The sequence below is a fragment of the Strix uralensis genome, chromosome 5, assembly GCF_047716275.1.
Source record: "Strix uralensis isolate ZFMK-TIS-50842 chromosome 5, bStrUra1, whole genome shotgun sequence".
Classification (NCBI taxonomy): Eukaryota; Metazoa; Chordata; class Aves; order Strigiformes; family Strigidae; genus Strix; species Strix uralensis.
The window spans coordinates 7,171,848-7,653,151 of record NC_133976.1 but is presented as its reverse complement, the minus strand read 5'-3'; the positions used below and the strand labels follow the sequence as shown (position 1 = coordinate 7,653,151).

At 43.0% G+C, this 481,304-nt stretch overlaps 7 protein-coding genes and 1 long non-coding RNA gene across 31 annotated transcripts; 3 read left to right on the top strand and 5 right to left on the bottom strand.

The window, feature by feature from the left end:
- Positions 1-10,680: 10,680 nt before the first annotated feature.
- Positions 10,681-28,839, bottom strand: MCM10 (minichromosome maintenance 10 replication initiation factor). Its single transcript, XM_074869316.1, has 20 exons — positions 28,788-28,839; positions 28,158-28,210; positions 27,025-27,345; positions 26,130-26,234; positions 25,397-25,531; positions 24,701-24,875; positions 23,722-23,887; positions 22,777-22,944; positions 21,255-21,371; positions 19,613-19,812; positions 18,538-18,638; positions 17,389-17,490; positions 17,161-17,278; positions 15,984-16,212; positions 14,288-14,444; positions 13,528-13,646; positions 12,538-12,651; positions 11,620-11,765; positions 11,361-11,403; positions 10,681-10,983 (listed from the first exon to the last, which is right to left on the bottom strand). The coding sequence occupies exons 2-20, from the start codon at positions 28,162-28,164 to the stop codon at positions 10,900-10,902; spliced, it is 2,607 nt and encodes an 868-aa protein (XP_074725417.1). The 5' UTR covers positions 28,165-28,210; positions 28,788-28,839; the 3' UTR covers positions 10,681-10,899.
- A 6,216-nt stretch (positions 28,840-35,055) lies between these two features.
- Positions 35,056-55,228, bottom strand: OPTN (optineurin). 10 transcript variants are annotated; one of them, XM_074869790.1, is made up of 14 exons: positions 55,123-55,228; positions 54,104-54,286; positions 52,089-52,291; positions 49,317-49,472; positions 47,821-47,897; positions 45,542-45,676; positions 44,343-44,427; positions 40,842-40,957; positions 40,013-40,162; positions 38,896-38,989; positions 38,062-38,220; positions 37,252-37,382; positions 36,246-36,325; positions 35,056-36,005 (listed from the first exon to the last, which is right to left on the bottom strand). In XM_074869790.1, the coding sequence occupies exons 2-14, from the start codon at positions 54,267-54,269 to the stop codon at positions 35,884-35,886; spliced, it is 1,674 nt and encodes a 557-aa protein (XP_074725891.1). In that variant the 5' UTR covers positions 54,270-54,286; positions 55,123-55,228; the 3' UTR covers positions 35,056-35,883. The 10 variants fall into 10 exon arrangements, with proteins under 10 accessions (XP_074725891.1, XP_074725889.1, XP_074725890.1 ...); XM_074869788.1 differs by having other exon boundaries at positions 55,129-55,221; XM_074869789.1 differs by having other exon boundaries at positions 54,104-54,283; positions 55,129-55,221.
- Positions 55,229-55,288: 60 nt separating this feature from the next.
- On the top strand, positions 55,289-62,299 carry LOC141943966 (uncharacterized). The gene is made up of 4 exons (XR_012629117.1): positions 55,289-55,415; positions 56,016-56,213; positions 57,887-57,957; positions 60,293-62,299. It is a non-coding gene; the product is annotated as an uncharacterized LOC141943966 (long non-coding RNA).
- A 21,285-nt stretch (positions 62,300-83,584) lies between these two features.
- On the top strand, positions 83,585-129,491 carry CCDC3 (coiled-coil domain containing 3). The gene is made up of 3 exons (XM_074869315.1): positions 83,585-83,997; positions 84,960-85,134; positions 127,069-129,491. The coding sequence occupies exons 1-3, from the start codon at positions 83,585-83,587 to the stop codon at positions 127,342-127,344; spliced, it is 864 nt and encodes a 287-aa protein (XP_074725416.1). The 3' UTR covers positions 127,345-129,491.
- Positions 129,492-149,406: 19,915 nt separating this feature from the next.
- Positions 149,407-379,521, bottom strand: CAMK1D (calcium/calmodulin dependent protein kinase ID). Of its 3 annotated transcripts, none has more exons than XM_074869782.1 (11): positions 379,138-379,521; positions 281,754-281,885; positions 241,348-241,422; positions 196,729-196,867; positions 193,020-193,146; positions 184,211-184,286; positions 174,134-174,246; positions 172,306-172,384; positions 161,732-161,819; positions 161,011-161,149; positions 149,407-157,198 (listed from the first exon to the last, which is right to left on the bottom strand). In XM_074869782.1, exons 1-11 carry the CDS (start codon positions 379,227-379,229, stop codon positions 157,077-157,079), a joined length of 1,182 nt encoding a protein of 393 aa, XP_074725883.1. In that variant the 5' UTR covers positions 379,230-379,521; the 3' UTR covers positions 149,407-157,076. The 3 variants fall into 3 exon arrangements, with proteins under 3 accessions (XP_074725883.1, XP_074725884.1, XP_074725885.1); XM_074869783.1 differs by having other exon boundaries at positions 149,407-153,407; XM_074869784.1 differs by having other exon boundaries at positions 149,407-153,381.
- Positions 379,522-408,359: 28,838 nt separating this feature from the next.
- Positions 408,360-447,384, bottom strand: CDC123 (cell division cycle 123). 3 transcript variants are annotated; one of them, XM_074869780.1, is made up of 13 exons: positions 447,230-447,384; positions 446,090-446,161; positions 443,004-443,058; positions 442,145-442,177; positions 438,491-438,586; positions 437,664-437,770; positions 430,437-430,485; positions 427,991-428,066; positions 424,907-425,029; positions 421,171-421,199; positions 415,698-415,826; positions 413,641-413,778; positions 408,360-412,840 (listed from the first exon to the last, which is right to left on the bottom strand). In XM_074869780.1, exons 1-13 carry the CDS (start codon positions 447,301-447,303, stop codon positions 412,814-412,816), a joined length of 1,008 nt encoding a protein of 335 aa, XP_074725881.1. In that variant the 5' UTR covers positions 447,304-447,384; the 3' UTR covers positions 408,360-412,813. The 3 variants fall into 3 exon arrangements, 2 of the variants coding, with proteins under 2 accessions (XP_074725881.1, XP_074725882.1); XR_012629115.1 differs by lacking the exon at positions 408,360-412,840 and adding an exon at positions 414,399-414,531 and having other exon boundaries at positions 413,671-413,778; XM_074869781.1 differs by lacking the exon at positions 424,907-425,029.
- Positions 447,385-447,470: 86 nt separating this feature from the next.
- On the top strand, positions 447,471-461,377 carry NUDT5 (nudix hydrolase 5). 7 transcript variants are annotated; one of them, XM_074869776.1, is made up of 12 exons: positions 447,532-447,719; positions 449,458-449,562; positions 451,620-451,673; positions 451,756-451,864; positions 455,473-455,540; positions 456,629-456,681; positions 457,355-457,462; positions 458,002-458,097; positions 459,446-459,547; positions 459,954-459,992; positions 460,688-460,741; positions 461,033-461,377. In XM_074869776.1, the coding sequence occupies exons 4-12, from the start codon at positions 451,802-451,804 to the stop codon at positions 461,140-461,142; spliced, it is 693 nt and encodes a 230-aa protein (XP_074725877.1). In that variant the 5' UTR covers positions 447,532-447,719; positions 449,458-449,562; positions 451,620-451,673; positions 451,756-451,801; the 3' UTR covers positions 461,143-461,377. The 7 variants fall into 7 exon arrangements, with proteins under 7 accessions (XP_074725876.1, XP_074725878.1, XP_074725877.1 ...); XM_074869775.1 differs by lacking the exon at positions 451,620-451,673 and having other exon boundaries at positions 447,471-447,593; XM_074869777.1 differs by lacking the exon at positions 451,620-451,673 and having other exon boundaries at positions 447,485-447,599.
- Positions 461,378-462,460: 1,083 nt separating this feature from the next.
- SEC61A2 (SEC61 translocon subunit alpha 2) lies at positions 462,461-479,862 on the bottom strand. Of its 5 annotated transcripts, none has more exons than XM_074869769.1 (14): positions 479,125-479,492; positions 478,263-478,330; positions 477,319-477,386; positions 475,240-475,382; positions 474,279-474,344; positions 472,376-472,454; positions 468,219-468,350; positions 467,965-468,074; positions 467,204-467,357; positions 466,107-466,267; positions 464,871-465,068; positions 464,458-464,649; positions 464,237-464,313; positions 462,461-463,563 (listed from the first exon to the last, which is right to left on the bottom strand). In XM_074869769.1, exons 4-14 carry the CDS (start codon positions 475,261-475,263, stop codon positions 463,377-463,379), a joined length of 1,380 nt encoding a protein of 459 aa, XP_074725870.1. In that variant the 5' UTR covers positions 475,264-475,382; positions 477,319-477,386; positions 478,263-478,330; positions 479,125-479,492; the 3' UTR covers positions 462,461-463,376. The 5 variants fall into 5 exon arrangements, with proteins under 5 accessions (XP_074725870.1, XP_074725871.1, XP_074725869.1 ...); XM_074869770.1 differs by having other exon boundaries at positions 475,188-475,382; positions 479,125-479,490; XM_074869768.1 differs by lacking the exons at positions 475,240-475,382; positions 477,319-477,386; positions 479,125-479,492 and adding an exon at positions 479,514-479,862.
- Positions 479,863-481,304: the final 1,442 nt, after the last annotated feature.

Here is a 481,304-nt window from a genome sequence, read left to right as displayed (position 1 = left end):
GGAGGTGGAGGTGTGCTGAGGAGAGCACACAGCTGGGGTTCAACCAGTGTCTCCATCAAATCTGTGATGCCTGAAGAGAAGGGGAAAGACCCTTCTGGAGGTTTTGTGGGTAGGAGCACGCCCTGGACATCTGGAGAACCTGGGCAGTTGTGAGTCCCATTTCCACCAAAATTGGGACCCGAAGTATAGGGTGAAGCCTTTGGCTCCTGTTAAACTTGCTGCAGCCATGCCCTCCCTATGGGTGTCCTTTGCTCCAAGACCTGCTGTGGTGCTTCCCACCCAGCTCTCACTGACTGCTTGCACCCTGCACGTGCCTCTTCCTCCTCACTCTCCCCCGAGCTTTTCCCTTCTTACACCTCCCTCCTCAGCTGCTCCTCTCACCCCCTTTGCTTTCCTCTGACTCGCCTCTATCAGTTGCATTTGTGTGCACGGCCTGTGTCCACACTCACACCTCATGTGACTTCACCAGGTAAGGTTTACGCTTTCTTTGGGTGAAGCTTCAATACCACGTGCAAAGCTGTTGGGAGGCTTCATTAGCAAGGCGGGGGTAACTGTCCTCTGGGTGAGACTGCTCCCTCTGCCTAGCAGAACGAAGGCATGTTTGTTTAAACTCATTGGAATGAATTGGAGATTTCCTTTCTGCGTGCTTTCCCTGTGAGGTGTTGGAAGGGGTGTAATTTCTCTGCAGCAATGTTTTCATGCCCTATTGTGCCTGAGTGTGCATTCCTTAACTGACATCCCAGATCACTGCTCCTGCCCCAGCAGCAGCTTATGCTGCTGTTCAGCCAGGGATGTTTCAGTAAGTTGTATCTTCGTTCATACGAAAGTAAGAAAATCAAACACTGAATTTCAATTCCTACTTCATTTTAACTATTTTTTTCCAAGTGCCCTTGGTGTCTGCTGTGGGGAGACTTTCTTGCTGATTCTTTTCCCCGGACGCCGACTGGAGCCGCCTGCCTCTCCGCAGCAGCCCCCAAACCCCCGCATGGCACCATCCTCCTGACGGGTCTTGCCATCGATGCTCCCATTGCTGTGCCCAGCCCTACTGTGTTTCTCCTCTGTGTCTCAGCTATACCCTGGACAACAACATCCTCACCGCAGAGCAAAGGCAGTTCTATGAAGACAACAGGTATGTGCTCATTAAGAAGCTCGTTTCTGATGAAGACATTGAGCGCTTCAGGTACGGGGCACTTGCCAAAGGTGCTGGGGCGTCCTGTGTGCAGCAGCAACCTGAAGGAGCTCTGCAAAGCTGGACTCTCCCAACATGGACATGTGTGGTGTTGCTGGATACCTTCCTCTGTAGCAACAGTGTCTTTGAGGAGAGTAACGTGGCTGAATGTGGCTAAAATGTGCTCTGGTTTCTTCAGTTCCCTCTGCTTTCCAGAAAGGAGTTTGTGAGGATCTGTAACAAGGAGGTGAATCCACCGGGAGTTGTGATAATGAGACATGAGATCCATAGACCCAACTTCATTCGGTCTGAAAAAACACTTAATAAAGTGCATGATTTCCAGGAAGATGAAGAGTTGTTCAGATACTGTACTCTGCCAGAGGTAAAAAGCCAGTAGGGGGATGGTGGTGGAAGAACCTAGTAGAGATTTGTGAACATGTATATGTTTTAATGCCAAGGTGAAAGCAAGGTCCAAGCTGGGCAGGCCAGAGTAACCCTTCTGGAAGGTTATGTGGTGCTCTGTTCTGTACAGGCCTACTTTAATACATGCTCCATCCCATATCAGATGGATTTGTACTTTGTGTTCATGCTGAGGTAGTTATCAGCAGCAGATTTCCATCACTTTTCATAAGATATATTAATGTCTGTAATGTGTAGATATAGTTCCTCATGTATTGGCTTGTCCTGGATCCTGGAGTACTATGAAAGTCAGGGTGTGTTGGGGAATCAGAGATGGACAGACAAGATTTTGTAGAGCTCTGGAGCTGTTGCCCTGGCTGTCATCCATTTCAGCAACACCTTGGCGTATACTGCAGCAGAGAAAGCGCTGGTCAGCATTGCACCTACGGCAGCATCTATAGGTGGTTTGTTTGTTCTTGCTTTTTATTTTGGGTAAAACTGCTGCTAATAGGTCCACCCTCACGAACAACCCAATCAACAATTGATTTATAGTATAGATCTGCCTAGCTTTTCTTTTACTTGCTATATATTACTGCAGCATAAAACACAAGTATTTCTTCTATGCATTTTCCTTTGTAAGTCCTAAAATATTTTGAATGCTTCACAGGGCCAAACTTAATGGCCATGCAGATAAATAAACTCCCAGATCTTGGTAAGCAGAGCTCCAGGGAGTGGGAAATGCAGAAGTTGTTAGTATGCCTGGGTTGCTGTGTATTTAACTGAAGCAGCACTTACCCTTTTAGAAAAGTTGCTTGAATTGAATTAAAAGCAATTCTGAAAATATATGAAGTTGTTTTGGTAATAGTGTGTATTAGTTTAGCCCTGGTTTGGTGGGAGATGTTTTTTATCGTTCAGTTTGCTGTAGATGTTCAGGGTCACACATTGGGAGGTACGTATGTGCCTCCTAAATTGAGGTGCTGTTATATCTAACCACATGTTACACCTAAAACATTCTTTCTAACTAATTCAATACGTTTCTGCAGTTCAGGTCTTTGCACCATGTTAACTGTCCCTCAACTATTTTTTTTTTTAAATCAACATTCGAATTTCAAAAAGGAACATGCTGAAATTAGACACCCAGCTGCTTATCCAGCTGTCAGCACTTGCATGAAGCCCCACTGTTTAAGACACTCTTTTTTTTAGGCTTGGCATTTCACATGTGTTGAAAACACATGCTTCCTGGAGCTTGGTAAAAGACAATAAATACAGAGAAGATCCTTTGCTTAGAGTTTATGTGCTATTTTCCAGACTAACAGTTCAGAAATATCAAATTTAGTCTGACTCCTGACCTTGCTGTCAGTGGTTGCATGCTCAGCGCTTTGATATGAAGACACTTGAACAGGTGCCAAAGGAAGGATTTTGGATCCTGGCTTTACCTTCTAGTGCTGCAGATCAAAGTCTTCATACAAGAGAAATGGGGGGAGGGGGGGGGGGAAGGAAGTTTAATTAACTACATTACAATTTTTTCAAAGTTGATTTGACTCTTCATAAGCTTTTGCAGTTCAGCAGAGTGGAGACCTGAGCTGTTTCCTATGCTGAGGTGTCCAGCTTCTGCATGGGCAGGGTACGATGAGTTATTAAAACACTCAGTTTGTTGATACCATTCCCAAAATCTCTGCAGAGCAGCTCTGGACCCAAGAACCATGTCTGGGCTCTTACTGTGGCCATAGAGTGAGATTTAAACCTTTTACCCTCAAAATTGAGTGCCAGCAAGGAGCATGCTTAGAGACAGTGCTTCACCTGAAGCTTTGGAGCAGTTTCTTGGGACACATTACCACCACAAGTGATGTGGTGTTCCCCAGGACAATTCTGTGTCACATCTGAAGTGCATGAAGAGCCTTTTCAGTGCAGCCAGGCGCGTTCTCTGTCTTTCAGGTAACCTGAGTTCTCACCAGCCCATGCATCAGGACTTGCACTATTTCCCCTTCTGGCCTGCAGACCGCATCGTGTGCTCCTGGAGAGGGCTGACCAGGACAACGGCTGCCTGCTTGTGCAGCCAGGCATGCACAAGCAGCCCCTGAAGCCTCATGGCTACCCAAAGTGGGAGGTAGAGTGGCACAGGGGAGTGGGGGAGGGCACCCATGAGGGGACCACATTTTGGCTGGGGGTGCACTCTGGCACAGTCTGTGCCTGGGAACCTGTCTGTTACAAACTGGTCTTTGTTCACACCGATCAACCATTTTTCACTATTCTTGCCAAGTCTGAAGATGCTTTCTCCTTCTCTCAATTAATTTCTGCCAGGCAAGCATGTTTATTTTCCTGTGGAAGAAAACCAGATGATAAACAACTGACCAGAATTTAATTTCAAGCAATATTTTTCTCCTAAGCAAGGATGCTTCCTGACCTGGCCCAGTGTTGGTGATGGCTGTGCTTGGAGCAGGAGGCTGGACTTGACACCCCAGAGGTGGCATCAGGCAACACTTGTGGAGCTCCTGGATGCTCTTCTCCATTCTCTCCAGTGAAGTTCTTAATTGTTTTAATTCAACTTCAGAAAGCAGATGAAGAACATTTTAGTTGTGAGATGGGAATTTCTCATAGGGGTTTGCAGGTCAAAAGAGAATGAGCAGAGAAGTCCTATCATATGTGTGTGTGACATGCAACCGGGGAAGCTGAGCTATCTGTGAGATGTGCAAAGATGATCCAGAAAGCAGAGTGGTCCATTCTGGTTCTTTACAAGTGAGTCCTTTATAACTGATTAACGAGGCTTGTAAGTGGACATGCAGACTCTTCATCAGTTATATTAAATGTACTACCTTCAAGAAAAAATGAGTAACCACCTTTGAATCTCTTCTCCTACACTGAGAAACTGGTGTTGTTCTAATTTTACTGAATTATTTCAACTCTTCCTTGGTTTCTAGAGTCTGCCGATCAAATTTTTCCATGGGCTGCTGGATTATGATGAGAAGAGTCCCAGGGTTCACGTTATCGTGAAGAAGAGAGACACGGTGTTCTTCCATCCCATGTTCATTCATGGCTCCAGAGCAAACATCACATCAGGTTTCTGAAAGTTAGGAAACCACCTGTAGATACAGCTGTCAATATTTGTTTAGCTGCTAAACACCATCAAAGAACTGATTACAAAATAGTGCTTAGGGATCTGGTGTAGTTGAGAATGGTCAATGTTAGGTTAATGGTTGGACCAGATGGTCTTCAAGGTCTTTTCCAACCTTGATGATTCTGTGAAAATATGTGGGTTGGTGCGACTGTCTGAGTGCAGAGTAAGAGTCCTGATGAACGCAGAGATCTGCTCTGACCTGACTTCTCTGATTGGCACTCTGGTTGCTGGTAATCTGAGATCAAGGAGGTGAAGTATTGCTTTAGGTCGCGTGTGTCCACGATGCGGGGTGCGTGAGCTTTCTTCCACCGGTCATTCATAATTCATGTGGCAGTGAGTGATGCCCAGTTTCCTCACGCAGAATATAAGCTGTCGCTTCGCCAGCTCAGAGTGCTGCTACATTGATGTTAAGAACACGATCCAAGAGCACCTGGAGAAGTGATTGAATTTGGACATGCAAAATATAAAGTGACATCTACTTCAGACCATCCATCTTCAGTCATGACATTATCTTGTACCTACCAAACATTTTTAGCCTTTTTGCTGATAAAACTTCTTGCTGCCTGTGCTGGAGAAGAGCCCTTGCTCTCCAGGCAGCCCCTTCATGTCTTTGGAAAGCAACGGAGGCGCTCTGCAAGTTCCTCCTCCAGCTCTGCTCATCGCCATTCCCACCTCTGACCTGCCAAAATTTATTTCATCCACACACCTTGGTATCTTTTCAGGGCAAATCAGCCCAGCTAGGGCAAACGTATGCCAGCAGCTGTTTAGGTGACCATAACTGAATTTGCAGGAATAGGAGGGCACAGTTTATACAATACCTGTCTGTGGTGTCTTCTCTGCACACAACAATCCAATGAGCCTTTTGGCTTATTTCAAGTGTGGTTTTGAGTGTTGGGATTTGTAGTGTTTTACCTCATTTAGTGTTGTCTGTACTTTTCTATTTGAGACTTTGAAGAGACAATGAATAAGTTAATGGTTATTTTTGTGAATACATGGCCAAACAGATAAGCTCATGCCAGGAATAAGCAGGAGACACCAAATCCAAATGTGGTGGCTTCTAAGTTTTGTGGATTTTGGTTTTGCTTTTTTTAATGCAGGGTGTTTGGAAGAAGCGAGCAAAAGTCATGCAAGGAAAAAGAATTAATCTTTAAAGTGGCCTCTGAGGGCCAGGATGGAAAACGTGTGCCTGAGCATCAGCTTGTGAGTAGTCAGATTTATGAGCTTTTTGCCCTCTCTGTAAGAAACTTACCCAAATACTGTGTTACAAAATCATTTTATGCCAATACTAAATAGTTGCATTGAAGCTGAACAGCTGACGTACTTCAAAGAAAATCTGACCTACAAAAACAGATTTGCTGCAGTTATTTTAGGTAATCAAAGAAAAATGATGATGGGAGATGTGCTTTACTTCTTGATTATTTTTTTCTAGTCTCTCTTGATATACTTTTGGGCTGATGCTCTATTAATGTAAGCTTGTTAATAATCTTAATAGAATTATAATAGATTAAATTAATATTATTAATACAAGATTCTATGCATGATTATGTTTTTAAGGTTTCTAACATCCTTTTTTCATATAAAATAAACACAGTGAATCAGAGTTTCATGCAAGTTCCAGTATGAGCTTACATGGGAAGCCATTGGTATAGCTGATAAAGATGTGGATTTTATTTTTATTTTTGAACTAAAGATTAAACTAGAGCAAAACCACGTTTGGTGGCTGCGTTGTATTATTTCTATGGTTCAGAAATTCTGCTAATGGGTGTGTGGCTGAATAAGCAAAGAAGTGAACCCTGGAAAGGTAGGTGTTTGGTCTGAGAAAAACGTCAGGGTGCTGCAGCTGAGAGTCGCCCAAAAAACAAGTAAAAGCTGCCTGTGTCCTGCCTTCTCACAGGATGTTTGGGGGACCAGGCACAGGGCAGCTGAGAGCAATCCAGGTGCTCCTGGTGCTGAGCCCTCCCGGTGCAGTTTGCAGGGCTGGGGAGCAGTTCAGGGATGGCTCCTCTTCATTCCAGGAAATCCTGCTGCAGTTTGGCTCGATCTCTGGGATGCTGGGGTGTAGTTTTGATGTGCAGGGCTGGACATCCTCTCCTGAAGGCTTCCAGCCCAGGCGGAGTTTGGCTTTACCACCATTATTTTCTCCAAAATCCATCAGGACATGTTAATGAGTCCCAGGAGCTGGTAGGTGCTTCCTTGATACTATATTTCAGTGCAGCTACAAGTCTTTTTTGCTGAGGTTAAAATCAAACTTGTGAGCTAAAGCCAGTTTTTCTACATTTAAATCCTAGCAGACATTTCATGACTCTATTACAGCCATTGCTCATAGATATGGCAATGCCAAAGCCATTTTGGAGACAGCTTTGGGCAAACCGACTGCCAGTATCTCTTCATCTCCCTGCTCCTTGTCTGTGTGAGTGGTGTGGGTACCCCAAAATGAGAGCTGCTCCTTTCTTGCTCTAAGTCTATGACGACCAAACAGAAAAATACAATATAAGCAGCTGTGCTGGAGCGGAAGCCGCATGATGTGTTGATACAGCAGCAAGTGTGGCTGCCTGTGCTGCGAGGTGTCAGGCAGCCAGCAAAAGGCATAAGTGAACACCAGGGCAGGTATGGAAGTCTGGAAGAAATCTAACAGCAAGGTGCAAACTTAATAGCAAGAATAACTGTCCTGGAGAAGCCAGGTCCCCAGAGACACTAGGGATTTCCCTTCCCTCTGCATTTGCCTGTCATTCTGAAAGTCAGGTTTTGAGTTTTTGTCTAATGGACCATGGACAAAAGTTATTTTGCCATTTTTGAGTCACTGTTAGTCATATAAATAGAAAAGAGCACAGGATATTTCTATTTATATGACTGTTAGTCATATAAATAAGAAAGAGCACTGAACGCCCAGGCTGGTTTTTTGGCCAGCCGTGAAGGACCCCAGTTGCATCTCGAGGCTCTGCCGTGTGGACATCACAGGGCTGTTTTCAGGGCAAAATGAAATGGGATCTGCAACACAGCTCTGCATGGGAAATGAGAATAAAAGAACAGGAGAAAAGTTTTGCCTGCACTCTTATCCCACATATCCTTAATTTTGGGAGGGCAAAGACAGGCAGCAACTGAGTTGGGAAAAATAAAATTATGTGAAACGGCTGGGTGAGCCCAGCTTGCCAGGGGCCCAAGAGACCACTGCAGGGGCTCTGCCATGGAAAACTGATGGGCAAAAGGGAAGGTCCTTTAGTAGTTATTTATTGTGAAAGGGTATTAGATTTTCATTACACTGATTTTGAGAGTTAATAAAGCTAAACTGGTTAGTGCAGAGGGAGAAAATGCTAAAGGTTTAATTTTTCCTCAAAGTGTTTGTAAAATCCAAGGAAAGATAATTTGTGGCAGCAGGGCAAGGTGCTCTAAATTAACATTTCAGCAGTAGCTGAGGGCTGAGGAGAGGCAGAATGCTTAATGTATCTAAAAACCAAGCCTGATTTCCCAGGTCATTATGAGAGAAGCTGGAGATCTTCCTGTTCATTTTCATATATATTCAGGGAACTCTAGCTGGAGAAACAACGTTGCAGGCAGCAGAACATTTCCTGTCTGGGGAAGGGGCTGATTTATCAGTTTACTACTCTTCAAATCTTAATAATGGCTCTGAGAATACACTTTTGGTATTATATTTCCAGTGCAGTTTTGCTTAATGATTTAGGGGACATGGCAGCTTCAGCAACACTGTCTTGATTCACTGGCGATGCCAACAGCGGCAACAGAGGTTTCTGTAATGCTGGTGCAGTTTAATGCTTTACAGCTACTGGCAGTGTTAGGACGGACTCACATCCATCGACCTGCTGACTGCTCTCTTGCTAAAACAGGGCCTGGCATGCAGTTGGACTTCTTCATTGCAAGGTCTTTGTATCATGTTCCCAAAATGGGGACAGCTCCAGTGACGGTGTAGATCCAGCTGGGTTTGTCAGGTCTTGCCTGAGCTGCCTCCTGTGGGTCTCTGCCTCTGTTCTTGCTCCCAAGTTTTGGTGGAAATGCATCGGCTCGGTGCAGATGAGAGACCCCACAGGCTGTTCTGGCACAGAGCTAGGGCTGCACACTCCCGTGGCAGCTTGCCCCAGGGGGTAGCTCCCCTTCTGCCTGCTTCTGCTGGGCTGGAACTGGCTCTGGCACAAGAAAAGTATCTCCAAAAATAGATTGAGACACATAAAATCCAACATATCAATCTCCCCACTCCTTGTTTACTGCTAGGGTTTAAGCAAAGCAACACACCTTAGTTTCTCCATCCAATTGTTGCATACAAGGATGAATTGAGTACTGTTTTCATTCCTGGGCTCCCACACCTTTCCTATGTGTCACAGTCCTAGGGGCATTTATAAAGATAAAGTATTATCCCACCTTCAACACCTGTAATTTCTGCAAAAATCTCCTTTCCATTGACCAAAGAGACACAAACTGGAAAAAGCCCGAAGCTTTCAACATACCAGCTGAAGGCTGATACCAATGTGGCATGTCATGCTGGTTTTGTGGACTCCAGGTGAGAAACTCCTGTTGGTCTGACTGAGAAAACTGCAGGGCAGCCTGAGTTCTGGATCACAAACCAGTTTCTTTTGGTGCTTCAGCATTGAGCTCTCAGGCAAATCACAGGATGGTTTGGGCTGGAAGGGACCTTAAAGATCATCCAGTTCCAACCCCTGCCATGGGCAAGGACACCTTCCACTAGACCAGGTTGCTCAAAGCCTCATCCAACCTGGCCTTAAAATGAAGATGTTGAAGAAGCAACTCATCCTCTTCCTCAGAGAAGGGACACCATACAAACCCAGGGAGTGTTGTATTGTGCACTGTATTTATTCTGAATGAGGAACCAACAGGAGACAGGGCCAAGCAATATCACAGTTACCTATTTAGTCACCTACCAGTGACCCCTCACCCATCAAAGGGTACCAACACGAGGCTGAAATGAATGTAACATGCCAAGCATGGCTACTCAGCAAAAGCACCTGTAGGAAATGAGGGGTGCAAAATATTGAGGTAAATCTGTCCAGTTGATTCAGATGAGGTAACTTATTTCTCTTCCAGCCTCTGTGCAAGCAAACAAGAGGTATCGACAAGGCCCCTGGGACATGCAAGGGGGTTGGTGGCAGTTTCACCAAATCACTGAGGTATGAGTGGTTTTAGGCACTTTAAAATACCCTGTGATCCTATTGGGCATGAGCTAGGGGCAGCAGAAGGATCAGGTCCCAGAAAAGCTGGCCAAAGGCCACAAGTATCCCTACAGAGATGTGCTTTCAGAGAAGTGCCTGTATGAAGACAGCCCTTCTCAGGAGCCAGCCCTCGGAGACCTTGTCCTGCTTGGTCTGGGACAGCTGCTGTCCCCCAGGCAGCTGTGCCAGCAGCCAAAGATGACACAGTGATGGCTGGGAAAGATTTCAGGAAAATTTAAAATGCCAGAAAAAAGGGTAAAAACCATTAAATGTAATTGCTCAGCTCCTTAAAACCACTCATAAGACTGTCCTGGATTCATTAAAATCCTTTTCAAAGTGGGAGCTGTTGTTGTGTAGATGGGAAGGCGGTACAGGCTGTGTGGTAGGGAAAGGGCATTCAAGAGAGCTGGATTGCTGTGCCAAGGCCACTGGAGGGGTTTTGAACACGTAAGCCAACGAGACAACTCAAACTGTTTGACATCTGTTCTTAAGGGTTCAAAGGAAGTAATTTTGGAGTCAGTGAAGACCACTCTGTGGCTACAACCCTCTCGCACTCCTTTTCGGCCAACAGCTGAAAAACCTTGTCAGGCTGGGATTTACGCACCGCAGTATTAACTTCACAAGTACCTAGGGAATCTACAGTGCTCACAGTTCATGATGATTTGTCACCTAAAATTCTGGTGAGGTCACTCTACACCAGCCATTCAACATAAATTGTGGGATCCCTACAGATTTCTTGGTACAAATTCCTCTCTAGATGTCTCTTTTCTAGGTTCAATCTTGTAAACAAGTTCTCAGTAAGAAAGAACAGGCATGAATGTGTAATTCACATGCAGTCTTATTCAGTCAATTTTAAAAAGATCAAAGCTGAATATCCATGCAGTGGCCTGGTGGAGACTGTGTGGATGTCTTTTTCATGAGGAATTGACTCCCCTGCTTATTCATCCCTAAAACCAGAATCCTTCTGGCATTCCAGTAAAGAAATGTGTGTGTTAGACACAGAAATCCATCCTTATTTTGTGAAAAAAGTCAACTCCAGGTCACTTAAGAGTATTGAGAAATTTTGGTTGTTCCTCCCCTCTTGGTAAAAGTGTTTCTCCACCAATCTTCGGACCTTTTTTCTCCTAGAAACATGAACCATGGAGAAAAGTAGTTAAGCACGTGGTAAAACGCCTCCCAGACATTTCTTTGACAGAAGTTGTGGTAGGCCTAAATTATCTGATTAAATATTGAAAGACACCCTAGGAACCTCGACATTCTGAATTCTTACAACTTTGGTCAAAAGCAAATTCCCCACGGTTAACTAAAACAAAGCTTCAAGAACAGAAAGCAAGGAGAGAATGTCCACTAAAACAAATCCTGCAGGTACCTGCATGTACCTGACGAAATGCAGAGCTGCCTGGTTTTGCTGGGAACTTGTAAGGGCACTGAAGAAAACCATGGGACAAAAGTACCAAGAGAAGCAGCCAGAAGTGCTCAGAAACTGCTGGTTGACACTTACCTTTAGCATCCCATCTCGCTCCCACTTGAAGAGGCCACAGGCGCTGAAAGATGAAGGTGGCAGGTGAGGACCACTGTGGTGTGTGTTTGCTGCACAGTATGAGGGGGTCCAAAACTAGCCCCACACCTTTCTCACACTGGGCTAATGCTCAAGGGCTAATGTTCCCATTTTATGACATGATTATGCGACTCCTAACACGTTACTTGTGAATGGACAGTAGAAAAGCCTCAGTCACTATTTCATGAATCTCATTTCTTACCTGCAGGGCTTTTTCGGGAGCCTGTGAAGGGAAATAGCTCGGTTTCCACAAGGGCATTTGAAAAATCGCTTGATGGCATCATGCCAGTGGTAGTCGTGGTTATCCTGCACACATGTCTCCAGAGGCTTGAAATAGGTGTAATTACACTGTCAGGGAAGAGAAGAGAGCTGTGAGTGCTTCCGCAGCGCATGAGACCTGTTCTGTGGGCTGGCAACACCTGAACATTCAGAGGAAAGCATCTCTGTCCTCCCCCATCCTGAGGAGCCCACCAGCCTGAGATCATCACCCTTTGTCGTTGCTCCTTCTAATGCCATCCTCCCCTCTTTGCCACCTGTTCCCAGCACCTCGTGGGGCACACAGGGACCCTCTGTGCAGCCCCCAAACAGATAGGAAAGGCAGTGAGAGGGAGGGTCCAGCAAGGGCTGAAACTCTGGGAACTCTCTAGCTTCCCACTTCCTCTCAGCACATTTGGGATTGTAGCAAAGCTCCACACCTTTTCCTGATGGCAAAATCCCTGAAACCAGGTAGAGGAATCCCCCCCAGTGTTATGTTTTCAAGGCACTTGGCTTATGTTGTCACAGAATATGGGGAACGAAGGGTCCTGGTACAAAGCACTTCAGGGAAGAGACTGGTAAATATTTTCAGGACATCAATACCCAAGGAACCCACTGGCACAAACATCAAGTTGAGATGTTCAGCACAGCCCTAAAGGCTGCCTGGCCAGTGTCTGCACGTCTCAGTCTCTAAGTGCATGGGCTGCTCTCAGCAAGGCATAAGGAACAAAGCTTTCTCCATTTGATCCTTGCACTGGACTATGGCCAAGAGAGTGACAGATGGGACTCTGCAGGATGGTCCAGCATCATTTTGTACAATCCATGTTCCACTCCACTGCTGTTACCCTGGCTCCCCTTCACTCACCGTTTTACATGTCACAACTCGACATTTCACTTCTTTAATGCTCCTCATCTTCTCTTCTATTTCTTCCTTTTTCACCAGTGGCTGAAAGTATTGCTCCTGCAGTTCAGCCTCAGCCTGTGGGGGCACACAAAAAGGGTTGTGGGGAGACAAAGGTGGGAGAAGCCACTCCATAAATGGCCTTAGAGCAAATTACTACCAGGCCTGCTTGAAGCAGACCGCAGTCTGGGAGCCAGAAAAACACCAAATCTCTCTTGCTTCAAAAAATTCATACAGTGCACGTGCTGTGTGTCGTCAACACTGAAACAAGCCACCTCCAAGGTGTATGAGTGGGTGGGTTTCACAACAGCATGTACTACTGAAATAAGTACATACCTACAAGGACAGTGCAGGGAGAGGTCAGGTAGCCAGATGTAATGAATAGAATTGGTTCTTAGCCAAAATATTATTCCTCAGAAGACCTTTAAACAACTAGGACTTCATACCAAAGTGTCCAAAACAAGAGCCCTGTGCCACTGGAGGTGCTGTATCTCTGGCAACATGCTCAGCAAAGATGCCGATGGGAGAAACCCAACCCCTTTGCTCTTCAGGGCAACTGCTGGCATTTCACAGGCTCCACTACTTACATGAATCTCAGATGAAGGTGGCAGCCATCTTTATGTCGCCAAGATGCCTAATTTGTCCCTCATTTCTTGACAGGTGGATAATTTGGTTTTAAGACAGGAGGATTTCTTTGGTCATCCACTAACCAGGAAACTTCATCGATTCTTATAAACACAGCAAAAAACCTGATGGCAACTTGACCTTACCACAGCTATGGCAACAATGCTGACTTGCAGGCACTGCTTCCTGTGTGCTCAGAGACCCCTGACCCTACTCATCAGGACAATCTGGTGACATGTTTGGGTGCCTGATTCTTGCTGAAATCATTGTGAAGAGTCCAGACAGCTCCCTAGTTTTGAGCCCTCAGTCATGGCTGGATTGAGACCATACCTCTTTCAGGACATCTGTGTGCTTGGACTTGGCATTCAGGATTTTCTGGAACTCTTCTGACTCCAGATAGGCCAGCTGCTCACGCCGTTTCTTTTGGGCAGGCTCCAGTTCATCCATAGCTAGGGAGACAAAAAGGCGACCAAGTTCAGAACAAGGTTGCCATCTCTAAGCATGATCACTGCAGGAGATTCTGGAAGCCTGAGGTCTCTCAGGCAGATGTTCAGGTCAAACAGCAGCCTTTCATAGTTCAGGAGAACACGAAGCCAAGTTCAAATATGGCTTCAGAAAATAAAAACCCGAAGTTCTTTTTTTAAGTAACATTGCATCTTCTCTCAAAGCACTGTACTAGGAATTTTCACATTACTCCCAGGGGAGCAAGCAGTGTTGTCTCCCTGACTGATGGAGAAGCTTTAAAGGAATTAAGCAATTTATCCAAGAACACACAGTAAACCACTAGCAGGCAAACTCAAGTTCCCCCAGAAAATTCAGGTACTTTCCCAGGTGGGGTTATTTCTTGGTTTCCCTGGGTTAAGTCAGCCATGCATTGCAGATGCTCAAGTGCCAGAAGAAAGGGAACAGATGAGGATAGGGAGCTATCAGAGATTACATCTTGCACTCTCTCTACAGAGTTAGAGATTGTTTAGCCTTTGCACCAAACCCCTTAAGTTCTAAATAAACATAACTTGGCTTCTCTTTGTCATAGCACTGTTCAGCAGGACATAAGAATATTTTTTTTAATCTAGAAGCTAACATTACATACCATTCTCTGCTTCTGTACCGTGTGGCTGAGCAACATTTTTCTCAACTCTTTCAACAATTTCTAGGATGTCATCATCAGCTCTTTTCCTCTTGACACTGTTCGGGTCAGTTTTAGCAAGAATCTGGCCTTTTGCTCGTAGTCGGTGTATTGCAGCCAGCTAGAAAACAGGGAAGAGGAGTGAATGTGTTGGTGACCAGTCTGGCTCCCATATTCCTACTTCCAGAATTAGCAGAGGAAGTCTGTCAAACAGAGGAGACAAGATCCACTGGCATGAGCATGCACCTGGCCAAAGAGAGGCCCAACAAAATTCCCAGCTCTGCTGTACATTTAATTCACCCCATCACCCAAGCTCTTGTGACATCCCAAACCATAAAATCACTCCTCCAGGGGTGTTACCAGACTTGATATGTCTGCAGCTGTGCTTTAATTGCTTCACAAATCAGTAAGTTTTCCAGAGGAATCAAATCACTTGAGATTTCCACATAAATTGGTAATAATTGGGAATTAATAGAAAACGGCATACAACTATTCCTTTCCATACTCCCAGAATGCTTCCTTGCTGGAAGAAAAAAAGTTTCTTTGACAAACATGTGAATAGATTTGTGCCAAGGAAAGATGCAGTCTGTTCTGGCTAGAAACCAAAGTTATCCAAACTCATGGCACAACATAGCTAAACTACTTTAGTTTACTGTTGCTTTCCTGGCAAACAGAACCCACAATACACAGCACTAGCAATGCCAAAGAACAAATATGCAGTTTAGTACTCCAGAGATTTTCAGCAGAAATCCCCTCACCCTTCCCAGCACTTAAGGGTTTTCATGCTTGTAAAACAATCAATAGCAACAGGCCTTACTCTCCTTTCTTCTGTAAAAATCACTTCAGCACCTCCCATCCTGGTCCAGTACCTATCCACAGCCTGATGCTTTAAGATGTCCCAAAGCCCAAAAACACAAAAGCAGAAAGAGCAGCCACTGGTGGACAGAGAAGCTCTGTCCCACCTGCATGAAGAAGAGTACAGGGACAGCCACACACCTACTCCAAACTGCTCTCCAAAGATAATTTGCCCAAGGGGTAACAGACTAAGTCGGGTCATGAAGAACAGAGTCAGCTCTACTCAAGAGAGGCTGCCAAGTGTTCATAAAGAAGTGTTTCTTCAGCAAAAAGCTTAGTTAGCATCAGGCTCATAATTTAAATGAGATGCCCTACCTCCCCGTTGCTTTTCCCAGTCCCAACCCAAGAGGCTGCTCTGTTCCTTGTCCATTCCCAATTGGCATTTGCTGAAATTGCCAGTTGTGTCAGTGGCTTGAGTGAGGTTTACCTCCAGAGAAGATCAAGAGTGAGCTCATGAACAACACACACAAGACAGACCCTAACAACCCACTTCTGACCGATTCAGGTGGATTTTGAACCAGCAAGAGACACCAGCTCTGCAGAGGCCCCTCTTTAGCAGCTGTTCCACAGCTCTGGAGGTTGACTGTAGGCAGGATGGTAGCACGGATCTTGGTACTAACAGCTGTCAGGAACCACAGGTTTCTTGTGTAGTGTAATATAGGCCAGTCTGATTTCACAAATCAGAAACTTCACTAACATCAGAACTGAGCTGGCCTATACCTGATAGAAGACTCTTCTGCAACTCCAAACCAAAGTTCCCTTAACCTCCCCCTCTTAATACTTACAAGATTCAAAGAGCTGTTACCTTTTTGGCTTCTGCCAAGCTGTCTAGCTTGGGTGCTGGAGGTGGAGACCCGTCAAAGAAGAGTATATCTTCTCCTTCTGAGAAGCCTGCGCCTAGCCTGGGCCTTTGAGGAGCTGACATTTTTTCAGCTTTGGGAAACTCTGCCCCAGGTTTTGGGGAGTGGAGTGAGGACTGTCTGGAGGAGGATGGCAAAGCAGGGCTGCTGGCTTTACTTGTGTTCTGGAGAAACCTTGTAAGACAAGAATAATTCATTGAAATAGGGATCCAAGTCAAAGAGACAGAAAGGTTTAAGAAGTAGATAGGAGTGGAAGGGATGCAGACTGATTTTTCACTAATTGGCCTTTTATTGCTAGAAAATCATGCAGCAGTTCAGGCATTCAGGAGAGGAAAACAAGACAGGTAAGGAACCCACTGGGTCACTGAAATCAGGAGTGACTTGAAGTCACCAGGAGTGAATGACTAATTGCTTTCCAAAACAAAAAAAGAGAGAGAAGTATCAAATGAAGCTGGGAGGTGGGAGCTGAAAGCACAAAAATAGGCTTCTTTGCAGAACAGGTAATTAATCAGCGGGACTCCTTGTCACAGGAGTCACATAAACGCTTCGCTTTACACAGTTCATGGTGAAGAGTCTGGACAGGTTCACGGGAAAAAAACCCCATCCAACGTTCAGAGATGCTGTGACAGATACCACCTCTAGCTTGGAAAGTCCCTGAAATACCTAGTGTTGTAGGCTGGAAGAGCGTTTGGGGGAAATATCATAACGATTGTGCCTAGTCTTATTATTCTCCTTCAGGTTCTGTTTTGGCTCCTGTTGAGCCTTTTGAGGCTACTTGGCTACATCAATCTCAGTCTCACCCAGGGTGGTTCTTCTGAGGTTCTTTTTAGGTTTGTTAACAAGATTTGTACTAAACACTTGGCAGTTCTTCAGGTTCAGAAGACCCTTGCAAGCCAGCAGTGAACAGAACCAGGACTCCTGATCCCAGTTTCCTACTCTAATTAGCCTCTTCCTGTCATGATTCTCAGTTGCTGGGCACTGTGCTGCAGCACTTGGTTCTCCACTGAATACTGGGATATTTTTATTTAAATTAAGTTTTAATAAAAACAGTAAAACACCTCCCACAGTTATACTTAAGGCCACAATAACAGAACCCTTCCTATGAAGGTCAGTATGTATTACCGCCTCTGAATCTCTTCAGATCGCTTTTTTCGGGCCTCCAGCAATTTCTGTTTCTGTTGCTTGAGCAGTGCTGAAGCAGAGATGGACTGGAAATTACCTCCTTGCTTTTTTTCAGCATCTGGAAAAAAAAACAACAATCCAAAACAAAATAAAAAGCCACTAATGTTTCCTCAGAAGGAAGTTGAGTGTTTTCAGGAGTGGGTTTTCCTTCAGGCAAAAGGACAATACCTGCTTTGGTCCAGTGTTTGCAGAGGTTTCGTGCTCCAAAAGTTGGCTGTGCCATCAGTTCCTTGAATTCTTCAGAACATTGCATGGGTCTCTTTGCTGCACCTGGAGCGGAAGAGGCAGAAATACAACAGATTTGGAGCCAGAAGGGAAGCAGGCCTGGCTTTAGAGATGTCCAATAGTCTAGGTTGGAAGAAGCCCCTGTGGGTCACCTGAGTGAGCAACCCCCCAAAGCAAGGCCAACTTCTACATTATATTTCATTGCTCAAGGCCGTGTCCTTACAGAGCACATCACAAAGACATTTCTACTCCTTCAGGAATTTCATCAGTCAGTCAGCTCCCCCTCAGCCCTGGCTGTCTGTGGTGCTCCTATGGTTCCCCTTTTTAGAATGTTTGAAAGCCCTGAAGCCACTACATCTTATCCCTGGAGAATTAAGAGCAGCTAAAACCTAGACACAGGACACAGACTATGTTGTCTGAAATGGAGGCAACTGAGGTAACTGAGAGATGTGAATAAATCATCTAAGTGGCACCTAGAGCACATAATTTGAATAATCTGTCATCTGCTCTCCAACAAGCATAAAGAGGGCATGATAGTAAGTGCTTTACAGAAGTGAAATGGAGGCGGAGAAGATCAGTGACATCCCAAAGGCTAGGAAAGGAACATGCTTTGAAGATCACAAAAGAAAAGCACTAGAAATAGGCTGGGTACTCAGGAGGTCCCCTGCACTGCAGGCCTGACTCTGATTTATACTTAGTATTCCTTGGAAGATTTCAAGATTGACATAAGTCATTTATTTTAATCAAATAAAATAAATTCTCTGGTTCAAAGTTCTTACAACTTCCAATTCCCATTAATCTGGCAAAGATCTTCTGTCACTGTCCAAAGACAGAATAGGAGACTTAATTCAGGGGCACTGATGAAAAAAAGATGCATGGATCTACACAGTTGCTTAGTTACATTTGCCTTGCAGCTGCGATCTCAAGAGGGAAGAGGAGTTTTGATCAATTGAGAAAGCAGCCTGCAAACAGCTATGTCCGTAGCAAACCAATTGCCAGGTTCATTCAGTGAGTAGCAGGGTCCTGGGACACATCTACACATCAACCTGGAAATATCTGGAGGGTGAAGAGACTACATGGGTAATTAGGTACCAATTTTCTGCCTGGTTTCCTGGACAATTGCATCAACTCCTCTCACGACCAGATTGGAGAGAGTGGTTTGAATCTTCCTTTTCGGCACTGCAGCTGCTGCACTAGAAAGAGGAAACAAAACCAGAACATCAGAGTTTTCCCATGCTTAGAGCAAGGACAGGAGCTCAAACTCTAGCCCAGTGCTTCCACAAGACTCCAGCCGCTCTAAAGGGTGACCCTCTCTGTCCTTGGGAAGGATGTGGATCTAAATCCAAATTCTAGCATGTTTAGGATCTCCCATTTCTCCCTGGGTTGAAATATTTCCTATGCCTTGAGAGAAAACTAAATGTAGGTAATGGCTAAGTTTGCTCACAGTTAGTTCCAGGAACAGAGAGGAGGCTGGAATTGCTTCATCACTGTGGAGTCACACCAGTTATCAGAGGGTAGTAGTAAGGGAATGAAAGCCATGTACAAGCACAGGGCTTGATCCAGCTGTGACTCTGGTCTTTCCGCAGCTGTCTTCAGGGGGATTTGGATGAAGGACCTGTCCCCTCCATATTAGTTAGGAGATGCTTACTGACCTACTGATGTTGGTCACTTAATACGCAGCGTGTACTACCATCTCTTCATTAACACACAGTGGTACTGTATTACTTCAGTCAAGGAAGAGAAGAGGGGGAAATACAGGATATACCAAGTCTGGGATTAAATGCAATGAGCCATAACAAGATACGGGAAGGGAATGGCACTGAAAAATACTCATGTCAGAGACTCAAATGCTTGGGATCTCATGAAAAAGTTCATTTCATCTACTGAAACACAATGCTACCTGGCTTCACAATGCAGTATTAATTTAGAGGTAAAAAACACCTCTTACATCTTAGAGCTGACTTAAAATTTTCCTATCAAATAGCAGCTCTGTCATCCCCTGGGGCAAGGATTACACCAAACATGGGGCATTTATTCTTATTTGGTGAATGTAGTTAAGTCAAAGGGATCTCTAACTAAATAGAACCCCTTGGAGATAGCTTCAGGCTCACTTGTATATGGAGGGAAATTCTGTGCAAAAGCAAGGGAAATAAGGGGTTTATCTTACACTGAGGCTGCATATGCTGCTGAAGAGACACCTCCATAGTAAAACCCATCCTGACACAGTCTCTCCTTCAAACTAGGATTTTTTCGACCAACTTTTTTGGGAATGCGGCCACCAGAGAAGGTGGATTGCAGATCTGCCCGCTTCGAGCTGAGCTTCTTGTACTGGGATTGTATGTGATACTGACAATATTCACAGTCGTTCTGAAAAGAAATGGGAAAAGCCTGTTGCAGAACATTAGCGATTACAATTTACTTCATTCCTCTCACTCACATGCATCCTTCTTTGGCTAAACTGAAGTAACAACTCTACTGTCGTACTCCAGCATTTGACTAACTCAGCAAACATATGCCCACACTCCAACAATGAAAATTAAACTAAAATTGCCCATCCTAATCACTGGAAAAAAAAAACTTGTGTGTCAAGGAATTTTAAGGCTATTCTTTGGCTCAAGTTAACTGATGTCCCAGGTCCTCTTGCCCAGATTCTGTACTCTTGACTCTGAACTGCCTGCAATTTTCTTACTGGTATGAACACAAAGGAAAACTAACACAGCAGCAAGGTATTTCATGCACTCATTTCAAATTAATTCATCAGTTTTCAGTGTCAATCTGAGAGAGTTTAGAACTGAAGATAGTGAGCCTGCCAGTCAAAGACAGCAATGCCATAAACAACCTCACTCAGGGTGTTAACTTTTTAATCAAAAAATCCCCTATTCTCGTTGATATTCATCTGCCCCAGACTTGTATAACTACAGTTTCCCCACAACCAAACATTTTTTGTCACTAATTAAACAGACAGCCAATTCCTTCATGAGGTTCTTCTGACAGACAGCCTCCACCTACAGTTTTTTGCAGGTGGTACTGGAACACCTCACTGACATTGAGAGCCTTGTGCACAGCCACCTCCTGGAGTGGGTCTGTAATCACAGCCTTGTTTTGCTACGAGTACCTTCTGTATTTGTCTTCCTCCCACTCCACACACTTTAAGTTCTTCCCCAGTTCTTCATCCTTTCATTTTCTCTCCCCCTTCTAAGTGATACCCTACTAACTATAATCCTTCTGAATTAGACAGGATTCCTTTCAGGTATCATAACATCACCATAGCCATGAGGTGACATAGTCCACAAGTCCTTTTAAACTAGTAGAAGTCAGTACTGTCCTTAAAAAAATCCCAACACTTTTTCCTCTCATCTCCAGTGCCCCACGTTCAGGTATAAATATTTTGGCAGCTTGTGGGGCACACTGGACCAGGGAACTTATTGGGTTAAAACTATCTCTTTGAAAGACACAACCATTCCCAAGAAAAACCTATTATTTTACCCTGGATGTGTTCTCTAGTGCAGTGCAGGGAAGCTTGCAGTGGCACAAAGGAGTGAAAGTGTGTGGAGAAGGTGGCAGTCATGGGTCAAGACCATCTCTTTTAACCACAGCACCAGCTTTGTATTTAGGGAACTACTATGCTGCTACTACAGTGCCATCACAGCAGCAGCTCCTCTGGGTTTGATTTCCCAGTTTCTCCACCCACTTTAGCTAGTTTTAAGTCAAGATCCAGAAACAAGTCAAAGAGTCAGAGCATCAGTACAAAATCAGCAGCCAGATTTTTACCAACAGCTTAAGAATGTCCTAACTACTGAGATACAGACCAGGTTCACAATTTGTGCACAAGGATCACCATTCTTCTTCCTGGCTTTGCAGGTGCCCATGTCCAGAGCTTCACCCATGAGGAGGATCTTCTGGGGATGGTCAACAGACAAACACACCTAGAAAGAAATCAGAACATGCCCTGAGGAGGACTGGATGGGCTCCTCTCTAGATGTCACTGGTTTGGCTCTAGTCCAGTTTGATAACTCTGGTATTAACAGTGCAGTTTTAAAATGCAGGCCTAGTTTAAGAAAGCCACGTTATGTTCAGATTGAGAAAAGGCTCAGCTAAAAAGAAAAAAAGGTGTATTTCTTTCTCACAAAGAGATGAAAGACATTGGATTTCTATGCTTAGAGCCTCAGGAAACCAAGGACCAGCAAAGGCAGATCTAGTTGTGTTATAAATGATGGTCCTGTAAAACCACTTGGCTCTGACACCATCATGGCAACCACATTTGGCAGTGGATGGGAAGGGGAGATGTAGAAGAGCTCTTTGTCCCCCTCCATGTGTCTAGGTGCAATCAAAACTGACTCCTGTACAAGAAGATTGTCTACTTCACACAACCAAAGATACTAGCAATTGTGTCTGTAGGTAAGAAACACTCTGAGAAGCCAGTTTCAATGTAGTTCTAAATGTGTACATTTTAGCTAAGAACAGCCATTCTTAACAGTTAAATACAGTCCTTACATTAAATCTGGTATGCCTTTCTACTCACCAACAGGACTTCCTACTGCTTATTCATGTTAATTTTAAGCAATTATACAGCGTAATAGACAATTAATGAGATTCTTAATTTTTCCATTTGGAGAATTTAATATGCAAAACACTACATCACCAGCTACTAGATTGAAATTTCTCTTGACAGAAGTCAGCAAAAATGGTTTCCATTCCAGTGCAATTAAAAAGATATTAAAAATATTAATTTCTTAGCAAAATGATCACCTTAAGTGTTTTGATACATACAGAAAAATAATTCATCATGTTCTGCATTTAAAAGTAATTGATTAAACAAGCGAACTACTATGTATCAACTTACTATACATAATACATCATTTGTTTAATAAATCCAATATTGCTTTTTCTCAGTCATGATTTTGAAACCAGGAAACATTTGGCAATCATATCTCATGCTTAAATTCGAAGAGAGAAATGAGCTTCCCCACCTCTTTCAGCTTTGAGAGACCTCTAGGCTGAAATAAGCATTGCACTGAAGTAGCCAAATAAACTGAAATGAAAATGAATTCCCTACATCTCTGGAAGAGCCGACTGCTATTGAGAGCAGATTAAACACTTGAATAAACTCTGGTTTTAGATGCTTAATAGGACTTCTTGAAGTTCAGTCTTCCAAAAGGACAGGAGCAAGCATACACCATGCAAATATCGGAATGCAATTCAAAATGTCTAGGCAGACTGCTGTAATTTTAGCCTTAATACGTGTTACAAAGCTAAATCTCAAGCGGATATGAAAAAGTTCAGCTATGGGTTTTTATCAACAGCTAATGGGCAAGTCAAAAATCCTCTCACCTCATCTGAGCCTTCCTTAGGTTTCATAGGATTAGCATTGAGCAGCCCGATGACTGTGCCTTGGTCTGTCTTCCAGTGCTCTTTGTGGACATCACCGAACAAGAAGAGTGAGACACACTGATTGAGATCCCGTAGGTCGTTCAGCCGCCAGATGCTGAAGGTTCTGCCCTGAAAAAGACATTTGCTTTTCTTTCAGCTCTCAGTACAGGGACACTGACTTGCACCCCCTCTTACTGTTGCTTTTGAAGAGTTATTCTGATTTCCCCCACCCTGGGTTTTCCCAATTCAGAAAAGCGCAATTTCTAACCTCAGCAGAGGTTAGACGCAGAATCTCCAGCCACACCACACAGCCAGTTCTGGGATTTTTAAAGGCTAAAATAGCACAATCATACTGCTACCACCAATCTTTCTGATATTAAAGCTGGACAGCACTTTCACTTGTTGAACAGAGGTTTTTTTACTCCACTGAACAAATAAAACCAAGGCATATCCAGATCTCTGTTTCATCAGTGACTTTCTACAGGACATGTACACCATCTAGGACAGAATGACCTCTAGGGAAATGATGGAGAGCAGAATGTGTTGGCACATTTAGAACACAAAGGCTGTCTAGAAATACTGAGTCACAGTCCTTTTTTTTTTTTTTTTCTCCACACTGGCATTTAACATATAACAGTGGATCAACAGATTTAAGACAGATTTATGCTATGGTTATATTAGCCAATGCTACTGTCTGGGACAGTCGCACCAGATAAACTAAGGACTTACCCTGAGGACAAAAAGCAGAATTACTGCATGAAACCAGATGAGCCAAGATCTTTAATACAGTAGCTTTTCATTAACTACATGGAGTTGGCCGATTAAGTTGAAGACCTAATTAGTTTCTCAGGAAAGAAGACCAGCATTTCACTTGAACTAGGCAAGAGACAGAACAGAGTTACTTACATTATTTGTGCTCTGAGGAGTGACCTTCTTCAGTATGACTCCAAATGTTACCCAGTCTATTTCCTCCAGATTTTCTGCAGCAAGTTTGCTCTTCAGCTGGGACAGTCGGATGAGCTTCCGGTTAGCCATCTTCCTGTCCATTTCAGCTGAAGACACCCGGGGTTTTCTAGTTCAAGCAAAAACATGCAAAAGAGAACACATCCATTGGCATAAACGGACAGAGAATCAAATCCATCCAGCATTTTCCTGGGGAGACTACCTCTTGCTACAAAACTTCTCTGGGCCTTATTTCACCCTGAGGTCACTTGAAACAAAACCACTCGATTCAGGACACCGTACAAATATCAGAAAGCTACTGATCACGCTGGTTTTTGTCCAAATAGCTGCAGTGCAACTTAGCCCCGAACCTGCATTAACTCTGCACATTTCAGGAATGACTGGGTAGGACTGTGTGAGCATGGTTTGGAAATCCAGTGTGGTTTCTGGTGAGGAAAGACACCGTGAGTATTCAGAGACCTCTTGTGGCCACATGGAGTATGGGGATCACGGGAGGCTCCCGAGGCTCCTCAGTGCCGAGCAAAATCTGCCCAACTGGAGCACAGTTGGGCTTTGCACATGCCCACTGCTTCCCTTTTCTACCACTGAGGACACCCCAGGGAAGGCAGTGCTAATAAAATGATAGCTTTTTTTGTTAGAAAAGAGGAAAGGTAAAAATAGAACTAGAAATGGGGTACTCAGCCAAAAGTCAATGTTACCTATTTACTGATCAATCAACCAATGCTGTGGCTTTGTGTTATATCCCTTAATGACAACTGATTAATCTGACATGGTTAAATGATGTATATACATCAAATCACAAGTCCAGTTCTCCATGCACCACTTTTGCCACTAGCACCACAGGACATTGGACCAACTGCTTTTTCTCTCCCGTGACTGGAGGGTGATGTCCCCAGACAGAGCTCAGCACTGGGCTGCTGACCTTAATCTCAGTCCCGAGAAGGTTTCCACAGACACTGGCTGAGTCGTTGCACTGGAGCATGCAGGCATGTGAAGAGTCTTCTCTCTGATCACCTTACTGGGTGTGTTCCCTGTGGCAGACTTGAGAGGCTGGAATGCCAGACTGAGGACTTGCCGTGGAGGAGGAGTCTTGTTCTCTTTAGCAGGAAAAAAAAGCAAGGCAAAAAGTCTTGATGATGAAAGAAAACTTCTAAATAAAAATAACACTAACTTACACTGACCAGAGACAGAAGTTTAATATAACACACTTAAGAAAAAGGTGTAAAACTGTCTTATTTGTACTGAACTGGTCTCCCAGTCATCTGGGAACTGACAACTCCAGATCAGTCACATGTAACTCAAGCAATGAGTTCTGCCTGGTGAGGAGCTTCCCAGAACAGCTCTCATTTTCCAGGCAAGCTAAAGGATAGGATACACAGATGTAAACTAGACTGCTGGCAGTGTCCAAGTTAACCATAGCAGTACAGAGCACAGCACCCATTGTGAAGAATACAATAATTAACTCTGTAGTAAGCTCTGTCCTGCTGTGACCAGACCACTACTAGTGCACTGACTAGTGTAAAACTATCCTGGATCTGTCCACACTGCTGCTGTGAACCAGATAGGCTTTCAACAAAAGCCCAGTGTGTTTCAGTAAAAGGCAGACTGAGAATGGTACCTGCTGAGGCTGCCTTTGATTTCTGGATTCCTCGCTTGGCTGGTGGTAAAGGATTGCCCAGCTGGGCTGAGAAACATGGAGACTCTTGCAGCTTCTGAACTTTCCTTTCCTTTAAGGGTGGACAGGGAGATTTATCTGGCCAAGGAAACAAAAAAATATGAGATCTCAGGATCTGGACTCAAACACTAAGAATTGCTCCAAACTAAGTAATTCTCTGAATAACAAGACCAAGTCAGGGTCCTACATGAAAACCCTTTAGCTAAGTTGCCAGCATCTGAAATGCAACAGCTGAAAAAGCCCCAATGACTCTTCCCCATGATGACCTAAAATTCTGGATGTCACTGAAACCACAAAGCTGTGGAAAGTAGGAACATCCCTTTGCTTTCCAATTTTCCCATGTAGTTTCATTACTACACCCAACGTGCTACAGCAACAAACACAGCTGTATTTTGAGTGTACCAACATCTACCAGTAAGAAGGGACACTTCCAGAAGACCCTGGAGCACTTCAGTCATGCAAGCTGCCCCATCTAGAATCAGTCTATGACACAGATACCAAAACTGCAGCTCACTGATTTAGTCTGTAGTTGCAGGAAACAACCTGTGTGGCAATACACCAGACCACCATTCCTCCTTGCTACTCAGTGCCCACTTTAGGATTATCTAGAGTCTGGCCTATAAATTGCATGTTGGTAGGCCAACAAATCATAAACCCATTTAATTAGTCTCATTACCAGGGGTTTCCTTCTCAGGGCCTGAACTGGATTGCTGCCCAATAGCAGTCTTCTGCAACTGCTCCTGTAACATCTTCATCTGCTCTTGCAATTTTCTCAGCTCAGCTAGGAAAGAAAGGAGAAGAAAAAGGATCATAATGAAGACAGCGGGAAGCCGTTGCAAATAGGGATTTATGAGATCCTGGGAAGCCTGGCAGTTTTACTACATCATAGGAACTTAGAAAACAAAGACTAGAGCCACAGTACAGATTTAATTGATTCTACATAGCTCACAGTGAAGGGATGCTTTTCCGTACAACCTGGAGATGATTTCTCTCATATAAATATTTAACTTGACCATGGTATGTTCCTTGCCATGTTGCATTTATCTTTCCTGTTGAACATAAGACAACTTAAACAGCTGATGATTGCACTCCTTACTATAAAGAAATGCTTCCAATATAATCAAATATGTGGCCTGGACAGGGGAAGGCTCAGTGGCCAGCTCTGCTCCCACACTGACTGGCATGGCAGAACCTCCTGCCGATAAGTCCTAGGGGACAGGGAGAGCTGTGCTGCTGAAAGATGCCAGGGTAACAGCGCTGAAGACTAAATCAACATTGCTCCTCAGACAAGGTGCAGGCACATAGGCAACCTTCTCTATCCTGCTCAGCAGACCTAGTTTAGTTTCCCTGGCTTACTTCAGTCTTCTGTCTTTCTTTTGGGAAAATAGGTTTGATGAATTTTGCCACTGAGCACTGAAAACTGGACTCAGAAACCTTCACAAGGACTTTCTGTATTTCCCTATCTGGGCACCATCTTAAACTGAGAAGCAGCAGGACCTACCTTCTGCACATTAGCTCTCTAGAGACAAGATATATGTGATAAAACTGATAAAATATGCTGTTACAGAAACCTTGCAGTTCTTGGTTGGTCTTCTCTTTTGCCTGACTGGGAGCTGAAGTGGGGACAGTTTTTTCTGCCTCCTCTTCTTCCAGCAGGTCATCCACATCTCCAAACAGCGCAGCCAGGTTCTCCTTCTGTTCATCAATCACATCGTCCTCGGCATCGACCTCCTCAGTGTAGGACGCATCATCTTCTGCATCAAAGAGCTCATCGTATTCATCTGGTTCTCCCCCCTCATTCTCTGGGGCATCTTCTTCCTCAGGAGAATTCCCCTCCTCAGTTGCCTCGCTTTCTTCCAGGAGGGAGGCCAACAGATCCAAGTCATCATCAGCTAAGGCAAAAATTAAACTCAGCGTTATTTCTTTCCAGTTAGAGGAAAGTTGCCATGGAATAAAATATCCATGATACCCTAATCACAAGCTAATGACAACCAAAAGTAAATGAGAACAGCAAGTGGCATTCTTCAAAAACTACTTCAACTTTGGCTAAAGAAAGATAAAGCAGCTTCCTGCCATCTGGTTGGATGGAAACGTGGTTGCAGACACTAAGTTTATGATCCAGGCTGGCTGGTCAGCAGAAAATTTGCAAAATACTTAGTGCTGGCTTTTCCTCCTATGCAGCTGCTTATACGATAGCTGCTGTTACAAAGAAAAGCCTTGGGACTTGTAAAGGTGTAGCCAGGAGCTCTACAGAGACACCCACGTAGCTTTTCACAACAGAAGCTGAAGAGGAAGATGCAAGGCAGGCAAGAAAGCATATCCTCAGATATGTTTTGCTGAAAGAAGAGAACAGAAAGCAAAGAAACATGGATCAAAGGGACAAATAATGGAAAAAAGAAAATCAAGTAGAGAGAGAAAGGAATGGGACAGACAGAGCAGAACTAAAATTCAGAACAATACAAATTTACTCAGCCTTTGCTGCTGAAGAAAACAAAACCCGGGAAGGGAGAGAGGAGCCTCACAAAAAGGTGACAACAATGAAGGCAAGGGGCAACCTCAAAGGCCTCCGTAAGTGAAGTCAGTGCAACATAATTTCCTTTGCTAAAACATTTATGAAGCTTTCTGGACACTTGAACTTATTAACTAACACATTGTTCAGAAGACAACTTTCCTGCTGAAAGTAAAAGAGTACTTTCCTCCTTACCGTCCATGATTTCACCAGGATTTCTTCAAGAGCTCCTCAAGGAAAAAAATTCTCTGTTACAGGAAGAACAGTGATACTGTTAAAGTAGATACAGCTCAACTAGAAATACATACTGTGTTCAGGGTCCTTATTTGATGATTTGCAAACCAACAGCTTGTTTTTGTTTCCAGCTGCAGATGAGGACTCCACTAAATTAAAAACTCTCACATACATTCATTTTCTACATCTAAAGTCTGACCTATGCTGAACTCACTGCAGTGTAAGGGCATTACATACATAACAGACACAGATTTTAAGAAATGCCTACCATGTTCTCCTAGTAATAACCATTCCCATCTCATCAGTCCTGTTATAATCATAATTAGCACTTAACTAAAGCAAATGTTCCAAAATGGATTCAGTCTTGATTTGAAAATGGAAGAAGGTAGCAGGGTTTCGCTCACTCCTCGCAACATAGTTCTTATTCTTAAAAGCATACGTTCTACATTTCTCACAGCTTCCTCATTTCATGGACACATGTCCATGAAATATAATCAGCAGAGGCAGACATAAATGGCCAAGGAAAGACTGGATAACAAGAAATCCACTGGGGATGGATTACTCACAAACTCAAACTAACTCTGTACTTACAGGTCTCCCTGCTGCCGAGACTTTTGTTTTGCCCATAAACTCCACTTTTAATAGTTCTCTCTTTGATCTTGCTCCACAATATTAATTTTCAGTAAGGACCAAAACTCAAGGCGGCCGCGGCGGGTCACCCCAGGATCTCCCCCTGCCTCTCCTGACGGCCAGTCCCGGACTCCCAAGGACCCGCAGAGCTCGCCTGTGCCGTGCCCACCGCCTCCCCCCTCCCCACAGCAGCCGCAGGTTCCCCATCCCGGCTCCCCATGGATCCCCGGGATCCAACGCCCCCTCACAGGGGATCCTGCTTCCCCTCACGGCTCCCCGCCCCGCTCGGCCGCCTCCCCCACCCAGAGGAACCCCAAACTCCCCCAGGGCTTCCCCGTGGATCTCCGGCCCCTCACTCCAGCCTCTACCCGCCGAGGATCGCTTTCTGGGGTACCGGCCCCCCGCACTCCCCGGCCCTTCCCTCCCACGGCCCCACTCACGACCAGCCGCGCGCTCCTCGGCACCCGCCAAAATTCCAACCTGGCCCCGCCCCCTCCCGCGCATGCGCGGGCCGCAGCTCCGGGGTGCGCGCGGCGGCGGCGCGCGCCTGCGCCATCGTTAGTGCTGGCAGCAGAGGCGCCGCCCGGCGCCATCTTGGTTGTGGGTGGGAGGCGGGGAGGGGGTTTGGGCCAAGGGAAGAGCGGCTGGTCACGGGTGTGAGGATGACGATGTGATCCGCCTCACACTGCCTCTGGGGCAGCTCGGTGATGTGAAACCTGTGTCTCTGGGTCAGCTGTTGGTGAGCCCGCTTTGGGTGTAAATAACTGCCTGTGTCCGGTCGGAGTGACCTCCAGGGGCGGTTACAGCAGGCACCGTAGTCATCTGAATTACCTAAATTATCTCAGCACTTGTGTTAACCCAGCAAATTAAAACTCGGGTATTGTTGCCCTGTTCAGTTGACAGGATTTGTAGTCTGGTTCAGTATTTCTTTGGTATGAGCAACCATGATTCTGTGAAAAATAATATTAATGAGTATGTATGAGCTCATTGCTCTAGTCCCTTCCTCCTTGTATCAATTATATGCAGAAATCACCCCAAAATTGCCTCACAACCAGAAGGATTTGAGCTTGGATCTCAAGGCTCTTGCACTAAGTCCATTCTGCACAAGGTAGTATGTTCTACCCAAAGAAAGAGAGGATGCCTCTGGTATTTAAGGCCGGCGGTACCAGTAGCGAGGTAGGAAAGACAAATTAAGGATAGAAATTCTGTGCTAGCTGAAGGAATCAAGAAGAAGCTCCAGCAGATGGCAGGAAAAAATTCAAAGAGAGAAATGCTCCGCTGAGCGGTTGAAATGCTCTGCTGAATAGTTGTCAACCAAGCTGTCCGGCGCATGGCAGGTTAGACTCTTTCATTTTCAGGTTTTCTCTGAAAAACCACATGCCTAGCCCAGACATGCTGGGCTAACTCATTCTGTGTGCATCGACCTGCGTGATGCTCATGCAAATGCGTTTCAGGGGAGCCGGAGCAATGAATAATGACAGGAGCTGGGGAGGAGCGTGTGGGGGCTGAGGGTGCTCCTCCATATTGCTGCTCATCCACGATGGAGGTGGGGAGACACCTTGTGCCCCATCTTGGCATGGGTGCAAATCCATGGACAGGCATCGGAATGCTGTGTTTTTCATATTTTCTCTCCCTCTGGCTGCTAGTTGCCAGTGTAATTAGCCCCAGGCTAATCACAGAGCACCACCAAGTTCCCCTACTCTCCCTCTGGCCGGAGTGGTGATGGCGTGCATGCTCCCGTGACTTGAAGTTTGGAAATCCAGAGATACCTTGCTGCTCACAAATCTCAAGCCCACTCCACAGGACTGTTCTGGGCCCTTCCCAGTCTGGATTTTAAATCTGAAGTATAAGGAAATGCTTCTGGCTCCTGTTCCATATCAAGTCAGGGTACTGACTGAGGGGCATGCTGCTACACCAAGAATGTCCTTTGTTAAATATAGAGATACGCGGACATGTAGTATTTCATGGACATGTAGCATCTAGTCACTTTAAAACAAAAATACATTTTATTTTATCTTCGTCCAAGGGAAAACAAAGGGGAATTACTCTTAAACCTTTGCTAATGAGCATCTGCTGGCCATGGCCACCTGTCATGATAGCTCATCTGCCCTCTGGACTGCAGTTTATGACGAAAACAACAGAAAAATAATCGTCCCTGTTGCATGAACAGGTTTCAGTGTATTGTGGTTTTATTCTTTGCGGTTCCTTGTCCCTCCTGGTTTGCACTATTAGACCTATTATCTTCCTGTGAAGACCTACTTCAGCTAATGCCCATGTCTTTCTGTTAGTATTCCTGTGCTAAGATCCCCTCTCTTTCTGAAGCCTCTTAAAATGATTAATTTTGACTTGACAGATGCATATGTAATTCCTCCTTTGGCCTTTCACATTGATTTTCTGTGTTTTCATTAAGGTTAATGCTCCTCAGATGAAATCAGCTCTATTATCATTCTATTAGTTTGATTTTGGCCTAGTAGCATTTCCATCAGATTTTGATCATTGCAGAATCTATAACTATCACAAAGCTCCTGTAATAAAATTGGATTCAGGGAAAAAACCCCATAAATCCTACTGTCGCAAGGAACCAATTAAAAGCCAATAAGAGATTGCATCTGCTGGGAGTACTTGTAATTGATGAAGAAGGTTGCAACCAAGCTGATGAACAACAAATTTCAGTCAGCTCTTGCATTACCTGAAATTACGGATGAAATTGTGTGAGAACATGAGCTATAGCTAACAGAAGTCAAGAATCCAGAGTCTACAAGAGATAATTAGAACAACCAGCAAAATAAAAGCAACTCCTCATTTTAATTACAAGGGCAAAATAGGGATTGTTTCTCCTGGTATGGGTAGCTGAGAATTCACTGACAGCATGACATGAAAAGTACACCGAAGAAAGATTTTCTTTGGCCCAAGAAACATCTACAGGTATTTTTCTTGTGCGTATTTTAAGAATATTCATCTGCTGAGAGCGAAACAAATCTTACACTATTGAGGCCTTTGTTTGAATTAATCAGCTCTAGAATAGTTTCTATTTTATGTTTGAAGCAAATTATTGAGTTAAATATTGAGTCACTGCACTTTTTATTTCTAATTCCACTATTGATCTGTTCAGCGTGTTTTATCCTCTGTGATTTGGATTTTCATCCACATGACAATTTGGAGAAGCACTTATTTATGGAAGTAGGTTGACAGGAGAATTTGTCACAGATGAGTACAAAACATCTGCTATAACTCTGCCCATTCAGCTGTGGTATCCAACGTCCCTAAGGCTTTCTCCTACAGAGTTGTTCCATTCTCCTTAGCTCAACGTCACAAGCTATAAATTTCACGGCACAAGCATCTCTCACAGGTTGTACCATCCTTTCAATGGTCAGAACTCCAGAGTACAGAAGCATGTTGACCAGCCACACATGACCTGGTCTTTACCTTCATTTGGAAGAAAAGCATTCCTGTCCCTGTACCTGAAAAGCTCTGCTGCTCTCCATTAGCCATCACTGATGGACAGCGGTAACGCTTAGACTTCGTACCACAGCTTGACTTCTTTTCCTTGAGGATGGTTTGCATGACCTCGTCTGAAGCTGGGGGCCCAGTGGAGTTTTCTGTGTACCCCATTATGCTAGAACAGCCATCCCCAAACCACAACTCCTCTCCCAGGTGCCCGAACATGCCCTTTCTCCTCACCAGTCAAAGCACTGACCTAGGATCTACTCAAAGACCCCATGAACAGTGAGGAGAGGACAAGCAATGACAAAAATGGATGCTTCTTTTAGCTAGTCTCTCTTAAAATGGGAATCCAGTGTTCTGGAAGTGAAACCCCTCCATGAAGTAAGTCAGCAATAAAGGCCATAGACCAGTTGCTGTTGGTCATAGAGCAGTCTTGTGTTTCTCACGGACAGACGGCACAGCTCTTAAGCCACATCAGGGAGGGTGAGCACATGACTCCTGAGGGTGAGGGTGTCAGATGTGTGAGGAGACGTGTTTGAACACTGGGTCTTACCTCCCTGGTGTAGTGCTTGTGGGGAAGGGACTGTCCTTTTGTAGCTCAGCAGTGACAATTGCTTTCTTCATTTCTGGTGTACATGGAAACAGAGAAACCCCAGATTTTAGGACTAAAACCATTGCTAATCGTAGTCATATCATAATTTGTCCTCATATTTAAGACCTTTCAATATATATTCTGACTGAACTGTACTACGTGATTATCTGCATAACAGGTGTGGAAATAGCTGTACTTTTCAAATGAAGACAAGATGGCGCTGATGGAGATCTGTTAAGTCCTGAACTCATCTTGCTCTGTCCCACCTCCTTTGTCCCTCCCGTGATTTACTAAACCTAATGCTATTTCCCATAACTCCTGCAATGGGGCGCAGTAAATACTGTCATCATAGATGTCAGTTTTCTGTTCAGAAATTCCCACTTTGGGCTACTTGAGGCTTGCCTGGTGAATAATTAATGTTACAATGGTCTTTTACCTCGACTGAGTATGTTCTGAGTAGAACTCATGTCCTTTTTATTAAATAAATTTAACCATTTTATTAGATTAATGCTGAAAAGCTAGTATTTTCACAGAATCACAGAATCGTCTAGGTTGGAAAAGACCTTGAAGATCATCCAGTCCAACCATTAGCCTAACATTGACAGTTCTCAACTACACCATATCCCTAAGTGCCATGTCAACCCGACTCTTAAACACCTCCAGGGATGGGGACTCCACCACCTCCCTGGGCAGCCTATTCCAATGCCTGACTACCCGTTCTGTAAAGAAATGCTTCCTAATATCCAGTCTAAACCTTCCCTGGCACAACTTGAGGCCATTACCTCTTGTCCTATCACTCATTACTTGGTTTTGATCAAGACTGCACAGCAGGGGCAGTTTATGATGACTGTAGCACTATCCTAATGAACCTGGATACACGAAGTCAGTCAGTCACTTCCACTCACACTAGTTCTGTGGGAAGCTTATGGTCCACAGTCCTTCAGGGGGATTTTAGCTGACTGTCTCCACAAAAGACATCTCCCTCACCTTTTCCCTTCTGCTCATTTCTTTCTGCATTAGGAATATGCAATTGCCTAAAATCTAGAGACACAAATTCCTGCTTGCTTGGCTTTATTCTGAATAACTTTTTAACCAATGAGTCCCTCAGATAAGTACACCCCCCCGTTAGAGCAAGGTTTGGGGGTCAGAGCACCCTGTCTCTTGTTAAAGCCATTACAACAGTACAAGCAGGAGCTAATTACAATTGCATTTTGTTATAGTTTTGTCCTTGACATAAACCTACTCCAGTATAGGTGCTCTTTAGTTATAAAAGCATTTTCTCTTGCATTTTGTCTTGTAGAGATCCAAGTATTTCTACAGATCACACTGCCTATATATGAAAGAGAATTCAGGCTTCCCCACTCTGGCTGCCCAACACCTCTGAGACCAGTGCACTGTAATATCAAATCAGGAAACATTCAGGCTTATTATAATGTGAACTTTGAAGTGGAAGGGCGAGCCAAGAAGTAATAAAGTGATATTAAAAATATAAAGTTGAACTTTCATATTCAGATTGTGTGATCATCCCACCCTGCTCCTTCTGAACACCCAGCTCACAATTCTGACAATCAGAATGAAGTGGACTGGGCACAAACTAACCTTGCTGGTGCCCCTCAGTGAGCCTGACAGACCTACCACAGAACAAGATGGCACAGATTTAACTACTGGATTGTAATGATTGCTTCCAGCTATTCAGTTTTGAACAGTGGAGGAAAAAAATTAAAATCTTTCCCTACACCAGGGTTGGCAGATCAGTTCAGAACCACTTGGAGGCTTCCTTCCATCTGGGCAGTGCCAAAGTGGCCAACGCTTTCTTTTCTTCAGCAGGAAGACGATGCTGTAAGGAGACACCATTTTGGCTGAAGGTTTTCATGCATCTCTTACTTCCCTTCCCTGCCAGTTTTCAACAGTGCAAACATTAGCTATTTGCAAAAGACATGAAACTCCTCATTTGCATGGATCCCAGCAATTTGCTCAAACTGTTTCCTGCCGTGCATGCTGGGTCGTATGTTGTTAAGAGTTGTGCATTTTCCTCCCTTATGCAATGGCAAATTAAGAACTGTTTTTTGTTGAGATAAAAACAGCAGGGAGGGCAAGAACAGAACTAATACACTACAGTTCTTTCTACACGAGCTTTTCAGTCATAGGGATTTGCAATCCTGTTTCAGCCTCCAAAGTAGTCACAGGCATAGATAATTTTATACTTGCAATAGATTTATTTTGAGATGTGGAAATCCATTATACTCCTCTTTTTAAAGTAGGTTACATCCATCTCAGTGCCTTCTAGCACAACACTGTACAACTTCAAATGAATTTATTATAATAAAGAAGAATCAAGACACCACCTTAAAAATGAACAGTTCTGTAAAACCAAGTGACTTGGGTACACCAGGAGCTACATGTATCAGACCTAAATGATCTGTTTTAAACCCTACCCACATCTGGCTAAAGCAAGAAGTTACATAAGCCATCAAAAATTTAACATCAGATTAGTATGGTCACAAGGGCAGCAATAAAACTGCCATCTGGAGAAAAAGCAGGGTTCATTTCAAATGCTCAATGAATACAGCACTACTCCATTTTGCTGAAAGCTTCTCAAACAGCTTTTTCAATGTATTAGTTTCCTGATATATAGTATATGAGAGATGAAGTATTTACAGGCTCACAGTACTTTTAATTGATCAGCATATATCCCATCTCCCCTCTGACTTCAGTGATTCAGCCCCTGTTCAGCACAGCACATCAGGGGAATGTTCCTTAAAGGTTTCATAGCAGCAGACACACTGGGAGTTCTTTAATGCATCCATGTTGTTAACCTATAAAAATTATTTTCCTAAAGCAGATTAAAACAAGATTAGTGAATACAGGGCAGGAGTTTTACCATTTTCCCATTGAATTACTGAGAAAAACCCTGAAAACCTCCTTCACGGGATGTAGAGTTGAGCGTCATTCAAGCAGGAAGAAAAAAAACATGTGTTTGGCAGGTGAAATACCGGAAAATGAAGAATTGGAGGGCATCATTCAATTAATGCAGTCCATAACGTGAATCTGCAGCGTGTCCAAATCGGGTAGAATTTCTTCACATTTGGGACATGAATACATTGAGATATTCCGCTGTTCTGGCCAGTCTTGACTACCAGTTCCTGCAAGTAGAGAAGATAAATGATTACCTGTTATATTACTTGATTTTTCCACTCTTTTTGTGGAGTGGTTGAGAGAGGACTGGCTTGCTCCTAACAGCCAGAGAATCATGCTCTCTGCAGCTACCCAGTTGCCAGAATAGCCACAGGGGAGCTGGGGAGCTGCCTGCAGCCAAGCAAAGCTGTTTTAAACTGAACACAGCAGGGCCTGGCCCCGGGAGCTGGAGAGGTGGCTTTCAGTACCTCTTTGGACAAGGCGAGGTGAGTGTTCATGATCTGGTGCCCTGGCTCCGTGGCGATTCTGCATCTCTGCCAGAGAGTTTCTGCAGAGAATAAATAAGTCAAGGGCTCTAGAAAAAGACTCAGCAAAAAGTATCTTCCCTTCATCTCCAGAAAAGGTAGGAGGATTCAAAATAAAGCAAAGGATTTGCAAGTAAATCGTGTCAACTGGTCATGCATTTAGTTCACAACTGCTGCTCAGAAACAGGACCTAGAAACCCTGCTGCTTTGTGAGATTGTGCCAGGGTCCTGCTGAAATCAGGGTCATACAACTGACACCAGCAGGATTTGGGCAGCTACACACCTAGGGATCTGGGGCATGCTCCTCTGGAAAACTCCAAGGACTCTCAGCTATTCAGGGCAAACTGCAAATTTGATTAAGGTAGAAAAGCAAGTTATACCAGAAAAAGGGTTCAGTGTACAGTTAATGGGAAATGTAACTTGATTCTTCAAATTCTGAGCACTCTTCCTGTACCCATGGATTCCACAATATGAGTAGGGGATACACAGGTATTTCTTTTTTCTCTTTTACAGCTTAGAGTGCTAAAATGGTGCAATTCCAGGGTATCACAGTACTTGAAACTATGGGTACTCACTTACCACTGCCACCTGGAGAAGCAGCAGATATCCCTGGCACACATGCAGCAAGTTTAGCTGCAGATTCACCACTAAAATAGAGGCCAGAACCCAAAGAAACTCACATGAATCAGCAGGGAGAATTTACCAAGCATGAATCATCCAAAGTGAAAACTTGCTAAGGCACCCAAGTAAGAACTAACACATCTTACAGAGATTCTATCACAAAATTAAAATGAGAAGTCAGCCAATTCATTTTTTTTTCTCTTTTAAAATTCAAATTAACCAACAAATAAATGTCTACAAAGTTGTTTGCCTTTCTACTGAGATGCTAGCAAGACAATGTTGGTCAACAAGACAGTCTGAAGGCAGCTCAGCCAAAGTCTGTTCTCACCGGCCAAGATCTTCAAGGTTTTGCTGCTCTTTTAACAGGTACGCCAGCTGGACAGCCAACTGCTCCTTCTCCTCATGGATCTTCTCTCTCGCTGCCCTCTCAGCATGGAAATCAGAACAATAAACCTCCATCTGATCAGAGAAGTGAAATCATGCTGAGAATTTGTAACATAGACTGAACCATAGTCATATATGCCAAAACAGAAAATCTGTATCATAGCCTGCATCTACTCAAAACACTCCTACAGCACCTACACACTGCAAAGGGAAGACTTGCACTACTTACAGTTTCTGGATTCTGTGTAAGATACTTCAAGCGTCTAGGACAGCGCTATTGCCCTCTGCTGTACAGAGGCAGAAACGAGGCATAAACCAGCAGTGAGGAGGGGACTTGACCGATGACACAGACAAATCTGTGGCACAGACAGTGGAACCGGGCCAAGATGCCAGTTCTGTGCCTTAAATGTGAGGCAGACCCTCTTGAGTCACTGTTTACACACACTGGTTTGAGTAAAACCATCCCTAAAACATATGCAGTGATTCTTAAGACAGTGATTTTAAATACACAAACACATCTACTCCCAACTTTTGTTTGTTGTGCCAGACTCCAGCATACACAGTTCCTCCTACAGAACTGTAGGATATGGTGGTAAAGGCTCTGCAGGGATCTGCGAGGCAGGCTGAGTAAAGGAATTATGCTTTGCAACTGAGGAAACGTATTCAGTATTCCAGAGCAAGCCAATAAATACCTCCTTCTGGTTTCTGAATATGGGATGGGGGAACTAGCTAATTTTCACAGAACAGCCAATACCTGAGCACGGAGCACAGTCATGGTTTCAAGGTCCTCCTCTTGCTTAGTAATTATCTGCTTCATTTCATCTATCTGGAGCTGCTTTGCAGCAAGGGCTTGTTCTGCCAACTCCACCTTTGCATTCAGTTGTTCCACCACGACTTTATCCACTCTGTCCAGCTGCAAGGAAGAACTATGATTACGAGATGAACTCAGAATGCGACCCTGCCTGAAGTGAAAGTTTGCTTCTTACTCCTCCTGCCCTTGGAAAAGCTTCCAATTTTGGTCATCAAAGGAACTTAATGGACTAAGACAGCAGTGGTGATTGATATTTTATTTTAAAGATTAGTTTTGAGCTTTCAAACTACATCGTATCAAGTTAAAAGAGAACTCCCTAATGGACACTGCAAGGGATGTTTTCCCTCTTTCCAAAATTATACAGAAGAATCTGGCACTTCCATGGAGCCTCAGTTATGAACAAGACCTCACTGTGGCAGGCATTCTACTCGAGGTTACAAGAATATTTAGATGTCTACCTTCCCACATTTACAAATTACACTGCAGGAACACCTACATGCCTTCGTATATCACCGATCCCTAAGGACTGGACTCCATGCTGCACTGCAGATTAGACCTTGTCTAGAAAACGCCATGGAAGCACTGATGTGTGGATAAAGTTTTCTCTAACTGACAGCAGAAGATCTATGTTTATCAGAGCAATGCTGCTATGTTGTACGCTATATTATGTGGAAGGGATGACAATTGTTTCCTGCCCAAATTTGTTCCTAGATCGAGTGTCCCATCCCTTCCCGCTCCCCCCTAATTAATTACGATGTCTTCTTGTGATGAGTTTACCTCTTTGAGCTTCATTTCATCAATTCTTTTCATTGCTTCAGTGAGTTCAGGAAGGAGTTTGCTATATGAATCCTGCAAACTACTATATCTTGCCCTATGACAAGAAAAGATGTGAAAGTTTGAAACACTTCAAAATTCTTTGAAATCTAAATAATCTGTTAGAATTTATAAAAAAGCCACCACCAGCTCCTTGCAAATGAATCTGCATTTCTGATGAGAAAAAAAATCAAGCTCCATGTCTCAACATTTCTCTTCCAATGAGTTGTGTGCTGCTGTATCCATGGACTGAGTCCAAACAAATGTCCTTACTGATCGTCTCCATTTCGTATTGAAGAATCCATCACCCAATATTTTTATATCGAGCTCACAAATTCTGTTCAAAATGTAACACCTCTCTTAGGAAGACATCCAAATCTTGACTCAGATACTTGAAGTGAAGGAGAATTCATCAGGAAAAGAACCAGACACAAACTCCAAAGATAACGAGCAGCTTCTCCAGCAGAAGACAGGTCCTTCAGGAAGTTCAGCCCCTCTGTACAGCTTGGACTGACATTTTCACACTCCTTACATGGACTGCACGTGAAAGGGAGTGGGGAGCCAAAGCAAACAGAGTCTCTTTACCTCAGCTTCACTGCACACTTACCTCTCCTAGTTGCAAATGTATTGTAGGGACCTCTTCATTAATGTCACTTTCCCATCATTGCCACCACCTGACTTGTCCCTGCCCTTCAAGATGTGGTTGCATTTACACCTGCTAGTTTGTGGTCACTTTTCTGCTTACTCTACTTGTATGTTATACCCGACCCTATTCCACCTTTGACTTTACGACAAAAGGAAGATACAAGTCAGAGCTTACAGTTCCAATTTTCCTAAGTGAGGGGTTCAGTAGATGAAAGAATACAGTTTGGGCCTAACATGGAGACTCCAGATACAAAGTGACATAGATGCTGAGGTGAATGCAGGTTGCTAGTTTAGCCTCTACAAATATAACATGGTTTCAAAAGGTGCAGAACATAAAACTAGTATTTCAGATTCAATTTCCCTTTGGCCAGGTTCCCTTGGACTTCCCTTCCTCACTGACAATACTCCCTGGAATATAAAACCAAGTCAGACTCACTTTTCTTCATGTGTCTTGGCTTGTTCCAGCTTGACCTCTGCCTGCATGCTCTCCACCTGAAGTTCCAATTTCTTGATGGTGTGTATCAGCTGCTGCTTCTCCTCCAGTTCTGAGGCAGCAGCCGAGCTTTTTCTTTCCAGTACTTGGCACCTAACAGAACAAGGAAGAAAGGTTGATCTCTCCTGTTCATCATTCCTGATGGATTTGGCACACTAGGCATATTACAAAAAGAAATTTTTGTGTGGCTCACTTTAAAGCTTATTTTGATGAAGAACAAGGAAAGACAAAAATTAATCTATACACAACCATCAGAAAACAAAGCTACTGAAACCGACGCTTACTTTTGTACTGTTATGCATCTCAAAGAACTGGAATTGGACAGAAAACTAAGCAACTAAAGTGGGGGTCTCGTAACCACATTTTTATAACCTACACAATTGGTCTTTGAAAGCACAGACAGTTCATGTGAAAAGGGTCATAGCCAGGTCCCGTATCTTCTTCCCCTAAGACTAGAACAGGAATTGATTATGTGAAGCAGAAAACAGGAAACATTTGCCTTTATATCAGGAAGGGTTAAAATCCAAATCTTCAAAATCAAGACACTGGGGTTCTATTTGTAGAACTAGGTTGGCAGCTAAGATTTTCTGACAATTACTGTATTTCTGTACTTTCATCTCCACTTACAAAGAAGAAGCAATCTTTTACAGGATTTCTATGAAACAGATATTTAAGTTGATATTCGTAGAGCTCATGAGTTTCCCAAGGTGGGAGTTGTCATAGAAATATATACTGGATGTCACAGCAGAACTTTTGTTCTTCTGAACCTTACTTTTCTTGAAGCTTCTTCTGAATCAGTTCTGCTTCTTTTAACTTCTCATGGGCTTCCTGAAGCTCTTTAAACAGAGCACAAACTTGCAAATTCAGGGTTTCTACTTCACTGCCAACCTTTTAGAGAAAAAAAAAAAAAGGAAAATTACATACGGACAATTCAAGATAGCAAAGTTGCAGGCTACAAGATCTAAGCAGGAAGTATCATTCCTTCTCTAGAGAAAACAGCGTCAGTCAGTATGCATCGTTACACTTTATACTCAGTCATAGGGCCCCGTCCACAAGGCTTCGCAATTACCAATTATTTCTAAATATGGCAAAACCCCATTTTGACTTAACACTTTCATAAAACCCCTATGACTCAAAGACTACACTATTACTGACTTTCCAACATTGGCTAGAATACACCTCATGCAGATGGGAAACATATCTACATTTTCCTTCTCAAGAGTTCCCAATTTAAAACACATGAGAAAAGCAGACAGACTTAGTGATTACTGCCACTCCCCTAAGCAATAATTACAGTCTGTCAAAGAAACATAAACAATCAATCAATCTCTAGGTAGGCTTCCAGCCTGCTAGCATCATTGTGCTCTTCAGAAAGACATGTGACAGCCACTGTAGATCAGAAGGAGCAATTTGGAAGCAGAGAAGTAGACGAGGCAGACTAAAACCTTAGACTTTCTCCTCCCAGTTACATCCTGCTCTGTCATTATCCCTTCCATTCTAGTTTCCTCCATTCTTGTTCAGGCAGAAAGCAGAGAACACAGAAGTTTTTATGCATTGTAATTTATTTGATTACACATGAAACTCCTCCAGCCAACTGCCATGCTCCCTACACATAGCAGCCTCTCCCACGCCACACGCATGAGAACCACAGGTCTGGAAGACTTCAGTTCTTGACTTTTTGAAGGAGAAAATACAACCCCAAATGGTAACTCCATTACCATGTATTCATGAATCAACTTTACAAACCAAGAAGATGATTTCTAGTAATCACTTCTGTTGTGAGTTTCTGGCCTTTTCATTTGGCCTTTTGACCACAGGAAGATCACTGAAGGATCCTAAAGACAGTCAAAAAACAAGAGGAGGAAGGAAACAGCAGCTGGGTTCTCCTCCAATCCAAGAGACAAAGGACACCTCAGAATTTCAATTCTTAAAAAATATATCCCCACACTCTGGAAGATGTGAAACCTTTGACTCTTGCTGGTTTGTAGTCTCTGGAGGTACATCCTGGAGCTTTCCTTAAAGAAACTCTGAATCTCATCAACATGCTAGCATCAGTTTCATTGTCCCTAGTACCATAATTTTCATTGATAATAGCTTATCAAATGCACAGAAAGTCTCCCGTCCAGCATGGGAAAAAGCTGGGTGGCTGTGACTAAAAAGAATCAGGTGTATCAAAGGCATGCTGCTGTCCTATTTCCTTGAAGAAAAACTCCAGTTTTCTAACAGGGAAAGTCCACCACTTCCCCAGGCAACTGAAGCAATAGAAGTTGTTCATCCATTATGACCTGTGAATATTTCCAGCTTTCATCTCAGAGCAGAAGTGTGGAACACAGCCAGTGTGACCGAGAGGCAGTCAGTACACAATTGTCTACTGACAGATGTTGCTGAGGACACCCTCCACAAGCTGCCCAAGCTGATATCATTCACCAGTCATACCAAGCAAAAGGGACCGAACAAAATGGTGTAAACACTCACAAAGCATATTGCACTATGCTTTTTCTATCTCAGAAGCAAAGAGAGATTGTTCTTCTACCATCAGAGCTGCAAAACAAGCCACATTTTATGCAGCAATCCAACTAATCCAATCACACTCAGAGATGAAAGCACTGATTTTTTGTAAGGTGATGGCATTTCAATCTGCAAAAAAACTAGACATCAGTACAAACTGCCTTAACAGAAAATGTGTCAACAAATGAAACCATGATCACTGGTAATAGTCTGACTTCTGATAAAGATGGACTGTGAATTCTTGGTCCCTGGTGAAAGTTAATTGTAATTCAAGCTATTTTACTTAATTGGAACACAATCAATCCATGCTTCTGGTAGCCTGGCTGAAAGAAAAGGCTAACCCGACTCAAAACACCCCATCCCACAGTACAGACTGTCTCTCCCCAACACCCATTTCTTACCCTGCTCAGGAAAGGAGCAACACCTAAATTGTAGCCTCCTGGATGTCTGCTTCTGGGAAGCTCATGAGCAGTGTCCCAGGGAAGGCAGAGCAATAACTGTGGTGGTGCTTTGAGATGATTCATCCCAGGAGACCTGGCTGAGGTTAGCATCCAGCTGCAGTTTGGCAGAGGATGTGCTCTAGCCTCTTCTCCCCCAGCCCCTCCTAACTCTCCAAATGGAGCCAAAGCAGGTCTGAAAAACTTTTTGCTCTCTCCAAGGATGTCTTCAAATGTGGAGCCCTCAAAAATAGTCCACACTGCTCCCCCGCATTGTTTCATTAAAGATCTACATTTTACAATAGGAGGAGATAACATGAACTCTGCTGACAAGAGCCCTCTGAAGAAACCCAACAGCATATAAATGGAAACGACTGCCATCACAAGCACGTAACTAAGCTGACCTCAATATCAGCACTTAGATGAGGAGCATCTGGCTCAAGCTGTAACCCACGCAAAGTTGAGATAAAAATACTGGAAAGAATTAACTGAGACATCATCTGCTTTCCCCTGCTTGGCCTGACTGCAAACTGGTCTTGTTTAACTAAGCCAGCCCTGCCCTAAAATATTTTTCCTGGCCTTCAGAAGGGCACAGGTCTCCAGCAGATCCCACAGCATATTTACTAGCACCTCAGATAACCCACGCTACCTCACATACAGGCACTCTTAGTTGCCTGCATTATGCAGTTGCACTGAACCTGAATGGATCTCCACTGCTATGGGAGCTTAAACGCTTACCTCACAGAAAGGCTGACAACTGTAGGCACAGAAATGTAGGAGTCTAAACCTGGAGCTGAATCCCAGCCCCAACAGCCATTCAAACCCTTAACTGAAAACATCAGGACTGAGTTTGCCTGGAACTGTATCTTGGTCCAAAATAGTTATGCCCCACCATTCTAATACATCCCACCAAAACCATGAAAAAAAGCCCCAAAGCAGGTGCCATATATGAGCTCCACCTTTAAAGTCTGTTTTACAGTACACTGTCATTGGATTCTCATCCAAAAGCTGACCTAGCCAGCAGCAAGGAAATTCACCCTGAATTCTGAAGCTAGAAATGACTGCATCTCCCCCTGTTTAGTGGGCATGGCCAGAGCAATGAGGTATACCAGCAGTTATGCCATGCTTCCTTAATTTTTGGTGGCTGGTGTAATTTGGAACCACCTCTAAGATATGGATTGCAGAGTTCAAAATTCACTTCCATACCCTGTGCAGGATAATTGCCCCTTCCTTCCTGAGTGTAAGTGGAAATCTAGGCCCTGAGGTTATTGGCCTCAACAAGTAAGCTGTATGTTGTTAAATCTCAGCTCAGGAGGACAGGTACTTACAGCCTCTGAACTCTCCTCTTCTTCCTGTTCAGTTTGTGTCCCACTCTCCAGGCAGTTGCTGGTTTCCTTCTCCAGCTCTGACAGTCTGGAAAACAGAAGGAACCAATGATGGATCTCATTTAATGTGAGATTGTGACTATTTAAGGATTTCACGTAACTGATGTACTCTCTTTCTAATGTCACTGCCACAAATGAGAAGCAGAACTGAAAGCACAGACATGCAGGAAAGCCTGCACAAGAGTGGGGGTTCCTGAAGAGCACAGAACACCCAGCACGTATATTTAATTAAAATGGATGTATGAATCTGCAGGTGTGGTGAAGGACAGTGACATTCTGTTCACAGTGACTGATCTTTGGTACAGTCCAAAACTGCTAACCCTTTGGAAACAGGTCAGTCTGTTCACTGAATCCAGTAATTAATATTGCCTCTACTTTGATTTGATATTTTCAGAGGCTGAGATTTCTAAGAATCATTTGGTTATCGCTCATTACCTCTTCTAGAAGACCACATAGAAGCAATTACCGTGACACCAACCTTTCATAGTAGATAATGTCCAGGAAGTCTTACTCTGTCTCTGCGAAGTGGGGATTTGGAACAGCTACTGCTTAGGCAATTTTTCCCATCTGAACAGTCATACCAATTTATACCAGTGTAACTGAGCTGAAATGGACCCTCATGTAGGTCTCACTGGAAAAACTCTCTTAGACAAGTTTGGAATTAAACTTATTTTAGACATTTCTAAGGAGCTTTTCCAAGCTCACACATTGCTAAATGTAGCCTGCCAATATCACGAAGAGGACTGTAAGCCCTGTTTTATACATAGTGATTTGCTTAAGGCCCCACACACAGATGATTCATACAAAAACAACTATGGAGGAGTGAGGGGAGAGAACATCCTCAACTAGTCATCATATCATTCTGACATAACCTGGGGAAAGTTTGAACCCAAGAGGAAATGAGTAATTTGTCTTGATCTGTGGTGCTATAGGAAATAATAACAACGTGGAAACTCCTTTGCCCACAGAAGAGAACCTATAAGGACTATCACAAAAATAAGTTATCACTACTGAGTGCTTGGCAAATTCCCCATCCAGGTCATACTGATATTTCAGCTTGTCTCTGATCAGTCACAGACTCAGTAACTACAGCAGCCCTGAAAGAAAACAGCTCCAAATGTTACAGTGCACCTGCTTCATACCTCTCTTTGTGATCCTGCAGCTCCTTCTCAAGTTTTTCCCTCTTCTGCGTCTCATTTCTAAGGCAGCAGAGCAGCTGGCTCACAGTTAACTCCTCAGACTCCAAATTCTTCGATTCATCTGCAGGTTTGCTCCTGCTTCAAACAAAACCAGATGTAAATAACAACAGCTACAACTTTACTACAGCACTCCCTTATCCCTAGTTCTGGGAGCCAGTCTGAGAGGCCACCATTTCACACAGTGTGGAAAACCAACGTTCTGAGCTTGCTCCCAAGAACCAAGACCTGCCCACAAGCCACTAGTCACAGTCCCCATGCGTGCAAATGCAGTCCTTGCTTTGCGCAGTGTTCAGACAGCCCCCATCAAGCTGGGGGAACAATTTAGTACTTAAGCAAGGAAAACAAAAGTAGTCAAGACAATACAAACCCCAGTGCATTTATTCTAACCTACTCTGCAGCCCCTTCTGCAAAGTGCTGCTGTCTGTTCCCAAAGTAACATTTTTTTCCAAAGAAACATGCAACATTTCTTATCTCTGTCTCAGGACAGAGATCTGCCCCAGCAAAAGGAGGCATGTTCCACTAAAAATGGTCATCAGAAATTGCTTTCTTTTTCAGAAAAAAAATCTCTTCAGTATTTCACCTCCCTCATATTCTATAGCTCTTTTCAAAATTGCATTATGCTACTGTAGAAGTGAACCAAATCAAATACAAAACTATCTAAAAAAATAACGTAAGTCAATTTCCTGTTGATAAAATACTATATTCCATTCCCTCCATTTTTATGTCCATCTAGACAGAAAGTCAAAATCCCCTAACTATATGGTAGGATGTACAGTGTATATAACCTGCCTATCTCAGAAGCTCAGCTGTAAAACAGCATACATTTAAAACTTTGCTTTTGTAGTTCAGAACAGAAAGGAAAGCACAGTCCTCTAGGTACTCCTGAGAGCTAGAAATCTTTGGTGAGCAAAATTCAATACCCCAAAGACAGGGTTCAGCCAGGATATTTTAAGTAAATAACTTTTATCAGGGGATTTTTACTGCACAGTTCTACTCTTACAGAAATAAACCTGTCCTGAGTGGATCACATTTCTCTGAACCTGTTAACAGCACCAGTCTAAAGTTTCAATGCTGGACAAAGACACGTGGTGACACAGAAAATATTTTAAGAGGTACATATACTCCCTGTTCTCATAGATATGGCCCAGATACTCAACAAAAGGTAAGCAAGTCCCACACAGAATGTCTTCTCATAATCAGAGTGTTCTCATAAGGCACTGCTAACGACAGCCTGAATACCTGCAGCCCAGTCTGTGGTCACCAACTCTTTCAGTTTCATCTACGACCACAACTTTTTCTCCCTGCCTTGAATTTCTTAACTGCATGCTGAGGGACAAGTTTTCTATGTCATTACATTAAAACGCCATTCTCCCTTGCAGTGATGTATGGAGTGACAGGGCTTTAAGGGAAAAATCTGTATGTAGTGCACAGCTGTCCTGCTACACCCTTAGCATTTTCTATATCCTCTCCTTCCAAAACCAAAGGCCACAAAGTTAGTAAGAGAGTTCAGCCACAACCATCTAGCTGCTAAACTGGGCAGTATCCAAAACGGAAAGTTTAATAGTATCAGCTGTCTATGTCCATGAGGAGTAAAGGTTCAGCTAGGGGCAAGAAAGTCCCTTGTGCCCTAGAGCTGATGTAAAGATCAAATTTTGAGAAGTAACCTAAACAGAATGCTGGTATCTTAAGCCTAGTAACCTGAAAAACTCAGGACTACTCAGTAATCGCACTGCCTGTCTACCCCACCGTGATACAGTTTATACCAACTACACACAAACAGAACAGACAGGTTCAGATCTGAAAGACTACGAGAGCTCTGAATCTTACTAACATGATTATAATTGGGTAGAGAACACTCTATTAGATGGTCTCCAATGATTAGAAGGGAGGGAGTCCCTGCAGCCTCTATCTTTGTATTTTCTGTTTGGCCTCCCTTAAAAGCCTGAAAAGCTGGCAAGTCAGCATGTACATAAATGCTTGGCCAGCTGGCTAGAATATGCAATCCCTCTTATTACCTAGTAAAAAAATGGAAGAAAAAATGTCAGAGAGCTGAGGGTCTTTCTGACATGCTAGGAAGGCAGAGTTACTGCAATGGAGGAACGCAAGGCCACAGAAAACCAGGATTTTCTAGTGCATTCCTCATAAAAAAAAGTTCCCTTGCATTGAAAACAAAACACATTGCAGAAGTCTGAATCATACACATCACACAAGAACCTACGTACATGTAGACAGCAACGTTACTGGTCATTTTACCACTATTCTCTTGATGTTCCTCTGCAGTTCTATTTATTTCTCTTTCCTAGGAAAGAAAAAACACTATCAGCTTGGTATTTGGACTAAGCAGGACACAGTTTTATTTACTTGAGTTAAGGAAGAAAGAAAACCAGGGGAAACTACAATCACGGCAATAAAAATAAATAAAACTCTTACAGATTTGTTTCATGTTTGGAAATTCTTAACTTGAATACTTCACATGCCTTTCCCTGTATCTCGTCCGGACTGATCAGAGAAGAGGAACACGAATGAGATTTGGCCTTCTCCTTTTATCAGCAACTTCCATGGCCACTCTCCCCTATAAAGATGACTGGGCACCACACAGCAACAGCCAGCATCACTGCAGGTGACTTTAAATATAAGCCTAAAACCCACTTTCCTGCCTCCTGAAAGAACAACTCTTCTTTTCCACTACAAAACTCACACACTCACTCTTTTATCTTTGTAGCCCAAAGGAGGATCTTTGCAGCAAAAAAAAGAGAATGCATCCTTGAAGGTTTTCTGCAGTCTGATGTTTTCTTCAACAACTCCAAACAAGTTTTAATTAAATTATCTTAATTTCTTGTTGCACTTGGACTTTCCAGAGAGGGATCTGCTATTACGGGGATAGCAGAGATCCACATTTTCACATTTCGCCTGTGAAAATTTTTCAGATACAAGAACAGTAGAAAAAGTAGATTTTTGTGCCTCTGGGGAACACTTTGCGCTTAGTTTTGTTTGTCTGCATCTCTGTCAGTAGAAAGTGAGCCCCATTCTCAAAAGAAAATGCCCCCCTCTATGCACAGGTGTTGCCCCTTAACTGATGTTGCCCCCTCATAGTACTGATGTTCCCAGGAATTCCAACTAAGATAAGACACTTAACATCTTTAATTAGTTTGAAATAACCTGCTGGACTGCGTTGGTTATTCCAGAGAATATTTTTAGTGCGATGGAGGAGGTTACCTATGAAATTAATTTACTTTGAGCATGAAAGTAGAAGTACAAAAATAAATCCCAAGTCCTTTACCACTACATCTTGTAACACACAAGTGCTCTGTGTCAGGTAATCTAAGAGACCATAGAATCACAGAATCTTTTAGGTTGGAAAAGACCATTAAGGTCATTGAGTCCAACCATGCAGCTCTTCTCCCAAATCCACGGTGAGTGTATCTTGTGTTACTGCTGTGGCTAGCAGTTTGCTGTTCCCTCTCAAAAGAGGCATAAAGACTTTTCACTGACATGGGTATAGATTCACCCTTTCTACTAAAGGAAGACAGGGTTCTAAATACCTCACTGCAGAATGTCATCAAGTAAACATTGTCACTGTGATTACACTCAGACCCAACTTACTCATCATTTAGTCTGGTACAAGAAGAAAATTCAGTTTGCAAAAAAAGGGAAGAACAAGCTGGAACCAAAGTTTCTGGCCACAGGTCACTGTGTTCTTTTTATCCCCTTCACTTACGTTCATCCCAATCTCCACAAAGGAATCCTCTGCTGAGATGTTCAGCTTGACCTGAAGTTCTGAAATGATGGCTAGCAGATCTACCTTCTCAGCCTGGAGCCGCTGCAGCTGGGATTTCAGCTGCCTCGCTTCCTTCTCGGGAGTCATGCAGCCCTCCTGGGATAAACAAACCCTGCGTTAGCTGACCAAAAGGAAACACCAGCCAAGGAGCACAGAGCCTGAATGTAACAACGGTGTCCCACATCCCTTCTTCTCTGTTTAGGTTTGCCTGGAAAAACCCAACGTACAGATCTCTGAACAATGCTTTGGTGCACTCGACAGCAAGAAATCTAAACTGTGAAACCTAGTTAATCAGACGATGAGCATCATGCTTCTGGAAAACATGAGCCTGGTTCTCTGAATGCGCAGCTAATTAGGATGTAAATCTGCCTGAATTTATGCCTCTCACTACCACATAGGGTCTCAGCCAACCTACAGAATTATTGTATTTTTTCACCCATGTCCCTATTCCTCTTTTCCCAAATATACCCAAGATTCTAGGGAAAAAAGACCAGGGGGCAGAGAGCTTTTCCATACACTCCACTTTCAGCCTTTCCCCACCAGACAACTTCTCTGTAGCCCATTTCCATGTATAAATCTCTCCCTGTATCCCTGACCTTCACACAAAGTCCTATACCCCTTCCACAAAGCCTCTGTCCCTCAGAGTTTCACCCCAAACTTAATGTCTCATTCCAGCGATGAGAGTCTCCTCCACCTTCTGCCTCTTCCCTTTCCCCAGGATCCTCAAAACCCTCTCTTAAGCCTCTACATAACCAGGAAGTCTCATCCTTTTTCTCTCCTTTAAATGCCTCTCCCCATTATGAAACCTCCCCTGTGAGTTTGTTTCTTACTGATTTTGTAATCTGAGCCTTCCACCTCCTGGTAATGCCTTTATTACACCACATACCACCAAAGTAAATTCTGGACAATTCCTGGAGTTTGAATTACATTCTAATCTATCATTCATGCCACATCTCCAAACTCTTGCTATGCTGACAGTGTCTCTCATCCCGCAGTACCACCCTGCCCACCTGACTTACTGCTGTCTCTGATTTTGTGCTTATGCTGTAAGAGGATGCAATCAGAGTCAGCCCCTGTGAAGTGAGAGCTTTACAGCAACCTGTGCTAACAGAGGTATGGTTTTGAGATGAAACCCTCTTATGAATGCTGGTTTATCACTAAGGGAGGCAACACAATATACCTGTGATTTACTTTCAGTGAAACAGAGATGTCACTTAATGGTAGGAATAGACTACAGACTATCTCAGTTAATAGCAAAACACAGAGGTGAGAGAAATTAGACTAATTTTAAATTAGTTTTTCTGTTCGAGAAAACTTTTCATGATCTTTCTAAACAATAAAATAAAGAAAAAAAATGAAGTAGAACTAAGGCATTCAAGAGAGAAAGCAATTTTGGCTTAAATGACACTGTCAGCCTGAAAAATGTAATCAGAAATGAAAATGTTGCTGTTTAGAGTTACCGCTGGCTGATAAAACTGCAAAGAATCCCAGAAGAATCAGGCTTACTCTATGAAGTTCTTGGAATGAGATAAGAGAGATGTATTTTTACTTTTCTGTATGTTGGATTACTCAAGCAGGTTGGATCACTCAGTTAATAACATACTTTAATATTCAAAGTACAAGAAATTCTAGTATAGGTAGAGGCAGAATAAATCCTCTACTTCCCCTTAAAAACTATTCCAGATTTATGAAATTCTGAGTTTCCATGACAATCCCGAAACACAACTTTTAGCCTGTAAAGACTGTGTAAGTAATACTTACACAATAACACTATTTCTACATGACTTTCTTCCCCTTTGTAACTTCTGAACTCACTGGCCAATTTTGATTTACAAGCTCAAAAATTTCTTAGAGTTCCATAAAGCAGGCATTCAGGAGAGGAAAGGTGAGTTTGCTAGTGTCTCTCTTGAGAAAAAGGCTAATACACACATCCTTCATCAGGCAACAGAGAATCCACATGGGGGCCAGAGGTACCGGATACCAGGATGCATCAGTTTGGCTCTGCATGAAACTTCTCATTAAACACCTTTTCACATGACCACATGGGACACAAAGCAGGTTTTGTTTTAATAGGCTTTGTCCATAGATGTCTTCAGTACTACCTGCAGAATGTTGCCTGGCTACTAAGCAATCACCTGCAACGTTAGAAATGACATTACAGAGCCAAAGGTAGGACAGAGGGAGGAAACTCAGTCAGCCTCAAACGGGGCTGCAGAAGTACAGATCTAATCTGACCTCAGTAAAAGAGTTTTCATGAGAGAAGAATGATATAATAAAAATAGATGGTAGGTCTTTTTTTTTTTTTTTTTCTTACATATCAACTTCTCCCTGGAAACACAAATAAGAAAGCAATTAAACGATCATGAGAGATAATCTAACAAGCAAAGGGAAGGATAAAGTCAAGAAATACCCAGCAGTAAACAAAATAAAGAATGAAAAGTTAGCAAGAAATGTTAATTTCTTATATCTTATGTCAAGAATGTTAATTATTGTTAATTAAATGTTAATTAAAATGTAAATTATCTCAGCTGTGGCACAATTACTACACTCTGAGAAAACTCACTTGATAAAATAAGTCAGGCCAAGACCTGTTGTTAGAGCATAAGGATAAAAATGGAGATGTTAACAAATCTCCAAATGTGCTGAAGGGACACGAATACTCCAGACTTCAATTTAAAAAAATCATGTAAATCCAACCAATTCCTTATTTACCATTTCAGCTCCTTCTTTGCTTTCCTTTAAGCTCTGAAGTTGTTGCTGTAGCTGTTCGTTTTCAATGCACTTGGCTAGCAAGCACTCCTTAGCCTCCTTAAACTTTAACTCATAAAATTCTCTTTCTTCTTTCTGCTTCTCTCGCCAGATGGAAAGTTCCTCATATCGGTCCTTCATAGCTTGGTTATGCAACTTCATGGCTTCTAAACGACAGCCAGAGACAAGACATTGATTCACGTTAATAGTCTGTCAATGAAACAGCAGATTTCCACTACACTGAGCTCAACATTCTTCAGTATCAAATGGGTTAGCAATAACTGGGTATGAAATGTGAACCTACTTCTTGTGTACCTTAAATACCAAACCAGAACTAAACTTATTATAGTCCATTAGCTCTGTAATAAATAGTGTTAAATCTGCTGCTGAAATCACATGCCCGCACTCTCTCACTTCTTGACTTATTCCTAAACCAAGAACTATAAGCAATGTACTTGGTATCTTGCTGCATGTGCTATTTACATGATCAACCCAAATAAACTACTGAATTGAGATTCTGAAACTATTGAGACTTGGTAGGGAAAACAGACATCCTAGACTGGTAAATTACTGCATGAAAACAGATGCTATCAAATCAAATGCCTCAAATATGCCCAGCAATGCTCTACTTGAATATTTGGTTGAGATTTGATTGAAAGCAGTGAAAAAATATACCCAACAAATTACAGCAAAGTCAGTTCCCCCTGGCTGGGAAGCCATGTGTATGTAGCAAAGTCAGTATGTAACAACATCAGTCTCACTACTGAAATGCTTACAAGATTTTTAGGAAGAGTCAGTGAAAGTATTTCAGACTTGATTTTTTTAAAGCAACAAAGTCAAAGCCAGTTGTTTGAAAATCTTTTATATGTTGTATTTTCCAGTAACTTCCACTATGTCCTGATGTCATATTATAAACTGCCAACAAATCCTTCAGGCTATGTAAATAAATGCAGCTCTGGAGAATGATTCTGCAAGGTATGAGTTACAGCAGCTGTAAATATGGTCCCAAAACATTATCTTATGATATAGGACCTTTTAGCAAAATACCAGAGGTACTTCTAGAAACAACTTTCCTGCCAGACACCCATGAGACTCCAAGGCCGAGAACTTGGACCATGTCCAAAAATGATTCAGGCAGAATTTATACACTAGTGTAAAACCACAGCACACAGGATATGCGACTTTATGCTCTGCTGCCATATAAACAGTGAGGTACCTCTGTCTTTTACACAGAAAATTCCTGATCCCTTGGATTTTGCTCAATCCATTAAAAAAAAAAAATTAATATCTGACACCTAAACTCCTGGGATCCAAACTCAAATCTATCTCGCCTGAAAGACTCAAATCATTAGGCATTTTCAGGGAAAACTATCGGTTTCTCTCCTCTTCTGCCATGGCCACCACTTCCTTTTGAAGTACAGAAGGTGCTGCCACATCTAACCATTCATAGTCATCACTACATACAATGCAGGACAGCCTGCTCCAATTCCCCTCTCTGCCCGAGAGGATGCAGCTCCTTTCAGACAGCATCCTAACCCAAACTGTTCTGGGCACTGTGCAATAATACCCACTCCCCTGATGCAGCTATGGAAAAACGTTAGACTGCCCAACAGTCCTAAAATACAAACCAAAAAAGCTTTTAGAGGTTGATGAGCAAAGAGAATATCATAGCAAGAGATTTTTCATCTCACCTCCTAAAACACACAGTGCTATACTGCTTATATGCATAATTCTAAAGCAAGTAAGTCACCCATACATTGGGCTCTTCTCCCCTCATCTTCCATACCGACTCAATTTGATGTGTCCTGTCAAACTGGCCTCGCCACTTGCAGAGTATCTTATACAACAAACGCTACCCAGGTATAAAATGTTATCCAGCAAGGGCAAATGAGCACAGAATTCATACTCATAGGACAAAAAACGTCAGAGAAGAGAATCAGGGCTTCTGCATTTCAAGACCAGTTCAGATGCACATTCACCTTTTAACTCATTGTTCTCAGTGATTAGTTCTTTCATCTGTTGTACCATCTCTTCTGGGGTGTAGGTACTAAGGGTAGGGGCTGCCATGTTGTCTGTTCTGTTTTCCATTTTACTCCTGGGATGCTCTCCATTTTCAGCAGGACAGCTCTTCAACTTGCTGGACATCTCTGAAGCATCTACTACTAGGTTTGCAAAGAGAAAACTCTTCAATTTCTCGCCCAATAAATGTTTATAAAGAAAACATAATCATACCTTCATTCTATTATGGCAAGCAAGCCACACATCTTGTCATAACACACTGGCACCTTCCAATCCCTCTGACCCCGCTACACAGAGTCTCCACATCCGATTAACCCCTCCCAGGCCGGCATGAATAAGCAACTCATCCCCGAGACGTCTCTCGGGCTAACCAACCCTTCCTCGGGAGCCCCTTCCTCTGGGAAGGAGACAAGAAGCACCCCTGTGTTACCCCCTCTCTCCCTCACGAGCCCTGGCGTGCGCAGCCCGACAGGATTTGGGGGGAGCTCCTGAGGGGAGCTGGCTCCCGCGCCCGCCCGGCCCTGACGGGGCCTGCGGCGCCACCGCCTCCCGCCGCTCCGCTCGGCCTCAGCGCGCCCCGACGCTGCGTTTCACTCCAAGATGCCATTTCCGCTGACTTTTAACTTTCATTTTCGCTTTCTTGTCCCCTTTTTTCCTTCTCCACCGCACACCCGGCACCCCGCCGCGGTACCGGGGAAGGCTCAGGCCCCCGCCCCTGCGCAGTCACAGCCGCCCCGTCCCGCTGCAGCCCCCCACCCCCCCAGCCCCGGGGACGGCCTCCGGGAGCCGCAGACCGGCGTTTCCCCGCTTGCCCTTCTCCGGCGCGGCCCGCCCTCCCCGCAGGCCCACCCCGGATCCGCCGAGTCACCGGGCGAGCCCGCCCACGGCGACCGTGAGGGAAACCGCCCGCCGTCCCCCCGCGCCGGGCTCGCCTCAGGGGCAGCCCCCGCCGTCCGCCGCCGAGCGCCTCCCCGCTCACCCCCACCTCACGGCGCGCCCATGGCGGCGGCGGCCCGGCTCAGCTGACTGGCCCGTCCCCGCCTCCTCCTTCTCCTCGGGGACTTTCCGAGCTCCGCGCTTCCCGCCCACCGCCCAGTCCGGCAGCGGGGCCAGGCCACGGGCCTCCCTCCGCCTGCCAGGCCCAGCGCCCTCGCCCTTCCCTCACGACCGTCTCGGTTCCCGCCCAGAGGAGCCCAGCGCCTGCCAGCTGAGCGGGAACGAGCAAAGTCCCCCAAGGAGAAGCAAGGTCGCTAGTCGTTAGGGGGCAAAATGGTGGGTCTCCACAGAAGAAAGAAAGACTAGAGGCTATGGTGGAGCAGGGAGCAGCCTCAAGAAGGGCGATTAGGGGAGACTTCTCGTTGCACGAGGCCTAAAAGATGGGATCAGGTGGCAGGTGTGAGGCGAACGAAAGGGAATGCTTTTTGCACAGGGCGTAACGACGTTTTAGTGATTATCAAATCAATTAGGATGGGGTTTGCCACGCTATGGGGATGTAGCCCATTAATGGCTGTCAGACGACATGGTTGGATGCAACGTCTGGCCCAGGAAGTCCAGAATTGCCTGGTTCCCAGGGATGGAGTGGTTCATCCCGCACAGTCCCAGTGCTTAGTAACTGTCCTTAGCAGGATGCGAAGCTGGAAATACCTCAGTGCCAGTTCTTAGGTAATAGGGCCGACTATGATAATATTGCTTTCAATGGGAAAATGCCGTTTTAGTTAAAATTTCCATGTGGAAAATACCAGTCTTCCATTAAACAACCACATGGCTTGAAAATAAGCTCTTTTGATTTTAAAATGCTGTTTTGACATCTAGGAGTTGTGAACTGTCTGCTGTTTAACGAAATCGTGCCTTTCTGCGGACTTGTCTCCCCAGCTGCCCTCCAAGTGCTGCAGCCAGGGACTCCCCAGCAGGAGGGAGACAAGAGAAGTGCACGGTGGACAGTGGACACTGTCAGGGAACAATCCTTTTACAGCTGAGGAACTTCAGCGTTCAAACTGAGGGTGCAGGTTACAAATCTCCCTCGAAATAAAACCAGCAAACATTTGGGACCATGTGTGTGCTGAAGAACAGGTATGATAGCAGATTTATGTGTGCTGAGCCCATAATCCATGTGCTTTCTTCTTACACCGCTAACAAATGGAATCTGGCTCCTTGTAGGTACACTGAGATCTTCTCCGCTTGAGGGAGTGTGATCTCTGAAATACTGTCATCTCCCATCACTGCATCCATGGCTGGTGTGTTAGACAAGAGTGTATGGGAGTTAGAGGGACAAAAAAGGTAGCTTCTGGGAGAACAAGGAACAGAAATATTAGCAGCTCATCATGGCTTTTTATTTGAGCTCTGAGCTAAGTTTTTGCAAGCTGCAGGACCTGACTGCATGTGCAGCAAAGGCAAAAGAAGAGAAAGATCAACTAACTTTTACTTGTCAGAGGAACTTAAAGCATTTGCTATTTTATTACACTTAGCTATTCCCACAGTAATCCCAGATCTGTTTTTAGTACTGAGAATTCATTTTTGGGAACAGATCTTATTTAGGCAGCAAATATCCAAATTTTGGGGGGGCAGTTTAGCACTTCAGTGTGTGCTTCACTGCCAATCAGATCTATGTATCTCACAATTCAGTCTTTTTTTGAAGAGATCCATATGCAGGAACAGAACAATCCTTACTTGCAGTTGTAAAATGGAGGAGGGTTGCTTAGAATCAGAAGTGATGTCTCTGATTCTAGTTGGAATGAAACATTTTGCTTTTTAAAAGCCAAAGAAAAATTAAAGCTCATGTAGATAGGGGAGGGATAGAAATAACCAAAGAGGCCTAGTGAAAAATAAAAAAATGAGACAATTCAAGTTTTTTAAGTAAAAGAAAAAAATGCTTCTATCTAAGGAACATTAGAGTGCTTGCACAAAACACTGTTGCTGCACAACAGCATTGTGGGAATGTGTGAGAGACTGAAATGTCATATGACTGTCTCAAAGCTTGCTTGTGTCTGTGCAAACCTCCGCGAGAAGCTGCTGCGGCCTGTGAATTGGTCTGGGGGATGTCGCCCAGAGAAGCGGGAGTGTATTGAAGGATGCACCCCCCCACTTCTTTGGGGCTGCATTGTGCTGACCCGTTAGACAAGCCTCAAAGGGGCAGAGGTGTACTGAGTTGGCCCCATCCGGTAGCCGTTTGTGGCTCTATTGTGTAGGCCAGACCCCATGCATGCATGGCTAATGAACTGACAAGAGGCAAACGTTCCTGCCCTGAAGCCAGATGCAACAAAACCTGTTGGACCAGAGGAAAAAAAACCTAAAGGTGGGCAGATATGCTGATCAGCTGATACGATGAACTTAAAAAGGCAGCAGAAAACTTTGCTCAGTGTGCATCCACCATCGAAGCCAGATCTGTGTGCACCCACCACCCAAGAACTGAAGACTGAGGACCAACGGGACACCGCTGGATCCATGGTGGTGACTGTTCTTGCAGCCCTATCCCACATCCTTGCTTTATTTCTGTCTTTTCCTTCCATTCTGTCCTATCGCTACCCCTCTTCACTTTTTTAATAATAAAAACCGGGTTTGGGTATACGGCGTTTGACCTCGTTTGTGTCTTAATCTCGCTTTTGGGATCATATCAAAACCTCCCCCGACATTGGATCGGGACAGAATGCAGTGGAGAAAACAACTGTTTGGGCCCACCTATTTTATTCAGTTTTTTTTTTCATCACAGTCCCTCATGTGATTAATTTGTTTTGTCTGTTCTGCAGGTCATGGGTAACAAGCAGGAGTGGAGTGTGTTGGCTCTGTGAAGGAAGGAGACTTCTGTTCTAACTCTCTGGTGAGTGGTCTGAGCTGCTGGGATGAGTTATGAGTAGCTCATCTATCTATGCTGTACTCCACAGATGGTAAATATTTTGAGGCAAGAGGTATAAAAGTGTCCAACTTTCCCCAAGCCAGTCTGTAACATTTGTTTGCAAAAATAGACATTGTTCAGCTCTGGGTCTGAGGGCTCGGATTCAGTCAAGTTACTTAAGAAATTCCCTTGCAGCAGCTGTGCCATGGAAACAGTCTCTGTGTACACCCTTACTCCCTAGCAAATGTGAGATAATGCAGCTTAGCTTAGTCTGAAATGACAGAGGGTTGCGCTGAATTATCTTTGCATCGCCCTGGGCTAACAGCTTGGATGATGTTTTTGCAGTTGTCCAAGAGCTGAACCCTGAGAATCTAACAAAGCTGGGACAAAGGCTTGAACTTCAGAAAGCTTTGATACAAAGAACATGTCTCTATGTATATCTCTACCTATGTACACATAGGGCTTAAGTTTTACCTGTCTGTTTTATATTATGTGGAACTCATGCTGCCTTTGACTCTAACGCTGGCTCTGCTCTTTCTGTCTTTTGAGTCTCAGCATTGCCTTCTTGCTTCTGAGTGTTGCTGTGGTAGCTGCTGGAAACACCTGATATTGGCCAGGATCCCACAGATACTCTACAGATGTACTCCAAAGACTGACTTTTCTCTCAGGACACTATGAATATACCAATCTAGATTGCTTCCTCTGAGCAATCCTAAAGAGGCTTTGCTTTATTCTGTCCACAGAGGTATCCACAGGTCCGTGGAAGGACTACTACCCTTGATTAATACCTGGGCTTCTTGCCAATCTAAGTGCTGGAGTGTTTGCTGTGACTTCAGATTTGCTGATTAAGCTTAATTTCCAATTGACAGGTAATTTGAAAAGACCATAAAGATATGTTCTTTGCAGGCTTTGAGCAGATTAAGTGGGGGAGAGGGGATGTTATGAAGTGCATCCAACTTCTGCAGTCAGCAATACTGTGTGGTGAATGTCACCATAACCTAGAGAGAAGTAAGATAATGAAATGCATTCATTTTTTCCAACAATTAAATGCTACCATGTCCTGGAGAGGACTCGGAGCCTGCTGGTAAAATTTACATTAAGCAGTGTCAGACCTTAGATTATCATCTACAGTAAAACAACTACCAAGAGTACGAAAGTCACATGTATGATCTGAATGTTTAAATGCCATTAACAGATGGTATGGTATGTTCAATCTGGGATCATCATGGATTTCTGATTATCAGTCCAACATTGAACCTATTTATATTGATACTGATACTACTTTCAAAGGGAGAATCATCAAATGTGAAGTCCAGGAAGCCAAGAGATGACAGAAATAAAGCAGTATAAAAAAGTGACCCGAGATCATGTTTTTAGTCTGGAAACCCTGTTGTGGGCAGGATATGTGAAGCAAAGGTAGTGCCAAAAATTGTATCTAACTAATTGCTTTTGGCCCATTCTGCGCAGTTTAATACAGTGTGTCATGTACCACTTTCCCTCCCACATACAGCCGAATGGATAACTTCTTTTACAACTGCAATTATATAACATCCCTGTGCAATGACATAGAAGAGTAAAAATAGTACCTCTACCACAGCTTTTAGATGATCTAATTCGGAGCTTGCTGGTATGTAGAGAAATTGTAATGTAACATTTTTCCTTTTCAGCTTTTTCTTTCTTCAAATGAGTTGCAGTTTGATTGTGCCAAGTTGCTGCAAGTCCTCACTGTCAGCTCTGATTTCTTTCTTGAAACAAACTCATTCCATCACCAGCCAAAAATATTATCTGTAATCTTTTTTTCTAATAAATTTAGTGATTGGAGTCAAATTGACAGAAATGTCCCCAGTTATTCTGAGTCTAGCAAGAGCAGCAACCCAGAAAAGTACTGCATGCTATTTCCTCTAGGTACATGGCCCTGCATTAGGAGCCCTGATGACAAAGTAATTTTCTGTCTGTCAGTAGGATGCTTCAGTCTTTTTTCTGAGAAGGAGAGTGAAATGTTAACCACCACAAGTCTGGTGGTTTCGTGATTTCTGACAGTTCAGAAGAGACGAACTGACTCATGACTGCGGAAAAACTGCCATTGACAGTACTACAGGATCCTTGTTCAGGCTGTCTTCTGCTTTCTTGACCACTCAGCAGATACTGGTGTCCACTCAGGAAGACGTACATATCACTCAACAGCTGCCATGCCAGCAGGTGCTGCTCATTCTGTCCTTACTCCCTTGATGGTAAAGGGGGAGGAAAAAATAAAATGAATAAATGTGCAGAAAAGCTAAAAGCCAAACTGACGGGTGTCCTTGTTTTCTCTTTCCAATAGGTGGCACCAATTCCCTTTCCAGATTGTCAGTTGAACAGGACAGGAGCTCCAGAATACCAGAAGTATTTAAAAACACCGGCATCTTTGCCCTTTTCTTTTGCTCTTTCTGAGTGTGAAATTTGGACCAAGAAGGCAGCAGACTGAGAAAATGTCTGAAGCCCTTGGAATGTGGCCCTGCTGCCAAGTACAGCCATGCTGGGAAAACAGGCAGATCAGCGAGCAAACGTGACCCAGGGCTAGGAGAGGGGGGAGGGAGGTTTACTTTTGCCTAAGGATGGTCAAAAGTACAAGTGGGACTATTTTAGGGGTTTATTGGGAAGGAATTGGAGAGCCGTGGAGAGAGGAGAATGAGACATGGTGATTCCAGGTCAGATGGAGAAGTCTTGGACAGCCAAAGAGCAACGGCAGTGCACCTTGTTGAGGGAGAGCGGTGGTCTGTCCAGCGCAGCTCCCATTGGAAGTAGTGACTCAATGTTTCCATGTAGGGGAGATCTGCAGTGCTTCTATAAAGCTGCAAGAGGAAATGAAGCCACAACGGTGCTGAGGAAGCCTCTATTCTGAAAGTACTGTGGCAAAAATCTCTCGCAGATAATACTGTTTTCTTTATCCTGAAATGCACCCGTGTTCATCGTTAAAAGAGAACGATGTCTGCAGCTCCGTACCACCATATGGGCCATGGGGAGAGATGACCCAGGCTCCCATCGTGCATTGTAACATAAAGGAAACATTGCTTCCTGGCTGCAAAGAGATGCTCAAAACAAAAATATTTGGGTGGAAGCATAACATTATTTTAAAAGATGTAACTCAACTAAAGCCTGGAGGCAAATAGATTCTTCATGAATTTTACCACTTAAATCCTTTTGAAAATCCCCTTCTAATATTTTTAGTCATACGTGCCCCTTAGTTTGTTTTTACCTCAAATATCTTGCTATGATTTTGGTTGAAGGGCTCTTTGACTCCACAATCTGCTCTCCTACTGAGTGTGGAAAATATCACTTTTGGTGGGTTGTGTAAGTGCACTCATCAGTACTTTCCTTTTTACACAGTCCGGAGGAGGGAAATACTGCTGTTGTAGTGAATGCACTGGCATTTTTGATAGGATGCAGCAAAGACCATGTCAGGTGTTACAAACCACTAAGAGACAATTACAGCAACATTATGGAGGTTGTGACAGTACAGAGTTTCCCAATGAGAGACCCCAGATCACACCCATGGTAGGAGCTAGCTGGGCTTTTTCTGGGGCATCTTCTGGCTCTAGAAGCCATGAACCCTCAACAGTACTCCAGAGCGCATGGAATCACATCCTTATCTTGCTCTTGAGATATTGTGGCTGCTACTGAGTGGAAATGAAGCTTGCAAGCACATCTCACAAATTGCAATGTTTCTCTCATCACTTAGGGGACCTTCTCGTGTTGCAGCCTTGGCTTGTCTCTGTGACGACTGTAGGAATACCCCAGCATACCCAGGAACACGCATCCTGCAAGGAGGCTTGGAGTGCAGAGTTTATACAGTGTTTAAGACCATGTAGGACAGCACTGCCTTTGAAAGAGACATGCAGACAGGCAGATGAGAGTGAACCAGACCAGAGATTTTAACCTGGATCAGTTTTTACCTAAATCAGTTTCCCTTGTGCTGGCTCTACGTATGCTCACACAACTGGGGGAAGACAGAAGAATTGCCTTTTGAACCTGTTGGAGTGCATCCAGAGGAGGGCCATGAAAAATATCAGAGGGCTGAAATGCCTCCCCTGTGAAGAAAGGATGAGAAAGTTTGGGTTATTCAGCCTGGAGAAGAGAAGGCTCTGGGGACACCTTATTGAGGCCTTTCAATACTTAAAGGGGGTTTATAAGAAAGGTGGAGAGACTTTTTACCAGGACCTGTAGTGGCAGGGACAAAGGGCAACAGTTTTAAACTGAGAGAGGGTAGATGTAAATTGGACATAAGGAAGAAATTCTTTACTGTGAGGGTGGTGAGACCCTGGCAGAGGTTGCCCAGAGAAGCTGTGGCTGCCCCATCATTTGAAGTGTTCAAGGCCAGGTTGGATGGGGCTTTGAGCAACCTGATCTAGTGCAAGATGACCCTGCCCATGGCAGCGGGGTTGGAACTAGATGACCTTTAAAGGTCCCTTCTGACCCAAACCCTTCTGTGATTCTATGATTCTCTGATAGAGGGGAAGAAGAGCTGATTCTTTGAGGAGCTGTGCTGGTTTATGCTGGCATAAACTCTGCATGAAACTCGTGTGTTTGAGAACCTTGAATCCCAAGGCAGAGAGAGCTCGTGGGATCAAGAAAGGGTGTTACCATCATGGGGACCTAGAGTGAGAGGTCTTCCATGGACATCTGCCCTGCAGACCACAGAGGGGTACCCCAGCTCTCAGTCGTGCCTAGATCCCAGGGGGGTGCCAGCCCTGGCTGCTCAGCACTTCTGCTCTGCCTCCCGGGCACAACAGGGGTAATCTGCCCTGCTTGGTGGAAAACGTGCCGCACTCGTCCTCTGCAAAACAGAAATCCAGAGCCTGCCATTGCACTCTCACTGGGAGAGGGGTGAATACTGGGAAGAATTTGCTTTGAAAGAAAAGGAAGAGAATGGGAATTTTTCCGGGGCTATTCGAGGCAGTAAACACAGATTTAAAATTTTGGCAGAAAACAAACTGCTTTTCAGACAGCTGAGGGCGCTCAGCACTTCTTAAGTGAAGTTGGTGTTTTGCAGGTTTGAGCCTTAAGATACCACGGTAAAATGTACTGATGCTTGAATCAAAGATAGTGCTGCTAGTGAGCGAAGCCCGGGCAGGGGCTTAGGCTCTAACATTGCCAACAGCTGAAAAATAAAAGGCCCTCAGCTGGTTAAATAGCTGCTTATGTGCTTCAATACAAGCATATATTTAATGCCTTAACTTTAATGGCACCTTGAAAGAACTCTTTGATCACAGATTTCTCCTTCTGAAGCAGCAGGGTTTTATTTATTTATTACAATTTCAATTATCTCCATGAAAGTAGAACTGGAGAAAGATGTTAGGCTCATATACCTGGATATTTATGTTCTGACCATCTTCCTGCAGTTTTCTCTCATCCTGGTTTTATCCTTGTCTTTGGGATCTGCTTCTTAGTGTGATGTGCCTTTGCCAGAATCACAATCTATATCAATCCTGAATTTCCTGAGAAAAAGACCTCTGTTGTGGTGGGTTCTGTGTTGTGGGAAAGTCTGTTCAGTTCTGGAAACACACTGACCTCATTTCACCCAGACCATGTACATTATTTTTTTTTTTAGGGATTTTTAATATAAACCAGATTTCTCTGAGTTCTCATTTATTTTCATTGATTTCTGTAGTTTATTCAGGCTTCTTAAAATCCTTCTGTAATTTTTGTTTATTCACCACTCTTTATTAGCAAATCCTTAATTCCTTGGTGCTTCTAAAGCTCCTCAGAACATGAAACAGTGCTTCTGATTTGTGAACCATTATTATCACTAACGGTGTGAATAAAAATCAGTGTATTTTTCTGAAATACACTTAAGACATACACTTATTTAAGTGATTACTGTTACAAAAGTCTTGCTTAATCGGATACCTCATGTCCTTGAGAAGAAAGATTAATCTAGTTATCATGGCAATGATATCTATAGTCGTTTCAGCCCTAAAGGGACATCTTGGCTTAGAAAGTTAAGGGTTTTTATGTCAGTCAATTGCCATGTTTTTCATCCACAGAGGCTTTGATTTGGATTTTCAAGCACTGGTAATTAAATTAAATCACCTGTTACTTGCAAGGCCAGTTGACATCGAGCATCTAGCTCATCTCTCTTAGGTACGTGTGTGCACAGTGAATTCCCCCATGCAGAGCTGTATTAGCTTAATTTAGGGCTTGTGAGTGACAATGTGGTTGTAATAGTGCTTCCAAACTCAAGCTATGCAGAGCCTCATGGTGTGGCATGGGCTAGCTCATTTGCTTTGTTTAGGTGCCTTGGCACCTGAGACTCTACATGGTGTCATGGAACAAATGTCTTCCTCAGTTTGTCTTGTGTTACAGGTCCAACCACACAGCCAGGCTGCAGCTGGCATGGGCCCTTCAGGTGGGATTTCCCTTTCACCTCTGAGCACAGGACTTGGCTCGGGAGCTACCTGACTCCATGGTTTCCCCACCAAGGACTGAAGCACAGCACTGTGAGAAATGGCAAAGCACTTATTTCTTGTCCTGGTGCTCTCTGCACTGCGGAAACATCATTTCTCAGTACTCTGGAGTTCCCAACCCATTTCAGCATTTCCAATGAGATAAAAAATATCTTTGGCAATACAGAAGTTCCTTACGGCACAGCCAGGCAACACAGTAACCATCTGCTTTCTCCACAGAAAGATGTACCTGCCCATGCAGGGGGGTTGGAACTAGATCTTTAAGGTCCCTTCCAACTCAAACCATTCTATGATTCTGTGATTAAAGGGAGAGACATTGGTGCATGCAGAAATCAGGGCCAGATTCCTGAGGAGATACAGACTGATATCCAGATGTCAAATTATTTGTTGAATCCTGTTTCTGACTGTCAACTCTGCTGGAGGTGATTCAGACTGGATTTCTCAAGGGATAGCCTGTGGATGTCCCCAGTAGCAAGCGATACCTCTCAGATATCTTCTACTTAATTTATTGTCTCTCTTTGGCCTTCAGGTGCCTTAGGCAGCATCATAACTCAAATCCAGAGGGCTGTTTGGAGGGCATCCACTTCTGTGCAGTTCAGTATCTCACAAGTGTGACCCATGAGGACTGCAAGATGCTGGAATATGAGACAGAGGCATTTCTTCCCCTCTGCCAGCCTTTCTGACTCCCTCCACAACTTTGATATTTTCTTTTCAGCTAGGAATGGATCCAGGTGGGGTTAATGGCTGGAGGCTCTGTAACCAGACATCCTCAGCCACTCCACAGGAGCCGGACTGGCTTCCCAAACCAGGCAGTGTTAATGGCAAGCCAGGGAGGGGATGGATGCTGCAGACAGCCACCACTGTGAATCCTTGCTGCTTTCAAAAGCAAGAGTCAGCCAAGGAGCAAAGCAGATGAGGGAGCAGACTTTATAATCAGGTTTACAAGTTGATCAATTATTATCATAGCTGCAATAAACTAGTTACAGAGATGAGAACAAGCTGATGTTACAGAAAGCCAGCTATAAAAAATGTGTTCCTAGACATGCTGAGTTCTCTGAGGACAGAGAAACAACCTATTAAAAGATCTTGTTAATCCATAGGTTGTAGCCTCAAAGCTGATGCTTGCTTTATACATGTTTTATTTTTTCCCCCTTTTTCACTTACATGTTCACTTGCTTTCTTGTCTAAAGAAATACTGTTTTCTTTGGGTAGATTACTGGAGAATATGGTGTACAGGCGGTAAACATGTGGTTACTTCTGTTTGCTAAGCTCCCCCGAGGTGAACAGAATTGCACAGGACATGATGGAGGGCTGAACGGGACCCCAGGCAGCTTCTTTGCAGTTGTTCCTATGGTGCTCACTGTTTCACTTGCAGCCATCTCTTTTAATCTCTTTCCTTTCTCCCTGGCTGCCTTTTTTTTCTGGCTGGCCACTGCGTTAGAGGGTACAAAGGAGAAGGGGTACTTTGCCTCAAGTTTGTGTGCTGCAGAGAAAGAAAAGTCAGGCTTATGTTTGATTGCATTACATCATAGCTTCTGTCTATTAAAAGGGGGTTATTTATGCAAGAGACACTGAAAGAGGAAGGAAATTTAGTGATTTTTAGGGATCTGCTCTTGCTGAAGGGTTTAAGATATTATTAGTTTGACATACTATTTTTACCTTAAACACTTGTTAGCACTGCAATGTCAGAGTAGGGCCCAAATGACAGGGTTCCTATCCAGGTCTCATTGCTTTCGTTTAGCCTACTCTTCACCAGAAAAAGGACTTGTGACAAAATCTGAATCAAGCCCAGGGTCAAATATCACTAAGACCTGGCATTGTTCCCAACAGGGTTTCTGTTTGAGGGATTGCTTCTACTTGCAGTTTTTTTCTATAGTGCATCTATGTGATCTGGGCTTCCCTTGATATCATGGTAAAACACTATTGATCTATACATGGCCAGTTCTGACTTCTCCAAAGATTTTTCCTTGACCTGATAACTTTCCCTCTGAAACCACCCCCTCTGTTTATAGGCTGTGTTCTGGGTGGGGATTTAGTACAAATCTCATTAAAAGCCCCAGTAGTTCCTCCTTGAGGCCAAAACTGGTCTCTAACACAGCTGCTGCTGGAGTCCCAGCTGGAAACGGTGGGTTTTGGCAGCAGTAGTGTGTCCCAGAGCAGATGGACCATGCCGGAGGGTGTTTTAGGGTCCTGGAGGATTTTTGTGTAGGATCTGTAAGCTGTGGGGTAGCTTCGGGCTGGGGCATGGGAAACTCACCAAGGTAAACTTCTTAAGAGGTGTTTTCTCAGCTTTATTTTTTGAAAACAAGGGGTCATCTAAGATTTTGGACTGCATGAGACTGTAGCCAGTAAAGTACATTTTGAGACTGAGGGGGGAAGATTGTATTTGAGAGTGAGAGCTGGGCTAATATGTCACTTTGATTTTGTAACTTATTTTGCCTATAAGTGCCTCAGTGCGATATCTACATACCAAATCTCAAAGAGCTTGCTAGACTACAGCCAGCTCATGTAAAATTATCATTTACCCAAAGCCGTTACCCCAAAACACCTCATCCTTGAACCCAGGAAATGAAGACTATGTTGGGTGAAAGTAACTGGAGGAATTTGAGAAGGAAAAAGTAACTTCTGTGGGAATGACTTTTCACAGGTTAATGTAATTCATGCGCCACTTGGATTTCAGATGACTGAACTGTGTTGGAAGCAGATGCTGTTTTCTCCTTGTTCCTTTGCTTGCCACTTCAATTTTTTCAGCACTTGTTTGCCACTAAGCTCAGGGAGGCAAAATCAATAGTGCTCCAACATTAATAATTGAGCAAAGCAGACAGCCAGCTGAGTAAACCCCATCTCACTTGAAATCAGAGCAGTTACTTCCTAGCTTGAGCTAACATATCTGAGAATTAGGTGCAGACTGAGGTGGAAAATGGGATAAAACCACCAAAATAAAAAAAAGCGCCAAACAGCGTGGTCCCCCTGTACTGCGTGTCATGGTTCTCACCAAAAGAGCGGCAGAAGTGAATCTTGAATCATTGCTCTCTTGAATCATTTGGTATCGGGTTGCAATCAGGCAGAATGGTTTGAAAGCATCTTTAGTTTGTAGGAATAAACTCTCCAGGGGTCTGAGTGCTATTTCCAGGTTTCATCCTAAAGCTTAAATGATGCACTTATTGAGAGCTGATCATATAAAGTGCCTGAAGAAGAGCCTGACAAACAATAGCTTTTAACTTGGGGAGTGGAAAAAAAAAAGGCAATAAACACACTGCTGGAGGCATTTCTGAAGGGCATTTGGATACTCTTGCAATGCAGGGTGAGAACCCTGCTAGAATATGATGTTCCACAGCATCCCCTTGCTGAAATGCTGTCATCTCTGGAAAAGACTGCAATAAACTTCTAACACGCCTGGTGAAATTACACTGTGGTTAAGGAACAGGGCCTCTTAATTTCAATAAACTGTCAGGAAGGGCTGCAGTAGGATGGCATGGCAGGTTGTCATACCACTCCGGTGGCTTTTGCAGTTTACAGATGAAAGTTGCCCACATGGCGTGTTCTTTGAAAGTAGTGGGTTTGGGAATCTCTAGATCAAACCCGCTTATAAATATTGAGAACACTGGGCTTCTCTGAGGGATAGTCTTTTTGTAATCGGGTAGACTGTCTATTCATGGACTTGTCAGTAAAGGCATAAATCATATCTGAGACATCAGGATACAGCCGGCAAAGAAATCCAATGAGGATTAATGCCAAGATGTCAGCAATCCAGGAGATACATGATAGCATCGCTGTGGAGCCAACAGACACAAAATACAATGTAAAGATTTCCTTTCTTTCATGGGATCTCCAGGGATCCTTCTGCAGAGTGTCCAGGAAAGTGCTCTGAATCCTGAGTAGCGTGAGGAGGCAGACAGCCTGATTTAAAGATGTTTAAATATTGCCGAGGGATGGGAGCATCCACCAGGACAGTGCTCTGGGGCGATGCTGAACACTCGCTGCGTCAGGGCATTTGGGTGCCATGCTGAGGACAAGCCTTGTGATGCACCAAAGCAATTATTCCATAGAGAATTACATGTCATTTCTATAAGGAATGAGAATCAAGAAAACCACCTGTATTGGTGTGTGGAGGAATCCTACTACTGTGTATCAAAGCTTCCTTTAAAGGGACAACACGAGCTGCTGTTGTGGACCCAGTTTGTAGTTTGGATGAAGCTTGTAAGAGTGAGTTTCTGAGAAGCTCAGCTAATGCTGCCTTTCAGCAGGGTGGAGTTTGCAGCCTTTCTCCCAAACAGCAGAGCAAGATCAAAGCCTTTCATTTTCATGGCTTGCAATGTGTTTTTTTATTATTACTTTTCAATGGCCTGCAGCACAACAAGAGCTGTAGCACGAAGAGATCGTGATGTTCAGAAGCCAACAAAACCAAAGCTTTGCTAGACAGGGCCCATCTGTATCTCCTCTCCCAGCCCTGTCTTTCCCCACTGGCTTTCTGCGCAGCAGCTGACAGTGTATGTGAATCCAGGAGGAGCCTTGCAGAGCCAGGGGAAACCCAGGAGTCAATTCATCTTGAAACAGCACAGCCTTAAACAGTCACCAGTGACCTGGAGTTTCTATACAGAGAGCTTAGGTAATTGTGCTGTCAATTTGCCATCAGGGCTGAGTTTTTATGAATAATTTTTTGCTATGAGCAGCAGTTTGTCAAATATTGCCTTTAAATATGTCAGTGAAGGAGCAATCACATGGCTCTCCACTGCAGCAAGCACTTCTTGTCTCATGGGCTCTGCCCACCACCCTTTGAGATGCGTGGCTCTGGCAGAGGCCACTATGTTGAAAAAGAAGCTCCAATGATGAACATGAGGGCCAGAAGACAGAAAGAGTAGAGGCTTGTTTGTGTGCAGACTGGAGGTGTATGGCTGGAGTGAAAAATAACACCATGTAACATGATTCAGCTGACCCCAAACAAAGGTTAGGGGCGAGGAGGACCTACCTGAGCAGAGGGAAGCTTCTCAGGGAATTTCCCCTGGACACCTTTCAAAGCTCTGACTGCTGCATTGTGACCTGTGAGGCATTTGTTTCGTTTGGCTTTTCTTTTTCTTCCTTTTTTTTTTTTTTTTCCTTTCAGTTCTTGTCTGTTTTGTTTCTGAAAGAATGACATCCCAGCCCCTAACATTTCTGGAGGCAACACACACATTCCTTGCAGCTCTGTGTTACCAAGAAGACAGAAAATGTTTCTCATAATTACACATGATTTGATCATTCCAGCATTTCCACCTCTTCCCAGAAGTTTTATTATCATAATTAATTTCTCTGGCACCTACTTGCTGCTCTAGGCATTTTCCCAAACCTTTAAACACACAGTTAGCAATTCTGAACATTTCACTGCTGTATTTCTTTTCTTCAGTTTGCTAGTTATAAACTCTTTGTTAGTAGTCTTTCCTACAATGTGAGCTTTATTCATGTAGTTCCCATTACTGTAGTATCGTGATACTCCAGGATCTCTGCTTCACCACACCACTGTGATCAAAGAAAATGGTCTTATCCCTAGTTACAAATGGGAATGTGGGATACAATGGGACTAAGGCTCTTATTTTTAAGTATTTGGCCTTTGGTGACTTGCCCAGAGTGTCACAGGAAGCCAGTGGCAGAAAAGGAAACTACATGCTGGTGTTCTGAGTCCAAGTCCCTACCTGCTGGGCCAGCTTTGTTTTACTCTTTCAGTGCATTTCTGTTGCCTTTCAGAAAACATTCTGCAATTTCCAATCCATGTAGGACTCATCACTTTCTCAAGTGCCTTTAAGGAAAGGTGAACCAAGAGGGAAGTGATTTTAAGAACGAAGGAGTCTTCTCAGGAAATTGTCTTCTAGCACTTCTGGATATTGGATAGGAAAAGATCTTTTGCTTAAGAGAGATCTGAACTCTGATCTGAACTGTGGAGTGTTAATCATACCAGTTATTCATCATATCTACATATGATACCACTTGTCCATAGTGAATTTCTTGGATCTCAGAAGAAGAATGTAAGAGATGATCTCAAATAATGTTGGGTTTAAACAACCAACCGAACTGACATCAGTTTCAGCCTCCCTTTGATTTCAGTGAGGGTTGGTAGAATATTGAAATGAGAAACTCCAAGCATAATCCAGCACAACTCTTGCTATAGTTCAGTGTGATCCATCAGTCACCACGCAACGGGCAAAGCTGTGCATTAGCTTGAACTTCTGCATGTCCTCGGGCACGGTCACATACTGCAGCAGCGGAATTCATGCTAGCTCTGTCGTTACGAATTAATTGCATAGGCTGCAAAAATCTCATGAATTCTGACTTTTCATCTATTTAAACCCAATGTCTTGTTATCCTCCTGCCACAATTTACAAGACCCACAGGTATCTTCAATCTGGAGGCAAACCACCCATGGCCTGTTTGCTGGAATGGGAATGGCAGCCCCAGAAGCAAAGCTGCTGATGGGAACGCCGAAATCTTGCTCTTTGTCAGACAGTAGCTGAGCCAAAAGTCAGGTTTCAACCTATGCAGAACTTGGCCAGATCTTATTATTAATTTGGCTTCCGACACAAGCAGTGCAGCACTGAAATACAAAACCATAGGCTCTCAGATTATAGCTGAGTAGGATTAGAGCTGTCCTGGTGTGGGCAGTTTACCCCGACGTCGGAGCGAGAGCTGGGTCTCTTGGCTCAGCGACATGAGTCCTGGGGTGGTTCAGTGTGAGAAAGCGGTGAGCAATCTGGTGGGCTCTCCAGTCCCGTCAGGTTGTGCTCCCAGGACAGTCACAGGAGAGAAGGGATCACCAAGTCCATCACGCTTGCCAGGCTTAGACACTGTGACTAGTGGTACCCAACACAGTCTTAAATATTTTCTCTTCATTTACTGCAAATATAGTTTCACCAGTGAACCGGGCAAGGACTTCAAGAAACAAACAAACAGCCCCAAAAGAAGAAAAAAAGGACTTCAAAGCATTTCACTTACATTATTTAAGCTGTACATCTGTGTCAGCCTGTGCCAGCCAACACATTCAGCAAACCTTGTCTCTGCAGCGTAGAGCCTGATAAAGGTCTAATTGCTTGAGAAATGTACAGCCCTTGGGACTGCAGTGGCAAAAGCAATTTCCTTCTTTACAATGGAGCCTTAATGAAAACCCCTCCTGCTTAATGAGAGCATGAAAGATTAAGGGGCAAAGGTAAGGGTGTGGAGCTGGGCTGCAGCCAGCCAGGGTCTGCATGGGGTGACCGGGGCGAGAGGAGCCCCAGCAGGGCAAGGGGTGCCTGTGCCATCCCTGCTGGTGTGGGGGGCCCTGCTGCACGCCCCTGGTGAGGTGCGGGAGGTTCTCTTTCCTTCCATCTCAGGGCAGCCCCTGCCTCCAGGCTTCTTCGGTGTTGTCAGTCCTGCCGGGACACAACCAAGGCATCGCAGTGTTGGGTCCCAGCGAAGATGAACTCCAGCCCCACAGCCGCCTCTGCTCACTGGAGCAAAATCTGGCCACTTGTTGCTGAATCATTTGGGGATGAAAGCGTCCGGATTGAGGAGAAGTGTTTGTAACAACAGTGTTTCTTTGTTTCAAGTGAAAGAAGCAAATTTAATGCAGGATACAAAGCTGACCTTGGGGTGAAACATCACTGAGCCTCCTCAGAGGCTGCCCTCCCACCCCGGAGCCAAACCCAGCAAATCTTTGATGCATTAGCGTTTAAAAAGAGTGAGAGAGCAAGAACTTCTCACAAATTGTTCCAGGGAGAGAATAAACCAGCAGAAGCAGCAAAAGGTGGTTAATGTGGATTTTGCAGCAGATATTGATACAGGAAAATTTCCCCGTTTCCTTTCTGGTTTAGAAATAAGATTTTTATCAACAGACACATATTCCTGGAAGAGCTAACAAAGTTTAAAGCTGACTGAAAGAAATCATGTTCTGGGGGCTGTTCACAGCAACTTTTTCCCCCTGCTTTTTTTTTTTTTTTTTTTTTTTTTTATACCAATTAAAGAGGAGTTAACACCTGTGCCTGCTTCACTATGCCATTTTTCAAGTTTGCAGTTGTTCTCGGGGGAATCAAAGTGACAGATTTATGCAAAGCTGCAGTTTGGATTTTTTCTTGCCTAGAGCAAGGCTTTTATCCGACACTCTTCTTTCCCCCTTCACGAGGAAGAGGAGGAATGCATCACACTTGAAAAAGGCAAAGAAAAAAAATCTTTCACAGCTGTTCCTAGCAGCTGGGATATATTTAATCAGAATTGGAGATTAACATACATCTCTGTGAAAGGGATATTTTCTTTCCCCTTATGGTTATGTTATCACCTATGCAGCAGACAAGGCTCGCAGCTGAACCTCAGCAGTGAACTCGCAAGAGGATAGATGGGCTGCAAGTGACTTTGTGCTCTTATTCCCAGTAACTCCTGGAATGGGATGGCCCTCCAGGTAGTGAGGACAATTTTTCTGGGCCATCTACATTGTGAAAGTCCTTCCTAAGTGTTTCAAACTCTTGCAAGACCTCAGGCTGTGCCTGCACCTAGCTCCAGCTCCAGCAAGCATCTGCACAGCAGGGTTTTTAGCAGGGTGTCTGCAGAAGGCAGCTCTTCTCTAACTACTGCATTGGAGATGGGAAGAGCAGAGAAGGTCTATCCTGGTGTCTCAACAAGTGCTACACACACAAATGAGTGATGGTGAATCTTCAGTAGCACAAGAACCTCTGCTGTTTCCTAAGCCTTCATTCAGAGCGATGAGGCCTGAGCGGCAGTTTGGACTGTGCCCTCCTAAAGAGCAGTTACGTTTTATCTTCACTGCTTAGTGTGCAAACATCCTGAAATCCCCCAAACTTGAATCATTTAGGATTTGACAGGCAGAACGTGAGAGGCAGAACTATTAACACCTATATAGTCTTTCCTGTGATGCTTGTCTCCACATTATCTGAGTGCTGCAAACATGTTAATGGATGTGCATTCACAATCCCTTTATGTAGTAAGAAGCTGGTACCTATGTGACCTACCAGGCTTGACTTTTTGGTCCCCAAATCTTATCCTTCCAGTCAACCTCCTTCTCCGTCCCCACCTTTCAGCCAGATATGAATGTCATGCTTCTACTCAGAGGAACAGAGTCTTCAACACAAGCAAAACAAGACATTACTCTTTAGCCTTTCCTGGTGAAGAGACCATTGAAATATTTCCCACGTAAATCTACCCAAGACAAACACGCAAAATGTAATGTTTCAACCCAAACAGTTATTGCAGTCCAAGGAGGAGCCAGGGAGCTTTGCTAACAGGCAATATAATCCAGCAAATCATTTGCTTAGGCTGCTGCTGCTGCTGAATTTTGTAGCCTTCACTGGCTCCAACACCACCTGCCTTGTACATGTGTCAGGAACCCTTGAAGGGTGGCCAGGGAGCAGCTGTCCAGGCCTTGACATAAGACCTTGCTCTGGCTGCTCTGTGCGTGCAGATGCACTGATCTGCTGCGTGGCAGCACAGCAGTCAGCCTCTCCCAGTGGGGTATCGGCAAGTTGCAGGGATTCATTTCACTTAGCCAAGGCAGGTTCAGAAGTAGAGGTGTTTCCTCCTCGGTAATGCCGATGGTGTGTGGGAGCAGCTCATTGCGAAGGAGGTCAGGAGCAGGACTAGGTGACCAGCACCATCAACAGCATGGCCTTCATCGCTGATATCCAAGTGAATTCCCCATGAATGTCAGTGGCACTGCTAACCCAGCTCCTGAGGGAAGAAATTCCCCTGAGTCAGGAGGACAGTTTTGCTCAGCAATGAGACAGCTGATTGCCATAAGAGGAGGGAGCAATCTCTGGTGAGGGAGCTGGATCAGAGCCCATTTCACTACCTTGGCCACGTGCTTAGTTAACTCACAGGGTTAAGTGTAGTTTTTTTATCCTTTGCTGAGGGCAATTTCTAAAATCCAAATAAACATCCTGCACTATGGCAGGGATATTGTGCTTTCATGTCAACTGCTCTGTGAACACTGCATCTGTGTCAAAGATCTGGAAGCCCTATTCAAAAGCATACCAGAGAAGAACAAGACCTCCTTAAGACACAGAAAAATACAGAGCTCATACACTAGCTCATACACTGAAGGGCACTGAACCATTTTGTGAGGTTTGTCTAGATGGTTTGATGCCCTCTCGATAGCAGTTAAAGAGAGAAACTTGTTGCGTGGTGGTTGGGGAATAGGTGGTTTGTGGTGAGTGGGCACATCTCATGTGAGTGTTGATGGATGTCGGTGGGAAGGCTATAGAATCATAGAATGATCTGGGTTGGAAGGGACCTTAAAGATCATCTACTTCCAGCCCCCCTGCCATGGGCAGGGACACCTTCCACTAGACCAGGTTGCTCAAAGCCCCATCCAACCTGGCCTTAAACCCTTCCAGGGATGGAGCATCCACAGCTTCTCTGGACTTCCTGTTCCAGTGCCTCACCACCTTCACAATAAAGAATTTCTTCCTTATATATAATCTAAATCTTCCCTCTTTCAGATTAAAACTCTTACCCCTTGTCCTATCACTACCTGTTACATGCCCTTGTAAAAAATTCCTCTCGTTCACTGTCTGGGACGTGGTTTACAAAGCCATCCCAGACAAGAAACCCCATCTCTCTCCTTCTCTTGGTACTTCATTTGAATGGCCCAGAAATGGAAGTAGATGTGGGGATGCTCATGAGCCAAAAGAGGGGGTGATGGTGGGGAGGCAGGCAGATGAAGGAGAGCAGCTCTCTGGCTGCAGGCAGGTCAGAGCGCAGAGACCAGCCGAGAGGCAGGGCATGACACTCAAGCTAAGCCCAGCTTTCTGCAGGGCAAGAGGCAGTGCAAGCTGGCCAGTGTGAGACTGCTGAGCAAAAGCTGGTTTTACAGAAGGGCTGACGGCTCCTGTGGGGAAGTGCAGGTGTCTCTGATGGTGTTTATACCAGACACCTGCAAGCAGTGTTCACTTGAAAAAAAAAAGGCTTAAGATTCTAGTTGCTCCTTTTTTTCCTTTCTTGTCCCTATTTCAATAGTTTTACGATATGATGTTCAATAAGTTAAATTCCAAACTTCTTAATTCCTTTATTCAATCCTTCTTTGCCTAAGATTTTCCTTGACAGGTTACTTACCTCACTGCCCCTTCTCTCCTGTCCTGAGTCTTTTCTTGCCTTTCCTCACAATTTCTCTGCCTTTCCCCTGTTGTCCCTTTTTCTTTTGGGCTCTGCATCACTGTGTCTGCCTCATTCCTCATGTTATTTCCTATTGCCTTCATCTGTGGGACTTCATGGCATGCAGGAGCATTTCTCACCCCTGTAGTAGTCTACAGTAATCTAATACTCAGTAATCTGTGCTGCCTTGCCCCCCTTCCCCACAGGTCTGCTCCTCCAGATGTGCACGCACATCTGTACAGAAGGTACATGTACTCCCAGAGCCCGGAGCCTGGAATCAAACCATGTTCAGGAAACTGCTAGCTTCAGTGGGATTCCCCCCTCCAAATCCAGAGCTCCTTGGGTGTTGGATGAGACACGGATGGCAGGCAGTTGTGTTCCTTACCACATCCCTGGAAAAAAGTCAGGTACTACACTTATTAATGCAGCTTGAGAGAAGAGAAATGTGCTGAAAGTTAAGCATATGTTGCCTTACAATGGAAAATATTTAAGTAAAAATGCTTTAAATTGCATAAAGGTGTTTTGTAAGAGAACTGTCATATACCATGAGACAACTTTACCGGAAAGAACATCTGTAATGAGAAACAAATCACACTGACCTTTGCTATAGGGCTTGAAAGCAGGTTTATTTGGGGTTGTGGAGACTCATTTGCCCTCCAGCAGTGAAAGAATTAAGATGTTATGTTTAACATAAACAAGAGAGGTTTAATCCCAAATCCTCATGTAAGAGCACTTTGTGTTCTCTTAAAAGTTCAGTAATTCCATAAGCAAGATGGACAGTTGGGTTATTTTAGGCTCAGTGAAAGCAGGGGAGGGACAGAAAGGACATCAAAGGGAATTAACTCATCAGAGTAGGAATCCAGTTGTGAAATCTGAGCAGAGTTCAGTTGCATTAACTATACATGGTGCCAAGGTCTCTCATTATAAAATGCCTTTCTCCCCTTTTTGTTTTATCTAGGCAAACTGCAAGAAGAAATGTTGGTCTGCGTGGGACCATCCCAAGTCAGGGCCATGCAACCTCCTGGACACACATGCCCATATTCCTGCTCAGTCAGTAATAGCATGAGAGTCATGATTCTCATTACCATATGGTCTCTACACAAGATCCTCTGAGGTGAGAGGCTGGTTTCTGAGTGATCGATGAAAGGTAAGGTGGTTCCTGCAGGATGGAAGGCTGCACAGGGAGAGATGTTATCTCTGATGACCTGCCTCTGCTGGATCTACCTGCATATCATCTCTGCACTCAGCAGAGACAGAGCAGGCTTTGGTTTGGAAGTGTCTTGGCCCTTTTGAAAGGCAACCTCTTCCCCAGCTGAGGTTTGTCCTGCTGCTCTTCTGCTGGGGGCACAGAGAGAGGTCAACCCTGGCAAATGTTACCACTTAATAGCACTATATTCACTTTAGAAGAAGACAATATCAAACATATTACCTCGAGCTGTGATTCAAAGATCGAAACAGATTCAGCTCTTTGAAAACATAGGAGGGACAGGATATAAATCCAGAAAACTTGAGCTATTAAAGCAAAGGCAAAACATTTCACATCTCCATCTTTTTATTTCCAGACAAGAAGCCAAAGTCCTCCAGTATCCCTGCTGTGTTAGGACTTAGACAGGTACAGCATCACTTTCTTCATCAATTCCCTGTGATCCTGCAGCTGAAGATACCCAGTGTGAGTGCCTGGGTGCTGGAGGGATGATTGCTCTGGCCCAAAACCAGGCTAGAATTGCCCTCACTTGACTGAGTTAGGATTGAAGTGCAAATTGTACTTTGCCAATACAATTTTTCTCCAGGAATGACCAATGGAAATTGCTCTATACTTGTGTAATGCTGGCCAGCAGAATAAATGTGGTTTTGGGACAAAGGAGAAGAAAAACAAATAGGAGTGGTGGTGCTGCCCTCTCCTTGACTCTTTGGAGCCCATTCTCTACAATCCAGATTTCATCTCTGGTCTCTGCAGGAGAAAAAGATATTGAAGATCTGGAGCAATCAAGGTATGACAATGACTGACAGTCTGGTCATCCTTCCACCAAATAAAAGAAACAGTATTCAATTTATTCAAGGGAGTGTTTGATTGTTGGATTATAAATACCAAAACTGGGTGAGGATTTCTAATAAGAGAGTTTCTTTGTTTTCACATAGCAGACAACAGCACAACATGAACCCATGGCTGAAAGCTGAAGCCAAGCAAATCCAGAATGGGGAAAAGCACAAGATTTTAACATTGGTACAACTCACCAAGGGATGAGCTTGCTTCTCCACCATCTGAGATTTTAAAGTGAGGGTTGGATGTCTTTCTTCTGCTTTCTTTTTCTAAATTCAGTTATGATCTTGACACAGGAGTCCCTGGGTGACATCTTCTAGCCAGTGTGGTCAGATTAGACTTTCCTAACAGTCCCTCTGCCTTTAAAACCTCTGATTTATAAAAAGTGCATTTACCTGGAGCAGGGTTCACCCCAGGGACAGGGGAATTAGACATCTTTATTCATTCCTCCACAGCTGTGGGAATGATATGTTTAGATATTTTTCCCATCGCCAGTTGTGTCAGTGGTATGTGTTATGCAGATGTGTGTCTACTGGGAGCTACGCTCAGACAGCGCATTTCACACTGATTTATGAACAGACTTCTGAGCGCAGTGACTTCTGGCCTCCGCTGACTTGGGCTGGAATCAGCTTGCACGTTGTTGCTATTCTTATTCTTGGACCTGCAGCCATGGCTCGTGAACCAGATGCTGCAGAAATGCAGAGCGAGGAGATCCTTGCCTCAGAGCTCTTCTGCGAGAGCCTGGCATGAAGCAAGGGGTGGATGTGGGTAGCCAGGGGAACCCAGGGAAAAGATGGGTGGTGAACATGATCATGAATAACAGTCTGTGTAGCAACAAGTTGGGTAGACAGTGATGGGCCAAGGCTGGGTCTGCCCAGGAAAAGATGCTGCTGGAATCAAGGCATGAGAGGAAAAAGCCTGCAGAGCATCTTTATTGTGTGAACAGTAGGAAAGGTACATCTGGGAGAAGCTGCAGGGAAAGTGACTACACAACCTTGAGAATAAAGAGGAAAGTCTAAAGTGAGGATGACATCCAGGTTGTAAGCCTAAATAATGGATAAGAGGAGGTAATAGTGCCAGTGATTGAGAAAGGGAGAAAGGGTCACTTGGAATAAGAGTAACAGTTCCCCTTCAGCCACAATGGGTGTGGGATGAGGGCCAGGTGTCCCCAGATGTCAGGGAGCCAGGCTGAGGTGGGACTTTGGGGACACAGCTAACAGGACAGAGGCCCACCTCCAAAGGAAACTGCATTTAAATTGGTGAGATTTGTCAGAGATCGGTGCAGAGGGAGAGGAGAGCAGGACGCTGTGGGCACAGTGAGGGCAGGATGGGGAAGATGAACAGTGGAGAAGGGGAAAGGCTGAAGGAGCCAAAAAAGAACAGAAAGATACAATGAAGGTGTAGGCAAAGATCTCCATCCATACTAACTCTTTGATCCTTCGACTCACTTTTCCATTCAAATTCTAAATGGTATTACAGAAAATGTTTTTACTGCTGTGCATAAAGTAAATCTTTGCAAACTCTTTGAGACAGCAGTGTATTCCCAGCTGATCCCCAAAGACAGATCCTGTTTCTTCATGGTCCTGATTACTCTTCAAAAGAAAGAAACATAAAGAACTACAGGGAACTCTGGCCAGGGAGTATGATTTTTTAAAATAGGCATCACCTAGCCCAGACCCTGGTACAAAAATAGTTAAATATGATGGACCAAATGTCAAACTATGAGAAGAATGACTCAAATTAGAGAAGCATAGACTGAAGAAGCTAACAAAAACATGTCTTCCTGTGGGGACATTAACACAGCCAAATATTCATCTTTGTATGTTGCCCAGTTTAAAGAGGGGTGGGCAGGGGGAAAGAAATCTGGGTTTGATATTTTGTACCTTGGACTACAAACGGATCACTGCAGATATATAAATAGAAGACAGCTGGGCTGAGGTTTCAGATCACCTACATCCATCAGAAAGGCAGCCAGACTCCGAGCACTGTGCTCTCTTGTTTGATACCTGGACTAACGCTCAACTCTGTCAATACTTTAAAGGCAAAGAGAGAGACAAAGCAGAGCTATGTTTTATTAAAAGGCTTAAATCACCTGCATCACCACAGAGACAACAAAGAAAATGACACAGCCCAGAGGGAGGAACCTTTGGTTTAAATATCTGTAAAGAGGTGTGGAAGAAAAGGAAGAGTTCCTGCCTAGGAAAACCACAAGCCTGTCTCAAAGTCTACAAGACTATCTAAGCAGAGGAAGTGAATGAATAACTGTGGCACATGCATGAGTGGCTGAAAGCACAGCCTGAGTGGTAATTGGATCTATTGGTGCTACTCTGATTAGCTGGTTCTGGCTGCAGCACTCGTCAGACCCATGCTGAGTTCACAGCAGAAAAGTGTTCACGCTGCACTGAAGAACGTCTCAGATCAGATGATGGATCCCTGCAGAGAAACAGCAAACACAGATCTGAAGGATGCAGTCTCCAGGGAGGGTTTCTAAATCCTTACTTCATGTCACTAATTCCTTGTTATCCAGAGCTGGAAGAGAAAGGTCTCCTGGAACTGATTCAGTTGCTCCTGCTACTTTTCACTACCTTGGAAGTGAAGGAAGAGAGAAAAAAACTGATGGTGCTTCTGTGGAGAGAAATGTAAGAGCAAAATCGCATTAATCAATGGGATCTGAATGTAGAGGGTTCTAGTTCTTTATTAAAATACTGATCTAAAAGTTGCTAATGAACTCAAATAACAAATAGCCCAGGGGACCAGCTTGTGGGGATGGGAAGGAAAGGTTACACACTGATGAATCTCTGGAGACCCTCCTGACAGAGAGAGGTCTCAGCTGGGGATGTCTTGCAGAGGGCACGGGAGAAGACAAGCCACCCTGAGTCCTTACAATGGCACTGGGCACAGAGCCAGCAAACATAAATGGAAGAGAACAAGGAAATCAGGCACTTTCAAGTAAGAGGCATTTTTATGTGCAGACTTGCATACCTACTGCGTCTGCTCCAGAGTTATGGCCAAGACCTCCTTTCAGCTCATTCAACACTGAAGTCAGCTCCATGGACTCCCACTGTATCCTCAAAATGCTGACACAATCACTCTGTAGAATGATAAACTCCACAGAACATTAGTTATTTGCTTCCACACTCTGGTGATCACCACCAAAAAGCGAACTGGAGAGCGTCAGCCAGTGCCAGCGTATGCCAGCAAATGCTGTTGCATTTTCTGAGATGGCTCACTGATTCAAACACTCTGGTCAAACAGACGCAGTTTAATTTAGACTATTAATTAATAGTCTAAAAGCAGCATTAAGGAAAGACACATCCATATTTTGGGTGTGAGCTGCCCTTTCTCACCCTGTTGTTCCCAGCTCTTACATGGTGGCTAACCAAAATGTGAGGAATAGCAAAAGAGATCACAGCTTAGATGAGATATTTCCAAAGTGATTTGAGGACAGTTGACCATTATTCACTTGCAACACACAGTAAACAGATGAAGCGTAAATATGAGGCTCTTCTACCCAGAAGATATTGATCTTGTATGTACACACAGAAAAAACAGCAATTACATTTCACACAAGCTAAGATTTTGGTTCCCAGGACAAAACCAAGCAATCTCATCAGCTTCTTGGGACTCCACCTCCTCAGCAGCAGCATTGGAGTAACACCACACCTGTATGTTGCTGCCCACACCCAACATGAGATTCATGTTGGTGAAGCCGCCAGACTCTGATGGCAGTTGCACCACTTGGAGACACCATGCAGAGACATGGAGAGACCACCTTGGATGGGCTGAACATCTCTCCCATCACTTGCAGCACTTATCTCTTTCTTCACATGACCCTCATGTCTTTGCCAACATCTCAAATTACCATTTCTCAACAGAAACCTGAGGTTCATACCAAGGCCTCCATGTACACTAGATTGCACAAAATGCCTCCAGGACTGCCCCAGCTTTGTCTGAAGTCATCATCAGCCTCAATTTTTTGTTTTTCTCCTTAGTTCTTATTTATGTATCTAAAAACTACAGAATGAGGTTCTGAAACTCTCTCTACCACAGTTTAGTCCCTTCAGTTTCCAAAGCAAAAGCAGTTTTTCCTGATGGTTAACATGAAAAAAATATTGAACTTGTTGGTCTATTGGAATCTCCTGAGGATCTTTTCTTCAAAAAATCCTTTTTCAGGATTGTCTTTTAAGCTTTTTTCCTGAAAGTTGAAAACAATTTGTTGATCTTCAAGAAATAGATTACAAAAAAAGTTAGAAAGGCTCTATCTGTCAGTCTGGAGTTTTTGTCAGGGAAAAAAATAAAAATCAAAATCTCTTTCTGTTTTACCAAGAACCAACTTTTCTGTTCTTACATAAAGCTATGGTGAAATACATTGTAGGGCCATGCCATCATGAAATATGAATATTACCTTTGTTAAACTCTTCAGCACAGAGCTGAGTCTGATGAAACAATTCCAGAGGGAGACACTTGTCACAGAATAAGTCTTGTCTCACTGTCATGAAGTTGGCTCAGCATTATTTAACTGATGATTCATTATTTTGCACATTATTTCAAACACCAGTCATGGATGAGGACTTCCCTATACCTGGCACAGCACAAACGTGGAACAAAAAGGCACCTTCTGCTCCCAAGAGCTCCTAGTCCTCGTAGAGGACTGGAGAGGCAGATGGAGACAGACAAACGGAGCATGAGATTAAAGGAACCAGCCAGAACATGCTGTCAGACTTTTAGTAACCATCACAGCTAGGGAGAGATTTAACTGGGACCACGTCTCCATGATATTCATATTCTTACAAAAGTTTTTAAGCATTCTATGCCCATTCCTGACTATTATCCCCAGTGAGATCAGATGTGGGAAAAGGAGAATACGGAAATAGAAAGAGGCTATTTCGAGCTGCGAGTGATGCGGGGCCCCTGGGGATCCTCGGGAGAAGATCCACAACAGTTCATATATGGGGAGAGGGTCAGTCTCTGAGCCATCTGCCCAAAATCTGGAGAAGCCCAAAGCTGCCTTCAGTAGAAACAGTAGAAAGCAAAAATATATCGAGACCTGGCTTTTTATTTCTATCTTGCTCAATAGATGTATTTTGAAAAAAGGTTGCAGGCTGCTAGGAAGAGCTGCTCTCCTCCACTTGCAGGTTTTTCTCCATCCTCATTTGAAGTGGGAGAAGTGGGTGACCAGGTTACAAGCTCCACCACGCCCCCCCGCCCGCCCCCCCCCATCCTCAGTTTCCCAGGCTCTTCTTTCCCAGCAGGAACTGTGCACAGCCGCCTGCTCTGCTGGGACCCTGGGCACTTCCGTCACCCTACGAGCCACCCCATCACCTCCGAAAGCTCTGGGTGCCGCCAGTGCCCACCCCGGGGCCGGGGGATGCCTGGCAGCCGCTGCCCTCCCCCCGGGGCGTGCTTGCCCTTCGCATCTCTGCTCTTTCACATCTTGCCTCTTTGCGCTCTCTGTCCTGTCCACCTCTTCCCTTTGCATTCCTCCTCTTTGCAACTCTGCCTTTGCATCCCTCCCCTTTGTATCCCTCCCTTTTCACCTCCCCCTTTGCACCTCTCTCATTTACATCCCTCCCCTTTGCCTCTCTGCCCCTTCGCATCTCTGCCTTTTCCCATCCCTCCCCTTTGCATCTCCGCTCCTCTCATCTTGCCCCTGTGCCCCTCGACCCTTTTTGCCTCTTTGCCCCTTCGCCCCCCTGCCTGCTTGGATCTCAGCCTTTGGATATCTGCCTCCTGGCACCCTCCCCACCCCCCCACCCCCCCACCCCCGTCCCTTTGCACCCCCTCCCTTTCGCTTTCCTGCCCCTTCGCATCTCGCTTCTCTGCCTTTTCCACCCCGGCCCTTTTGCACCTCTCCCCCAGCCCCGCCGTCCCCCGCAGCCTCCCGGGCAGCCCGCAGCGGCTCCGGGCCGTCCTCCCCCCCCACCCCCCCGCCTCCAACCCCCCCTAACCCCCTCCCCTGCCCTGCCCTGCCCTGCCCTGCCCGGCGCGGCGCGCCCCCGGCCCGGCCGCGGAGCCGCCCGCGATGCCGCCTCCGCCGCGGCTGCTGCCGCTGCTGGTGCTGGGGCTGGGGCTGGGGCTGGGGGGGCGGGCGGGCGGCGGGGGGGGCTGCCAGCTGCCGGCCGAGTGGCGGCCGCTCAGCGAGGGCTGCCGAGCCGAGCTGGCCGCGATCATCGTCTACGCGCGGGTGCTGGCGCTGCACCCCGACCCCTACGGCGCCTACAACTACCTGCCCTGGCAGAGGGGTCCCCCCGACGGCCCCCAGCAGGGAGCGGGGGGGCTCTTTTATTCGGCCGAGATCGAGCTGCTGTGCGACCAGGCGTGGGGCAGCATGCTGGAGGTGCCCGCCGGCTCCCGCCTCAACCTCACCGGCCTCGGCTACTTCTCCTGCCACTCGCACACCGTCATGCAGGGCTACTCGTATTTCTTCTTCCTCCGGTGAGTCCCGGGAAAGGGGGGTCCGGGGCGGGGGGGGTGGGGGGTGTCGGCATCCCGGCTCCGGGGCATCTCCGCGGCCGGGGGGATGCGCGCCCGTCCCTGCCCGGGAGGCTTCGCTCCGTCCCGCGGCCGCTCTCCCCGCAGCGCCTTCTCCTGCGCGTCCACCCGCAGTTCCATCGGGAAAAAAACCCACACCAAACCCATAATATTCCAACTTTGCCGGGCAGCAGACGTACGGGGAGCTGTTGTCGAGGAGCTCCCGGGTGCTGCTGCTTTTGTTTTTACGTCGGGACAGGTTCGCCAAAGTTTGGCATATGGGAGTTTAAAACTTATCCCCAAATACTCACCCGATAGCTTCCTCTTGGCTCTCCCAAGTCCCAGCCAAATCCTGTCTTTGGGCTCATCGAAAGAATAAGAAAATAAACCACAATGTGGGAACAGAGCCATTGCCGTGACCTTTCAATCCAAGAGCGTTTGCGAAATACTACTCAGTAGCTTGTTTCGAAATACTTGGTATATGCTTACACTGGGTGCGTAACGAAACACAGTTTGATGCTGCCTAGTGTCTGTGGCAGTATCTTTCAACACGTTTTACACAAGTTATTTATTGACTGCTTGAAGGAGTACTTAAACTCCAGGATCAAGGGCAAAGTGATGCAAATTCAGTAGGAACCATGGGCCAAAATATAGATTTGCCTCATTCATGGGGGTTCATTGATGTCTGCAGGGTGGTAGGAGCCTGTGAGATCCTTCCTGCTGCTGCCTGGTCCAGTCCTCCGCGGTGGAAATTGCTGTCTTGGCAACTAAGTGCCAGGAGAGCTGAGAGCCACGCACCAGCTAAGTCTGTCTGTGTGACTTTGGTGGCACTTGTTGAGCCAGACTGAAGTATGATGGGTGACTTCTGTGTGAGAGAAAGTGCTGTTCAGCCTCACAGCGGGCTGCCCGTGCAACTTGTGTTTCAGAATGGATGAGAACTACATCCTCCTGCCGCACGGAGTCAACTTCCAGGAGGCTATTTTCCCGGACACCCAGGAGAACAGAAGGATGTTTGCCAGCCTTTTCCAGTTTTCTAACTGCTCGCAGGCACAACATGTGTTGAGCTTCTCCAGTGACTGGGAGATTCAAGAGGACAACCGGGTAAGGGATTTATTTGCTCTCCAGTGCTTGTTTTCTAAGTGGGCACAGGCATTCCCATGTCTTTTGCAAACATATATATATGAATGCAAGCAGCAAGTCCCTGATTTTCCTGGTCCTTTGGTGGTATCACTGGCAAAGTAACACACTGGTGGGGAGGTGTTAAACTCTGTTTTCAAAGCTGACCTCTGTGTTAGCTCTTTAGCTTTCCATGGACCTGAGCAAAGCTCAATATCAACCTGTTCATGAGCAGTAGGTTAGAAACCAGCATTGCTTGCAATCCTGTCTTACTCTACCCAGGTCGTTCCTGGGTTTGCTAGCTCTAGACCCCATACTTAACTTCAGCTGAAGCGTTCAGGAGTAGAGCTTTGGGTTTTTACTTCTGTGTTCATCTCGTGTAGCGAGAGCAGTGCCTGGACCATGACAGACTGTAAGGGATTATTCTTACTTAACTCCACATAACAGCATAAACATCTACTGAACTAATCGCCCTAAGCTGTCTTTGTAGAAGCTGGAGAAGAAGAGACTGTTGAAGGCATGTTTCGTCTGAGTGATGAGGGCATGGCTTGTCTGAATGACGCCGGCACCTACTTCGGAACAAGCTGAATGAAATGCTTCTTTCTCCTCTCAAGGGAGGCCACAGCAAGTAGTTCACCCTCTGGGCTATCCTCCCTTAAGAAAGTACATTTTTAGTACGGAAAGTCCAATGATGGCCATTGTTAGTGGCTTCTGAGCCCCTTTATGGAGCGTAGTGTGTGTAATAAATGCAGGATTTTAATAAATCCTTCCTTGGCAGAGAGGAGCAACCTGCAGTTTGTGTGTATGTTCTGGATGTGCATATACATTTGCAAAACTGGAACCTGGAGAGCTGTTTTTGTGCCAAACCCTGTTTTATGAGGCTGGTGGTTTCTACTGGTAGCTGAGAATATTTTAAGCTTAGGTAAGGATGGACAGGACATGTGTTATCGCTTGCGTCTTCTGTGGATTCATCCAAGGCACAGTATTTACATACAGCAGTGGATGCACTAGTGGCTTGTTTGGGAGATGGATGGAGGGAACTTGGTAGCTGGCTGAGCCCTTTCCCTTCACCAGCTGGCCGACTGCCAGTGTACAAAGTTTGAGCTACTGTGTGACCGTCTGGCCAGTGACACAACCCTGCTCCTTGGGATGACCTGTGAGTGAATGTTTCTCACAGCTGATATTTTGAGGAGGGTGTGGGGAACGGTGATGTTCAAATATATATTTGGGGACAGCAGCAGGAATTGATGTTTAAGAGAAAATGAATCATCTTACATTTAGATTGCAGAGCCATAACACTTGCTGGGCAAGAAGGGGGAGGCGGAGAGCTCTGGTCACAGCCCTGCCTCCTCCCTGCCAGCCCGCAGGCTCCCCAGTGCCCCAAGCAATGTATTTGGCAAGTAAAGGCACTGCTGCTGCCAAATCCACAGATTTTGCTCTGGGGGAGCAAAGTGGTGTTGGGGGACCACCAGATCCAACTCCCAGTATCTGCTTGTGATGCCTCTGCACTGTTTACTTAACCATGCGGAGCTAAATGTAAGGGATCTTGATGGGTTGGTGCTCGTTTATGCCAGCAGTGAATCTCTCCGGTTAGCTTTAATGGAAATCACAAGGCAGAAACCCTCAGGGTAAGCTGGGGCAACTGGAAGCATATGTATCAAAAGTGCATTTCAGCTGTTGCGCTCTTTGACCCCCGTGCAGCTGTGAGCAGACCAGGGGGGGGTTAGAGCTGCTGGTCACACAGACGGGGGCTGGGGGCTTTACATACTTCAACACCCACCCATCGAGAGAGTAAATTCAGCGCAACTGAGGGACACTTTGTCTCCCCTTCATAATGAAAAGTAAAAACTTCCTCTGCACCAGTTAAAAGTAGTCTGGACTGACTGTGCTCCCATTCAGCTCCTGCATCTGTGTTTGCCCAGCCGAGCGCCGGCTCCTGGCACCTGTGTGTCCCAGCCTGGGAAGGGGATGGTGTTTCTGGCTGCCGTGGTGTTAGGAATTTGTTCCTCAGCTCTTCCCAATGGAGGTGCCCATGTCCAGGGTCCAGCTGTCTCGAGCATCTTGCTCCTCTCTTTGCCTTGTCACATCTGATAGTGACTTTCCTGATGCCATCGCATTTGCTTGCATCCCATCACAGTGCAAACAATTTCCATTTCTGAGTTGTTCCATGCTGTCTCCTGAGCTGAAATCTGTGGTGCTGGCTTCGTGGCACAGAAAATGAGCATTACTTGGAGCATTATGCTTGAAGCTTTTTGGAAAAGAGGCTCTTTGGCAGCCTGGGGACACCCCAGGAGGCTTCTGCGATGGTGTCAAATTGTGGAGAGTTTGTACAGAGAGGGAAGGGTCTTCTGATGAGGCTCACACTGCAGTGCGGCATAAAGGGTCTCACTAACAGCTGTGTACTGACATAAATTGCTAGTTAAAATTCATCACGGATGTTTTGTGCAGTCAGAGAACAGAGATGGAGACACTGAGATCCTCAGAGCAGAAGGTAGCTGGGGTGAAGGTCTGGTTCCAGGAGTTAGTAAGTAAGGTCCTGCCTCCACATCTTGGGACAGCTGTGTGCAGGGACATCTTAAAAAAACAGCTCTGTCGAAAAGCAGCATGCCCAAGTGGGTGATGAAATCTCCTGTTTACAGCTGGATCCCGTACGCTGAAAGACTTTTTGAATCCCTGTATTTGCTTATGGCCCTGTGCCTTACTCTTGATATATTTCTGGGGTGGACATTTTAAGGGAGAATTTGGCACTGGAAGCATGTGCAGTTGCAATGAATAATTCATGTTTGTAGCTCTGGGGTGCTCAGCCAGAAGGTGAGAGAGCCCCGTGATGGGTGAACCTCTTTTGCCTCATGTAATGCCGCTCCAGCGAGAGGTCCCTCGTGTGGGGTGTGCCTGAGCTGGCTGCAGAACAAGGGACCCAAAAGTGACTGTTGACATACCGTCCTCCTGCTCACCCTCTTCTCTCTGCCATGCTCCCTGCATGCAGATAGCCTCGCCTGGGCTGTCCCAATGGGTGAAATGAGGAAAACCCTGACAGCTCCTTCTCCTCCACCCAGCAAACATGTCTGATGATGCCAAAGAGAGCAGAGAGATGTGCAGGAACTTCTCGATGCACTGGAATGCACAACCTGCCTTTTCCATCGCAGGAAAACCCTTTCAATTTTTATAAAGCCCCATGGCTCATGGTGAAAGGAGGCCAGACCCAAGGCACATCTTGTTGGGGATAATACATTTCTCATCCTGGGCCTGCTGCTGTTGCTGGAAGCTAATTCCAGCTGCATTTTTAAGCCCCCTGCCGTCTGGGCTGAGGGCCAGACACTGCTTTCCATAGTTTTCCAATAACCCCATAGTCTCATAAATTCACTCAGGTGCTTGTTCTGGCCACTCTGGAGAGCAATGGTAGCTCCAGCTTTCGTTTCTTTAGGCACTTGCATTTTGGCTTCCATGTTTGCAGAAGCAGTAATTAATTGGGTTCCATCCTGACTTCTCTCACAGCCCCTTATTGATGTTTGCAGACCTCCTGCTTTACTCCAGCTTGCAGTCACAGTGGTTTCTGCAAGGTTGTTGCTAAAACTCCGAGTTCCCACCAAGTTTGGGGTTGGAGCTGGGTTTGTAACTAGTGGCTGCAACTTCTCACATAGTGAGGGGCCCCTTCTTGCAGCACATTGCAGGTACCTGGGTCCCAGGCTTGGCCCAGTCCCAGAGCTGATGTGGATGGAGATAATAACATAGGAACACTCCTTTTTCCCTTTTGGAATTACAGTTTTAGTCAATTCTTCCCACTCTCTGCCCCTGGGAGAAATGCAGTATTCGCCTATCCAAGGAAACTTGCAGTCACAGCAGTTTCTTTTAATAAGGTGCTTTTATTAAAGAAAGGAACAATTAAGAAGTAATAAAAACCTAATTAAAATTCTTAAAAGCTCTGTGTTTTTACCCAAAGCTCATGTTGACCCCCTGAGGGAAGACCCCCAGATGTATCAAAGAGTTTGCAAAGTCTGACAGCCTCCTACGCAGGCATGCCAGGCTGTCCTGCGCCGGCTGGTGTGCAGCCTCTGGGTCACCCCTGCCTCAGGAAACCTCTTTTCCTTTACCCCCTCTTTCCCTCAGTGCTCACAAAACCCTGTGTGCCACCCAGTTATTCTCCGGGGCAGCCAGCAGTGCTGGTGTTTCATTACTGATGCTTTTACTGAGAAACCTTGAGAGCTTTTCTTGCTCAAAAGGAGTCCAAGAGGTCAGACTTTTTTTTTGGGAGGTGGGGATGAGCATTTGCTGGTGCATCCTTCTCCAAGGATGAAGAGAGGGAACTGGAAAATCCTGAAGGCCCAGAAAGCATCCGAGTGTGCCAGTGCCTCTTTCTCACCACACAATTTTCTTATGGTTTAGTGCTAAATGACACTTTCCTGCATGCAGGGGTTTGATTTCTGCTTGCTCAAGCTGGGAGGTGGGAATCGTCCCTGCAGTTTCCCCCCTCTTGCAGTGCCTGCTGCTAAACCTGGAGGTGATGCAGTGGGTTGGGATTGAATCCTGCCCCCTGGCAGAGTTTTATCATTTTAGTGCAAATCTAGAGGCTCTAATTTCTCCTCCTGACTTGACCTTCTGCAGGGTTGTTCGACCTCTTAAATAAGCCCTCGTTGCCTCGTCTGCACAGGAGAGATTACACCCACCAAAGTGACTCGAGGTCTGGTGATAATAAGGTCTATAGAAGTGTCAAACAGCACTTGTCATTATTTATTATTCAGAGGGGTTTTAACTCCTGGTTTTGTCAACAGGTTGATAGGGAAACATGATCTTTTGGCCTCCGTTCCAGCTTGCTGTGAGCTGCAGAGGTACTCACAACCTGGGGCCCTGTGGTGCTTCTTTTACAGAGCACCTTCCTCCCCTTTCTTTCACACAGGAGAGTTGCAAAATGACCCTGTGTGCATCATAATGAGGGAATTAACAGCAACATATCAAACTGATCGTGAGCAACCGCGAGAGCGCTAACACTGTGATAAAACCCACAAAAATTAAGGAGTCCAATAATTTCAATTAAGCCTGGCGAGATTGCAGGCAGAGATTATATCTTTTATTAAGATTCTCTCCCTGCATTGCCTGTTCTCCTCTCAAGCATCAGAGCCACAGCCACGCTGTTACTTCAATTGATTTAGATGAATGGATTTGCCTTCTGAGAGACCTCCAGAGATTCATCTGGGTAATAATAAAGCTTTTATGAGAGTAGTCAGTGTCCCAAATAAAAAGCAAGTTAATTAGTGGGTTAGCAAGGCAGACTACAAATATCTGCTTAACATCTTTGGGCCTGGTTCCTCTTGTCCAGTGGCACTTTGGCTGCTGTAACAACCTGATGATCTGATTAGGACACCTGCAAGGCTTTGGAGCGGCTGAAAAGAGAACCGGACAAGAAAAACAATGTAATTGCATAAATGCCCTTGCCATTATTATGGAAAGCAAAAATTAAATTAAATGGCATTCTTCCTCTGCGGAAGTAGAGGAAATAGTTTCAGAACTATTTGTATTTTAGCAAGAGCCATGTGCATGAACTGGGAGCCACTGGGTCAGATCATTCCCTGAACCCATCTGGGCAGCAGCACATTTGCTCAGCAATGGTCCCAGCCTGTCTCCTCTCTGATGCTCTCAAGCAGGTGGATGGTAGCGAGTCTCATTCAGCGACACTTCACAGGACCACGAGGGCTTAAATCACAGAGAAACAGCTGCTTACACAGAAGCTCTTTGGGCTACCAGAAAAGGGCTCACTCACGTGATGTTTGCTGTGGGGACCTGTTTAGGTCCATCTCCCCAGGCAACGTGCCCCTAGAGAGGGGAAAAGAAGAAGGAAAGTTGGGAAAGTCCCCATAATTTTTCCAACTGCCCTGATTTTGAGTCTGGACAGTGATTAAATAGTATCATGGCTAGATACCTGCTGGAGAGATGCCTGTGACATCTCTGGAGAGAGCCTGAGCTGCCTTGGGTGCAGGGAGCAGAGCTCTTCCTGCTGTGGCGGAGATGGACATCAGTGATGCTGAAGGTGACTTTGCTGTGTGAATCATGCAAAGCCTGGCCACTAGGAAAAAAAGATGATAACTGTAATGGATTTCAACTGAAATTTAATCCACGGTATCCACCGAGATAAAATGAAAAAGCAATTTGTTTTTTCTCTTTTAAAAGTTATGGACTTCTGCTCTTGAGGAGTTCCCTCTCTGCTCCAAGTGCTGGGAGAGGAATCGCAGGACTGGAAAATGCTGGTCGTGGAGTCCAGAGCCAGCAGTTTTAGGGGAAGGACTGGTCTGGAAAAGAGCAGGCAGCAGCCGGGCTTGGTTAAGACAGTTTTCTTTAATTCCCTTGTACTGGCCTTTTGTGTTTGCTTGTGGCATAAGCCGCATAAAGGATCCTCCCTTCTCTAGTCCTAAGTCACTAGGGAAATAGAAAATATACTCAGTTCAAAACAGTGCTACGTGGCAAGGGCAGGGCAAAAAGACCTCGAAATAAATGAAAGTAAGGTCCAATATCTAGAGGCTTGAAAATCCTGTTTTACATTTGGTTTCTTGCCCTGCCATTTGTTAGACGAGTTGTTGCTCCATTAGCCCAATAGCATGATGGAAAGTGTACGTCGCTTCTGGGTTGTTTTAATAGTGATTAACAGCGCTTTTGTTTTTGTCCCAGAAACCCACCCAGAGCGTACCCCCTCCCTATGATCTGTGTTTAATTTGAATACATGTAAGCAATATTAGATGAAATGGAGAACTGCTGACAAGTGTCTGGGATGAGGGAAGACCACAAGACAGTTGATACGTTTGGGTAACATCCCCAAGAGTCTTTTGGCATAGAAATGGTATTGACTCATTTCCAAATATTCCCACCCAGGCCGTGGTAGGGGACTCTTGGAGGTCTGATTGGCATCTCCTTATCAATTTTCTGTCTTCCCACATGCACACAGCCTGCTAAAATACAGAATAAAAGATCACAAAGGAGTGCACAATAGTCTTGTCCACAGGATGTTTCCATTGCATATGGTCTTTATCATATTTATAGCATCCAGAAGGTGTTCTGAGCACTCCCTGGGAGAAAAATGGGGAAATTTCTCTGTTTTAGAGTGTCTCTTTAGAGGCATCTTATTTCTGTATCGGGAGGCAGGTTGGCAGCCTGCCTTATACAATGCAGGAGGGATGACCTGAGGTAGCATGGGAACATTGAATTTGATATCAGTTGCGAACAGTCTGAATTTGGGGTTAAATAAGGATCTTTTCCCCACCCATATGAACTCTTGTCCGGACTGGCAGCCATGATCAGTGGGGAGCTGCTGAGGTGAGGCCCCCACTTAGCACCCTCCTCGTGCCAATAGAGGTGCAGGATGAGGTGAGAGGAGTCCCAAATCAGTGTCCCAGCTCCTGGTGAACAAGTCTGGACCAACTTGCTGCCTATTAAGCAATGAGGATTACTCCAGAGCACAGCTCTCTGACTATGTCTCAGGCACATCCAAGTACATGATATCCTTAAAAATATCCGTTTTCCAGCCCGCCAAGCAAGGAAATACCTAGACAGCCATGGGTTTGTGTGTGTATGTACACGGCTGCCTCCTCCAAAGGGCGAAACAGCAATCCTTCCAGGAATTGGCAATGAATGAAGACCTACATGGCTCCAGGCTGCTTCTAATTATCCAGAGCCACACTTTAAAGAAGTTCTGCCAAATGCACTAAATCATTCCGGATTTTGTGGCATGATTCTATCTGCTGCTGAACATGAACTTGGTGTCAAGCAGGCATCTGACCCCAGTCCCAGGACACCTTTTTGGCTCTTCATCTGGCTTCTTCCACTGCCACAGAGTGGGAAAGAGTGGGTGGGAAATTGCTGGTGGCCACAGAGGCAGTTGGTGGTTGTGGGCTGAGCTCTGCACATTGAGAGACACAAAGATGGGGCTGAAGGGACTCCATTGTCTCTCCTGTGTTTCAGATCTAAGACTGCCTGGAGGGGTGCTGTACCCTTGGGATTTCTAGACCAGGGGTTGTTGAAAGACCTGAGTTGGTGCTGCTGAGCACAAATCCTGACACACTGCTTGCTTAGCAGGACAAAGATTTTTTTTGGAAGCCCCTGACCACGGACTCTTAGCCAAGGGCCAAGGCAATGTGTTTCCCAGTCATGTTGGAAAGATGCAGCTCCCTGGCCATAGCTAACTCCATGGTGTGCAGTGCAGGTAGGATGTTGCTGCTGGTGTCTGAGTGTAGGTAGGAGACACAGGACTTCTGTTGAACTGGTTACATTCCCTCTGTGTTAGCACACAGGTGGGAGATACCTCCCTCTGGGAAGGGCAGTGGAAAGTTTGAAGCTACCCTGCTGAGCATCCACATGTGTAGGTAGGCTGGGAATTGCAGCACTGTAAAGAGAGGTGGACCTCTCGTCCATACCCTCTGGGGATGGCACTGTCATGGGAAAAGCAGCAACAAGAAGACATGAAGAGGCTGACTCCGGTCCCTTGTCTCCTTCCTTGTGTGTGAGCGATTTGATTCCTCTGCTTTTCTGTCCTGCCCTCCTGTTCATGGCCTCCCCAGTGTGGGAAGGTAATAGAGGACACCCCACCACACTGCAAAGGGTGAAAGCACTGGCTGGCAAGGGGAGGCAGCTGGTGGGGACCCAGGCAGTTACTGGAGCTGGGAAGTGAAGTGGAGCAGGGGAACACGTGCTTGAAAGCTCTTGTGTCTGCGGCCAAATCACCTTCCTCGACACAAGTTCCCGTACTCAAGGTGCTCCCCCAAGTATTTGGGACCTGGCCTCCAAGGAGAAGGGTAGAAAGTGGTGTTCTTGTGAGGTGGATGTATTATCTTTCTAACCCAAGACAAAACAAAATGTGCCGTCCAAAGAAGCAGATCATGGGTGTTTTTTGATCCAGTCATGCTTATTCATACTCATCTCACAATTTTTCACTTTTTAGAAAGTAGAGGTACTGTTTTAGATTTTGACTTAGATTTTAGATTTTGTTTTAGATTTTGACTTTTGACTTTCTGACTTAGCCTGAGAGCTACTGGAAGATGCTCAAATATGACTCCCAGCATCCCACTCACAGTGAGCCACTGGGACTATTTCAGTGCTTTTGACTGTGTTGGGAACAGGAGGGGGAAGCAAACATCTGAGCTGGGTGCACCTGGCTCTTCACCTGCTTGGATTTTCCTAGACCTTGGTTTGGACCAGCTGTTTTGGGGAATACATTCAGAGTGAGTCTCATGCAAGTTTTCTGGGTCAAGCCAAAATGAATGAGAAAGGTCCCCAAATTGTGTTGTTCAGCCCAGTTATGCGAGCCACCAAGCCCCTCTGTAAATCTGCAAATCTTTAGATGCGTTAGGTGTTTTTGTGTGTGCAATCCATGCTTTGTGTTGGTCAGCAGTTGGGAAGGATGATTCATGTGAACCAGCAGTCCTGGGCCAGGATCTGTCCTTGATGCACATGCTGCTCCTGCAGGCAGTGGGCAGATCCAATCTTGGTTTAGACGCTGGCCCCAGTTGACCTTGAATCCAAGGAAAAGTCATTTCTTTCCACTCCTCTCTTTCTCTGCCCTGACCCACCTGTGAGATAGATACAGAAAAAGATGGAGCAAAATGTTTATTAAAATCAACAGCCACCGAAATCCAGCTGGCAGCTGGCAGACAGGACACCTGTAATGCTGCCTGTAACCAGATGAGATCTTTCAATTTGGGATGTATTTTCTCCCAGCCCATGCATTTTGATGTTTATTTTCGCAAACAGCAAGCCAAGTTGGCTCTGAGGCAGCAGTAGTTCGAATTCCTAATGGAAGCTGCAGACGGAGCCTTTTAAAGCCTGTCCTGCCTCTGCCAGAAAAATTCCCCTGGAGAAGTGTCCTTGCCCTGTTGTGCTCAGCCAGGAGCAGCCATGCAGTGCCAGGCTTGGCTTCACCATGCTCTGGAAGCACGCAGCTCCTTGCAGCGGCTAATGTGAAGTGACAAAACAGAGTGGCTGGTTTCGAGGGACGGGGAGTATAAGGTTTTGGTGTGACCAATTGCAGCTGGTTGCTGCTGAAATCATTGCAGGTGCCTCTGGCAGCTGACACAGTGACTACCTCCTTTTGCTGCCCCAGTTTGCCGGCTTTTTTTGGAAGAACACTGCTGCAGCTGTTAGTCCAGTTATCTGTAAAATGAATGACAGTGGGGAAAAATATACTGAGGGAGAAGCAAGTTTCCATGACACTGTACAATGTGAAGGGGAAATAATACGGCTAGAAAGCCAGATCTGAATTTCTGCCCAAAAAACTTAAGAGCAAGCAAGCAAAAAAATATTTCCTGAGATCTGAAAGCATTTAATGGACTTGTTCTGAAGTATTTTTGCATTTCCTAGATCAGTGGGGAACCAGAAGTACTAGCTACTGCAAGGGGGTATGTCAGTGCAGTGTTTTGTATTGAGACAAGATGTGGAACTAAAATGCAAGCTAGTACTTACATACTGTTATTCTCAGACTGACTCGTCTTCACCACCACGCAGGGGTAGCAGGAGAACTATTCCCATTCTTCAGATGGTAAAAGCGAGTCAGGCGTGTTAGGCTCTGTATCCCAGTTCAGTGGAGGCAATTCTCTTTAACCCAGGATTTATCCCCACTGGGATGAGAAACAGCTATCTGAACACTTTTTCTGTCTATAAACTTATTTGTCTACATCCTGTGCCCTTCCCCTTCCTCCTCCGTGACTTCCAGCCTTGTTGCACAGGCAATGCCATACTTTGAGTAAGGAGATGTGTTCGTATGGGTGTCACATGAGCAACTGGGGTTTGGTTGTTTATTCAAACCAAGGCATGTTGGTGGTACGAAGTTTGGCTTCTTCCTTCAAGTGGATGGTGACACGTGTCCTCTTCATTACCTCAAAATACATTGGGTTTATCACCTCCGTTTTTCTTCACTGTATACCCATTTCAGAGCACGTCCATTTGTTTGGCTTGCTTTTTGTCTTTCCAGAACCTTTAGACAGGGTCTGAACAGAATTATGTTCTCCTGGATGTTTTTGATTATATTTTTTATTGTGGAAAAAATTCAGTTAGTTGCTTAACTGAATGGTAGTCGGGGAGAGAAAGGAAGGAAAATCAAAGTGGAGGAACAGCTTGTACTGGCATTGTCTGGGCATAGGAATAGAAATTCAAATGCTATAAGTCCCCATTTTCATTACATGGGGAAAGAAGTCCTGTTTCAGAGCCTTTGAAGTGTGAACATAGCAGCCACATCCACTTAAAATCCTCCATTTCGTTGCAGAGCAGGAAAGCTCTTTTCCACCTTAAAAGTGGCGTGTGGAAAAGAAGGGATAATGAGGAAGGGGCTTACCCACAGCATCTATGGGGTACCTCTGCCAGATGCCAGCCCAATGCTTTAAAAGAGCTCTGAGATCTCAGATGGGTGGGAAAAGTTTATTCATGGTCTATAAAAGATGTCATAAAGTGAGAAACTCTGTGTATGTGGCTTATCTGTGGGAAGGAAACAGGCAGCTTATTCTTGGTGTGTAAGTACCTCTCTTGGGGAGGTATCTGTAACTAGAGACAAATTAAAAATAACAGATGAAATGAGAGAAAATTTTAAAAAACCCCATGGAATTAGGAAATTAGGAATAATCCACCTAAATGTGTAGCCAACTGATGTGGTGAAATCTCCATTATTTACAAGGCTTGGGTCAATCTGGGAGATTGCAGTGGATCTCTTAGAAGAAGACATTCTCTTTTTGCTGCCTGCCTCTAGAGGAAGATCCGTTGCACAGGTCATGACATGGCTCTGGGAGGGACTATACAGGGTTTCAGAGAGCTCTGTCCTTGTCCACTTCTTATTCCTCCAACTGGATGGCTGTGGTGAGAGCAGTGACTTGCTCTCTCTGGAGAGGCTTTAGATCCCCCACACTGTGGCTGAGAAGCTCCAGATAGCAGGTACCAGATAGCATCCACAGCCCACCTCCATCAGCTGGATTCAAAAAGACTACCTGGAGGTGAATTTTTCTACAAATCACTTGCAAGTTCCCAGGGCCCTTCAGATAGCTACAGCCATGCTGGACATGAATGCTGATGTTGAGAAAAGCCCATGGATTGGAAACGAACAGTTTTAAGAAGACCCCAGGGAAGAGTTGTTACTACAGCTGTGACTGGGTTTCTGCCCTTTTACATGTTTTAGGCTCAGGCACGTTTTCTTTGAGTTCAGTGAACACATCACAATCTGTCCCTTGAAATCCTAATTAAGCCTGTGTTTTCTTAAGTCTTTATTTCAAAGGGCAGGGGAACAAATGTGATTCTTGATTCTTTTCCCAAAGGTGTGGAACTGTAGATTAAATGTGTCCTGGAAATAATATTTTATGCTCAAATCTTTCCTGCTGCATTAAAATGGCTCAAAACCACATCCAGTGACAAAACTCTCCTATATTTAACCCATGTTTAGAAACAGCTGAAATACTGGCGGGAAATGTCTTGGTGCTTCCAAGTCAGTGGCAATCTGGAGCCGCTGGAACGCGTCCTGCTTCTTATGGACGCTTGTTGCTCCAGAAATACATTACAGATGTTGAGGATGTAAAGGAGCAGGCTCTTTCCATCACAGCATTAGGACAGAGAAAGGCTAAAAGCAAAATCCCAGACTGGAGGCATCCCTGAGGCATTTGCCTGCCTGTTCTGTGTCTGGACTTAAGGATTGACCTCTGGTTCCTACTCATTGTCAGAAATGTCTGAAATGGGAGAAGCCTGCCGTGGTCCCTGCTAACGAAGTGGTGTTTATCACGCTCTGGTAATTACATTTGCTATGGTATTTACAGCATTTCCTATGTTTTGAAATGGAGAGATCTTGGGCTTGCCTGGGGCTAACTGTGTACTCTAACCTGCTCCTAAGCCCACATGTATCTTTAAACATTAACATACACATTGGAATTGTCCAGAGTCAGTTTCAACCCCACAACTATCAAGCTGGGAAAGTGTCTATTGCAGTGTTAATGTTTGTTCTCAGTATTTTTCAGGGGCAGTATCTCGTCCCTTCCTCTACAGGTCCTAGGAAATTTCCTTTCCTTTTTTTTTTTTTAATATCTTGGAAAGATGCAGGCAGTCTTTACAGGCAGCAGTACAGGCAGACAATAGTCAGAAGGAGGGGACACAGGTTCTCAATCTAGCTAAATGAGGATTCAGAGCAATTTGGGACTCCCAAGAGCAGAATAGAGGTTGTTGCAGACTTGTCTTCTGTTTTCAGGGAGAGGTTCATCTCTGTGTACCCTAGGAGGTCACCATCATCAGGCAGACATTCAAATGTGGTATTCTCCTATTCAGCATCTTAGAAATGTGCTTTCAGTTAGTGTAACATGCCTTTTTCCAATAAGGGAAACCACTAAAAGAACAAAAATTAAGTTATTTATTTTTTCCACCCTCAAGCCCAGAAAGTTCAGAGACGAGGCCAACTGGGTGTCACTGGCAGTTCCACCCCTGGGTGGGAATCATAGAATGGTTTGGGGTGGAAGGGACCTTTAAAGGACATCTAGTTTGACCCCCCTGTGAACAGAGAAGGACTTGTGGGTGACGTGATGGTTGGAGGCCACCTTGGGCATAGCGATCATGAAATGATAGAGTTTTCAATTCTTGGAGAAATAAAGAGGAGGGTCAGCAGAACTGCTACCTTGGGCTTCCAGAAGACAGACTTTGGCCTGTTTAGGAGCCTGGTTGACAGAGTCCCTTGGGGTAGCCCTGAGGTGCAAAGGAGTCCAGGAAGGCTGGACATTCCTCAAGAAGGAAATCTTAAAGGCACAGGAGCAGGTCATCCCCATGTGCTGAAAGATGAGCCAGCGGGGAAGAGGACCAGCCTGGCAGAACAGAGAACTTTGACTGGAACTCAGGAAAAAAAGTAGAGTTTACGACCTTTGGAAGAAGGGGCAAGCCACTCAGGAGTACTACAAGGATGTCATGAGGTTATGTAGGGAGAAAATTAGAAGGGCCAAAACCCAACTGTGACTTAATCTGGCTACTGCCATAAAAGACAACAAAAAATGTTTCTATAAATACATTAGCAACGAAAGGAGGACTAACAAGAACCTCCATCCTTTCCTGGATGCGTGGGGAAACATAGTGACAAAGAGTGAGGAAAAGGCTGATGTACTTAATGCCTTCTTTGTCTCAGTCTTTAATAGTAAGATCAGTTGTTCTCTGGGTACCCAGACCCTGAGCTGGAAGACAGAGAAGAGGAGCAGAATGAAGTCTCCATGGTCCATGGGGAAATAGCTAGTGACCTGCTACACCACTTAGACACACACAAGTCTATGGGGCTGGATGGGATCTACCCAAGGGTATCGAGGGAGCTCATGGAAGTGCTCACCATGCCACTTTCAATCATTTATCAGCAGTTCTGGCTAACCAGCGAGGTCCCAGTTGACTGGAAGTTAGCAAATGTGATGTTCATCTACAAGAAGTGCTGGAAGGAGGATCTGGGGAACTACAGGCCCTTGGTGACAGGGAAGGTTATGAAGCAGATCATCTTGAGTGCCATCATGCGTCATGTACAGCACAACCAGGTGATCAGGCCCAGTCAACATGGATTTATGAAACGCAGATCCTGCTTGACTAAAGTGATCTCCTTCTATGATTTGCTTAGTGATTGAGGGAAAGCCTGTGGATGTTATCTACCTAGACTTCCGTAAAACTTTTGACACTGTTTCCCACAGCATCCTCCTGGAGAAACTGGCTGCTCATGGCTTGGATGGGTGTACTCTTCACGGGGTAAAAAACTGGCTGGATGGTTGGGCTCAAAGTGTGGTGGTGAATGGAGTTAAATCCAGTTGGAGGCCAGTCACAAGTGGTGTTCCCTGTCTCAGTATTAGGGCCAGTTCTGTTTAATATCTTTATCAACAATTTGGATGAGGAGATTGAGTGCACCCTCGGTAAGTTGGCAGACAACACCAGGTTGGGCAGGAGTGTTGATCTGCTTGAGGGTAGGAAGGCTTTACAGAGGGATCTGGACAGGCTGGATCAATGGGCTGGAGTCAATTGTATGAGGTTCAACAAGGCTCAGTGACGGGTCCTGCACTTGGGTCACCACAACCTTATGTAATGCTACAGGCTTGAGGAAGTGTCTGGAAAGCTGCCTGGCAGAAAAGGACCAGGGAGTGTTGGTTGACAGCCGGCTGAATATGAGCCAGCAGTGTGCCCAGGTGGCCAAGAAGGCCAATGGCATCCTGGCTTGTATCAGAAATAGTGTGGCCAGCAGAACTAGGGAAGTGGTTGTCCCTTTGTACTCAGCACTGGTGAGGCCACACCTCGAATACTGTGTTCAGTTTTGGGCCCCTCACTACAAGAAAGACATTGAATTATTCGAGCGTGTCCAAAGAAGGGCAACGAAGCTGGTGCAGGGTCTAGAGCACAAGTCTTATGAGGAGAGGCTGAGGGAACTGGGGTTGTTTAGCCTGGAGAAGAGAAAAGGAGGCTTAGGGGAGACCATATCGCTCTCTACAACTACCTGAAAGGAGGTTATAATGAGGTGGGTGTCGGTCTCTTCTCTCAAGTGACAAGTGATAGGATGAGAGGAAATGGCCTCAAGTTGTGCCAGGGGAGGTTTAGATTGAATATTAGGAAAAATGTCTTCACTGAAAGGATTGTCAAGCATTGGAACAGGCTGCCCAGGGAAGTGGTTGAGTCACCATCTCTGGAAGTATTTAAGAGATGTGTAGATGTGGCACTTAGGGACATGGTTTAGTGGTGGACTTGACAGTGTTAGGTTAGTGGTTGGACTCAATGATCTTAAAGGTCTTTTCCAACCTAAATGATTGTATGATTCTATGACTAACTCCTTGAAGAGCTGGAAGTTTGCTTTCCTAAAATTCAGGGTCCTCACTTGACCAATATCCGTCAGGACTATAAACTCCACCAGTGGATGATCACTGCAGCCCAGGCTGCATCCAGTCTTGACATCACTGATTAGTTCACTTGCATCGGTGACCAACAGGCCCAGTGTCGCATCCCCTCAGCTACGGCTGTCTATTACCTAGCTTAAGAAGTTATCCCCAATACATTCTAGGAGTCTCCAGAACTCCAGCAGCCAGACTGAGACACCTACCTTATGGGAGCAATTAAACTGCCTGTCACCATTTGAGATGCCATAAGGGATCTGAGAGATAGGGCATAGACAAGGAACAGCAGGAAACCTGCAGTTCATCACTGAAACATCACCTCCAACAGCAGTTGGAGCTCATGTGGGCATTTCAGGTGGCACTAGGTGTCACAGGGTGAGCAGCTGAGTCACACTTCATTTTATTTAATTATGAAAATTGCCTTTTAAGTATGAGAATTGCCAACAAAAATACTGCTTACAGAAATGCTTGACAAAACAGAGCTATGTGATACCAGTATTGTGTCCTCTGCTTTGCAGCACTGATGCTTTCTCCAGCCATGAATTGATACTGAAGTGACAGGTTAATGAATGTGCATCTTGTGGCACATAAAACATGATTGGGCGTCAGTGCAAATATTGAGACTGGTTCTTTCTGTGACCTGAGTTGTGCTTGCAGTGCCAGCTGCATTCAATATTCCTGACTTCTCTAAAGCAACACAGTGATTGGGAAATCCATGCCCAGCACAGTATGTGAGTTGAAAGAGCTCCTGTGTTGCACCCAGTTGTGAGGGTAGCCCTGCAAATCACTGGCTTCAGATTCTGCTTGCCTTTTGGGTGAAGACAATATATTAATATTGCAGAAACAGAGCTCATCTGAGCTCACACTGTGGTCTGGCCTTGGCCACGTATAGACTTATTAGTGTCTAAAAGGGACTGGTGTGGTCCTGGACCATTTGTGCTATTATGCTTGACCATGACTATGGCTTTGTCACACTGTCTGCTTTTCCTGGATACAGCAGTTCTGGGCTTAGATTCAGTGGATTCTGGAAAAGTCCAGAGTTTGAAACAAGCCTGCCTGGGGTCCTCCTTCCATATTTGTTGCTGTGTGGAGCAGATGGCTTGAATTTGGCTGGAGCTTATGATGCATTTTGGAGTCTTTATCTTCTAGCTTATAAAGCCTTTTGGGTAAGATTTGTTGAATGTATGTAAGACATTGAATTTTATTTTGTGGATTTAAATCCAATCTTCTAAATTGCTTTAAAGTAATTCCCTGTGTTTTGAAATTCCAAAACCCCTGGCCCCATTTTTTCAAATGCTTGTGGTCAATTACAGACTTATTTAGGAAATGGTGCAAAATGTGTAAATGAAACTAAAAACATTTTTCAAAATAGTGTTAGGAAAAGGAAAAAAAAAGAGGACACATGTTATCAATACTCTATCAAAAGGGAACAATGCCTGTGACCATACAAAGCCTTAGACTCCAAAGCTTGCAGTAACAACTGGAATAAGATTTATAATCCAGGCAACATTATTGGAACTATCATGTAAGACGACCTTTTTACATGGGGCTCTTTGAATGACTTCAACATTGATTTTAGGATTTTTTCTATTTGGTCTCCAAGTATGCACTCTAGATGGGACTCTGAATATATCTTTTCTGTGCATTTTATGTATAAATATTCTGGTTTGGGATTGGCATCTTGGTTGGATTTTTTAAAATAGTAGTTGAAAGGAGTTAGGGAGCTTGTCTACTTCAGTGTTGCACCCAAAATGTGAGGCAAGGCTGAATTTAGTTGCTTACAAGGCTCTAAACTGCTGCAACCAACAGCAGAGTGGAGTACAGGAGTCCTTTTGACAGGTGTTTCAATATCAGAAGCCCTGAACTGATGCAAATAGTGGTCTTCTGAGGAAAAATGGAGAATTTTTCTGAGGAAAAATTCTGGAGAATACAAGTTGGGGCTACAAAAGAAGTGTGAGATATGTGCTGGTTTAATTTTTAAAGTTTGAAATGAAAATCAAACTATATTCAAGTGAAGCAATCCATTGAATAGCTAAATATCACAGAATCATCTCGGTTGGAAAAGACCTTGAAGATCATCTAGTCCAACCGTTAACCTAGCACTGGCAGTTCCCAACTACACCATATCCCTCAGCACTATGTTGACTCTACTCTTAAACACCTCCAGGGATGGGGACTCCACTACTTCCCTGGGCAGCCCATTCCGATGCCCAACAACCCCTTCTGGAAAGAAATACTTCCTAATGTCCAGTCTAAATCTTCCCTGGTGCAACTTGAGGCCATTACCTCTTGTCCTATCACTTGTTACTTGGTTAAAGAGACTCATCCCCAGCTCTCTGCAACCTCCTTTCAGGTAGTTGTAGAGGGCGATGAGGTCTCCCCTCAGCCTCCTCTTCTCCAGACTAAACAACCCCAGTTCCCTCAGCCGCTCCTCCTAAGACCTGTGCTCCAGACCCTGCACCAGCTTCATTGCCCTTCTTTGGACACTCTCCAGCACCTCAATGTCTTTCTTGTAGTGAGGGGCCCAAAACTGAACCCAGTAATTGAGGTGCAGCCTCACCAGTGCCGAGTACAGGGGTAAGATCACTTCCCTGTCCAAATATATTGTGCTTTATATTGTCTACTTAGAGGAGGTATACCAAGTACTTCCACCTCATCCCATTTCCACTGAAACTCCAGCTGATTTTAAAGGAAAAGGAATCATGTGTTAAGAAATATAGTCCATTTTCTCCTCCTCCTGAGTTTGTGTCTGTGATTTCAGAAGTGTGTAGTCTGTGGTTTTGATGGAAAAAGTTGATGGAAAAAGGTTTGGGCTGGAGGAAAGTAAGGATGCTGTGTGGAAGAACCAGCCAAGCCAACCACAGTGTTGCTTGTCTTTGGGGGTTTGAATGGAAGATTGCCCCATGCTGGACAGAGGAGATGCACTTTTGTGGAAAGCTCCATTTCTGGAAAAGGAAAAAGGCAGGAGATAGGGTTATCTCTTGTCACGATGAAGCAAGCATGGTGCCTGAAGCATACCAAGGGTCCTGGGAAGATTTGTTCTTGTCAGGAACTAAAACACAGTAACAGTTTATATTGCCTCAAACTGTTATTTAGAATTTGTCATTCCTTACATGGCCCCATTTCTGGGGAGAGCTGAACTGGGAAGTAGAAGATCAACCAGATCTAGGAAGCTTGAGCATCATCTTTCTAAATTAAAGGATGAATTAACCTAGCAGTTGCAGTAGTCTCAAGTCCTGGTTGACCTCTTGAAGGGAATAGTGAGTCAGGCAATATTTAACATGAAGTCATAGCAGTACAGTAAACAAACTTTTCAAGGACATGCAGTTAAGAAAAAATGTTATTTGTTCTAGGCATGGGTTTGCTTAGCTGGGCTGATCTTCAGGCTTTCAGCTGCAGGGTCCTCAGGTGTTGCATTGCTGGGATGGTGGATACTGCAGGGGTTAGGGGTTGTTGGATAAAGGATTTCTTAGGCAGCCTTGCTCGTACATTAATACTTACAATGTACACACCTAAAGCAGGATTTGGTTACTTAACCATAGCATCCCTATGCCATTTGAAATGTCCTAGGCTGGCTAAGACCTTTGTGTAGGGCTGGCAGATCCATCACAGGACTTGTGGAAAACTCTAAACCATCTGCAGTGGCAGATGGCAGGTAGGAACCTGCCCGTAAATGCACACCACCTGGAATACGCACCACCTGAAATGAGGGTAGACATCTCCACTTGGGAACTGGATTGTCTCCTTAGAGTCAGTGTGTAACCTAGAGCTGGATCTCAACCTGGAGGACATGAAGTGGAACAAAGGTCTATAAAAAAGCTATATTCTTCCTGCTCATCTCAAAAAGGTTTTGAATGGACTTGGCTTGAAGAATCAAAGTAATCATGCTGAAAAAAATCACAGTACTCTTGAAGAGTTTTGGTTTTGTATGGGTTTAAGTGTTGTTCTAGTGAAGAGGAGCTTGCATCTGGAGTGCCAACGAGGTGGAGAAAGCACGTTTTTTACTTGGTGTGGCATCATGCCCATTAAGTGATGACCTCAACCTTCAGAAACTTCAAAAAGTGAAATCCAAAGTGAATTGGAGGCACTGCATAAGGGAACTTTCAGAGGAACCACCGAGACAGTGCCCAGAATTTACGGGATGTTTCAGCATCTCTTTTCTTCTGATGAGGGCCACAAAGGAAAGCTGCAATACCAAATCAAGGGGCTGGAGTCCTGTGTAGGCACTTGCTTGTGGGGCTCCATGTTCAGCAGTGGAGCAGGTTCCCCCATGCCCTCAACCAGGCATCTCTTCTCAGTGCTTTTCTGGAGGGGCTTCTTTGTGTGCCAGCAATAACGAGATCCAGAGAAGACCAGTCTCATCCACGAAAGGTCACCTTTTATCAGTACTCCTCCCCAGCACAGTACCAGCCTTCAGAAATTCCCAGTTCAGGTAAATATTTAACCACTGTTAACCTGGACTGAGTGACATGAAGAGGTGAAGTGTCTTTCCCCAAGAGATGCCAGAAAAACCTGATGAGCAGTATAATGGCTGAGAGTTCAGGGCTGGCAAATCAGCAGAGGTTCATCAACAACAGAGATCTCACCCCACCTCTGGTCCTGGAGTTTCTCCTCTCTTGTGTTGGAAACCAGATCAACTGCTTGGGAGGCCATGCTCTTGTCTGACATGGGAACAGTGATATAGTTTATTGATAAAAGAAAAAAATACTGCTGTGGGTGAGCCAGAGGGGCTTTTGATAGCTGTTTCTTCATGGCCACTCCTCCTTCATCTGCCTAATTTCCAGGGGGAACCAAGGAGGTCCTTTTGGAGATGAAAGTCTCAATTCAGAACCTCATTTATGTCAGTTTTGATTTTCTGGGATGACATGTTCAGATATAGTTGCAAGCAGTAAACTGGTGTGCCATTATAGCAAATCAAGGTGACTCATGTTCCCTAGTGTCTCACACACAAATTTTTAGAGTTGGAAATACAACAGAAGATACCAATTTTCTTAAAATAATTCTCAAAAGCCTCTGTCAAGGTGAAATGTGTGCGAGTTTCACCAGTTAATATCCTTGATCCAAGCAAAGCCAGCTTCTAAGCGGTCCACGAGATGAGTTTGTTAGGAAGGCAAAGGGATGAGTTTTGCTCTGGTGCTAATGAAGGGTGACTTTAGTGACCTGTGGGAGATTTTCACAGGCCATATCGGGTCATGCAAGTGGTTGCCCCCACCACATCTCCCAGGAGGTGGGAGCTCACTTCCAGCACCTGTCCCAGCCTTGTCTTCTAAAATTGATAATAGACTATTTCCCATTGATGACAAAGAAGAAGGAAGCAAAGAAGAAGGACACGAAGTCTGTGGATCAAGAAGAGCAAGCATGATGTTAAAATCAGGTTTCCTACATCTGGCAACCGTACCTGGTCCATGGTGACCCAGGGGAGTACCAGACAAAGTTGAACTTCAGAGCTGAAATGGTTCTTGCCACCTGCTTGGCTGTGAAAGAGCTGAAATGAACCAGTTGCAGTAGGTTTTTTTCACATACAGTAAAAGACTGCCAACATTTGCCCCTGCCCCCTTCAAGACCCACAGCATACCAACATGTGGTAACATTACCAAATCAGGTGTCCAGGGAAGAGTGTAATAAGAGGGTAATGTTATATTGTGGTTCCTGCTGATGCTCTCCCTACCTCCAGTGTTTTCAGGTGAAGGAATCTCTGTGGGGAAGTAATTTCCATATATTTAATTGTTTCTATATATTCAGTGACTTTCAGTGGATTTATCTTCCATGAAACTGTCCAGCGCTCTCTTGAGAATCACCACTTTTTTATTACCTTGAAGCCGGTTTCTACTATATCATCTAATATCCCTGGTTCTTCTGCTGAAAGACGCTGTCAATCTCTATTTACGCCCTCCATGGCACTCATGATTGTGTAGACCTCTATCCTATATCCTCTCATAGCACAGGACTCAAGGTTACAGACCGCACTTGATGTCTGAGCCCCAAAGAAGGTTGTTTCTGTCCTGTCCTGGATGGAAATCAGTTACCACAAATGCTCTGCAATGCAAGTCCATGAGAAAAGAGGGAGTAAAGCCCCTTCCCTGACTGTCTGGGACCTCCCACTGCTATTGCCACAGAGAAATTTCAAAGTTTTGCCTAGACTGCTGGAAGTGCCAACAGGGAAAGCAAATATTTGTGTGTAAGACAATCCCAAAAAGATTAAGTGCAGATGGATGTCAATAGTGCCAGCAACCTGTGAGAGAAAGTGAAAACTGAGAAGGACGTAAAAGCAGAACATGGGGCAGGGAAAAAATAAAAAAGCAAAACAGATTAGAAGCAAATCAGGGAGAAGGAAAATTTCAACGGGGCTTTTTGCTTTCCTAGAGAAGGGCAGCATGAAGATCAGCTAGAGGAGCATTGCAGCAGGGGGTCATCAGCCTTGGGAGGCTCCAAGGGTGAGCACAAAGTAGAGGGTGGCTAAGAATATCAGCATGAGAGGTGCAGCTTGGTGGGATGCTATATGAACACTAGATGCCTTTGGAAATTGGGAAGGGTCCTGGGGGTGATGAATATCTTGTATGGCCTTTAGCTCCCACCTCTTCAGCTCTGGAAGTCAATTGCTAGCTGGGGAAATGGTGATCTGTGGGAAGAGGTTTGGTTTTGTGAAGTTTGGCCCATGTTCTGTGGGAGTTGAGCCGTGCAGCTTGGAAAGCATCCATCTCAGGAAAATCATAAGTGGTAGGGCTGTCTAGACTAGTCAGGAAGGCGTGAACAAATAACCAGGGGAAAATAGAAGAAGAAGAAAAGAAAGCGTGATTCCTCACCTAGAATTAAATTAAGATGTCAGGAAAATAATGAATCAGAGCTTCAAAGGATGCAAACAGAATACGCTCTTAACTGACTTTATTCTAATGCTGAGAATCCTGTTAACAAGGAGGGGAAATCAGACATGCCCGTTGTTGGACTTACATGCTGCTGCTGGAAGCGGGTGGGGAGATATCTGATAGGAATGTTACAATTAATTATTATAAATCTCTTCGTAACAACCGTGTGGGCAGCGTGCAGGTGTGTGTGAGGGCCTTGGCAGTCTGACAAAAATGTAATTATTGGTTACGGAGTTACTGGCAATACAGAAGCAAACGATCTTCTGTGCTTTGTTGATCAGCAAAGTGCTAATTAGTGATTGCTAGAGGCCACCATGTTTCTCTGGAGAGGAAAGTCGTACCTCCTTAAACACCTGGATGTGGCCAGGGTGGGAGCATGGGGGTAAGTGTGACTTACCTGGGAGACTGCAATTACAGCGAGGATTTCCTGAGTCGGAAGTCAAACCAGAACTGTTCTGCCTTAAATCTCTTTTTTTTGATCTGCAACGGGCAATTGGTAGCAATATGCATCCATATAATCCAATTTAAATACGGTGTTTTTTTTAAACTGATGTAGATCATTAATCTTTAGTTTGCCAGGGGCCATGATAGACTCCCCATCACTGCAAAAGGGGTTGGATCTTTTTTCTATGAGAGATAGGCACCAGCTGAGGTCATTTGGTGAACATGAAGGATGACTTTCAACTATTTTATACAGGTAGTCAGATCTAATCTGTTTTAAACAGAATTGATTCTTGTTGCACTTGTTGCCCCATACTGGACCTGAGCTTTCAGCATGTTATTTTCTAGTTTGGCTAACAGAAAATGTGGGTTTGGGGGCTATACACCATGTAATGGAGAATCCTTGCCCCAACGCCCATTCTCAGGGATTTTTCTCCCTGTGGGCCATAGGAAACATTGTATAGCCATGATTACAAGGAAATCTCAACCACAGGAGTGAACAAGAAACAGCACAGAAAGCAAAGTCAAAAGCTGTCCAAGGCACCATTTTATCAAGCTTGACTGTAGCTGAAGAACCAGGGTGAGAAAAAGCATTGCTGCATGGAAGTTGTCTTCTAAAATTACTTCAGAACAGGAGCCTTTTAAAGTTCCCCATCAAATGCAATAAAACACACTGTAGAGCAGCTTTAAAAACAGGGGGAAACCAATGCCTGATACGTCTCCATCACAGCAGTGACAGACAAGTAGTGCTTGTCAGGCCTGGGCTCCTTTAAAAATGTGCACTGAGCCCTTTCACACACTTAGTGCTGTTTGATGAAGTATTAAGGAAATGGGAAAGCATCCAGAAAACTGGTTCAACTCAGCTGACACCATGAAGTTTAAAAAAGGAGCAGGAAGGAGATGGAGGTCTGCAGCACACCGCTGACCTGCCACTGGCTGGGGATGTGGTGATGCATCACGCTGGTCCTGCCAGCACAGCCCGACACTTGGAGGTGTCTGGCAGATGTTGAAAGGGAGGTTGGAATAACATCTGCTCATGCTGCTGTGGGGTTTTTTTTGGGTCCTGATGGAGATAGAGAGATGAATTTTTGAGGTAGTGTTCAGGAAGCTTCTGACTCTGCTGAGTACAAGGAACAAAAGTGCCCTATAACACCTTATTGCCCTTGAAGACATGGAAAATCTGCAATGGTAATTGATCGTAATTTGTCAGAGCTGAGCAGAGCTATGTCCTCTTCCTCTGAACTTCTGCAAGCCTCGCAGATGCTGTGTGAGAATTATTTGTGAGCTGTAATGCCTATAGTGGCTTAATGCTTAATACACATGCAGGATGAAGATTCAGGAGTGTCCATCTGCAGTTGCTACAGACATGCTTTGTCATGGCCATTACTGTAACTTCATTGTTTCTTAACCAGGATTTTTAAAGTCCAGGCAACCCACATCTGCAACCACTGTGTCACCATCCAAGATTCAAAATTCAGCTCAGAACTGATTAGGTATAGCTGTATATAACCCCTTCTTGTGATTTAACATTGAGGGGAGTTGATACTAGAAGACACTTACCTATCTTTTCAGGTAATGTGGAACTTATTACGGGATCCCTCCCTTTTCCTTTGTATGTGGTTTTGTGTAGACCTCATGAACTATGAGTCATACAAAAATAAAGTAGTAAATGAGTTTGAAATCTGAAGACACTTTCAGATGTTTTTCGATAAAAGTGGCTTTGTTAGTTTAGGGTATTGGTCGACTTTGATAAGCAGTAGAGGTGAATGTTGCTTTGTGAGCTCTTCTTTCACCACTGACTGGAGTAGACTTCGGTTTGGCCAAACAAAGAGGCAAAAGACTGCAAACCCAAGGAAAAGCCTGAACTCTGAGGTTCAGCACAGTAATTGAATCAACTGGTATTTATGTTGGATTATCCCTATAATTTTCTTGTTTCTTGATTATTGCTATGTATACATTGGTTTTATTCTAATTGTCTGAAAAGGCCTTTGAATAACTAAGCTTTGAGATGCCTGGGAAATACTCCCTCAGCAATCAAAGGCATATGCAAGGATAGTCTTCATTAAATTTGGGTATTCAAATTAGTGACCTAAGGCATGAGTTTACACCTACCCAGCAATGATACCACTGACTTCAAAAAGCAGATGTAAGCTGCCATGTGGCTATTGGTTAAATGGCAGTTTCTTTAGCTGCTATCACATTATTTTTGATTTCCTTTCTGTCACCTTATCTAAACTGTTACCTGGTCATGTAAGCAAGTCTTAGACTCATTGCCTTGAGTCTATAGCAGAGCATCTCCTCCAGTATGTCACTCCCTGTCCCCTCACACAAAGAAAAATGTCGGAGCAAACTCCATTTCTTCGCATTTTTTAGTAGATCTGAACATCTGTGGCTTTAACTGAACTCAGTCCAGCTCTAGCTTCATGGTGTACCTGAAAATTATGTTCTGGTTGTGTCTGAGGGACGCACTTCACTGGAGTATCAAAACAATTTTTAGCTTTAAGGTGTGGACAGTCATTAGCAGAGATGGGAGACAATATGGGGTTCTTCATATCTTCTCCTTCTTGCTTCTAGACATCTGCCTTCCTTCACATGTTAACTCTGAAACCACTTTCCCTGTCTCTTTGCCTGCATTTCATGTGTGGTATTTTGGGGAGAGCTTGTTACAGCCAAGCTCAAGTGTAGCCAGCACTTAGTTACAAGTGCAAACATATCATGAACGTCTGTCTTGCATTAGGATCTTTCCAGAAGGCATTAAAACACAGCCAAGGTGCCTTCACAGGCTCTGCGTTCTCCCAGCACTTGTTGGTTCAACTGTTCTTAAAAAATGTGGGAGTTTGGGAGAGCGTGGATGTCAGCACCAGTAAGGATTTGCAGTGTGTCAAGTAGAGGGAAGTAGGCGGGTTATTTTAGAGCTGAGCCAGCCCTCTTCTTCGCTTGAGCTTTCAAGTGAAACTTCAGGGAGAGAAACATAGTGAGCTCCAGTGGTAGATGGCTCTTTGGGGAGCTGCCAGCTGCTATTTCTGAGTTACAATTGGATTACACAATCCTGGAGCCTCATTGCACATTCATCACCACCTCCTGTCTGCAGCTGAGCTGCGAGGGGCCCCGGCTAGCCCAGTACCGAGACCTCCAGAGGCTGGAGCCGGCCCATCAGGGAGGATGGGAGGCAAGTGTGAAACTGGTTGCACTGCAGGTGGTGCAGTGGTTGTGAGGTCTACTGTTTGAAGTTTTCCCAAGCCACAGAGCTCAGAGAAAGCACCTGTGGGAATAGCAGCCATCTTAGGTTTGTCAAAGGAAGACATGTCAAATCAGTGCAATCTCCTTCATGACAGGGAACGAGCCCGGTGAGTAGGAGACATGTAGTTTTGCTTGGAAAATGTTGGTTCAGTTCACAGAGAGGTTTTGGTGCACGAGTAGATTCCTCCTGGGGGAAACACAGCCGGACTGCTCCAGACGCCTGTCTGGTATGCACCAGCTCCTAATGGGAACACAAGGGATGCACGACTGGTCCTTCATACACCTTCTGATTCCCTTTCCCCATATATTTGCTCACCCCAAATACGTCTAGAGCTTCAGAGTGTAGATATGTTCCTCTTGCTCCAGCTGACTTGCCAATGTGGACACAGCCAACAGCCCCAGTCTTTTGGCAGTGTCTCACTTGAGACCTTGAGTTTCAGGCACTCAGATCTCACCGTAGGTTTCTGTTGCCAGCCCAAGGGCAACTGCTCCAGCCACCTTACTGCTCAGGCATGGGTCAGGCCATCACTGTTGCACTGGTCTGGCATGGAAAATGTGACAGAAGGGATGGAGACCAACATTTCCCATGGCTTAGTGAGGGATTTCTGTGTCTTTTTGCTGAAAGACATGATCATAACACCTTCCAGCTGACCAGCATCGAACTGAATAGTCTCAGCAGATCAGGAGCATCTTTAAGGTATCGCATCAAGGCATTTGGTTTTAAACTTTCCAAGAAGCCTGATGCCTCAAGAAAAACTGAGCTTCATTTTGTCCACGGTCAAGTGCAACCTCTGCCTTGCTCTCAATTTGAATCCAAAATGTCTAAGACACAGTTTCATCAACGTGTTCAGCAGTTTTTAGTAAGCTGGGTCTGCGCTTCTGCTTTCTGACAGCTCTGCCTAGACTGATGTATGTTTCTGCCCTTTCCTTCTGTGCAGGGATGAGTCTCCTCATTTCCATTGAAAGCCTACACAGTGCGGAGTCTCCTTTTATTTCGGCACATATTAGGAATTACTTCATAAAAATCACTGAGGAGGAGAGTTGGAATTATCTTCAGATTTTATAACTTGGCTAAAAAAATCTGGCTGCAAGCTAAAACTTGACACATAAATCTCATCCAGGAAATAATTTAGTTTCCTTCCATCAAAACAGCAAACAACTCCTCCCCCTCCCAAACACTTGCAAATTTCTCAATGGAAAAAGGTTATTTTAGGAAGGGATTAAATAAAGAAACATTAGTAAGTGGCAGGATCTCTAGGGTGGGGAAAATATGGAAGGAAAAACACTTGAAATGATGCAATTTTTAATGTTTTTTTATGCTTCTTCACTTGAAATGCCTCACAAATATCCTGAGGGAGCAGTGTAGATCACCAGTTTGACTGTCTTTCAGTAACATCGTCTGCTAGAAGTGTAGGTGCTGTGTGCCAGTACAGTGATGTACTTATTAACAGGATTAAACAGACCAAGGCAGAACTGAGAAATCTGTCTGGATGGGAATCAGATTAAACAAACTGGTCATCCAGTCTTTCCAGCTGAGCTTGTGTTGTAATTTACATGTATTAACCCTAAGTCACATCTGGCTGATGGAGAGAGGCCTCAAATACCTGCAGGAAAGGGCCTCTACCAATCCCTCCAGAGCCTTAGTGCCGTGTTCTTGCCTGTGCTCTTCCACACTAGCTCAAACTCCCGTTAATTTCTGTCCTAGACGATGAGTGAGGATAAATGTTTCCCTCCCTTCCTCTAAAAACCCTTGTGCATTCTTTGACTGGCTTTTCTACTGGTTTATAGACCTTTAGGTCCAAAAGAATAAGAGGTATGACCACTGACATATTGGTGGCCAACTGCTTGCACCCATTTTGTCCCCATCAGTGATCAGTGCCTAAAGAACAGTTGGTTTTGTAATCTGTGTCCCAATGAGGGCAGTTGCTGGAAGTTGTCACTTCGGTCATGCTTGAAACCTTTGGTCTTGAGGCTATAACACCTACCCATCTACATCCTCCACTGGTACGTCTGGAGCCGAGCAGAAGTATGAATATGTCCATGCCCTCTCCAATGCCCACTGCCAAGTCAGTGATTATGTACCAAGCAGAGGACACAGGTGCTCTATCTTGATGACAAATAATGACCTGAATGTGCTTAACCAACTAATAAACGACCCATGTTTGAGCTGGTGAGACTCCAAAAATGAGGTGTTTTTTGCAGGTGGTGAAATGATAGTGCACCGTTTCTTAATCCTTTTCAATCTGCCAGGCACTTGTACAATGCCATGCCACTTTCATTCAGTTGAGCAGGTCTAGTCCTTGTCCTGCAGGCAAACAGGGTTTACAAAGAAGTGAAAATATGTAGAAGGTAATAATTACTTAATGCCACAGAGATCCCTCTTTTTCCAGTGTTGTTCTGAGATGGAAGCCTTGTGTACATCATCTACAGCTCATTTTCCTCTCTTCAGCATCTGAGGGAATAAGGTTCAGGATTGCAGGATGTTTAACCATGTTACTTTTCCCTTCAAAGAAAACTTAAACTCTTGGTTTAGACATGTGGAGAGATTTCCCAAATTGTCCAATGATTTTGAGTAGAATCTGTGATCCTTCCAGCTTTGGAAATTCCTCCTGTCTGTCATGAACATGATACAGCACACACTCAAATCCCATGGACATTGCTCATGTGTCTAAGCCAAGTATTCACATAGCCAGAATTTTCCCCTTCCTGGATAATGTGGACTTAAATGCCTTGATCTGTGACACTGAGAGATGCATCTTTCATGTTACAAACTTTTACTGACTACACCCCAAATTACCGAATGCTCACCAGTCATGTGCTCCACTGCTGGACAATTTATCCAGGGTCCTTACTGGAAAGTGAGTTTCCATATCGCTGAAGGCAGGGCTGCAGTGGTAGGGAATGTCTAACAGTACAGTTCATGGAAAACTGTGGTTTCTGGGCTCATACCCTGAATTTGCACAGAGAAGCACTGAGACCATTCTTGCATGCAAGTGAGGTATCTGACCAGGGGTCCTGGCTCCTGGCCCCACACTATCCAGACTTTGAATATAGACTTTTCTGGTTTGGACTATAATGCCTTAGAAAACTCTGTAAATCACAGATGTCCCTTAATCCCCTTTTTTGGAGATGGGGAATTGAAAGGCAGAGAAACTACTTCTCACTGGGACTGCTTTTCCCCCAACTAATTATTGCCCTCCCTGTAGTGGAGACATCCAGTTCCTTTCCTCTGATTAGGACATTCATGTTATCTGCCCTCTTTGATTAGGTGTGAAGTGCACGTGTTGCTTAATGAGAACAAGCTGTTCAGATAATGCAGCTCAAAATAATTGTGATTTTGCTCTTCCAAAATTGCCATTGCCAAAAGACAAGGAAAGTGTCCTAGTTAAGGGACTTGACTGGAGCCCAGATCCTGGCTTCCTCATAGTGGTTTTTCGTTATTTTTGTCTTTTTTTTTTTTTTTTTTATTGTTGTGATCTTAAGCAATTCCTGTGGAGTTGTGCAGATCTTGGTGTGGATACTGTGATTGCTACTGTGGTGGTGGGGGCCAGTTCAGATCACCTGCTCTTTGGGCCTGTCCAGATGCTGTCTCTTGCTATTGCTAAAGTGATGCAATACAAAGCTGGTGAAAGTATAGATAACTTCCATGCCAGAGAAATGTGAGAAAAGCAAAATGAATATCCACAGAAGAATTTTGGACTGATAGAGAAAATTAATTTCATAATCAGATTTAAAGCCCTCATATGCACACACATACACAATTCGTATCACGGACTTACAGGGGATGTATTTGCTACCTGCCCCAAAGTATCTGGCCAGGAACAATAGCAGATTTTACAGGTAAGTGCACATGACAGCATGATTTTACAAGATTTTGCATATCACAGGGCAGTTATTCACAAATGAGCCAAAAACCAAAGTAGTGTGTCATTGAACTGTAGCTCAGAGGTATCATCATGTGCTCACTGTGCAGTGGTGTGGCACTTGCTATGTAATTATCTCACTTCAACACAATTACTAATTTAGGATTAAACAGTCGAGAGCCGCCATTGTAACATTAACCAGCAGTGGAGTGTGTGCTCTATAATTTTGATGCTTGCAGGGAAGAGTTCACCAGAGGGCATCTGTCAGCCCCATGGGCATTTTGTTTGGCGTAGCTGTGGCTGCAATCCTCCTTCTCCTGAAATCAGGCTGGAAAGAGGGCTCCAGGCTTCTGTGTATGGGGAGACTTGACTCATTCTTACCTTAAGACCTTATTTTCCATGGGCATTGTAACCAGTCCTGTGTGAAAAGCTTTTCCCTGTATAAGGCAGTAAGTTGCACAACACATGATGGGAGTTTCTGATGCTTCTGTTGTCTATATGAAGCACAACAAAGCAGCAGGGAGAGACTTTGGACATTAAATATGATGCTGGATTTCAAATATGACCCTGTATTTCCCTGACGTGAAATATCTACTGAGAATTGAAATACTGGCTCAGGAACAGGAGGGGTTGTACTAGAGTGAAACTGCAGCTTTTGACTCCTATGGAAACAGCCATTAATGCCCCGAATGCTTAGAGCTATTCGAGCACCAGCAAGCAGGAAGGTGGTCCCCTAAATACCACATCTCTGCACCTTGAAGACTGGTTATTTGCCAAACCCTGCCATACTCAGAGTAGCCTGTTGCCCATTTATCGCATCCAGGGTGGTCCGGGGCCCTTTCAGGATTTACAGCCCACGCAGCGGCCAGAGTTGTGGACAGGCTGCTCTGAGCTGCCCGGTGGGACGGGAATATCTGTGAGTAGCAGTGAGCTTCCGTCAGCCAGATGTTAGTGCTTGGAGCTTGTTATTCAGAGCTGCTGATTAGTCTCTCAGGCATTTTGCCTCCTTGGTTCCTTTCTCAGCGTGCTGACGTTAGCCAGAGAGCGCCTGCAGATCGCAGATGTTTGTTTTTCCACCCCTTTGTCTTTGTTTCTTCAACCTCACAGAAGCTTTTCCACTTCACTGCTGTGGCAACCTGCGGCACTTCCGTGCTTGAATAAGGGCTGAACCTGGTCCTCTGCTCTGCATGTGCCTGTTCATCACCACTTGCTGGGTCACCTCTCCTGAGGCTGCTTGTGTGGGGCACAACAAACAGCTTCTCACTGAGGTCTCTTTGCTCAGGGCTTGCAGAGCAGCTCAGGAGCAGATGCAAATGCCCTTTGTCAAGCCCCTGTGCTTCACCCAGTCTGATTTCAGTGCTGCTGCCGTCATTTCCCTCAAGGTTTCACAAATCCCTTATTGCTTGAAGGGAAAAGCTTCATTAGAGCCTCTTGTCTTGCTCCTGCCGTGACAGGGGCGTCTCTGGCTGTGTGCGTAAGCATGGTATCTGAGTTGTTTCCATACTACTCAGATCTGGTTTAGTGCCTGCTTCCCTGCTCTAAATTAGTTTTTCTGACTCATCCTCCAGAGTAATTTCTGTCTCTCCATTGACTGTAGAAAGAGCCCAGAACACCAATGTTTCCTACCCAGCATCTAGGTTAGATACATTAGGTAGAGTGGTGCAAAGACTATCCCAAGGGATCCACCAAGCCCAGTTGAATATGAGTCTGTGTATGCCCTTTTCACTCCCCCCGCTTTCCTGCACCCAAGTGGACTTGACAAATGAAGTAAAGCAGCTCTGGCAGTTCCTACAGATGCTCAGGAGCGATGGGGACACCTTCACTTCCCAGTAGCACCAGAGGATGTCAGGTTGTCCTGGGGCACCTGTATTTGTCTTTGAAATCCAGAAGATGTGCACAGCAGCAGTGCACGCTCAGGGCTTCCAGCTGAGCCTGCAGCCAAGGAAATCCTATCTGTTTGTAAAGGCAGCTGAGCTGCAGCAGCTTCTGTGAAGTATGAAGCCAAGATGTCCAGTGTGGAGGGATTTATAGGGCAACATGACTTTTATAGATGTTGCGTTAAATTTAAACATTTGCCTTTCTCAGCACGGGTTCTCCTCCTTTGCATAAAACTTCCCCTAGGTATGATATATTCTCTGGGGAGGAGACATGGACTCCACTTATAGTAAATGTCCCTGTTTCTGTGCTTTCTTGAGAGGCAGCGTTTAATGCGTTGCAGTCACACTGTGGCCATTTGCCAATACCCATCCATAGCCTGCTGGGATTTGCTCTGTTTCTCTCTTTCCCCATTTTGACTTAGAGGTGACAGAGAAGTGAAGTTTTTTTCATATTACATATAAAATATATTTTATTATATATTTACTGATCCCTTCTCTTCTCGGCCACAGTTGATGTGGGCACTGAGCATTTGTGCTCTGAACCTGCCAAGAGGTACATGGAGGTCTGGCATTGCCTTACCCGCAGGAGGTTTTGAATTCATTAAGCCCTTAATCAACCTTGTTTCACTGTTTTCATGTGCCCTCCATCGTCTCACAGCCCACATCTCCCACCTGTTATTTTGTACCCCTAACAGCTATGTTTAATCCAAACCTCAGTTTACAGACATTCATACAAGCACCTGCCACGCAGGAGCATCAATCACCTCTGTTAGGACCCCCAGGGAACTCCTAAAAGTTGTAATACATTAGACTGAAGTAAACCATACTTAAAGTAAATACCCCAAACCAGGTATAATCCTGATTTAAACTAATATTGTTCTCATGCAAGTTGGCATTGGTAAAGATAAATATGTTTCCTCACCAGCTGATGTTGGTTCTCAGCTTCATCTGTATCTGGGGATGGTATATTTGAATATATTGTACTTCCCTCACTGCTACCCTGCTATAGGGTGTATCCTGTCTATATAACAGGACCATTAAATTAAATGAAGTTTCTAGGAGCTGTTGTAATATGAGGTAGAGTTCAGCTCATTCAAAAATCAGCACCGACACTTCACTAAACAGGAGCAAAGCATAGGATGCTGTGCTGCTCTGACCAGCAGTTTCTCATTTCCCTGCGTTCCCATCAGTGAGAGGGAAGGACACAATACACTCTGTTTCTGGGTCTTGCTGGTTTTATCCTTTCCTTGGTATTTAATTAATTCGCTGTGTGTATGTGTGGGGGGAATGGTGACCTAATCCTATTGAAATACAAGCCAAGTAATACAAGTTTAGATGGAGACATGGTCACACAGCAACTTTCAGTTCGAGAACAATACACTTGAGGTAAGGTATATTGGCAAAGTAGTTTTAGGCATATCAGACCTAATTAGTTTTGTTGTGATAATAATAATACTAGGTGGGAAAAAGCTGAGCTGGAAATTAAAGTGGATAGCAAGTTTTGGGAAGTTTGGTAGCTGTGGAAATGGAAAGTTTCTGTACATGTTATAGAAAAAGCCTCTTACAGAGACTTTTGAAGCCCAGCTGAAACTGCAACCCTAGCTCTGAGACAGAAACAAAAAGAAAAAAAAAAAAAAAAGAAAAAGCAGTGATTCAGTAACTGGGTCATTTTCAGCATTCAGACAGAGCAAAACGCAGAAATCTATGAGGCAGCCTGTCTTCTAAGGTAGACTTAAAGCAATGTTTGTTCTCAGCACCTAAATTGCTTCTAACAACAGAAAAAGGTTTTGGTTTTCCTTACTCAAAACATTTTCCTTTATGCTCAGCATAGGTGAGCTGGGTAGTGCACTTTAACACTCAGTGTCATTTACCTATAAGTAAGCAGCTTAATCCATGCCTGCACTGTGTGCTCTCCAGGAATGGGACAGAGGTGTCTCAGGAATATCTACCACCTGTGCATGGTACCTAGAAGGAACCAGAGCAGACGCTGCATTGCCTTGGATTGTGTTTGCAATTTGTATCTTGCAAATAGCTGCGTTGCAAAGTCCATGAGCTATCTGCCCTTGTGATGAGCTCTGTACATCCCCTGTAATAGGGCTGGAGAGCAAGGAGTAGTGTCCTGGCTGCTGTCTCTGCTTTTGCACCCCATGGAGGTGTGTGATTTCACTGGCCACCCTGAGTATTTTTGGTGGAGGGAGTCAGAGGGGGGTGACATGGGTCCCAAGAGGCTGGCAGGGTGACACCGCCTGTCCCTGGGGGCTAATCCCCTGGGACAGCTGTAAGATCCTCTGCTTCCCCCCAGCCCTGACCCATCTCAGAGGGTGCACATTGCCCACAGCCTTGAGCCAGGAGCGGTGCCGAAGGCTGAGAAACTCTTGGAAATGCTGAAAGCACAAGGTGTGGGGCTGGTGGGGCTGAGCACCAAGCCCAACGCTCGGCGGCTGCAGGCAGGCGAGGAGGAGGACGGCTGCTCCTGCTAAACCGCTTAGACTCGAGACTTCACTGCCGCTCCCCTCCCAGATCCACCACCGCATTCCTGTGGCATCTTGGGCGAATCGCTCAGAGGAAAGTTTTCAAGGGAAACAAGGCGAGAGCGGAGCGCCTCTGCCTCGGAGTGACAGGGAAAGCAGCCGGCTGGCTGTTGCCTGCGTGGTCAGCGAGGAAAGGGACTTGGAGATGCCCCAGATTGAGGTCCTACCCTCTTGATTTATTTTTCTCTTCCTGGAGACCTTCTGTCTCCCACTGCCTGGGCAGGCAATTTAGGGATTTACTGTCAGAACTGACTTATCTGCTCACTTGGCACAAGTGAGGTGCCTGTGGTAGGCAGCCTGGCTCATACCCTACACCTTTTTTTTCCCTTTCCTGTCTTCTTGATTAGTGTGGTTTCTATTCTTGTTAAACCATTGCCTTTTTTCCTTTGCAAGTATAGAGAATAGGGTGTTGATTCCTTCCTGGGTACTGGCAGTAACCAATCCAACTACCGTGGAGACACGCTTCCACCTACATCCCCAATCTTGGCAGAGGGTTCCGGATGTGACTGTCACCTGGTATCTTTGCATCCTTCCCCTCAGCAGCGTCTCAGACTTCAGGGCTCAAAGTGTCTGGGGAAAACAATGCCCCAGGACATACTCTAATCATGGTTTTGGGGCCAGGGACCTCTTTCCAGGTACCTCCAGGGTTGAGAGTCTTTTCATCAGCCCTCAAGTGCCTCCTCATACCCCTGTGTCCTCTAAAATCACCCCCAGCCTGGGAGCAGGGGTGAAAGGGCTGTGAGTTTGAAGGCAGGGTTTTGAAATATATGCCTGTAACACCCACTGCAGATGAGAGCCACCAGAAATTCAGACACCTTTCCAGAGAGGAAGGTCTGTTTTTTCAAAGTACTTAATCACAGGGAAGTATCTTTTCTAAAAAATCTGTTGTTCAGCTTAAGATAATTATTTTAAAAAAGATGAGAAGAAAAAGTATTTTACTCTTCTCTGTGAGTAAACCATCCTCTCTGCTGAGTCAGTGGCTTGGTGGAGCTGCTGGCACTTGAGCCTTACGTCACAGCTTGTAAACACCATTCACATTTTCCAGGTACATGGGCCCTTCTCAGCTGCTCAGGGGGACGTCAGGGCCAAGTATCACCCAAGAGGCCTGCCAAGACACCATCCAAGCACTGCCCCTGGCAGGCCCTCCAACAGTTCTTGGTATGGCTTTCCACCAAGCAACGGTTTGATGCAGATTGGAACAAACAAGGCTTGTTTTTAAAGACTCCAGATTTCTTGTGGACATAGATTTGGGTCTGTTGCCAGGGCAAGGTTCTCCAAACTCCAAGAAAACTATCTGTATGCTGCCCTTGCAGCCTGGCCAGGGTAGTCAGGGATGCCAGCTGCCATTTTGTAGGACTCAGAGTGGGATCCATCTCAGTCTGAGCAAGTCATCTAGGCAATGGAGAGGGGTCCCCAAAAGTGGTCCACCCAAAATAGGTGTCTAAGGTAGGCAAGGAGTCTCTCCTTGGACGTGCCTATTCCTTTCTGATGATGGCTGGGAAAGGTGAAATGGCTTGCCTTGACTGGCTGCATCTTAGGAGTTTAAAGTGAAAATCTGCTTTTAGTGAGCAGTGATATGGGGAAGAAAAACACTGTTCACAGTGCCAAGACACCTCAGAGTGGGTTTAGTCTGTCAGAGACTCCTTGCAATCAGTGCTTCATACCCCAATGAAGTCCCCATCTCCAATATTTCGAATGAACTGGAGACTTGTGCCGCAAGTCTTACACCTCCCACGGCAAATGCTGACCCAGCATTCAGTAAGTAAGATAAGAACAGCCACAATAATTTCTTTCTACATCCAGGTCTTGTGTATCTTTGTGATTCATATGAGGTCCTAGGGTAAAAACCCCGCTTGTTTCCATTAATGCCAGTGATGCTGGATCTGCCCTTGGGACCCTGATCTGATACCTCTAAAAGGTGCAGTCTTGCAGCAAGCAGAGGTGGTTTAACCCAGCACTGCCATGCTCCCACCACTTCACCCAACACGATGGTTTAACAGTGCTGACAAGGGCTTTTCCACACGTCAGCAGGAGTATTAGTCTTGGCTGAAAAGTCCCAGTAACTGGAGGTTAAGTCACTTCATCCCAAACCCAATACCCTCCGCTGCCAGACCCCTCCTGCTATCCTTTGCCGCACCATCCGACTTTCCATCCAACATGCTTGCTCCCACACAGCCTGCCGAAAGGGGCTGAATGAAAGGAGAAAGTGATGCTCAGAGTCTGAAATGTGGCCATGCTACAGCAAGGCTCAAAGGGGACCTCCCTGGCCAGGAGAGGTGAAGATCATCTGCATGGCATGAGCTGTATCGTGTCCTTATCAACTCCTCCAGGGCACAGAGCCCTTCCTCTTGCTAAGAACACAGAAGGGGTTAGGGAAATAAATCCTGATAGAGTTAAAGAAAAATAAAGAGCTGTGTTTGGCTTCTGAGCCCCTTGAGAGAGAGTTCATGAATTATTGCTGTGCTGAGACAAATAGAGCTGGACGTAAGCACTTTGTGCTGCATAAGGATTCGGTTTAAGATGTTTTATATAACTTGAACAGCAGTAAAGCACAGAGCAGCAAGTCAATGTGCAGCGAATGCAGACAGTTTTTACCTTTTCTGTGGAACAGATTTATAGCAGGGAAGGGCAAGAGGAAAGCGGTGTGGGGATCTTGCTGGGATGCAGTGCAGAGGAGGCTCGACAGAGCAGAAGCTGTGCTTCCCAACCTGCAGTACTTGGGCTGTGTTTCCAGCCTCATTTCTTCCACTGTATGCTCCCAATAGGTTGTGCTGGGGCGATGCTGGATCTGGGATGCTGAGGGAATATCTTGGCTAGACACTGCTCCAGTTAGCAGTGTGGGTCGGGAGGAAAATTTGAGGGTGAGAAACCAAAGTGACCCATGCCCAGTTCTTCTAAAACCATGTCATGTCCATGCAAAGATCAGGTCTTACTGTCACACATTTAAAAACATTCCTACAGTCATCTTGCCTGATGATACCCTACATCTAAATGTCCAGAAATACTGTCTGATGTGAAAGATGTGTTTAGGAGACCTGAAATTAAAGAGTTTTAGGTAGTGGGGCTCCACTGCTTTTTAGCAGTGCTGCCCATAGGGAGCATGCATGAGGAGCTAGCTAGAACTCAACTTTTTTCTCTTTGGTAGATGAAGGGCAAGACTTGGGTGCCACTGCTGGGTTTTGAGTGACTGGAGCTCTGTAACACTAACTTCAGCCATTTATGGACAATTTGTGGTGGATGAACACTACCATTGTGCTTTTATCCATGGGGCGTTTCCCAGCCACTGACCCATTCAAATGAAGCTTATAGAAGTCAGATGTGTGTGTCTGTCAATGAGACAAATGTATATATACGTCAATTCAGGGTGTTTGGTAAAGGGCTCGCATGCCTGTAATGTGACGCTCCAAAAATCAGTCTGATTTGTTACAGTGCTGATTTGTTTGGCAGATGGACAGATTTTGTAAATCATCTAGATGTGGTGAAACTTAAAACTGGTATATTTGTGACAGGATGTTTCAGACAAGTACTCAAATATATTTAATTTGTAGTTTCACAGCTGTAGGCTGTCTGGGATAAATCTTGAGGAGCTGTGTCGTTCTTCTTGTGTTATCCTTCTTGTTACATCTCCTGGTACTGCTCTGGACTCGAGTTTTAACCACTACTGAGGATGCCTTGCTAACAAAACTGTGCAACAAACAGACGTGCAGACAGATCTCCAGAACAAACAACTCTTTTGAACTGTGGGTCACTAGAGAACGTAACTTTTGAAGGGAACCTAGAAAAATAACCCATAAGTTTTTCTGAGGAGCCATTTCCTGGCCCTTCTCTCCATTTCCCAGGTCCGTTGGCATGTGTGCCATGCTAAGTGTGGCATTTCAGAGCTGTCGCTTAACTGTCTGCTGTTGATACCTTCTGGGAATAAGAATTGTCAGCTATCCGACCTTTCCCATCATTCCCACCAGTGGCACCAAGTGGAACTGGCTCCTCGGGGACTTACCTTGCTGGATGGAGATTTCATTGTCCTTTAAACATTGCATAAAACCCCCCACACTACCTTCTTTAGTGTACCTGACATGACAAGCTGTGATGGGGAATGGGAGCACAGGCCACTCCCAGAAACAAAATCCAGTTCTCTGTAGCTTTTAGCAATGCCTTTGGACTAAGGTCTGATTTTGATGGTCATCAGTGCTAACTGTGCACATTTATGGGTGCAAGAGGCCAGAAAAAATGGGGTGTGAAATTCTTGTCTGTAGATATGCTCCTCAGGAATGACTGCTCAGTGCAGGGATATCTCATCTGGCTGTAAACAAGAAGTATTCAAGTGGCAACACAGACTGAGGTCTGATTAACTTCTCACCTATTTGTTCAGCAGCTGGGTTAGTTATACAGGCTGTGTTGAGCTCCTAGCTGTAGCAGTTACACAGTTCTCAGCACCGGTTTAAAAATAACTTGGTCACACCCAAGTAAGCTGCAGCCCTAGCAGTAACAGCAAGGGTAGGACAGCACTCACATTAAACATCATCCCCGCTGCAGACCCCTGTGAAAAATGCTGTTTATAACCAACCGGTGAGAATGTGAGGACTCCATCTTGTTATTTTTCCCATGTAGAGGGAGCAAAGAATTTATTTGCAGCTGGTAGTATTGCCGACTGCAGGCAGGCATCCAATTACCAAGCTGGGCTCTTCCTATCACCTACCCTGTTGGTAAACAAAGCTGTGCGTGTCTGACAGTAGCTCAGTTTTCTATAACTGTGTTGTTCCAGTGATCTCTCTGGATATCTCCAGCTAATTTAAGCACTAAACCATGGGTTTCAGACTGTAGAGTGAGGACCTGGAAGAGGAACAGCATAAGCAAATGAGCTGGCCAGCTTCTTGACGGTGTTTGAGAAGTTTCTGAGTGGCTCTGTAGAGCTGGACTACATCTGCTGCCAGAGGACCAACCTCAAAAGGTTTGGGAGTGCCTCTGGGATGAAGCTAATGCTATCCCTGATGTCTGCCATCAGACATTACCATTTCCCCACCAGCCAGCCGACAGATGAGACACAATTGGGTTTACACAACCTTACCCTTCAGCTGCATGAGTTGTTTGTTCCTCTGCACTGGACTCTGTCATGTGCCATGCCTATCACTGCATCAATGGAAAATGCAAGAAATCCCTCATGAAGTAGAGTTTCCACCTCCTGTCTTCCCAACAAACCTCTTTTCCTAACTCAGTGCTCTCCTTCACAGAGATTTAAATTCAAGAAGTGTTCTGCTTGAAGTTTTGCAAGGGTTTGGCAAACACAAAAGCCAAGATGTGCTGGCTGTTTTCAAATAGCACTTGGAATGAGCTGTGATCAAAACCAAATTCTCTCCTCTTCAGTGCAATTTCTGGCTCCCTATCTGTGAGCTCCCAGTCTCCCTAGTATGCATTTTTAAAAGAGCCCTAGTGAGAAGCTGGTCGGGGCAAGCATTTGCCTTTTAGCAAAGTCCTACATTGCTTTTGCACAAGAAGCAAGAGTTTATGTGGACTGGAAGCAGTTGCTGTGTTTGTATTGACTGGCCATGGTTTTCGGCTGCTGGGGGTTTCCAAAGCAAATGAAATGGTATTCATCAAAGCGGGCTGCCTCCCCTACTTTTAGTTGTTGAAAATACTACAAAGTAAGATGGAAAGAAACACGTAATCCTTCATCATCACAGTGAGGATTTACTTGTTTATTTAGATTCCCTGTCTGTTCCAAATGTTCTGCCAGAGAAAGCCCATCCAGGCTCCAGGAGTGTTTGACACGCATAAAAAAAATCTAGATGTAATCGGAGATAAATCCAGCAGAAGACACTGCCTTTCCTCACAGCACCAGTGCAGCAATCAGCTGAAAGTCTCACTTCCATAATAAAATATCTCAGGATGCTTTTTGTAGGAAAAAAAGGAAGGAGGCACATCACCCTGGGCAGACATAGATTTCAGTGGTGGCTCCTCTAGATCAGAAACTTTGTGGTGGGGATGTCCTTGAGCCCCAGGGACCTCCTCTTTTTCTGCTTGGAAAATGTTGCCCAGGTAGAAAACACGGAACTTGATGCCTTTGTAGTCACTGAAATGTATTCAGAGGGTGATTCCTCCCACTGCCCTAGGTGGTGGAGATCACCCTCTTGAAGGGTGTCTCTCCCTGCAGACATTACAGGGAATAAGAGAGGAGCCCAGGTCTGAGTCTCACTTTTCAGTACTTAAGAGAAGGCAGCTGAATCCCATCCCAAGTGACACTGTGCGTCAGGAACACAACTCCTTTGCATTGAAACTAGTCAGTGACCTTTGTCGCTATTGTTTCTCATCCCATTCCTATTGCTGCACCTACAAATAGGAAGCAAGTCTTAAATAGAAGACCATAAACATGATAATCACATATAGCTGAGCTGAGATAGACCTCTGGGTCATCCTAGATGAGGTAGTTGCGGAAGAACAATTGTCCAACAGATGTTTTGCATTTGGACCATCATCCAACACAGTGGATTTGAAAATGCCCTGTGAGCTGCTCTTCTAGTGATGCCTTGGGTGCAGCACCTTTGAAGGTGGTTCCTTCTTCTTTTGCCTATCTATGAGCCACAGGCATGAGTGGACATCATGAGTGGACAAGAGCCTGATGTTCCTACTGGGGGCAATATTGCAATAAGTTGGTAGCAGGTAGAATGGAAGGGGCAGTTTTCAGCCAATGACCCTCTAAAAAATTACTTCTGTTAAAGTTATGGGATCTTGAATGCTCCTAGAGACTGTTGAGATTTTACCCTTTGGAGTTTCATCTGAAAGAAGCCCATATAATGAGATATTTAAGACAACTCAGTTCTTAAAAAGGCAAAACAAGCCAGTTCTGAGTTCTGCAGCTGAAGTCCTTATTTCACATGTTGACATAAAGAACAAAGGGAAGGCTCATGTCAAAATCTGGGTTTCTGAAGGGCTGCTAAGATGAATCAAATCACCCCTTGGCCTGAACTCCAGTTTCATACCAGAAATAGGGCATCATTCCTCCATAAATTCCCTGTGGGATGGACAGGTCTGTCAAAACAGTTCATAAAAGTAATTGTGAATCACCAGTATTTTTAAGATCTACAATTCTGGGTCTTATCTGACTACAGAAGTGAAAGAGAGGATTTTACTAAAAAAAGTATAAAAACAGAATTCCAAGAAAAGCATTCTACTTTTGAAGAGCTGTGAGGTGTTTCAAGGAACACCTGAATTAACGCTTGCTTCAATAAATTTTTGTGTAAAGCTCACCTGTTGCTATTGTGTTTCTGCTGTCCCCTCAGCTCATGTGCTCCTCAGTCCAGAAAGCTCTGTTTGAGGAGGAGGACAGAGTGAAGAAGCTGCAGCAGAAAGTGGCAACGCTGGAGAAGCGCAACAAGCAGCTGCGAGATCGGGTGAAGAAAGTCAAGAGGTCTCTCCGGCAAGCCAGGAAAAACACCAGGCACGTGGAGCAGATGAACCGAAAGCTCAGCGAGAAACTTTCCTCTGCAGGTGGTCAAATCCCCTATATTAACTCTCTGAAGCAGGAGAACTCCCATGCTACCTACCTTAAAGTATAATGGAAGGGTAAGTGCTCAGGCCAATGATACTGGTGAATTTTGCCTGCATTAGATCAGGATCTGGCCCTCACACCTTGTCTACACTGTGCTTCAAACCTTGCATAGAAAATGAATCTGAACTTGCTTTAGACACAGTGCTAGATTAAACAGGAATGCAAACTGTGTTTGGTTGGGTATTGGAGGCACAGCCCAAAGCCATGTCCTCACTGTCCTTGGTGGACATAGGGCCAGACTGTAATCTGTGCTTCTCTGCCCTCACCCCATCCCCCTCCACCTCCATCACCAGCTTTTTTGATGAAAGCCCCAGTTCAGCCCCATGGGCCATTGCAGGCTCTTGACCCAGGAGATCCTCTTGGAAAGATCTGGTGACAATTTACCTCCTCCACAGGGGCTGGGCAAGCAAGGCCAGGGGGATATATGGAGATGGATGCCATAGGAAGAATGCAGGCATGAATGCTCTTTGCTCCATCACCATCCCCAAGTTCTCAACCTCCTTTAAGCTTGACTAAAGTCTACATCCAGTGTCTGCGCAAAGGCTATGTCTGAGACACGGTCATTTTGGGCCCCTCTTCAAAATGAAATATAGATGTGCCCAAATTGTCTTAAGACTGTTTTGAAATATCCCTAAATATTCTAAGTAAAATATCTAATATTTTTTCTTTTACCAGGAAGTGCCTTAAGGGTCTCAGTAACTCCCTCAGCTGCCTTTATCATTGACCAGCCAACAGAGTTGGAAACCATGTCGTATCAGGACTGTGTCTGGGACCTAATCCAGCTCTTGCAGTCAGGAGTGGACTTAGCCTAACTATTAGCGGGTGCTGGATCAGGCCCAGCAGACAATTTCAGATCCTGTTTTCAAGCAGGTTTAATTTACAGTGTGGACAAGGCTTCAAGTTTTATAATCACTGTTTGAGGTATAATGGAGGTTGCTGGGCAGCCTCACTTAGTTACACTTAGATACTGTAGAGACCACATCAATATCAACAGGGCATTAAAAATTAAGGTAGTTTATATATGTATATATTTTAAAATCCTATAGAAAATATTTTTATTACACATTTGATATAGTCTAATTTCTTAAAATATGAAGTAAATCCCGTTTCTTGGTTATCTTGTTAAAAAAAAAAGTCCATCATGTCCTTTATTAGACATTTACAAATGGACTTCTGCTCAAGCAGCATAGGTTAAGGTATCAGTATCCATGGCTGATAATGCTTTCAGCTGTGTAAATGTACTGATGCATGTCTTGGGTCTTGGTATTCAACCAACCTTCCTTCATAACAGGGCACCATAAGGAGAGAAAGGTAGAAGAAGATTTTTTGTGTTTCTCTTACCTTCTCAAAATAATTTTCCTTACTCCATGCATGGGACCCAAGTGTAGATATGCTTCATGCTTTCTGACAGGGGCAGCCGGCCCTTGCCCAGCCCCAGGCAACACTGACAATCTGCCAGGGCTAAACCTGATTTGTACTAGGTGGACTGATTTCGATGTTCTTTAACATAGAGGTGAGGCCCTCAGAAATAACAGTGTGTAAACCACTGCTCTTCTCCTAACTCTCCACACTTTACTGGATCACTACATGGTCTCCATGCTGTGTCTCAGAATTAGAGTATATCCAGGCTACAGCTCTGCTGGACCATGCTTTAACTATCCCTGCTCTAGGAAAAGCCCGTATCAGCTTTCAACCATGAGCTTCAGTCCAAGCTGAACTCAGAAGTTAAGCCTTCTTTTGGCTTCTAGGATGCTGCTGAGTTTAATTGCCTTCCAGTTTTGCTCCTTTTGGAAATAGACCTTTTTTTTTTCCCCCCCCTTTTGAAATAATACTGGCATTTCTTGAGATTCTGACTCCTCCACAAGCTCCACCAGTTTCAAAGGCTTTACCTACAGAATCAGCACAATTTGAGTTGGTTTGTGCTGTAGTCAGCAATGCTGTTTCCTGAGAATTACTACAGACCTAAGGCTTCCTTAGAAGCCATCAAGAGATTTTAACTCCAAAATTTAAATCCATAAGAAAGTAACTAATTCTTTTTGGTTTGTTTCTGGTTTCTGAACTGCTGTTTAAATAAATGAACTGGTTTTCCTGGTATAGGTATTAAAAGCTTGTGTTCTAATTTTTTATTAATAAAAATATTCCCTCTGGTATTCATTCATGTTTTATAAATGTTTGTATAAATCTGAGAAAGTATAGTTAATACAGCTACACCTTTGCTATTCTTACAAATTTTCCACAGTGTTGAAAATCTTATTCTTTTTGCTGATATTTTTCTTTTGATGAAAAGATGGGAATTTTCTTCCTATTTCCCCCTTTCTCTAGCTTAAAAAAAAAAAAAAAGTAAAGCATTTTGTTCCCCTTGTTAGTTTTGTGAGAATTTTGTTACTTTGCAAAGAAAACAGAAAAAAAATCCCCAAATACAAAATCCAAATGCAACTCATAATGTCCCATCTGGGTACAAAGCCAAAAAAGGTTGGTTTGTTGTGAGTTTTTTCCTTTCATTCCTTTTTGGTTTTGGATCATTTCCAGAGATAAGGACTAGCAGTCAGATCAGATCACAGGTTAACACTCTCAACAAGTAACAGGGGATGCCAAGCCCAAATAAAAATGCTATAAAAGTGTCACCATTGATTGTCTGTCCCTGCTGGTGACAGTATCCAGAGAGCAACCAGGGAGGCTCTATGGGCAGGAAACACGAGTGTGAAGAGGATTGTGGGTTATGTCCGTTTAGGCTGGTATACATCACATAGGGCCTGACACAGACACTAATTTTTAGACCCACTCTGTAGCTCTTTCAGGGACCAGTTAATGTGGAAACCCACAAAAAGGGCAAAATTTCATGCCATTTTCCAAACTAATGTCAAAGGCATGACTGAGTTACTCTTGAACAGCTATGAGGGAGAGACTAGGGTACAGAAGTGCAGAGGAAGTCGGCATAGCTAGCTGGGTTGGCAAGGGATGGTATAGAAACCCAAAAAACATCCTGGGGAAAAAAAAAAGAAAGCAGAAGTGTTCAAAAGAGGAAAGCAATTGGTTAGAAACAACACCAAATGTGGCAGCCCCCCATGAGAAGTTCAAAGATACTTTACAAATTAATAACATCTGCTTTTGCAAACACATCAGGAGCTTGAAGGCTGCCAGAACACCTGCAGGGCCAGTGCTAGGGGTTCCCAGAGCAGATGAAGCCAGAACTGGAGGCAAGGAGGGGCTTTTTGGCATCTGTGTTCACCGTGGAGGAGTTTAGGGATGCTCTCGTGGCCGAATCAATTATTCCTGATGGATCCAGAGGATAGCAAATTGCAAGGACAGAGAAAGAATGGGTATGAACAGTAGCAAAGAGTAGACTTAGCTGAGTGATGCCGAGTGAGTGACTGACAACAAAAATAAATGAAATGCAATGTGGGTAATGTAAAAGGATTAATGGGGGAAAAGAAAAACATTCCTACCTTTTCACATGAAATGAGATGCTCTGACCTGGCATGAGCCAGCTAATATAATTGTATACAATTAGTGGTCAATTGGTCAATCAATTGGATCAATCCAGTATCATGATGATAGAAAAGCTACTCCATATCATTCTATGAAAACATGGGCTCAACACTTCGCTTCAATCAAAAATGTAGGTGAAGTGGTAGAGATTGTTAGGAAAGGGCTAGACATCATCATTACACCGCTAAATATGAGGTATGGCCACTTCTGGGATGCTGTGTGCAGTAATTCTCTGTCTCAAAAAAAGTGTCTAATAGGAAATGTATAGTGAGATGCAACAAGGAAAATCCAAAAACTAGCATAGCTTCATATGACAAGCAACCGTATTTTCCAGGACTTTGGGCTGGAGAAGAGAAGAGAGAGGAGAATGATAGAGGGAAACAGGAGAGGGGAAATCTTGGGATTGTCCTCTTTTCACCACCACCACCACCACATGTCTCTATTGTGCTATTTCAGGCCCTGGTTAAACTTTTGCAAGGTTTTTGTGTCTCACCAGAGCTGAAGTGGATACTTCAGATGCTGATCTGCACCCAAAAAGCACCTTCTGTCCTCAGACTTTATAATAGGATTTTCTGGATTTTTTGAAAGTCAATGCTTAGAGAGAAAAGTGCATCAAATAAACTGTATTATTTTCTCTTAAATCCCAAGCACCGTCCTGATTTAACAAACCTACCTGGATAGATCAGGAGGATCCATATAGTAAAGGAGGATTTATGGAGAGCAGACAATGTTAGCAGCTTTCTTTGCTCCTTAACAACAAAACCATTGAGAAGAGAATGACTTCCATATGTTTGAACAATAATTTAGGGAAATAGCCATGTTATTCTGTTTGGGTTTTAGCAAAATGTTTTTTTGGAAAAAAAGTGCACATCAGTGTTTCAGAGCCGTATCACTAAAGCCCATTTCTAATATACAAAACTTCTTGCCAAGCTAGGTAATCTCTCATTAATGAGCCAAAGGAGCCCAAATTCATTTCTAAAAGTAGGAGAAAAAACATAAAGGGAAAACTGTGGAACGCAGATAAAACTGACAAGGTATGTCATTCTTTCTTATAATAAATCCAAGTAATTGCAAGGAAATTTTATTTTCCTCCCCACTTAACCCCAATTATCTTAATTTAATCACAGAAACATTGTTATTTCCCTCCAAACCAGACTGCTTTGTGTGTGAAATATCGTTTCCAACATGTGCTTGGGTTTAGGCATGTTCCTAATCCCTAAAACAAACATAGCGAGCAGGAGAGCACGTCCCAGCATACGTGGCATTGGAGGGAGGGCTTGTTGGCTCCACTTGCACTGGCTGTGTGGGAAACAAGGCCAAGTCATCCCAACAGGGATTTCCCAGGTGGCATTGTAGCTAATGCCTGGGGAGGCAGGCACAACGCGGATGTAGTGGGGCAGGAGTGATGCTGTCTTTCTGAGGAATCATCTTTTGGTGGGTCAAGATTTGGTGCAGACAACACCAAGTTGGGTGGGAGTGTTGAGCTCCTTGAGGGTAGGAAGGGTCTACAGAGGGATCTGGACAGGCTGGATCGATGGGCCGGGGCCAAGTGTATGAGGTTCAACAAGGCTCAGTGATGGGTCCTGCACTTGGGTCACAGCAACCCCATGTAATGCTACAGGCTTGGGGAAGAGTGGCTGGAAAGCTGCCTGGCGGAAAAGAACCAGGAAGTGTTGGTTGACAGCCGGCTGAATATGAGCCAGCAGTGTGCCCAGGTGGCCAAGAAGGCCAATGGCATCCTGGCTTGTATCAGAAATAGTGTGGCCAGCAGAACTAGGGAAGTGGTTGTCCCTTTGTACTCAGCACTGGTGAGGCCACACCTCGAATACTGTGTTCAGTTTTGGGCCCCTCACTACAAGAAAGACATTGAGGTGCTGGAGAGTGTCCAAAGAAGGGCAACGAAGCTGGTGCAGGGTCTAGAGCACAAGTCTTATGAGGAGAGGCTGAGGGAACTGGGGTTGTTTAGCCTGGAGAAGAGAAAAGGAGGCTTAGGGGAGACCATATCGCTCTCTACAACTACCTGAAAGGAGGTTATAATGAGGTGGGTGTCGGTCTCTTCTCTCAAGTGACAAGTGATAGGATGAGAGGAAACGGCCTCAAGTTGCACCAGGGGAGGTTTAGATTGGATATTAGGAAAAATGTCCTCACTGAAAGGATTGTCAAGCATTGGAACAGGCTGCCCAGGGAAGGGGTTGAGTCACCATCTCTGGAAGTATTTAAGAGATGTGTAGATGTGGCACTTAGGGACATGGTTTAGTGGTGGACTTGACAGTGTTAGGTTTGTGGTTGGACTTGATCTTAAGGATCTTTTCCAACCTAAATGATTCTATGATTCTATGACTTCGCTGGTTTTCCATTAGATGGGCTTGGTGGCATCACACCACTCCTGAGGTGCCTGATGATTTCTTCTAATGAGAGTGTCTTACCAATTGCTTGCTGCTTTGGTTAATGTTAATTGTGCACAGTGACATCTCCCCCTCTGGTTATCTGCCTGTGAATAGTTTCTTTTCTTTTTACTGAAGTTTTCCATGAACAAGGAGCCATTTCTCAGAACAAGGTGGTGGTGGTAGTGAATAATTGTTTTGCAACATTAAAATATAATCAGTGAAGTGACATTTTCTTTGGCAGACTCCCATTTTGGAGTCATGACAAAATTTGGCAGCAGTTCCTTCACATCCTTATACCCCCCTGTCCCAACAAAAATCAGCAGGAAGCCTTTGAAACGTTTTGGTTTTACACTACACACACACTCAGCAAAACCTTCGCAGTGCTTCATGGCTAAATCCACAGCTAATGCCCTTAATGAACCTTCCTGAGCCTATCTTGGGTCTTCATCCCAACTGGACAGTCAGGCTTCCAAAAATGGCAATACAGACAGACAATGCCAGAGCACATTTTTATTGTATCTCCAGCCCTAGGATGCCTCTGCAGTGCCCTGGGGCTGGGCATATGCTGGGGGAGGCTAAGGTCTGTGCATGCAGGGAGGTGTCATAAGGATGATGGTGCTCCAATAAGCTCAGAAAGGAGACAAGGAGTACCTACAGGAAAGACACTGGAGCTGGAGCACTCACAGAATCACAGAATCATCTAGGTTGGAAAGGACCTTGAAGATCATCTAGTCCAACCATTAACCTAGCACTGACAGTTCCCAACTACACCATATCCCTCAGCGCTATGTTGACTCTACTCTTAAACACCTCCAGGGATGGGGACTCCACTACTTCCCTGGGCAGCCCATTCCAATGCCTAACAACCCCTTCTGGAAAGAAATGCTTCCTAATATCCAGTCTAAACCTTCCCTGGCGCAACTTGAGGCCATTACCTCTTGCCTTATGGCTCATTACTTTATCAAAGAGACTCATCCCCAGCTCTCTGCAACCTCCTTTCAGGCAGTTGTAGAGGGCGATGAGGTCTCCCCTCAGCTTCCTCTTCTCCAAACTAAACAACCCCAGTTCCCTCAGCCGCTCCTTGTACGACATGTGTTCCAGACCCTTCACCAGCTTCGTTGCCCTTCTCTGGACACGCTCGAATAATTCAATGTCCTTTTTGTAGTGAGGGGCCCAAAACTGAACACAGTAATCGAGGTGCGGCCTCACCAGTGCCGAGTACAGGGCAAGATCACTTCCCTGTCCCTGCTGGCCATGCTATTTCTGATGCAAGCCAAGATACCATTGGCCTTCTTGGCCACCTGGGCCACTCATAGGGCCAGAATAGATCTTACAGCGGTGGCCACCAGCACCTGGATAGGACTGCTGGAAAAGGGTGAGCCATTTGCTATACAATGTGCCTCAAGGGTCTGTGTAAGGTGAGGACTCAGTTGTGTCAGTGACATTTCGGTGAGGTGAGAGGAGGTATTGGTTTGTTTAAAAAACAGACCAGCAGAGGACTGGCAGGTGGTGAGTGCCCAGGGAAGGTGCAGGGAGGCACAGAATGCTGCAGGCAGCACAAAGCAGGGACTGAGCAAAAGCCAAAGCATTCAACCCTCTCCCTCCAAGCTCACCAAAACCTCTTGCTTCCCTGGACAACTGTCCAAACACCAGGCATGGCTATGATTTCAAAGCTTAACTTTGAATTACTGAGAAAAATCAGTAGCTTTAATGAGAACAGACCCAGGCAGCACAAGTCTACTGGAGATTGAGGAAAATTCTCTAACCACAAACTGGACAGAGCTTTGGGCTCAGCTGATGCTGTGGCCACAAACCACCCACAAATACTACCAGAAAACCACATATTGGCTCAGGCATGTGGATATGTATCCTCCATGCCACTCGACTCATCTGGCCATCAAGGAAGGCAGTCAGATCCATCAGACTGGTCTGCAGCTACCCATGTCAACATGCCCCTTGAACCCTCCAAACCCCTTGGTACCAGGGTCTAGAGTGTGTTTTGTCTTACCAAGTTTTGTTGGGAAATTAAGTGTGTAGGAGCTGCAGTTCTGCTTGCAATTACCTAGATGTAAGACTAAGTGAGAACTGAGTGGAAATTTTCATACAAATATGAATCTTTCTGAGTATCAGACAGGTGATTGCTGACTGTGCCCTCTGAAAGTCAGATTTATCAGCATCCTGTCCTCCTAACACACAGCAGAGCAAGTCACCCAGAAACTGGCCACCTCGTTGAACACAATTAAGTCAAAAACACCCCATCACACACACTAGAGTAGACAGGCCCTGCAAGCAGGAAGAGGAAAGTGGCCAGGGCCAGTGTTGGGAGAAGGGGTTCTGCTTCAAATGAACTCCCTCCTCAGTTCCACCAAAGAAGTTCTCTGAGGGTTTTACAGACAGAATTTGCATTGCAGCAGCTCACAGATTTAATCACTGCCCAGCTGCTGCCATGGCCCTTATGGCACCCTGCCACTACCCTTCCCCTGGGTGGGATCTGCTCTGCTAATGTCAGCCCACCCTGCGTAGTCTGCCTTGTGACAGTAGGGACACATCACCATGTACAGGCACCATCTCCCCTCACACTGCTCTTCAAATGCTTGGCTGACTTCAAGAGGACTCTGCTAGTGTGTTGCTTGGTGCCCTCTGTCACCAGGGGAGGGGGATCATTAGTGTGTCCTTCTCTTCTTGGTCACTAGGGCAAACTATTAAATCAGAAATGTTATGAGGTATTTTGTACTTGAGTGTGTTTGGCCCCATTCCCACCAACATTGGCCCTGACTGTGTCCCTGGCATCTCAGGACATCTGGAGTTGCCTGGAAGGGGTGACAAGAGGCCAAGTCAAGTCCATATCTGTGCACGTGTTCACTTTCACCAGGGGGTCCTCCATCCACGCACAGTGGATTGACAGCTCGGTCTCTGCAGGGAGTGGGCAGACACGGCGGTGGGATGGGTCAGTCTTCAACACCCAGCTGAAGTTTTTAAACTTCACATACAGTTTTTAAACTTCATATACAGATTATGGACCCAATTCTCCTCTCACATTAGGCAGGAGCAGCAATGATATTCAAGCCACTGCTGATACTGCAGACAAACTGATTTTGCCAAGGTTGTGGCAGATTACAACTGCATACTGGCATTAGTGTGAAATAAAGCTCAGCAGTCAGAGCTGACCTGTTCTTACCCCAGTCCCTTCAAAAATGCCCAGGTCACCTCCAGCCCTGGGCAAAGACCCCTCTGGGAGAGACATCCTATATCATACGTGTGTTTTGTATCAGCAGATGGCCAGGAGCTGCATAGCTCCACCATCATGGACAGCAATGATAAAGTGATCACTTCTGTGGTGGGAGCAACCCAGGCAATCTTGTTGCTGACCTGGAGGCATTGCTTTTGGGTGGCAACTTGGCAGCATGGTGAAGAGTAGAGGTGAGCTCAACCTATCGCTGTCAGTGTCCGGAGCACACAAAGTGGCCTAGCTCCTTCTCTATTTCTAATTGCTCTTACAGACTCTTGGGATTTTTTCTGCAAGGAAGGCAGTCAAAAGGAAACCCAAAACCACATGGTTCTGGAGGGCCACCAGCTGCCAAAGTGCAGCCCATCGATCACAGTCTGGGAACGAATGCAACAAAATACTTCACCTTTCCACTGATTATGTTGAGTCCTCAAAACACTTATAATGCTTTAAGCAAGGCTTTGCATGACCCCCTTCCACTTAAAGTCAAGCAAAGGCACCAGGACACATGTAAGTCACTTAATTTATATGACAGTTCAATGGCAGGTCTGCATAAGAAAAGTCAGGGATCCTCGACTTTTGGCCCCTGCTCCAGTTTCTAAAATTGCCAGCTGCTCAAGTGGGGCAGGGAGGGGAGATGCCAGCACATCAGTGAGGGGATGTAGCTCCTTGCAGAGGATGAATCAGAGCGGTCTGCGCTAGGTGCCAGAATTTGGATTGCATATTCAGACAGGAACACACCTAACTGAACAAAAGGGACGGGACAAATGTACTCTTGGCTGGAGCAAAGCCCAGGGAGGTCTCTTCTGCTCTTCAGCATCAAGAGCTCTTTTGACAGCCTTTGACTACTGAATGTCTTTACACAGTCCCCACACAGAAACCAGGTCCATCCTGGGGACTGCCAAGATTTGGCACTTCTGATACGCCCAGGCTGCCTGGCAGGAGGCAAACTGGGGAATCCTTCATGACAGGAACAATGGGAACATCATCCCTTTGCTGTGGCCATGCACAGAGGATGACAAGCGCTTGGGCAGGTAAGACACCACCTGCAGCACCTCCCCCAGCAGCTCTCCCAGTGCTCCCCATACAAGCATAGGCTGGAAAACCATTGCTTTTTCTCAGTGTTTCCTTGCAGAGGACACATGCTCTTTGGAGAGCAGAGAGGAGTTTTGACACTTCTTTTTTCCTATTCTGTTCTGTTTACTCTATCAGATAGGCCATAATCCAAACCGTAATTTTTACAGGACTCAATCAAATCCTGTCTCTGAAATGTATAACTATCTGCCCTGCCATCTGCTCTGTCCCCTCCATCCATGCACACATTTCACAGGCTCCAAGGGAAATGTTTTCTTCTGCCAGGGTTTGCTCAGCTGAGTCAGTGCTGGAGCCCACACAGGATTTTCCCCTCTGCCCCCAGCCTCCCTGTCAGCCCTGGACCCACAGCTGGAATCAGGGCTTTAAACTGCTGGTTGCTCAGTAAAGCAAATCTGCTCTGTGGGTATGGAAGGTTTAGACTAGATATTAGGAAGCATTTCTTTACAGAACGGGTTGTTGGGCGTTGGAATGGGCTGCCCAGGGCAGTGGTGGAGTCGCCATCCCTGGAGGTGTTTAAGAGTAGGGTCGACATAGCGCTGAGAGATATGGTGTAGTTGGGAACTGTCAGTGTTAGGTTAATGGTTGGACTAGATGATCTTCAAGGTCCTTTCCAATCTAGATAATTCTGTGATTCTGTGATTCTGTGAGATCTCAGGCAGAAAAATGGCATCAGAGGCACTTCATTAGCTTCCTGCAGAGCAGTGAAGGGGTTGTCTCATGAATTTCTAGAGTAGGAGGGGAGCAGCAGCCTGATTGAAAGGTATTTGAGGTTATTCATAGAATCATAGAATGACTTGGGTTGGAAGGGACCTTAAAGATCATCTAGTTCCAACCCACCTGCCATGGGAGGGGCATCTTTCACTAGACTGGGTTGTTCAAAGTCCCATCCAACCTGGCCTTGATCACTTCCAGGGAGGGGGCAGCCACAACTTCTCTGGGAAGCCTGTTCCAGTGCCTCATCACCCTCACAGTAAAGAATTTCTTATATCTAATCTAAATCTATACTCTGTCAGTTTAAAGCCATTACCCCTTGTTCTATCACTACATACCCTTGTAAAAAATCCCTCCCCATCTTTCCTGTACCCCCTTTAAGTACTGGAAGGCTGCTATAAGGTCTCCCTGGAGCCTTCCCTTCTCCAGGCTGAACAACCCCAACTCTCTCAGCCTGTCCTCACAGGGGAGGTGCTGCAGCCCCCTGATCATCTTCATGGCTTCCTCTGGACCTGCTCCAGCAGGTCCATGTCATTCTGATGTTGGGGGCCTCAGACCTGGACACAGCACTGCAGGGAGGATCTCATGAGAGTGGAGTAGAGGGGAAGAATCACCTCCCTCGACCTGCTGGCCACACTTCTTTTAACCTTCATGGACCAATATCTTAATCTTTCTCACCCAGGAGGTAAGAGTGAGTCCAATGTGCCGAGATACTCCTGCAGGATCGCTGGTGGGTTGGGAAGAGAAGAGAGGGACCCTATCACCAAGCTGTGCCAGGGCACACAAGGGAAGGGCTGGACAAGCCAAAAAGGGAGGAGGAAAGTGCAGACCAGCAGGTTGTCCCAATCACTTATTTATGTTTCAGATGACATTTCTGTTCCACTTTCCCTGCCCAGAGAATAGCAGAGAGCCTCCAAGGGAAAAGGGATTTATTTGATCTGCTATGCTAGTAAAACCCAGGCAGACAACGGAGACGATGACATGCTTGATCTCTGCTCACCGTCCGATGACAAACACATGACTGCATCACGAAGGGGTGCTTGCTTGAACTGTTCCCATGCATTTCCATGGGAACAGGGCAACTGTTTTGGTTTCTTATTTTTAATATTTCTTTTATGATTATTTCTGAAATACCCTTTTAGCTGAAGACTTGGACTCAAGAGATAAGGAAGAGGAAATGTCACGGACTGTTGTCAAAAAATTATTTTTCCCAGTTCTTGATGCCAGGAAAAGCAGCTCTTGCTGGAGGAAAACAGATCATGAGTTATGCTCTCTTCAAATTGTTTGTTTCAGAGATGTTAGAAATTGCAATATGCACCAATGGGTATAACGGCAGCAATGAAAACCTTTTCTGTAGTAAAAGAAAACCTCTTATAACCTGATCTCTCTTCTCTTGTGCATATATAGGTGTTTCAGGCTAGTTTTAGGATCACAATCTATTCTTCTTCACATACGCAAAATGAGGGCATCACTTTGCTCCCCACAGACACAAGATGAAAAGCTGATTCCTGCCTCAAGAAACAGATCTTATAATTGTGGCTGGAACCAGCACTGCTTGCCAGGAGATCAGGACAGGTGTGATTTTACAGCACTTCCAGTATTTACACTGTTCAGGTTAAAAGTTTTCATGCTGGTGCCAGTCTTTGCCTCAGTGCATGGAAAAAAGTAGTTTCCAAATTGTCAACCACCTCTGGGGCTGCCTGCAACTGAAAAACTTTGAATTTTTCTCTAAATATTTTTGCTGCTTTTTTTACCATCCCCATATTTGGAGCAAAGAGCTGGAGTTTGATGAGGACATTTTTATATCAAGTCTATTATTCCTGTAGAAAACCCACCCCAATTCAGACAGGTTATAATGAATGGTTAAGAGTTCTTCAGCTGCAGACACTCAGCCAAGTCGCCCTCTAAATCAGCTTTACTGTCCCAGTCTTATGGACCACACTAGTACTGGCCACTGGTGGGATTCCCAGCATTGTACCACAGCTGGGTAATACAGTGCAATATGATGGTCCAAGTGGTGCCATTTGCTAAAAGTCTCTGCCAGAAAGTACCGTCTGTCGTTGCACCCTTGTGTCACCTGTGGCCAACTTGGTACCTCAGTTTATGGGAGAGAAAAAGCACCACTGATCTGGAATTGCTCCAAGATGGAGGGTCTGGTCAAAATTTCTACCGAGATTTAGGGGAACAAAGGCTGCTTTCCATGCCTGGAAGTCTAGAACACCAGGAAACCTCTCCTAGCTCAAAAAGACACCTCCTGATCTCTTGTGTCCTAGTGGCATGAAAGGGCATGGCAGTATCAGCTGCTTTTGCTCATAGCTCTGTTGTTTGAGATGCTCTCATAATCCATGTGCCTCCCACAAGTAGGTCATGGTTGCACCAAACATGAACCACCACGCACTCAGTGCTATAGCACTGCACTTAAACAGCCCGTCACAAAACAGGGTTGTGAGCCAGAGAGTGGTTAGGATGAATTAAGCTAATCCACATCCTCCATCAAGGAGGGAGCTGCTGGATGAAGTGACAGGAGGACACTTAAAGGTGTTGTCAATGAGGTGGACAAATTGGTAAGAGCAGTTTGGGAGAATCGTCTTTAAATCCCTCGTGACAGATGTCTCCAATAAAGCACTTGATTCAGATTTGTCAGGACAAGGTCCTGAGCATCAGTCAGACATCATGAGCACATCAAATCCATCTGAGACCCAGAATTACATACACCGCACCTTCACAAGGCAACAATCATACCACCTCTCTGGGCCCCGTTGCAATAGCAGTTGCCATGTTGATCACTGGGAATGGCACATGCTGAGCTGCTGAGCACACTAAGGGATGCATAGCATATGATATAATAATATAATGTTACAGAATCACAGAATCATCTAGGTTGGAAAGGACCTTGAAGATCATCCAGTCCAACCGTTAACCTCACACTGACAGTTTCCAACTACACCATATCCCTCAGCGCTATGTCGACCCTACTCTTAACCACCTCCAGGGATGGGGACTCCACCACCTCCCTGGGCAGCCCATTCCAACGCCTAACAACCCGTGTTTCCACTGTTCCTTCAGGCCTCCATTACATTTGATAACTATCACCCAAACCCTGCCTTGCAGGTACATTTGAAACAGGAGAGATGTTTAACAACCACTGCAGATGTAACAGGATCATTTAAGACAAAAAATGAGAAAGGATTTCATATTGTTTGGAGACTGGTTATGGGAGAAGATTGCAAACCCCACGGAAAAGGTATAGGGACTCTGATTAAGAGTGATATGGTTTCATCAGGGACTGAGCAATGGTAGATGGTCAATGCAGGCACCAAATCTCTGGCAGTACAGGTCCTCCCAAATCAGACAGTCACTCTGGGGGGGAGACAAGACCCTGCAGCGACAGACAGAGGTGCTGGGCTAAACCCTGCTGTATTTCTGTCTCCCAGAACAGCCTTGGTGGGACGATTTACCAGGCATCACCAAGTGCTTTCATTGAGACCATGTAGAGAGAACAGCTGGCATGGGCAGGAACATGCAGAGGCAACTACCACATGTGGCACCTATAGATATATGCATGGCAGCTATTTGGGCCAAAGGGACATCCCAGATAACTGAGCAGTTCCTTTATTTCAGTGGGTACCTAAGGAAATAAAATGGTAAATATATAATATTAAATAAAAATAGACTAAATAACAATAAAAAGATGAACAATATAAAACCAAAATTAAAATCAGTATTAGTAAAATAATTTGTAACAAAATTGATAACAATATAGATATTTTTAAAAAAAACATAAGGTAGGAGCCAGCCAATACTGCCATCTTGATGACAGTGGTTTTAATATATGACCTAATACACAGTTTAGCATATGATTATATGCATGTGGATGATGGGAAGTTAGAAACCATGGTTCAACACCCTCGTCAGCACCCATCATTCTCACTGAGCTGTCACCTGTGGCTGAAGCTCCAGGCTGGGAAGGGACCCTCCATGCCGACCTGGACCAAAACACAGCCAGAAGTACAAAAGTCCTAGGACCAGCTGCGAGGAACAGGGTTTTGAAGGCTGGTGGGTCCAACGCTGACCAAAGCAGGGAGAAGCCTTCACATCAAAGCCTGATTCAGGTGCTCATCTTGTGGTTTTATCCAAGAGCAATTTAATATTAAAGAGAATAAGCAGCACCCAGTCTCAGGACTGGCAGCTTCCAAGTGAGTGCACATATTCAGATGAAAATCCTGAAGGTGCCAGACCTGGAGGATAACATACACTGATGTGCTGCAACATGCATGAACACTTCAGCAGGTATCTATACTCAGGGTATGTTGGACAAGCATAGACAACAAATACCCAACCTGTTGAGATATAGCCTGAGGCAAAAGACATCAACGCCACTAATGAGGTGTTTGACATCTGCCAGGAGCCTTCACAGCCTCTGCACAATTATGCAGGTGAGTGTAAGGAGGAGATAATATATCAATAGTGGCTTGACATGAACCTACTGAACCTTACATGCTGGGTGCAGGGGCTGCTCTCCTTGCAGACATGTGGGTCATCTGGGGCCAGGGTATCTGGGGAGGGAAACAATTTTCACACATCCTCTTACACTGAATCCACCTGCTTCACGCTTATGCAGGCAAGTGGTCCTTCACACCTCCAGCAAAGCCTTGCCAGTGACAAAGTGAATGCTGCCCAGGAACTGGAACTGGACCTTCCTGCTCTGCAAAGCAGCACGGCAGCCCAACCCATGTCTTGCTGGGGGGGGCCTCACTCAGCAGGGCTCCTTGGCGTGCAGGGGAAACCCCAGCTGCAGAGCGCCTTTGTTGCATAACTGGCCCCAGGATGCCAGGCAGTAGGCAACTACCCAAGACCTCAGACGTCTCTTGCCTGGTCCGGTCCTTGTGAGTGCAATCATGGAAGTCCAGCCTTGCAGCTACATACGACTCACACAACAGCAAGGTCCCCCCCCAAACGCAGGTGGAGCAGATGCTGTTTGCTACGAGGGGCTGGCATGTTGTCTCAGCTACCAGCTATCACAGTCATGGAGCAAAAGCAGGTGCACCCTCTCCACATTTGCTTACACATCTCCCAAACCAAATTCAGTAAGGTGCAAAATACATCAAAGGCAGAAAATATGAAGCTATCCTGCAGTGGACACAAACCTTGCTCACTTTGTTTACCAGGCAAAACTAAACCAGCATGCATTGCGTTGGCTTTGCAAATATAATGTACCTTCCTCTGAACTGGTGGGTCTGACCTAGTAGGAGGTTTTTTATACCAGCTGCAGCTGTGCTAAAATGCATATTGTGAATTCAGATGTAGTCAGTCTGGGACAGCTGACTTCTGCAGCGGGAAAGGCTGTGTGGCACTGCAGTCAGAGCTGTGGGCAGCCCAAGGACAGGCTATCAGGCTTCCAGATCCAGCTCTGGTCAATCGAGCAAGGTTAGTGCTGAACTCAAAGCACCTGTGACAGGTACCTAGTCTTGTGCACCAACTCAGGGGCTAAAGGGGCTGGAGAAAGGAAAATGTAATCACGCTGTTTTAATTAAAGACAATGGAAGCTTTCCAGCCACATTGTTACAGACCATGTGGAGACAAAAATTGCTGTTCTGCTAAAAGGGTAAAATAAAATGCATTGTCACGCTGGGGATCAAGCTGATATGAACTTTGTATTCCTCATCTGTTGTATGCTTACTTCTTGTTGTTTTTAATTGACCGCAGATATTCTTTGGTTTCACAACTTTATCTTCGAAGCAGATTCTTTGTATTCTTTATAGAAATAGGCTTCAGGGTGTATGAGCAGAGCTGGTGGGGGGCTTTGCACTGCTGATAAGTAATGATATTTTCTCTGCAGCAGGAACCAGGGTCAAGTGGGATGCAATGTATGTTCTTCACTGATGAGCAAGGAGTGGGAGGAAGCAGCATATTTCCACCCATAAAACAGGGGGACATTAAGAAGTTACAGGCACCTTTGGCAACACAGAGCTCATTAGCCCAGTGCGTAGAAAATGCATTGTGGGTGCAGCAGCCTTGCTGGAAATCTGGTGGGGAAAAAGTGGTAAAGACCTGTGCAGGCAACAGGAAGAATCCAGTGGTGATGGAGGGCAGTCACGACAGCCAAGGCTGCTTCTCACAGATGACACAACAGACAGTAGGGAGAAAGTTCTCACAGGTACTGCTGAGTGCTCTACCTAAAATGTCCTCTACCATCTGGGCACCAAGCAGCCAGGAAAGAGAAGGAGGCCGAGACAAACTTTTTGGGACATGTTGAAAGGCTCCCAGAACAGGAGAGATTCTCAGGGTGTGCTCTAGCCACTGGACTGAAGTTCACTTTGGGGATCTAAGTAGGTTTTTAGGTCTTCTCCTAAATGACTTGCATGCAAAGTTGAAAGAGGTCTGAAAAGTGGGAACTGGAACCCAAGTTTTAGTTTCATATTTTACAATTTTCTTCCATCCATTCCCCTTCTGTGGGGATGTTTGTTGCTGTGCTAAGTTTTCTCTTTCTGAGGACATGTATTTGGAGGAAGAGCCAAGGGCATTGCAGATTGATTTTCTGAGTTTCACTCAGACTCCATGATATAAGTGGCAATTCAGTAGGATAAGCTCATTCCTTTTTTCACTTTTTATGGATTTCATTAAGAAGCATGAACAGGCAAAAATCCCTCTAAGCAATTACCAGACTAATTTGCTAGACTTTCATTAAAGCAATTAAAGATAGAATGATGCAATGACCCAGTTCGGGACCCAATTAAGACTGAATCAATAAATCAGTAGGTTTAAATCACCGCCATAAAGACATAGATAATCAAAACAAGTTATGAGGCTGATGCTAAACAGAATTACTGTATTAACATTGACACAGGAGAATTTAAAGAATGAAATACTTTTTAGTTGAGGTGCCGAGTTCATCTTATTACAACCAACATTGTGGTGATGGGCACAGCCTGGTACAGGTCCGTCAACCTGCTGGGGAGCATTGCCTGAGTGCACAGCAAAACAGCCCTCTATCGTGTGGTAGCCATATGTAGCCCTGGGCACAGTGACTTCCAGACACAGGTGTCAGGACCCTGTTCATCTGTTCAGTCACATTTGGAGCTAAATCATCTCGTTGGACTGCCACCACCTTCTTTGCACAGATAAGTAAAGCCCCCAGGTGTCCTGTTAACAAATCCTTCTTAGCCAGAGCTATTGACTCTTTCTTGAAGGTCTTTGTCTTTCTTCCAGCAGAATAGCTGAATAACTGGTTCTATCCATAAATTTAATGTGAACCATTGGTAAACTCAAGCACATGGCACCTGCTGCATAATGTGACTTTGCTACCCCAAATGATCCTCTAGCCAGCATTGTGGCAAGTCATCCTTCAAGAAAACATTTAGACTACCAACCTTATCAACACATATTTGCACAGATGCTCATATTCTCCATGGAAAAAAAGAAGCAAAACAGAGAGAGAAGGTTGAAAGTAAAATCTGAATTCCTTTTTTGTTCCTTGGGATTTTTGACTAACTTGTTCATTATCTGGACTTATTAGTGAAGGTTAGGTCAATGCTGCATTCTGTTGCCCTGGACTGGTGAAACCCATAACCAGAGAGGCTGTGGTGTAGCGATCCTTGAAGATATTCAAAAGCCATCTGGACATGGTCCTGGGAAACCTGCTCTAAGTGACCCTGCTTGTTGATGACCTCCAAGAGGTCACTACCAACCTCAGTCATTCCGTGGTTCCATCTTGAGATCCTTGCAAAGCACAACAGAAATGAGCATCTAAGTACTACAAATACTTAGGGAGGAAAGAGGAGTTGTAAGTCCCTCAACACAAGCCTCCAAGGTGCTCATCAGTTGACTCAGCAGTGGATTCTGATGTTGACATGTTTGGTGGCAATGAAGTTAAACATTGTCTTAAGAATTCAGCCCTAGCCTGTTCATAACTGAATTCCCTCTCTAGATATTTTGACCAAAAACTACTTGAAAGCTTGTCCTCTTTCTTCTTTCCACACTTGAAATACATGATAAAATCCTATAATTTGAGTACTGAAAAGGCATAGTAGCCTAGTCCCAAACCTTCTGTTTATGCCATGGTGTCTCTCTGCTTTGGTCTGACAGACATTATAATAATATAGTATAATATAATAATAAATTGTATTGTATTACGTATATTACAACTTCAGTGTGTGTCCATCATGTACCTGTGTTCTATCTGTTGAGAACAAGAGTTTATCCATCAACTCCCACGGAAAGTCAGTATGGGTTCACCACGATTATAACTCTGGTGGCACAGATTTTCCCCATGGTGGATCAGGGATGCAAACTTGAAGTCTCTGTTAGAAACATGGTATGTGACTCTTCAGTACGGAGGGTACCTGCCCAGCTGGTATCCAACAAAAAGAAGTATTTTTTGAGCTTTTTTATGCATTTCTGGTCACTGCTAGACTGCAAGCTGAGGCAGAGATGTGAACACAGCTCCTGCTTCTGCCTTGAAAAAAGAAAATGAAAAACATACAAGAGCCTATATGGCGCCAAAGAAAGCACAAAGCTCGTGAGTTCGACAGGAACAACAAATTACCTCTCAACTCCATTATTATTATTATTCTTAATTTTCCTAAACAAAATGCTTTTATGAAGAAGGTAAACGAACCATTAATTGACCATAACTTTATCAGAATATTGCAATTATAAAAAGAAAAACCACAAAGATTAAAAAAGAAAAGAAACTTTGAATTCAGGATAAGTAAACAGAGTTTGGAAGTCAGGAATTTATCCCACTGTAATCCAGAAAGCCCAAATGCCAAACAATCTGGAAATACTCAGTTGAATACTTGCAGTGCTGATCCAGATGGTCCTTCTTTCCCACCCCCACAGTTATAAAAAATGGTTATCATCACAGTAATTCAGCATTGTTGAGAACCCCCACCAAAACAAGGACTCAGATGTGCTGGGCAGGGCACATACCCACAGCGATGAAGGTGGATCTTCTCCCAGAGGGATGTCCAGAGCTGGGAGGAAGCATAATATGATGGGAACAGCATGTCCCCTTGTCCATATGGCAGCTTATGGTGTCCTGGGATTGCTCTGGGGCAGTGCAGGCCTGTGTTCTCTCCTCATGGAGTACCCGAAGACATTCTCACAAGCCCATATCTGAAAATATGGTTTTGTGGATACACAGACAAGCTGAAAGGTAGGTTTGGCCTTAAGGATGGAATTCAGTGTAGGCATAACCAGAGAAAAGGTAGGACTGTCTATGCTGCAAGGAAACAAGTGCTGTGGCTGAAATCCCTGTGCTGAATGTCTCCTCCTCAGCATCACCATGGGGTCTTGAACCACAGGGGGTCTATCCCTGCTCAGGTTGGATGGTCTTTGAAGTTGGGCACGTGCACATGCTCTGCTTCAACAGATATCCCTCATGCAAAACTCCTCTTGACTGCAAAAGAATTGCTGCCCATAGCCTAGCGATGCCCATTGGACCACTGGTTCTGCTGAAGGACAGTGCTGAAGAACTAATGAGCTGAGAAATGGGCTTGATATAGCATGAAGAAAGGCTGATGTATGGCATAAACTAGACCCTCAGTGCATACCAAAACTCAGACAGCCTTCAAAGTAAGGACGGTCTGCTTCCCTCCAGTCCAAGGATGGCTGTGGATCTTGGCAAGGTTGCAAGCATAATATTTTCTATAGCCTCATCTCAGTCCTGTCCCTTTGGCTTCTCTGTACTGACATTTTATCTCACTTGTTTCAAACAGCAAGAATTTGTTGCTGAGCCCATAACAGTGAAGAAAACACACAAAGATCAAGTAAATACTGACATGACATCAAGAGCCTATCTTGTAGCATCAGGATTTCAGTGGTCCTGTGGTGATCTGTCCTGTTTCACTGGGAGCTAGAAAAAGCTTAGCACACACTGGGTGACCACTGACCCTGCAGAGGAACCTGTGATTTTGAAACCAAGACATGAAAAGATGTTCCTGGCCAAGATTTTAATTTCATTCTGAAATGTGGGATAGTCCTTCAACTACCTTAAGCCTGCAGAATTTGAGCCAAACCAGGAGAGCTAACTTACACAGGTGGGATTGTGGTCCTGAATATGAAGGGATGGTCAGAGTTCAAGCTTGTGTCATATGGGAAGACTGTGGAGTCTTTCTACAGGATCTGCTGCTCTTCCTGGCACGGCAAATCATGTGTCTGTGCCTCAGTGTCACACTCCACCTTCAACCCACTCCCTGCCAATATCTTTGTACTTGGATTTTCTTTTCCAAAGATGTGCTTTTCCAGAGCACAAATGGGAGATCATCTCAACCGTCCCGGTACAATCCAGCATCTAATCCTAGTTCTGTTGTCACAGTTGCATACCACATCTTTGAAATAGTAATCAGATTGGTTCCGGTGGTTGTTTCTTCATTCACAATATAAAAGCTAATTTGCCTTTCTCTTTATATTGGTGTGAGCTGGTCATTATCACTACTGTTCATTTCAGCTCTGTTACTGAACCATATGTCTAAAACCACCTAGTTATGACCTCAAACACGGGCCCACCTCCATGTTGCGTGCCCAACAATGCTTGTCCGGGCATAGTAATTTTTCCAGCTATCTTTAAAGGAGAAGGAATTCTTGTGTGCCAGTGAGTGAAAGCCAGAAAATCAGAAATAAAAGTGGGAAAAATTTAGAATGAGAGGGGAAATAAAAAAGACATGACACACACTGGGAACATGGTCTGGAGGAAAAAGAAGCCAATGATGGAGTGCACACAACAGCCTTTGGAGCCCACTGCTGACTGCAAAGGGACTTGGAAACACTAGTGAAGATCCCATCTCCTTTCATGATTCCCACCACAGGCTGTGTAAGTCACCAGGACCAGCTCAAAAGTGCAGCAGTCTCCAACAACTGCATCTCCTTTACCCAGCCCCATACAGATATTCTCAACTCCGAGGAGACAGCCACGTCTCTGTATGTTGACACTCAACATCACTTCCAGCAGCAGCTTTAGGAAACACCTGAAGGACAAATCATCCTTTTAATCCATTTCCCTATGGAGTAAATTGGGCAGGAAAAAAATCTCACTGTCCTTTGGGACATAAAGGGACATTGTTGCACAAAACACAATGGAGCAGCCATAGAAATGATTCATTCCCTTTCTTGCACATGGGTGGAGGCTTATGCACTCAAAAACATCAGACTTCACATTGGGGTGATTTAATTGGATTTATTGGAGGAAAACAATTAGTCATCCCTTTAAATTGTCATTATGATAGAAATCTCGATATGTATACATGATTGTCAAGGCAGAGAACCACTTGCGATGTAGCCCCATTAACAATTTGCAGTATTGCAAACTTATGCAGATAAAACTTTTGCAATGCCTTAATACATGCATGGAGTAAATACACATTCTCTCTTCTGTTTGGACATGGATGCTGTTATGAACTTGTATCAATCACAAGACCTGCAATATTAGGCACACTGACATTCCTTGATTAAGATTTAAGCCTTTGTAGAAAACATGCTTGCATTTTCATTAAAAGTCAACTGAGAGATGTTTTGCAGTTGGGGATATTTGGGGAGTCACTAGTCTGGGCAAACTGGATTTTTTTCATTGTTTGCTGACCCAAATCAAATACCTATCTAGAAAAAGGCCCAAACTGACCAAAACGCTGTTTCTCAACTAGAGGCCAATGTACAACAGGATGCTGACATTGCATTGACCAGCAACATGAGCCACACCATATCTCCCACTGAGCTACAACTTTCCACACTCTTCAGTTTGGGAGTCATGCTACAGCTTGATCTAGTAAGACATAGTATGTGTGATACCATGCTGGGCTCAGGGGATGCAGATGAGAGATGGAAAAGCTCGGAGTTACCCTGAGCACTCCTCTAGGAGCTCTCACCTGCCAGAAATCACAGCACACATCCACCTCCTTATGGAGCCCTGCACCACATGCTGCCTCAGCAATCTGAATTCAGGCTGATTTACAACTGTTATTAATGATGAATTTTTATGGTGCTTTGGCAATAGCACAGCATCCTGGCTGAGCACCAGCCTTGAAGGTGGGCTGAAGACTTCTTGGTGCTTTCAGCCACCACAGCAGTCCCTTGCATAATTTCCAAGGACTGATACTTGCTCCCTACGCCACCGGCATGGTGCTTTCTCTCCAGCCCCACTGCTTGCATGCCCTTGCCAGGAAACCAGAGCAATTTCCCAGCCCTTTCAGATGGCTTTGCTTTGAGTATTTAGAACTTGAGCATCTTCCACACTAACACAGCAACCACTCAGGAGCTGGAACCAATGCCCTGCTGATGCCCACAAGATGATTGGGCCAGAGGTACTACAAGTACCGTATGGCCATCCTGTACCCTGCCTTAGAAAGACCAGCACAAATGAAAATTGGTCAATGATTAAGGGAGGAGAAGCGAGGGCTTGATTTCCACGTGGAAGAAGGAAAAGTAGCATACCAAACTCTTCCACGGATAAACAGTGGTACTACATGGAGGTTCATGGATCAAATGTTATGCTAAAAGGTGGTGATGCTTTAGAAATGATGAGATAATTAGCTTAGCTCTCTGCCCTATTTTGCACAGGCAAATAATCACAGCATCTTGGTCCCCAAAATGCAGTTCATTCTGCAACAGGTGAGAAAAAAGTATCTTGCAGGAAGAGAAAAATAATGAGTGAACCAGTCTAAGTCTTGACTAAGAAAAATGAACAAAATGAAAAAAAGAAAAAACAAAGAGACACACCAACATGGTTCTTGGTAGTCCTGCGCATTAGCAACTCAGGGAAGGAATTTCTGATGTGGATCAATTTTTTAAGCATTGTATTAAAAAAGCGTCCTCCCCTCCCCGACTCCCTGTTTCTAGACGTGTGTACATGACTGCTGCATAGTTTTAAGCTGCTCTGGATGGTGACTCTTCCTGTACATGCTGCAGAGCATTCAACAGAAAGACAAAATACATTACCAGGCTTTGCAGTATCTTGTTTACAAAACATCAGCTTTTGCATTTACTCAAACTAAACGATGGATTTTTGAGTTACAGATACACTGAGTCATTTAAAAGCAAAACGTAGAAGTAAACCCCTTGAAGAAAAGGTTGGGTTGAATGTGCATAAAGAAAAGGCTTGGAAAATACAGAAACAGTGAACAGCAGTTTAATACATGCAGTGCAGTATCATGCATTTATTGGACTGATGTCATCATTAGTTCAGCAGTGTTTTTTCACAATGCTTGCGAGCATACATGCCCTGATTCCACTCTGGAGTATGGAAAAAATGTAAGACCTGCTCTTCTGACCTTATCATTTATGAAGAGGAGGAAAAAAATAGCTACCCGGACAGATCAGTGGCACGGTTCATGATGGGGAAGGGGTCTTGAAAACCAGAGTCTGGGTTAAACAGCCTTTATCCTCCATTACAAACACTATCTACACAGCTTTGATCCAACCATGAAAAGTTGGACCGAAAAACCTGAACCAACTCCTGATCTCCCACCAGTGGGATCTGTGATCCCTGGGGCCACAATACACACACACACACACGCACATATGCACACACATGTGTGTCATGGACACCGGACCACCCTGGCAGACAGGATGGGAAGGCAGGACCCAGCTGCAGGGATGCGGGGAAAAATGAAAGGGATTGTGTAAAACTTGCTGCTGGGCAAGAAATCTGGAATGACTATTTACCAGGGGAAACTCCATTTGTGTAACGATTGTGAGCAGGTTGCCATTTCCTCACTCAGCCATTGCTCACAGTGATTTGCCAACTAGTGCTCCATGTTTGGTTTTGATGCTGTTTTCCTTGGATGCTGTAGTTTGTGTGTGTTTCCGCTCTTTGCTGGAATGAATGTAATTCTTAGCATCAATTTTCTGGTGCAAATAAGCATGATAACGAAGGCAAGAATCCCTTCCCATGAATAATTTCTGGGTTGCATTCAGGACCCAATTCAGATGGATAAATATGCATGGGAGCAAGAATGCAAGTAATCCCATTAAATGAAAATTTCCATACACTGAAAGGAAGATACTTCTGTACCTCGGGGCTCAGTCTAGAAACTGTTATTTTGCCAGTAGATGAATCCCTTGACTCTTTGGAAAGAGCAAAAGCAACAGGCTACAGTCTGCATGAACTTGTTGGCAAAGTCAATCTGGTGTTTCTATGCAGTGCTCACCCAGCGCTGCTCAGGGCTGGAGTCATTATCACAGGGGGAAATAACAGCACAGGTTTCCCTATATCTGATCTAATTAATGCCAAGTTCACTTAAAAGGACAATATTCTGCCAGCTCACCAATGGCTGAAAGCTACCTGGCTTTCCCTGGGGGCTTGTTTGACTAAAAATAGGGTCACACTTAAGGAAGGGGCAGCCTCAGGGCCAGCTGCCACTACATTTCTTGGGCTCCCTGAAGGTCCATGTTCTGGTTTGCAGAGGGTTTGGAGAGAAAAGCCAGAGATTAGGGTTTGTGTTGTCTTCTGGGGCTGGGAAAAGCTCGGGACAAGCCTTGAAGTCCCTCAGGACCAGGCAGGGGCCCAGAAGAAGGAGAACTGGGTATAGTAAAAATACTGTCAATAGCCATGGAGGTATGCAGGACACATGCACAGTGGAAACCCCTATCTAATGTCTACTGCAGAACTACATGGAGATGTCTACCAGTGGGTTGACACCCCTTTTTGTGGTTTGATTCATATCAGGAACGGACCTCTATCATTGCTTGGTTTTATTTCAGCACCACAACCATAACAGACACACAAGGCATAGGTAAAATCCTACTTTTTTTTTCTGCACCCACTACTCTAATGGCACCTGTACAATAGCAATCAGGACAGACAAGACATCACCAGCAGAGTAACACAGTCTCAGGAAAGCATTACTGCCAGGTTTTCCTCATAATCCTACTTCCCCACTAGCCGTGCCGCGGGGCCAATATCCGTTTCGTGCTGTAGAAGGGGTGATCCAGCAGAAAGTTAGGATGCACTGGGAATGAAGTCACATGCAAAATCAGCAGCAGAAGCCCCTGCCACTGCAATACTGACTTTCAGCTCGCAGAGTTCACGGGCAGCCTGTCCTCACAACTTCTTCTGCAGGCTAAGGGGCCAGCTGGAGGTTTTCTGGATTTTGTTTTCCCAGCAAGAGCACTGCTGTTGGCATCAGAGATGGCCTCTGTGACTCTGGAGGTAAAAATCAACAATCAAAGCTGCAAGCAAAGAAAAAGAAGGGGAAGGAGCTGAGGAAAACAAGTTACAAAGGAAAAACACATCGGTACCAGTAAAGTAAAGCAGAAAAGGGTAACAGACAGGTGAGTCCAGGCTGAAGTCCTCATGTGAGAAGAAAATCACACATTGTTTAGTAGGACAGTCAATTGGGAAAGAGCCCAGAGGGATTATTCTGTCTACTCCTTCATGGCAAGGCCAGTTAGGAATTTTTTTGAATCTTCTACCTTGGGACTACTAGCTCTTTCCCCACATGCACACATTATTTACTCCTGGCTTTGCATTCGCCTGTGAGAGTGGCTGAGCAGAGGTGGATTGGGGCAGGGGAAGGACACGCAACAGCACTGAGGCATCCCTGGCAAGTGATGCTGGAGTATTTGCCGTACCAGGCTGTACTGCCAAGGGGCAAACAGCTCCAGCCCCCTCCATAAATCTGGCCTGGGTGCTGCTAAGTCATCCCAGTTAACAGATTTACCCAGATTTAAGCTGCGAAGTTTTAACCAAGAGATACTTCAGGACTCAATGACAGGAGAGATCTCTAAGCATTTGGTAAACGCCAGCCAAGTGTCCAGCTGTGTTCCACTGATACAAAAGAAGAACTTCCCACTACCCAGATCTGTAGCAGAAAGAAACATTTTTGCTTTTAAGTGCTTCTGTTTCTTGTCTTAAGATCCCAACAGTTGATAACAAGCCAAAGAGAATGATGATAAATTACACAACTATGGCAGGAAGGAAACCAAATCACCCTAATTCCAAGTGTGGAAGGAGAGAATACCCCTCCCAACAAAAACCACAGAAAGCATCCAGCAAGGAGGGACAGCCAGTGTATGGGAACCTCCCCAGCAGCTGGACAGCATGTCTGCCTTTGCTTCTGTCACTGCTCTTTGTTTTGCAGATAGAAATCCATTTGCTTTTTTTGTTTTCTGCAAGATACACTTAGATGCTGTATTTTGATTACTGGCCTCAGCAACTACATCAAGTTCAAACCAGACCTCAGATTTCAGAAGAAGGCAAAGAGAGAATGCTTGAGCCCTAATCTTTGAAAAAACTGCACAAAGACAGAAATATTCTCTAACCAAATCTTGCTTTTTGTTGCATGCATGTAAACATGGGTAACTCCCCTGACTTCAAACTGGGGGACTGCCTATTCACATCCATGCAGATGGAGCAGAATAGGACAGCTGAGCTTATATGGGTTCAAAATAACTTGAATTTTTTAGGATAGGAGTCTCTCCTAAACTAAAGCTTCCTTAGGCTGGTAAAATAATAGAATGAGTTTAAATTATATTATACTCATTTTCAGACACCTTTGCAGAAAAACATAAAGACCCCTGAGGGTAAATGCCAATAAAGCTCTTCCTAGTCTTTATCAATGGAGCAGGAGTATATGGTGGCAGCAGCCTGGGGATGGGGACGTGAGCGTGACTTGCAGCAAGGACATCCCCTGCCCTTTGGTCCGCCCAAATCTTGGTCAGAAGTCCTCCTCAGGGAAATTATATAGAGTTTTGCTACTAATCCCCAAAAGATCAATATCTGCCATCTTTCCTAAAATGAGAAGTTGAAATTGAAGCCTTTCTGCGAGAGCACCCATGTCAGCTGCAACACGGTGGGGAGCACCGAGGGCTCCCAGGGGCTCACTCAGATGATGGGGAGCAGCTTAATACTGAGGAAACAAGAGATCTATCAGGTGCAAGAGCTTTAAGTGCCACCAAAGGAGAGGCTATTTCAGTCAGTGCTCACTGCCAGCTGCTTTTCCAGCTTTTAGTGCTCAAAACACCATGAATGAAATCCTGGCTCTGCCGGTCAAAGCCAACTGACTGAAGCTGAAGCAAGATTTTTGAAGTCTCAACGAAAAATATATTATCTTATGGCTTTTCCCAGCACGGTCACTGTTGCCTGATACATTCAGCTGTGTCTGTGACTGGCTTTCACAATTTCTTGTGCAGGATAAATGAGGCAAACGTGGTAATACAGCACACTGCGGGGAATGGCTTGTGCCTCTGGTGGGGATGGACCTCTCTGGGGTGCAAGAGGCTCACAGCGGCCAGGGAAGGGTGCCTGCCTTTGCCACCTGCCTCCCTTCTCTTGTCCTCAAAGGAAAATCACAGCTGGGAATGGCGTAGAAGTAACCTAAAAAGATCCGGCAAACCCAGGAAGATTTGCTCTCTTCTCTGTTTCGAGCTGCTTTAATGCATGGCTGCACAACGGTCATGGTGGATGTTCCTAAACGATGCCCCAGCACACAGAGCCTGGGAAGTACATGTATTTAGTAACTAAAAAAATGGGGAAATTGAGCTTGTTTTTGTATACGGGCTTCTGGGGAGGAGGGGAAGACAGTGCCACCACTGCCCCTGCATGTGCCCATGCCTTTTGGCAAGGTCCTGCTTTCCTATCTCAGTGCTCCTCACCAGCCCTTGGCCAGAGCCAAGTGTGATGGAGCAACACTATGCCAGAGCCTGCACTTTGCTCCCAAGAACCTGCCAGTGCTTCACAGAGGGGTGCAAGCATCACCCTCCTCCCCGGGATTGAAACCCAGGCACACAGAGATTAAGGTCCAAATTTTTCTGTTTGGTTTTCAATACTCAGTTTTGGCCGCTCTGGGGGGTGATGAGCATCGGAAACATCAGGCAAAGCCCCAGGGAGCTGCAGGTGCTGAGCACCTCTGGCACGGAGCCCTCAGGCTGGATGTGCCCGTACCAGAGGCCAGGCTGGGAGGAGGCTGGTGAATTAAATGTCTTGCTTGAGGGCAGCAGAGCGAGTCAGTGGCAGAGGATGACTATGACTCCTATCCCCCATATTTTCCTTTTCTTTCACTCTGCTTGTAACACACAGCAACTTGAAGGAGATAGGAGCTGCAGGATGAGACTGTGCTCTGTCATTTTGTTTGCTCAGCTCTGGTCGGCTCCTAACTGACACCGTGCATCTGCCTCTCCTCTGAAACAAGGGTGCTGCAGATCCCCAGCACTACAGGAATGAGGCCAAGGATGAGCTGACTCCCAGCTGGTGGCAATTTAACTCTCGCCATGGCTTTCAAGGAGGAGGAGGGTAGGAAAAGCAGCAGTTTCTTAATCTGAGCAGTAACAGCTCTGCTAAAGCCAGACAGACTTGCAGTCCAATTTGAGGAGCGAGAAATGGCATGCCGTTGAAATCCTCCCGTGCTGCAAAGTTAACAGCAATTCCTACCTACAGAAATAGCCTATCCCCCAGCAGACTGGAAGGAGGGACATTACTGGAAGTACTTTTTAAAAGAAAAAAAAATGCTCAGAAAAGTATCTCTATTTAAATAATCCAGTTGAGATGTTTGTAGTTAATGGAAAAAAAATACAACAGATACTGTTACCTACACTGAGAAAAGAGTAAATCACTGGGGAAAAGAATGAGTGTTCATTAGTTAGAACATTGCTAGACTCACATATATATATATATATTTATATATATGTATATATATGTACAGCACCAGAGACTGTTAGATCCGTTCCCCCTGGAGTCATTGCAGTTTGTGATAAATGAAACATTTCAGAATTGCAGTAAAAAATATGGCCATAAAAAATCTTCTTTCTTCTAGTCCTTCGCTGAGCGTGCACCGTGGGGTGGGATCGCGCAGAGGCAACCTGCCAGCCCAGCCGCCTGCCCGCTCCTCGCCGCCCCGGCTCTCACTTGCTCCCTGTGTGCACTGTGGTCACTGTGGTGGGTCTGGGTCTCCGGTCCCCTCCTACTGCAGAAACGCCTGAAGAAGCAGATGAAACAAAACTACAGAGAGTGGATGGAGACATACCTAAAAGGAAAGCCAGAAACAGAGTTAGAAATGTTATTTTTGGAGGTGGGAATGTGGGCAAAGCTGAGTTTCTTTTGTAGCACGCTACAGAGCGGAGGGGACTGCAGCTGGAGACGGTGCTCCTGCTCTTCCCGCAGTGGTAGGTTGGCTGGGTACCTCCACAGGGCATCTTCTGCCCTCCTGGCCCATGGCTGTTCACCTACTGCCACCAACAGCAGTTGCATATGCATGTTGCAGTGAATAAATGTCCAGCTTTGGTATGTGTTCAATCAGACCAATTCCTGGGGCTGAAGACAAAGAGTTGTGGGATTAAAAATCCCTCCAGCATTGTACTGGCTCAGAATAATTTTCCTCATGGGCTTGTTAAAGATGACTAAACTTCTCATCATGGCCATCTAGCTAAATGAACAGACTGTATACCTGGACTAAAAAAATTTCCTCAGGAGTCCCGCAAAGCTGCTCATAAAAAAGTACAGTGGGTCGAATTTGTTGCTGAGTTCCAGTAAACCTAGAGGGAATGTAAATTTGTGTGACTTGGACATCACTCTAGCGACAGCTTATGTCACTCCAGGTTTTGCTGGTATGTCTCCAGGACTTCCAGCTAAGAGGTGTAGGTTGACATAGGTTGAGTATCTAGACTCAGAAACCAGTTCCTTTTGAACTAATCAAAGACTTCTGACATATTTTTGATGAAAAAAAAGGGGGTTTAGCTAAATTAAAATGTTTATAGAAAGTGTTTGCTTCCAGTGAACCCTCCACCACAACTTTAAAAACCAAAACCCTCCAAAGCATAACCCCTGAAAACCCAAAGTGGGCTGGGTTTTGAATGACAGATTCAAGGTTCTGCTATTCCAGCACAACATCAACTGTTTCTATAGAAAGCACTGATGAAGAGAAATAAAAGATATCCTTGCCAGAGCTTTCCACAGATGAACTACCCCTCTCCCAGCAGCTGTCGAGACCCGACAGGGAGATCCTTAGACTCTGCTGGCATGTGCAGCTCTCCCATGCAGTTTGGCAGCCTTGTAGGCACTGTAGTGCAAAGGTAGCTCCCGTGTGAGAAAAGCTGCTGAATGGGGACCCAGCATGGTCACCTTGCTCTGACAAGATGGAGGCTCAGAGTGATTAGAAATACAGTTCATTTTCCCAGCCTGGTGAATAAAGGATGGATGAAACCTAAATTAATAGATTGTTGGACTGGAGTTTGATATGGCCCCTTGACTACTCAGGATCTTTTTGATGCTTGTTATGACTTTTAACTACTTTTTCATGCTTCAAGGTGGCATTTCAACCTCAGGGATGACTATGCTGTACCTACACTTGGCCACATCCCGTTTCCTAGCAGTATCAACATTTGACACCTTGGCTTTGTGCTGCAATTTATCAGTTACCTTAAAAATACAGACATTTAGGTCCTGCAATTAAGCTAGGCAGTCCAATCATGTCTAAACCAAATAAACCAGGAATGGCCTGAGAATCAGGCCAATACACTTGAGAAATCCCAAATGACTCATTTAGATTTTCCTGACAGGTAGCATAATAGAGCCTAATGCATCATCTCTTCTCTGCCCTAATACAGAGAACAGAATTAGGATGCAGCCTGACATAACCTACTCTCGGGCGAAGGCTGTACTTAATTGTCTTCAATGATGTGAAATTGCTTCATTTGAAACTATTTGGAGAGCTCATTAAATGTCTATTAATAACGTTAGGCAGCATTATATTTTGTAATCGTGGCACAGCTGTTTCATGTAACTTGCTGCATGGGATCTTTCTCGTGCAAGAAATCTGTCCCCAGAGGAAATCGCTGAGAAAGAAAGAGGCAGGACAGAGACCTCAGAGGTTTCCTTTTTCCCAACAGAAGGTGTTTGGTGGAGTGCATTTGATGTCAGCTCCCTTTTAATGTCACTCGTTGTATTTGCTGCTGGCTCTCCTCACTGGTTCTCTGCGGCTCCAGCATTTCCTAACTCTTCAATTTCTTTGAGGAAGGGAAGTTCTGTATTGTCTGCCAAGCTGGACTTAACCTGGGATGCTTGGAAATCTTTCAATACTTTTTTGCCTCATATTTTTGACACGAAAAAGCTTAACCTATCTTAACACATCTGGTTTTATCCTTCATATCCTGGCTGACTTCTCCAACACTGAAAAATATCGTTGGATTCTGTGCAGAGATCTGCTGGGTTCTGTAGTGGTTGAAAAGACTTTGTTCTCTTCCCACCCTTCTTGTTCACAGATGTTTTTCCATTATTATTCAGACTACTCAATGCTATTAATTAACACCATTTGAGATTGATCAAATGGATGGATGGAGATTAATTACCCCTCAGTTTAACAGCAAAGCGTGCCATCAGATGCTCTAGACCTAACTGGAGTCCAGCTTAGCCATACTGCAGCAGGAACCAAAATGAAGGGCATTTCTCCCCTGTATGGGGTTTTCTACATCGCTGCATTGCCACAGCATGGTTGGAAGTGCTTTGCGACTGGTCAGGGCTGCATCACTCCTTTGCAGGTGTCAGATGTGTGCCAGGAGCACTGTGATGCTTTTTCAGCAACAGCTGTAGGATTTGGCACTGGGCATTGCAAAGTGGGCACTGGGCATGAATCCCCACCAGGCCCGGGACGCAAAGGGAAGGGGATCTCCCCTGGCTCAGCCACAGCACAGGCTGGGAAAAACATCTCACACAGCACCCAGAAGGCAGGTCCCACCCCACCTGTGGGGGAAACAGTGCCCATGACAGCAAGAGAAACCACAGCTTCCATACAGAGCCATGGGGACCGCAGCTGGTGGCAAGTCCTCATCAAGGAGCAGAGGTTGGCTGGCAGGGGAGGCAGAGGCAGATAGCAGCGCCATCCAAAATCCATCCTGAATAGTAGGTGCTTTCAGTTCCAGAGTAGTGCGGGCTATAGTCTAGAAATGACCACTTCAGTTCCAGTGAAGTAAGCACTGGCTTGCAGTACCATAAGCTATTAGCATTCCTTCTGGTGCTGCACCTTAAAATAATCTCCTCTAATTGTAAAGTCCACATCCCTCCATTTCATGATAAAAAATCTTTACAGATGGACAGAAGAGAATAAAAGAAATGCTCAGAAGCCAGAGATTAAATAGGCTTCATTGCAAAGGATACATTTCTGTCTTCCAAATGATCCCTTCACTGCCATGGCTCTTTCCCTGGCATTCAGAAAAAATATATATCCCAAGCACCTGATGCCATCGGGCAGCTTGCAAATCTCAATTATAGCATATAACAAACAAGGCAGCAGGCCAAGTCCTGTTGTGGTGTACAGAGCCTGAGACAAATAAACCTCTTCATACAGGATCTTAATTTGGCCCAGGAAGAGGGAAGCTGGTTAGACTGGCAGCATCAGTCTCCATGGAAAACAGAAACAGAAAGTAAGCCAATTTTTACAGAAAAATGTCTTATCATAATACTGGAAACTCAAACATAAACAGTTTGAGTAAACTTTTTCAGCTTTCAACCAAATACAACATTTTTTTGCTGTGGGGGTCTGGGTCTTTTTCCCAAGTGAAAGCCCTTTTTCTCCACAAGAAACTGTTTTTCTCTCAAAAATGCATCAAGCTAAAAACTCATTTTTTTTAGTGCACAAACTTTTCCAACTGAATCGCGGTTTTTTTGGCCAACTAAAGATGAAGGCCTCAGTCCCTTTTCAGTCCTTATTTTAAACACCTGCTTGCACAAAGCCGAACCTACTGGCAGTGAGGACTGCAGCCTGGAGGTCAAGAACAAAATGGGGATCCCGTGAATTTGCTTGGCTGTTGCAGCAGGAGCTTTCTCGGGATGTTGGCTACTCACAATCTTTCCGTGTGGCTGCATCAGGAAGTGGCGCGGCGAGGCTGAGGGTGCTTGACACGCTGGCACTCGCGCTGTCCAGGCTGCTGCCGAGGTGTAACCGTCTCATGTGTCGCACGACTGCTGTGGCGTTAAACGCTTGCTGGAGCAAGAAAAAAACAAGAAAAAAAGGAAGAATTAAAAAATTGGAGGTGGAAGGGTTACTTCTGCTCCTCTCCTGGCTGCTCAGAGTTGTCAGAAGTGAATGAGCCCATCATCTTTCAAGCTTTTCTCAATTTTTAGTTTCTAAGCTAGAAACAGCAATATCAAACCATACACATTTCTGCCCTGGTCCCACTCCCTGTTGTTCCTTCTAGCACTCAGTTGGGATGTGGCAGACTACATGGAAAGTCATATTTGATACATCCTTCCCTTCAACAACACACAGGGTGTCCTCATTGCTTCATGTCCCCCCGTGGTGCTGACCCCAACTCCACGTGTAACCATGGGTGCTTTAGCTATGAGCAGCCCCAGCTCTCTCTCTCACACTCATTATGGTTGTATACTTGGTTAGTAGCATCCTCTACAAAAGGCCCTGCAGGGCCCTGTAACCTAAGTCTGGACCAAATATTTTGACCAAAATTTTGGGCCATAAAAGCACTAACATGCTGAAAGGGTGGCCGTATGGCCACTGTTTTAGTAGAGTTATGTGTCTAAGCATCGTCCCTGAGGACAGGTCACTTACTCTCCATTTGCTTTTTGCAAAGTTCTTCCGGATCTGAGCACTGACCGACTCGTGAATGTTTTTGTTGAGTGCTGTATCACCAGCGATCCTGAAATGGACAGACAAGACAAATTTGTAAGAGATCTCTTGCTCTCCTTGAATATTCTTTCTTCTTCTCCTCAACAGAGAAGGCTGGTCCAAGTTGTGATTGCTCTTGCAGTGATGATGATTTCATTCACACAAGGGCTCAATCTTCCCACCACTGTCTCTGCTGGCAGCAGTGTTGGAAAATCTGGGGCAGTAAAAGCAAGTGTAGATAAGGTTTGTAGGTCTGGCAGCTACAAAGAGGTACAACCTTATTTTGTTGGTGCATGGCTGCTTTCTATCACCATTACAGCCCTAGATGAAAACATTCTACCTTTTTTTTTCTTTACATCTAAAGATTTAACATCAACAGGCTGAGACTACTTTTAGCCTCAGCCATGCAGCAGCTTCCAGAGCCACTCCAACCTGTCTGATTTCTGTTTGCACTAGAGATTTTCCTGCCACCCTGCAACGTACTTAGCCATTCATCATGATTAATGTAGATTTACAGTAAAGCAGATACATGGAAGCTCACTAAAGCAGCACAGGCTGCAAAAATAGCTTAAGACTCAACCTAAAAACTTGACTGATCTTGCACAGTTTCTTTAACAGATAAAGATACATTAAATTATCCACCAAACACAATTATTCAAGGGAATTTTGTTGATTCATTTAATTCCTCAAGGCATGAGATCTGTTAGAAAGTAGGCATTACAGTGAACTGATGTTGGGCCATGCGCTGGGGTAATTAGTGCTATCTAATGTAGGTGATGCCAGGAAGCAAAGATTGCTGCCTGTATTTCATGTGATGTTTTCAGAAATTAATTTTTTAGCCACAGCGTAGAAAACCAATGTCCATTAGCAATAAAAATTATAAGAAATTGAATAATCCATCAGGCCCAGAGCCTCCCAGTCTGGGGACATCCAACAAAATAATCACAGGGTCTGGGGGCCTCAGTGGTCATCTAGTCCTTCCCAGCTCTGTCAAAATAATTTTGACAGATATTTGGCTAACCAGTTCTTGAAGATGTCCAAAAGATGGAGACTCCTCAGGCAACCTATTCCAGTGCCCCATTATCTCCCAGAAGACATGGAAAATAGTTTATTCCCTTTGTCTTTGAAGCATCCTTTCACATATTTGAAGACTGTTATCACGTCTTCTCTCCGCCTTCTCTTCTCTAGACTAAACAAACTGATTCTTTTACTGTTTCTTCATAACTCATATTTTCTAATCCTCTGATCTAGTGAGCTTTTCTGGACTTTCTCCAACTAGTCCACATCCTCCTTAGAGGGCGGTACCCAAACTGTTCACTGTTTTCCAACTAAGGCAGTAGAATGGCAGCATCACTTTGTGTTTCTTAAAAGATGAGACTGCTTATATACCCCAGCCTGCTGTTTCCATTTATGCGTCCCATGAATTGGAGACATTCCTTTTGTTTTGCCTAGATCATTCGGAATTGTAACCCTGTTCTTCAAAGGGCATACAGCTTTTTCTGCCTTTGTGTCAATGGCACATCTAAGAAGTGCTCTCTGGGACCAGTCTTCTCCAAATTGCTCCCCTCCTTCCTGCTGACAACACTCACTCAGGATGTCAGAGAGATGAGAGGAACTACCTGCTCTTGGGAGGAAGGTGGGGGACTAAATCCCCATCTCTCAAGAGTGGAGAGCCACTAATCCCATCTGAGCTAATCTATATTGAGTTATTCAAGAGTATTAGAGCCAGCACGATTGTGGGCAGGAAGGTGCAGGGTTCCCATTCAGAGTAGCCCACCTCCAACTGGGAAGGGCACTTGTCTGACCACCACCACTACATAACCTCTAGCTCAAGTAGACAGAAGAACTGGTACCATGAGCAAAGCATGGCTCCCAGATGGTGCCTGACGTTCTCTCTTGGGTCCCTATGCTGTTGATGGAGAAGGGGAGGTGTTTGACTGAGAATTGGAAGATCTTCAGATCTTCCTCTGAAGAGGATTCCTTCTGATCACCTCTCCCACTGACAGGGAAGCAAGTTGGTCTGGATTTCCCACTGGGACCGGGCAGCTAAAAGCTTGGTGAGGCAGTATCTAGTTTAAGCATCACATTCACTGTTCCATCCTCTGTCCCTCACAGGGAATATTGCCAAGCCCAGCACAGACTCTGATGGATCCCATGCAGTATATACTCCCAGAGGGACACAAAGCCCAGCTGGCCGTGCACTCACCATAACTGCATTTTCTGTATTTCTCTAGCATGAAATCATCATGTGAAGCAGCTCCTACAGCTTTACCACAGCCACACTTACATGACCCAAATGACATGACACAGTGTCCCTGACTGCCTCCAGGTCACTTCTATGAAGAGTTGACCAGAAGCCTGAGAGGACTGTAGCTGTATTGTCTGCCCTGCATAGCTCTTTAGCTTAGGTGCAAAGTGTGTGCAGATTTGCGTCCACTCTCCTTGAACACTGCTCAGCTCTTCAGTGCAGACAGTCCCTAGCAGATTTTCCTGGTGGGAATGAAAACTGCTAGTCAGAGTCAGTCCAGAATGTCATGAGCACTCTGCTCTGTCCAAGAACATCTCCTCGGTGAAGGCTGGTGCCCTCAACATGTACCAGCTGGAAGCACTGACCGTCATACTACAGATCTGCAGAAGAAAACTAAGCCGAACACTTAATATGTGGACAGCTACAAGCCAAAGTATCTGTTCAGTAACTGATCAAAAAGACCAAGCTGCAAAGAGAATATTTACTTACATTTGTGAAGAACATTTTTTCTCCAAAGCTAATGAAGCATTTTGCTTTATGAACAAGTTTGTTAACAAGCTGTATAAGCACAGATCATGTTTTCCACTTGTCAAATTTTATTTTGGAAAGGTGGACAGAACAAGTTCTTGGGGTATGATACCCTTGCCAGCTCTTCCAGAAGATCTTTCTTGCCAGTCTCCACAAGGATTTTCAAATGCATTTTTGCTATATGAAACTTTTCATTGGGTATGTAGCTCAAATACAGCCTATATATTTTTTTGAGTTTAGGGATCATTTTCTGAAATGCTGGTGGTTTCAATAAGGAACTGCTGGTTCCAATAGTTCACAAACCGTTTTCTACCACCACTAAGTCTATGTTCACTATGCAACTCTTGTAATTCCAGAAAAAAAGTCTTAGTATTTGGGTGTTTCCCAAATAGGCAAGATAGTATGTTTCCTTCACAAGGGGATGGACAAACACGCTGTGGAGCCTTTCGATGCTACAGTGGTGGGGACCATCCCACATCTAAAATCTCTTCAGCAGCGTTACAACCTTGCAGATGCTAGTCTTTAATCAGAGTGAAATAACAGCAGTATTTTGTTAGCATAGCAGGATCTGTTCAAACATGTGCTGGTATGCTGAACAGTGTGGCTCAAAATGCACCCCTGGCTGCCAAATCCAGGTGTGGGATCATTTTCCAAGCCACCTCTGAAGAACTATCCTATTAATGGTGCAATGCTGTAATGAGGGCTGTGTTTTTATACTGTATTTTTCACTTGGATGATCTTGAAACTTTTATAAAATACTCACAGAGTTATAGTGTTTATACTATAGTTTTACTTCTAGGAAAACAAAAGAAATGCTAACATCCGTTCGCTGTTGATGTTTTGCTGGAGATGTGGTGGTTTAAGGACACAGGCAAGAGAAGTGGAGGTGAGCAGGTAGAAGTCATATCTTTTATACAATCAACTAGTAGAGACTGAAAAATAAGATAGGTTTTTGGGCATGCAAATCTATCCCGAGGTGGGCATCATGAGCATCATCATATCTATAGTGAATGGATTTAATCACAAACTTTAGTTCCTATAATGAGAAGAAATGAATGCATGAAATTTAAGAGATACATGTTTTGAAGAGTGTTATAATCACCCTTCCACCTTTCCCTAACCCTCCAAGTCCACAAGCTATAAGCCATCTTGCTTTTCCTTTTAGGACAAAAATACCTTAGCTTCTTTCTTTCTTCCTCCCTCCCCTGCACAACATACCCTCCTCCTACAGGACTCAGCTTCATTTTTCCTGAGAAACCACCATCTTCTGTTTCAGAGATGATCAAACTGATGCATATCTAGTCAAACCCTGAGCAATAATTCTTGGCTTTGCAGTTAACTTTGAAGTTAACTGTGTCAGCACTGAAGCTTGTTTTCACCAAGTATACCAGTTGGCCCAGTAAAAGAGACAACTTCTACCTGCTACATATGTATACAAAAATAAAATTAAACAAATCAGAATGATGCATGATCTGTTGTTATGTTGAGCATCACCCAGAACTTAGCAAGGACCGTTTAGCCTACCTGGAATTTGGCTTTCCTCTCAGGGTCCCCATTTTGCAGCACCTGAAAGCAGCTACATCCCTACAGTGGTTTGGGAAACTTCATGTTGAAGTTGGTCTTACATCCAGTTGTAGATATATAAGTGTCTCAACATAGAGAATTGGTTACCAAGGGCCACAATCTGGTGATTCTTCATCACAAATACTTCCACTGAAGCTAAGAAGGATATTTGTCACGAATAACTGTAACAAATTTAGCCCTGCACATGAGAGGAATCTAATCTAATGATCAAACATTATTTCATGGTATCTAATTTATTTTAGCTATCTGGCTTCAAAGCTATCACAGCAATTTATCTGGCCATACCACTTCTAAGCTTTGAGAGGAACCTCTAACAGAGACAAAAGCAGTACATTTCCTTTTGGATGGTTCTTTGTTAGCATACTGCAAGCACATGTCTCTCGCATCCTCCCTGCCCATGATGGCAGGCAGAGTCTTTCATCTACCATTATTTTCTGAACCTTCATACTGAAGGCAGCCAACTCAAATGCTGTGCTGGCCAAGCAGTGCTTGGAAATACTCTTGAGTATGATGACAGGAAACATGGAGTTAGCTGTAAGGGATAATGCTGAAGGATCATAACTTTTCTATACATACATACACACACATATACACATGCATGCGTATAAATATATACACACACACTGTATCAGTGATGTTCCAAAATAAATAGAGTGCAGGGACAAACTCGATAAGAGTTTGATTTAATGTTGTAAACATCAGCAGTTCCCTTCAGGGAGCCCTTTTCACACTTCAAACAACATTGTCTGAGAACTGAGCTCTTTGTAAACCATGTGCTTTCCCTGGGTGGAAATTATTATCTGGCTTGTGCTCGCTGGCACATAATAAACACTCAGGGTCATGGTCACAATTTGCAGAGGCTCAGTTCTTGCCAAAACTTTGCGATTCTTCAGCATAGGAGGGGATGGACATCGGCACATCCCAAGTATCCGCTGTCCCTCTGCACAAGCAGTGGGGAAAGGCAAGGGCCACACTTGTACCTGTGGACACAGGTCTCTAATTTAAGTGCCACAGCCTCCTTCTGCCCTATAAAGTCTATACAGGGAGGTGATACATACATCACCCTTTAATTTAGATGTCCCAAGTTGCCTTCGATGCCATAACCGGCTTCAGCACACAGCTCTAAATCCCATTTAAGGTCACTTGGGTAATGCTTGACAGAGCAAATAAATTCACAACATGCCTTCCAAATCCTATACTAGCTTCCTAACTATTGGACCTCCCCCTTGCCCTCTGAGGGCTGTTTTCTTTTCCTCTGACCCAAACCTGGAGGGTGAATTTGGGGCTGCAGAACACACCTGATGGGGAACGCAGTGTGGTCCTATAGCTGGAAAAAACAGGTCCTCGGGTTTCTGCTGCTCGCCCTTAATCACTGCAGCCTGAGCAACTGCCCTAAACAGGATGTGGGTTCTGACACGGCAATATATTTAATAAACTTAATTGCTGTCATTAATGTAAGTTAGGGAAACATTAAAATGTATCAAGCTGCAGCAAAATTACCCCATTCTTTTGTTACCTTCATTTTCCACGTCCTTTTCAAAAAGTCACAGTGGAACAACTAATCAGAACATTGCACCTTTGCAACACACCATAAACAGTGCAAACCTCAGTGAAAGATACGCTATAAAATAAATAACTTTTCCAATGGAAAGCATAAGTCACCTGTATATTAAACTGGAGAAATCTGTATAAGTGGACAGATTGTACAGGCTGGGGTGTAATCATTATACCAAGTCTTACATATTGTACTGTTTCAGCTACAACACTTCACTGCAATTATTAGCCTCCTTTTCTGCCAACTCTGAGTTTAACATATCGTCCCCCTGCCAAGGCCATTTGATTATAAATAGAAAAACATCACGTAAATGCAGGCATGTGGAGAGCAGATACAGCACAGAAAAGTGGGCCATTCGGAAGAAGTATTTACTTTTTTTAGGGTCTGATCCTGTACAAACATTTAGTCATGTGAATAGCTGGCTATTCTAGAGCAGTTTCCCGATATTCAAAGAAATTATTAACCTTAAAGGCACAAATGTAATAATTTGCAAGATCCAGTTCTTGCAAGCCTTGTTTGGAAGTTTTTAATAAAATTACGGTAATTAAAAAAAGAGGTGTATTTTGGAATCAGTTTGTTCTTCACAAATGTTACATATTGAAACAAAAAAATCTCATGACCAGTTTGCTATCTCATGCACAGTTATTTTTATCACAATCAGATTATAAAGTTTGTGTGAAATACTCATGAATTGATAGATTTCTCCCTAATTTGTGGCTGATCCCAATGATCTGATACTGCGGGGGCAGATTTCACAGGAGGAACAAAAAGGGAAAGCTGGAAAATGTCACTACATGGAACCAATTCATCATATATATTAATTATCTACCATTTGCACAGCACCAGTGACTTGGGTAGATGTTCTGTGTTCTGCTGGTGAGACAAGGAGACAAACCCTCACTGAAGTCAGTGGCAAAATTCCCATTAACCTCAGTGGAATCAGGATTTCATTTCATGCAAACTCTAAGGTTCAAAGATGTTCCTCCAGTTCACTCCTCTAACCAACCAGTTGTGCAGACAAAAAAATGAAATGCTATTAAGGGCTACTTGAAGTGAAAGCACTATGTAAGAGCATATAATTTATGGGACCACTTGAAATCTGCTCTGACCATCTCTTCCCACTAAGTCAATAGTTTTATGTACCTCATTGCTTTTGATCACACACAGAGAAGACAATGCTATGTAAACACTGGAAGGTGATGTTGCTAATGAGGATGTATGGTGAAAAATACATGCTCATGTGAAAAGGTAGTATGGGATGCTCCCACTACAAAAGGCTTGGTAGCCTCTCTCTGTTGACTGAACATGTGCACCCTTATCTCTGACTGCTGCAGCACTGAATGCAGTCACGAGAGAGAGGAACTCAAGCCTGGACTTGTTGGAAACTTAAATATGCCCAGGCTGAGAGAATAACACAGCTGACCATTGAGAGGAAGCACAGAGCTCTCCTCCTCCTCCACCAAAAAGGCCTTTCCTTCCGTCAAAGGGAAGGGGAGGATGCCATTGCAACAGATATAATGGCTAGAATGAGAAAAGAAGCAGTAAAAACCTCATTATTTACTAGCATAAGCAACCTGGGTGGAAAATGTTTCTTGATCAATGGTTTGGCAAAAGGACATCCTATCGTTAACTCTGAAATAACAGATAATATCCAGGTGAGTAGCCTTGATTATCCAAAAAAGCATTTATCACTTCAGGATCCAAACCCTCCAAAACATCACTGCACCACTCTCCAGAGAGGTCCATAACTGCAACATTTATGTTACAGGAAGCTTTTCAGAGCAAGGGGGAATGAGACATTGAGTTTTGCTCAAGAGCACACTGGGGAGGACAGAGGCATATCTTTGGAAATCTCCATGCTTTGCTTTCACTGTACAACTGTCATTCTGTAATCCACTGGCACATACTGTCTCTGTGTCAACGGGAGGTGGATTTGGGGTGTGGGGTGGAAACATGGTGAATATTTTAAGCCTCCCTACTGCAGTGCCATTCGTATGTCTGACATTTCAAAGGCTGACCCTGGGCCATGCTTTACATGGCTGGGAGGTAGCGCTACAAATGAACCACTGCCTTGCAAAGTCAGCCTGTCAGAAGAAGACCCCCTGCCACAGAAATGGGGGAAAACCCTTTTTGGGGGTTGGTTTTAAATGGAAGATTGGATTCTGTAGAAAGTATCAGAAATTATGGAGCAGTCTGTGAGTTTCCATTGGCCCCTGGCCATGACATGCAAAAGAAAAAAAAAAGGAATGAAAACACTTTTTATCATTTTGTTCCTTTAGGAGGGCCCAGAAGCTGTGTGTGTTACAAGTGCCACGTTTCTTTGTTGCACTCCAGCAACCAACACAGATGTAGGAGGGCCAAGAGCTGGATGCTGATGTTTTGTGTATTTTGGATGTACGGCTTTGGAAAATCTGCCTCTGAGTTATACAAATGGTCACCTCATTCTCTGCTGGGAGTTGCATTCCCATTGTTTATTCTGTATTTCTAATATTGACTTTTGTAACTTGTTTAATTTCCTGAGGCTCAGGTCAGTATCATTTAGAAATGTTTTCTTTTTTTTCATCTCATGAAAGCTGGATTTAATTTCCCAAATTTCCTTTTTGTCACACAGACAATGCAGTTATTGATGGGACATTGGAAAAGGGCAGGCCCAGGTCTTGACTTCTCCTCATCTCGCATTTGTATTGATGCCAGCCACTGATGCAGCTAAAAAACATCTGTACAATGTTTCTCACTGTCATTGGCATGGGGATGAAAACAAGACCCTTGCTTTTCTCAATGATTTACATTGTCTTCTGCATCCCAAGCCTTTCCTAAAACTTTTTAGTTGTAAAGGCTGAGCCTCAATTTTATCTTCAGCCTAATTGGTAATCACAGCAAAAATCTGGAGTCAGACATTGGTACATCATTCCCACTATGAAGAAATCAGTGCCATTTCACTGTATTTCTACCACTTATGTAGTCATAACTTACTAAACGCTTTCATGAGTGCCAAATCATTAAGAAATGATGGGGGCAATTCATCAGCAAGTCAGAACGGTAAACACCTTTGAAAGGATTTACTTTCTGTCTAGTCCCAGGACTGAAAGCAGCAATGAGATGAGGCAAACCAGTGCGTGTCAGAGAGAGAAGCATTAACCCCTTGGAGCCAAACTTAAGTATTTGTTCTAGAGCTACAGCCATTAAGTTTTACTCTGCTTTGAAATTTAATATGATTTTAAGCTGAGTACCAAGCTGTCTGGTACCCTCATGACTGGAAAGGTTGTGGACTGTGTCCAAAATCCATGTCTGCTGAGGAAGCAGAGATGACAAGATCCCCACTGACAAAGCTCCCCAGCTTCAGAAGGATGCAGACTCCATCCTATGAACAACTGTCCCCAAATCCCAGCAGAAAGCAGTGCTACCTTAAAACTCACTGACAACTTCTATGCCCATGTTTTTCTTACCATACATTTTATACTTAACTACACTACTTGAGGCTGATCCCTGGGCTCAAATTGTATCACCAGGACGGTTTTGCGGTCCATCGCACTGTTGAGCTAGTTATGACACTGGTGCAGTTGCTTTTCTGAGGAGCTATGGATGCTAAAGAAAACCATCTGTTCCCCTGTGAATGCCCAGCCTAATGCTCTTCTCCAGCCAGACCTCCAGAAACTGCAAAAGGAAATGGCATTTGTGGTAATTATGACAGCATAAAAACACAGTCTAATGCACACCTGGGGTGAAAATGCCATGCCATTGACTCCTTTCTGTTGCAGCTACTATAAAAACCAAAATAATATCTCACTTCATATATAATGATCTCTGGCCTAAAAGACTCACATCCAGATCCCATTTGTGGGTGCAGCTAGTAGTGTGGGGTGGTGCTCAGTCACTCAGTTGGTCAAGAGTACATGAGCCACTCTTGTTTCAGCTACATAATCCTTGGGTAACGTTGGTGAAGTCATCCATGCAAAGGTATCATCTAATTTAAAGTGCTTAACAGAGGTCAAAATTACAAATACAGTCAGACCAGGTGCTTTTCTGTAGTGACTAGAGATAACATTGCTATAGCCAATTCAGACTCAACTTATCTCTCTCTAGGGTTTCCTATCTTTTCCATTCAACAAGAGAGGATAAACAGCATGTGAAACAAGCTCCTTATTGCAAGCAGGAGGTATACTATCATCTGTAAACCATAAATGAGGACTTCCTGCTTCATGGGATGCTCTTAAGTACTCTGATATTACTTTGGCAGGGTTCTCACGAGCAGGTTGATACCCAGCTTTCTGTATACCTGCAGAATTTGACCTTTTGCTCCAAAATACGATTTCAGGGTTCAATCATTTTGGCATATCCCATTGCTGCACTGCAGTCAATGTACATAATTCAGCATTTCACTGAATCCTTACACAGATACTCAACAGGTTGGTGCGTGAGATTAAAGTCCATCATGGTTTTCCAGGAAAATCTCGAGGACAAAGGTGGGGGTTGTACGAATAGAAGCACAGAGTTATTTAATAGAGGTTAGTATACCATGTGACAGAAAAAACACTTCCACCCATGAATGTAAAATAATGTTCTCTCTCCTGAGCGTTTCACACAGCAGTGACTGTTACCTACCAAGGGTGCCGTGCTGCTTGCTCGCAGGTATATCTTTTATTAGGGTCCTTTTCCATCAAATTCCGAATGAAGTCTTTAGCTGTAAAAAAAAAGAGATAATAATTTAAAGCAATAGGTTTTATGCTCAGTTCTGCTGCCAAATGATGAGCCAACAGCATTGATCAGGCTACTAAGTGCCATCTGGCTGCAGCACCAGAAAATGGCCCTGGGTCATTTGTCATTTATTAGTATAGCTATAACCAAAGTGACTTAGGACCAAATCCAAGCTATACGGTATGGCAGATAAAAGCTGAAGGCATCTACTCCTGCAAGTATATTTAAGAGTGGGATGGATCATTTGGAGTCAGCAGAATACAAGCCTGCCAGCTCCCGGCTCCCTGGTTAGCCAAGTTCCTCTGACCTTCTTAGTGGTCTGAATATGGCCACATCTGTTGGAGATGCTGGTAAACAGAGTGAGAAAGGCAAGGAGGAGGTCAGATGCCACAGTAAGAGGAGCTTCTCATTGCTCACTCCAAGCAGTCACACACATGGGCAGCTGTGAGGACATGTTGCATATTTAAAAACAAGTTACAGAAGAAAATGGACTCCCTTGAGTATGAGGTAGTGTGTTTTTAATCAACAATAAAATGGAAGGAAGGGAGATCAGAGCATGGCATGCATCCAGTGGTTTCAGGAAAGAGTAGCTGAAGGAGCCACAGCAAAGCCAAATATGGCAGGAAAATGTTTGTGCTGATTTAGGTGATGGACTTTCCCCCCAAATGCAAAAGGGTCTGCCAGCAGACCTTCATATTTTCTCCAAAAACCCTTATGGACTTAAAAAAAACTTCTCATCACATATATTTTCAAGCAATCCATCACAATGATATCTGGACCGCAGATGTAAGCAGCATGAAATGTTGTTCTATGCCGAGATAATAGGATATATAATAATCTTTAAAATAAAACACTTATTTTTATATCTCCCCTGCCTTAATCAGTAATACTAATGAATCAGAAAACTGCATTTCTAGGGATATTGTTGATTGATAAAATATTCCTAGCATTCATTTCTTCGCCTGCATGAAATGGCTGATGTTCCCCTGGGTTGGACAGAGCAAGGACACTGAGCTTGCGCGACCCCTTAAGTGACCACACAACACGTCAGTGGCACATGTGGGGTACAATGCTGACCATGTCCCTGCTGTCACCTATAGACACTGATGTTGGCAGACCATAAGCCATGCTGGAGCCAGAAGCCTTGAGACATATTTTGCCTGTAACAGGTTGGTACATCTGCCTCTCTGCCAGACTGACTACAGCAGGGACAGGCAGGCACTATGGGTTAAATGTCTTCTGTGCTGGGTGAGGAACTAACTGGGTGAGCTATCTGGATCCAACCATGTGGACAGTACTCCCAGTTTCTGAATCTGCTTACCCGCCTCATTTGGAAGCCATTAATTTCTTGGGTTCTTTGCAGTATACACTGCAGACTCGTCTTGGACCTGCAGTGCAGTGTCAGTAACAGAGCCAAGCTAGTTTGCCACATTATTAATAACACATCAACCATCTGCTTTTATTTGTATATGATGAAGAAATTAAACTGCTTTGTCTTCTTGGGACAGTCTTCTGCTATCTTCACCTTCTGTTCCAGCTATGCTTTAGTGATTTGTGTGTGGCTGGACAATGGTACTTAATTTGCTTTCTTGCAGAAATAAACTCCTGTAACTGAGCTGAAAGAAATGGTTTTCAGTTAAAAGGAGCTCCACACATGATGGAGGGTGCCCAGAGGAGCATATCTGCAACAAGCATGAATGCATGCATCATTCTTCCAATCAAATGAGCTTCTTACCAGACTCAGAGATGTCATCCCAATACGGAGAGTCAAACTCATACTCCGCCTTAAGGATCTGCTCGAAGAGTTTGGAGTCATTTTCATCATAAAAAGGGGGATACCCACAGAGCCTAATGGAGAACAAGAAAAGAGAGATGTGACCCTTGAACCTGTCTCTGCCAAGAAGGTGAGAAAGAGGCAGGGAGAAGCAGGAGAAACTCTTGTTTAAGACTTGCCCCAGTAGGTTTTCAAGCAGGTAGGCTCTACCATGAGAGAAGTTTGTTCAGGGACATGTAAACCCACTTCTGAAGATTGTCACCATCCCAGACAAAGAGGAATTCTGCATGGAAACCTGGTGATGTTGATCCTACACTGAGCCATGCAGATATCCTGGCCTCCCTCTGCATGCTTTTGGGTGTTTATCCAGAGGAATAGCTTTATTACACAACCATAAGCCCTGCCATTCCCTCCTATACATGTGGTAGAGAGGAGCTTTCATGAGTTACACCCTACATCCACAGAGCACCAGTCCCTCTCGTTCCTCAACACAACTATTCCCCTTTCAGGAGTCTTCTCCATACTGGCTTCACTGCTCTGGTTGTCCTCCTGCACTGTTCCCACCCAATACCTTACACAAGCCAGTTGTTACACTGGCTTTATTCTCTCCCAGATGGTGGAGAGGCAGCGCAGTGGCTCTGCAGACATGCAGGCACAGCAGAGTCTTTGAAACTGGGACACACAAGAAGTAGCAACACCTACCCATCCACCTGCATGGCATCAGGATGGGTTTTTTAGCACAACCTGTGGTCTCTACATTGTACAAGAGACCGTAGCTGTATAGGAAGGTTTGTTGTACAACTGGGGAGCCACCAGCCACCTGCATGGGCCTCTTCTCTACCACAACAGGGAGGAAGAGCTGGTGCAAAGCAGGACAAGGAGCCCCACGGAGCTATCAGGCAGAGAGCAGAATGCATCTGCAGGCTGTGCTGGGCTCTGAGTCCCCAGGCACAACAGAAGGATATTGAGGAGCTACTCAACCTCTGCAGCAGAGCCTGCACGAGCTGCACATGGACCTGCTGCTGTTGTGGAGACACACGGAGAGCCTCTCCCTTTCTCACTTCTGCAAGTGATTTTGCTGCCCACATCAAATTGCCTACCTTGCCTAAGGCTAACAACAGTCCTGTCCTGGTTTTCAGTATTTATAATCAGACTTCTCAGAAAACCTAGCCCCAGGACAAGCAGGACATTGAACATTATTTGCCTAGTTTGAGCTAAAACACTCAGGGTGCATGGTCTCAGTGCTGCAGACAGCAGGGATAGTCACTCCACGGAGGCAGGGCTCCTCCAGCCCTGCAGACATGGGAAAAACATAGTCAGCACTGCGCTAAACAAATGCAGTGATAAAACTAGTGTGTTGGAGATCCCTCACGTCCAGATGATGCTGCATGCAGTAGTCTGTCCCTCTCTGTACAGCAAAGATATCCCTTCCTCAAGTTTTAATACCAAATGCTGCAAAGTGCCAGATTTACCTCTCAGGCTGATCCAAGGTTTTAGCAAACCCATCCTGCTCACAGTTAAACAGGCCTTTCTGCCTCTATTGTCTTGCATAAAGGTGATGCACTTTTTTCTCTTATCTCTAATCTATGGTGTAAATTCTTTCACATACTTTGCTGATATTGAAATGATCTTTTTCCTAAAGTTTTCTTAAACCCTGAGTCAATCAACCTCAATAAAGCATTTAATTGGAGAGAGGCAGCCATTATAAAGAGACTGAAGACCTAGCTGAAACACTACACTGTAGCAACAATAGAACAAGGGGAGGGGAACTGTAAGAAATGAAATACTCAAGTTATTTATAACCTAAAGCCAGCCTGCTGCCCTGGAGGTTATTTGAACCAACTCAACACTTGAGGTGAAAGGAGCAATGTTTTGTTAGCTCTGAAGAGCCAGTGTGCTTGATAAATAATTTAACTGCTGAGATGTTGATCTGCGTCAGATCCATATTGACCTGGAAGAACTCTACTGAAATTTGCAGCATTCAGATGAATCCACTATGGTTCAGCTGAATCAGAAATCTCTCTCTTTATCTTGCAAAGCAGATGAGCCAGTCCTCATTTATGTCCCACTGGATGACTGCCATTATCAAAAGCAAGTAAGATAATAACCTCATGCCAGACAAGCATTTATGTTCAGAGCAGGACTGCATACCTACCTAGTGGGTACGTGTTTGTGTATGGGACTCGATGGAGCACCTCCTACATGAAAACCAGCAGTGGCTGTCTCTCACAAGTGGTGTATGAGAAAGGTCATTAAAAATGGTGCATTTAACCAAACCCCCAAAAGCTAGTATGCACCTGGATGACGCATCTGGTGACCGAATGCAGAAACTGGATCCACAACCAGGATCCAGCTCTATAGGTTTCTATGAAGAACATTTATATAACTTGCTTTAATGTAATAAATATCATTGCTTATGTCCCACAGTCTTGTAGGGGGATGCACACAAACTGATTTTCACCTTCCTCCTCTTTTTTCACAATCCTCAAGATTTCAGGTACTTTAGTGAGGGGTTTTGAAAGGCTGGAGTTGCCAGCACCAGCACTGCAACTGTTAGGATGGCCACTGGTGTAACGATGTCCAGGCTGGAGGAAAACCGCTCCTCCAAAGGCACTTGGAGCCATCGCTCTGTCCCTCTTCCCTGGGGACACGTTGGGCTCTGTATAAGAAGCCTGACAGCCCTTCATTAATTTCTTGCTTTCCTCAGCACTTTCCTTAAACAAAACCAAACTGCTCTGATAAAACATTTTAGGGCGAGCAGACAGCACTGTGCATGCCAAGGTGCTGGCAGGCTGCTCTGGAGAGAGAAATAACTCTCTTAAAATGTGCACTGTACTAATTACCTTGGCAAAGGTACAAGAGCACAAGTTAGGGCTGCTGTGATTTATATATGCTTGTGGCAGCAAAAGGTAGGAGCAAACTGCTGAGCAGCACAGAGCTGGAGGGCTACAACCCTGCAAGGAGGGGACCAGAGAGACACAAACACCAGCAAGAGCCCCAGCCTCTTCAGAGCCTTTCCATCCTTTTCCTATACACATCCAGCTCTTCCCCTGCTCCTCTGTGTGGCTTGAGTATCTACACATGTCTGGGGCATCTACCTCTGTGTCTGGGAGGTCACTGCAGCACATTACAGGGGTGGGTGCTGGGAAGGCTGATGCAGGAGGATACCAGGACTGCTGGGAGTTGGGCACAGGGCAGAAAACCAGCCTCTTTTGGCACAGTTTCCCCTTGCTAGTGAGAGCTTGAGAAGTGCTAGTCATTCTTACATGTCATAGGCGGGGATATCCCTCCAAACTAGCCCCCTGCCTGGGAGTGGGCTGAGTGCAGGACAAGGGCTGGTCCTGGCTTGGCCAGGGATGGGGATGAACCTCCTGCATAGGGGGACCCAAGGATGTTCCTCCAGGAGGCATATAACTGAGGAACTACACCAGAAAGCACGTGAGAAGGGAGCAAGCTCCTTAGGGCAGAGGAGGTGGCACATGGGAGGGAAAGACCAGGGCATCCTGGCACAGGGAGGGATTGGGAGACAAAATATAGGTCGTCTTTCTGTGCTTTCCCTTAAAATCAGTTTAGGAAGACACAGAAGTTTTAATGTTACTTTAAAGTTTTAACATTACCGGCTTGGCAGTAAGGGATGGGAAAGCCCCAGTAAATTAGCCTATCATGCAATTTATGGCTGGAGGAAATATTGTTGGGCTTCCAGCAACTGGGCCACATTCCAAAGTCCATAATAAGTTTTTATTTCGTACAAAATCAAAATCCCACCGACTTCATTTCCATCTGCTGGGACATTTCTGTGTGAAAAAAATGACCTCACTATCAGAGGTTCTGCTGCTTTTCTTTAGATATGCAGAAATATAAAAATAACCCCTCTGTTTTCAATGTGAAAAAATCCTGCATTGTCCTGAGGGAGATTCAGGCAGCTATTAGTTGTCATCATTTTCTCGCAGTTTCACCAAATAAAAGCTTTTCAGAATTATTTAGCAACCTTATCACATCGGCAACAGATTCTCCCTTAACCTTTTATTCCCAGTCTTGCCTTAAAAAGAATGGGATGCAGATAAGAAAAACGCAGGTCGATGTACAAAAGAAAGATATTGCCAGAAGTCATTTCTAGAAGCCATCAGGAGAGGACAAGAGGAATACCAGGAACATCTCCTCCTCACCAGGCAGAGAAAGCAAACCCCTGTAAGCTCTCATTACATATTGGGAATCATACTAAAGGTTAAATAACCCATTTGCATGGTCAGTGTACAGCCTGTAACACAAGAGTCACTGGGGCTAGTTTTACAATTTTATAGTGAGATTAGAGCAAAGAATTCAGTAAGTGCTCAAAGACCTGAGATGTATAGTGTGGGAAGTAATCCAAGTGCTATTTATAGGGATAAACACATGTATTTCTTTTTGTTTTGGGAACAGACCCTCATACTGGCTGACACTGGTGCCCTCACAAAACTGTGGACAAGGACATATTAGCATGGGGAATAAAAAACAAATTAAGAAGCAAGCAATGAGGAGCAATCATTTGGGGTTGTCTTCCCAGTGTTTAACCGAGGTATCCTGAGCAATCCAACATGCCCATGTACATTTTACCACCACTAATTCTCCTTCCAGTACTGAAGAAGTAAATTATTCCTCACTTTCTTGCTTAGACTTGTGTGTGATGCTGAGCAGGCGAGCTAACTGGCCAGCTTTTCCCAATGTATGACTCCAGGATGATGGTGAAAACTTATTCTGGCATGATATACTTTGTATTGTCCCTGGTTAATCCTTCCATACAAACATAATTGATGATTCATGCACATCTGCTCGAAAATCAAAAGCAATTCATCAGCAAAGTGTGAAAGTATGATCCAAGATTTACCTCCAGATACTCACTGTTTATAAATAACAATAAAAGACCAGTAATTCTCTTGTCTTACCAGTGAACAGAATCAGAAGAAAATTCAGGGCAAAATGTGTTCAGCCTAGTGCAGAAGAGACAGGAGCTGTTGACTATGAATAACCAGGGGCTGAGGCAGAGCATTCTGTGGCCCCAGGTTCTTTTCCAGCTTTGGAACACGATTTTCTATTTTTTTGCATAAATTAACTCAATCTTCTCTATATCAGGTATACAAGTAATCAGTATTTTAGCTTCCCAAGCTTTTGTAACCAGACATGTCCAAAATCCAGCTGCTGGGAATCGAGTGAAGCCTCTTGCTCATCTTATGTTTTATATTTTTAAGCTGAACACATTATCAAAACTACCTTGTGATAAGTAGAAAGCCAAGCTCAACAGTGAGGCTGTTTCAAATTGAGAAATATTGCAACTGGAATAACAGGAAATTTCAGGCTGCTAAAATTAGTTCATGTGAATAATGACTTCTCATGCAAAACAGGTTTTGATAAAAACTCCACTGGTGCAGCCTCTGCAATCTGGCTGTCATTAACAAGAAGCATTAGAGACCGGCACTGAAACAAAGGTATTCTTTCCTAAGACATCCTTCACCTTGCATATCACGGAAACAAGTATTTGTCTAGAGCATCAGTGCCACAGAAACAGTTTGTTCTTCCAGTGTCATAAACTGAACGCTCTGCTGTGGACTGAGCTTGCGTCTGGAGGCACTCAAACCATTTGCAGTAATAATAGCTCAAAGCATCTTTAATTTATGCCTGGCTTCTGTGTTGGACTGACCTGAGTTTCTACCTTCTGAAATGACAACAGTCTGTTCATAGTGTCTGTGAGGATTCATGGGAGAGGTGGGGAGGTAATGCAGGACGATGTGCTTGGATTGCCCTATATATATGTCTCCGACTGGTTTGAGCGTGTAGTAGCCCCAACTGTGCTGACTGTGGAGCTCGAAATGGCATATCAGGATGGATGTGGTGATATATTGTAATCAATAACTCCTGTTCAGGGCAGGATTAACTACCAGCACTGCGCCAGGGTGGCTATGCTGCTGGTGCTTGTGGCATCTCAGCGCCATGCCACACTGTGAGCACGCTGGTGCTGCTACCTCCAGTGGTGTGGCACTGCTGAGACAGCAAACCTAGATGTTAAACCTGTGCCCATCACCAGTGGTATCAGAGACCCCAGCAGGGTTACCTCCTGACACCTTAGGGAAGGACCTCTCTTCTTCTCTGTCTTTACTGTACCCTTGACATCCACTTTCTTACAAGGCCCCATGTGCAGTTTCTCGCTATTCCTGGAAGCAAGGATGAGATCCAGTTCAAGATTAGGACACGTGAGATGTGGGCTGGGTTTCTAAGCTCCTGTTGCTGTCCATAGAGATGGCGTCAGTGGAGACTGGAGAGTGACGCGACTGTGCCATAAAGCAGATGAAACCAAACTGTGAAGGCAGGAGTCTGGGTATGGCGCAGGGTGTCATTCAGCAGCCTCAGCATGGGCATCTGGTGCTATTTGACATGGTCCATGATCTCCTGCTTGGCCTCCATCTGCCACTCCAGAAGGAGGGTCTCTGCAGCATGCTACACTTGCCAAATCCATGTGGCTGCCCTGGACACCCCAGCGTGGCACTAAATACGTAATTTTAGGCAACTGAATGACACATCTTGGTGAAATGACTGCTTGCATCGACCCAGGCTGGGTTGAGGTGCCCACATGTAGAGTCCAGTGCCACTGGAGAAGCTGTCAAGCACACAGGACCCCTGTCCCCAGCTGGCAGGTATGCCATGGGGCTATGGGAGGCTGGACTGTCCTGCAACCACAGCTTGAGACCAGGTAGGACACTGTATGTGACTGAAACAGCATTCAGCACCTCTATGAGGGCAACTGAAGAGCCCTGGAATGCTGCTGACTGTTACAGGAGCTGAAGGATGTAGCTCACATGCAGAAATGTTCAAGGAGGTGGTTTGATCTCAGACTCAATCCCACCCAAGCACTAACAGTCTGGGAAACACATTGCCGTGCTCCTATGACAACGCATTATTGCCATTCATATTGGCTGCACTTAATAAAAATCAAGTCTTTATTACATGAAGCACAGAAACCCTGAAAAGATTTCCTTGTCCTGCAGACAGGAATTCATAGGGACTTGTTCTTACTAAACTGATTTAAGCCTTCAGGGCTGGGAATTCCCCATACAGCAAATGGGGAATTTAGATTTGAGGAGCGTGTACACCTTGCTTGACAAGCCCAGCACATGCTGATTTGGAAAACAGAGCAGAAAACAGAGCAGGAAACAACTGAGCTGAACCTTGCAGAAAGAGCAGCCTTGCTTAGGAAGGGGGAAGGATTACGGATGAAATTGAAACCTTCCACCTATCAAAGATGTGTTCATAAACTGGGTGTGGAGGACACATTACTTAGTACTGTCTCACCTGTATTCCTCAGCAAGACACATAGAAGCAACAAGTGAAATATTAACAGGTCTGCCAGCAAAAGAAGACCTTTGGTGCATGAGCCATGGTTGAAGGGGAGTGAAAACTTGGAGGAAAGCAGAGACAAGTTGATCTCCAGGCAACAGGATGCAACAGTTCACAGCCTTCCTGTGGGCTGCCAGATGGACACATATTTTCACGGTGAATATCCGACAATAAACTGAACCTAGACAGTGGTCAAGCCTGGAACAGAGGCAGCGTACTGCTGTCTTCCACCTGTATCCTCCTTCCTCCCACTCTCTGAAGCTGGTGCTCAGCAAAGTACTACAAAAGCAACAGAAAAGACTCTATCTGATTGTCCTGCCATGGCTGGCAAGGACTGAAAATGACAAAAACCTGAACCCCACACCTTCCATGCTCAGATTTGCTTGTGGAAAATGGTAACTTTGGCTCAGCAGACACCATCCTCATTTAAAAGAACACTAGGGAATGATGTGTGAAGCAGCCTCTGAGGTATTTTGACATGTCTGCTGTCTTGCTCACTGCTGTAGCATGTCCTGCTGGGCTTTGCCACAAAGTCAGAATCTGCACTGTTGATTTTTGCTTTGTTATGCAAAAGCTTTTTGCATCCTGCTATTGATGGTTGCTTCAAGATAAATCTATTCCCCTGAAAAATTTTGTACTCAACAAGTTTTCAAATATTCGCGTAGATTGGAAAGCCAGTCATAAAGCTAATGCTTTTAGGTGGGACTTTGTTTTAAATAAATAAACATACTCGCAAATAAATAAAACCTTCATATACTATCTTAATATAAAAAAGCTATTCTGGGTAGCATATAACTTATGCTCAAGACTAAATGAAAATGTAAAGAATGAATATTGCACAGAGTGGATAGTACAGCAATGAGGTCTGTCCTGGCAAAAATAGTTCTACTACACCATCAAAAAGTTATTCATGCTGACAAGCCATGAAATGTTTGCATAAGGAGAAAGGGAACAAAGTAGGAATGCTTTAATGCTGTCCCTCATTGGTGCTGCTTTTTCCTTCAGTCTTGTATAACTGTGACAGTTGTGTAAAAGGGAAAAATAAAAAAAGGGGAAAGCACTGCTAATGTCAGTATGAAAAGACATTTGTTTCTGCAGCAGTCAACAGCTACACAGCAGCTCTGTGCTCTCTTTCACAAAAGGAATAGGCTTGGTGTGCTCTGCATGGTCGCCCTGAGTAGCCCGTGGCAAAAGCCTGACCTCTTGAAGACCCACATGAATAGCTCCTACTTCAAAGTCTGCTAGGCTGTGCAGATGCAACCTGTGCAATTGTTATTTGAATGACACACATGGACTCACAGACCTGAGCCCTGAGCACAGACTACCCCATCAGGACAGGCACCTAAACTAGAGGGAGTCTTCCTACAGGTTCACAGACAACAAGTTCTGCATTTTCTTCTCAATCCAAACATCAGCAGTGATTTTATATACTCGTGCATACAGAGCTGGATTCAGATGATGGTGCCCGGAAATGTTATGGACATCCTTCTCTGGACAGCACTAACGACCCTTGGCACCAGGATATCCCTGTGACCACAGTGGCCAGGACATCTCTCCAATCCTTCCAAGTGTTGTTGCTGGTGCAGGAGGTGGCTTACCTACTTCCATGGCTCAAGCACTGAAGGCGCACCCACATCTAGAGTACTGGCTGCCCCTTTCATGAAGACAAGTCTGGATATAAGGAAAAACCTTTTCCCCATGAGGACAGTCAAGCAGTGGGACAGGTTGCTCACAGACTTATGCAGTCTCTGTCTTCAGAACATTTCAAGACCCACCCAGATAAAGCCCTAGGCAACCTAGTCTGACCCTAAGGACAGGACTTCCTGAGGTTCTCTCCAATCTAAATTAGCCTATTAAGCCTTTGTGAAGAAGGGTGGCAAGTACTGAATGAGGACAGGAACTAAATCTCCATAAATGTACAAGTTCTGAAATCTATCCACCAAGTGGAAGAATGCACAAAAGTCCTGTTCCTGCAGCTTTCTCAAGCAACCAATCCCTACTCCTCTGAGCAGCAATTAGCCCCATTAGAGAAGCAAATCTCAGCCAAGAATGCAGAGGCTTAATGGCTTGATAGAAGAGTGACAGAACTGACAGGGCACAAATCACCCTCACGTATGGGACCTGATGGTTAGATGTGTTAAGGAAAATGATTCCTCATTTTCAGTAAAAGTCTCAGTACTTTGTATTGTGTTTTGATGAGAATAATTCACTGCAGTACATGAAAAGTTCTTCCCCCCTTGTGTCCCTCTGCACCCTTCCCAGGGAACAAAAAGCCATTACCGTGACGCCTTGAGAGAGGAGACCCTTCAGGATACACCTGTGGACACGGTGCTGTGCTCTGTGGGTATGGCCAAATTTGTTTCTTGTCAAAAGCTAATCTGAGCAGAGGATGTAATAACTTAACTAATGTCACAACCTGGATAAGCCCATACTATTGCACACAGTATAGTTCAGGTGGGAGCAAGGATTTTGCCTTTTGAAGTCCTGGTTCATTTCCTACCACTTCTGCCCAAATTTCAGCCTTTATGTAACTGGGAGGTGTCCAGAGTTCATGTTAATCCTGGATGTCAGAGATTAAGTTTTTTGGCCCAGACTAAGTAGCAAACTATATGGTGGGAGACCATGTTGCACGTCCCAAAGCTACCTGTGATTGAAAACTCAACAGATACTCACAGGATGTATGCGATGACCCCGATGGACCAGCAGTCCACAGCTTTGCTGTAAGGTTTCTGGGCCAGTACTTCAGGAGCTGAAAATAAAAAGCCAAACAAGGACATGTTACAAGACCAAACATTTGAATGTGGTCAAGAGATAGGACCCTGAAACTTGAAGCTCCCTGAGACCTTGTGTTGCCCTCCACATACAGCCCTTGCATTTGCAAATATCCTGATGTTTTTGAAGCTCATATTCTCACAAAGAAGGACAATTCTTAAAGTCAAGCAAATTCCCCATTTTCTGACTCCAAGGACAGAAAACAAAACCAAGCACAGAAAAATGCATGAGAGGCAGAGGGCCATCACCTCCCTGTCAGAGGAACTTTAGGAGACTTGGAGGAAAATGAGGTCAAGCTTTGCACCAGTGCTGAGATGCACATTCACCCTGACAGCCTTGCAGCTCCATTGCGCTGCCAAACTGGGGATTTCAAGAAGCAACTCAGAAAGTGCAGGATGTCAGGGAGGCAGTAAATTACATCTGCAGGAGAGGAAAGAGAGCTGTCACACCTCCCAACAGCTGCCTATTGGATGTCAGTCAGAGGGAGTCATCTGTCCTTCCGCCCCTGGGAACACAGACACCGCAGAGAGAGAAACAAAAAGTAGCAGGAATTGGACACATGCACAAAGGAACTGAGCCTTCTGCCTCTATCGCCTTCAGCCACCATAGTCTGAATTTTGCTAGAAGTGAGATCCTGGCTTTTATTGAAACTCTTTGTGGGTCTGCTTTCCTATCTTACACCAGTGAGAGTTAAAAAGGTGCATTTTTTTATTTGGGAGTCTGGAGTATTATGTTTTCCCTGTTGGGACCTTTCAGTGCCAATGCTTGAACATAAATTTTAAAACCCTGTGACTCTAATCTTTTTCATGTAAAGAAGCTTTTGCTTTTTTCAAAACAAAATGTCCACAATAATGCAAGAAATCACTGACTGTGGCATTCCTAAAGCAGACTTGCTACACTGGGTTTTAAAAAGTACAGTATTTCCTTTGAGTACTTTCGAGTTCAAATGCTGCAAAAAAAATCATGAAGGGGCAAGTCCCAGCAAAAAGATTTCTTTGGGGTTACACCTTCCTCTGTTAGGAGTCTTACCAACACCAAAGCAGTTAGTTACTTTAAGAGCAGTCAAAAATATTGTGAAGCACATAAATGTGTTAAAACTTGAGCCTCACATTGAGTTGCTACATATGCTTTGGTGTACTGGTAAAGACTCTTCAAAGAGTTATCTTCTTAAGCAAGACAAGTCAACAAACTAAGGTCAAAGCTGCCAGCAAGGAAGGAAACAGGAAGCAATAATGAGAAACAGACAAGTCTTTGTGTCCTTGGGTATGGGAGCTTATAGAAGGGATTGAAGGGAAGACAGTGCACGAGGCAGGTGAGGGCATCCAGGTTGCATTTCCACAAGCAGCAGAATGATGGAAAGGGTCAAGTCACACTGGGGACACATTGTAAAAAGGAAGAAAATCCAGGGGAATATGGGTAAAAATACAGCTGACAGCCAGATTATGAAGACTCTTGAAGATTGGGATATGCCCCAATCTGCAGCACAGGGTAAATATTACCCCAGTCTTCAAGTCATTCAGTGAACTAGGACCACTGCGTGTATAAGAAATTAAAATGGTGGTTCTGTTCATATATTGTTAATACACTGTTGTAATGTGTGAATACTCCAACATCTATCCACTATGTGCTAAAGGAGGTTTCTTTCCACTGTACCTAGCATGAATGGCTCCTAACCTGGCCCTAGGTGCTTGGCAGAAACCTACATCCCAATTCAGAGAAGCCCCTGACTCCTTCCAGGACATAAGCATGCTGCTGTAGTCTATCAAGATAAAGCTTAAAATGCTCTTACTACAATAGGGGACAGAGCTGTGGAAATATAAAAGGCAACTACAGTTAGTTCCCAAAATGTAACTCCTTTCCCAATGGCTAGGTCAGGGTCTGTGTGTCAGCTCAGTGCTAGTCAGTCCAGCTGGGGTGAATTTGAAGACAAACTTGGGATGAAAGAATAAAGCACTGGAGAGCCATCCTATCTGGCCTGCCACTACCTCCCAGATAACCTGAGAAGCCGGGACAGTCTGGCAAATGTACGTTTCTCTTGTATGAAACAGTTGTTCCTCCATTTTCTCAAAACAACCTTCCCAGACAATTCTTGTGTCCCTTAATCTGACTCTTTCTTTTCTGATTCATCAAAATTTGGCTCCAAGTTTTCCTCTAAAAAGAATCTTTCCAAAATGCGCATCAGATAGAATTTGTGAGACTCAATTTCCTTTTTTGTTTCATCCCTTGTGACTAAATTTTGTGACAAAATATGCAGAAGGGAGTTAATTTTCCCCTGTCCTTAGGTGATTAGATGTCTTCCAACTCCCTAGTCCTTCCAAATTCCCATCATTTTATTCACATATTTCTTCTACCTTTAACTGTCTGCTTATGTTTACATCATTTTCAAGACTGGTAAATATTATACATCTTATACCCCCCAAAGAAAATATCATGCAAATGGATCCTGAGCACCATGGATCCTAGTGAGCTCCTGACGTTATACAGATATGCCACATTAACATAACAGAAAACAAATCTGAGACAAGGGGATGTGGACTATGTAAAGATTCTCCCTCTTAAAACAGCAAAGCTGTGCTGGAGCATTTCTTTCTGGTTTAAATGAGTGAAGAGCACTGATAACAGACAGTTGCTGCTGTGGATGGTGGCTGTGAAGCAGGTAAGAACACTACAGGATGATGCCCAAAGCAAATGTGAGGCTATTTACCCCTTTGGTAAACTTTAATGAAGAAAGGAAGGAGGTTTAAGTAATTATTTTAAGGCCAAATGATTGGTTTTGATTTTTGTTCCAAAGAGCAGACATGCAACAGGAACAGGAGAACACAGCTAAGCATCATCTGTCTCTGATATATGGAAAAGACGGAAATATTTAATGAGCTGAAAAACAAGTCAGAGGAGCTCTCAGAAATGACAGTAGATCAGTGCCAAGAGGCAAAAGCAGGAGACGCAATGAAAAAAATCCAAGAGTTGACAGCATTAAAGGATCAACACAGACGGCTGAGGAGACAAAACAGCAAAGCTCCCATTTCTGGCACTGGGGAAATGCCAGTTGAGCAAAGGCTTCCAGTATCGCACTCCCCAGGGAATCACTGTGGGCTCAAATGCTACACAACGGTCATCCAGAGACAGAGAGTTCAATGAAGCAAACCTGGACCCTTCCTCCACATCCAGGAACTGTACTTTGGGCCAAATCAACATTGCTACCGGCAACATGTGGCAGGCAAAATGTTGGGTAATGGTCCCAGGGCCTCATTCCACCCGTAGGTACATGAAGATGTGCTTCCCAGGCTGGATGATCTGCAGTTTTACCATTAGGGGTTGGGTTTTTTTTAGTTACATTTTGCTTTTAATAAGAGAAAACATTAAAAGGCTTGTTTCAAATGGAGGTTTTAAGAAAAGGTACAGAACAGGAATGTTTGGAAACCTTTCAGAGCACTGTGCCATTACCCCCAGTGAGCACATCTATGCTAATAAGCTCCCTAAAAATGCAGCTGCTGGATGCCAAAACCAGCAATCCATGTTCTTGCAAAGAGCTCAAGTGATGGGGATTGCTCTGATACTTTAAGCCTGTTGAACAAACTGTACAAGTCATGAGGGTGCTTGTTCTTCATACCAGCCTCATACTTAAAAGTGATTCTCCTTCACTCCCATGATGGTGCTACTCCCAGCAGATTCTGCTGTCTCACAAGAACTCAGTCTAATGTTATTTTCTGTGGTTTATATGGCTTCCCACAAGCTGCATGCCAGAAGGAAAGAGGCATTTGAACAAAGGGTGATGGTTTTGAAGATCCCCATAGGAGTGACAAATCAGCAGGCTGCCGTAAATGTGGGAGGAATAGAAAGAGCTAAACAAGGTTAAAATAACCAGGGACCTGCTTACATTGGGCAGGGACATAGCTCAGCTGGCCAAGCAAATTGGCCTGGTGCAATCAGGACTAGTAGTTCAGCTGGTAACTATTTTAGTGCCAGATTCCATCACGTAGGCACATCCCGCAAGTAAAGAAGGGGAAACATGAATGGGCTGCACAGGTACGAGGTGGCCATGAAATCTGAGAGGGAAGGTGAGAAACAGGCAGAGTTTGTAAGGGATACCAAAGGGAGAAGGTGCCAGTCCCATAGCTGAGGACTCTTGAAGATACCACCTCAAGAAGACGGACAGAGAGGAACAACCCTGCACTACTGAGAAGATGGTTAGATGCATGAAGGGCCAACCCAGCCCCTCTCCTGAAGCCAAAGACAGTCCAAGAGCAGTGTGAGCTCCTCTGCCACCGTACAAAGTGCCTTCCTTACGGTGCAAACAAGTTAAGAGGTATATGAAGCAGCTTCATCACAAGACCAGAGTTCCTCTTCCACTGACTCCTGGGATGAAAGCAACTTCTTTCCCTCTTTCACACAGTCCTCCAGTGTTCATCTTGTTCTAGTTGGCCAAGATTTTGAAGTTTGGGGCTGTTTCTGAAGGACAGCAGGGTTTCAGTGCAGTGTTGCTGGCTTCCTGTGCTCCTGTTGTCCCTATTTCATGTTGCTGAGTCAGATTTAGATAGCTGTCATGGAACCTAACGCAGCTACAACCACACACAAGCAAACCCCAATTCAGGAGATGACAATGGAGCTGAACAATCACAATGTCACAAGCAAACCCTGGTGAGAGCGGTTCCCATGCTTTATTTTTACTTTATTACACATGTTACTGCCTAAACAACTCCTGGAGTTGCTTTCTGCTAATAAGAATATTCCAAAGGTTTATTGAATATTTTCAGACCTTCAACTCAAAGGATAATGAGTAAGTCAAAATTCAGCATGGAATTGCTTACTTAAATGCTTTGGTGTTGCGCAGGGCTACAATAAATGCATGGATTTGATACGATCTGAAATTGCTACTGGATTTCTGGCAGAGCTGGAAGTTGTGAAATGACCTTTCATAAAAGCACTACAGAAAATCAAAACAGTGAGTGAGGTGGGGTGTACAGGGACCAACCACACATCCAGGGCCCAGCCCAATTCCTACGACAGGGAAATACAAGAAAATTTTATCTGAAGTTGGGTTGGGACTCAGAGCAAGAATTTTAAATCTCAAAAGGATTAAGATATTAACCAGCCACCAACACAGTTCATAATTCAGCATTTCTGCAAAAGGAGATCAGAGTGCCCGAGACAGGCTTTCTAACATTTTTTCCAAACTTTTCAATGCTCCTAAGTGTCTTGCAAGTCTAAGTCCCATCTGCAGAAGTAACCAAAGCTTTTGAGAGACCAGCTCCCATGGAAAGTCAGTCAGTGAGACCTAATTCCCAAACAGCCCAAATCTTCTTAGAGGGCTTTTGCTGAGTGACTGGAGTCACCTCCTGGTGAGTGCCCAACTTAACATACTTCAAGGATGGCTCATTTTCAGGCAGTTTTGCACACCTCCTTCATCAAAATCAAGTTCTTATAAATGGTCTCAAGCTGAGCAGCCCAAACCTATGATGTTTAAAATGATAAATCAGTAATAGCTTATACACATCTTGCCCATAATCACACAGATCACTCAGGGTTTTGAAAACACCACTTCTCCAGTTTAGACGATGGGGTGGGTTCCATGCAAGCTAGTCCACACACCTAATTTGCAATGAAATGAGCCACACAAGCAGTCTCATTTTAACCAGTTTAAGGGGCTATCTAAAAGTTGGATGTCTAGTCCCAGCTCATCACCTAGACTCCTTCCATAAGAAATGCAGAGAGAGATAAGAATGATAAGCAGATAAGAAAATCGAAGATCTTTTCATTAGAAGAGGTTATCAGACTCTCTCATTATCAGACTCTCTCTTCAGGCAATAAACATTAAGATTTGCATCTTAACAAAAGTGGCTCAACCAATTGGGTTAAATTATCCTAACTGTCATCTTTTCACCATAGGACCAAAATCTCTGACAAAACTCCTGAACGAAAAATATCTCTGAAACTGCTGACAGTAATTTCAGCTGTAAGGCAGAGCCTTAAAACCTAATGTGCTAATGCACTACTGGTTATACACATTTTAGATATACTCTAATTTGATAAGTAATACTTTGATTTTCAGAAAGAAAACTGATATTTATTAAGAAGTTTAATTATAATTACAACCTCCCTTATTCAGTGAATGTCTGAACCACATAAGCAGGAATTTAGCGTCTCAGGTACCACTGTTTTTTGGAGACGAAACTATGAAAATTTGAGTTAAAAACTGAAGCACAAAGAGTTGAAAGTATATCCTAATCAGGGAAATTAGATAAAAATGACAGGGGGGATTGCATGCTTGCAAGTACTTGGGCACCAGACATGAGTTAAGATCAGGTCTACTACCAAGTCAGAAGCTTGTCCAGCACTTTGCGTAGCGGGATCCGACTGGGTCCATTTCTGGAGATGAAGTATAAATAGTAGCAGATGCTAATGACTTCTTAACAGAGCCCTGGGTGCCTTTGACATGTGATAGGTGCCTAAGTTTTTTTCCAGTAATTTAAAAGCAGAGTGGTTAAACTGGCAAAAATAATTAATTCCTCATAAAATCTTAGAAAATGGGTTGTTCTACATATCTTTAAAGAAAAGCACCAGGAAATGAGTTTTAAGTGATGGATCCCTGAGTGTTACTTCAATCCTAGGTAAAATGGATGGAGAAAAAAACCAAAAAGAGGTGACAGACAGGACACTTCATGGGCCAGCCCTGTGGCATGTGTCTGTCCCAATCCAGATGAGGACATATATTGATGTTGTGCCATTAGGAGGAAGGTCTCTTACATTTATTTGAGGGCATTAGGCAGGTGCTGCAAATTGGAGTGATGCTGGAAGGCATGAAAGCTTTCAGATGTGGGCAAATTGCAGACCATGTATGCAGAAGCCATGTCATCAGGTATAACACTCACAGAAGCCCATTGTGGGCATCACCACAGTGACTGACAGCAAAAATTTTCTGTGCTTGGAAAATGTTGTCTGGGCAACCAATTATATTAAAAAAAAAAAAAAAAGCAGCCCTGAAGAGGAGCTGTCTCCTGTACAAAAAAGAAATAGAACAAATATTTAGAGAGCTTTTCTTTATGAGAGAGGGGAAAAACTTCAGCACTTCAGAAATAAGCGGCCATGACCTCTTGAACCGTGATGAGTAAATCCTGTGTTCAGTAAGGTAACAACAGGCCTGGAAGCACTTGTGTAGCTATCAGCGCCCAGACCATGAGTAATGAGAGCTCTCAAACATCTCTGAAAGCACTACAATTCATGTCACATGCTCCAAGAGCTTCTTCTCCAAAATAGCAAGTTTTCTTATGTAAATGGATATGCTGAGAGGCCATATGAGATCACTCAGTGCCCAAGCAGAGTCATGTTCCCTCATTTTCATTAGCGCTTCAGAAAATATCATCTGAGCCTCCCTGTGTCTCGCAGACTTATTCTAGTCAGTGCCCATTTCAGAACAAAATAAAACATGTTAATTAAGGACAGAAGAGCTGACAGCAAAAAATTATGAAAATTGCTGTCTCAGCTCAATTCCTGCTAGTGATCTGGAAGATTTCCAGTCTGGTGTGATTACACAAGACAGCTAGTCAGGCTGTATACAGTGCATCCTGACTCATATGTCTTAAAATAAAAAAAATGATGGGTTGATAGCTTCACAATGGGAAACCAGAGAAATCTGCTCCTTTTCCTGATATTATCAGGATAGAGTGTGCCTGTGCAGCATGAAGATAATGTCCAGAAAAAGGTATTGCTGGGACAAATCTGCATCACTGTGTTATCACCACATAATTTGTTTGAGTTCTTGTACCATGGTATCATCAGAGCTATGAAAACAGGTGAGGTGGCAGCTGCAAAGCAAAAGGAGCCTCTGACTGCTGAAAAACATCAAGTCTTTCCTGTTGGAAAGATTTGAGACAAATCTATAGCTGGGGAAGAGACTGTCATTTTAGTTTAATGGATTTCATGGATACCCCAGAGATTAATTTTGCCATCTCAGCTGACTAGCTTGGTATTGTAGGAGGCAGAGGCTGGATGCCTTGTGCACAAAGTGAGCCTTTTAAACAGGGTTTGCTCAAACAGACCCTGGCATCACCTGCCATATAATTCTCACATTCAGTTACTTTAACTTTTTTAAAAGGATGCTGGTAAACACACTGCTGATCAGTAGCCTGATACAATCACTACTGAATGGACAGAAGAGCATAGAAGAAATGATAAGAAACAATTTGATACTGTCCAGGAAAGCCCGAGGATCTAAAGAGCTTTTGCATACTGACATCTGGGAGTCAGTAACTTAACATGGTTGTAACAGAGGATGACTGAATAAGTCTGAATAAATGTATCTCTTTCATTTTACTGTCTGCTGTCAGGGGAATCTGGCAAATGTTATCCTTTATGATTAAAATAATATGTTAAATTAGGTAAAGCTTCTTGGTTTTATAGGTGCTTGCAGAATTTGAGGCTATTCTTCATGTGCTCCTAATTTAGCTACAGGCAGTGTCTTTGAGAAGACTCATTTTGCAAAGGATTGAAATCATGAAAGTAAATCCCACAAACCCTGAGCTGGATTGCAGGATGGGGACCCAAAGGAGAAGAGCACACAAGGCAGAGCACCAGCAAGTTCTGAAATCTCTATTTCTAATGAACATCTGTAAAATCTCCAGTGGCACTGCAAAACTAGTATTACTCCCTTTTCACTATATGTCTGTATTGCAGCCGGGATAGAGTGGATGAACAGTATAAGAAAACCTCTTACCAACATAGCCAGGAGTTCCGCAGGCTGTGGACATCACATCTCCTTTACCCTCCATCTTTGACAATCCAAAGTCACTGATCATGATTTTTGACTCTTCATCCTGGCTGTAGTAAAGCAGGTTCTCAGGCTAGAAAGGAGAACAAACAAAGTGGGTTTTGAATATGTAAGTCCAGTAACAACGTCTGTTGGTTGATGAATTGATTTAATATAGTCCTTAGTTACATCATACACTAATATAGTTTTGTCCCCCTAAATCCTAAAGAGTTGCTCTTACAACCTATATGGAGAACAACTCCAGACTCCTGTATGGCAACTAATGGAAGAAGCTGACACCTTGACCTTTGAGTAACTTTCCTAGGATAACAAACTTCTCCTTTGGTAACACAAATAAGAACTAAGGCTCATCCCTTACTTGTGAGATGTGTCTGACATATCATCACTTCAGAGTGATAAAACAGAAGGATTCACTTGAAGGCAGGTAAATATGGTAAATCCAGTTAATGTAATGAAAAATTTTTATTCAGCGTTTAAAAAAAGAAAAAGAAAAACGGTTGGTATGAGAGAATTTTTATATCTTCTCCACTGGAAATAAACTGTTATGAGAGAGGAAATGGCTTTAAGGTTAACAGAGTTGCAGCAAGGATGTTTTAGCTAGAGCTGATTAGGGAAAAATGCTACATCACTAAGCACAGCAACTTCTTTATGCTGAGAGAAAACAAGAGTCACTCCACAAAGCCCTGTGACTTTATACCGACATCAGACAGGTTGCTACAGCGTATGCTACAGCATAGTCCTCCATCCATATGTTCTGAATGTGCTACTACTACACAGCAAAGCTCTAGCTAGGCACACTTCTTCCCCTACTTAATGTCTGAGCTAGCAAAAAGGTCCAGCATCTGCTAGCACTGTCATAGCCTGGGAGTAACAGGGTGCCATTGCACCACCCAGACCTTGGGGTCTTCATCTATAAAAGTGATGGATACCCAATATTTCAGCATAACCCTGGTGTGGACTTCTTGCCCAGAAGCTGGTACAAACGTTCACCCGCATGCAACACATTTTGTTTGTCAGCCCACTGTGTGCTCCAGGAAATGGCGAGAAGTAGCTGCAGCCACACAACATCATCAAACTCCTTGGGACACATCCAAGCCTGGATTTGTAAGGAGGAGCAATTTCCCTGCAGCAGCACCAGTACCTATCTTCCCTCCTCCATCCTGTAACTTCTGGGGAAAGCTGGGATGAAGAAACACAGGGGAGTGACGTTGCCTCCACCCCTCTCTGAGGTTCACATTTAGCCTCAAGTGGAGGTTAAAGCACTTTCTGGCTCCCTGGCCCCAGTGTGAGGCCACATAGTGAAGGCTTTATCCATGGGAAACAATGGCCATGAGAAGATCTACAAGCTGCATCCACAGCTGTGAGCCAGCTGGGACTGAGGCAGAAAGGGAAATTATTCTATTTGTAAAAATAATTATGAAGTTGTACCATTTATGTTTCTTATGATACCTCATAAGTCCAGTGCTTTAACTGGCTATTATAATGCTGACACTGTTTTCAGGCACCACGTGAGTTAGTTTTATGCCATGGTCTGCTCTTGGTTGGAGTTACTCCTGATTGTTACTAGAGCACTTCTGCTCTGCTGAGGGGTTGGTAGAGTTAGTATTAAGGGAAAACAATTATTTCCTAACGATTTCTGCTAATTCACCTCAGGCTCCCACTTACTCATATTTAGTAAGCCCAAGAAACCCACCCATTTAAAACTTAATCTTGTTTAAAACTCCTTTCAAAGAAGTCTGGTTCTTCAAGCTGATTAATTTTAAAAGTGATAACAAGGTGGTTCAGTATGAAGCAAAGCTGCTTGAGCCCTTCAGTCTTTTTGTACATCCTGGACTTCATCTGCTGCCATCTCTTGTTATCTGCTGCTGAGTTACTTAGATTAGAGACTTGGAGCCCAGATCTGCTTTTCCTAACTACAGCAAGTACTATTTTGGTATCTGAATAACACATAATTACAATAAATAATTGTTATAGATGTTTCATGGGGTTTATTTTTATACAGTGGATTCTTTCCCAGAGTTTCATTTTGGGGTTCACAATTTGAAACTTACACTTATCTTGATATTTTGAGATCATAAAAAGCCTTATTATATCCCTATTTTTGCCATCATGGTATGTTTGTGCTAACAGAAATTCACAGCAGGTGTTCCTCATATACCATATTTTATGAGTCATTTTAACAACTGATATGGTACTGACAAAGACTTGGAAACAAAAGTAAGAAAGAGAAAAAGAGCTAGTCTTTGCCCCAAAATATAACTGGGAATGTTGTTTTGACCTAAATTCAGCATGTCCTTACATAAAGTCTGGAAGTAATTTGTTGATGAATCCACTTCCCATTTACCAGATCTCATATTTTATTATAGGAATTTTAAATAAGATTAATCTGTTTTAAAGTGAGAGCTATAGCCTTTCTTTAAATTATGAAGACAGGAATGAATATTAAGAGCTTGTACAATGGAGTATCTGAATTAAGAGGACTTGGACCTCCCTCCAAAAACACTGGTGGCAGAAAGAAGCCTTAAGTTATTTCCTACGAACTGAACTTGGGAGAAAGCTGGTCATGTTAAAATACTAAATGATGCTTCCATATTGAAATGTGGTGGAACTCTTAATAAATATGAGAATATTTCTATGTACTTTAGCGTAAGAACATAGGGAACTGAGAGGATACATGAAGGTTGTAGGAGATGGAAGTGCCTCCTTACAGAAAACCCAAGAAAACTTCCTTGTGGCTCTTGACTCCACTAATGTTCATTAAGTCTTTATACACAATATGACCTGTTTAGCCAAATTCCCCTCTCTTTACATGGGTACAGTTCAAAGCCACAACAACAACATCCAAGGAAACTCCTGTTTGGAGCATGCCTTCAAAAACAGAAGTGTTATTTCATTTACTGAATTCTTTATTTCTGGCAGTAAACTTTGATAGAACTCAGGAACTGAACCCACAGTTTTCTTTTGACATTTATATCTTTTTCTACTGTCTTCTGCTAATTTGTTATTTAAGATACTAAAGATGGGGAGGATTAGCTGTGTGTTATGAAATCCAAGCCTTTCTGCTTATCTTACTGACAGTTTAAGATATTGGAAGGAGACAATACAGAAATAATGTTGGGTTTGGTTTTTTTTTACCAGAAAAGCTGAGAGTTTTTGATGTGATAACACAGTACAGCTGAAATCAAAATTATCTAAAACTCACATTGGCACACAATGTTCCTTAGAAGAGTCCTTGCTGTTAACAGTGGCTGCAAAAACACTGGTCCAAATTACGCGATAGGAAAACATTCAACTTTCCTACACTATTTATTGTTACTAATTATTATTAAGTAAAAGTAAATTTAGCACAGCAAATTTGCAAGATACTTCACAGCAGTAAACACATCCCAGTTGAGATGAGTTTCCTGCCTTAATGTAACATTTCGGGTCTTAATGAATGACTTTTTCCCCACATCATATGTGCAAAACTCCCATTGTAACAGTGTTGATTGTCCTCATTAAAACCAATTATGATGGAAGGTTATGAAGCCTTCAGAGCATCCCTCTTATGAAACAGCCAGTCCCAGTGGAGGCTGGATTTACATGTGTTAGACTCACATAATTATGCAACCTTCATTAACACTGCCCAGAGGACTGAGTCACACCGTGGTTGTACCTTGAGGTCCCTGTGCACGATGCCCATTCGGTGCAGGTAGTAGACGGCATCCAGGACCTGCCGGATGAGGGTGCTGGCGTCCTTCTCAGTGTAGAAACCTTTCTCAACAATGCGGTCGAAAAGCTCTCCCCCAGACACTCTGGAAAACATGACGGGACGCAGAAGTGTGAGGACATGCTTTGCAATGTGCTTTCTACCTCACTAAAGGATGGTGAAGGTCATGCCCTGGCCACAGGCAGTCCAAACACACGCCCATCTGGAGCTCTGGGGGCTCTCCCACTGTCCCAACAAGCATTTGTTTTGGTTTTCTCATAGTCCAACGACTGGTCATGCTATAATGAAAAGTAAAATCCATCACACATCAGAGAGTGGTCAAAGACTCCCTAAAACTTGCAAAGGGAAATCACAACAATCCCCCAGCAAGGGCCAGGGAAGCAGACACCAGTTTCCACACTGTCCCACCCTAGGGAACTCTGCATAGGCAAATTCAGTCTGCCCTTCCTGCTGTGCTGGCCCACTGAGATTGTAAGGCTCCCTACTAGTAGGATCCCTTGGGATTCACTTTTCACTCCCCCAAGCAAGGCTGAGGTTTTTCCCTGGAGGAATGGTGCCACTCTCCTTTTCCCACCAGTGAGTGAAATGCATACAGTAGTAGCTGCCAGTACCCATAGAGTGTTAGTTTATTAAACGACTCTGTCTCTGGCAATTTTAAATGCTCTCAGAGGTCCCCCCCTTTACTCATACATGCACATTCATTTATCAGCATCCACAAACTCTTTAGGCAGAGCACAGCCTCTGCCCAACACTGGTAGCAGACAGTTATTGATGAGGGAGAGCAGATTATCAGCGCAATTAATCACCAGATGACACAGATGGGGAAAGGATTCCACAACTCAAAGAGGAAAGAAAGTAAAACCTTGACATCCCACTATTTAATGCCTGCTATAGTACGCTTTTCCTCTGCCCTGCTAGAAATAACATGTTCTGAACCCAATCTTAAATAAAGAATGGACACATTAAAACCCCCTGGAGGAGTATCTGGGGAAACAAAAAAGGAAAGAAATGTCTGAGTAATTGAAATAATAAAACTGTCAGCAAAAAACTGCCCTACTAGGGTAAATAAAAGATTTCAATTTTAACAAGCAAAACCTATTAAAAAATAAAATGTATGCGATATGTTTTTTCAGCAAGTTGCACCACTTAGCATATCATAAATAGCACAGTAAAACTTTCTTTAAAAACAAACCTAATAAAGGGAAAATAATAAATTATTACAGTCATTAAATACATATGGTCTGGGAGCTTGCCATTGTATGAACACTAGGTAATTCAGCCACTCCAAGCAATAATCTGCTTGAATAATGCCATGAAGTCACTTCCTAGGGAAGTTTGGAGCCAGAATGGGAGAGAAGGCTACTGCTAAAGACGAACACATTCAACTTCGAAATTGAAAAACAACCTTGGAAGAAAAAAAATAAACCAGATAATCCTCCTATTAAGTGCTAGGCAAACAAACCAAATAGCTTTCTAAAATATTGGCATCAAACTCAAACTCTGCAGTAAAGGTGAAGTTCACCCAGGGTCTGAAGTCCACCCAAGAGACCCCTGGCCGAGCCAGCAGCCCTGGGGCTTGCTGCTTGCTGCTGACAGAGAGAGGCTGGAGCAGCAGTGCTGGGCTGACAGCAGGGCAGGGGTAAGCCCCTGGTACTGTACTGAATTGGAGAGCCTGTGACTCCTGGCACAGCGGGGAAGGAGGCATGGCAGGCTGAGGCTGCACGGGCAGAAGTTGCATCGCACAACAACCTGTGCTGAGATGACACCCTGAACATTGCACAGAAAAACTTGAATTAAAAACCCTTCTTTCCTAGTTTCTTACAACAGGAGTTTTATTTATCATATATATATGTATATATACATATGTATATATACACAGGGTGTTGCTTCAAGCTCCTCTCAGCCCTACACCCTTTGCCCAACCCATTGCGCGCCTTGCCGAGGGAGAATGGACACACCTCTGCCTTGCTGTTCACTGAATGCAGACACAGTTTTATTGAATCTGGCTCTTATTAGCTGACTGTCTTTTTATATTTCCCCTGCAGCCCTTTTGTTTCCCGTGGATTGATTGCACTGAAAATTGAGCCCACGCAGTAATTAGTATAACTAAATACAGCACATTTCCCCATGAAAATGCAGTGCGTGCTGTTTTGCAATTTCATACAGTTACTTTTGTTATATTCAAGAGATGGACTGCTTTAGCAGACACTGATTTACATCACGTGCTTTCCTGCACAATGACTCTCTCCTTCAATGTTTGCAGAGAGTATACTTCCACAAAAATTTTTTCATTAAAATGACAAAATTTCCCTCCATGCCAGCTCAATCCCTATCCCCCTTAAGCTTCATTCTTTAATCAAAAGCTTTTCTTAGTCAAATTTAGTCCAGTGGATCTACTGTACCCAGGCTAAATCTGTTTATAATTTTATTTCAACACACGGAAAATATTTGCAACCTCTTAAATGATGTATCGCAAACCAGAGCTTAATCCAAGGACTCAGGAGGAACAGCTGGTAAGTTTGCAGCCACTTGCTTATTCAGATTGTCAACAGCATCCCAGGTACATGCAGAGAGTTGAGGGATCTGTGCTCCTATTTATTCGTATCGTAACTTTGTGTAATGGTATATGGGATTTGTATTACATGTTTGCAGTCACCTATAGAGTCTCCCTGGTGGGGGAAAGAGTTATGGCTGGGGTTCACCTCCCAGGGATACTCTGTAACTTAGCACCCAAGGCCATGGCTACTTTCCATATGGAGCTTACGTCCATATGGCTTTTATCCTCCAAAATAGGGTTAACTCAACTGTAATGTCGTTGGGAATGCTGCTCCCAGTATGGTGCCCAAGGACTGACATAAGTCAATGCTCTTCCAGGAGCAAACCTGCAAGGGCAGCTGTGGGAGAGCATCTGAGCTTTAAACTCATGGTGGAGATGTAGCCTCTTTGTCTAAAGCTGGTCTTGATCCCAACTCTCTCTACCCTGCTGAGACAGGATTTGGCATCCTACTCTGAACAGACCTGGGCACTCACAAAGTGCTGCTGAAAGTTCTTTGTTCCAGTCTTGGGATAATTTATTATTTTTTTTACTGGCAGCACCAGCTTTGCACTTTGTATGGCAATTTTGAGCAGTGCACAGGAGGCAAGAGTTGAAACTGCAGGCAGTAAGAGCAGGATTAGGTCTTTGTCTTCAAGAAATTTAAGACAAAATTTTCTGACCAGAAAGCGAGGGTACAGGGATTTCTCATTAGTGGAAGAGGACTGCTCCTGTCTTGCAGCTGGCACTGGCTCATGGAGCTGGACACACTGTCCCAAACAACAACATAAGGAACCTTTTCCCCTGCTGATTTCAATCTTGCTTCTTAGCAAAGAAAAAGTCAGAGGAGGAGTAGCCAAGTGCAGTTACTTGAAAAGCATTTAACCCTGGGAACAGCTCAAGTGTCACACCGCAATCCAGAGTAGCATTACCCCTGTCCAGGGACTCAGAGCTGGGCAAAAACCAGCAAAGTGGCTGCAGCTGCAGCTTCTGTATGGATGCGTGCTGGGACCGCCTGCAAGGTGTGTGCGGCTCCATCCCTTGGTCCTTGCTCGGCCACCAAACAGTGGCTTTCCCCTGGTTCACCAAACAACATGGGGAAAGACCAGCACTTGGAGAAGGAGCTGAGCTGGGTGTCCACATCACACATGGACACCCCAGCATATGCCTTGCCTGGCTCCAGGAATATAGGAAAAAATTTCAAAACAATGCCGAGAAGATTCATTTAGTTTAGAATGAAAGAAACCCCAAATCCATCCATCCATAAATATGAATACTTTTCACTTCTACTATATCTTTTACCTGAGGCTATGTGCCTTTAGTACATATCATTGACTATCAACATGAGGAAGGCCAGAATAAACATTATTTCCATTTTCTCATTGCAGGAAATAGAGAAAGACAGAAACTCTCAGTCCTGACCCAATGAAACAGCCAGGACATACAATAATGTCCTCTTCCACAAACTCTACCCCACTAAGAATCATAGAATCATATAATCGTTTAGGTTGGAAAAGACCTTTAAGATCATCGAGTCCAACCATTAACCTAACACTGCCAAGTCCACCACTAAACCATGTCCCTAAGTGCCACATCTTCACGTCTTTTAAATACCTCCAGAGATGGTGACTCAACCCCTTCCCTGGGCAGCCTGTTCCAGTGTTTGACAACCCTTTCAGTGAAGACATTTTTCCTAATATCCAATCTAAACCTCCCCTGGCGCAACTTAAGGCCGTTTCCTCTCATCCTATCGCTTGTTACTTGGGAGAAGAGACCAACACCCACCTCGCTACAACCTCCTTTCAGGTAGTTGTAGAAAGCAACTCCCCTGAGCCTCCTTTTCTCCAGGCTAAACAACCACCATTCCCTCAGCCACTCCTCATAAGACTTGTGCTCTAGACCCTTCACCAGCTTCGTTGCCCTTCTTTCTTTGACACTCTCCAGCACCTCAACATCTTTCTTGTAGTGAGGGGTCCAAAACTGAACACACTATTTGAGGTGCGGCCTCACCAGTGCCGAGCAGAGGGGGACAATCACTCCCCTAGTCCTGCTGGCCACACTATTTCTGATACAAGAAAGATGCATTACCATCAAAACCCAGATTGAAGAGGAGCAGTAGGACACAACTTGACCATATGAAAAATAAGACAGAATCTGTAATTCTGACGGGGAGACACAGATTGCAATCTGGTTCCAGGGTTTCCTGAAATAAAAGCTTCCGGATCTAGCATTTCATTAAGGAGACTTCATGTATCAGTCATGGAGATGATGCAAATCTTTCAGAGGATCTAGCCTGGTGCTGGAGTTTGCAATAAACTCTCACAATCCTCTGGTCTTGGGTCAGCTATAGAAAATTTGCCCAGCTCTAATGAATATGAACAAGGAAACAGAGACAGATGTTAAAAACAGAATTGGTGTCCATTGTTATATTTTTAATCTTTTCTTTTCCTGGCTGGATTTGTGGATTTTGCCTCTTGTTTATTCCCAGTTCGGTGTTTAACTGTAGATCCAAACCTCCAGCACAGGCTGCCACACCGAGTGTCTCACTTTAGGACAGGTTTCAAAAAACTTTGAAAATGTCAATGGTTTTGTGTATATGGATGAGCTACCTCATTATTTGGGCTCTGTATGTGTCCAGTGTTGGCTGAACACCCTGCACAGAGAGTAAAAAAGGACCCTGGAAGACCTCATAATCCTCATTAGAGACAAAGAAGAGGTCACTCTAGCAGTGTCCTAATAATTATTAAGGCTCTGTTCAAGGGTTGGTGTCAGTCCTTGTCACTACACAGTTTCTATATTTTTGTAATTTCTAATTTACAGATGTAACTTGGGCGAGATGAGGAAACATTTCGGTGTTAGTATTACACCTTTGCTTTACATTAACCCATTTCACCATAAAGTTCATCAGGAAAGAGCTAAACTGGCAAACAAAAAGAAAACAGCCCCTGCTGCAGGTGAGGAGGAAGGATGTGATCAGCCTTTTCCTGAAGCAACCAATTCCTTTGCAGTACCATCAGGAAAGCAGAATGTCCAAAGTTTCAAATAAAACTTTTGATTAAAGACGATCACCAAACAAAAACTCACTCATAATTTAAGGCTCCTAAACTCATAAACACAAACCAAGAGCCATTCTCCCTGAATTTCTGATGTTTCTGTCAGCTGCAGGTCAGTCTACCATGTACCTGCCAGACCACCACCACAGCGGGGCTGCCTGGCAGGGGACATCCCTATGTATGTTAGCCTTCAGGTAAATAAATCCATGAATAAAAGAACAAATATATGCTGGAATGCAAAAGATTTTAGTCATATATTGATATTAATGTATTCATGTTACCCTTTCTTTCCCTTGCTGGTACCATCTGCATGTACAGATATATCTTCTCATTTATTCACCCCTGCATCCCCCACTGTTATCAAGTGTAGGAACCTTTCTGCTTGTTTTAGGAGCTTGAAAAATAACACCCTTTGAAATATCACTTTGACTTCTTGGCCATTTGGCAAAACAATGACGTTTTTCTTTTCTGTCTCTTTTGGAGTACAGGATGGAATTGTTCTGGATTGTTTACTACTTGACCGTTTAATTGCTTTTTATAAAAAGTCTTACTGATGAACTCATCAGTGGTAGATTTACGCAAAGAATCCCATCAAAGTTATTCAGAGCTTGTAGGCTTTTCTCTCCAGGAGTAATGTGAAGTTCACCTGATGCTTCACTGCAGCTCAGGCCTCCATTGGACAAGTCATCAAAGCACCACCATGATGGGTTAGAAGAAGCAGTGTGGAAAGGCAGAGGTGTCCCTAGGCACTAGTTAATACTGTTTAAACCTGCAGATTAGGGATGCCTGATGAAGAGGGCTGATTTCAGAAATTTGGAGCAGGAGGCATCCCAAGCCAATATGAAAAATAAGTTAAATACGAGCATTACCCTGAATTGTGAACAGCTTACTGATTAGAAGTTACATGTTCACGGTTTCCTACAATATGAATCAGAAAAATCACATAACTCAGTCTTTGGGGCATAAAGCTGGAAATGTGAGGTGAGATAAGAAAGACTGAAGGGACCGTTCCTGGGAAGTTCTGGCTTTGAGTATTACTTTTCTCTAATGAAGGAATTCTTATTAATGAAAATACTTCCATTTTTAAAATTTATTTTGTTTTTAATGCAGGGCTTTTCTGTTTGGCTTTAAGCTTCCTCTGCATTGTGAAAATGCACGAGAACCGGAAAGCAAACCTGGTCAGAGAAATTAGTTGCCCTCATCTTATTGTTCAAATGATGTAACACATAAAAAGAAAATGAGTAAACAGATTAATAGATTTTAGACCCAGAAAGGAACATTATGATTATTCAGTCTGAACTCTTGCAAATATAAGTACATGATTAAAATTCTCCTTGTGCCAATAATCTAAGGTGTTAATGAGGCAGGGACAGAAATTGCTATAGAAATACTGTATGTCCTACAGAAACTTGCCTTATTCAGGATACAACTGCACTGGCTTTGTCATTTGCAGCACATCATAAAATATATAGCTTGAACAAGGCAAGGACTTTCCTTGTTATTGTAGCTTTAAATCACTCACCTTAAAATCCGACGGTAACATAAATATATGGTCCAAGGCCACCAAAAAAAGGATGTGGGATTAATTTTGGCTTATTTTTCTAGAACACAGTTGTGTGCATGTGGTAGAGAAGGATGGATGAGTGTTAGCACCCTCTCCTTTGACAGTGCTGTTCAAGGCAATGTTGCTGCGGGATTTATTCTGGGGGGCTGATGGTTCCTCAGCTCTTCATCACCACTGTGGTGGTGGCTGCACAGAGGGCTGCCCCACAACCTGAGGGGTTGTTTTGGAAAAGTCTGGGCAAAATTGGTGTGGTCATCTCTCAGAACCAAACTGAGCAAACTAGAAGAGTTTTTTCCCTGCGTTAAAAGTTTCATATGACATTTGCTGAGCAGCAACCTGAGTAAGGTTGTGCTTTGTAGAACAGACTTCTGTTTCCACTGGGACAAGAGCATTAAGTCTCTGGAAATCTCAACTCAAGAATGTAGTGTAGTTTGGCAGTTAAAATTTTTGGAGACATTTTCCTTCATAGAATCCCTACTGTGGAGGTCTTTTGAGGTCCCTGATTTTTTGAGGTCAATGCTGTCTTGTTTTATTAAAAATTTCATTCTGTATTCAAATATTCAACATTATATTCAAAATTTCCCCTGGTTCCATAAGCTGTAAAAAGTGTGACAGCACTAATAGCAACAAAATGACAAAGGACCTTAGGTTTTAAGTCTCTTGTGACTAAACCTTACTGACTGACAGCTTATGACAGCCCTTCAAATGCCAGCAGCCCATTTGCCTCCATCTACGCTTGTCCCACAGGCAGTGGTGTGTGGAGGAGACCTAGGACCTGCCAGCTACACCAATGTTCCCCCAGTGCTGCCATCACAGTTTATGAGGCACGTATCTGGAGTGAAGCAACCTGCACTGATAACCCCACCATGTAATCAAATCCTAAGGAATGTTGTAGCAAACTTTCATATCTCTAGTGCTCTGCTGAGGTCTGCAAACACCATGATGAGAAGAAGATGAGCACATCTTTTTTCTAATCTTCTGAGCTCTTACAGTTTGATTGGCACCTCCACAGGAGCCAAGGAATAATCTAGTATTAGCAGCTTGATCACACCACAGTGTGCTCCTTGCCATTTTAAAAAAGACCTATGGAGGATGGTGAAACACTGGAGCAGGTTGCCCAGAGTGGTTGTAAATGCCTCATCACTGGAAACATTCAAGGTCAGGTTGGACAGGGCTCTGAGCAACCTAATTGAATTGAAGACGTCCCTGATCATTGCAAGGTGGTTGGACTAGATGACCTTTAAAGGTCCCTTCCAACTCTTTCAGCTGTGCCCACTATGTCAGTCAATCATTTGATGTCATCACATGGGAATCCATACATACAACAGACTCACCACAGATTTCATTGTGAAAAAAAACAGCATTTAAAAAAAGTCACTAAAATATGCACAGTATGCATTAAATAACTCAAAAGTTTAATTTTAAAGAAGCAATTACTCCCTGATTTATCCATTTCCTTATGTGAGATGTCAGTAAATCAGCCCAATCACTCTTGCTCATTGTGTATATATATATATTTATCCACATGCAATTTTGTTGCCTTAACCTTTCTCACTTTGCTTCTCGAAAATGGAAAGTAGAGCTCTGTAGACAAACCACAACACAAAATATGTTTTCCAGTATCTGAGGGCTGGAACAATGTATTTCCTAACTGCTGTCATATTCCTCCAGCTCTCCATAAAATAAGCAGATAGTTAAAATCTGGAGGAGATTCCTCACCTGACAGCAATTTAAAAGTAGGTCATGTTTCAGCACTAATAGGTTGAGTTTGTTTTCCTTTTGACTTGTTTTCCAATGGAAACCAACCTCGATGTCCTGCCAGCATTAACTAGGAAGAACAGACCTAAAAATAATGAGAACCGATGTCTCTGAAAATGGATACTGTAAATTATGCAGTGTATAGTAAACAATTATGAAATATAAGATGAATGCAACACTAAGAATTATCCTAAATATCAAAAAGGACCACAGAAAAGTACAGTAAAGTCACTCTCAGCTGGGGTTTAAACATCCCAGCTTTTCTGTGAATAACACTTCATAGAAACTTGCTTTTGTGTGTATATTCCTCTTTCTGAGTCTGATTTTCACATACTTTCTCACAAGCTTGCAGGCAGATGTTATCATGGAAATAGTCGAGGTTAAGATAATATTGAGTAATACTTGCCTCAGTGCAGAAAGAGCTCTGAAGCTCCTTATATCACCTGTATCTCACATAAATTTTTTTTTTTTTTAGCTTTTCTGTAGGATGTACAACTTTGAGTTGTCCCTCTGTTCTAGACAAACACAATGAAGGATAATTTATTTTGAACCAAAAAAAAAAAGAAATGCAGTCAACTGGTCAAGATATGCTGTTGCAAAAATCAACTTGCCAAGCAGTTGGTAGAAACAATACATTGGGAGCTAAATATTAAAACCAAATAGTCCAACTGAACTCTAAATGATACACGTATCTTGTTTTATCAAACTGTAACAACAACCATATATATATTTTAAAAGTCATTAATGTGATCTTTAACTTTTGAGAAAGTGTGAAGAAACTTGCAGACAATTGATAGAGAAAACCACAAAATTCTAGTTGCTTCTAATGAAGTATTTCTTAAGAAATCTGCAAGTAACTAAAGTAAAAATCAGGAAGTAAATGTTGGAGTTATTAAGGACAGTTCTCTGAAATGCTGTGGCCGTGAAAAAAAAAGCAGAAGGTTTGGGAGAAAACTGAGTGTAAAGGAGAAAAACATTTGTCCCCTAAATACCCATGGTGCACTCACACCTTCAATATTTTTGACAAAGTTCATCTCACCCAGTCTTGCAAGTCTACAGAATAAGCACCCCTATGAGAGCTACCACCCTCATCTCCTTCAGCCAATGTAAGGAAGGAGGCATTTCTAGGGTGTGATGTTGCTAAGAGCACACTTCAGGGTGTGAGGAACAGAAATGTCCATTTCTGTTCATTCAGACAAATCACACCTTCATGAGCTTTATGGAAAAGATGCTTTTGCCAAAAGTATAATCAAACTTGGGAAAGCGCAGGCAAGAAAAGCAAGCAGGACCAGAGAGCTTCTCCATGAAAAGAGAGATCACATTTACAAAGAAAAGAGATGACAGAGGAGATACAATAGCGCTCTACAAAATCATGAAAAGGATGGAGCATGGAAAAGAGAAGCATAAGGAATTATTTCACACCACAAGATGAGAAGTGGGGGACCTAATGGAATTAGCAGGTGGTGGATTCAAGATAAAAGCCTTTGTCAAATGAGGAGCAATCCTGAAATAGACAAATCTTTGGTATGACCCAATAAAACGGCACTCATATTCTTATGTTTGTGCTCATCAAATTAATTATTAAATTATTCACTCATCTCTGGTCTGAATGTGCATACCTACATTAAGGGAGTCTTTTGATTCATTCACTTAAAATCAAATATGACAGATTCATAGATTTTAAAGCCATTATGATAATCTAATCTGACTCCAGACAAAACAAAGACTGTACAATTTTTACCTTGGATCCATAGCTCCTGGCTGGACAAAAGACTATCATTTAGCAGTGTAGCCAGGCTTGACTTAGAAGATACCACTAATCCCTTGTCTGCTTTGTCCAGTGCTTAATTACACACACTGACTAATTACATTGAGGTTTTTTTCCAGTGACAACTTCTGATGTCCTGTCATTGGATCCCTTTCAACACTGACTGCAGACTCTTTAGCTATATTAAAGCAACCTTACTCCTTTTAGGTTTTGGTAAGTTCATTTTTTGCTGCTTCTATCTGATATTTCTTTCCAATAAAATTAAATTCAACAGCTAATTTCACAGCCTCTGTGAAGAGCTGACTAGAAGCTGACTGCATACACAGCGATGCTCATTTCCAATTCTCCATTTGGAAACTTAAATTACCATGTTAAGTATCTTCACTTACATCTGCATCAGTAATGATCTGGCCATTCCTGGACAGGATATGGACCAGTACTAAGTATCTGTATTTCAATACTGAATCAAGTATAATCTAAATAGAATATAGAGTTTCCAATTACTATTCTCTTCTGAACATAATTCATTCAGTCTACTACATCTCATGATGTTTATCTTAACACTGTTCAACCAAGATATCCTTGTTTTCCACAGCAAAGAGTGAATTTCTCCAATTTTGAGCAGTGTAGAGACATCAAACTGAATTCTTACCACTCAGATGCAGTCTCAGCTACATAAAACTTATGTGACTGTTTAGAGCAATATTATATCCTTAGCCAGTAAATTCAGTTTCAACTGGAGCTGCAAGGACACTTGTAATGTCATTGGAAGAACCAGGAGGAACAGGTATTGAATTTGGAAACCTTAGGATTGAACACAAGTTGATTAATCTTTTGCCCAGTCATCTCTAAAGAGGGACAGCTGACAGAGGCCATGGTGAGTGGGGATGAGTGGCATACACAACCAGATCAAAACTGTTAAAAGCAGTTTATGGCAAACACACTGGTCTAAATCCCACTGCTCCAACCTCACTGCAATCCATGAGGCTGAGCACACCTTGCTATGTCCCACCCAAGACTTTCCTCTCACCTACCTTATTAATCGCTATTTTTCACATTACTCATTCTTTTCCAGCTCCGTGCATGAAGCCTGTGAGTGGACGTGATTCATGATGCTGCTTATGCATTGCTGACAAGCCAGAAACAGCACTCATGACTAAAGCTTCATGTTTATTTGCAGATCGCCAGCTGCCTTCTCCCATTAGCAAGAGCTAATTTCCAAGCTGCGCCCTTTGCACAGATAAGGCACAGCAGGGACCAGGAGGACCTGCTGATTTATTGTGGTTTGGCTGGAGGGTGGGCAGCACAGATATTCTCTCACGGCCTTGAGGGAAGATTTATGATGTACAAAAGAGGCAGTTTCTTAAAAAAAAAAAGGCATCTGGTCCTAATTCCTGATATTCTCCAAAAAACCCAGGAGTCAGGCATGTGAAGCACCAAGGCTCATGTGATTTCTGCTCTTCAGTGACCATGGGATGAGCTCCTCAAGGAGATGCTGTCCACCGCATCCCCATGAGAGATGGGAGGAATGAGATGCCACCAGCAGCCAATGAAGCAAGCAGGCAAAACTGGCCAGCAGAAAGGACAGCCTCCAAAAATGCTGGGAAACCACGAGTGAAACTAGCTGGGCATGGAGAGGACAGAAAGGACAATCCTGCCAACACCCAGTGCTTGCTCAGTCCATGTTGGCTGCCTGGCACTAAAACCAGGTACCACAGCCACAGATTTATTGGTTTTATTCTATGCAGTAGCTGAATTTACTGCCTTTTGAAAGAAAAAAAACCCCACCCTTCCTGGAGGGAAAGTATTTGTTAAAAGATATATTAGGATCATAGTACACAAAGAGAAAGTTTCCAGAATGTCCTACATAAAACAAATGTGCCCTGGGGCTTATTTTAATAATTCTTCAATTATTGCCTTACTGGTGGCTGATTTAGTCCAGGCCATTGAGAAGTTTCTAATGGAAATGATCAATTCATCATGGAGACAACTTCCAAGAATCTAATCATACTGATGAAAACAGGCACATGTTCATGCTAATAATGAAGACTCCAACAAAAGAAAGAACATTTCATGTATCTGTTATTTTTAAAGGTAGCTATTCGTTCCTGCGTCAAAAAAACAGGCTGGCTGAGTGCCAGGCATCCTGGTTTTTACTGGGACTGTCCCATGGCCTTGGGAGAGATTTTAAATAACCACTCATACATTATTGCTCCAAGGCTGATGTCTATTCCAACACTTTACACAGTTGCCTTGACACAGAAAACAAAAGTCTCCAGCTAATTCTTCGTTAATCAACACAAGTAGTTCCACAGTAATTTTATTTTCAAGACAGAAGCACAAATCAATGCCAACAAGCAAACTTATAGTTCATGCTCAATATTTTAGGAGTTTGTGTTACCATTGCTGTGTCTATTTCCATAATATCTTTTAATAGGTGAATTAGTGACAAACTAAAAGCTGATGCTTGAAAAAAGCAAAACCATGATTGATACATCAAATACTCAAAGTTAGCTGGAAAAATAGAGAAAAGCTGAACCAGATCATCTTAGATCCAGTAATCTGTGGGAACTACACCCAGTACCAAAAGCTCAGTACAGCACAGTTCAACAGCAAGAGCTGGGTCATCTTCCCAAAGTCAGACCATCAGTGTGTGGACGGCAGTGGCACTGGGGCATGGCACAGTGACACTCGTCTCCATCCTACTTGACAGCACCACAAAAATCCCTCCTCCCAGGAGTGGTACTCCAAAGGCAGCTCCTTGGAAGCACCACCCCAAAGCAAAGAGTGGGGACATGGTCCTCATTTCCCTCAAGCCCCCCAACCTCCAAAGCATCCAACAGGACTATCCTGAAGCCTCAGAGATAACTTGCTGCCTCCTACTTCTTGCCATGCACGGTGCCCAGTTATTCCTTGAACTCTACCTCCTGGGGACCATAAAGGATATAATTCCCCATGTTTCACATTTCATATTTAAACTGCCCTATAAAATTCCATTCATGAACAAGCCCCAAGCAACAGCAAAAGTACGAGCTGTAAAACTGCACAGCTTCAGATTACAGCCATCGAACTGCTCCTCCCAGCTCAGCCTTGCTGCTCTCGGGGAGGCCCAGGGCAGGAGATGACCCCAAGAGCGTGCTTTCTGCCAGGCACGCTGGCCACAGATGAGGTATAACGCAGCACACATGGTTTGGGACCCAATTCTGGGGGATGCAAAGGGTTGTGCTGATGGGCACAATGCTGAGCTGGTCTGAACTGCCACTGTAACAACTCAGTACATCCCATAGGGAATCCTCAGCATTACCATTTAATTGCTGTCTACTTAATTTGCCCAGTATAGGACCTGATAAGATCTTGTGCATTCCTGCTGACAGAACAACAAGACCTTATTACTTCATGGATTCAGCTGTGACTTAAAAAAATGTCTTTAATCTTCCTTTTGCATTTTATAGGGATACTCCTAAGTGCCAAAACTGGCTCCTTAGCATCCATTCCATATGTTATAAACACAGTTGTGTGAAAATTAAAATCAAAAGCTCCTCCTCCATCCCACACCAAAACTAATGATTAGATCAAACCCAAACAATAATCTAGCAAATATAACACTCACCGTGCTCCTGGGCTGTGTGATTTATACACTAAGAACACCAGGGAGTTTAGAAAACTGCCGGACACTTAGGGTTTTCTGCTAATACGGTAGTTAAAGAACACTGCAAAATCTCATGGACAAAACGAAATACGGATTTTGGCTGCAGGGCTCACAAGCACTGCACAGTGATACCAAGTGTCCTGCATTTGGTAATAGCATCTGAAAAACGATGGGCAAATACCATGTGGGACAGACCCAGAGATATTGGTGGTGTTGCACTGGTTAAGCAGTGGAGGATTTCATCCGAGTTAATCTGGGGTTTGTCAAGGAAGCAAGCCCACATCCAGTCCAACCAGCAGTCACCCTAAGATTATGAAGAAGGACATGGCAAGGTAGTGATACAATTTGTATAGCAGAGCAATTAGTTTGAAGTGACTTTTATTCTGGTATAGACTATATCTATAGGAAACTTGTCTACAGTAGCTACTCCAATCACTGTCCAGTACAGATGAGATCTGAGCATCACGAAGTCTGGCCAATGCACTTAGCTGAAGAATGCTGCTATTTTAGCTTTTAAAGAGCCTGTGCCTTGTATGCACATATAACACATGAGACAGGTTTTGTAGGATCCCAGCTTTTGTCAAGCAGTTGCATCCTAGCACTTCCAAGCCTGCAGGAATATTAGGGCAAAATTATCTGTGCAACTGGTTATGTGCATGAGAGTGATTCTGAGATTGAAAATAGAGGTAACAGTACTAAAACTCAGTGCCCTCAGTCCAGGCACTGATAGGGAGGCATTGAGTCTCCCTAAACCAATGCATTCAAGTCAGTAAACTGCTATTATGCTGGTCCAAAGGAAGAGACCAAAGAAAAGAGATAAGAAGGTAAATATCTGCAGTTAGATGGTCTACCTCTCTGCTAATCAGGCAATCTTTGGTTGCCTGCATACCAAGCAAGGTTTCACTAACACCAAACATGTCAAAGAAATTAATATTACTGCAGTAATTATATCTGATATTCACAATATGAGTGTGACCACACAACCCCATAATTCTCCCCAGGAGCTTTGTGCCAGTGGGCAGGGAGATGTGAGACATGCAGGATCATTGTACTCCCCTGCAAACACGAAAGCATGGCCAAGGCAAGTGCTTCAACTGGGGGGAGCTGTGTGTAACCTTTGCTCTGCCATTGATTTCCTCTGCAAACTTGGCAAGTTGCAGAAGGATGAATCTAAAAAGAGACTTAGGTCCCTTGAGGAGGAATTAGGCATCTATGATCAAACGCATGGTTCGGATAACCCAGGTACTACTGCTGCCAAGAGGTCAAGACTTGCCATGCAGCCAACTGTGAGCAGCAAATCTCCCAGGACATGGGGCACAAATTCCACTTCCTGCTCCAGCTGGAAGAGAAGAGAGTGGGATTCAAGTCAATAGCTCCAACTCTTGGAAAGTGCCCTAAACCACAGGGTGTTTTCCAAACCTCCTTCTGAAAATGTTCCACCTCTCAGAAAATAACTCAAGACTCCCTCAGCACCGTAACACTTACTCAGCACTGTGACTGCTGTGTTGATGCTAATGTCGTGGAGCAGTAACAGAGACCATTAAAATGAATGTCAGTTGTTCCCTTAACCTTTGTAGGGAGCCAGATTCATCCCTTTAAGAAATATGTTCATCCTGTCATGCTTTTAGTAGATGGCAATCTTAGTCCACGTCTTCTATAACTAACTGAAAAATCACCAAGTTTGGTCTTGCTGAGAGAGCAAACCAGGTGTATTCATGCAGTGGAAGAAGCCATTCACTTTAGCCATTTGTTACAGACCAGTATGGAAAACAGGTTTCACACTGATGATTTATAAAGTGCTTTTAGACAGCCCTTAAATAATGAGTTATAACCAGGTATGAGGATCCAAAGCCACTGCTGAAAACGCTCTCCTGCTCTTGCTGTGTTATTTATGCTTCTCTGGTTGCAGGAACTGAGCTCCCTGGTCCGGTTCCTCAGCCCAGAGCCAGGACTGACCCCTCTCAGTGCCAGAGATGTCTGTTTTCTATTTGGCTGTGGTATTCCCTGTGCAATATTAAAATGTCATCAATTCAGTTTAACAGGCCAAGTAAAGGCCTTAGTCAACCATTTAACAGCTAAGTAAAACATATGGCAAATGCATATCAGTCCAGGGACTGCATTAAAAGTTTAAGGGTTCAATTAAGAGGAATCTTGCTGGTGTGTTCTCAGGAGGTTAGGAAAACAGAAATGCCAAATGTATCCCCCTCCTTGTAGCTGTTAAGCACCAGGCTGAAACCCCCTTGTTAAAGTGCTTTTTGTTAAAGTGCTATTCCAGTAGGCTAAAAGCACCTCTATAGTACTCAGTTAAAATAAACTATTTATTGGGAAAATGGAGCCAATATTTTTATGATTTGGGGTTTTTTAATACTTCTTGTTGTTGTGCTGCAATGTCCTACTTTAAGCGCCCATGTTCATTGTCGCCACCTGAATGCTGAGGCTGGAAGTGCCCAACCTTCCCACAAGGCAATGCCTGATATCCCAGTGCTCCCAAGGCTGAAAGCTCAGATACAAAACCAGCTGAACTTGACTTTCAGAGCTGACCAAAGCCCTGTTTGAAGATGCAAAGCCAAACTGCATTATTAATTTTTTTTCCATGGTTCAACTTCCTTAAGGACATGATCATCCAGCAGAAAGAACATGTTAATTAACACCATCCTGCACACAGCAGTGTCTCTGGTTTCAAGCAGGTATTGACAATATAATGGACTGACAATATTGTTGTAGAATAATAAACATATCCCAAAACACCTCAGACCTCCCAGCTCCATAGGGTCTAGTACAAGAGACTCCAGGTGTTGGGTCTCAGACAGTCTGATGTGTCCAGTGCAAGACCATGGTGTGCATGTTCCATATAGATGATGCAGACACCACCACAAACCTGACTCAGCAATGTGGAAGGAGCAATGGCATTGCAGCTGCAATTGGGTTGTCCCTGGAGTGTAGGACCCCCTTTCTGTAGCATGCCTCTCGGTCACCCTGACACCAGGACCCCCCAGCAGCACAGGCAGGAGATCAGGTTGAAATGCAATATATAGAGAGCTTGCAAAAAAGCAGCAGCTCCTTGGTAGAGCAGTTGGATCACAAGACTGGGCTTGTTCCAGAGACAGACGGCACAACAATAGTCACGATTTTTGCTGCCATCGTTATTTATAGGCAAAAAGATGTAGATCATTTAGAAACTCAGAGTGAGCTGCCAAACTAGATATGGCAGCTGAACCCACTGACTAACAGTCAGCCGTGTTTTAGGATATTCCCTCCTGCAGCAGCAGATGCAAACCCTGCAGGGCAGCAGCTCTGGGGTGGGAAGATGCAGTTCTGCTGGCACCTGGTCCACACCGGCACATAAGCCATCAGCCAAGTCAAGATGGCAAATTTCAATATTCATACTGAAAAGAGCAGTGAGATACTGAGGTCTGAATCACCGCAGTCAACAGGGATTTTCTCCCCTGACTACAAATGGGTTTTGAATTTAGCCCTAAGGTCCTCAAGCAACAGATGGGACATGGGATAAAGATGGGATCCTTCAGATACTCTGCAAAGGACCCCAGCTGCAAGGAAAGATGACTGCAACCACCTAGAAAAAATACACACAAGTGATTTCAGCAGGTTCCAATACAGTGAGTCAGGTATTACAGACATCCCAGAGAGCCATGCTGCTCTCCTCTTTCACTCTGATGAAGGCTTCCTCCTTTTGGCCTCTCCTGGTTTAGGGTACTGATGATGCTCAGAGTTTATCTCACAACCCTGCTTCTATACCGTACTCCAGCTCTGCTTATAGCTCACTGATTTTGGGAGGTCACCTTGTCCCCCTGCCCTCATCACCCCACCTGGGAAATACCCATCCCACCTTCACCAGCACTGGGGGGGGTTCAGCCCACAAACGGCCACCACTCTCATAAGGGACACAACACTAAAACTGAGAATTGGGAAGAACTAATATTTTTTTTGTTTATTTTCTGTAATTTTGTACAACTAAACCCAAACATTAAAAATATTTTTAAACAAACACCATACTGAGAACAGATCACAGGGCACAGTGAGAAAGCAACCAGTGATTCAGACACTAATGCTTTTTATTAAACAAATAAAACACTCCGACAAATGCCTCAGAGTCTACAAATTATTCTCACAACTATGCAAAACACTTTAGGTTTCAGCTTTGGGGCATTGCTTAAAATTTACTCTAGCACTGTTTTCAAGAAAAGTCAATTTATTTCACCCAAGTGAAGATTTAAGACATCAGAGAGCCATCTGGTGGTTTGATTGCCTTCTAATTAAAATTCATCTCTTGGGCTCTTGACTTCCTCTGATGCCGAGCTAAATTGACTGGCCCAGAGCATAAATGCAGAGAAATTAAGCATTGTAAGATGTGTGAAAGTAAAATTTAAGTATACAGAATTTCAGACAATATTTTGCCATTGCTTTGTAAATGTAAGCTGTCCACAAAGCACAGATGATGTATTTAGTCTCTGATTTCTTATATCTTTTTTACAAATTTTGAAGTGGAATAAAGTTATACAAAAATCCCCTCTATAGTGGAAAAAGAAAAGTATTAAGTAAGTTTATGTTGCATTTCTATGTAACTTATGTGTTGTTTCTTACAAAGCTTCACTATTTTCCCCCATGACTTCCTACAGTTTGAAAGAGAAGTATATCTGTGGCTTTGGAAATATGGAAATACAGAAAACAAACAAAAAAAAAGCAAGAAAAAAAAAGCAGATACTGAAACTAAGCATTACTGCTGGTTCAGACATTCCCCTGGCATTTTCTCCAGGAGGGTAATCAAAGCCCCATCACCAGTTTCTGGAAGGGTACCCACCCTTGAAGACGCTATGGAAAGGGTGGAGGTCACAGCCTGGCACCATCTCCTGGGGCAGGGGTCTAAAATGAGCAGAAGCTACAGCTGCATTTGCTGTTGGACCTAACCATGGTGGTGCGTGCTAGATGTGCTGGAGTCTGGCTGCCAAACCAAGATCCTCCAGGGCTCGACAGAGGAAGGACTTGATAATTTGGCTAATTAGGTTAGTGCCGAGTTGCTCATTACTGTTCAGAGACTGGAGCAAATAACAACAGGCAATTTAGGAAGCTCTTTCCAACCTCAGGGATGGTGGCCACTGAGTGAAAGTCTTCATTATGACCACTTTGGATGTCAACATTTATATTACAGCTCAATGTAATTTTGGATGCCCAATTCCCTCTTGGCATTTGGCCCTTATCTCTCTATGCCTGCATAGATGTGCCCTTATCTCTCCATCCCCACACAGACGTGCCTCTGCAAGTTTTATTCCCAGATCTGAACCTCCTAAACAGAAGTTCAGGCAGGGCCAGATTGGATGTGTAATTCCACTCCCATGATAAATCTGCTTTCATGATAAATCCCAATCTGGAACAGGGCCACCACTGTCATTACTGGGTTTATCTGACAAACAAATCTATTTTCTTTGTTTTTTCAATTATATCGAGAAAAGCCAATTTTGCAGAGCTTCACTGCATAGGTCTCATCGGTTGCTGTGCAAACCTCCCCTTGGACTATGGAGAAGTGTTAACTAAGAGAGGGGAAAGATGGAGACAAGGCAGTATGTCCTGTCTGAGAGGACAGAGTAGGTGTCATTCCCAGAAAAGGTGACAGGAGTTACACCTGAGCCTCAGCAAACCAATGCTGTGCTGCTCTCTGGAAGGCAGCAAGATTGAACCTTGGGATGTCAGGGCTTCCCTAGAGCTCAAACACCATCATTAACCTGCCTGTGTTTCCCTAAAAAAACCCATAGAACCCTGATTTCAGCCTGAACCAGTGCCACCGCCTCCAACAAAGAGTGCAGAGAAGAAAAATTACTCAGAAAAACCCCCAGCAATTTCTGAAGCTTTGTAGCAATGGGAGGACAGATACTGGTTTTGGTTTATATTTTTGGCAAGGATGTCATATGATTCATTGCTAAGACTTTCATTCCTCACCGATCAGTTGGTGTTCCTCCTCCTGCTCTTCAGCCACTTTTTCTACTTGCTTCCAGTATTTTCATCATTTGTATTTCTCTGTGATCCCCACAGGAGGAGCCTCAGTACCGCTCTAGCAGGCAGAATATGAGATCACCAAAGAGCTGTTGCAGTTTCACCCTATATACATGACTGTCCTTTCAGTTATTAGCCAGGAAATATTTTTTTAAAATTACTCTGAAGGAACATATTGATCAACCTGGAAAGAGTTTCTAGGGACATTTTCCATGGACTGAGGTCTCTTTAGTCAGAGGCACTTGGTGCATCGGGAGCTATAATTTGAGAATGTGATTCTCATTTCCTTGTGTAGGGGATTATTTATGGGGCAAAGTAACATCAGAAAGCATTTGCAGGATCACGAGATAAAATATACCTTTAACAACTTTTCTGCCAGCAAACCACATGAGATTTCTGAAGTGTTGGAGAGTAGCTGGTAAGACAGCTTCATCCTGGAAACAGGCAAAACTAGGTTTTGAAAACCACATTTCTTTTTTGTCACCACCACAGGCTCTTTCTGTGCTCTAAAGCACATTCCCCCCCTCCCCCCCCCGCCCCTGCTTTCATTTCACCTTCTGCTGTTTGTCTCATCTATGAGCTCCAGGGCTTGTGAGATCTCCAAGGCTAGAGCAATGTATCCATGCCATCGTTAACCTCCCAGCACAAAGCATCGCAGCATCCCCCACAGCCAGGCTGGGAGTACAGACAGATCCTTCCCCATCCATGCTCTCAGGTTTTCCAACCAGTAGAGGATGGGATGCATCACCCCACAGACCAGATACCCACCTAGAGCACATACGCGGGCCCAGGATGCTGGGAGATGCTCCCAGGCTCCCACCTTAGATGTGGCCCTTGTGCTAAGAAAAATCTCAGTTGGCCTCTGGCCTCTGTTCTGGCACAGAAAACCAGTTAAACTATTTCTGCCACTAAAATTTGCTGGTAGTAGCAACAGTTGTTAGAGGAACTGATTCTCAGTGCTCTAAGGCTGGTTAATTAGAAATCTATAGATTGACGTTACATGGGAAATAACAGATCTTTTATTTTTCAGCTGTTTAATTATTAATAAGTTAATGAGATGGAAACTGAAGTGCAAGGAAAAATGGTTCTCAGTCTGAAGGAAGTTAATATAAAATCTAAAATGCACTCTCTTCCAGCTTATTAACTTTGAGATTGATGTAATAACCTCAAGAGGTTTTTTTAGTTTGTCTCTTAAGTTTATATTCAGATTTGCACAAAAGTAGTTTCTATATTCAGACTAGATATTGAAAGAATTTTCTTACAGAGTGAATTTTCCTACTTGGGAAAAGAAAACAGAACAAAGCCATTTATAAAGTGTGGTCAAACCTGAAGATAAATGTTACTCAAAAAATTCTTGCTCTTCAGAGATGAATCAACCCAAGCACAGTTTTCCATCACTAAAATACAAAATGTACTCTGCAAAATTTCAGGAGGAAATTCGTTATATGACCCATTACTGATCACACATGACCATACCCAATGTATATGCAATATTAGCCAGTTTCTGTTCTAATTTTCTTGGCATCAGAGGCAATTTCAAATTGCAGAAGCCAGACGTGGGGAGAAAAACTCTTGCATCATTTTGTCCATCAACCTTTTGACTGTTTCCTCTGAAGTTGCAGGATTGCTCTCCACTTCTCTGTGCTGTTCAGCTTTGAATGACAGATCTGTTCACACTTCATTCAGAAGATAACTTCAAGTATTAGGAAAGTATGTCCTCATACTCATCATAAAAATTTCCTTTTCTTTCATTCTTCCCTTCACATCACTGCTACCCTCTCTGAGGTAGATGTCTCAAACCAGCACCACCACAGAAACCTCAGCTTTGACGTCCTTTGGGCGGATGATTGTTTCCGAAGGTCTTGCACTGAGCAGGACCCTTCCCAAATTCTCTTGCTCTTCCTCTGTGAGCTACTGCTGAAATAAACCACTGCTGCTATAACATAAACCCTGTCAGGATCTCCTTCTCCTCCTTCTGAGGGTGTATGGAAACCCCATCACTAGTACCAAAATCACAAACACCTCTCTTCTCTGCCACCAGGAAACACAGCTGTTTATGGAGTACATGTTACTCTCTTTTAAAATTCAAAAGAATATGTTAAAATTACCATAACTTAATGTCACAGAAGAGATGAGCTCCAAAGTTTTCTTTGGAATTTCTTGCTGAACAGAAGTTTCTGCAGACAGTATTTGCTTTTCCCTGAAAAAATGGATACATCCTTCTCCCCACCTCAGCAAGAGCCTGAATCACAGATCACCGAGCATATGGAAAAACTCACAGTGACTTCAATGGTTTTGAGCAACGTCCCACATGCACATGTAAGCTATTAACCTAAACGTCCTTCCAGAGCATAGTTTATCCTAGACTGGGTGCTTGCTGATGTTTCTTCTGCAGAAAGAGAGAGGTTTACAGAACTGTACTTGCCGTTGCAGGTTAACAGAGCTGCAGAAACTGATCTCCTGGCTTTTTTAACACCTGCAGTTAGAGTGAGTAATCAGAAAAGGTCTGTCACAGTTTTCCAACAGCAGCCAATTTCTCTCCCTTAGCAGTCTGCATCCACCAGATACTGTGCATAACATATCCCATATTAATCACTGCTTGGTCAAATGAACCTCTTGAGCTCTTTTAAACTCTTCCCAGACATTTCTGCCAGACTCTTAAATCATTTCTGTACTTCTTGTCACAGATAGTCTCAATATCCTAATGCTTTTTCAAACATCGTGGGTGATGCATGAAACTCTACATTCCCCTGTCAAGCCCTCAAAATAACTACTCTATACTTAGAAAAGGAAACACCTCTCTGTTTCAGTCACCGGGAAACACTGAGCTGTTTATGGGGCACATGTTACCACTTCCAAAACTCACAAGAATATGTATTTCCCTCTGTTGAGGCACTTGTAGGCTCTCTCTTTATCAGGGAGATATCATCACAAAACTCTCAGGGATCCACTTACACCCAAGAACCCTACTCCTCCATCAGATACCTCTCAAGTTAGCCAATGTTTCAGAAATTATTAGGAAAGATGTGGGGAAGGAACAGAAAGACCCATGTTTCTCTCCGGGAAATCAACTTGAAATGGGTGTCAAAAGTAACATATGTAAATATCCTTTTTTGTGTGTGACAATTTAGTTTAGACCTTAACTGCTTAACTGAATCACTTTCAAATTGCATAGTAAAATAAATGACTGCAGAAGCCTAAATGTATGAGTATAAATACCTTTTTAAACATCTTGAATTTTTAGACAGTGAATCAAAGAGAAACAGAAGGATGCAGTCTTATTTTTAATCACTTTCCTACTACTCAGATTATAAGAAACAATGAGATACATCATAAGAGACATCTTGAGATATTTTGGCATGCTGCTAAACTGAAATTCAATGGCTTGACATGCTATCTTGGATAATTTAACTTTGAAGTCTTTGCTAATTCTTCTCTGGATTGTTGCCGAACATAAACTTGATTTCAAAGCTCACCCTGTTTGGCTTCGCACATCTGAACTGAGAATGACATAAAACATTTTAAGTAGCTCCTGGAGAACTTTTAAAAAGTGTTATTGATGAGAACAGTGATTGTGTGTGCTGGAATGGCCATGTGAATGCTTGTCAGCCCACGATGTGAGGGCTGAAGGGCATCAAGGAAGGGAAAAATCACTGGACGTTGTGGTGGAGATTGCATCTTGCTCATTTGCTCTCAGCAGCTCAAACACAGTGGCCTGGTCCATGCTGAAGGCTCAGCCTCCCAACGGCCAACAATGCTGGAAAATTCACAGTTCCCGGGGGTGTGAGACAGAACATCAACACCTACCCACCACAGCCTTCCAGCATAAGCTTCCTCACCCTTGTCCACTCTGTAACACCAGGCACAGTCCTTCAGGTTTGCAGCCCTTAGACTGGGGGTCCTGTTGGTTCTCTCTTCCTCATAAATCTGTTTTTGAGTGTGGACTTTTCCCAGAGACTACCCGTGTGTCTCGCCTTTCCCGCCAGCTCTGACTCAGCTAGCGTAGGACTGCGAGCAGCAATGAGAGGCAGATCCATGACAGTTTCCTCCCAACATACTCCCTCCCCTCCTCCCTCACCGCCAAGCAGCTCTTCACACCGCCAGGGAAGCACAGGATGCTGCCTTAGCACTGACTCCTACCCACCAGCTGCTAAGCTTAACTTGGGATCGACAACGGCCTCTCCGCCCTGGTAGGGTAGCAACCAGCCCAGCCTCCAGGACCAGAGACACCAAGACTAGCCCTAAGACCCTCTCCCTGATCCTGAAATTGGCTGGGATGGGAGACATGCTGATCATCTCAAAGAGGTTGTGGATTTGCTTGAGGATCTGACTATGCAGATCCAATTTCAGGATATGGGGGTCTCCTTTTGCTGGCAGGGAGATATAGGACACATCTACAATGACAACTAAAGGAAAGGCAGAAAATGAGCTAAAGCACTCACTTAAGTACTGAATGCCTGAGGTCCATGGATCCCCTCCTAGTTCACATCCTGGCTCTGTTTTGGATCACTACAATGAGATCTCTCTCCAACACTTCCCAGCTTCCCACACTGGTCATGCAATTCACGCCCTCAGTGTCACGTTATAAAAGCGCTGTTGTGGTGGACTGCAACATGGTCCTTCACATCCTGTGAGATGCTCTGAACTGAGAAAAGCCAAGCAGCATATTGATCATGTGTGAGGGCCATCATGGTACCATCTGAGGCCTCAAGGAGACCAAGGGCCAAATGCTCTGTGGTGTGGATGTACCTGAGACGCAGAGCAGACTGGTCATAAGCAAGGTAGGTGCAAGTCTGTCCTAGACACTCGGCCGAGGGGTCTTGAATGAGACCCTTACCCTCTTTATTTAGCAAACCCGATCCAGCCAGGACTGAGAAGAATTCTCTGCTGTGAACACCAGGTTTGATCCATTCCAACCCTTTCTCTAGATACTTTATCTGGGAGTTTTGTTTGCCAAAGCAATTTTTATTTCCCTAGTTTATCACAAGCACTCTACCGTCCCATGCAATGCTGACATTTTTTCATTTATTACAGCTCTATCCAGAGGCAAAACCTGATCTTTCACCTCTGGGACTGATCCTATCCAAGTTAGCAGAAAAATTCTAGCTGAATTCAACAGAAGCATGTTGTGCCCCTAGATATGAGCATGGACACAGGGTCTCTGCACTCCACAGTGCAGAAAACCCCCAGGGAATGTCAGAGCCGATACTCACTCCTTGGCTTGGCACAGAAAGCAGACCAGTGCAGCTTGCCCCCATCCCACTAGTCCTATTTGTTCTCTGTCTTGCTTCCAATCCCTCCACACAGTTCTTGAAGATCCCTTTGAGGCATTTGGTTTGTACAGTAAAAGGAGGAGGGCATTCCTCATTGAATGTGGAATGAGATTATCTAACAGTCCCAGATGTTTTGATGGTTGTTAATTTTCATCACTCCATTGCTTAATGCAGTTTTGATAGGAGAGGCAAGCCTTTGCTCAGTGCAGTTGAGACCAGGAGCCAGATCAGGGCAGAAATCACTGGGCCAATACAGTTTGAAGATATAACTGTAACCCCCCCTCAAACTGGTGGTAAACACTGGATCATCATAGCCACAGAACAGCCATGCAGAACAACCATGCCCTAGCTTTTGAGGGCAAAATCTGCCATTATGCAGACACATACATGGTGCTTCCTCATTGCACAATGTGTGTAGTCACTTGTGCTGATCATCTGAGAGATGATCTTAGATGTCCTACAGCCTTTAAAACTTTAAGTGATTAGTATCAGAATGAAGTTATCTACCTAGGACTTTCAACCAATTTATCTGACCACACGTAAGTCATTCACCAAATTGCTTGTAGCCCAACTGAGAAGGAGCAGATTTCAGGGGAAATAAAACAAGTGCAGCTCAAAATAGTACTTAAAATAGCCAAAGTTGGAATTCACAGTCCTCCAGATCAGTTTTGGGCATAACTGTTAGTTCTGGTGGGTCTGTAATCTCTGTCCTCTATGTACCCTACAACTCCACCAGTGTAGGTGGTGCCACCAATGTGTGGTAGCACTTCTTAACATCGCCTTTATTTTTCTCCTATGACATGACTATAAACAACTTCCCTGCAAAAAAACATACCCAGGGTATTACAAATCTTGATAATCTATGATTAATAAGATTGTAGGAGTAGGTCTTTTTTTCCTGGACAGTTATATTTTTACATGTTGCTTTGACTTAGTAATGCACGCAGCAGAAACAGGTCTATTCACTATGCCTCAGATTTGTAAAGAACTCATTGAAATGATAAGTGAAATGTTTAGAAAACTGCTGAAAAAAACAAAGCCATCAAAATCTCAGCTAATTAGCATTAGCTAAGTAACTGCAGGAGTAACTGAATTAGCCTATTTTCTTGCTGTAGGTAAAGATTAAAAAGTATTCAATTTATGGCAGTTTTCAAGTTGCTAAGGATTATGAGAACAATACACACTATTTTCAGCTCACCAAGGAGAGTGAATCAAATGCAAGAGCCCAATCTTTCAAAAACAGTCCTTCAGATGATTCATCTGCAGAAGTCTGGCTGGAATGCCCTGCGTGACCTGACACCATTGCATTGCCTCTCTGTGGGAGCCAAGGCAAAGTCCCCACCACACACTCAGACAAGTAATTAAGAGAAATCTTGTTCTTACTGGGCTTAAAAGGGAAATCTTGTATATGTCATGTATGTCAGAGGAACACCAAGAACAGGCAGATCCTGTGGCCCAGTCAGGGTGTAAAAGCCTCACTCCAGTAAAGGAAATAACTAGTGAAGAAACTCTGGACAAGTGTCATCATGTCAAATTTAACTGCTGGTGCTGGTTAAACTTTGGTTCTTTGTGTCTAAAATAGCACATTTCTATTACAAATTTTATTATCCATTATTTATCTATATAGACAGGCAAGGAAGGAGAGGCAGTGGGGTTGCCCTCTATGCAAAAAAAAAAAAAAAAAAAAAATTGAACAATTGCACAGAGCTGTCTTTGAAAAACAGTGATGAACAGGCCAAGCCAACAACAGAAACCTGGTGGTTGGTGTTTACTACAGACCACCCAATCAAGAGGAGGATGTTGATGAAGTCTCCTTACTTCAACTACAGGATGCACCATGATTGCAGGCCCTGATCCTGCTGGGGGACTTCAACCACTCTGACATCTGCTGCAAAAGCAGCCAGAAAGCTCTAAGTGGCCCAAGAGACTCTTGGAGTGCATTGAGGATAATTTTTTAATCCAGGTGATAGATGTCCAACCAGAGAATTGATGTGCTGCTCACCAGCACAAATGGACTTGGGGGTACTGGTGGATGAAAAGCTGGACATGAGCCAGCAATGTGCACTTGCAGCCCAGAAAGCCAACTGTATCCTGGGCTGCATCACAAAAAGCGTGGCCAGCAGATTGAGGGTGGTGATTCTGCTCCTCTACTCTGCTCTAGTGAGACCCCACCTGCAGTGCTGTGTCCAGCTCTGGGGTTCCCAGTACAAGACAGACATGGACCTGTTGGAGCGGGTCCAGAGGAGGCCACGAAGATGATCAGAGGGCTGGAGCACCTCTCCTACAAGGACAGGCTGAGAGAGTTGGGGTTGCTCAGCCTGGAGAAGAGAAAGCTTCAGCGACAACTTATTGTGGCCTTTTAATATATAAAGGGGGCTTATAAGAAAGATGGAGACAGACTTTTTACCAGGGCCTATAGTGACAGGACAAGTGACAACAGTTTTAAACTGAAAAAGGGTAGGTTTAGATTGGACATAAGGAAGAGATTCTTTATGATGAGGGTGGTGAGGCACTGGAACAGGTTTCCCAGAGAAGCTGTGGATGCCCCATCATTGAAAGTGTTCAAGTTCAGGTTGACCAGGACTTTGAGCAATCTCATCTAGTGAGATATGTACCTGCCCAGTGGCAGGGGGGGGTGGACTACATGATCTTTAAAAGGTACCTTCCAACCCAAACCCTTCTGTGATTCTATGATTTATCAGAAAATAAAGTTTTAGAATTTTCAAAAGTAATTCTGAACATATCACCAGAAGTAAAACCTTATAAGCAACTGTATTTGCTTTCCATCTCTCTGTACCAATGAGTTTTATAAGGCAAAGGCTTCACAGATTAATTGTACAAGACAGAGCTGCACTGGAATCTGATGTTATCTACTGAGTGAGAATTCAGTATGAAGGAAAGTAGGATACTTTTTGTTTTAGGAATTTCTCTGAAAAACAAAAATAATGCTGAATTCTCTAAAATGGGTCATTACATATGAGAAGCAACACATTGGAAAGAAAATATGTTTTCTGAAAGCAATGTTAATATTCACATTTTAAAGGGCACTTGCATATTCAGACTGAAAATAAAGATTATTTTATGCATCCAAAGTCCAAATAAAATAAAAACAGTACGCATTTCCTTTGCCTTGAAAATAACTATTCAACAGGACCAAGACCCAGAGGTTATGAATATAATTTGTTACCAGAGGCTATAGATTAAGTAAACAGCAAGAAAGTAAGTTTTGTGTTAACAGTACACATGACCAAGGGTACGCAAGTGAGTGTCTTGAAGACAGAGTCAATTCTCCTGCTGCTACTTCAGGCTCCCTCTCCCATTTCTTCTCCTTGTCCTCCATTTGGGAGAGACCTAATCACCATACAGAGGTTCCTGTGGCTAAATAAGGGCTGACATACCCAGGTGGGAATTACATCGCAGAATATAACTCTGCAAACTACTAAAACCCTCGTGTTCATGCCAGTGGTGAGAAAGTGGACAGGCTGAAGTTTAAATTGTGTCAAAAACCTCTGAAAAAAGTATGCCAGGAAGAAGCTCTTGCTGCAATGATTTGTGCTGCGAGGCAATGGACAGCAGTAACAGTGTCAGACCAACAACTCTTAATGGATGAACCGATGTGTCCTGCTCTGAAATCTCAAAAGTCAAACCAGTAGAAATCCTTTAGATACTTTGCTTTTCTTTTTTAATGGCCTTTTGGTGACAATATCCATATTTTTGCAGAGAGGCAGCTGGATTCAGACTAGTTATTTTGAGAAAATCTTTGAAATCAAACTAAACTAGCCTTTAATCAATATCACTGTGCCAAAATTTGCACTTTAAACCACTTGGTGTTTGCACAATATATTTGTCTGAGACACTTACATGTCTAAACTGATATTATTATCTCAAAAGTTCATAGAGTTTAACATATTTATCCTCACAGCATTCATACATGACAGAAAGGGCAGTTATTTCCACTTCCCAAAGGAGGACCAGAGTCCAGGCTGTGCCTGGCCTGTCCCTGAACAGGATCAGGGCACTGCCCCACAATCGTCCATGCTGTCAGGGCTGTTGGCACGCTGCCCTGGACCAGTTCACCCTGAGCCATACATCCTCCTGGCCAGTGCCTGACCACAGCTCTGTGGATAGCATTGATACAGAACTTTTTTATTTACTGGTACAGATGTAGTCAAAAAGGTCACTCATATTGACCCCCAGAGTAGGAATAAGATGCCCAAGCACACCCAGACAACTTTTCCAGCAGGGCATGGTGGGTTTGAAGGCGTCTATATCAAATCTAAGGCCCTTATGCCACCAAGAACCTCCTCCAAAGGCCCCTTCTGGTGCTTATTGTTGAAGTCAAAAAGTATTTCAAACACAGAGCTGATTACTAGTAATCTTACTTGTTATTGTAATGTGTCCTGGGACATCCATCACTTTGAGTGCACTCTTTGGCATGTGAACAAGAGAGAGATGAGGAAGAGACCCAGAGTGACTTTCTTTCTGACCTGGAGGGGACCTGGGCAGACTGGGGATTCCCAGATCACCCACCTCACCTCAACCCCACGGAGATCCAGGCACACTGCACTCCTGCTGCACAGAGGGAGCATGAGCCATGGTCCCCACAGCAGAGGGAGGTGATGGAGCCAGCCTGATGTACTTGTGCTCAGGCACAGTGCTTCTTCGTCCCCTTATTTGTAATAACCATTGCCACCTACACAAAGCATAAAGAAATGGATATTCAATTATAGATACTGCTGTTCAGTTTCTGTCTAGCTTGGGTTTAAACTGCTGTTTTATAGCTCTCCCTTACCAAAGTTTTAACTGATGTTCCCCTCCATAACTGGTATGATGCATTTGGTTGCATCCACATCTGTGCACAGTAGACAAAATCCTGGCTCCATGTAAGTGGATTTTTTACTTTGGATGTCATACCTCTGCTGCTTTAGATTTCCACATATCTACGCCATAAGAATCAATAAATCTATGCAATGACAATGGCCGTCACTGATCATGCTGTTACACCGAACCACCAGGCAGCCTGGATTATGTTCTGTATAGGTTTCTGCACAGATATGAATGGGATGGAGGGATAAAGCTGCTGCACAGATAGTGTACACCCTGAGGTACCTAGGGAAACACCAGACGGGATTGAGGCATACCTGAATATGTTTTTCAAAATAGCCAATAGGTCCCAGCAAACAAATCCATTCACCTTTACTCATTCTCAGATGAACCACAGTGCTCCTCGGTGGACAATGCCAGAGGTACTAATTTCTTTTAACAACTTACTGCATAAAGAGTAGCATTAACTTGAGGAAAAAAAAAAACAACAAACAAAAAGCAAAACCAATTAATTTTACTCAGAATTAATTAGGAAAGTATTCTCTTTCTGTGGGCAGGGAAATTACAAGACAAAATGATCTGAGACCACAATGTAAATCAATGACAGAGTAAGACAAGAGCTCAAGATTTTGAGACCTGTGTGCTCTAACCACAAAAACATCCTTGCAAGACTCTGGAGAGCAGCAGCCCCTGGTTCCTGCTACACATTGCTCGTAAACAAGCTAGAATATTTTTCCATAGATAAAGAGACCTGTCCCTTACCCACTCTGCACTGTTTTTAGCTTACAGAAGAACATTGCAATTCCTCTAGCAGAATACACTCAGTCTTCCCAGCACATCAGAGACAGACTAATGAGCACCTACCACTGAGATACTGTCTCTGCTTCTACTTTTCCTACCATATGGCTCAGCTTCTGCTTTTCCCTCCTCGTCTTTCAAGTCGTGAGCCATCTCCTCTGCCACAGTCCCTGCGGTGGCAGCAGGAGCCCCTGCTCAGGGGGCTGCATCAGCAGTGCACACAGCAGCATTCCAAAATTTAGAGCCAGTCAATCCTTCCTGACTCATTAAGGGCAGACGGGTATTTGCAGTGGTCCTTCAAGACATTAGAGGCACATCATTACGTTATTTGCCTTGCCAGAGGCTGTCACACAGCAGGAAAGGCAACCAAGCAATAAAATATACCTGTGCCTGCCTCTTGCCAGCATCCAATGGGTTGTAACGTGCAGACTGGCTTTAGGTGACTTATAGCAGAATATGAGATGAGTAGCAAGTACAGGCCCCTTTGGGATGTCTCTGGCACACTATGCTGCTTCAGTTTTGGAGAGCAGTACACCTGCCTGTGTGATGAGGGAAACCTGTAGCAAAGCACTTTGTGCAGGAGAACACCTTGGATGAAGATACGTGCAAGTGGAGTGAGCTGAGAGCAGACATGCAATCAGGAAAGAAGCTCAGCCACACAGGTGATAACCTAATATATGACTATCACCTGGTCACATTTAACAGCATACTCCAAGAGAAAGGATATTCAGGCCAGAGAGCAGCTCTAGACCTTCACATAAATGCACAGAGAACAGCTACATCAGTCTATTTTTTCTTTTCCTCCCCCTTTGTTTTTTGCCTGTGCTGTTGTGCAAACAGTTGCCTTTTTGCACTAAACTTTTGAACATAGACAGCCATGAATGCACTAGCAAATTTCTTGAGTTAATTCAGCTCAGGTGAGGCCAGAATTAAAGGAGAGACTGTTCAATAGCACCTCTCTCCATCTTAGTGGGTAGTGCTGCCGGTGGCAGCAGCAGCGCTCCTCACTCCTGCTGTTATAAAGTAAATGCTCACATACAGCAGAGAAAAGGTCTCTCCCTAAAATGTTCCCATATGCTGTTTCTAGGAGCTGCTGTGGCTCTCCTGAGCATGGCTACATCTCAATAGTGAGGAAAGGGACTCCAGCTTCAACCATGTTAAGCTCCTGGGGAAAGAGGGTGCAAGATAAAATGCCCTTCCCCAGGAAATTTGTTTTTTAACATACATTTCGTCTGGTGTAAAGTATGATGCAATCTTCAGTGACAGAAATCTTACCTACATTTCCTTTGCCACCCTTCAAACTAGGGAAGACAGCACCAGTGTGAATCAAAATATACAGCAAATCCAGCTGCAAAAACCTCTGAAAAGAGCAGATTTAAAAGCTTCTGGCAGAGAGTTTCCAGCCCCAAGAAGCAAAACATCAAAAGCACCTTCTGCAAATGGTCCTGCCCCATGCTTACAGGGAAACAAGCACTGATCAATGGAAAAGATCCCGGGCTGTGGTGAGATAAATATCACAGAATCATCTAGTTGGAAAAGACCTTGAAGATCATCTAGTCCAACTATTAACCTAACACTGACAGTTCCCAACTACACCATATCCCTAAGCGCTATGTGGACCCTACTCTTAAACACCTCCAGGGACGGGGACTCCACCACGTCCCTGGGCAGCCCATTCCAACGCCTAACAACCCCTTCTGTAAAGAATTACTTCCTAATATCTAGTCTAAACCTGCCCTGGCGCGACTTGAGGCCATTACGTCTTGTCCTATCGCTTATTACTTGGTTAAAGAGACTCATCCCCAGTTCTCTGCAACCTCCTTTCAGGTAGTTGTAGAGGGCGATGAGGTCTCCCCTCAGCCTCCTCTTCTCCAGACTACACAACCCCAGTTCCCTCAGCCGCTCCTCGTACATGTGCTCCAGACCCTGCACCAGCTTCGTTGCCCTTCTCTGGACACGCTCGAGTCATTCAATGTCCTTTTTGTAGTGAGGGGCCCAAAACTGAACACAGTCATCGAGGTGCGGCCTCACCAGTGCCGAGTACAGGGGTAAGATCCCTTCCCTGTCCCTGCTGGCCACGCTATTGCTGATACAAGCCAGGATGCCATTGGCCTTCTTGGCCACCTGGGCACACTGCTGGCTCATGTTCAGCCGGCTGGCAATCAACACCCCCAGGTCCCTCTCTGACTGGCAGCTCTCCAGCCACTCCTCCCCAAGCCTGTAGCGCTGCTGGGGTTGTTGTGGCCCAAGTGCAGCACCTGGCATTTGGTCTTATTGAAGCTCATACAGTTGGCCTTAGCCCATCGCTCTGGCCTGTCCAGGTCTCTCTGCAGAGCCTCCCTACCCTCGAGCAGATCAACACTCCCACCCAACTTGGTGTCATCTGCAAATTTACTGAGGGTGCACTCGATCCCCTCGTCTAGATCATCAATAAAGATGTTAAACAGGAGTGGCCCCAAAACCGAGCCCTGGGGGACACCACTCGTGACCGGCCACCAATCGGATTTAACTCCATTCACCACAACTCTTTGGGCCCGGCCATCCAGCCAGTTTTTTACCCAGCAAAGCGTGCGGTCATCCAAACCTCGAGCAGCCAGTTTCGCCAGGAGAATGCTGTGGGAAACGGTGTCAAAGGCCTTACCAAAGTCAAGGTAGACTACATCCACAGCCTTTCCCTCATATTGCCACAGATGAGCCTGGTGAGCAATCAGAGCAAGGTAATTTCCCTCTTCTCTGCCCAGTATCACTTAATCTGTTTACACTTCTGTCCAGTGGCACTGGGTAACATTTTACAAAAGGGTGACCGTGAATGTCAGGACTGAGTATATCTAACACTACTGTCATGACAAGGAGCTTCATAATGATGCCAGGGTGGATGCTTGGCTCTGTTTTCTCCTAAAGAAATAACCCCTTCTCTGGAGCTGTAAGAGACTCACAGCAGAGTTTTAATGGCAAGAACCCTAAGGCAGGGACAAATATTTGTATTAATTTTATTTTGCTAACTGGTTTAGAATGCCAACCCCAGTTTTTAGTAATGCTGCCTCTTTGTATGTTTACATAGGTCTTAAAATCTCAGCTCTCTTTCAGTGGATTTCAAATTGTATTTCTGACTTCTTTTTCATTAAAATGCATTTTGGAGAGGGCTATCTTCTTTCCTCAGGGACACACAGACATTTAAAGGCTCCACTACATCTCACCTGAGTATGTCAGTGCTCCTTAAAGTATCATCAATTAGGGATGAAGAAAATAGAATTACAGTGTAGTTAAGTGCTACTAACCAACAGAAAAATCAGACAGAATAAACACCAAACTCCTCCAAACCATCTTCAGCGCTCTAGTAAAGAAAGCCTTTTACAGCTAAGATAGGATCACACAGCCCCAAATTGGAATTTTGTCTTGGAGAAGAAGGGAAAAGACGACATAAGTATTTGGGTCTCTGAACACACTTTTCCTCCAATTTAGGGGAAAAAATTTCCTTTACAGGCCAAGATATAACCATGTGGCATGAATCAGAATAAAATGAGCACATGTTCTATAAATGCATCAAATAAAGGCTTCACCAGCAGCAGTATTTTCTTTTTCAAAAAAATGCTTAAGAAAGTAAAAGTTTGGCTACAGCAGACCTAACCGCTCTTTCAGAAAAAAGAAAAAAACAAAACCCTCCACATTTATTTTCCATTGAATAATTTTCCAGGGAGAATGTTTAAATCAGAAAACTATGTCAAGAACTTCTGCAGTCCTATGAAAATAGTTTCTGAAAGAAGAGGTAACCGCAGTACTACAAAGGAAGTCAAAACAGGATTTTCAAACAGCAACCTGTATTTCCATTAAAAAGTCTAGGGTTTAGACAATCCTGTTTAGGGTGCTGACCTCCAGCCCAGCCACAGAAAACTATATGAATCTCCCTGGCTTCAAAAATATGCCCTATGTAGAGTTTTTTGGGCAAGTACCAAACAAAATGTAAAGCAAGAGATCTTTTCTTTCAGAGTGAATATGAGTGGGACAACAATGTTTCATCATCACTGTGCTTAAGGGGTTCTTCTTCTAGATGTTTTACACTGAGCCTCTGGATAATACAATACAAATATAACTGCAAGGTAGCCCAACATTGACTCTAGAGTTGCTTACAGACTCTTGACCAGAGTAGCCCACCTGACTATAGTGCCTAGAACAGAGGTTGGAGCTGAGATATGAGCATGCTTGTGAAATTAAGCCTATTTTTTTAGCCACAAAATCATTAACTGTCTTCTGGTACACACTGACATGTAACACTTGTGAACCTACTACTGTCCTCTTCACCATAGTCTGTACAACTTTCCTGTAGAGGAAAACTCAAGAGGGAAAACCAACTTTTAATAATGCTTTTACCATGTAAAAGAATGGACTTGTGAACACCAATGTTAATTTGGCATCTTGCTTCAATGCTGTGTTCACTTCAGAGCTTTCCAGGTGGTTATGAAAGTCCTTTTCTTTTTAAATGAGTGTAGCCATTTAATCAGAATGCCTCCACGTTGTGCCTGAGAGGGATCCTACTGTATCATAATGAATTCTCATACTGTGGCATATATGGATTTAACATTTCTTATCTGCCGTGCTGCAAAGCCCCTTCCTCCTGAATTAAACCCCAGCTATTTAATTGATTTCAGTGTACCACAGCATAAATTACCAGGTACTGAGAGATGCAGAACTAAATGTAAAGGCTCATTCAGTGACACGTGAACATCAAGGAACCAGCAATGAAACTTCTGGGCAAAGCATGAAAGGAAGGAGATGGTTATCCAAAGCCAACAAAATGGAGAGAAAATTGCCAGGGCTCTAAATAGCTACCTGCCTGCTGTTTGGAGAGAAAGGCCTCACTCCTGCTCTCAGGGAAGCAGTCATATTATACAGGATTACTGGCAGATATATGTTTCTGCCCCGTGAATTGCCCATACCAGACCAAGCTATACAATACAGGCACATACGCCCCCATGCCCAGCTGCAACAGGGAGCCCTAATTGAGAAGTTAGTGAGGGAACTGCTGGTGGGCTGAAGGAAAAATTTATTGCTGTAAAAAAACAATCAAGGCACATACTCTCACCCAAGGATTTGGTACCGGCCCTTGCTGGGGACATTACATCAAATAGCCCTCAGAAAGTACTTCAAATAACCCTCAGAAAGACCTTCAAATCTTTCTGTAACTTTAAAGAATACTACATTAAAACAAGGTTTATTTAGAATCTTGGCCAGACCTCTTGTCTTCCTTATTGACAAGAGCAGCTTCACAACAATTGATATCTTAAAGAAAAAAATCCATTTTTGTCTGGACTGTTCACATTTCTGTAAAAGCAAACAACATTATAATGTTGTCTGTTCAATGAAAATGTGGAAATGTTTCTCCATTATCTCTTTATTTCCAAGGCTACAGGGGAAGAAAATCAGTCTCCATCAGAGGTAGCATAGCACTTTGATTGAAAAAAAAAACCCTCAGTGTTGCCTTGGTAATGAGTCCATACTGGGACACTTCAGACTAAGCTAACAATAATGAGTGCAAGCTTTGGAGCAAGGATGTTGACAGTCGTCTACACCTGTTGAAGCTGACTGCCTATAAGTGGTTTTGGAAATCATCAAGAGGAAGTCTTTTATAGTCCCCAAGATGAAGAAGATTCTCACCATTCCTCTGTGGCTGTAGGAAGGCTGGACTGATGCCCATGGACTCTAAAACACCTGCTCCTAGCCACACCTGAAGCCCATACACATAAAAGAGCACAAGGAAGCAACAGGGTTGCTGTTCATGTGCTATTCCCAGGAGAAGGTGCTGTGTTTGGAGGGGACACAGGGAGTAGGAGCTACCAAAAGTCCTGCCATAGCCAGGAAAAAAAGAAGAAAAAACAAAGTGCTAAGAGCAGCACCATCCAATGAGCACATTCACACTTTCAGGATCATACACAATGCACACAATTACCGGTGTCTAAAAGTCATCTTGGTGATCACTCTGTGGTCTGTTAATCTGTTACCAACAAATCTGCCTATGCCCTGATCTCAACCACGACATTAACCTTTCCTAATCTGTTTATAACCTCTCAGCCACTGGAAAAGGGGAGCTACTCCTTTGTATTGAACACTCACCAGTGTAACCCAAGTGATGCAATAATCTTTTCTGCCCAGAGAAAAAGATATGAAATTGATGCTGGATTAATAGCTACTACCCAGTTCCCAGGGGCACAATGCCAGGGGTCAGATTATTATGTGGTCAGAAGCTTGCAAAGCTTTAGTGGGAAAGTACTGAAGTACAGTGAGATTAATTCCTTTAGCCTCTTAAGAGGGTGGCCTGTGTTGTTCAGTCAATATGCCTTCGAAGATTTTGATAAGGCATGATTTTTTTTTTTTAAGATATCTTTCTTTTGAGCTATACTGATAGACCATGCTCTGACTGCATTAAGCACTAGAAGTGGGCTGGAATCAAAACCTGTATTGCACATGCCCAGGTAATAATGGCAATTTCAAAATCTAACATCCCAACTCTGCAGTTTGGGCCCACATCTGCAATAGTCTGTGCTGAAGGCTTTAATGGGCCCATGATTCATTTTCCTGAATGCTTCTCCCACGATCATGGTCTGATGCTCCCCGTCATGTCACACATGCTGAACTCTGTTGCTGCTGTCCCACTTTGCTTTCCACGTTCACCAGCTGGATACATACTTAGAGAGCTGTGCCTTCTATAGCACCCTCCTCCCAGTTCAAAAAACTCTCATCCATAGAATCAGCAAAAGACTTTTTTCATCCACAGGGTGTGGTTAGTGCCCTTTCTTATTCCACTGCAGACTCACAAAGGCTGCTTTGCCCAAATCACTGATGTTTCACTCCACAAGCTGTGAGGAAATGAAGTCTTGCCTAACTAGAGCCCCTAAGTCTCTGCTCAGCTGTGCCAAAGCCCAAACAAAGCTCCCTTGGCACCTCGCAGCCTCCTTCCTGGCATGCCCAGATGCGCCTCAGCCTTCCTGGTGCTGTAGTTCTTAAGTAGCATTTGCTCAAAAAACCCGACAAAGCCAAGTGAACAATTTATCCAATAGCTGGTTAATATAAAATTCATGTATATTGGCTTGACCAGGAATTGGGAACAGGTCTTTCCTTGGTCCATCCATTAAATGCCAATAAACCCCATGAGATCCATCTGCCACATACATCTACCACACATCTTATTCCTGTGCAGCATGAGGACATGCAGGAAGCATGGGATCCAAGGCTTTTAACATAGACCCAGTGTATTTTCAATGGGTGCAGGGCACTAATTTGGGCTGGCCCTTTTGAGATACCTCATCCAAGCCAGGAGTATTGGAAATAAAGAAGAGCAGAGTCTGTGAGTGTGCAGCTGATCTCCCATCCTGTACCGTGAAACAAATTGAAACCGCTCATCCACAGTCATCATCTCCAGTGTTCTTCATTACTGGTGGTGTTTCTCCTGCTACCATTACTGTTATTACTAATAATGACAATAAACACACCATCTGCAGAATAAGGTAATGCTGAGGGGCTACTCTCAGATGCTTGGACATAAGTAGTTTCTGCTGCTAAAGAACCCAGCTTGCTTTTATCATTCATATAAATCCCATTGTGAATGCAGAGATATTTCCTTCTGTCTTTTGCATAATGCTTTACAGGCACAAAAAACCCCACCAACTAGTATGGGAATAAATCTCATTTGAGGAATGCGGTGCAGCAGATCTATGTTTTGCTTTAATTAGCATCCTGATGTGATAGTGGCTTGGCGTGCGTATCGCTGTTTTGTAACACAGTGCGTCCTTGCTAGACTCCTTAAGGAACCTGGCAAACACAGCACTTCCCTCCATTGTCTGTTGTTTTTCTTGGAGGCTGAATATTTTCATTGAAATGTCACTTGCACACCCCGTCCTTGCTCGGCTGCTCTCAGAGTGCGCTCAGGCATTGGGCTTTCAAAAAGCAAAGGGAATTCAGCACTTAATCACGGCTTCGCGCTTCGCTTACTTATTTGCAAAACAAGGTGAAAGGCAAAATCACAAGCAGCATCATACCAGTAATAATAAAAACTTCTACAGATTTTACTGCAGGTAGGTACCTGCCTGTTTGAACTGCCTGCCAAGACATTACAGGGTTACAAGGTGCTTGCATGTGGCAGGGGAGGGCTGATAAACAGCAGGAATGGGACACTGGGACTCTGAGCCTGCAAACTTCTGGGCAGGGCTCTTCTCAGTGCGTGACTTGCACCAGGCAGGAAGGAGCCCCTGTCATCTTGGCTTTTCTGTGATGGAAATCATCTGAATAATTCAGCAGAGTTAAGATGCCAAGCTGGAAAAAAAACAAGGTCAGGGGTTTAGGATTGGTTTGGGCTGGGATTTTTTGCAAAGGTAGGGAGAAGCATTTTGAGGTTGGCTGAACCAGGCTGCTCACCTTAAAAGCTCACTCTCAGCAGAGATTTTAAAGCCTCAAAAGATCTCATGCAGGGGAAAAACTCTGGTTTCCTTGGACAATCAGAAACACCAGCTGACAGGATCCAGGTAAAGCAGGCCTTCTATTGAGAGGATCAGACCCATTCTTTGGGAGCAGACCCCCCCCCAGAGAGGTGGAAAGCTATGCCAGACTGACAGCAGGGTTTTCACTTTCTTTAACTAGATCCAGGTATTAATAGGAATTCCTCTGGATTTGGCAGAAATATGAAAAAAAAAGTGCAGAGAAACTCAGAGGTGGGTGTTCAAGTTTGATCATTACTTACCTAGCAACATGCTTTACAGGGCCTTCTCCTGTAACCTGTACCCATTTGAACAGTCTTGTTACCTTCAGGAGGAATTAGAGAAATAAGACTTCCTGCATAGCAAGTTAAAATTGCAGCTTGGAAGACTTAGATATTAGGAAATGCTCCATACCCGTAAGGATGTTAAGCAATGGTCTTGATTCCCTGGGGAGCATGCAACTGGAGATTTTTAACAACAGGTTAGAAAAACATCTGCTAAGGCTGATTGGCTGGTAAGGGCAGTATATCCTGCACTAAAACAGGCAGATTAATTCCAGAAGTTTTGGAGGTGCCTTTTAGACCTATTTTAGCCTGTTTTCCAAAGGCAGTGAGGCAATGGCTCTCCATCCCAGTTTGCCAGCTCTTAGTTACTTCTGACCAATTGGGTGAACTTCAACCAACTTTGAGAGAAGAGTACAGACAGCAAAAATATTAAGTTCCTACATATTTCAAGCAAATATGGATGAATAAAGGAGAACAAGGAAATTAACATCTTCATCAATTTTTAATGTGGTCCCATATACTTTTGGAGAGGCAACAGCCCTAGCTCCTGTGGCTTTGACTAGCACAGGGTGCACACAGGGTGCGGGAAACCAAACTTCACTGCTTCACACTTCAATGCAGGTGAACAATACAGATGAAGTCAGAGTCAAGCTTTGGGAATCTGTGCCGGCCTGCCCAGGCAGCACGTTCAGAAACAGCGTTTGCAAACAGTTCCATAACACTCAGACAGAAAAGATGTGTTTATGTAAATCCATTTTTATGCATGATTTTCCAGCATGCAGAAGATGAATCATCAATACCCAAAGAGGACTGTTACGGCAATGACATACTAACCACAACAGGTTATCAGGAATTTTCCCTGTATTGATGAGGCAGACAGTTTAGAAGATACGGTAGGGTAATCCTTACCAAGCAGCACCAAAAGCAACCAAAACTCCTGTAACTGCTCGTTAATGAGTTAATGAGCTTACTATCATACCAAGACATAGTTCAATAAAATTTCTATTTCTGAAGGCACTTTATTTCCCCCTGTCTTCTACAATATCCTCTGGGGAAATCTCACTGAGCATCCAGAAGGAATGAGTATTTTAGTGTTTGTCTTTGTGTTTGTGCAGGTCTTAACAGCACTATAGGAAATCCAAGTTTGGAAAGGAGCAGGTGTTTTCTTGGTTTCAAAGCACATAATCCTAATGGAAATATGACAAAATCTAAATGCTTTACAGGACTTTTCTACAGTGCCTGCAAAATTTTTATCAGAATCATCATAGAAGAGACAGCGATTAACCTACATCTGTATTCTGCTTTGCAGCTGCACCAGTAACTCCACCTCATACCAAAGCTGAGAAATACGGCTCGGAGCAAGAGACAGCATGGAGTTGTCCATAACCTTGCCAAACTTAGAGTCACTGGGTTGGAATATCCTGTATTTTGGTACAATAAATAAAGAAAAAATGTCTCAGCCATTTCTAAGGAGCAGCTTAATGCTTTGAGACAGCACATGAAATGCTGAGTTGTCAAATCTGGGGATCTCCAAACTGGACTTCTGGTCTATCTTGCACTAAGAGGATTGTGCCAGTTTGAACAGTTTTATAATGGCTTGTATACAATGTATGTGAAAACAAGGTCATGAAACCAAAGCCAGAGAGATCAAATTTCCCCATGAACGTGCCAGGAAACACACAGGACAAATTCACCAACAGCTATGTAACCCTGGGAAGAGCTCCCAGAGGGACTGGCAGGAATAAATTATGAACATGGACAGCCGCCTCTTCGCCTCCCTTCCTACCAACTCCAGCAGACACACTGACACCTGTGCTTGCCCATACTTTTGACAGAATAAATGAGGTCCAAAATCTATCTTTTAAGCTGGCTTTCTAACAAGCATGGTTTTCAAGTGAAAGTAGATATACTAGAGGGCAAGCATAAACAGGGAGGCTTGGTCTACCTCCAAAAGCCTTCTCCCACAGAGGTGCTTCAAGATACTCAGGGGCTGCAGTGTGGATTTTCCAGAACATTTCAAGGAGTGCTCCAAAGCCTGGTCATGAAAATGCCGTCCATGCTACAAAAAATCTTCCCTGGGAAACAATAGTGCCCACTTAGCAAGCAATGAGCCACGGAGAAGGGCATATGGATTTGAGATTTGTTGTGCCCATGATACTGATCTTTGAGTGGCCCTAATTTTATGCCCCTTTTTTTTTTTAATCTAAATGCTACTTCTTGAAAGCTGCTTGATCAGAATCCCTTCTACTTCATATCAAACCTCAGTTTTAAATGTAGGCAACCGTTTTCTTGTTTAGGAGAAATACACAAAAATGAGAAGCTAAAAAACCCATAAGGAATCTAATAATAAATAGGGCAGAGATGTAAACAAATAGATACCTCATGCCGTGCAATGGTTCACAGCTATTGTATTAACAAGTTGGTGTTACCTTGGAAACAAGAGATTGCCCATACATGCCTTCCCCCAGATGGAAACCAGTAAAGGAGGCATGCAGAATTGAGTTTGAGCCTTCTGGACCTTGTGGAGTTGCTCCCCAAGTGTTGATGCCAATCGATCCCAATCCAACTATTAATGAAAATTCAGAGGCAGTGCAGAAGTTGCACCATCCCTAACTCAATGTCCACAGCGATGAGGGTGAGTACCTGGCCATCTTGTCCTCTCCACCTTGGGATAGCACAACCCTTTTTCAAGAAAGCACAGAAAGGTTATTGCCTGGAAATACTCTGTACAGAGTAGATGACAACACAACCTTTTCTGATTTGCAGCAGCAAGGAGGGCTAACAGCAATGGCTTGGCACAACATCAAATGACTTTAATAAAATAAGCTTAAACTGAGATGTTTTACCCCATAGCTGAGGCAGATTAAGAGCATGCACACACACGAGGTTTGTCACACGGGCTCTCTGTGTGAGTGGGAGTTTGTTACAGTTCTGTCACTTGATTGCATTCAAGTGTGTGCTCATATTTGAATAAAACAACCCTGTAGTTTTTGAGGATTTTTCCTGCTTTTTCTTAATAGGAATGATAAAGTGCATCGATCCCGCTCCCTGGTAGGTTCAGTCTAATGCATTTGTATGCAGGAGGTCTTTGACTACCTCAGAACACAAGGCACAGCTCTTCGTTGGGGCTGGGGAGTGCTCAGAGCTGCCACCCCGAATGCTGCAGATGGGTTCCTGGCTGCTGACTTCAGCTGGGCATCTCACCCTGGTGAGCATCAGTGAAGCTCTGTTAGGAACAGCTAAATGTTTGGCCCTTGGAAAATTAGTTGGCTGGGTTTACACATACAGCTATAACAGAAAGGATAATTCTCTAGTAAGTGTTGAATTGTGAACAAGTAGAAATGCATACTAATATATATTCAGTGTCACCTATGATTACAGGCCAACATTTCAGATAACCCAATGATCTGAATGTATGAAATTTAGAAAAGTGAGGGTTACACTACATTAAACAAGCTAATAATAAGTAGGAGTAATACTGATTTTTTTTTCTAAAGAGTTTAAACAAAAAAAAAGGGTTTGTAAATCAACTGATCATGAAATTGGTACTTCCCACAACCCAGCTGGTTTGTTGGAATTTGTAAGACACTGATGTTCCTGTGCAAGTCCTTTTGCAGCACTCTGGGTTGAAATGTAGGGCTACAAAAACAGATTAAAAATATACAGGGAACTATTCTTCCTACACTGCCAGCAGAACAGCTTCTAAGGACATCTCCATGCCTGGACAGTACCAATAGACAAGGGACTGGCAGAGTCCCCAAGGGCTTCCCGTACAGTATTTAACCCTGGAGCTGCCTCTATCAGATGCTCCAGGCTTCCCTATGGCACATCTGGCTCTTCCCACCTGTGATTTATCCCTCTGCCCTGTCTGTCTGCTCTGCTCTTCTTTGAGGTGACCTCATTGAAAAATTGAAAAAGAGAGAGACTAGAGCTGATAAGAGGAAATTTTAACTTCAAATCATGTTTTTTAATTGATTTCAGAAAGAGAATTAAAAAAGGACTATGGACATCTGCCTGTCACTTCCATCTTCCCTGCCAGGTAGAAGTGATGGGAGGACCAGGTCAGCCACAGTGTATCATGTACCTGATGGGATCTTGATCTTCTGAGGCTCAGAGGGGAAATATGGGGAAGGAGAGGGGCTCTGGTGAGAGAAACGTGTCAAGAATGGTATGAGTTACTGCTGCTGCTGAGACGAGGATGACGCTTTCTTGCAAATCCAGCACCCATGTGCATAGTGGCATCTCAGGTCATCTCTCCCTTAGTATAAACCAGGTATCTGTTGAGTCACAGAGAACTAAACTGTGTCAACTCCATATGTATGGAGCCAGTTCCAATCCCCTTAACATCTCCTCTTCACTCTGGTTTGATTTGGATGAGACTATTCACAAAACACCTTAGTTCCCAATTTCACAACAACCCAGCCCATCATGCCTGGAGATTAATGTTTAACCACCTGCTGAGGATTTTTCAGACTACAGCACACAAGACAAATACCTCCCATGTATCCCATCTTTTGGGTTAAAGAACAAAAGCAGAACAAGAAGAGTTGGCAATTTTGACACAGAAACTTCATTAGGTTCAGTACTTACAACTGCATGACCAGATATAAATGATTCGGACTCTCATAGATGTCTTCCAGGGCAACTATATTTTCATGCTTGATCCTGAAAAAACATAAGATAAAATGAAATAGTGATTTTTATTTTTTTAAGTGGCTGCAAAACATAAAGTTATTTTTAGTTAGACACTACTTGTCAGTGCTTTATTCAACATCATAAAACACGATTTTGACCAAAGTAAACAGTCAGAAGTTCTTCACAGCCTGGAATACTGTTGCTACTCACAGAAAATTCCTTCAATCCCCTCTGAAACTGAACTATTTAAAGGTTAACTATTTGGGGAATTAGAGTTATGGGGAATTTACAGTTCCTGTGTCAGATGAATGAAGACGGTTAGTTGGAGACCGAAGTTTCAGGACAGTAGCAAAGCAGGGTGAGAGGGAGTGACAGAGGCAGGGTGCAGGCTGGCAGGGAGAAGGGAGGGATTTGTCTCCACACAGAAGCTGGCACAGGTGGGCAGCAGCCATATGACAGCCCCACGCTCCTTCCCACTAAATTTGCCCTGCTCTGATGTCACACCGGCTCTGGACATGCGAATTTCCCCGCAGCATTATTAAGCACCGTGTGCTTTCTGTGCAACGCCTCCAAGCATCTTCATGGGTTTTCTACACCCTCACCATTCCTACCAATCATTCCCACTAAGCCTCTTGTCAAAATGCTAGCTTTAAAGAGAAAAGTCATCTCTACAAGCACACATCTAATTAACTACTAGAGCAATGCCTCTCTGGATTTGCTCCTTAAATGCTTACAAATAATTTCCAAAGGATACATTTAACTTGTGCAAACTCTAAAGAGACTACCAGTACAACTCCAGGGGCAGAATATTAATTACACCAATTGCAGACAATCATTTTAAGAGCAAGAGAAAGCTGGGAAATGCTAAGCAGAGACCACTCATTAAGCAACAGATGGACACATTCAGAAAGAATGTAAAAATGCATCATCAGCAAATGCAAAACTACATATTTCAACGTTCAAGTAGCTTAATTAAGATGCTTGATCATGTGTCTGCACCTCATCCTCAGCAGTCCCAACTGCCCTAACATCTGCATGAAGATGCTGAGAGCAGAAGGTCCCCTGTGCCCAGCATCTTTCCCGTAAGAACACAGACTAATCCAATTTCCTCCGAGTTCACTGGAAAGGTTATGACTGATCTGAATTTATGCCCATAATCAGTCATCAAAAGCTGCATTCATATAAGGACCTTCACACACAGGAAATTCAACATCAACAATAAGTGAACTCAAATGTAACACACTACAGGATGTCAGAGCAGCAAACACTTGAGTAGGCGCCTCACTCTACATAAATATCTGGAAAATCCCATGATATTTCAGCAAAATTTCCAGGTAGACTGCATCACAAATTAAGTTTTTAATATGGACAACAGGAAACCTATACAGCACCCACTTGGCTTTACACAGTACATGTTTGGAAACCTTTATTTTGTTGTGCAGGTCTAGTCCTGATCCGGGTAGTTTTGCCTTGTTGAAGTTAGTTGAAGGTACACTAGGATCCCAAATGACATTTCAAGCAAACAGTCACTGTTAATGGAAATTATTATATGTATTTATCTGCTTTCCTCTATGCACGTGAACATTCACATGATCATTTGTGTACCTCATATCATCATGATCAAGAAAGCAGTTTTAATACAAATAATCTACTGTAGCATTATCTGTTTAAAGATTCCAACTTAGTCTGCCATACAGTTTTTACCACGCACATATTGATGCTTTGCATTTCTATTTTTGAGAACCTCAGAGGTTCTCCAACCCAACCCCCTCTGAGACAGCTGCCAGCAACACCTAACTGTCACACATGTGGCTAACGGGTGGGTTACCCACAAAGATGACCAGGAAGGCAGAGGCCAGAAAAGAACTCATCGGACATGCAACACCACACACTGAGGGCTGTTGCAAGACCCTCTTCCCTTTCTGATTTGCAAACCAAATGGGCACTGCAGCACTGGGCTCACTCTCTGAAGGCAGATAAACTTGCCTAGTTCTAAAGTGAAGGGGTTAGAAAGGGTTTAGTCCTACCACTGCAGGGTCCTCTCTATTGAGCCAATCTGCCCCTCTTTGAAATCAGGTGCAGGATGTGAGCATGTGGGATTCAGGGAGACAGCGAATATAAAGTGTAAGCTGGAAGGAGGCAGCAGAAGAAGCTGAATGACCCCCAAAGTACAAAGGGAGCCACTCGCATAGGGATGAGGGCATTTGGAAGATATCCGTTTGGGAGGTGATGCCTGAGCACAAAAGCCACCCCAACTGCTGGTGGTTGCTGGACTCAAGGGGCTTGCTGAGATTGGAAGGAGGCATTTTTTTTCCACTTTCTCTCAGCCTCCCCAAGCCCAGTAAGGCCTGAATTGTGGAGTTACACAGTGCTTAATATTGGTGAAATGCACATCGCACGCCTGCAAATGAAACAGCTTGTCCCACAGCATTTCTCTACTCAGATAGATTCTCAAATGACAAGCTATTTAAAGGAAAATGGAATTCAAAATTTAAAAAAAAAATCATCGATGGAAATCACCTGGGGAGAAACCTACAGTTTAGATCAAGTTGCAGGTTGCGATGCAGAAGCTGGACCAGAGCAGCCGTGGGCTTCCCAGCAGAGGTCACTGCAGCCAGCAGCAGCCACCCGCTCCTCTGCTGCTCACTCCACCCGCAGAAACTCACGGGCTCCTTTTTTCACTTTAAAGCATGACCGAGCAATCACCCACAACGCTGATACACAATAATTAACCCTTCAAGGCTGAATACTGTTCATTACAATAACAGCCTGGGGTTCGGGAAATTGAGTGCGATATCATCACAGCATTTTGTCGATACCACAAAGCCCGACAGGGATTGGGACACTCCTCTGCGAGCAAATTGGCGGTGCCAGACATGCGGGTGACAGCCAAGCAGACACGTCTGTCTTGCACGGATGCTCGGGTACATCAAGAGCCGAGGAAAGCACTGTGCAGCAGCAACCACTTGATGGTCATGGATCAGGAGAGATTTGGGAATGGCTTAATTAACTCTGCTTTTATCCCCCACTAGAAGCGCCAAGTGAATCTCCAAGGTTCAGAGGATTCATCCTGTTAAGCCTCCAAATGCCTTCACACAGCCCCAGCGGTGATCTTGCTTAGCAGAAATACTCACTGGACTATCTGATCTCCTCAAGACGTGCCAGGATTTATTTTTTTAAAATGTTCTGCTCTCATTTTACAAAAGAGGAAGTGGCGTGCAGAAAAGCTAGAAGTTTTTCTGTAATCACATGAGAGGAGGAAGCAGAGGGGGCCAAGAAACCAGGTCCCCTGACTTCAAAGCATTATCACAGAATCACAGAATTGTCTAGGTTGGAAAAGACCTTGAAGATCATCTAGTCCAACCATCAACCCAACATTAACAGTTCCCAACTACACCATATCCCTCAGCACTATGTCGACCCTACTCTTAAACACCTCCAGGGATGGCGACTCCACCACCTCCCTGGGCAGCCCATTCCTACGCCTAACAACCCCTTCTGGAAAGAAATACTTCCTAATATCTAGGCTAAACCTGCCCTGGCGCAACTTGAGGCCATCACCTCTTGTCTTGTCGCTTATTACTTGGTTAAAGAGACTCATCCCCAGTTCTCTGCAACCTCCTTTCAGGTAGTTGTAGAGGGCGATGAGGTCTCCCCTCAGCCTCCTCTTCTCCAGACTAAACAACCCCAGTTCCCTCAGCCGCTCCTCGTACATGTGCTCCAGACCCTGCACCAGCTTCGTTGCCCTTCTCTGGACACGCTCGAGTCATTCAATGTCCTTTTTGTAGTGAGGGGCCCAAAACTGAACACAGTCATCGAGGTGCGGCCTCACCAGTGCCGAGTACAGGGGTAAGATCCCTTCCCTGTCCCTGCTGGCCATGCTATTGCTGATACAAGCCAGGATGCCATTGGCCTTCTTGGCCACCTGGGCACACTGCTGGCTCATGTTCAGCCGGCTGTCAATCAACACCCCCAGGTCCCTCTCTGACTGGCAGCTCTCCAGCCACTCCTCCCCAAGCCTGTAGCGCTGCTGGGGTTGTTGTGGCCCAAGTGCAGCACCCGGCATTTGGCCTTATTGAAGCTCATACAGTTGGCCTTAGCCCATCGCTCCGGCCTGTCCAGGTCTCTCTGCAGAGCCTCCCTACCCTCGAGCAGATCAACACTCCCACCCAACTTGGTGTCATCCGCAAATTTACTGAGGGTGCACTCGATCCCCTTGTCTAGATCATCAATAAAGATGTTAAACAGGAGTGGCCCCAAAACCAAGCCCTGGGGGACACCACTCGTGACCGGCCGCCAACCAGATGTAACTCCGTTCACTACAACTCTTTGGGCCCGGCCATCCAGCCAGTTTTTTACCCAGCAAAGCATGTGCCCATCCTAGCCTCGAGCAGCCAGTTTCGCCAGGAGAATGCTGTGGGAAACAGTGTCAAAGGCCTTACTGAAGTCAAGGTAGACAACATCCACATTATCTTAACCAATAAGCCATATTATTTCAATCCGTTCTCCTTCCCATCTCAGTGAGAGGATCTTAACCCCACTTCACTGCAGCCTTTTTCTTCCCTCTGTCCTCCCTCTCCAGCCTCCCCCCATCCCAACGTGTGGTTCCCACACTGCGATAGATAAACCTGACCTGGATTAACTTTGCGCAAAGTAATGTATCGTTGTAGTTGTGGTATGTGATGGTGCAACATTATGACAGTAGTGGAGGGGACATGGACATGGATTGGGGTCACAGTAATTCCCATTAATTGTTTCCAAAGAAAGGAGAAAAACCCCGAAAGTGAACATCAAAACATGGGTTTGGTTACAGGAAATTAGATCAGATTACACGAATTGTTGCGAACAAGAAAACATCTAGCTAAGGAAATCTCCCTTACCATCCTTTTAACCTCCCCTTCATCATACTTGCTCTTTTCCCTGATGTTCTTCCTCCTTCCTGGCAAACCCCCGGTGCTGCTCACATTTCCCACACCCTGATGTGTTGCCACAAATCCCCACTTCTGTGACATGAAGGGCAGGTGCCACCTCCGGCCACTGCTGTTTTGGAATTCCTTAGGAATATTCAACAGAAAGAAGATGTCTAGAAATAAAAATACAAATAAAGAGAGGCTAATACTTTAACCAATTCACTCAGGACTCTTCACCCTACAAGGCCCATGAGATGCTGCAATCCAGGGGACAAAGAAGAGGAAAATAAATGTAGAAGGGAGAATCAGGGAAATTTAAGTATACAAAAAACACAAAGAGTGGTTAGTCCTGGTAAGAATCTATGAAAAGAAAGTGGATTCACCACTTTCAGAGCAGCATTGGTTTAGATGCCATGCTGCAGGCAGACGTGAGCCACAGTGCTCAATGCAACTGTGCAAAATTATCAAGTTTGCTCTCCAGCCTTTCAGGTCTATGATTCTGCCCATGTGCTGTTACAAAGGTGTCAACACAAATGAATAGAGGCAATGTTGCACCTGAAAAATATTTTAACATATGAGCAAATTGCTAACCAAGACTCAAAGGAGCAAACTGAACTGGGCAACCAACAACTTCAGGCAACTTTTCTGACCATGGCAGCTGGGTAAACAAGGGCTGACAGAACAGCCTTTGATCTGCTGTAGAGTGCCAAGCACAGACTGGTCCCCTTTGCTTGCTGTGGAGTCATTGCACAAGAGTGCTGATTGTGGAATTGTCATTTTTCCCTGACTGCCACAGCATTCAGTGCTGCTGAAACACAGAAACATCTGCCTCTGAAGGAGCTGAAACCTGTCCCCAAAACAAGACTTGACTTGACCAGGAGTGGCATTTGGCCCTGTATGACAGTTTCCATCATGCCAAACTGGGTGTGCTGTGGCAGAGGAGTAGTGATGAGCATGTGATGCCAGTGATGCTAAAATCCACCCTTGCCACTGGCCAGCACAGAGCGACCACATCCTACTCACTGCCACCAGAAGGACACAAGCCCCACAGGTCCAGAACTAGCCCTAATGGGCAAAACTCACATCAAGATTTGCCAAAAAAAGAAAAAAAAAATCAATATATTCCACGGGCTTTGGCTGGAGATTGCTTTTAAGAAGCAAATGATTAAAATATAGACATTGATGTACAATAATCCTTTAATGACTGAGCTTCCTGTACATCTCTGCCAGCTCCTGACCATCCCAGAGGCTAATAGGCTGAAAGTAAACTTGTTGCATATTGCCACAGATCATCAATTAGAGGGGTAGCAGTCTGCACAGATAAAAGCAGAGGACCCAGATTTTGCTGTTGTTTTGGCTGCCAAGTTGCCAGGAGAGCACGTTAAATACCCCAGTTCCAAAGGCGTGCTATGAACTATAATTGAATCACTTACATTAATATCTATCATATTTAACACTGAAAACTAGGATCGCTTAGAAGAATACTATACAAAAACCTGGGGCAAACAGGAGAGTCATTTAAGTAGGGCAGGTTCCCTCCGTAACAACTCTTTCCAAGTCAGACTGTTACATTTGCAAGATATGACATTTAATTCTGCACCTCCATGAACAGCACGTGTCATGGATAAAATGCCACAAGAAAGCACAAATAATTTTATGAAAGCCAGAACTAACAAAACCTGAGTCTGTAAAGATTTGTAGCTTTCAGTAACCAAATGTCTTTGTGAATAGATGTTCCATTTTCACATCTACCCTGCAGAGAGTTTTGCCAGCAGCGTGGGGGTTACTGGCCTTGATGAATTCACTAGTTGGCCAAGGGAAGTGTTTAAATCACAGCTTCCACTCTGAAGAACACTAGAAACTTACCTCTGCTCAGCTGCCTTATTTGGTTGAAATGAGTCAATAATTTCGACAGATATTAGGATAGTCTCAGACATATTCACACAGAGTGATCATATCAGATTGCTTTCCACATGAAACAAAACTACCAAAAAATCTTCAGGATGGCTCGTAATGATGTGAGAACTCATGGGAACAAATCGACCTGCTCCCAAGTGGAAAATGTGACAAGTCTGCTAAGATGGGAACGAGGTAAGTGAGATGGCAAGAGTTGGTACAGGGAAGGAAAATGATGGCTGTGCTGGAAATGGCTGGCTGACTGCAGCAGAGCTCTTCCCACCACTCCTGGTCTGGAGAAACCTTCAAATACTCGTGCTGTCCATGCGATTTTCAGTGCCTTACCTTGATGCAAGGCCTCTTATAATTCAGACCTTTAAGAATCAACCAGACATGTATGATGTGAAATACCATATCTCTGACTCTAACCCCTCCCTTTCTTATCCTGTAGCCCCCAAACATCCTCCAGGATGGGTATTTTACAGATGGATATTCCCCATATAGCCTCACTCATATTTGCGTGAGCAGAGTTCAGCATGACACTTCTCCTATCGTCCAGGTTTCCCTCCCACGTGGAATTTCTGGTGTGAAAAGAAGAAATGTAAGCTCCAGTTCAAGCTTTTTTTTTTTTTTTTTTGCACAGTTGGTATTTATCAGGACTTTCTCATCCATCAACTCTCTGATATCTTGTAAAAGGTGACTTTATAGCAGACCCTTCCCCCACAAACAGGGCACAAATTATCTTGTGAGATTTTATATCTCAGATTGAAACTTTTTGTCTTCTTAATGATTTCAGGCCACTCAGTGGGAATGTCTTTTATACCACCATCGCATAGTCAGCAAATAGTCTACTGACAGCACGGTACAATGACTCCAAGCAGCCAGGATAGGTGTCCTCAAAAGCAGTTCACAGAAGCAAGCAGGAACTGCATAGGTTGGGGCTGCTTGCAGTCAAGTTTGTAGAGGGCAAAAAAGGACATTAGTTGTTTTTATTTTCTTTTGCACACAAAAGTGAAGTTCCAGGTTGGAAGATCATAAATTTAAAAATACTTATGCCAACATGGGGATAGTACCCTTGGATTAGTATCATCCAAGGGTTCGGCAGCCCATGATAAATAAAAGGCTACCAGACTCATGTCATCAAGTCAACCACCATCCCCTGAAATCAACATCTTTAGAGACAGCTTTAGAATAAAGTTGGAAGGTTTAATGGCACTGAGATTAATTTCTACTACTTCACAACCCACACAATGTTCCTCCCCTGCAGCCAAGAAGTATGTGGTACTGCAGTGGTGACAGCTTCTGCGGCTACAGAAAGGGCTTTGGTCTCCACCATCTCAGATCAGCAGTCTCCCTCTCTCTCACTCACAAACACACATGCAAATAATGCGAAAGTTAACAAAACCTCAACTAGACACAGAGCAAAGATGTGAACAAAACCAGGCAGATGTCAGTTGCCCTTAGTGAAGGTGGGTCTACTGAGTTTGCAAAGCCAAAACATCTGCTTTTTCTCTCTTACTGCATTTATATTGCTGTTTTTTTGAAGTTATATCCTTAATTTGCTTATTGCAAAGAGCTGGAGGAGGTTCACTGGATTCAATACTGAATATTCTCTTACATTAAAAATGAAAGAGAACTCAAATTTATGAGCAGAAAGATAGAAATGGTGCTATGTCTCCTGCCCAGACGGTGTTTTTGACCTCCTCTGATCTCCTACCACTGTGGTACCTTTTGTTCCCACCCACGTTGCTCATCTTGCCTTGCTTGATCTAACGACTGAGCAAGGGAGAGCTAATTCCAGATGGTTCAGTGCCCATATGTTGATTGCCTGGCCAGATTAGTTAAATCTCTGTGACTGGAAGGCCAAGAAGTTGAATTTTGGGGTCACGTGTGGTCTCCAGACCACAGACTGCTCACAACACAGGAAAGAAATTAGTCTTTACTAATATCTTTAAGATGTCTATGTTAATTGGAATGGGTAGGAAAAATCATCATACAGTCCTGCCTGCTTCGGAAAACCAGCTAGCAGAGAAAGACCTTGGATGCCCTAGAAGATGGGACACAAAGGCAAACATGGAGGGATGAATCACTTCATACACCTTCCCTCAGCTGTGACTCAAGAGGAGACTGATAAAAAGCCCCAGTGCTGGTAGCAAGCAGCAAGTGTCTCAGAGCAGGCATTTGAAGGAAGCAGGAGCAGCCAAAATTGAGGAGAGAGATAGATGTCCACCAAGAGATCCCCTTCTATTAGCCTTAGAAGATGGTAATGATTTTTAAATTAACATTTTTTTGCCAGTTAAGTTATTTCAGGATTTAACACTTCAATTTGGCATGTAATTTTCTATATGCAAAGAAATGAGCCAGAATGGGATTTGTCATGAGCCAGTGTCCTAGCAGGATGCTGAGTGATTCTGCTGTCAAAGCAGGTCCCTCCTCTGAGTCTTACATGGGGGTATAACCCACCACATGGAGGAGAAAGGATGGGGAGGTGTCAGGAGACCTTGCCTCATGCTTATACAACTTGACCTCTTTCCATTTCATCTTTCTAGATCCGACCCACCACCTCTGTGATCTCCTGTTACTCAAGGGTAAAGACCCAGAAATCTTTCCAACAATTTAAATGGCCTTTCTTCCCCAGCACTGCATGTCTGCTATCATGAATGCCAGTCTTACGTACCATGTTCATAAAATATTCTCATGAAATTTCATGGTGATGTCAAGTTGGAGACATTTCACAGCTGGAAGCCTGAGCTGTGCATTTAAGCTGCTGCAACACTAACTGGCCTACCCACATACACCTCACAGTTTCTGATCTGTGCCCTACCTCATGCTATACTCCCTAGCAGTGTAATCCCTCTCTTTATTTCTAATTTCTTCAGATCCAGTGAGCAGAGAGTTGTCTGGCTCCTTCACTGTCAGGGGCACTTGCAGTCTGCTGGTGGCATGTTTTCCTGCATCACTCTGCACAGCAGTGCAGCTTGAAGAAGGGAGGACTGTTTGCTCACTTTAAAAAATGGCTTGGGTTCTTCCTGGGAGAATGTATGAACCTCCTCAGCCCAGAGCACATGTATTTTCCTCCCGAATGTACTTTCTAGCCATCAGGCACAGTACAAAAGGGATGCTGAAGGCAGTATCCTGACGTTTCTGAAACAATAGCTGACTTCAGCTGTTGCGCCAGGCATGCTGCTGGGTCCATTAAGCATGCAACGAGTGAGCCCACTGGCTCATTGCTTCCCCGGGACACAGGCTGAGGTTATGCCCTGTTCTGCTTTGTATCCGGATCACAACAGAGCTCAGACAAAGGCTGAACATCTCTGGCACAGATGCATGGGTTTTCACTAGGCACCGGTGGAACTTTATAATCCCACACAAACGTAACTAATGAATATAGACACTTCAAGAATAAAAATAAGGGATTCCTAGATTGCACATCCGGAGTTAGGTGCTGACCTGGTGTTCACCTGTCTCAAGCATCTTCATGTGAATGCTGCTCAGTAGCCTTTCAAGAAAAAGAAATTAAAATTCTGGGTCTTCTATCACAATAACTCACAGCTCTAGTGGGAAGACTAGGACCAAATAACCTTCTGAAATGCTTGGATTCCTACAGGAGGACCTGCAGCCCATTTAAGGCAACAGGAATATCCCCATATCAGTGCCATCCCTGATTTCAGGAATACCCCTGATTTCCACAAGCAGCAGACCAAGCCATCAGAATGACTTTTTCCAAGCAGTGTATCCCAATTGACAGTGTTCAAAAAGGCTCGCAAAGCTTGAGCAAAAACTTCCAGACTGTTTAATCTGAAACACATCAAAACAAATATTAATGATGAATTAATCACTAAAGGTGAAAAAGATAAAAGTAGTGGTTGCAAGGATTTATCTCAGCCAAAAACAGTGAACCATCTTTCAGTTGTTGGCAGCAGCCCTGTTTTCCCAGTGTGGAGGAGTGTGGATTTACATGTGCAGCCAGTAATTATAGCTGATTCTCACTCCCTTGCCTGGGAGACATGAGGAGCTACGCGCAGTTAAAGGTGGTGAGCAGCTCCTGGGCTGAGATGGGTTGCTCTGAAGGGGTTTCATGCAATGACAGATGAACAAAAAAGGAGGCTCTATCTGCAAAACCCTTGAAAAACATTGCCCTAAAGAGGGAGACTGACACTCTTGGAAGGGTGATCCGGCTGCAGGCAGAGCAACTGTCCCTGTGCCTTTCCTCACAAAATGAGAAGCTCTTATTAGTTTACAGTGAATGAAGAACTGAATAACTGACATAATACTCTTTTTGTAGCCTCCTGGTTCTCAGATGAGTGCAGTATTTACACATACATTCAGTTATATCTGAAACCTGGCAGCAGATACCACACTTCTGAAAAGAAAGCTCTGCCATCCGTGAAATACCCATTTGACACAGACACGGGGATGTTCTTGTCTACTATTATCTCTTTCATTGGTTTGAATACATACTAATGAAGGGTGAATGTTATACCACCCAGGTACCTGTATAGATATGTTACACATAAACATGGATAACTGCCTATTTGGATGAGCATGGGACTGAAAAATGTAGCAAAACTAGATATTTCATTCCACCATATGGGAAATAAATGTAGACATCAGGAGATGTGACAGAGCTGGGACTTCCAGCTGTGGTTTGTACAGGATCTTTAGCTATTCTGTTACCCTAAAAGCTAGTGCATATGGGTGAGGTGAGGCCATACTGCTGATGATAAGGACAAGTAACAGTAGAAAGGTGGAAATCGTTTATGTACTCAGAGAACAGTGATGTAACCAAAAGGACAATTTGGCTCACAGCATGAGGGAAGGCTATGCTCCACAGTCATATCTAAAGATGTTTATATCTCAAAACTGCATTTTTTCCACAAGAAAAGCAGAAAAGCAAATGGACAATCAAGTACAAATGACATCCTGAGCATAAACTTTTTGCCCCCCAATGAAGCTGATGAGTCCTATGCATGCTCAGCTCTGTAGATAGGGCTACTGTGTATTGTTGCTGGGCAGCCTAGAAAATCTCTCAAGCCTTGATTGAGTTCCATCAGCCTGAGTGTGTGTGTGATAATTAAAACCCATTACATTTCCTCGGTGCCATGTTAGAGGCCAACAGTTTCAGATTTGCCCAGTTGCAGTTGTCTCCTACAGTGAGGAACACCAAATGCTCTCCAAAAGTGGTGGGAGATCCTATGGGTGCAGGGAGTACAATAATAATCACTTCGCTTCTCCTAGCATGTGTGGTTTTGAGTCTTGATCAAGTCTCGATGTATTTGTGTCATCAGGGCCACTGTGCACCAGCTGTGCTTGCCCCCACCCTGGCCACCTGGCTGACCCCAAGGCCACATGCCCAGGCAGTGGGGAAGCCCCGCAGACCGGGATGCTGGAGCACAGGTCTCTCAGGGCTCCTGGGCAATCCTTAGCTGGCATCTTGGCAGCGGTCTGACTCAAATGCTCGGTCTGCAGGGATGAGCCGCATGACAAACTCATCAGCAGCAACCTGCCAGAAAACCCCCTCCTTCCCATCAAGCTACTGGGAAGCCAATTTATTTTATCTATTGAGAAAGACAGAAGGATAAGTAAGAGGCTAGGCAGGATTCCATGTTTCATCATCACTGTATTAGGACACTCCTACACAGAAGACTGCTCCCCCAGTTGCCTGTGGGAAGTGCCAATAGCCCTCGGGTGAGTCATATACACCCTATACCATGAGAGTAAGTGGAAAGCTCTGCACAGAGGGGGATTGATCTCAGAGGACAACCGCACCTCTCTGTGTTCATTATGAGTTACTGTCCTCAATCACAGCATAGAGAAAGCCAAACTCAAAGGCAGATTCACTTCTCCTGACACCTGCGTGAAAGCAGTGGGACTACTGAATGTCCTGGATCCACTCCTCTGCACAGCTGGTAATGACAGAGGAGAATACAGCTTCAGTCCTATGTAACTGAACCTGCCATTTTAAAGCTTAAGTGAAAGCTACTGATGTTCAAGCCTGTCTTATTTTCAATCTTCCCAGATACTGGAGACAAAAATACTTCTGCTTCCACTGCTATTGGGTTTGCTTTGCACACAGTCTTCAGGAAAGAAGCAGAGGGATGGAAGAGAAAGAAAACTCACAGCAATGGGCAGAATTAATCGTAGCATGATTCATCTGGGCCAAATCTTGAAATCTTTAATCAGGCAAGGCTGCTGGGGTTCTCACTTGGCTGGATTCAACTCTTGGCAGCATTGCTGCAGAGTCCAAAGTAAATCTGAACTTGACACACCAAGTGGCAGAAAAGTCACTTAACCAGAACAATATAATTAGCAGAAATTCTTGCTAATAAGGATGCATTTGGCTTGTGTGTAACAGCTAATTGGTTTTTAACCAGGTGAGAATAAGTTTGAGAAAGTTAATCTCCCCAGTTTTACAAAGGATATGATAAAGGGAGTCTAATTAAAAATTAAATAGTGTTGAGTTCATTTATTCCTGCTACTTGTATTACTCTGAAGTACAAGGACCCTATGTATAGGCTTCTATTTTCAGGAGAGAGAAACCTAGATTCACAGATGTCCCCAGAGTGCCTTTGGGGAGGTAACAGAGGAGTTTAAACCAGAACCCAGGTCTATACTTGCAGACACTTGCCCAGTGAAGAGTACTTTAAATTGCAAGTTCCCTCTTTTCCTATAGCATGGAAGCATAATTTTTAAAAACACCCACTTAGTTGTCAAGGACCAGACTTCTAAAGATTATTAGGTACTTTATGATGCAAGTAACTTCCTACAGTAACTAAGCATCAAAGCACTTGCAAACATCCTCCCGGGTATCTTCAGATAGCTAAATATCTCAAAAATATATCTCTAAATTATTTCTAAAGGTGATAGAGGCACTAAAGGGCTGGAAGATTGGAATCTATCCATAGTTTTAAACCCCTAATAACCACTGCAGATCGAATTTATGTTTTTTAAATATGTCACTGCGGCACTGTCCTGCTCCAGAGCATGGAGGTTAACAACACCAGTACTTCAGACAATAACAAGCAGAATGTTAATGTCATAAGCAGTAATTAATGATAAAAGACAGCAAATTCTTCACGTAAAATAAAGGCATGTCTAACTGTAGGAACAGTAAGGCTAAAGAGCAATATTGCAATGACATGTGGGTTATTTTTCCATTATTCTAGGTTTTACCACTGTCCATTGACTTTTTGCATGCCGTGATGAAGCAGAAAAGGGAATGAAAATACTTTGAAATCAAGAGTTTAAAAATGTATTTCAGAGGACAATGATAGCAGATTTATCTTTGTCAATTCCTTGTTTTTGTTCACCCAACTAAGAACAAATCAGTATGAATTTCATGGAATTCAAGAGAATGTTTTCTAACCAACTGACTTATAAAATACAGTGCTATAGATTTCTAATATTTTATGCAGCCAAGTCACACATACAAGTCACACAGTGACTCATTTTCTCCTAAGCAATACATCTAATTAACTCAAGGTATTTAGAATGAAAAGTAGCTATTAGATGAAGTCTAAAATAAATGGTACTAAATGCAGTCTTAGTTCTGATGGACACAGGGCATTCTGGTAACATTGCCCTCTCCTCCGCTGTGCTAAAAGCTGTGTTGCTCACCACAAATCATACTGAATTAATACATTTAAGCAGTATCCTTTTTAATGTGCATCTGCCAGCAGAACCTGTCAGGATGATGCTAGAGAACCCTTAATAAAACAAATCTTGCTTCAGAAGGGGTGCATCAGTTTTGAGCTGGGTGGAGCATGTGTTTGTGAAGAAGGCGTTCTCCAGCTCAGCCTTTGAGGTTACTCCCACAAGAAAAGGAGCAGCTTAGCTTCTCCCACAAGAAAAAAGGAGCTACAAAGCAAGGGGTGTGATTTTATAGCATTCACTCCTGCCTATTGTCTGCTTAACTGGAACAATGCATTTGTTTACGACACATCATGAAACAGTCATCAAACCTACCTCTTTTTTATCATTACCTCAGCTTTATGTGGCACCAATAAATTCAATGTCTTGTCACAAATTACATTAGCACTTCATAGATACTGAGCACAACAAGTAAAAACTGCTGGGAAAGTAATTGTTCATGTGATTAGTGTCACAAACTTAGGAGGTTAGGAGTTCATTTCTAGACGAATGTACACATTCTCACAGGTCTTAACATCTGTGATCTGATGATGTCTCAAGAGCTGAATTTGGAATAAAATTTACAGAACATCTCAATTCCAAATGCAACACAAATACAGGCACAGATGTTCCTATACAAGTCCTAATTTGTGCCTAAGCTTAAAACCTAGAATTGCACAGGTCCATATCAATTATCTCTCTTCTCATGTTTCACAATCTCCTGTGTAATGCCCCTTGAAGTTTAACTCCAAATTGCATCAGAGTTGCATCCTGACAGGCATCCTGTCCTAGTCCTTTTGCCCTGTTTTGTTGCTATAACCATCTAGTTATACTTCAACTTGTATATTACTGCATTAACGTGCTACTCTGTGTTCTGGTGGGATTTTAAAATAACAACTTATTTGATGCAAATAATTATTTCCTCCAGTCATGAGGACTTTTGTGTGTTCTCAGTAGGACCGTAAGAGAGAGGAAGCTACCTGCTGAGTAAATGCTTCAGTTCCGAGTTTCCATTAACCTCCTAGCCAATTTTCGTTATGAAATCATGACCTTCAATCCAAGCATATGGAAAAAAGTACTGTGCTGGTTTGGGCTGGGAGAGAGTTAATTTTCTTCATAGTAGCTAGTATGGGGCTATGTTTTGGATTTGTGCTGAAAACAGTGCTGATAACACAGGGATGTTTTAGTTACTGTTGAGCAGTGCTTACACTGAGTCAAGGCCTTTTCTGCTCCTCACCCCACCCCACCAATGAGTGGGCTGGGGGGGGGGGGGGGGGGGGGGCACAAGAAACTGGGAGGGAACACTGCTGGGACAGCTGACCCCAACTGACCAAAGGGATATCCCACACCATATGGAATCATGCTCAACATCTATAGCTGGGAGAAGAAGAAGGAAGGGGGGGGGGATGTTCAGAGAGATGGTGTTTGTCTTCCTAAGTAACTGTTATGCATGATGGAGCTCTGCTTTCCTGGAGATGGCTGAGCACCTGCCTGCCCATGGGAAGTGGTGAATGAATTCTTTGTTTTGCTTTGCTTGTGTGTGCAGCTTTTGCTTTACCTATTAAACTGTCTTTATCTCAACCCATGAGTTTTCTCACTTTTACTCTTCTGATTCTCTCCCCCATCTCACCAGGGGAGAGTGAGTGAGCAGCTGTGTGGGGCTTAGTTGCCAGCTGGGGTTAAACTACAACAAGCACATTTCTCCCCACTCACATAGCTCTGAAGTGTGACTGGAAACACTGTTCTCACACTTTAAAAAAATCCACCTTGGAGCTAGGACCAAAAATGAAATCTTGCAAAGCCAATGGAATTTGTTTATGAAGTTATGAGCATTTCAAAGGGAGCCAGAGTTAGAATTGAAACATGCTCAGGCTTCAGGTTGGCACAAGCTACCAGCAAACGTTATGAAAAATACTTTGGAAATATTTAGGGGGAAAAAAATCATAAATCCACGTTTTCAAAAAATGTTTGAGCTTTGATGTGTAACTTCATGACAACAAACAGGTGCATCGAGAGGCATGAACTTACTGTCAGGAAACCAGTCAGAAACCTCTGGAGATACCAGACACCAAGGAATATCTGTCACCTTATATATCTTTCCGAAAGATATAACCGAGTGGAACCAGTTGGTTGGAATGGGCAGAAGAATGGTAGTTCTTACTCCAAGGACATACACTTGTAGATATCTAAAATTAGATGATAGGATAATCAAACCCTGTGTCCTTATTCACATGTGAGCTGGTCCACACCATGCTGTCATGGTAGCTCTGAGCTGGTTCTGACGACATCATAACGTACAAGGCAAGGGAGAAGCACAAGGGGTAGACAGGTTTCAGAGACCTGAAACCAGGCCTATAATACTGGTAAATCACATAGTCATAATCCCATGTACAAAATCTGCTGAGCAATTAATACTGCATCTGTCATGCATGTGCTTAATTCAGACACAACTCTCTGTTATCATTTTGATTAATACAGACTGCTGAATTATGCTTTACAAACTCTGTATCAGATACAGGTGGGGAAGGTGAGGCTCTGTTTCTAACATGCCATTTTGCTTTTGACGGGCATAAATACACTTCTGAGTAGATAATCAGAGCCGCCAAATCTCACAGCACTTAATCACTCAGCATGAATGGTTAAAACACTTAAAATTAATCTCGCATTAGTCTAAATGTTACTCAGTGCCTCCTGTTTTGTTTGCATTTTTGGTTTTGTTTTTACGTCTTATTTTATACTCTGGTTTCAGCTGCCTCCTCCCCATTCATTTACTCTGTCAAAAGCCCACCTGAAGGTGGAAAGCTCTTTTCTTCTCTGTGGCAGGCTGTCTCGCATATGCAAGTCATCTCTGTGGCTGCTATTTGTGCAGCCATACCATGTAATGACAGCGGGTCACATGCAGTTTCCAAAGGCTTGTGCTGCCATTTGTGCTGTCTGTGAGACCCTGCTCAGGGGAACAATCAGGAATAAGAGAAAGCGAAGGAAAGAGTCCCAGACACGTACGTTTCGGTCACTGCAATCTCCTCCTCTCCGGCCTTTCTCATTCACTCATACTGCAGCAAAACACATTTCCTAGTTCATGTTTTTGACTGCACATCTATGCGCTATCCATTGGCTCTTACACTATCTATTCCCTGAAACATAACAATTAATCTCCATCTCTAAGGACCTTCTTAGCCTATCTCCATCTTATCTACAGCACTGAATACTCATTTCTTACCTCTAACAAGGTGGTGATGCTCATCAAGAAAAGAACCAGATTTTCAACCAAGTACCTTTATGCTGCCAGTTACACACACTGGATGCCCACACACTTTGGAGCTGCTTCTTATCTTTGGGGTGACTATCACCAAAGCCCTCCTCACAACTCTTCTAGGCTCAAAAAAGCTTCTCCTAAAGGTGACAAGATGTGTTGGCCAGTCTTGTATGTCCCTGATCATGGCAGAGGGTTGGACTAGATGATCTTAAAGGTCCCTTCCAACCTAAACCATGCTATATGATTTTAATGATCCTTCTGATTCCTTGTGCTCTCCCACCTGCCTGCATCTGTCTCTCATACCACATGTTCTCCTGTGGTGTGAACGGTTTTTGCACCACATTTGAACAGCTTTTATCTATCAGGAATCTTTCTGCTGCAATTCAAATGTCTGTAAGGCAGAGTATATAGACATGGAGCAGAGCAGAACAAAGATCTCCCTGCTCCAAGTCCCAACTAGATGCTCACACTATGGCATGGTCTCCTTCTGACCCTTGGATCATGCACTCCTGGTGCCACTTTCCTTAGGAAGGGGGGAGAAAACACCTAAACCCAGGAGGTTCGTTAGCCTGGTGGCAGGCAGCAAAGCCACCCAGGAGATGGGACTAGTGAGCTACTAGGTGTCTCATCACCTGGCCACGCATCCCCACCAGGAACGGAGCACACAACCATAAGGAGTAAGGCCCTCTCAGCTGGATACCCACCTCCAGAAAGGGCTGTAGGGTCTGGCTCCAGGATGGACAGAGGCAGCTAATGTACCACCCAGAGGTAGGTCTCTGAGCTCCAGAGAGGGACAGGAGCTCAGGCACTGCCCCTGCCTACTTCTAGGCAAATTTCCATCCAACATTTTGACTTTCTGGAGGGCTGTTGTCAGGCTCCCAGCTCTCTCCATGGATCATTTCCACAGGCCTTGGACCACGTTAAGGCAATCTGCATCCTACTCTGGCTCTCAGGGTTTCCTTTTCCTTCCAAATAACAATGCTACAGTTTGAAGGTGGGACTTGGCTAAACAGCCCTGCAGATAAACCACTTCCATCTCCTTTTTGGCAGAATAACAGTCCTCTTGGGAGGAAGAACACAGATGTCTAATGGTCCAAAGGAACTAAACTTTTAGTTGATTAAAATAGAAATGGCCCTTGAAAGTGGAAAAATTCACCCAGGGAGGGGACTGCAGGCCTGGAAATGAACTGAGACCTCTCCCAGCACCCATTGAGAGGGATATGCCAGCTGGGAACAGGGCCTAAGCAGAGCAACCTGAGGATATGCTGACTCAGCAGACTGCGAGCACAGCTCCTTTTGAAAACTTCCTCTCCCTTGCAGAAACCCCAGGGAAGAAGTTTGTCTTCTGAAAATAACCCTGTCAGCTGCCTCCCAGGATGAATCCACCCGCTCCATAAGATGTTTCCTAGTTCCAGAGTTCACCCGTGTACATGTCTGCTGAGGACATTAGCTATGAAAAGCATTTCTAAAGGTGGTTAGAAAAAGCTAGAACTTGAGTCTCTGGCAAATGCTGCTAACCTCTTCCAAGACTAAAACGTCTCCTGGTTTTCTTGCTTACCCAGGTCACCCACAAAAAATATTAGAAAGAACTTTCAAACAGAAATCTAAAATTAGCTACCAAACATCAAACAGGTATGTGTATGGACTGTATTTTATAATCCTAAAAGCAAGGTGATTAACACCTCCATTAAATTTGCCAGAGACCTGGCAATTCCTGATCTGGCTGATGCATTCCTCAGTCATCGTGGTGATGGTTTGCAGTATAAAACAAGAGGACAGATGTCTGTACACCCTCTCTGCTCACTGCAGCCCCTTGACTACATTAATCCTCCATTTCAAACAGGATTTACTTTTTATCGTTTTATAAACAGGCTGAGTGGTGTTGTGGATGAAGTGCCCATCCGCAGCAGGGAGTGAGGCCAGCAGCTAAAATCAAGAGGCCATTTTCTTTATGGAGCTTCAAATCATGGTCCAGAATTGATGCAGAATTGCCTACTTCCCTGTCCCTCAGCATGACTACCCGCTCCCAACTATCTTGAGAAATCTCACCCACAGATTGATTTTTTTAGTCAAATACTCATGGATTTTTAATGCAGAGACCCATGATTTCCAAGTGATTGCCCCTGAAATGGGGGTTTGTTACACATTTTACAATATCAACTCATTTTTTAAGACTAAGACATATGTTAAACTTAAATAACTTCTAAGGATTCACTATGATTAAATACACTGTTTGATAAAGAGGATCCCTCCCATGCACAGTGCCAACCATGACGCCATCTTTCATCCAATGGAAAACCAAACAACATTCATCTCTTTAGGGATCCATTGCTCACGTGAACCTGATAAGATGGTACAACACCTACTTTCAGGCACTTGTACAGAAAATACGTGATTGCTTCTCACAATTGTGAGTTTCCAGATGCTACAGCTGATCCACATAAAAAACTTTCAGCATCCCACTAGCACTGTTTGCAAGCTGCTTATGCTAATTAAAGATTACATACAGTTAGATTTTAATTCAGAAACAACCTTGTTGAAGTAAAAAAAATTAAACAAATGTAAAACTAATGTAACTAGGAAGAGTTTTAGAGCCTGATTCTCCAAACAAACAAGTTATGCTATCAGATAATTTAAAAGGAAGGTGAGCCAGTATTTCCTTGTGGTAGCATTTATTATTTCTTTATAAAAAGGTTGGGCAAAATAATAAAAAATCTGTTGTCTCAGTCACTACAAAAGCAGATTTCAGGGCTGGGAATTTGCTCAATTTTAGAAGAAATAAATTCATGTCAACAGCCGGCGCACTTTGCCAAGCAATTCTTTCACTTCTCCCACCTCTCTCTCTGGGTTGAAGGCTGTTGGCTAAACCCTCTTGCCCCACGAGTCTAATGTGCAGACTCCTTGTTTTCCTGACATCTTCAGACAGATGGTTTCTCTAGTTTTGGTACCTCTCAGTGTTTTTTATGTGACCACTGATTATAGGAAAAAACCTCACTATTTATTTCCCAAAACGTGTGTGGCAAGCAAGAGAAAAGGCTAAAGCCTGGATCTAACCCACCTAGAAGACCTTCCTCCCAGCATCTCCCTCTGATGGAGATTTCCTGACAACACCATTCCCCAAACAACCTGTCCCTTCTCTCCCCAAATCCAGGATTGTCAGATCTGTCACAACCCCTTTGGTTCTCATTTTAATTTTGAGAAGTCTTAGCTTTGCTAATCTATTGAGAGCTAAGGAAACCTGTATTTCTTCACTAAGAGCTCCCTCCACTCCCTGTTTATTCAAGGACATTTTCTCCCATGGTGCCTTATCTTTGCCATTGTTTCATGGTCTAATTACTTCCCTTCTGAGAACTTAATTTCATTTATCTCCTTGGAGTCAGACAGGATCGTATCAAATACGTAAACTCAGCTATGCATGATATTCATACAAACAACCACTAAGTCCCTCAGTCTGCATACAATTTTTGCCATATCACAAGCAATCCAATCTAGAAAAGGGAACGTGCATTTCTTAAAGTCACCATTTACTACCATTACAGAGGCCACAACATTTTACTGTGCAGACTCAAGTTATTGCTAACTGAAGTCTGCTACAGTTCACTCTGATGAAACTAAAATCTCTTTGGATGAAGAATAAATAATCATCTCAGAAGACTCTGTACAAAGAAGCCTCTGACTGAATTCTAATGGAGGGAAATTGTTTAAACAAGTGCTTGTTTTCTGAAAATTAAACAAGTTTCTGGTGGTGAACTGTACTGATCCATACAGTGCAGTACAGGTAAAAAAGTTATTCCCCTTCTCTGTTCTTTATATTCCTGTGCTCTTTGCTGAGTATCTGTCTGGGTTGGTATCTCAAGTGTTGGTGCATGTGCCCCATTCCCAGACACGCTGGTTGCCATCACATGTTGTGGCTGAAGTCAGTGGTAATATTACACGTGTTTTGTTGAAAAGTGGAACAACAATCAGATGACAGAGACTTTTGAAGAAATCTTTATTCTCTCTCTGTTACTAATACAGACTGAAGAGATCTTGAATGTTGTGATGTTTTCTAAGAGGTTGCTTTTTCCAGGCGCACTGCTTTCCTCTTGGAGTGAGGAAGAGGATTTTATAATACACAAAATACATAACAGAAATGACAGAAAACATTCATACAAATAAGAGGGAAACAACTTCAGCCTAAATAACTAGAAGGCAATTTTATTTAATAATGTAACTGATTTTTGATTAAATAATTTCAGATATTTTTAAAAAAGCACAAGCATAAAGAGCATTTAGGAAATTCTTAGAGACACTTAATAAATAATTTAATTATACAGCCATCATCTCCAACATACTGTATGGAAGATCTTCTAACTCTGCTAGTCAACACATAGAATAAAAAAGTAAGCTCAAATTGAAGTCACTGTCATCATTATCCCTCGTGGAGGAGAGCAGAGAATGATGTTGCCCAGGGCCCATAACTCACCCAGCATTGCTGCCAGTGGCATGGTAAAGGTAGAGGATGACAATTCAGAACATACAGAAATGTTCAACAAATGCCAACTTGTTTAGTGGTCTGTCACTAAAATCGAATTGGATTAATTTCCTTTTCACTCTGCAGAAATCAAAGCAGCCTATTTCAAAATAAATATGTCTTCTTTGAGGCCGATTAAATTTTGCAAGCTGTGACCAGGGGGAGAAGAGAAGATCAAAAGTTGGGCTTCATAATGAAAGTTGACTACAATCTTAATTGCTAACAGATTTTGGCTTGTCTTGATTGTGCATTCCTCAAGATACAACTCTTTGATGACTGCGAGTTCTGGATCCCCCTTCGTACCCCACGTATGGTTGTTAAGAGCCCATTACAAGCTATAGAGATGGGGTCTTCTAACTTAGGCTATAGCATCTTCTGTCTTTACACAGAAGAGACCTCAGCCCCCAGGTCATTCCCCAGCTGACATTACAAGCACACACCTGTTAAAATATGCATGGGAAAAGGCAAATAATAAAAGCAAAAAACATAAAAGAGAGGCCAACTGAAGAGAAAGACCTTTTTTGCAATTTGGACAGACACTGATCCCTAAGATAACAATCTTTCCTAGGAAATATCACACCCAAGGTCTTACTAGATTTGGGGCAAGCAAAGCAGTATGCCAAGTATAAAGACAAGTCGTTACAACTTCAAGACATTTTTTTCCACTCCAGTGCCAGTTTGACATGGCCACCCTATACAATTACTTGCTATTGCTTCTTCCTATGTGAGATCACCTTTAAAACAGTAATTAGAGGATGTGTTTGTTTAGAGGAATGTAAATGACTGCTTTGCTTCGGGGCCTGCTTAGCATGTCAAGTTAGCCTGGAACCACACCTGGCTACCAGGATAAAATCATCAGTGAAAAATAAATAGTCTGTGTACAGTTTCATACAGAATGTAACACTTTCCTCCAACAAGGCTCATGCATCGTTTAGTGCTTAACATTCCCCAGAAGAGGGAAATATCTCAGACAAGCATCAGCAGTTAACCATTTGAGCTCAGGCTGCAACAATGTCTTGAGCGAGGTGGGACCGTTTCCAGTTCCCAGAAAAGAAACAAAAAAGTCTTGATCACCACCTTGACTCCCAGTGAACATATTTGTCTTGCCTGTCTCTGACCAAAGAGTTCACAAAGAAACTGGGCTTGCTGCCTAGTTTCATTCTCACCATGGGTCGATCAAACATCCGTGTGCTGCATTACACCATAATATTTCAACCTGTGCCAGTCCCCTGTTCTGTAGGGCATCCAAGAACAGGTTTTAGTACTAATCCAAAAAACTTTTGCACTAAATTAAGCTTATGCTATCCCTGGGAGCATCCACCTTTCTACCAGACTCGGTTATTTCAGCAGTGGCAGTCAGACACAACAGGTTTAACAGGTCCAAGGGAAAAGGAGAAAAGACATCTCAATGGCTGACCCAACACTCCAGAAGAGCTTCCTGAAGGAGAGCAGGAGGGGACACAGTACATGTCTGGGCAAAGTAAAGTTTTGTTTTTCTACAAGAATTACTATAAAGGATTTTAGTCCAGGATGGGCCCTCAAGCACCACCACAATCCAAATTATTTCTACCAATACCCATGTCCTTGCCACCATCAGATTTGCTGAAAGACATGTTTCTTCATGAATGTTTTCCCACAGACCTTAAGAAAATGCTTCCACCTCTTCATAGGCAGAGAAGGGGTTTTTTTTACTTCATTGTTTGCAGTGTTGCAAACACAGTGTCAAAATACCAGGGTTAGAGACATGGTGAGAGCTTGAACCATGATGGTTAAAGATATTTCTTTGGGCCCAAGACACATTTGCACATGCAAATGAGTTTATAATATGGTCCATACCACAATGCACATCACATCAAGGACAGCTTGCCTGTGGCCCTTCTGCTCATATAAGACAAGTCAGTTGTGTGAGGAACCCCGTTAACCCCACTAAGCCCAAAGGAAACAACAAAAATACTGGAGTTCTTCATAGGACAACTAGTGAAATAATTTGGCTTAGAGAAGAATTACCAGCTGGAGCCTGGACAAGAAGGGGTTAAGATATCTGGTGGGGAGTGACAGCACTGAAATGGCTTAGCCTTTCCTAAGTCAGAAATACCACACGCAAATTGTAGAAATCCCAGTCTTGTCTACTTGGTAGAGTATGTCTCCTCAGGGCGTTCTTTTCAAGCAGACCGCACCATGGTAAAGGTCAGCATCATTTACAGACAAATCTATTTTGTAATACATGGTGCACACTGTGCTCTGTACGAGACAACTTACACACAAAACTAGCTTTCTCAGATCGACAGAAATCCTCATGGGCATCTTGCTGCAGAACAAGGAGGAACAGAAAGCACTGGTTCAAGCAGCAGATTGCCATCCCTCCATCATGCACATTGGGCAAAAAGGACCTGGGTTAGCCCATGGTACAAGCGCCTGAACCCCCATTCCTCTGCAACCCTGGGTGCTTATTGATCCCTGTTTGATTTTGTTTTGCTTCAGACAATAAACACTAGGAGATTTGAGCCCTTGTCCACTCATTTTCAAATCTTTTTCCAGTCATGACTATGGTCAACATCTGGCCTCAAGTCTCAACCGTAGGGATGTAACTCTGATGACATTTGGAAACCGCTTCCTTGAGTGTAAGAATGATATGGTACATAATTTCACATGGCTTTTTATAGCTTTTAGAGCTTACCTGTAAAATTCCACTATCTATGAAATACTAAAGGTGAATTCGAACAAGCTGCAAGTTTGCAAGGGGGTTCACAGTTCCCGTTCTCATTCCTAGCATTTGAGAACACTTTCAAGTTTTTGTTCTATTTTAAGTGAGGAGCACAAAAAATGCAGCAGGAATTAACTGTTTGGGAAGCAATTTCAGCATCCACGGTGGTGAAACTTCTTTCCTGAATCTTTTCATCTTGCTCCCATACCTCCTCCATTCCCCCTTTCTTCTGGATTACTCAATCATAAAAGCATCCATGTGGCCACATGTCATGTTTAAATATATTTTCTGTTTAAAGTAATGTGTGTGTGTTATGCCTCCTAGGGAAGGGTGGATTACCACCAGTGTAATGATCCCAACGGAGGAGCATTTCTGCTACGTTATAGTACAAGTAAGTCCTATTGGCAGAGCTATGGAAATGCTTCTGGTCCCACCATAGCAGACTCTACACAGCTTCTTCGATCAGCAGTATAATTCCTCAACATTATCAAAGGGGAGAAAGTGTGGGGAAAAATGTTTACAAAACAGCAAGACCAACTGCTCATGATGCTTTGCTTTATTTTTAATACAAAGAAAAGTACAGCACTGCAAAGCAGTTTTTAATTAACTGCTTTCTCCCAGCAATACTTTTGGCTCTGTATAACAGTGCCAAGTACTGATATTTATATAACTCAGCAATGGTTACAATTTTGCTTCAAAAATGTCATTTCACTGGGACTCTGCCACCACCTAGCAAACCCTGGGGCACGTGTGGCTGCAAGAGGAGGTTCAGGGAAGAGATGCTCTTTTAGGACCCTCAACTGAAAAGTTTAGTCTGGGATAGGCTCAGAAAAATCCTATTTTCTGAGCTTGTTCCTCCATGTTGGAGAACGGAAACCGTGGCCAAGACCAAGAACAAAACCACAGACACCAACTGTCTCAGTGACACCAACATTCGTTAACACCATCTTCTCCCTCATAGAGTGGCCACAGCACAGGAACGGGCAAGGACTGGCTGAGATTCCTGCGAGATTGATTAAAAATGCTGTGAGCTCAAGTACTTAGAAGGGAAAAAAAAGTTAAGATACAGGGATCTCCTGAAATCAGTATCCAATACTAACTCCTTCACAACTGTACTGCTACTGAAGGTATCCAGCATGCCTCTTCTGTATTAGTTTTAACCTGCCACAGTTGGCTTCTGCTTTCTCCTGTGGTGTTTGGTTTTTTTTTTCCCTTTCATTCCTCCATGCTTCAGGGGGGGTGGATTTCACCCTGGAGAATGCAGACGCTTGGGATCTGTGGGCTTCACAGAGTCTGTAAAGGATAACTAGAAAAGTAAATCCATCATCTGTGAGTTTCAAATTAAACTCCTGCACAAGAGCTGGCCCTGCCACTGGAAAAAATTGAAGTACCTGCCTATTCAAACAGCTGAAAACCATTATTATAAAGCCATTTTCAGAATAAGCTCTTGGGCTTATGCTCTTTCATTTTCCTAAAAAAAAGAAACAAATCACCCACATCAGTCACAAATCTGATTCCCCCACCAAAACCCCTCCTTTTGCCTCATTTCCAGATATTTCATGTCCTTGACTATGGGTCCCTGCCATGCCTTGCCTCCATGGTGTTGGTGTGCTCCTAAAATCAGCTCTTCCTACCTCTCAGTTAACCAAATCTCACAAGGACACTTACTTAATAAATGAAGATAAAATCTGGATTATCACCAAGATTATTACCAAATCAAGCACTCTTTTCAGGATTACCCCACTCTGAAAATGCATTTTTTTCTCCTGCCACGCTCCCTACAAATCACTATGTGTCATGAGAACATTTCTAGCTACAGAGTACACATAAGGAATGTCCAAAATATTCTGCAAGTGCCAAAGGGTGTCTATAAAGAACCCTACTCAATTCTGCTTAGTAAAAACAATTACACAAAATAAGTACCTATATAGGAAGAAAATTAAAGACACCAGATTTTTTAATACATTGAAAAGCACACCCACAAGTAATAGAAGTTAAACTCAGACAAATGGGAATAATAGAGTATTCTTTTGGAAGGAGTATAGGGGGTGCTTTCACAGTTCTAGTGAATAAGCAGGAGACTCCCACAAAGCCTGACTACCTTTCTAACCACAATGCATTAGTCAAATCCAGTTATCAAGGTCTACATCGCATAAACAGATGAAATAACACAGCCCCTTGATGCAGAAGGTCAGACCAGGTGAGTGACTTTCTCTTTCCAGAATTAAACACAAAGTTTAAAGAGAGGGCTTGACTAAACTCAAAGTCTAGTCCAAAATGAGCCTGAACTTTTGGGCAGTTCAGGTGCACTTTTGTTCTTGAAAAAGGTTTATTGCTTTTTTACAAAAGAGTCTGAAAGAGATTTTCAAAATGGTGCAAGACCAAGACCAGAGCATACTGAGTTGAGTGCTCTCTCTCACACCAGACACATCTCTCTTGAAACGGCAGGAGAGGCACAATGGAGGGCAGGCTGGGCACCCTCACACTGAAGATACATACTCTTTTCACCTTGCCCACTGGAGATAAACTGCCTCGTTGGGTGAAGAAGACCCAACACATGGAGGCTCCTGAGGTGTGTATGGCCATGTGCTGACTAAAGAACCTGTGTGTTGCTGACTAGACCAAACCTGCTAGCATTATTTTTCAGTTTACCCTTACATGTCACAATCCAAACTGTCCTGACATGTAAATTGGATTAAAAATGCAATCTATACTAAAGACAGTGTAAACCCTGTATTTTGAGATGCTCCAGGGTATGCATTATTTCTAACCTGCTACCTTCAGGCAAGCAGAAAGCTGGGGATGATGCCGAGAGGGATTGAAGTGCTACCAAGACAGACCCAGCAACTGGGTCCTGGGAGATAGGACTGACGTTTCTTGTTGTGTAGTTCAAGACAGCAAAGGACTGGAAGGACAGTGATGGACTACATATGGCCAGCCACCAAGAGCAGAAAGCAGTCATCTCCCACATGGATGCTGAAGGCATAATCATGACATAGGAAATTATATAGCTGACAAACAAAACCCATGAGGTCTTCTAACGTTCCCTGGATAGGGGATGGCAAAGGGATGCAGATCCCTCTCCTGTGCAGATGCTTCTAAAAATGCTGCTCAAGTCTACTGGAGACATGGATGTGACACACTCAACACAGGAGTAGGTCTCTAAAGCTTATAAGATTTCCCTGTGTGTAAATTGATGTAAAACACAACCCTCCACGCTCATTGACATACCCTTTCTATTATTTTCTAAATCCTCCACAAATCGTGCTGCTAATATGTTTACCTGTATCAGCTACTCTAGGAGCATACAGGTAACTAAAATAAACCAAATCAAATTATGTTTAAATAAAGTGGTATAGGTGTTTCCAGCTTGAACGGTTATTTAACACTCAACTACAGGGAAAGAAAAACAGTGAAAAATTGCCAGAAATACTGACATCAATCTTCCATTTCAAGAGCAATTCAGAGTGATTCCAAATATAGTTGGTCCTATTAAGAAAACAGCTCTCGGGTAAGAGTGCAAACTGTGTCATCCTAAGAAAGAAAGTCAGAAACATATGTTTCTAATGAAAGAAGGAATTTTAAACAAAGTCAGCAATTCAGGGCCCTAATAGTAAATCAGAGCCAAGAGGGGAGAAAATCTCTACATGCCTACCCCATCTTTTTGGAGTGAAGTTTGGTGGTGAACTCCATGCCTGGTCTTTCAATTTCTAGAAGGAAAGACAACTTAATGCCAGCAGCAAGACCTAGCAGGAGAAAACCCCATTTTGTAAGAAGCAGATCACGTTCCCCATCTTCTCACAGAAGTGGATTTTTGGATTCCCTTGTTCCAGATCAAAGGCTTCATGGAGGGAGGAGAGGGGACACGGCCAGTCCCTGACAGATTCCCTCTCTGCAGGGTGAAGTCTGGCCTCAGCCACAACAGCCTAAATCAGCAGTAATGCCATAAAACACCCACTGTTCCCACCATCATCCAGAGATGGCGAAGAGCTATCCCTATGGGAAAGCCAGGATCCTGTGTTGGCTTAGCCGTGCCTAAGTTACAAGGGCATGAAGATGGAGTAACTACCTTTGGAAGAGTAAAGCCACATATATGGGCTATGGCCCTGTTTTTTAGATATAGCAATTCAGGAGGCACTGAAAACCAGGAAAGGAGGCTGTGCAGCACGTGTGCTATGTATAAAACCCTGAGTCAACATTGCATGACTGCACAAGACAAACCCCTGCAACCCTTACGGGCGACCTCAGCTTAGGCTTTCTTTCCACTTTTGCTCTGGGCTGAGATTCTCAAGGGAGCCTCGAAGAGTCATGTAACCAAGTTCAACAACTTTGAATTTTCCTATTGACCAGAATAGCATTAGATCATATTACCCATGTCTATTTGTTAACAACGAGCTCTCGTTTACCCATGCTGATGCCACATGGCTTGGATGCATGTTTTGTACACCATAAATGGCAAGGACAATGCCTTCAAGACATAAACACTGTGGGACATGCAGCAGCTCCACTCAACAGCAATTTTCTCATGCACCCAAAAACACAGCAGGAAAAGTTTCAAATTTCACCAAAGTTTTCAGCTTCCTTCCCACCAACCCACTTGTAGTAAACATAAAAGTGGACAGCCATCACTACTACAGTAACGTTTTATCTTTAGAAAGTGAAGAACTGGCATTTCTACATATAAATGCCAATGAAAGGTACATCTTTGTGGATCGTGCCATATCCACATATTCATTGTGACTCACATAAAAGAGCATTTTAAAAATAACGAAAAAGCCCTTGCCGCTTTGTTTTCAGTTAGAAATCCCCTATTATCCCTTTTAAGAGCAAAGTTGTGAACAGCCAGTTTTCTGTTCTAATTACCAAGTTTACAGCAGACACGGGACTGACCAGATTGTTTTGCTCTGGAGAGATGCTTCTTGACAAAATGTATTATGCCAAATACTGCCGCTGCATGTGGACTCTTCTGCTTTTGGTGGAGGGGAAAAAAAGTCTTAAACAGTTGAAAAACAACCCCACACTGATGTGTATTTTTCAAAGTATGCCGGCAGGAGTTAAAATTGCACTCAGTGCCCGGTCCACCAAGGTCTGAATCTGTTCCAGTTGCCCGCAGGGGACGGCTGCTTAGCTGAGGCTATAAAGATATATATGTGTAAGTCCAAAAAGGTCCCAGTTTAATCCCTGGCGCGTCAGTCAAGACAGGAGATATCACAAAGGTATGAAGATATTTGAAGCACGTTGTTATTCTATTTGGTGGGAATCAAACAGATTATATATAGACATTTTGGACTAATCTCAGGAGTCAGTGCTGGTGTGCAAAAACACATCTGGCACACTTCACTACTATACATTTGTCAGTTGTTTTTGATTCAGTATAGAGCTCTAATATATATTAGATTATTTTCTAAAGCTTCCTACTAATATCCCTTCTCAAAGTTACTGAACAAACTTTCAAGAAAATAAATCAATTCTGCTATTTATATTTTTAAATGTCTTCAAAAAATAATGTACTGTCTCTAAGAAAGCTTGAATTTAGCTACATCTACTCTCCTGGAAAGAAAAAAATCATGGGGAAGTAAAGGAGGCAATAACATCCCCATTTAATGTAATGCTCCATAATTTTAATTTGATAAAATATCTGGCAAAGTAAAAGCTATCTGTCACATATCCTTAGGGAAGGGATTTCATAGTCCACTTATTAATACATATTGTCAATATTAAAACCAACCCACAGGTTTCTGTACTTATTGAGATTTAAGAACTGGGCAATATAGCCGGATGTGTCTGATAGCCAGAGACATAGAAACATGGATGCAATCAAGGAAAATATTGGACTTTACTTTGGAAATAGATTTGATTAATAGGTTTAAAGTCCTATAGTCACAGAAGCACAGCCCCCTAGTAAGGCCACTCGTAATTTAGAATAAAAACGATCTATTTTGATTAAGTCAATGCCTTATGAATATAAGGCACAATTATAAAATGAGAATTTCTGATTTTTGAAAAAAAAATTAATGTTTAATTTGGAACAAAATTGTCATCACCATTTCCTTGGTCAAACTGAGCACTAGGGCAGCTCACAGACTAAATGAGTGTCTTGTATGTCTGTCTTTGTTAAAAAAACTAAGTCCCTACTTACAGATTTAATTTTTTTAAACTTTTTTTTCTTCAAAACTCCTACTGAACACAAAGAAAGTGTTGTATGAGTAAGCATTATAAGAGTGAATCAATACATATTACAGATGACGACTGCAGACTTAGTTGACCAAATACCAATTAATTTATGCAGCTGTCAGTTCAGGGTATACTGGATATATTCCAAACACAGAAGTTGCTGTTAGGTTTAACCTAGTGTGGTTGATATGTGGTGGAATGGAGTGCAAATATTTTCCCATTTTATTATGGTCAGAGCCACCCCTCTCTGCCAAACTCTGGTTCAAGACACCTAGAATCATGACCTTAATGAGACACAAAATGTAATTGTGATTCATCTTCTATAAATGAAAATAAGAGGTAGAAGTTGCCAATGGAGTTGTTTTAAACTCACACTGGGGTCACACATCACAAAAACTTGCCCACCAGTAATGTCACTGGTCTAATTTCATATAGTGGAGGCCAAAAATACAGCAACTTGTATTCATAAAGCATTTTAGCATGCATCTAAGAGCAAACAACTGCTTTGGACAAGTGCTCATGAAAACTGTAATTTCTGATAAGATTTCTGTTTCTACCTTTTTGAACTGACATTTTTTGAATACTTGCTTTTCCTCCCTGTACATTCAGATCCACTTAGAAATTCATATTTGATGATTTCCGCAGCAAGTAAGATTTGAGCTCAGATGCAGCTGCATACCTCGAGGATGCTTCCAGCTGGCCAGATGAATCCTACCTTGCATTTACTTGTTTTCCTTTATGCAGTGCTTCACAAATTATAATTCTAATTCACCAGATACTCCAGTGTTTTATGAGTTAATGCCATGGATTTTAACAGCATGAAAGAAAAAGGAGTATCCACTGAGGTGCTTGGACTGTGAATGTAAATAACTTACCCATCATCAAAATATGGTCACCTTGCAGTTAGAAACTAGCTGGTTCCCAACAGTACATCACAACAGCTTAGTACAAAACACTGAATTCCTCCAGTTAATATTTGAAGATTAAGTTAGAGAAGATAGACAAAATGCAATACATTGATAATATTTTGACAAGGACATCTTCACTTTGATAATGCCATGAGATCTTTAAAGATCCTTTTATATTTTTTTCCAAATGAAGAACTGACTTCCATGGAAAAAAACCCTTTTAGACAAAATATTCCAGATTACCTATGAAGAATCTTGTGAGAAAAAACAGAAAAGGAAGTATTTTGCCTAACGAAGTCACCCAGGACTACATCTCCAGCAGCTTTTAGGCACCAACGCATCCATCTGGGCTGCAAGTGCTTTTGAAAATACTCCCCCTGCTACTACTGCACCACCCAAAACTCTGTATCTTCTAAACACTACGTTGTAGTGCTGCTTCAAACAGTGCCATTGCAACCTGCAACTGCCCACCTCTACTGTGGTTTGGGATAGTCTCCCAGCTGCACATCCTCGCATGCAAAGACTAACCCACCTTAGCTTCTGTGAGCTCCATAATCCCAAAGCGAAGGCATGTGCTTGCAAATTAGGTAACTCTTAGCTTTAAACATGTAGGTGTAACAAAGACAGACCTAATGCATCCAGATATAAAGCTGAGTCATTTATCAAACTGTTAGATCTTATTAAAGAGTCTTTATGCATCTTAACAATTCTTTCCTTTTAGGTAACAGACAATGGCGCATATAATCAGATACTTGTAGCACTGAAACACAATTGTAACCATCTTCCTGAGTGATAGATACTGGAAAATAGGGTATATATTCTTGTTCTTTAGCTAAGAGCTTTGAAAGGACTCCAGCTTTGTTATTCCAGCTATGCACAGGATGGGGTCCACATAAAACACGCATCTGCTGCAGAAGCAAACTCCAGCTAAGGCTGAAAAACCCATTCTGCTAATTTGAAAGCATCTTAGAGCAACTATTTCAGAAAGCAGTTGTTTCTTCCATAACACATTAAATTATTTTCCAAGCCAGAGCTCTGAGCGACGATGTACTTTCATCCCCTCTGACCTGCACCCTCCTCCCAACATGGATATGCAATTTTTTAAGTTGAGTCAGGGTATGGGGTGACCTTGAAGAACAACAGTTATGCAAGGGAGATCGGGTAAACCGTCGCCACCCAGAAGAGAGGACAGCTGTATTGTCACCCAGCAATTACAGTGAAATGACTTATCACACTGTAACCTACTTGAAGGAACACAACTGCCTGTGTACGCACAGCACGAAGGCAGGTTGAAACACAGAAATGCCACACACCATCACTAAAGCTATTACGGAGCACACTGCATGTAAATGAAACTGTGTAAGACCAGAGAAGATGCAAGGGATTTTGTTGGTGTTTACTATTTCAGACGGGATTTTTCTCTCTCATTTAATGTATTTTAGGATTTTTAAGATGCCTTGATCTGCTTCCCTACATCTGCTTACATCTAATCTAACATGAAATACAATCCAGGCAGTCCTGGCTGCAAAGGCTTCCCCTGCAAAGTTTCCAGCATCTCAGTGATCAAAAATGGTGTCAGCTTTGTTTCAGGTTTCACATTTTTTTCACTTGCATGAATTCTTTGCAGCAAAATGATTTGCTTAACAAGTCAACTGCTGGTGCCAAGACAGAGCTGTTCTGTGCCATACCCACATATATAGAGTCAGATTCACTTTTGCCTGAAACCCGAGAAGGGCAATTCATCCAGTCTGCATCTCCTTGATTCAGGAGATGATCTCACAGTCTAAAGCTGATGTCAGCCTCCAGGCATGCCCAACTGTCCCCCTACCCTAAAGCGTTTTGTAGATCCTGGCTCCTTTCCATGCCTAACCTGCCTCCCTAGCAGAGATGTTTGCAGTAGTGCCTAGCAGTAAGGGTGGCTCCAAGGGTGGGCACTGAGGTCCCACCAGGCATGCAGGTGAGCCCAGCAGGTGCATGGGAGCAATGATGAAGTGTACCCATGCAGGATGCCAACAAATATATTCTTGGAAGGGCCCTACTCTTCCACCACTGACATCCACATCATAAATGGTACCACTGGGTGTCATCCCCTAGCTGGTAGCCGCATGCCTAGCACCCCGAGCTGAGCCATCCTTGGGGCTACAGGGCCCCGCTGGGGAGCCGGCTTTTGGGATGCCCTGGATTTGCAGTTGTCTGGACTTGGAGCACAGCCACGCAGGGAGGACAGAGTCAGCCTTCTGTCACCCCAGTGCAACTGCAATGGCATGAGCAAGCCAGGTTTTAACAAGTAAATCTACATAAAAGCTTTCTCTGAAAGTGATTACTTAATATAACAACCAGCTGTCTCTTCAATTCTTGCTGAGGCAGCCTATCTTCTCACCATTATTCACAGAGGAGAAAAAAAAGGGGTAAAAAGCAGCAAGCCTGTTTTGTCTATAGGGTAAGCAAAGCTTCAGAGAAATAATGTTACCTGACAGAGACACCAAGTGCTTTTTTAATTTTTTCCTTTCCTAACCACCCCATTCATTTCTTTACAGGAAGAAGAGCTCTTACTGCTGGGGTGTAAAGAGGTAATTAGTCATTACCCCTTAAACCCCAATCCCACAGCTTTTTGTACATCAGCTACAATCTAATTAACATCACTTTTATGCTAGCACTTAACAACCCAGGATCTAAGTGTCTCCTCTTCAATTCAGCTGGCCCTGTACTCCAGCTGTGTGACCTCGCACAGAAATATAATTACCATAGGAGAGCATTAGTGGGCACCAGCAGAGCCCTCAGACTGGGAGACTGGAGTATGGGACCATCAAGGCCTGCATTTTTTGACCCAGAGACAGCTGTGACTTGAATAGATGGGTCTGTCCCGCAAAGTCACTCAGGAACACTCATCTGAATTAATTAAATGCCCAAATTTATGTTAGGGTACATTAAGCTTCTGCATGGCCAATTTTATTCAAAATTAATGTAGCCTTTGATTCTGAGTTAAATTGCACAGAAGAGTTTAATAAGAGGTAACTAATGGGTTTCAAAACTAAATTTGAATTAATCTTCCTAGAGGCTATTGGGTTAGCCCCAGAGGGATGAGACCTTATAGAGGCAAGAATCTGGGACAGAGAGGTTTTAGGGGGAGTTTGTCAATGGGCTACTGAAAAGGAGCAAAAAGATAACATTTTTTAAATTACCCTTTTAGTCTTCATGTAAATCTTGAGAAGGGGTGATTTTTCCACATTTATTATCACTGTTGTCCTCTTTAATGTCAGGAACAGTGCTACCTCCTGGGATGGAGCAAGGGGCCCCTTTGACCATCATCTGATTTATGGGAGAGCAGGAACACCGACAATATCACCCACTTCAGGAAAACCTCTCATTGCTGTTTTTTGTACAGTTTTGAGATGGGTACAACCCTGACCTCCTGACTTTGCAGGAGGATGCTTCCCCACCTCTCTTCCTGCTCCTTATTATAGCAGCAGCTCCTGGCTGTAGGTGCAGGCATATAAGGAGCGAGGCAGCCACTTGGGCATGAATCACTGCCTGAACAGCCAGTCTCCCCATCTTCCAAGGAAAAAGGAACGGAAAGCACTGGCAGAGTTTTAGCTGACCTGCTAGAAACAGTTCAGTCATGCTGTTTAACAGGAAAAATGTCTTCAGTCCGCAATTAGGCATGGATCTGATTTGTAATAAGGAATTTAATGATGCCTCTCCTGGAGGATCTAGGAGAGTAAAGAAGAAGGGGTGAGAGTAGGAAATACCTAAATAGTTCAGAAATTATTTTTAAAATCTCTGTTCAGCAGAAACTAGCTAAAGCAGAGCATGATTTGCTAGCTAAACAGAATTTGCTTAACAAGACACTTATTTGTGCACATTACTGACATTAAGTAATCAATACACCTGGGTGCAGGGCTGCACACAGTTTATTGTTCGTCCTCTTGCCTTCCTCTGACTCAGCACTGAATCTGTATGATTGTGCAGGTATTACCCAGGCAGCTAGTAAGTTTATTGTGATAAACAGTGATGTAGCTACGAAAAAAAAAAAGCCACAACAACAACCAAAACAAATCAGGCCTGTTTTTCTCTGTCTGACTCTTAGAAGGTTGATTCTTCTCTATTTAACTAGAACCTCAGACTGGTGCTTCTCTGCAGTCCAACTCTTTGCACCACCTACTGCCTTCAGGAACCCATCTAACAGACTATTCATCTTTCAGCGTGTTCACACCTGCACAATTACCATAAGTGAAAGAAATTTCCTCTATTCTACAGCAAACAATGGAAAGGATTGCATTTACCTTTCTGCTCAAACCCAGAAAATGGTTGCTTTCAGAGCAGATTATGAAACTCCCCACATCTCAGGTCAGGAAAAGTTTGTGTCACATGAAGGCGACCATGTGCTGTCATTCCCCACAGCCAGTTAGTCAACAGAGCTGTGATAGTCCCGTCCTGAGATACAGTTTTCTTCCTCAAACAGATTCTAAACCATAGCATGTTTTCCACTGCAAAAGAAGTAAATTTTAAAGACCCAAAATGATGCAGCTCAGCTTCTCACCTGATTTTGTGATGAGATGTAATATATTGCCCCGTGTCCAGCTACAGGCAACCAGTACACAATTAGAAGAAACAGCAATCCCTGTGCACCAGAACATCATCTGGGCACTAATCAAAGACATTAAGAAAACTCCCCTCCTGATGTGGTACCAAACACAGGTGCCTAGTGGGACTTTTCGCCCTGTTCTGAAGCATCCCTTTAGGCCTGAGCTCAGCAAGGCAAGCTCAACCTACTCACCGATGTCACTGGAATGAATAGCCATCTAAAATTAGGCACGTGCTTAAATTCTTTGTCGGGCTCAGGCTCCTGGATTAACTGCAGACTCAGTCTCTCCCGGCACTGCACTCAACAGCAAGCTCCTTCCCACTCTGTCCCCACCCATCCGAGTCTTCAGGGAATGTTGCCATGGATTTCCACGGGACACAAAAGAGTCCATATTGGAAGAACCCTGTTAAGGTTGCTAGGCGTAAATATTGACTTAACGGCTCTTCCGCCTTTTTTCTTTTTTAAGAACAGATTTGTTGGCCATGGCTGGAAAAATAAAATGATGGAGTATGTATGATTCACTCTGGCACTCACACAAACATGCAGATCAGTTGGCTGGCAGCTCGCTCCTCTGTTAGCAGAACATCGCTTCTAAAATGTGTCATTTTGTTTTGGCAGCAAGAGAGTCCAAGCCCACAGAGAGATAAAATCTCCTACATTCCATGTACTTCACATGGGGACCACTGACCTTCCCCAACACAGAACATTTGATTAATTCTTCCAACAGCTTTTTAGTTGAGGCACAGAAGGACTGACAGAACACTGCAATCATTTCACACTGAACTAAGCTTCCAGCCCAGAAACCTCCCTTCTTGCACCCACGCTCCTGGGTCTGCTGACACGAGAAAGGACTGCAAAACAAACTGTGGGTAAAACTTTTTATTTGAAAGTCTTCTGAATAAAGGTTGTTTCACAGACAATAAATATTGAGACAGACAATAAATATTGTGACAGAAGGTCACATGGGAAATCAGCAGCAGAAGTGAGAGAGGACCCAAGGGTTTTGGTCATTGGATTCATGCTTTCATCACCAGGTTCTTCCTATAGTACTCCATGCACAGACTTTTAATCCTGCATTTAAAAAATGTCATTTAAAATACAACTTCAACACACATCATTCAAACCCTTTTCCATATTGATTCTGTCAGATCTGGATGATTTGGCAGGACTGGCAGGTGGACAACCTCCACCAGGGCAGCCTGAGGGTACAAAGTATACGTGATACTGTGTGTATCAGTCCTGCACACAGCCAGCACAATCTCTGACTGTCCCTAGAAACCTGCTCACCACACACAGGGGCACAAGCAGCTCACCTGAGAGCTGGTAGAGGCTGCAGGGAGTATATTCAGGATTCCCCAGTAGAGCCCCGTTTGACATAGAACCAGGTGAACTAAAGAAGAGTTGCATTTCACAGCACTAGGCAGATGTCTACCAGAAAGCAAGTACCTCATCAGGAAGAAGACAAAAATCTGATGACTGAATATAGGAGGAAAAAGTCCAGCGTCAGATAAGAGATCCTCCTCTAAAGGATCACAAGGAGTTTGCTTGCATTTCATCTAGGCAGGGTGTCCTTTGGGACTTTCATCCCATCAGAGTTTAAGCACTCCCCAAAGGCACAATGCAAAACCAGAAAGGCAGACCAGGATCAACACACATGCACATTTATATTTGCTTTGCATCCATTCTCTGTGGCTCTGCATCTTCTCCTCAGGGAATGGGGACCAATTCCTCTTGCCAGGCATCCTCTGTGCACATCCCCTTCAGAAGTGGCAGTTCAGTGCATGGCACATTAAGGCTGCGGCACCTCACAGCCATGCAGGGCAACCCAGGGCTCTGGCATCCTACCCACTAATTAGACAACACACAAACTAGCCATCCCCACTCAGTATTAAGCTACACAAAACAAAAGCAAGGACACTTAGATACCTTTGGAGCTTAGCAACAGCTGCTCAGGATCCACTCCACCTTGCTCAAATCTATTTTTACTGACAGCTTTTGAAGCAAAGAATTTCTTGAACAGAGAAACAGGTTGATATCCCCTCTCAACTGTAGGCAGATCCAGTTTGTTATTTTCTAAGCGTTTCCTTGGTGGCACATACAAATTCAATACTGTGTCTGCTAGCAAAGATGTCTATTTTCAGAATAAATACAATGACATGCAAAGTTTGTATTAGCAACAGCCAAGTAGAAGACATCAGGAGATAAAAAAGGAAAAATCTCTCTTAAGATCCTAATGTGCATAGGACAAGAAACTGAGTAGATCTAATTGTACGAAATTAAGGAATTTTCCACCCACTCACTCTCCTGCCCTTGCAGCTGGAATAGCACAGACTGGGTGCTGCCTCCTGGTTTCTTGGGAAATTGTTTGCAGAGAACACAAATGTTTCACAACACAGAAGCAAGAAATAAACTAAACAATTTCTCTGCTTTACTAGCCTAGGTTCAAGGTTGATGCAAGGCAATCCTTACTGCACGCCAATATTGCCACTCTTATACCCCCCACATGAGTAACAGGGAACAAACCCATATAGACAAAGACTGTTTCAAGCTGCCAGTTATTGGCCATAATTACCTGGTTATGGAGATGGCAATGGTGGAGCTTTAGGACAGGTTCTCAATAACACTACACTGCAAGACAACATGCTGCATTTATCACTGGGTTTACATTGTACTGACCTGATATTGGCCCAGCAATAGGAAGGCAACTGCAACAAATGCTTGTAGCTGTTTGGAGCCCCACTTACGTCCCTCCACTGAAAAGGATCCCCTCTGCCTACTGAGATGGCTGAGTTTGCCCTTGAACTTGGCTTAGGCTCTCTGAGCATTTAGTTCAGAAGTATCTAGTTAGTTTTAAAGATTTAGGATCAGTTTTGTCACATGGCACCCAGATGATTAGCCATCAGCTTCTACGTGACCAGGAACTGGGGCAAGAAGTCCCACTAGGGACAGCAGTGCAGCAGGAATCAGATTGCCCCAGCCCAACTCAGGCTTTTATATAATTGCACTACATTTAATTCAATCAGTAGAAAAGGTGCTTTTAGAAGTTTAAAACAGATTACATGGACAATCCTAAAGTCACCAATCTCTTTCCATTACCTAGCAAAAAAGTCAAGGGTGACAAGTTCAGATCCAAGTGTCTTAAGTCAGGTGACATGAATCCTATCTTCAAGCCATAAGATGAGGAAGAGGTAGGGATCAAGCTTCTAATGACTACACTGAATTCATACACTGAATTTATAGCAGTTGTGAGCTGACTTTTTCTCATCCACATATTCCAGCCACAGTGAGGAAAAAATTGCACACCATGGGAAACCCTGATACAACAGAAGTTGCCCTGGGAAGTCACTTCCAGAAGTGGCAGAGGTACCACTCCATGCTACAGGCTGACACCATTACCTATAACAATCCATAGCATGCCTAATTAGTTTTAGAGCAATTAGTGTATAGACCGTTTTAAGCACTTGGAAATAATAACCCTGCCCCTGCTCTCCTCAAAACCAGTCACGCAACTGCTGACATTATTAATGGATAAGGTCTTTTTAGGGCATCATAGGTTTTACTCCAGCTTAACTCCTTTCCCACTTTGCAGTCACCTGGCTGTATCAATACAAAAGAAAAGCAGAGCATGTCTCAAAACATTTTCAGCATCACTTAAACTTGGGTGATCTTGTCTGCCTGTGATGGGCTGAACAACCTGTCAATCACACTTGTCAGTCACTGTTCCTGCTCCTTAAAACCAGGAGTTTAATCGAAGTGAAGAAGCAGAAATGAAAGTCTGATACTTACTTTCTCAGGACTGCAATTTCATTTTCTATGCTGCTTTCCTTTCCCTTCAGTGCCTTCTTGGGAATGCACTTGACTGCAAAGAGTTTCCCACTTGCTCTCTCTTCAGCCAAAACAACTTCGGAGAACGCACCCCTGAAAAAAGAAAAGTAAAACCCCAATTTTAAGTGGTGTCTTTTCTTTGGCAGCTGTTAACTGAAACATAACCATCAAATCTAGTCCTGCTAGTGTCTTTTGATAGCTGCTCTTGTTAATCACATCAACAGTATTGTGAGCATCTTTCTTTGCCTTTATGAACATATGCAGGCATTCACATTTGCACAAAACATTAAAGGCTTACCAAATGCAACAATTTTAATAAAGAACCATAGCCCAGCAGAGGCATGAGCAAAGCTTAAAAATCAGAATACCATTTCCACACACAGAGGCATAGACTCTTGTCTGGCTGCTGATTTGATGGATGATGTATTTTTCCCCTTCCTGAAGTTTTAGGGTGTTTATTTCACATAGCAGCACGAAGTCCCCAGGACTAAATGATGCACTGGTGCCAAGAGTACTCCCAGTTCCTCAGTGACCACAAGAGGTCAAGGCCTCTGCTTTGGTCCTCTCTGGCAGCCCACAGCATCTCCTCACTGGTGGCTCAACCCTGACTCAGGGAAGCAGCGTCAGAATTTCTCTATGTACACAGATTTATTCCACCACACAAACTGCTGTGTGTGTAATCGCTAAAGCCAAAGAATCAGATTAAATCACAAGTCCAAACGTTGGCCTTAATAGCAGCCTCCCTATGGTTACCCCAGAGAGGATTACACAAATAAAGAAACTTCATCACAGCAGCCAGTCACTAATTGCCAAGAGTGGGCAGTGCCACTCCTTCATTAGGTTATTCCATAGCAGTGTATTATTTCTTGCACTCTCATCGCTTCCTCCAAGGCATCTGGACCTTACTGGGGAGAAGCCAGGAAAATGTTACAGTCAGTGCTATATTCACTTTTTTTCTGTTCTCACACTGTTTTCTGAACATTTGAGCATCATTCAGACAATGCTGGTCTGAAGAGACCTTTTCTCTGGCATGTCTGGGCCACTCTCATGTTCCAGTGCTCGTTACTGGTTTAGTAAGGAGGTACTGGGCAAGACAGAGCATTGGCCTGATAAGGAACAGCAAATATTTTCTCCTATTCACCAAAACCTCCTTCTGAAGCACCTGCTTTGGCCAACAGTCATCAGAGTTGAGGACTTATCTAACCAGACCACACCAGCTGAAGGATCCACCAGCTGAAAGATCCTATTTTATTTATACAAAATAAAAAGAGGCAAGACACTTTCCTTCATCCCCACCCCCTCCCCTGCCTCCCCATCAGTAGGTTATTCTGCTCTTCTACATAGCTCTCTGTGAAAAGAGCTCAGGAGCAGGCTGAGAAAACCTAACTACACTCCAGCCTGCTCTTAAAAATGTTAATGTTTGATCACAGACTCATTTGGCTACCACTGACTTTCTCTGACTTTCATTCCCCACAACTGCTGCTTATCTAGATGTTTGTGGATAAACAGAAGCATTTTCTTTCCTGGCCACGTTCTTCCTTTTTAAGTCATGCACTTTGATGACACAACCAAGCGGCTGTGACCTCACCAACAGTTCCCGAGTTGCAAAACGACCGAATGAATCATTAAGCCTGTGGATAAGCGGATAAGCAAAAGGAAGAGGCTGCTGCTTTGGAAAGAAAGAGCCTGTTTACCCAGAAAGGCTTTTGTAGCCAGCAGTGATAGGGAAATGGTGACAGGAAGTTTAGGAATGGATGAAAAACTTTTGCAAACTGTTATGGTGGATGTTTGACAGCTTGTCTACATGTGGCAGTGACCCTCTGAACCAAGAATGCTTTGTCTCATTTTTTCCAAAAAGGACAGACTCTGACCACATTTATGTCACTCTAAGTACAGGAACAATTCACTGTTTTCTGTTTTGTGTATAATCTACGACGGCAATGTCAGACCATCACGGGCTCCAATATTGAGTCCACACAACTGATCCTAATGACTTGCACAATCAAGCTACTCAGAGTGGTTTTAAAGACCTATTCTTTGCTTTCCTATTATCAACAGTCCTAGTCATTCAATTCACCAAATAGGGTTTTCATCCTGACCCTCATGCTTGGAACAGCCAGACCAGACCTGCAATAAAATCCTTTTACTGGAAAGCCCTAAGACCTCTCAGTGCTTATCAGCTTCAGTTGCAGACCAGGGTGCTCAGAAATTCACAGGGCTGCTCCCAGCTATATTTTATGAACCCCTTAAGCTCCATCTGCTTAAGCTTTCAACACCGCACTTCACTCCAGCTGTGTCTTGAACAAGCTTTTTGCCTCCAGTTAAATGCTGTTAAAAGCAGCATATTCATACCAGTTGCTCACTGATCACACAGCTCTCCCAGTGTTTATGATATTATAAAAACACAGAGAGATCCCATCCCAGTCTGGATTTCATTGCTGTTCTCAGACAACAAAATAAAGGAAATCCCTTTATATTCCTCTATGCAATAAAGCCACCTTTGGGAAATGCCTCTATTCCAGCTGGCTTCACCATTTTGCTGGACTTCTTTCTCCACTGACCAGGACAGCCATGGGGTTCAATGGTTGGAAACAGCCTCTGTGAATTTAAATTAAATTTTTTCAGCAGCTCTGAGATACTCATAAAAACCAATTCCATATCTCCTTAACAACCTTTCTCATTAAAGCATGAAATAAGCTGAACCTCAGCTAAAGTGTTCACTCACACGTCAACCCTGGGCACTGACAGGGTGCTTTTTTACATCAAGTTTTATATGAGGCCATGGCATGAAATTGCTGGTGCTGGGAAGAGCCCCCATGCAAGGCAGGGGGAGCGCTGGGCTGCATCTGCCGGGAAGGCAGGAGGGAGATGTGAGGCAGTCTGCACTATCCTGTGAACTATATATGTGTTCACAGAGCAAGGAGCAGGGGGAAAAGCAACAAGTCAATGGACAAAAGAAAGATAAGTGAAGTGCTGGAAAGAAAGAAAAGGGAGCTAACAGATGCAGGTAGGGGTCAAAGAGTTAAACACAGACTGAGAGGAACAAACGGTATAGAGCAAGCAGAAAGAAATGGTAGCAGGGAGCATCAGAAAGGAAAAGGCAGCAAAGACACTCCTGGAGTCTTCTGGAGTCAGGGGAGAGTCAGAAATAATAGTGAGTACATGGGCAAGCAATTGTCATAATTTCAAACAAACAGGTGAATTCATCCACCATTAATGATGCAGTCCAGCCCCCACTAAACCCCTCTTGACTCATGCATGGATAGATAAATACCAGAGAGAGAGTCAGAAAGACAAGGCTGCTCATTTTCTTGCTAACAGCAATATAACCTACAGCAAATTCTCTGCCTCCTCAAAAAAGTTCCCCAGAACTACTGACTTGGAATGCTTGCTAAAGAAGACTTTTTCCCCCAAAGAATTAATGTGGCCTTTAAAATCAAGACATTAATGAAGGGGGCAATTTATGTCTAAGAAGTTATTATAAATGTAATTCTTTATTGAGGGTTAAAAATTAATTGTATACAAAGTTCTATAAGGATGTCTGGTTTTGGAAAATGTTGCATTTTACACCATTAAATGACAGGACTTTTTGTGAAAAGGACATGGTTTCCATTAAGCAGCATCAAGCAATGCTACACAATAAAGAGCGGAAAAAAATGATACAGGAGATGTTGGACAACCAGAATGCTACACATCTGCAGCTCAGACAGGGCTCTGGATTAAAACCCCACCTCTCCTAGGAGGTACTGTATGGTCTCTATAACGACGTGATGTTCCCAAGACCTGCCATTTGCAATCCATATGCCAATATCTCCATGATCATCGCACTGAGCCAGAAAGAGATTCAGAAACTTCTTGGTCAGTCTTGGGTTTTGAATTATGAGGTTTTATCTGAAATTTCATGCATGGAAAAACACAATTTCTGTGAAGGACACAAGCAATCAGGGATATTTTTTATTCTGTGAAATAGAGGAAGGTGTTTACTCTATGAAAATATTTAGGGGAGTTTTGATTCTCCTCTTCCCCAGAAAATATGGTCCAAAAAGCATTTTCACACATATAGATTATTTTTTTTTTAAATAGGGAGAAGAGATTAATTGATTAAAAGTTATTATTTTAAAGGTGTCTGCAATTATTGGAATGTCCCATTCCCTTCAGCTGGGAAAGAGGTAACTGCAAGCTTTCTAACGTGCCTGGGGACCCAGCCTTCACCTCGCTGAAGAGGGGCTTCAAAACCCTTCAGGAGCTTTCCTCATCCTGCCTGGAGATTACAGCAGACAAATAAAAAAAGCTGCATGGTTTTGAGGAAGTAGGACAGCAGTGGAAATGGATAAGCGAGAAACTTCTGCAAAATTAAACCACCTTCAGCTGCCAAAACACATGTGTGGCAATAACCTATTTTTGAAAGTTTTGACCATGTTATCATTTACCCTCTAGGACTGACTCTTTTTGAACTTCTAATTAAGGCATGGAATAATTTTATGATCTAGATCATTTTTATATGAATTAGGAACAATGTAAGAGAAAAAAAGAGAGGTTAAATGACTTGATGAGTGACACTGAGATAATAGCAAATTCTAGATTTAAAGATTAGGATTTCAAGATTAACATTGGAATATGAACAGCATTCATACCCAGACTGGATTTTCTATTAGAAAACAATAGCTGCAAGGCTAGACTATCCTGCAGATCAAATCAAAATAAAGGCCAAATAACTTTTTCCTTCATCTGTTTGAAGTATAATTTAATATGAACACTTAATTTCTGAAATACAATGAACAACATATACTGTGACAGCAAATCTGTTCTTATTCATCAGAAAAAAACTGCTGTCACAAAAATACTGACAAAATGAAGACAAAGAGTTGATGGAGGGGTAAAACTTGTTTTTTCCATTTGCAGACTTCCACTTTGAGCAGTTTTCCACTGCATTAGCAGGTGCTCTGTCATACTAAATCAACAGACATAGCCAGGAAACAGATTTCACATCTTCAAGCTGTGTATAGCTAATGATCTTAATTATAATACAGTTCGTTTCTGTGTACTTTGCCCCAGCCAAACGATGGGAGAAAGTAGTGAACACTCATCATTTGAAAAATATACCACATCCACAGTGAAGATCACCCTGCGACAGGAGACTGACTGAATCAGAGCAAGACCAACCAAATCAAAGAAGGTCATTTCTGTACCGTGGCTTCGGCAACCACACACCAGTTCTGCTACTTGAGTCCCCAAAGAAAGGTGAGTTTGAACTGCGCTACAGAGGCAAGTATGTAAGAAATAATCTTCTCCAGCATTTCCACAGCTTTTCTCATGGACCTCAAGGAGTTAACTGTGGGATGGGCTTGAGCTCTGTGTAACCAGCACATACCAGGGAGATTCTGGTCCCACAAAATATTTTTCTACTAAGCCATTTTTCTGCATAAGTCATGTTCTTTTGCTTTATATAACGTTTTCTACTCAGCCATTTCTGTACACAAATTCCAGACCCATCCCAACATAAATCCAATCTATGGCTGGAAAAACAGTTTTTCACTCCAAAGTCATGTCCATGAATGTCTTGAGGTCTGTGTGAAAATGAATTTACAATTACATTTTTAATAGTTCAGTGATGTCTGAATGCAAAGTTAACAACACTAAAGTGCAGAGGGAGGTTTTACCCAGTCAAGAGCAAAGGAGAAGGCTTTTGGGACTCTTACATGTGATACAGAAGTCAAATATCCCTACACATTTCCAAGAGCTGAGTATAAATTTACAGGAAAAGAAACACTTCCTAATCTGGATGCAGCCATCTATTCTTTAGAGAAGAAATGCTTTTTCTAGCTATTTTCATTCATCAAACACTGTATTAACACTCTTATTTTAAGCCTCACTACTCATTTAACTTCCACTAAGCTACTCAGTCACAAATGAAAATGTTTTCTACCTTGGGGCCCGGTGAGTGTCAGCTGTAACACCAGACATGGCCCTGCCCTGGGTTGTGTCTGACCCTGGTTCCCCTTCCCAGGGCTGGTCCTGATCCTCACCTTCAGTGATGTCCCCCATCCCCACAGAGATGCCTGATGTCTGAGACTGCTATTACCCATTACAGATGATGAACAGCACTTCCAACTGTGTCAAAATGCTGTTGCTATAGCCTGATAGACACTCAAATAACAATGGCAAGGGCCAAAAACTACTTTGCTGGGTGTTCCTGTAGTGAGGAGCTCCTTTCTGGACCACTGACATGTTTCTCTGTGCCCTGAGCCACTGCCTGATGTCAATACCCTCCACATTTTGTCCAAGCCAGAAGGTACATTAAGACCATTGGGTGTTCTGATGAGCAGCTGCTTCCCTATAGTGAGAGAAGCCCAGGAATCACCATGCCCAGGGATGGGCAACACATCCCCAGCTCCAGACTTCATCTCTTCAGCCACCTTGCTGCTCACCCTCTAACACAATTTTTGGCAGACAGAAACCACATCAATACACAGATCTCTGCTGGGACTTAAAGCCACGACCATAACAGAGACACCCGACAATATCATACTGCAGGTAGAGCTTCTTCTTTCCCCTCTATTACAGGGTGACTCGCTGCAATAGAATGAACAGCAAAAAGCTTTCATCTTGCGTAGTCACCAAAAGTGTTTGGATTTGTTTGGATTTAACTTCCATTTTTTGGGGTACTATTATCTACAATTACAACAACAGCTTAGTATTTTGACAGTTTTTGTCACCAGAGTCAGCTGCAAGAATTTTAATGCCAATTTGAGGCTTATCATTTCTTCTGCTTTAGCTACTCAATATTTTATACTCTCGGGAAAAGAAAAAAAACCACACACACACACACACACTTAAGATTGAAAATCCATGTCAACTACGTAGAGGAGAGAGACTTCTATGAAACCAGAAAACACCAATTTAAAGTTGCACATTATAAAGCATGAAATTATAACAATATAGTCAAGGTGTTTTCCTTCACGCTCCTGCCTTTTCCCCTGGACCACCCTCACCAGAACACAAACACCTTCTTAATGAGCAACAATCATTTTCACCCAAGGAAAAATTGCTGGAAACGATTTAAACCATTCTGTAGTTGAAATTAGTTTTTTACTCCAGGATCAATTTCAAGTTCACAACAGGGCATGGCACACACCACCAGTGCCCCTTTGTCACTGAGAAACTCCCTTCCCTTCCTTCAAACATGATATTGTGAGGCATCAGCAAAGGTGCCACACTGCTCTCTTGCACCCTGAGCACTTCTCCCTGCCCACCACGACCACCAAGTCAGCTCAGCTCCCACTTTGAAGGCCAGCAGGGAAACACCGAGTTTGAGACCTGTGTTGCAACGCAAGCAGGAGAGCAGAGCACTGCTGGGACAGCTTCCAGCCATGCAGAAGGGAAATCCCGTGATGCTTGGGGCACTCCAGCTCATAACCAGCAGAGTGAAGGCACCGAAGCACATGGCCAAGGACACTCCCAGGCAAGGCAAGCCATGCAGCACAGAGAGGCATATGGGCTTCAGTGCCATAACACTTGGGTTCAAAAATGAATAAACCACATAAAGCACAAAAATTAAACCAAAAAGAAAAGCTTCTGCAGAATCTCTTTCCTTTCTGAGATGAACTAATTTGTTTTAGCTGCCTGGTGTATGCTAATTTAATAGGATGCTATGCAGTCTGTTCTGAGACAGTGATGCATGGATGCTAAAAAGGGAAACTGGCCCAGCACAGATCCCCAGTCATGTTTGTTATTACAGTCCTCTTCTTTCCTGAACTGTTTGCTCCTTTCTGATTAATCCTGACCCCTATTAGAAAGGGAAGTATTGTCTTTAAAGGCCTATTACATTTACATTACATCCTCCACAGCAATCACAGTAAAGCTATCCAGAATCAAAAGCAAAACATAGAGCTTTCTGTATTGAGCTCTTCCTTCCATTATACACTTCACAAATGAGCTGTTAAGCAGTTTATTTTCTCCACTGATGATCACTTTCTTTCCAAAGTGAATATTTAAGTACCTTTTTTCCACTTTCATCTTATAAGACAAAAGGAGCTCATTGTCTCCCAGGGTTTATCTGATGGCAGTATTCTCACAAGGAAATAACCTTTCTTCTTCTAATAATGACCTCAAACCTTTCTTGAGGCATAAATGATCTCCATAATTTTTTTCAAAGCATTTTGCTGTTCTGACACTGATATATGCAGGGTCTATTACAACACATCTGATTTTTGGAGATCTTATCTGGCCATATAAAGCAGATTACACCAATTTGAAAAAGCATGTTTCTTCTTCTTCCTCCACATGGAAACTTAAGAAAAGATCTGGCAGACCATGGTATTCTCCAAGAGCCTGGATCAATTAAGGAACAACTACATGAGATTGCACCTTTTAAAGCAAAGCAAAGATGGTGCAGACACTATAGTTTTGCTTGCAACAATTCCTAAGTTCCTTCTAAAAAGAAGGTCTTTAGTTAAGATGAAACTAACAATTGCCTAAAGATCAAATAACTTTGCAGTTGTGTCTAAACCATGGGAAAGTCCTATTTAGCCAGGAGTTTTGCCTAAAGGTGTTTGGACCTTCACAAATCCAAGCTGCAAAAGTCTGCACAGCACCTCATTCCTTTGGGCGGTATTTATCTCTCTACAAAACAAAGCCAAAGTATCAGTTCTGCTGGTCTTCCTCAGTGATCATAAGCAAATAATTGTATTACTTGACCTGTGATTTTCAAACACCAACCCTATCTTTCATGAACTGTATAGCCGATTTTACAGGTGACGGTCCTGAGGAACAGGAACCACATGGACCAATTCTTCTTACTTAACTTTAATTCTTCAAAAGATGGGAACTTTGCATAATCTAAAAGTGCACACTCTTTTGGCACTCAGAGAAGCATCTCCAACAGATGATTATATTCCATCCAAAAATATATTGAGGGTAGCACACTATGACTCTGTAGGAATCCTTAAACCCTGTCAACCAAAAATCCAAATGGTGCATTTTCTGCCTGACTCTGGTCAAAGAGATCATCTGAGATGCCCAGGCATTAGCGTCGAGATGCCCATCAGGTAAATGCAATAAAGTTAGATGACTTCCAGCCTTAGGATCTGGTCTAGCTTCAAGGGAAACCATAGTCTGACCACCCACAATGAAAGTCCTCTGACCACATCTACATGTGTATTCTTGACATCTAAGCTATTTCCCCATGGTTCCTGTTACAGCCAAGAGATGACCAACACAGCAGTGCTGGGGTAACTAACACTGGTCAGATGAATCACACCTTAAACACATCTCTTGATTTTCATTGAGAGCAAAGGGAGCCTAGGGGGAGAGATGAAGATGTCCACAGTGTGGACATTTTGAAGGCTAAGGTAGACAAATCTTCCCAACTCACAGCACCTGAGTATGAAGAATAACCACATATTCAAAACAAAAGTAGGATTAGGACTTGTAAGGCTTCTACGCCCATGATCACCCCACAGTTCCTGCCTATTCTAAGGACAGATTTAGATTAGTTAATCAGATCATAAAATGAAGGCACATCTCCTAGGATCTGCCTTTTCCAGCTTAATCCTTTAGACCCAATCTACAGCCCCGAGTCAGGAAGCACTCCCCATGAACGTTATAAGCAGTCATTGAAAGAGCAGGCCACAGGGTTCAGAGCTGTCACAAGCACAGCTGAACAATTCCCATTGTGTAAGGGACCTTCTGTGCCGCTATGAAACTCTAATTGGCTTGTTCTCATCCTGTTGTTACCCATCCAGCCAGTCCTGCATATCTGTTTTAAATATTTGGATTAGAAATGACGTGTATTTTGTATCCTCGCCCACTCCAAGTTGTAGCTTAGAATTTAAAAAAAGAATAGAGAGACACAATTCAGTACAATGGAATACAAACTGTTTCGTAGCTCAGCACTGAACTCCGGTAGGAAAAGCCACCACACGATACCTAGAGCTCCATCTGCAGCCTTACTTTCAATGGCCACCTCTTAAAACATTAGAAGAATGTTTGCTTTCCTACTCCCCAGCCTCTTCACTCATGTATCCACATGCAGTTTCATGTCTGAGCTGAGGTACATTAAGAAATCTTAGCAAACTGGTTTGCCTAGTAACCGGCAAGCTTGAAAATAAACAATTTGGCAAAGATTATTTCAGTGTAACTGTATGCAGAAGTTACCAGGCACTTCTGAAACCCACAGATACTTCTGCAAAAAGAATTGCCACACACTTCCCATGTGTGCAAGACTCAGTCATTCTCACTCAAATCTCAGTGCAAAAAAGGTTTTCTTTTCAGCTTCTGTTAACAAGGAATTTCTCTATGGCTCCGTGCTTAACGTGCCGTGTTGAGACTAGTGAGGTTGCTCACAAAATAGAGCACCAGCACAACTTTCCTCCCCTGAACTTACTGTCATGAGCCTCCACACCACTCTGAATGAATATTTTTTGATGTCATGGAGTTATACTGAGACTGGCCAAAAGGAAATTCCCCAGAAATAAGGAACCAGAAGCTGGACCAACTTCCATCAAACCATGTCCAGCCTAAGCATTGATCCAGATGACACAGGGAGCATATGAGGCCTGGCAGCAGAGGTCCTCTGGGTTTACCCCATGCTTTTAACAGTGGAAGAGGCCATCAACACATGCAGCAATTCCATCCCCTGAGGATGGGAGCCACCCCTGCCTTCTGCTGCCTTGCCCATATGATGGAAAAAGACAGCATCATGATGGAAGGAGTCCCTCCAACATGACACCAAAGCAGCTGAGCCTATCAGAGAATCACAGCAGAGAAAAGGTGTTGGTGTTTCCTGAAGTTTATCTGAAAGGAGGACAGACCTCCCCACCCAAAGAGTTGGGTCTGGTCCATGGAAGCCATCAGTCATTGAGACGGTCCATGGAAGCCATCAGCAGTGAGACAGACATTGATATCTCTGTCATATCATCCATAAAAAGACTTTAGATTCCTGGTTTAATAGCAACCAGTTCAGTCTTCGTAGAAAACAATCACTAATCTATTTACCAACTCTGCTGGTAAGGAGATGAAGACTGAAGACCTCCAGATCTGCCTAGGCAAGCTACTGCTACTGAGCTTCACCTGACTCACCAGAACTGTGATAGATTCTGACTGCCCACAGCTTCAGCACACAGTACAAACACATGCCAGTGCTGGGCTACTCATGTCTCAGTCCTCACTTCCCATTCCCAGTGAGCAACAGCACAGGAGGAATCATCTCAGTGCCCCAGCCAGCTCACAAATACCAACCAACGACAACTACTGCATAGGGATGACCTTCTGTGTTGGAAAACTTCAGCAGAAACAATCTGACAGCAGTGCTGATTCCCTTTATCTGAAATGTAATCATAGCACATTATATTCTTATAATACAATGACGAGTTTCCTAGGAGATGACTGCCACGCGCCCTACCTATTTTTATAAATGAAATTTCTCAGAACTCATTTCCATCTCAGGTTGACATGCTACACACACATTGACAATCACCACCACCGTGCTTCTCAGCCTTTATGCAGATCCAGATAACGTAGCCCAGACCTTGGACAGCAGGTCTGAGCAGCACTGTAACATGCCCAATGAGCTGGTTGAGGGTGGGCAAAGGGGGACACAGCTCTTCCAAAACAATAAATTCTGTGTTTCTTTTGATGTTATTGCATTATTTCAAACATGAATAAAAAGGAAACACCACATTATCCTCCCAGGTGTCATGCACCCCGGAAGATGAAAGTCCCCCAGAATGATTGCACGAGAACACTGGCAGAGTGACAAGGAACAGGCAGGATTGCAAGAATCTCTCTCCCGATGCACTGTAAAGGTTATCTGAGAGACAGTTCCCCAAAAATACTGCAAGCAGCAGGCCACTGGCAGTGAGTTGAGGAGCTAAGCTGAGACTGGTCAAGCTGGTAAAAGCTGCCACAAGTTGCAAGTGGTACAGATGTGCTGGGGTTGGTATGCTAGCCCACAGAAGAGATGAGTTGCAGAGTATTCAAAACAGGATAAAAGTTGATTAAAGAAAAAAAGCTAGAGAGATTCCAGAAATTTGGCCCAGGGAGCTTCTGTTTATTGTCATTGAAAAGGTTTGGAGGGGGCAAAGGTTTGAACATTTAATCCTGACAGCAAGTGCACAAGTTGATCCCTGAGGTCATTTTAGGAATAGATCAAAATGTATCTCCCCACCATGATCAGATGAGGAGGTTCACTATGAAGAAATAAGCTTTGAGTTCTTTAAAACATGACAGGTCAAAAGGATGTATGTGAAACTCTTGGAATAGCAGAAAAAAAAGCATGATACTTCCTTGGGGAAAACAGTTTTGCTTTCTATGAGTAAGAGCCTAATTTGATTAGAAACTTTATGTTCTTTTTGAAACAAAGCCCTTTCCACATTAAAATATTTCCATTTCTAAGTGAATGAGAACTGATTCCAAGTGAATGGAGACTTGAGGATCCTGAAATGTAAACTCACATGGCTTGCTCATGAAACATATCCTTTTTACCTGGTTAAAGAAAGACATGAAGAAGGCAAAAAATGCTCAACAGGGTTAAGCAACAGGGTCTCCCCAGTCCAGGGTCCTTTCTTTAGTAATAGCCATTAACAGCTATTTTTTAAAAAGTGTAAGAAATGGAGCTCATGCAGCATAAGGCTTCCCCCCACCCTGTTTATCTCCAACAGTCAGTGATCTAGAAAAGGGATCTTTATTCAAGTGACAGTTGCATTGACCTCTTAGCTACCTATCCTCTACTAATCTGTATAATTCATTTTCTTCAACTCATTTACACTTTAAATTTCAGTCTCCTGCAGAATTGAGCTCCACTGAGTACAAATTATATGAGAAAGCAGTTCTTCTTGTTTGTTCATTTTACACTTGCTGCTCAAGAATTTCTCCCCATAACTCTCGAGTAAAACACATTTTAAATATGTTAAGTAACCAACTGCTTTCCCAAGTCACCTAATGGGTTTTAATCACAAATATACTGAAGTGTTTTTAAACCAGGACTAGAGAGTAGTGTTAGAAACAATCAGCAAAAGGAGTCTGCAAGAACTGGATTGCCTTTCACACTCCAAGGCAAGAAACTCTTGACCTATAGTAGGATATACATGAGCCAAAACCAAAAGTCTTAGGAAAGGAGGTATAACCTCTTACACTATGCTAAATCTTCAGTGTTATGTTTAATTTTGAAAGAACTATAAAAACAAAGAAACTTGTTAAACAAGAAGAACCTAGGAGACAGAACTAGGAGAGTTAAAACGTGCAGGAGGCACAAGGACTGTTTAAAAACATCAATGCTTGAAACTCAGAACAAATGTACACTCCATGTAAAGAAACTCTAGAAACAGAGAAGTCTGGCAGGCCAAGCAACTGGGTAAGAGAAACTATGAGAAGTAAGACACCATCCTCAAAATGTTGTGTGTCCAACTGAGGAAACAAAAATGGATTTTAAGTTCTAGTGGATAAAATATAAAAACTTCAAAAGGCAGGAAAAAGCATCTGAAGAACAAGTTGCACCAGGCAGGAAATTCAATAAAGACTATTTTGCACATATCAGAAGCGAGAAGTGTTTACCCAGATCACTGAGGGACCAGGAAGCAATGAAGTATAGAAGCAGCGTGAATAAACCCACATGGCTATAGCAAAAAACCAACTTTTTGGCATTCATGCTCACTGCAGAGAGGTTCAGGGAGGTTCTTACGCTGGAAACCTTCTTTACAAGGTTGGTAGAAGGGTTTATAGACTGGACTGACCCAACCGTTCTAGGGGAACTTAGGTGTGAAACTACTGGAGCTCTAAACACAGGGTGAAGTATCTCCCCTACAGCTTTATGGGTACTCAAAAATTAGAAGGTAGCTTACGTGACACAGCTTTTAAAAAGGGATTCAAAGGAACAGTTCAGGAATTACAGGGAACTCCAGATTAGTAAATCTGACATCAGCAGGTCAGTAAAAACTATAATGAAGAATATCCCTCTGGCAAAAGATAGAATTATTGAACACCTGGAAGAATATGATAGATTGAGGAAGAGCTAATATGGCTTTCAAGGAGGGAGGCCAGCTCTCATAAATGTACTGTAGTACTCTGAAGGGGTCAACACGCATGCAGATGAGAAAATCCTATTGATGTAGTTTAATTAGATTTCAGTGGGGTGCCTCAACACAGGATCTCTGAGCAGGTGAGCTGTTAGGGGATAGGAGAAGCTTCTTCCACAGATAAAGAACTGCTTAAAAGACAAAAGCCAGCAAGGAATAAAATGTAAATCGCTTTAATATCCAGTGTTAGGGATTACTAAGAAAGCAGTTTTGCCACACCCTGAATGTTTCATGCTATTGAGATCCTTCTCCTTCCCTGCAGGACATGATAGAACCAAGGAGGGTAACAGGGATGATCCAAACTATGAAACAGCCCCATTATGAGGAATTACTGAATCAACTGGGACTTTTCAACCTGGAAGGTACAACTGAGGGGGACAGAATAAAACTCTGAGTGGAGCAGGGAAGGTGATCACTGCCCCTTCCAATGCAAGGATGAGGTGACAGCACATGAGCATAGCAAGGACCCACTACTGAACACTTCATCCAGCTTCTTTCCGTAGGACACAGTGGATATTAACAAAGATTCAGAAAACAACTGGAAAAATACCGGTGATAAAATTCATCCCAGACCACTAAAGACACCAGTTGTGTCTCAGAAAATGCCTGCACACATCTCACTGAATGTTAGGGGGGTACTTACAGTATTATAATAATTACATTATTGTTAAATGCTGACCTATACTTTCCTCTCCAGACATCTGTCATTGGCTGCAGGGAAGGGGCACTGGTTGAGCTGCACAGTACAGCTGTTCTTATGGTTGATTAATGCGGTGGAGCCAGCAGAAGCTGACAACAGCTCGTGGGAAAAAATGGGCATGCAAAACACATGGAGAGTCAAGCCCATCACTGAGACAAATGGGAACTTCTTTAGGGTTAACCCATGGCAAAAAACAAGGAAAAGTTCATATAAAATACTATCTAATTCAAACAAAAGCATTTCACCTAAGTAACCCAGCCAGGACACCTAGTAATAAAGACAGCCTCTGACTTCAGAGGAATTAAACCAACAGAGCATTATCACGAGATGTCCAGGGAAAACACAGCTTTGAAAGGTGCATCACATACCCCTGGAGGAAACAGCCTTTATGATCTTCTTGGACTGATCTCTCTGGAATAAATATAAGCCCTGTCTTCCTTTATTCTTGCTTTAAGTTAATCATATGATGCGCCTTGTATTGCCACTGCAGATAACAGTCATCTCTTCCTTGCAGGATTAGAAGGTAGCTACCACTAATTAAACTAAAGCTCACATTCCAAGACTTAGTTATAACATCTTAAATGGCATGCAACAATTTTCCTTGGCATCCCTTCAGTTACCGTAGTCCAAACCCACAAAATTTCTCACGCATTTATCCTTACAACATCCTTACGGGATTAGGTGGTGCCATCACATGTATGAAATATGTGGGAACTAGGGCAGGAAGGGCATAAAGTGGACAAACCCCAGTTCCTCTCAGTACAATACCCATTACTGAACTGGAAGACCGTCTTCATGTGCTGCCAGATCACACTGCAGACACAGCCTGTTTTGACCTTAGACCTTTTGCTTTAGCCCTCCCCTCCTCCTGTATCACAGACTGCTGTCTCCACATGCGTATCATCCATGATAAGGGCTAAAGCTTAGTTCTTCCCCTGAAAAGAGATTCACTAAAAAGCTGGCATCATTCCCTCCCATCTTGCCATGAAAACTTAAAATTTCAGAAACGTTTCTTGCTTTCTATATCACACGCTACTAAATCTGCAGTAAACCAGCAGCATCACCAACCCAGTGAGTCCAACAGTTAAGTAAACTTGTTTATTGGACCCCCGTGTTTGACAGTGAACCTGTTTTCCTAACTTTAGCAGTGTAAATACACCTTGGTTGAGCTGTGATCAGTCTTTATAAGGAAGCAAATCTTTTCTTTTTGTTGACAAAAGCCTTGGAGTAGCATTTTTCATACACGAATGTTAGCAGGTGTTCATATTTAACTTGTTTTTGTGGATTTTTTAAGCCTGAGATGCATATAGTGATTGAGAATTACTGTTTATTCATTTTGTGTAATAGGAGAAGCAGCATTTCATCTGTCTCATCCATATTTAATAGCTCCAGGCACAACAACCATGAAAGGTCTATTTTTCTCCCACTAGGGAAAATATTATTATTATTACTACTACCATGACTACATCTATACTCTGAAATTATTCATCCCTGGCTTTCTATATTATTTCTACTTTATCTGTGGGCCAGGTCCTTTCCTGGTACTTACCTGAGTTACTGCACTGATGGAGCTATACTGAATTATGGTATGCTGAGTCACATCAGCTAAGGACAGAGTCAATTCAAAGCTTCTAGGCAATATAAGCCAGATTGAATTTTGTTGCCCTGAGGAAGGGCAGGATCCCTTAGAAAGCTACCCATTTGCTGCTCCTGCTCTTACTAGGAAGGTGGTTTAGGGAGTTATCTGCTGTCTTGTGGAGGTTCACTTCTGTCCCCCCAGGACAAGCTTCACTATGTCCATTTTCACACTTCTCAGGCTTGGCACATGCACAGGGTGAATGATGAGGCCAGGGATGGTCTCTGGCTGCTGCTCTGTATGTCACTTATGCCTAGAGCAGACTCTATGCCTAGAGCAGACCTCTGATCCCAAGATGGCACATAAATATGAAGGATGGCACCTAATTTCCCCCCAGCACAGCAGGGCAGCTCAAGGTCTGTTCTGACAGCTCAAGCAAAGCCCATGCTGTGCATCACCCTGTCAATCCCAACCCCAAAATGGGATGCAACCCCAATAAACTAGACATGCATCAGCCAGTAAATCACAACAGCCTGAACTAATAAATGGTCCAGAATGTTGTTTATTTAGTTAAGCAGAAAACAGGGGAGGTATAATAATGCAAGCAGTTTTTTCCCTTCCCAGTGATAAGGGAGGAACTCAGCAAGCTCCCAGAAAACCTCTTCTTCCTCACCAGAGCCTGGACAGCCTCCAGCACACCTAACAAATACACAGTGACAAATCCAACTGGAGAAACAGTTAAGACGTGGGTTCTTCCGGGTATTTGTTCCTGGGAAAAAAGTTCCCTGATAGCATGCCATTAAAATGTTAATCATAAAACTGCTGAGGGCCCCTTTCCCCAGGAGGTCACTCGTTCAAATGCAGCCAGTGTCAGCAGTCCTTGGCACATTACCACGAGGCAGTGTTTACCCAGCGAGAAACAGATTTGATAGATTCAAACCCAGTCACATGTTGCAAAACCCATGAGCACGGACTGAGACTGGTCCGTAGCAAGAGCAGTGCTGCCAGGGAGCCACAAACACCCGGGCAGCTTCACACGGGAGATTTGCCTGTCCTGGGGCAGGGCTGACAAGTGCTGGCAGCACAAGGGAGAGACCTGGAGCAGTCACCATCAGGAAGCTTTATGCCTCCAGAGTTGCCTGCTTAGTTTTCACTCCAATTCAGGAAGGGAAAAATAACCCTCAATATCCCCCATATTTTTTTTTTTCAGCCTCATATGCTTAAAGAAGATAAAAAAATCCCATGTTAAAGACCTTCAGGGGCTGAGAGGTCATGATTAGAGCAACAGTGATGCAGGAGATATATATAAAGAGATGCACATCTTTTTTTCCTATTACTTGTAATTTGGAGATGGAACAAGATTGGGGGGAGGAACACACATTATCCCCTTTCCTCTGCATGTGTAGTTCTCATTAGGGCCAATTAGGATGATAATCACATCTGAAAGGAGGCTACAAGCCAACCTGTGTGATAAAAGCAGAAGTAAACACAACTCCAGTGAGCTTAGGGAGCATGTGGCTTCCCCTGCCAAGTTCTCCAAGCTTGAATCTGACTCGATTCAACCTGGAAAACTCAGCCCTTTGTGATGTTATCTGGGAGAGCATCCCACCTGGGGGGGGTTGAGGTGGTAGTATGGGTCTTCAGGGACCCACAAATCTGTCCCCTCTGAGGACTTGCACAAGCAATAGGTCTCAGCATGCAGGAGGAGAGAAATTAATTGCTCTTTCCAGTCCTTTCTCCATATCTAGCATAAGGTATCTAAGATTTCTGCATTAAGAATCGGTATGTTGCTCAGGGTCAAAGAGAAAAGTCAAAATCTCATCTGAGTTCAATGGAAGCAAGCCCTGCACTCAGCTCTCTAACGCCTTTTCCACTCTCCTTCCCCAGAGCAAACTGGCAAGTGCAATCCTAATGGGATCGTCTGGGTGAGTTTTCTGCACATTGGTGTTACCTATGTCATCCCCGTCTCTAATGTCTGCGACGCCTTCCCCATCCCAGCTGCCTCCCAGGTGACTCCGTGCAATTACATTTCTAATTGTACCACAATGGTGCTCTCCCTGGGATGGTACACCGCTGTTTAATTTATAAATGTCAATTTGGAAGCACAATACAATGAAAAATTACCCACATCAGACCCAGAGCAGCTCCCACTTATGAATAGGTAAGAAGGCAACAAAAATAATTAAGTACTTAACAAAGAGAGAATATGAGGGAATGCAGGCAACCCTTCTAAATTTTACACGTGCTTGATTTTGATCCATTTAAATGGAAGGGGACAGGTAGCTGAGTGGCAGGTTTAATATCGGACATGACACTGCAGTCTGTGCCTGTTTGGGAACCTATTTAATATTTAAATCTCAATTAACCAGTAGGACTGACTTGACATTTAAAAAATCTAAACAAAACACTTCAAGTGTAGCTCTTTAAAAAGCATCTGTAAAAGCACCTTCTTATTCCATAGACCGGCTCATTCTTTGCACCCTGAATAACATCTCCAGGATGGAAAAAGAAAAAAAAATTAAAACTGTGATTTGTTGATTTTTACACCCATTCTCTTTGCACAGTCAGTCCAACTAAGCAAGAGTGGGCTGGATTCTGTCCTTCTTGTATATCATCAGCAGAGCAACTGCAGAGATATCTGAGCTAGTTCTGAACTAGAAAAATTTTGTTTTGCAGGAGGAAAAATCGGCTCATATCAAGCTCTGAATCACCAATGCTCCTGCTTTCAAACTACCTTGTCCTTTTACACAGCTGATCCCAAGTGACATAAAGCATGAGAAAAGGGCAGATGCCCAGAGGACCAGTTGGGGAAATGGGAAAGGAGGTGATGCATGGAGCATCCTTGGTTCAGGCCATAGACACAAATCAACAAGACTTGCCCGTCAGCCATCCTGATCTGCTGCAGGCAAAGTCACAGCACTGGTGGCAGCTGGAGCTGGATCAGAGAGTCACCTTTTCCTGGGCTGACAATGCTCCTCCTGTACCAACCCTGCAGGCAACATGGGGAAGAATGTGAAGAGCACCAAGCAAAAGCACCAGGCATAAGGCAGATTGCTTTAGGCACCAACATTTTCTCTACGGCTCCAACATTTTGGATATTACTGCAGCATGGACATCCTTTCAGTTCCACCTGGTCAGGCTGGCACACCTCACGCTGCCTGCACGGACCCACCCATGTTTCAGCAGGGGCTTCAAAGCTGCAAATCAGGGATGAACGCAAGAACCTCTGCTCCAAGTGGGCATTAACAAACAATCCCATGTTTAAACTTTCCTACTGTGTAGTTCTCAACAGCATCACATCAAATATGCTGGTGGCTGCCGGCCCAGCTCTGCATGCCTAGAGCAGGGCTCCTGGCAACATGCCACGGGCCAGGTGACCACAGCCGGGCTTGGAACCAGCCCTGTGAGATGTCACCACTTGTCAGCCACAAAAATCTCAGCCTGCATTTCTAATCATTTACCTGCACAAACACAATCATCAAGCAACCAATACTCTGCAGATTTCAAGCCGTTTGTTTTTCAAGTTTGTCTCTAAATGCTACATGCAATGAGTAACTCTGCAAAGGGTTTATGCTCTTGCCTGTACACTGAAAAGCACTAATGGAGACCACCTCGATGTGAATTCACCCTGCAAGGGAAGCACTGTACTGCTTACACACACTCAGCCAGAGAAGTTAAATGAAGCAGAGCAAGAGAGACAAAGTGGGTTAGGTGTCTTCCCTTTTGTCCATCTACTGTGGAAATTACAGCCCTGCTCAACAACCTCCCTGTGTGGAAGAAGATAAGACCCACCACACCGGGTCAGATGGGAGGGCAGTCTAGCAAAACGCCCCCCGGCTTGTTACAAATGTTTGCATAAAATCATAAGAAAAAGAAAATATGGAGAGATCCTTCAACTGATTCACTCTCCTGAGCTCCCAGGATCAGCAATTCAGGGGCTCCCTGGGTGCAAGGGTGCACTGGGACCATTGTGTGCCCACCCATGCAGTGACTCGTTGCACATAAGCAAGACCCTGTCTCGTACACATGACATGACAACTATTTTCATCTCCTTCCAGCTCTCAGCCAAACAACCCACTGCAGCTCTGCAGAGAAAAAACATACGAGCAAGTGCCTCAGCTGGCGCCAGCTGCGTGCCATTGATGTTAATGGATTTGTTTTGCTTTATACCAGCTGATGATCTCCCTCTTGTCCCTCTCTGCCCTCTCAACAGATTTTCTGATGCCCAATATACAAGATATCCATCTAAAAGGTGGATCTACTCCAGCAAGTGCTGTGCGATGCCTGTGACACTGGTTTACGTCCACTGTCTTAGAGGAAGGTGTAAGAACATTGCCATAGGACTGTAACAGAGTGCCCTGGCCCTGGAAAAGCTTTGTGCTAACCCTCATTACTTAAATATTGGCTTACTCCTTCAAGACGGGTCTTTCTATACTTTGAAATCCCTTGGGCTGTTTTAATCCCTGCTAACGTAACGTTTTACATTATGCCAGGGGAAATAGGGTGAGACATGCTATAGCCCTTCATCTCCATGAGCACACTGCCAACACCACTCTTGACACTCCTCCATCCTGCTTTAAAGAAAGCACCCAGGATTATTCCCAGAATAAGCCAAGTTCATTTCACATCTCTGATAGTGTCAGTGTGCTCTATTCCAGCCACCCTTTCTAACAAATTACTCAAAGACCTCAGTGAGAGGTGAAGGGAAAATCTAAACTCATTTGAAGACATTACTCCAAATTTCTGCTTCCATTGGTTCATTACTCAGACGATTTTAGCCCCCATGTGCCTCCTGCCCGTATCACCATGTCCTGGAGTTAGTATTGGGTGTGAAGCATGCAAGGACCTTCCTCAAAACTCGATGGCATCCCTAACTGGCAGATGGATTTCAGCAGTGCCATCACTTGCACAGGGAACCATTTCCTTGGCTGAGTCTGTTTCAAGTCCTTCCAGGTTCTGTTTGTGTGCAAGCAATGTTAATGTGCTCACTGGAAAGCATGTCTTCCACCGCACAGTAAGCCAGAGAAACACGCTCCCTGCCACATAAAAGCAGTTTTCTCACTTATGTCATCGTATGATCAGGGAAGCCAGTTGCAGTCCCCATCTCTGATGTGTAGCATCAGCAGGAGAGATAGTAAATATTTAGAACAGGAAGCTCCAGCATTAACCGAAAATATTTCCACGTAGGCACGACTTAGGGAATCAGCCAATATCTGACAGCCCTCCAAATGTGCTTCAGAGTGGGAAATGACTGCAAACCAAAGGGTTTTCCCCAAATCAAAGATTCAGGGCAAAGTTCCTACTTTTGTCAGCTGCTGGGGAGCCGAGTTCAAGTTCCCACACTGATCCATGCTGGGCGAGAGAAGTAACTTCTTACTTTTCCTACCCTCTTTCTGTGTGTGATTAGAGATGGGCCCAGGAGACACAGATTTGCTGGTGAAAACCTCCCCTTTGATCAGTTTAGTGAATTGTGAGAGTCTGTGGTTAAAACCTCACAGTCCAGTACATCCCAATCAGAGGTAATTCTAAAATACATGGTTTGCATGAAGATGTGCGCTTTTTTCGATGCCTGAAGGAGAAAATGGGGAGCTTCTTGTTTTAGTACCAATGCTTGCCCTGTCATATTTCATACCAACAACTGAGGTCACATGCTGCTTTCCCTTCCCTTATTCTCTGAAGAAGAAAGCAGAAAGGACACTTTTAGAACAGAAAAAACCTCAAGTAGAACATGGGTCGAATGAAGTTTGGTATCTGTTTCCCACAGGAAAAGTTGCCAAAAAAATATTTAAGTAAATCCAAGAGGCAAATATAACACTCTACATGATGAAATTTTTTCCGGCCACTTTAAAGGCATCATTTCCTCATGCAAAAGGAGAAAGAGAAATAATACATCTCTCTTTGCTCCATAGGTCATCACTAAGGAATGTTTCAGCAAGTTTATTCATTTCCAGGCTCTCTTCCCTACTCTTTCTTTCTCCCTTTTATTACCTGTGTTGAGGCTGCAGTGCCACTCACTCATCGCAGAGCTGCAAAGTTGACTCACTACAGCTCCTTTTTTCTGCTCACCGATCTCATTGAATTATTGAAAAGGGCACTGTCAAGTTGGAAAGAATATATCTTCAAAAATAAAATAAATTTTCTTTCCTAAGTTCCAAATGGCACCTTAAACTATATATTTAAGGAAAAAAAATGAAAGAATTTGTAAGAGACTCATTTTCTTATCATTTATAATGCCCTTGGTTTTCTTTTTGCACTTTTCAGTCCAGACAACCTAAGTTCACCATCAATTTCTAGACAACTTCACTCTCTGCTTTCCTTGTACTCTCCGTAATGATATTGTCAAGTTTCATAAGTTTGTCCTCAGTCTTTGGGTATTTGTGGGCTTTTGTTGTAAAGTCTGAGCTTGTAAAAACACAAGTAAAGCTGTGGCTCAGCTTTTTTTTGTTGTTTGTTTTATTTTTGTATCTGTTAGCTTTCAGGGTTACAGAGGACAGTTCTACTGTGTGGCTCAAGTGCACCCTAAAGGCTTGAAACCAAGAACTCAACTGAAATTTTTGCATAATCTCACTATTTTTAGGGAGATTTTCATGATTCTGGGAAGACTGGACAATGGGGGTTTTTTAACTCTTGACTAGTCTACAGTGTTAGATTTAGCAGCTGAATTTCTTTTATGCTGCAGCTCCTTATAATCAACATGTAACTGCAAAATATCCACAGCTCAAGATCTGTTTCCTTTCCTTTTCACTTGGGGGCCCAACATCTCCCTTGTTCACAGGAGACCATCCACCAGAGCAGTGCAGGCAACACTTTAATGAGATCCCTCTACTCTTCTATCCCTACTGACCACAAGCTCAGTTCGAGTGTGTCCATTACCAGAGCATCTAAGCACTATCAAATTAGACAAAAAAAAGGCAAAATATAATATTGCATGTGGAGCCATAATTTCTCAGCAATTATACTGGTATAAAATGAGCAAAAGCACAGTGTTGGTAATCCAATCCATAACCAGTATTTGAAGAGCGTGCTGAAATTCAGGCTCTGTGGAAGAAGGTGGGAGTTTGCCACTAACACTTAATCCACTGGTGGCAATGGTAAGAAAGATGCTGGGCATTAGCAAAGAGAGATTATGAAAAGCTAACATGAATTTGTCAGGAATCTTTATATAAAGATTCCTTTATATAAAACTCTTATAAGAAAATGTGTAGTTAAAAGACAGAACCTGAGCTGAATTGAAACAAACCAATAAAAAAACAGTCCACATTTATTTCTGTGTTAGAATTTCTGTTGGAACCTTGTTATAAAATCCAGCAGCCTCTCCAACAAAGACTTTTCTCACAAGACACCAGGAATAAAAGAAAAATATACAGTTCAATCAACCTACCTCTGGGGTATATTTACACAAAGGTTTTTATTTGCCTTTCAACTTGACATATTGTTTTCAATACCTAACTGAAAGGTAAAGGTATTAAATATACATCGCAGTGCAGTTTACTCCAGAAAGGCTCCACGGTGCATCTTGGGCAGCACCCATGAAGACATCCAATTACTGCTTGTGCCAAACCTGACCCTGGCTGTATAAGCAGGACTAAAATTTCAAACATGCAGGACAGGAATTAATTTCTTTATTTATACTGCAAAACAGATGCAGGAGAGAACATTCAAAGCAAACAAAAATCCTTCATCCAGGCTCAGTCTACCCTGATTTGAGAAACTTTGGGACAGATTGTCTCTTTAAGTCCCTTATGTGAATTGGAAGTATGTGGCATATATGAAGGTGATTGTAGGCAGAAAAGAAATAAAAACTGCACCATTTTCCATCAGGTGTGGATCAAGGGCTCTGCTTCCCTGGGCAGCAGTACATGCTGCATATCTTGGGGAGTTTTCAGAAATGGAAAAAATCTTTCAAGATCTTGTTTTACCTATGAATAGTAGGGGCTTCAGAGGGAAAAAAAAAATAATTCTTAAATATTTCAATTTCAAATTTAGACAAAAAGTGAATTGAAAACTCACTGAACTCAGTGAAAACCTGATGTGAGCTTTACCATGTTCACCCATGCAGGCACCAGAGCTCCGTACAAGGCTCTACCGTGAAGTTCAGCACAGGTTATGGCATGACAACACACCTTCAATGGGGATTAATCACCCTATGATCATGCTCAGAGGGCTCAACCAAAACCAGAGCTCAAGTACTTCAGGCCTCACACAAATGCACAGTCCCTCCATGAGGTGTTTAAAATCTCAACAGTATGGCAAAAAGAGTGAAGATACACAGTGAAGTTATTTCTCCCAAGAGGTGGTTCACAAAGCAAGCTCCAGTTGTGACCGTTACTGAATTAAGGCAATTAATCCCTGGAATGAATGCAATGCAATCTCTGGGCTTGGGAGATGTTTGCCTCTCTAAATCAGGAGGTATTAGCCTTCCAGAAGAGCCCCAGAATAGGCACCTATCCTCCTGGCTGTACAGACTAGACTGGCACAGACAAAATCGTCTTCTCCTTAAAAGTGGTAGAGTAAATAAAGACTGCACTGAAGTCAGGGACAAAATATCTATTGAATTTGAAGGATCAAGATTCTTACCCAGTTTGTATGTCTTGTTAATATATATGTTAATGTTCACTTGGCCCACTTGATCCCATCACTGGTTGCAATTAGATGCCCCTAATCCAGATTTTGGCATAATACAAATATTTGTAGAAAAATGCTCTCTCAGTAATGAATATCCATGTCTTCTTGTGCTGTCTCTCTACATAACCCTCTACAGTCTCTTGCCAGCTCTCATTATGTCTGGTCCTCTCATTTTAATTGCAAGCACTGTATGATAAGGACCTCCAATCTGATTTTTCTGTAGTGCAGAAAGTGCAGTAAAGTTGCTCATAAATGACTGAGAATAACACGCAAACATTAAGCATTTGAAAAATGGGTAGGCATCCAAAATAAAATGATTCTTTAGAGAATGGCTGGCTACTGACTGGATAAATCCTGTCACTGTTCAAGTTAATAAAACAAATCTCTTGACAGGTGCTAGGTAATTTTTAGCAAAGTTACAAGGGCGTCACTATAGCTAATGTTATTAAAAGCCTTGATTAGTTATGAGAACAGGCTCATAGGTCTAAATCAAAGCTGCTAACTGAAGCTGGTGGGATAATTGATGTTCACAACTAGAAAAAAGCCTTTAATTCCAAGAAAACTCTATAAAAGGAAGAGGGCACGTACGCTAGAAGCTGAGATAATATATGTGACTTTTTACATGCTTTCTGGTCCATCTTAAACTGTGACCCCATCCGAGCAGAGATTGTCCCATGGCCTATGCTCAGGCTGCATAGAGATGGCACGAGTGCTGCTCATCCAGGTGACAGCAGCTGGGGTGACTGTGGTCCTGCCTCATTGCACTTGGGGGATAAATCGCGTCTGCTTTAATGCATTTACTCTGGAGGAGAAAGAGCCATGTTTTCTAGGCGCTATGGCAGCAGAAATAACGTAGCACATAACAGAAGACAGTAACAATAAAGAAATACATATGAAATAGGTACCACCTGAACCACTGGCAGTGCGGAGGACAATGCGCAGCATTTAGATGAGGCTGATTCTCTTTGCTGTATTTATGAGTGAACATTATTTCCTTCTTTTCAGACTTTTGCATTTCTCCCCTTGGAGAATCTCCTTGAAATACAGAAAGAAAGTCTCACAGCCCCTGCTGTGAACGTGCACACTGAGACCACAGTGGCTGTAAACCCAAACCAGGTACTGGCCACATCCTGCTCCAAGGTTGGTGCAAAAAGGGATTATCCTTGTTCAGCTGCTGACCCACCCTTCCTTGTCACAGAGCTCGCACACTGGAACCAAAGAAAGCAAATCCCTATGGAAGAGGGAGTTAACAGTGCCTTGTATTCTCAAAAACATGGGTCCTCCTGTGGAACTGGCAGTCTCTTACAGACCCACATCTGACTGCACAGCCACTGTGACCCTCCTGAGGCCCCCCTGCTTACACCACTCAGGAGGGCAAGCCCTGGGATGCCGATTAAGACTTCACACAGCATCATCCAGTAACTTTTCTGTGTACCCTAACTGTGATACCAGCCATCTGCAGCTGCAGAAACATGAACTTTGCCCATAGTGATGCATATCTGAAAGATGAACAAATTGCAGAGAGACAGAAGAAAACCCGATTCTAGGAATCACTCATTCAATGAGCACAATTAGTTCTCAGCCAAATCATCTAACAGCCCTCGGTTTTGTGTTCTGAAGGGGCTGTGATCAAGTTTGAGCATCAGCATTTAGGTCTTATTTGCCCCACTCTGGATGGATCGGGAGAGCTGCAATATTTGTTTCAGAAGAAATCATAAACTGATTATTTCAGAGATGTCTTTTACTCTACAGTGCTCCATCTGAAGCTTACTGGTAGGTATAGCCTATGTGCTAGCAGCTATGCGCTGAAGTCTAACCTGCTATATCAGTTAGACATACAACCATACAGCTGAGGGACAAATTTGACCCCAGTTGATTTTATAAGCCATTTTTAGACTAAACAAGTTTCATTAAACATCAAGCAAGAAGCCTTCAACCAAAGGCAAATTCACGTCAGTGTACTTGCTTATCCTTAATTACATTATTCCCTTCTTTCTGTAACAATGCATTATTCTCAAATACAGATGGATAAACATGATGATGTAATACTAATTTGTACTGAGTGATATAATTAGTTACTTCTCAGTAAATGTGAAAAGATTAGAAGAATCACATTGGTTTGTTCAGTTGGCAGATGGAAACTACTGCTTCCTTTTACATCTCCAAAAAATTACAGCAACTAGCACAGCTTCCTAAACCCATTTGCCTTGATTCAAATAGACAGATTAAATAATTAACCAGAATTAGAAATAACATCAAATATGAGAAGAATAAGGAACTATGGGTGTTCTCTGTAGGCCATGTCTGCTCTGATTTGAGGATACCCATGACATCCAAAAGCCAAATCCATATGTGAGAGTGCACATGATGTATCTTGAGATACATTCTCCTATATGGGAACAAAACTGATGAGAAAGCAAGCGAGTGACTGTAAGTGACAGGTTGAAGAAGAGAGACAGGCAAACACTGCATGACTGCAAGGCTTCCACAACGTGGTGATGCACATGTGCTATAGGAAAAGGATTTTGGAAATTAAATTGCCATATCCTCAGGCTGATTGGATCAATTGTAGAAAGTAACCACTCAATAAGCAAGCAATATGTATGCAAACCCCAAAATGAACAGACAAGGAATTGAAATTATCAATCCTGCTGTTTTATGTGCATCCCATTTCATAAACAGTTATTTAAAGAAAAGATAGTTGTATTTGAGTTTTCCATTCTAGTGAAAAATCACATAGATTTCTCCAGAATAACAAAAACCCATCCTTCATATGAAAGATATTGTAAAGTCCAGAATTCACCTGTACAAAGGTGATTGGGAAGGAAGAAACATGAGCATGGGTGCATTTGCAAGGGACAGAATGAAGGAAGAGGAAAGGAGCTGCAGGTGATGAACCGATGACGCAAACACACCCAGAGAGGGGGACTCACTCTCAAGAACATCATCTAGGTGAATTAATAGGCTATAAACCAGAAAGCCAGAAAAAAAAAATCACAAAACGCTTATCTTCCAACATGCAAGATCATCTCATCAGAGCTAAACAAAGAACATTCATTAATGAATAAAAGACCACAAAGATGTTCTGTATAGCTGGACATCAGACCTCCTCCTTGAATTAATCCCACCTTGAAGGAACATATGTCTCTCAGGGCATGTCTGATCCACACATCATTTATTTATTTCATGTCCCATGGTGAATGACTGTGTTAAAATCTGTATTTTGCTTCTGGATATGTCTAGATTCAGCATCACAAGAAATTGTCTGGGAGATACACCTGATAGACCAAAGAATCCTCTATTATTCCTTGCACACCTTTGAAAAACTCTCAGCAAGCCCTCCAGGTCTAGTCTTTGGTTAGATGAACAAAGATCTCAATCAACTTTTAAATCATATTTTTGAATTCTTTATTGGAATCATTTTCAATCTACCCACATAGGTCTTGTCTGCCAGACCTTCTAATCAGAGCACAAAGGCACAGGTAACATCATCCTCCCATTCTTACTCTTCTTCCAACTTTAAGACTGACAGGATCTCAGGACCAGACCAAGCACTCAAACAAGGTCTACGAGCCTATCACAGCACTGGTGAGAGGCCGCAACAGCTTCCTGCTGCCCCTGCAGTGAGTCTCAAACCTCTTCTGATAGCTGTAAAAATCAGTTTTCTCTCCCTGCTTAATCCTTAGTCCCTTTGCAGAGGCCTCCTACATCTCTGGCAACTTGTCCTTCCTGCAGATGGTAGATTTGCCCTATGGACATTCCCACCTATCCTGAAACAAATTCGGTTAACAACTGTGACATGGTGAGGACTTCTCTAGTCACACAATATTAAATGTAAATTGATTTCCTACAACAAGACAGCCGGGGAGACCAGTAATTTAGAAGATTTCAAAGCCATACGCTGAAGGTGAACGGAAAGCAATGTATCTAAGTACTTGGCCAAGATGAAGACCAATTTATGCAGTCTATCTTTACCTCCGATATTACATAATCTTAAAATTGAAAAAAAGCTGCTAGAAGCAGCCAGATTTGGAATAAAATTGATTCTGTTGTTCTCTCATCTAGCGTACAGAATCAGTGTAATCAAACTATCAACTGAAAGTCCAGAAAAACGCTAAAGCTATCACTATAATAAGATGATTTCAGCAGGTCACTCAAATAATGGCTCATCAAATCAGCAGAATAGAGAAATATTTGCACAGGTCATTTACTTTAAAAAAAAAAACCCACATTTTTTAAAGGACAGTGAGAGCAATATTCCTAGCAAGAAAGATTTCTTGTGTCAAAATCCATGGAAGGCTAATTTCAGAAGCCAGTCTTCTCTTAATGTAACTTGAAATGTCAGAAATTGAGGCTGCTACTTGGCCACAAGAGCTGAAAGGCATTTTGCAAATTTATTATTTTTTTGCAAATGTCTGTGTGTACACATAGATATTGATATATGCATATATAAGAGCGGGGTTAGTGTTTGCAAAATTCGGTCATATTTACATCTCCTTCATTTGGTTACAAAGAAAAATTTAATGCATCCTTTTTCACAGAGGAGTTGTAACTGCCTAGATTTGTCAAAATTATGTTTACATTTATAAGTGAAAATCACATCTGAATCACAAAAGGATAAACCTAAAGGCTGTCATCAAATGGAATTGCTCTTCACCCATTTGACAATATACTTGATACCAGCAGTTGGTGAGCGATGGTAGCATGATTCATATCTTGGCACCTCCTCTGTTCCAAACCCTAAAAAAGAGCCCAAGTCATGCTCATCCTATGCAGACACCAGCACAGATACAGATAAAAAGCACAATCTCTTTTACCCTTGCCTCAGTTCTACCATCTGTAAAATGGGACACCCAGTGAAGACTGCCTCAACTGAAGTCAAGTAGAAATGGAGGCTATCATTACTCTCCACTTTCTCCTTCTCATCACTCATCTTTTTCATTTATCTGTTTTTGGACCGAGTGTTTTTGTTAAAGGGTTGATTATAGGATAATTTGAAACAAGTGTATTAATCATATATTACACCTAATTACATTAGCTTCATATGTGTCCCCTAAGTATGATATACATTTTGAAAGATGTGTAAGACTTTTCTCCTTTAATAAGATCCAATCTCAGAGACTTCTTTCTTTTTCTTACTACTTTGTCCTCTATGAATTTTCTTCCTCTTGGAGATACTGAATTTCTAGGAACTCTCCCTGGGAATCTTTGAAGCTGACAATAAGATGGCATTAAATCAATAAACCACTAAACAAAACAACCATAACTGATAGTACTTTGATTTTCTCTCATGTTTTTTTCTCCTTATATCTCAATGCTCTTTGCATAAGAAGGCAAATATTATTCCATTTAACTGACTGAAAAACAGAGGCACAGACAGACCAAACATCCCATATTGGTACCAGAGCTTACACTAAATCCCAAATAGTGCCAGGACAGTGAGCTCCATGAGGAGAGAAGATCGGTTCATGCCTAAGGTGATGGGGCTGCACAATAAAAAAAATAATAGACACCAATTTCACCTTTTTGGCCTCTAGCTTTCTCAGCACATTATTTCTTTATTCAGTAAGTGTTAATAGGTGTCAGACTCTTCAAACCATTAAAATTATGTAACTTCCAAATCTGTCAGATTGAAGTATTATTCTTCCCACCACCCCATTACTTTTAGTAACTACTTCCAAACCAGCTGCCTATGTGGGAGCAATCAAGGAGTCACTTCAGTTAAACAACTCTTCCAATACACTCCTTCAGAAAGATTAAGTCAGCAAGACCTATTGGGTGACCATTTTTTGGTGATTTGTGAGATCCTGGATGGATTTATCTTATGGAAGCCACAAATCCATGAAGTCTTATCAGTCTTCGTTCAGAGAAATTCACAGATAATATTCAGAACATATCAGACCTTAACCATTTCCAACAAAAGGGCAATTGGAGAAAATATTCACAGTATGGCACAGAAATACCAGATCTCAATGTCATCAAGTAGACCAAGATTTCTCTACACCTTGTGAAGATGGTACAAATCACAAAGAGGCTTTAATAACCAGTGATGCCGCTGGCATCCACAAAAGCAACACGACCATTGAACAAGCACAAGGGAGATGTTGACAGCTCTAAGAGGAACAGCTCTATTTCACAACCCTTATCTCACCCTAATTAATTCTGAAGCAAGCTATCATTCCCTGTGACACTTCTGCACAACTCCCAGCTCAGAGAATGCAACCTCAGGAGTATACCAAACAAAGGTGTAAAATAAGCTCTCCTGGTTCAAATTCCTCATAACACGTGGTTTGATACATAGGAAAGATGCTGTGGTCTGTCTATCTTGAGTTGTTTTTGTTGTTCAACCAATTTTCATTGCTGGGTAGATGTTGCCAAATCAACATAAGCCCAAATTTGATTATTTTACTAAAAATTAGTAAACAGACTAATAGGAAGGCAAACCATACTCACAGAGCTCCCTCCAACCCTGCCATAACACCAATTTCCACATTGGATTCTCCATCACACTGCTTTTGAAATTAATTTGAGTTAGCTTGTATAATGCCATGTGCTGAAAAATCTGGAAGGAAAATCTAAAGTCCCACTGCAAGCCTTAGACCATGTTCACCATGTTACTAACACTATTTTTTCTGATTTACCATAACTTTCTGATGAGCTGAGAGGGTATGTCAGACTCTCCAGGGCCATGACTCCTGTGAATCATCTGTTGATCATGAAAATGAGCTTTTAACTATTATGTTATTAATTTCACTTCCTTCTTCTCTCCAGCAGGCATGTTGTGACCCCTGGCAGTGATCAGCCTGTTTCAGGAGCTCAAAAATGTCTTAAGGATAGTAAAGGTCGGGTTTTCTTTTTATTTTTTTCTCTTCCTTTGGATGGTGTAAGAACAACTATTTCAAAGCATGCGATACGGAAAGTTGGTGGAAGGAAGGTAAAAACAGGAAGAAAGATAACAGCACAACTCTGAATGCCCATATGCTACATGAGATATGTACAAAGCCCTGTATCATCACAGGCCAAACCATCCACCCTCCCAAGTAAGGCCCCATTAAAGAACTGGGTGCCCAAAACTAGAATTATATTCATTTGGTCAATTTAATCCTGGTCTTCCTTTCACAAACATGGACTAACAGAAGCACAAATCAGGAGAAACCCCCTTAATCAATGAATAATCATGGCTGAAGAAGACACCAATGTTTCTCTATTACCAATGATACAAACATGATGAAAACATGAAGAATGGCTGCAGAGGGTGAGGCAAAGATGTCTCCTCTTTCTTCCTTTCCTACTAAGCAGCAGCTTGTATGGGACTGAACAGGGTTTACAAGGACATAAGCAATGATCTAGAGCCTGAAAAAAAGTCCTGTTTTAAAAGCCACATCTGCAGGTACACGGTCTATGTATCAGTAAGCATGTCTTGGCCATGGAGAAGCAAGAGAACCCAACGATAATCTGGCAGTTGATGACCCTTTTTATTTTCTGCAATCCTACACAGCAAACAAGTGCAAGTAGGAACATCCAGCTTCCTTAACTCGTTATCTTAAACAGATTGTGCTCTGTCAGAATTAGCAAAGCACTCAGGGCTGCATGCAGCCAAGCCCCCGGAAATACCAAGCCAAGCAGATACAAGGGGTGTATTGGGAAATACCTTCTCTTCTGCAGATAAATGAGTTCAGGAAAAAAAAAAAAAAAAAATAAAAGGATGTTTTACACTCTTTTTCTCCTATTTCCTTTAAACAAACACGGACCAGAGAACAGAGTTCAGATTTTATATACATCCTCCTGTAAATAAATGAGAAGCCAATGTGTTCTTATACAATATCCATCGTATGAAATAGCTTTCCAGGCCAACTTTCAGGCCTTATCGGTTTAGCAGAACCGTTTGACATACTTGGGACATGTGTTCTGGCTGAAGTATGCCATGGGACGCTGATACTTTACTCTGTCCCAATGTGTAAAATACTCTCCCTACCTCTGACACTCCACCAATGACACCGTCTTGATGACAGGTATTTGTCCAGTTGCCCTGGTTAAAAAAAGTCCCATCTTTCAACACATCTCTTTGGTAAACTCACTGGGAAAACTAAATGATCAAAATCTATATTGTTCACTCAGGAAAAAAATCCCACCAAAAATAACCATGTAAACGGGCCAGATTTGAGACCCACAGCCTAGTTCTGATTCACTCTTGCTTTGCTGAGTGATTCTGGACCTTCTGGGTGTTTCCCCATCTGCAGAATATGCATAAATGAACACCTTCCTTCACAAATCCCTTGGAGATTGGGGTATGAAAAAAAATGGATAAGAACTGTGCTATTATTTTTTTGCACTGAACTTTCCTGTTTTCCTTGATCTGAAATATCTTTCATTCACAAGTCATTATGTGATATGACTTGGAGGGGAGCACTGTCTGAGCCTGTCTGTAGGATATAGCCCCAAGGCACATTATCAGAAATCCGCTTGTAAAAGAAAAAAACAGCTTCTAAGGGGATATAAGTACAACAGAGAGATGTACTTTGTTAACAAAAAGGCACTGACTTGCAGCTGAGAAATTCTGTTGGAAATTATCACAATATCACCAGGAAGGTTATATTCAGTGTGGACAGTTTTTTATCCCCTTCCAAAAAATGAATGACCGTGCAGTGCCTCTTCGTATTGGGAACTGGTGGATGCTCAGTATTTAGGAAGAACTGGCCTAAAGTTTTAAATCATCACATTGGGAAGTGAAGGATGGTCTTGTGGTTGGAAGACTGAACTCAAGAGACTTGGCTCCAAATCCCATTGGGTTACAGGTTGTTGGCAGGACCTCAGCAGTTTACCTTTGGTTTGGCACTGAAAGCTCTTTGGGACACAGATTCTCCCTTCACAGGTATTTATAGCAATGGGCTTTAATTTCACGTGGCTCTCCAAGCACTACTTGAATTTGAGTTAAATTTGCAAGAAACACACAGAGGCCTATGTGAGCACTAATATTCTTGAGGAAAAATATCTATCTACTATGTTTCCATCATGTACATAAAAATGCCCAAATTTCTCTATTTCTGTCATGCCTGCAAAGATGAAGAGTAATAGTAAGATATTGAATAATATGATTCATATTCCTGTTATTAAAAATAATCAAATATAGGGCTAGCCAAGAAGGGAAATGAGTGTAACTATGAAATTAATCAGTGAAGCTTCTGAAGTAAATGATAGGTTACTGCAGAACAGCACTGAGGCAGGTTTAGGAGTACCTTCCACAAACCTTTATATGAAAAAATGCATGCTTCCTGATAACATTTTATTTTCTAAACATTTTTACTATATATAGAAAAGAAAAACATACTAGAGTTTTAACAAACTTTTCTGAGAAAAATTCATATTAGTTTTCATTTCCAGCAAAAACCCACCTGAAAACTGAGGTTTAGAAAACATTCACTCTTCTTAGTACCAAGCAGTTAAAAGAGTTTTCCATCCTAAAGGACTTATGCCACAGGGACAAAATTATCCTTCATATAACCCCAATAAAATCACTAGATTCATAGATAAATTTGTCTTCACCTTCCTACAATGCTTCTGCTTGCCAAAGAAGTCTGGTTTCCCTAAAGGTTGCTGAACAGCTTCTCCCCTGGGCCTACACTATTTTTACTGGACACAGTCACAAATGCACATTTCTCCCTTTCTGCATGAAACTTCTTCCCCTCGCCTGGCCCAACATGCTGGCTGCCATTGCTTGTCCCCAACAGCCTCCTCACATCATTTTCCACCCAGGATACTACACAAAGGCCAATGAGAAACCAAACTCTGCCGAAACGCATAGTGCTAAATTCTTCCCCCTGCACAAGCCCGAGTAAATAGATTTCCTATCAGGAACCACACTGGGACATGGGCACAGGCTACTCTCCTTGACCCCAGAGTGGTGGCTGCTACGAGAGCTGCAGATGCAAGTCCCATCAGCACTCTGTGGCACGCAAAACAAATGCCTGTTTTATTGTGCTTGGCTGTGCAGGTTTGATACGGCTGCAGTTATTAGACACTAGCTTGTAGTCTCCTGCCCTTTGCAGAAAATACCACTTCGGTGACACCCATCTCTGCAGAAGTGTCAATTCAAGAGGGACTGAAAGCTCAAGGCAAAGAAATGCCAGAGCACAGGGCTCCTGAGCACAGAGTTGTTCCTTATTATCACACAGCCAAACTGCAGTAATTTCAGGCTTGCTACATCCATGCAAAGGAGGTGAGATTTGCTATTAAAAGTACAAGTCTATGAGACCACTGCCAGCATTTATCACAAAAACTTGTGGCTAGGGCAGTCCGGGGCTCTGCTTCCTTCCTGAAAGCCACATCTTGGGGCTGATGATCCCCACATTTGGGGCTCTTGCATCTGCCTGCCATGGCAAAGCACTCGTGGTTTTAGCAGTGTTTTTAGCTCCCATCAGTCCTTCCCTTTAAAGGCATCATTTCCCATCACTGCAATATCTCAGTTCTGAAACAAAATTACAATAACCCTCATATAAATGCCCATGCGTGGGCTGGTTTTTTCAGTCCTCCTCCTGAGGAAGGAAGTTCAGCTGGAGCCAAAAGCTCAGTCCCAACAGAGCCCTCACATGCCACTAAGCCACACAGTGAAAACACACAGGCTAACTTCAGAGCTGCAATCCAGCAAAGGATGTGACAGTCAGAAAGGAAGCTTTTCTATGGACTCCACACAAGACAGCTATTCAGACCCAATGCATTCAGGAAAGCCAAACGGGAACTGAGTCTTGCTTTGAGGCTATTACTGCAAAAAGAGGCGTGTCTGCTTGCGAACCCGGTGATCAGACCTGGTCTGCCTCACCTACAACACAAGTGGGACCAAGCTAGTTGTTATAAAGGTAGTTCAGGAGCATCCAAACCAGCCCTGATCCCACCACTGTGACTGAAGGTGGTCTGCAAGGAGAGCTTGCAATGACTCTGATGATGGGTGTCTGGTAGTCAGGTACTGCAGATCCATCCCTGCTCCTGACTGCTCCTTCCAGAAACCACAGACCTGTCCTCAAAGATACTGGAAGCAATCAGGCTCAAAATGTGTCAGTAGCTGAACCAAAGGACACTCCACTGAACTACATTAGCTACATGCAGATTTAACAGGCACAACAGAAGCCGTAGAAAGCTTATGTCTGAAGCCAAACATTTTTCCAGGTCCCAACTATTGGGGGCTGATCCAACACCTCCAAACACACCTGGAAGTACGGGACTTTTAAAGAACAGCCCAAATCGGGAGCATAGGGCACCCCTAGGTCCTGGTCAGGTCTCAGCTGTCTCAGCCAGGAACAGCCACACTCCCAGAGCCCAGGCACTCCCCATTGCAAGGCCAGTGAAATAAAACATACAGGGCAAGAGAGGGAAGACAATCTGGTGTGACAGTACACTCCAACATCTAACATTGTCTTATGTTTTCCAATATCGGCTTATATATATACAGACTATATACATACATGGATTTATAGACTTGTATAATAACATGCTGTATTTCAAAATACTCATTATCTGCAAAACAATGATATAAAATGTATATATAGAAGATAATTTAAGTCATTTCAAAAGAATACAAAACTGTCATAATACATTTAGCTTGTGACTTCAGCTCTTGTGGATGGTCCCATGTGTGGCCTAATGGACAGGTAGATGGCAAGAGATCTTCATCAGAGATGAACCTGGTCCTCTAGGTAGTACCAAAACCTCCAGAAATTGCTCTACTCTCTGACCAGATATAGGCACTGCTTTGTTGTGTGGGGCTTTTTGGCTACTCTGGACTCATCTCCCACACAGTCAGCTCCAAAGCTCATTTCTCAAAGAAGATTTGCAGGTTGAAAGTGGCTCCTTGAACAATCCCAGCCCAAGTAGCATCTTCCCTTTGCTGTCTTGCTAAAGAAGGTGAAGCTGGGACTACTGCTGATTACTCTACATCCAGCCAAGATTTGGCACAGCAATAAATTTCTGCAGTCATGGAGCTTTCTCTGGGCGACAAGATCAAAATGCCACCACAGGAGCAAGTCAATCTCAAGAATAACACCCTGTTACGGAGGCTCTCAAATGAACAACCAACCACCAAAAATTAAAAATTTATTATTAACACAATTAACTAGCTCTCTGTAAATTACAGGTTCAAATGTCTGTGAGAAGAGAACAGAACAACTTCCTAGGGTTTAACGATAACCCAAAACGCAGAACAAAGCACAACTCCTTAGGGTTTAACCAACCCAAAACACAGAACAAAGCCCCACTCCCTTGGGTTTAAGGGCAACCCAAAATGCTCTATCACTAACCTAACGAGTGAGGGCTGTCAACCTCGAGGACCTGCCTCAGGGCAGCATCCCGACCCAAGTCACCTCGAGGAGTTTCCTTGGGCAGCATCCCAACCCAAGGGGAGAGTCCTCAATCGCAGCATGCTTCTCCAGGGGACAAGCTCAAAATGGTTCCCCCCAGGGGACTCCATTTATACCCAAGCTGAATCTGACCTGTAGTCAATAGCGGCTCCCATTGGCCAAAGGCCTCGATTACCACGAAGCCCTGAGAACAAAGGCAATCAGTAGCTGCTACCCTTCAGCAGCCAAGAAGCTCCGTTTCCATTGGGCAGGTGCACCTGCCACGCACCCATAGGCTCCCACATCATTTCTAAATTATAATATCTTGCTGGGAGAGACAGAAGGAAAAGATAGATGCAAGTGGACAGTTTATAACTGGTAATACTCAGGGGTAGGCTTTGCCCTCTGCAGCAACTGCAAATGAGGCTATGAGGGACGCCTCATGAGATAGCAGGACTAGGGCTTAAGTTCAGGAGAGATGGATTTTTCTCCACACCATCCTGCTGTGCTGTTGCTTCAGGAAGGAAGGAAAGAAAGCAGAAATTCTCAATTACTCAATTGAACGTGGAAGAAGCTTTGAAATCCTGAACCTTAAAAGCTCAGAAGTCAAGCGGTGAACAGAAAGAATCAAAATGGTATTTCTTTGCCCAAACTTTATTTTAAGTTTCCTGATGAGTTCTCTGTGAACTAAAATTCATTATTTCTTTCCTTTTTTCTTCTTATACAGAGAATCCCTAAAGAATGAAGAGAAAGCTCCAAGGTTTGCACTCACTGACACAGCAGTGAAGCTGCACAGACAGAATATGCATGAGAAGAGACATTTAGAGGTGATTCTTACCAAGCATTGAAATCCCTTTTTAAAAGAACCCCAAAAGACTTTTCTGGAACACTTTGCCTGGACAAGACTCAATTCTTCTGGCATCGGGATGAAAAATGCAAACTCTCACAAAGCAAGTCCATGCTGCAAGGCTTTGTAGGGCTGGCACATAGAAATCCACTCTGAAGCTGTGCACTTAAAAATCACCATTCACCCCAAAACACTTCCTAAACTATAGCACTTAGTGTTTAAAGTACAACACAACCAGAACAGCGATGACTAAGTGGCAGAGTAGCAGAGATCCAAGAAAGACAGTCTAATCTCTTTTGCCACCTGAAATGTCATCTGAACATAAATTTCCTGGAAAAACTTTGTCACCTTGGTTCTGCTACTGGGCATATCTAGAGGAGCCACCACCAAAACCAAGTCCCCTGACCTGTGCATATAAACATCTGGGATTCACTTAAGAGGTGTTCTGAAGTCTTATGAGGGGCTGCAGACTATTGGAAATACTCAGATGAAGTACAGGTTCAGATGGAGCAGGCTGCCTAGAGAAGTTGGACAGTCTCCAGCTGTTAAGAGTCAACTGGATCAAGCCCTGAGCAACCTGGTCTGATCCCAGAATTGACCCTTATGTGAGCAGGAGGTTGGATGAGAGACGTCCTGTGGTCCCTTCCCACCTGTTTTACTTATGATACTAATATGGAGGTTGGGATTCAGTTCTCAGGTGTGGATGTCTAAAGTTGGGCATCTAGTCTATGCCATGGAAAAAGAGATATTCCACCCTATTTTAAGGAAGGATAGGGGAATTAACCATGGGGGGTACCTTTCTCTCCCTATTGACCACGTAAACACAACCTGCTTAGACTTGGACAACTAACCGAGACATCTACAGCAGGGGAATGAATGCCATCAGACCACTCACACCACCAGTGGAAGATCAATCTCCAGTTTCTCCAGCTTGAGGGATTCACATCCAAACCTCTCTGGGGAGCTTCCTAATCACCATGAAGGCAGTGCTATGGCAGCAGAAGTCCATCCCTCTTCCCAAAACTCAGATGCTGAGCACTGGAGATGAAGCCCACCTGGCAGCCTGGGAGGAATCAATGCTGGTCCCAGTCCCTGATGTGCAGATTACCTTTTTTTGTTTGGTTTGTCTTGAACCCAGTGACTAAATCATGCAAAATACATGAACAGATTTGCTCTTGCTGCATTGTACTTGGCTCATTATTTATGGGCAGATTTTGCCTTTCCTCACATCAATAACTGCCATTCACATGAGTAGCTCCTTTGAAGGAAGCATTTACATGAAAATCAGCCTAGCAGGGCCAAGAGCCTAAATAACCCTTCTGCCAGCCCAGGGGCAGTCTCTGCTCAGGTGCTTCATGAAGTACCACAAGTGATACAGAAAGAAATGGATAATTATAATATGTGGCACCTCCTCGGACATGAGGTGGTGAAGATGAGGCTGGAACTCCTGGCTTCTCCATTTGCTTTTACTATTCAGTTACTTTGTGACTTAGCATTTGTTTATCTATCTTCTGTCTATTTAGACCACAAACTCTTTGGGGTGGGGACTGTCACTTATTATGAAGCTGAAGAAAGAAATAAAGATAGATAAAGGAGGATTCCTGGATGAAAAATAAAACCAAAGCAAACAATATCCTCAGCAAGGCTCTGCTCAGATGATGATGACTGACAGCATCACAACATGAGCTGGCAAGATAAAAACTCGAGTTTTATTCTTCAAAGTCTCACATTTCTATGTCAACAGTATTTTCTAAACAACTGACACTACTGATTCCCCAATGAAACATAACAACTGCAAGCTAAAAATCATCTGCCCATGCAAATGCTATGGATCTTTTCTTCTCCCTTCCCTCCCCCTTCTCTGTTCAAATGTTTGTTCATCAGACTTCAGCACCAAAAGCTGGAAGCGTGCCATGCTGCCCTTCTAATATTTTATACAGTACTGCATTTATTTGCAATTATATTCTCTCAGTAAAATACATGCTGCTTCAATAAATCTTCCTCCAGTGAAATTTTATGTATTCTGGCTAGCTGTCTACTGCAGAATTTTTGTAATAAATTATTCTCACTTGCAACCTGACCTTTGTAATTTTCATAATACTAAAAAAAAAATGTATACTTTTTCTGCAGAAGTACCCTCAAAATCTGTTCACCTTTCCTTTCTTCTGTGCTTTGCAGCAAACAGATGTCAGTGAGGACAGCTGCTATACAAGCTCCCCAAGACACTGACCTAGCATCTGGAATGGTGACACCTGAGCCTTGGGTCTGAGGGCAATCTTTCATACTTCTTTACAGAAAACACACTTCTTTTGGACTGAACACCAACAAGGTATCTACACTGCAAGCCTCAATCCAAACATGCCTTCTGATCTACCATTAGGTCCATATTAAAGCTTCAGGCTCACTGAAAGGTGTAACCCACAGGATATTTAGGATGGTTTTTATAGCCCACCAATCACTGAGGCTCTACGTACCACTCCATGTACTGCCCAGGCTGGGACACACAAATAACCCATCTCCTATAATTTCCAGATAGAAATAGGCAGAGAAGAGGGGAGGAGGGAAGGACCAAGAGCTGGCAGCTCTAGAAGTAAAGATATTTGCATTTTTGGGTCTGAAGATCAACTATACTCATAGTATGTGCACATACCCCTAGATTTGCACTCAGAGTCCATTTTTAAAAGCATTAATCTAGGCATCAATAAATATTGCATTTGCACCACGAAAAGCTATAGGTGGGCAAATGGAGGGTAACCACAAGGACTTCTTTGCCACAGCCTTGCTGGGTCTTTTGGCAAACTGGAGGAGGAAACATGATTTTTAAACTGTCCTGTGGAGCTAAGTTTTCAAAACTGTAATCATTTATTTAACTGTATAATAATAACTAATACTTCCTATAACTGTGTAATAATTTGTTTATGAACCCACCAGAAAAAGCCAGCTAGTTGGAGTTGGGAAATGAAACATGTTTGCTGACCACTGGGCTTTCAGTCAGACGCACTGAAATTACAGAGCAGATCAAGACACTTTTGCTGTCTGGGTGTGTCTCCATGAAAAATATTTTTTCTTCATTGCAAAGTTTAAGAAAATTAGATATATCCTCTTTCTAATTTCTTTCCTTCAAAGTTTCCCTCATTTTTGTCTCAAATTTAAATAACAGCCAACTTAAAAAAAAAACAAACCACACAACAACAAAAAAACAAACAAGCCTTTCTAGTACTACTTATTTTCTCCAATTTCAGTGTCCAATTCTTCTTTTTGAACCTCCCTACATGGGAGCAGTCTCTGTCTCTAGAGAAATGCATTATTGATTGACTTTCTTTGTCCCTAAGATCTTGCCTTTGCAGGAAGAAGAGCCATGTATGCTATGATGACTGACCAGGATAAAATGTATTTCTTAGCTACACACACTGTATAGGAAATGTTTTCTCTGCCTGAGAAGAGATGAAAGGCTGAAGCATGACTCAAATCATACTACCGACACAAATGTTCTCATTTTTGCTCTTCTAGAGCACTTTCCTATGGGTCTCAAAACATTTTATAACAAAAGATGAGTTTTAGATGTAATAGATGGCAACCAGAGACTTAGAAAATTGAAATAACTTAATAGAGGACATTTAAGATCAATTCTGGGAACAGCATTCAGGGTTTACTAATGCTGCCTTAGATCATACTCTCTTCCAAAAAGCACAGTGACCCCCTCAAAAACAAAATAATAAGCTTAATCATTAGGTTGTTCCATGTTTGTTATTTCTGATAAAGAAAAGGGCATTTTTCAGGGAAATCTTGGGTTAATTTGTTACATGGATCTTCTATGTCATGTTTTCTTTGGCAAACGATCAGTGAGCTCATTAATTTCTATATCTAACTTAGTTTCCGTTTCAAAGTACTATAAAACAGAAACAACCAGATGCTCATGCCAAAAAGTAAACATTAAACAGAATGGTAATATAAATGGTCCCTTTCTAAATTGATTCAGATACAACAGATCACAAAAGGCCATCTTAAAACCAAATGCTCTTAAAATAAAAGATGAAGACCTCCTTACCCTCTGCTTCAAGTAAGTATTTAAGGTAATGAGAGCTAGGAAATCAATGAGCGAATATTGAATTGCTATCTAGCCAGGGTTCAGACAGATTCTGGTAAACAAACACAAGCCTAAAAATAAATGTGTAGGGGAAATTTTTTCAGGAAATTACACATTTATAATCAGAGAGGGGGAAAAAAGAGTGGAAAGACATACTGTAAAGGTAACTCATGTGGAAGAGATAGCACTTAAGATTTTTTCATCTATTGGAAAATCAGCTATGCTTAGATCAGTATCCAGTATAATAACAGACACATAATTGTCCATGCTGAATCTATGGGCTACATGCCATGCCCTTGGCTCACATCTGCACACTCATCTACAGAGGGGATTTAGGACACTAGAGAGGGGAACTCAATTCTCAAGAAAAGCCAACGTGGATGCAACTTACTGCAAGAGAGGAGTTCTAAATATCACTAATGCTTCTTGTCCGAGACCTGCTTAACATTTCCTTTTGCTTTATTTTATGTAACTGATGATTCCACTGAGGGGCTTTGGTGTTTTAGAGAAGAACCTGCATATATGCTACTAGAGGAGAAACTCTAGGTTTTGTAACAACACCTACTATCAACATTCTTAGTTTTGCAAAATTTTTCACTAAGCTGAGAGTTTAGTCACCCCAGAGTTTTGCCACACGTTCATAACTTCGCTAGTGCCATAGTAAATTGCTGTTCTCCTGGGTTTGTGGCCATATATCTCCAACAGAACAAAACAGTTACTGTTGGTGTTTCCAGATATTGTCATATGTGATGCACTTTCGGTACATGCAAAGACAGAGAAACGAATTTATCTTATGATCCCCCTGGCAAACAGCAGTCACCTTCTTCCCCTCCAGATTGCAGGGTATATAGGGGGTTACTGCTCCCAGCACGGCTTCTTTGCCCAGCTTTGTATACATCTCAATGGCAGCATGATGACATTACTGAAAAGAGCCATGCCAAAGCATGAAGTTTTCCATTTCATTTGGAAAGAGATGAGATCTGATAAATTGCAGCAACAAATTCCATGTTTTTAATTCACATCCTGGGAAAATCCTATATGCAATGATCATGACTCCAGGAAGGATTATCTGCAGCAGACACAAGGCATGAACTGGATGGTGCATTCGATGGGGAGCCAGTGCAAAGGGCAGAAGCAGAGACAAAATGTTCACAGGCTCACATTGCTAACTAGGAAACCTGCTGGTCAGTATTGCTAGTGTGCACAAAATTAGGTCCTTTTTTAGTGAAAATCATGCAGAGCAGTGTCCTAAAGCTGCTAAATGACTTTTCATTGTGAATTTTGACAGAAGCTCCAAAACTGCACCCATAGTTTACAGCAGAGAGTACCAAGTTTTGTACCGAGTCTTCCACCTCTGACTCCTGAAAGCACATGACTCTCAGTTCACCATATGCACAGCCAAGTACACAACCATGAACTACACATGTCCATCCTGACACTGCTGCCAGGGAACAGTAAAGAACCATCAGACTATTTTTCTTCAGTAACCAAAGCTGAGCTGCACTAAGAGTGGTCCAAGCTTCCACACCACTTCAGAGGGCACCAGCTGGTGTAGCACAGCTTCTTCTGTGCCTTTCATCTTCTCCTCTGAACAGAAGAAACTTCCTGTCTATGCTTTATTTGAAGGAAGAGATCAGCTTCTGTTTCCAAACTCCTTGACTGCTGCATACTTGCAGCTCTGGTCTTTAATAAACTACTATTCTGCAGGCAATTTCAGAGAATCAGATAGAGAACAAAGAGACTACAGAACCAATAGTTAAAATATAGATGGAGAAAACATTATAATGAATAATATTAGACTGGCCCTAAATTCAGAACTGGTGTCTCCTCAGCCTATAAAAAGTCCATTACCGTGTGTTTCTTTCTGAGATGTGAGACATGCAGTGTAACCCTTTCCGTGACAAGATAAACAAAGCAATAGGCTTCAGAAAACATCTGCTCTATATCCAAGCATTTCTACAAAGTATATTTTCTTGACAGTTGAAAAAGACTATTTTCATGCCTTTAAGACATCTATATCCTGTTACAGACAAGCTACACAGGCCTTTAAATAGTAGCCTTTAAATAATAGCAGTGGATAAAGTTTTCTTTCCAATAAAAAGGGGGATCCTGTGTAAGCAGACATTTATTTTGCTCATCTATGAGAAGGGCAGATGACTACATGATGCCTAAATGCAGAGTAATGTAACTTAGCAAAGGGAATCAGATGATTTTACAAGAGGATGGAGTTGACTAATTTAGAAGTTCCTCAACTGTTTCAGTAACCATGCAGATAGATACTGGAAATGCAATAAACTGATGCTGTCATTTCAAAGTTTTACTTCCAGATTTGCTTTTTCACTATATACAATTTAACTGTATGAGCCCAAATACACCCTTCATTACACCGTTACCCAAAAAGGTATCAGAGCAATTGTGAGAAAGAACCAGGATAAGCCACCAACAAACACAAAACTAACTTACACCTTGTCTGACAGTCCCATGGAGGTCCAACCCTCCAGCCACCCCTACAGCTGAAGCATTTACCCAGGGCAAGGCATGGGGCAGGTCACACAGGCACTGCCAAAAACCCTGATCTGGTGCAGAAGTGACTGCAGTCTCCCAAGGAGTGAGTATGAAACACTGGCCAAGCACAGTATTGCTTTAAAAAAGTGTCAAGAAAACTAAATGGAAGGGATTAAAGAGAAAGAAGAAAGATAACAGGATAAACTGTTTGCAGGACATGAGCCCAGTTTTGTTGCTTGGTTTTTGTTTTGGCAGCTGCACATCCCAGGGATGCCTATTTAGGGACAGATTTTACTTAAAGCTTCCGCAATGTTGTGTATAGAAGAAAGGGGAACAAGAACATGTCCCATGGACACATACTTATTTTGAAACTCAGAGGAAGTGAGCCACTTGTGCAGCTCCCAAGCTCATGTTGTTTGGTTTTCATTTCTTTTTGATTGGACTCATCATTTGATTCTTTTAACTAAAGAAACACCATAAACACAGTTTCACTTTCTTTTTTTCCAAGAAAGCAGTAAAAACAAATTGCAAAACTGTAAAACATTGAAAATGTAAGCAAAGAGATTTTGGTCCAGGAGGAGATGGCTACTGCTGAAAGCCACACCGAACAGGAGGTATCCCAGCCTTATCCCTCCACATCCCTGAGTCAGATGAGCAATGCTGGGGAAGCACTCTCTGTTGGCTGCGCAGCAGCCACCACTATTTACTGGTAGCACCCAGCTCCTGTTGTGGGGACATCCCTCTCATCCATCCTTGGCTTCCTCACTGGCACCACCAGGGACATTACCATCCATGGGTGGGTGATACTGCCTGATGAGAAGGGCACCAAGGCCATGTAGGAAATAACTTTTAGATATGCTGTGGAGTTGCCATTCCTTCTAAATTGATGTGCCACCCCCTTCAAGACCTGTAGTTACTGAGGTCAAGGACAGCTGAGGACAGACACACTTCTCTCCAGCCAGTCCAGTCCCCATGAAAAGGTCCACCAACCTGCCATCACATTCCAGTCATACTCCTGGTCTTTCCCTCCACACTGTCTATTTACATTTCTGGTCCCTCACCAGGCTGACCCTAAAGTCGTCCCTTCTTTGGGGATACCAACCCCAACAGCTACTGGGCTATGATGAGTCACCAAACCACTAACAACCTCCACAAACTTGAAAACATCGTAGCCAGTGACATAAGCTCAGTTATGAACTTCAGTGGCCTTATCACACTCAGTGGAAGTGCTTCTGGGCAGAAAACAACTTCTCCAAGCTCAACTCACCCAGACACAAGATGCAGAGTTTGCACTCCCAGGGACTGTTTTTAAGATCAAAGCAGCAACGGAGTCAGAGGGAGTTTGAGCCATACATTGTTTGCCTCACATACTCTTACGTAGAATTATGTAATGTCATTAAGTGGTGTAATTATGGAGTCCAACCATGAATTTTTGTGGTCGAAGTGAAAGTATGCTTAATGGTGTAATTACATCTGAAAAAGAGATCCCATGACTAATTACATCCACAGGGCGGCAAGCAGCAAAAAGCTTTGTAGCGTAATATTAGGAACGAATTATGTGTCTGGTAGTTTTCCTCCTTATTCAAAGCACAGCAGTGTAAAATACTAATGATAGACCCCACATCTCCCTGTGCCTTCCACAGTGCCAGGATTATCAACAACAACAAGCCCATAACAGCAAAATCTTTTGAAAAATAGCTGAGGCCAACTGGCCTGTATGCTGCACAGGAATGATCGCATTTCACCCCAAATGAGAGTAGAGATACAGCACTGCTGGGGTGTGAAGACTGTGATCAACCATCATGGTGCCACACAAGCAAGTTTATGGGTGACTGATGCAGTCTTCAGCCATGCGCCATGTGTCTCCTACCTGTTCAACTTTCCTGTTTGCCATGTATCTCTCTGTGATTGATTGAAGCCATAGGGTGAATCCAAGGTGAAGACCTTGGCAAATGCTTGCCCAGGGCCAAGTGCCACATGGACTAGCCAGTGTTATACTGGATACCAGTCCCTCCAGATAACAGTTGTAGGAGGATGATCTTGGCTGGTCAAGTAGAGCCACATCATAGTGACCTAAATCTAACTTCTGCCAAGCACCCACACTAACTTCCCATCACTTCAAAACCAACAACAGGAGAAATTGGCTCCAATCCACCTCTTTCTGCCAACCTTTCCTATCCCATGTCACTCATTAACTCAGGGAAGACAGGGATTTGGCCTTAGCCTACCCAGAAGCCACCAAGTGAAACACTTGAAAATACAGAACTACCCAAAACATTGATCTGAAGCCAAGGAAGTGTTAAAGTATTCCCCAAATCCATTTGTCTTACTGCCTGAGATGAGTTTATTACTAGACAGCTGTGGCACCCTGAGATTTATGGGCAATGGGCTCACTCCATCCCAGACAGAGGGAGAATAATTAACACCACCCTGTTCCCTGATCCTGCTTCCCTCTGCTTTTGGCTTGTTCTTCTCCACTTTTCTTCTTTATCCTCCTATTATAGCAATAGTAAAGTACAACCAACATTTGCCTTTTTTTCCAGACAGCCTTTAAGAGAGAAGAAAGTCCCTCTAAGATGGACACTTGCTGTCCCCAGCTCCAGCCCCAGGCTCCAACATTCACCTCCGTAGGCAGAGATCTGCTGGGTTACACCAGGAAATTCTAACATGACTCCAGCAAAGCTCATAAAATTGGGAATCTTTAATGCCTAGCAGAAAGCCTGAGAGATTTTCTACCAGACCTTTGCTAGCCAGTCCCACCTCTCACACAAATTGGTTTTACAAGCTCCACTTAACGTTCACAGCCTCCACTCCGCATGATGCTACACAGCTCAAATAACCCCCTTGGCCTTCCATTTTGAGAAGGCTATTGAACTGCCCATGGTCAGGCCCAGAAAAGGCTCTTGCATTCTGTGGAGACCCAGCATATTTTCAGATGAGCTGTCTGAAGAACAAGTAGGTCCAGTAAGTTAAGAAAAGCATCTTGAAGAATTGAGGGTAAAACTGAGAGCTTCTCAACTGATGACTAGAGATCAGGGCTGTTTTGCTGAGAAGCATTTTTACAAGTAAGTAAGCTGAATATTGATTTTTTTTTTTTTCTTTCCTCTCAGTAGGAGCAAAGGGTGCTCCTCTTTAGGACTCCAGAGAATTAGTTGGGAAATGTGAAAAAACTTCCCCCAGGGACAGGAAGAAATTTGTCCAAATCCAGGACACTCTGCTCCTCGCTGTGCTGGAGATTCGTTATGCTGATGCCAGGCCAGGCAGCTGTCACAACCACAGGACAGCCCAGGTGGGAGGACAGGACACATATACTTTGGGGGAGCAAGGCAAGACAGGGTTTGGGATTCAAAAGGTACAGGCGAAAAAATACAGGTACAGTGGAAAGGGAGGAAAAATTTCAAAACAATTTTTTTCCCCACCATTTTCCCTGCTGATTTCAATCATAAGTAAATGCACAACCTTGATCTCTTTCCAATCAACAAATAATTTTTTTAAGGCTTAACTGTTTGGTGCCTACACTGTGCTTTGAGATTTGTAAATAAAGCAAGTTTCAAAACTCAAAAAATAAAGCATCATGGTAAATACTTTTGCTTTTTGAAAACACCAGCTGCATATCTCTTCACACCAGCTATGAAGCAGCAAGAGGAGATAATAAAAGTAGACATAAAGCAGGTAGACAAGAACATACATGTCGAATATTTTGGGGCACTCAGCTGAGGATGAGCATATGGCTAAGCATCCAAATGAACTGATCGCATTTCCAAAATGTGAAAATTCAGCTTGTGGATATTGATTTCCAGGCAAGCCTGGCTCACTTCATTCCCTAGTGCTTAGCTGCCTTTGAAGGTCTTTAAGACCCCATCCAGAAAACATCCTCTTACTTCAGTGCCTTTATAACCACAGGTTATTTCTTTAGTCTGAGAGCAAATTAGCAATGCACTGACTCCAAAGAGATGTTCCAGGCTTCATCGAGAGCCTCCCCCATTTTGCCTCCAACATTGCTTTCCTGGGCACATTTTAACAACCACGTAGCAGGGCACATAAGGTTGCATTTCCATTAAGGAGGAAACTTCCACCTTTGGTATAGGAAGCTCTGAACTTATTAAAAAAGTTGGGGTAAATTTAGCTCATGTCTCTCCTCCATGCCAAGCTCCAAAGTCTCTGTTTGCACCAAGCTACATCCATAAGAGTCAGGAGCCTGGGAGCAGCTGACAGCGGGCAGGAGTGTTGGGGGAGCAGCTGACAGATCCTGGCAGGCTCGGCGGTGGGGGCTGGAAAGCCTGCATGGCTCCACTGATAGGGTGTCAGTAAAATGCTGTGACATTAAGCAGCACACTGGTCTGCAGGGTGGCAGCTGGAGGCCAGCTTGAGGGCTAGGGCTTGAGAAGTGGTGATGAAAACAAGTCAGAAAACTCAGCATCCCTCGGCTACGTGAAGTTTCCAAGGAATCAAGAAATGCCAGGTCTGGGCTTGTTGAATAACTGGTAAAAACCCATCACCTGTGGCCTCAATGGAGTCAGTGGTCCCCTCAGCTCACAGCAGGGCTCCTCTACATCTTTCCAGCCCATCCAGACTCCAACCCACAGGTCCTGCCCCATAGCAGGTATGGTGCCATGTTGCGAGTCGCTTATTCCTCACCCCATTTGTGGCGCCCATCTGCCTTTGAGACACCCACATCTACCCTAACCTAGACAGCACTGTCCACATCATAAGCCCAACCCCACAACACAAGGTGAGGGAACCAAGAGATAAAAGTTTATTCACCTCCTGAGTTTTGAGTCTTCAGTGGGATTTGTTACTAATCACAGAGTAATTTTGGTTGGGAGGAACCCCTGGAGGTCTCTACCCACCATGCAAAGCACATCTAACTAGACCATGGGGCACAGGGCCATGTCCAGACAAATTTTGAACACTGCCAAGGTGGAGATCCCTTAGATGCTCTGGGCAACCTCCACCAGCATTTGATCACATTCATGGTAAAAAAGTTTTTCCTACATCTAACTGGAAATTCCCATGTTGCAATTTGTGCCTGTTGCTTCTAGTCCTGTCACTACACACCTCTGAGCAGAGTCAAGCCCCATCTTTTCTACACCCTCCCATAAGGGAGGGTGCTTATAGACAGCAGAAAGGTCTTCCTTGGTCATCTCTTCTCCAGGCTGAACAAAACCAGTCTTCTCAACTTCTCCTGGTGTACCATGTGCTCCAGCCCTACACCATCTTAGTGGCCTCTGTGTTAATCAATGTTTTATGGGGACATAGACATCTGAGGAGTGTCTGGTGTTTTTCCTACAGCAACCCTAGGGCACAGAGGTACATCCAGAAGTGAGGGACTTACTGCCTGGGGAGCTACAGCTGAGCTGCACTAACCAGCTGTGTGTGCTCACTTCTTCTCCCACAATGGGAAGTGAAACCAGCCAGATAAATCTTGAAACCACCATACAGCTGACAACAGTGAGTCGCTAAACTATGGTAACACAGCCACTTCTGGTCACAAGCCAGAGGCTGCACTGTTGGGGTTTTTTTTGTCCTAAACCAGACACAGCACTAGACCTCTGAAACAATGATCAATCTGGGCAAATCTTCCCCCAAAATCCTTGTTTTCTTTCCTGTAATCTTCGGTCTATCTGCTATTGAAGTGAATTATTTTTCTGCTCCTTCTCCAGGGTCCACAGTTGGGTGGTAAATGTTGAAAACTAGCACTGACTGTGTGCAGGCAACTTTAAAAATGCAGTCAGATAAAAGATCTCCTCCGCTCAGAAAGGAAGGCTTTGGAGAGAGCAACCTGTGGCTACAGAGCCTTCTTCACTTACTAAAATTCAGAACAGCTGCAGCATCTCTTTAAAGCCTGTTTAGGCTTTCAATGAAAGTTCACATGTTGCGTTAGGGATGTCAGTACTTGCTGTGTCGGGAAGACAGAATGAAAGTTGATGGTGTTGCTCTCCAGAAACTAACGCATCTTCATTTGCAGCACAAATGATAAAGGGATGCCATTATTTGGAATGAATATTTTTTAAGAGCATGATTAGCACCAAGTAATTATTTGGAGATATCAGTTGTTTTAATACAACAAGCATGACAGAGTGCTTGTTGTTCATATAAGGAGAAAGAAGGGTGAGACAACTGCACTCTGCATCATGTAATTACAGCAGCAGAGCTAGGCTTTTTCTTTTGATGAAAAGCTCCACAGTAATTCCAAAATGTTCTCAGTTGGTTATTATTTATTACTGGCATTAGTGCAATCTTTCTTAATGATTAGAAAAAAGATGTGAGAATAATTCACAACATCCACTTAGTCTTTTATGTGTGACCATTAATGTGTCTGGACACTGATTTCTTTTTTCTTCTCTCAATTTTTTATATATAAACGTATCTGAACATGCTGGGTGGAGGCATTGAGAAGACTAGGGGAATATCTGGCTCAAAAGTTATACTGGAGCAACAAAAGTCCTTTACTTAGTCTTGGAAATGTTTAGAAAACCAAAGATAATATTCATTCTAAGAATAAATTTCACTTGATCTTGCTATGCTCAGACATATGACTCAGGTCCTTGACTCTGAGACCATACATAAGGATCATCACAGGGCTGAACCTAGGACTTCTTGTATGTGCAAAGTTCGGAGGAATAGGTACTTTATTTTTCATTTTGCTGTTATTTTCTTTGGCTGGTTACTAACATCAGTTTCCTTGCATTCCCCCCAACCCAGATCTCCTCCAAAGCTGCTATAAATGGATTTAATTCAGACCGTGATATTGAGGCCTGTGTAATGAGCCAAAGATTTTAGGGAATAGAAGTTTTACAAAGCTTGGAGAGTTTAGTTCAATGACACACTGGCTCCTAGAGCAAGGCCAGCTTAAAAATGTGCTATTCTCAAGCACTTGTTTCTATCCCCTTGCTCTCTCTTCCACGCTGGTGCAGCGATGGTGTGAACTGTTACTGTTCTTTGCTACAAAGATTTGGCTCTTTTTCAGGAGGTAGTGTTTACAGTGTTAGTTCTGCCTTGTGTCAGCCAGGAAAGCAGTCATCAAATACACATTTGCTGATTTCTCTGTGCATCCTGTGTAATCTACATAATTGATCTCTTTTTTCTTTGCCTGGAATTCCTTTGGTCCGTTTTTTCTTTCGGTTTTGCACCGTTTCCTAAGAAAGAACAACCAGATGCAGTTTATTTCCCTCCTGTAATTTTCAGTCTGTTGGAAATGACTGACACAGGGCTAATCCATTGCTAAATTCCCATTAGAAAACCTAAGGATGCTCTGAGCAGGAGCAAATTTTACTTTTCTAAGCCCATGCTGGCTTGTAAAAGTCCCATCTCCATTTTGCTTTACATAAAGCTATTGAGTTTTGCTAAATGCTTCTTTCTTTTTTACAAGGTATGTCATCATCAAGTCCTATATAATTAATAAACTCTGATCCTCAGTTAATAAAGAATAAGGGTACACAGATTTATAGGTGGCTGGGTGTATGCTCCACTAATGCTGGCTTTGGCAATCGTTTTGCTTCTGCAAGCTGCGATCCCTGCGATACTGTCACAGTTCATCAATACAAGAGACGAGACTTCTTGTTGACCCACGCTTTGTGACATGCTGCCAGTGCTTCGTGCCATTGCTTCTCCCCATTACTTTGATGTATATTTCTCATTATTTCATAAGTAACACAAAAATTAAACTGAATCTGAGGCAACAGGGAAATCAATCTTCTCCAGAGAATCATTCCAGTTAAAAAATTCAATAAATCTTTAATCCATTCAGACACTGTATCAAAAAAAATTATAGCAAGAATGCACTTAAAGAGAAGGCAGAAAAAATATATTCCAAATGGCCAACATCTATGCTGCGATAATATTCTTCTTAATACATTCAGACAAGTGTTTTTAGGAAGACAGATGATGTCTAAATGTTCTTTCTTGATAATTTCTTGTGTGCTTTCAATTTTCTGGAGATAATTAGTCATTGTAACAGGAGCATTTAGACTTTTAAACACATATTTTTTCACTAAAAAATAATTCAGTCAGGCTGGTAATGTGATAACCCTTCTCTGATTAATTAAATTTTCAGCATGAGGTATTCTATAAAAGTACATCCAGAGACAGAGTGTAACACCAAGCAGTCTTGTAGCTAATGCTGGGTCTTTGCAGATTTAAATGCTATTCTTGAGGCTGCTATACTTTGTGATTCTTGAGCTAAAATTTTCAAATTTGTTTAATGAGAAACCCACATTCAGCCCTACATACCCACACAAATGCCAGTTATCAATGTGTCTCATTCCAGGAGCACACATTTGACAATCCAATCCATTTTAAAGAGCCAGCAGTGAAACAAAGACGGCATCTAACTTGATCAATAGTAGGCATGATATCAGACCCTATTCCTCTGCTTAATTTAAAAGTTAATTCATGAACCCCTGAGAACTCAGCTGGAGTGAGGGCAACTCATGAGTTGACAGCAGAACTTGGGGTAATTCATTTATATCCACCAAGAGAAGCTTGAGTGTCCATGGGATTAAGTGATAGTTAGCAGTGGTTTTAAGGACAACCATCATGCCCTCAAGACAATGAACGCTGGGGGTGTTGACCCAATGGCAGCTGCAAGACACAACTACTGTGTGCAAAGCTATGTTCTATCTCGACCCCTGAGCTCACATTGTATTCAACAGAGGAAAAGGCACTGACCCATCCCAACTACCTCTCTTAGGGTGGAAAATGCCACCCAGGAGGGACTTGCTGCCTCTGACCTTCCCCAAAGGGAACCCAAGATGACTATTTCTCATGTAGGTATTTCATCCTAAGTCTCTAGAGGTTCCCAGACCATCGCAGTAGGGCCAGAGCTAACGCAAAACTGTCTGATTAGAGAGCTGTAACACTCCCTTTTGTAGTCTCACATCCCTCAGGGCAGGAATTGGAGTTATTTGTATGAGTAGGTTCTATTCACACTGTGGTTCCCTATTCTTCCCAAGTGGGATGCAATGGGTTTAGGGAAAAAGAACAATATCCACAAACACACTTGTTGCCTTAGATCCCTGAATATCCACAGTCACATAACCTCAGCATTTCTGTGCACATCTTCACGACTGCCACCAGCCCAGTTCCAAAGCATTCCAAAGGATACAGGGATTGGCTTTTATGGTTGTTTTTCAGGGGGAATTGAGGCTGACGAGCTATGCCTGTGTCAGGAAGACTGAGGAGTACCAGTGGCATGAAGCAGCAGTGACACAGGCTGGGGAACACTCCCAGGGTGCAGTCTGGATGACCATTTTTCCATCTTTTGCAGCATTTACAGTATCTTTCATGGAAACTTTGCAGCTATAAAGAGACCTTTATCTTTCCTGGCAAAGCTAGCACATTTTTTAAGAGCCCACCTATTGCAATATGTGGGTATTTTCTCTCTTTTCACCTTGACAGCTGCAAACTATCACCCTTATTCCTGTTCCATTTATCCCACTGGGAACCCTTAGATTAAGTAACTCTTAGATAAGAGTGGGAAATTAGTCATCATAAACACGTGGGCCCTGTAAGAACTCCAACTTTCAAACAGCAAAATAGCTTTTGCTGCAGTGCTAACACTGTGATGAAGTCCACATCCACAACTCCTGATGAGATTGCTATTTTTTGTAGGGTAAAAAGCTTCCAATCAGCAAATAAGAGGTTATCTCAGAAAAAGAGTTCCTGTTCATAAAGGCTGAAGAATTATTTTTGTCTTTCAAGACATCTAGGAGGTACATAAAAAAATCATTCACAGAACATGCATCTACCGTGATTTTTGATCAACATTGTATTATTATGCGTATAGTCCTATTGGTTTCAGCAAGCGTGTAGCAGAGTCTGAACCTGATTAACCACTCAGCATCAAGGACCTGAATCTGCAGATTATCTGGTGTTGCATCAAGCCCCAAGCATTTGGAAGCTAAATTGGCTTCACACCTTCCTAACCTCAGCATTCACTGCACGAAACTGTTTTCTAGCTGGAATCATGAGCTCTTATGAAAAGACTTTGCACCTACCATCAGAGCGCTTCAGAGATATTAATTCATTCAAGTTTGTACTACTCCTGTGAGATAAGTGATGCTGCGATCCCCATTTTATTGGCACGGAAATAGAGGTGATGAACAGTCATATTTTCTGGACACGGGAATGTGAGGAATCATTGTGAGAAACAGCAATACAGCTAACATCTTCTAGCACCCAATCCGTACCTTCAGCCTTAATAAAGTCTATCCCCTTTCAACAATGCAGCCAAAAGAAAGAAGATGGGTTTCGTCTGATAACCCTCCTGCCTCTTTCACACGCCGGAGCTGCAGAACCACATCTTGATTTTGTACCCACACAATATGCAAAACTCCCAATTGCTCAGCTCTCAGCACTTGCGTGCCAATGCTAAAGACTGTCTCCTGCCAGCTGGAACTGCTGTGTTATTATTATTAATCATCCATATATGCCACTGGTTTGCAGGAACTATCTGGAGTATTTTATTTATATAAAGCATCACACTGCAAATGCCCCCTTTTCACTGTGGCTGACCATCTCCTATGCCTATACTTTATTTTTTTTCATTAAACAGGTTATACCTCTCATTACCCTATTCATTAAAAGTATGTGGCAGAGAGACAGCAGTTTCTTGCTTCTGCAAACAAATGCTTTGATTAGAGAGTCTGTACAAAAAAAGACCAAGTTGTGAAATGCAAGGAGGCATCACACCGCAAAGTAATCCACTGCTGAGATCATGTCTTATGGCCCTTATCTGCACTCAGACAACAGGATATGGGAATGCTGTTTGGAGACCTTGGCTGTTTAGCTCAAATGGTAAGGAACTGCACAGGTTTATCTTTGAATTGCTACTACAAATCCCTGGGGTCAAGCAATCCTTACCCTAATGCCTCAGCCACATCACTGCTGTGAAAAAACACCTACCTGTTTTGAGGCTAAAGGCCAAATTTTGACTACTTTTGCTCAAGTAAGCTACTGGATATGACATGTTCTGCAGGAGATCCGAGGGAGATCTGAGCCAGGGCTAGCATGGGATCCAGCCATGCAGGACACAAAGGTCCCCCAAATTTGTTTGCTCCAGATGCAATTTAGCTTCATCAACTTGGGTGGGTGCCCAACATTGCAAACCCTTCTGGGGGCTGTAAGCCAACCAGTCTGGGGCACTGGTGAGACTGGTAGCCCTGCAACATTGGGACTGTGGCATGGGCAAGCCCTTAAAGCCTACGAATTATCAGGGCTCAAAGCGATGATTTTACAATCAAGACCCTGATCCCTTTGCGTCCCCACAAATGCTGGCATCGTCTCTGCAGTGCCAGAGCCCCCAGGTGCATCAGCGTTCCCAGAAGTGTGAAACCTTCAATAAGGGGAAATTGTCTATGCAGATAAGAAATGTTCCTGGTGAGCCTCCAAAGCAAACCTTGCGTTTGCAGCACAGACTTACAACGTGAGGATTTGGTTCTCTTTCAGTACAGTTATGCCAGAAGAGACTTTTGCTGACAGGAAGTAGCTCATGGAAACTCAGAAAGAGAATAAAAGGAGGAATTATGGTGTGTGCACCCCAGTGAAGAGATGTGCATAATGAACAGCCTCTTGTCCTCAGGCTTTGGTGGGTTTGTGGTCGACTCCTTCCGTTACACACAAATGGATGTAACTAGTGGCTTTGGGAGAACATTGACGTCTTCCCCAGGTGCTCAGCTGACCTTGCTCAAACCGTAAGCGCTCTGATTTGCACTGTTGTAGAGCACCTCCAACAACAGAGCAAAATATCAGCTGAGTCTACAGTACTGCCAATAATTAACAGCAATGTATCTGTGAGTCCATTATATCATATTCTCTTATTTACTGTAAATGGATAATTGCAAAAGTGCAGGGCAGCTTCAGAGCTGAGGCTGCACTGAGGCTTCCACTTAAAGCAAGGGCTCAGCCTCTAGGTTGTTTAGTAATTTTACAATAAAATTCAAGAGATTTCGTGGTTCCACTGTTAGTTGGAAATGAATGCAAGGCAGGAAATGAGGAAGGGCTTTGCTCCCACAGTCGATTTCTCTGAATTTTGCATGAGTGAAGCGAGAATAAATGCTCCAGAATTTATAAGGCTGTTGTAATAGACTGTCTGCACTGTACTACAGGCAGTGAGCCTGTCCGCAGGGCACAGGAGAGAGAACTAGCCCCATTTTTCCCACAGATGCATGCTGCTACTAGCCTGGAAAGCAGGGTCCCGTGCTGACCTCCTGTGTGGCTGACAGCGGTAAAGCACACTCCATATGGCCTTCTGCTAACAACTCCAGTGGTGGGTTTTTTTGCAGCACGGAGGTTTGACTGTTACAAGCACAGCAGTGACCTCCAAATCACTGCATAAAGGCCATTGGCCTGGGGATGGCTGCTGTCCCCTGACACCCCAGGGCATGCTGCAATGATTCAAGAGAAAGGTTTGATACCCCAACCCCAGGCTCGCTTTGACTCAGTCCTTTGTCCCATGGATGTATCAATAAAACAAATGATCCACGCTTCAGTGAATTGGCACAAATACGCTACGCAAAGAAGCAGCTTGAAGTTCAAAGAGCGAAATTTGCAGCTAAGGACACTAATGACTCAGCCTGGTTACTCTGAAAGCAGCTTTTGTGGGTGGTAAGAAATGGATGCAGGCACCGTAGAACCTGGCAATGATGAAAAATAACCCAATACGTTCCAAGTGCTTCATATGGAGAAGAACAGAATTTTTGCATATTTTTCCCATATTTTTCAGTTATTATAGAGCCAAACTCTGAGGAGAACCAAAGTTTATATTCTTTTGGTACAGGAATTAATTTTGTTTTTAAAAATTGGTTCAAGTCAAATGAGGAGCAACTTGTAAAAGCAGCCTATAGGGTTGGAGTTGCCATTTTTTGTGTATTCTGAAAAAAAAAAAAAAAACACTTTGAAATTGTACTGGACATTCACTATATACTTTATAGAGTCAGCCCCTGACCTGAGGATTTTGCAGAGCAAATAAATGCAAACAGAGCAAAATAAATGATACAGAGAAAGTCAGATGAATATGGGAAGATTAACGGGATTGAGATGGGGAATATTGCTAGTAGGAGGCAGCTGTATGGGAGGAAGGTCCAGCTAAATCCTGGGGATTGGAGGCAGGGCAAGCAGATTTCAGTAAAAATACTGGAACCCAGGAGGAGCAAGAAATGGTTTTCTGAAAGACACCTTTCACTCTACACCTCTTCCCTCTAGCACATGCTTAAAACAAACCAGAATTGTCCACCGACACAAGAACCTTCTCCTTCCTCCTAGCACTTGTGCAGAAGCATCCTGTAACGGTTGAGAGGGGATGAACCGGCTCTGCACAAAGCTCCAGGATTTCAGCTTACCCAGGATCTGCTATCAGGTAAAAGATCCCCTCGGTCTGCACACAGGCTATGGCACTGAACAACATAGCACATCTCTTGTGTTCAGCCTGAAGCCCTCTCGGGCATCTTGGATGGGTCCTGCAGAGCATCCTTTTAGCCGTTGTAGCTCCTCAGAGGTGGCAACTGCGGTCTCTACACAAAGCTTGCCCAAGGAAGATTACAGAGCGAGGCCTCATTTTGTGATCCTTGGCTGTAATTTTACAGTTTCCAAAGATGTTCAAATCCCACTGAACACATAAAGGAAAGACAGCTGAAAATTTCTGGCTGCTGAGTGATTGCAGTCTGAAGACTCCTCCATGTATAAAGGAGGGAAAATATTGTTCACTGCAAGCTTCTGGATCTCACCAATCCAGGGATGAGCTTTGGGGTCGGGCAATTTCATGTTTCACAGATGAGTGCTCAGAAGCCCAGGATGAAAATGACCCCTGTGCAAAAAAAGAAAACAACCCACAAATATCTATTCAGTCAGTGCCAGGAGGGCCGTACAGGCTTGGTGCACTGATGTGTTTAACTGCTGCAGTGAAGCAAGAGCTGGCTCCTGCTAAGTACTGGCAAAAAACTTTCCCTGGTATCCACTTGTACTGCCAGAGCTCAGCGCAGAGGTTTCCATTTTCACTCCCAAGGGATGTGAGGGTGAGATGGGGCACACAGCAGGGCCGAAGTGGGGACCTGGCACACAGACTCCCCGCCCTGCAGACAGAGATTATATTCTATAAAATCTGTTATGTGGGGACTTCCTTTTTTTAGTTTTTTGCAATTGCATTTTATATTAAAAATAGACGTCTTGATGACGTTAAAGTCCTCGTTAGCAGAGGTTGTTTAACAGCTTGCAGCATCTCAGACATGACAAGGTTTGATGGAAGGGTTGGTGTTCCCAGCACCCCTGCCCAGGAGCCTGAGCATGTGGCTCACTGAGATGGTCTAATCCAGCTCTTGTCCATCAGGTAGCTACCATCTACTTACTGCAGCCCTCTCCCATTCAGTGGGAATTTTGACTTTTACTTTGACTGGAAACACAACTGAGCTATCAGTCTGGGTCTGTACATCCTGTGAAGCACTATGCGGGATATTTCAATGAAATTAAAAATGCCCTGTGGGAATTTTGTGCCTCAGAGGGAAGGAGGAGATGCAGCCCTGGGATATGAGGCTTGCTATTCTACATCACTCTCATGACAGCAGTACAGCTAGGGAGCCCCTGGGTAATTATTTGAGAGTTGATTGCACACTCATCCCATTACAGGTGGCTGACCAGATTGTGCTTAACTCACAGGGTGTCATCTCATTCTTGTGCCATGCTGGGTATGAACAGCAGAAAGAGCAGGAACAGTCTCAAGGATTTGAACTTGGACAGGCAGGTTTAAACTGAGTAAAATTAACTTTGGACTGTAGATTGGGGATGAATGAGTCCTCCCTGGCACGCTGGAAGATGTAAGAGTCCCCCTGGGGAAGCATTAGGATCCCCCTCACTTGAACAAATTTTGACTGCTTTGGACAAAATGATGGAGAATATTTTGCAGGGAACAAGTCTGTGGGTGGAAGGGATGATCTCATAGGTCTTTTCCATCAGTGACTTCCAGGATTTTTGTGCCTCTGACATAAAACCCCAAAATAGCAACATTAGTCTAGGTCAAGATAACACTAAAAGAGTGTGTTTAATTTTACATCTGGCCAGGAGTACATGTGCTATACAGCAGTTGTATGAGTTATTCCCAGACAATATATACCACACTCAGAGTAAGCCCCAGGACAAGGGCTTTACATTGGGCTGATGGGAACCTGGGGCATGCAACACAGTGACCGTAGGTATAAATACCAGCACAGACACTGCACAACAAGCAGGAAAACCCCTAGACAAAACGAGGGTTTAGCAAAGCCTTCATGCTGCCATGCTCTCCCTCAATAACTGCTCCTAGCATTTCTGACAGTTTTGGGAAAGCATGGGCATGTGCATGGGCCAACCTCATGGACCTGAGTGTGCCGCCAGCCCAGTTCCTGCATCCGACACTGGAGGCTTAGAAACACTCCTGTTGCAAATAGCCTCAAAAGCAAAGTCGTGGGAAATGTGTGCACATGTAACCTCACCTATGTCAGCTTAATCACCTCTCCTCTCAGGCTAAGCTCATTTCCCAGCAATTGCCCCTGTTAAGAAGACACCCATGGGCCCTTCAAGAGCATGGCCGAGCAAAGGTGACTTGTTGAACCACAGCACCCTCACTGTATGTACAACAAATCACTTTACTTTGTAGCACATCACATTATTTACCCACCGAACAGGGAACGATTCAGTTTTCCCATCTTGAAATGAGGGCAGTGATATTTGTTTTTACCACGCAATGAAACTTAATGAAGGCACATCTCCAAAGCGCTCAAGAAATCACCGCAACACATCACATAATGGTAGTCACTGGAGAGCCATGCCCCAGTGGGCTGTGTATTGCAGGTCATTAACTAATCCCCTTTGTATGTACAAATAACTCTTACTATTATGAGAGGAGCTACAGACACATCAAGGGAAAACCAGACCCCCCAGGGATCAGCAAGTGCTGTCTCACTGCAGTCTTGTGGCTAATACAAATGACAAATATTAGAGGGGATTGAGGCAGATCAAACAAACTTAGCCTTCGAGTGCATCCACCAAGAAAGCCAGAGAAAGCTCACTGAGTTTTCTTAGACGTCGTACAAATGCTGCCCCGAACGTATACAAATGAGAAAAATGTTTATTGAAATCACTAATCCACATAAGACATTATAAAAATGCACTTTCTGGCTTCAGTCATTGTGTTTATTACCAGGGGATTTGAGGCAGCGCCAACACTGCCCACTCCTAGGATTCCTCATCCTATTCCCAACGCCTTGGCTCCCAGAGCCAGCCAGGCAGCAAGGCTTTCCAACTGGGGTGGGGGAAAGTGGGATGGGGTGCTGCTGTCTTTCCTTCTTTTTCAAATAAGCTTCCGACCTCCACTGAAAAGAATTTAAAGCATGGAAATCTAAGTTTCATAACCTAGAAAGCTAATTTGAATATTAAAAATTTAGATTTTTTTTAAAAATGTTGCAATTTTGAAGGCATGAGTCTGAATATTGAGGATTGCCACAAAGAATGCACTGAGTCCCAGATTAAGCATTCTTTTTTCTTTGTGTTTTTTTGGTTGGGGTTTTTTTTTGATAGAGTGAAGTCTTACCAGCAAAATCTTTCTCACTGGTCCAAAGTGTTTTGGTCTAGGGTTTAGGTCTGGATCCTAAACTCCACAAGGCTCACAGCTGAGTTCTGCTTGTAGTTGATCCTTTATCATTACATCTAAACATGATCTCACCTCCCGTGGGCAGTGGCACTCACCACCATAGAGATAGGGGCTCATTTTCCTATCCGCTGTTTTGCATTTCAACAGCCCGCATATACAATATTGGATTTCCACCTAATGCTGACTCACTGGTTGACCTGTTTGCAGCCCCAGAGGCTCAGCACTAAACCCTCCCTGCTGCCTAATGCCTCGATGTGAGAGAAGCCAGCACCCCCAGCACCCATGGCAGATGAGGGGGACACCCAACGAGACCGGCAGACTTTATGTGCTACTGCAGCTCCTGCCTTTGAGTCATCCCTGTGCTTTACATACAACGTACAGGCTGATGCAAATTTATGTAACTGCACACCCATCAGGTTTAGTCACCCTCTCGTCATGGCATACCCCCACACACAACACAAACCCTTCTACGAAAATCAGCATGGCTTGCGAAGTTAGAGCTGGGGCCCAGCTTGGCCCATCCCAGGCACGAGGGCAGCACACAGACTATTTTTGCTGGGGATGAGAGGGTTAAGTTCAGAAACAGGCTGACTCCAAACACATTCCCTAGATTGTTTTGAGGATTGAGAGGAAAACAAGTATTCCTTAGAGAAGGGCCTGCCAATTCGTCTCACTCTTTGCTAAATGACCTCTGCAAGAGATCTTAATCTGGCTTTTAATAGGTTCAGCAAAGAAATCTCATCTGTGGCAGCCAAGGCCAAGTTGGAGGGGGAATTAAAACCCACCTCATACGCACAGGCAGAGGGGTCCCTGGAGATCCTCCCACCTTTGGAGATACTGCAGTCTTTTCATTTATGAAATACATCCATCCTCGGGGACCTAAGCTTATCAACCACTGTTCAGGTGAAGGTCTGCCAGATCTGTGATTGCAATTCTGCAAGGGAAACACTCAGCAAAGCCAAATACTGAGTGATGGAGACTCCAGGACTTTTCTGTGTGCCCGTCTCCCACCGCAGACACCCACAAAGCTCAGGCTTGGTATGGCACAACTTGTGTTGCACAAAACAGCACGGTTGAGTTTCTTTTTCTAAAAAGGGCAGAAAATATTTTTCTTCCAAGATCCTATGTAACACTTTCTCTACTGAATGCACTTTTCAAGCTTCTGACTTAGTGTAAATCTGCTCAGCTCCACAGGGAATGCGAGTGCTACACTGGCTGGCACCAGCCTCTTCTGTCTTGGGGAAACCAATTAAACTCTCCTTGTTCTTCCATTGGAAGATGAAATTTTTAATCTCTTGCCACAACCTAGAGATAAGCAGGGCAGTGTTAAACATCTGCCTTCAGCACAGTGGGCTGAATTTCCATGCTGGACAACGTGAGTCTTTTATATAGTCTGGGATGAGTGTAGCCATCAGATTCAATTCTAGATCCTATGATCACATTTCCAGTTCTGTGTTGCCACATGTGGTTCCTCTGCAGTCTTAAGAGACTACCAATTAATTAAACAGTCCCCCCATTCTATTCTTGCCCATTGAACCTGGACCAGAGGTACCATTTTATTTTAGTCTGGGTACCAAGATATAAAGAAACTGAGATTTGCTGTATCCCCCAAAGGATTTCAGAGTATAAATCTTATGGATTCATGTTGGTGCTTCCAGCTCAGGTGAAATCTTCAGTTCCATGAGATCTCTTCTCAGTGTGTCCAAATGAATTCATGGTGGAGCCATTACCAGCTTCCAAGTCAACCAAAACCTGGTCCTGAAATGTAATCACAGAACCACCTCCAAAAGTGAAGTTAGATGAGTAACAAACATCCACAATGGAAGACTCTATATAAATAGATGCTGTGACACATTGCTTTCTGGAGGGTGACAATCCTTCTCCATAGTTAGGACATGGTTAGAAGAGGGTTTACACCATTTGCTGCACCCCCTGCTTTTGAGGCAGAGCCTGCATCTGTCTGTGGAGCCACAGTGAGGTGGCGTCTGCAAAAATGGGGAGCTTTGAATGGGAACAGCTCCTGGGTTGCGCAGAGGACTCCATCCCCACAGTGAAAAGCAAACCAGCCTCCACCTCCCTACCAGAGCTGAACATGCGTCCTAGATTTGATGCACGCCGCGCTCATCAAACTCTCATTCGTATGGCTGTTTCCCAAAATAGAGACACCATAACACATTCTTGAGAGCGGGGTCCTGGTATTATTTCCACCACAGGACAAGAGGTACTGACCAAAGAGCTCATCCACCCACAACGCCCAGATTGACTCACAGAGGCTACGTGGGGCAAGCCACAACGGAGCATCGCTGCTCTGCGGTGCTTAGAGAGGACAGGTCCATTCAGGATTCACCAGCAGCAGACAGGGAATCCCCTCTGACCCCATGGGAGCTGTATTTTTGTGTGCATTTCTCAGGGCTACTCAGGAAAACACACAGAAATGAAGGTCCCCGTGGGAGAAGAAGAGATGCCAGAGCAAACGAGAGCCTCATCAGGTCAAAGTTTCAGAGTCTGCTTATGTGACAACCCGATCCCAAGGTAATGCGGAAAGAAATTCTACACTTGCATGACTCATTAGTTTATTACAAGCAAGCTTACAGGAGTCTGAAAACCAGACAGCTGACAAAGGTCTACAGGAAGCCAGACACCACAAACCTGGAACTCGAGGTCAGCCACACCATGCAGGCTACACGGAGTCAGGAGGCCTCCCACCCCCTCAATGGAGATGAGAGCATCAGATTCAGACTCCTACAGGCTCTAAGGATATCCCCAACCTCAGCACCTCAGCCCTTGCAGGAAGTGAGGGTTGCCAATACAAATGGCTGCAAACTGAGAAGAGGAAAGTAAAAACAACAGGGGAAGCCAAGGGAAAATGCTGATTTTCCTGGAGGCTTTCCATCCCTGGCTGCTTGGCCTGGTGGACTCAGGTCTTCTGATCGAACTCAGGGACAGACAAGTGGGAAATGAGATGCGTCTTGCCCGGAAAGGCATTCTGGAACATTGTAACACCGATAAAAATGCACCCATATCCACACCTACTCTTTTTCTCTTACACTGGTTGGTCAATGACCTCCAAGCTGACCCTAGCATCACAACACCAATGGCCAGGAGTGTTGCTATTCTGCTCTACATGACAAGCAACCACTGAGGCCTTCCACCACCTCCACAGCCACAAAGCAAAGGGGTCTCTTCCATAGCTTGGTCTTGGTCATCCTGAAATGCCATCCCCGCCCTAGCCACTATGGACAATCCTTCATAACACTGGTCTCCTTTCACTTCCCAATATGGTGGTTAAGCTGCACCAGAACCCACAATCCTCTCCTTGCTGTTCGCTATTAGCATACTCTATTAAGAGCTTTCTCATCAGGAAATAGCTTTCCTATCTGTATTTAAATTAGTTTTGAGGTGGGCAGATTTCTAATGGCTTCAGCATTAGGCAGTATTCATGTGTTTGTTTTCAGATTTGATTGAGCATCAAAATAGTTTGTTTTAGGAACGTCTAGAGCACCCAGTCAGCATGGTACCAAAATCCTGATTTATTAAGGAATCAGCTAATGCCCCTTTACTACACAACCACATATACAGTATGCATGCACTATAGTTTAATGTGAGAGTGAATGGACCAAAATGCACACTCTACTGGCTTCTACAAATGTAGTAGTATTACCCCCCATAATACATACCTCTTGCTTTCCCCCAGTCAGCCCCACACCAGGGCTCTGTGACTCTCTCCCCATGAACTTCTTTCTCATTCTATCCTTTCCACACACTATCTCCACTGTGCCAGGGCATTGCATTCACCTCCACACTATCCTAGATGCTCTGTCCTTATATCAATAAATGGCTCTTTTCACAGCCTTTCTCCAACTACCTCTACCTTCATTTCCTTTCTGTCCTTTAGGGAAATAAGGGCAGCGGTATTTTAATTTGCATGGGATCATTGTGTAAAGTAAAGCTGATGAGAAGGCAAATTAAGCTCTAAGGCATCAACAGCTGCCATCATCTAGTAGTTTGATATTTTAGATAAAGACTGGCTGCTGGCTGGTCACAGATTACAAAAGTTCCATGTACGTCCCCATTTACCCCTTTTGATTGTTTTCCTTTACAAGCAGTAGATTCTGCACACTTAAAAGATGTGCTGGCTTGGAACAGTACAGCTTCAGAAGTTGTCGGGGGAGAAAATAGCACACAGAAATGCCATCAAGGTGAGCGTTTCATATTAGGAAAATAAAAAATGTCATATTGAGTGAGATCAGTGGTTCATCCAGCCCAGGACTGTCCCCAGCAGAGGTGCTCTTCAGGGAAAGCAGGTGAGCCCGGTCTCTACCTTGAGTCTCTTCCACTCTTACTCTTCCAGTACCCACATTTTTTGATTAAGGGATATTACCGGGAATATCCTTGTACTCCTGGTATCATAGACCTGAAGTCAATGAATAGGTCTAGTTGCCTTTTGAACCTGCTGATATCGGCAAGTTCACCACCTTCTGGGGCAACATAGTCCAGAAGCTCACTACATGCCAAGTACAAAAAATACCTTCTTTCAGGTGGATCACTTTATTTTCTTTCTTACTTTCAGCTGGATACCTTCTTTTCAGTCAGATTAAAATTGATGGATACTAATCCAACCACCTGCTAGTTTCAACATATCCCGCACCTGCCCTCTCCCTTTGCTTTATGGCTGAAGACACAGCCCATGTGGTCTCTCCTCATAAGGAGCTGCTCCATCCCTTCAGTTATTTTAACTGCTCTTCTCTGGACCTTGTCTAGCTCTGTCATGAACTGCACACAGCACTGCCTTGGCACGGGTACGCCAAGCCTTCCTACAGTGGCAATATGTCACCCTACATTTTGTTCTCAGAACCCACCCTGACCATGCATAGGGGTTTGTTTGCTTGTTTAGATGTCACTGCACACGAAGCAGGCGATTCCAAACAACTGCCAACTGTGACTCCAAGACCTCTCCCCCAAGCAGTAACTCCCAGTTCTTGAGTTCAGCATCATGAGGGCATGGTTTAATTTTCCCTTGATGGATTGCCTTCCATTTATCTACACTGAAGCTCGTGTGCCCCCTTTTTGACAGTCATTTTTATGAGGTCTTTCTGGAGTTCCTCACCCTCCATGTGGCATCTGACTGCCTAAAGGAGCTTAGTCTCATCTACAAACCCAATTTGCTGTTTACATTCGATCTACCATATTTTACAGCCTTTCCCATTCTCTTCATTTGAACAAGCTTTCCATTTCTCAGATGCCAACTATCTCCTGTGATAGGCTGTTTAACCCTCCTACTGAGTCTGCAGGGGATTTGGTGGACAACTTTGTTTTCTTTTCAAATTACAACACATTTTATCTTAGCTTCTAATCCACTATTACTAACAGCCTCCAGGCTGCATGTCAGTTTCTTTCTTTTTTGAACTGCTCTTTTTAAAGTCTCCCTCATATTTACCTTGTCCCTCTCCTGAAACCAAATATCCACACATGGGTTTTATGTGCCCTGCTTTTTCCTGCTGCAATATTATATGTAATTGTATTTTACTCGCCACCATTGAGCTCTCCCGCTAATGCTTCTTGGACCAGGTCCTGCGTGACACTCCAGGCCAAATCCAGAATAGCATCTTTTCTGATAGGATCTAGGATTAATTGTTCTAGGAAGCACCTATTTGCTCCATCCAAAACTTTATCACTACATCTCATCCTGATGAGGCGTTGACCCAATCTCTGTATGGATAGTTGAAATCTCCTGCTATTAATACCTGTCCTAAATTTGCAGCTTCTTTAATCTCACTTAATATTTCCTGGTTGTGCACAGGGAGGTGTCAGTAGTACAATCCTAGTACTACACTTATTATTAGAGTTGGGATTTCCACCCACGAGGATACTATAGTGATTCTCTTTTCATGTAACACTTCTATGCTGCTGCACTTTGTATTATCGTTCACTTGTACTACCACTCCTCCGCCTATACATCCTACTCCAGCACTCCTATAAAGCTGGTAGCTTGACAACACTGCATCCCTCTAATGATCTCCTTTCCACCAGGTCCCTGGGGTACCTGCTATACCTTGGTTGTCACTTGAGACCAAGCCCTCTGGTTCCCCTAACTTATTTTTTCAGGCTTCCAGCACTGGGGTATGAGCACTTGTATGTTTTGTATTCACTCCAGCACCCAATACTGTGCAAGTCACTCAGCTGCTTTTGCATGCAGTCTGGTTTGTCTTTCCCACTTATTTTAGCTTTTCTCTGTGCAGCCCTCCTGGACTTTCTGAATGTGTGCTGAGCATCAACCACATCCAGCTCACAGGTTGCACCAGTCCAAGACAGACACTTTTCTGCACATTCATCCAGTTCCTAGTTTGAATGCTCCTCTATGATCCTTTTATTTTTCAGTGTCAGCAGCCTTGCTTCAACTCTTAATCTGTTTTGACAAAGATATGGCCCATCTACAGGTTCTTCCTGTCCCCAGAAGCTCTCCAGTTCCTGAAGACCCAAAGAGTAGCCCCAACTCTCTGCACCTTCTCATCCAAGCACTGATATGGCAGATCTTTGCCCGCCTCTTCAGACTCACCTGTGGCATTGGCAGTATCTCAGAGTGCTACCATGGAGATCCTGGACTTCAGTTTTCCACATAGCAACCTGAATTAATACTGCAGAACATCCCTCCCACACTCCCCTGTGTCCCCAGAACCATCACAGACTATCTGCTCCTCCCCTGCATCCAGCAGGAACTCACCTAGACACCCATGATATCTACCCTTGTGCCCCACAGGCATGTCCCCATGGCAATCTTCTCAGGTGTGTCAAACCCAGCTCCCTCTACATCTGATAGCTACATCTGCCACTGCGACCACTTGCTTCTTCCAACCTCAGGAGATCACCTCTGCTATTGGAGCATTACTGGTAAAAGAAGACACTCACATGGAGGGGAGGTGACACCTGAGAGATGAGGTCCCTCCACACCAGCAGAGCATCCTGCTCTCCTGAAGGCTCCTGCAGCGAGGCAAAATGCCATACCAACATCTCCTTTTCACCTCTCTGGCCCTGTAATTACAGCACTCTGTGTTTCTCATGCAGTTATTTCTTCTATTATTATATTATTTCATCTCTTTAGCAACCATTATAGAATAGAATAGAATAGAATAGAATAGAATAGAATAGAATAGAATAGAATAGAATAGAATAGAATAGAATAGAATAGAATAGAATCACTGAATCACAGAATGGTTTGGGTTGGAAGGGGCCTTAAAGATAATCTAGTTTCCACTAGACCAGGTTGTCAAAGCCCCATCCAACCTGGCCTTATGGTTAGATATAGGACTGAAGGCTTAGATCTGGATTCACATTTAGACCCAACAGAAGACCTATACTGTCTAATTCAAAGCCAGTCTGGATTCATATTCAAATTTTCCTAAAGGTCAAGTAGATTTGAAACCGCTATTGCTACTTAACCTACTTATCCAAGAAGGAAGACAATTTAGAGTGGATATATTCTACATTTTCTGGATATCTACAGATGCCAAATGCAGTATAAGGCAACAGCTCTGTACTCCATTTTTATCACTTCTATACCAGTTCTTCTGTCTTCCCAGGGGGAGAAGAAAAATAGGCTTCATATGACAGAAATTAACTATGTAATTTGTACTACTAGGAAACATCCAGCTACAACTTGAACAGATACACAGAATACACAGAATAGCTGAACGACAAATGGAACCATTTATTCTGGGTATTGGAGCCAGAAGGCAGAGACTTGGCTTAGCTGTAGGTTTATAAAGTCATAAAATACAGCATAGGTATAGACCACAGGCTGAGTATCTGCTCGCTGAGTTGGATGGTAGGGAAAGGTCTTGCCAACGGTCTCCCAGTTTCAGCCCATAAGCACAGCTGAAAGTCTCTCCTTGAAGGCCTGGTCTTTGCAATCAAATTATGCACTAAGTGGGCAACAGGACCTTAAGTAACTGTGGCAACAGAGACCAAAAACAGACTCTAGGTAGTAGTCTGTTCACCCATGACAATTTTGTGCAGCAACCAGGTGCTGAGTTCCTCCTAACAAGAATAAGCCTCTCTGACAGGTATCCATGACTTCTTCATTAAAAAAAAAAACAACACAACAAACACACAAAATCAGCATTATCCATTCAGAAAATCCAACATATTTAAGAGTGAGTTACAGCATCCCCCAGCTCTTCCTAAGATGCTCTCCCAAACAGCACGTTGTAGTGGTTAATGTAAAAGGAAAACCTGACTGAAGGGAAATCATCCAAAAGTCTGGGCATTGTTGACAGACCCTTTAAGAGAAATGCAGTAACACGGGAGCTACAAGACTTACCTCATCCAAACTGTCAGCACCTCTACTCCTCACAACATTTTTGTCACCCATCATATAATCCATACAGACTTAAACCCTCATGATACAAGACATGCTTGGTTCTCTCCTAAGGGAGTCCTTGGATATCAGAGGAACAAGTTTTTTTAATTCTGCTCAACAAGTAGTTCTACAAAGCATGTGTGAGGAGGTAAAGAAACACTCTGTCACAGAATTCTCCATGTTTCATGAAGTACACCTGCAACTAAAATCTCTATAGCAATCCCAGTGAGACAAGAGAGAGAGGTTCAGATAAAGCATCTTGAAGCGCTCTGGGAGAAAATCAACCACCTGACTACATAAGTTGCCAGCAAGTGACAGACCTCAACAGACAAGTCATTAACGTCCCCAGTTACTGTCTCTGCCAATTAGTATAAGCTGCATTAGGGGCAACAGAGCTTTAGGGAAGTCACAGAGATTAACTAAAAATAGTCAAAAAGCCACAGAGGAACAGTCTTTTTCTAAACTCTTTATGCAACTTCAGATAAAACCAACCCAGATGACCAGGTCACCCATATGTGAAGTAATTCGGCAGCTCCCCATCACTAGAGAGGATGAACTCTGCTACTGGTAAACACTCAATAAGTTTCACATGCCACCAGGGTCCAGCCACAGTGTGGAGGGGGCCAGCTGGGGGAAAGAATCTTGTCTCACTCCAGCCCAACGTATACAAGAGAAAATCTGTTTATTTAGAGAGTCATTCATTGGTTTCAGTGGGGAGGGAGGTTAAAGCATTATTTGTGATTCCCTAAAACCACTTGCTTTTAATTCACTGCCTAATCCTCAGGAGGCATGTAAACCAGACATTTTTTTACATAGAAATAAAAGAGGCCATTAAATTACATTGAGGCTGTGTTGAAAACAAATTGGAACAGTACGGAAGAGCAAAGACTGCCAAATAAAGGAAATCTCTTCCAAATGCAAGGCTACCAGTTAAACACAGCCCAGAGAGCAGCCAAAGCCCACTCTTACAGGTGCCTCATCTCGTTCTCCATGTGCCGTGGACCCAAAAAGCACATTCGTGTTGTGCATGTATGTGGGGATTACAATATGTTCAATGAGTATAAACACATTGTATTTGCAGTAAGAGAGGGAGACCAAATCCAAGTTGAAAACACTCATCAGCTAACAGCATCTGCTGGATTAAAACTCATCAGATCAAATATAAAGCATGAGCTAATTAAATATATGTCCAACTTGATAGTACTGTATAATACTACTGGGCATTTATACAGATAACAAGACTAAGCAGAGTTACAGCTAATGATTAAACATCCTTTGAATGCATATTAAAGGTCACATTCAGGGCTTAAACCAGTCCTTGAAGCATAAGAAATCAAAAAGGACCTGCAGTAAGGTATGCTAGGGAGGGATCACACCCCACACATCTGCTTTCTGTGCCTCCCTCCACAGCATTTGGTGGAGGCCACTGCCAGGAAGAAGGAAAGAGGAGAGACAGTGCTACCAAGACTGCAGTGGCAATGGAATTAATACGTAAATAGCAACAGAAATCATTAGGAAATTATGTGCATGGTCAGGTCCTCACCTTCCCCCTCTGTCACTTTCTCATGCATACATATACAACTTCCTTCCTACTACAGCTACAAGCACAGCTTTATACTTCATCACATCTTTAAACCTTTTTCATCCGTGTTAAAAAGGGGAAATTTAGGAGAATGGCACCAGGGAGAAAATCTTTTCTTGCCAAAGCCCAAACTGCTGTTTCTGCTTCTGGAGTCAGAACGGGTCAGCGGTCAGGCACTGGCTTTCTGCACAGGAGCGACAGCTTTGCCCATTCCTTCTTATTTGGTCTTTATCATCCTGGATAGCATAAGCATGCGTCTCGTCAAGAAGCGCTTGACAATGCAGCGTATCTTATCAACTCAGCGTGCATAGCTCAGGATGGAGAGATGGTTGGTATGAAAGCAAGAATGAGAATTGGGAATAAGGACCCTTCATTTCTACACGTGGCCCTGCAGGCCGAGTTCATACTAGGGAGGGATGGCTCCCTTCTAGCGATGCTGGAAAATGAGAAACCTGGACCTGTAACCATGGGTTTGGGTATCGCAAAACTTGAAACCGCCCTGCAATAGCTCTGCTTCTGCACATTTTGCTCACTCTGTTTGCCAATGCAGCACTATCATGGCTTCTGGCCAAATTCTACTCTCACATACACCACTGTAAAAATTAAAAGAACAAACTCCATTAAAGTCAATAAGCCACAACGAGATTAGATGCTCGTGTTTCGGAAACCAGCCAAAGTTATGCCCGTGCAACCGAAAGCAGAATTTGTCCCTCATGCAGCAGCAAGCCCCGAGGTGCACAGCTCACAGCACTTCTCAGAAGTGTTTCCCAGCCAACTCTAAACTCAGCACCCCATTATCATCTCCTTGGTCATTTCTACCCAATCTGAAACACAGCCATGCTCCGCCATGGGGAGAAGCTGAGACCCCAAAATGTACCTCAAATAGCAAGCACAGGCTTTTAGGCTCACAAAATCACTTCTGAATAAAATGAGAGATTAAAATTCCTTGGGACCCATGCAGGTCTGGAACTTAAAAAGTGCCAGAGCAATCCCTCTTAGCTAGCATTTTTGCATTGCTGACAAAAAGGACTTTCCACCAAGATTTACAGATAGTTATATTAATTTGAATTATTCCCTGAACATAAAGCTCCTGCACTGACATTTTTGTCTGTGTCCAACAAAAATAGGAAAACATTACATGAATAAATTGTATTGTTAACATGTGGCTTCCAAAACATACTAAATCCCTAAAACTGAGCTCAAATTACATAGGCTATGATGAGGTTTTCAGATAAACATAGCCACATGCTCTAAGCAACACAAGGAAAGAAAATACAATGATGTCACGGTCCCGGCTCCGGTTCCTATGTTCCCTCTTGTCTCCTCTGTCTCTGCCCCAGATTAGCCCACCCTCCAGTTATCATGGTAGGAAACAATGGGCAACAGACAGTCCTTAGCCATGCAAGAAGTCCTTTTCCACTGTGAACTTTTGCACTTTTATCTTTGGCTCTCACAAGCCTCAGGCTGACTCCCAGGCATGTTTTCTTCCCTGGGGAGTTTTGCATTGGGGATACCCCCGGGGCATCCCAAGCACAGCCAGCAGCACTGCTGACCTCCAGCGGGGAAGGGTTAACCCTCACGTCTGGGGTCTAGGTGCTCAGGGGAAGAGCCACTTACTAGGTTGGGGGATGCTTGTGCAAAGCCTGGCTGTGCTGTGTGAAGAAAACATCACTGAATGGGGAATAATGCAGCACCCCAAGGTCCTTCACGTCTCTTTGCTTCATCTCCCATCAAAAAGACAGCCCAGCCCATCCTTTGAAAGGGAATTGTGAACGCAACCCTGTCCGACAGCTCCCTAATGCCTCCTCTCAGGCTGTAACAGAGAAGTCACATGGAGAACAGATGTGGCTCGATGGGTGTTCAACGAGGACCCTGTCAGTATGGAAACACCTGGTAACACCTTGGGCCATTTATGTTAGGTGAGGGTGGCATGAACCACAGAGGACAGAGACCCGCTCACACGTGCTACAGAAAATCAAGCAGCCATGCAGGGAAAACGGGTGTTTGCCAACTTCTCAGGATGGGAGATCACCTCCATAGCACGTCCATCTTCCCACTGTTGCAGATAACTTCTGCAGTCTACCCATGGCATGGGGGAGTCGGAGGTGGGGGATACCCCTCAGCTAGCACATGGAAGAACACGTCTTTCAGACCCAAACTCCACCTAAAAAGCTTAAGGGGAGGAGTATGGTATGAAAAAGCAGATCTGTGAATACTTGGGCTGAAAGAACAGGGCAGCAGATTAGCTGAAGACATGGGTGAAGACCAATCTCTGATTCCCATAGTTAAATGGCCAAGAGGAACTGGGAGAGTTGGCCAATATGTCTGGCACTTTTACGCATTATTAATGGCAACACATGCATCTAGAGGAGGGATTACAGGTGGTTATAGCCAGCTGCTGCTAGCATAATGTTGACATAATTTCCACCTGGCTATTTTATTTATTATTCAAAAGATCAGCTAATCATCTATCAACCCTTTGCAAGTTACCTGGAAATGGAAACAACACAAATTGCAATCAAATTTTCATAGCAAGTAGCTCTCTTGCAGAATCCCTCCTTGCAGTGAGTAACAGCAGACAGCACTTGCCCAGGATTTTTTAAAGTGGATTTCAAAGCAGTTTTAAAAACAGGAATATTCTGTCCTTTATCTTCAGCTATCAGATGGAGAAAAATAATTCAAAAGAGTTGCAGGTTAAAAAAATTAACGAATATTACAGTCATTAGACCATACAGTTTGGAGGCCATCAGAACTAGTTTCATTTTGGGAAAAAAAAATCACATTTTTTTCAAAAAACCCAAAAATCTCTCTTTTCAAAACAACATTGCCATTTTGCAGCACTCAAAAAGGTTTAAAAAAAAGATTCAACAAACCAGGTGAAATATTTCACTTCAAAAACAATTTTTATCCAGACTAAAACTTAACAAAAATATCCACCCTGCCCAAATTAATTGAACACTGCTCCAGTTTTAGATTTTTTCCCCCCCTGAGTTTCCCCACAGAGATCCTATTTTCTGTCTGGAAATTTTGTCTAAGTGCAAGAAGAGGCAGCTGGCAATTTGTGCAAGACTTTTGGGACACCCAAAATCTCAGAAGTCCTGGTCGGTATGAACTCCACACATGCCGCTCACATGCACCCATAAAAAAAACCCCCTAACGTACAATTTCATCCAGCACATGAAGTCCCGGTTCCAGACAAGTATAGTAAATCCATCACATCCCAGGTGCAGAGGATATTCTTGTCACAGCAGACAGAGTGCATGCACACATGTCCCAAATGGAAATAGTAGTGCTTTAACTCGTTATATTTGGTCTGTTTAGGGCCTTCCAGGGAGAGGATGGAGTGGTTCTGAGCTGTAGTCATCTATTCATTTACTGGGTTGTAAAGCAAATTTTTATTTCCATTATTGCTTCTGCAGGACATGTCATGCTAGGATCATTAAAAATGGGGGAACGATCTATACTACAGCCTCTTAATTCATATCCAATAGACTGGAAATTTTTTAATAAAGATTTAAAAGTGACAACCATCTGAATCCTCCTAATTTCTCTTTTTTCCCAGCTGGTTACTGAAAAAAAAATGCAAAAGGGAATTATTTTCTTTTTTTTTTTTTGACAAAGCAATCAATTTAATCTGCTTTGAAGAAAAGATTAATTAAACTGAGCCTACAACCAGATCCAGATGAACCAGATCTGACTTCTCAGCACAGGCACCAGAGCTAAAGTTGTCTCAGGGTCAGGCAGTCACAGCTGCTCTCAGCACCATGGCCGGTGCATGAAGCTGCCTTCTCCCAAGGAGATAATTCAATCCTCGCTGTTGCAGGTCAGGTTAAAAATCAAAACCTCAGAAAACCAGCATGTTTCTGGCTCTCGTGCAGCCAGGCGAGGCAACTGCCCTCCTGAGGGCTGCCTCCCGGTCAAGGGGAGACACACAGCAAATCACCACAGAGGCATTGGCCCTGAACCCATGACAGCTCAGCGCGCCTGTGCAGGCAAGAAATACAAAATATAGCAAGAGGCAAGCGCTGGCGGGTGGTGAAGATTACTCAGTTGGCATTTTTTTAAAGACTGCCATGCAGGAGATACCCGTAGATGCCATCCTTTTCTCATGTCGCTCGCTAACTTTGGGAGACTCAGGAGTAGGCTGGATTTTGCAGTCTCTAATCGCATCATGTCTGCAAAAACAGTTTGTCTCTTCACGTCTGCCTCGTTAAATGTTACAGAAGCCTTCAGCAGCTTCACTCCACCAACAGCTTCTTTTTTGGACTTAATCATTGCAAATTCCCCAGGGTATGCAGTCTGACACTTGCACTATGCAAGTTTCCCAGACTTAAAGGAAATTCTCCTACTCAGACAGAGGAGCAGAAGGTATGGAAAGTGCTCAGCGGTTACTGATGAATCTGGAAAGTAACTTAATTTCTTTGTTTCAGCTGCTACTGCTCAAAAGACACATGTGTCTGAGCTGTCCCCACTCCCCAGCCCCATGTTATGGGAATTAAACCTCTAAGAAACGCCTTGGGAGGAGCAAGCTTGGGCTGTGGAGAGAAGGATCCATGACCACAACCTCTGCTACAGGGTTCAAACACTGTGTTTTGGCAGACGTTTTCCTCTAGTCTTTCAAAATTATTTTTTTTGTTTTCTTGTTTAAAGAGTGGGCTGTGCTATAAAACGAGGAATTTGTGCTCGACCAGCATGTGGTGCATCTACGCGGCGTTTCACAGACAGACAGGAGATCTTTCGGCCGTGCTCCCGCCAGCTGGACATTGGCCAGCCCTGAACTGGAAACCATCTAACAACACGCTCAGAGCTTGCACAGCCCTGGAAATAAGGATGCCGATCAGTGCTTCTCACTCTTCTGCAACCCAAGAATAATCAAACTTCTTTTTTTCTTTTTTTGTCTTTTTGTTTCTTTTTTCTCTTTTTTTCCTTTTTTGCCTTTTCCCTCTTTTCTACCTTTTTTCCTTTTTGTTTCCTTTTTTCTTTTTTCCTTTCTTTTTCCCCTTTTTTCCTTGTTTTTTTCAGGCTACGAAACCATTTTGTGCAGTGATTTTCCTTTAAAGCCACCTAAGAAGCAACTTAGCTCAGCTATGACTCATATTTCCCCCACTCTCCTGCTTTGTTTTTCCAATTCTTGTGTGTTCTCACCCTCTGGCCCCCAACCATCCACAAACCCCAGGCAGCATAATACCAGTGCAGAAGGCTTCAAGTAAGTGAGGGACAACAGTAACACAACTTCAAAGCGTGGGGCAACAGGCAACCAAAACCAGCCATTGCTCCTGCACTTGACTGTCCTCTCACCGCAGAGAGAGGAAGATTTTGCCAGCTGGAGGATGGTTCAGAGAAAACGGGGCTGAAGAAAGTCCCACTACAGAGCTGGAGTTTCCATTTCCCACCCGCCTGCAACTCCGCCAACAACCCACATTTCCCTAAAGAAACACCCAACCGAAGCTGTGCTCAGCCAGCTGAGTCTCTGCCCCTGCCGATTTTACCATGTGAAGGCAGAAGAAAGGCTCTTTCATCACCCATTAAACCAGGAGCAAAAAATTCCTGGTTTTCTGCATAATGACCCAGAAGTAATTTCAAGCAGATCGGCCACATTGACATGAAATCGCAGGATCCAAATCACCTTTCAGTGTAAATACCAACTGAGATAAAGAGTAGGCATGTGCTTTAAAAGCATATAATCAGTATGCGGGCAAAAAAAAAAAAATCTCACAACTGCAAAGAGTAATGATGACAGCTATTTTCAAGAAAAGGTAGAGTTAATGTTTAATTACTGTGGCTGCTTTGCAGAGCAGAAGCAGTGGATCACACAGGTTCCCTGCTGGATTACAAACCCAATATGAAATTCTCACAAGGGAGGTTTTTCAGGAAAACTGTCCAAGTGGGGATGCATGAGGTTCTACTTTTTCTTTGCAAGAGCTTATTTGTAAATGACCAATGTTAAAGGAATGTCTTATTTGTGCCAAATCCAGGGAGAAAGAACAGTGCTACCGCCACCCTCGGAGGACTGAAAAAGGTTGTCTTAAGTTTCCAGAGATAATTGGAAATCTGGCAAGTGAAGAAAAAAAAAAAATGAAGAGAATAATATTAGACCCAACCAAAATAATTTTGATTTTTGCCAGCATTATTTAATGGAAGATTTTACATGCAGTAAAAGGACTGGATCCAACCAAGAAAGAAGGAGCTGCTATCCCCATACCACCCCTGGGACCCAGTCCTGCACAAGCTAAACTGCTGTGAATTTAATTGCCTAGCAGTAGTCCCAGCAACATGCTGCAAGATCAGGAACATGAAACACACCCAGTTTTCTCATGGGTCAATACAGGCAAATCACATACGTACATTTTCAAGCTGGCTGTTGATCGAGGTGGCCCAGTTTGAGGCACCTTTGGCCTAATTTCAGATGAATTAATCAACTGCAACTGAACTCCAGAGCTATTAAATGTTTAATCTCACCTGTAAGACCGTGAACCACCAGGAAAAAACCCTTATGGCAGTGTTTATATTACAAACAGCATTCACCCAGCTCAGGCCTCCTCAAACCAGTAGATCAGCTCCCCTACCCTGATGCAACAACTCTTGGTCTGTGTCAATCTTGGACTGGTTTCCGATGAGGAGGTGTTTCTACCAGCACCCTCAGTCATGCAGAACTCTGCTCTTTCATTCATCTCAGAACCCAAATGTCAGTGCCCAAGGATGCTACTGAGCTGCCTATAGGTATACCATACCTATATGCCATTTAATGCCATTTAAGACCCTCCCTGCTATTCTACCCAGCTTTCAGCTCCCACAGGGCATCCATCACCAGCACATCCAGTGTCACCCCTGCCAGCTTCATGTGGCTGTTTCAGATACCCTGGGACATCCCAAATGACACTGAATGCCTAAATTTAGGCAAATGCATCCATCGTTTGTAGGTGCAGTGAATCCCACTCAGCCTTTATACTGCCTTTAAAAAAACAGCAATTCCTGGGAAACAGCAGATTTGTCTGAAAAAGCAGCACTTTTCACAATCTCTGCAGATCCTTCAGTGCACAAGGTGAAGAGATAATGTGTCCTTTCTTATAGTTCCTCAAGATTTTGAAAGACCACTAAGTTTTATACAGTCCACTTAAAGCACAGCCTCAGATGAGAATAAACCCAAATTACATGCAAGAAATTGTTGTTCAAGGCCCAATTTGCTGCCTTAGGTTATTCTTTCTGCTACAGTCCTCGTCCCAGAAAAGCTAAAGCTATCCAAAAAATAAACCCATTTCCTTTGCCTGTGATGGAGAAAAGTTATTTTTCTGACCATTCAGAGTTTATTTTATTTTTAAAGGATGGCTTGATTAAATAGGAACCTATTAATATATTGAGTTTTCTTACTGCATTTTAAAGGGCATTTCATGAAGGTTGATGTTCCCTTAATGCAGTTTTTATGGAATCGAGAAAAATATTTATGGTGCATCAACAGTATACTAAACTAAATAGTTTATTCCCTCTCACCCTGCCGAGATACTTCTGCAGTGATGTTTTACAAAATGGCTTAAAAGGGCTCTGATTCATGGTCGTTGTGGCTCAGTGCTGGGTGGGTGCAGGACACCGAGGACCAGTCATCCCCACCAGATGCAGCTGCTTCTTCAAGGCTGTCCCCACGGCTCAGGCTGCCCCATCTGGGCAAACCGGTGGTGATGGCTGTTGTGGAATCAGTGTCCCAGCAGGGCTGAGGTCTGATCCACAGCTCCCATCCTACTCAGCTGCCGTGGCTAGAGAGGTCTCCCACCCAAAACCATGGGCTTTTATGGCTGCTGCGATGAACCCTGGGTGGTATTGCAAACCTAGTCCCTTGCATTATGTAGAAATGTACAGAAATACAGAGGACAATCACTCAGAAAGACTGTTCTTGGTCACCTTTGAGTAGTCCATACCTACCAAAAAAAGCAATTAAGTGTTTAATATTTTGGCTCCTGTTGAAGTCCCTTTGACTTCACACCTTTAAAAGGACTTGAGCATGTGCTTGGGGATAAGCACACATGGCAGCATGCATAAGCAAATTAATCACACACTAAACAGGGTGAAGTTTTAATAAATGTTTTAGTGAACTGTGATTTTCCCTGAATCACTAAGGAAAATTCACTTCAGGAAAATCTCTACTCTCATGTAAAAGTGCAGTCATTGTATGCTTTGTTAGTGGAGCAGTGGAAGTGTCTTGTAAGAAGTTTAAAGCAGTGCTAATAAAATCTGAATGGAAAGATCCAAGTATTGGGACCCTAATTCATGAAGATGTCGACGGTTTGCTAACTCTCACTTTGTGCAACACATTATTTGAGAATACCCACATGGTTCCTTGAGCACAGCTGCTCTCCTACCCGCAGCCCAGCTAAGCATCCTTTTCCCCCAGGGCTCCTTGTTTATAGCAGCCATAGGTTGAAGAGTGAGACCTACAGCTATTCACATTCCCTGCAAACTTATGAGAAATTTGATAGGACATCCATCAGCTGGCACTGTTCTTCAACGTAGAAAAAGACAGAGTGTTTTACCTTCCAACTATATAACTTTGCATAATAAAACTGCTTAGACTTGGAGATTTTTCTGATGAATGCCAAATGCTCTACAGCAGCAGCCTTCACCAGCAGATCTAAATCATGCAGCTTAAATGAAAGCCTGCTTTCCAATTTATGCACTAACTTTACTTTTTTTCCAGAATCAGAGAAAAAACCCAAATGCACTCTGCCTACAAAAAGGCTTTTTAAAACAGTAGTGCTGTGGTGTCTGGAAACACAACTCTATTCTTGTTGCATCTCACAGGTACCGCTTTTTTCCTCATAAAGCCATCAAAATGAAGACATTCCTCCAATTGCTTTAATTGTTTTTTGAAGGTGTTTCAAAAGGCTTATTGCTTCAGGGTTGCTGTAGCTGCTTGCCATGCTGACTTCAGTTACTGCACTGATTTTCAAGAGGCACAAAGATTGTTAGACATTAAAAAATATAATTAACAGATAACTAACACATAACTAACATACAAATGTATCTTTGAGGCAAGACCACATTGTCTTATCACTGGAAGGCTCTTCAGGGCAGTACAAATCCTTATCCACTGTCCTGTAAATCCCACTCTGTTGGCAGCGTGATGCTAAAACCAGTTATTTTCTGACTCCCACTTATAACCTGGAGGGGAAAACTGCCTCAAGCTTTAGAGTTGTCTTCTTAATGTCCATCAACGGGCAAACCAATACTGGAAAACCCATCAGCCAGCTGGAGTTGAGAGCTCAGAGACATTTCTGGAAGGTCTTTCTGCCCTGCTGGGATTCCCAGCACACTGAAAGGTAACAGTTTCAGAAAACAAAATGCATTTCAGGTGGGTTTAGTCTCTTGTCCCATTTCTAGTGTTTTTGAGGTGGGGCTGTCCACCTCTTTTTGGAGTCAGTGGTATTTTTAGGGAAGGGAGCAGGTTCTTGCAGAAACCTGTCCCACACAAAGCATCATCTGCAAAACACAAGCATTGCAGAAGAGTTCCCAACATACTTAAATACAACAGGGGAGATTCTTACCATATTACCATGACGAAAACAACACCTTACATAGTACATTTTGAACATCTCACATAGCAAGCTTTAGTTAGTAAGATCTCAAAGTGAGTTACAAAGTAGGTCAGTGACTGACAGATGGGGAAACAAGGCCAGTGAAGTGCTGCAACTTTTCCAAGGTCATAAAAAAGGCCACTGTCACAGTCAGAAATGAAACTCAAGTCTACCAAACTGTTATCTAGTGCTCTTCCACCCAATAAATGCCTCTATCACTAGTACACATCATCTCCAAAGCTCATGACTTTACAAAGTCCAACTCTTGAGCAGGTACCAATATGGGGATAGCAATACTGGTGACATCAATAGTAGGAGAACAGCAACAGCAAGGACACTGAGCCAAAGAAACTGATTGGCAAAGTAAAAGGAGAAACTGTGCTTCCATAGTTACCTTTGTGTGAGCTCTAATACACATGCATGGCCTGGAAGGCTCTCTGTATTTAAGTTTTCTGCTGAATCCTGCCCCTACGAAGTACCACAAAGACAACTCCAGCTCAAGGACAACCGAGCCCTGCTGGGACACCAGGTATTTCAGACTGGTGACCCACTTCTATTAAAACACTAAGCACACCCATCTCTCTGTCTTCAGTGGTATTTGGAGGACTCATTTCCCTGCATGACCCCACTTCTCCTCCCTGTCTCCACCACATGTGAGCAGTGTGGAGAGAGGTAAAGGCTTCATAAGCATCTCAAAATTGGTTTAACGACATCAAAGGCCAACTCTCACTATTTTTATTGGGAGCAGAGTTAGGACACTACAGATAAATCCCAACCTAGATACTTTTTGACGCTTGCCTGCACTTGTCATGACCAGAGACAGAGAGTGCCAGGAAATGGAATTTCTATTGCATTTCATAGTTCAGACATGGACACGGCAACTACAATAAAATCTACCATAAATGCTGATGTCATCTAATAAAAAGGACTGAGCTGAAGATGGAGAGCTAAACCCAACATGACAGTGGGCCACACAAAAAAGAGGATTTTGTTCTGGACTCTCAGGAGAGAGCACATATTTTCCCACTTGCATCCTCAGCAGATATCTCATCCAGTGCCTGTCCAGTACTGCTTTTGCCACCAAAAGCTTCACATCAGAACACACTTGGCTATGTTAAAAGCTGACAAGAAGCCCATCAACCTTACAGATATGGTAAGTGATGTTCAAAGATGACTTATCTTGACTGTTTTTCAGACAGAATTTTGTATTAAGGCTTCAGGCAGATCTACAAGTTTATTCTGCATCCCTCCATGACCAAGGGCAGCCAAATAAAAACCCAGAGGCTGCTTTTCTCCCAGACTGGGAGTTTCAACACATTTCCAGACCCACCAACAATAAATTAAGAGAGACCAACATGGACACAGTGACTGATTCTTCCCTGAAACATGCTTTTTGGAATAAGCTGTATTAATCTAGATATTAAATTATGCAGATAGAAGGTCATCCAATGTTCAAACTCTGCTCTCATTTATTTCAGAAAAATAATCAATATAATACCTTGCTGAAATCCTGTAATTTGTCCTTATAGACCATGATACACCCAAGTATTCAGCAAGAGCCACAGCAGAAACAGATGCCAGCAGATGGTATTACCCTGAACAAAATCAATTAAGGACATATACAATATGTCAAAAGTGCAGCTACAAAAACACAGTGTAGACCTCTGTTTCTTAATGAAACCATGAGTATCTGACAGTTAGCCAACAAACCACAAAATAAAGGCTGCAGCAACACCAATAATAGATAAGGAAATACTGTACATATTCAGATTCTTCAACAGTCACCAGAAAATACAAGATGTTGAGCAGAAACTGAGTAACCAGATACTGGAAGTCCATATGTCATGCATAAATGTAGCAAAAATATAAGCATACGAGTTTTCAGTATCACAGATTTTGTAAGGACTGTGATTTGCTCAGAAATTATAGTAATGGGAGTCATATGGCAATGTTAAGTTAAGAAATACTATTTTCTTCCATGACACAATCCTCTGGTATATTTAAAAGGCTGCTGGGAAGCCTGTCGCCTTGTCTGAAATAAAAAGAAAAACACTCACAATTCCCTAAAAGCTGTTTATGACAACTCTGTTGAGAACCCGGTGACACACAACGTTAGAGGCATAATGAGATATGCAGCTAGGTACGCCGATGGCATCTTGTAGGCTATATAAATCACAAATGGACTGAGGGAATCCCAGAGTTATTTGTACAGGGAACAAAAATCTTACATCCTTGAGTTCCCCAGGGAGAAGATGAGAGGTGCAAACTTTTCATAGGGGGAAAAAAATAACCTCTTCTGTGCCAGAGCTTCATTACACTGTGCTACTCAAGCACATTCGAAGTATGGGGACTCATTTATGGAAGAAAAGGGTAAGACCAGTGAACACCTGCTGCTGAAGGTGGCATTTAGTGTTCACTGCGACAGTCCCTGTAACTTGTTGTTATCAGTGGTTTGCTGCAGATACCTGTTGCTACAAACAGGGACGGGACCATCCCAGTCCCAGTCTGCTGCAACATGATGAAAGGTGTGGTATTAAAATAGATGATCGTATCACCTCTGTGTACAATGCTTGTTATTTAACCCCTAGAAAACTCATACCAAGTTTCTCCTATATTTGCTGCCAAATGAATAAAATATTCAGAAATAATTACATTAAGTGTTAATAAGGGCTGAGGACCAGGCTTCCTTAAGAACCCTGGAACAATACAACCTTAGCACTAAGTGAAAAACATACTTACACTGTATATCAGAGCAACGCATCATTCATTTTACCAAGGCCCAGACGACAGTCTCATTAGACCAGAGATGGATAAATGACAAATGATCTGGTGAATAATGTCACTCTGGGCCATGTAGGACTTCATCCAAGCAGTACCACTGAAAACAGATGACTGGGTAGGGATTGTAAGGATAAAAGGATAAGGCTTTAAAAATTACATTCCTGGGGAAAAAAAAGCACCGCATGTTTGTATTTAATCCGCTTTGTAAATTGATTTTGTCATGTTACCTTGTCAAACCATTGAACAAACTGAATAATTGCTTAAGCAGCATTGATAGAGATGTGACAGATTATGCAAGCCTTGTGATTCTTTGTTCTCATATATCTCATTAAGAAATGATGATTGGTTCCATTTACAGCTCTTAAGTTGAATTCAGTAACCACTGACACACGAATTCAACCTGGCATCTACCAATTCTTTATTGTTCTCAGTCAAAGATTGTTCCTGGTGAGGAACAACTTGCAACTATTTCAGTGTAGTGGCTGATGATTTTTTAACAACGCAAGACAGAAAAAAAAAAGCCCAACTGACTTCCCTGCTGATTCATAGCGTCTATGGAATGACAAGAAATAAAACTTCTTGTACTTTGTAATTCCCCCCTTCCCCCACCTCCTTTTTGGAGAACTATGTAATGACTTGTACGGTGTCATTAAAGAAATTCACAGCATATCCCTGCAAACAGCTGGGCTGGCAGAAGATGCAAACCACCCCATGGGACATGCTCAGCCCCTTCCTCTTCTGCCCTGGAATTGCAACCTGTTCCTCCACAGCCTTGTAACTTTATATTGATGTTTGAAACCTGAGCGTAAGGAGCATAAAGTGCTGCTATTCCAGCATGCTGCCAAGTAGCATAGGCTTTTCTTGACTCCCAAAGGAATACCTCCAAGCTGTGCACATCAAAGGCAGAATTTTACAGTCACTTTGCGCTGCTACAAATGATTTAAGAGAAAATCAGAAGAGAAACAGGCCTGGTATGCTTTTGTGTGCTACCCTCTGACTTCAGGAAGATCTATTCAGAGCATGAAGCCAACACATGAGGAGACCTCAAGGAAGACATTTTACAGGCACCTTCCGAAGCCAAAACTGGTTTTTAAAATATTTTCACTACGTATATCCCTATATTCCATATTTTGCCTTAGTGTTAAAGTACCAGAATATCTAAGCCACTGTTACATACCTAGGGGTATTACTTAAATAATAGCAGAAAATGGAATTGATTACAGGAACTAATGTACCCACCACCACAATGACATTAGCAGGGTGAGTTTTTATTGACACGACTTTCAAGCCATAACCGTACAGCAGCAGAGGGCAACAAGCAGTTGCCATTACTCTGCAAGCAGTGGTGCAGACTGGAGTTAAATGTGGTCAGTGAAGATACTTCAACCACCCCATCTATGGAGGGGAATCCCTCACAGGCTATCCAAGACAGACCTCCTACCATCAAGCACAAAATGTTATTTAATTCACCCTCCACTTGCTGTGGTCAAGTTTGCACCCTAAAAGCTCTAACAGACTCTATCTGCTCTGCACTGCCTTCACTTCACCACATGAAAGGTGTTTTATCTAAAAGCCCTTAACTGACCCAAAGGAAGACGCTTTACTGTCTTCCAGCTGTGCTCCCCAGCTGTACACACCTGTGGGATGTGACTACATCACTGCACCCAGCCAAGGGGTTTGTGCAGGATTTAGACAGGAGATGGAAAGTGGTCATTCAGCGTAGCAGAGGTAATGTGGGGATGGAGGAGAAGAGGGAAGGACCATCATGCTCTTACTTCTTATCTGACTGGGTTCACCCTCATTAGCTAATTGAATGAGGGGGCACCACACCTGTTTAAGTCTTGGGCACAGTGAGCATTTTCCTTCCGATATTTAAGAGGACCTACCAGAAGTGTCTCAGAAATGGAGTTAGAGGGCTGCTGGGGACATGTGGCATCACAGAGCCAAGACTGCCTCTGAGACCTTTCCATGGTCTCCAGTCACAAACTGAGCAAGATCAAACATTAAATTTCATCAGCTGTGGAGCACTACCAAAGTCATCCCTGTTAAAGATGACAGGTTGGGAAAAAAACATTAAGCCCCTTCCATCACTGAAAGCAGCTGACTGGTGAACAAGAGTAAAAACACAGAGCTATTGGTTGGACCCAAGTCTTATTTCAGTAGGTGGAAGGACACAACAGGGCACCAGAAAACGTCTGTCAAGAAGTCACTGCATAGACAAAGGCATTTAGAAATCAGCTAAAGACAGTTTGCATCCAACGACAAATACCTCCTCATCGCTGGGGATATCCTTATACTGAATTTTGGATTAGACCCTTTATTAAGGATAAAGAAGCTTAGGTGATGTAAGCAGGCATGACTCTCCTGGCTTCACCTAAATGTAAGCCAAATATGAAGAGAAATGCAAACTACAGAATAAATTAACAACGTTCACAATGCTCTTAAATGGTTTTTACCAAATGGCACAGGTCATTCTCTATGCATTTATTAATGAAGCCAAACAGCATGTTGTGTGGCAAGAAACTAGCATCATATATCATTATATATCACTATATAAATAGTATTTTTAATGTGTGGATATATATACATTATATAGATATGCAGATAGACACTATATCTACTTATATATATATAAAGGGCTCCTACACCTTCCTCATAACCACATGGCAACACAAGATAAAGATGTCATAGCATCATACCATCTCCAGAGCAAATACTGACACTGAAGCTGTCAATCATTTTAGTGGCCCTTGATTGAAAGTTATTAAGTGCTGCCTGGTGCAATGTACAAAGGACCCATTGTCTATGAATTTTTGCAGCTGTGTATCTCATGAACAAGTAGGGGGATCTAGCTGACTCTAGAGTGAATTAAGCTAAAAGCACCCCATTTAGATGAGTCTTTCTTGGCATTTACCTGTAGCTGAATCCCATTGCTCTGCTTTGCCCCAGAGCAATCCCTTTTGGCTTTCCCCCAGTGCAGCTCCACTCACCTGCAGAAGAAGCATGCTCTCAGCTTTAGTACTCATTATGTTCTCTTTCACCAATGCCAGAAGGGTACATGCTTACTTTCTGGACACAAATCATCTCAGCTGTCAATCAGGAATCCTAGACTCACTTTATTTTCTTTCCATTCAAAATATAAGATTCATCAGAGAAACACATTAAATGGATTTGCCTACAAAGCTCTGTGAGGTTTTTTTTTCAGGGTCTCTCTCTTAAGAGCATAGGATTTATGTCCATGACATAAATTGCAAGGCTATGGCCAGGAAAACTAGTCAGTAAATTACTCCAGATACACCTTAACATACCCAAGAGCAGAAGCCTCCCTGCAGCTTGCAGTACCTGTGTGTCCTGTGTCTACGTGCTTTTGAGAACCCTGGTTTTTTCAGCTCATTTCTTGATACATTCTCCCCCAACATCTAAATATATAGCCTTCCACTTCCCAAAAAGCACAGGCCATAAGTCAAATCTATGACATGAGAAATTTCCCTTCTTTCTAAGTGTTTTCTTTTGTGCCCCAGTGCCTGGGTCATTCGGCCAACAGGAGTCACACCATTATTCTGCTCCATAAAGGTTTTTCTCTAAGCATCTTTTCATGGTGCATCAAGCAACTTGGCTAACAAGCCACATGTTGTTTGCCTCCCTCTTCTCTCTCTAAAGAAAGGCACACAGGAACAGCAGTCTTCTAGTAGGTTTTTTTGTGTTGTTTTGTGGGGTTTTTTTTTTTTACATTTGGGAGCATTTTATGTTGGGAAGGAAAGCTTGTTTGCTTTGCAATATTTAGGTTGCTATGCAATTATCCTAGAGAAGGTGTCTCAAAACACCATAGCTTGGACTCAAAGAAGGAGGTGGTGTTTCTATGATGATCATCATCAGCCCATGGAAAAGCTCAACAGTGTCAGATTTTCCCCTCAAAAAATGTTTCGTCTCTCGAACAAATTAATTACACCCCTACGGCAAGAAATCCTATTAATGCAGAGGTGTGAGGCTGATGATGATCCCAGAGTTTTAGATAGTCTTTAAGATATCTCAGGTCCCAGCTACAAAATGTCCCAAAGCAAAAGACGAAGCCTTCAAATTTCTTCAAGTACTCTGCAAGAAAAGAGGGTAGGGAGCATGAAACCAGTTTAATATGTTCACAATATCTTCTGCTGTTGACAGCACACACCAAGCACTCCGCTGTGCCTGAAATTTCCAAAACGCTGCAGGCTTCGTGGCTGGGCATATTGTACCGATTTACTTACGCTGAGACGCAGAAGAAGACAAGAGCAAGCAGTGGGAGGAAATCTCCAAGCCAACTCAATGTAACAGTGAAGGATTATTCAGGGATGCTCTGGCAGTCTCTCTCAGCTACAGCTGAATTTGATTAGCAACCTGTGCCTTCCCCAGAGGAGTCTTCCACGTGGCTGCAAATTGTCTACATGCTCTTCTCCCCTCCCCCCAGCTCCCTTCTATGTTGTTTGGGTTTTTCTATGCCATTTTGGTTTCTCCCCAGTTTTTCATCCAATAGTTTCCCTCATTTCAGCCCTTGCCCATCACAGGGTGGCAGGGTCACAGCTAATGAGTTGGGTTGGAAAGTTGAAGCCTGGTTGAAGCCTGGTCCCTTGAATTATTTAAACTGGGATGGGAGGATGGAATCCTGCTGGGAGCGATCCCACATTGCCCCAAGAACTGCCTGGACTGCTCCAGCTCTTTATAGCTCTGGGAAGACCTCAATTCCTCTGAGCATCTGTGAAACAACACAGCAATAAAGCGCTCGCACTGTTACCAACAGCATACAGACAATGATTTGCATCTTCAAACCTTAACAAGTAAGAACTAATTACATGTGATGACCCTGGGTGAATCACTTATAAATAAATACACTTTGAAGACATTGGTGCTGACACAGTGCCCGCTATTAAAAGAAGCAGGATGGTCCACTGCATAAGGCGGGAGTTAAGATTCAGGTTCAGCTCTGGGTTTACAAGTGACACACTTTCTCATCTTTAACAAAACAGTGTTAGCATTTTTGTCTTATTTATTTAGATTACAAGTTCTTCTGGGTACAAATAGTCTTTTACTCTGAAGTTTGTAATATCCCTAGCTCAAAAGTTCCTGGTCTCATTTGAGGCCAATAAAAGGCATAGTAATAAAACCCCTGAATATTTTAGAGCCTTCATATTTCACTTGCTAGTGTCCAACCCTCAAATACACACTGGCTTTTCAACCTTTGCAAATCTTTACATTTAAGCACAAACAGCTATATTGTTTTATTTCATACTACCCTCAAAAGCCCATCCATTTCTGTGACCGAGCGAACACATTTCTCAAGTGCATGTGCCATCAGGCAGGCAGGAAGGTTTTAAACACACTGGTCAACTGAAACACGCCAACATCACAGAATGACTCTGCAGCACTGGGTGGTACCGTCTTAAGGGAGATACCTACCACATCTGAAGAACCCTTCCTTTGTTGCTCCTAGGAAGACCTTCAAACCTTCACACCCCACCGCTGATAAACAATGACGGTATTACTCTCCTTACCCTCTGAACTGCCACACCAACCCTCACCAAAACAAACATGGAGGTTAAAGGCTCCCAGATCTCAGACTTGCCACGGGCCCTGACTTCATTCCAATTCCAATGAGCCACAGATGAAACTGCTAGGTCCTCTGTACTCTGACAACTGAACATCGGGTGTAATTCTCAAATTTTGGGTGCTCAGGCTTGAAAGAACATACCTTCAAATACTCAACCTAAATTAGGAAGATCATTAACAGCAGGACAATGAGAAGAATCCACAGTGACCAGAGAGTGCAAAGGCAAAGGGTCTAGGGGAGAGATGCCACAGTGCTGCACCTTATTGCTGCTAATGGTAAATGCTTGTGTTCGTTTGCATCGTTAAAAGCACCTCCCTTTGGTTCCTCCTGGAAACTGTAAGTAGACTGAAACCATTTAGTTTATCTCCAATTGGGAATATAAGAAAATCAAAACAGAAATCAAAATAAATCCTCAATACATCTAAGCCAGGAAGTTTTCTCTCGCATGCTTCTTACCCTTTCAACTCTTGAAAAAGGTATTTTAAGAAGTATCTTCATGCTTATGTAGTCCACTTGTCCAAAACTGTTGATGATTTAAATATGACATATGATATTGCCCAGGACAAGAGCAAGCAAAATCAGTCCCCTATTGTTACAGAGGATCTCCAGCCCTGTGCTCAGCTGTTCTACACAGATCAGATCCAAAAGAGAGCTTCCCAGTAGCTTTTTCTTAGCACATCCAGTGTTAAAAAAAAAAAAAAAAAAAAAAGCAAGCTTTTTAACTCAGCCAAAAATTCTGCTAAAAGAGTATTCTTTTAATATAACCTCATACAATCTGTTTGGTGAGTAATTCTGGCGTAAAATTCAATACACAGCTTTCAACATGAAAACATCAGTGAAGGGCCTTGAAAAGTTTATTAACAATCTGTTATTTATAGTTTTCATTTTAAAAAATGATTGATGCAACATTCAGAGGAAAATTATAGGAACCGCCAAGTCAGATAACAAAAAAACATAACACTGTTTGATAGGAAGGTTTTAAGGAACAGTATGATTTCTAGAAAAAAGAAATATGCTGATTGCTAAACTATTTGTCATTCAAGAACAGCACAATCACACACATATGTTTGCAAATTATTGTTATTGTTGTTAATTATTATTTACAGAAAAGCGCTGAAATGCAAGGTGGTTTGAATTCCAATGAAAATGACAGATCACTGCCCCAAGGAACTTTTTATCCCTCCTTTCACTCATTACCTGTTTACTAACAGTACCCATTTAGTTCCAACTTGTTTTCATGCTATCTAAAATGACTAGAAAATTAGGTCCTGTTAAGTAATCCTGAATATAAACTGTGACTCACCATTTAAGAGAATACCATTACTGGCAATAAATTCAGAATCCTATTATAAATGCTTGTTATTGTCAAGCAAACCAAAACAATGCAACTTTATTCAATATTAATTGTATCCTTGGATGCTTGAAAGGATTAAATAACTCCAACCAACATTCTGCACGTAGTCAGGAGAACTGTGTGTGAAGGGCAACAAAAATAATTGAGGTCAGTCACCAAGGTAGAGAGAAAAAGAGACAAAAAGGAAGGAAAAAATATATAAAGAGATATTTCAGCTTCTATGTGAAAGCAGATGGAGGGTGAAGGAAGCAGACAGGCTGCTCCAGATGGCGGGAGCGGCAGAGAAGAAGGCTCTCACACCCACTGTGTTGTGGCTGTGATGGGAAGAATAGACTTTTGGTTAAAGGATTACTATAGGACTCCAAAGAATTGGCTTCATCTCCATCCACTGCCTCTCCACCAGGTCTTCAGACCCTCTGGGTTTTGCTTGCAATGAGCTTTAGGGTGTCAGTTACCTCTGTGGCTGACAAAAAATACCAATATTTTTATGCATGCCTTGCCCTCAGCTCACATCTACACAAAGAGCAGTTGTGGATTCGGTACTGGTTATATTGAGGTCCTGAGTAGTAATACTGAGTTTTGGCCTAGGCAAGGATCACACTTTCCTAAGCCCTGTGCAAAAAATAGCGGAGGGAAAAAACCCAAATACCCTTTTCTAACCCTACCCAAATATCTTACTGTCACCTTGCCGGTCAAGCACACTTCTTGGTTGCACAGGCATGCAGGTGAGTAGGTATCCTCTGGCAGCAGGGAGCTCAGACAGAACTAAGATGTATTTGAAAGAGAACAGCCATGGAAAAAGAGACAAGGCAGGGCAAAAAGAGGTAAGGCATCAAAACTAGTAGAAAATAAGGCTCATGAAGGAAGTGTGAGTACATATGTGAGCTGACAATACAGCAAACTGGGCCTCTCCAAAATCATGAGTTTACCTGAAAGCTTTTGATTATTATTTCGGAATCTTATTTTTAGACGATTAAAGAAAATTGACCTTTATGCTACTGTTGCCCCAAATGGGCACTGTCCAGAATGCACCCATGAACCATGCTTGGAGAGCTATCAAAAATCCCTTCTCACCCATGGCTGCAGATCTTTTTGCCAATCCTCTCCATCAGCCTTTAAATCCATTGGCCATCTTGTTTGGTTTTTTTTTCCCATTTCAAATCCAGCTGAATGCTCAAACCTGTTATTTTCTGTAACTGTTCAAGGGAGACCAACAATCTACTTCACAAGATACTACAATTCACCTTGCAAATAGTAGGGACTCATCTTTAAGCCTGCAAGAACACACTAGATAGTAAACTATGTCACATGATAGCAAACAGGATTACTTAGTTTAAAACAAATGTGTCACCTTAAAGTAGTCCTAACAGGGTTTTTCTACTTGTCTTATGTAGAGGGCACAAATTAAAACATCTGAGTTGTTTCACAGCGTTAAGTTAAACATTAATACCTGGACTTCAGCTTTCACTCCTCCTCCCACAGATGCTAGAGAGGTGCTGTAGGTACCATGCACCTCTCAGCACAAATTATCCCTAGCCCCACGTGGTTTTGATGGTAAAATTCCCAGAGTCGCAGATCTTAAGGTCATAAATGATCATGAAACATCTTCCTCTGTAAACATGGACAAGAAGCTCTTTCCTGGTGACTCTTGCATGAAGTCTGAGAGCTTTCAGATGGCAAAAGGATTCTCCCAGCAAATCATCCCAGAGGAGATGGGAAGCACTTGCCTGCACAGTTTGCCCCAATGGTACATCAACCTTCCCTGGAAAACATGTGCCTTAACTTCAGCCCTTTTGGAAACTGTATTTTCTCCCCTGAAGATACTTTTTAACATGAAATCTTTCTTTAATGTAGTTCAAAAAAAAAAAAAAAAAAAAAAGAGAAAAATACTGAACTGAGAAAAAGATGAAACAGTATAACAGAGCTACTGCTGCCTCACTGGGATGTCATGAGAGAGAGGCAGAAATTACTGGTAATGTCAGCAGAAATATGAAAATCAGAAAAACTCTTCAGTATTCACTGAAGAGGTGGGGTATGGGGCCAGGGGAAGCACAAATATCAACATGGTTCTTTATGTCTTGAGAATTTCCAAAATCAGAAGTGAAAAACAACTGGGTTACTTGCATGATGCCTCAAGTTAAACGACTAAACAGTGATGATTTGTTGTGCTGAATCCAACACAAGTGGTTTTGGCACCCAGCTGGTGAGAAGGGAAGATCTTTGACCAGAGACAGACAAATCTTGAGCCTACTGGTACCTCCCAGCACCTCTTCTCTATATGGCAACTCAAATGCATGGGGCACCTCCGCCAGGACCTGTCCTTACACCAGCATCTTCTCCTGGTAGAAGTCAAGGCTGACTGCCTGGACTGAGGCACGTCACCTCCATTAGCCTTGTCCTGCATGAAGGTCTGAGCAACCAAGAACAGATGAGAGCATGAGGCGGACCAGCTCATGAAAAGCCTGAGTGTCAGTGTGAGATGGCATGCAGGGGAAGGTACCATGAAGCATGTGAGAGGACAAAAACACAGGAGACAGCACATAAGACAATGTGTGTGTGTATCTCTGTGTGTGAGAAAGAAAACAGATGTGAGAACAGGACGTGGCGTGGCTTCATTTCACAGCATGAATGAGCACGTATGGGTGCGCAGAAGAGTCATGAAGAGCTCCAGGAGCTCACCAAATGTCATAAGAGTATGGAAGAGACACAGGGCACAGATGAACCAAAAATTACAGTAGAGCCCCTGAGAAAAACAGAACCGCCTGTAAGTTTTCTCTATACTGTATTTTAGGAAAGTACTGGATGCATCACTGAAACGTGTTTGTCTTCCCTTCCAGCTGTTACTATGTTATGGCTATATCCATGCAACTCCCTGTGTTATCATTACTAAGCTTTAAAGGAATCTACTGCATCATTTTTAAGGACAGCATCAATATTTCCATAGTTACTAAGCCTGAGCCTTTCTAAATATTCTAACTTCATCTTAACTCTGATGTCAATAATGCCTAATGACAGATACCTTAGAAATGCGGGGCTGATCCGATTAGGCAGACCAAATGATTGGAGGCTTTCCTCTTTGGATGGTGGATGATCTGGCGTATCTTACTACTTCTCAGAATGTCAAAAATCTAAGTTTTAAAATGCCTTAGACATAGTATCATTTAAATATGGAGAAAAAATTATACTTCAGTGATCACTCATCCTCTTATCAGATTCCTGCTTTTGTGAAACTTCTCATCTCTTAAGGGCTAGGGCAGAAATCCCCCTCTCCAGGCAGGTCTGCAAATTGAGTAGAGCTACAGTAGGTGAATTTGTGGAAATTTAAAAAAATAAGCATTCGGTCAGATACTCTTCTTTCCTCAAGCTTACTTGTCTTGACTTGGAAGGGACTCTAAATTGCGTCAGCTGAGGATCTGGCCCACTGCTATGATTTTGTTTTATCCTTGATTTACTTTGTGTATTACTTCCTAGCTACTTTTTCAGGATCTGTAATTTCACTTCCAATGGTTCAGTAGTGAACAGGTCCAGTTTCAAGAATAGGCCCCCACTGAACCTGCACATACAGAATGTGGTTCTCTCCTGTGTTACTGCAGTTCTACACGGACTGGCACCACCAAACTAAAACAGCCAAAGAATGGATCAGGTCCATTATATATATTTTATGGATAATAATGTATAGAATATGTTTTATATATTTATATTTTATTTATCATATATTCTATTTTCTTGATTAATATTACCAAACTATTTTGTTGACCCTCTGGTACCCAAGAGGTTGCAGCCACAAACTATGATTGCAAATGCTTAGGGACTGCATAAATACAGAACAGGATAAATACAGGTTTGGGTACCATCCTTCTTTAGGAGAACACTATTGCCCAACAGCACTGAGCAGAGACAACAACACAGACCTCAGCCACCAAAAGAAACAATTCTTTGGATGGAAAACGTTGCTTTCTTACATCTAGAGGTGACGTTCAATTCAGGATGCCTATTTCAGTATTAATGTGGCTGGACATGATTTACAGAGACATGTAAATAATTAATGCCAGCTCTGAAGGGAGAGCTGGGTACTCATTAGAGGTTCCTTGAAGCCCAAATGATATAATGATTAACTGAGTTAGGATCTTTTTAATAATTCCAGCAATTTCAACTCTCCCATGTTAAAGATCTTCTGAAAAGCTTTTACTCAGATGAGACTCCTTTCAGAGAACAAATCGTTAATAGAGTATACACACAGATTTAACATTCACAAATCAATGCACTTGAAATAAAATATGTTTTTAAAGTTTCTCTTTCACTTTCTTCCCTGATTTAGGGGTTTAGTGCTTTTCTTTCTCTAACCAATTTTACCAAAGGCAGTTAAGACTGCTGCATGAAAAGGGGCCGTTTTTCTGTTAAAAGTGCTTTTAGCACTTTGACATCCTTAAATGGAAGGTGACAGAGAAATGCAAAATACAGCTACCACACTAATCCAGTGCATCTCATCTGACACACCACGTTCTTCACTCCAAGCCCATCCATGCTAGAGAAAAATCTATTAGATGGTGAGATCAACCGATGGATGTCCAACACAGTTCAGCATTACAGTGCAGGAGGGATCAAAGCAGATTTTATCCCTGCTCCTAAATAATGCCAGAGGAAAATATTTTGGTCCAGATGCTTTATTTAAACTTTTGCTTAATTCCTATTTAAGTACTTTCCTATCAATAACTGAGAAGGTGTCCCATCATTTGGAGTCCTGCACCTTATATATCTGCCTCTCGAGTCAGTGAACAGACTTTCATTGCCTTCAGTGAGAATGGAACAGGTACTTTAATGATTTGCACAGTGATGGCAAAAATTTTTTAGAAGTTTCACACCCTGGTAAGTCACACCAGAGCTGGTAGGAGCTGCAGGTGCTGTGCTGATGGGCAGACAAGGACAGAACCAAAACTCAGATTCAGATCTTCTAATTATCAGATTGCTCTCCAAAACTAAGAAATGCACAACTAGAAGACAACTGATGTGTAGGCTGTTAAATGCACACACATTCATAATTAATGTGGCTATGTCTGGAAAAGAAAACAGCTCTATTTTCTTTATAGAGGTCCAGGTTTGTAATCCAGTTATTTTAATTTCCTAAAATCTTCTAGATTGACTGCTAAGTCAAGTTAAAAAACTTCACAGCTTCCACCCTCATCAGAAAGGACTTACTAACCAAACTGTCAGGCTAAGACAGTGGCTAATAGTTTGACACTAATTGGCCAGATTTAATGAATTTAATTTGCAACAGCCATGCTAATATGCATAACTACTAACTCTGACCAACTTTACCTTCCTTGGGACCTACACCTGCTCCCATTAACCTCAGTGGGATACGGATCAAGGCCACAACAATTCTTTCTGGACTTCTTCAGCGGTACAAAGTAACCCTTGCAGATGGCTTCATGCACAGCAACCAGGAAGATGATAGCTGTATAATGGAAACCACAGCAAACTCTCCTGCTGCTCTAACGAATCTCTTTGCCTTAAGACTTTCCTCCCCAATACCCCTTCGCTCAGGAAGGGAACTGCACGCCTCAGGTGACAAGCAGGGACACGTCTCTCCCGGTATGAAATTCTGACAGCAAAAACTCAATGAAGGTGACAAGAATACAGCATAACGCTTAGCTCTTACGCTGCACTTTGCTTCTTCAAAGACCTGGGCAGACGTTAATTTGATTTGCTAAGTCTGTGTTTTTCTGAGGGCTACACTATCTGCTCATCACAATAGAGTTGCGTGACCCACCTCCATATTAAATGACCAGCCTTGTTCTTACTCGCAGTTTGTTCATAGGAAACCAGTGAGCCCGTGAACCAGAAATACTCTGTTTATAGAGAGCCCTCCCTTGGAAGCAGAAAGAAACTGAAATATTACAGTCAAAACTTGTTCAACCGTATTTTGGAAGTGGCACGCAGAGTATGAAAAGCACTACGTGGGATTAACAACCCTTCATTTTGAGACATGAGTTGCAATTAAAGCAGAGGCACACAGTAACAAAGACCATTTCCCCATACAACTGAACTTTCATTTCAACGTATATACATACAGCAGCCCATATGCTGACTTCCTTCAGCACTCCCAGCTCTCTACCTCTACAATATCCTATAAGAGAAAATTTGTTTTAACAAAAATAAAACTCTCCGCTCAGCCAAAAAAGCATCAGCCTGCACCCCGCTCCCTTGCACCATCTGCGCATGTTTATTCTCAGCCTTCTGAAAAAAAAAACTCTAACGTTTTACTAATCTTTATGCCCCGCCACTATAAATAACAGAAATAAACCCCAACAACAGTTAAGCATCGTAGCTAAAACACATCCAATCCACTCCGATTATTTCTGCTCGTCTGTCCACGAATAGATGCAGCCATCGGCTTTAGGGGAAAGCGTGCAAGTCAGACCGCATTTATTTACAGTTCCACTATCAAGAAAAAGCCTTTCCCCGTCTGCTCATTCTATGAATATTTTAAAACACTTTCCCCCCCCTCCTTTTTTTTTTTTTTGAGGGGTGAGGGGGGGTGTTAGCCCAGCTCCTTCCCCACTGCTATATTTTTCTTCGTGTTTCCAGATCGCCCCGACTTCTTGCTCGGATGGATGAGCGGGGCGCGGAGCAGCACCGATGGGTGCACACGTGAAAATACACACACAGACACACACACACACGCACCCACCCGCGGAGCGACCCGCGCATCCCCGCGGGGAAGGGACAGCGCCGCCCCCCCCCACCCCCCCGGCCGCTCCCCGCCACCTACGTCCCCAGCGTCTCCTTGAACTCGAAGATCTTCTTGATGTCCTCCGCTTGCTTCTTCCAGGAGCCGCCACCGTCCCCGTTCTCCCGGGCCATGGCCGCGGCGCTCAGCCCCGCGCAGCCCCGCGCAGCCCCGCGGATCCCGGGCCGGGCGGCACCGAGCCGGCGGGCGGCTTTTGCTTTCTCTTCTGCCGCGGCAGCAGCGGCGGCTGCTGCTGCTGTTTCTTCTTCTTCCTCCTTCTCCTGCTTCTCCCCTTCTTCTTCCTCCTCCTCCTCCTCCTCCTCCTCACACTTCCTGCCCGCCGCCGCTTTTATTTCCTCCGCGCTCCGGCGGGCTCCGCGAGTGTCACTTTTCCTGGGCTATTTCCTCCCAACTTTCTCTGCCCCCCCCCCCCCCCCTTCCCTCCTTTCCCCTCCTCCGCGCCCCCCCGCGGAGTCACTCGCAGGGCTGCCCTGTCCTTCCCTCCTTCCGCGCTCCGCGCAGCAGCTGCGCGTACCCCCGTCTTGGGGTCACTTTGGTCCCTGACAGACCCACCCCTCGAAAAAGTCCCTTTTTTGGTTGGGTTTTTTTTTGTTTTTAGGGTTTGGGTTTTTTTTTGGAGGGAGGTCACTGTCTCTTCCCCCCCCCGCGCCCGCCCGTCAACCCCACCCGTGCGGGGCCCCGTGGGATGCTCAGCCTCCCGGGCGCGGTGCGGTGCGGAGTGGTGCGGCCCCGCCGGCACCGCGGGCGCAGCGGCTGTGCGCGGTTGTTATGGCAATGGGAGGAGGAGGAGGAGGAGGAGGAGGAAGAGGAGGAGGAGGGAGGAGGAGGAGGCAGCCCCGCCGCTGCTCTGTTGCCTGGCGCTGCCCCTCCTGACTGAATGACTGGAGATAATTCGCATTGCACCAAAACCGCGCACGTCAAACGGGAGGGGAGGGAAAGCAAAGAGGGAAAAAAAAAAAAAAAAAAAAAGGGAAAGCAGAGAAAAAAAAAAAAAATTAAAAAGCCACACCACACCTTCGGGCTGCCTAGCCGGGCGCTGCGCGGAGCTGCGCGGGGCTGCGCAGGGATGTGCCGGGATGCGCGGGGGCAGTGGTGCCCACCTGCCACACACACACACACACACACACACGCGCGCGCAGAGTCCTGGGATGCCAAAACTCGCCTCTTGGCCAGGACCACCCTTACCCAGCACAGTTCTCGGCGCACCCAGCAAAGCAAGGGGCACCCAAACCCCAGGGTCACCCCCTTGAGCAGCACCAAGCCCAGAGGCACGTGGATGGGCACCGCAGAGCCTCGGCGAGAGGCCCACGCCCCGGCACCGTGCCCATCCCGCCGGCACAGCGGTCCAAGACGGGCACAGCACTGGCCTGGCACCCACACACGTGTGGCCCTGCTGAGATTATTGCTAAAACCAGTATTTTCTCGGCAACACTGAGACCTCTAGCGTCGTCGCATCGGGCATTGGCTGAGCGCTGATGCGGGGCGATGGGCAGGATTCATCAGAGACATCAGAGAAAATTATAGTCTAGACTAACTGAGATGCGTTTATAGTTAGTATCTCTGGGCTTCAGTTTCAGAATGCGTAAGACACTAAAAATGTGCAAATCTTTTGGGACACACAAGTTAGGTGACTAAATCAGAGGCCTTACTGCCAGCAGGTACAGGCACTCTTGTGCCTCGGGGGCAGCTCCAAACCTGATCATCAAATTAGGTACCTGGAAATAAATCCTAACACAAGCAGCTAAATAACAATTACTTAAAACCAGATGGGATTGTATGCACATAACTGTTCGGCATGCATTATGTCCTTTAACAGACTCCTTAAAATTCTACTTTTGAAGCTGATTTTCCAGATTTCTCATAATTTATGAGCAGAATTTACAAGGTATCAGCCTGTGAGGCTTTCCCTGGGTCTGGGCTGAGTTGTGTCTCCCAGCTCAAAGGGGATGTGGCAGAGGTGGGAGTTCAGAGATGCTTCAAGGTGTAAACTTGAAAAACAGGTTGGGGTGTTTGGGCAATGCTACCCTCTGCTGGGCAGAGCCACTCGGCTTTGCGTGTGACAGCTCCAGAAATTTATTACTGAACCTCTCTAATTTGATGCTTTGGTGGATGTTCAGCCACATGGACATCCCAAAGAGCTTGGGATTTCCTACGATGGGTGCTTACGTGCTGTCACGGTGTGTACTTTGAACAGCTTTCCTTCTGCTCCTGACTTATTCCCATGCTCTCACTACCCTCGGGATTTCCTTCACTGCATGATCCTTACTGCTCCATGGTAGTGTCACCAGGAGTCCCTAGGCAGGCTTTCCATCCCACTTCATACCTGGGAAAAGATGTGACTGACCTAAACAGATGCACTTGTCACCCAAACCCGACTTTCCCTTCAATCCACACCACTGCGATATTTTCTCTCTTTTCTCACGTAAATCACTTGGCATCAGAAATGCCAAATGGGTTTGCTGAAGGGGGCTACCAAACATAAGCTCCTGTCTTCGGGAGAAGATGGAGAGAGTTTGAGGCCAGAAAGAGCAAGTGTGATCATCTGCCCTGACCTCCAGCACAACGGAAGCCAAAGTGCTTCATCCATCCAGAAGACAAGCACCATAACTTATCTTGGAGTTATGGCATACCAAAACTATCCACCACTATTATTTATGAAGTTGTGTTCGTCCCTACAGCATCATGCTAAAATCGCACTGCACAGACAGCATCACCCACTTGTCCGTTCCCGCATTCAGCAGGCAAAAATTGTACTTAAAATTACTCAAATTCTCAAGTATGCAATTTCTCAGCATCAAAATTGCATAAGGTAAAGGTATGTCAGCCAGTAAATCTAAGTTCTCTTTTCCTCATTTAACCTGCACCTTTAGCATCACATGAATGTGCCTTTTTTTTTTGTGATAAAATAACTCGCATTTGAAGTAACTGGTAATACAGAAATCTCTAGAGCCATTACAGTTTTAATGAGAAGTGTACAAGATGATCCTATTAGACAGGGACCACTGGCACAATAGACCGTAACAGCCCCTTCAGAGTCATTACAGTCTGTCATGTCAGGCTGAATTTAGGGAGTCTGTAATCTTGCTTGACTGACAAGCTCCTGCAGAGCTATTGTAGCTATTTGAAGAACAGGTATTTTTTAAAAATGAAAATCTTACATGAAAAGTTCTCTCTGGAGTGGCTGCGTATAGCAGGGGATGCTGCAGCTATGTGCCTCTGCACGGTTGTATTCAAAGTTTAATTACATACAACTAGATTACCAGAACATTAATAGAGTTGTAAAATGAAGCACGCATAAATGCCAGAACTAAGACTGCCAATGAAACATCAATTCAGGCCTTTTCTGTAGCTGCACAGTGGCAATCTCTCCTTACCTGGGCATGCTCCACAGCTCTGCCAAGGGTTCATATCGGAAAATGGCTAATGAGTAGACGTGGCTGATGTGCTTTTGAAATGGCTACACATGCTGCATGTGCACCCAGTCACTCTGTGCAGCAAAGCCCCAAACCCTTATACTGGAATGTATAATTTCCAAGTTTTTTATAAAGCCTCCTGTGGAAATATCAGAAATTTAAGGGAGAAATTAAAAATCAACTTCTATATGAGATACTTCAGAATAAAGTGATAGGATTTTTGTATTAATATTTAAAACTATATTTTTACCAAGTTTGTCCTTCCAAATGATGTTGGGATTGCTCACATATGGTATGGCTGTGCTCGGCCACACTCACTGCTGGCCCTTAATATGGGCACTGTGCAAACTACATTATAATGAGCATGAATAAAGGAGTCACATCTGCTTTCCAAACACTTTCATTTGCAACCTGGTTTTCTTCTGCTTAAATGCTATAATACTGAACCTCTTTCCCAACATTGTTTCTGAGTCATACAATATAATCTTCCTTTTCAATTACAAATCAGCACTATTGATGTTTTCCTACAAGAACGGCAGAAACGTGCCTGTTGCCTGGCTGCCCAGGTCCGAGCCTGACAGATGAGCACCAGCACGTCCGCGTCCACACTTAGGGTTAAAACCCCACGTGCAAGCTGTAGTTTGCAAGGCAGCAATCTCCAGCATCTGAGCCGGAGCAGCTTCAATGTAAAGCAAACAGCACTCAAGCACACAGCTGTTCTCTGCTGCCTTTACTACCACATAGCAACCTCAGAGAGTGGCTTTTCTGCTTGCAACAGAAAATATTTGGTCCACCCCTAGTGAGAAGGTGGATTATTGGTTTCATACACACGCAAAATACAGTACAGCAGGAGCAAGGTTATTGGTGCTGGTCTGCTCCCATGGATGCTGATGGCAATGCTGTCATGCATAAGTGTAGACCTTAGCAAGCAATTCAAAGCAAAATGACATTTCGGATGCTTCACAGCCTCTAGGACAAGCCTAAGATGAAATAAAATCCTGGGGCAACGCATCTTCAACTTTGGCAGCACAGGTCACCGTCTTAATTTTTTTAGATGTCAGGTCTGACTAGCACAATAAACATTGCCTCCAACCTCACCTTTTTTCCATGCATTGACAGCACTTCTTGGCATTTTCAAGGGTGGGAATGGTGTAGCTCCAGCCTTTGACCCAAGGTGACCCATCAGGACATTTGGAGGAAATCTTCTTGGGTATCATGCTGAGTCATGAGAAAATCAACTTATTGCAGGAATTGCTTTCTTAAAAAAAGAGAAAGAAAACTGCTTATTTTAAATGAGAAATTTAAATGCTTATTTAAATGAGAAAATTGTTTATTTTTTTAAAAAATGGTTCATTGCTATTTCTTTCATTGGATAATAATTAAAAAGAACTGCAGTTTGAAAGATGCACTTTGATAGGGGACCATGGGGTTTGGGTTTTCACCACAGGTGAAACTAGTGCTTATGGTTGGGTTTTAATGTTTTCCAGGTTAGTTTTGACACCACAAGTTCAATACAGAAAATTATAAACTCAGCTCTAAGGATGTCCACAACAGTAGGCTGAATCTGCTGCAGCTGATGCCAACAGCAATGCTCCTTTGAGCCAGCTGAAGACTTTTCAGTGACTTTAGGGGACTTTGACTTAGTCTGTACATGAAGAGGATCCATGTGAAGAAAAGAAAAAAAATCCAGGCCAAACAAGAGACTTCTGCAGGTCTTAGACGCATGGTGTTTTGTGTTCTTCTTAGAGTTAAATATAACCAATATCCTTACACCACCCTTAAGCACATTAAAGCCTTAGATCAGTTTAAGCTCTTTAAGATGACATAAGGCCCTTGCTCATCTTAGATAGCTGAAACACTGTCCAAAAACATACAAAAGTGAGGGAGAGGAGATGATAGATGGTTGCTGCCTGTGCTGCTTTTCTCAGAGGGAAGAAAGAGTTGAAACTGCCTTAGGGTTTTTAACCATGTCTGTAAAGTGGAATAATCAAACGCTGATATTGACAAGAATCCTCAGCCTGCAATTAGTTGCCTGAAGACCATCTGGTCCTTGGTTAAGCTCCCAGGTGCTTATATTACTCATGAGGTTCACAGATGCCAGCCAACCACTTTAAGTTGTGACTTTTATTCCCGGTTATATTCTCATCTGAATAGACCTAGGAAGTTAGAGGACAAAAGTCTTGACAATGTGATGCAGAGGCCACTTGTTTCACTATGGAAAAGACTGGGATTTAAGAGAATAATAACCAGGCTGGACACATCACTTAGAGTCTGCCATGCCATGTGTGCATTGCAATAAATCTTTAAACTCAGGGTCGTAAATCACGGTCATATAAAAGTGTAGTGGGAGGAAAAAAAACCCTATCACTGCCAAAGCAGAAGAGAGAGGAGTAACATGGTGGTGGAGATGGACGTGAGCAATGGGAGAGCCAGCAGGAGACGGACAGGAGAGCGAGGAATAGAGGAGAGATGGGCAGGACAGAGGGATGAGGAACAGGAGATGCTCTCAGTGGCAAAAGTTACAGAAAGCAAAACCACACACCCCACTCAGTTCCTGGTGTTGAGCTCTGGAGTCCCAAAATCTCAGTGTTTCCCTGCTGCCAAGCACTCAGTATGAAATCACTGACCAAACATGTCTCATAACTTTGAAGAGCTGCATGGCTAACATAAACCCTGCTCATACATGCCCTCCATCAGTCCCTGAGCTGTGGAGGTGGAGATCTGGCCTTGGGATCCAACGGGCTGAGCCTCACCAGTGAGCCAAGTTTTGGTCAAAATGACAGCTGGATCTTTCTCTGGTTGTTTTGATTGATTTGGCTTTGCACTCTTGGTTTTTGGGGGGAAGCACTGAGTTGGGACATTACATCTCCAAAGTTTATATTGAAAGGACATTAGGTGATGAGGTAAGGACTCAAAAGCTGCAAAAATATCAAAAAAAGAAATTGCCTGAAGACTTCCAATTCAACACCATAGAATCATAGAATCATCTAGGTTGGAAAAGACCCTTAAGCTCATCAAGTCCAACCAAAAACCTAACACTTCCAAGTCCACCACTAAATCATGTCTCTAAGTGCCACATCTACACATCTTTTAAGTACCTCCAGGGGTGGTGACTCAACCCCTTCCCTGGGCAGCCTGTTCCAATGCTTGACAACCCTTTCAGTGAGGACATTTTTCCTAATATCCAATCTAAACCTCCCCTGGTGCACCTTGAGGCTGTTTCCTTTCATCCTTTCACTTGTTACCTGGGAGAAGAGGCCAACACCCACCTCGCTACAACCTCCTTTCAGGTAGTTGTAGAGAGCAATAAGGTCTCCCCTGAGCCTTCACGTCTCCAAGATAAACAATCCCAGTTCCCTCAGCCACTCCTCATAAGACTTGTGCTCTAGACCCTTCACCAGCTTCGCTGCCCTTCGGACACTCTCCAGCACCTCAATGTCTTTCTTGTAGTGAGGGGCCCAAAACTGAACACAGTATTCGAGGTGCGGCCTCACCAGTGCCAAGCACAAAGGGACAATCACACAGTCCTGCTGGCCACGCTATTTCTGATACAAGCCAGGATGCCATTGGCCTTCTTGGTCACCTGGGCACACTGCTGGCTCATATTCAGTCAGTACAAGTTTGCTTGCTTTTTGTTTGTTTCTTTTTTTTCCCCCAGGATTTCTCCCTTGCTATGAACAGTTCAACATAGGGAATTCAGCTGCACAGTGAAGGAGCTGCCCATAAGGGTTTCCTTCCTATTCCTGCTGCCCCATATAGGACACTCAGGCTGGATTTTCACTGGGAGACAGGAACATGTCAATGGGATTTGTGCTTCAGGCACACAGAGTGCAGTGCAATGCTGAGCGCTCTGGAAGATCAGATCCCCGGTGTTGCAAATCAAGCACCCAAAATTAGTAAGCACGTTTGATCATTTCGGCCTTAATCTCTCTGTGCCTCAGTTCACCAGCTGGTGATATCGCAGGAGCACTGTGAAGATAAATGCATTAATATTGATCAGATGCTGAAGCATTACAGAGGCACTCGCAAGGAAATTAATGTTGAATTCAGTGTGTGGTTTGAACAGTGTGTGTTAATGTGGCCTAGAGCAATTCACTGAATTAAAATAACCCCAAATGATGGGTAATCAGATAATTAAAGTATGCATCACATTCAATGTGCACAAAGGCCCAAATTGTGGCTGTGCAGGCTGTTTAATTCTGGTGTTTCCTAGCTCCTGAGAGTTTGACTTTACAACCTTACTGTCTTCTGCATGTGAGGTTTATAGCCTGTACCCTGAGGAAGGGAGGTGATCACACCCTCTCTCTGCACCACCTCCATGCATGTGCCTGTTGGTCTCCTCTACTCCCAATAACTTTTGACTCTCATACCCAATTCCAACCACACACAATGTCACCACAGGGAAGCCAAAAAAGAATTTTCTGCAAATAAGGAGGCAGAGTAGAGAGAAAAGATCTGGTTATTCCTCCCCAGAAAAACAGGTTGCTTTGCTTGGACATCATGGAGCCTGCAGAGGATGCAACTGCAGCTGGAGACAGAAGTCTGTAGGATGTGGGTCTCCACTGATTTAACTGCCCACTACACTGCTCTTTCATCCAATGGATGTATCCATGAGGGAACTGGGCTTGTGAACTTCAAAATAACACATAGAGGCCAGACCAGCTGTGAAGCGGTCAGTGGTCACAGCTATGCTGACTGTCACCATGGAAGAGCCTGTCTTTCCTCTCCAGCCTGGCTCATGCTTGCATTGGGTCCATGTTCACCCTGAGGATGCATCACAACTCTTTAGCTTCATGCAATTTTACTGTTAAGGCTGTACATCTACTATGAGTTTCCATCTTCCTGAGCTTGATGTGCTCATCTGAGCCACATGAATGTTGCATTGACACAATTCACTTCCAGGGGTGACAGGCCAGAGCCGTCCCCTCCAAAGGAGGTGACTTATTCTGGATGTGTCCTCTGCTTGCACCTAGGAGAAAAGTTGATAGCCTCCAGCACGATCTCACCACCCGGATAGAGTCAAATAATAAGTGAAGAGTGGAGGAAAAAATATTAAATGACACAGGCGGGAGAAGAAGATATGGAAAGCCATTCACTTGCCTGCAAAGTAATCACTTTTTTCATTTAAGCAGAACAGTCAGCTGTCTTTTATACTGTTATTGGTAAAGTCGTCTTAGAAGCTGGAAATTAATTTTTTTTTTAATCTCCTCATTTTCTCTTTTTCCCATTTGGCGAACATTGCGGTTTTCCTGTGTTTCTCACAGAACTGAAATGAACTTGGCTCATTTTATTCTTTCCTTCCATAGACATTAACATTGCTGAATAACGAAGAGAAAAGGAGCTTTGCTAATTAACTGCAGCCACTGCATTTAGTCCAGGCTGACATTACACTCACATGCAAGAACAGTGCCGTCGGCCATCCAGAGCTGAGTCTTGTTGCCCAAACTGACCCAGAAGAGAGACAAAGTGTTTCAGTCTTTTATCAATGGGCATATTCCCCATCCCAATATGTTATTTAAGGCCTGCTTTCAGGGGTTTTCCACTACTTACTTTTAAGCATCACAGGATTCCAAGTTAAAATTATTATATCTATTTTCAATCATGATATGACATAGAAATACACATTTGGAGCAGTCTCTCCATTCTGGTTTTCTACAGAAGCTTGCTGCCCTTATGAAATGAAGGCTGAGCTTGTCCCTTTGGCCTTTACTCCAGGTGTTGACTACCAGAAAAAAAGTGAATGCCTTTGAGCTGGTAGTGAAAAAATCAAACTGGCAGCACTTTTATCTCCCACAAAGAGATCTTCACATGTAGAGGAAAGCCTGACTGACAACAAGGAGATCTGCTGGGGAATACGTTCCTCCCCTTCCCCTGACACGGTCTGATCCTACATTTATTCACCCCATTTCCCTTTCCATTATGTTATTCATGCCCTGAGGGCCCACATGAGGCAAGCTCGGGCCATTAGCACCAACCAGATCCTTGGCAATAGGGTTGTGTTGCAGGGACAGCAGTGGAGAGAGAAATGTTGCTGGGCATATCCCAGCCTCTTCCAGCCCTGCAACAGCTGGGTGGACCTTAGCAGGTCATAGGAAGATGGAGCCCCCCAAATCCAGGATGGAACACTTTAAAAGCTCATGCATGTGTTAGAAAAAAATCTAATGGGTGAAGAGGACCTACAGAGGAAATGGGTCCCACCAGCTTGGAAGGGAAATCTAGACTTCCACATTAGCATGAGCTTGCTCAAATCTAAATTTTTGTTCTTTACATAAAACATGTTTTTGCAGTGGGTTTCAGCCATGCCCTAGTGCTCCCTGGAAGGCAAACCCCAAATTCAGTGGGTGCTTTAGAAAAAGCACGAGAGTTTCATTGCTCCAGAACAGGGGCATCAAGACTGCCCTGGGCTGTGCTCCAAGCTCAGCTCTTCCTGCGTGGAGGGCAAATATCTGAACTCTACCAGTTGGGTTGATAGAGGGAAATTAATGAAGATGATAATCCTGTTCGCAAGATCAGGCATTACTCATGGAGTAGCCATAAACTTGGTGTGGGACACTGGGATGAGCTTTTGGATCTAGGCTTAAACACTATCTCACAGCAAACAAGTGATGGAGTTGAGCCGAAGTTGCCCAAGGGCTAAATCAGTGCCCTCCACTCTTTGCAAGCCATACTCTATTTACTCAATATAATTACCTGATGAGTTGCCAAGCAAAGAAAGGGTCCCATTTTGCAATTGTAACCAAAAGTCACATTCACTGCCGTATCTGAAAACAGAAGTTGCCAGTGTTTAGCAAAAGCAGATATTTTTTGGAAAGTTTTACTGGAATTCCTGACTTTCAGGACACCAGGGCCAGTGTCAGCCTGTGTAATTCTTCCAGCTGTCCAGATTTGTGTCTGCTGGGATGTGAGCAGACTGTGAAAAGATCTCCAGAGGGTAAGTTATGCAGAGTTTGGTGGTGAGGGAAAGGTGGAAGGTTGAATCTCATTTTTCAGAGCTCTGTAACTCAGCTGGAAAAATGTGCTTTCATTAATTGATATGAAAGCTACAGCCCCACAAAGGTTGTTACATGGTGTTTAATCAAACGGGTGTCTCTAAGCCTTGTGCCACAATGCAGGCGCCTTTCTCTGATGGAACTGAAGTTCACTTTGTGCTCTTTGAAAACTCATTTAATTGAATGGCGTATTTTAGGCACTCTCCCTTAATTAAATTTGCATAGGCTTAGAAAAGGAGGAAAGCCAGGGTGCTCCTTTAACTTAACAATACCCATTTTTCCCTCAACCATCAAGCTGCCAAACCCTCTTTCAGGACAACTATGGGTTGAATCATGGCTGCACAGGCTCTTGTTGACTTGCCTTCCCTCATCTCCCACACATGCATGGGGCTATGAGCAGTGACTGCTGCTGACAGTCTGCTTCACAGCCACATCAAACCCCAGCAGCTGTCAAAAAGAGGCTCCTCACCTTTACTTTGCAGTAATTTCTGCTGGAATATGATGATCTCTGTCTTATTTGCCATCAAGGCTCTTGTCTCAATTTATCCTTGCTGCATGCTGTTTGATAAGCATTATCATCATCCTCATTATAGAGGGGGAAACTGAGGTGCAGAGAAGTCATTGGCCTGATCATCCATGTCACTGGCATGTTTTAACCAGGCTGAGTCTCATTGAAAATCATGCACCTTAATCCAACCCTTCACGGACACCTAAATTTCAGCTCCCAAATGTAGGTCCATGTCTCCAGCTAAAACGAAGCCTGGTATGAGAAACAGCTCAGGAGCTGTGCGTCCCTCACCAGCTGCTCTTTCAGTCTCACTCAGTTTTGATAATAGCTTGGACCAAAGAGACTAATTAAATAGTGATGGCCCACATCTCTCCACAGTTTCTGTGACGTGCCTGTGAGGTTCCATGGCTGTGTTGGGACCTGGCTTTGTGTGGAAGAGGCGAGGCAGAGCTTGGGGAAAATGAGCACAAAAGCAACTATTTGGAAAGAGCCAGGTATGACTGGGCAGGAACAACCTCCTGCCAGCTTCCTACAATCCCCAGGCTGCCATTGCCCCAAAAGTATCTACCAGAAGAAGCATTCAACCTGTATTCCCACCACCTCACTATGCCCATGAGTGACACTGTCTAGCTGCACCCTCATACATTCACAGAATCATAGAATCATTCAGGTTGGAAAAGACCCTTGGGATCATCGAGTCCAACCATCAGCCCTACTCTACAAAGTTCTCCCCTACACCATACCCCAAACATCTCATCTAAACGACCCTTAAACACATCCAGGGATGGTGACTCCACCCCCTCCCTGGGCAGCCTATTCCACTGTCTGACCACTCTTTCTGTGAAACATTTTTTCCTAATGTCCAGTCTAAACCTCCCCTGATGCAGTTTAAAGCCATTCCTCTCCCAGATCGAGCCATGGCTTTTGGCTTTTCTCCACACACTGCATCTCCCAGCACAGACACTGATCACCCTCCCACCGGTGAGGAATTTGGCCACTCCTTGTTCCCATGGGTCACTTTCTGAGTGGGACCGCATGGTGTTTTGCCATGTCCGCATGTTTCCAGTGCCCGTCGACTGCGGTCAGATAAGATCTAATCAGACCGCTGCAGGCAGGAAAACACCAACTAGTGCAAGATTTTACATTGTGCACCACTGTCTTCCTCACTGAGCATTTCCATGAAATTCAATCCCCTTAACAGAAAAGTTTTCTATCCTATGTGGCCTTTGTTTTATCCCTGTTCAACCACACTTTAGAGCTTGACTGCCGCAAAGCAAGTTCTGTCCTGGTCCCATCTTCATGGTAAGACTTCCAGTACCTGAGCAATAGTGTCCCTTCTGAAATGGACCTTGGTGGATATTCTCTAGGAAAACTGAACTGTGAACCTCATCTGTCCAACTTCCTAAAGTATCAGGGCCTGTAAGCTTCAGTTTCATTTGCAGTGGTGGTTTGACTTGATTCATTCCCATGTTTAGAAGTCAAGGAGCAGGTTGAGTCTTGGATGTTAACAATCCAATTGTCAGCTACATCTATAAGGGCAAATCTGCCAGGGACACCTGTGAAACCCAATGCCATTGCAATGATTTGTATGTTTAAAAAAAAAGTAGAGAATAGTTATGATGTCCACCAGTGTAACTCCCATGTAAGCTACCATGCTTAAATGTTTTTTATTTCGAGACCATGATGCTCCAGACCGCAGTGTGCAAACCCTTGGAAACCACCTCCTTATCCAGCTGGATTGTGTGCACCACAGGCATGTTATACAACTGTTTTTTACTGTGTTAATTAGACTTAACTAAGAACCCTGGTCCAGAGTCAAATGGTAAAGAGGTGACAGAAAGGTTTATTTATTTGACAGAGGTACCTTAACACAGATAGTCACAGGTGTGTGGCCCGATGATTTCACCAGTGTGAGCAAAGCCTTGCAATTAAGGTGAGCTCATCCCACCCTTGTACAGCTGCTTCCACCCTTCTGCTAACTTGGAAAAACAGACAAACAGCACCAAGCATTGCAGGGATTGTCCAAAAAGATTCAGCTTTCTTGGAAATTGTGCATGTTCACACTTATCCTTAGGTTTTGGGTGCATCCGCTGTGCAGACAAGACATTTGCTCCCTGCCAGTGTGGTTCAACTGGGGAATCATGCTGTGGATGTAGGCTTGGAAAAACCACAGTGTGCCTGGAATTCTCCCTAGAAGCCCATGACAAAGACCTGGACTCATCCCACCTAGCTTCAGCCTTCAGCACACCCCACATCTGAGCTTGCTGTCTTGCTTAGGTCATCCAGTCCACCTTGGGCACCTGCCAAGGGGGATGGAGGTGCCCATTGCTCAGCACTCATTGCAAAGCAAAGCAGAGCTGCTGGCTTGGCACCTCACTTCATCGAACGTACCCCGTCCAAAAGCCTCCCTTGGTTCCCATCTCACTGCACATCTAAAAGGCAGAGTGGACACTTGTCCTTTTGCTCACCATCATCAGGGCAGGATACATGGGTGGCTGGCTTCCAGCAGTGCCACTGCTCAGGCAGTTTCAGATTGTTAAAGCAAGTGGATCTACTGAAGGCAATGAACTGAAAATCACAGCACAAATGAGAACAGATCTAAAACCAGACCCTGTGCTAATACCTGAGCAGTACTGCTTTTTCCTTAAATGCCTTGGTTATTCACATCAGGACGTGGATGGGAAGAGTCTGTTTGACCCAGCCTATTTGATTCTTAATTTATGCACCAAATGGGAAAATTAAGATTTCAGCAGGGTTTTTTTTCATCAAGAGCTTCTTTAGTTAGTGAAAAGGACTGTTCCAGAAATGTCTGCCATTCTCCTGGAAGGGCTAATACTGTTCTTGATGGCACATGTCTTATTATAGCACTGTGACATGGGTCTTCTTGTACCCTGGGTTACTCTGTGTTTGTCACAGGCTAGAGCGCACAGGATGGCTGTTCAGACAAACAGCTCTCTTCGAGGAACCCACCGCACCAGCAAGCCTGTGATAGCCACGGCTCTGATGTTTTCAATCCAGCACAGGCTCATTTATTTTTCCTGTTACCTCCCAGCACAACAACCCCACCCGCCCTGTCGCCGCTTCCTGTCCCCCAGCTCTGTGTCACTTCTTCCTCCAAGAGAAGCCTCTGCACTAACACACATGTCTTAAAAATCACCTCTCAGCCAGAAGAAAAGCTCCGGTTTGCCTGAGAATGGCTGTCTTTAGAGTACATACTATGGGTGTAAAAAAGGGCTGTTTCCTCTTCTTTCCTCTCGTTTCCTTATTGCTCTTATTATTCCTCCCCCATCTGCTTGCACGCTGCCATAAGAAAAACAGCAACAAGGTCTCCTCGCCTTCTCCCTTAAGGGCAGTCTGAATTAATTTGGAAAAGCCAGGCTGATAGTCATGTGGGCAGGTGTATGAACAGTGGGAATATTTTCCTTTTAGGAAGCAATTTTTATTAAAAAACCCCATAGGGTGGCTGCGGCTGGGGAGGAGCAGGTGCATGAACTGCTGGTGGAGGGGTAGATCTTATAGGTATCAGTCTGGGACCACTTCTTCTTATATTATATATAATATAGTAATTATAACAGATATTGGGTTATTGTGTAGGAAAAGAGGCTATGAATGAAAAATATATGAAGATACATTTGCTCCTGATGGATTTTTTTTTACTGCTGTACTGCCAACTTCTCTTTAAGTGGATCCATAATGTTTATTCACAGCTAGCCCAGGACATTCACTTCCCCAAAGCCAAGGCAGCAACCAGAGCAGATGGGCTGGTGACTGAGGCAGTTTTCATGCCAGTTTAATACCAGGCAACTTCACATCAAAAATTCCTGATTTCATCCAGCAGTGCATGATGGTTCCCGACTTCAGCATTCAGAGTGCCAAGTGGCAACCAACAAGTCTGAAGGTGGCACATCACCATCATCATCCCTTCTCCAACGTCAGGTTGAAGCCAATGTGAGGCGATCATGGTAAAACTCCAGTAGCAAATTCAACAGTCAGTGGAAATACAGCTGTTCCCAGTTTGGCATGGGGAATTGGTAGAAGTGCAAGGACCTAAATAAAGGGAAATTATAAACATACTCATAGTTGGCACTACTTTTTACCTACTGGCGTTGTACAAGAACAAAGGATATTTTGTGAAAGGTAATTAAAATTTAGTAAGAAAATACTATTCTTAGGACAGAATCCAGCATTTCTTCCATCACTGGCTGCTCAACCCCAGTGAAGCGTGGCTGTGCAGACACCCAAAGGGCTTTCACCTTCGCAGTCCCACCGTTCAGCACTTCAGGAGCAGAAGTGACACTGCAGCAGGGGGTTTTAATAGAAAGACTTTTCTACCCATTTCCCCTTTCTCTAGCAATGCATTTTTTCACCATTATGAGTTTCTTTAGTTGGGCTGTTTCCAGCCTTGTCAAAATGAATCTGGAGCCAAGGAAGCATCTTTGCTGTTTAATGGCTTGGCAGTGTGACCTTGCTGGGGATGCTCTCCCACCCTGCTACTTACTGATGCTAAATCAATATTAACCGCAGGAGCTCACAGCAAAGGGCTCTCACGCAGCCTGTTTGTGCATCTGATGTGCCCCATGCTGAATTGAGAAACCAAGCACTTGCTTTCCTTCACCTTGCCCTTCCTGCGGGATGGATGCTCCCAAAAAACATTCCCCATTCAATAGCCACCTCCAAATCCTGCCTCCGGGCCTCTTTTGCTATAGAAAAGCTACAAGAAACATCTTCATAATTTCACAGCTGAGACAAAGCAGTCCTCTCTGACCAGGATTGCTTCATACATCCTCTGCTGAACCAGCTGCACGCTCCTGCTGTCCCTTGTCTCAGCCTGGAAAAGCCTTGGGGAAAAGCAACACCTTTTTGATCAATGCATAAAAGAATGAGGAAAGTCAGGGACCAGGGGCTTTTTCTACAAGACAGGTGGCATTGCATATAAATAATAAAAAGGGAAATTTTTTTTCAACTTTACATAGATAAATTGAAAGCATGAGCAAACAGCTATGGTCCCAGTGTCACCCCAACCATGCCTTGGCACCCAAACACAAGCAAGCAGGCACCAGCATCAGCGGAGGGGATGCCAGGGCCAGCCAGGCCCTTGGGGCAGAGCTCCACCACAGAGGTGTGGAGGGATTGATCCTAAGTAGGTTGTTTGAATGCAGCACAGAGTTTGCTTCTCATTGCTTCAGACTGCTTAGTAGATCGGTAGGAGGGCCTAAGGTACATCTTTTCATGCAAAAGCCTTGGTTTGCATGGAGAGCTGCCCCAGGCAGCGCAGAGATAAACGTGAGTTGCTTCCCAAAACCGCTGCTCCCTGCATCTTCCCTGCTCCCCACCAGCCTCCAGCTAACATTAAAAGAGCCACAGTGCTACTCTTTGAATCACTTCTGCCTGTAAAGCTGTGGTCACCATCTCAGGCGGTATAAATTTGGAGCTGTGCTGATTTCTATCAGCAGAGAACATGGCTCTTTGGGGTTTGTTTTTTTTCGAATGAGAGAAGATATGTGCTAAGAAGAACATTTGCTTCCAGTTTTGTGTCTGAAATGAAAGGGCAACTGTTATTGTTTGGGGAGAAAGGCTAAAGGCCTGCTGGCAGCTCTCTCCCAATGCATAAAATAACAATTTATTCTTCTAACCATAAGAAAACATTTTTTCCACTTTCTCAGCACAACAGAAAATGTAAATTAATGACTCGTTACCTAAATTCTTGACTGAGAAGTTAAAAAGCTATTTTTTATCTTTCTCCTGACTGCCCAGCTCTCACAGGTGGGTCAATAAAATTACAAACCCCCACAACCTGCTCCCCAGTGATGACAGGGCTGCCAGCATTGCCCGTGCACTCATCAAGACATGCTGCAGGAAAAATGTCTTTCTGCTGCTGCTGTGTACCCAGAGCTCTGGAACTAAAGTGCCTACAGCCCCAGGAAGGTGTGGTGGGTTTTTGCCCAACAGGGAACAATGTTTCTTTCTAGCTTCCATCAAGTTTTCCAGATGTTTTAGAATGTATCTGAGGAATGATGATGCTTTAGTAGCTCAAGGGCTGTAACTGAGGCAGACTCCAGCAGAACTGATGCAGGAATAGCGGCTGTATTAGAAACTATATAACCAAGAGCCTTTATTAAAAAAGTTATTGGATTTTGAGTATCTAAAACCTGTGACTGCTTTAGTGATTTAGTCCTTATTCAGCGAGAACAACTGGTGCAATGGTACAACATCATTGTATTTATATCAATTTATATCATGAAGACAGAAAAACCACACTCATCTGAAAACTTTCATACTACTATAAAAGCTGAGAGCAAGTTTATGAACTAAAACTGAAATCTCCATTTTCACAGACTGCTGACAGGACCTTTCTGCCACGAATGCTGTGCTGTGATTTCTCCCCATGGTGAGGATGCGCTGCCAGAGCAGGGGTGAGCAGACCAAGTCCCCCCCATTCCTCACTGTCTCACATGGGACTGTGAGCTCTGGACACGCCAGGAAAACACAGTATAGGTAGTTGCCATGCCATGCCCAAGCTGGAGACCCTAGACTAGAGGGGTCATGGAGAGGGGGAGAAGGGAGGTGGAGGCAGAATTGCCCTAGCAGGAGCTACTGCTCACTCACAGGGCTTGGGCAGGAGCCGGAGGAGGCTGGAGGGGAGCTATTCCCTGGTAGCCTCTGCATCAGGCCACTGTCTGGGCAGTGCAAACTCATCTTTTGATATCAAGATTGAAGTTTCTGAAAAAAAATCAGTAAAACTCCATAAACCATTGCATCCCAAGCTGAGCCCTTGGTCCAGGTCCTGGGCACTTTCTGCTGCCCCAAAACTGGTTTTCTAGCAAGATACTCTGTTGTCATCCCCCTTGGTGTCTCGGACTGTCAGATTCCTTAAAAGCAAGTGAGGATGTGGCTTTGTAAAGGTGTTTCAAGGGTTTCTGCACACAAGTGGTGCTCAGGACACATCCAGATCTGGCTTTACACATTCAGCACAGCTTGCTGGCACAAAGCTTCGCTAAATGAAGGACTCGGGTTCAGGCAGGATTATGTGCTGCAGTCCACCACAAACCCTGCGAGCAGGCCTGTGGGTGCCTTTCCTCCTCAGCATTTTGGCTTTAATGGTTTTTCATAAGGAATATTGGCTTTTGTGCTCCCTGAGATGAATTGGCAGGCCCTAATGAGCTATGAATGCAATTTATTAAACCTCACCTTTGGAGGATGGAAATGGTTCTGTGGAAGGAAATAAATGAAGGCAGGAAGGGGGCAAGGAGGTCAGAGAGATACACAGCCTCAGAGCATGAAAAAGCCAAAGATGAAATTGTAAGGACTTGCAGAGTCTTCAAACTTAGAAACAGCCAGAAGGGAATATCTGCTTCCCCCAATACGTTTTTGGGAATCACACACATCTACGCTAAGTTATTGGTTCCCAAATATGCTCCAGGAGCTGGGACAGGAATGGTAAAGGTGAAAATCTGGTCTGATACACCCAAGGCCTTCACAAACAGACTTGATGCTGAAGAGGCATGCACAGAGAAGTAGACTATGCCAAGAGTGCGGCTTTACTCCAGAACGATGTGGTTTGCCTTGCTCTGATGTGAGCAGTCATGATGCAACGCCCTGGAAGGAGGGGCTTAGCCCACACCTGACTGCAGGAACAACAAACCTATGTGAGATGTCCAAAATCCTGGAGTCATCCCACTGTGGAGCAAACTTGGACCCAGACTCTGATGTCCTCCCAAAAAACCACCCTGGAGGCAGCTCCTGGGCCAGTCCAAGCCAGGGGCTCTGACACCTACTGTTGAAAGCTGCAGAAAGGGGTTCAAATCACATGCCCTTAGTATATTTTCTTCGGAAGGCTTTTCCAGCAGAGGAAAGACTGATGGGATGTAGCTAATTGTTTAGCTGGCCTTCATTACTGTAACCTGAGCACTGGGTTTTCTGGCTCCTCCTGCTTCCTCTCTCATCACTGTCCAGAGCAGAAGTTGGCTCCACACACACCTAATTCTCCTGAACAAGCACAGATGATGTTCTGAGAGCCAAACTGATCCCTTGGTCTCATCCTATCAATTTAGACTGAAAATATATTTTGCTTGCTTGCTTTTCTTGCCTTTTTTTTTTTTTTGGCTTATATATACAATAAAATAACCTACACTCTTAAAATCAAGTTTCAAGGACCAGTGTTTTGGGGGGCTCCATCATGATGGGTGTTGCTTTGCCCACTGCACCAGGAACCATCTTTGTAGCATGTTCTCCCTCAACCTCAAGGACAGGTCAGTTCCTGGAGCCTTTAGACCAGATGATGCCATCTTGTGGACAGCCCCTCCAGCTGTTGGAAATAAATCAGATTATTGCAACTTTCATTAATGCCACATAGTGTAAATGTAAATCCGCTGCCTTCTCCTCATTCTCCCTTGGGGCTGAATCTTGGAGAAAGTCTGAGGTTTCTGTGGAGGTTTTTGGTGTTCCAGAGCAGGGGGGCTGCCATCTCTCTGTGTTTCCCAGGATTCCTCTATTTAGGAAACATGCTCTTGCATAACTGTGCACAAAGCTAAACAGACATTCATAAAGCATCTTCACTCATGTTCCCAAAGCACAGCTAAAACACTCTAGCTGGAACAACGAGTCACCTTACACTACCCTAGAGATACATAATTACAAGTATACAGGCAATAAGGCATATTTAATGCTTCCTTTTTAATTTTTTTATGTTGAAGTACCAGACCTGGAATACTTAAGTTTGTGCTCGACTTGCAAGGAGTCTCATTGTTGGAAAGGCTCAGCTCAATATCTACAAATTCATCACTGCAAAGAGCAAGGTGTCATTGTCTACAACAGGATACAGTTCAATGGAAATCCTGAGCAAGGTTAACCTACGTGCAATATCGATTGGATCAAGGTAACCATCTCTCTCCTGTTCTGCTCTATTTTTACCCCTAGATTCCATGCTAGTAATTTTCTGCCCCTTATTTTTGATTTCTCCTGTACAGTCCCTCCCAACCTAATAAACAACATCTGAATTTCAAACTAATAGAATCTATCAAGATCTCACATTAGACAAAATTCAGCATTAAGTCACATTTTCCCAAAAATTGTTATATTGACTTTTTCCAAAAGATGATCTTAGGTAAATATTTAACCAAAAATTATTTTTTTTAAATAGACTTTAATGATATTGTAAGAAAAATCATCAAAGAGGAAGAAAAAAGTATAGGCTAGGAGCTAAATTTTATAAATTGCATTTTAATTAGAGTGGAAAAACAACTTTCTAAAGTTATCAGGAATGTTATTAACTCATATTAATAGTATTTTGTGTTTCTTATTTAATTTAAAGATGCCCTTCACTTTATTGATGACAGAACATTTCAAAACTGGGAGTGTTGCCTTTAATTCAGACAAGCAAGTGCTAGATCTATGAATGGAAACATTTGTAGGAAGTCTGCAGCCAGGATTATCTTGTTTAACAAGCTGTTGGAGGCTCATGGAAAACACTGTGGAAGATTATTGGCTGAGCACAGCCTCCGTGCACGCAGGACTGTTGGCAGTATGATGGATGCAACTCTAGCAGGAGTCAGGGATGGAGGAAAGATGTGTACAGATGTTGAGATGCAAAGCACCCCATGTTTTAGCCTGGTTTCTTTAAGGTGTAGGGCTTTTGTGGTTGCTCTGTTTCTCCATCTGTCCCCACAAGTGGTCTGGTGGCCAATTTCTACCAACTTTGACAGCTAAAAATCAGAGACATAAAATAACTGCATGTTTTGTGAAAAACAATGGTTGGGTAGAGGAAAAGAAGAGTTTGAAATTAGTGTCTTCCCTAATAAGCAACAGTGTAAGTGCAACAGTTACCTGTTTTGTTTGTCCTTCTGGCTAACTAAATAGCCCATGAGCTAGTGAGCCCAGGCATAGCTCAAAGTTAGCCCTGGGAGGTTGTGTCTTGCCCTGCCCATGGCTGAGGAACACAAGAGAGAAGTCTGAGGATGAAGAGGGCACATGGGAGAGATGTGAGATTAATGCAAGGAAGCCTGTGTAGACACAGGGGATGTGAAGCCTTTGGAAACCAGACTTTGGTTTCCCACTGTTTGCAGAACAATTTACTGCATTTATTTTTTTTTAGCCTCTGCTTCAGCTCCTTCTGGTCCTTGTTCCACAGGGGATGCTCAGTCCTGCAGTTCTTCCCCATGAAGACCCTCTCCCTGCACAGCTTGTGATGCTGTGGGTGCAAGGCATGTGCTGGAAGTCCTGACTCCCATAATTGGTTATCGCAGGAGAGAAGACTGAGCTACAAAGGAATATCCCACTAGGGAAGACCTCCTGCTCCTTGGTTACAGCTGTGGTTTTCAGCTCATCACCACGGAGTCCCTGGAGGTCATGGATGCACATTTAGGTGCCTGTAAGAGGCGATGATGGCAAGCAGCACAGATTTCCCATCTGAGTTTCTGCAGTTCTGATGGAGAAGCTTCTGCGAACTGAGAAAGGCTGAAAGCCACTGTTTTTCCTTGTTTTACAGCAGCCTTTTTAGGCCTGGAGACCTGAATCTCAGCATAACATATGCACCCTGCCAACATGCCCCCCTGCCTTCCCCACTCTCCTTCCTGCCTTGAGATGGGTGGGAGAAGACCACTTGGGGAGGCTCCTGTTACTGAAGGACATCGCTACGGTGGGCACAGAGCACGAGGGAGAACCTCCTATCAGAAGTCCTTGCTGAAGAAACCTCAGAAGAAAATGCATCACTGGCAGCAGCACACAACGTTGGTCTCAGGCTTCAGAGGTTCCCAGGAGCTGGTTAATGCCATTCCAAACAGAAACCTGTTTCTCTAGCTATAAATGTCAGTCGCAAGACTGATGGTTACACATGGCAGTTGCAGGTGTCTGGAACGACTCCAGTTAATTTATTTCAGGGTTGGGTCCTATTTTTCCCCTACGTCAATTTTAAGGAGGGCTTTGCAACCATGAAGTCACTACAGCCCTTATCTCCTGACACATGAAAGCTGTAGGCTGAATAACTTATTTGCACCCTCAATAATGAAAAACACTTCAATATTTAGGACTAATGCAGACTTCCTACTGAAAAAAAATATCTGTAAACAGCATCTGCAGCCATGTGCTCAAGGTAATAATTAAGGAGAATTATCTTTGCTATGTGTATTAAAACAACATAATTGAAGTTAAGAAATTATATGTCCATATTAAAGAGAAGCAAATAATTTTTTACTTAAAAAATTAACATCAAGTGGAGTAACTGTTTCCATACCTAGAATAATCTCAGGCTGAATAAGAAAAATGAGAATGAGACACACAAATATTACACACCAGTTTCTGTGCCCCACCCTGAGAACCCAGCATGGAGCAGCCTCCATCCTTGGGCAGCGCTCGGCTTTCTCCCTTGAATGCACATGGCGGAGGCTGTGTGCAGTGAGGATCTCAGATGTTCATGGGGTTATGGAAAAGGCCCTTCTCCCTAAAGCACAGGGAAGCATGCAGAGCATGATCTGGGGAGCAAGAAGTAAAAAGTGGTTCTTTTACTGATTGCCAAGGTATTAGGGTAATTAGCCATTAACCCTAATGGCTAATCCAGGAAATAAATCTCACACACCCTGAGATAGAAGGAGTCATCATCAATCGCTGCTTAGAGCCATGTATGCCTGACGGGTGAAAAAGCAGCAATTAGCACTCATTAGCACTTATTTTCAAGTCTTCTTTATGAAAAAAGGTCATCAAAAGCAAGTTGAAAGTGTCCAGATTAACCAAAGTTCTTCGATAGTCTAACATTTCTGACTCAAACTCATAAGTTTATCTGATAGGCAGCAGAATGTAAGCAAGGCTTACACAGACTTAGGTTTTGGGGTTTGTTTCTACAGTGACTGATAAAGTCACACTAAAGGTTTTCCTACCCATGATAGATTTTTCTCATGGATTCCTTACTGACAGTTAGAGAAACCACTGCTCCAGCCTTTCTTCAGGAGGGGGCTTTCAGAGCATCTCACTCTTGCCCATGTCTCCATCTAGCTGCTTACTTTCATTACATTTAATATTTTTAAGAAAGCTCTTGATCAAATTAGGTGAAAAATGGAGAGGGGTTGAGCAATAAACACACACACAGAGCATCAACACACATGATTTTCTATAATTAAAAATTACCAGCAAATGATATTAATGCTTTTTTTGTTGTTGTTCCTTACTAAGGATAATCACACTGCAAAGAACATGAAATGCTGCAAGGTAAACCTTTTGAGACAGAGGACTTCCAACACAATGCTTTCTTCCTTTTTACATGCCTGATCCTATTCCACATCTCCTCTTCAGAAGATCACTATCCCTATCCCAGATGTATATGAGAACAAAAGATAGCAGAGGAGTTTTTTTCCCCTTGCTGTGAGATTAGAAAGAAAAACCTATCTCCAGGCAATCAAAATCTATCACCAAGCCCACCAGGTCTTTTTGTAGCTCAGAGATGTCAATCAAATGGTTTCTATGAGAGACTAACTGCTATTCCTGGACTCTGGCTGACTTCACTACTTGGTGTGGATCATTGCCTCCTGGAAAAGGGAGAAAACCCAAATCCAAACCCAGTGCTGGAGCTGCATTCCTCCTTCTCTTCATCCCCATGTGCTGAGAAGGGCTGGATCACATCCCCAAAAGAGATGGTGGCAGCCACGTGCACATAGGAAAACATCGAGGGCTTCCATCTGAAATCAGTGAAGTATGGATAAAACTTTGAAAGGGCATGTGGCACCCAGAGGTGAGATCTGAAGTTTGAGGGGGGGTTGTCTCACTGGATAAGGCAGAAATTTTCACCACATCTTGAAGAAGTAGGGTGAGGAAGGGTCTCAGGCATAAGCAGGTTCCCCAGACTCCACTCACAGCTTGCCTTAGGGCTTGGATTAGACTATTTTTCCTCTGAGATCTCTCCCTGCTCATCTTCATTATGAATTAGCTGATTTCTTTTAGAAACAACACATAGGTCAGCACCTTTTCCCATATTGAAGAATTCAGATTTTTCTAACGAATCATGTTTTCTTGTGATAACAATGAACTGTCCCATAAACTATTCATTTAAAGGTAGCTTTTAGTGTGCCCCTGAGGCTGAGCTTGAGTGGCCATGTCAGTGGCTGAACATGCCTTGCACTTTGGCTGCTGAGACACTTTGACCCAGGCTAAGTTTGGGCAACCAACCAACCCTTCTGGCTCTGCCAGGGCACTGCCAGGCCCATGGTGTGAGCATACACACCATTGCTGACAGCACCCAGCTCCAAGGCTGAGACCAGCACACAGACGATGTGAATGCAGATCAAGGAGAAAACTCCACTTTTATTGAATGCAGGGACAGCAGAAAAGTGGCACCTCTAGGGGATCCAGGGCACTTTGTGGTGTCTTTGTGTTGCAAGAACAGCAGGCAGGCACTTAGCCAAAATGTCTCAGAGAAGCCCTGGCAAGGGGTTGTGCTAAGTGTGGCCAAGGAAGATGAAAAACCCATGGGGAAAAAAAGTCCTTCCTGATCCTAGATCCAGGACACAAGTGGCATCTTCATGCTGCAAGAGCCAAATTAATTCATTAATTAGCCAAAATGGCCTAGCAAGGGGCTGCGCTCAATGTGGTCAAATAAGACAAACCCCCCCCGGGATCCAGCACCATTCTACCCTAGGGGAAAACATCCTTCCTGACTCCAGACCAGGGTACCGGTGGCATCATCATGCTGAATAAGAAACATTTAATTGCTGCAGGCAGGAACTTCTTCAAAATGGCCCAGAGGAGCCCTGGCAAGGGGCTCTGCTCAACACTGCAGAAGAAAGAAGAAAAACCCTGAAGACCAGTGCCAATCTCCCCAGGGAAAAAAAAAAAAAAATCTTTCCTGACCCCAGACCCAGGGCACCAGTGACATCTTGGTGCTGCAAGAGCAGCAGGCAGGAACTTCTCCAAAGTGGCCCAGAGAGGCCCTGGCAAGGGCCGTGCTCAATGCACCAGAGGAAGGTGAAAAACCCCCAGGCACCAGTGCCAACCTGCCCCAGGGGAAAAAAATTCTTTCCTGACTCCAGAGCTGGCAATTGGCTGTTCCCTGAGCATGTGAGCAGGAGCTGCCTCCCAGCCCCACCGAGTGGTCACACCTACCAGGGTTGCCACCACTGCCCGACCCCTTCCCTCAACCCAGAGCCATCTCAGGGGCTCCCAAGAGTGGGAAAAAGCCCCCGGTTGGATGGATCCTGGGGGCAAGAATCCTTCCCATGCCCAGCAAGACACCATGGGTGATCCAGAGCACAGAGCGCTGATACTGATGCCCCTTGCAATACCTTTGCAGCCCATTCCTTAGTGGCACTGGCTCTACAGGGGATGAGGACAGCAAGCTCTGCAGTGCTCCTCAAGCACCGAGAACATCTTTTTGTAGTCTTGGCAAGGCACCAAGCCAACGTTTGCCATTGCTATCCAGCTGAAAAGGCCTTGGGCACCTCCAGGTGTTTGTGGCACTTCTTGTCTCCCCAGGAGCTTGTCTCCATTCCCCAAAGGAAGGATGAAGCTGGATTTCTGTTCAGAAGATGTCACTTTGAATGTGGCCTTGCTGGGAGCTGGAATTGCAGCAGGGAACCTCCAGTAGCCTTATCCAGCCTTGAGTCTTCCCCCCTCAGCCCCTCCCATTAATCCCACTGGCCCCTCAGAGATGTCCTCCCCCACACTCTGGGGCAGTCCCCAGCCAGCTCTGTCCCCATGACACAGCCTGGCAGACTGGTGGTGGGGCACAGGAGGAGGATGCCCCTTTTTTAGTCCCTCACACCTCTGCAAAGTCAGCTTCCTGAGCAACAGCCATGGCCTGGGCTTCTGCAGGAGAGGGCAGCCAGCGCCTCTGGCATGAGGAGGGCTGCTACACTTCAATGTAACTCTTCAAACAACAGGTCACAGCATGTGCCACTGCACTGAAGCTTCATGCTGTAGACCCAGCTGAGACCTTGGTCCTTGGGAAGAAAAGCCAGCCTGAGAAGGCAGGCCAGACCCTTTGCCAACTGCCATCTTGCACTGAGCAGCAAAGACGACAGCTGTCCTCCTCCGCAGTGCCCCATGGAGTAGTCTGTCTGGGACTGGAGCATCCCTCCTGTGAGGAAAGGCAGAGAGCTGGGACTGTTTTATCTAAAGAAGAGAAGGCTCAGGGGGATCTCATCAACGTGTGTAACTATGGCAAGTCAAACACGAGTCCACAGTGTGCCCTGGCAGCCAAAAGGGCAACCATGTCCTTGGCTGCATCAAGCAGTGTAGCTAGCAGGCCAAGGGAGGTGATTGTCCCACTCTACACTGCACTGATGTGGCCCCACCTCGAGTACTGTGTGCAGTTTTGAGTGCCTCCGTATAAGAAGGACATCAAACTGTTAAGAGTCTGTCCAGAGGAAGGGGACCACGATGGTGAAAGGTCTCGAGGGCAAGACTTGTGAGGGGTGGCTGAGGTCACTTGGTTTGTTCAGCTTGGAGAAGAGACGGCTGAGGGGCGACCTCATCAGTCTATACCTTCCTCAAGGCGGGCAGTGGAGGGGGAGGCATGGATCTCTTCTCTCTGGTGATGCGTGCTAGGACATGAGGAAGTGGAATGAAGCTGCATCAGGAGAAGTTCAGATGGGACGTTAGCAAAAGGTTGTTCACTGAGAGGGTGGTCAGTCACTGGAACAAGCTCCCCTGGGAAGCGGTCACGGCACCAACCCTGTCAGAGTTCAAAGAGGGTCTGGACAATCATATGGTTTAGTTTTAGGTGGTCCTGAAAGGAGCAGGGAGTTGGACTTGATGATCCTTATGGGTCCCTTCCAACTTAAGATATTCTGTGATTCAATCTTTGGCCACTCTCCAATGACCCAACGTATTTCTTGCAATATTGTGCCTAAAATGACACATCGCAGTACACCATCCCCACATCAAACAAAATAATCTCTCTCATTTCTTCCATCCCTCTCCCCGGCTAGCCCAGAATGACACCTGCCTTTTTCCTCCCCCAACAGCTTATTATCGCCTTGCAGTTAATGGTCTCTACTGTAACTTATCCACTCCCACTGTACTGCTGCTCTGCCAGCTCTTTCCCCATTTTGTACTTGAATGTCTGATTTCTCCTTCTAATTACAGTACTTTGCACTTGCCTTTATCAAATTTCTTCTTGTTATTTCAAGCCATTTTTCCTGCATATTATGGCCATTTCAAATTCTGATACAGCCCTGGAAAGTGCCTGCGTGTGTTCTCGAGTCGGTGACAACCGCAGATTTTTATATGGGCTATTTATTTCACCGCTCCAGTCATTAATGGAGTTACAGAAAAATACAGGCCCTACAATAAAATGTATAGTGGTCTCACTCAAAATACTCTCTCTGGCTACATACCAATAACTATTCCAACTGCAATTTTTCTGCTACATTGTGATAATTTAGTTCATTTCCTTCTTTTGCTTGTAAAAAGGATATAGTGAGGCAAAGAAAACATTAAATGCATGAGTTTTCTCTGAATCATCCATCATTTTTTCTTCATCCCCTCATCTTTTCACACTTAATCATGTGCCTTTCCTTCCAATTTCTGCAGTTTCATTTTGATTGATCCTTACAAGTCCCTGCTATGCCGTTTTCCCTTCACATTAAGAGATTGCTGCTGGGCCATTAAAAAAAGCACCTTTCTTCAGTTATCCCACCCATCATCTCCAGATGGACCCAGGCACCAACACCCACATTTACTGAAACTGCCTTTAGAGGTCTTCATTCTGCTCCTCTCATCTCCCTGCCTTTTCAAGAGCACCAAATGCCAACTCCACAGCCACTTTCACCTGAATCACCTCTAAGATTTTTAACCACTTCTAATAAACCTGACTAATCCAGAACACCCAACTCTAGAATAACACACCGTACCTTCTGAAATACAAACTGTCCTCTGGAAAAAAAAAAAAAAAAAAAAAAACACAACATTAATTCTGTCTTTTCAAGTCTTCTTGTGTGACTTTCCCAACAGAAAGTAGCAAATACCTTCCATTTCCACCAGACTTCATAATTTGGGGATACTGGTGGATGAAAAGCTGGACATGAGCCAGCAATGTGCACTTGTAGCAAAGCCAACTGGGTCCTGGGCTGCATCAAGAGAAGCGTGGCCAGGAGGTCGAGGGAGGGGATTCTGCCCCTCTACTCTGCTCTCATGAGACCCCCCTTGCAGTGCTGTGTCCAGCTCTGAGGCCCCCAACATAAGAAGGACACAGACCTGTTGGAGCAGGTCCAGAGGAGGCCACGAAGATGATTAGGGGGCTGGAGCACCTCTCCTATGAAGAAAGGCTGAGAAAGTTGGGGTTGTTCAGCCTGGAGAAGAGAAGGCTTCAGGGAGACCTTATAGCAGCCTTCCAGTACTTAAAGGGGGCTACAGGAAAGATGGGGAGGGACTTTTTACCAGGGCCTGTAGTGACAGGACAAGGGGTAGCAGTTTTAAGCTGAAAGAGGGTCAGTTTAATTATTCATTAATGTCAATACATTAATGAAGAAATTTTTCAAGATAAAGTTGGTGAGAAACAGAAACAGGTTGCCCAGAGAAATTGTGGATGCCCATCACTGGAAGTGTTCAAGGTCAGGCTGGCCTGGGCTCTAAGCAACCTGATCTAGCAAAAGATGTCCCTGCTCAAGGGGTTTGGACTAGATGATCTTTAAAAGGTCCCTTCCAAACCCAAACGCTTCTGTGCTTCTATGATTCCCAAGCTTTGGTAATACAGACACTGCTGATGTTCAGCATCAGGCCTCCAGCCTTTCCTGAACCACAGGTGCCTCTGTTCCAGTGCTGCACTTTATCTCCCAAAGTCTCTGTAATGCTCATCAACCATTTTTGACATATATTGACATCAAGTTCCTCCTATGTATTCCTCATGCCAGTGTACATGTTGCTTCATTCACTTTCCTGCCTCTTCCAGTCCCAGCTCCAATGAATAATTCATCTACAGAAATGAAAGGCAGCAGTCTGTCAGGACACAGAGTTTCATGGCAGAAGCTAAGACAGAAACCATTTCCAGGCCCCTCCACAATCTGGACTTGAGCCCTAAAGACTAGAAAATATGAGTATTGATTGTTTTCTTTCTCCTGGCTAGAAATGCTGTTTAGGAGTCATAAATATTTCCTGAAAGTTTGTAACTAGCTTTCATGAAGAAAGGTTCTGAGGAGTCAGCATTTTTGACCGACCAGCCAACCAACCTTTCCCTCCAACCTGCCAAAACACATAATTGGAAGAAACCTGGTCAGCTATTAAGACAACCTTAGAGCGGTGGAAACACTCTAAGTACCCATGAAGTACATTGTTACAACAGTTCACAGACAGAAACAGAGAAGGTTCACCCTGTCCCTGCCCACCCTCCCCCACAAAAAACCACCCCACTCTTACTGCAGTGCCAATGTCTTTATTACTATAAAAATCTGTAATCACACATTACTGCTTAAGGACTCCCTACCTTTCAGAAAGCTTCAGGTCTGCACAAAACACTTATGGCAACAAGTCTCATTTTAATTCTATCTAATTTCAGGTTGACCACAAGTTGGAGATTTTCTCTTTACAGAGACCAAATTCAAACAGAAATAAAGACACTGTTAATTCAACATCCAGGCAAACTTATGTTAAGACAGATTTATTAAGCTTTTAAATATCAGCATTACCAAGTATCCATCAGGAATCAAAAGCACTATGGCCTGTTTCTGTATTATACCTTGAGGCCCATCTTCTTTTAGTCAAAGATATGTATTTTAGTTCAGTATTATTTCTTGAAGTGATACCCAAACACAACCAGAATTGTATACTCTTGGCCTCTAAGGTTGAAATTATTTACCATTTGCCAAGTGCCTGTTTATACTCACTGACAGATACTCTGTGCTCTTCTCCAGCTATTCAACACTTCAGATTTGGGACAGTTTGTGAAAGCTAAACTCACTCAGTGGTGCACAAAGGTAGCAGAAGTATTTTTACGCAGGTTTGTGCCACGCTATTACCCACCTCCACGCTATCTATTTTGGAATCCTTTCATCTGACAACACTCTCTTGAAAGCCTGAAACCTAGCCGGTTTAGTCTAACCCCTTAAACGGGCATCTGAACTGCATCTCGCTGGGTACTTCTTTCTGGCCAGCACCGCATCCTGGACATCAGCATCAGGTGAGTGCATGAGGAGCTACAGGAAATTTCTATTCAGTTGGGATTTTTACAAGCCATATACTGTGACCAGAATCCAACAAGCGGTATTCATTTTACTGAGACTTGGAGCTGGCTATTATTCCCCTACTTTTAGGGGGGTTTTTTTCAGCTATTACAGAGCACCAGTAAAAATCATCTATTTCTAAGAGGGAGGAAAAAGTGGACAGAGAGAGGTTTTAAAATTCAGATCAGTACAATCCATGCTGCTGCTTATTCTAATCTTAACATTCACCCAAATATTAGATTGGTGGCCCAGGAAAGATGTGTACAACACTGCAAAAAGGAGCCAAAGGAGTATAAACAGAATGGACAGTCTGCAGCCCAGAAGTACAGAAGCATGATTCCAAATCCTGAACTAAGCCAGTACATGTCAGTAGCTACTGCTTATGGGGTTACCGGAATTCTGATCCCCACTATCCATCTGGAAGATTAAATATCGCAAGCATTGGCTGTGAAACAACAAAGACTTTTCTTTGGCGCTCCTGGCAGAGCTGCAGTCCAAGAACTGAGCCTCACTACACTTGAGCCATTAGACATAGCCAGACTTCTTCAGAGTTTGGCAAGCATATGATCTGTATAAAACGACTTCATGCTACCTCTAAAACTTCTCATGTTTGTCATCTAGGTGAGATTACAAGTACCTTTATATAATGTTTCACGCATATAACTAAGAATATATAGTTATCCCTTAACTCAGCAAATGGTGATCATATCATTGAATCACACAGACAAGGACCTAACAATTGGAATTTTGTATTTTCAAATTTCTGTATGTTGGTTAGGGACAGAAATTGATTTTATGATGAGCTGAAATAGAATTAAAACAGTGTCATATATGAAACTGAATTTTTAATGTACCAATATCAGCCCCCTCACCTCCCCAAGAGGAATATGTTTGTTAATTATCCTGCAGATCAAAAAGTCATATGAGATGAAAATTCTTTTAGAAGAGGAATCTTTAATCTAGCAGACAAAAAAATTCAACATCTGGTTACCTGAAGTTGGAAAAAGAAGCAAATATAAAGTATGTATTTAAATTGTAAGGATATGATACTTTGGGGAATCTGATTACGTAGAACAGATTTTAATAGTGGGGACTCTTTCTGTATCAGGACCTGAACATGGGACTAGTATTTTTGCTCTGCTACCTTTTATGCTTCTTCATTAAGACTAAGCCCAGAGGAAGCGGCATAAGTTCCTGCAACTCAGAAATGAAGTTAGTTATCAGTGCTTCATTGCTTGGCTGAGCAGTCCATTAATTCAGATCGGTCATCTGTTAGCAAATCAGAGGGGAGAAAAATAAGCTTTGAATTCACTTATCACTAGCATACAACTATAAAGAGAAGTCTTCCAGTATATTAAACAGCTGTTGAAACTGATGAGGGATGGAGGGGCGAGCTGTGCCACAGGGCACAGGGTAGGAGACAGGAGTGGCCGAGCATGTTATTATGGTGGTCCTTTAACTAGAGTACCAGCCCAGGCTAGCAACAAGCAAAGCCATTTAGGGAGCCAGGTGCTGGGCCAGTGTCTGATTCCACTGCAATTTGTCCTAGAAGAGCTCAACTATAAACACAGAGCACCCGCAGAAGACTGCGGCTCTTGCAAACATACGAAGGCTGCCAGCATGTCTAAGAGCTCTGCACTGATTGTGGTCAGTTCGCTTGGTGATGCCACTTTCAGGATAAAAACATCAAGAAGCAAAGGACTGTTAAAAGGCTCCTGCTCCCGCCTACTCACCTAATGGGACACTCTAGAGTGCATAGGGTCCCATCAAACTGGTCCCGACACCATGTATGTTCTGGTGAATATCCAGCACAGAAAGCTGTGATTATAGTAAATTAATTAGTGGAGCCCACAAAAAAGATGCAGGAAACTATCTTACAGCTTTAAACCAAGATTTTTTAAAGACAACGCTCTGTAGTTCAGAAGCATTTACAAATCTGCTGGAAATTCCAGAGCCTTCTCTGTGTAAAGGAAGTGTGGTTAGATCATCACAATAGCTTAAGTTATGGCTAGAAACTTTAAAAGGAAAAAGAAAGCTTTGTTGATCTTCTATGTTTTGAAGTTCCTACCTCATTTAGAGACATCTGTACTCAAATAATCTCTCTGATAAGGGTGAGAAAAACCTCATCCAAAATCCTGCAGTATGGCAGAATTAGGTATAGCCCAGCCCTGAGTTAACGATCATCTAATTTGTGTACAAAAAGCTATTGAGAAGGAGATTCAATCGCTTCAAGGGTAGGGCAGATCTTGTACTCTCAGACTCCACAAGCTTTAATCTGTGACGTTTCATCAACGTATTTGGTAGAACTGGATTCTTAATCTGCATAATCTTTAACTAGAATAAGTATTCATTCAAAACTGAAGCTAAATAAAGACAGTAAGTAATAATTTAACATCTAAGAACAGACTGTAACCAAGCACCATATCAATTTGACAGCAAAAGCAAGGCAAAGAAACATGAACAGCTTTATACACACACACAAAGTATCACATAACTGGTTTGAAATAGGAACCAATTTCCAGGTACTATGAGCACCTCCAAATGTCCTTTCGTTTCATCAGGAACTGTGTATACTGTTAATAAATTATCAATGCCATGCAAACACCTATATCCAAAATTTAGCTGGTTCTTCATCTGAAACTCCCCCCACCTCCCAAATAACAGCTTCTGTTAACAAGAGCTTCTGTTTCCCAAAATTTAGCCAAGCTTCCTTCTATACAAAAAAAAAAGTGAAGTACCAAATGAATACAGAATTTTAAGAGCTGAAAGAGTTCTCTTAAGAAACTAGAGATGTGATATGAAAGAAACAAGACTGAGTCCACATGTAAAATTATAGGTTGATGTTCTGTTTAACTATTTCTATTAAAGCCACAGATGATGTCTGGTATGTAATTATGTTAAAAATAAGTTTAAAGAAAGCTTTACTATGAAAATTAATTGAAATTTGGTAAAGTTTAACAAATTTCATAGCTTTAGCTACTGTGAAAATATTATTACTTGAAATGCATTCAGAATTTCAAATTCCTGAAATGCAATATTTTCAGACCTTAAGTCTACTACAGGTATAGCTGTTCTCTGAAATGAGGTATTAGCCCTCATAACAAAGAACAAAAAATTCCCTTCTCCCCTTTTTTTTCTTTTCTTTTTTTAAATAAAGGAAGGATGAGAAGTGCTCCCAAAATGATTTACAATTTTAAAAGGTTACTACAGCAAAAAACACACATTCCTTTCTTTCCCTGTGACTATATTTTAAGCAAGACTGTGCCTAAATTCAGAGAATGTTTTAACTGCACAAGCATTAAATGTTGTCACATTTATCACTGAAGAGTCCAACAGCATACCTCAACGGCATCAATCTTCACATTATGAGATGGGAAAGCAGTCGTTCAGTTGCACTCAGATTGTTGCTTGCTTGCACCATGGTATAATTGCATTTAACCTGGAATCCAGTGAGAACTCACCCTGACCTTTCATGTTTCCCTGAAAAAGCTTTTCAGCACTTTTATATAAACCAACAGACACGCAGGATGAACACCTCTTCAGTTCTATTGACTATAAAAAGCAGGTTTTCTTTAAATCGATAGCTTAATAGTTAAATATAGCTTTTGCCACATTTCTTGCTTGTAATTCAGTGTAATGTTTGTTGATACCTCAGTCATCATCTTGCTGATTTCTTTTCTGTCAACGGAACAAGAGAGTTTATAACGTTAGAACATGCTTATCTGAAGTAAGACCACTAATAAATCATGACAAGTGTTTCCAGATACAATGGATATTAGACAATGATTGCATTTCTAAGACATTTTTTTGAATGGTAAAAGATAAAGTTTCCAGTAAATGGAACAGAGCAGTATCAACCCTCTCCTCCATCCCAAACTATAGGATTTTATTTCCAGTAAAGAACAAGACTTGTCCTGTACATTAACCAACAGAATATACAAGAACCAGAAAACATGATGGTGGTAGCAGAAGTCAGTGGTCTAGATGAAGGCAACCTGCCCTCCCTTCCCTAGCTTACAAAGATGCCACGTTTTCATGTCACTGTTCATCAAAGGAACAAAGAAATTGTATTGGAAAAGGAACAAGTGTTTAAGGTTTTTTCCCAATATACTTTTAAAGAAGTTCTTAAAAGCGTGAGCTACAGCCATTCAAAAAATACATTTCCATTTTTACTACTTTTGTATTTACATTTAAATAAGAAAGAAAACAGCTAGGTCCTTCCGTAAGATTTGTCAAACTACATTCATTGCTTCCATAAAGATAGAATTAATTAACTGAAGTGAGATCAGTATGAAAGCTTGCTCTTCATCACTTAAGAAAAAAAAAATCAACCCAACAATACATTGTATGATGGCTTCATACATTACTTTTTCTGTAATCATGCAACCTATGTTAATCACAAAAGCACAATTCCAGGCACTTCGATGTTGCCATTTCACAAAGATGGAAGGTCAGAAATTGTTTTCATTACTTCTTACCAGTTTAAGAAAGTCAATTAATTTGTGAACATCCTCTCCTGTAGAAAGGTCCACAAAATCTTTCGGCAGTCGGTAACTCAGGTACGGACTAGGCTGGACAGTAACTTTACTGTTCGTACAACGGAAAACTGGATAGTCCTTTGGAAAAGATATTGGATAAGACAAGAACAGCATATGTGAATAAAGCTAGCGATGTTTCTCAAACTCCTCCATGAGATTGTCTGAGTCACTTTGCCAATAAGTTTGTTTGGCATTCATTCAACTAAACCTGCACTTTCTGAAAATTGTAGTTTTCTTATTAAAAACTCTGCCCACTTAAGAGCAAAAGTTAAAATGTTAATAACAATCAAATAAAGGAATTCATTCCTTCACTTTAAAGTTTCTGCAATGTATTCATTATTAATGCATTTAATATAGATACACTTAGAACAGTAATGTAATAGCTGTACAGCTGTAATAATGGAGCTATAAGGAACTCTGCGCAATAGTATCTTCATAAATATGTGGATAAAGAAAATCTTTACAACAGAATCCCTAAACTTGCCTTCACAAGTTCCTTGCTTAAACCCATGTTTGCAAATATAACCTTACTGAAATGATGGTCTAAGCTTTCCAACCAATTCACTTGCTGAAGAAAAAAAAATAAATCTCTATAAAATACCCAAAAATATCTCTAAACACTCAATTGTAGCAACAGGTTTTGGGTAACTTGATATAATTTTCAGTTCTACACACTGACATGCAACATTAATACCCACTGTATGGCAGTAAGCAGCTTCATTTTAAAGACTGAAGATCAGTAACTTCACACCAAATTCTGTGATCAGATGTAAGCTGATGAAGACAAATCATTCAACTTTTCATCCAGGCTTACACCAGAGAAAACTGGCACTGAGAAAAAGAAATCCTCAAAACAAAATTCAGGTGTCCCATGGACAGCTCAAGAGTTGGGAGTGTGTTTTAACAAAGGAGACACAGCTTTTAGCAGGAAGGTTTATTGAATGGGTTTTCATAAAGCAATAGCTACACGGTGAGACTAAGAGAAAATAGGATGAATGATAGCCTGTAGAGTGGTGTATTTCCCTTTCAATGTGTTATGAAAACGGTGACAGAACTAAAGCAAAGTTCAAATGTTAAAATCAGCTCAATAAAGCATGTCATTTCAGTTACCTCTAATGCAGTTTAACAGCTAGAAAATAAAGAAAAGCCCACGCTATCTGACTAGCCTTCTCTCCTCAAACAGCAAGTGTTTCCCAAGATCCAGTAACATGCTACTTCGTATCTTCTAATCAGCTGTCCAAGGACTCCTTAAGATGTAAGGACTCTGTCTCAAGCATGCAGTGAGAAAAAAGCTGGAGTACAAATAAATGAAGACTATTCCTCTCTGTATTAATGGGAAGTTACTTATTTTTACAGAGGCAATGCAGCTTGGAAGAGGGATAGAAAAGCCCTGCTCTGCAAGTCCAGGGAGTTCAACCAGAGGACAAGGTTTCCCTGAGGGTATTTGATATGAGGAAGAGACAGAAGTTAAGTTGCTTTTTGCCTCCCCCCAAACAGAAATCTGGAGCTCTGGGAAACTGTATGACAGATTATCAGGAACAAAGCAGAACTTTAAGTGATTAAATAGAAAAGTAACAGATTTTAAGAGAAATTGAAAAGAGCACAAAACTGCATAAAAGCAAGTTTCAGGGCATCTTCACAATGTGGTCAAAGCTGTAATATGAGCTTGCACTGTTTGAACTAAAAATTCCCTTGCCTTCATCAAAAAGTAGCATGGATACTTGTTGAGATTAACTACTGTCTAATAAGGTAGATTCTACTTACAAAGAGTTTACATTTCATGAGTTAAGGACATCCATTTACTTCAACTGGATTTACTAGAAGAGGGAAGAAGGCAAAGAAGAGAAGAGGGAAGGCAAAGAAGAGAAGAGGGAAGGCAAAGAAGAGAAGAGGGAAGGCAAAGAAGAGAAGAGGGAAGGCAAAGAAGAGGGAAAGACTAAACCCACTATAAGGTCTGTTGGATATATTAGCCAGCCTCCCTCATCACACAGCTGTACCTGTTCAGTTGCTTCCCCTTCACCATGGTCTCCCTTCAAGTTTTTCCCAGAGGTCAGTTCTTCCCACGTAAACAGCAGGGAGTCTGTTACTTCCCCAAATGGGTTAAAATCTATTAACCAAGTCCTACCCTGCAATGGAACAATAGAAGAATTAAAACAAGCCACAGAATTTAAAAAAAAAAAAAAAGAAAAAAGAAAAAAAACAGAATACACATATACTTATATTATTGTAGTATGCTTTGCATTTAGATAAAAAGATGTCAAAATTGAAATCACCTGGTTTTAAGCACTTAAAATATTCTAACATCCTTTACATTAGACACAGTTTTAAAACACAGCAAGCTATGACTTACTGATTTTTTTTTTTTTTAAACAGAAGATCAGACAGAGCTCAAACAAACTGAATTCAGTTCTGTGTAAGGTGCTGTCAGATGAGACCACAGAAGTTTTGTCTAATCCCCACAGTCCTCCAAGATCCCCAAGAAAGCATGAACAAGGAACAGAGAAAAAGAGGGGGAAAAAAAAAAAAAAATCCAAAACAAACCCACCCAAGAAGAGATTTTGCTTTCCATCAAAAGCCACATCAGTACTGCTGCATGTTCAGCAACCTAGAAGAATTGCTGTTCTTGGCCTCAGAAGGGACCCTAAAAATACAGAGCAGCGTCTGCAAAATGCTAGTGGAGATCATGAAAGCTGAAAGGTTCTGCACAGATACAGACAAATAAAGAATAACTTAAAGACATTTTTAATATAGCCATTACTAGTAGTCCAGACTAGTTTCTCCTGCCTTATCTTTAATACATTTGTGTTCCAAACAGATTTGGTAGTAAGCACAACACCATGTCTGTTTTACAACTGAAAAATGAAAGCAGAGAGACTAACAAAACATTAATTAAAGGTAACAGAGACGTCTGCAGGGGAGCAAGAAATAGTTTGCGTTCCTTGAGTCATCTCAAAATACAACCCCCAACATAGGGCCATTTTTTCTTACCCAAGAAAGTGTCATCTATTCTAATAAAGTACAACATAATAAATTATAATGAAACATGACTACAACTGCTAGTAAGAATTTACAAAACAAGCATTACATCTGGAAGAAATCAGATCTGTCAAATACAGAAAGAAAAAGGTTGTAACATAAGCAGGACTGAAGGGTTTTGTTGTGTTTACTGAAGATCAACTGGAAATGGAAACCAAACCTGAAGACTGTAGCTACTAAAAACTTATTTTGCTTTCTCTTTCTTTCCCTCATTCCTGAAGGATCTTCCTTCTTTAAAAGATTTTCCCTATCTTGATACAAACAGCAAGTATCTTCAATGATTTACACTACAGCAATTTGGTTTCTAACTTGCAAAGACACTTTTGAAGCCTTCAGTCACAGAGTAACATGGAGACTTCCTCCCCCACCCACACTACCTAAGCCACCCCCACAGGCACTAACGCATTATAGAATAGGAAACGTATGGAAACCCCTACAATAGAGAGCAGAAACGCTCTGGCTGGTCTGTTGTCATCCATAGCGAGTTACTTGTGCAGGTGGGGGCAGTCCCAGCACAGGAGAAACCAGTGGTATTACTTGTAAACTGGAACTGAGCCAGCACCCGACTGGAGAGTGTGTGATTGCATACAGGCTTTCACAAGTCTCTGTCTCAGGGCAGAACCACGGGGAACAGCTTTTGCAGGGCAAATTTTAAGAAGACGATGCACTGCAACAGCAGTACTGAAACCAGACAGCTACGAAAGGAACTGTGAGATGTGGGGACACAGACCTGAGTGGTTTCTTACTTGTTTTGGAAGGGTGAAGAAGCACAAATCTGCATGGCTAAGTTGCAACACCTCTGCACTAATAACTGACACCATCAGTGCAGAGAGCGAAGAGGGGCAAGCTCTGCTATCATTTTCCATCTCCGTTCCTCTTCAAAAGGCAGTCACAAATTCTCATTATAAGTGATGTTTTACTTTTGCTAATGGGGACATCTTCTTAGCTCCAAGGCAGCAGGAGGAGGAATCTGTAATTTTAGATTCATTCTATCACACTAGAAAAACAAGCTAATGAACCAATTTAATCACAGACAGAAGCAATGGCTGGCAAAGTTCGTTCAGCAGTTCAGAGAATCTTTCCTTGCATCAGAAATGTTTATACTTAATAAAGGACTTCCCTATGAAAAGCTTTCACAGAGACTCCTCCTCACCCCAAATACAACAAACTCAGCTTTTTCTTAGGAACTCAAGATCGTTTCTCTAGAAAAGAAATGTACCCTGGAAAAAAATGAAAATTTGTTTTGAGACGACTGAAAGCAACACCTGGTTTTTGTGAGCACCCAGCAGTATTTCTCCCTCCCTGCAGACAGCAGTGCATCATCTACAACACCAACTGTTTCCTTGAGATGGTCTTAAATCTGCATTGAACTTTGGTAGCTGCAAATCGATGAGAAGTGGCAAAACTAAATATCCCTTTTCAGGGCTCATTAGAAGGAGTGTATATAATTCTGGGTCAGTAACCAAACTGTCTTTTCTTAAGATAAAATGCTCTTTCAAGTTTTATACGCAATGTCATGATTTAAATGTAGTCTCAGATGACTTGCACTGTGTATCTAAAGAGCAGTAGTAAAGCTATTTATCTGCCATCTTCCAGTATTAGCAATCTTTGTCATATGAGAGCACAGAAACGCACAATCCAGGAAAGCAAAGTTGTGCATATCTGGAGGGGGAAAAAAAAACCCAACCTCTATTACATAAGATTTTTTTCTTATGTAATAAGAAAACAGGAACCGCTAGATTTACCATAACACGTCAGCTTCACGCTGTTTTACTAAAGCGTTAAGCAACGCGCTGCTGAAAGGAAGTGCCTATGACAAAGACTGTTTAAAGGAAGTTAAGAGATAGATAAAATGCAAACCGAACTGTTACATTTCCCTAACTCCAGCTGCACCTTCATGCACAGTGACAATGCTCACAAGGCAGACACACAAGCACTAGTTTGCACATTAACAAGAGCAGCTGTGAGCTAGCAGTGGTCTGAAGTCACTCACTGCATTTCCTTGTCTTACCACAGTGACTTGTCTTGAACATGATTACAAGTTACAAGATACACAAAGAGCAACAGCAGAGCTGATTCTCAGGCTTCTCAGCTGCTGCACAACAGTTGTGGACTGCTAGCAGCAAAAAAAATATAAAAGAAGTGGATCCAAATAAAAACAGGCTACCAGTCCTGCAACATAACCTCTTCAGGTTTAGGTCTCCAGGTCATCCAGCTTGGAAGACTGTATGGCAGCGTTTCTTCCTTAAAAGATGACTTGTCTGCAAAGTCAGGCACTAGTTCAGATGAACTCGGCGAAGAGAGTGTAACAGGAAAGGCAGACACATAAAAGCTTGTTCTCAACCAGGCTACTGCAGCTTCAATGCAACCCACAACTCAAACGATCAGGACCTGTGGCAGCCTACTCCGTACAGTCTGTCAAGTAACTAAAGCAAGCGCAGAGAGGGGGTTGCTCTTATTCACAAACACATCAAAAACCAAGCTTCTCCAAGCTGAATATTTAAAAAGTTGAAAGAATTTAAAATAAGCAGACACTGGACATTTCTCTCATTCTGTAGGTGAGGTTGCCGTGCAACCAGTCTGATGAGGAGCATGGGCTCTGAAAATTAATCACACTCGGCAACACTCAATATTCTTTCGCTGCCTGTAACCCACATACAAAGGGAACGATGAATAATACAGTTGCAAACCACAAAAGTATGTGTGAAAGGAGGAGGATCTGACACACAAAAGGCTATCTGGCAGTTTGCAAGACCTGAGGGTAGAAGGCGCAGAGAGATATCTACAAACAGATACATTTTATCTTGACAGATGAAGAAACACTGCTCATTTGAGATCACACAGGCTGAAACCTTTCACTTAAACAATCTGTCTTCATGCTTCAGCTGTGAGGCAGAGTACCCAACTGCAGAACCTGGTTCAATACTGTAGTGTTGCTCCTTGTTTTGCCTGACAGCATCCTCAAACATGACAATCTGAGCCTGGGCAGGTAATTTCCATTACCATTCAGCATGGCTGTTTTTAGTCCATAGCCTGATTTCAGGCACCTACATTAGGAGTTGTGCTGAGTAACAGTACAAGAGTTGTTTTCCACATGACACACATTCCTGCTTAGTTTCTGTTTTGCAAACTATGCCACGATTTCCTATTACACAATTACAAAATACTTTAGCAACATTCAAAGTCAGAATCAGGACTTACTACAAATACAACTCAACTCTAAATAAAGACCCTCTCCAAACCCGTAAGCGTAAACAAGTGAAACAGTGAGACTCATAAATCTATATAGCAAAAGTGTATAGCTTTATTTTCATTTCTGGTTTAGGATTTGGAATGAAATTTAAGCTAAAACAAAGACCTACTTCTCATGCACTAGTATGATTCCCAAAATCAGGTTGTGATTTAAGGCTACATAATGCATTTTTGATTGCGGTTACTTTTTAAAACAATACATGTGTGCCTTTCAAGCACAATTCATCTGACTTATTTCTCTCCACTGACACTAGGAGAGGTCAAGGTGACTAACTCAGATATTGGCAACTGAAGTTTGGATGGGACATTTCTCCCCACTCCATCACTATCTGGATGTTCAGGGTTCTCATTTGCCGAGCACTCTGAACCACAGCTGCAGCAGTTTGAAAAGAAAAAATTAGCCTCTATCAGTCTCAAACTGGGCACATCACATCCATATACTCATTTGACAATTACCCCTTCATACCCTAGACTTTCATATATGAAGTACAAGTTATAATTTTCCAATCTCACAAGGATAATCTAAAGAAATTATTAGTTTTGATGAGTTCAGATGCTATAGGGGAAAAATATCACAAGAAAACAAAAAAAAGCAGCAGCCCCAGGAACGATTTCTTTTGAAGAAAAGGAGGTAAGAATCCCCCCAAATTTTTTTAGCGAGCAAAACATCACAGCTGCCCTATTTTTTTAAATATCCCATCCATTCTGGCTGAATGTTCAGATACATTTCAATCAAAAGCACCCAGACTAACCAGAATGCAGAGGGAGCCTTAGCAACAGGTAGTGCTTTGCTAAAACAATTTAGTAATGTTGCATATTGATTAAGTCCCCATCTTAAAAGAAAGCTAAATTGCCTTCAGTAGATCCACAGACCTGGCAGAATTGCAGCTGAAGCCGAAGTTACGTGACAGATTACTTCTCTGGAAGGTATTTACTAAATAATTATATCACTGACGCAGAGATATTTACACCCCTAATCCTATTATTCTCCTACTGTGGACAGTGTCTAACATAGAAGAAGACCTGGGGAACAGAATGATAACATGAAGTAGGATTTGTTTGTTTGTTTGCTTTTTGCCAGGACACTTCTAGGAAGATGAAGCTACTATTTGCTTCACCTCTGTAGCATTTCAGGAAGTTTCCACAGAATAAACAATTATATACAATCTATTGTTCACTTACCCTGCTGTCTCTGTACACATCAAAAACAACTGAAAAGGAGAAAAAAAAATGTTAATCTTAGAAGATATACAATTTCACAGAACACGTCTAAATCTGAATAAATATTTGTGTACACAGCACAATCTGCAAAGTCAATATGTCTAAAGAACTGCAAGCCAGAATCAGGTTCATTTCCAAGAGGGAATCGAAACATTTCAAGAACTACTGTTAATGCAGTGAGATCAGCTGCTGGGTTTTTCCATTTAATGTTGGTTTCTTCTGTTAATTTTCACCCCCAATGAATAACATTTGATAAACTTTTAGCACAGAGAGAAGCTTATCTTCCACATTACTGCTGTTCGGTTTACAGCAAACAGGGAAGTTTCAAGGAAGGATCATGACTCCACTGTGCTAGACATTTGCACAAACATTTAATAAGAGAAAGTTCCTGCTTGAAGGAGATTAGGACTGCAGCAGATAACAAGACAAACAGGTTGCAGGAACAAAGGGGTCGGTGGGTGTGCTGAGGAGGAGGTGGCAGTGAAATGGCTATGTTTAATGTAACCCAGAGCAGATACAGCCCACCTACTGTTTATCAACAGCTCTTTCAAACAGACCCTTTGATGCTCGGTGATTGACGCAAAGCTGCCTTGCTCCATTGTTGTTGCTCCCCGTGACTTAATTAAGCATGAATCTTTGTACATGCATCTTTCTATTAGCTTCTGTTCTGTATGGTTAAACAAATCTTTGTCTTTCTATTCAGCTAGGGAAATCGACAGATAAGCATTCAGGCATGACTACATGCAGAAGTTGTACCAGTTTAGCAAACGAAAGGGAAAAAAAAAAAAAAAAAGACAGATTTCGAAAAGCCTCAGACAAATGCTGTATTGTCACTTCCTTCACTAATAAGGAAGGGAATATTTCGGCTAAGAGATTTCCTAATACATGCAGGATAAACTAAACTCAGGATATGACTGAAGAACACTTGAGCTCAGCGACTACTCAGGAAGCTGCCCGTCAGTAACAGGGATGTTGATTGATCACATTCATGTACGTAAAGCTACTCAGCAGCTTAATCTAACATTTCATGTGAAGTTGGCTGCGCTAAGGGCAAACCACAACTCAACAACACCAAAGCCAGTCACGTAACTGGTTTTGACCATATAGCTTAAAAATCCACACAGCTTTTTGCACAAACTCAGTTACGTCAATTTAAAATGTCACTCTGGAATTAAGTGCTATATTTTCTCAAGAAGACAAGTCCTCAGTGGCTAAATAAGTCATCAGTGCAAAGAGGAGTACAGCAACCCTAGATTTCTTCTTCAGCTGTTTAACTGAACTTGTTGCCTGTAACATGTACTCTAATTACTCGTACTCCATTAATGGAAAATTTGCATCTGAGCTTTATTCTAAAATGAAGCCTGTCAGCTTAAAGCAAGCCTATGGCAATCATTGAGGCTAACGGGATTTACATCCCCATTAAGACTGACTGCACATTGGTGACTGGTTTGGGACACTCACAAACACTGAATAGAGAAGAAAACCTGAACTGTTCCCTCTTCTTAGGGACCACCTCAGAGCAGGAGTGTCCTGTGCCAGCAAGACTAGTAAAACTTTACCAGCAATTGCTCAAAATGAAGGGTAAGCCAAGGCTCGACTCTACAGTAAGTATTGATACCTCCAGAACACTGTTCTTACTGGGCTCTTATAAAAGGTATTTAGAAGGTTCTAACAACATTTAGAAGTATTTATAAAGCATTCAACCCATCTGTTATCCTACTGCTCTGACTCTGCAATGCTTCAGCTGCTCTGACTCAACTCTTCCATCTGGAGATGCTACCAGACCAACTGGAAAAAGCAGAACAAACATCATCAAAATCCCCAGCAAAACAAGAAGTCAGGAAAAAAGCTATAATACCTTTCCTTCTAAAAGCAAACAAACAAGCAAACCCAGATTTTTGTCGTTAACAACATATAAGCTACCCGACAGTGGATCAAGGGATATGATGGGGGATGCATGAAAGGTGGTAAAAATATTTTCTTCATGGCATTTCTCTGCAGATGGACAAGTCACCAGCATTTAGTGCCTAAGGACAAAAGGTTCACAAACCCTCATCCCAGAAGGTCACCCTGAAAACTCCTTTTTCCAGAAGGTAACCCAGATGGCATAGTTCTACGTCCTTTACGTAAGACGACACTTCAGACGTTTCAGTTCACCAGACAGCAGTTTCAGAACCTAAATCTAGGCATGAATTTCCAAAAATAGTGCCCTGAATTCTTATCTATCAGTTGATTACATACTAGCTAAAATTACATTGGCACACAGAGGAAAATTAAGACAGTAATCAGAATGTCAGATCTATATGACTGATCTTACTTCAAAACATTAGGGCTATGGACCTATTAAATTAGCATACTGATTTCCAGACTACTAGTCTTCTCCAAGCAGTGGTCCTTGAGAACTTCTCTGGACTGAAATAAAGGAACTGTGCAGAGTCAAATTATTAAGAATTTTAATGTAATAAAGACTGGCATTAGAGGGTAACTTTTTCAGAAGTCAGACAGGACAGATCTGTTTGATTGCTCTGGCAGCTCAGTAAAATAATTAGGCATGTTCAAAACTTACCTAAAGGTTGAGTTTTCAAAGCTTTACAGACGACAATCCAACCGCCAGACAATTCTTATGTTTATGTATTTTACTAAACTGAGGTTTGGTCCATGTCAGACCCAATTTAAACTTCTTCAGCATATTTTTCACAATTACTGATCACCCATCACAATGGAACACTATTAAATTCTCACTAAACCATGTCAGGAAATTATTTCCAATAAAATTTGCAAAGGACTTCACATTTAAAGAACAAGACAATTTACTTGGGCTGCTTAGGTGTATCAAATACCATGGCCTTTATTCAAAAGTTTCGGCAGCAAAACTGCTATGCATCAATATTCATGGAGAAATTATTGTAACTTCTTGAAAAGAAACTCACAAATGCTTTCTTCAAGGAATACATCAATAATTTAGCAGCGAACATCTGACAACATCTTTATAAATAACTATTCTTCTTACAGCTGAATGCCTTTTGTTATGCATTTCCTACCTCACTTCTCAGGTTTAGAATTTTTCTTAATTAAAAACAAGTATAAGGGGAAAAAGCCTTCAAAAAAAAAAAAAAGTAATTCATTATGCCTTCTGAAGGGATCTTTCACTCACTCATTGTGTTTTCCTGAAAAGCTCCAGCCTATCTCTTCAGGGTTTTTTGGTTGTCAATTTTACAGTCATTCAAAAGCTACATTGCTCTGCATGCTCTAGCCACAAGAGCTGTAAGACTCTCCCAAGTTAAAAAGAATCAAGCCTTGTGAAAGCAATAGCTATGAAGAAGTGGTGCATATCCACAGACTTAAGATATTGGGGAGGTCATTATTTATTGAGATGTACCTGTTTTAACACTGATCTCCAGCAGCAAATTGGAATTTAGTGCACTGCAACTAGGTGCACTGTGGAGGAAACACAGCTGGCTCAGCAACAGCAAGGGGGGGGCAGGAGGACAGGTCTCATTTCTATGGAGTTTGCCTGCAAGCCCTTTCAATTTCAAACCTCCCAGTACCCTGCAAAAGAACTTCAAAGAGGTAGACCCTTCATTTCTGTTTTTAAGTCTTTGTAACTATGCATGCAATAAGTATTTAAAAACCTTCATAAACATCCTCTTTCGCTCCCCAGTGATTCCCTTGTTAATTGAAGCCTTAAGATACTTACAGTCTTCATCCAAGAATTTATACTGTATGTGTTTCTTGAAAAACTCCTGTATTGATCTACAGATCTCCTCATGTTGCTTAGAGATATGATCATAGTATTGAGTGTAGTCCCTCTGTGATATACCTGTCAATAATTTTAGTTGATTATAAAAAGCTTTAGGCATGAAAAAAACAGAACCAGACAAAACGCAGTTATCAGACATGCATGTTATAATTTACATTTCAGAAAACAGGGTTCTCCCAAGTTTCAACCATTACCAATGACTTACTGTTTGGCTTTATTCTCCTATACTTAAAGCACTTCCATTACGAATCTTTTCCTTGAACAGTTCTGTCCTACATTCTGTAAGCCTCATTTAATATGTACACGCTTTGACTATTTTAAGTGAATTTCAGGAGGAACCTTTGCCTGTGTTTATGTTTTCAGTTCCTGTTTTTCCTTTCAGTTTTACCCACTCTGGTTACTCTCGTCAAAAACCTTTTCTGTTCTGCACATCAGATGTAGAGACCAGAATTTGGAACCATGAAATCAAAGGGGTAGCTTGCACATTAGCAAAGATGATAGATCCCAGCGTATCATGAAGATTCTCATTCCACACTTAAAAGATCGGTTAAATAACGTATACTTGTTTGATAAGGCACTAAAGGTGAAACCTTAAATCCTAAAATCAATGAGATTGCATGCAGTCTAGTACCTTAATTCTCCCATTTGCCCCCTTAAGGGCTTTCTTGCATATCTGACATTAGATCAACTATCCCAGCTACATCACAAGCTCTTAATTTCAGACATTTGTTTGTCTACAAGACAATAGTTTAAGTTGACATCAACAGGATTATACACTTGCACGCATTTTAGGCAACAGAAGTTCTCATACAGGATGTGTCAACATAAGCCACTGCAATACCCTGCTGGACAAATGTTGAATCAAGACCTGCCCCATCACTGTAGAATGAGTAACATGCTATTTAGGGTAAGAAAGAGCCAGAATCCCCCAAGAAAGATGTATCAATGATGGCAGTTTGCTGGTTTAACCACATACAAAACACAGAGATTAAGTTTTACTGTAAGACAATGCTGACTACCTCCAAAGTTTAAAAAAGTTCATATAAAGTTTATGATGTCAGTGGAATTTTGAATTATTAATATCACCACAAAGCTTACAAAAACCAAGAGATGGTGGCATCTCAGGGGATGCAGATGTGTAACTGGAAAATCATTCACTACAGTGTGCAAGTATCACTCCTTAGTTTGACTGACAGGCTTATTAATTTTAAGAGCATGGGAACATACTGTGAAAAATCTTGGAACGGTCTTCAGAAATGCAGCTGGAGTGCTAGCTAAAAAAACCCCATATTGGTAGATCTACTAGGTTTCAAAACCTAGTAATGTAATGTACAGAGTGTTTAATTAGCCAGCGTACAGATGCTTTGAGGTATTTGAAAGTCAGTATTGCCATATATATTCTATAATAAATCTATATTCAAATGCTTTAGATGTTCTTAGTGATTCATATCTCTGGCAGTTGTGGTGCTCCAGTAGAACATAACAGGACAGGATTCAGCTCTTTCCTCTTCAAAAAGCTATGTGAGTAGCCATTAAACAATACCAGCTTAATGGAGAATCTCTGCTGTTAGCAAGATAAACTCTGCTACAGAGAACCATAATAAACCCTGCAACTGGCACGAATGGAGAGCGGATGGAAAGATGAACATACAAGCACCAGAAGTAACAGCCAAATAAAGGGGCTATGAGAACGGTATGTGGTGACACAACCTAGATTAGCACTTCCCAAAACATCTATGTGCAGCTCCACAGGACACCCAGATCAGAAAACAAAGAACAGAGAGTATGTTCCTAATGATTCACTGAGGTGGGACAGGATGGAGCGACAAATTGCTGACAGCTCCTAACAGGTACAAAGAGGCACATCCAAAACAAGCACACAGTCACCATGCTGAGAAAAAAACAGGAGAAACAATGAGGACTAGATAGCCAATATCCCTTCCCTTCCATACCATCACAAGGAATCCTGACCACTTGTATATATGCATCTTGGTGCTTGTGAATATGTAGGTATGAGACAGGCAAGATGAGCAAAGTTGGTTTCATTTTAAAGCAAAAAAATCATCTTCCTTCCTATAAAATCTGGATTAGACTTTGCTAACTCACTGCTATAACATTTCCTTGTTAGAGGAGTTTAGGCAGAATGATTCAATCTTGTTAAGGACAAATGTGCACCAGTCCTGTGCCATTTACATTTCTGTTCATCTTTAAAGATTCCACGATAGACCACGCCAAAACCAAATTCAAACTCCAGAATAGTATTTAGCCTGAAATTAAACCCCTCAATTCAAGCACCTGTATGTGCACTAGATGTCTAAGCTCCTGTTATAGTCAGCAGAGAATAGTCAATACCTCCAGAGGAGCATAATTCAGCTAAATTTACCCCAGAGCTGCCTAAAATACATGCTCTAGCTCAATCTGCCTGTCCTCCAGCTGTCACAGATCTCCTGATGCACCCACCAGCCCTTCGCATGCTGTGGATACCCTAGCTGTTCAGTGCCACTTGAAACGTTTTACATTTAGGATTTTGAACCAAAGTAACAGATCAACAGGTTTTCTGACTAAGCTACACTGAATATAATATGAGCTCAGACATCTCGTACACCTGTGGCCATGTTCTGACCTCCCCAACTTTCTGTGTACAATATCCACATGTGGTTGTGTTTTATCAGCATAATACCCAAGTACCTCTGTATTCATTCTGCAAGCTGGAGATGACGCAATTTGCTCCTGAATATAAAAGAATCACTTACGAAACAGCCTTTGGGTGAAGTTTCTGAATTAGCAATTAGAATTAAGAATATTCCCACTGTAATATTGAGCATGCTGTCATCAGGCTTTCAATGTCAGTGGAAAGAGAAATGAGGCATGCCACATTTTAAATTACAGAAAGAAGAAGAAAACATAATTCCAGAAATGATGTGTGTTAAAGAACTGTCCTCATATTTAGTGCTGATTCAAGGAATCAGAGAAACTCCTCAGAACTTCACCTAATAATTTTATCTTTACAAAAATCCTCACCTATAAGCTTGTTTTCCTTGACAAAGCATCTGAATTCTGCACCAGGGATCAGTTCACACCATTTGCGAAGAACAAGCTATAGAGGAAAAACAAATGTTAAAGTACTGTTTCAGCAAGGTAACAGGCAACTTTTTGTCAACAGGTACACCTTCTAGAGCTACAGTTTTGCTGTAATGATAAGATGGCCTCTGAAGTTATTCCTGATACAAGAAGACAAACCAGTCTTAACCTGCAGTTCACATAATTATCTTAGCAAATACTTCAAAGCAATGAGACTTAATACTAATTTCATAGAATCACAGAATGCTTTTCATTGGAATGCACCTTTAACAAAAGACCACCTAGTCCAAACTAGTTTAAAGTAGAAAGGTTCAGACTGGACATAAGCTTTTTCACCATGAGGACTGTCAAGCATTGGAACAACTCCCTCACAGAGGCTGCTCAGCCTCCATCCACTGGGATTTCAGACCAGATTTCATAAAATGCCAAGCAACTCGATTTGATCTCATTGCTTAAACAGCTTTGAGCACGAGAATGGCCTAGAGACCTCCTGAAGCCCCTTCCCACCTTAATTATCTTACGTTCTTCTATTTTGTATGGCATTTAGAATTGTGATATTATTTATGAAACAACTTCAAAGTTACATTAATGATAAAGCACAGAAAACAAAAAAACCCTGCTGTACAACACAACAAATCTGTCATGGAATTGGCAGAAAGTTGCTTCCTAGTCAAAAGAGCTGATGAGCAGAATTAAATTTAACCAAATCAACCTCTATTCTGGTATACACCCAAGCAGAATTCTGTGACGCCTTTGAAGGCGCAAACCAGTTAAAATAAGGACACAGGATAGAAATAGTAACCAAACTATTATAATCAATAGGACAGACTGCCTGGTAATTAAAGCATATATATCTCTGGCACTTTCTCAAATTTCTGCATTTCCTAAGCTGAAGTATTCATTGAATCATAGAATCATTTAGGTTGAAAAAGACCTTTAAGATCATCAAGTCCAACCATTAACCATATCCTTAAGTGCCACATCTACACATCTTTTAAATACCTCCAGGGGTGGTGACTCAACCACTTCCCTGGGCAGCCTGTTCCAATGCTTGACAACCCTTTCAGTGAGGACATTTTTCCTAATATTCAATCTAAACCTCCCCTGGTGCAACTTGAGGCTGTTTCCTCTTCTCTTGTTACTTGGGAGAAGAGGCCAACACCCACCTCGCTACAACCTCCTTTCAGGTAGTTGTAGCGAGCAATAAGGTCTCCCCTCAGCCTCCTTTTCTCCAGGTTAAACAACCCCAGTTCCCTCAGCCACTCATAGACTTGTGTTTCAGACCCTTCACCAGCTTCATTGCTCTTCTTTGGACACTCTCCAGCACCTCAATGTCTTTCTTGTAGTGAGGGGCCCAAAACTGAACACAGTAATCGAGGTGCGGCCTCACCAGTGCCGAGCACAAAGGGACAATCACACAGTCCTGCTGGCCACACTATTTCTGATACAAGTCAGGATGCCATTGGCCTTCTTGGCCACTTGGGCACACTGCTGGCTCGCATTCAGATGACTGTCAACCAACACCCCCAGGTCCTTTGCTGCCAGGCAGCTTTCCAGCCACTCTCCCCCAAGTGTTGCATGGGGACATTGTGACCCAAGTCACATTCAGATGGATCCATCATTTTGAGGGCCTCCATTTCTGCTCATGGATACTGGAAACTCCCAACACGTATCAACCACAGTAGAAAAACCTCAATAACCAAGGGTGACTCTCCTAACTACCAGGTAAACATGAAACTCTTCGTTCCAACTTTCAGATGTCCTGTATTTTTAAAGCACATTAAGATAGTGCTTTAAAAAAAAACAGGGTTCATTCACCCTTCTAAAGCCCCTTAAGCCCATAGGATGATGACAAATTCTATATTTAAATAAAATTTATTATTAGAGACATGACTAGATGTTATTACAAAAGCGATAGCACCCCATGAACAGTTTAAAGCATTGTTAATATCTACATCGCTAACTTAAAATTTTACACTGGTAACGAGCATATGAAACACAATATGATAGAACACTTCAGTTCAGGATGTCCCCAGCCACTACAGCTAGCTTCTCTCTTAGTAACCTCATTTGTGATATACACAAGCAGCATACTGTCAGGAATACCTGACTTTCAGCTATTGAACTCGTCCTTCCTGGCAAAACCTGACAGACATGAGAGGAAACTAAAAGGAAGCTTCAAAAGTTTGAACTTTAGCTCATCTCTGATCTGTAATTAAATGAACTCCTTATGACCTGCAGTGCTTAACCAGGCTTCCCCACACTGCCCAAGCAACACAATTGAAACAAACAAAACAGATTTTGTGGGCACATGCCCAAGCACAAATAGCGGCCTGCCTATGAGCAAATCATTTAAATTACCTAGAAATCATGCAAAGAGTCTTACCTCATAGTCCAAGGAAGGGTCAGGGGAATCATCAGTACAGTGAATAAATCTGGAAAAGTAAGGCACAGGCATCAAAATCTGCTTTTACATAGGAGATTTTAGCGATGGTGAGAAAAATAACCCTGAACTGTGAATCACAAAAGCTACTGTTAAATTGTCTCCAAGACATACAAACCTAGTAAATTAAATGCATCAATAACAAACCTCCTTTTGACAGTTAGCAGGGGGGGGGAAGAAAAAAAATAACCAACCTCCTCTTTTTATCTAGTGTAATTTGGAAGTACTCAGATTTGGACAGGGATGTGACTCGAATGTGAGTGTTTACTCATTGCTGAGTTTTTTTTTGTTTGAATCAACAGCGCTGCTCCTTTCCTCTTTATTGTTATGTTGGCATAACTGGATTCTCAAGGAACCAGATAAACTTGAGCAATCTAATGTAGTTTCATTGCAGCATGTTTTCCCTAGTACTTTTAATGTTTAACTTCCTAAACCACACAACAGAGACACATCATCATGCCTTACAGCAGCTCATTTCCATGAATAAGGGATGCAAAACAGCACCACTCGGCACTTCTGATTCCACAGCATGGTATCTTTCTAAATTAAGAGCCTTAAGAAATACTCTTACAAATCTCTTGAGAGTGGGAATAAACAAAACTATTTCCATAACTGCAAGCAGACGTCAAGGTTTTGTCCCTTGTGAGCAGCTGACTCTGTGTGTCACCTTTCAGGACCTATCAAGAATGAAGGCAGTTACACCCAAGCCAACTTCTACCATTTTGTTGTTTTACAGCAACCTTGCAATAAATCCTGTAACTTTCAAAGGGGATTAGCAAAAGAACATGCATTTTCCCTCCAAGTGTACTCCCTGACCTTATTGGCAACAAACTACTTTGATGCACAACTGTGTAAAGGGTCGCAGTTGAGCAACAGTCTTAAATGGCAACATTTATACTATCTCCCTTTGGCACTGAGCTTAGTTAAGCAATCCAAAAGTCTAACATCTCTAATATAAGCATTGCATTTGTAAGACACGGCTGCCCAGCCTTTGGTTTGAAGTGAAGAGCTATCATAAGAGTTCATTCAGTATACTGCCAGCAGAAATAAATTTCACACATTTTAGTTTAGACTTTAATATCCACTACACACAGAAAAGAAGAGCGATAGCAGTCATGCTTTCCAAAAGTACTGTAATCAAACAGTTCATATACATCTGTAAGCCTATGTAAACAGATAACATCCTTCAACTACAGTTTATATTTCCCACAATTTAAGACCTGTCAAGGCAACAGAAAAACTCAGGGGAGCCTGCAGTTTTGAGAGACTCAAAATTCCTCCCTTACTAGCATATACGCCTACCATGCGCAAGAAAATATCCACCTCTCCCCCGCAAACAGTCATAAGCTATATATAAAAATGCAGCTGAAGTCCAGCACATGGAGTTTTACAGTCCCTGCACACTAGGACCTGTATTACTTCTCAACAGACTCCCATATCTGAGATAGGGGTACCTGCTAATCATAACATGCAGGCTTTTCCAGCAGTCAGAAAACCACCTTATTAACAATCAAAATTATCCCCTGCCTCAACCCTCAAATATTTTGGGGGAGAGCTATGTGGGGAAAGATATTTCCTCTTTCCTTGTAAGTCAGAAAATTAAATCCTTGGGTGCCATCCCAAGCCACACAGATTGCTCAAGTACTGCTGCCAGATCAAGCAAACAGGCAAAATGATGAACATAGACAAAAATACTGCAAGACACAGTAACATTATTTTTCTTGAGCACAGGACTGAGTACAATGGAGGAAGAGAGGGAAGCGTGCAGCGAAAGACAAAATAAACTTGGGTTTTTGCAGTCTCGTTTTCCTTCTAAATAGTATCATGAGTTTTTGTCAACAAAAGGACATTACTACCACCCCTTTTTTGGGGGGTAAATTTGGGTAGTTGCAATTTTATATTTTTCACCAACTTATTGTAGCATTAATTGTTCAGACCCAGCTGAATTCCTCTATTACATAGGGCATTATGATCAAAAGAGGCAGAAGGCTGAGCAGGGTTTCTTTAACCCGCATCCCATTCAGGTTTGGAAGTACTTGAAAGAACAGTAAGAAAGACTTCAGGTACACAAAATTGAGAGATATCTGGACTCTCTTTTCTGAAGCCTTTGAAAACTGTCATTTTGAATACTACTAAACGTGAAGGAATTAAACTCTACTGCTTATAGGCCTTGTGGTCAACAGCTTGTTTATAGATTGATACTTAGATGTCAAGAACATAAGGATCAAGGTCTCCTTATATGTAGCAGTTGTATGTTAATCTCCAAATGCATATACTTGACCCCTAGACACACTACATGAAGTCATTATGCAGTTCAGTTTTCAACACGGAGAAAAGCAATTTAAGAAGGTTTCTAAGTCCTCCAGTACCGACCCTGCTAAGAGAGCCATGAACTCATTTGCAAATCACTGAGATTATTCTGTGGATAATAACCTATTACAAATATAACGAAAATTGTAAAAGTTACTCTGTACCTGACAGTTCCCCTGCTATTACCTCATCATTTATTTTAAAACCTTAATTAAAAAAAAAAAATCAAGGGGAAACTTCTAACAGCCTTTGAACTGCATCTTTATTTCCTGAATACTGAACCTTGCTGGAACTTTAAGGACTAATAGAAGTAAGAAACTCATGCACCGTTCAACGGAGGATCTTGTACTACACTGTAAATTGCTAGGAAAAATGGCATGTGAGTAAAACCTCAAGGGAAAAAAAAAAAAATAAAATCAAAGGCCTCATTTTCCACATCCTCTCATGTGGAACTGTCTACCTCAGAATAGGTTATACAAAAGACTAAACCAACAGCTAATGTTCTTGCAAAAAGGTATCCTGAGTGCCAAGTCACATCTTCACGAACCAACACTGCCTCCTATGTTCTGTTACGAGAACACAGGCTGTTTCCTCCACATCTCAGAAAAACTTTGTAATTTCTTTATCATTTGTAATTCAATATTTAAAAGCATTAAGTCTGCTATCAAAAATTTATCCAGAACATTAGCTTAAAAACAAAAAGGATTGAAACATCTGCTAGGTTTTAAAGTTGTACAGTGTGCTTAGGAGCTTGATGGGCTAAACCTCACTCAAGAGCAGACTTTCTCAATTGTTCTCAGAAACAGGCGCTTAAATTTATCAAAGCCCTTTTATAAACACCTAAAAAAACCCCCGCATCTCCCCTCACATTCATTTGTATCTTACACATTATACATTTGGAAACTTTTCCGTGGCCCACTGCAAGTTGTTTCACCCGCTCTGTTAACCTAGTAGATATTTCTTACCTACTACATGTGGCATAGATGGTCCCTTCACTCCATTTCCTGGGCTTAGACAGGGTTGAGTGGCTACTTTTAGACTCTACTTCACCTGTCTAACCAGCTTCTCAAAGAATTTTGAGGGATGAATTTCTGGAAGTAACAGGTCCATAGCATCAGCTGGTCCAATAAAATACTGAGCGTCGATTTACAACACTTAAGTGCACATCAAAAAACTGCTATTCCTGCATGTGACTCATACTGCCTCTCTATAACAAGGCAAAGGGCAATCCCTGCAGAAGATGTTCTCTGCATTAGGTTGCTTTTCAACAGGGTTGAACTTACAGGACTTCTTATCTCACCTCTATGGTTGCGATTATTAAAAAGTTTGACAAAATTTCCAAGGTTTATTAACAGGCATAATATAACAACCAGCTTATCTTGTAAGTGAAAGGGCATTATCATATCATTAGAACTATCGCTAATATTTATACCAGTCTCAAGGTGGGCAATCATGTCTTAACAAAATGTAGTCCACACATGCTAACAATAAGGATGAAAACTGTGTTCTAAACCAATACACTCAACAGGGCTCTAAAAGGATTTTTGTTCAAAGGAGGAGTTTTAATTACTTAACATAAATGCCAATTAAAAATGGGGTTTTTTTAATCATACTTCCACAACACTAAGTTTTTGAAAGCCTACATTAAAATCTGAAAAGTTAAGGATCACACCACCCACAAGTTTTTTTGTGAACACAGCTAAGTAAAATGCAATGCTTACTTTGAAGCAGAAACATCGACTACGTTAATGAGTGCATCATTTTGAAGTCTTTGTTGATTTATACAAAATTAACAAGGAGGAAAGTTAACTCATTATTCTGAACTTTTCAGCCACACAGTGTCAACATCATGAGAAAATCCAAACATTTAAAATAGTCAAAGCTTATCTACTCATGCTCAGTATATTTGCAATAAGGTCATATTTTTTTTAATGGTTTGTATTGAAGTACTGCATTGCTGAAGTTTTCTCAGAACTTGAGACAGTTGAGAATTACAGCAAGGGCAGTTCCCTGACCTGAACAATGTATAGATCGATACCAGATAAGCACATAGTAAACAGGGGAGGAAGGAAGAGGCAAAGAAAGTGGTTTGCCTTAAGTTCCACGTCACTGGCACAGCTGGATTAAGAAACAGATCTCCAAATTGCCATTGCAAAGCCTTTTCTGTATTATGACCCATGAAGTGGATTTTTAAGTTAATACAATCGAACAGAAAACAACACAAACCAAAAAAGGGTATACAACATTTCAGCTGTTACTTATGCAGGGCATGAAACTTTACACCATACTAAGTATTAATAAAAGAAGTAGAAATATAGTGCATTTATCCTCCAAGTAGCCCTCCCAAGGGATCTGGATGTATTATGTATCGTTATTTTCATTTGTTCAGCACTTCAGGTTCTTATACCAGCTACATTTTTTATTTCTGCTTGCTAAAGACTAGGGAACGGGCAGCTAATCAATAGTATAATTAAGGAAGACCACTGTTCTGGTTCAGCAATAATCATTTCACTGTTTGGGTGTGGACATTTTGTACAAATAACTTCGTAATTTAGAAATACCATGCACAGACAGGACAATAATATGTGCTTTAATCAAAACCAACATATTCATAAAATATAAGATACATAGAGACCAAAACGATTTTACAAATTACATACATTCCCCTAGTCGTAAGTATAACTTTCATTTCATGGAAACCACAAGGCTGCACTGCCCATATTAAGTCTACCTTACCGAAACAGCAAAGTCTGTTCTGATAAAAAAAACCAAACAAACATCATAACCCAAATTTATACCAACATTAGATAAGGCTTTATAAGGGAAATAAATGCAACACTTCTCAAATTAAACTTAACCTTTCGATTAGGTGATGATCCCACAATCGTGTCACAAGGTTTGCTTATTTACCACCCACGAGCTGAGCTGTGCTATCTGGCAGTGTGCGCGGTCTTCTCACACTGGAAAAGGAGTCTAAATGGATTGGACTACTGCAGTTTGAGGTGTTGTCTTTCAGCTAGGGGTTATTCTCTTACAGCAGGATCTGTAGAAGAGAGCGTGCCTGCTACAGGCTGCTCAGCCACAACCGTTCTTAGTACGGTGTGAACTTGAGGTGAAATTACTGATGGTTCAAGTTAACACCCATGCTGTGAAATCTCACCACACAGGAGCTAGAATGCATTCATGAATAGCTGGGGCACTAACTTTACCTGATACGAGATAAAACCTGACAGAAAATGCACTGGTTTCAAGTCTTAGCAAAGGTGGTCGAACCAATTAATTCTGCCGTAAAAATGGCATAAACTAAGAGCACAAACACACACAGAGTTTTGCCACATCTTCTAAATCAAGTGGTGCTTGCTGAACACTTGTGTCCCAAATTCATTACGAAGTGGTTAACCAAGCAGGAATTCTCCAAGGAGCTCAGGGTACTTTTTGCTGAACCTCTTTATACATGAGGATAGCGGAATACAAAAACCATATTATTTAATATTCACAAAGGGATGATACAAAGTGTACAGTTCTTTTCAGACCCACAAGACTCAGTCCTGAAAGCAGTTACAACAAGGGACACATCAAATTTTAGTGCTCAACCTTCTGAGCAAACCGTCCTCAAGACACCTGGCTGAGTCACCTAGCCTCCCATTAGGGGAAACCATGAAAAAAAGCTCCTTGGTAAGGCACCAAAGTCTTCTGAGAATCACTACTCACTCACCTTGGAAATGTAAACTATAGATTTCTCATCTCCCCCGCCCCTTTCATTCTCTATGATCCCAGAATCATGAATTCTCAGTGCTCACAATTGTTACCCTAGTCCAACATACTTTTCAAACTGGCTTCTAACTCCAACATCTTCTCCCCTCCTTCTCACTCTCTTCTCCTGCACCTCATAATGTTGTAGGTTAGACATAATGTAAAACCTAGCATCAGAATTGGACTGACAGTGTTGCTAGCACTCCATAAATGCAGAGATAAGGGTGAGGATGTTGCTACCTATCATTTTTTTAATGTACCAACAAGCGGGGTAAAGAGTGTTATTAAATTTGCAGGAATAAAAAAATAAGGCAGTTGCACAGCATTAATGCAACTGGTTGCACATTTTAGAAAAGACAATTCTGATCGGGTTATAGGCTACTTAACACAAGACTTGGTAAACCTCTATAAAGCACCTAGAACAAGGGCCCTGCATTTGATCGAGTCTCCTCAATACTGCAGAAATATAAATAAGCATTGAATAATTACTGGAAAACAATCTCTCAGATATCAAGCCATGAATTGCCCTTTTCTTTGAAATTCTGCTTTTCTGGAAAAAAAAAGTAATAATAGTAACATTAAATTCCAATAATTTTATTTTCTTTCAGAAAAAGTCTATATTTAGGAATCAGATGCAGGTACTACAGGAGGAAACTGTCCCTATACAATTAAGTACTCTCTTCATGTGAGCAGATAAAATAAACCCCAAGCACATTGTATTTGTAATTTGTACTGTTGACTGAAGCTAGGTAACCAATTCTGGTTTACTAGGAAAGACTCACTCATGGTAAGTAACAACGAAGATAGTTCACCTCACAATTCTCTGTACTAAATTGGACCCGGCATTTATTTTGCACAGTGGAGGGAGACAAAGAAGGAGGGAAGGGGTGGGGGGAGCTTCAAAGAACAACTTATTACTGTACCTGAAACTTGTATTACCATACCTGAACAACTTTTAAACACAAATATGTATTTTTGTATCAGATATTTACCGTTGCTGTACAGTGAAGTGTAAGATCTTTCAAAAGAACTGAAAAGTCACCCTCAGAGGGTTGGGGTATTTTTTGACTGGGTATAAATAACATTGTCTGCTAGAAATCTACTTACGGCTGAGTGAGGTCACGAGTAATAAAGTCTGAACTCTTGAAGAGTAGGAAGATGTCACTGAGAGCTTTACATTTCAGAGAGCTGTTCATTGCTATCCAGTAGGCATCCTAAACAAAAAAGATTATCCAAAAATGCACTTTTACTAGCAGAAAGGAATGCAAGCTGCAGATCTATCTAAATATTACACAACATTTGAAATACACACAGAAAATTATTTTTTTAGTTTTTATTTTGAGGAAAACTTCATTAGCTATTACAAGAGACACAACAGTTATTGCTTCTTTTATGAATACTCTTGTTGAAAGTAGAGGAAATCCATTAAAAAAAACCTAAGTTTTTGCCTTACTGCTTCAAGGCATTTTCTTGGAATGCTTGACTGAACATGTTTCCCTCGAGAATATGATACAAAAAAATTTGGGTGCATCCATCCTTAAGGTATAGTTAAGAGTACCTAAAACTGACTAGAGGGAAGTTTATTGCTTTTTTAAAAAATGTGGGGATTTTAATCTTTATCCCAGGTAAAGGTTTCAACTACTATCCTAAATGAGAAGAGTCTGACCATCATACTGCTATCTGTGACAAGGATACAGGCCTTTATGTAAGTAAGCCAGTGCTGCCTTGCATCAGCCTCACCAAACAGTGCAGCATCTAGCTCTAATCCACCAGAACAATCTGCTGTATCACACTTCACTGATATCTTGTCTATCACTTCTTGCTTCATCAGAACCACTAGTCCCTTCTACTTTCCAATGCATTAAGATAAAACAAACAAACAAAAAATCCTTATGATAACATCTGTTACAAGTTTTAGGAGTCAGCATTCTTACCCTTGGAGCACTCCAGTTAAGTTTGGGAAAAACACTACCACCCAAGGAACTTATTGCTTCTTGAACTTTAGCTGTGAACTCAGGAAATTCTGGTGCCTGAACAAAGAACAACAAAAATATTAATTTCAATACATTTAATAGTGAAGTGTAGCCATCTTCTAAATACCATTAGAAATCATATTGTAGAAGGAATAAACATGTCCAAAATCAGGAACCAAGAACCCCACAAAAATAATGTCTTTGTAGAAATAAATCACTTAAGAATCAACTCTGACATTCTTTCAATCAGAGAAAATTGAAAATATGTTTCCAGTTCTCACCCTCATTGCTAACAAGATTCCATGAATCTACAAAAACCCAAAACTTCATAATGATCATCATGAAAACTGCAAGTTGGCAAACGTGCAAGATAAATAAACAGACCTTAAATACATACCTCTTGTTTTATACCTGATAGTAGATTATTGTATACAAATAAGATCCAAGAAGACTTACAAACAAGCAAACAAACTTTCAATAATAGTTTGTTTAGAACGAAGCACCTCTTCAAAAAAATCTAAAATAAAAATATTGTACCATTCTTTCAAAGTATTAAAAGGTACAAAGAGATCAGCTCTGGTTTATAATAGTTCTCTAGTTGCATTTAGGAGCACAGTAAGAGAGCAAACCTAAATAAATCAATTCATAGGCAATTTGAGTGACAGCTCCTCATTTAAGCTTTAATTTTACAAAATGTTGTTAGTAATACTTTAATAATAAGCTCTTAAATTAGGTCTTAAAGTAACTCCTTAACAATATATTGCATCAAAATAGAGGATACACTGCGAAGGTAAGGGTTGGACTAGAAGACCTTGTCTTCTAAAGAACATGGTCAAAATTGTAAACATAAGGGAAAAAAAACTCCTCAGGACGCTATAAACTCCACCCTGAATGCGGCACAATAAAAAACAGATTGCTGACCTTTAAAATAACATGAAAGGATTTCAGGCATATGTCAAAGATTTTTCATGTAATAGGATTTATAGTAAAAAGTATATAAGAACACTATTTCTGCCTGAATATTTTTAAAGTCAACTCAAAAATAAGATCTATGCTAAAGCTAATTGATGTCTCTAAAACAACAAAGCCCTCACAGCCACAGAAGTGATCAAAAAAAGGTTCATACATTTTGGCATCTCCTTTCTGCAGCCCCCTCAAATGCAAACACTTAAAAAAAACCCTCTCACATTTTAGCGCAGTGACCCAGACTGAACTTCAAACATTCTGAATCTTTCCTTAGTACGTTACCTAGTCTCCATGGGAAACTACACTTGAAAAACTGAAAAAGCACTTCTCTTATTTTACTTTATTTTTAGAGCTTCAGTCAATTCTAGAAATTGCTCCTGCAAGAGGTAAAACTCTTCATCCACTGCATTCTGATCCAATCTCCTCTTGTTTTGACAGAAGTCAGGAGTCATAGTATATATGTAATACCAGCACATACTAAGTCTCCCTGGGGAAATGTTACCATTGTGTCATTTGATTAATACAAGGGAAGAATTATACCCGGGAGAATAGCTCTAAGGCTGCATAAACAACCAGATTCTAACATTTCCTAAATTCTGAATGCCTGACTTTGCAACCATCAATATTAATGCACATTTTTTTAAACACAGCATTTTCTGTAAGCCTATATTCTAATTCTTCTTCAGAATATAGAAGGGGCAAGGGAAACAAGTTCTACCTGACAACTCAGGCAGGTCATCAAATCAGAATAATCACAACCACAGCTCACCTTATTGCCAAGAAACCAATAGGGAATTATAACCTGGGCTTTATTGATAGTAAGATAGTAATGCCCTAGGCTGACAGCAAATGCAGAATAGCAATCTCCAGCCTGTTCTACTATTCTTTACACACTATGTTCCCTAGTGTCTCCCTGTTCAGCTTCCACATCACTACTCGATCCATTCTCATCTCTTGCAGTAACTCCAGATGAAGCTCCCCACCCTTCTGCATTCTACACAGGCTGTTTCTTCACTCTCTTCATCGCTGGTAAAGCGCTAACAGGCAATACTTAAAAGCACAGAAGACTATTTCCATTCATTCACTGACCTCAGAGCAGGCCCTAGTTTTCAGGTAGGGAAAGCACATTTGCCATGGATGGAGTCTTCAGAGCAATCATCTACCAAATTTACGAGATGGTAAAGAGGACATTGTGAAATTCTACTTTCAGAGTCTCCTTCTTTGACCAGAGATGAATGTAGGTGTATTTTTGTAGAAACTAGACACAGGCACAAACCATGTTCATTATTAGCCATTTTGAAAGTTCCAGGTTTGGCAAAAGACAAAGCCCTGCCAGTCTCTGAACAAGACCCACCTTGGAAGCCAAAACACCCCTCTTCTTCCTCTCCCCCTGCTTTTATCGCTGACCATGATGTTATATGGTATGGAATATCTCTTAAAACAGCTCAGGTCAGCTGTCCTGGCTCTGTTCTCTCTCCTCTTGCCTACCCCTAGCCTAGTCGCTGGAGAAGGGTGTGGGGCAGACTAGGAAAAGAGAAAGCCTTGATGCTCTGCAAGCACTGGTCAGCAACAGCTGAAAGTTAACTCCATCCCAGCCAGCCCCAGCAGAACGTTAGCTGTAAAGCTGAATCCGTACACAGTGCTTACCCAGCTAACCTGAAAGCACTTGGCCTATACCCTTCGGATGGGTATCATACATCTTGATTATATATTTCCTTATTGTGTTGTACACTATAATGAAACCCAATTCAGAAGTCTGATATTACTTCTTTAGCAACATTAACATGAGCTTCGCAAAAGATAAGATGAATACCAAAATGCTTGTTTTGAATAATTTACAATCTGAGGCATCTACTTTATCAAAGCTTAGAATTCTGAACTGAAGCCATTAGCGTGTGCAAATTTGGCATGTTTTAAAATCTAGGCTATAAATTCTGTGCTAGCGTAAATGCAACTCAAAGCAGGGCTGTGTTTATATGGCACCTAATGCAATGTCAGCAATTCAACACTATGTTGAACAACAGGGACCTAATATGACTGAAGTAATATCAATAGCAGACAAGTGACACAAATATATCAACTCTGACAATGATAGGGCAACAGCAGATTCAAAAAAGATGTAAAAAAAAAGTCAAGGAAGCCTGATTCATATCCATCATGATCCTGATTCTAAGCCAGACAGAGTGCAAGTAGAGCATAAAGACAGAAAAAGGGAAAAAAAAAAAAGATACGATAGAAAGAAATGTACTTAGAAGGAAATAATGGCACAGGTGTAAGAGAAGAGCTGTGAAAACTGAGCTGCAGGGGCTTCGTTTCTTCTGCATCCAGTCTGATTAAGTAATTGGGAGATATTCAAAGTGGTGAAAATGAAAGACAGCTATATTTAGAGCCATACTTCAGTTCATTTCCTATAGTCTAACAAGTGTGTGATTGTTGGGGATGAAGAAAAGCATTTTATTTTTAGTTAAATAAAATTAAGTCAGCAAAACTTTTTTAAAGTTACAGACATCTACACTGCCATCCATCTAGAATAGTCTGAAAAATGTTAAATACAGCAACAGGTATCTCTAACTGGCAACAAGTTTATATCACAAGGTTGCAGAAAGGATACTGCTGACAAACCCACAGTGGGCTTTTACAGGACCTTACCTTAAGTGTTGTAGTATTCTCATCATCCGACCACTGTTAAAAATAAGAACAAATCAAAGGTTACTGGTTTCCTGAGACATCCTTTATAATTTATGAGAACACCAGAATTCACGTGGCTTCCTATAACATGTAGATCAAATCATTGCCCTGGAGCTCCTATAACACAACATCACCATCCTCCAATTATTACGGCTGTAAATTAAGACAGGAAAAATATTCTATATTCAGCAGAAGTACTGTTCTAAAGTATGGATAAAAGAAGACACCCATACATTTTAATTGTGGTTTATATCACAAACTTGGACATTTCAGAACTCAACAGAGTCTTCCCTGTCTAAAGCTTGTCTCCAGCTCCAGCACCTCCATCCTTAGACCCGTGATCCAATAGTTTCACTTATATTTCTTTTCCATCTCCTTTTTATACCTTCTGTCACCTTGTGCTTACAACATTTTTCAGTGTTTTTCTTCTAGAATACCCTCCTGAGCTATTATGGTCTCAGAAACTTCCACTGTTTCTTGAAATAACTCCTCCAAATGTACTCCTCCTCCTAATTTTTCAGGGCATGAAACAGCATTAAGGTCAATTCCAAGATCCTTCAACATTCTCTACTCATTATTACAAATGCAATTATCAAGAAATAAAAAAAAATTTAAAAGTCTTCTGTGAAAGAGCATAGAAAGATTTTAAACCTTCCCTGACATCAAAGTATAAATAATGATGGTTTTAAGTTTTACAAGGCAACTACCACATGATTACCTTTTTTGTGAAGTACTCTCCTCACCTATAAATTATGCAGAAAAGGTTACACATTCATATTTTTCTCAAGAGACTTGATATCAAGTTGCATTTTATACTGACCTGTATTTCCTCTGCATCATCACTCCCCTCCTGAGCATGACTTGGCGGATCTTCTCTAAAACAAAAAATTAGCAGGAAAAAAGTTAAGCACTGGAGTTTGACTTGACCATATACATTACCTTTGCACAGCATCTACCAGCTGTTGGTCTCAAAATGTTTTTGTAAGATTAAGCCTCAAAACCCCTGGCAGAGAACAATCAGAGCAAGCCAGTTGTTTTGCTGATTAAGAATACCACTTAAACTCGGACACCAGAGTGGAAAGAGTAGGTGTATTTTACTGGGGATAACTAAATAATGTAACAGAGCAATACAGAAAACATACAGTAAGAAAAGACAGAATAGTGCACTTAAACAAATAGGAAAATACAGGGTAATGCATCAAATCATTACTACCTGAGAGAGAGAATAGCAATTAAGAAAGATCCATCACCACTTGTATATGTTACCATCATCCAGACCCACAGCCGCTGGGCAGCCCCGGTTACAGCGAGGATTTGGAGAGCCTGTCCCGGCAAGTGGGAAGTCCTACGCGGTGCGTCCACCCGTAGGTGAGGCTTCCAAAGTCGCTGTGAGTGGGTCCAGCCTTATGTACCCAAAACTCAGCAAGCCAGAATAACTGGCACCTTTGTTTTCAGCGGAACATCCGGTTTCACTCTCACATTAGATTCCCCCAGAGCCTGGCCAGGGCTCAAGGGAGAAGCTAAGGGAGTTTCCCTGCTTATCTGATTTATTTATGTTCTTTTTAGAACAAGGCCACACGTGTGGTCCCAAGGCCGGACAGCTGGCTTCATGGCCTTGTTAACTTGCCCCTACACAAAGAAGAAGAAAGACACATTCAGGATAGACATGTTTTCATTACATTCATCATCAGTAATGAGTATATGATATCTAAGCTACATCTTTCATTAACGAGCATACATATTTTGCTAATGACTACGTACTAAGTTAGCAGCTTCAGCTCGGGGCCTGTTGTTCAGGCTTCAATACTTCAACATTTCAGCACTTTTATATCAGCATAGGTGGCTTGTTATAATTTAGTACAATACCTACTAGCACAATGGTTATCAGTTACAAAATATACAGGATTCATCTATAGGTCAACTTTGGCTTGGGCCTATTGTCCAAGCCCTAGCACTTCACCAGTACAGAAGATTGAAGACCTAAAACCCTGGCATTAAACTTGGGCCCTACCCAAAACACTTTGCTTCTTTCAAATTAGCAGATACCTTCTGCTCTGAAAACGCCATAATCGAAGTTTTCAACACCCTATTAATCATTGTTTTCCAACTTTACTGTACCCTGACAGAAGCACAAATTATCAAACCTTTTTTTTTTAAAACAAGTTCAATTTAAATTATGCTTTGCTTCCATACTCCTTTTCCAAGTAAAAATTTATAAAACTTGTATTTCACATGTTGACCTGTGAATTTCTGGTTCTGAAAAGAAAACGTCCTCACACTCCACACACAGAAAAGATCCTAGGGAAAGTAGATACATTTCTTCCTGAAAAGTTACTTTTTCTACACAGGTGAGATCTCCTGTTGTAAACACTAGCATATCTGGGAGAAAACACCTGACTGCAAATATTCCCTTGAAGTTTTAGGTGACTTTTGAAGTTCTTTAGCTAATATAACTGAGTGTGAAGATTTTAAAGGAGAAGACCAAGCTCTTGAAGACTTACTCACATCAGGTCAGCGTAACAACCAGGTTAAGTGGAAATGTATGCCCCTGACAAAAGTCAGCTCTTCAGCAAGCTGTTTCTGCAGTCCCTTAGTGCACTTCTATAGGGATTAGACTATCAATTCAGTTTTTGAGATCTAGAGGTCAGACAACAGTTCACTGAAGATTAAAAGCCCTCTTGGCCTTGACTGCAAGATCACATCCACTTCTAGCTAAGAAAGTTCAACTCAAGAGAAAAACTGGTTTCTAAATGGGATTTTAAATTGGAAGCTTCTTAAAAAGTATAAGTCAATTATACAGCTGTCCATTATTCCACTGAAGACAACACAAATTGTTTCTATAACACAGCTGTAACGTTAAACTCTCAGTTTCAGCTTTTCTGAAAGCTTATCAAAAAATAAATGGCTGCTGCTAAATAAATTGCACAGTTCTGCAGAAGCAGGTGACAACATTACTTCTTATCCAAAATGGTTTAAAAAACAATTTTAATTTTCTGGATACATTTTGTTAAAAAAAAAAAAAAAAAAAGGATTTTTAAATTTGAAGAGACCTTTCATCTTTACAAGGTGTTTAAACAGCTGCAGTTATACTTAAATTGACTCCTGAGAAATTAGACATTGCTCCCTTACACTCACGGCCTAATTGGTTGCTCTGTGAGAGGCAAACTACCCGTTAGGAAATGATGGAGTGTGGACTGATTTCTGAGTCTGATCACTAACAAGGTGTATGCATCCAATAATCATTTTACAAGGAAGTCACACAGTAAGATTCTAAGCAGAAAACAAAGAACAAGGCCCGGATTCTTACCAACCATTTCTCATATCTATCCACCTCATTCTTCTCCATCCAAAATTTTGGCACAGGTACACATACAGGACATTGAGCCTTGTCACATGCATTGATTATATGTATGCAAATCATTATACAAACTCAGGAATCACTAAGATTTTATACATAGCTTATCTTATTGAGAATTAAACTCAGGTAATGTCATTTCACCCCTGGATAAGACAGCAGGCATGTGAATGGTGCGGGACAGGTCAAGCCTCTGAACTGGAGCTAACCATATCAAAGCAACCAAACACAAGCCAACAGGCTACGCACCCGAGAGACTGGTAGACTCTGCAAGGAAAGGTGAAGGAAAAAATGAAAAAACTGCCCCTAGTTGGTCTAGAATCAAGTGTATTAAATGGATTTTAGGATCTGCATCAGGCACTAGCAAGACAAGTTTTACTAACAGCAACAGTCAGCCCATTCACATGCTCATACAGTATGAGGTTTACTGCAGCCAGACTGGTCAAATTTTAAAAACTCATTATGCAAAATATATTCTGTGTATATAAAATAGCACTGTGCATATAAAATAGTATTAATACTTGGGAGGGTGGGGGGAAAACACTCCTTACCTTCCAGAAACCACAAGTGTTCCATCATCCAGCAAATATTCTTTCACATTCTCTGGTAGGGGAAGTATGACACTGGAAGAAACATGAGCATTGCTTTAATAATTTATTGTAATATTACTTGTTAAAATAAGAAGGGTTGAATAAAAAGTTTTTTGGTTTTTAATAGAACATACCTCAATAACAGTATATTTTATTCTCTAATGCTATGAAAAAAAACATGTCTCTTTCTCCCCTGTCACCCCTTCCCAAAAAGCAATGCACATTTTCCCTCCAAGGAATCAGAGGAGAAAGAGGCAAAAATTTTAGATTAAACACACCAAAATTCCCCACTTCTTCAAAGCTCTAGAAATTCAAAGAAAGAGTTTATGTGGCCAGTGAGAAGGAGACAACATGTTGCTCAAACTAAAGGCTTCCCTTCTGAGATCCAAACGAAAATTTGTCCATACCACGCAAATATTCCAAAAATTCAGGACTATCACTAAACTTACCAAAAATATGCACGTGCTAAACACTAAAAACCATCAAAGATTAAACGCTTTGATTAGTAAAAGCCTGATGTCAGTGCTTTTTGATCCAACAGGGCAACTATCTTGAGCTTGACTTTCCTGAGTTACTGGTAGCTCTCATAACCATCTCGTGACCTGCAGCAGCACCTTAGAAACAGCAGAATTTGACATCGCTTCCAGAAATACAGTGAAGCACAAAGTCAGCCAGCTGGTTTGGGTGTGTTCAACCTGCTTCTTTGAGCAGCCATGTGGGAACAGCACTGATATGGGTATCAGCTCTGCGGAGTCCCACCAGGAGAGCAAGGAGCAAAGTGGGTGCCCAAAACACCCCCTCAGGGTGCAGGGATGAGACCCCAGCTCCTTGGACTCCAGCTTGATCAAGCCTTCCCCACCTCCATCCCAGCTCTGCCCCACACAGCTCCCCTATAGCTCACCCAACCCTGCCCTAACACAAGCCCGCTTCCAACCCAACCCAGCCCCACACGCCTCCCCACCTTCACCCCCACACGACTCCCCTACGTCCCCCACACCCGCTTCTCCCGGCCCCTCGCCCGGCCTAGGCCGACGCCTACACCCAGCCCAGCCCCACAGCGCCAGGGCCCAGCCGCCCCCAGCCCCACACCGCGCCCCTCACCTGCGGATGGTGACGGCCCGGAACAGCGGGTACCACACGGAGAACTGGCAGTGCACCACCTGCTCCTTCTTCATCCTCCCCCTCAACCCCACCCGGCCCGGCTCGGCCCGCTTCGCCCCGCTGCTCCCGGAAGCTCCCGCTCCTCGCCCGGAACCTCCCCCCGGAGCTCCGGGCGCCACCCGGCCCGACATCGGCGGCGCACACGGCGCGGAGCCACCCGGCCCCGCCTCAGCGGCGCACCCGTCCGCCGCCTCGCCTCGCCTCAGCCGCCGCCTCAGCGCTGCCGCTCCCGCTCGGCCGCCCCCGGCCTCTCCCCGCCCGTGGTAGCGGCTCCCCTCAGCTGCCGGGCCGCTCTCCCGGCCTCGTACGTGTGCGTGGCCCGAGCGGGGGGTTTCCAGGCGGTTACGTTGACAACACGGGTGGCCTGAGGGAAGCCGTGGGTGGTTTTCCCGCCTCGCAGGCTTTGCTTTCTTGCTTTGCATGTGCTTGTGTAAGATTTCATCTCTCCCGCGTTATAACGGAGCTCTACAGCGACAGAGCTTCCTCTCCTCAAGCAGGGCTGCATTTCATTTTATTTTGGGAAGAGTCAAGTAATAACCGAATATGTTCTTTTTAAGCCCCATGGTTCTGCCGTCGTCTCTGTGCGTGCGTGTCCCTGCATGGAGGGCCCAGTCGTTTCCCTTCAGTGCTCTTGCATCTGCTGTCTGAGGCTGTCTCACTCTCACGCATCTCTTGTCAGGAAGGTTTATAACGATATGGAGATGCTGCTAATCCTCGTCTGCTTACGCAAGATAGTATTTGTTGTTGTCTGTTCTGCAGGGCGAGAATCAGTTTTTTTTTCCGTATTTTATTTGGTGCTGCACGGGTCATCCATGCTGCTAAATACCATGACAAAAATGAAACATTTTTCCCCACTATTTCCCTCTCCCTCTCTGCCATCAACTTTTGCTAGTTATTTTGTTACTTGAGTCATATTACCGAAATGCAAGTGCACTTGACTGATGCTAGCGAGTTTTAAGTGACTTCTAGTGATGTTTATTTTCAGCACATTTATCTCAGCTGTTCAAAGCACTGCCAGTGTCCCTTTTGCATGTTCTTTACAAGAAACCCTGTATTTCGTTTTATCTTCATCTTGCCTTAGGATGCCATTGCTGAGCTTCCATTAAATCTGTTGCTGTCAGCTGGGCTACGTAGTTTGGATCAGAGAATATCTTTTGAAAGTGATTTAGAAAAGTAATCCATCTATCATGACTTGGACAGGTTAATGTAAAGCCCCTATAGCTTGGCTCCTCTCTAAGCTGATTCACAGGCCTGTGTTGGTTTAAGATTTTAAGCCCTGGGAAGCAGAATTTGGAACTGTAGAATTAGACCTTGCCTTGAAGGGAAGCCTTGCCTTGCCTTGAAGGGAATAAGCAATGGGAATAAAGTTACACCTTTTATAAATCATATACTTTTTTCAGATCTGAGTTTGACCTCCACATGAAATAAATGGAACAAGTAGCATGATTTGCCAGCAGCAATCTGTAAAACTAGCCTCAAAAATCATCAGAGAAGGTAGAAGCAGGCCAAACTTTTTACCATAATTCGTAGTTCAAGTGCTGTTGATTCATGCTAGGAAGGCTGATAAATGCATACACTTTGACATATTCTTAAGGTTGCACTGATAACTATTAAAAATTATATTCATAGAGTTCATGTAATCGTAAGTCAGGTAGTCAGGTTCCCGGGCTGCTAGACGAGCTGTGTTGCATTTTTAACTCAATTGATGCAGTGGTAATTTTATGAGCTGGAAGAACATTCCTGTCTGAGGGCTGCAAGACAAGGTGTATTCTGAAAGCTAACACAGGGCTTTAGAAACCTAACGTTGTAGTGTTAAGTTTAATTTTCAGTTGCAGCTAATTTTGTTTATGAACAAAAGGTGTTGCCACCCTTGACAGTGTGACTAATATGAGATACCAGAATTGCAGCCTTCATTTAACCAAATGGTATTTCAGCTTTCTAACAGCAGAAATTCTCACTTCTATAAAATCAGCTGAATTTGGAAAAAATTACTTTTTGTTGGAACTTTTAAAAATGTCACTCATACATAGAGTCATTGCACCCACTTGTGGAGGAGATCAAAACTACAGAAGCTGAGATAGATGAGTCTTCCTCTCTCGTTTTCACTTATTTTAGATATTAGTGATAACTCAAACCACTGAAGCTGTATAATTTTTTGTTATTTTAAGTCACAAGCCACCCCTGAATCTGTCCACTGCAGAAGAGAGCAAGCTGTGTTGAAAAGAGCTTCTGCCATGAGATGAGGTTCTAGTATGTGTTTGTAACTGATATAGGTAAGTATTAACACTGTTGTACAAACCATTACTGTAGCTGCTTGTGGGATTTTAGAGTACGATTGTGGTGATCCACGTTTGAGAAAGATACACTGATTCTTGTAGTGTATAAGGATTAGTATGATCAACTGAACAGGATTTCCTGTGAGGGGAGACTACAAGAGGAAGACTTACTCAGCCTGATCAAAAAAAAAAAAAAAAAGTTCAACAAGGATATGGCTCACTGTCTTCATAATTTTTTATTGTCAATCAAAAAGGCTATAATTCTTTCCAAACACAGGAGGTGAATTCGTTGTAGCTAGGTATGTTACGTGAGGTTTTTATATTTTTAGAGGTGTATACTTCAGGCATTGCACAGAGCCTCCTTTGACTGTCCTCTGGATGACCAGAAACCTCTTGGAACTGCTATGCTGGGCTACGCTTCTTTTGTATAAGTTTGGTGGAAAGTTTGATCTTGTATTTCAGAGTCACAGCAAGAGACTATGGCAATTGTCCAGCTACAGCTCTTAAATCCTAAGTGAAGAGAGTTTGAGACATTGCTGGCTCAAGAACAAATGGGTAACAGCTAACTGAACTAATGTGGGATAGAAATCAAAAGATAAGTGAGGTTCTAGAACAGTTTTTCATAGAAATAGTAAGGTAGATAGTAAACCTATGTAGTTTTAAGATGGAACTTCATTGCTTTAAGAAAGGTTATAGCACATAGTTTTGAAAGAACAGAATTGGGTTTAATAAATCAGGGTTCCTTTTCAGGACTTAAGTGACATAAAACCAATTTGAACGTTTGACCACTATGACCTACTTCATCCAACGACTGTCTTAAGACTTAGGAAAGAGCCTGCCCTGTGTACATACTGAAGAAATGGATTTATGTACATTAGTTTTAATTGTCTGATAACCAGAAATATTTTGTGCTACCTATTCCTTTTAACTACTTTGTGGAATTAAAATGCAAATTAGTATGTAAGAAAGCTGACTGTTTCTGCATGCTCTTAAATTTTCCACAAATGTGCAGTAGGTGTTATCATAAAAAGATGAAGTAAAAAATTAAAGTGCTAAAATTAGGTATGACAGAGAAGGCGATCACTCATTTCTGGTACTGTTGATTGCTAGAGACTCCACAGAGCCTTATTAAACCCTAGTTGAAGTCAATGGGAAGATTCCTGTTGGCTTTATGGAAAGTTTACAATCATCAACGCTAAGAACAAGAGATCTTTTAGGATTATCTTGTCTCTCCGGTTGCTTAAACTGGTTTTCTTCTTTGCATGGTCTTTTTGCTTATGATTTGTGCTGATTTTCAGGACCTCAGTATTACAACTTAATATCAGAGATGAGCTTCCTTGAAATAAGAGTTTCTGTGCTGGAAGTGCCCCGTAGATCCGCAGGGAGGCAGGGGCCTAATGGTGAATCTCTAATGCATCGTATTTTTCTGCTGCCTGCTGTGCCTTTCAGCTAGAACTGGATTGAGAGAGTGAGTGGACAATCTTACCTTCCTAGGGAGCGTTCAGATGCAGGCTGAGGCATTGAGCTGCAGGTGCAGAGCCTTGCTTTGGGCATATATTCAACTGCCTTTTAGACAGCGCTAGCCACATCATTCCCAGTAAGAGAGACTGACGTGCTTTGGTCACACTAACTCCACATGCCACCTAGACTTGCAACACACGGGTGACTCTTTGACCTTGTTTTTTTGGGAGAAGGATTTACATCTTTATTTGTGATGTGTGTAAGGTGAAGGTAGGTTCTAGTTCTGATTCTTTCTCAATAGCAGACAATTTTTACCCCTGAAGTCCTCTTGGTAGAAGGTTTTTTCCCACTTTCACAGTGGAGTGCATAGTCCTGTTGTGGCAATGCTGTGTTGACAGAGCACTTCACCCAGATCAGAATGAAACAAGTTGGATCGATTTTGTCCCTGTAGGTCTGACCTTTGAATAGTTAAGGAGGGTGTCTTCAGCCAGCATAGCTACTCGGCAGCTAATAGGACTATTACAACTATGTAAATCAGGGATTTGACCCAAACTTCCACTTCTCCTTTGAATTATTTGACTCTGAAACATCAGGTGGAGCTGAAATTGTGAATGGCGCTTGGCATCATGTGTCCGTAACTTTCTCCGGTAGGTCTTATTTGTTAATTTAGAATGCAGAAATGAACCTTTTAACTTTACTCTGAAAGCAAATATTGACTTTGTTTCCTAGTAATCTGGACTTTGCACAGGAGGAGAAAAGCCTGACATTCCTGAAAATGGCAGCTGAGACATCCACAGAAGTTCCAAAAACTGCTAGACAATCCGTTCTTAAAGAAGAGGTATAACATGCTTGGTTTTGACACGTTTTGTTGTTAAATAACAATTATTTGAGACTGATCAGAATGTTTGCAAGTGCAGAGTAAGAAATGCTATGGATGCTGTATGTTTGTAAAAACCTATTCAGTAGATAAAATACTTTTTCCTGATGGTATGAGAGTTTAAAAAAGGTGGCATTTCTCTGTTGAAATAATCATACAAATTATCAATTGGGAGAGAGATGTCTACAACTGCTGCATTATTTTAAGCTTCTTTCTTTCAGATTTTGCAGCTGTTTCTTGTATTGTCTGTTCAGGCTGTCTTCAATGTTCAGAAATAATGCTGATGCCTCTGAGAGACTATACAAACCAGTGGATCATGAAACTCGGCCTTGTTTTCCATTCCTTTAAGATGCTGAGCCGCTAAGAGTTGCCTTAACATTTAGGATTGTACCTTTGATGCTTTCTGAAAGGGTTTGAATAAGGGTTTAGATAATTGCTGTTCTAAAGACAATATTAAGGAGATAGTAAGATTTTTTTCAAAAATATTCTGCTCATGTCTTCACAGAATCAGAAAATATCAGGTCCTGAGGAAGGAATTTGGAGGTACTTCTGGGTGCTTATTAGGAGCACTTTCACCCTAATTTAAACTGCCTGTATTTGTTTCTGTTCTCTTTTAAGTGAATTCTTGAAAGTTAATCTTTGGTCTTAAAGGCAGGTTTGGCAGCAGCATCACACTGTTGTTATAACATGAATGTAGTTTCTTTTATCCAGCACTCCTTCCTTGGAATGAACAGAGTCTTGTAATTTCTTTAGGTTTCAAGGTACAAAGCTTTTTCAGGAAAGAAGGCATTGACATGATTGGGATATATTTATGGATCTTCCTCTTGGGTTGTTTTTTAATATGAATATTTCTCAAACATAAAGGGTTTCATTTTTGTAAGCTTTTTGGGTTGTCTATTAAGACCTGTGTTTTTGCAGGTAGTGTTTTCATTTTATCTTTTTTTTTTTTTTTTTCATAATGCCTCTTAGATCTTCTCCTTTGGAACACTGTACTCTTTGGTGTCACTGGAAGTTTGTAATTAGATCTTACATATTTTAAACTATTTAGTTTTTTCAGTCATTTTGTGGCATTAATACAGGAGAGGATTTACTGTGCCTCTGCCAGTGGCCCTCATGCTAAAAGTGGGTCTGTAACTGTTCAGTAACTACGTGGTCTGATGTTGGAATATCTTCTTTCATGAAAGTAGCGTCTGATCTTATGTCCTCCTTCCTGTTTCTGGGAACCCACAGTCAGGCTGTTGTAAGCAAAAGCAGATGTTATTTGTCCATCAAAGTAATAGGTAAAGCAATAAAAATAACTCATTCTAAAACCAAGTATGGTACATGCCACACATCTTGCAAAGTGCCTGTAGGTCCTAAATCAGCTATTTGGCAAAGCAGAAGTTATGCTTCTGGGCCAGCTTCCGCAGGTTTTAACTGTGCACCTGACAAGGTGGGTGACAAAATTCTCTTTTTCTTTCAGGGAAACCTGGCAGCTTTCAGTTTTCTCACCCTGTAGGCTGTTAGCAGCAAGGGTTTCACCTAACTTTAGAGAATTGTGGAACTGATTCCATTGTAAATATGCTACATGTCTTACAGTACTTTTTAATTATTGTTCCATGACAGTAGAAGCCAAAAGCTGTAATTAAGAATACCTGATTAAAAACAAGACACTTTGTTTGACACTGTTTGGTTTGTACACATAAAACCTACTTCTTTTTTTTTTTTTTTCCTTTTGTCTTTTTGAAGCTTGGGTAGGTCAAATTTCTTACAAACTAGGGATTTCTTTTTCCTCTAAGATTCCTGGGGACAGCTCTGATTTGAGCCATTTTCCCCTTCCTGCTTCGCAGACGATAACTTGGTGACAGAGGTAATGATCTGCCAGTTCTGTTGAATGCTGCAGCAAAATGGGACTGTGATCAATAATTTAGGCCTTTGTGTTCTCTGCAACGTTTAAGAAGAATCTTTAACACAAAACATTTGGCGGTGTTTACTTAACTGAAGTATATATATTCCTCTCCTTGGACAACCAATGGAACATGGTTTTCATCTATTTCTCTTTTAGATCTTCCTGTTCTCTAGTTCTGCAGTGACTTAGGAGTGAATACAAAGCTATTTAAAATATACCTGAATGCTTCCAAACCGAATTACTTCTTGAACATGTAATGAGCATAATATTCTTCATCTTCTCATTTCCTGCTGTTTTTGTGACCACAAAGCCATTAGAAAGCCCTTTTGAGAACATGTAGCTCTCCTTTTCCAATTCCTTTTACGTGGAAATATTATACTTTCCAAAATAAATGCCAAAATTCCTACATGTAAAGTACATATAGCCCCGTTTACAACTATAGGAGTGCTATTGTTATTTCAGTTGCCTATCAAAATAATTGTTCTGAAGAACACATTTTAAGAATTACGTGAGTTCGTCCAGCTCACTTATAATTTACTGGATACCCGAATCACTTCTGATTTGCCTTCTGCCTCCAGCTGATGCTGTAGTGTGTTCTGTACCCTAGTTACAGCTGCATCATATACTACATTTCAATTCTCTGTATTCTTTTTTGTGTTGATTAATTTCTCACTTTTAAGTCCAAGATCTACATGGCCACACGGGCCTATTTGCTCCTTGTCCTGCACTAGAGGATCGCAGTGTGCCAACCACATGAATGACCTCAAGACTCCATCCTTTGCTACAATTCGATGTTGTGGTTTTTTTCACAGATCCTTTTTCCCTTGCTTATGCTTGCTCTGTTGCTGTCAGCAGTGTGTCTCATTAGACAATAAGAAGTGATTTGTTCATCTTACTGATTCCTTCTGATTTCTGTGGTCAGACCTATGGCCAACTTGATACAAAATTCTGGAGACAAGCTTCTTGTCTGCCTATACCATTAGCAAAGCTTAAAATACAAGTTACATTAAAAGTAAACTGCTGGGTTAATACTTAGGGATTTTTCCCTTTTAAAGGAATTACAGAAAAGATGAGGAAACATCACAGGGCAAATAAACTCATTTAGCTCAGAAAAAACATTTTGTAATAACGCTAATGCCAAGCACTCAGTCAGCAGCCCTAAAAGGGCAGGTATGTATCACAGCTCATGGTTACAGAAGCCAGCAGCTACACAAGGCCCCAGTCTGACATCAAAGCAAGAAAAGTTTCAGAATAGTTTGGTGTTCAGTCTTGCATGCTTAGCTCTTAGGCCATGCTCTCTGGTAAGTGGGCAGTCATGATCACCAGCATAGCTAGTCTGCAGACCAGTGACCCTTTTTCAGCTGAAATATGAGCTTTGCAAAATCCTTCTAAAAAGGTGAGGACTTTCCAGTACATAAAATCCCACTGAATTCATTGAAACTTGGTTATAAAAGTCATGTTCAGAAGAGTTACTAGACTTATTTTCTATTCCTGTTCAAGAACTTAGAGTAAATGTTTTTCTCCATAATAGCTACAGAATGTTGTTGCATGTTCCTGAATGTATTCTGATGCTGAGATTTTGTCTTCAAAACAATCCAAAAATAGTTATTTCTCCTCTTAGCCCCCAAATATCTTTGGGATTAATCATATAATGTATTTAACAAAGAATTCTTTATTTTAGGTAATTGTAGAAAGAAAATGGTTGAAGCTTGAAGAAACAACTTATACTGATCCCTTTGGTAAAACGAGGTAATTGCCCCTCTGGCATTTCAGATTCCTGTAATGTTCCCCCTTGTACGGACTAGCCCCAGGCTAGAGAGTATGAGCCTTACAAACCTGTTACTCAACACAAGATGAGATCTATTCGTTGTGCGATTCCTTTATAGTTCGTACTGTTCAGAGAAAAAAATGTCACTCAAGCAGATGTGCTAGCATGTGGGATCGAGTTTGGCTCCTAAATACTTTTGGGCACATTGGACCCTGGTTTACTTTGCATTTCCAGTTCCTTGTAACGAGCAATGTATGTAAAGATGCTAAAGATGCTATGTTCCTCATTAAGGGCTCCTTTTTCTTGCTGATGGTACTGGATGTTGCATACTACTGAAAAATTACTATCTCTTGTGTATTATCATGCCTGTCCAATTCTTTTGTATGCTTTAGTTTTGTTGTGACAACATGACTTTACTTCCTTCCCCTTAACGTGTTAGATTCTGTACTGATTGCTTTCTGCAGTGCCTCCCAATTCATCAGCAAAGTATCCTTTTAAAAAATAGCAAAGATTGGAGCTTTTGTGAAAAGATGTTTATTGCTGGTGGATTTTTGGTTTTTACTCATCTCATTGCTTATTTTGAGAGAGAGAAGCTTTGGTGTTCCTTACCTGTGTGCGCCTTGTGTGCTCAAGTAACTGAGCTGAGAGTTCACAGTAACTTACACTACAAACCTGATGCAAAAGCAAGATAAAAGAATGCACATGGTCTTGTTAGAAAACTGCATTTCAAACTTTGATATGTTTTATATATAAATTGCTTTATTTTGCACTTTTATAGGATCACTTTTATAAGACTTGCCTGTTTGGTAACAATTATTTATCTTTCCCTTATTTTTAGTCATTTTAAACAATCATTCATTAACTGTTTTCTCTCTCCCTCCTTTAAGCAGGCAAAACAAAATTATACTATTGGCACTTTCTAGTGCCAGTATATGACAGGGTCTGCCTACAGCCAGCTGCTTTTTTAGGGGGCCTCACTGTATGATGGCATATTTTGCTTTTAAATGGAAGTAGCAAGGGTAGAAAGATGACTTATGTATTCATTTGTTCTTTTCTCTGTGTTAAACAGAACTTGGGAAACTGTAAAGCGTACTGGCAACAAAAAGGGTGTTTCAGCTGATGGTAAGACGTTGGTGACTTCTTTGCGTGTTTTCCTGTGAAAGTTCTGATAAACTCACAGTGCAGACTTAGAGCTGATCTGCCTGTGAATGAACGGAGATGCAGACCAAGTAGCTCAGGAGAGCTTGCTATAGCCCTGAGCTAATGAAGTGCTAACTTCAGTGCTGAAGAATCAGAACCTTACTGGTAGGAGTGTTTTCCCAAGATTATTGTATTCACTTTTAAACAATGGAGTAATTTCAAAGACGACATGGATGCCCTGATATGGCGTAGCTCACAGACTGGTGAATTGGGTCTGCTCTTAGGGGCTAAGGATACAGTTCTGTCTGGGTAAAAGAGGGACATGATTTATCCATGAAAGGACTTAGGAGGGGGTTCCATACTATGGCTTCCAAATAGTCTCTGCAGGCAAGAGAGCCCTTCTCTGGACACTGGTGGGCTCAGGTTCAGTCTTGCTTGGTACATGTGCTGTTCTGAAGATCCCATTTCGGACTTTTCTCTCTCACCACACGCAATACAAGGAGCTTAAATTCATCATTCAGGATTCTGGAGCAGATATTTAAACATTGAATGCTCAGAGTAACAATGCTTGTGTTCCTTTCCAGACCTAGCACTAAACACTCACTTTCTCTATACTCCAGTTTTATGTACTTGTGTCTTCCGTCGCTATTTGTAGGTGTAGCAGTGATAGCGGTACTACAGAGAACTCTCCACTACGACTGCATCGTCCTAGTGAAACAGTTCAGGCCCCCAATTAACAGCTATTGCTTGGAATTTCCTGCAGGTAAGTGACTGAAACATTAAGATGAGTCACATGAAGCTGACAGTTAAGTGTGTTTAGATGTGCTTGGAGTGTCAATCTTAATGAAGTCACGCTAACTGGAAAACCGTGGTGAGCTCTGTAGCTCAGTGTGCTGTTCAGAAGTAGGAATATTTGATAATCAAGAATACAAAATGAGTTCATTTGAGCAGACTGGGAGATATTTTGCAGAGTAGTCTGGTAATAGAATATTACATTTCCCTCCACGCCTCCGTTCTCTAAGAGTCAAAGCATTTGGCTTCCTTCCCTCATGAGAATATTAATGCATTTCCTGGGAAGGTAGCGTGCTGCTGTAGTTGAAATCAGTTGTAGAAGTCAGTTGAAGATGTGGGCAGCAGCACGATCAATCCAGGAACTGGAATCCTTCCTAACACCTCAGTTTATCCCCCTGCAAAAATAGGGTAGTGAGGATGTTTCACCTCTTCCATAAAGCTGGATTAGATCTTGGGATGGGTATTGCGGTTAAGCTTTTCAGTTGCTCTTGTGTATTATTTATCTCACAGGCCTCATTGAGGAAAATGAGACTGCAGAAAGCGCCGCATTGCGAGAGTTGGAGGAAGAAACTGGGTACAAGGGGGAAGTCATTGAATGTACTCCAGGTCTTTGCTTTTTTTTATTTTCCCACCGGAAGCTAATTCTGTCTTTGATGGGTACTCTAAGTGTCTAAAATACCCTAAACCAAAGGAAAAATCCATGCAGAAAAGTCTATCCAGATTAGCAGAGAGTAGTATCCCATGGCTGTACCAATAAGCTTTGGTCCTTAATGAGTCCGTTGCTGAACTTCTGTTAAACATACAGGACTGAAGTAAAAGTTTGATGTCTATAGAGGAAAATTGCTATTAATTAAGATCCTTTACACAAAACCCAATTATTCAAGCTGTGATTTGGCATTTTAGTATAAATGTCTAAATTGCTGAACTTAATGTGAACAGCATCCGTGAATTTAGGTAGAAAAAATAGCTGCATGATGCAGTGAGTGGAGGTCACCCTCATGTGAGCTGTGGGGAGGTGACGGTACTCAGCCTCTCCGACCGGAAGGAAGGGGAGAATAACGGGAGAGAACCTTTGGAATGTGATTGTTGCCATTCCAGTGCTTCCTACATAAAACAAAGTGAAGGCAAAATGAGGATCCTAAACAAAACTTGAGAAGGTAGAAGGGTGAGGTGACTTACGTGTGATTTCAAGTAAATGTTGTTACAGTTGAGACTCGGCTCTTGATTATTTATCTTGTTTAGTCTGGAGAAGAGGAGGCTGAGGGGAGACCTCATCGCCCTCTACAACTACCTGAAAGGAGGTTGCAGAGAGCTGGGGATGAGCCTCTTGAACCAAGTAATAAGTGATAGGACAAGAGGTAATGGCCTCAAGTTGAGCCAGGGAAGATTTAGACTGGGTATTAGGAAGTATTTCTTTACAGAATGGGTTGTTAGGCATTGGAATGGGCTGCCCAGGGAGGTAGTGGAGTCCCCATCCCTGGAGGTGTTCAAGAGTTGCGTTGACATAGTGCTGAGGGATCTGGTGTAGTTGGGATCTGTCAGTGCTAGGTTAATGGTTGGACTAGATGATCTTCAAGGTCCCTTCCAACCTAGATGATTCTGTGAATCTGTGATTCTGTTGGGTACAGCTGTGTGCTGGGAACTAAGAGATGGAGACAGGTGATGGCAAAATTAGACTAATAGGCTGAGGAAGTCTATAAGGGAATTATAGTTTACAGTTTAATCTTCAGTCTATGGAATGACAAGTAAACCTCACTGCTGAAAACAAGTCTTATAAGAAATCTGTAAGAGCTGAAAGTTACAGAAACATTACTGTTAAGAACACGGGAAAACAAACTTTTCACAACTCTTGCAGCATGAACATATACCAAATATATGTTCTTCTATTGTATCAGATTAATTGTATTAATCTATTGTATCAGATAAATTAACCTCTACATGTGCTTGTTGGCAGCTCTCTGCTTGGACCCAGGTTTGTCAAACAGCACGACACACATTGTGAGCGTCACCATTAACGGAGATGAGGCTGAGAATACAAGACCTAAGCAAAAACTTGGTGAGTTTCATACTATTTATTTGAAAATTGAGAACAAAAGAATGGGTTTAAAGGAACTATCCCTACCACTGCATCTCTTCTGTCCCAGCTGATTTAAATGCTGTACATCCTTCAAATCATATCCTGCAGTCTAGATAAGCAGAGCCACGTTTCTTTGCTGAATTCACTAGGGAGGCCTAGATGTTCAGTGTCAGGTGTTGGCACACCCCGAATGAGACATTTCGGTGCCAAGCTTCAATGAGGGGCATAAGCACTGTGAGCCCTAGATATTCCTCTTAGCTGTGGCTTGACCCTGGAAGTAACTGCAGTGTTGCTCACGATCAGTCAGCTATCAGAATGCTTTTTAGTTGTAAACTCTAGTGTATTTCAAAATCCTTAATTTACTACTTTTGTTTTTTACTTGCAGATGATGGAGGTATGTTACATGGCTGTGCACCCATTGACAGTAAGGTCAAGTGTGATCATCGTATGGCAAGTTTTCCTTAGAACATGGCAGTTAAAACTGTTTTATATTTGGGCTTGGTTACTCTCCTGACCCTAATCAAACACACGAGATTGACTTTGGCCTAGACATGAAAATTCCTGGGGGGCATTATCGCATCAATTACATTCAGGTATTGCACCTACAGCACCAGTATCTCAGGAGATACAAATTACTGAATCCTCAACAGCTGTAGATCAAGCCCCAAAGACAACTAATTCAGATAGACAGGGGAGGTGTAAACAAACACAGAGTTGTTAAGAACAAGCCTTTCTCTTTGTGCTGTTTTGGTCTTCAGTCAAACACATCTACGATCCGTTATTGTACCAGTGTAAGCCAAACAAAAGTCCGCTTCAGCAGTGTATTCCCCATTCTCCAAATGAAGGTGGTCTCATTTTAGAAGCTGTCAGCTGCACTGTTTTTCCCAGCTCTTTCCCAGTTTCTTTCTGCCAAACCTGTTTTTTAATGACCCCAGTTACTGCCTCCCCCCATTTAATCAGCCTTTTTGTGATATATGAAGGCTCACAGCTTTTGGATGGTGATGAGCATTAGGTCAGGTTGCTTCCCCTTCTAAATTGTAAGAAACAGGACTCTGAGGTGTGATTTCCTCTACTGTTCAGTAATTTAAAGGTGTGTAAAATTTTTTTCTTCTCTCCTAGAATTTGTGGAAGTTATTTCACTTCCAAAGAATGACCTACTGCAAAGAATTGACGGTAAGAGCTTTCTGACACATTAAACGCACCAATGCGAGCTTTAGCAAGAAACCCTTAGCTTCTCTTCTCATAGCTCCTCATGCCATTTCTTATCCTAGAATACTGTTATCTTAAACAAAAAGCTGTGAGAGACTTGGCCAGGTAACAGAGTTAGTGATATCACAAAGTGTTAGCATTAAGAATTCATGCCTGGAATGCCATACATCTTCATTTTAGTAAGGGACTTAATTAAATTTCTGTAGATGAGAAGTTTTAACAGCATCTCTTTTTTTTTTTTTTTTTAATTTTCAGAACTAGTAGCAGAAGAACATATTGCAGTGGATGCCAGGGTTTATACTTACGCCTTGGCCCTGAAGCGTGCAGCAGAAAAACCGCTCCAAGTTCCTTTTATGAAGTTCTAAAACTAGATGATGAGAAATTTAGATGAAAACTGCCCCATTCAGATGGCTTAGAAATGTAACTTCTTGTACTAAAGGTCTGTTGCTTAACTTGTAGAGCAAACAAAAATATCCGTAGGAATGATTCTGATATTTTTATCTGGAATTATGTGACTGACAAAAAGTATTCTTTCTAGCTGCTCAGTCCATCAAGCCTTGACAGAATAATCATAATAAAAATGCTGTTTAATTTTCAGAATGGCTCATTTCTCACTGTATTCGTCATTGCGCTTAGGTTTCAGTATAAGGAAGATGCTTAAGTAACTGTAGTTGGTGTTCTAACACCACCTGTCCAAAAGGAGGAAGACCGCAGGACAAGCGCGCTTCTCTCATCTCCAGGCACAAACAGCATCATTTCAACAACTACAGGTGATTCTCTGCAACAGGAGCAGCAACAGCAGCACCAGGATACAGCATGCATGCTCTGGCTGCAGTGTTTGAAACGGCAGTTTCAGGAATTCCCTTCTATGATGGAGATTTTGCCTCCTTCTCCCAGCCCTAACAAACCTATCTCGAAAGAGAAAAATCGGTTGGTTTGATCTAAGAAAATACAGACTCTGACAGCGATGATGACAATAACAACAAAACAGCCACTGGTGCAAACCAGAACAAACCAGGGGATTCTGTTTAAGGTATGAGCTTGCTTACATGCCCCGAGATGGCAATGCCTTGCAGGTTGCCCTCTCCCTAGGACCCATCCCCGTCCCTGGGCTGCACCTTTGTTCAGCCTCATCACTTCTAGGTAAATCTTTTGCCAAACCAACCTTCAGTGTATCTGTGCCCAGTCGACTGCTGCTAATTATGTCAGCCACCACCACCACTGCTTAAAGGTTAGGATCCAAGAGCTGCCATAAACATATGCTAACATCAAAGTCTTGACTCTGAAATGAATTTGGAAGACAAACATAATTAGGAGGACACTCCTAGCTTAGAAATGAAGCAGAAAACTTAAGCTTTTCTTACCTTCACAAACAACACAAAGTTACTTTCAAGTGAAGCATGAGAGAAGACAGAAGAGATCAAAGTGTGAAATCAAAGGGAAAAGTCATTGATTACAGCCAAGCAGAAAAGCTCAATGATTTTAAGGGGAGGAATCTTGAGATTTGTGTTTTGTTTTTTAATTAAGGCTGCTAAAACCTGATCAAAATTATACTGTAGAAAGATAAAGGATAAAGAGAAAAAAAGAGAGCCTTCCAGTCCTACCTCACTAACAAAGCCTGTTAGAAATGATCAAAAACTGCATACGGATTACATCTTGCACAGGGAAGACACAGGAGAGAGCTTAATTAAATAAGTTTATTGTCTAACGTTTACAGTTGTTACATTGCCGCTGTAAAGTGCGACAACATAAATAAATTTTCAGCAGAAACTCCTCGTTCCCCCCCTTTCCCTTCTATGAACACTGCTTTAGGAACCAGGCCTCGTCGTTTAGACTCACAAAAGCAAAGTGGACATGAAGTTTCAGTGGCACAGTTTTCACAAGTACATGTTTAAACAAAACTACGGGGCTGACTTGCTAGCATGACAGCAGCTACCATGCTGTCTCCCAGGAGGCCCCGGGCAAGAAACCGCAACGCCCCAGGCCCTGCGATGCAGCGAATCCACCACAGAACCAGTTCACAGGTGAGATGAGTATCAGTCTCCGGTAAAATGTTTGTTAGTCCACCCTTACAGCTCAGAGAAAGGTGCCTGGGTGGAGACACCACAACGGAATAAGGAGTGCTGAGTTCAATGATGGGGAAATGCAAGTTAAAAAAGTATAAAAAATTAATGCAAAATACAGGCTACAAATAAATTTTGTCAAGAATACTGGCACGTGGCAATCTGAACTCAGATTTTATTTTTTTCCTATTAAGGACTGGGAAATAAATTGAACAGTTTAATGCTGTCTGCAAAAATGTTTACCGATATCAAACTGATACATTTTACCATCTCACTGTAGTGTTTGAACAGCAAGGTAGATGAATTGGTTTCCAGCATTACAGGCAACACTAGATAATACTTAAACAAGATAATGTAAACTTTATTCTTAAGGCAGCTGGTACTAATGCTGCACACAGGCATTGCTCAATGCCCATTACAGTAATGGGACACGTAGCACTTTAAAACAAGTAAAAAGAAAATAGCATTATTGGACTAAATGACGCATGTTGTCAAAATACTTTCCCTTTCACACAAACCATGAAATATTTGGACATCTAGAAAAATAATGCACCCACTCCTCCAACTTCAGCCTGTTCTTTTACAAATATTTCAAAATACTGATAAATAATAGTGACTGCAAGCAGAATGCCAGTGCCGGACCCAATGGCTCCTAGAAAGTCGGCCAATACTGAAAGGGCACCAATGCACAGACCACCAAATGCAGCTGCTGTAGGGATATACCTGTACCAACGAAAAAAAAGGTATTCATGATCATCAATTTTCATTCAAGGATTCTAACAATACATCGACTACTAAAACCACCAACTAGAATACTGAGCAACGAATGTCGCGTTGCAAACGCACCTCTGCCAGTAGCTCTTGCTATCCTCCATATTTGCACAAAATAGAAACTAAAATAAATATTCACTGATAGGAAAGCTGTGTGAATAATTGAACACTGGCAAAGCTTTTCAATTAAAAGTATAACGGTTCTAGGTACATGCGTGCTACGTAACCTCCACAGGACCAAGAATAACTGCTTCAGCTTAAATATGTAGGGATGAATCTACCTTTCAGCATAGATCTGCAGGCTTTGCATACTGCATAAAATACTGCTTTGTAGTGTCATCTTAGTTCAGTAACAACTGTAAAAATCAAGAGGTCTTCCTTTTACAAACATAGAAGAGCTTCAATCCAAATTCCCTCATTATGCCGCTTAAACAAGGGACACTACAGGTTAATCTCTTACCTACTGCTATAAACATCTTGTGCATTACTAGGAAAGGCAACAGCTGAACGGGAAGAATGTTGACATTTGCAGTAGAAAAAGGTCTCAAATTGTTCCAAGAATATCTGCTCTAGCTGACACCTCCCCAGCACTCAACCCTCCAGCTGGAAGTCAGCGTTTCCTTACCTGTTAAGCTCGTGAACCATTGAAGTATCCCTGTGGCCTCTCATCACCATTTGCTGTTCTTTGAGTTGCTTGGCAACCTGCAAAAACCATAATTTTATGGTTTGGTGTTTCATAGTCACCTGATATTTAGTCAGAGTAATAACTGATCAGCTAGTAGCTAGTCAGTTCTAAATTAGAGGTGGCGTTTGAAAATATTTAGGCACGTCTATCAGAACACCTACATCTTTCGCTGATGAGCCAGACACCTCAATCCAAGTCTTCGAGAAGAACGCACAGGATCCCAACATAAATATTATATAAACTATTACATGGACAGGATCCTCAAATATTGCACCCATGGATTCTGGAGGGGACAAGTAGTAGCACAGGCCACCAACAGGATAAGAGCGAGCAGGGCCACCTCCACTGACATCCTGTGAGAGGGGAAGAAAGAGGCAACTAGTTATTTCTCAGATCTCCCGTATTTCTATCCCGTACTTACAGAGGAATTCCTCTGCAATGTTTAAAGCAGCTTTTATACACAAATGTTAAAAAGTAAGCATTCCAATTTTCAGCTGGTTAAATACCAAAGTTTCACAATGAAGTAATACATACAAATAATTTTACACTGTTAAGAGGGTGGTAAAATACTTACTGCCCACTGTCCTAATAAGTTCACCAAGAAGTTGCCGCTAAAACGAACAGACAACATCTGGGAAATAACATAGAGGTTCGAAACTAAGGCAGACTGCAGAATGATGGGAATGTTGGAGGTATAGAAGAGCTTGATAGGATAGCTACTGTACTGTCCACGGTATCGTGCAGACTTGATAGGTAAATCGACACGAAATCCCTACAGGAAAGAACACCAAGTTTATTTCCAAGATAGAAGGTATTCCTAGGACTCCTAAAAGCTATTCCTGACCATAGAGTTCTTGCTAGATAAACAAGGCGTGCAAGGCCTGAGACAGTCAAACCCAAAGGCTTTCTGCTACAGTCTGGATTACAAATTTTAAGGATTTATAAGTGTTCCTGCTCAGTTGTATTACGTTCTTTTTACATAAACATTACCTCTCATCTGTTAAATGATATTCCTCTAAAATGGACTTTAGGGTTTGATAAAAGCCTTTAATGGCTTTTAACAACTAGCCAGTTAACAGCAGACTTCTATGTAGTAAGCCCAGCCTTCTGTTTTGTGGGGCAGGCTCCTATCTGAGGAGACCCAAGAAAACCCACATGGATTTGAAAAACAGTGAATTCATTTTTTTGCCAGCACTCTGACTCAACAGCTTAAAAAACCAACAATAACAAATGTTCAGCCACACACACACAACAAAAAAAAAACCCCACCAAAAATCACCATATGGATCTCCTTTAGTGTCCATTTTAGTAAATACTTAGCTTTAAAAAGAAACACCAGCCAAGTATTTCAAAAAAATTAGGGAAAAAACAGTAAGCTATGCATTAATTACACAGCTGTTTTCTAGAACAAATCTGTATCACGCACACCCCAAAGAAGCCAGGCTCTTTACCTCTGTCCAAAGGTATTCTTTTAAGATAACTATGAAGTATTTTATTTGTGCAATATAACCACTGCAGTTCCAGAATCCATTTTTAGTAAAAATACTCCCACAGTGTGTATGGCATTTAATGGAATGTGAGATTACATCACCGTCTGCACACAAGTACATCTGGCTATAAAATTTAACAGCTGTACTGTCACAGAGGTATGTTACTGAAATAACAAGTTTGAAATTAAAAGTTTCTTACTCAAAGCTAAGATACTTCAGTTACTCTAGTTTAACTTTTGCATTTTTTCCCAGTGACTGCAGTGTCTAAGGTCCATGCACTATGCAGTTGCAGAACTACTAAGAGGAATTTCTTGTTTTACCTGAAAATATATGACTACAGCAAATACAAATACTGTTGCAATCAGATTCATGAGATTGGGCAAATTCTGTCGGTAAAAAGCCTCCCGCAAAGCCCGGACTTTGTCGGTTCGTGTAGCCAGAAGATGAAATAATGCAATCACAGCACCCTCAAACTCTGTTCCTGCACGAAGCAAAACAGTAAAATAAATTTTAAAAAAATTAGTATCTTTCTTCTGGAAATTTTAAGAATGACACATATAAAGTCAGATACAATAGGAGATAAATCTTGTTACAACAAATACATCACAGTACAGGATTCTGATTTAGCTTACAGAATGTAAAATAATCTACCCAAGCATTATTACTGGTTTAAAAAAACAAAAAACCCTCAAAAAACAACGCGCACACACAAAAGAATACTTTTTCTTTCTTTTCTGGGGGCAGAGGGATGACTGGAAGGAAGAAATAATAAACGAGGAGAAAAACAGCTTTAGAAAAGCAGTAATAAAATGTAATATACAGAACTATTAAAAATCAGGTGAAAACGAAAGCACACTAAAAACTTGTCTCAGAATTTCAAATGTATGTATTAAACTAGTTAACTTCTTGATGCAAACACCTGTATCTGAACTTGGTATTTCTAGGGTCTCAGGACAACCAGATGCCAAAGACTGTCTGAGGAATGAAGAGATGGTAGTCTCTGAAGAATCAAACTAGCTTAAAGCAATTTGGAGGCACCAACTCTAAAAGTATCCTATAGCCACCAACAACAGTTGGATCATAAACAACTCCTGTGAACATACAGAATTTCTGATCTTCTCTATCAACTAAATGATAGTAAAACAAGACTATTTCAGTCCGGCTTCAAGTTCAGACTGGTTTCAAGTCCCAGTTTAACTACTGCAATTCAAATCAGCAAAGGCAAACTTGTAGGTTATTAATCTTCATGTAAGTCAGACAACATTTTTATCTTCAGTGTTAGACTAATTGACTTTACAAGTTAATCATCACACATGAAAACATTTTTTTTTAATATCCATCTGATAAACACCTGATAGTTCATGTATAGTATACATTCACTGAAACATGTTATAACTAATTGTAATCGCACACGTACCTCTGCCAGTGTTGATGGTAGTGGGACTAAAAGCCTTCCAGACAATAGTTTCACAGATATTGGTAGCAATAAACAGGGAAATACCAGACCCCAAGCCATAACCTTTCTGTAGCAACTCATCTAACAGCAGTACAATCAAGCCAGCAACAAAGAGCTGTGGGAAAAAAAAAAAACAAAATTGAGCAGAAACAAGAATAAATCAAGTCAAGAATTACGCATTAATTCCCTGCTTCAGTATTTTCATCACGTTCGAGAGTGATCATTAAGTTTGTCATCTAAATAACATTCATGCTGTGTTTCTGCCCTCTCACGTACACCTGCGCTTCTCACCTGGCAATGATCTCTGACTTTTCCACACTGATGCTAGCAAACAGATTACTCTCTAAGCGCGTTTTTCAAAAAAGTGTTTAAGTTTGTGCATTTACTGCTTTGCTCTACAGGATCGTGTCTCAAAGCTGCACCTGTGCCTTTTAGTGAGATGTCCTCCATGGTACTGAACAGCAGCTTCTGCTTTCAAAGTCTACCAATTCCTGTATTTCAAATCAAACAGCCACTCCTATCTGAAACATTTTTGATATTAACTATCCCAACTTTCTCCTCCTGTATGGAATATTTAGAATTTCTCATATATAGACAGACAAGGGATGATGCTTTATAGCATTAAAAATAAATAAAAGGCAACCAGACATAAAAAGATTTTTCCTTCCAGCTATACCATATCTAACCAGCCTCGGTTACACACAAAATAGCTCATTACAAACCTGAATTATAATAAGAAGACAAATTCCAGCACCCATTTCAGCAGGATCTCCATACATTCCAGTCATAACATACACAATGGCTTGCCCAATGGTAATAATCATCCCAAATACTAAAACAAGAGAGAAAGCAAATCCTTTAAAAAAAATCTGCTGAAATCACCTACCAAAGAAATCTCACATCTAGTATCACTTAGACAGGCTGCTTTCCCAAGAATAAAAATGTGCTTATTAATTTTAATTGGAACAGTGCTTACATTTCTGAGCTCCATTGAACAAGGCTCTGTCTTTTGGAGTATCACCGACTTCAATGATCTTCGCTCCAGCTAGCAACTGCATGATCAAACCAGATGTCACAATGGGTGAGATACCTAATTCCATCAAAGTACCTAAACAGGAAGAAAAATTAGTAATTGCCATTCAAGCATCTCACCTAAAGAATTATACTCTGAGGATATTAGGTCTGTTCAAAGATTTCTGACCTATAAGGAACATTTTTCATAACCCTTCAAACATGTATATTCAATCATACAGGTATGATCAAAACAAAGACTGTTATCTCCTCCCAAAAGAAGGCTGCTGTGTTAAAATCTGTAATCTTGAAGGCAGCATGAAAAACCTATATAGCTTTTCACTTCAAACATTTTTGTGAAACCATGCTAACACTAAAAATCAATGCACACTGAAGCTCAGCTTTTCAGCATATCGTATCAAGGAACCTTTCACTGGAAAGTCTCTTGTCCCTGTTTGTTTATTCTGTCAGTGCTTCAACTATCACATTTTCCAAAAATTTAATTTTGAAGACCACAAAAAAGATGTCACAGATCCACAGTAGCTGATAATGCCACTCTCAGAATCACTGACTCTAGTTAAGACCACAGAAGTTTAGGATTAAACCAGCTGTTAACAAACACATCACTAAAATGCTCTACTCTGCCAATTCACCTACTGGCACAACATCACTGAAGTATCAACTTCCAACTGTATACAACTCTTGACAGGGTGATATTAACTTCATAAAACACTACTGCTGCAGCACACAGGTGCATATCCCAGAAAACCTGCCTGGTTTTCCCTCCCAATCACTTCATCTGGTCTAATAACTGGGGCATCACTCACTTGGCTTGAATCCTCAGACATGCACCTGCAAAACCAAAACTACCACCCAATACTCTTAACTTAGAAATATTCTCAGCAAGGTCTTGTTCGAGTACTGATACCTGCTTGAGTTCTATTATAATGCAGTACAGGAGCAGAACTGAATGTACTGTAATTGAGAACTGTCAGTGTTAGGTTAATGGTTGGACTAGGTGATCTTCAAAGTCTTTTCCAACCTAGATGATTCTGTGATTCTGTACACAAAGCAATTAAACTCAGAAAAATAACCCACCTCTTGCCTGTGCAATATACTCTCCCATCTCAATACAGAATCATTCTTCCACATCACCTTTTTGGAGCAACGACATTATAAAGAGATTACTTTTTGAAATTTAATTTGTCCTTCAGGTAATACCAGAACATCTTCTCCTATCTGAAGATGTTGAAAGCTTAAAAAACAAAAATGTTGAAAATTTGGATGAAAATTAAGAAACTAGAACTACCAAGTGATAAAACTTTTTCACATCTCCCAAGCTGGAACCTTAAAGAAAAGAAGTTTGGGTAAGGACACATTTTACAAGTTTAATATTCAATTAAGCCAGATCAAATTACTTCATCACCATCTTTTACATGGCCACTCAAGGGACATAAATAATGCACATTTTTTTCTGCTGTTAAGTCACAATACCCACCAGGGAGATTCAAAAGAGAATCAGCTTACAATTCTTTTCAATTCTGTACATTTAAGTGGAACTCTGCTCTCACGTGTAGCACAGTGGTGTTCCATCACAAAATTACCAATAAAATTCTTAATAAAAAGCTATTTAGTCACTGCAGATTGGTAAAGTCTCAACAAGAACCAGTGACAGGGGAAGCAGGGTCTGTAAAGTCATATGGAAGATGAAAAGAAGTACAAACACTGTATCCATAGCTGATCAGCCTAGAAGCTAAACTATCCTCAAAGCTCATCTCTGAAAGGGGCCCCTTTCTTTATTTCCTTTTTCCCATATATCAGTCATTTATTTAGAAACTGCTTCTGGCAACTTCTGCCAGTGATTTATTCAGAAACTTTGAGTTACATGTGCTGCTTAATAATGCCATTGGCTGCCCCTTCCCTCTTACAGTAAGAGTGACTATCCATTCCCTATCCACATTTTTTCCAGAGATGAAGATATAGAAGACATTCAGGACATGCACATTTCACGGCAAAGAATCCTTATTTTTTTAGGATCTTTTCCTATAGATTAATATCTACCTTAGATTCTCTCTGGTGCCTTTTCCTGAGTGTTTTTTTAGTTCCACTATATCCTTCGTGGCATGGTAGATTAGAATTGCATGCAATATTCAATTCGTAGCCACTTACAGATTTGTACAGACATTTCTTCTGATCTTTTCAACCAGTTCTTAAGCCATTAGGTCTTCCCTTTTATCCCACAATAGCTTAATTTCCTGAAGAGCCTTTAATAAGTAATCTCAATTTAACAAAGGGTTTTTGAGCACCTCCCCTACTGTCTGGAATCTTCTTTTCAGTTCTGCCTAACTGCCACGGTCCTTGTTTCAGTTCTAATTTTTAATAGTTTTAGGCATTTTTTCATACTTTTTTTAAGTGTTTTTCCTGCTACCAGAACGTAAAGTGTGAAAGCATTAAAGTCATTATTATAATGTGGTTCTTTCATACTTGCATCCTAGAGTCTACACACTGTTCAGTACCATGTTAAATATTATGTCCTCTCTCATGCAAATTACTTCTCCAACAGCAAGAAAATTAGGATGTCAAAAACTTTAGCCTTTACCTCACATCCTCCAATGACATCTAGTCAGTTGACTTAGGTGAAAATTCACTTTCCCACTTCTGCTTTTTATTGCCTTGACAGTCTCTCTAGTATTTTCTTGGCCTCTGTTACCATTCTGTCTGGGTAGCTGTCCTGGTTTCGGCTGACACACAGCTCATTTTCCTTCTTAGTAGCTAGAATAGTGCTGTGTTTTGGATTCAATATGGGATTTGGTATGAGAAAAATGTTGATAATACACTGACGTTTATAGTTGTTGCTAAGAAATGAAGGACTTCAACTTCCCATGTCCTGCTAGTGCGCAGGTGCACAAGAAGCTGGGGGGAGCACAGCCAGAGCAACGGACCCAAATTGGCCAATGGAATATTCCATATCATATAACATCATGCTCAGTATATAGGTGAGGGCTGGCCAGGAAGCTGGCTTCTCTCTCTCTTCCGGGATTGCAGTTTCAGGATTTTCCCTCCTCTGGGTTCTCTAGCTGGGAACAGGCTGGGAACTGGTTGGTGGGTGGTAAGCAATCGCATCGTGCATCACCCATTTGTATATTCTATTATTACTATTAGTAGTACCACTATTATTTTATTTCATTTCAATTATTAAACTGTTTTTATCTTTACCTACGAGTCTCCTTATCTTTACCCCTCCAATTCCCTCCCCCATACCCCGGGGCAGGGGAAGGGTGAGCGAGCGGCTGCGTGGCATCTGGCTGCCAGCCAGGTTTAAACCATGACAGCAGTGGAGAGCGTATTTAGTGTCATAAGCTGCTAGTGAGACACAGAATTGTGGATGGGAATTCTGCAGTAGTGTTTGGAACAGATAACTTGTTTACCTTATTTTATTATCTTCACTGGTGTAACAAAATTTGCCATTCCAAAATAATCTGTACCTTCACATTAGGGGGTTCAAATGATTTTCTTACTTCCAACCAATTTTCCAAGATACAGATGAGGTCAGTGTCCTCACTTAGTCATGCATGCCAGGTCACTCATCTTAAGTTTTAGACTTCTAGCATTAAAGTCTTCTTATACATTTGGTTGGGATCCACTTGTCTATTCTAAGTTAGTTTGACTTTGCTAAACTATAAGCCTAATCATCTCTGCCCTTAGCTTTCCCACCTGTAAAATTACTCACCCATAGTGTTGCCAAACTGTTATGAGGCGTAACTGATCTGCACAAAAGGTATTTTCTAGTCAGCACTCTCATAGTGCAGATCAGTGCTGTTCATAAGTGGCAGAGCAGATCACCAGTCACATTTATTAATCAGAGACTGCTCTACAATTTGAAACAGAAATCATCCCCAAACTTGAGAATCAAGATTAATCTCATCTGCATGTCAAAGGAAACCCCATTCCTAAAACGAAGTAAACCTCAAGTATTAGTCAGTTTTAATTACATCTGTGTTAAGAACTTTACAAAGTGTTTCAACATGACATTTGAGTTGTATGAAATTTAACAGCCAGCTGTTTCTCTCCTGGTCTGTTTATACCACTACAAAACAGAGAGAAAGGAAACAATCTACTAACCTCTGTTTGACGCAAGGATGACTCGCATCCAATAGAACGGATCTGCAGAATCTGATGACATGATGCCAAACAAAGGTATCTGTCAAAGTGCACAGCGGTATTAAGCAGATAGACAAAGGAAGCTTACATTAAACCAAAAATCTTCACATGTAACGATTCAACTGTTAAACTGTTTAACAGAATTTATTCCAACTTCTTTTTTTTTAAATTAAACCAGAGCATATAATAACAGAGACACTGACACCATCTATTTTAATCCTCCAACTGTGGCATGACTCAGAGGACTAAACTATGTAAACTAAGACCCTTCTACAGAAAAAAGCAGAAACCCCTGGAGAGAAGAGTCAGTGCACATAAGCCAGACTACTGAAGTTGAAGATGTAAATGCCTGACATAGGCAGTTCTGGAGTACTTACAAAGAAAAAGCATAAAATAAGTAGGTTAGCCACCACAAACCAGTAACAGAACAGGGAAAAATATTAGATGATATTCCGTTACTTATTTCAACAAAATTTTTGCAGCAATTCTGAGTAAAAAAAAAAAAAACTGTAGCAAAATGTCTTTGACAGAAGAAAGCAGGTTTCTATTTTTTTTTAAACAGTCCTAAACTGAACTTCTTTTCAGTACAAATTAAAGGTATGGCATAAACTACAATGTAAATACCTTCCTTCAGCAAGTTTAAATATTCAAATTCTACAGCTGGGAATATATTTTAAAATATTCCATATGGAACTGTCAAAGTCAGCCAAGTTTATACAACACCTCCAATATTCTATATGTCAATACCGAGGGATTTTGAGCTCTTTTAAAACTCTTCTTAATCACAAAAACAGTAGACTAGGAATCCAAGCCATCTTATGGATTAATTCCTGAAAACTACAGTCTGCACCATCTGATTTCCTTTTCAACTACTATAATCTTTTGTATTATGCCTACATCCAGCAGCTAGGAAACACAGATGAACTACGTGTTCTTCAATCTCTAGTACCATTGCCACCTCCTCCTTCCAAAAAATCAGGTACGTACAAGAGCTGGGTTTAAGCCTTTCAGCAGTCCTTCAGAGTTGTAAACAAAAATTATTAAACTATGCTCCAGAGTCTGGAATGGGCAAGTTAATAAACATAACCTAAAGAGCCTGATTCTGAATATGTATGGTTCATTTTAAATCTTTTAAAAGATCTACAAGTTCTAAAAAAATATCAAGTAACACATGGATTCTCATTTTCTGCAGTATCTAAGTATTCTTTAAAAAAAAAAAAAAAAAGCACTCTCTGTTTACAATCCAAATACAGGTTCTAAGAACTCCTGCAACAGTGAGTAATAAAGATCACGTAACTGTTTACAAAGACCTGTATTTTTGAGGGGTTTTAGCTAACATCTTTGCCAATATATTCACAAAAAACAAATTCTAAATGTCAACTTAAACACCTCAGAAAAACATATTCCTGCAATCTTACAATCCATCAGCTTGTTCGAGAGGAATCAGGTAAAAACAGTCATTTCCATTTCACTTTCAAACTTGTCAATGCTAAAATTTAAATTTAGCTATATGAACAGAGGGTAAAGAATGCATAAATTTGCTCAGTGAATTACTCAATGAATAATTTGCTCGGCTGTTTACCCTGTAGCCAGTACCATCATTTGACAGGACCCTTCATCTAACAAAAACCAACATTATTTATTTTAGACTAAGTAGAAAGCATTAGCTTCTGAAAACATATACCATAATAAAGACTGTTTCAGATAACCAGGTTGCTTTAACTGAACTTTAAATAATTAACCATAAAAATACGTAACTCAAACTGGTAGGTCAACATGAAACAAGAACTGCTCGTGCTTCTAGCATTTTATTTTATACGTACAGAACACACATTTTCTGAACACAGAAAACATCAATACCTACCTGGCAGCATACTAAGAAAATGAAGAGCGTGATAGCTGTCCATAGTACCTTCTCTCTGAACTGGATCTACAGAACAGATTGTAGAGATTAATGTGTTCATTGTATGTAGAATTTTGACTGTACTCTCACATTCGTACTAAATGCTGTATCATTCAGAATTAGATGCAAAAATACTGAACCAGAAGGCATCATCTCTCATTAGAATTTATTTTTAATATGATTTCAGATTTTTAGAAAGAGATTGTCATGGCCTTCTATGTAGTCAAAGAAAACTTATATGGGATCTGGCAGACAGCATAGCTGACATTCAGTCAGAATATATTTTATATATAGTATTCTAATACAGTGGGTATTTACAGAAGAGCAACAGCATGGCTAAAAACATGGACATACCAGAACAAATGTGAAAGATTAATGCAAAAAACCCTTACATTCAGTGATTAGTGCTCTAGGCTTCAACAGATTGGAGGCACTGTTTTGTCAAGCTGGAAGTTATTAAACAAAAGCACTGTAAAGTTTTTAAAGAGGTTAAACTGCTGTGAATATGAGTGATAAAAACCAGAACCATGAGTTCTGGATAGCAATTCAAAATATTTAAAAATAAGTTCTTCAAAGGGTGTTAGTGGAAGCTTAAATTCACTATTATGATCATGGAGACAGACCACAAAATAATTTTTAAAGATTCTTTTTTTCCCTCCAAAATATTTCTATCGATGTAGATTATATATTACTTTAAAAAGATGTCAGATCAATGATCATTAGTCACTAATACATTGAAGAGAATCTCAGGATTACAGCATCTGAGGCAACTGTAACTAGTGCAAGATGCAAGAAGAGAGGAATCACAAGACTGAAGTTTGAACCAGATGATTACTCAAATCATAAGTAAAGCATGAGACAAAGAAATACACCTGAAGAGACCAGAGCGAGCTAAGATGCAGCACTGTGTTCAAGTTCCCACCTCTCCTCCATGGACTGTAAACATTAGGGTAAGTGTGTTCACTGTTGGCAAAAGTACAGCGGCTACTAAAACATGCCATGAACTAACATGTAAGATAGATACAGCAGAAATACTAGCTTTCTGCCTCCAATCACTGAATCTGCCTGTAAAGAGGTAACAAGAAAAAGGATTAGTGCCTGATTTTATAGGTACTGAGTACCCACAAATGAGAAACTACAAACCGATGCAGCAGCCCAACTTCTCAAGCAAAAGAAAACCCAGTATCTGTATCTTTATAAGTGAAAGCATGCACTTACTTAGAAGCAAAATAATCCCAGCATTTAATTTATTTACTGATACCACACCTCACTCTTTTAAGAGGACAGATGCTAAAAATACTTACAGTACAAAGATAAAAAAAGAAAAATAGTGACAGAAAAACCCAAGCAGTATCTTGTGTTAGACTTTATGTAGTGCTGACCCACTTTACCAAGTGCTGTTTGAATTCTGTAATTCAGATTTTAAGTATAGACATTTAGAAAGAAAAATGCTTAACCAAATTATCTCTGCAGCCCGACAGTTAAACCTAGTTTCTGAGGCATCAACCAAGCTCTACAACTGCTCTGGCTCTCTCTGTAGCTGCGGTGAATATGAACGTTAGAGAAATTCTACATCACCCAAATCATAGTTACTCACAAGGAAAACAGTCTCTGTGATTCAAAAAGACAAAAAAAAAGAAGGCATCCAAATCCATATGTCAGGAACAGCAAAATACAGACTGCTACCAAAATTTTCCAGCCACAAATGATAACAAGCACAGGGACAGTACATTTCATCATCTGATCAGATTCAATTGGACATTTTTATTCCTTTGACATTTTGCCTAAAACTTGTGAAAATGAAGGGACTTAAGCATCATCTTGGTGTTCTGAACAGTGTGTTCTACTTAAGAAAATCTGTGCATATGAGGGAAATACAAACCAATACTACTAACTACAAAAGTAGCTGTTGCTTCCGTTGATCAAGTTGGCCAAAACACAAAAACACTACTCCCTAGTGACAGAAAAAGCCCACTTCCCTCATCAACAGTAATGGCAACATGATTCAATGAGAGCCCAACTGAATCAAAACTTCATCTTCACTTAACAATCAAGTTCAGAGAAAACAGCTTCTTTTTATTTTGTTATTTTCATTTCTTGTCCCAGGCTTAATCAATCCACTAAAACCATTACTAATGATGTCTGCCAGTGACAGCTTGCAAGAAAGCAGTAAATAACAAAAAATTACAGTTATATAGAATGACCTAGGTCACCCGATACACCTCACAAGCAGGGAACATTGCTTAAAATGGTCAAAGAGCTCTTCAGTCTAGGAAAGATGTTCCCAATTATATGTTCCCTTCAAATTTGTACAAAGCTGGCAACTGGCAGTCATTGCCTAGACAGCGACCTAGATAGTAATAAAGACAAAGTGACCCAAATAGAGAGGAGAGGAATCTCGGCACCTCTCTGGGCATCCTTCATCTGCTGATGGAGGACATGGACAGATCAAGCCCCTCTTCCTCTCTGGCAAACAGAAAGAGAGGAGGAAAAAGAAAAAAAAAAAAACAAAACAAACAAAACCAAGAGAAAAATCACAACTGTCAATGAGCTTTACAGAAACATCAGTATCTGTAGATTCGTCTTAGCTTCCTCTTCCACTTCACTAGACAAAAATGGGATGGATGTAACCGACTAATCACAGATATGTGATAAATCAGCACCAGAAGAATACACTAAGGTTCACCACTCCAGAAACAAAGACTGCTACCTTCCACCCACACCTGGTGCATTCAACTCTTGGCACTGTCTGGCTCTGGAGATTCCTGCTCTGATGATGCATTTTTCTGACCTAAATAATTTGTTTGGAAACCTGTCCCGAGAGGCAAAGATGCAGGAAAGCAACAAGGAGAGACAGATGGAGCAAAGAGCCAGGGGATAAATCTTTTAAAAAATCAATTCCAGAGGGGAATAATCAGCAGTTTTTACTGTATCTTCTCCATTCAATCCAGCAGGCTCAGCTACGGTTACTGGCACAAACATCTCTGCATTCAGTCCTAACCTTCAGGAATCTCTCATCAACAAAAGAGGATTCTCTTGGATGGTGTCATGTTCCCAGCTATGCATTTCCTTTTAAGAATATAAAAACCAATATTTAGCTCTTAAGGAATTTTCATGCCAGTCATGACAATGAATATTAGGTAAATTTATTACTCTAATTAGAACCTTTGTCATCTAGGTGATACATGCTCGCTTGAGTTTTGGAAGTAAAGAATGGTGGGGCTTTTTTTTTTTGACAAGGCAGGTCTCTTTCTGATCTCCAGAAATTAACTAATTTTAATCTAGAAAATGTGCTGAGAAATGGGAAGACCTTCCAGGGATAGAGGAATAGAGAGATCAGCTGTAAATGAACTCAGTTCACTGATTTCAGAACAAAGGAAAGTGTGTGAACAGGGAGCATTTACCTGAACTATATCACAGATCACTTTCCCACTTCATCAAGGTGAATCACAGCTATGGGAGTGAAAAATATTTTGTGGGAAAGGGAGAACTGAATTTGTGGTTCCTGAATTACAGCACAAGCCTTTCCAAAGTAACATATAAGCCAGCTCAAAGCCCAGAGTTGTGACCAGTACTCCAAGCCAACACTGGTATCCACAAAGACAACAGTGGTATCCACAGGGGAAAAAAGCTTGAAGACTCTGTTCTAGTATTTAAAAATAGACCAAATCATATGGACCTGAAACTAAATAAACTTAGTCTAGAGATGAGACTTTTTTAAAAAAAATTAGTTCGCATAATTACAAAGTGGAACATCTTATCAGAAGGCTGTTATGAATTCATCATCATGGTAATCTTTTACCTTAACACGGATTCCCCCTCCTCCAAAGAATACTTCCTACTTTAGGGCCCACTGTCTGTATTTATATGGGAGCATAGATTTGAACATCACAATATTCTCTTATCTTTGAGTCAATAAAACTAAGAACATAATGTGACACTCACTTTTCTTTCCGGTTTCTGGATTTCAGGTAACACTGCACAGAACGGCTTAATAACTTCTAAAAATTTTACTGTTCCAGAAAAACAAACACACACAAAAAAAAAGAGAAAAAAAATATTAACAAAGCTTTATGAATTTATAAAACTTCATACAACTTTATTTAACTTCTACAGAGGAAATAAATTTATAAGTGAAATTTCATCAACACACATTTTAATTCTATGTCTGGAAACTAATGACCTCTTCTTAAAATAGCTGAAAACAGGGCGAAGATGTTAAAGAGAATTCTTGCTCTAATCAGATTTGGCCCATTCTTTTTTCAACAGCTGGAATCATTTCAGATGAGAAACAGCACTGTATATATGACCAGAAGTGAACTAAATTGCATTTCATCTAAAAATAAATGACCTAGTATCAGCCTGTGCTAGTTAAACACAGAAGCAAAGCATACTGACATCAAAAAGCATCCACATAGAGATGAACATCTTGTGTTTTACAGAAGTATTTAACTGAGAAAAATAATTCAATCTCTAAAATATGTTTTAAAATCTTAAATCACTGCAACACTTATTCTGATCAGAACTTTGGGGATTTTAATTTTTGATGCATCTCTCTCCACAGTTTTTCCTTTAAAACAGAGAAAAGCTCAACAGTTTGGTTTCCTTTCATGGAAAAATGAATAAATTAAAAAAAAAAAATCAAAGTGGGCAATTTGTCCTCCAAAACTTGTACATTATTCCCAGCCCCAACACATTCAGAGAGCCATAGAAAACGATCATCAGTACTTCTTCAAAATAAATGCATTTAGTACACTGCAAGCCAAGTTAAGTAACATTTTGATCGAAATATCATGTTTACTTTTACATTTTGCTGTGACATATTTCTCCTTTGTTTATTCCAACCTCTCAGCTCACCAGAACCTGCATTTCGTTCCACAGAAGGCGGCACAGCTCCCATGTTAAAATACTACGGCCACGGAAAAAAACAACAAAAAAACCCCGGCACCAAGCGGTGACTCGTCTCCCCCTCTGCCCGGCTGCAGGGAAACCTGCTCGGGAGGAGGGTGCCCTGCTGCCGCCGCCTCTCCGGCCTGCCTGGGGCCGGTACCTCATGCACGCCGCCACCTCAGCCCGCCGGGCCGGCGACCGGCCACGTCGTGCCCTCACACAGGCAGCGACCCCGCTGCCCGGGGCCGCTGCTCCTTGGCCCAGGCCGGCTCCCCGGGCCGGCCCCCCCGCCCCGCCGGTACTCACTGCCCATGGCGGCGGCGGGGCCGGCCGCCTGCCTCAGCCGCTGTCACTGCCGCTCCCCTCCGCCGCCGGCCGGTGCTGTCACGTGACGCCGGCCGCAGGGCCCTCCCCTCCTTGCGTCAGGCATCGCTCCGGACGACTATCCCTGCCCTGAGGCGACTGGCGCTTACCGACACGGCGGGGAAAAGCGATACCGCCGCCGCTAACGGCTGAGAGCCGCCTCGCCCCTTCCCCCGGGGCGAGGGGAACGGGATCGGTGGCGGAGGGGGAGTAACAGCCGCTACGGGCCGGATCAGGCTGTCAGCGGACAGCCACGACGGCGAAGGACCCGCGGGCCGCGCTCCCACAATGCTCTGCGCGCCGCGAGGGGGCGCGGCCGTTCCCGCCCAGGAGCCGGCAGAGCCCCGCCTCCGCCCGCCCCCCGCGGCCGCTGAGCCTGCCCCTGGGCGGGAACCGCCTGCCCCTCACACGGCCACAGCTCCCGCTTTAGAGTTTGTTTTGGCTTGCGTTGAAGGAGAAAACTATCTCCTCACTCTGAATCGCAGCCTTGTTCGTATCTTCTTACTCCTCGGGGGTTTGAGTAGGTTTCCTCGGCTGTTGATACAGCAGGATCGATTTGAAAAGCACAGACTGAGCAGTTTGGTACCAAGGTGGTTTTGCTAGTATCCCAATCCACTCATGTTGAGGGGTGAATGTGATAATTTCACAAGTAATTTGATAAAATCATAGGTCCCTGGGTGAAGTGAACCTGACAGAGTGCCTGGACAGAGAACAGGTATCACCAAAACGGGTATCAAACCTTCTTCAGAGCTCTCTGTTACAACAGGCAATGGTCTGTATAATGAGGGTTACCAGAATTTATTGCAGGATTTATATATGATAATTTAAAATAGTATTTATTCTTTCTGAGTTAACTCATCCTACACCTAGGCTTGTATTCCTTCTCTTTTAGGCTAAATTACCAAGAAAGAATATGAGATGTGGAGGATTATGGCTCCTCTCCAACCTTGAATCTATATATTGGATTTTATTCTGCATTCCATGAAAAGAAATCCTCTTAACCAAGACCTTGCTACAATATCTTTAAAGAATTTTGTTCAATAGCCTCCCTCATCTGAAATCACTGAGAAAGGCTTTTTCTCACAGTTTATATAGTCATAATCTTACAAATACTCATGAGTTACCCTGTGGCAGTTACTTTCACCCAGCTTCCTGTACAGTCTGACAAACACCCGTAATTAATTGGCCAAGCATCTTACTTGTAGATTATACTCTACAAATTAATAGCTGGGTTAATAGCTAAACTTCAGGCAATTTCTTGGATTATAATCTATAAATTAATAACTGGGTTAATAGCTAAACTTCAGGAAGTTTCTTGTAATTACCCTTTGTTCAAATTTTCAGCCATAAATTCCTTAAATTACAGGTCCTGTTACCTTGCTCGTTCACAGCAAACCTTCCTATCTATAAGTCGCTGGCTCAGGTTTTGGTGATTGATAAAAGGTCCAGGAGGTTTCTTCAATCCCTACTAACATAGATGCACCGCTCCAGGTGTGCTGAAGAAATGTTACTGTGTCACCTACGACCGAGATCCCAGTGATGGAAGTAAAAAAATCCAAATGCAGTATTATTTCCTTTGTTCATTCCAAATTAACGCTACTGTGGTGTTCAAAACTTTGTGTCTTCAAAATTCAGGCTACTTTTTTTTTTTAAATCTAAAATAGCACACTGCTACGAAAATACTTAGTTTAAAATATTCGTTTCCCTGTGTTTTCTTCTTGTCACCCACAGTTA

Excerpts from the sequence above, each read along its gene's own strand:
- NUDT5 (XM_074869775.1), top strand. The coding sequence starts at position 451,802 with ATGGCAGCTGAGACATCCACAGAAGTTCCAAAAACTGCTAGACAATCC. Across the intron at positions 457,463-458,001 it reads TTGCTTGGAATTTCCTGCAG|GCCTCATTGAGGAAAATGAG; the intron begins GTAAGTGACTGA and ends TTTATCTCACAG. Across the intron at positions 460,742-461,032 it reads CCTACTGCAAAGAATTGACG|AACTAGTAGCAGAAGAACAT; the intron begins GTAAGAGCTTTC and ends TTTAATTTTCAG.
- CAMK1D (XM_074869782.1), bottom strand. The coding sequence starts at position 379,229 with ATGGCCCGGGAGAACGGGGACGGTGGCGGCTCCTGGAAGAAGCAAGCG. Across the intron at positions 193,147-196,728 it reads TCGTGCACAGGGACCTCAAG|CCTGAGAACCTGCTTTACTA; the intron begins GTACAACCACGG and ends TCTCCTTTCTAG. Across the intron at positions 161,150-161,731 it reads TTGCAAAAAGCAAATGGAGA|CAAGCGTTTAACGCCACAGC; the intron begins GTAAGTGACCTG and ends TTCTTGCTCCAG.
- SEC61A2 (XM_074869767.1), bottom strand. The coding sequence starts at position 479,217 with ATGGGAGCTGTGCCGCCTTCTGTGGAACGAAATGCAGGTTCTG. Across the intron at positions 468,351-472,375 it reads CATCCTTGCGTCAAACAGAG|GTACTTTGATGGAATTAGGT; the intron begins GTTAGTAGATTG and ends CTTCCTGTTTAG. Across the intron at positions 468,075-468,218 it reads GTTCAATGGAGCTCAGAAAT|TATTTGGGATGATTATTACC; the intron begins GTAAGCACTGTT and ends CTCTTGTTTTAG.
- OPTN (XM_074869785.1), bottom strand. Across the intron at positions 45,677-47,820 it reads AGTAACGTTGCTGTCTACAT|CAGGAGCAAACCTGCAGATG; the intron begins GTACGTAGGTTC and ends TTTTGTTTGAAG. Across the intron at positions 38,990-40,012 it reads GCCAAGACACATGAAGAAAA|GGCAAGATATAGTAGTTTGC; the intron begins GTGAGTCTGACT and ends TTCTTGTCATAG.
- CCDC3 (XM_074869315.1), top strand. The coding sequence starts at position 83,585 with ATGCCGCCTCCGCCGCGGCTGCTGCCGCTGCTGGTGCTGGGGCTGGGG. Across the intron at positions 83,998-84,959 it reads TCGTATTTCTTCTTCCTCCG|AATGGATGAGAACTACATCC; the intron begins GTGAGTCCCGGG and ends CTTGTGTTTCAG. Across the intron at positions 85,135-127,068 it reads AGATTCAAGAGGACAACCGG|CTCATGTGCTCCTCAGTCCA; the intron begins GTAAGGGATTTA and ends CTGTCCCCTCAG.
- MCM10 (XM_074869316.1), bottom strand. Across the intron at positions 22,945-23,721 it reads CTCCTCAGAGCACAAATAAT|GGCAGAACCTTCAGCATCTG; the intron begins GTAAGTAACTCT and ends TGTCTTTTTCAG. Across the intron at positions 17,491-18,537 it reads GGAAACCAGGCAGAAAATTG|GTGCAGCAAAGAGACCCATG; the intron begins GTACCTAATTAC and ends CTTCCGCTCCAG.
- CDC123 (XM_074869780.1), bottom strand. The coding sequence starts at position 447,303 with ATGAAGAAGGAGCAGGTGGTGCACTGCCAGTTCTCCGTGTGGTACCCG. Across the intron at positions 446,162-447,229 it reads CGGGCCGTCACCATCCGCAG|TGTCATACTTCCCCTACCAG; the intron begins GTGAGGGGCGCG and ends TGTTTCTTCCAG. Across the intron at positions 425,030-427,990 it reads CAAGGAAAACAAGCTTATAG|GTATATCACAGAGGGACTAC; the intron begins GTGAGGATTTTT and ends AATTATTGACAG.